The 566,648-nt window shown below is 50.4% G+C and overlaps 16 protein-coding genes and 2 long non-coding RNA genes across 59 annotated transcripts; 8 read left to right on the top strand and 10 right to left on the bottom strand.

The window, feature by feature from the left end:
• Positions 1-168,576: 168,576 nt before the first annotated feature.
• Positions 168,577-171,808, top strand: LOC122379310. The gene is made up of 4 exons (XR_006256164.1): positions 168,577-169,018; positions 169,883-169,950; positions 170,259-170,521; positions 170,954-171,808. It is a non-coding gene; the product is annotated as an uncharacterized LOC122379310 (long non-coding RNA).
• A 12,821-nt stretch (positions 171,809-184,629) lies between these two features.
• On the bottom strand, positions 184,630-189,763 carry LOC122379309. The gene has a single exon (XM_043361400.1). It carries the CDS (start codon positions 189,434-189,436, stop codon positions 184,943-184,945), a length of 4,494 nt encoding a protein of 1,497 aa, XP_043217335.1. The 5' UTR covers positions 189,437-189,763; the 3' UTR covers positions 184,630-184,942.
• A 24,721-nt stretch (positions 189,764-214,484) lies between these two features.
• Positions 214,485-216,927, top strand: LOC122379334 (transmembrane protease serine 9-like). Its single transcript, XM_043361459.1, has 2 exons — positions 214,485-216,326; positions 216,493-216,927. The coding sequence occupies exons 1-2, from the start codon at positions 214,626-214,628 to the stop codon at positions 216,787-216,789; spliced, it is 1,998 nt and encodes a 665-aa protein (XP_043217394.1). The 5' UTR covers positions 214,485-214,625; the 3' UTR covers positions 216,790-216,927.
• A 3,031-nt stretch (positions 216,928-219,958) lies between these two features.
• Positions 219,959-223,071, bottom strand: LOC122379308. Of its 2 annotated transcripts, XM_043361398.1 has the most exons (3): positions 222,775-223,071; positions 222,151-222,283; positions 220,734-222,039 (listed from the first exon to the last, which is right to left on the bottom strand). In XM_043361398.1, the coding sequence occupies exons 1-3, from the start codon at positions 222,982-222,984 to the stop codon at positions 220,847-220,849; spliced, it is 1,536 nt and encodes a 511-aa protein (XP_043217333.1). In that variant the 5' UTR covers positions 222,985-223,071; the 3' UTR covers positions 220,734-220,846. The 2 variants fall into 2 exon arrangements, with proteins under 2 accessions (XP_043217334.1, XP_043217333.1); XM_043361399.1 differs by having other exon boundaries at positions 219,959-222,283.
• Positions 223,072-225,444: 2,373 nt separating this feature from the next.
• On the bottom strand, positions 225,445-238,870 carry LOC122379307. 2 transcript variants are annotated; one of them, XM_043361396.1, is made up of 4 exons: positions 238,728-238,870; positions 227,678-227,955; positions 226,549-227,526; positions 225,445-226,496 (listed from the first exon to the last, which is right to left on the bottom strand). In XM_043361396.1, the coding sequence occupies exons 1-4, from the start codon at positions 238,813-238,815 to the stop codon at positions 226,173-226,175; spliced, it is 1,668 nt and encodes a 555-aa protein (XP_043217331.1). In that variant the 5' UTR covers positions 238,816-238,870; the 3' UTR covers positions 225,445-226,172. The 2 variants fall into 2 exon arrangements, with proteins under 2 accessions (XP_043217331.1, XP_043217330.1); XM_043361395.1 differs by having other exon boundaries at positions 225,445-227,526.
• A 5,354-nt stretch (positions 238,871-244,224) lies between these two features.
• LOC122379306 (broad-complex core protein isoforms 1/2/3/4/5-like) lies at positions 244,225-272,078 on the top strand. 7 transcript variants are annotated; one of them, XM_043361391.1, is made up of 11 exons: positions 246,651-246,671; positions 247,409-247,492; positions 249,111-249,205; positions 251,359-251,504; positions 254,294-254,454; positions 258,516-259,598; positions 261,920-262,117; positions 267,887-268,099; positions 268,374-268,665; positions 270,377-270,541; positions 270,950-272,078. In XM_043361391.1, exons 7-11 carry the CDS (start codon positions 261,923-261,925, stop codon positions 271,297-271,299), a joined length of 1,215 nt encoding a protein of 404 aa, XP_043217326.1. In that variant the 5' UTR covers positions 246,651-246,671; positions 247,409-247,492; positions 249,111-249,205; positions 251,359-251,504; positions 254,294-254,454; positions 258,516-259,598; positions 261,920-261,922; the 3' UTR covers positions 271,300-272,078. The 7 variants fall into 7 exon arrangements, with proteins under 7 accessions (XP_043217324.1, XP_043217325.1, XP_043217323.1 ...); XM_043361390.1 differs by lacking the exons at positions 246,651-246,671; positions 247,409-247,492 and adding an exon at positions 244,487-244,507; XM_043361388.1 differs by lacking the exon at positions 247,409-247,492 and having other exon boundaries at positions 246,628-246,671.
• LOC122379333 (ornithine decarboxylase antizyme 1-like) lies at positions 250,251-258,717 on the top strand. The gene is made up of 3 exons (XM_043361458.1): positions 250,251-250,256; positions 254,294-254,454; positions 258,516-258,717. The coding sequence occupies exons 1-3, from the start codon at positions 250,251-250,253 to the stop codon at positions 258,715-258,717; spliced, it is 369 nt and encodes a 122-aa protein (XP_043217393.1).
• Positions 272,079-272,726: 648 nt separating the features above from the next.
• Positions 272,727-285,647, bottom strand: LOC122379305 (melanotransferrin-like). 5 transcript variants are annotated; one of them, XM_043361385.1, is made up of 18 exons: positions 285,536-285,647; positions 285,048-285,151; positions 282,336-282,469; positions 281,350-281,482; positions 280,391-280,527; positions 279,939-280,056; positions 279,406-279,639; positions 278,824-278,987; positions 278,491-278,607; positions 278,013-278,177; positions 277,579-277,667; positions 277,079-277,245; positions 276,319-276,478; positions 275,908-276,014; positions 275,361-275,504; positions 274,899-275,070; positions 274,394-274,503; positions 272,727-273,660 (listed from the first exon to the last, which is right to left on the bottom strand). In XM_043361385.1, exons 2-18 carry the CDS (start codon positions 285,121-285,123, stop codon positions 273,548-273,550), a joined length of 2,340 nt encoding a protein of 779 aa, XP_043217320.1. In that variant the 5' UTR covers positions 285,124-285,151; positions 285,536-285,647; the 3' UTR covers positions 272,727-273,547. The 5 variants fall into 5 exon arrangements, with proteins under 5 accessions (XP_043217320.1, XP_043217319.1, XP_043217317.1 ...); XM_043361384.1 differs by lacking the exon at positions 285,536-285,647 and adding an exon at positions 285,291-285,336; XM_043361382.1 differs by lacking the exon at positions 285,536-285,647 and adding an exon at positions 285,274-285,331.
• Positions 285,648-285,912: 265 nt separating this feature from the next.
• On the bottom strand, positions 285,913-293,749 carry LOC122379304 (39S ribosomal protein L3, mitochondrial-like). 4 transcript variants are annotated; one of them, XM_043361378.1, is made up of 8 exons: positions 293,694-293,749; positions 289,505-289,601; positions 288,516-288,725; positions 287,879-288,016; positions 287,306-287,466; positions 286,891-287,080; positions 286,495-286,601; positions 285,913-286,101 (listed from the first exon to the last, which is right to left on the bottom strand). In XM_043361378.1, the coding sequence occupies exons 1-8, from the start codon at positions 293,732-293,734 to the stop codon at positions 285,990-285,992; spliced, it is 1,056 nt and encodes a 351-aa protein (XP_043217313.1). In that variant the 5' UTR covers positions 293,735-293,749; the 3' UTR covers positions 285,913-285,989. The 4 variants fall into 4 exon arrangements, with proteins under 4 accessions (XP_043217313.1, XP_043217315.1, XP_043217316.1 ...); XM_043361380.1 differs by lacking the exon at positions 293,694-293,749 and adding an exon at positions 291,594-292,025; XM_043361381.1 differs by lacking the exon at positions 293,694-293,749 and adding an exon at positions 291,882-291,959.
• A 1,936-nt stretch (positions 293,750-295,685) lies between these two features.
• LOC122379300 (microtubule-associated protein 9-like) lies at positions 295,686-300,253 on the bottom strand. 5 transcript variants are annotated; one of them, XM_043361366.1, is made up of 7 exons: positions 300,128-300,253; positions 299,045-299,734; positions 298,733-298,854; positions 297,920-298,053; positions 297,229-297,441; positions 296,935-297,066; positions 295,686-296,778 (listed from the first exon to the last, which is right to left on the bottom strand). In XM_043361366.1, the coding sequence occupies exons 2-7, from the start codon at positions 299,656-299,658 to the stop codon at positions 296,011-296,013; spliced, it is 1,983 nt and encodes a 660-aa protein (XP_043217301.1). In that variant the 5' UTR covers positions 299,659-299,734; positions 300,128-300,253; the 3' UTR covers positions 295,686-296,010. The 5 variants fall into 5 exon arrangements, with proteins under 5 accessions (XP_043217301.1, XP_043217302.1, XP_043217304.1 ...); XM_043361367.1 differs by having other exon boundaries at positions 300,180-300,220; XM_043361369.1 differs by having other exon boundaries at positions 297,229-297,432; positions 300,180-300,220.
• Positions 298,835-317,470, top strand: LOC122379302 (mitoferrin-1-like). Of its 7 annotated transcripts, XM_043361375.1 has the most exons (5): positions 304,197-304,229; positions 304,506-304,513; positions 307,552-307,681; positions 309,999-310,278; positions 315,181-317,470. In XM_043361375.1, the coding sequence occupies exons 3-5, from the start codon at positions 307,559-307,561 to the stop codon at positions 315,843-315,845; spliced, it is 1,068 nt and encodes a 355-aa protein (XP_043217310.1). In that variant the 5' UTR covers positions 304,197-304,229; positions 304,506-304,513; positions 307,552-307,558; the 3' UTR covers positions 315,846-317,470. The 7 variants fall into 7 exon arrangements, with proteins under 7 accessions (XP_043217308.1, XP_043217306.1, XP_043217307.1 ...); XM_043361373.1 differs by lacking the exons at positions 304,197-304,229; positions 304,506-304,513 and adding an exon at positions 298,835-298,959 and having other exon boundaries at positions 307,539-307,681; XM_043361371.1 differs by lacking the exons at positions 304,197-304,229; positions 304,506-304,513 and adding an exon at positions 304,067-304,155.
• Positions 317,471-319,853: 2,383 nt separating this feature from the next.
• On the top strand, positions 319,854-451,650 carry LOC122379297 (CUGBP Elav-like family member 3-B). Of its 9 annotated transcripts, XR_006256160.1 has the most exons (15): positions 319,909-320,439; positions 342,068-342,150; positions 400,602-400,650; positions 423,378-423,389; positions 431,808-431,936; positions 432,930-433,009; positions 436,133-436,288; positions 436,834-436,957; positions 439,837-439,995; positions 440,838-440,915; positions 443,004-443,066; positions 444,180-444,338; positions 445,309-445,467; positions 446,182-446,227; positions 448,818-451,650. XR_006256160.1 is itself a non-coding variant. In XM_043361357.1 (14 exons), the coding sequence occupies exons 1-13, from the start codon at positions 320,055-320,057 to the stop codon at positions 445,434-445,436; spliced, it is 1,605 nt and encodes a 534-aa protein (XP_043217292.1). In that variant the 5' UTR covers positions 319,854-320,054; the 3' UTR covers positions 445,437-445,467; positions 448,818-451,650. The 9 variants fall into 9 exon arrangements, 8 of the variants coding, with proteins under 8 accessions (XP_043217292.1, XP_043217294.1, XP_043217296.1 ...); XM_043361357.1 differs by lacking the exon at positions 446,182-446,227 and having other exon boundaries at positions 319,854-320,439; XM_043361359.1 differs by lacking the exon at positions 446,182-446,227 and having other exon boundaries at positions 431,811-431,936.
• On the bottom strand, positions 342,942-347,008 carry LOC122379299. Its single transcript, XR_006256162.1, has 2 exons — positions 346,155-347,008; positions 342,942-343,362 (listed from the first exon to the last, which is right to left on the bottom strand). It is a non-coding gene; the product is annotated as an uncharacterized LOC122379299 (long non-coding RNA).
• A 7,570-nt stretch (positions 451,651-459,220) lies between the features above and the next one.
• Positions 459,221-491,283, top strand: LOC122379295 (ankyrin repeat and SOCS box protein 10-like). Of its 3 annotated transcripts, none has more exons than XM_043361355.1 (5): positions 459,221-459,263; positions 486,087-486,244; positions 488,158-488,246; positions 489,387-489,525; positions 489,883-491,283. In XM_043361355.1, the coding sequence occupies exons 1-5, from the start codon at positions 459,226-459,228 to the stop codon at positions 490,548-490,550; spliced, it is 1,092 nt and encodes a 363-aa protein (XP_043217290.1). In that variant the 5' UTR covers positions 459,221-459,225; the 3' UTR covers positions 490,551-491,283. The 3 variants fall into 3 exon arrangements, with proteins under 3 accessions (XP_043217290.1, XP_043217289.1, XP_043217291.1); XM_043361354.1 differs by lacking the exon at positions 459,221-459,263 and adding an exon at positions 462,251-462,406; XM_043361356.1 differs by lacking the exon at positions 459,221-459,263 and adding an exon at positions 479,423-479,584.
• A 1,841-nt stretch (positions 491,284-493,124) lies between these two features.
• On the bottom strand, positions 493,125-522,678 carry LOC122379294 (vacuole membrane protein 1-like). Of its 5 annotated transcripts, none has more exons than XM_043361351.1 (8): positions 522,586-522,678; positions 501,613-501,857; positions 501,143-501,233; positions 500,503-500,693; positions 497,317-497,566; positions 495,654-495,800; positions 494,921-495,106; positions 493,125-494,355 (listed from the first exon to the last, which is right to left on the bottom strand). In XM_043361351.1, exons 2-8 carry the CDS (start codon positions 501,810-501,812, stop codon positions 494,209-494,211), a joined length of 1,212 nt encoding a protein of 403 aa, XP_043217286.1. In that variant the 5' UTR covers positions 501,813-501,857; positions 522,586-522,678; the 3' UTR covers positions 493,125-494,208. The 5 variants fall into 5 exon arrangements, with proteins under 5 accessions (XP_043217286.1, XP_043217287.1, XP_043217284.1 ...); XM_043361352.1 differs by lacking the exon at positions 522,586-522,678 and adding an exon at positions 511,133-511,170; XM_043361349.1 differs by lacking the exon at positions 522,586-522,678 and adding an exon at positions 505,397-505,725.
• Positions 522,679-522,976: 298 nt separating this feature from the next.
• Positions 522,977-525,576, top strand: LOC122379292 (ubiA prenyltransferase domain-containing protein 1 homolog). The gene is made up of 3 exons (XM_043361347.1): positions 522,977-523,015; positions 523,319-523,509; positions 524,190-525,576. The coding sequence occupies exons 2-3, from the start codon at positions 523,339-523,341 to the stop codon at positions 524,997-524,999; spliced, it is 981 nt and encodes a 326-aa protein (XP_043217282.1). The 5' UTR covers positions 522,977-523,015; positions 523,319-523,338; the 3' UTR covers positions 525,000-525,576.
• On the bottom strand, positions 525,522-534,643 carry LOC122379293 (proteasome subunit beta type-6-like). Its single transcript, XM_043361348.1, has 7 exons — positions 534,618-534,643; positions 534,557-534,585; positions 532,272-532,356; positions 531,351-531,418; positions 530,837-531,098; positions 528,099-528,243; positions 525,522-525,930 (listed from the first exon to the last, which is right to left on the bottom strand). The coding sequence occupies exons 3-7, from the start codon at positions 532,350-532,352 to the stop codon at positions 525,809-525,811; spliced, it is 678 nt and encodes a 225-aa protein (XP_043217283.1). The 5' UTR covers positions 532,353-532,356; positions 534,557-534,585; positions 534,618-534,643; the 3' UTR covers positions 525,522-525,808.
• A 528-nt stretch (positions 534,644-535,171) lies between these two features.
• Positions 535,172-558,901, bottom strand: LOC122379290 (sodium-dependent neutral amino acid transporter B(0)AT3-like). Of its 3 annotated transcripts, none has more exons than XM_043361346.1 (13): positions 558,542-558,901; positions 548,988-549,220; positions 547,848-548,075; positions 547,255-547,365; positions 545,308-545,549; positions 544,902-545,058; positions 543,407-543,602; positions 543,043-543,202; positions 542,630-542,792; positions 542,144-542,344; positions 541,514-541,597; positions 537,130-537,783; positions 535,172-536,233 (listed from the first exon to the last, which is right to left on the bottom strand). In XM_043361346.1, the coding sequence occupies exons 1-11, from the start codon at positions 558,762-558,764 to the stop codon at positions 541,520-541,522; spliced, it is 1,992 nt and encodes a 663-aa protein (XP_043217281.1). In that variant the 5' UTR covers positions 558,765-558,901; the 3' UTR covers positions 535,172-536,233; positions 537,130-537,783; positions 541,514-541,519. The 3 variants fall into 3 exon arrangements, with proteins under 3 accessions (XP_043217281.1, XP_043217280.1, XP_043217279.1); XM_043361345.1 differs by having other exon boundaries at positions 541,424-541,597; positions 558,542-558,841; XM_043361344.1 differs by lacking the exon at positions 541,514-541,597 and having other exon boundaries at positions 558,542-558,879.
• Positions 558,902-566,648: the final 7,747 nt, after the last annotated feature.

Below are 566,648 nucleotides of genomic sequence, written 5' to 3'. Positions count from 1 at the left end.
TGTCAGCAAGTTTGGCGGTTAGATGGACGCGTCTTTCAGTTAGTAAAACTCAGATGGACACACATGACAGCCAGCCAGCTGGTTAGAAGAGATGTTGGTCGGTCAGCCGAGCCCATCCATCCCGTCCGTGGCCGGTCAGACAGGGCCGTCCGTCGGCCCGTCGCCGCCGCTGCTCCCGCTGCCTCGTGCGCACCTTAATTGGAGCGCCGACACGGGTTTCGCAGAGCGCCGCAGGATTTATGGAGGCAGAGGGCGGCTCACTCCTTCGAGCTGATAACCACGGTCCGCACGGCCAGAGGCGGCGACCGGGGCGATCCGCTCTGCTCTCTAGTCTCTGCAAAACGCGAACAGCGCGGGCGGCTGCAGAGGCGGCCACGCGCTAAAACTCTGCGGTGAACTCTTCGCACCCAGATTACTGCGAAACGCCTTCTGCGAAGAGAGGAGCACCGTGAACGGCCTGGGAGAAACTCACCAGAGTCACCCGTGCGACACATTTGTGCGAATGGTCTACATGATCTGGTCGGAGAGGAGCCGACAGGCACACCCTCGGAAACGCGAGATACCGAGGAATGTGACGAATGTGACGCCGGCGGCGGCGGCGGCGCACGCCGGGATCCGCAATCCTGGCCGAGCTCTGATTCACGCGTAGACGCTCGAGTTCTAGTGTTTGTGACGTCACTTGGGAAGAGGTGTTCTCAGAAGGACTGTCCAGGTCGGAATGAGTAAATCGATTTGAATTGCCCCCATCTCCACCGCCGCCGCCGCTGCCGCCCGGCCGACATTGCCGGTTCGTCATCCGCGGCCGCGCTGCCGCCGCTCCTGTTGTTCCGATCACTTCACTCTGAGATCAGCAGCATAGCGCAATGCAGAGCGACGGACACGTAACTCAAGGCAATTTGAGAGCGGTTCTCTCGGCCGGGAGCGTGCCTCCTATCTCCATCCGTCAGCGCAGCAGTCACGCACACCTGTTTTCAACCCATCCTGACGAGCTCACTCAGCCGCACACACTGCGATTGGTTTGTAAACAGGCCAAATCCGCAAATCGCCCAGCCGACACATATGGAAGATTAACGGATGGAAATATTTATGAACTAGTTGGTGCATCTCTGCCCGCAGGAGCGGACGCCCCAACCCGTCCGACCACTTTGGAGAGCGACATCTCCCAAGGCTGGTTCGGGGGCGGCGCGAGGGGAGGGATGGGGGGAGGGAGAATCTGCAGCCGCGTCGCCGCTGCAAACCGATCCGGCAGGCCGGGTCGGCCGGCGCGGGTCGCAAAGTGGGTTAAGCAGAGGTGTTCGTGGACTCATTAAGTGATTGCGTTTACCGGCGGCCGGGAGGGAGTGTGGGGACGGGTCACGGCGGGTGCGTGGTCGGGCCAGCCGCGGTCCCACCGTCTCCGCCCGACCCCACCTGGCCAAGAGGAAAACTGCAAGGCTGCCGAGATCACGAAGCCAGCTGCAGGTCGTGAAGGGGCTTACTTCCGAACTCGGGCGGGGCGGTGGCTGTATCTCTGCGTCCGCAGGAAATGGCTATCTGGACGAGCGTGTCCGAACACAACTGCCGAGTGGACGCGGAAAATTAGAGCAGGCGCCCTTTTATCTCGTGTGAACACGGAAACTTTGCGGCGATTTTTGGCCAAACTCTGCGCCACTGCCACACATTGGTCATGGCTAGAGGAAATAACTAGTCCGGATAACAATGCATACTGCCCTGTTTTTGACCGACAGCAGCCATGGAGACTCACGACCGCCGATACTGCATTTATTCCCAGCCTCGGATTTATTTCGCTCTCACAGACCATAGTGCAAGGAGTGATATTTCCTTGCGAAAAAAATAGTATTTATCCACGTCAGACCAGATACGTTTCGTATCAGCTCTGACAGTGTTTCTGAGAACACAGGCTTGAACAACTAAAGTCGCAAAGCTCAAGCACTTCGATTGTCTGATAACCAATTTGTTTGTGAATGCTCTCCTCCATAATTCAGTTACTGCGCGGCTGGCCGCTGCAGTAGGGCCCATTTAGCTGCTCGGCTCGAGTACGACCATTCTCTTGTAGCGCGTCCGTCACGCGGTGGCCGCCATCACTGCGTCACCCGGACCTCTCGTGGCCGGCCGGACCGCCAGCTGCGCGGTCACAGTGGCTCCCGAGCCATCCAGCGAGCCGCTCCGTGACCGCCGGGTTGTCCACCGCCGCTGACTAAGTGATCAGGTGCGGCCCGACCAGCGGCCGCCCCGCGCTCTCGTGCCGGCGCTGTCAGCGCGAGCAGCTGTCGGCCCGCCAGACATCTCGACGTCCCCACCGCCCCGGCGAAACAGACCGTTTTTCACCGACCTGTCCGAATTTCAAACAGCCACAAGCCGGCCGCCGACGGGCATTAATTTGTTTCCATAAGTATATGTTTGTTCTAACAAAGGACATCATTTAGATGGGATATCATCAATTGTTCCTACCATTACCGGCACGCTGCTCTACTATTACATTTAATTTTTGAGAGCGGAGATTGTTTTTGAGACGTCATCTGCAGGAAGATTGCCACTCTGCTCTCCAAAGGTCCCGAGGTCTCTCCCGACTCGATTTGCGCTGGCCTTGGGCGAGAGAAAACCCCCGCGATGTGCTGTGGCCGGCGATGGTAGCCGGCTTTCTCGGTTCTATCACTGAGCGAGCTGGCGAGCGCCGGCCAGATTCCAGCAGCGAGGTAATGGACATTGCGCAAGGCGTTGATCGGGTCGTGCTGTCCTCTCTGGCCACCATGGAGCGGCGCGGGCATCTGAGACATCGGCCGTCAGGTGCAGGCCGTTCGACAGGTCAATTTGTGAGGAGCCGGCTGCCGATTGGGCAGAGGTCACGAGTGCAGCGGCCCGGCGACCCGGGCGCGCGCGGAGCTCACACTTCCGGCTGACCCGAGTCGGCCCGGTGACTCGAGATAAATGAGTTCATCCCACTGCTGAGTCGTGCCACTCGGCCCGGCGTTCGCCAAAAAACGACTCACGAAAACGGCGCACACTGAAGCGCCGCATGGCTTCATTAGGTTTTTCTTAATTTCGCAACGCGACCGATTGGCGCATCCGATCATCTCTGTCGGGGTTTGGCGACCGGCAGTGCCGGTCACGGGGCCACGCGGGCGAGGCGCCGGAGCTGGGGGCGGCCTCCCCGGTTTTACCGATATGAAAAACGACATCATAGTCAGCGAATGAGAGCTAATGGCGGCATGACAAGCGGCGTTCCAGTTCGACGCTCCAAATCCAGCGCGAGAGTTATTGATGGTGGGCCAGGATGAGTGAATATTGATGCAATTTCATTGCAGTGTGAGAAAATTGTTTCAAATGACTCATGCCGAATATGCACTTACGGCCACCATAGTCAGCAGAATGCACCAGTGCTATGCAGTCTCATGCGATCGTGATGCTCCGACCAACTCAACGCCTCAAAACTCATGCAATCTTTTCAAAACCGCACTATTCACAATTCAGAATAGCCAAAAATAGAAATTGTAAGGAATGTCTGAATAAGAAAGTACGAGCTGGAATGCGTTTAAGAAACGGTCGCGATTTATCCGCAGTATTTTAACAAACTTGCATTAAAGCAAAAATGCATCTGGTGCTGTCATATGTTTTATTGGGCCATTAAAACTTGATGCTTCTGGATAAGCATGTAAAATGCTAACTGTCGTCGCAAGCATGCTTACATATTGGCTTCGTCAGATTGTTCCACACACAGATGTGCATGTAGTTTGTCGTTCCCAGCGATGCAAGCTCGATGGCCATCCCGTTGCATTCCTGTGTAGGAGCGGAACAGCTGCTGTCTCCCCCCTGTCCCGCTGTCGCACCGCCGCCGACCCAAGATTAATTGGTAGTCCCGGGCCGATTGGCGAACGGGCCCCGATCGTGTTTTGCGTCAATCGGCCACTTTTTGCGCCTCGCGCCTCACTGCTAACGGGGCGACGAAAGAAGTGCGCAAAACAAGAACTCGTGACGGGCGGCGCGAAATCGCTCGCCTACGTCGGCATTTCTGGAGCCGCGCGGCTGAGTCAGGTAGTCGTCTGCAGCGAGAAGCAACGGAGGAATGCTCTCTTTTGAAACACAGAACGCGATCAAGGCCCAGCTCTGGGAAACACCGTCGCTAATTGATAAAAGTCGAGCGTCTGATACCGGCCTTCCCAGATGGAAGCTTTCGGAGCCGGTATTTTTGGTGGATTAATTAGACCCTTCGCCAAATCAATGCATGTACCTATCAACGCTTCACTATAATAAATTCAGCATTTGCATTTTTATTCCCTTTGCAGATGATGGTATCAAGGATTGAAAAAGAGTGCATGCGTATTGCGTGGGGTCATATTAGACCTTCTTCAAATAGGCGAGAGCTGTCCTTAAACCAATCGCTCACTCTATGAAGAGGGATCATTTTTCACATGGCTTCAGACAAACCTAATTATCCTTCATGTTTTTGAATGTGTATACGAGATTATTTCTCTGAGCCGAGATTACCCTAATGGCTGGCAGTCATTTAGCACAACCGCTCGCTGAATAGAGCCGGTCGGGCACATCAAACGCAGACACTCATTTGCAAAACCCATTGGGATGAAAAGGTGCGCTACACTGCAAACATAGCACGTACGGCGCATCCACTCATTCTTCCTTGCTCCTCTATTTTCACTGTACCCTACCGTCATTTATAATGCTCTCCTCTCCTCGCTTCTTCTCCCTATCCCTTTCAGTCCATATCTCCCTATCTCTTCCTCTCCTTCTCACTCATCCCCTCTCGCTCTCTCGCTCTCTCGCTCTCTCGCTCTCTCGCTCTCTCTCTCTCTCTCTCTCCCTCTCTCTCTCTCTCTCTCTCTCTCTCTCTCTCTCTCTCTCTCTCTCTCTCTCTATGCATCTCTGTCTGTCTTTCTGCCAATCTATCTCTATGAACCTCTTTCTTCTTTCCTTCGCGCTATTATACCACCTCTCTCTTTGTTGCCATCATCCCGCATCTCAAAGCCAGATTCTCTTCCTATTCCACCTCCCCCACGCTATCCTCTTCCTCCTTCCCCTACTCCCTCCCTCACTTCCCGCTCCACATTGCAGCGATGCAGAACAACAAACGCTGGTAGTGCGGGAAGTGTTGTTCAATAAGAGATGGCTTGTTGCTGTGACCGCCCCAATTTATGGGCGCTGAGGAACGATGGTATCGCCCCTCTGTCGAGGTCTGAGTGTTGCAGGACGCAGCAAGCCGCCACACGGTGTGCGAAGGACGGGGCAGCCCGTCGGGTTCCTTTTATTTGTGGACACAGGTTGACTAAACATAAGGCAAGGTGGAGTAATTAGTCAAAACAGTAAATTGGGGCCCGGAGGCTCAGAGCCCGGGTAGGCTCTGAGCTCTTCACTCTGTGCTCTGTGCTTTGTGCTCCGTAAGCTCTGTGTGTTCTGTGCTCTGTGTGTTCCGTGTGCTCTGTGCTCTGCGTGCTCTGATGCTCTGAGCTCTAGAGACGGGGACGCTGACGGGATGCCATACCCCGCCCCCGTTCCTCATGTTCAGTTGAGGCGTGGCACGAGATCGCCGCTCCAACCCGGACAGATTTATCGTCGCGCGCCTTGCTCTTCGTCCGCCCTTAGTTCGGCCAGCGAGCGATTCGCCGAACACACGCCTCAGATGCCCCGCTTGTGCTGTGAGTGGTCCGCCGGCTGAGCTTCCTGAATGGAGCAAGTGACATCAGCCTCAAAGCTTGTTTTGCTAAGCTGGACTTGTGGTTGTTTGGGCGTTGGGAGCCGGATATTCAGTGGTTTTAGTTCACCAACTGGCACGTGCTTAAGTCCCATGAGATGTAGGCTAAAATGCTTTACTTTGTGTACCGTCAAAGGAGGAACAGGCTGCAAGGATTACATGCCTGGATTCACAGTGGGTTCAATCTCATGACTGCGTCCTCTACGCGTGGTACCGGGTTCGGGCACCAGGGGCGGGCGACAGTCCGTGGGAGGGTGGCACAGGTCAAACTCTGCACTTGTTCGACACGGGGTCCGTGGTCTCAATTCTCTCGTGTCACCCTGGGTCGCGGTCCGGTCTCCAGCCCCACCCTCAGACCCGCAGCACAGCACCGTGGGAACTCAGCGCATTGCGCGACAATCGTGCTGTGCAGGGTGCTCTACAAGGCACATGCACATTGCACACAGCAAGCAGCATGTGCTAAATTGTAAAGTAGGAAAATTTGAGTAAATATGGCCAAATCGATTATCTTGGGTTTAAGATAAACACACAGTTCTAGCATAAAGAACCACAAGACATTAGAAGCATTAGAAACCAGCTTCCAATTCAGATAAGCCAGATTCCAGTAAAAGGTTATGCAATTAATTGTTGTAACGTCCGCCGATTGAACGGATTGGTCTGTTGCTATTTTTGATAAAGCACCCAATAATTAGGCAAATAATAGAAGCCCCGTCAACTGCCTCCCTCGATGGCAATGCCAACCGATCTCGTTCATAAGTCGGCAGCTATTACAGGTCAGTCACCGGCGCAGATGGGTCACCTGTAAAACTAGTCCGCGGACCATCAAAAATCCTCCGTACCAGTCTGCTACTCTAACGGTAGGGCGCCGGCTCATGGACAGAGAGAAAGTGAGCCTGTGGTCGGTCCACACGTCTGAGCCGGCGACTACCGAGCCGCATTCCTCCCAGGTGCTAATTAGTTAACAATACGCCGCCTTTTAACGTGGCTTCTGTCACTCCACGGCGCACAAAAGCGCCGGCCCAATACACATTTGGCCGGCTGGCTAATTGAGAGTGCCTATTGAACTTGCCCGGTCACAAGACGGCCACTATAGCCGTGATATCACCCTCGATGAAATGCCGCCGCCTGTTGTAATTGACACACGCCGACATTCTTCGGTCGAAAATAGGCGTCTGGTTTCTCCACTATTCCAAATATTTACGGCAGCTACGCTGGTGGCATTGCTCTTTGTTTGCTCCTCGGAGAAGCCAGCCAACAAGCGGAGCTCGTGTGAGATCCAAATGCGCGCTTTTCGAGGCAAACAACAAGAACACAAGATATGGGCCCACCAGAGTAAGGACCACCTTTGGTGAACGTCTCATTTCCATCCAGTCACTGAAAACGTCGAATTACGCCTGGATGCGTGCTACACCCGACCTGCATATACGCTAAACTATACTCGTAAATGAAATGGGACAGCCAGCGGTTTTCCAATCACTGCTTCTCACCCAATAGTTTGCAAAATGCTGAAGCTGCAGTTGATATGCAGTTATATGCACTGGTTATTGTTTAGCAGAGCACAAATTAGGAAATATTCAATATAATTGATATCATACAATGTAAGGCAGGCCTGAAAATGAATCATGCCCTGCAGCGGAGATGATTATTTATACATGACAAAGTGTGATGACCTTTCAGGATTTAAGTTGCCACCTTGCCTCTGTTCCCATTAGTTTGCTGTTTCAACATCGTAACCAAGACAGCTTGACACCGGCTCTGATAAGTAGCTGTGCATCATGCCTGCACCAAACAATTAACCGTAAAAACCGCGGTATACCGTACCAAGTTAACTGAGATGAATATCACACCAGACCTGTCAGGCTCACATGCGCCTCCAGCATAACCCATGAACGATAACAACACCTATTTCTTCGATGGACCTAATGGTTAGAACAGCCCTAAGTATATTCCCATGTCTAAATTGGCGTTCCAAGGTCTCAATTTGAGGCCGGTCAATTGGTTGAACATCGTGTATTAACGTGACAGACTACGGTCAAGCATGGCAAATTAGCCCGTAACATGCACCTAACGAATGGGAATCCGGGTATTCTTCCCGTCGCGGAATCCCGGTGGAACGCGGGTCGTGCGGGGGTCGCGGTCCACCCTCCATACCGTTTGTAGAGGGAAGACCAGCAGAGAGGATATTCCGACCCGACCCGACCGGTCGCCCCTCGTCGACCGGCCCCAGCTACTCCCCCCCCCCCTCCCCGTCCATCGACGCCGACACGTCGTCACTGCCTTGTCCGTCTGTCCGTCCCGCCTGCCTGCATGACCGCCGCGAATAATAAACAGACCCGACGTGATTTAGTCGCGTTTCAAAGGCGCCGATAGTTGATTGCATTAGCCGGTGATTGGCATAGGGCCGCCGGGGTCAGTGCCGGGGTCGCCGCTGCGGCCCGGCCGCCGTGCAATATGGAGCAGCGCCGCACAGACTAATTACACCTGTGCTAATTCAGCCGGGCCGCGCGCCCGGGCCCGATAGTGTTTATGACGGAGGGAGCGCTCCGCAGCGGCGGCGACCAGCCGGCTGCGTCAGAACTCGCCACCATCACCCGATCGAGCGGCCGGATAAAGCGCGCCACAGACACGGCCGTAAAGACGACCTGCAGCTTTATGATTTTATTTGCCGTTGATTGCCAGCTTTCGCATTGTGCGCGACAGTGAAAGGGTACGTGCATTGGGACATTTGGTGCATGAGATAAAAGCAGGGCGCCTCAAAGGCCGCCCACACTCCGCGTGATTTGTGCACAGTCGTGTCACAAAAGATTAGCTATCTCTATGATCTCGTTAAGCTTCATAGGGCGACCTACCTTGACCCTCAGGGCCAGTTACGGATCTACGATGACTTAAGAAATGTCACATGCACGTTTAGGATCATCGCTATAATTTTCTCAAGACCATTCGAGCTATATCAATAAAGTTTGCGCAATGTCGGTACCCTTTAAGCCAATTAAAAATTGCACCGAGGGCAAAGGTCACTGAATGTTCGCGATGTAAATGTTATACATTGAATACGTTCAAACAAATGGCTTACATGATTAAAGCCAACAGGCTACTTATGTTCTGCAGGTTGAAGTGCTCTATCTAGCATTATTTTTGATATGTAACGTAGTCCGTCTTGGATTTCTAGTTACATCAAAAGCAAATACAATAGCTTTAAAATTGATAGCATGACTGCTTCTACAGTCCACAATACGCAACTAATACAAACAAAATACTTTTGAAAACTATTATGCATAGAAAGATACGGCGTTTACTTCAATTTTCACCTTAGTATAATAACCCAACAGGGACAGCAGGTATCAAGTGTTATTTTTCGGTTTCTTTTTTCGCTATCAAATACCGATGACGTGGCCACGAGGTCGATTTCCCGATCAGCGCCAGCCCTGCTGAATACTGAAGCGGCACCGATTCGCGTATCATGGCAGCCATCATGGTCCGTACATAGGAATCACATCATTGACGGAGCGTGCTTACACTGGTTTCGCATGTGAATCCGACCGAGCGGCTGGCCCTCTTCTGAGAGCGCCGGCCGGCCCGCGGGCAGCGTTACACTGAAATGGAGCCCGTTCGGACCGCTGCAGCCATGACCGGTAGCCGCACAGCCGATCTGATAGGCAAATCACTGAATCATTTTTGCTGCATTTCCATCGCACTTCTGACACACCATCCTCAGCCTGGGATGGCCAAGAAATCACATATTGAGGCAAAGCATTACGCACGGTACAGCATAACTTATCCGCTTCCTGTCTCTTAAGTGTATAAATACCATTGTTTTAATATAAATGTTAAAAGAATTATGTTTAAAGGGCTTATAAGCCCTTTTGGCGTTGCATGGAAAGAGTGTATCACCCACCCATCGCGAATATGACATTTATTTATGGGTATATTTACATATCATTACATTTACATGTCAAACAAAAGCAAACAGTTATAATGATAACATGATACCAATTGATCGTTCACATTTTAAACCCAAGTATCAATGACATACGGAATATTCGAAGTTGACCAAGACAAGGCGAAGGAAGTAATCGCAATTCGCAACCCCCTTCCACTGGTAACTGCAATATGGTCCAGAAGACAATCACCAGCCGGTAACCTCAACGGTGACCAGCACACTATCACCATACGGTGACAGCAGGGGCGACCAAGACAGCAACACCAATTTACATCAGCGTCAACCTCGCTTCTTCAGCCTGTAACTGCAACGTTGACTAGGAAAGTAGCACCAATCGGTAACAGCAGCGGAGAACAGCACACTGCTACTAGCACAAAGCGGTAACAACGAACAGCAAGACACCAGCGGCTTTATATAAATGGAAGGCAAGAAACTATCGATACCTAATCAATAATCTGAACAGTGGCCGGAACACAACCGACCAGTGGCATCACTGGTCCCACTTGGTGGATTCAGTGTGAGACATATCGGGAGTTTCAACGGCGACCAAAACACCTCCACCGTCCCGGAACCTGCAGCTCGTAGCCGCCGAGCCAGAAACCCGAGCGTGTCCGTGTCGAGCGTGCACTATCTGGACGACGGGGGACACCACACCCGCCGCGTGCTCCACCGTGGCCGGCGGCGGCGCACGCGGAGACTCACACGATAACGCCAGCCGCCCCCATAACTCTCACACTGGACAGCACCGCCCGCACATCGGCAAACAGCGTCCGACGGCCGGCCGGGCGGCCACACATCTTCCTCTTAGTAGCGAGAATAAACAGGGCGACAGGCGAGGCGATATCATCGGCCGGGTGGACGCCGCACCGACCCACCGCCGGCACGGCCGGGCGGGCGCATCATTGATTTTGAATCCTGCATCCCTTTCAGCGGCGCGGCGGCCAGCCTTGGGTTTAATTTAGCTCGTTTATCACGGCGCGGGCGCCGACAGAGGAGTACGTGCCAGTCGGCGGCCCGTGCCCAGCGCCGCCGCTGTCACGCCACCTCAATGCTCCCCAATCGACGGGTCGCCTTACTTGCAACACCTTTTGAGCGCGGCTCGCGAACGGGCGTCACACAGCTGTCGTGACGTCAAACGGGTCTGATGTGACGAGCTGTGGTGACTGGTGGCCATGGTGGTGCGCGGGTGCACGCCATTTAGGGAGATTCACTATACACAGCAAGTAACAGAAGCACCCATACCTCCTAACTATATTCTGCTCTTCATTGTCACTGGAAACTCCTTCCTCCTCCATCTCTGTCACCGCCGCTGTCCCCAAAACAAAGCCGGTTGCCTCCTCAAGCCGTGTCGGCGGCCGCCTCCTAATGGGCGTTTCTCTCGTTTGTAAGTGCGGTATCGCCCAGATTAGGCGCTCGCAAATGGCCTCATCTCGGCGGTTATCAAGAGGCACCGCAAGAGCGGCGACAGTGTCCGCGGACAGCACGGAGACGATGGAGATATATCATCAGATGACGGCAGAGTCCAGCGGGCGGGATGCGCGGTCCGCGCTGAGCACTCCGTCGCCGGTGGTAGGTCATTTTTAGAGGGTCTAATTGGCATCTCACGGTCACTGGTCAAAGCAGGGCGATCAGAGAGCGGGGCGCGGGCAGAGCCGGCCGCCAGCACACCCCAGATTATCGGATCGAACAATTTATGTTGAACAATCAGGATGCGGCTGTTATGGGGAGATCGAGCTGTTAGTGGGACCGCCGAGGTGCACGACGAATGGCGCTGAAAAATGTCTTCATTAGAGGGAGCATCCCCACCATCAATTGCGGGAGATTAAACAATATACTTTTGTGGCCGGGCAAGTGCACGTGACCGGCGCCGGTGTAAGATGGCGCAATGATGTCGACTGCCCGCATTCCTGGTCGGTCTGAACAGGTGCGAACGGGCGCAGAGCGCGGCCGACGAGCTCCAACAGACCATCGCCGCCGACAGAGACATATAGAGCAATGACCCAACTCACAAGAAACCGGCCAGAAAAGCGAGAATGGCGGGCAGAAAAGTCGCTCAGTTCGACGGAAAACCAGAGGAATGACAAAAATAGAGTCGTTATAAATATCACTTGGTCGAACTGTTCGCAGTAAAATCCTGCACCAAGCTTAACAGTTACAAAAGTGTTTTGGATAAATTGTTACCACTGCTTTGGGTTTCTACTGTCCCAGCTTCTTGATCGCTCCTTCGCTCAGAACTGAGGCCACAGCGAAAAAATGTGTCAGAAATATCACAAGATTTGGCTCTTCTTGGCAAAACATCATCAAACATAGTATACCAAACTGCCCAAAAATGTTATGACGCACATGCTATGACGCCAGTCGGAGAAGCCCCTTCATCTCCCTGTCTTTTCTCGCTCTCCGCACCGCGCAGTGTGACCGGACTCCACGTCATCAGCGGGGCCACGACATCATCTGACGTGACGGCGGGTGATCTCCCGGTTTGGCGTCGGTCACGTGTCGGTACGGGCGGCGACACGGTGCTATGTCAGCGGCCGCTGACGGGCCGACAGGTGCAGTGCAGTCTCATCTATCAGAGCTGCAGTCAGAGCGCGCCTTAGTGCGCCCCGTGCCGTCCACCCGGTGAAGGGTCAGATCTCGGCCGCGCGAGGCTCCTCCTGACGTTGGCGAGAGTGTAGGAGAAGGTGTTAGGAGGAGTGAGACAAAAGAAAGGAGAGAGAAGAGGGGGATGAGAAAGAAGAGAGATGATAGAAGACAGAAGAGAAAAGAGATAAAAGAAAAAAAGAAAAGCGTAAAGAGAGAAAAGGTCATTGCTTTCTTGAGGGTAGCGCTAAGTAATTAAGTTGACTGCCGTGACTACTATGAATTAGTTAGACCGCACTTTTAAGCGTTGCGGTATTTTCTGAAAATTATGTCCATTTTAAGAAGTTTTTTTCCTTCTTTAAGGAATAGTGAATAAAAAAAACGATCGAATCTAACCATAAAAGACCAAACAAAAGAAAAGGGAGAGCATCAGATGAAAAGCAGCCGCGAGGAAGACAGTCAGAGATCAGAGCAAACTCGGATGATCCTGCGGCCAGAGTCCGTCCATTTGGTGCCGATTGTTCTCCTCTGGATTCGTGTAAGTGACCGGCCCGATCGTCTCCGTGATCTGTATCAGTCAGATTTAGTGCGGGTCTCGCGACTTTGGTCATTGTTCTCACCGGGACTGGGTCTCTCCCCGAGGCATGTTGGGCTGGTCGGCCGACTGTTGTCTCACTGAGACACTATAAATCGACCGTTTATTGACTGCCAGACGCAATAATGAGCTCAGAACGCTCTCGATGAGTTTGTTAGTGTTTTTGAGAGGTCGCTGAGGCCAGCGGCAATAAACGGCCAATTAAGGTCATTTTCCCGTGTAAATGGGGCGCACTATCGACAATCGTGGCAGTCGGAGTACTCGACGCACCAGTTTATGACTCTGTGCCGCAGTGAGCAGCCTCAAATCACTCGGGTCGGTGCCGTCTGGGCGGTGACGGTGAGGCGCGCCGCCGCCGATGCGTCACTGCCCCTGCCTGTTGGAGGAGGGGAGGGGGAGGGACTCGGCGGGGAGCGTCGGCACTGCTGCGACGTCCCGCGGCGCCAACTGTCACACCCCGCGCCGGCGCAATCAGGCGGCGAGGTCAGAGCCGTGTCCCGGCCAGTGGTACATCTGAGCCGGCCCGGCGGCTGCAGACCGCCTGTCCGCCGCGCCTGCAGCGGCACACGCCCCCACGCATGATTTACACAGCCGCTATTTTATTTACACAGCATATATCACCGGTCGCCGCCGTTAAGACCTCACGATGTCAATCGCAGGAGCGCGACGCGCGTCGGCCGGCCCGGCGTCGATGATTTGTCGGTGGCGACATTCTAAATTCATCAGCCGAGCGTTTTAATCCGGGGACAGCAGCGACCCCACCTTGGAGCGGCATTAGGGCTCTCCTAATATGCATCCTGCGGCCAGCGGCCGGGCCGATGCCACACTGAATACCAATGGGCGCCAGCCGGCGCGGTGCATCCTGCTGTCCCGGGGTGGGTCAGAGGTCAGCCCCGCTGCGCCGGCCGCCCCCCGCCGGCGCACCAGTCGGCAACAGCCTATTGAATCCATTCATCAACTATTGTGCATCATTTAGAGGCAATATGGGCATGTAGGGTAACGTATTATGCATTGTTGGCGCGGGACTCTTTGTGACGGTCTCACAGGGAGCGCGGAGGGTCGCCGATTGACCCGGGGACACCCTGAGAGGAGAGCGGTGGGTGCGAGGGGTGCGCGAAATGGGTGCAAACTAATTGCGCTCGGGTGCAGGCAGGGAGCGCGATTATTGCAGGCCTGGATGACATTGATATGAGTGAGTGTGAATTGAGTTTGGGTCCGAGCGCAATTGAATCGGCCGCTTCAGACGAACGCTCGCGATGGTAGAGTGAGGCGTCGATACGGTCATGCGCAAAGGGTGCGTTCGGGGCCTCTTTAGTCTCTATCCTGCCTAGCAAGGCGCGGCGGTACGTCTACCTTTCTTCACTCGGGGGCCACAGGAGCCCTGCAGGGGCGCCAAGCCTTCGCTGTCCACTGGCTGGGGGTGCAGCCCGACGCCAGCGCACGATATATCGCCCAAATCTGTTTCCGATGTCAAAGCACAGGCTACCGCCGAACAATGATAATTGCTACATGATGTACCGACCGGCCCTCGGATAATATATAACAGGTCGGCTAGATAGCGATGCAAAATTTTTAATTGCCACCACTGTGCTTTGCTGGTGCAATAGGATGTATAATTAGATTATCATTCATGCTGTCGCCCGTTAGTGCGCCGAGCCTGACCGGCCTGCTGTCGGCGCCGACACGAATATTAAACATCGGCTCTGTTTTGCCATTGCTAACCAGCGCCGGTGCGATTTCGCAACCGAGACAGCAGTCACCGCGAGACATGCAGCCGGCCAGTGAGACAGGCAGTGAGACACGCGAGACATACCGCGCGAGGCTGACGATTTTATGAGAGTTTGTCTCATGACTTCACTACAGAGGCGATTTTTTCCGTGCTGTCAATTTATCGATCTCGTCAAAGGTGGTTGTCAGTCAGATGCGAGCCTCAAATGCAGTTCTGCAAAAGATTAGAGTACGACTACAGACCGAAGTCGTCTTACGTCGGATGGCTTTAGGACGCAAACTGACACTTGCGTTGTCAAAACAAAGACAAGTCATAAATTATCACTGCATTGAGCCGACTAGTTACCATAAGTTTGAAATACAATTATGGGATTTGGTCGGCAAAAGTGTTGCATATTTATGTGGATGGTGTGTGATTTATCGTTACTAATGCACTGCAAATCTTTTCAATATCAGCTTCATAGAAGACTCATAAAGTTCAGTTCGGCATTTTTTTTTAAGGATGCTGTTTTATGAAATGATGTGGCACCACAATCTACTTCCTAAGAAATGGTACACACAATCGATTGAAGCTTTGACGCTTGTAATGCAATGATAATTAAGTTGTGGGATTGATTAATACGCCAATGCAAAACGTAGCTAAATCACTAAAACGCGTCGGAACAATTTAACTGTGCGCATTTCAAGGTTGTGGCTAATGCGTAATATAAACTCTGTTTTAAGCATTTTTTCCCTGGATCTCTATTCTGGGTAATGATTGACTAGAAGGGAGCAATTCCTCTTGAGAGGCTATGGAAGCGCTCCTAAAGAGTTAAGTCAGTGCAGTCTGCTCTGGAATTGCGCAAATGCCTTGCTGTTCCGACACAATGCGCTAAAGACCGATTCTTCTGTTCCATTTTACGCTTTCGAGCAGCTTTTATCATATAATCACATCGGCTTATTCCGGCCAGCAGTCTCGGCTCGTCGGCCTTAGGTTCGCCGTATGCGAGACCTTGTTGAGCTGGACTCACCTCTCTGAGGGGGATTTGCAGATCCTAGATATCGGGTAAATCGACTCGTGTTTCGCCGAATCTGGCAGCTCGCGTGGGTGGCATGAAGTAGTTGAAACCATGAATCATGCTTGCATGCTGCGTTTAAGCTTCGCTAAATACGCATGCAGAGATTGAGATTCTTGAAGCATAACTGATGCATAATGTATGCGTTCATATAATACATGCATGACTATAAGAAAAAACGAGCACTATTAGAATACGTCCAGTTGCTTTAAGCATGTGTAAGATCTTACCAACATTGCAAATACAGATATTTCTGCTATAAGTGTATTTAGTTAGTGAAAGGACAAACCAGAGTTCATCAATGTTTTACTTTTGCGAGCTAACATACTTTTAGAAGGCATATTCAAAGCGATTATAATGGCAGCAAGTATGTAATCGTATGCTTAAAGCTGCATTTAGTTTGGTTTTACTTTTCTATTCACTTCTAACAATCCCATTTACTTCAAATTTATTTCATGCTTAGGTAGTTCAGAAGTTGCTTGATTATTGAAAAGGTATTAGCTTGACGTAACAATGTAAGCACAATTAATTACGCACAATCATTTAGTACTGGAATGTTCCGAAGAATGCGTTATTTCATGGACCAACAATTTTGATCTCTAAGTCGCCAGCCGGAACTGATATACATCAGGCTTTACAACTGCTTTGTGAGCATTGGCAAAGTGGTTCTAACGGTCTCATGCATTTTAATGAATTTCGGAAGCTAAGCTGAGCATTGATGACTGGTTTTGATACAAAGCACTTGCCATGGTGGCTACTGAGCAGCATAGCTGATATGACAGTGCGAAGCAAATGAACCCATACTTTATTGAAAATCCAGGTAGAATTGATGCAACTATAACAAATGTTTGAACATGAACATACATACATTGTCGTTGTCTGGTTTTATCTAACGACTAGACACAGATTATCCGCAATATTCCTTGCCCACGTATTCCTAAAAAGCGATTTTTTTAGGAAGACAGCTTACCGCAAGACAGGAAAGCTTCATTACCTTCCGCATTGAATTACTAGTCCGAATCACTACAAACAAAAACATCCATAACAGTTTTATGGAGAAATGTAAACGTGTAAGCATACTAGTTTTACCGAAACTTATATTAAGAACATCCTTCCTAATAACTTCAATATTTACTGTGCTGTAGTCTTCGGTCGATTGACTGGATATATTGTAAAGCAGCTGTTTCTCACTGTGCACTGTTGAGTGTGCGATAGGCCCCATGCGCTGCAATGATGCCACAATGCCAGCTGAGCTAGATAAGTGGATATTTTGGTGTCAGTTTAGCAGTACCGCTGACCGGGGAGATTATATGTAGGTATAAGCATGTATAAGTATGAGAGGCAACACTTATAACTGGATGGGTGCTCACTCAGTCATGGGTAGTGTCATAATTATATTAACCCTCGCATGTGTAGGGGGGGGGGTCGGATGGACCCCCCCATGGTTTTTCGCGAATAACTCGCGTAAAAAGCGGCCGATCGCGACGAAACTTTCAGTACCCTCGCATTAATCAATTTTACACCTACCCTGAAAATTTCATGACCCTGACCCAAATGACCTTTGACCTGTGACCTCTTTTCCGAGACCATGTTTGGCCGGAATCGCGATTTCGCGTATGTCGGCTCGCACTAGCCGCGTGTTTGCAAGCTTTTCGTGGTTTCAAACGTTCAAACATGTGATTTGATGTTGCTCCCGTGTGTGTCAAGGTCACCTGAAGGTCAGGTCAGGTCATTGACCTTTGGTGACCTCGGGTGACCTCGGGTCACTTTTTCGAGTTTTACATGTTTCTAGGCTAGTTTTTGGAGCTGAATTTGAATTTAGCAACCATTTGAACATTTACGAAGTAGTTTTGGTGACTTCGTAACATGTTACGAAGCTGTCAGAGGCGGTTGACACGTACTATGAATACCCGTCACGACGCCTACTGGTTGACCTGACCTGACCTGACCCGACCTTGTCTAAATGCTTCAAGACATCATCTGTGATCAAAACTAACACGATATTCGTGATCAGCACCCCGAAAAACCCCTTAGCAGCCACACTTTACGACTTTCTAACAGGTCCCGATTTTCCCGACTTTGGGTCATTGACCTGACCTGGAAGGTCAACAAATGACCTAGGACCTTAAAATTGGGTATCATCGGCTTCCTCTCGTCACGGGCAACACGCTCGTTTTTTCCGCAAAGCTCTAGCTCGATCAGGGGCCAAACGGCAAGGGGGGGGTCCAACCGACCCCCCCCCCCCCTACACATTAGAAGCTGGCAAACGCCGCACACATGCGAGGGTTAATTACAGCTAGTCAGATGGATTACAAGGTAGATACCAAAACTTATCTAAAAATGTGGTAGTACCCCGTGCTGTTTCTACCAAAATTAACTTGTTGGTTTTTACATCTATTTACCGCTAGTCGAACGCCAGTCGTAAAATTGCAACCCGGTAACCTCTTTACTGTCAACCCATTTTTGTGGATTTTCGAGCTTCAGCTGTGCGGTGACATGAACTTAAACTGACATCACAGCACTAGCTTCCTGTTTAACCTGATTTTAAAGGCCTGGATTACGTACCGATTGTCCAAAAATCGTGCGGAACATAAAGTGTACTGCAAGATGAGAGAGACAATCCAGGGTTCAGTTGTGGTCGGACCGGCCAGACATTTGGTGACCTGCAGTCGGTTAATCTTGTGCTTGGTCTCATATTTACAACTGCCAGCAGGAAGTTCTTGTCTGGCACCGGCAAACCAGCTAATTTTCAAATTGAGTCGGAGCGGAACTGAGGCCGAATACTCCATCGCACATGTCGTTGCGTGAGATATGGATAAATGAAGCATATTTTGCTGGAGCCTTTTCATTATATGCTTAACCCTGGCTAACACCGTTGAACCGTGGTAGCATCTGCGTGGCTAACAATGTTAACGTCTTCACTACAATATATACTACAGCTATACAGCACAAACAAAAGGCTGAATATATAAAACCAAGCAGTGGTGGCTGAACTATACACCTGCACGAGTAGTATGGCTTGGCCAAGAACTATCGTATTGTTTGCTTGACTCAAAGCATTTCCACGTCTAACAAATATCTCTATGTAGTGAATCCTAAGCCGTGTTCTGTATAAGCTAATCCATTCATTCTTACGTCATAGTTCCTTGCTACTGGATTATGCAAGCACATCATGAACGTATCATGATGTTTCATATAATCCATGTTTTACGCCAATGTAAATGCGTCATATGAAAATTGTACTTCATAATCATTGCGCGAGGGGTATTGCTGCTTTCTATTGTTCCAGAAAGTCGCAAGATGCAAACATTCTACCTGTACCTAGATCACAAGACAAGAGCAGATCCGTCAGTTAGATGTATACGAACCTTACCAGACGTCAGCGCCACACTAAAAATATTCCATGCCGGTGCAGCGAACCAAAAAAATCGAGGCAGCCACGCCGGAGTTGTAGCGATTTATTCACCAGACACCGGTAATGTCTGGACCACGGAGGGTGTCTGGGAATTTCCCGATCCTGATTCATACGGGACATCGGAGCGGTATCTGGAGTACAGGACCGGTGTCACAGCTGCTCGGCTCCGGCTTATACTCAGAAGTTACAGCCCGGAAGGCATTCTTTTTACATCTACCGTCGCGCGGCTCGACCAAATTCCACCAGATCTGCTGAGATCTCGTGTTTTGGAAGCCGCTGGTCACGATTGAGGGCGGTGTCAGAGCAGCCAGGCGTAAGCGCGTTAGACTCCGGCAGGTCAGTTTGGTGTAAGGAAGTGGTCAGGATGAAGTTCAGGGAAATTGATGATGGTACTGAGTGCAACTGAGTAACAGGTACGGCAAAATTGCCGAGAAACACAATGTTGTAAGGCACATTTTCGCAGGAGAGACAGGGATGAACTGTTTCGTTACATTCACGGGGATTTTTTATGACATTTTGTTCAAGTAAATAAGTTCGAGCATATCTCATACATATCACACATCCTGTTACAAAGAATTATCTCGGTTATGAATGTTTGTTGCGTCAAGCTGATATTACAACTCACAGACCTGCACGCAGTCGCGTTCAGCAGAAGCACGGGCCGGTGGTGGGCCTCCCGTCTAACTCAGATCGGATAATCCCGAGCCTGCAGCTGTCTGCCTGTCTGTTCTGCAGCGTTATTGGGCGTACCCGGCTCGATGTCAGCCCGATCTCAGGCCGACCGACGTGCAGTTGTACCCATCCTGACCTGCCACGGTCGGTGACCAGACCCCGACCGCCATGACCTGCATTTGACCTGCAACCGGTCTGCCCTGTTCAGGAATGTGAACAATCGTGAATGTCTTGCAATCAATTAGGAATATGTATAAATAAGCAACATGTAGCAAAACATCATATTTTTCAACAAATTTATTATTTCTTCGAACCCAGAAATGATTTAACATTTGAAATGTATGTTAGCGGACACAAACAACGAGTCTTATGCATCTTTTAGTCTTGCCAAATCGGTTCTGACATGCAGCTTTTTGCTTCCGTTTCGCAAGCATATCACCTATAGTTCTAGGTAACCGGTATCTGACTTACGACGGCCGAAAATAACTGGTCACTAAGCTAAGTATTTTCGGTAAGGGATGTCGTAGCATGAACTACGTGAAGCATGCTTAAAATGTAGCCAGTTGATTATATTTTCGCTTAATCCTGACCCGGTGGAACTATTACGATCCACCAAAAACAAAATTGGTGAAATAGTTCCAAAATAGCACAATATTACTACATTACGGAAAAGCATTAGCAGAATGATTCTCGGTGGTTCATACCTAGCTTTCGGGATACATGGAAAACCCAAATATGTGTACTCATTGACCCCAATTGCCGTGTTAAATGTGACCAATAATAAACTGGTTAGGCTACCACGAAGCCGAGTTGATGCATAGAACTTTCATTGATGATCGTACTAAGCCATCAATTCCAAAAGATGTCATTATTTCCAGTGACGTCAGTCTCACCACAAATCCAGTGACGTCATTTACTGACATATCGGTGACGTCACACACTCAGTGCCCCGGTGACGTCACGGCCGCGGTCGTCGATCACCAGCTCGGCGGCTAATCCGGCGGACACGTGACAGCCCTGTGCGATACAGCTCGGGTTACCTGTCGGTCACGTGATCCCGTCCAATGCCGGATCGAGGTCTGCATCAATATGCGGCGGCGAATGGAGACGAGGAGCCCCGGAATAAAGGCCTAACCCCGGTCAGCGTCGGTCGCGCCACGACCGCCTCGGAACGCTCATCTGGCAGTCATGAGATGGCTGCGGCGCACCATTTTATTGGGTTATTCGACGCTCTCAAATAAAGATGTGTGCATTTTTATTGGAGAAATGGGCTTGTATTTGTTTTCGCCGCGGTGGCACCGAGACCGTTTGAATAGTATTACGGTGTTTGGGCACGGCCGGGGTGATAGCCGGCCGGCCTCTGACCGCGCCGCTCGCTCGGGCCCCGCTCCCAGCCGGTCCCGACCGGACCGATCGCGCCGTGTGTGTGCCGAGGGCGGCCGTGCAGCCGATGCGATTTTGGCACCAATTAGCGCACGGCTATAAAGTCGAGGCCAGCGCGGAGACGGTCGAACTGAGGACGAGCCTGGTCGGTGTGGGGATGGCGGGTCCCCGCAGGCGTATGTGGGGTGATCTGGAGGCAGGCACGAGTCACTGATGAGAGGTTGGACAGAGTCACGACAGACATGCCAAGGGACTCGTGTGAGCCCAAGTGAGACTCAACCGAGAATTCGAGTGAAGTGGTTTATCCAAGAAGAATCTACCATTTAGACACAAGTCACTTACAAGTCATCTATAACCAGAACCAGTCATCTATGTCGGCCACCCAACAGTCACTATGAGCAGTCATCCCACCCGCTCCAGGGTACTCAGCCCCCCCCCCCTCCTAGGTCACGTGCGAGTCACCCCCGTGACACCCCGTCGACCGACCGGCACGGGAGGCCCACAGAGCGGCGCTCCTCTGTTGACAGCCGTCGGGACCCGGGACGTCCCGCCCCACTGACATCAGACGTTCGTCGAAATTCGGCCGGGCTTTCCACGCCCGCTGGGATGGATGTCTTTCGTCGGGGTTCGATGCTATCGTATATAGGTGACGATCGTGTCGAAGATGACATGAAGACGAGCGAAATATGGGAGAGGGCCGCGACGATTAGAGTCGCTAGTGGTGCATGGACACGACACCTGAAATTACATCCCATAGAGCTTGTGTGGTCCTTTGTCTATCACCTGTGTGGTCATGTTTGTTCATGAGTTTCTGTGTGGTTACCAGTTATCACCTGCGATGCTTCGGTCTTTGATTTTCATTTTTCCATTGAGATGCGCGACTACGGTCGCCCCCGCCCAATGTAATCTCCATGTGCTGAGGTTATTTGATACGTGGCTACCGACATGAATCTAAACCACCTTCCTTACAATGAACATTTGAAAGTGGTATGGACATGAAGCTGTATCATCTTACTTGCTCGATGTTTGGCCAAACATTTGCCCTGATATTCAACAGGAAAACGAAGCTGGTTAGACCGTCATTTATATGAGTTTATTTTCCTCAAGTGCTAATTGGTAGCTCCACAATTTTCATACCTAAGCATTAATTTATCATCTCATTGCGTGACAATGCATTGGGACTTCATTGAATGATTGATTGCAGTGGAAATCAGACCCACAACATGTCCAGAATATAAACATTCAAAAACCTTAGGTTTATTTCAAACGAATTATCTTGAGTTAACCCTTCATCCGTCTCATTCTTCTCCATTCAAGCTCCCTAATAGCTTATCCGTTTCTTAATCTCAATCGATCTCAACTCCCAGCACTCATCAGCTCACCTCCCAGTGAAATACCGCCCGGTTACATCGTCCTACATGGTCTCCACCCCAGCACACACCTGCTGCTCGGTCCCCTCCCCACCCCTCCCCACCCAGGAGCCCCGGGGAGCCGGAGGAGCCGGTCGGGGAGACCTGGGAGCCATGGGAGCCGGCCGACGCGGCGCGCGCGTCGTTTGTCGTCTGTCACAGCGCGGCGCGGCGCTTTTGTCGCGGCGGCGATAAACGGCGCAGATTCATTTGCCGCCAATCGGAGCGTTTGTCGGCGGTCTTGTTTGTGCTGGTGGACCACACAGGCTCGCCCAGAGCGAGCTCGAGTTCCGCCCCGGAGTCGGACTGTCGGCTGGAGCTGGCGACCGGGCAGAGGGGAGGGAGGGACGGAACTAGGGTCGCGACGGGGCGAGGGTCATTGACGCTCAGGAAGGAACTCGGAATCGGAACCAGAACAGGGACGGAAGCGGACGTTGATAGCGCCCAGGAAGGCGGTGTCGAGACTCAGGCCACAACGGCTATGTGGTGAAGCCGCCGGTATCGAAGGGCTGATAAGCAGAGCGACTGGTGGAGGGGCGACGGCCTCTGTTTCCGCAGTGAAACGGTCGACATCGCTCTCTTTTATCAGCCATTTGTTGTTTAGTCTTTGTTCTTCTCACTTGTTATTCTTCATCTCTATGTGTTTCCTTCTTTATTCTTTTCTCCTTACCAGAAGCATCGACTTACCGCTCCATCATCATCATATTCGTTCTCCTTTTTTCTTTTCCAGGTGCTCCTCATCCTTCCTTTCTCCTCCCGTTACCCAATCCTTTCCAGTCGCTGCCTTCTTTCTGCTCCTGCTGGTCCACTCCCTCAATGTCTGCTTGAGAATCGTCAGAGACCCGCGTCCTGCATTTGGGCTCTCTACAAAAACCGAGGTCGGCTAGAGGTGCTTACCTCAATGAATCAGTGCCCGGTTCGCGTGCCCGGGATACCACCAATGCGCCCGCTCGCGTCTGCATCGAGCTTAAGTGCTTCTGCAGTAAGGATTTACGAAAGCGGGTGACCCCACTACATATCATGGATTTCCATTCAGGCGCTTTTTCTGATGCGCCATTAGGCTTTCGCGCTGGTGAAAAAGCGGCGCGCGTGGCGCGCGGAAGCCTCCCCGCTATCTCGGCTCAGGGCGGGGGCGGGGTGGGGATGGGTAGGTCGCAGTGGGGACGGGTCCAGGCCACGGCCATGGACGTGACATCCCAGCAGCGCCCTTGAGTGCAGACCGACTCAGTCTGAAGTGTATCGGGAGCGCGCTGCGCTCTCCGGAGCGCATGGCAGGCGGCTGGCGACGGTGGCGACCAGACCACTGCTCTGACAGCGCCTGTTGGCTTAGCTTACTGGCCAGTTTTGCTGGGTGCAATTCACGCTCGGCTTTGGGCCCGGCGGACAGAGAGGTGTGTTTGCTCAGAGCCCGGTGACGCATGATTGTGCTCTCGTGGCCGTCAGCAGGTCCAGATGAGCGTTTCGAGTGACTCGGACCACACAGCAGCCCAGCAGCTGGAGCGGCAAGCCTGCAGCGTTCCACAGGGTGCAGGTACAAGTGTTTTGAACTGAACTTACGATTGGCACCATTAATTATCACCATCGGCTCTTGGACGCTCGTTAATGGTTGCACGCTTAGGAGACCATTAATCTCGAAGTGAGCGCGTTATCTAAGGTATGCACTCGATTGCGGACACCACTAGCAGGATGGTTATATTATATGCATGGCGCAGGCATGTTTCACGAACCGAAACGAACGGACCTCACATCACATCTCCACGTCTAATGATATCCTTCGATCGGAGGACAGTGCACGTATAACCAAGTACGATCTTCAGGCACTTGCTTTTGCAATTATGTTATGACGTGAAGGATCAAACTTACCTAAACATGTACTGAAAATGTGATGGAGCTCAATGATGCTTGTCAACACATTTTACGTACAGTGTAGTGATAAAGCCTCCTTCATCACAAAAAAAAATAATAATAACAAACACACATAATAAAACTAAAATAAGTTCTTCGGGACGATGCGTGACTCGTATACCTACCCCAAGGTAGACTTTACATTCTAAATTATGCATAGCGTAAATATATACTTCAGGCACAAAACCACGTTGAGTAGGCCCATTTTGCATAGACTGATTATCAGTAGAAACCTCAGCGTTAACTTCCAGGAAGTAAATTAAACCTATTCAGGTCTGTAATATTCATATAAATATATTAAAAATAGAACAACCTATTCGTTACACTCGGACGAATTGGAACTGCATGCATAAGGTCGTGGATAATTGGCATAATACGAAGATTACAGAGGTAATTTCTTCAAATGCCAATCATCAAGAGTGGAGTATGATCTTACATCTCCAATCCACGCCTTTCATCACCTGAGCCGTAATTCTGGGGTATTAGCCACTCTCCTATGCCACGCATAAAGGACCATGTGTTTGAACTCGGACCCATGCAGTGTCGTGCCAAGACCACCTTAGTTTGCAGCTCCAATCATCAACCATTCATGATTCCTAATATCGCCATTTCAATATTGCAGGGCCATCCTCTGACGAGCCAATGTATGCACGCTTGCGATGCAAAGTGACACCTTTCTGACAGGTCTCGCACTTAATCATCCTCATACACGTGATGGCCATAGCCACTAGCATACATCGACGCCCGGCTGGTGTCAAACTACACGGCTCCGGGCTGGCCGGGCACTACATCACAGAGCGGACGGTGACACCGCAATATACAAACGGAACACGACGGCGCTTCTTCAGCTGACGCGTCTCCCGGTGACCCCTCTAAGCCGGAGACGATGCGCGAGGGACAGCACAGTGACGCCGCTCCGAGCCGCGGCCGGTGCCGGTCTCCGAGGGCCGGTATCTGCCGCCCAGAGCAGCCCCAGGTGTGCAGCTGATGGCGCCGTCATGCACACGCTGATCTCCCGCACATGAGTGATGCGTATGTCGGCGGCGGCGGCGGCTAACGGTTCCCACGCGCCGGTCTGACGGACGACTGTCCATGGAGACGAGCCGTCTGACAGACGAGCTCGCTGCTGACGGGGGTGGTCAGAGGTTTGTGGGAGGGGCCCAAGATGACAGCCGCTGCCGGTGATGTAGTCTATAGGACCAAAATGTGCCCCGTAGATGGGATAGACTCGATGACCCAACGGCCCTGCTGGATGGCCGTCTATCCGATTTGGTGATGCACGGATCAGAGAAATTCATGATTACGCGGAGCTGTGCCAAGTGAGAGTGGATTGAGCATCGCACACCTGTTTTATGGGCTCTGAAGAGATGAAATCGGTCAGATATACTGCACGAGGTGCTACTGTCCAGCTTCCTACGACTTCAAAGGCTTACGATGGATGCCATCAATCAGTGTATTATTCTTTACTTTCAGATCGTTAGAGGACTTATAAATAAAATGCGTACACATTCAATAAAATAATGCAAATGAAAGCAATGATGCGTCCCAGTCATCGTCATGCTAGCTATGCAGCACTTTTCTGACATATGCCTTCCATGGCCTTCCTAATAAAAAAGCTAAAAATAACAGTACATTACAGCACAGTGTACACATTCTCTCCAGTCCATTTCGCGCTCACCCAGCTCACTCCATCCCCATAAACCGGTGCAGGGAGCATCCAAAGCACCAATCTCCGGCGACACGCCCGCACTGCGCCCTGCGCCCCCCGCGAGGCGTCCCCCGCTGCGCGCACCGTGGCACGTGCCTGTCCTGTGCCAATGGCCACCGTCCGTGTCACCTGTCGCGGCCAGGATTACCCCCGGAGAGGGCCGTCCGGTCGACGGGTCGTGGGCCGATTTATGGACAGCTGTGAGACGCGTCCGGCAGTAAATATATCACAGCAACCGTGCGCGGCGCAGCCAGGTGCCGTGTCGGACGACGCCGGACGTGGACGTAGACGTGGACGTGGACGTGGACGTGGATGTGGACGTAACGTGTATGTGTGGTGGACGTGTGGTGGACGTAGACGTGGACGTCGTACTGTTGTGACGGCCCGTCAAGCGACCTCGATGGGGCAGAGGGAAGGCCTGCCAAGTGATGATGTCATCCGCAGTCGATGGAGCAAGTAATGCGCTCACCAGCTGTGATGGCCGACCACGGGGCCGTGACTGGTGCTTGTTGACGTGGTGCTCAATGAATTGCTGGTGCTGGTGAGGTGGTGCAGTGGGTGCGACAGAGGCGCTCTGGGAGTTTCGAGCGTAAAGAATCGCATACTGAATCTGCATAATTACTACCGCGGTGTGCGTTGCGTCAGACCGCTTGGCAGTGCTCTTTTGTCGGTGCTATATAAATACACACATTTATGCACTTCTTCGTTAGCAGAGCTCATCTCTTGAAAGTGAAACTCATCGAATAGCATTATACCTACTTCTCATAATCCCAAAACCTACGAATCACCCGGCATTTAACCCGCGCCCGACTGGGGGTCCTGGATTTTCACGCCCTGCTGGGGGGGGGTTTGAACACCCCCCCCCCTTCTAACTCGGCTCCTGGGCCACGTAGCGATACGCAGGCGTTCGAAAGAGCGTCAAAAATAATGAGGAAATCACTTCGGTCAATTTTTGGTCAGGTCAAAGGTCAGGTCACCAGAGGTCATTGTGTTGGGATATTGTGACTGCGGACCGGCCGTGTGGGGCCGGGGAACAGGATGGGTCGCGGCCCGGCCGTCCGGCCGGCGAGCCGCCTGACCGCCGCGCGGTCACCGCGCATGCGCTCTGTGCCGTGGTTATATAAGGGCGCGACCGTGACCGGACTGGGTCAGTCGGCGGGTCGCCGTGTCCGTGCTTGGTCGTCGGTCGCTGGAAGCACAATACACAGTGTCGTGGTATATGCAGCTTTACTTGGCCCTAACATATTTTGGCGCGGTCGGTAGGACCAATAACGTAAATGGGCTGCATATGAGTTTTTAAGAAAGAAGATTGCTGTGAGAGTTCTGTGACGGCCTACGCAAGCTCACGGTGGAAAAGGTGGACGGAGCCGGTGAGTAGAGACTTTGGGTGAGGAGAGGTTCTCTCCAGTAGACTTCAGTATAAACAAACTATGGATTTATCTACCATTTTCCTTTCAAGAGCCTCGAAATTTAGTGGAGAGTCGGGGGAAGTGTGGCAGAAATGGTTCCGCCGATTCGAAGCTCAGACGGCGAGCATGAAAGCCGGGGACCGGCTGGCGGCTATGGTGGGTCTTTTGGACGGAGTCGCACTGGACACATTCGCGTCACTCACCGAAGAGTCACGGAAGGACTACGGCAGGGTGGTTGAAGCACTGGAAAGTCGGTTCGGCCGGCAAATAAGCACGTTGCAGGCTCATGCCGAACTCAACCGAGTTTGCCAGTCACCTTCGGAGTCTGTTGAAGACTTCTCAGCCAGGATCAGAGAGCTGAGTGGGCTAGCCCAGCCGGCTCTGCCCAGCGACCACAGCGCTATGGAGGGATTCCAGTGCGGCCGATTCATCTGTGGCCTCCGTGACACGCAATTGCAAGAGAGGTTAATCAGCCGAAACGTATCCACACTGACTGACGCGGTACGCGTTAGTAAAGAATTCGAGGAGACGAGGAAGACGATCAAGGCAGTGCGAAATCATGACATCGACGTCATCGGGGCGGTCCGCCCGGTCGGGGGTGAAGCAACCGTGGGTCAAGCAGAAAAGACTGTGACGGACAACAACCGGCTCACAGCCATCGAAGATCATATTCGCGGGCTACACGAGTCGATATCGGCCATCACAATGACGCCGAAGACGACAACTGATGCGAGTAAGTCTCGCCGACTTCCCCGGTGCTACCGCTGCGAGCAGCCGGGTCATTTTCAGCGAGACTGCCCCGAGCGTAGCCGTGGTTCACCTAGCGTCAGATGCTTCGGCTGTGGAGAATTGGGTCACCTCAAGCGACACTGCCCCATTTCATTGCCGTCGACAAGGGATGGGCGCGCGCTGCCCCTCTGCTTATGTTGCGGGCAGCAGGGCCACTGGATGGCGGGGTGCCAATACTTCCAGGGTGGCAGCACTGGCGGAGGCCACTCCGAGACAAGAGCTGCTGATCCCCGGCGGGGCGCCGGTGCGCATCAGGAAAACTGAACCGGACTGGAGCCGTGGGACAGGTCCCAGTCCTCTCGAAAGCGTCCCCACTCACGGCATCGGCCGTTCGGGTCGTCATTCACGGCGCTCCGACATGGGCGCTGGTGGACACTGGTGCCGACTTCACCATGATGCGAAGAGGATTTTATGAGGGAAACCCAGCACTAAGAGCAATCCGGCTCAGCCCGAGCGCGCGCAATGCTATCGGAGCGGGAGGTACCTCCCTCCAGGTAGTTGGTGAGTTGGAAAACCTCTCATTATGCATTGATGGAGTCAGCTTCCGATGCCCGGTAGTGACCGTGGCAGACGACCTCGTGTACGACGTGATACTAGGTCGCGACTTCACGTGCATGCATCGCACGGTCATCGACGACGACGCTGGCTCATTCAAGATTGGAACCATGAGCGTTCCCCTGCCGAGCCGGGAGCAGGTTCGACCAAGACGTGCGCGAGTGCGATTACTGTCGAACGTCGTCATTCCAGCACGGTCAGAGAGCGTGGTAGCCGGTAAGCTGGAGAGAGTGGACGGCGTGCAGAGTGATGAAATGGGTGCAGCCGGGATATTCGAGCCATCAACCGTAGCGGAGCGGGAGGGACTCCTGACTCCAAGGGCTCTGGTCGTTGCAGACGACGACGGGTGCGTCTCGATCATTTTGACAAATGTTGGGTCTGAAGAAGTCCGTGTTCTCAGAGGCAGTGACCTAGGGACATTTTATGATGCTACAAACGAGAAGGACTGCGAGTACAAGTTGTGCCTGGCTGCAGACGGAGGCGTTGAGGACAGTGATGATGATGACGTTGATGATGTGAGCTGCAGAACAGAAAGGCGTCAGAATACGACGGTGACAGAAGTACTTGATGTGGACGGATCTGACTTCTCAGCGGAAGGAAAGGAGAAGCTCAGAACCATTCTCAGCGAATATGCAGACATCTTCAGTCAGTATGCGGGTGATATCGGCAAGACAGATTTGCTCGAACACCACATCGACACAGGGGAGGAGGCTCCCGTGAAGCAGAGACCACGGCGGGTACCAGTTAAACTCCGCGAGCAAGTCGAGATGCAGAAGACGCAGATGATGAAAGATGGAATAATTGAAGAGAGTACAAGTCCTTGGTGCTCCCCAGTCGTCCTGGCCAGAAAGAAAGATGGAAGTTTCCGCTTCTGCGTCGATCTCCGCGCGATCAACAGCCGAACTCGCGGATGTGCGCATCCTCTGCCGAGGGTCGACGAGGCGTTGGATACCCTAGCGGGGGCAACGTGGTACACGACGCTCGACATGGCGACCGGTTACTGGCAGGTCCCGCTGGCCACGGAGGACCGGGAAAAGACGGCGTTCTCCACGGGCAAAGGACTCCATCAGTTCAGGGTGATGGCCATGGGTCTCAAAAATGCTGGAGCCACGTTCCAGCGACTCATGGAACTGGTGCTTGCGGGTCTGGACTCGAAACGCTGTTTAGTCTACCTTGATGACATCATCATATCAAGCAGATCCGAGGACGAGCACATCGCAACGCTCCGTGATGTCTTCAAGCGAGTGAGGTCGGCGAAGCTGAAGCTCAAACCAGAAAAGTGCCGCCTCGCAAAGCGCGAAGTTACGTTCCTCGGTCACCGGGTCGCAAAGGAGGGACTCCTACCGGACCCACATAACATCCAGAAAATACTCGACTGGGCTCCACCGAAGACGGAAGATGGCATGAAAAGCTTCCTCGGATTGTGCGGATATTACAGCCGTTTTGTCCCACAATACATGGACCTCACGAAGCCGTTGAGGGAAGCCAAGGTGGTGGGTGACCACCTGACGTGGACGCCGGAAGCTGAAGCAGCTTTTGAGAGTCTGAAGCAGGCGCTGACTGCACCTCCAGTGTTAGCCCTCCCTACGTTCCGTGGTACATTCGTCTTGTACACGGATGCATCCGACTCTGCAGTCGGTTCAGTGCTCGCGGAGCGGGTGGGTGACACGGAGAGAGTCATCGCCTACGACAGTAAGGTGCTGACAAAGCAACAGCGCAGATGGCCAACATATGATAAAGAACTCTGGGCCATCGTTCACGCCATCCGGCGATTCAACCAGTACACAGTTGGAGCAGAATTCGAAGTCGTGACCGATCACAAACCACTCACGGGTGTACCGGAGTCCATCAATGTGGAACGTGACGGGACGGGAAGACGTGGCCGGTGGGCCATCGAGCTGAGCTCTTACCAGTTCCGGGTGGTTGTCCGGCCGGGCCGTGATCACGGCAATGCCGATGCGATGTCCCGGCAGCGACCAGTCAACGGCAATATCTGGACGGGCAAGCGCAGCAAGTCTTGTCCCGCCGAACCCGGTCAAGCACCCGTGCATACCGTAGCTACAAGAGCCCAAGAACCTGCTTCTGGTGGAGAGGAGGAATGTGTGGGGAAGACTCGAGGCGCAGCAGAACTTGACCAAGTCTGCGCACTGCCTACTGCGCCACCTAGTGCGAAGGGTGACCAGGCGGGACGCCTAATCACTGAAGCACCAGGACAATCGGAGTTGCAGACGGCGCAACAAGAGGACGAGGTCCTCAGTGTCATGCGGAACGCCTGTCTGGGCAGTCGGGAACCACCGCCCGATCACCCTCTCGCCGAGTGGGAGCTACTGCGTGGGAGCTGGACGCAGCTCGAAGTGCGGGAGGGCGTTCTCGGCATGAGGACGAAGTGGGGCTTCCGGGCCCTGGTCCCCGATTCGATGCGATCAAGAATCATGACGCTCGCCCATGACCATCCGACGTCCGCACACTTGGGACGGAGTCGAACAACGGAAAGAGTGCGACAGCGCTTCCTCTGGCCCGGCATGTTCGCGGACATCCGTCGGTACTGCAGCACGTGTGACCTTTGCCAACGGCGCCATCGCCCTGCACCGAAGAAACGGGCTCCTCTGGTAACGGAGGTCACTAGTCAACCATTCCGCAGAATTGCGATTGACATCACTGAGATGCCAGTGTCGGAGAATGGCAACCGATATGCAGTAGTCATTATGGACTATTTTTCTAAATACGTCCGAGTGTACCCAGTCAGACGGCAGGATGCCGAAACCATAACCACGGTACTGTTGGATTGGGTTTACGACATGGGGGTGCCAGACAGGATTCACTCGGACCAAGGAGGCCAATTTGAGTCTGCGTTGTTCCAGTGCATGTGCAAGCGACTGGGCATCCAGAAAACGCGTACAACGCCCTATCACCCCGAGAGTGATGGTATGGTAGAGCGTTTTATGAGAACACTCAAGGACATGGTCGCCAAATACGTTGACCCTCAAGGAACGAACTGGGACGCTGACATCAAGGCGTACTGCATGGCCTACAACACCTCTGTGCACAGCGTCACCGGATATTCCCCGTTCTTTCTGCTGCACGGATTCCACCCGAAAACGCCACTCGATGCGGTCATCAACCCTCCGGATCGGGCGGTAAATATCCGGTGCTACCTTGAAGAGCGTCTAAAGGCCATTTCAGAGGCTTATCAGACGACTATCAGGAAAACCCGGGCCAGTGCTGCGGAGGCTGCGACCCGATTCAACCAGCGCGCGAGCGGAAAAGGGTTCGAGGCTGGTGACCGGGTATGGATTCGGGATAATAGGGTCTCGGTCGGCGGGAAGCCGAAACTGGGATTGTACTACAAAGGCCCGGGCACCATCATCGGCCGCCTCGGAGGAGAGAGAGGAGTAACGTACCTCGTCCGTGACGACAAGGGCAAGGAAAAGGCTCTGCACTTCAACCAGCTAAAGCCAGCTGTGGAACGGGAGTCCCACAAACAGGAAACGTCTGGAAGCACCCGGAGGGACGACGCATCGGACACAGCCACAGAAACGCGTCCCAGGAAGCAGACGGAGTCCGAGGAGACTGGACCGGATCCACTAGCGTTGTACTACCTCTGCCGGCGGGCCCGAGATCAGGTGGGGAATGGGGGTACATCTGTGCGGGGCGCGTATGTGACCAGGTCTGGCAGAGTGTCGCTCCCCCCAGATCGTTTTCAATCCTAGGCCTCGGATGCTCTCGATGTGCATCACCAGTGTCTGAATCAGTTTGTATTTCCGGTCGCGTTCCGGTCGCGTAGTGTGTCGGGTTTCTTTGTTACTTGACCAAGTGGAAACGTTTCTTTTATGGGGGGAGGAGTGTTGGGATATTGTGACTGCGGACCGGCCGTGTGGGGCCGGGGAACAGGATGGGTCGCGGCCCGGCCGTCCGGCCGGCGAGCCGCCTGACCGCCGCGCGGTCACCGCGCATGCGCTCTGTGCCGTGGTTATATAAGGGCGCGACCGTGACCGGACTGGGTCAGTCGGCGGGTCGCCGTGTCCGTGCTTGGTCGTCGGTCGCTGGAAGCACAATACACAGTGTCGTGGTATATGGAGCTTTACTTGGCCCTAACAATTGAAGGCAAAATTTCGCTGATCATGGTGTGTCAAAAGTGGAAATAGCCGCCCGGCTTTAGTTCGCCAGCCTTGTCAATAGATGGCAGTACCACAATATGGGCAGCGGATCGTGCAATTGACGTCAAATTTTCGTTATCTGCTAAGAATTGAATGGCGCATCTTTTCATGCAAGAATCAAGTAAATCGGTCCACAACTTTTCTAGCAACAGAGATATGAAGTCAAACACCCTGCCAGAGCGGCGGCGCGGCGGCCGGCGGCAGCCGCTACGCGCCGCCTGGGAGACTGGCGGCGCTGAACGTTTCCGAATTGGCACTGCACTAAAACCTGTTAACTGCTTGGAATAGTTATTATAGCAAAATTTTCATTCAAGTGAGGAATAACCAAGGGCAGGAAGTATGTATGCTTGTGTGCGTACTAAGTAAGCCAAGAAACTGCATTAGCAGATACTCGCTAATATTAGATCCAACCAAGTCCAAACGCATTCCAGGTGATGTGTTTCTGATGGGTCAACAATATTTATCGTTCGAGGGCGGATACAGTTTTAACAATACAAAAAATATTTTTGCACAGCTCTATTCCTTGAACAATTCTCTTCAACGCCTTATTCCTAGTTAAGCGAATTAGCCCACCCTGGTTGAATAAATAAGGCGATTTCGCCACAAGGTCGGGGAAAACCGACCGAAAACGGCCGCGCTCAACGTTAATTTGGGTATGCAGACTCTTAAAAACTCGCATTGGGCGGGCAGGGTTTCCCAGGTATTGGCTCCAAAACACCGTATTCGGCTCCCGAATACGTCCAAGTGACCCGCCTCGTTCCTAGTTAAGCTCTAATTAGATCAAGTGACTCATAGGGAGCGAAAAAGCGACAAAAAGCATGAATTTCCCTATGGCGGCGGGCTGCCGGGTTGCCAGACGGCGCACCGGCTATTTCCACTTTTGACACACCATGTTTCCAGGTCGAATGTCGACAATTTCCAAGAAGCCAACGCATAACTCGGGAACCAATAGAGCTACAGCGCCGCGGAAAAGCGCATTCGATAGCCCTATTAACGCCCTTTCTGAGTGACTTCCTCAGATTTGACCTAGCGTCAACGGTTTTGCCTGCAGGGGGCAAAAACTGCAAAAATAGCCGATTTTTTCGGAAACGGTTTTTCTGCAATAACTTTTGACCCAAGCCTTGTACGAGCTTACTTTTACCGGCATCGTGCTCCTCTCGTCAAGACGCATCGAATGAACTTTGAAAATTTGACCTCAGGTCAAGGTCATGACCTGACCGGAAAGGGTCATGTTGCATATCAGTCGATCCGTATCGTCGAGCTGAACACATCTAAGGCGTTTTTATCGCTCTAGCATGCCTCTATCAAAAGTTATTTGCTAAAAACTGTTAGACGCCATTCGTGACCTAAGATGACCTCAGGGCATAAACAGGGGTCACGGACACCATTTTCATGTTCAGTGTGTCTAAACCACTTGTAATTCAGTGTTTGGGAGTGTTTATAATGTCTTTCGTCCAAAAGAGGCGCATTTCAATTTTCTCCCATTGACTTATAATGGGGGAATATTTGTTTCTGGTCCCTAAAAAGCTGTTTCTGGCACCTAATTGCTGATCAGCCCCAAAATGCTTACTCGACCCTAATATCTGAATCTGGCACCTAATTGCTTCCACACAGCCTTAAGTTGCCAGATCGTCTAGTTGAACTCCGTATTTGCTGTTTGCTGATTCAGCACCAAAACCAAAACATCCAGCACCTATTTTATTCCACGTTTGCCTACCTAATTCGCGTAATCTTCCTGATTTTATGTATCCTAACAAACATGAACGTTGCATTCGGTGATGTCAAGTGCCATTTTCGCCAGTGGAGATAATGATTAATGCCATTTCTAGCCAAAAGAGAATCACTAGCCAGCTATGGTGCAGCATAGCAAGACGCTCCTACACCAGCCCGCTATGTAGAGATTATTGCACCCTCAGCCATTTTAACGTGAAAAGTTTGGATCCGTCACTTCCAGCCAGGCTCTCAGGTCATAAACTGGAGTAAAGCAAAATGTCAACTCTGAACAGACATGCCACGCAACCGGCCCTCTTTTCAATAGCTTTTTGCAATCATCGTCTGACTCCATCTCGATCAAACGCAGCATCCGGTTTCTACAGGGGCGTTTGACTGACCGGCCACACAATAACCAAAAACAAAATCAAAGCTTCATGCACACATAAGTAAGAAACGGATGAAAAAGGCACAACCACGGCACAACTCTGCGCGGCAAACAACGGACAATGTCCCACGCAAGATCTCGCGTTTCTTCAGCGGCCTTGAACGGAATGAAAACATTACATTTCTTTTTTGGAGCTATTTGATGACGTCAAAAAATGCAATACCCGTTTTAATGGTGAAAATCGAGACAATCACTCACAAAAATGTTTCCCTTTAAGCATTACAAATAAATACTATTAAATATTAAAATGACATTGTTTTTTTCGAACAAATCAATATTATTTGCTTACTTAAACGTCATATACAATGCTGAGATCACTACGGGGCTGTCTTAGAGTGTAGCTGCACTGGCAACCTTTAGGCTAGACTCCAGGGGTCATTATACCAGAACAACATGATTCTACCAGCCAGTAGTTCATTTTTCTACTAGATTGGTGCTACGCTCAGCATTTAGGTGCCAGATTCAGAAAAAAGAGTAAGGCGTACCGATGAATAGGTGCCAGAAACAGCTAATTTAGGTCATTTTCCATGATTGGTGCTGGTATCCACCAAATAGGTGCTGAGGACCAATTTTGGGGCGAGTAAGCTTTTAGGTGCCAGAAATAGCTTTTCTGGGACGCAATTAAATGGCGTCCCTTATAATGGGGAGGTCGCAAAATTGACCTGACCTTAGGTCATCGATATCAAAATTCTGAGATAAACATTTTGTACATGCTATTGCTCTTAGCAATCGCTGAAAGTTTCAAAGCGATCGGTCACTCGGTGTAGCTATGACAGACATTGAATCTTTTTATGAGGTGAGGTCACTTCAAGTGACCTGGTGACCTGACCTTGAATGACCTTGGTCTGAAATTTTAACAACATGTGTAGAATTGATGTATGATAAGGTGTACCAAAAACGGCGGCGCTCCGCGCCGCCGTTTTTGAGATATTCGCGAAAAACCACAAGGGGGGTGTTCAACCCCCCCCCCCCCAGCAGGGCGCGGGTTACTCAGACATCAACAAAAAATCATTTTACAAAGCTCCACGCAGACGGCTCGGTCTTCTATTATGCCATCACATCTCTACAGCCAGCCAGAGCCGACGTGGTCCAGGCTCTGAAGAGACTCGTGAGATCCCAGAGAATCCAGGCGTAAATAAACATTCCCGTGAAAAGGCACCGACGGACGAGTTTCGAGTGCTTATTCGCTGAAAAGACTCCTACAAGCACCACAGAGTGAGAGCAGGCTGAGTTGGTGGCGCTGTTCGCCAGCCGGCCGTCTGTTGTTGTCCTTTTATCAGTCACACAATGCTGGAATTAGCTGTGAAAATAAAACAGTCAAACAGGAACGATATAGTTAGCACATCGCTTTCCGTCTGTCGATTTCTACTCTGTGTGGCGCAGTGAGTGACAGTGCCAGTCGGGGTCGATGGTATTGTAGGTGCGTGCATGTGTGGACGAAAATGAAGTGAAAATTCCACGAGAAGAAGACACTATAGACAGAGGCAGGGATAGACGAGAGAAAGAGAGAGAGATAGAGAGAGAGAGAGAGAGAGAGAGAGAGAGAGAGAGAGAGAGAGAGAGAGAGAGAGAGAGAGAGAGAGAGAGAGAGAGAGAGAGAGAGAGAGACAAAAATAAAGAGAGTGAATTTCTATACAGTGTATTGCTAGTAAATTGCACTATTTATTGAGTATTACCTATTCCCTTACCTACGACTTCTTGCAGTAATATTAGCCCAGCTTCACTCACAGAGACCAAATCTTCTGGCACATCTTTACTATGCCATTGTAAAAAGTGACCAATATTTGTAGTGATCCAGTTTTTCGTGGTGAACTTACTGTGGCTATTTAGTATGCACCTTGGCGAGGTGTGCAGCCGACAGGGAGCCGATACAGCACACTAGCATGATTTACGAGTGCACCGGCCGGTCGTCCTCTGTGTTTTTGCGCGCAATCTGCCATCCGATCTCGGATTTTGTCCCACTGTCTCAGCTCAGCTCGGCTCGACTTTGGTCGCGCCGAGCCGACCAAAGCCAAAGCCGACAGAGGTCGACGGCAAATTTTGCGGCGACCTAAAAACCTGTCAGCCAGTTCAGCGCAAAAAGGCCGCCCCAGTCTGTATGCTAATCCATTATTCAGTGTCGCGGCACGCCGCGGCGCGTCATGGTGCGGTCATGTCAGCGAACAACGCCCCCGCCGACCCGGCTCCGCTGGCCTGGACCGCCTTCTGTCACCTCCGCTGGCCTGGTTCTCGAGGATCTGTCACCTCTGATGGTTCGTCCCTGCTCCTATAGCCTCCGTCATAATCGCCATTCCTGTCAATGTCTGCTGGCTCAGTCATCATACCGTCACCTGCACCACTCACTGAAGCAATAGCCTCTTCTGCTCACCGCTACTGACAACGCCCATGTTTGTGCCACCGGTTTCAAAACCCATTTATCACAGCCTCCTGTCACCTGCAGCAGCCGCCTTTGAAATCGACACCGCCTCTCACATCCCACACGGCTTCTGCCAGTTGTCACGACCTGACTTCAGAAACCCGGGCGGATGAACCTCCCACGATTCATCCACCTCTCAAAGCTTTGTCGCGCGCTGACTTCTGCGGTTGCCTCCGCTCTCTGTATGTCGTCTCTGCCGAGCCTGTCGGACCGCCTCCTCCCTACCGGCAGCTGTCGGGCCCCTGTCCGCCCCCGCCGTCGGGCGCGTCCCGCCCCGCCCCGCCCCTGCTCTCAGTGGTGGACGGGTGGGAGAGGCACTCTGCCACTGCATTACACCCGAGTCAGGCGGCCATCGCGGCCGGGGGAACTGGGGGAGCGCGCGGTAAGGTCTCATGGTGAGCTCACGGTGAGCTCACGGGCACATCGGAGCGAGTTCTCCCTGCGGGGACAGGTGTGCTGGCCGGGTCGGACCGTACCCGAGACCTGACCGCCGCCGGTCACGGTGTGCCCCAGCCCGCCATTCACCGGGCCACGTATTTGCAAACAATTGCGACGACTGAGCGGTCAGCCGTCTCGGCCGAGCACATTTCTTGCGACGACGCGACGAGTCGACGAGAGAGACGAAGTGAAAGGACTCGGACGTGAGACCGCGACTCTTGGGGTCCGCCCATCTGACCCATGGGGTTCGAACAGTGCGACCGTGAAGTCCTAGCAGCGCAAACACAAAATTCCAACCAACGAGGCCAGAAGTCCGATCCAGCGACTCCAAGTCATGCATATGTGTCTTGAGGTCCAACACGCCTACGCCCTAGCGCTTCACAGGAACACAGCCCACGTAGCCCGGAGTCCGACCATTCTGCAATCAGATCGCGCTGGGCGCCACCTGGCACAAAACAATGAGCAGATTCCACCTCTCGACACCTGTCGGGTGCCACTTATGTTTTATACACATCATTACATCCACGCCTATTGTTGTGGCTCAGCCGCGCCGTTCTAACGAATCGTACTTGCCAGCGAATTTGTACAAGGGGGCAACCCGATCCGGGCACCGTCGCCGCCCTGAGAAGGGACACGTTTCTTGCGGGTGGCCGCCGTTCGGTCACCGGTCACCTGACTGTCACGTGACAGGGTCGGAAGGGGTCGCGCTCCGTCAGCGGCCAGACGCAACAATGGCGCGCCGACCCGACACGGACCGCGCCGGCGCCCACTGCGCCCGATTAATCTCTGTGAAAATGGCATTTGTTTGTGTCGCAGCCGGCCACGCCATTGTCCTCAGCTCAATGTCACATTTGCTACGGATTTGTTTCAGCCGGCGAATGGCAGAGGACCTGGCAGAGTGCGGACAAAAAGGTGACAGCTGACCTGAGCGAGAGACGGCCAGTGCATGGTCCGATATAGCAGCTCGATCAAAGGAACTAACGATAAATTAAGTTTTGGAACACTGGAAAATGTTTGATGCATTTGAATTGACTATTGATGCTCGATATAAGTGTTCAAAGTAAAGTGAAATCGTTACATTAGCAACTGTATAAAAAAAATATAATGCTATTATGAATGCGTGCCTACATGTGCAGATTCGGTAAGCCATGCCTATGTGAGTTTCGAAATCCGCCACTGAGAAGCCTCAATACCTGTGCAGATGTTCTCTGTGACACATCCCAGCCGCCATGTAGAATACGACTTCTGCATTTGCAAGCATACGGCCGTGGTCGCCGTCGGCCCGCGGTAATTAGCATGACATCATTTGCAGCGCCGACATTATTCCATTTATTCGACATGTATGTGCAGTATTTGGACAACCGTCGCTAGACAAAAAAGGACATGACTTTGGATATCACTAATGCATATTGCATGGCGCATATATTTCTGACAGACATGTCTGGTAGCTCCATTTTAAGATATCTGACAATTTCTCAATTTAATCTTGTTGCAAAAATGCCTCCCAAAAGCTGATTTTATGACATTTTAGCGGTCGGACACCTGACGTTAAGTCTGTGATTAATTAGTGAAACAGTTCAGCGCAATGGCGGCAGACACATTCTGTACCCGACGAAACATGACGTCCGGAGGACAGCGTCCCAGCTCAGAAGACAATAAAGCCCGACTTTCACCCCGCTCGGCTATTCAGGATGACCGCTCAGCGGCGCTCAATGACCAGCCGGTAATCCGCGGCTTAGCTTCTCATGTTACCGCACTGGGCATATAACCGAGCCGACGCGGACCGGGCGCCGAATTCCAATCATCAGCAACGGGAGGTCGTGTACTTGCAAACTGATCTGACCGAGGCTGGTTCTCTTTTCTACCGACCCACTTAAATCTCGCAGTGCTATGCGAAACAGACTAGCGTGCGCCACTGACGACAGAGAAGTGAATCAGCCGAAAACCCGCCATCTTGTGACACCGCTCTTCGGGCTTCCATTCATCTGTCTGGCGGAGGAACGCCGCCCCGACTGAGCGCCCATGCCGAGTTATTGATTGGACATTAAATCACGGCAGCTGGATTCTTGAATGATGAGCCGCCGGTCGCAGATCGTGGAGCGCAGATGATGACAGCATTGCTTCCGACCACAGTTGGCCACGGGTCCAGACAGAGCCGAGCCGTGAGGCTTCATTCCGACTCGTGCCGTGGCATTCTCTAAGTTCCATGTCTTTTTCGAAGCGTCATTAATATAATTTTTATTTGTGTTATTCGTTTCTGCTGTAATGTGTCGTACAGTACCACTTCTTGCCTGTTGGCACTCCGAATCATATTTCGTTCTCGGGGGTTTATTTTACTTTATTTTGCTGTGCTCAGTGTTCAATCCCCGTTTTTGCCGTTTTCAGGGCTGGCTAATTTCGGTGCGGTCTCGCTTTGTACCGATCCGTGTGCGGTGTGATGCTGTATTGTATTTTATATTTCGTGACTAACTATAGGTACGATGTCATCATGCCATACCGTTTCATTCCCTCTCTGACTGTATTGCGCCGTACTCTGCCATGCCGTTCCACCGTGTCACACTGTGCTCAAAGCGGCGCTGTGACTCAACTGATAAATCTCTGCCTGTTCGCAGTGGGCAGCTCTCATGCCGGTAGCGTCCACGGCTTAGTGACAATCACTCACCGCCAGAACAGCGTGCATCACGGCTGTGATTGAGAACTGTCAGATTAGGTAGAAAGTCTATCGAGAAAATGGTGTCTCTAAGACTGACAGAAATATGAACAGAGGCGTCTGTGTTGCTGCAAACAGGCTTGATAGGTTACATGATATAAAGTCATGGTAGCTCCATAAGTGACAAAATAACAATGCATATGAATAACAAACAAAAAATATACATTACACGGAAGCACTAATTGGCAAATCCTGGTTGATTTAAAAGCCAATGATTTATTCATCACAAAACGGGGGGGGGCGGGGAAAAGGGCCGGGAGGAGGAGGAGCGTTCCTGTAAATGGGAATATATATGAGCCCGTTGGAGGGAGGTCTGAATAAAAAAAAAAAATACATGAGACATATGTCGCTTTTGCAACTAAGCTTTCCTGTCAAAAGTATCTACATCTTCAAAAATTTTATTCAAAAGAGCTCAATGGGTTTCCAGTGAAACACATGATCCACTATTAAGTCTCCACACATGCAAGAATAGATATAAGTATAATTAATAATGTAATGTGATAATACAAGTATCAAGTGAAAAGCAAAGATGGATCACAAGAAGCATCTTCCTAATTCACTATACCCTGTCTTGAAACAGCGTTTCAGCAAGGACTTTAAACAAGGTTTTCTCGTTTCAGCAACAAGTGACAATATGAAGTGAAATATGAGCTCCAATAGGCTAAAAATGTATTTTTATTTTCCGTTTGGCTTCTACATCTTCTAGGTATCTTCTAGGTATCTTCTAGGTAATATGTAAAGAAGAATCTTATTTTGAGTAAGGCCAGAGTTGTTGTTGGCTGTCTGACGACCACAGCTAGCCAAGGAACATGGTTTGTTTTGGACTGGCGGCCGCCCGTTGATAAGCTCTCGGTAAAGGAACGGTAGATCTCCCGTCGGCACCAAACATTCTGAAGCTGTCGGACGGCGACTCACATGCGGTGTCGGCAGAATGCTAATTTCAGTATCTGCTGTGCCGAATGTAAGAGCTTTGGTCATTTTCGCTACCTCGGAGTAATAGATAGTGTTCGAAAGTGCGCATTAGTGTGAAGTGAAAAATGATGTCTTTTCACATAGCTGAAACCACGCTTCAATATTTGTCACCGATCGCAGAGTTGGTCATTTCAACTTCAACATACCAATCATTTCACAGCCACTCTTTTCAGGAATTCAATGGTATAGTCTAATTAACAGCGGTTATAATTAGCAGGGTATCCATTGGTAAAAAAAAAACATTCAGCTGCATGCACATTACTATGGCAGACAGTAAAACAGTTCAATCTTTCCATTCAAAACCAAATCAGTTCAGCCCAATTAGTCGCTGGGAGACTGATACGCATCCGGTCCTACTATCGTGTTACAGATTCCTTTGATATCAGACAATGGCCACTCGGGAGCCCATTTTTACACTCGGCAGCCCGCCCCACTGAAGACGCTACCTGTTCCACCGCTTGTCTGATCTGCAGATGACACAATGGTGCACCTCTTCCGGCAGTTGTGCTCCTCTTCCTCCTCCCCGAACATCCTCCTCCCCCGGGGGAGGAGGAGAGGTGAGGTAGTGGTGGGGGCTGGGGACAACCCATCCGTCAACTCTGACCTGTCCAGTCGCACAGACAAGCGCCAGTGATCTACGACTCGTATCCATCACGCGGTACCGGTCAGTGCGCCCAGCGCATGCCACGTGACACGCCGGGACAAACCAGGGCAGCGCAGATACCATCGTGCTCACGGTCCAGCCCTCTGTTCGCGCCAACAAGAACACACTTGCAATGCGTCCGTGAAACGCATCAGCTATGACAAAGGTATCGTTCCAGTGGTGTTTTTGTTGTGAGACGGGAGACCGGAGTGCATCGTAATGCGGTTTTCTCGTCTGCGGGGGCGCCCGCGTTACGGACCATGTCACCAAAAGTTCCATTATTGTGCTAATTCTGACACTGGCGGTATGAATTATGGATGTTGAGTAGAATTGATTGCGTTAATTATACCGGAGTGGGAGAGAGCGACGCATTAGAACCAGGTTTCCGACTTTTTGTCCTAATATAGAGGGTGGCTCAAAGCGGGCTCGCGCCGCCCAGGGTAGGCGTGACAGATTCGACGCGGCGGTAAAGGAAGGACGTAGCGATCGAAATGCAGAGTGGCTCGCTGACGAGCTTTCGGCTCGAACCAGCAGCATAGCATACACACGATCGATCCAAATAACCCATCTCGCCGGTTTGCTCTCTGGGGATCAATGAACACATTTATACGCATCATTTGGACATTATCACGAAAATTTGAATATCAAGTTAACTTGAAAATGCAACAAACAGTATGATAAAGTTTGCCACTGCATTCAGTGAGACGAAACAGCCAGCTTTATCTAAAACCAGCTGCTCTTTGCTATTCCATTTTCCACGAAGCTTTCGTGCTATCTAAATGACGCTAACGGTCATGCGACAGTTTTATCGTCGCTAGCTCGAATTATGCATTCAGGTCTGGGCCGGCTCAGAGCCGGACCCATTGCCTGAGCCACGCTTGGCCAGCGCATGTTCTTAGCGCGGCCATAAATAAGCCCTACTGCATCGCTGTAGGCCATTTTTAGCGTGTCGACGATGAGGCCATTGGCGGCGCGCGGACAAATCTGAGGTCAGGCCACGACTGCAGTCCTGACACCACGCGGGGTGCCGTGCCAGCCGGGGAGGCGACCGGTTGCCTCATGCTCCTCGCCTCCTGGCTGTTTGCCTCTGGACGAGGCACGCCGCCTCTCAATGAGACACCCGCGCCCGCGACGGAGACCAAGATCCCTCATCACTGCCGCCCTGTTGCATTCCCAATCGGCCGGTCACCGTGAACTGCGCCCTGCGGGTCCATCGGCCAGTTCGTCTTCCCGGCCATCGCAGCGCGGCCCGAGCCACCGCCCGGAGATGGAGCCAGCCGTAGATATATGTATCTATTGCAGCCACTGAGTGGTGCGGGTCGATTGATGACTCGGCAGATGCATATGGATGGCGCCGCGGTGCATAGAGCGGCGACAGGGCACGGCTGGCCTGACCGGGCACCTGCGGCCGCCCCTCGAGCCGGACGCTGAGCTTGATTCATCGACGGCCGCGACTACAGATCGACGGCGGCCCGGGGTGCGGACCGGTTACCTCATTTGCCGCTGGCTCCGAGGGTGTTAAACATGGGATAAGGCTCACACTTAACCTGATGAGAAAATATTGGATGAGGTATGTTAACGAACGTTTTGACATGCAGCGTGTAGCCGGTGCTGGAACATGTGCGGATATGTGGTTTATGCTAGTTGAGTGTGAATAAATTCCCATTTGGGGAGGTAGAGTGAAAATCGACCGTGTCAGTTTAAGCTCCATAAGTTCAGGATAGACGGTCCGACTTGAGGGAAGGAGAGTCCGAATCCATGCAACAAACTTTTGTTTTGCAAAATCTATCTACAGCAGCATCACGTTTCGAACAAACAGAGAAATGTCCTTCGCGTGACAAATTTGGGTAATTCCACTCAACTTAGCAACGTAAATCATGCACGTACAGGAGAAAAACTCATCGTACAATAACTGTTCTTAGTGCGCGTGTTTTCCTATGCCCAGCACACCGTCACATTTCAATCAAGCGAGGGCGCCGCGCGTCTCAGCATGCGCCGTTGGTCGCCGCATTCCGCTCAGCTCAGTGACGGGACGTATCCGGCGCCGTCGTAGATAGTACCGTTGTTTTGCTCGATGCCCTGTTGATAATGTCGCAGTGTCAGTAGCATGCATGAGGGATTGCAGCAAGTCCTTGAGAAAACTCTGATCTCCCTGACAGCATCTGATGGAAGGATTGAGACACAGTTGCGATGATTTCCATTTGAAGTAGTTACAATCGAATTTCGACTCTGTTCTTTAGCCACCCAACTATGCCATTCATTGTGTGGCGTGGGTCTAACGAAAGGCCTAGGCGTCGAGTAGGATGGCATTGTGATTTGTGAGGGCTCATTGATCAAATGGCTAGCAATTCGATCTCATAGCATGTGGCACGCAAATCAAGCAACATGGGGCCGGGACCTTTGTAATTCGTTCACGTCGTTCGGTTGTAATAGTTGTGTTAGGGCTGGTTCTTCCTTTTGTCTGTCGGCACGGAGCAGCGATGGTGGCTTCACGCTTTGCATGCTGTCATGTGTCGTAAAGTGTTGCCGAACAATGCCCACTACAGAGAAGACCGTGACTGGTTTATGATGTGAATGGGATGCTCACTCTTGGTGTAAAATGAACGGTTTATACTCACTCTTGATTTCTTCCAGGCTTCGAAAGTGCGAGGACAATGGGAGTCTGACAAAGTGAGGTAAGATAGCACTCGTATGTATTCGTGCTGTTGTCAAATGCCACAGCTCTGGTCGTTTATGGTCAATGAAAGAAAATGGGTTCAATGGAAAAAATAACTGAATATGTGCGAATAAACTCGTTCATATTGTTATAAACGCTGAGGTATCCTCCCACAATGGTCCAAAGCATCCTGTATTACCTGTGACCGATGGCATTAGATCCAATTTGAATCAAATTTCCAATCAACATTTGTTCCCTTTCTTATTTCTTTCTTAGGTGGAGGGAACTTTCGCATCCCATAAATCATGAAGCCATATACGAATAAAGTATAATCCTCTCAGCTTCTATCCACCACCGCTGTATCATCGAGGTCGCACGCGCCACTCGGTCCTCTGATATCAGATACCGCCGTACCGGCCATCGGCGACTCGCTCGGCGTCGCGGCTCCTGGCGGCGCACGCTGCGCTGCTCCCTATCATGCATCATCTGATGTGTATCTGCCGTGTATCTGTCGGCTGCCGGGCGTCGGACGCCGCGGCCGGGGGCTCGGGGCCGTTTTTGGGACCCGCTGCCCGGCTGCTGGACAGTCCGTCACCGAGAGAGAGACGCGGGCCTTGAGCGGCCGTCTAGCGCCCGTTTTTCCGACGCCAGCGTACATGCTGCTTACGCGCAGCTACATGATGGACGCGCATGTGAAAAAGCCGGCCGGCCATCCACGCATCGTATCAAAAATCAAGCTGTCATTTTCAAGTTTTTGCGCAAATGATCGCCGGAATACTGATTACTGGTACTTTTGTTGCCGGCAGAATAACAGCGTGGATCACGTTCTACTTTGTAATATGTCTGGCAGGGTGTGCGAGCTAACGGCCAGGCGTGTGTAAAAAAAATCAGTATGCGCGGCATGGTATGTATGCGCTAATGCGGTGGGCATGTTCCGTACTTGTGAGAATGTTCTGCGACAAACAGCGCTGGCCGACGGTGACGGATGGGGTGTCGGGATGGACCGGTGCAGGTCCGGGTTTAACGTCTGAAGTAGGGGCATCTAAGACGAAACCGTGTAACCGTGATATAGTATGCCATTCAGCTGGGCATGTCCAATTCCGTACGTGGACTTAAGGGTATATGGTGTCGCCAATGTGCCATCAAATCTAAAACACATCACAGTTTCCACTCTTGTGCACCTTGACACGAAACGCTTAATGATGTCTCTTTGTCTTTTCAGTGTCTTTCGTCGAGTTACGTACCTAAGTTGAGGTTAATGTCATGTTTACTTTTTACGCTCGATGGGCATGCGTATAGATAACCCCCATGTCAATATTTTGTTCACTTTCCTCTCCTAATTACCGTTCCTTTCTCCACGGTCCCACGCTGCGGCCTACCATAATCAGCGGCGGCTGCGGCGCGTTCGTCACGTGTCTTGGCGCAGCCGTCACGTGTCGTGTCACGGCCGTCACGACCGGGCTCGCCACCAGCGCGCCGAGCTCGCCGCACCAGCGCCACAGATGGAGATATCGGCTGATAGAGCGCCGCGCCGGTCCGCCTCATGCCGGGCATACATCAGCTTCGGGAGGGCGCCGGGCGGCCGGAAAAACTCGTCGCGCGACGCCGTCTCCATGTCAGCCGCGTGTGGAGAGGGGTCGCCTCGTCCACGGGGGTCTCACGAACCGGCATCAAAATAATGAATTCCGCTTCGTTAACATAAACAAACAGGTGACACCGCGCGAGCGGGAACGGTCGGTGCGACGGCGCCGCCCGGATAGAGGTCATCCGTTTCGAGCGACCGTCACGAGCAGCGCTGTCACACACGGAGACCGACATGGCGGCACACACGCCACGCCGAAAGACGGAGTGCCTCGGGGGAGAAAACACGTGTTGCTTAGGAAGCATGGTCTGAAGATGGTACACCCACGCTTTCGTTAGGGTGAGTGGCAAGAATAGAAAATGAAACGGAAACCAAACGACAAAACGCGCCAAAAACGGCACTTTCCTTAAGCATCTTGGATGCATCCCAAGTCAAGAGGCACATGAAAAAAGTCACTCGACTATCTTCAAAATGCCCAATCAAGTGTTAACAGAAATCTAATAGCAACAGCCTGTATTCAGATTTTATAGACTTTCAAACCAGGAACTCTTAGAATCAGTAGATCGTATTTTCAGCTGTACCTGGTAAACCAATTCTATACTAAGTAGCTACACAACCAATTCTTGGCGCGAGTTACGCTAAAAAGAGGCCAGAGAAGTTCATAATTGCTTCCGGATAAGCGTTCCGCCGTTGTAAGTATTCTTCTCACAGCTCAAGCTGTCATATGTGACTCGTTTTCGGCCGTCCTGAAATACCAGTGAAGGCTGGGAGCGGGAGTTTAGGACCAAAGCGCACGCTCAGTCGTTTTTGAGCACATCTGACAGCGCCCTGCCGACGAACGCATTCGGGCGCTACAAACGCCAAACGAACTTGTTTGCGCCATCAACAAAAACAACTAAAATGCGGATGTGAAGGCATGCAAATGCGATAAGTACCGTATAGGACAAAGAGGAGGGGTGCTAAAAATTCACATGCCTGCGCTCAAAGCTTTCACACAGAGACACTTATTCAACAATCAACAGTCTTTTTGTAATTCATATGTCAGTCAGAGCACTTTCAAGACCGGGTAAACTAGAGGGAAGAGAACAGGAAAAAATTGGGAAATAAATAATGCAAAAAAGTCTATCGTAAGTCGTAATATAAAATAGACATATATGTACACTTATACGTGACAGCTCAGTGTATCATATATTGTTATTAATCTTTTAAACGTGAGCAGCCGTCATGTGAAATAAATTTAATGTTCTGTCTCCAACACATATTATACAAGTCAGTCACAATTGCAAGCCCGCACCAGCCTTATTGAAAGGGGTGCGCTATATGGATTGAGGCATGAATGATAGTCACTGTCCTCTGATTACCGAATGATAAAACGAGTGATTTTCAAGACTTTATATTCCCGTTGCAAGAGCGCTATGAAGCTTGCGTCACAAAACAATGGGGCGTTTCATAAACTAGCATGTCACTTTAGTCAGTCATCACAAGCTTCATTTTTATGTTTTCCAAATTTACAACGTCCGTATTTCAATGGTCATTTGCGGTTTATGGCCGTCTGACCTGTTCTTGAATGCCACGATGATTTAACGTCACGCTGGGATGTTCGAAAATATTGCACTGCAGTCCAGATTCCTATGCATATTATAATCCTTACCGGTGGTCTGCCCATACCTACTTGTCGCCTTGACAGGGGGTTAGCATACATAACAGGAATTTACGTGACCGGCAAATGGGGCGGTGTTGAAGTCTAGTCGTAGCAGACTGATTTACGGGAGGAACTGGTCCACCATCGACACAGGACACGAGACTCAGCAGGGCCTGAAAGGGCATCGGTCTCTTTTCTAAGTGGCTCTAGATAACATAAGCTGTCGAACCATCCGGAGGCTGATTTTATCGCGACGCGGTGCCACCATGACATCATTCAACTTGTAACGTACTACAGCAGATGAAACCTTGTTTCGTCTTCTCTTCAAGGTTTTCTAACAGGCAATGCACAGTTGATGAGCATTGCGATCAAAGCAACTGAGGTCCACGCAACGTTCAACTCGTTGTAAAATATCGATGTTCGCGTACTAGGACACTGTGGAGTGGGTTGGCTGAGTGGGCGATGGGTCTGGAGGAGGGCTTGTCGCGGGGCGCGGGGAGGTGGGACAGGCGGCGAAGGACAGAGGGGAGGGGGAGGGGAGAGCGGGAGAGTGGAGAGAGAGTGACAGTGACACCGGCAGGACGCGGGTCCGATTACCTCGGCGGGGGGCAGCCGCCGTCTGTCGAGTCGTTCGCCGCGTGACAGAGCGCGACTGAACATGACAGCCAAGCCTCTTCTCCACGCCGCCAGCGCCGCCGCGTCTGCCGCGGTCGCCGGCAGTCGCACGGCGCTGCTCGTCACAGCGTACACCCGAGCCGGCCAGCCGACTCACCTGAGCAACGTGAGTCGCCCGCTAGTGAGAACCTGACGCTCTCATCACGTGGAAATGACGTCAGCCTGCTCACCCTAAAACGACCCATCACGCCAGGCAGCGAGATTCGCTAGTTAAACGCATCATTGCCCGCATGAGTCTGCCCGGGTCTGTGACGCAGTCCCTGAGGCTGCACTGGTAATTGCGGTTTGATGTGGTGCCGGCATTGGGCGCGCCTGGCTATCTGGATGACCGATTCGGAATCAGACACACCCTGCAAACGTCATAGGGAGGATCGGAATCACTTGTGGGATGTCCTTATGACTTGGCAAATGACGGGGAGAGGCAATCAAATGCCGGATAGAATTGAAAAAAGTGCAAAGATCGTGCAAAGAACAACGGAGGTTCATCGATAGGTTCATCGACGACTCAGTCGCTACTGGCAGCCGCCTCGTCCCGCCCCCCATGGCGGGGCTCCCCGCGCGCCGCTGCCGCCGGGGCAGATACTGTTCAGGCGGGCCCGGCGGGCGTGCGGCACAGTCTATCCACGCAGGCGGCTGCTGCTCCAATTTGGGCTCAAGTAAGGCAGGGCGGCTCCGAGCGCCGCGGCGGCCTAACACCGCGGCCACAGCACCGTCGCTACCGCCACGGCCGCGCCAGCTCTGCTGCACTAGCGCTGAATACTCCGTAACGACGGACGTTATTTATTTAGCGCGTGGTCCGCCTTGAGTGGCCCCATATTTCAACGTACCCAGACCATGCTGAGTGGGCCTGGCGAGGCTGTCCGGTCAACCGGCAGTCTGCAAACACGGTGCCGTCTGTCGGCGCCGCTCTGGGCTAATTGATTGCGGACGCGGATCGAATTCTTCCATAAGGTGCACTTGTGGCCGTGATATACGGCAGTTTAATTTGAAGGCCCCTCGGCCCAGGCAGAAATATGGCCGGATTGCATATTTAATGTCAATCGCGGATGATGATTGAGAGAGATGGACCGACCATTCTGCCGACGCTCGTTGTGCAATGATGCAGCATGTTAATCCTGCGGAGCGTTTGAAACTGGGCCGCCGTGAGGTATGGAAACAAGATCGCCCGTCATGTTGCAACTCTGGCCGCGGGGTGTTGAGTTGCCGGGCTGACGCGACCATTTCGCAGTGGCCAGTAAAAGGGAGATGTAACTCATTACTCGCACACAACGGAGCACATTCGTCACTGACCCGGTGTCAGGGCATGAATGGTGGGTGCACTCCCACCCGGATAGCGCAATGGATTAGTCACCTCTGCCTCGGGATATTGAGGAAGCGACTGAACACTGCAGGTGCTTCAAGCCGATTATAATCGACTGCGATGTGTTTAATTAACTAAGAAACAGCTCGTCATATAGACAAACCTTTCTCATCGCCACTCCGTTGATGTATTATGTAAACTATTTCCACTATGGCTAAAAGAGGAAAATAGCCAAGCCGTAAACATTATTCGTCAAGAATGTCACGAAAATTCATCCTCCTCCTTTCGTCCTCCTTTATTATGCCGATAAAACTGTTTCTATGACACTAAATCGCCACAAAGTTGTTGGAATGTGCGCGTGTTCCGAAGGTCACCTGTTGCGGGCGGGCCGGTGACCGTTTCTGTTCTGTTTGCGACCGCCCTGGCGCCTGTTTGGATGACCCCGACCGAGGGCGGAGCAGGCGGGCGGCAGTGTTTGTCTTACCGAACCGTCCCGCTCCGAGCTCAAACAGAGCCAGAAGCCGGCTCGGACAAATCGAGACGCAAGAATGACAGCTCCGTCTCGAGAGTGACAAGCGACGGTGAAAGGAACGGACTCATGACAGGCTTTGTTTGATTCACTTTTTATTTCATTTTTGAGCGTTGATTTTATCTAACTAAGAAGTCGCAAGCGACATTGCGCATAACCACAAAACCCAAACCGTCAACAGACCATTCATCAATATCATCTTTTGCGCCGGCAAATGAATATAGCAATGTCAGGAGAAACTGCGCGCGGGATTGACAGACGGGACGCTCCAGCGGCATGTTGACAGAGTATCGGAGGCGTCCGCCGATCCCTATCCAGGGCCTGTCTCCAGGCGACCGATATACTGCTGTCACAATTACAGTGGCGGGCAGCCGAGGGCTGTTTTTGCACGGACAGATAGAGCGGACATCTGGCAAAAACGTCGCATCAAGAATGCCAGCATCGTTCATGTGCCAGCGTCAGACAGAGACGATCTGAAAGTCACTGCTCTAGCTTCGATGGAATCGGACTATCCTGCCGACCATCGGCCATAAAATATTGAGAGGAGTCTGTTTTTCGGTGTGCAAAAACCGTATAAGTTGGCCGGGGATTGTTTGCCGGCACGGGGCAGGCGCCGTGATCGTGATGCTGAGTCTCGAGTCGGAGTCGCTGAGTCGGAGTCGCTGAGTCAGAGGAGCTCACCGGGTCACAAAGACGGCCGGCGGTAACCCGGAGCAGCACCTAATTGGGTCGAGTCGCTCAGAGCGTCACCGGGCAGTAAAAACGTCACCCCGGCGAACCATCGGATGAGCTGCAATTATTGGTCCCACCACAGCATCAGCGTGTCATCCACCGCAAACCAGGACAGGTTAATAAAAGTAAACACAACAATCTACGACACGCTTAGCTGCCCTCTCAAACCCATCACCGCAGAACAAATTAACGGTGAGAGTTGCAATTAACGATCAACAATTATTTCTGGTATGATTTATCATTTTAGAGAATTCTTGTCGCATGACCCCTAATGCATTTTCTATTTAGACATGCTCCGTGAAGGTGGCCAGGGTCGCGGTCAGAATTTAGTGTGTCATCCATCACTATCGGCTTCACCTGTCAATTTATGCAATATGTTCTTAATAGCCCGTCCGAATGGCGTTTCAATTTAAACCCAAAGCAAATTAGAGGTCACGTACCGATTGCACGAGGCATCTAAATCGCTCACTATCCGGGGTTATGGGCTATTACGACTAAATTAAATCACCGGCTGAGAATGGCAAATGCCGATGAAATAACATAACCAGCCTATTTCACGTAATCCAACAACACTTGTTTGTGCAGAAAGCACCAGTTGTGGTCATCAAAAGCCATTTTATCGCAATGATGTGCATGTGTAGCATGCGCTTACGTGGTAAATGTGCAAAATGTACGACGTAAAAGCAAACATTTGGGTCTTCACTCCCTCCCTAATGCTTTCAATAAAGCAAGGAAGTCAAGAATGTCACGCCATTCATATCCATATAATTTGTTCCATGCACCAATTGTCGAACTCTTCTAACATGTACGACACAAAATCGGGTCATCGTTGACAAGTAGTGACTAGCTTGACAAATATGTATGCCATTTCTACTAAATGGTTACATTCTCAACTTATCTCTCAAAGGTGTTAAAGACATTTTATAAAAATGAAGTAATGCGGCTAGCAAGGCCCAAGCGCCACAAAAACATCATTTTAATTTTAAGAACTAAGAACATCCTTTCCACTAATTTCCGACGGTAGCAGCAAAGATCTGATAAGTACATAGGGGCGAATTACGATCATGAATTATTTACCCAGAGCCCGATCAGTGCGTTTACGGCTGTCCGCCTTTTCGCTGCTCACAAGATGTAACTAATTAAAAAGTAAAAATATTTCATCACGTTCCCAGTGCGGTCGACGAAGTGCATTTGGGACATGTCAAAAACAGCAGAGCATGAGTGGCGAAATCTATCTGAAATGAAGTTAGCAAACCTTTCATTTGTTCTAGTAGGTGGTAATTGCTGTTGAGATGGCGTGTCCCTCAAAGTTCATACGCATTGGACTGTAGCCTAAGCATAAAGCAGCCTTAGCCCAGGCATTTCCAGCTTGGCGATAAACACCCAGCATTGTCACGAAGCGGGGTTATCTGTACAGTACACCCCAAAATATCCTGTCATCCCTTCAAAAACACACATCTGTATGTTCTTCGCGAACCCGATCGCTCGTCAGACCCCATCTACACAGAGCTCATGCATCGCGCGGGTCTCAGACAGAGCTCTCCGGCTCGGCCAGGTGGTGTGAGACCACCCAGCCGCTCCGTATCACCCGGTTGCAAACCAAGCCGGTACTGCACGAGAAGCTGTCCGGAGCAGTGTGAGAAGACGCTTCATCATGCAGACAGTCACCTGGCGCCGACCGGCGTGGCATTCAGGTCTGTGGACGGCTTTGTCGGTCCGGATCGGCTGATATATGAACGGGGATGACTGGTGAGCGGCGGACAATGCCAGAACGCCCTCGGCCCGGTAAACAGTAGCGCGCCAGATTGAAGGCCGCGGCCGGCAGGCGTGACCTGGCCGGCGGACCCACAGCGCAGCGTCGCCACCGCAGCGTCCAGCGGGAGCAGCGGCGCCGACGGTGGCCCGCCCCGGCCGTCATGAAGTGGGGATTAATTAACAGTGAGGTGGGAGTCACTGGACTGATGGTTATGACTTAGCAGTGGTAATGGCGTGCGATACCTAGACTGAGGTCAATATCCAAGAAAAAAATCATAGGCACTGTCTGGGAAAAACAAGAAGCATATTTTTTGCCATGTGCGTCGCTCTCACAAAAGGTGTTTGACTTCTCAAAGTCAGATTATATTTTTCGGCAAAAATTACAGGAGAGAGATCGAAGCAGTATATGCCAGCCTTAAGCCCAACAAAAACACACATTCTAAGTACAAAACGATCGTTAACAACCATGGGCCATGTTCTAACATACCGATAACTACTGCCTACTGGCAGTATACTACAGCATAACCTACCAAACGAGGGATGAATTTATTGAATATGCTTTCACCAAAGTAGCTTTAAATGTATGTGGTTTGACATTAAAACTACTGAACGTCGAGGAGATGTTGACTTCTGTCGGCTTCTTTTTTACAGAGTCGCGTTTAAATGAATACGACTGACCAGTCAATTTCACCCTTGTCAAAAAAGTCACCTGTCGCAATGACTTTAGGTCATCTGAGATCATCTGAGGAAAAATATTTGCATATTAATGAAATGAAACAAATGTATGCAACAACAAAAATGAAGCAAACTAAATTTAAAACCAATAAAAACAGCACCAGTGACATTTGCTGATATTTCGGTTGGTACTTACACTATCCAAAAAAAGGTGCTGAAATGCATTCATAATAAGTCCTAAATCTGTCCGTTAACTTATCAAACGGCCATCTGGTAAGTAGCTTCTTTCGTTAATGTTCATTTCCAACCGAATCACACATAACCCTATATCCTCTCCTCGCGACCAGACCTCGAGAGGCTGCGGTTCCTCCGAATACGTCCTCTCGAATTCACCCATCCACATCAGCTAGCTGCTCTCAGAGTTCGACAAGCCACCAATCAGCAGCAGGGCCGGGCCGTATTGTCGCCTCCGCCAGTGCCGATATCACAGAGGGGTGCCGCCATCCGTCGCACCACTCTCCTCTGAATACCGCCGTGAGAGCCGACCGCGAACGCGATCCGTATCACACCGCGAGAGCGCGAGGCCGGCGCGAATTCGCGACCGGGCCGCCGTCGTCACTTGTTCTTCTGCGGCCGCGCGCGGCCAATCGCTGATCGATGCGGCCAAATGAGCTCGCCCGACAATGTGACGCCGACCGGCCGCAATGGCTGGTCGTGATGTATGGGGACGGCGCGACAAAAAGGCAGCGCAGCGCCGCGCCGCGACCTGCCGACACAATGCTAAACGGAGGTCAGCGCCGCGGGCGTCCACTGCACGGGTCACCGGAGGTCAGATGGGTCACAGGGGGATACAGGGGTTCATTAGGGGACAAAGTGGGTCCATGAAGAGGCATTAAGGACTTTGATGATGCAAAAAGACCCTTAATTGAAAGGCCAAAGTGCCACCCAGCAATCTCCTAAGCCCAAATATCATCACTCATTTATAATTTTCAAAAGTCTTACGTGTAATAAAATCGGTCACTGCTAATCACAAGGGGAGATTGTGAAACGAAATCGTTGCAGTATCGGCCTAGTCTCTTTCAGATCTGCCATTCGTCTAATGCTGCAAAACCCCGATCAATACCCCCTCACCACCACCAGTCCGCCTCCACGGACACGCAGAAGTTACATCACCTCCTCATCATCCCACTTCTTTTCTCCCTCCTTGTCCAACTGTCAGGGCTGGGAGAGATGGAGGAGGGAAGGGAAGGAGGAAGAGGGACGGGAGTAGACCGAGACGCTGTACCTCTGCCGCCGCAGGCTCCCTCCCGAGAAACTCGGCCGATGCAGCGGTGTTTCAACGGCCCATTTCGCTCCTGCTCCTCTCTTCTCGCTGTCTAATCATAATCGCCTCTGCAAATAGCCCGCTTGTGCAATGATCTTATAATGCCGGCCGCACCGAGTGCGCACGGGGCGGGTACTTATTTCCGGCGTTCCCCGGGCCAACTTCATCAAAGGCCCGATCGAGCACGATGAAAGCGAAACCGCCGCCGGGCACAGTTCCAGCAGCAATGAATAAATCTCCGGTAAAGCGTGTCGGTGTGTCGAACCGTCTGGCGGGGTCGCTGCCGACCCCCGCAGCTCACCCCGTGCAGAGGACTGGCCGCAGAGGCTGTCGGCTTCTCCCTGTGAGGAGGCGGCCGAGACGGGCCCAGCTGGGCAGACCCAGCGGGGGACGGAGAGCCTTCTCTAGCCGGCGGCGCTGGTAGGCGGCGCAGCACGCGACCCGCTGCTGGAATGAACGGTGTTCCGAGTCTGCAGCGGGACGGCACAGACGGGGATGGGGATGGTGGACTGTCTGGCGTAACGAATAGCGCGCCTCGGGCTGCAGTGTGGGGGCATGGTATCGACGCTGGGTCACCGGGAGACGTAAGCCACCACGGACTGTGAAATACAGCGTCTCTTGCAATCATTTCAACCTAGGTCCTCGGATTCGTCCGTATTTGTGTAGTTCGAGCTATCTAGATAGTAGGGTTTTCCATATAAAAAAAATCAGGCCAATCGTGCCAAATAGACGATGATTATTTACTCTGTGAATATGCAAATTGTATTACTTCAAATGTCTTGAATACACCAACTGGCGAAAAAGAAATCATGATACGTAAGCAAAGCAAGTCAATAATAATCGTCACTCAGAAACCAGCAAACTTAAAACATGCTCGATGCAGTCATCTTCCAATGAAGTAAAGCCCTCGACTGCAGTCTGTCAATGCCCATCTGAATTCAGCTCAGCCGCCTGAAAGGTCAGCACAAGACGCCAATCGAAGTGGAACGGAGCGACAGCGACGACATGCCAGCCCCGCGCCATCTGTCAGTCGCCGGTCGAAATAATTAGTGGTTACCGAACACACATGTGATATGCATATCAATGACATGGCGGCCAAACTCTCCAGATGCCTGCACAAAAAGGCATGTGAGGTGACTTCAGCAAAATGTCCGGCTGACGTGAAAATTCACCAGAACATGATTGTGGAAAGTCGACTAATTGGGCACAGTATCTGCAGATTTCAGGATAAACTACTGTTCAGTCTACATGGTATTCTACCAATGCCTGACCCGAAGGGTTGTGAGACGAAAATGAACCGGATTATTCCTTTAGATCCCGGACACGTTCTTATCAGAGGTATTTAGATTGGATACGGCAGTTCAGTTAAAAACATTACATTCCGGATAGTTTTGATTTACATAACTACGCTATAAATAATTAATTGGTTTTCAGCTACCTCTGTTTTGTTGCTTCATGGAAACATATACATACGTCATAAGATACGTCATAAGATTTTTATGACAGTTAGCTGCATGGTATAAGGTCCCCTATCTAAATGGTTTCATAATTTCCTTCATTTCACCTATCAACGAACACGTTCGTCATTATTTGCATATGCCATTAGGTGGGTGCTGAATCACCATTCCTCATTATTAATGTATTGATTTGAATGTCATCTCGTGTGACATGGCAAAACCACATCCATATCAATTGGTTCCATGGCGTGACTGGAAGTATTTGGATGTGATTGGATCAAACTGAATCGATCTAGTCGAGGCTCTGATGAGCGCATTAGAAGATCACATTACAAGCACGCATACTGGCGCGGCGTAAGTTGGTATCGAAGCATCAATGTGTCTGAGAGCGTCCGAAATTATGCTTACGACAATGCACAAAAAGACGATAGACTTCTAAGCAATGTGGTCCTTATGTTCGTCAGTAAAAGGGCGATGGGCCTGTTGGCGATCTAATAAATACAGAATACAGAATGTGTCCTTATGTGCTCTTATGTGGTTCGCTTCTTATGTCTAAGTCCAATCACACCTCCTAAGATCGATTTTCTATCACGTCCCAATAACGTTCCGCCACTCCTGATCATTGTAGCGCCACGCCTCCTCTGATCTATATCTCATGGCGCCTCTGTGATCTATATCCCGTCTCCAGTTCCCCAGGCAGCCCTCCATCTCGCTCCTCCCGACCGGCCGTTCCCCGCCGCGGTCCCGCCGTCACCGACACACTAATCCACAACAAACGCCCTCACATTAATTTATTTATTCCAAGTAATTCATCTATCTTTAATTCGGTCTGATGCGGCCGCTGAGCGCCGCGCTATATGGTGATGGATCTCCGGCAATCTGTTTGTTTCGGTACACTAGAAACGGGCCTCTCCCGAGCGGCACCGAATGAATAATCCATTTGATGGCGCGGCACTCCGCTGTTTTTGCAGCAGGGGCGCCGGACTCTGTGATAGCTCTGCTCGGATCGGACCAATCTGGGCCGGCGCCCCGCTCCGACCCTGCTGACAAATAACCGGCTAAACTGCTTTGATTGAGATGATCTGAGCCACGGGAGAGAAACGCGCGGCCCGCTCTCTATTCAGGCATTCGGCTGTTTGCTGATCGTATTTGTTCAGCTCCAGAGGAATCTGTTCTACTCGGTGGTGCGTTTTCTTCTCCTTTCGCAAGCTTTATAGCTGCATCTGTGGTTATTGCATTAGCACATACTCAGAATCGAGATGCCGCGAGTACAAATTACTAGTCAGGTCGTCATCGGTTTAATGACCAGCGACGCCGGACAGGCAACATCCATTACATTAGCCTTGGAGCATGACCGCCCTCGACGACCGTGTGCATAGGCTGACCCGTCATTAAGACAGTCTGACCCGACATTAAGCGTCTGTTGACCAGCCCAACAGGTCACGTGACGTGGCGACAGGTCTGTCCGCCCGATCGGACAGAGTTCGCGGGCACCGTAAACGCAGCGGGGGAGATAATTATCCTGATTTCTATCCAGACGCCGGGTTTGATTGCAGAGATTTAACGGCGTGTCTGGTGAGGCGTGGCCGCCGCCGAGGCGGACGGAGGGATGGACACAAAGGAGGGGGCGGAGGGACACAACGGTGGGGAGACGGGGACGGAGACAGTGACGGAGAAAATAACTGAGACAAACTAAGATACCTATGTGTAAAAATTAACGGAACGATTACTAAGACGAAGACGTGTGAGGCAAAATAAGAGAATAACAACGCATGATAAAGACGAAGAGACAATGATGGAGGAGGACGGATATGGAGACAAAGCCATCTGAACAGCTAAAGGCATGCGGAAACGACGTCAAACCGGGGAGTCTTGCACGGCTGCAGGGGCTCCAACAGGGCCACAAGGACCTGGCTGCCGTATCCGATACTCGTTCACGGCACTCCTTACCGCAGCGGTAGCCGTGCAGGGCACAGGGTACACCGGGCACTGTCGGCACCCCTTTGATCTTACGCCGCGCGTGTGCGATGCGACCCCGTGCACCGATTCGGGGGCGTTTTTACTGCTGGGTGCACTAAGTGGCGCAGTCGGCGATTGATTTCGTGACGATGTCGGCGCGCCGTGCGTCGGTTTTGTTCGCATTAGTCGACAGCTCACTCGCAGTGTTTGAAGTCGGGCTGTCCGGCTGTCAGAACGGGTGCAGCTTCTGTGCCCGTTAGTCGGCGACAGGCTGGGAAATCCACTCGGGGTGGATGTGCCCTGGACATGAGCAGAGCTGACACGCTTATCGCGCGGCTACACCGACACAGTCACAGTCGCCGCCGGCAGCCGCTAACAGAGATCGTGTTCTGATTCTGCTACACGGATTTGGGCCAAAAAGTGCCGACACTGATGGCAGTGGCTGCCGCCGACTCAGACGCCAGGTGACATTCTTGCGCGAGACATTTTTTCGGCGTCATGTTCGGTCGTGATCCAGGGCAGACTTCATAGGGATTAAGTGTCGAGCTCCGCGCAATGTTTACAAGAGATGACTGAAGAGGAACGACATATACCAGACGTTAGATACTCCAAAGGTGGTTCGTAGTGTAGGCATGCGGAAGGGATAAAGCCAGAGCGTTCCAGAAAGTTACGGCACGTTTGATTCAGTGAAATCTATTAAAGTACTATAAATAGATACAGCTGTATAAATTATTGCACAAAAGTCAGATTGTGTAACAATCAGGGCATCTCATATCAATACAGGGAGTAATTTATTTTGGAATGTAGCCTCATAGACATCAATTCGCAGGATTGCTTGACAGTTTACTCTTACAATCATCCATTAACATTCCACACCTAGCCGACATTTTACAGCTCATCCGACCACCGCAGTCCAAGTGCGTTCCGCTGTGAGTTGTTCGGCCTTGCACGGCACTGCGGCGAGGTCGCTGGGCCTCGCGAGGGGCCCTTCACACCCGTCCGCTGCGCTCCCTCCCCACTGCGGTGTGCAGTTCCTCACAGAGCAGACGGCGACCCACCTCGTCGCGGCCCTCAACGGCACAAAGGTAAATAGAGGCGACATTTCAAGAGCAGTAAAATTTGCACCTGAATGACTGCCGTGGCTCGGCCGTGGGTGCAGGCCGCGACGCCGGGGCGGCCGTCGTAGTTCAAAGAGACACGTCTGCTGCGGGGGGCCCGCGTGGCAGTTTTAGGGCACTGCCGGTGACCGCATACTGCCGGACAAGGGGCTGAGGGCCCACCGGGGATTTACGCAGACTACAGCCATCGGCGCCGAACATAGCACCAGGCGAGAGTGACAGGCGATGGCAACATAACCGTTGAGGACCACTATCAGCACCAATCCCGGAAGTTGGTTATGCTTGCTTGGTAAAAAAGCACACAGCAGCCTGCTCATTGATTATAATTGCATTCATATTCCAAGTACAGAGGTTTTAAGTACGATTTTAAATATCTCGTTGAAGCATGGAAAATCGAAATTGATTGTCGATTGCACAAATAATAGGCGCGAATAACTGTAACTAACTCGTTATGCTCGCATCCTTTTTGGTGTTTTCCTTGGCTTCAACAAATGTTAAACGTCGGCAGTATACCACGCCAAGTTTGTGCCACATCGCCCCACTGACTGTATCACTCGTGTGCGTTTTATGACACCCTGACAGTCATCCCGGCGAACGGAACTGACACTTTAATGACATCGCTACATGCAGAGGACACAGACATTGGGTGTCAGTGTCGTGGCGTACGTGACACAAGAGCTCCGATCCCCCCCCCCCACACCGGCGCCGGTCTCATGCGTCCCTGACCGATCCCCGGCGCTGCGTGGGTGAGCAAGAGGCAATGGTCATTGGTCATACGCGGATTGTCAGTCACGGCAAAAGGTGGAGGAAGGCTGTACTTAGTCTTAGAACAAGGGCAAGAAGTAGTTGCATATGACAGTAGAATAACTTCACTGCGAATATTCGCATGTAAGTTATAGTGAATATTCAAATCTATTTCATAAATCTGACATTTTTAAACGGTTTCACGTCGTCTCAATTCGATAATATCGAAACACTTTTAATTTGATACGAAGTACTTCAAAAGACAGCAAGACTGCTAACGATCAAGGAGTTGCAATGTCTTGTATTCTTCGTAGTAGATGAGCGGCATTTCAAAACCGGCTACGTGAAAGCAGGTGGGTTGAAGCGCTTGAATGCATGTCCCATTTCATGAATTATCCCGGCACTATGTAAGGGCCATTCAGCATGTTTAACAAGAAATAGTGTGCTGTTAGCGCCACATCATTTTATTCGATCTTCGTTCAGTAATCATTGTTTATGTCACTTCGCAAACCGCAAGGGTTAAGGGTAGGCAAATATCATACAGAGCGTAGCAACATAAACTAAAAAAGTATGCTAACTGACACATGCTTTAAACAATTATCTACGTCCCATGTAATGACAAGACATTCTTCATTCACCATTCTTTCTCCCTTAGCATGGTTCCCAGCAAACACGACATGCACATCTGCCTTTCTCTCCGATATCCTAGAACAGCAGCAGCTGGCGGCGAATTCGTCTGGGCAGGTCAAATCAATTACACCCGCATATTAACACCGTTCCCACACCTCCTACACCGCTCTACGTCCCGCTGTCCGCTCCAAAGCCGAATGCCGTGAGACCTCCGCGTGACCGTACCGAGGGCGGCGGCGGCCCGGCGGGGGCGGTGGGCGGTGCGACCCGCCGAAAAACCGCCGCTCCTCCGCCGGCCGGTGACGAGAGAAATTGGTTCTCTGGCGGCTGCCAGGCGCGGAGGGCAGGGGGCGGGCGCTGTCGGGCGGTCGTCACGCCCCGCCCCCGCCCCCGCCCCGGGAGAAAGCCCCCAGCTGGCCATTACCAGCCCGGAAGGAAGCGCCCGAGAACGACTAATGGCCTGAAACGCCCCCTGACGGACCGACAAAACGGCCCGGCGGCACGGGCGTCAGAGCGCCACTGGCCAAACAGCCCTGGTCCGCCCCGTGCCGCCCCCGCAGTCAGCCAGAGCCGGGCTACTGCAACGACGGGTGGACACCGCCGCCTGCAAGTCACACAGAGCCCGGCGAACATCTTCAGTGCTCGATAATTGGCTGTAATCCGACTCGGGCGTGGGGTAAACACAAGTCCGATCGTGTGCGGCACCGGCTCGCCGCTCCTTTGTCCCGCGCCATTTTCAAGCCGATGTCCGTTTGCAATACGTGAATTGTGGCTTCGCTACGAGCTGGATGAGATGGTGATGGTACTGACAGAGAGCTGAGTCGCGAGCGGTGGTGTGATTATTTTCAGACCACAATGGGATGTTAGAGCAGGGCGAATCAAAGCTTGTGTGCTGCACGGGCGAAGAAGCGATGCACTGACGTGGCGAGCGTAGCAGCTCTGTGCTGTATGGTAGGGCGAAACGTCCGATGTAAAGCACAATATTCGTATGAGGGTTCGTCTGCTGCCTTCGATTTTACACCGTAGTTTTTCACGTCATCTAAGTGACTCGGTATTTCCAAGCCGTTCACTTTGTGATACTAAATTGAAATTTAACGACGGCTAAGAAGTGATTTTGCATGCAGGACGTGTTGACTACTGACTGGCGCAGTAACTAGTATTGACTCCCCAATGCTCACACCAACTGCTGCTGCGAACTGTGGACAGTGCACTGTTGTCCGCGACTTTGTGAACAGTTACGACAGAACAAGGCTGAAATATTCGTTAACATAAATATCTATATGATTTGATTGTGCCATAAACGTAGTCGTATGCGCTGTGTGTTCAATATACGACCAGGTGCTGAAGCTTCTGTTCAATGGAAGTTTCGCCCTCAGCTACGCCATATACATTCAGCAGATGAATCATGGGTAATCAGGTGTTACGCCTAAGCAGATATTGCCCCTAATTAGCCATGTTTCAAGCCGCTTCAGTAACCGTGATATCAATCATACCAAAGAAGATTCACTCGGTCCGCTGCGGGTAAGTGCCAGTTTTGCAGCTTCGGCGGGCCGCGAGGCAGCCTTATCGACGCTCTTATCTCACTTTCAAACGAGGTCCTTCACTGAAGCCGGTGGCCGAAACACAGCTAATCCAACTTAATTTCGGCCTTTCAGTCAGTGACCTCAAAGCTCAGTGGGTGACCTGACGGGTCAGTTCGGTCCCGAACGGCCGCCGGGAGCGCGTGTGTCGTTTATTGCCAATAAGATGACGAAACGGTGACCTCTGGGTACGCAGCTCCTCTGCTGGATAATTCCATTCCTGCTCTCCGGGAGACGGCCTCGCATTTCGCCAGCGCCCGCGCGCGCTCGACTGTGTGACTGCGGGTCGGCGCCGTAAAAAGCGGGCGCTTCTCTCCAGATGTTCGCGAACCGAGCGCGGCCCGGTTAAGCCGGGTGATATTCTAATTCGCTCAGCGTGCTCTTGGCTGTATTAGACGCCGTTTTTCCCCTCCCGCCGACTGGATGAGTGAAGGCGCGAGAAAAGCCCTACGGTAAAAACACGGGCGCCCCGGCGATTAGCCCAATTAAAAACGCATCAAAAACAAAAATGCAATGATTCGCGGCGGCAAGAAGCTCGCTTATCGCCGCATCCGAGACGATTGGGCGGGATTCATTAAGTGGGCTTAACCTTTCCGGGCCGGGGGCCGCACGGGTCATGGATGGCTTAATTAACAGCGATAGCTCGGACGAATCCGACCTGACCGCTGTCAAACGCGCGCCGCTCGAGCCTCGCGTGTCCATCACGGGGCGCGGAGCCGCGCCGCGCCGAGAGGTGCGCGCACGGCGGGCCACGGCCGTCTGCCGAAAAACAGTGATTAACACGAGCGCCGATAAACAAACGTGAAGGCTCGACGAGCGAGGCGGAAGCGGCGCCCGCGGGGTGTCGAGGTCCCGGCGCCGGGCCGCTGCAGCCCCCCCTGATGACGAGCCTGCCGTACCAGCCTGTGAGCGTCCCGCTCTGCCCGGCCGGCCGCTCCCCAGTCGCCCTTTCAAGGCCGGCACAGAGCGGCCGACGCTCTGGCGACCGCCATGCTCATCTCTCAGCATTCCCGAGGACCTGCATCAGGCTTAACTGACTTCAGTGGGGTCCCAGCGCGTCATTCTGAACCGCAGGAGATTGTCACTTGTTTACGCTAATGGCGTCCAGCTTGCAGCTGAAGTTTATCCCGCTGCCCGAAATATGTGTCCAAAGTCTGAGTGATGGCCCATCTGACAGGCGTGACTGATAGCCAGCTCGAATTACCTGATTAATTCCATCACTTTTTCAGCTAAGTCCATCAAATGCGGGCTTAAATAATCGCTGAGATCATTTGAATCGTCTTCGTCAAAATGTCGCGAATCTCGACAATTAGGCGCGTGAAAGTGGCCACAATAGGACATCGTAAACCATCCGAGGTGGACCGAGATATTGCGGCAAGATAGCCGCTCACAAATGAGACAAGTGACAAGATCTGTTAGTGTGACGCCTCCTCTCGGAAATCTGCCCGAATGTCACTATAGCCGATGACGCTGCAAGATTTGAGATCGTACGCCATCGACTAGAACCACCGTAGGCGCATTTTGAAATGGATACTTTTATATCAATGACGTCACGTGGGGTGGGTAACTTGACGCCCATAAAATTGTGAAATGTGCACCAGATTGTAACAATCTGAGGTGGGCTGCGATTATGCAGGTACTGGGCGGCATTCATCTGTTGAGGTCAGACGTCCTGAAATGACAGCCAATCTGTATTCATATCGCCTTTATTGCAGCTTAAAAGGGTGTGAACAGTATGTTACGAGAACAGTCATCATGCGAGGTATAACTGTAGTATTTGATCTTGAAAATGGAGATTGAAATGAAATCAATGACCTATTGAGGAAAATAGCCGCAGTATTCACATGCTGAGATCGGAATAGGCTAGCTGTGATGTGACATCGAATGCTTCGGAGGCCATTGATGATACATTTAATTATCTGGGAAATAGCAAGTGAAGGCGAAATTATTGCAATTGTAGTTTATAACCTAACTGACCTGGATTTTCCAATTGTGAAACATTTGTGTTTGATTCACACACAAAAATTGCATTGAAGTATGCAGCAAAGGAGTGGCCAAAGGGACCCATAAAACTGTGCAATTATTCACGTGTCATTATTTCGAACCCTTACCCTTTAGTATGTCACGGGGAGCTCCACCGGTGCCCCGTTACGTGTTGGGCAGAGGGCAGACAGCAGACATATTGCGCGAGTCTCTGGACGGTCAGAGCGTCTCCATAAGAGCCGCTGATAGATGGCGCTCATCTGTGCCAGCCGGCAAAGGAAATCGCCCTCCATCGAGTGCCGAAGCTCCCGGGTGTTCGACCCGAGAGCCGGCGCTTGTCACACGTCCCGCGACGGAGAGTTGGGGAGGGGCAATCAGCTGCTGGCTACTGAGGCTAATCACGGTGCACCTGGATCGCAGCGCGCAGAAGTCACTGGAGAGTGGTCCGTCGTCTGATGGGGACAGGGAACCCTTTCTCTTGAGCTCATCGAGTGAGAGAGAACATGGGTGTTGTGCATAACATTTCTGTGCAGGAAGTGTCTAACTCTTTGCGAGACCTGGCGTCAGGACGGAGCAGTGGTCATGATGGCTTAAGTGCAGAGCACTTTAAGCATGCTGGTCATATGTGTCTCATCCACTTGTCCTTGTGTTTCACCATGATGTTAAAACATGGCTACCTGCCCAAAAGTTTGACCAAAGTTGTGATTGTTCCCATAGTGAAGGACAAAACTGGGAATATTTCTGATAAGGATAATTACCGACCGATTGCTTTAGCGAGTGTCAGCTCCAAAGTGCTGGAGTCAATCGTTTTAAATCGTAGCCGTGACGTCTTTTGTACCAGTGACCATCAGTTTGGTTTTAAGCCGTCACACTCTACTGACATGGCCATATATGCTGTAAAGGAATTATCTGAGTACTACTTGCGAAACAATAGCCCAGTGTTCTTGTGCTTTCTTGATGCTAAAAAGGCGTTTGATCGAGTGAATCATTGGAAATTGTTTGACAAGCTTTTGCGTAGGGGAATGGATGCTTGCCTTGTGAATCTTCTCGTGGAATGGTATGGTACACAATCATTTCATACGCAATGGGGACAGTACGTTACAAGTGGCTTCACTGTTTGCAATGGGGTCAGACAGGGGGGCATTCTTTCACCATTTTTGTTTAATCTGTATGTTGATTCTTTGTCTGTGAGCCTTGATAACACTGGTGTTGGCTGTCGCTACCTAGGTAGTATGAACCACATAGCATATGCTGATGATATGATTCTTTTGTCACCCACGCCGTTTGGCCTTCAGGTCCTACTAAACACATGTGAAAAATATGCGAATGAACATGACATTGTTTATAATACGAAAAAGACTGTGTGTATGTGCTTGCGCCCAAAAATGTTCAAGAATATGTGTTTGCCACAGCTTACTCTTTGCGGTGAAACTCTGAAATATGTGAATAGCTATAAATATTTAGGTTTTAATATTTCTGAAGACTCAACTGACAATTTGGAAATCCAGCAGCAATATCGTTTACTGTGCTGTCGAACGAACTCGCTGATTCGGAAATTCTCGATGTGCTCGTATCAGGTAAAGAAGTTTCTGTATATGTCCTATTGTGCCACTGTATATTGCCTTCACCTTTGGCACGTATTCAATGTGTCTGTTATCAACAAGTTTAAGGTTTGCCTGAATAATGCTGCTCGAATGTTTTTTGGCTACGAGAGATTCTGTAGTGCTTCTGCAATGCATGTTCGCGAAGGCATTGATAGCTTTGATGTTATGTTCAGAAAGTCATCATGGATATTTCTCCGAAGGCTCGGTTTGACCAAAAACACTGTTTTGAGCGCTCTTGTGAACAGTGATGTGAGCATACGCTCTAGATATAGGGCTGTGTGGAATCGGGCACTGTTGGCAGTGTAAAGTGGTTCTGTCTCATTTACAATTGGACCATGAGTCCGTAAATACAGTTCTCTCTCTCTCTCTCTCTCTCTCTCTCTCTTTCTCGATGCTGGTAATGGCGATAGTGGTGGGTTGTGATCGTAGGCCCTCGATCGAAGTCACCGTCTCTTTTGTTGTCATGCACGATTTCGTTTTCCTCTTCAGGCCTTCAATTTCTCTCAACAAATATTACTGGCGTAGCACAAGTGTTTCCCATAGGTTGCCAATGACAACTGGTTCATTTGCCCCCTTCATGTTTGTTTGTCTTTCGATCGACTCATTCAGTAACTTAATGCAGCTCATTTGACACCCCGAACCGACTCATCTGACACCCCATCCAGCTCATCTGACCTTTTCACGTCAGCAGCTCTGACAGCGGTGTCTCACTGCAAGTGTGGACGGCACCATCGCAGCTTATTCGCGTCGTCTCTCAGTCTCAGCGACCGCTCCGGAGCGCGCTGACACCCCATAACACCTCTTTATCGGCCCCGGAGCCCACTCCGAGGCAATGGGTCCGCGAAGGGCCGCCCTGACGCCGAGAGAGACTGCGGGTGGAAGGCTGTCCCGCTAGTCGTCCGATATACTGAGCTGGGAAGATGGAGAGACGAATAACAAGACGGGTGGTTACTGAAAAAGGTAGACAGTGAAATAAGCATGTAAATGGTCAGCCTCGATTGTTTTGATTGCTGGAACACATGCATAATATTTGGGAGGCAATTTTTTTTTGGACAAATGAAGGCACAATACATTTTGTGTTTAACGTTATAAACATTAAGCACACAACTGATAAATTCGCGTAAGACCACCCACGTTCCAGCGAACGGCTTAGGATGGGCGTTGGTGCCATCCGTGTGCCACGAGCTACAGGGCGGCGTCTTTGTCGGTGACTATGTCGGTGACTTTGTCGGTGACCCTCACCGTCACCTGAGTTCGGTGAACACGATATACGGCTGCTCCGACCCACTTCGTGGTCTTGAGCGCCCAAAGACACCATTAAACGTGATTTGGCACCTGTAGAGCGCCGGCTATTGTTCCTCTTTGCATCATTGAATGCCGCGCATGGCATGTTACGCACGGTCCCGAGAACCGTTTCAGTTTTACGGCTTGCAAACGTCATATCGACTACTGTTTATTATCGCCTCTCAGTTCAGGAGTTACCGGCCTGATACATCACAGTCTGCCGCACATGAAAAGCTAGGAACCGAGACAAAGATGATCAGCAACCGTTCGCCGATTAGGCGCACAGTTGACGGACGAATCTGCGCCAATCGTCATGGTGTAGCCACTGGAGACTCAACGAGTAGCGATCATCAGCGCTTTATTGGCTGAGTTTAGTGGTGTGTCGATCTGCAGCGGCGAGGCACCGATCAGCGATCGCTGTCCACTGCACTATCGTGCGGCGTTCAGTCAGGAAACCCCAGCCGAGGAAGTCAGTGATCCGACCCTGCCCAGGTCAACACCCGCGCTGGTTGAGTTGTTCACGTACTCAGCCGTGACGGGTATGATCTCTTAGATCGCGCCTGCACTCATCAAGATGTCATAAACTCGCCACTGCATGATGGGAGTTAACTGATCTGAGCTATATGTCGAAATGATCAGAAACAAGGGGATCGTGTATACTGTGTGGGTACACAATCGCTGATATTTGCATCCGGGTGAAACCATCCAGTGGTTTTCCCGCGTAGTGTCCAAGGGAAGAGTTTCAAAATGTGAGATTTCTATCAGATGCTGATGGTCACTATAGCACCATCTTAACCCGGCAGTTGCTGGGGTATTTCGCCACCCACCGTTTGCTGGGGAGGGGCGTTAAACGCCCCCAGCCGATAACTCGAGAACCAATAGGCGCAGCGAAACGCACGAGGCGGCAAACGAAAGAACGCGACGAGACGCTTCAGATGAGCTCTTTAAAGTTGAATTTTGAGGTCACAGGTCGGGTCAAGGTCAGGTCAAACACCTGAAATTGGGCTTTCAGTAGCATGGACTTCAGGACTTCGCAATGGGCGCCTCTCGTCAGAAACTCTGTCAAAACGGTGCACAATCCATCATATAAGGCCTACAAGAGTGTCAGTTCCATGTAGGGGTCAGTCAAGCATATGTCAGGGTCAAGGTCAGGTCAACCGGGTAGGCACATATCCCCGAAAATCAAAACTGATATTCGCAGCCTATGACACATGTTTTATGGGTAATTTGGGCCGCAGAACACGATGGTGACATTCATTTTATCATATGTGTACGTGTTTGGCTCAAAAAGTTCAATTTAAGAAATTCATGCATCATGGTCGTGAAGAAGTCACGAGAAATTGTCAAGATTCAGTTCAAGATTTTGGAAAATGCGGAACGATAATCAATAATCGAAGATAGCCATTTGATTGTTCATGGTATTGGCATTCTAATGACGTTTACGGCATGTCTGTATGTCTATTCTGTGATTTTATATGATTTTTTGAACATATGCCGTTTTTGGTCGAAAAATCAGAAATCATGACGTCACTAAAACCTCGATATCTCAAAAATTTTCCGACCGATTTTTTTGAAACTCTGTCACAATGAACTTCAATCAATTCCCTACAGGTACCCAAAATTTGGCGCGCCTGCGGCGCGCCATTTTTATGCTATGGCCCGGCGAAATAAGTGGGGGCGTTTAACGCCCCCCCCCCAGCAACTCGCGGGTTAACACTTATTTCATGACAGTAGTGTTCGCATGTAAGAAGCAATGAAAATTATAAGTAAAAATGGCAAAATTCTAGGATACCTGAATACACAGCAATCCCTTTTGTTACAACTTACACACAACTGTCGCGTTGCTTTCATCCCGTCTCTGTTCCGTTTCCGTCCCGTCCCGTCTCCGTCTGTCACGATTAGAGGATAACTCAGCCCTGCGCGCTTCAAAACGCGCCGCAAAACACGACATAGATCCCTCCATCCAGGTCGGCTCATCTCATAAAAACGCCCGGCCCCGACGTAGCGTCTCTTCTCCATAAGGCCGGATGAAGCCGTCGACGCGACCCGAAATCTCCCGGCATCGAGGCCGTAAACCCCATCGCGCTCTGTCAGATCTAATTGTTGCCGAGGTGCTCGTGGCCCCGACGTGACCGTCCCCCCATAAGCGCGCCGCTTAACGTTCGGCCGCCACCTCTGTGTGGTTTACGAACGCTCTTGGCCGGCTCGTGTTACTGCACTAACTCGGCCCGGGCCGCCGGAGACGCCGCCTTAGCTCACCGCTCGGCCAGGACGCGTCTCAATTGAACGGCTCCGCCTGAGCGATATCGGCCCGTAAATAGGCCGATTACGGACCGGCCCCACCGGCGATGTGTCGGCCCGACACACGAGGTGCTGCGAGGTGTCTGATTGGTGTCGATGACGGCTCGGTGACGGGTGAGATGGTCGCGCAGTGTCCGCCCGCGCGGCGCGGCGGGGGGCGACCGCCTCCCCGACGACTGGGAAGTGGACGATACTGGCCGGCGTTCAGGGTTCAGGGTCGGATGGGGCGAGACGGGCAGACGATTTTAATCACGACAAGTTAATGTAATGGATGATTGCAACGGGGGTAACATCAATTAAGCGCCATTGAGATGTACAATGTGCATGCAGAGTACGAACAGCTACGAGATATTTAATGAGATATTTCACCAACGAGAATCAAAGCATCAAAGAGGCAGTACCAAAGAGGCAGAGATAAGCAAATCATTTCAATTATTGTTCTTCAGTCAAAACTTTCCATACATGCAATGCTAAAATGTTGTAGTCAATCCGATAAAATAGCCACAAGCCACCCAATTGATACTTACACAAAATTTACAAAAACGAGATGGAAACATCTTATAGCTTAGGTTGTTTCAGTTCAACTAATAAAATCTAGAATCATATATCTCGATCCTCTGAAATTAAACGACAGGCAGCATAGCATATAGGTATCTTACATGCAATGCCAATTGTTGATCACAAAGCACTCCGCGCCGCACTGCACAATAGCAGGAAGTGCGAGCGGCTGTCCATCATGCGCCCAGCAGGTCATCATCTCTCCCACCGCACACCTTTTTACCAATCTATCCGCACCTGGCACTCCAAAACACCGCCAGCGACCTCGACTCGAGCGCCAAGACCCTGACTAATTCTCAGTGGCAAGAACGTGTGAGAACGCTGACCGGTCTCCACGGTTCGTAAGGCACCGCTCTCGGCACCCGCACTGGCGTCAATCAGCCACTTGTTATCGGTGACCGGAAGATCAAAGGCGCTCGTGCGCCCCGGGGGGCACCGGAGGTTTTTGTGGGGCAGTCCGGTCCGGCTCGCAGGTCCAGCCAGAGTGGAAATGAAGGGGTGTATGGAGTAGAGGTGGTGAGAAAAGGGAGGGAGGGTGAGGGAGGAAAGAAAGAGAGCCGGAGAGCGGTAATAAAGCAGCGAGGACCATAACATAGTAATGTTGCATGATAGCTTCCAGAAGAAGATACTAGAGCAGGTTCTAGACTTTAACAATACGACCTGCATCGGAGATACCAATTCGATAGGAAGAAGTACATCGGTAAATAGTCCAATCAAAGCGGCCTGATTTATTGCTAGGCAGAGGGGGATTAAGCGCAGTCCTCGGTGATGGCCGGGGCGCCAGAGTGGCTGGCTGCCGGGCGGCTGGAACCATATATCACTCATCAAGGCAGCGCCTCGCCAATTGTTTGCGCTCCACATCGGGCCGCCGATAACGTCGGGCGCTTAACCGGCCACGTCCGGCCGAGTGAAATACGTGCCCCTTTGTGGAGCCGAATGTCGTCCGCGCTGATCTGGTGACCTGTTCGGAAGGCGTCCCACACAGTGACAGCCTCGCCCAGTCCTGCAACCAGAGCTGGCCATAAACCGGCCACCGAAGCGACGCCCGTCACTCGCAGATAAATCCATCCGAGCCGACAGGGCATCAACTCCGGGTAACCTTGATTCACCTACACATCGATCACCGTTTTCAGAACGCATGGTGCATAATAACGCACAAACACACGCGTCGCAAAAAGTCCATTCGCGGCGAGTGCGCCGGGCCGCCTCGCCGTTTTTCCGCTCTGCGATCGATTTCGGTCGGTGGCAATAAATAAAAGTTATCTCGGAGGCATGGCGGGACATGATTCGATACGGACGGACGGGCAGCGGCGACGGCGACCAAAAACTGACTCTCGTTCCGTGCCTGTCCACGGCAGTTGGTGCGATAGCCCGGCCAGCAGCGCTCAGCCGAGACTGAACATCTAATAGATTGGCCGGCCGGCCACATAAAAATGGATGTCACCACTCTGGGCGGGCGGGGCAGCGACCCCGCCCCCGCCCCCGCCCGTGCCCGGTGGCCGGCGGCGGCCAGCCGCACCCGACGCTGCACTATCAGCGTGCATTGATTTAATTCGTCACGGCCCAGTGCTCTGCGCTCGGGCCTTAACTACGAACGCATCTTTCCGTCGGCAACTGGTCGAGTCTGTGGCCGAGGCGCAGATGGACCGATAGCGCTGATCCCGGCGCGGTCGGGCAGGGCAGACCCAGACATCTCGACTGCACGTGCAGTTACCGGGCAAGCGGAGGGCAGTTACCGATCAGATGGAGGGCAGGTACCAAACGGGAAGACATCGGGAGAAAAGAACAGATGGAGGATAGCTACCGGACAGACGGAGTAATCGTTACAAATTAGGCTGAACGTAGGCATCGAAAGAATTCAAGGAAGACGGATGGCTGTTACTGGACATGGCTACCAACCTATTCTCAGGTAGACGCACGGCTGAACCAGCACGCAAACGCAGTTCTGAGATGTTCCACGACCGGAGATGACACCGCTAGGGCTGCGTCTGTCAGACAGGTTTGAAAATGTTTTGCATCGCCATCCTTATCCGTCAGACAGGTTATGTCGGAGCTGCGTATCGTCTTGCCTTCCCCTCCATCCATCTGCACGCGGCGACGCTGCGCACATCCCGTAGCACATTGCAGCATGCGTGAGACGAGCGCCGGAGTTCCTGGGATATTCTCAGGTCTTCTGGCGATTTTTGCGCGCGCGGCTGGGCGGCGGGAGCGGCCCAGACAGTGATCTAGTTCACCTTGGACTGTCTGCCGGGTGTGGATGGAGCGATGAGCTGCTCAGCGGAGCACCGCTCGTCGGTCAGCAGCGCCCTGCTCGTGTCGGAGCGCATCTGGACCGTCTGACGACACCTTGTCAGCCGGTGATTTACGGGTTCACTGCCGGCGGCTGAGCGGCCGAGCGGAGTCCAGCGTTTTCCACGCTGTCTGCCGGAGCTGATTCTACAACGGGATTACACTGGGATCGGCGGGAGCAGCCTGCACAGATCAGCGGAATCGATCTAGTTTTCACCGCACGATGGGCCAGAGTACCGTTTCAGATGAGCAATACATGGTCGGGCTGGCGCAAAAATCAACGTACAGCTAGATTGGATGGCTTCTTAATTGCAAGAATAGTTTGGCACGTAAAATATCATTTAAAAATAGTACGTCCCGTTAAAATATCTGAGCTGGCTAGACATGACGTGACGTCGAGAGCGACTGTCGCAGCTGATGTTTTACAACGAGAAATATTTGAACAGATGTTTCAAGTGTAGCTTCCTCATAGATGTCACTTAATCTTAAGTGATTTCTTGTGTGAATATGTGGCTTCTTATATCTTGAAGGCTTCTGCTGTAGTCCTGTGCCACAGAAAGCTGAACGTAACTGTACAACAACTATTTTCCAATCAACTAGATCGTACATGAAGTCGGATACAAGCCATGAGTTCAGGAAGTGAGCTAACTACTCGTACATCTAAACCAGCCACGAGAAAAGTTGACTCAAGTCTAATGCTTCTGGGATAATCAGTCTATTTTATACACATGAAAAATACACATGGCTATTTCATGGACTAGCCGTAATAATTACTTTGCTTAGGCATGCCTCCCACCAAAAAGCTAAGTTTTGCTATTAATTCCACTCTCTCCTCACATTACAGCCGTAAAATTTAGAAAAAGGGCCTTAGACAACAGAAAATTCCCGTCTCGATTCTCCCCCAGGCTCAGCATAATAAAAAAGTACCGCAATGTGACTCACTGATGATAGTAATGCTCATGTTTCAGCCTTAATCATCTCTTTATTTGGTGCTAACTAATGCTACGAGAGATTAATTTATCCGCGCACCGTTAATGATAAGAATGAGCTATTGCTCTGGTTATTTCAGCATTAAGCGTTCTGTTATAAATTAAAACCACTGTGCTCTCAACATATAATTCATTGTTGTAAAGATAACAAATTCCTCGCACAGTTGCAGTGTACAGACAAGTATAAACACAAAAACAGCAAAGGTAAAGGCAAGCAGTATTTGGATACACTCTAAAACAACGTCATATTTCAGGCTTACCTAATTCCACTCTTAGGCCGCTATCAGTGATTGAACGGTTCTCTGTTCGATAAAACCTTGAACAAAGCTTTGAATGCAAGATCTATGACAGCTTCAAAGCAAGCGCGAACTGCATATTGGTATGCTAATTGTTGCCTTTACATAGACTTATACCCTGTGTTATATCAGTCGATAGCTGAACATGACATCGGCAAGTACGTAGCCTTAATAGGAAGGAGTGGTAGCTTATTTATCCATCACAAGGGATGAGATCATAATGAATACCAGAACACCATTTGCGGAGTTCGTTTCATTATCTAGACAGCGGGCCAGTCTCCCGCTTACTGCAACGCCCTCTCATGAGTCTGTAGCTTGGGCTCGCTCCTCGAGCTTTTTACCCCGCACAAACAGCCTTTCCTGGCCAGCCAGACGGACGAATCGCAATCACCAACAGGCCCACGCTGCAGTGAGCCTCCCGCCGTGGCTCTCACCACTCGGCAATCAATGGAAATCGGCCCGGCCCGGCCCGGCCCGTACGGCCCGACCGGGCAGGCGGGCGCGGCCGGGGTCGGGTCGCGCGCGGCAGGCCCCGTTCGGCCGGCCTGCCAGCGGCCCGATCAAAGCAGCGCTTCTGCCGCGAGCGGGGCGCACTTCTAGGCCGTGTGGGAGCGTGCGGGAGGGCGCATAATTTGGGCATTCGTCAAGCAGCGGGCGCCGGAGCGCGGCGGCCGGCCCGGGAGGAGCCCCGATTGACGCGACCTGGCTGACAGCAGGCGGTCCGCTGAGCTGAGCTGAGCTGAGCTGAGCTGGCGAGGAGGGCTGCTGACGGCTGGTGGGTGCTGGGCGGCGCAGCAGCCATCACTCTACCTTCTTATGGAGTAAACAGAAGGCGTGTCGAGGTGGTAAAACGTGATCAAGTACGGAGATATTTGGCTGCTTCTGTGAAGACCGGATGCGGGCTGGTTCGTGGTAGAGTCGTCCGCATTGTCTCGGCTGCTGAATGTTGAAGAGTGAAGACTGAGTGTTGCCGACTGTGAACAGACTGCTGCCTGACGATGACTGAACAGCGGTCCACCTCGGCAGTTGATAACTGAAGTTGCCCCTGGTCTTTCACCGAAACTGCGTCATGCAGGAATGGTTATCGCTAAGTTATTTCATCCCGTAACAATTAACTATCTTACCCGTAATATCTGTGTAAGCTATCAGTACTGAAAACCAATGCGTGACACATAAGAAAGAAGTGACTGTTTTTGTGCAATAATTGCTCGTTTAATCATTGACCACCGATTGCAGCAGGTAGGCTGCCATCCTCACCTACTTCGCCAAAATCACCTTTGCTGAGACCTCCCATCACCTGGTGCAACGCCCCATTAATATATTCTCATTTGTCCCAGACCAGGTCGACGTTGAGTGACATATAGGTGACACGTGACGAGAGCGGTCACCGCTGACCGAGATAAGCCCCCGAGTCGTGAGGCGCATGTGTCATTTTGCACACAAAATATATAATTTTGACAGATTACGACGCCTCAGTCCGATCACAAATCAATGATGTGTGGGACGTCGAGCGGCGCCGGATGGCCGGCCTCCGGTCCGCGGCCATCAAACCGGCGGGTATGGTCGCTCCGACCGACTCTGCGCCGTCTGCACTCCGCGCCCGAGGCCAGCGCTCGAGGTGAGGTAAGCTCGGGTCATGTTACCATCGGATTGTCAAATCTGTTTGACAGGGGGCATAAATCTGGCGACCACAGATTATGCCTAGCGAGCAGCAAGTGGCCGCGGGATGGAATTCGAAATCCAGAGGATCCTTCGATAATGTTTCTGGAGCTCTTGTCGCCATCGCTCGTATACCTACCTAACCGCGTCTTAGTGGTGCAATTTTAAGGCGTCGATCAACCGCACCAGACTCTTAATTGAGCCTTATCATATTTTTTCGAGGATAAATTTGCATATTGATGCAATGGAAAAAGTAAAAGATATTTAGCAACTCAATGGAAATGGAAGGAACAGTTATCGTCAACCATTGCAAAAATAAACTAAGAACTAATTCCAGTCGTGCATATTTCAGTCAGCAACTTAAGCATATCTGCTGCACTTGCAAACATAAGTTTAGAGAAAACGCCTCTCTTACTCTACCCCAACAAACTGTAGTTTTGAGGGTGGGGCTGTTTAATAGCTTTAAACTGTTAGGTCAAGCTACGTGAAGTGAACTTGTGCAACGTGCATGCATAAACCGTCGGTAAGCGTTTCTCATCCTAGCCTGAGACACCGTCACTATCAAGTCTCTGACTTCATTTAAAACAATTATTGCGACGCCCTAAACAATTATGCATCAAAAGTGAACTAACTCACCTACAACGTTTTTCTATATATGGATGTTCCTATTTCGCAAGGAGTCCCAGCGACCCTATTTAGAATTATTGCATTACTTTTGATCAATTTATTACGCATCCACAACGCTAAATGTGAAGTGATATTCATCTTAATCTTGCATTATGCAAATGGATTGTATCATTGGTAGCAAGTAACTAACACTAGACAGTGAAAATAAACAATATGGTCATTGCTCACCACAATTACAATCCATCGCAATCGTACAATCGAAGACATTTATGTCATACTAAGGTGGTGTTCAATAAATTTTCCAGTTGCAATATATGAGCTCTCTTTCTGAAACAATTGAAAACCGTAGCAGCAAAGCATACAAAACAGAGACGAATATAAACCGGTACCTCTTTATACATTATTGTCCAGGACACAAGTTTATGAATTGGGGTAGCAAGTTTATCAGTGACCTTAATTGTTATACAGTCATTTCTTTTCCACTAAAACAAGACCAGCGATCGTACAAAAAGCATTATATACAGGGAAGCGACCTGTAATGCTGAGTGAAATGAGCATTTAACAATGAACAAGCATGCTGAACTACTCAGCATTTCAGAAAACAGGTGCTGGTAAGAACATATGATCCGAAAGACAGAACTAAGTCCTTCCTTTCGTAATACGTCGCGATACAAACTACACCGATAGCAGTTCCGTGACCACTCCTAAACAAACTGGCTAAATTTCCATCGAAAACGCCCCGACAGTGACGAAAAGCCGCGAGATTCGGTTGGCGATAACCGGTACGCTGGTGTTCCTGCGGTCTGCTGGTAAGCCCGTTAATTGGTATGTCACGGCAATAAATCAACACACTTCGTCTCAAAGTGATTGTTTAATGACAACAGATAGTGAACAAAAGACGGCAGGTGATGGCGAAAATTCAGTCCTTGAAAACACTTAGAGTGAGAGATGCATAACAAGGATGTGTAAGGGCCTGATAGAGGGACCCTTTTTGCCGACTAGACTAAATCAGCATCAAGTTGCAATTCTGCAAGCATTCCATCCTCTCCAAATGCCCTTGGCAAAAGCCTCTTTTGTTGAAACACCAACTTGCGCTCTCCCTTACTCTGTTCCCTATCCTTCTGTATCCGCTCTCGGCGGCAGCCAGTCGCCACCGACCTCCCGCGTGACGTCACCGATCAGACGACGCCTGGCGCGCCGCCATCGCCGCCGGCGGCAGATGCGGCGCGCGCCAGCTGGGTGATCGCCGCGCGGCCGGCGCACAATGTCGCGCCGTGCCACGATTGTCACGCGACGCTTTGATGTGGCGCGCCGGGTGCGTCGCTTTGTGCGCCGCCACGCCTGGCCGGTTGACCTGGCTGACCCGGCCGGGACGATCGCTGCTCCGAGCTAAGGTGAACAGCACCGAAAAGAAACCCGCCAGGTAATTCCTGCCAGCATGGCGGAGGAACAGGATATGGAGAACAGACGAGCCGGTGCCCGGGTCTATTTAAGGGTAGGGTGGATAATGTATACTGGATCCGGTATCGTTTATAAGTTACCTGGCTTGGCAGAATGTTATCGTGCTGCTCAACATTGGAAAGATAGTAAATTCAACCAGTCACTATAACCACTCACCAGCGTGAAAGTGTACCTACACCGTCTTATGTGCATTTTATTTTGCAGTGCAAGCTTTAAAAATTATATTTATATAAAGGTAAACAATGGTAAACAAAAGGAATAACAGTTCAAAAACATTTCTAAATTATGTTCCGTTTAAGTAGTTGAAAAAGAATACTATAATATCCCAAACGAGAAAATATCATCTGTTCTGCAGTCCCCGCCAGGAATATTGATGAGCTTCGCAACAAACCAATGTCCTTACATGTTCTCATGCTTCGGAACACCACCCAGCCCAACATTAGAGTCATATAAAGAGACCGGATGGGGCGGAGCGAACCAGTGCGATGATCTGGAGTACCTACTCCCGCGGCTTCCCACCCCGCTGGGCGGTGGCGGTGATGACAGGCTCCCGCCTCCGCCCCTCATTAGGCCTTGATTACTCGGCGCTGATCCCCTGAATTAGACCACTCCTTTGTCATCATTGAATCCGAGTGGTCTCGCGTAGGTCCCGTCATGCAATCCAGACGTGCACTGAATGGTTTTTGTGCCATTCTTTAATAGATTGCTCTTATTGAAGATTCCGACGTATGTCCTCTTAATTGTAGTGATCCTTTGTTGCGCCTGCATTACAAATACCAATGTAAACTCTCCATTAAGTAATTGCAGGGCGGATGCATTCCCACGTTGCCAATCAGAGGTTTTTGAACTATCATTGTCCATCAGCTAACAACTCGTACAGCGCCGGATAGAAGCGCAAATAGATGAATCCGACGGTGCGGTTGCTAAAATGACCGTGTAGGTTGGCTGATGGCAAAGGTTCGATACCTGAAGTGGAAGGATTTGCTGAAACGGACCGTCAAGCTCCGGGTCGGGGCTGAACAGTAACTTGTTGATGCCATTCACAGATGTTTTGGAACTGGCTGAGCTCAGATCTTCACTCAGACAAAACACTTCGGCAGTGTGAGACAATGGAGTTTCTTCTTCGGCACGGCTTCAAAAGTTTTACGATACGTGAGTTTGTCTTTGAGAATAAAAGTTCATTTTAACATACGAATATGCACAGTTAATTGCAGCTGAACTTATGACGTTCTTCTCGAAATACGGATGAATAACATCAGTCCCATCATGAGACAACACTGCTAGTCCTCATATCGGACCCGGCCTGATATTTCGCACTACAATACCATCACTTTTACTCTATCAGCGTGTAATGGCTGAGTACCATGTCTTACCGACACTTAGCTCAGAGCACAGAGACCGCCGGGGCGCCAGAAGGGCAATCGCGGGGCGCTAGAAGGGCAATCGCGGTCGCGGCGGGGCGCGGACGGCCACTCGCCACTGCCGCCCCGCCCTGATCACGCGCAGTGCAGCCCTGATTAATTGCCAGCGGTGATGGTAGCTCGCCGATAGAGATCGCCGGCCGCGGAGCAATCACGTCTCAATCGGAGCCGCCGAGACCTGGCCGATGGTAGCTGCGTCAGATGGGGAGGTTTAACCAACAGATCAGCCCGGATATTGGTCCTAAGGCGGGCCCCGCTGCCTCTACCGGCCAGCCCCTTCCGCCAGCTGCCACCCCTCTGTGCGCCCCTTCCGCCGCCGCCCTCAGTCTCTTTGACCGCTACCGCCCCGTGATTCGGCCAATGATCATATCACCACACCCATACAGCGCTGCCGGTAGTGCTTCTGCCATCGTTAGCGGCGGTAAAGATCAATCGAAGTTCCGCTGCTGCTCGCTGCCGGTCATAACCAGCGGCCGAGGCAGCGGCGGCGGTGGTGGCTCGGGCGTGGCTCTGATGACTGCAGGGCGGCATCCGATGGCACCTGGTTTCTCGTAACACTACATAATTACCACCTCCCCGCCCCCGTCGCTCTGACGTACAATGGGGGCGGGGCGGCGGCCGCCCCCGATTCCGACGCTAACTGGGCGCCTGTCACCGCGATGACATCACAGTCCTGACGTCACTAATTGGAGCATCACGCCGGGCCGCCGAGCAGCCCGACACACCGCGGCGAGTCGCGACGCAGCGCGGCAAAAAGGCCAATCACTCAGCCGGGTCGGTCACCGATTGCGGTCCGTTTCAGAGCAGGACGGAAGCATTAGTGGCCGCGCCACCCGTGCATGCCAATTCGAGGGCGGCCGGAGCATCCCGGTCGGGGCGGCGCGGCCTATCGCGATCGTAAATCACTGCTAGACGGGTGTCGGTCGCTGTGTGACAGCCGGGCGGCCGGTCGGCCGTGGGTGGTCGTCACCCGCCGGACAGACAGTTCGACCGACCGGGAGGGAGTCGTGTCTGCTCTGAGGCTGATGGTTCGAACTCGAACGGGTGCGTATTATTTAGGCCAGGGTTCATAATGTCCAGGGCATGATGTGTCCAGTGCTCGAAATGGCCAGTGCCTTGAATTGGCCAGTGTTCATATTGTCCAGGGATTACATGGTCCAAATGTGGCCAACTGGCTGCAGATAGGGTAAATTCAAAGAGACCAGGGTTCATAATGTCCAGGGCACGATGTGTCCAGTGCTCGAAATGGCCAGGGTTCATAATGTCCAGGGCACGATGTGTCCAGTGTTCGAAATGGCCAGGGTTCATAATGTCCAGGGCACGATATGTCCAGTGTTCAAAATGGCCAGTGCCTTGAATGGGCCAGAGTTCATAGTGTCCAGGGATTACATAGTCCACCCAACCCAACCAAACCTAACCTAACCTAACCTAACCTAACCTAACCTAACCTAACCTAACCTAACCTAACCTAACCTAACCTAACCTAACCTAACCTAACCTAACCTAACCTAACCTAACCTAACCTAACCTAACCTAACCTAACCTAACCTAAGGTAATGATGTTTGCCTACCGGGGATAAGGAAATAGTTTCTCGCATGAATAGATTGCAAGCAATAGTAAATCAAATATTTTTAGGTTAAGTGGTTATGCATCAGGCTTCAGGCCTTCGGCCTGAAGCCAGATACATAACCACTTAACCTAAAAATATTTGATTTACTATTGCCTGTAATCTCTCCTAAGGCATTGCCTTCGGCACTGCACTGCTTCGCATTGAGCTGGTTCCGTGTTTTTTACATAATGACGTCACTTTCAGTGACTATGTAATCCCTGGACACTATGAACTCTGGCCTATTCAAGGCACTGGCCATTTTGAACACTGGACACATCGTGCCCTGGACATTATGAACTCTGGCCATTTTGAACACTGGACACATCGTGCCCTGGACATTATGAACCCTGGCCATTTCGAACACTGGACACATCGTGCCCTGGACATTATGAACCCTGGCCTCTTTGAATATACCCTATCTGCAGCCAGTTGGCCGCATTTGGACCATGCAATCCCTGGACATTATGAACTCTGGCCCATTTAAGGCACTGGCCATTTCGACACTGGGCACAACGTACCCTGGACATTATGAACCCTGGCCAGAATGAATGCTCCCCGGTTCGACCGTGGTTACTCCGAGCTGAGTATGGTGAATTGACAGGCGGTGGTTACGAACGGCGGTGGTCACCGAGGGTGTCCGTGGGGCGCTGCGCCGACCTCGACCGCCACAGTGCGCCACAATGGCGCTCCGTCGGCACACTGCGCCACAATCGCTCCCCGACCGTCCGTGTGACATTATGAACCGATCAGCGCGGCTCTGGCGCGTCTGCAGTGCGCCGTAACTCGTCGCGGCGCGCCGGAGCCGCCGCTCGGCGCCGCCGGAGGTCGGAGCGTCTCGGCTCGAATTACGGCGCGCCGTGCGAATAACTCGGCCAGTCTGTGTCTGTCGATACCGTCCGACATCGGCTCCGGCCGCCCGTAAATAGTGCACCGGCGCTGGCCGCGCCACGGGGGCCTGTCGGGGCGCCGCCGAACGCCGCCAGGGCGCCGCCGAACGCCGCCAGGGCACCACGAGGGTCGCCGCGCGTCCCGGCGCGTGCCACACCGACTCTCCCCCGTTGAGAACGAATCTGCAACATAATATTGAAATATTGCAAATGGCCGGCGCGGCTGCCGGATGCCTGTTGCTCGTTACGGCAGCTCGCCGCTGGGCTCTGATGCATTGGAGCATTTATCTAATGACAGCGTGCTACGGCGGCGCGGCGGCGGCGGCAGCGGTGCCGCGGGCGCGTACCGGCCCCGTGCTGAGTGGCCAATGAGCTTCACTGCCGCCGCTGCCTTAATTAAACGTCCACTGTCGAGTGGTGTGCACGATATATTTAACAGAGCGCCAAGTTTATTAGGGTAGTTTTGGTGCGGCGAATATGCTGCTGCACACCCTGCTGAGACGGCGAGGAGCAGAGTGTGAATTTACACCAAATGTGCCCGCATAAACACCTCGTGCTTGTTACAATAACGGTGTGTAGCTTTGTTAGCATAATTCTTATAATGGTCCTCATGAAACGTAGTTGGGAGGAGCACGTGAGCACAGCACAGCCAAGGTATCAATTATCAGGTCTTCACTACGAGCTCCAGATTTATAGTCAGTGTTTTCCACATCTAAGTTGATGGTAATTAGACAGAGAATTATATTTATGGAGTTGCTACAATAGCACTTGAGAGGGAAGTCGACAACACTGAACTGCTTTTGTTTTGTTTCATAATGCACAACGTGCGAACAAGGATACCATTGGTTTGACTTTGGTCACTACGCAAACTACCACTGAGGTCATGATGGTAATGCACGAATATTTCGAAGATTAATCTGTTGTTGACAGCATGAAATCAGCAATGAAAGATTAAAGGGAAGAAGAGGAAAGGGAGAAAGAGAAAGAGAGAGAAAGAGAAAAGAGAGAAAGAGAGAGAGAGAGAGAGAGAGAGAGAGAGAGAGAGAGAGAGAGAGAGAGAGAGAGAGAGAGAGAGAGAGAGAGAGAGAGAGAGAGAGAGGAGAGGTGGAGCGGCTCCAGAAGTCCCCCTCTGCAGGAGCGCAGCAGCGGCGCGGCGCCGCCATGCGGTCCGCGGTACGTCACGGCTCTCACGTATTCGCCATACACCACTGGCGGCGACCACCTGTTCCCTCCCTGAGGGAGACCCGGTCCACAGGTGCGCCGGCCGCACACGACTGTCACGCCGCGACCCCACCAGAGCCGGCCCGAGCAGAGCTGACCCGACCGGACCTGGCCGGAGCTGGCCGGAGCATATAGCTGACCGGAGCGGACCCCACCGGAGCCGACCCGACCGGAGCTGGCCGGAGCTGACCGGAGCATAGCTGACCCGACCGGAGCTGACTCGACCGGAGCTGGCCGGAGCTGACCGGAGCTGACCCGACCGGAGCCGACCCAACCGGAGCCGGCCAAAGCTGACCGGAGCGGACCCAACCGGAGCCGAGCCGACCGGAGCTGGCCGGGGCTGACCGGAGCATAGGTGACCCTGCCGGTAATGACACAGGCGGAGACGACCGCAGCTAACCCGAGCGGAGCTATACATTCGGGGCCATGGCAAGAGCAGGAACACAGTTTAGCATCGACACTAGCGGAAAGAATAGAGACGGGAAAGGGGGAAGCTTGAGGGTGGTAATACTTTGAATGGCAATAATTATTGGCAAAGAGAGGTAAGTACACAGGCTGGCGAGCAGCACCTGACGACCGTAGGATCACAGCGGTGGGCGCGAGCGGTAAACCTATGGCCCCCATGGCCAGGCACGGCCTCCACCTGATGCACTCGGACGGCCGTTCAAGAGGCCCATTGTGTTCCAACTCGCCACTAATGGCCGTTCTCGAGGGTCACTGGCAGTCTTTGCCACGGCGCGGGTCACCTGTGCACCTCAGAAGATCGCCGCGATTCATCGCCAAACACCCACGCTGGCTCGCTGCCCAGCGGTAACTCGATACTCCAGAGCGGGGCTACACGGAGGTGAGGCGACAGCCAGCTCACGCGGTGGCCGGCCGACCGGTAAATTGAACTGGCTCTGTGAAAGGATTAGCGGGTTGGTAAGCAAACACGCAATGAACCATTAGATGGTGGGCCAACACTGCGCTTAGCGCAACAGCCGGCACAAATTCCTGCGTTGCCAAGTAGGACATTGTAAAGACGGTGTTGTTTTATCTGTGCACTTAGCTGCACTTGCAATGCGACATTTGCTGAAAAGTGAAAGTAGATTTTCATTTAAAATCATGGGCGAACTTGGCGAGATGGTTGATATCTCTCATTGTCTGAGTGAGCATTGTCACAACAAAGAGATCATTTATCAAGTCTTAAAATTGCTTTCAGACAAGACTACCCGAGACTATTAGCCAGAGATTGGTATTCCGTGCAGATGCACCTCGCATTAAACGTGGTTTAACATATGACCTACCGCTTGCTTCACAATAAAAGCGGTGGTTAATGCACAATTCACAAGTTACCTACATTCGTAAAACTGTTGGTCACGACTCGAAGCGTGTCATGCCTCATTTTCCGGTATAATTGACATGCTCTTTTATGGCAGTTGACTTTCTAGCAACATTGCGTAGAAGGTAACACATCGCTATAAGGATGCAACGTGGATTACGAAAGCTCATTGGGAAGAGAGTGGCCAATTATTTGCGAAATTCGTTTAAAAAAAAAATATTCCGCATAAAATGTTCGCTTTTTTAGAACTGAATTTTACCTTATGCCGGACGTTCTTTCCTTTGCGAATTTTAAATGCTCTCTTCAATTTAATTCATAGCTGAATAATACAAACATAATAATGTCGGTGTCGCTACGTCCGTATTGACCAGGACACACCACCGCCGTGTCCTCATTTTCTGAAATTTTAACACCGTGTCGTAAGCGTTCACTTACTATGAATCAATCGCCGTGGACATTCATCCTCGAGCGGATCTTGTGGCGGTGATAAAACCCCGCCGTCGGGCGGCCCAGACCCACTGGTGAGCCGATTGGGTCCGACTAGAGCGGTACATGACACGGAGCTTGTCGTTAGGTCAGCCATCGGGTGGGTGCCATTCGTGAGGTAGAGAGCAAATTTCACCACCGCGAATGAGCCGCGCTTGGCGGCGATGCTCGCCGCCGCACTTGTAGGATCGAAGCCAAGTGCCGGTTGCCGTTTTAAGCCGGGCTCGATCCGGGTGTAGCACCCCCAGCTGAGAGAGGCACTTAGCCGGCACGTGCGAAATAAAACGGCGCACGAGCGTAGTGGGATTTATCGGGCGTAATTGGTTCTTCGACCTAACGGTGATGCTCGCCTGCACGAAATTGTGCCATTGCGGTCAATTCAAAATGCACAGTCATTTTGTCAGAAGTTCATCCCATAAGACAACTTTCTGAATCGAGATCAAATGACAAAGACCATTGCCGGTATTGCAATGGCACAAAAAAAGAGATTTGCGCTATACCTATGAATAATACGTGTTTACTATTGGTTTGGAAGTGAGACCTCGTGCTAGCGATTGCTTTCAGCCATCGATTTCAATCCGAGCAGTAAAGCTTGTAGGTCGGTGGCTCGTGCCGCCGTACACCTCCTCCGAAATGGCTCCTTCGTCAGGGCCCGTCGGCCATAAGGAAGCGTGATGCGCCCGGCGTTAAAAGCGCTGTCTGCGCTGGCGTCTGCACTCGTGGCAAGGTGTCACAGAAGGAGAGGCGCGCGGGCAGCGGGCTGCTACTGCACGAGGCCGACTCACGACTCAGTGAGCGTTCAGAGACATTTATGACGCACTTGGTCCGGTGACCAGACTCGGCTGAGGGCCTAACGAGTGGTAGCCGGCTGCAACTAATGCTCACAAGGCCATTCAGTACAGCAAGAGGTAGCACTTGTGACGCCACAGCAGGGTCACATGAGGAGGATGATTAGGAAGAGCCTCCAAGCATCTCGGTGAATACACACGAAACACATTCCTTTTTATTTCATCACATTCTCCACTAAATCAGGAGTGACTTTAGGGAACTGGATCTGGATAAGACCTCTTCCTTCACTGGTCTGACGACCTCAGTGAGAAGGTCGAACAGCGTGGCGCCCATCTCTGGCGTCACCTCTCACTGTGCCCTGTATACAGGCAAGTGTCAGGCGGTCCCCTTAGTTGGCGATAACAGTCGTCCTGCGCCGTCCAACCAGAATATCAGTCTGGCTTTACGGGCTATCAGCAGAAGGGATTACAGTGTAGTGCGGATTAGCATACGAAGCAACGCGGCAGGGTGGTCCGTGGTGTCACCAACGGGGCCGGCCGCTTATGTGTGGCGACCCGGCGGTCTCAGCCGGAGCGCATCCATCGCCACACTGCAGAACAATCGGTGCAAGAATGTGCCGGTGACGCCGAGAATAGCCGCGGCGGCCGTGGCGGAGGAACGCCGACCCCACAGGTCACGTACTGCGGCGTCGGGTGACGAATCTCCGGGCCACAGAGGACTTCGAGCGCCAGGTGCGGTCAAAGCGCTCAAAGCATTCAGCCAGGCTGGTGACGAGCCATGGACGAGCCGAATCATGGGTCCAACTGCGCGGTGACAGGCGCGAAGGCCCGATAAATCTGCGAGCAGTGTTCCCGACGCTGATTGGCTCATGGACGCTATCGATGGCGTCCTATCCCTGCGATCCGCGCGTATCTTCCCACCCATTCGAGGTCTCGTTCCCACCCGTTCGGGGTCCCCTTCCCAACAGTTCACCATTCCCGTTCCCATATTGGCCCGGCTCGCACTGTTTCGCGTCTCGAAGACCCGGCGCGGGGCACCAGACGTCATCCGCGCCGCCGGTATGACGTCGATGACGCTGCAGTTCGTCTGTGGCGGCGGATCTGAGGCCGCGCCGGCGCCCCGGTCAAAGGTGTCGCTCGGTGCGATACGCCTCATTGGAGTTCGACTCCGCGCGACTGATGCCACCCAATCCGGCGCAGCGACGAGGAGCGACGCACCAGGCCGCTGACAGACCCAACTACAAGTCAAAGGGAGAGGCCACAATGGAGAGAGCGTGTCGAGCCGCGCCGCGGGAGTGGAGAGAGAGAGTGGTGGAGCCGAGACAACAGCGCGGTGATACGGAGTATTTTAGATCCGCGGACTGAAGGCTGAGGATCTTGTTAGAAGACAAAAAAGGCGATGGCGACGACAAAGAGCGAAACATTGGGAGGGAACTGAAAGCGTTTCAGGGTGAAAGAGTTGACTGTGCTGCCCAAGTGGCATGTAAACGACCACAGACGTGAAGAAAATGAGAACCTCATCGGCTTCACGGCGAAATCAACAGTCATCGCCGTGACAGATGTGTAGACTCGTCCATTTCGTGGATAATGCCGCTTACAGGCTGGTATGCCCTGAGAAATTCGGACAACCGGGTGACCCACCCAGCGCCGCAGGAATCTGCAGTGCGGCTGCCATCGGCTCTGTCCTGTCACTGCACTATGCGGAGAAGATGTCTTGCTAATGCTAAACCACTGTTCGCGAATAGCTTCCTTGTGAGAATATGGAACAATGTCACTACTGTTGAAAAGGTGGGGTCGCCGTCCCGTTTTAGAGAGACTCAGAGTTACCGTCTACAGCAAAGCACCTGTGGTGGACAATATGTCAATATTGAGCGAGTGAAAGGAAATGTCAGTGACATGTTTCGGGATAGTGATCTTCCTTTCTGTAAGGTAGCAGGCTGACACGGACGTATTTATTAGATTACGCCGCTGAGTCACGCCGAAAGGGGTGATCAGGCAAGTTTCACCTCGGCTGGCTATATTTCATATCTTGGTCATCCCGAGCTCGAGGGAAAAGCTAGCAATTACCATTTTGAATGGAGCCAATCAAAGCTGATCTGAAAGCTATGTAAGTTGCGTAATAAGAAATACGGCTACCAAAAGGGAAGAGCTTTTATGCGACAAATAATTCACAGCAAGTAATATGAAACATATAATACAGTGATTCACTGTAAACCATGTGTCAATCTCCGCTCATTCTTTGTGTGCTTGATCATTCCCTCCAATCAAAGTGCGTTTGTAGATTCAGAAAATCTCTGCCGAACGAAAGCAGGCTACATTTGACATACCAAGATTTTTTAGATGGTGTCCAGTGACGCATCAACAGTAAGAGCGCGTTACTCCTGTGGCATTGCCAGGTCATGTAGCTCACTACGTGCCAAACATCAGCCAGGTCCATGTGTGACAGCTCTGGCAGCCGGCCATATCTCACCTCCGCACCCGCAGCGGTGCAGGCAGCGGCCCGGGTGGCGCGCTGTCGTGTCCGAAAACGCGGCGTGTCATGCGCCAGCCAAAAACGCGGCACGTACGCCAGATGGCTGGCGGCAGATTCGCAGTCATCTGCCACCGGCTGGCCTTTGAACCGTCCCGGTCGTTCACCCGCACACCTATTTTATTGTTAAGATAATGCCGATATGAGAGCTGATCCGACCGTTTTTATTATTGGTGAAATGTCTGACCGGCAGAGTTTCCTTGTGGCCGCTCCCTAGCGGTGCTGGCCGCCTGTTCCTTCGCCTTTCATATCCCAATTGGCCCCTGAGCGAAGAAGAATGGGTGAAGAGTGTCTTACGTCTGATAGTGAAATATTACGTCCCTCAGGGGTATCTTGTAACATGTGAAATATGTCCTGCAATGTGCGCTGCGATAAATAAGCGTCTCTGACTTTTACAATGAGTTACCCTATCAATCTACGTATAATTGCCTCAAAGTGCTTTTAATAGTCATAATTACATCAAAATAATTAGGCCGTAGATAGGCCACCCAGCGTTCGGAGAATCTATCAGCTTGTAAGGGCAGACTGGCTACTAGCTTGCGACTTCATCGGTGTCCATGTGAGCTCTTTGAGAAATGAAACTTGAAAAAGCACACAGTATCAAGTGCACACCACTTTCCATGGTGAGGCCAAGGACTCTTATGGATATGCATTCTGCAGCTTGCATACCAGTTGATATGGACGTTAGACAACACTTATGTCGTTATTTCTTGTAATTGCAATTGCCTAGATTATCCAGGGATTTGTTTTTGATGTAATGTCTCACCAAACAATCGACATAAATCGGAAATTACGCAACAGATCACTGATTGAGAATTCAGTGCATCAGGGACCCAAGCATTTGACCTAGTTCTGGGATTCACAATATGACCGTAAGAATTCGCAACTACATGCTTCTGCTGTTAGCCACAATAACGCGAGGTTCATGCCGATTGCGGAAACAGTATCCTGCATTCGAAAGCGGTAGCTCTAAGAAGTCCCGCCGGAAATAGTCGCTGCCAGCGCACAGGTGGGCCGCCACAGCCATTGCAGGTATTTGCAATGACACGCACCATTGGTCGGTGCAGCTCCCATTCACGACAGAGGCAGTTCTTGTGACCATTCGCCGCGGAGATCGTTTCGTCGTTCCGAGTCTGTATAAAGGTGAACTGGGAGGTCGTTCAATCTCAGCTCACCGCCGCCTTCAATGCACCGCCGTGGTCTCTTTGTCAACATAACCAGAGCGGTTGGCCGTGCCACCTCGCGTGCGGCAAGCGGTCCCACCCAGGGCCCAACCATTATGTCCTCTGCGGAGTGGTGGCCGCCGGGCCAGGTGTAAATCTATTTAACCGCGCCTCTCCCGAGCCGGCAGTGTCGTTTACGAGCTGGGACGCATACATGATCGGAGTCCAATGTGGAGATGCGACCGCCTTCTGACGGCCTTGGCCATCGACAGAGCGGTGCCGAACCTGCAATTACAACAACGTTTAGGGCATCGTATTTTGTGGCGGTTTGGTTTCATCGAAAATTGGCTCAGCCCATGTCGTGTCGCCGGACCGATTTTGCGACGGTTCCTATGGGCCTGTTAGTAATTTATGGACTGCTTTTTATTTGCTCTCGGGCATTTCGATGAACTAACGAAAGGCCTATTTGCTCAGGAATGCAATGGCTATGCGGGCTTCATGACTAAGATTTTCAGGGCTGGATGCCTGGTCTCTGCGAAATACTATAAAAACAGCTTACACCTTTTGGCAGTCTCTCGTTTCTTATGATTTTAGTATTCTAATTAGCTTTTTTTTTGGCAAAGATTGGTTCTTGTAGCAATGTAGTCACATAAAACATGGTGCTTGTCGATAACCATTCACTTCACCGGTAGCAATGCCCCCTCCTCCCCCCCCCCCCACACACACATAGACCATCAGTCTTCTAAAAGGAAATGGCAGTGCAGTAGTGCAAGTGACTCCTTCAGATCCCAGCAGTGCTGATCCCTTCCGACCTCCCTTCCGACCAGTCCCTTCAGACCATCGGTAGCGCACAGGCGCGCGTGCGGCCGACCACCGCCGCTCTCTATTTGTCGTGTCCACGGCCGCCGGGCCCGACACGCCGGTACATTACCCAATTCATGGTTTAGTCATCAATACCGACACCAGATAAGATTGTTTAAACGGGACAGCGAACAAAGCGCGTCCAATTGGTGTGGCCCAGATGCCTATCGGACCGGCGGCGCGCCGCGCGTAATAGTTTTCTTTGGAAGCGGCGGCTCAGTGGGACAAAAGTCGATTGCTCATTTCCATTTGTCGGGCGAGGAGGGTAGGTCGGCCACTATGTCGGCAGAGGGGTCAGGTCCAACCGGGAGCGGCCTTTGAGGGTGTCGTCTCGGCATCGGCACTTCCTGAACAGAGTCCGGGCCGGAACGCCATCGAAAGGCGCAGTCTGACGCGTGGAGGCAGGCCGGAGCGGACAGAGGAGCGAGATACATCCGCATGTCACATGTGGGTTGACTTGTTGGTTGCTGTAACTCAACTGAGAGGATGCAGAGACGTCTTATAAAGGCGCTTTATAAGAAAGGAGAAATGCAATACAGAACGAAAACTATTTGTCTTATATGTATCCTAAATTATCAGGAGCTTTAATAACCCTTCACCACTGGCTTGACGTCTGATCGGCTTTCAATTCAGTCGGGTTGCTGTGTCGCGCGATTCAATCAGCACAAGCTCTTGCACCGCCACCTGGACCATGCAACAACCGACACATGACGTCAAAATGTACCAACAAACATGAATACGATTATGTAAACACGAATATAATCGCATTCGCGGCTACCAATCGTGGACCGGTGGCTTCCATGAAAGAAAATGGCCGCGACTCGTGATTGATTGGCGATATTGTTCGCACCGTTCCGCTAAGTCGAGCGTCGACTCTCGATTACCTGGACAAGCCGCGGCTGTGAAGATCAGGGATCAATTGATCATGGCGACATTTCATAGTTCACAGTCCCATCCGAACATCGATATAAATAGCCATCACGCTCAAAGGCGCACAGCCACCGACTCGCGAATCCGATATTCGACGTTGACAAACTGCGGCAGTGTCGGCATGAACAAATGATGCATGTGCAGGACACAGTGTCAGTGGTCGGTAACTAAATGCAGATGGTCACTGGAAGCCACCAAAACGGTAATCCTGGCGCGAGACACGTCACTTTCCCAAATCTGGCCGCCTGTTATCGGTGTGAGCCGGCCGGCGGGGTATATCTCACGGTTATGGGCCGGGCATTCTGGAGCGGCGCTGGGGCCGCAGGCGGGGCGCGAAGTCTGTCTCGGGCCGATATGCCAGCCCGGCTGACAGTTGGGTCCGTCTGCGGCGGTCCGTCCGCCGGCCGGGGCTCCTCCGCCGGAGCGATACCGTCAGAATGGTGCACAGCGGCCGCCCAGCGCCATGATGCCTCTTGCATGAGGACTGGCTCGGAGAGGCTCAGAGCAGATGTGCATACATGAAGTGTTATTTGCATCTCCGCACTGTGACAGGCATTCTGATTGTCTCAATTGCCACCCAAGAAGGACATGCAACATGGGAGTGGTTTGGGGTCTTTGCAACGATATCCGGAGAGGCCGGCAGGCAAAAAAAAACTTGCATGAAAAAAAATAATCAGACACATATTTTCACTAGTTTTCTAGAAAACGGTAAATGGTGTAATATTTAGATGACTTGTACATATTGGCCATTTTCATAGACACATCGAGATATACATAGTTGCCCTTCCTCTGACTCCGACCTTCCAAACGTCAGTTTTTATCCACCACTGATACAGGCCACAGACGATGGAAAATACATTACTTTTTGCATTACTTTTGCAAAAAGTAAAAGTAATGCAAACAGACCTCTTTGCGTATTACTAACGCAAAAGTAATACATTACTTTTTGCGTTAGAAGTAAGTAAGTATGTCATCTGTGTGGCCAGTGGCGGCGGAAGGTATTTTGGGATGGGGGGGCACACCTGATCCTTCCCGGAACCTAGGGTACCCCCAAATCTAGTTTTCTCACCGGTTTTAGGCCACTTATTTTTCACCTCTTGGCCTTTACAACAAAAATAAAAAATAAAACATTTGCAAATAAGTGAGATAATTAGTCTCATCTGAGTCAAGAAACTACCTTTTTGGTAACCTGGAATAAACGTTTAAAGCTTCCACACATGAGCTGTCAAGTCAGGTACGGGGACCCGCAGTTGCTACTGTACAGCGACCCTGAGTAAATTGTCCCAGCACCCTCACAGGGAACAACGATAAGCTGTCAGAGGGCACGCACAGAAAACCTCAGCTGCTCTTGTGCAGGGACCGGCAGTCGATATCAATGTTATCGGTTGTTACTGGACAGGACAGACGGCTAGAGTTGGGGTTCGTGTACAATAGCAACTGCGGGTCCCCGTACAGAGGGGGATTTTTTTACTTAAATAGGTATTGTCTTCCATTCAGCTTTTCTTTGAGGCCCTCGGCCGCTAATATGGGGAGGACAAGCTGCCCCGACGGTTCCTGGCCCTTTGAAACTTTGCGGGGGCAGAGACCCCCACGGCCCCAGAGTTGTGGGGGCAGGCTGCCCCCATGCTGCCCCCCGGCTCACGCGCCTATGCCGGCTGGCGTCTGGCAGAGTCGCGGGGAAAGGCCTGTGGCACGCTCAGACGCACTTTCGTGACGTCCGTGCCGCCTGCCGGGCCACTCGCGTTCCGTCCTACTCTTCCAGACTTCGGTTACCGGTAGCTCGTAGATAGCTCTGCTTGATTTCTGAGCATTAGGGGAGACCCGGGAGGTATGGGCCCCCTGGAGGTATGGGCCATCGCAGTTTTGAAGAAGTGTTGCGTATTTTTTCACATTTGACGGCGTTAACTGTTAGCAGCCATTTCATTATACAGCCCACACGATTTTCAAAATCTTCCTCAGTCTTCTTTGGCAATGAGCGGTGATAAAGCGTTTTTGCCCTCTCCGAGTAAAATACGGTAAATACAGAAAATTCGTAATAAATTTGAGCCAGGCTCGTTTTTTATGTCAGACCATCGCTAACATAACGTTTAGAGCATGGAAATTATGACTGGATAGACAATATGAAGCTTTCTTGCAAGATTATGAGCTGAGATGCTACGCACATGCTGGCGTCCTAGCCGGGAGGTTCGGGCCACCGACCCCCGTTGATCCTAAATAAATGAAAAGATGCTTTCATGGAATGAGCCCGTCAATAAGTTTTATTTTTGTCGCGCAGGGTCGAAAATTTAACTTCAAATTTCATTCGAACAGAAAAATATTATTGATCTTATATGATGGTGTATGATTGATTTTACCAAAATACATATGGGCCCAAGTGAACTCCATAAAGTAAGCTGTTGGCCGCTTATGCGGTTCCTGGGCTCTAGAGAGATCAAGGTAGATACCAGCCACGAGTATTCTTCTAATTGTCGAGAAAAGAATATGAAACATGGCACCGGCCCATACCTCCCGGGCCATGGCCCATACCTCCCGGTGTATTTTGTTGGATCGAAAAAGCACATGATTTATTGAAAGTTATCTTGAGACAAAATAGTTGATCCCAGATGCATAATATCAGGCACACGTTGCAGGCGAAAGGCAATTTCACGTACACAAAGTGAAAAACCGGGTCTAGCCACTGCCCACTGGAAGAAAATTGCCTTTTCACAAAACCGGCCCATACCTCCCGGGTCTCCCCTATGTGTGGAGGGCGTTTGGTGGAAATAGTCCGTCACGGACTAGCTCGCCGGATAGCCCGTCGTGAAAACGGCTATTATCAATCCAAGTTACTCGCTATATCAACTTAATAAAAAGGTACTCAGCCAAACTGGCATATGTTCCTGACGTAGGTAGTATGGAAGTATTGTGGTACTTCGTCGATAACAATTTTGGGGGGGGGGCAAAAAGATATGTTTGCCCCCCCACCCTGGAAGATGGGGGGGCGCCGTGCCCCCGCTGCCCCCCCCCCCCCGCTTCCGCCGCCACTGTGTGTGGCTGCTCTAAGCTGAAGGACAATTCCAAATACCTAGGCTGTTCTGAATACATAGGACGCTCCAATAATCGACAGAGACTTGAAACACCTTGAACCAAAAATAGTCCATACCCAGAAGGTCACGCACGCTACGAAATATCTTTTCAAAAAAATCATGCAAACAGACCTCCTACTGCGATATAGGGTTCGAACTAAACTAAAAAGAAAATTTATTGCATTGAAGAGCAAAGAGCCCCTCTTACGTCGCAAAACGTCATATAGACCAGCTGCTAATGTCAATCAAAATTAATGTCCATAGTCGTCTCACGGAACGTCCATTTACATTGGACACGGATCTTATTTCCCTTGCAGATTGTATGGGCATTTTGGACATCAACGACAATCACCCCCATGTTTCTCATTGTTGTTTTTGAAGACAATCTGCTTAGACACCAAAACGATTCACCAGTCCCAGGGATGCGGAGCCGGAGCCGGAGTCGGAGCCGGAGCCGCCGGAGCCGGCATATTTTGCCCGGAGCCGGAGCCGGAGCCGGAGCCGTGAAACAATATAGCCCGGAGCCGGAGCCGGAGCCGGAGCCGCCAAAAAAGGGGTCGACTCCGGCTCCTTTTTATTTTCTGAAGAGGAAAAAAATAATTGACCTAGTTCGGTTTGACAGTACAAGGCAGTAAAACATGTCGTACTATTGGTCTCAATATAAGTGCCCAGGCGACCTGTAGTTTTGATGCGGTGAATACCCTCACTAGGGTGGCACTTAAAAATCAATTTTTGATTTTTAATGCGTGCGGGTGGTTTTCCGGTTCCATTCCCGTAAAAAATAAGGGATGCAAATTTTTATTGAAAAATATTGATGTTTAGAGGTCGCGAATCAAGGTCAAAATTGAGATTTTGGTAGCATATTTCAATATCATTAAAATCGTTTCTGACTTTCCTATTACGCTGTAATCGGATGATAATTAGGCATTTCTTAGTATTTTTCATATTGTTTATTGATATTTCATGCAGCTTCGGTCACACCAAAACGCTCGTCTATGTACTCCACTACTCTAGTTCCTCCTCTTTAGTAGATATATTATTGGCGCCTCATTGGAGGGAGGGGTATCATGAGCAACGGGCACCCAGATCACTTTGTGTGTAGCCTGGTTAGCAATTTGCAGTCGATCTTCGGGTGTCAGGTTAGCGTTTTCTGTGATCTTTTAAACGACATGGAGGAAGAACTGGCGCTAATCTTTGTCTTTCATGAGTGCCAGTCCTACATCAGCGCCATACCGCGCCTGGTGAAGTCATTCACCACCCGCAGCTCCCGGACTACACGAGCTGCGGTTTGGTAGCTGCTGTCCTCCCAGTGGCCTTGGTCATTGATTATTAGCCCCGCGTCCAGGTTGTAGATCCTTGAGAGCTTTTTGAACGATGGTGTGAGGAAGCTCGCCAACGTCTCGGTCGCGAGAGCGGCGTTCATAGTGTCCACTAAGGACTTATGGGGCGGGTCCTCGTCCTCCCTCTCCTACAAGTCTATTGCCCGCACCATGTCTTGATTGAGCCCGAGGGTCGGGGTCTAAAAGCTCCAGAGTCACCAGCCGATCGCTCAAGTACTACAGGTGACGGCCGAAGACCGGGACTGTCGCCTTCGACAGCTCCTTGTCGGGGTAGGTGCAGAACGAGTTCACGAAGGTCAGGTCCAGAGCCGGCGCAGTGGCAGTAGAGTCCCAAACCAGGCGGCGGCGGCGGCGGCAAACTTGCAGGCAACGGACAGCGCACAGCGTCTGATGACCTGGGCCTCGGCCGCCGTCAGCCGGAGCCGCTCCCTGAAGAGGAAGGCATCCACAAAGCGGATGGTCTTTGCCATCCACCTAGGTAACTCAGTGGAGTACTCTGAGGCGGAGAAACGGATGCCGTGCTTGGAACAACTCCATCGAGAGCAATTACGCAGAGCTCCAGAAGTTTTCGGTAGTCTCCCCAGTTCCCGGAGCTAGGCATAGTCCAGCGATGGAAGCGATGGAAGCCGACCAGCAGCTCGTCCCACTCCGGAAGGTCGTCGACGGCGAACGCCATCGGTGTGATCCTGTCAATGAAATATGAACTCCCACCCGCCTTTGAACCTCTTAAACAGCCGGATGTAGAGGCCGCTCGAGATTCTAGGGCAGGTGGGCCTTCTCTAGGACCAGTTCTTACACGTGGTGCCGGCAGGCCAGCTGGAGGACGGGCCGATCCAGCTTCTGCTCGATAAGGGCTAAAGTACCGTTCACCAGCATGCTGTTCGCCGTCGTGGCGTCGAAGCAAAAGGCCGCAGTTCCGCTTCTCCAGTTCTTAGTCCCCCAGCGCTGTGAGCATGGCCTCCTGTGCTCGGATGGAGGGGAGGTTGGGAACGGCGAGGAGCTTGGCCACCCCAATCCATCCCCCTCCCCATCACCAGGACCTAGAATCGGTCGACGCTCCTTCTCTCGCGATTCAGGATTCGCGGTTCAGCCGGAGTCGTATCCTAAGTTCCATGCCGCAGTTGATAACAGGCTCACGTGTTCTTCACACATTACGGTTGGGCAGTTTGGCCCGGTCGAGGCCAGTTCACTGTTGGGGACGTCCGCTCGCCCACATGCGCTTGGGAGTGTGAGACGACGTTTCTCTCATGGTCGCCATCGTCAAAGACGTTCCCTCCGTGTGCGCGCCGCAGCGGCCAGGTAAGTCTGTTGCTGGCACTGGCACTAAAGTCGGAAGAAGCGCCCACGGAAGAACATCCCGAAAGCACAATAAACCAGTGCAGCTCAATGCACACTCTCGCCTCTGCTTTCGCCCGCCGGCGATAGACTGACTCCAACTTCTTAACATTCTCTTTGACAGAAGAAAGAAGCATGTCTCAAGAACCGATAGAACCGTGGGGCTCGTCCTCCCTTTGGAACAGGAGAGACCGGTCACTCCTCACACTATTCAGAGGATATGACCTCCACTGTGAGAAGGCACCGGTCGCAGGCCAAAACAGGCCTGACATGGGTAAAACAGCCCAGATCAGACCCGTCTTGGCCTGACCTGGACTGGCTACGATCGGCCGGAAGTGATGGGATAAACAATTGTTAAACAAATAACTAAAGGTCAAAATACGTCGGAAATGACGCTTAATGACCACATATGTCATTCCAAAAAGGTTTAAAGTAGTTTCCAAAAAGTTGGATTTTTCCCCAAAAATATCAACTTTGACCTCAATTCGCGACCCCTAAATATCAATATTTTTCCAAATCATTTTCCACACATTATTTTTTACGGGAATGGAACCAGAAAACTACCCGCACGCATAAAAATCGGATGACATAAAATTCACCCTATTGCTAAGTGCCACCCTAACCCTCACCCTCGCCACAATGCGAGTGGGGGTGGCGCTGGCTGGGAGGAGGGGTGCACTCGGCCCGAGTTGTGGCGAGGGTAAGGGTATTCACCGCATCAAAACTACAGGTCGCCTGGGCCCTTATCTTGAGACCAATAGTACGTCATGGGCCATCAAGTGAATGAAAAAGCCGAATATCCCCAGTATCCCACAGTACGCAATCAACTTCCTGTCTGCTCCTCCCCCCCCCCCCTCACGTCTACTGCATCCCCAGAACATGAGGACCGGTCATCAGGTGACGGCCATTGCTTTGAAGCCAGTGCAGTGGACTGCGACTCCCAGCACCGTCTCTTCCCACCCCCCACCCCCCAATGCAGCCGAGATGGGTGTCAGCTTACGATGGTTCAGTGAACTCCGATTCGCGGCGACTGCGTTTCCAATGCCATCGCTTCCTAGTCCTTTGTTCTGCCAGTTCTCTCCGAGGTGCGTTTGCGCGGGGACGCGGTGAGCCGGTCACGGCAAGAGTAGGTAACGCGTATAACCAATCCAATTTTTCTTCCACCCGTATTTAAAGGGACTATCCCACCTTCTAAAATGTTGTTAAAACCAGTTAAAATGTGCCCGACTTTATAGATTGGATGACCAGGAACACGGTTCTGGCATTTATTTTTCATTAAACATCTTAGGCTTCCCATATTCCAAACACAAACTTTCAAATATGTGACGTCACAGCCCAAAATTACCTCCTTCCCCAGGCCACATTACTGTCATAAAGCTGATTCTTTTTACTCTGTAGGCACCACAACAAAGTTCAGACCAAGTTTTAAGCGATTTTTCAACGAACAAACCCATTTAAATCAGAATGACTAAACGAGGTGACGTCACACTAACGGTCGCTCCATGTTGAAGATAGGGCCTTGTACAAGGCCCATTTTCAAATGAAGGGAACGAATTTCTTCAACACCAAGAGGCCGCGGGGGTTGCAACCTAGATAGATAGTGGTTTCTGAACCTCGCCGCAAACTTGGCTATCTCAACTCAAACCCCATGTTAAAGGTGGGATAGTCCCTTTAATTGATTGCATAGGGGATGTACTGAGTCGGAGCCGGAGCCGCCGGAGCCGGACCATTTTACTCGGAGCCGGAGCCGGAGCCGGAGCCGCCATAACATTTCACCCGGAGCCGGAGCCGGAGCCGGAGCCGATTTTTTTCTCCGGAGCCGGAGCCGGAGCCGGAGCCGTTTGAAATTTCCACGGCTCCGCATCCCTGTCACAATTAAATATTTTTGAAAAGAAAAAAACAGTCAAAATACAGTATTTCTGGGAAGGAGCCCTCTTCCTTGCACGATAACACACAAAGACCGACCCATTCTGGCACAAAACGTTCGCTTCAGAGGACATCAATCATATTTAATGTGACTGATTGAACTCGGCGCGATGTTTGGCCGGCGGAGCGGTGACACGGTTCCGGGAACACAGGCGTCCGGCGCGGGGTGCGGCGCGCCGGGGCTGTCCGTTCGCCCGGCACGGGTCTCGGCAGCGGTAAGCTCCTCTCCAACACGCCCGTATATTGCCGATCGAGTCACGGCGGCCCTAAGATCTGGCCGTAAGCCGACGCGCCGGCCCGCGCTGACGACAGAGCGGTGAGCCAACCGCTGGGCGAGCTCCACATTCCGACGCAGCTAATGCATTCATGTCTCCGGGCTGGTCGATTTTATCTCGACTCGTTAAAAAGATGCAATATATTGTGATTAGCGCGAGCTCAAAAGCTAAAAATATTTACAAATGATTGGTAATGCAGCACCGATGTTCGCGTACCAGGATGTGTAATTGGAAATAAGGGGTTTGGCATGTCTTTATTTGGGCCGAAAGAAGGGAATCCGATTATAAATACATGTACCCATACATTTCGTGTAGGTATGCCAGTGCTCTTATTATGTTGAGTACTTAGTTACCGCGCATACCATCACTAAGAAGAGAAAATTTAGCTTGATATTACATAAAGTACTAATGGTTATTTGAAAAGGTTGTAAATACAACGGAGGAAAATAATGTTTTGTCACTTCACAAGAAGCCAGTGAAAAATTGTCCACTTACATAATCAATATTAAATTTCACAACTTATCTTTCACTCAGCAAATGTGTTTTTTATCGTACAGAGGCCAGTTTTACCAACAGAAAAATAGCCGCCTGCCGGATTTGTTTGCCCAAAGACCGCTTCACATAAATATGGAGCGCACACGGTAAAGCCCTATCCGTTTACGTGCCCAGCACTTCTACGCTCCGTAAGTGAAGAGGTCTAGGCAAAAAATCCGGCAGGCGGCTATTTTACTGTTGGTAAAACTGGCCTCAGTTTTCTTTGTATTGCTATGCTTGATAATATTTTTCCTTTCAATTATCCTGCTAGCATGGATAAATCCCTTACTTCCGGTGGAATACTCAATTTAAAAAACTGCCTCGCAGCACACAATTTCGAGCGACAGCCCTGTGCCTGAAGCTGAAAAGCTAGCATGCAACACAAGGGCCAAACCCTGGAGTATCGTTGGGTGAAACTGCATCATATAGGTATACATGTGTATGTATATATATATATATATTATGTCATCTCCCATAGACGGAATATTAAACAGTTTCCTGTCTTTTACCTGTCTACTCGTTTTCTTTCTACCACAAAAGTTGTTATTTATAAAGAAGTTAAGAACAAGTATAATACTTAGCTCATAAGTGAGTTGCTTGAAATAAAAAATGTATTATCCTTAACTCCTTAACGAGGCCGAGTTCTAGCCCCAAGAAAGTACGAAGGCATGGCGAGGCGTCTTCTGTGTTTTGTCTACCTGCCGGGAGGTGTCACCACCTGTCGGTCGGCGGCGATTCTGGCAGTCGCGTACAGGGGCATGACTGCATAAGAGTGGAGTCCAACTGAACTGAGTGAATTTACATGCCTGTTATTGCTCCGATTCAAAAGCATGGAATCAGTACAAATCGCTAGCGCATTGACAAAGTGTATTATCGATCGATATAAATATTGTTACGGCCAAATGGCAATCCCTTAGCTGTAGGTATATCTACCTACCAAGGTATTGCAAAATGCACAATTTCGGAATACCACAGACAAAATACTTCAACTTTTTATTCGCCCTTCTTTCTCAATCCATGAAAATGCGTATCCTCCTACCCTACCTTGGAAACATATTTGGTATTTCTTTTCTTTTCTATGCCAAGAAAACGGTAAACTAATGCCAGAATATAAGGACGCTTTGAGATGGGGAAATATCTTAAGTGCTTCCTCCTTCTCCCTGCAAACGTCGCGCCTCGGATTCGTCAGGGTCACATGGTGATAAGTGATGCGTTATTTCAGCTGTCTCGGAGGTAGGTTGTTTTTGTCGTTTTTTTTCAACCATTTCAGTTAAAAGGGCACCCACCTACATCGAATCGCGGTTGCGGCGTGTCATTTCTCAACTTCTTGTTATGATTTATTCCTTTAAATAAAAAAGTGCATGCAGTGGCGGATCCAGGGGAGGGCAAAATGGGCATTTGCCCTCCCCAAAGCCAAATCGTGTGGGCAAGACTATCTTTTTGCCCCTCCCAAAACATGTAGCGATGAGCAAATCTTATACGGCGTCGATGCCTATATGGACGAAAAGCAGGGCTTCTTTCCGTGACGGCCATTCCGAAGGAAGGAGCTGACCACTGGCTGCTGATATTTTGGGTCGATATGCTGATATTAGATTGAACCCCTGAACTGAATGCATGCATAAGCATATGCAGTGTGGCCAATGGCCATGGTGTGGGGTAACACGGGGCAAGATGCCCAGTCGGGTAAGACGCCCACCACCATATATTCGAAATTACCTAAGCAATCCACAGTTTTGTCATTTGTTGGGAGCCTCATTGCTGTGGAGCGTTCCGCGTAAAAAAAAACGGCGACGTGCCTAGCCGCCATTTTATACCTATTTTTTGCATATGTTCTGAAAATGTCAGACCAAGGTCTCTCAAGGTCACGAAGTCACTAAGCTGTAGGTGCTACGTCAAGTGACATAACCTAAAACAGTTCCAATGCTTGCCATAGCTAAACCGAGTGACGGATCGCTTTGAAACTTTCAGCAGTTAATAAGGGTAACAGTACCTATGTACAAAATGTTAGTCACATGATTTTTATATCGATGACCTAGGGCTAGGTCATTTTTGCGACCTCTCCACTATAAGTCAATAAGAGAAAATTGAAAGGCACCTTTTTGGGGCAAACCTCCTGTCCGGTAGCTCAGTTGGTAAAGCAGTGGACTCCCGGTAGTGAGAGCCCGGGTTTGAGTCGCTCCGGCGCTCGATATTTGAGACTCCTGACGGGAATGGTCTGAGATTGGTGGGAGCAGCCGCAGCCATTCAAAGTCAGGAGTGGGACAGGCCGTGTCCGTTTTTGAAGGGCACGTAAAACATTGGCATCGTTAAACGTTAAACTAAATTCTCCTGTCACCCGGAATTACGCTATCGGACGGTAGGGGTCGGGCTCTACGCAACAAGCTCTGCTTAGCGTAGGTCCAGCTCCCGTCAATCCGCCCTTTCAAACATTCGTGCTAAATTTATAAGAAACGTCACTCTTAAAAATACCGAGTTACAACCTAAACAGCACACAGTGAATCGGAAAATAGCACCCGTGACCCCTCCTCATGTCCCTGAGATCATCTCAGGTCACGAAAGATATGCAATAGTTTGCAGCAATTCGCTAATGCCGAATTTACACGATGCCGGTAAAAGTAAGATCGCGCAAGGTTTGATTCAAAAGTTATCGCAGAAAATCCGTTCCCGTAAAAATAGTGTATATTATGGCAGTTTCCCTCGGAGGCTAAACCGTTGATCTTAGGTCGAATCTGAGCGAATTATCCAGAAATAGCAGCAACAGTGCTATCAAATTAGCTTTCTGGGGCGCTCTGGCTCTATTCGTTTCCGAGTTATGCGCCAGTTCTTCAAAAATTGTCGAAACTGGGCCTAAATATTATCGGGATTTGGCCTTTGATGGGCTCTGGTGATTGGTCATATTGTTTAGACTAAGAACTGGGTAATTTGGTCATTATGTTTGACACTCTTTCAACCGCCGCCTACCGCGTGTTGCTACGTGGCCCAGGAGCCGAGTTAGAAGGGATATGGGCGTTCAAACATCCCCCAGGGGCGTGAAAATCCAGGAGCCCCAGCGCGGCTGGGCACAGATTAACATAAGACATTTTACACCATCTTACGGTAAGATGGTGTAACTGGCGTTGTGAAGTAACTTGGTCACTCGTGCGGTGGTGGGTCGGGGTCGCCGATGGTCGGCTAAACTTTTGCCCTCCCCAAACGGATCGGCTGGATCCGCCCCTGAGTGCATGCAATACAATAAAAAAGAATCCACTAACCGATTGACGTGAAGATGTTCTTGACATTTTACATAAGAATGTAAACCGTCAACCTTTCTCAGTCACTTGATTCTATCGATAATAAATACCTCATAAATATATACACAGCTACTTACAATGTTTTCGAGGAAGCTCTGAATGTTCAATGTTCATCCTGGAAATAATCTGTGGTACGGGTGTTCCGGATGTTCATGAAAGCCGAGCTATTTCTTATCGAACTCCATTGAGTTGGCTAGGTCGGTACAGGCATGATCTAGAAACTTATATAACCATCCAGCCTCCAACTATACCACTTATGTCCACTGGCTATGCGCCGATCACTATCTCCGCCCGGCATCACGGACCCGGGGCCAGACAGCACACATACCGACCGACATATCTCTCTCCGTCAAAATTCACCCACCTGCCCGGCTCGTTCTGCAAGATTCTGGGTGGCCCACAGCCCCTGTCCCCTAGCGCAGCCAGAGCACATCGCGGTGGCGCAACCGGTAATGTATGCAAGGGAGCCGCTCCGCCCGTTGCCAGGAATGGGACCGCCTTGCGACGCTGTCCTGTCGCCTGCGACGATGTCGGCGAGGCCGGTCGGGCCCGATTGTTCTGTCAGCTCTGGCTGCGGCCATTCGAGGCGACAAGATATATTGGCGGAACGCTCTGAGAACGCGTCCACCTGCACGTGAAGAGTTGGTGTAGCGACGGCTGGAACGGAGCCGGAATGGGTGATCCCGGGGGACGGAGGAGCGTGAGACCGGGCGGTGTAAGGCTGAGAGGAGAGGAGAGGATACGAGAGGAGATAAGCGGAAACGAGAGGAGAGTAGAGAAGAAGAGAAGATGGGCTAGAAGACCGAAGAGTACCCTGGAGAGGGATCAGAAGGGAAAATAAGGTACAGTCTGTTTATCTCGATTTCACACAAAAATGGTGACGTCTACTCAGAAAAAAAGACACCATAAAGATAGTAAAAGAGTGATTCAATATACAGCATATCGCCAGTTGTTAACGATATTTTAGACCTGTTAAAAAAGTTTATTTATCCTATAGCATGAATGAATGTAGACCATGGCGACTTCCAATAATAAATAAAATAACTAACTTCCTAGGACCAACTGCCCCTTCACCATTCACTAGTGACATATTTAGCTACACCTCCTTGGATGGCGCCATCGGTCCATATACACCGTCTCCGAATAGCAGCAACACGACATCACTGACCCAAACTGCCCATCGGTCGATCTCCTTGTCAATAGGACAATGCGCCTTCCTGATTGACGGCATGTCACCCGCAATTACGCCTGAGCTGTTACCCTCCGTGAGGCCGCGCTAGTCCCGACATCGGTTCACAAGACTGGCCATAATTCGGTACCGAGAGCTCTGGCACCATCCAGGCGTCATGCACATTGCATATTCAATTATGGCGCTTGCAATGTGAACACGGAGCGCTCGAAGATTTCGCAAAGGACACGTGTGGTGGGGAACGGGAGTGGCGGGATAATTAGAGAGGTCCTGTCACGGTGCCATGGGGATGGTGTTCATTAGTTACATTGCTACTAATAGGGCAGAGGGTATGAGAGTGATTACAGAAGGCCGGGGGATCGAAACGGAGGTCCAAGTCTGGTGGCATAAGTCGAAAACAGAATGCCAATATTTCAGTGAAGAATAGGCATGAGTCATCAATGGATTACAGAAGCCACGCTGCGGTGGCTACACTCAACCGCCTCGTGAGCAGCCAGCTGAATGCGGTGCCCCGCTTACAATCGTTTTCAGCACGCTCCTATTATTCGCACCTCACGTGTCTAATTTCGCAGCTCGTTAACCCTTCAGCAGACCTCTCAAAATGGCAACATGCTGAAGTACGGTTACTCAGGCTCCGGCTTGGAATGTTCATTCTAAAACTATCCAGATGATTTGCAGTGTCATCGCCAATTTTCTGGCCGGCCCTTTCCCGCGTCGATCTCGCCTCGGAAGATTACTTCTGGCCAAACTGGCCCGGGGCCGAGTCATGCCGGGTCGTGAGCCAGGGGATCCGTTTGACCTCTGCTCCTCTGAAGCGCGCTCCTCAGTACAGTTCAGACGGTAGCGGCGCGCTCCGGCCGCCTCGTGCAAAATTGGTTCAGCAGGGAGCCGGATCACCAATATATCAGCGTCTCGCGTTTCCATTATGAATAATCGCAGCCGTGTTTTCATTTATCACCGCTTCGTAATCGACTGATACGACCATTATCTAAAATGGAACTGGCCTCTGCATCTCATCAGACGTGCGCGCCGACGACCAGGCGAGCTAACGCTTGACGAGCGATGGTGTGAGCGGCGGCCCGGGCGCGACCGGAGCCCCCGAGGGGACCCGCCGAGCGAGTGAGACGTGCTCGTTACCAGGGCTGGGTAAACGGCGGCGCAGCGGGACAGGCAGAAGAGACGCGTGCCGTGGAAACTACCGACGTGTTTGGTAGGAAGAGGCACGATAACGTGTCGGGTGAAAGGCGTGCTCAGCGACACCCAAACATGAGGCTCGGCTGGGCTTCTTTTGTGCATATTTCACGGAAAAGTATCACGTTTTCGTGAAACTTGGGTAAGATATAGTTGGAACTTGGAATAGCATATGCCTTATTCGAAAGGTATCCAAGCTATGGCCATGTTTGAAACTAAATAACACCATTCTTGCCACAAAGGTAAGTACCAATCATAATTGCAAAAAAGTTACGATTCCTTCAACCTAAGGGAGTTGGAAAGATTTTAAAAGGACTTCGCTGATTCACAACCCTGGCGAAAATAATAGTGTCTTCTACACTGGTGTCTCAGTTCGTGACCAATTTATTTGATCGCAACAAACAGCATACAATAAGATGTTTCATTTGATCCCTACATCGCTCTTGGGTTTCACGGGCAAGCACACCACCTTCAGCAGTAATTTTCACATGAAAACAAACGGTCCATGATTGTCTGAGTTTTCGCCGGTTCGCCCTCTGCCCGCCTTCCCAAGGTCACTGGAATCCGACCCCATGGTGCCATACCGACCGACACTGTTGACAGTCGACTCTGCCGAGCGATCTGATTTCAGCGATATTTGTGTCATCGAGCCGCGAAACGCCAGCCAGCCTGAGTAACAGTGCTCCAGCCGGTGATGTGCAACCCTGTACGAGACTCGTGTGTAATTAGGCTTTATCAACGGGTGATAATCGTATGTGCGATGTTAGCATTCACCTACGACATTCAAGGAATAGAGGAAACGCTTCTTTATGTGAAGATGAGAACTCTGTGCAGTTGATGCGACGCAAACATTATCTGAATAAGACTAAGCAAAACAAGAAAATATATTTTGAATGCACTTCAATCTGATAGTCAATATAACCCGTTTTCATGGAAATGTACCCGCCGACATATCAAACACTTCTTCATCCATCATCCCTCCTTCCATCAAGAATGCTGAGGCTGAGGGCAGGCCGCAGTGTGGCCGACAACTGACCGACATCTGACCGACAGCTGACCGACATCTGACCAACATCTGACCGACATCTGACCGAGATATGACCGATCTGTGACCTGTTTGCGGCCACCGCGAGGCCCGCACCACCTCATCAGCATTTCCTGCCGGAAGACACGCCCGCTTTTGTGCAGTGCCTGCCGAGATCGGCTGCTGAACAGTGAACACCCCAGACAGCTCGTGGCCATTGACATATGCAATCCTGCGGAGAAGTCCACTGAAAGAATCTCCCCCAGTGACGCAACGTTCCATGTAGTTGCTTTCTTTTCTAGATTTCTTTGAACAGGTATGGGGTAGATTGGATATTTGATTAGATGAAAACATGTAGGCGGCTCACGGCATCATCATCTTTGGCTATTGGAAATATGCTTGAAAAATATAATACCTCCTTTTTGTGGTGAAGTAGGAGTAGGGCAAGGGATTTAACGGTTTCACGTTGCATTGCATATCCTGAATAGTCATGTTTTTCGTAACGGTTAAACAACAAAAGCCAGCTCATCGGACTCTGTGGAATGGTCAGCCAAGAACATAAAGCAGTGGCTGACCTCTGTCACCAGTGGAGAACGCCGTCGTAAAATTTTGACATCCTCCGTGCAGCGCAAACGAGAATGTAACACGGAGCCCATCAAATACTGCGCCCGGTATGCTACTGAGCGCAAACAGGAACCACAAGCCACACGGACACTCTTTTGCAGCATGATCTGTATTCTGCAGCATCTGAGACACCGCGGCCGGGTGGCAGTAAATTCGCCCGTAACTCGAAACCTGTACCGTGTGGCCGCGACTTTCGCCAGAACAGAGCGGCACCCAAGGCCGGGATGGTAGCACTAAGCGCCGATCAGGTCGCGCCTACCAGTCGCGAAGCCACTTTGACACCCCACCGCCTATCCTCATCCCCTCCAGCCGCGATGCCGATGCGTGCACCACAATAGCAGTGGAAAACGAACGGCCGCCGCACCGGAGCAGACACATGTCTGCACCGAGAGCCGCCGACATTCGTCAGAGCATTGCCCTGTCGCCCAGCCGGCGGCGGCGGGCCGTCACCGGTCATGCGTTGGGAAGGTGTTGGTATTCAGCCGGCGGGCTGCTGGTCCAGACAGAGTGAACCGGAGGTATGCGGCAGCACGGCAGACGTATACGGAAGCGCCACGGGGAGGCCCGTGTCACACGAGTCCTTAGAGCACGCGCAAATGACATAGCTGGAAGGGCGCTGGTAGCTGATGTTTTTTTTTTTTGTAAATCAGCGCGAAGAATTAAATGCGTGGGATAGTGTTGAGACTGGGTGCTTTTGTGTAAGCTGAATTACACTTTACCTGAAGCTGAATTACATTTTACCAGATCAAACTAGACTCAAATTGACTACGCGTAGGGGAGAGTGGGGTAAGTTGCCCAGGGTGGGAAAGACGCCCCACCCCCTCTAGCGGCGAAACAAAGAATCGAACCTTGAAATTAATGTTTTTAGCGTAAAGCGGAAGCCTGCCTTGTTAACTGCACAAAAATTTGCGAAGCTCAGTTGGGCAACGGCTGGCTGGTGATTGCATGTTTTTTATTTGCTGCTTTCAAAAAATATTTTGGTGTCAAAACATTGTAAATATCAAAGAAGGTAGATAATTTTTGAGTCCCTTGCTATAGTCGTGATACATTAACATGCGTGTACTGTGTCCCGAACAGTTTGTTTCAGGGTGTAGTTTTATGGCTAACAAATTGTACTGATTTAATGTTGCTTCGGTACCTTGGGGTAAGATGCCCCCTGTCCTGATGGGGAAAGACGCCCCCCTAAATCCGTAGGCTGTCCTTCAAGCAGCCCGTCAAATCATTTATTACATACTTGTGATAAGCCGATCTGGGACTATTAAGAGTCCAGTACGGTCGGGTGCTCCCCTGTCCCCATGCCGGTCTCTCGGCACACACAGCGACTTTTTGGGCGGCATCTGACTCTGAGAGCCCTCACGACGGCCTCTGTGGGCCCCATTATTGGCTCCAGGGCCCCTCACGACATCCTTTGAGGGCTCCCACGTTGGCTCCACGGGCCGCGCTGACATCTGAGGTCCCCACGATGGGCTCGAGGGCCCTCAAGCATCATGAAGACCTATAAGGGCCCCACAGTGGTCTCCGAACGCCACCACGGAGGCTTGTTTGGCCGCGCTGGACTATGATGGCCCTAACGATGACCTCCGAAGCCCCTTACGACTACTTTTGAGGGCCCTTACGATGACGTTTGGTGTCTACTGCAGTCTCGAAGGGACTACTGATTCGTTCAGGCGATTCACGTGCCCATTTATGCCACTTATAGTGCAGGGGGCATCTTCCCCAACGCCAGGGGGCGTCTTTCCCACCCTGTGGGGTAAGATGCCCCCTTTCACTTCTTCAGGAAAATGCTTAATAGCAAAAAAAGTTATCATATTTCAGGCACGGAAGTGTGATATTTTTGGAGAAAAATGATGTCGGCTTCCGTTGAAACTCCAAGTTTTTGCTTTCCGATCGTCATTTTCGAATAATATATGACATAGTAAAACCCTGGGCATCTTTCCCCACTCTCCCCTACAAAGGGCTTGATTTGAGCGCATTACCAATGGCAATATTCACTCCTATCAATGTCACCATGTTAATATTCTAAACATGTGTGCTCATTATCTTTTAGCCCGTGGACTTTTGGTCCCAACTAACCCGTCCTACGAGCCCACCCGTCTTATGCAACTTCGCGCAGAACGTGAAATCGAACACGCTGCTACAGCAAAAGAAAGCCGCAGTTGGTTTTGTATTACATGACATGTTCAATCTCATTAATAAACTCGATTTTCTGGTTTGCTACTGCAGTATTCAGTGCGTGGCCCGTCACCGCAATGTTGCGGTTGTTCCAGCCCGGGGGTCCAGGGGCTGACCTGATCAGGTGTGCTTCTGGAACTCCATACCGGTGGCACAATGTTCCTAAACCGCAGAGCTGCAATACATCACACATGTCCCAGATTCAGACCACCGTAAGCTCGCATATCAGCCGCATAGAAAATGACAGCCGATAAAATTTGCATGACGTTTATTAATCCTCGCAATATTTCGATTTAAATTCCAGGCCTGAAAATTTCATAAAAAAAAAATTACAAACGCAAGTTTCAACCTATCTTTTATAAATAGTGCATTACCTTTTGCCCCAAAACTGCCAGCCAGTCAATGCCATCATATGTTAGAGAGTTTCATTCGAGAGCATTTGTCAAAGAATGCAATATCTGTAGCTAGTCTAATTGTCAAATGGGTTCCTATATTGTAAACACCAATCCCAAGAAGCTCGACAAAATACACTGGACGTCACATTTACTAATGCATTACTAAATTTACCATCCTTCAGGATGTTCATGATTTGCTAATCATCATTTGCACACTCAAGTCAAACCACATCATAACCCATCTGTATGACCCCGGCTTCAATGACTCCCGTGCCGGGACCACCTGCTGAGCTCTCCCTCTAGTCAGCAATGCTGTAAGTTCAGCAGCTAAAGTTTGAGCACACACACCCTCCATCGCGGCTGATATTCCTCCGACTGCGAATGTGCTGATTTTCGGGCTGTGTTGGCGGTGGCCAGGTGGCCAGTCTCTCAGTAGCGGCGTATGACCCTGGCCGACCCACCCGCCCGCCCGGCTGGCGAGCGAAATGTCACCGGGTCGACCATCGGTCTGCGGTAAGTCCTGCAGCCGAACTCAAAAAAGGACAGAGATGTTGCCGAATACAGCGGTCCGTTCCCGCTGGGTATGCTCTCACAAAGCTGACGTTGTGCTGAATTATGGCTGTCATTAACGTTTTTATGCGTTTCCAAATCTGCAGAGCGCTTAGTCAAATAGCAGAGGCCACTGAAGTGTTGAACAAGACATACTTAAAATCGGCTGGGCTCAGTTGCATTATGATAGCTGGGTTTGACATCCGATTCATTGAAATACCATATGGATTTACTTAATGGACATGAAACCAGTGTGCGCTACCATCAATCCTGTAAGAAGCAATTTTTTTATGGTGCTCGCCCGGTAACACTGCCCGAGACCAAGGTTTCAGTCACTGGGTGCTGTCCTTGTAATTATCTTTTTTTTGTCAAATATACTACAGATTGCACTTAACATTGCGATTTTTTAATTGCATTTGCACCATACAAACTATTATCACGTTTTCGTATGGGCGTGTCTTCGAAGAGTAAATGAGTCACGGCCGGTGGCCACGAATAATCAAATAAACCACATATCAGATACATAATCAAATAAACCACATATCAGATACATAATCAAATAGGTAAACCACATATCAGATATCTAAAAAGGCCGCAAAAAATCAAGAGGATTTCGCGCGCATTACGTTTAAAAATAACTGTTGGTATACCTGAGATCTCGTCATCGCTGCAATGCGAGCCATCTGGAGAATCTGAGCAGCTGTATCCACATCAGACCACATCGCAACAGCAGCAGACATTCACAGACCGCGAATGTATATCCGGTGAACCGAGCTATAAAATCGGGTGGATTGCATTCCCTTGCTAACACTGGTAGTCATCCGCTGATGTTTCAAATAAATATATATTTATTTTCGCGTGCGTTTCTAAACGGATATAAAAAGAAAGCCAAGAAAATCGCTTCACTTGCTTCAACTATTCAAAGAAGGATTTCATATGTCGTTTTGGGTGTGCCACGTCACCAAACTACATATGCTGCTACACAATCTAACGTTTTATGCAAGAGTCATCAATCCAACACTAACTCTTATCGCTACAGAATGTTCAGTGCGTCATAACGATACGAGCATCACTACGGTACCGGAGAGTTTGAGCCACAATTTGCCCACACTGATCGGGTCATGTTGTTATGGATCACCGTTGTCGATCCGGCCCAGCCTTTAGCTAAGACCAAACACCGGCAAGTCCAGGTCGGATCAACCGCCACACACGTCACGACAGCAGTGAGAGTTCGATCCACCCCACGCATGTATAGCCGCGGCGGCGCGGCGGTGGGATTTCGTGGGCGAGTGACACGGTCCGGGGGCGGTATCGGTCACCGATCCGCGATACACCAGCCGGGCGGCGCGCGGCGCGCAGGGTGGCCGCGATTGAGCCGTTCGCGCCGCGCGACACACTCACTAATCGGTGCACATCGGTGCACCATTGTCGCCGCGTCTGCGCACTATTGTGCTCGCGCCGCGCCATCAATAACGGCCGTGCAGCCGTTTCCCACCGTGTCTCGGCGCTTCTTCGCGCCGTCGTCCGCCCGCGCCGCCCGCGCCGCCCCTCGTCTTCGCACGCGAGGCCGCGCCGGGGCCCGCCCACCTCTTGGGTCACACGGCAAAGGGCCGGGCCGTCCGCGCACGCTAACTGGGCGGGCCGCCGCGCCGGTTAACCGGCCCGGGCGGCTGCCGTGACCTGCCGTGACCCGCGCTGACCTCCCGAGATCGGTTAGAGACTCGGCCGACCGAGGAGGAAGGATGGACGGACCTGGTGAACTTGTCCGAGTTTTCTCTTATGTAATCCTCGGCTTTCCGTGTGATCGTATGCTGATCGCCATTCGTCATTCCCGATCTGACATCTGTCCAATGTTGTATGCCATTTGTCATTTTCCGTTCATCTTTGATCATCCGTTGTCTGACATTTCAGAGATCGCTGCCGGAAACCGTGCACATATCCAGTGCTGCGACACATAATCGTCGACTCGGGGTTTCCATCCTCCACAGCACGAATCGAGTGCACGTGTCGGATCGACAATGCATATTCGGAACATCATCATCGGGCCAGAGCAGACGGGGTTGCGCTTTTGCAACGTTTGCAAACCATTTAGAGCAGACAGAAAGCTGAGATTTGCCAGGACCGCGACTCGTTCAAAATCAACAGAAACTCGAGACACTAGAGGCTTCGAGCTATTCCGAACTATTCTAAACCACGATTTAAAAAAAGGATAAACACGCTGGTGTTTAACTCAACCTTTTGGACCGAGAAGTGATTACAGCCGATCGGTAGGGACAGGGTCATCACCACACACCTCGAAGAGCCCGACCTCTGCACAATTCAGTCCCGTACGAGCCGACTCTCGGCGGCCGGTGCAGCGTCCCGGTGGCCCGTCCTAATGCCCCAGCGGCGCACCCCGGCTCCAAACATGTCACACGGCAGCAGGTGGCTGTGACTTACGGTATGTGTCCTCCGACTTGGAGAGCCTCTCAAAACGGAGCGATTTTTCCGGATCACCAGCCGGCTGCGGTTACCAGACGGTGCTTGTATGTGGTCCGCAATGGCGGGTGACAACATCAGCTTAATTTACGATGCGCCTTAAATAATTGGATTTATAACTGTCCAGATTTTGGGAGGCCACCTGCACCGAGACAGTTGCCATGTCCGGAGATCGAGGTCTCGATGCGGTAGGTAAGACAGGCAGCCTCCGATGGCGCAAGTTTCACTGAAACAAACGGCCAGTGCAGTCGTCAGCGCCGTCCGTAAAAAGCGCAATATCGTGCGATTAATTGCTGGCATAAAGACCCCTAATTACCGGCGCTGAGCGACGGAGAAGGATGGGAGGTGCCGCGCTCTCCGATCCGGTGAGACGAATCGGACCCGGGGCGTGTACCGTCTGCCGGGGACGCGCCCTAATGGGTTCGGTTCACGACCCGACCAGAAAACGGTCCGTAGCTCAGAGCTCGGAGTCTTGCTATTTTGATCCCGGAACTACCAACTCTGAATCAGCTCTTGTGGACCGATTGATGCCGTCATGGTTGAATGTTGCAGGGATGATGCTGCTTTGCACATTCCCGGAATAGCGAAGGCTGTATTGGCTACTTTGCATGACAATGCAAGGTATATATCCTTATTATCCTTGAGACGTTTTAAATAAGACCAGTTTCGTTCCTGATTATTGGTATCAAAATTTCTGGCCATGATTTATTTTCACGTATATGATGGATGTGGAACTATTAAGGCCAGTGAAAGTTAGAACACAATTCAAAAATAATTGCCTGTTCGATATAATCACGCATTCAAAAAACAGCTATTGTGAAGTGTGCAAACAACCGCAATCCCTAATGCCTATATTTATAAACATGCATGGCGAACACCCCCAGCGGAGCGTGCGATCCTGGCGATACGAGAACACTGGCAACTACATAGATAATTGGCCCGTTTTCAAGCATTACCGTTTCCTCGATAGTAAATGAGAGCGCTTATTGATTTATGTGGCTGCATGGACCGGTTTTCAGAGAGCAATTCGCCGCCACACCCTGGGCTAATTGTTCAGCATCCTTGTGTCCGATCAGCATCCGCCCTTGGCTCATCATCTGGCTGCTATACAAGTCGATAATTGGACTGGCCGACGCTGCCCGCCTCCCTTTGTGCGTGTGTGGTTTGACTTGATTGACCGTCTAAACGTGGCGATACACACAGTTCAGATTGTAAGATAACATCCGCGTGTATGAATGTGTGTAGATTGTCTCACTCAGGCTTGTTGAGCACAGGAATTGTGCGTTTTGACGGGATTTACAGCGCGTGAACACGACCCAGAAACAACGTCAGCTGTCATCAGCTAAATATTTGGAATGTCACAACAGAAGAGCACGTGTTCTCGGCATTGTAAGAATGCTTCGATCACACCTCCCACCCTGTAACACAGCTTGACTTGACAACCAACGCAATGCGGGTCTTTTAGGCGTTCTACGCTTACAGAACAATACTTGTGTGGGGCAAGAGGACGAACTATAGCACAAAATGTGGTCCGACTGCTTATGCCAAATCGTCGACCTCAGCACTTTCAGATGCATTACTTGTGCCAGTGTGCATGTACGAGACATGATAATCACACAACCTTCAGTCACAGATAAAAGGAGGAAGTTAGTGATGTCTTTAAGTCAAATGTCTCTTCATCAGGCTTAAGTAGAGCAATATCGTATGGTTCACATGATTAGGAAACACCTCATTTAGCTCCTCGCCTTTCAGCCCTTCAACAGTCACTACGTTTCCATGACATCTAAATTGATTTGGCGAAATTTCATGTGCGTTTTTCTCGGATACTGTTCACCGTATACAAAAAATGAGCGTATATATGGCTTTAGCTAGCACTTAATCCTATATTTACAATTTTAAATGATGTCGAAAGGCTATGATGGAACAAATCCATTGTGCAAAATCGGCTTATCTTGTACCATGGAAGCGTTGCTAATTTTTCCAGTTTCAACTTCCAAGTTTACTTCTTAGCTGCTTTAGTAAATCCACCGCATACCCATCTACCCACCTACCCCTACCCATCACCCTACCCCTCCCCGACCCGTCTGACCCCGACACCAGGCCAACCGCGGGCCACGTTCCCTTCTGTCGCCGTTAGCCATGTCTAACGGCCAGTCCCGGCAATCAATGGCGCGGCTTACACGAGAGCCGTCCATCGAGAGACGCGCCCGGCGCCCCGGTAAGCGCACTTTACGGCCAGCCGCGTCCTGAGCGGTCATAACAGGCCACTGACAAAGCACTGGTCGCGGCGCGGTGCCGTTGTCTCGAGCCGGCCACCGTCATTTGTCCCATTTGTCCGCGCTTTAGTCCTGAAATACCGAGCTTGCAAGGAGGTAAATTCACGACAAAGATGACTTTCACCTGTAAAAGGCAATCGATGTAAACAGACGACTGCTCTGCGACAGATATTTGAAAACCCTAGCCAGGTAGGTGACACGGCGGCTGGGGTCAGGTGGGCTCAAACCAAGGATGGGTCAAAATGACGTTTGAAACGGAAAGGAGATGGGACATCAGCCGCGGACCAGGAACCGAGCAGGGATACGGAGCGGAATGAAACCCAAACGTAGAGGGATGGTGGAAGGGTTTGTGCCGTGGCTGGGACGTAGCATTTGGATTCATACTCGTATAAGGCCTCAGCGATGTTTGAAACAAGCCGGAAGAAGAAAAAAACGGAAATAAAAGCAATGACGGAAAAAGAAAAGAATAAAAAGTAATCGTTTGGAAACGAATATGAAGAGGAAAAAGATCTCACTGTGATGCTCACTCAAAATGAATATGCCAGCTGGAACAGGAAGTCTATGGAGTCCAATCACTCCCTTTCACTCACAGATTCCGTCCCCTGTCCCCACTGCCTCCCGGCCTGCGCTTGCCGTGGCAGCCCGTGCCGTGCCACCCTCCCGTCGCGGCGGCACGGGCTGGCTGACTTCACCCTCTGGGTTCCCGCTGGGGAGCACAGTGTGGCCGCACCCAGTGCGGAGTGTGCCTCCGCATACATTACCCCACGTGACCGACATGACCAGTGACGTGTTTGCAGCCGCCCAGCCGCTCACCGCTCTCCGAACCAACTCACCGACAAAAGACGGTTCGACAGCGGACAAAAGTGCTTTCGGGTCGATTTGGCGGAGTCACTGTGAACGATTTCGATGAGACGGTTCCGTTGTTGAGTTGTATTCAGAGTTGTATGCTGTGTGAAAGTGTTGATAGTTGTGTCACTAAAGAAACTCCGATTGCTTACTAGATCGGGTATTGTCTACTCTTTGCCGCGGCATGCACAATGCGCATTGTAGCAGATTGCAAATTAAAATGAAGATAAATTGTAGTTTTTCAGACGGAAAGTCTGCCACAAAAAGTAAAATAAAGTACCCTATCTGCCCTGATAAATATACGAAATAGGAAGCAAATACTTCTTGGTAATCACTCATTTGACGACGCAACTACATAACAACTGGCAATACAAAAGTCACAGACAAATTTTCAACAACAACAAAAATGTGCGAATAAACATTCAAGAGGAAAAAGACCTAGCACTTTGAGATAAGCGCTTTGAAGAACTTGTCAATACTAACCAAAAGTAAGCGAGTAGGATGATCACACGATGAGACTGCATTCTCGCACAAGACAACAGCACCGGGAACGTCTAGGCTACGGCAGTGCGGCAGCGCTGAATGCAGGTGATCGGGAACTTGTTTTCTTTTGTTTTGCCAAGGTAAATCGGAACCACGACACATGAGCTTGCATTACCGTTGCAGATCTTTACCGACCGGTGGAAGACCCGTTCTCTACTGTTTGAGAGCCGCGCTCTACCGTCGAAGAGCCGTGCTCTACCGTCAGAAAGCCGTGCTCTACCGTCTGCGACCAGTGCTTTACCATCGGCCAACCGTGGTCAGCTGACGGAAAACCGTGCACTCCCGTCGGATCGAGCCGTGCTCTACCGTCGGAGAGCCGTGCACTACCGTCTACAATCCGTGCTCTACCGTCAGCGATTCGTGCTCTACTGCCCGCACCCCGCACTCGGAGCAGCTCAGCCCGGATTCGCCAATGACGCCATTTCGATGCATCCCCGATCACCGATCTAATCCTATTGCCAATAAGCAATGAACAATAAACAAACGGTGGCGCTTATTACGGCATCAGCACATTATGGCCCTTTCACACGTAGCAACTTTTCAGTCGCCGGCGACAGCAGCAGTCGCCGGCGACCGCCAGCGACCGCCAGCCAACGATCGTGTGTGACGTAGGTATGACGTAAGCAAGTCGCCGGCGATCGCCGGGCCACGGCCGGGCAATCGCCAGCAACTGGTGACGTCAGATCCGCGTCACAGGCCAGTCGCCGGCGACTCTTCTCGAGCAGCGGACGCCGCCATGACAGTTTTGTCCTTGGTGAGTGGTTTAGGTGATTTGTGATGCATTTTTGGTTGGTGTGGCTACCTTAAATTTGTTGCACAGTAGCGTAGGGATTATTATCTTGTAGTTTGCCTGTCGTGAAGCTGTTGTGACTTGAATTTAAGCTTGATTCGACAATATTGGAGGGTTTATGTCATTTGTGGCGCACTTGCCCATGATCACCCATGATTTTTATTTGTGATAAATATGTATTTTTTCATCAAAATTGAGTATTTTAATGACATTGAAATTGACACTAGTTTCATAAGGTAATGAAAACTTGCTTGTTGTGTCACAAGAACATTGTTTACATTCAGTATCAGTGCCCTTGAGGACAAAGTGCCTACCCATCAGTCAGCTATTTGCCTACCTATTCGTGCGACACAAGGAAATATTTGATAGCAACAAAATATTATATTGCTGCTCATTAATTAGCATGACCAAAATCAAACAGGTAGCTTTGCAATTTTGTTATTGTTTCTGCTGGAGTTTTCCTTGGTACCATGGATAAACAACCCAGGCCAAACTTATCCGCATTGGGTTCGCATGTGTGTGCGTGCTCACAGGGCAAATGATAATCCATGGCTTATTAGTACATAAATAATTGCATTATGCATAGTAGGTGGTAGGTATGTCATGTATTTTGGCAAGGTATTAGGTGGTATGTATTTTGGCCCTGGAGCTGTTTCCTATTCATTGCAGCAATGCTGCCGGCATGGCTTATGTGTACCATGCGCACACAAGCTCCACCAATGTAAAAATGTCATTTTCACACAAAACTCATAATTGGAGGAAGGTAGAGCAGACCAAGAATAAGCGGGCATTTGCTGCAGTGTGGAAAAAGTCACTAGAGGCTTGATACTTTTTTACATGCAGCAGCCTGGAGATGTCCACAGAGGCATGCCTGAGGATGTCCACAGAGGTGGATCCAGGCAATAGTTTTTACAATCTTCTCCCCTTGTGCCCACTGTGTGTTGTGCTGACTGCTTATCCCCCTTCTGGTGGTGCCTAGACTTGCCTCTGCATATCTCCCCAGGCTGCTGCATAATGTCTAAAAAAACCCTCAAGCCTCTAGTGACTTTAATCACTCCAGTCTCTACAGCATATGCCCACTCATGCTACAGCTGCCTTAACAATACCAAAATTAGTAACAATGGTCTCATAACCATATTCAGTAGGAAATGAATTACCTAGAAAATTATATTAAAAATACACTTGCTTTCAAAAAGAATGAGCCCTGCTAAAATGCTATTATTTCAAATAATGCTAGGTTTCTGAACCACAAATTCCAATTCTGTGTCACTGAATACTGATTGCCAATTGTACAAGACAAAAAGCGTCAACAATGCTACATCAAGGATAATGATGCTAAGATTGTTCTCATTTAAGCCTGAAGTGTAAAAACCAAACCTAACCTGATTTGGGTATTTGGGTAAACCAAACCTAACCTGATTTGGGTATTTGGGTAGTTTTTATGATGCTAAGCAATAGCCTATTCCAGGCTTCCTAATTTGCAGAGCTTTTGGTTAAAAAATGATTTTTAAAAATGTATTTGAAGTATGTTCTGACATGTCCGCCCTCTGTGCCTGGCAGACAAGTCACAGCGTTACCTGATGAGTCAAGAGGTTCTGTACCTGATGTACCTGATCAAGAGTACCTGATGATTCTGCAACACCGCCTGATGGCCAACTCGACGGCATTGCTGACCCGAAAAGGAGTCTAGCAGCTGAATGTTCAACTTCTGCCACTGCACTGTTGACTCTGCCTAGAGACAGCATCTGCACCACGGCCCACAGACGATCTTCCGTGGGACGGTGTGCTCCGCACCAGTCACCACACTGACGGCGTTCACCTGTGTGCTGCACAACTTTCTGTGAGGTCAGGAGATCGACACTGACGGCCCCGGACGGTGTGCTCTGATTGCGCCGAGTGTGCTCCCTCGTGTCCGGGCCTTGATGCCAATACCGCACGCGAGGCGGCGCAAGCCCTCACATACTGCGTCCAAGGTGCAGGTGGTGTTCGGTGACAGTGTGCAGCTTCTGCCGGCCCCGTGGACGGCACCGCGTGTGATCATGGCATGTGCATTTGATTTTCTGACATAGTGCAGTGAATTCATTTGTCATTTTGCTTCTGAACTGAATGCTGTCGCCGCTCGGTAGGGTCGATTCTGCCAGAGTAAAGAGGTCGCCACGATCGGCGCCGGTGCGGCAAGCCGGAGCAAGGCACTCGGCAATCAGCTGCCGGGAGGTGGCGGCTGACGACTCGTGCCTCGAAAATCCTGTCGTGTGCGTTGCTGGCTATTATGCGTTGTTGGTGTGCGCTGTTTTGCAAGGCCTTTGGAGCGGCATGTCGAGTTTTGAGTTTTGGACGAAGGAGCCTTGGTGTTTTGTTGGTCTATTTTCGATAAAAACGGTCATGAAGAGTGAGCTGTGTCCAGGCTGATTTTAAGATTTCTGTCACAGTATTGTCACCTTTGACCTAGGCTTGTGTCTTCTTGGGTATCGGCATATTGTGCCACCGTCCTTGCCCCGTGTCCGCGCGTGCTGCATTTTTATGTGGTCTCGCGTATGGCGTCATATACTGTCACCCTCGCCATGTTTAGTGATATCCACTGTGTGGAAAAATGCATTTTGTTATAAGGGGGGGGGGGGTACACTTGTGTTCCCCAATCTAGCGCTTTAGATAATACAGCATCTGTTTTTGACATAATGAAAGCCTGTGTTTTATGTGGGTGGTAGGCTTCGCCGTTCCTCAGGTCCGTTTCTGGCATTTGAATTTCTGCTACATTTCTAGAATGCCTTTTTTCTGTTTTTCACATACAAAGCACGGTTCAAATGTGTGACCACAAATCACTGTGATTGTCCCATGCTTACCACCAACCATTCCTTCAATGCTAATGTCGTTACAGCGAAGTTATTCATTTATTGAGAACAGGGTTGTAGTTGAATAAACAAGACAGGTGAGCAAAATCTGCAGCACTCGTAGTCTTTAGGAAAAATGGAGGAACTGCAAGTACACATCACTTTTCAGTTTTATGCTTGAGTGCATTGAATTCCAATGAAGAAGAATCGCAGTTTGATTGTATTTTCATTGATATTATGTATTGTTTCAATAATAGATCTAATAAATATTATTCCAATATTACCTAGACGGTAGTTATCATCCTGCAAAACATGTCCAAATATTTAGTACCTTGAATAATGCAGTAAAATAAGCTGCGCCGCTGCATGTATCAGCAGCGCAATATCTGGTGCCAACTCAAGGTCAAGCGGGTCACGTGACAGTTGAGCGGCGGCTGGCTAGAACAGTCGCCGGCGACTTCAAAATGTTGGAAAAATTGAACTTTCTCGGCAACGCCGACAACTCTTCAATGATTGGCTGACACGACTGCTACGTCACACCCCGGCGACTGGTCAGCTGATATCGACAACTGCGGAGTTGCCGGCGACTGACCCCGGTCGCTGGCGATCGCCGGCGACTGACCCCGGTCGCTGGCGATCGCCGGCGACAGTTGCCGTCGCCGGCGACCGGAAAAGTTGCTACGTGTGAAAGGGCCATTAGAGTGGCGGCCAGCGGCGTCAGATGTGCCGTCCGAGGTCGGAGGTCACCGATCACCGCTCCGGCCGCAAACACCGGCATGACATTCATTAGCGGACCGACCTCAGGAGCCATCCGTTACACGGAGCCAACTGCGCGCTGTCCTGTCCCCGAGTCCCGTCACCGGCCCCGCCGCCCAGACACCCGGTCTGCACTTAACGCGCGTGCAGCGGAGATTTGCATGGCTGTCTGCGGTGCATTTCTAAGCTATTAAGCGCGAAACCAATCGCCGGGTCGTCCCGATAAATCGCCCGCGGACCGGTCGCCGGTGCGCACGCCGTGGGAGACGGTCATCGGCAGGAGTGTCCCTCACGCAGAAATTAATATATTGTCACGGCGATACCATCTTGAGTAAGACATATTGCTCTTCAGGGTCCGCGCATGCGCGCTGACTACAAATCAAGCGATGATCAACCGCGTGGAGCGTCGAAGGCGGCGGCGCGGCCGACGACTATCCATTACCGGCGTGTTGCACCTCCGCTCCATTGTTCTGGTGCAGGTCATTACATAGGGCTCCGATCATCACCGGCGACCTGCCAGCCAGGCGCCAGCAGGTGCCGCCCCTCCGCTACCCATTTTCTGACAGCCCCTCCCCACTCTGCGGCACACGTCATCAGTCATGCCGAAACGCTCCCCTACCCTCCACACTCAACAGTCCACACCAACATCACAATTACACAATCACATCCAATACACGGGTCAAACACGGCCACGCTGACAGCAATTCTATCAAACAGTGTTCGCCACGGGCCCCAAAATCCCCAGCCCAGCCCGGCCCGGGCCCATGGGTTCAGAGCCCGGCCCAGCCCGTAGCCCGCTCTTGGCAAATATTCCAAGCCCAGCCCGGCCCGGCCCGTCAAAAATAGCAATCTAGTTATTGTCTTAGTCTATTGCTATAATAAGCATGATTGATTACACTATTTTGAGAACAATTCAAATTGCATGAATATTAACATGGCAATCATGACCCCTTCTTTTCAATGAACATAATCATTTCAAGCACCTATGGCACAAATTTTAACAGTAACAGCAAGCACCTCAGTCAATTAGGTCATGATTACACACCTATAAAAAGTTTACATGATTATATTAACTACATTCTATGAGTAAAGTTATCTTGCAAGCTGATGTGTGTGAACATTATCATTCATAATTGGTGACTCTAATGCATACTTGAAGGAAGTATTTGCAACATACTCTATACTTCCCAGCACTTACCAGCAGAAAAAAAGCTTGACTTATGGGAATTGATGAATCTGTCTGGGATCGACCTTGCTGTTAAATTCACTCCATAGATGCTGCAATATCAAAAGCCTGAGAAAGCATACAAAATAGGTGACACTAACTTTAGCACTGTCTTCCAAAAAAAAGAGAAAATCCATCCATTTATCAGCAAAACTGACTTAATCTATTTTCAATTCATGCCCACGTGTCAACCGAATCTCTGTGGACAACTATCTGCTACTTTCCTTGCTATTTTATGTTAGGCTCTTTTCAAGATATGGATATCGCTAGCAGCGTAAGCAGAAAACATGGTAAGCTTGAAATGTCATTGGGTACTTTTGCGACTTTTATGCATCATCACCATCAATCGATAATGAGCGAACACTTCTTGATTGTCGCAGCTGCGGCAGGTAGCGATTCTGACCAATTGTATAATAAAACATATATGATCAAGTTTTTGTTTTGTTTTTGTTCGAGTTTTCAGACTTCGTGATTTAGGTTTTATTTTTTATTTGTTTATTTTTTTCACCTTGATACTTACTTAAAAAACGTATTTATTTGATATACTGTTGTGTATACTACCTAGATGCCGCCACATAAACATAGCGCCGCCGCCATGATTGCAAATTTTGTTGAGAAGGGGCTGGTTTGTTGTGATTTATTTTGACAAATTTATGGACATTTAAAGAAGCTTTCATCGCGAAATACTCTGTAGAGTTCCTCGTTACTTACAGTGTGTTTTGTGAGTATCCTTTTAAGGTTCTGTTCGTTAAAAAGCCGTCGGTGGAGGAAAAAAGACTGTGTTGGAATTGTCTCACTATCACCATATATAAGTGTTAAACTTAATGTAGCCCTGTAGCCCATCATTGTTGAGTGGCTTCTTAGTTTTTGGAGTTGTAGTGCTAAGTAAGTTATTCTGATGACTACATTTTAACTTTTATTAACTAACTAATGATGCTAGAGATTCTCTGATCTTTTTGGTTGCGGAATTTTTATGAAAACCCTCCTATGTGTGACATGATGTGATATTGGATAATTCTCAAGATTCCCAAAATTCAATATCAAGTAGGTTTTCTTTCACATTGCTTAAATTTGGTTTAGTTTTGTATTTTCCCAGTGGGTTTTGTTTGCATCAGTTTCCAAATTTTCTTAAATTGACATTAGTCGCAAAACCCATAGTGCACAAAGCTCTTGGCCCGGCCCGTCCATAGCCCGTTGACTAATGATATTTGGGGGCCCGGCCCAGCCCGTAGCCCAGCCCGGCCCATGGCCCGTTGGGCTGGCCCGGCCCGTGGCGAACACTGCTATCAAACGACCACCACGGTATCTGTAACTGGAGTCGGAACCCATCCATCGCACGAACACCCCAGACGAGTCTCTCACCCACGCCTGACGGTCAGCGGGGCCGGCCGAGCCGCTCCGGTATGGAGTTCAACCTCATTAGGCGTGTGCCCGTTCGGCACTGAATGGGGCACGAGGAGTGTCCCGGGAGTGTCTCGGGCGGGCCCAATTGACGCCGGGCGAGAGAGTGACACCTGGGCAGGGGTGAGGTCATATTGGTGGCACAGGGTGGGGCCATCGGACGCCTCAACTGACAGCAGGAAACGTGGGATGGCGGTGTCGGAGCCCCGACAGGCCGCGGGTGCCGCTCTGGGCACGTGCGAATGCATCGACCCACGCCTTTTATCCGTAAGTTACAGGCCAAGCATTGTCGGTCCATAGAAAGTGCAAGACTAGGACCAATGGCACGCCTTGCTGTATACCAATAGGCGAGAGTGAGCGTGGGCATGTTTATTGTTTGGTAGGGACACTCAGATTTATTTTGACAGCAATGCTTCAGTTTAAACTTGCATAAGCATCGTATCATATTCAGGAAAACATTGTGTCAGGATAAATTGAAAGAAGTGTTAGGAAACAACACATGATAGTTATCAGTTTCCAAGCAGAGAAGAACCGAAATTGTCACCAAAGGCTCAAAAGGCTTTTAGTACCGTTTCAATTCGGCATTAAACATTTTGCCTGACAGCCGCTCCCATTCTTACTACTTAGAGAGCGCCAGAATCGCAGTCGGCGTTTAAACGTGCTGAGAACAGAAATCAACAAGCAATCACCAAGATCGAGGGTGTTTTCGCACCGAACAAGGACGAATCAGACGAAGGCAGCCTTGGAGGAACAACAAAGTAATTAGATGCGGCTATCGACACGGTAAGGCATGTTTATGAGATCATTGAGGGTTGAAAGAAGAAAAAGAGGGTGCAAGAAAGAGAGAGATAGAGAGAGAGAGAGAGAGAGAGAGAGAGAGAGAGAGAGAGAGAGAGAGAGAGAGAGAGAGAGAGAGAGAGAGAGAGAGAAAGAGAGAAAGAGAGAGAAAGAGAGAAAGAGAGAGAAAGAGAGAGAGAGAGAGAGAGAGAGAGAGAGAGAGAGAGAGAGAGAGAGAGAGAGAGAGAGAGAGAGAGAGAGAGAGAGAGAGAGAGAGAGAGAGAGAGAGAGAGAGAGAGAGAGAGAGAGAGAGAGAGAGAGAGATCAACTCCGTGAAAGGCTCTCAAAATAACAGGCACCTGTATTCAGTCTGCAAGACAGGCCCTCTGAAAACAAGTTGATCTTCGTCGCCTTCACACTATGGGCCCACCCAGCAGCTACCTGTTGTTCAACTATGTACCGAGTGCGCCAACAGTGTCAATCACGGCTGTTTTTCGGCGGCTGCCGGCGAGTACAGTGCTGGTGGCAGTGACAGATATCAGTGTCGATCGACCGGCCTCCCGGTGGGCCGCTGGGCGCTGCGGATTCTCAGCGCGCCGGGCCGGCCGGCCGGTGGTGTTCGGGGCGGGTGATCCTTCCCCAGTGCACCTGCTCGTTCCCGGGCCGCGCCGCCCTGCAGTGGCAGTGTGAGCGACTGCAGGGCGTGCTCTCCACCCGCCGCCCTCGCTGACCCGACCGGGGCCGAGGCGGGCCGCGGGGGCGGCGTCAATTTGCCCGCGGAACAATACGGTCCGGGGCGCGGGCGGCGGCGGGCGGCGGCAGGTCATATCGGTGCGCCGCCCCCGCCCGGAAAACAATCTCGCTCAGGGCGGCGGCCCGCTGACCGGTGCGTTTTCAAAGGGCATGCAATGGCGCGGCGCCGACTCCCATTATGTGAGCCGATAAATCGGTCTCCACTCAGCCACCCCACGGCCGGGCGCTCCGTCGCGCCAACTCTAATGACCCTCCGCCGCGAGATCACTCACGTCTCCGTCCGGGATGCAGAGCGGCCGGCCGGCCGGCGTTTATGGCATCAATCAAGTTTGTTTATGCGCGTTCCGTTCCCACGGCGCGGGCTCGTCTAATGGCGAATTACCATTACGGGACGGCAACGAGTCCCGTGTTCCGGCGGGCCGGTTGCATTCGATCACGTGGCCGCGTCCATGATTAGGGGCCCGGAACCGGGGTGGGCCTGGAGGGCGGCCCCGCTCGTGCCGTGCCGGCCCCGGTCAAGGCGTGTCTCGGTGACTCAGGCCGGTCGCGGAGGAACGCCCTGGGCTCGGCTCGAACGGAAGGTCGGCGAGGGACCCGTCAATCGCCGCTAACCCACGCCGGCGAGCCGGGCACGGCACGAGGACGGCCTGAGACAGGGCACGCCCCTCTATATATGAAATTGAAAACTGGCAGCTAAAAACTTAACTGTGATTTTATGAACCGAATGGCAACACTCTAGTCATTTGCAGCACTGATTCATCTGCATGAACACGATATCGCCGCCACTGCCCAGGCGGCAGCAACAGCGTCAGTAACTGCTACCGGTGACGTTGGTCATCCTGCTGGCCATCACAGCTCTTGTCCCGTCGTATTCGAGCATGTGGTATGAGCATAACTGATGTAACAACCTCACCTTATGGTGATATTGCAGATTATGATCTACATTTATAATGAAAACTATGCTGCTGGACGGGCGACAGCAGTTTTCACGAGCTCTCAGCACAACGGCTGCGCACAATTCGCGAGCGACTGCGCTGTGCACTGTACAGCGGACCCGCGCTGCCCTTCGCTGCTCCAGGGCCTGCGCCCCGGGTTCAGGCCCTGGGCCCGATCGGGCGGCCGACCCCAGCCGACAGCGCCGCATGCAGTAAATTACTCAATCGGCGTCCCGGCCCGGCCGCTTATTGTAACCATCGCTTTTCATTTATAAACAATGGTGAGCTTGCAAAAAGGTTGATCACGGGATGTGGCGGCATTGAGACGGTCGGCCGGCGCAGAGGGTGACCGGCCGCTGTACAGAACCGAGCGCGATAACAACGAGCGACTCCCGGCCGGCGCGAGCGCTCGTGATGGGCCCTGTTTGGTCTTGTAATGACCTCCCACGGGCGCCGAGGAGGCCGCGCCCTCCTCCATTTTGCCACGCCCGATCAGCTCCCCTCTGCGCCTGGATCAGGGGAGGGGAGGGGTGATAGGAACAGGTGAGGAGCACCGATTAATCTCCAGACGGTGTCAGACTGAGGGGTTGGCTGGGGAAGGTGAGAGGGTGTGTGCGGACTGGAAACGGACGATTGCATTGTGATCCAGGGCGAGATCTGCTGTATCACGTATCTAAAGCATCTGCTGAATGTTTCTCAGGAGATGTTGGGCAGCGTGCCACAGTGGGCTGCGATAACAATCGGTATATCACCAGGAATAAATGCTACTGGGATACTGGCAAACCAATTTGATATTTTCTCACGATATGATGAAATGCAACAGTTACACATGGCCTTGTCCTTTCATGCAGAGTGCTGCAATGTAAGACGCGTTTAGTTGGTCTTATTCCAGACTATTTTCACCATTTTTCATTCAGGAATATCCCAGTTATCATTGCTACCCAAAGTCAGATGACTTATCATAACAGAACCGTTACAAATATCTATGGCTAGCAGAGTGAAAAGTCTATCGATAACAACGTGGAAACTGGGTCATAACTCATAATACAGAAGCTAATGAGCGACGCTGAGAACTCAATGATGACTGCGACAGTGTGCGGTTCTGTCCATGATACCAGTATAGACCCACACTCCACGGGAGCACCAACGAATCGTTTCTTTTTTGAACGCGCATATCGTAGCATGATCATTTCATCAAGCTGACTGATCTCACGAACAGACTTACCCTTCCCGGACTAAAAAAGAAAAGAAAAAAACTAAACCACCAAATCAGATCGATCCAGACCAGACCAGCTACTATAGATCTCACCTAGCAACTAAACACCTTACCAAACACGTGACTAGACCTGACCAATTCAAACCTGACATAAAATCTGACCTGGCCCTGACCTCATCCTCTGACCGCTATGAACGAGCTAAGACATCTACCATACCCGACAAGAGACCTGACCTGACCATGACCTGCGTCTCTGACCGCTACGGCTGTCCCTCCGACCACCCGCAGTGTGTCCCCAGCCCCGACCGCCCCCCCCCCCCCCTCCCCGCACAGCAGACGCCACCGCGAGCCAGGCGCTTCACGATCTGGTTCGGTTTTTGCTCGGGGTGGACAATTTTTCCGCCGTCCCCGCTCACGCAGCCCGGATAATTGATACCGGTCGGAGCGCAAGCACCAATCGGCGCCGCTCGAGTCGTGCACCGGTCGTGCCGGAGATGCGGCGACAAAAATGGCGCAGCGCGCCGCGACACGCCGCGGTGCGTCGCCGCTGCTCCGATTCGGGGCGACCTTTTTGGCGGCGGCACGATGCTGCCGGCGCGCGGTCGCCGACGGGTCACGCAGGGAGAGACGAGCCACCCCGTGCCCGTGGGAACGGAGCCGGCCGACGACGGCGGCCGTGCACGCGCCCCGGTGTCGTGTCGAAATCGGCGCGGGCTGCGCCGTTTTTGCGGGGAAAACAGGAGCACCGGGTGGCGATCGGCGCGCTGCTGGCTGGTCATGGAATGCGGGAATGGCCCGGTCATGACCAGTGCTGGAGAAGAACGCAGGCCTCGGTGACCCGGCTGTGTGGTCCGTCCCCTGCTGGCGCCAAGAGCTGTCAGGACAAGAGATGGCATTACATTCATTAGACTCATTTTCTTGGTCAATAACTCAATACGATAACTTTTCCATGGCTTTTACGATGTTCCGTCTATCAAGGCCTCATGGATGCACCAGTACGAAAAGAGAATTCGCCCCTCAGCTAATTGTTCTGTGGTGCGAGCATTTTGTGGTTATCAATCCGCGGTCGATTAACAGCATCCTCCACACTCTTTTCAAAATAACATATCTCGCTTTCTAGTACCTACTGGATACTAAAAGCGTGCGTTTAGCTAGCCCGGCCGGCACAGGTTATAAATCCGTCTGACGTCACTTTTCTGCGAGCTGGCTATGCGTCACACAGGGGGTTATCTTACGCGTGATCTGATTGCACGTCATAGGCAGATGTTACCATTCATAATGTTATTATGCCATCATGAGATAATATGTGGCTCTTGAAGTCCGGTCAAGGTAAAAGGCTGAACAAAATTTATACGATTCAGACGGGGAACACTGCACCATCGTTCGCACGAAGCTTTCTGACAAGCTCTCTTTTCTACCTACAAATTTCTTCATCCGGTTCACGGGGAGGGCGCCTCTTCTGTCGGGTGTGCTCTGATGCTAGGTTTTCTAGCCCACTTAAATCAACGGGTACAATGCGTGCTCTGAAAGGCATTGAGTGCAGATAATTTAGAGCACCTCGAAGGCATAAAAAGACCGGGAACGATTAATGCAGAATCATGCAATTTGACAGAATGAATGCAGTTAACAACCTACCGCAAAGCTAGTCATTTGTGTGTATGAATAATTATTTCCCATGGCTTATACGGGTGAAATGGTTCACGATTTAGCAGTGATTCATTAACCGGCGCACGGATGGGCTGAGACAGCTAAGAACGGACGCACAGGAGGAGATATTCGACCGTCGTAGAGCTTGAGTAGAGCCTGAATTATTCAAAGCGTAATTGGCACAACTAAAACTGCATAATTATTGAGCTATGCTCATATGATAAGAGCCTGTTACACAACCACTATCTGATGCTGATTTATATGACTGACCTTTAAAGTTGTGTAGGGGAGAGTGGGGTAATTTGGCCGGTGGTGTATATTGGCCGCCCCCACCTGTACGATGTCTTATAAAAGTGAGTGAAATAACTCTAGTCTCTATTCATTTGTCATGGGTAGAAATAACTGGAGGACAAATGTCAAAACTTTGCCCCTCGTAGTTTTATTCAAAATTAATAAAACGTTAACTTCATTAGAAAATGGTAACTTTTACTTCTGTTTACAAAGTTGTATAACATGTAGTATTTGGGCTAAAAACGAATTCAGACATTATAGCGCCATTCTTGGGAGTGTTCAGCGGTTCCAAGAGCAATTTTGTCTAATTTCGTAAAGCCGTGATGACTTTATAGACATAAATTTTCAGAATGGCAATATGGGGTAATTTGGCCGGGACTAGTGGGACAACTTGGCCGGTGCGCTCATGGTCACTATGCGGGGACGGCCGAGTTTTCATGGTCAATTGTACCATAAATGACATGATTCATGACCAACTTTGACTACTTTGATGGCTTACTTCCGATTGGTCAACTGTAAGAGCATGTGACGTCATCAAAGGTTACCAAACGTTTTTTTGCTAATAAATCCTTACATAGAAATGGTACAGCCGCACAAATGGTCTCATTCTGTTCAGCTCGCCAAGGCGCATCGAATGATATGCATGATGACCTTGAAATCACGTGACCTTGAGGTTAAGCGACCTGATGCAACGTGACCTGAGGTCAACCTTTGACCTTGACTTCTCAAGGTCAACACATATATCTTTCGATGCGGACTGACGAGAGAATTACGATGGTACTCAAAGTTTTGGCCTAGCTTGATTACTTCAAAAGTTATTCGTAAAAAACGGTGATCGCATCTAGAGCCGCTAATTTGGCTATTTTGACCCCTGTGACCCCTGAGCCAACCTCCAAAATGCAGCAAATGCGTCATAGGACACACGTCATTGCTGAATCTGAAGCTGACTCGCAATATAACAGAAAATCCCGACCGCAAACTAACACCGGCCAAATTGCCCCACACCCCCGGCCAAATAACCCTGCTAGTGGGGCAATTTGGCTGCCTTGCAGACCTTTGTAATACGTCACAATTTCAATATAAGTAATTACTCTATCATTTCAAGTTCACTGTCCAGTAAAGTAAAATGAATGCGACACCTGCCAGCGTTGAGAAAATGCAGAAATGTGTCGTCAATTTTAAGTTATATCGTTTTCTAAAAAAAGCGGCCAAATTACCCCACACTCCCCTACCTCCTACCAGTATTTACTTGCATCTCTTTGTATGTACATACCTCCATCAGTCTATGTACATAGTAGGGCGATTGATGAGAAGTTAAATAAAATAATTTTGGTCAGCAAAATGCGATGTAGTAAAAAAAATACCGGGTAAATCGAGCGTCTTAGAAGGCGTCACAAAAAATATACCCTTAATATCTAACAGAGACAAAGTTAAAATATGCGGCAATGATAATGACTGCATCTGAAGTAAGACATGTTAGCTTCAGTCACGGGTCCTGTCGTTTTGAAGCCGAGATGAGCTGTATTTCAAAGTTCATTTATATCATTGATATTCCAGTAAAACTCGAGGACAGTCGCCAGTAAGTGTTCCTGTCATGATATAAATGCAGGCAATAAATCAGGCATTCGCCGTCACCAAGCTTTTTGATAGGTGAAAGCGAGGAATATGTTGTATGGGATGCAAGGTTACAGGCATCGTCATGAAAATATAAAACTGAAACATGATTCGTCTGTTTTGTGATTCACAGCCTTATTTAGCCCTCTCCGAGCAATGTCCAAATCATAATAAGCTGCAGGGAAACCTGACGAAAAGGATGGATGAAGAAGAACTACACACATCGTCAGCTGAAATTGCCACTTGATTCGGGGAACGTTGTTATTTCTGCAATAGTTATTGTACCTATATGCCGGTCTTTTGGGGTGTGTTTTTAAAAACTGCATACCTGCTCCCATAGTGAGCAGTTACAACAGGTGTGTGGACGACAATAACATCAAGTTATTACAGCAATAAGCAGGAGCTACACGACAACTACAAGACAAATAGACCAAATGAATTTAAAGCAGCGGATAAACTAAATCGGCCCATTTTCGGACCGCCAAGTGTCTCTCGTGCATAATTTGCCCTGTTGCATGACCGCCATTCCGAGTAGAATGGCCTGACGCTTCAGATCGTGCACCATACAGGGCATTGCGTGCGCGTTGTGTCGTGTGTTTCTGCACCCATTACGGCACGGTGAGGTACCGATTCGTTTGTTCAGCGACGGTAACGGCCCAGGCGGGGTTATGCGGGCCACCAATAAGGGTCAGCTCTCGGGCCGAGATTAAAGGGCGGCCAGTGTGCGCGGAATGCTAGGGCGCCATTATGCTGCATGCAAATTCCCAATTAATTGTGCGATGTTCAGAACTGGTCTACGCGATGTAATAGGCCATTGGAATGATTAAGAAGTGCACGTTCGATGCGGACCTCCCGCAGTACCGGCCCCAAACCCTTACGGATGTCATCATTAAAGCTTGTGGGCAACGCCTTCGGAGCCGAACCGCAGAAATTACGTGCCCGAAATGACGCCGGCATTAGAGAAGGCGATTAAAAGCCTCAATCGATTCATTATGAAGCACGATTTCTGTGTCGGTCGGCGTTTTTATAGGCGTTAAATATTGGTGAGTATGGACGTCTGCAGATAATGACATGGAGAAGATTTGTCGTGGGATTCTGGCGGGAGCATAGCGTTCATTTTTGGCGCCAGGGATGAGCACATGTGTGGTGCCGCCAGTGCTTTCGCAGCGATACTTACGAGATCATTTGGAGAGATCGTGACCGGGAAATACACGCTAATCTGCGAGGGGGCGGCCACCTGACCGATTTGTGAACGTCTTGGGAGGCGCCGGCGAGTAGTTCAATCAGCTCAGAGACCTGAGATGCTTGGAGCTGTTAGACGTCCCTGCCATCAGCGAACGATGATTATACGATTGAAGCCACTGAATCGGTTAAAATGTAACTTGATTACACGTTTGAATCACATTATCCTACCTTTTTATTTTGTATGTGCATTAACGGATGTCAATTTGAAACGTGTGTAGTATAGAAAAATTACCATGGCACAGATTTCCGTAGCCATTAACCATCAATATGAGAGGCCAGTGTGTAACGTTAGTCAGAAGTCACCAGAAAATGCTATTAGCTTGCAAATGACTAGACGGACTGTTAAGCGCCCTCCACACATGTAATTTTAGGTAAGAAATAGTGTCCAATCGAAACCCATTATCCGAAAGAAAGATTTACCAGATATTTGTGTACGGGCCTACGTGGCCTATCTTTGGTCACTTTAATAGTCTGTTTCAGTCTATTTTATGTAACAGTCTGTTTGTAGTCAGAAGTTTGCCATCAGCCGACAATCGGTCTGAGGTCATTTAGTCATCAAAGTAAGCATCTAGCCAGAGTATCTGGCCAGAGTAAGTATACATCCAGTCACAACTTAGCCCTGGGCTACACTAACAGTCTTTCCTTAGTCCGCACAGTCGGTCTTAAATCACAGCCGTTCTTTGGTCGCAGTCTGCCTTTTGCCACAGTGTATATTTGGTCACAGCAGGTCCTTAGTCACAGTCGGTCTTTAGTCACAGCTGAGTGGCACCCAGACAAGTGTGTCCAGTTGGAAGATTGCGGCGCTGCAGTCTCTATTTGTTGGTCACGAGTTATGGGCGCGATTTGTATCGGTGGTTCGCTCAGCGGCAGCCAATCGCTACCACAAAATAAATCGCCGCTGACCTTGACGAACTCTTCTGAGCCGAATCTGGCATCGTCAGTCAATGGCGGTGAGTTCGATCGCCGTAATTGTCGTCCAACGGCTAATGAGTCTGGCAGGAGTCGTGGAGCAGAGGTCCATACGCAAGGGTTCGGATAGAAAGCGGAATAGCAGAGATATGGCTGCAAAAGACACGGGTCGCTGGCATGCGTGATAATATATTCCTGCCCGGGGCCGGGATGATTCAATAAATGTCACCTCGCTTTTTTAGCGAAAAGCACCTCGGGCCTAACGGCCCTCGGAGTTTTCGCTAAAAAACCTCGGTGACATTTATTGAATTCCCGGCCTTAGGGCTGGAAGGTGTTTCCCATACCTGCCAAAAAGCTCACAACTATAATTGATAGTGACGTCAGCAGCCGTGTGGTTCAACGCGTTTAACCACACCCCTTGAACCACACGGCTGGCAATATTAAAGCACTGCATTAAACTTTGAAAAGTGTGGTACAGTGCACGTGCCATTAAAATGCCTGGATGTCTCGATTTAATCATGCAATGTAGCAGGTATGGGAAACATTTTCCGGACGATAAAATTCATCACTATCCGAAAAAAAACTTTAATAAACATATTTGATCAGTTCATCATTTGGGGGCGACTACGAGCCTTTTCTGTACTGGTAGGTTGATTAGTCCAACACTACCCCTCCCCATGCCCATGACCAAATGCTGCAGTCGGCAGTGCATCTGTGACCCCGGCGCCCTCCTACCGGGCACTGCCACCGGCGTCTGTCCCGCTGCGCCGTCCAACACACCGCAGGGTTCTGCGCGCTGGTCCGGCGCGAGACAGCCGGTATTGTACGCACGTCACTCGGACTCCGACGCGTCACTCATGCGGCACACGCGCCACTCAGTGCCGCAGAGGCGTCACTCATGTCGCAGAGGCGCCGCTCAGTGCCATCTTGCATAGAAGTAGCCTCAGTCCCTCGTCAACCGACCCGGTAGCATTCAAGAACACCCAGAAGCGTATTTGTCCGACAGTCATGTGCCATCACCCCGTGTCACAATCAGATCCACACGATGTCATGAAGTCACTTCACGTCACGCGGCGTCATCAGCCAGGTCCGCTGACGACCCGCAGTGGCATCACCGGTAGCCGGGAGCGGGCTAAAAAGTCTCAACGGACCGACCAGCCGTCGGAGTGCCGGGGCAGAACAGTGAGCTCGGGTCAGAGCACGGAGCACCGTCAGTCGCCGTCAGTCCGCCTTTGTGCCGACAGCGGCGTTTTTCGCCGGTGGCCTGATGGATGCAGCCCAGTTTCAATGGGAGTAGTCGCGCCCAGAGGCAGCTCGGCAGCGCGCCTGTCGGCCGACAGGAGGCGTTTTTAGAGGGTCTCGGTGTCGTCCTCTGCCACAGGGCCAGACATGACCCGACGGCTGGACGACGACGCCCTGACACTGCAGCGCTCGCTGTGAAACGGGACGCTGGCACCACGGGACCACGCGCGGTGGGTTTGCAGTAGCTGAGAGACGACAGCTACATCGGACAAGTTCCGTTAGGAAGGAGATAACTTTGATAACTTCGTGGCTAGCAGTTTTTGCAACGTGAGGGAAGGACAAATTTTAACAGTGAACAAAGTGAGAGCATCCAAGAAAAGTGGCGAGACAAAAAGCTACATAATATTCACAAAATGCTTAAGAATACTCAGAAGCGTCAGTATTAAGTGAGAAAAATATCACAGTTTGGCGAGTCAACGCGTGCCTTTTCCTAAACACAGATCAAAACGAGCTAATTACGTCCCATCCTCCGTATCCGTCATACCAGAAACCGCGACAGAATTTCTGCGAAACAGGGCTGACGACCGGGCCCAGTGAGCGTCACCAGTGAAAGTTTACTACAAACGCGATAAGCTCTAGTTCCCCGGAATATTGCGGTGAATGACACCAGACGTGTACGACCACAGCTGTTCGCGGCCAAAACTCACGATGTCCATGTAATCTCGTTATCTCGCCAAGACGATGCCCCAACAAGCTGACCAGCACACAATAATGATCCCAAGCCTTTCACTGCAATATTTACAGCATCATTGACAACTTAGTGATCTTTTCAAATTGCTTTTGTTTGGGTCTGCAAGTAGTCATGCTTACCAAGGCAGGTCCTTGGCGTTTTATCCGTAACGTTTGCTTTGATCTCTTCACGACGTAGGATCAATCATCGCAAAATTTCCTACGGCATAGCTAAGATAGCTTCAGCATAATGAAGCCAGAAGGAAAGACCTCCCAGTGAATTCCGATAAAGTTTTATATCTACAAACACAAGAACTTTCCCCGGTAGGCCTACCTTAGCGCTGAGATTGCCATAGGGCATGTAGGACAGGTAAAGACCGTCTCTCTGTCAACGTCTATCAGCAGATGGCTGAAGTAGCCGTTTGTGTTGACTTGACTGTTGTCAGTACAATCGCACCAAGCAACTCTCGCCTGGCCCATGCAGAAAGAGACCTCATCTCGGGATGGAGACAGCGAAACAGCATTAACCGGGTTCCCTAATCAGACGTAAATGGCGATACCGTATCCCCGTGGGACACTTCAGCGCCACGCGATGTAGTGTCGCCGCCGCGCTGATGAGCTCAATTGCGGCGCGGCACAGCGTCCATCGGCGGCATTGTCGGCGCACCGGGCGCATCTATCGTCTCTGATCGCCCCTCGGCCGGACACACCGCGCTCCGCTGGCGGTCAATGTAATACCTATTTTACTGAACGACCGATGGCCTGCAAAGGTGTTCAAATGCAATGGCTAATGAGAGCAGGGAATGATAATGACCAATTAGGGGTGCAAAGCCCCAGATTAGCCGGAACCTGCAGTCGCGCTGCGCTGCTTATATCAACTGACCACTAAATGACTTCTTGAACACAAGTGATGCAGGCAAATTCACGCAATGAGGATCTTCAAATCATGGTACGATCGGTGTTTGACGGCATCGTTATACGGGCAAAGAGGCTCATTATTTGCTATGTTGTCATTTGTGCATACATCGTGAATAATTAAGGCTTGCTTGTTAAAGGTTCCGCCTGGCGGCCATCTGGTGCTGAAAATCGGTGCTGATGGAGCAACATCTAAACTGATGATCGGGAGTTACATTCTCTTCATACACTTTCATAGACGCAAGGTGTCATAGATCGAGCCTGCTGAAAAAGACGTTTGAACACCACCTGTGTTTTTTTTTCGCGAACATTTTAACCCGCGCACCGACGGGGGTCTGCGCCAACTTCGCACCGACGGGGGGGGGCGGATGACCGCCCCCCCCCCTGAGATCTCGAGAACGAAGCATGATAGCGACAATCGGTAAACGGCATCGGATACGCACGGACAAGGTCTACAATTTTTACTAAGGTCATTTTCAGGTCAGGTCAAAGATGACGTCACAGGGGTCGAAAAAGTCAAAATGGCGGCGCTAGATATGGAGAGAGTTTTTCTCGAATAACTTTCGAATTAGTCAAGATAGGAACAAACTAAGGGCATCATCGTGATCCTCTCGTCAATCCGCATCAAATGATATATATGTTGACCTCGAAAGGTCAAGGTCAAAGGTTGACCTCAGGTCACGTGACCTCGAGGTCATCATGTATATCATTCGATGCGTCTTGACGAGCTGAACACAATGAGACCATCCGCGCGGCTGTATCTTGTTCCTGTACGGAGTTATTGGCAAAAAACCTTTGGTGACCTTTGATGACGTCACATGACCTTACAGCTGCCCAACAGCAAAACAGACCTCAAGGTAGTGAAGGTTGATCGTATATGAAGTCATGTATGGTATATGGGGCCATTCCGACCCGTTTTAGTGGTAAAAACAGGGAGTTGATTTTTCCCCCATTGACTTCTAATGGGGAGGTCGAGAAATTGACCTGACCTTAGGTCACCGACATCAAAATTCCGAGATATACAAATTGTAGCTACTAATGACCTAATAACATCCTGCGACTTTCAAAGGCATAGACATAGACATAGACATGTATTTGCGACCCTTCCACATCCATGGTGGCTATTCCGAGACGCGCGTCAATAAGATAGAAACTTGATATACATAAAACACACCTGAGGTAAAATGAACACATTTACAATGCAGCAGGGTACTCACGAAAGGCGATTGTACCACACACACAAACTGTTCAACACCCGCTCTGACATTCGCCGGCAGCACCTAACCAGTGTCACGCAGCAGCCAGTCAGTCACTCGAGTCTTAAATCTGGTGATTCCCACTTCGCGAATGTCTTGCGGAAGTTTATTGTATGCATCAATGCCGCTGAAATATAGTCTGCGAGCACCTGCGTTTGTTTTCACACTCGGCCGCTGCAGCAGACCGCGTATCCTGGTGCTGTGCTGATGGTTACTTGTGACCAGGTGTTCAACGATGCCGACCGGGGCTCCAGTGGTGCGCACCCTATGTATGAGGCACATACGATGATACAGTATCAGCTGTTCGGCATTGAGCCACCCGAGCTGCTTGTACTTCGCCGAGATGTGATCGTACTTTCGTACGCCACATACTACCCGAGCACAGAAGTTCAGCAGTTTTTGAAAGGCCTCCGACATCTACTGTAGCTCTGGCACGGTGACAAAGTTGCAAAAAAGTGACTTGAGGTTGGGTCATTCAAAGTGACCTGGTGACCTGACCATAAAAGTTAGGAGGTTCAAGCTTGCAAGTTGCACACCATGTGTAAAATTGATGAGGGAATAATCGTACCAAATTTCGCGGCGCGTAGCGCCGCGGTTTTCCCGCTATCCGCGAAAAATCTCAGGGGGGCGGATATCCGCCCCCCCGTCGGTGCGCGGGGGGGGGGGGCTTCGCGAGCGGTGACAAAAAATATCCAGATCCAGACGAACCATACCATCCATGTTTCCGCATATGTAAGAACTTTGCCACGGGTAACTTTAGGTGAGGTATGGGTCAGCAGGTCAACAGATCACGTGCAATGAGCTCACCTGAAGAGAAAAGAAACTGTTAAATGCTCACCTCTGCTACACCGACTTCTATTTAATTATGTGGCCAAGGAGCCTAGCTAGGACTATGTAGTGAGGGGCATTCACAGGTTATTCCTCCCGATGGAAGTGGAAATCCGGGGCTATAACGCAATATCAATCTCAACACGTCTTCAGGTAGGTCATCTATACATACGTATAGGTATTAATGTAACAGAAGGCCTCCCTACCTGCCTACGGCATGGCCTCCTAAATGGAGTTTTAGTTACAATATGGAGTCTGTATGGCATCCTAAATATATCCAGAGGCGATTGCCCTTTCACAGGATGGTCAACGAACAAAGATGCAATTTTGTCATCGGTCCAACCCCGATCCCGTCTCAGTTGGCTACGGCTGAATTATAAGCATTTGAGGCTCTCTTCAACAGCTATCAGGAAAGATTGTAGTTCTGTGCTGCAGGTGGCAGCACATCCTCGCGCAGATGTCGCTGTATCCGCGGTGTCGAGGTGCAGCTGCAGTCACTGCTGTCGAGACGGTAGCGAACGAGGAGCCTTCAGCCTAGCAGTGGCATTGCAATTTGGACCCGGCCAGCGGCCTTGCCGATAACCGTCAAGGTCCATGATCAGGCACCGGCGATCCCATTTAAGCGACTTTATTATTTAGAATGTGGAAGAAGCTTAGCGGTAATGCTACCGAGTACCGAGTCGGGAAAAACGCCACTGGGAGGGTTGAGCCCCCCCCCCCCACGGTATCGGGAAGTAGTGAGCTAGCTGATAGCAATGGGCCATGATAGTATTATTAGTATAAGGGTATGCAAGCCTCAAGTGAAAGATAAACACCCATGAGTGTTGAGTAAGGTACTTACCGAATCGAGGTCATGTCTTGCAGCATGCTGCCAGCTGGGCTGAGGACTGCGGTCAGGCTCCATACCGATCCAATCCTGATCCTGCTAAGGCTAGCCGAGCCCAGTCGCGTGTTGTCATGGCAACGGACCTCGTCAGTGGAGGGCGGGTTGGGTGTCGACCAGCCCAATCTGCTCAGTCCAGCCCTATGAGTGTGCACTGTAATAAACCCAATCACAAGTTTGAACCCACTCACTGTCACGCTGTCCAACCACATGCTGAATGCTGATGTCCATGGTGACGGAGTTCCACTGGAAACAAATTTCTATTTTATCAAATATTCGTCCGCTTTCAGGCAAGGCTCACCTCACTGCTCGCACCACTGCACTGTAACGAACACTTCGCAGAAAGCCGGCACTGCCTACTCTGCCACTTTCCTTCCAAACGCACTGAATACTGGTAGATTTCCATTGTCCCCGCGTGGTCCAGTTCAGCGCAATGCGCTACTGCTCTCCTGTCATCAGAGTCAAGTCGGGCTCTGATTGGTTCAGAGACGGACTGTCTCGTATTACGCCTCAGGCGACGGCTCGTACCGCGCGCGGCTGGGGGTGGGGGTGGGATGGAGGGCTGGGAAGGGAGGGAGAGGGGCACAGGTCGAGCGTGCAGTTGGAACGCAACAGCCTGAGCCGTCCATGGCAAGGCCATCTATAGGTCCATGGTTCTTACACCTGTCCGTGCTTCTATCCTCAGGATACTGAAATCCTTCTCCTCCACGCCACAATCCCCTTCCGGGCTGGGCAGACAGGGAGGCACCGGTTCTGACGTCACACGAAAATATCAGTCGGCTGGTTGTGGCACTGCCCCCTGCCGGCGCGACTGTGCTGCCACCTAGCTAAGCCTAGTCAGCCTAGGACGGGACGGTTTTATTTGTTCTCGTCTAGTGGTGCAGCTTGCGACGACACTCGGTCGACATAGCTGTGCTGCAACATACCCCAGGTTCGGAGTCTCTCGGACGGCCAATCCTGTTCCATAACCACAGCTAAATCCCCGCTGACCTTAACCAGGATTGGCCGGACGACGTTAAATCTTCGTAGTTCGAGAGACACCGAACCCGGGGATAGTCTATCGAAGCCTTGGCGGCTGAAGAAAGGCTAGACATATCTCACTTGATTTTGGCGTGGCCAGCCTCACTTCTGTAGTTTTGCTTGTGCTTCACAGAATTCTGCGTCCTATTGAGTTTCCGGTTACGTAGTACACGACCACGTTCAGGAACTCGATGTTTTTTAGATACATCACGTAATGACAAACTTTTGGCAGCATTTACATTGGTTGCCTGCATATTTTGGTGAGGAAAAATCGCTATCGCAGTAGTACAGTCAAGACATACCACAAAGGATCAGAGCTAAAGCAGCATTATTAACCAAAAGTGTATTGCATTGATCGCCAGCATGTTCGTAAAATAAAATACATCAGGAATAAAGATGACAACCAAGCCGCATGGACACTTATAACAAACCTGAACGATAAAGTGGCAACACAAATGAAAGAGAGAAGATGAATCTGCCCTTCGCAATCGTCAACTTAAAATAAAACTTCAAATATACAACAACAGACCTCTGTGCATTAAAAGAACACGAATACACTCGCTTTGTCGTCGACACATAATGGGAACATCCTGGCGGCCCAGCCAAACAGCGCGCCCGCCTTCGAGTAGGAAATAGCAGCGGCCGCAGAAGTGGCCAACAGATAACTACCACATTATTCGTCACGCCACCTGCACTGAAACGTAACAGCTATTTAATCGTGAAATGTAGCTATCCATCCAAAAATGCTGCACTACACCAGCACCACCGCACAGTTAGCAGATAGGTACGGAACGCAGGTCCTGGTCTCTGACTCTTCCGAGTAGGGTCTCCGGACCGGTCACCAGCGCCACCATCTCCGCGCGGTAGCTAAAGCACAGCTCTCCGGCCGGGGCCCGCAGTTCCTCGGCCTCTTCGTCCAGCCTTGTCCTTGTTCGCGGGGCGGCCGCCGGCAGCCACGCGACGGCAGCGTGTTCGAGCGCCCCTCGGACGTAACCGATTGGCCACCGTACTAAGGGCACCCTCGTGAATGTGCAAATGTTTTGAACAGGGATGCGGAGCCGTGGAAATTTCAGACGGCTCCGGCTCCGGCTCCGGCTCCGGAGAAAAAAATCGGCTCCGGCTCCGGCTCCGGCTCCGGGAGAAATGTTATGGCGGCTCCGGCTCCGGCTCCGGCTCCGAGTAAAATGGTCCGGCTCCGGCGGCTCCGGCTCCGGCGGCTCCGGCTCCGGCGGCTCCGGCTCCGGCGGCTCCGGCTCCGACTCAGTACATCCCCTATGCAATCAAACGGGTGGAAGAAAAATTGGATTGGTTATACGCGTTACTCTTTGCCATAACCGGCTCACCGCGTCCCCGCGCGAACGCACCTCGGAGACTGGAGAGAACTGGCAGAACAAAGGACTAGGAAGCGATGGCATTGGAAAAGCAGTCGCCGCGAATCGGAGTTCACTGAGCCATCGTAAGCTGACACCCGTCTCGGCTGCATTGGGGTGGGGGTGGGGGGGGGGGGAAGAGACGGTGCTGGGAGTCTCAGTCCACTGCACTGGCTTGAAAACAATGGCCGTCACCTGATGACCGGTCCTCATGTTCTGGGGATGCAGTAGACGTGGGGGGGGGGGAGGGGAAGCAGACAGGAAGTTGATTGCATACTGGGGATATTCGGCTTTTTTCATTCACTTGATGGCCCATGACGTAAGTTAAGTACCATATGTTTTACTGCCTTGTACTGTCAAACCGAACTAGGTCAATTATTTTTTTCCTCTTTAAAAAATAAAAAGGAGCCGGAGTCGCCCCCTTTTTTGGCGGCTCCGGCTCCGGCTCCGGCTCCGGGCTATATTGTTTCACGGCTCCGGCTCCGGCTCCGGCTCCGGGCAAAATATGCCGGCTCCGGCGGCTCCGGCTCCGACTCCGGCTCCGGCTCCGCATCCCTGGTTTTGAATGATTAGATCAGCAGCCGCGGATACGGATTCTGAGCAGTAATCGCCACGCACTTTGTATGTGGATCGCTCTTAAATGTAAATACAAATACAAATACAAATACAGCCAGACCAGCACGGCTCCCGCCCAGCACCTGAAGACTCCGCCCTCCGCAGATCCGTCCGTCCAAAGCCGGACAGCACACAGGGGCAGGAACGCGAGGTGCAGCGTAGCCACGCTTTCCCTTTCCGCCGCCGTGGCCCCAGCCCGGATCGGGCACACGTCCAACCGGAAGGTGACGCCAGCCGTCTGTTGACACGGTGGGATTCTCGCTCTCGCCCAGGCCTGGCGGCCTCGCAATCTCCAGCCTCGGACCGAAGACAGGCGCGCCGGTGCCGAGGCCTTGGCGGTCGCGCGCAGGGGGTCCCCTGATGGCAGAGCCAGCGCCCTCCCCAGCAGCCTGGCAGCCAGCGTCCAGCTTCTCTCCTCCATCGGAGAAAGTCGGGCTTCCGCCATTAGTGCGTGGCACGGTGTTGAGCGCGGACACAGGTGATGATGCGGCCGCCTCTCGCAGTCCTCGCTCCAGAAGATTCACGTGCGAGTGGGCGGCCGCCGGCAGCCACGCGACGGCAGCGTGTTCGAGCGCCCCTCGGACGTAACCGATTGGCCACCGTACTAAGGGCACCCTCGTCCAGGCCCCAGCTATTCAACCAGGTCGACGGCGCCGTAGCCGTCACTCGAGCCACGCCACAGAGCTCACGCCTCAAAGCGGTTGGCTCTCCGGTCCTCGGCATCCGGCATCCGCAGTGATTTGGCGTAGCCAGGACAGGTGAGATGCCGGCCTCAGTCATAACCGGAAAGCCTGTAAAAAAAAAACAATATGTGATTGACAAATGGAAATATATTGTAAGCATAGAATTGAGAAATCATGACGCACACTGCATTGTGACAGTAGATACTTAAGTGCGATTGGCAGAGGAGGGACTTATTGTAAGAAAACAATGAGCAATTGAGGCATTGATTTGGTTCTGTAGGTAGCTACCTACCCTTCACATATGAATGTGGATGATTTGTACCATTAAGAAAAACCATAGGCGTAGGAGCGGAGGGGGGGGGGCATGCCCCCACTTTTCAGCTATGCTAATTTTTAAAGTAAAATATTTATTTTTCATTTAAATTCAAAACTAAGAGCAAGAAATGGTTCGGCAAGGTGAGATGAGCACGAAACTGCAAGGAATTTGTTCATAGGGGTATTACGGTTCCCACAAAGTGACATTGAAGTTCTCTGCCCCCCCCCAAACTTTACGTGAGGTTCCTGCGCCCATGGAAAAAACACATTGCATTATGTGCATCAACACTTAACCCTTGCACGAGGGCCACAAAGCCCACTATAAAGCCCACAAGACACCATCTGAAATCAAAGCATGACAAATGATAGCATGTAGGCACCTGACGGCTCACCTACCACATATAACCTACTGGACAAAACATACCACATATATCAATATGTATGTGCAGATAAAGTATGAATGCTAGGTTGATACCAAGGCTGTTTAGTAGGTTGTAGGTATGCTGAAAGGATGAAAGATGGGTATTTTTTCAAAAAAACATATGATCTACAGTTCATATGAACATGCAACATGGGGTTAGGTAAGGTTTGATTTTTGTTTTGTACCAGACTGGAAATAATACACGTTATGCCTTATATGTCTGGCATAGTGGCGGGATTGCGCCGAAAATTTCGGTGCATGTCCGGCGTAGGTAACTTCGCATGCGCCGAATTCGGCGCATGGCGGCAGACGCCATAGCCTTGATATAGCCTTGATCGGTAGATGTGCACATGTGCTTTATATAAAAAGGGTTTAATTTTTGCACAAATAGGTACCTAATTTTTGGCGCAAATTACACAGAAATTTCAGTGTCTGGGTACCCACCTTCCTGTCAAGTTGATACTTGACACACCATCCTGCTATCTGAGGCGGCCAAGGAACCAGCTCAGGCAATTCCTCACTGGCAGCTCACACTTCCTCACCTGTCCTTGACCTGATAGGACCTGCGCCACAATTGCCCCCTTCTCACTGGCAGCCCCAGAAGTATTGGTTTGAATACTTGGTGAGTTGAGAAGGAAGAACCCAAGAAGGTATATTGCAAAACAGTGGTACTTGATGAAAGTAGAGAAGACAAATTTAAAGTAAATAGAAAATAAAAATATTTGGGATTGATGTCAAGTGGTGTGAAAAACAAGACGAAAGCTGCGCCCACTGCGCCAGAGATGGATCAAGAGGAAAACAACGTTCAAAATCCAAGAGAAGAGGAGAAAGGAGGTGAAGGTGGTGATGTGCGGGGTGCAATGAAAAAGGTAAAGACGGCATACACGTGCAAAGGAGGTAAGAAGGCCTGTGGGCTACCTATTACTGAGAGGGATGATTCAGTTAGCTGTGACCTGTGTGAAGAATGGTTTCATCCCAAATGCCAGGGACTGACAATTGAGGCATTCAAGGCCTTAAACAAGTACAAATACGATTTCATTTGGGTGTGTTCAGGCTGCAAACCAAACTTTGTAGGAATGCCAAAAATGGGGAAACAGATAGAGAGTAGGATTAAAGATGCGGAGAGGAGCATTCTGTCGAGTATTTCCGCTCTTGAGAAAAAACAACCTACTGATGATACAGTGCGAGTTCAGGGGCAGCTGGCCATGCTCGAGAAAACAATCACAGAGAAAATACAAACTCAACAAACTGAAATGAAAAAGTCATTCAAAGAAAGCACAGATTTTGCGCAGGCTCTGCCAAAGCTTCAAACTGAGATGGAGAAGAGCACAAATGAGTTGAGAAAACTGATGGAAAAGAAGGAGGATAAAGCTCAAAGAGAGTCCAACATCATCATACACAACATACCGGAAAGCAGGTCAAGTGACCCAGTATGCCGCAAGAAGTATGATCTGGACAGCTTTGACAATATTGTGAGTGCACTCCTAGGGGAAAAGGAAGAAATCAAAGTAAACAAGATTTTCCGACTCGGAAAGAAAAGGATGCAGGAAAGTGGGGAGGAAGAACCCAAACCCAGATTGCTTCTAGTCAGCCTGAAGAACAAAGAGGATGTGGAATCATTGATGACGAGGAGATGGGAATTGAAGGAGGTCGGCTTTAGCAATGTCTACCTCACACGGGACTTATCCCCAGAGGAAAGGGAGGAACAGAAGAGACTGAGGGAGGAACTGACTAAGAAAGGAAGAGAGAACTACAGAATCTTTCGGGGGAAAGTCGTCCCCAGGTACTAGCACCATAAGTACACCCTGTCAAATGAGTGGTATGTACACAAATGCAAACTGTTTGACCAATAAGCTTAGTGAGTTAAGAGGTAGAATTTATGAGAAAAAGCCAGATATGATAGGCATTACTGAAGTTTGGCAAAAAGGCGACTTTGAGATACAAGGTTACCAGCAAGTTCGGAAGGATAGGACAGCAGGTAGACTGGGTGGAGGTGTGGCCATATTAGTAAGAGACTGCTGGAAGATTGAAGATTGCAAAGATTTAAATGATGAAGGTATTGAAGACTGTGTATGGTGCAAAATAAGAATCTCCAGACATGCCTGTCTGTTGGTCGGTGTGTGTTACAGAACTCCAAGTAATACTCCAGAAGAGAACAAGATATTGAATGATATGCTGAAGAGACTACCAACTGTAGATGCCAGGTATGTTTTGATCATGGGAGACTTCAATTTCAGACAGATAGATTGGGAAAATGAAACAGTCAATGGAAGTGAGGAATCAGAAGAAGCAAAGTTTCTTGATGCAATACAGGAGCTCTACCTATATCAGCATGTGCGCGAACCCACTCGTTTCAGAGATGGCCAAGAACCTTCCAGGCTTGACTTGGTGTTTACAAATGAGCAAGGCATGATTGAAGAGATCAGTGTTGGGGTCCCATTAGGGAAAAGTGATCACGCTGTTCTCTCATGGATCCTCTACTTGGGAGACCGACCAGACAGAATGGCAATGAAAGATAAGGCAAACAGTCTGAACTTTGAACGAGCTAATTTCTCAGGGATAAGAGAAGCACTAGGAACTGTTGATTGGAATGTTCTAAATGATTTTTCAGTTGAAGAAACTTGGCAGTACATAAAAGGCAAGATAAATAACTGTTTTGAAACCCTAGTTCCAAAACACAGGAAAGGACCATGCAAGAAGGCTGCACCCTGGTGGAACAGGGAACTGACCAGGGCAGTGAAGTTCAAACATGAATTCTGGAAAAAATATGCTGCAACCAAATCAAGTGAAGACTATAAAGCATACACTGTGCAGCGTAATGCAGCTACAAGCAAAATCAGGGAGCGGAGACATGAATATGAAGCGGCATTAGCCAAAAGCGTCAAACAAAATCCAAAGAAATTGTACAAGTATGTCAGGGCCCAGCAGAAAGTTAAACCAGCTGTACACGCAGTTGAAGATGGAGCAAGATTGACCTCAAGTGACAAAGAAACTGCTGCTGCCCTGCAGGTCTTCTTCAAATCTGTCTTTGTAGAAGAGGGTGATGCTCCCTTACCAGGATTTGAAGATCGATTGCAACCAGAGGAAGCCATCACAGACATAGAAATAACACCTGAATCAATCAAAAATGAGCTTGTCAACCTATGCGAACCAAAAGCACCTGGTCCTGACGGCATTCCCAACATTGTATTGAAGAGGTGTGCAGAACAGCTGACTCAGCCTCTCCACCAACTGTTCAACAAGTCACTGCAAGAGGGTCAAGTACCTCAGGATTGGAAGGATGCAAATATTGTCCCGATATACAAGAAGGGTAACAGAAATAAACCAGGAAACTACAGACCTGTAAGCTTGACCAGCCAAGTTGGGAAAGTGTTGGAAAGGTTAATTAAAAGGAGTGTAACAACTCACCTCGAGAGAAATGACCTCTTGAGCGAGCACCAGCATGGATTTGTATCCAGGAGGTCTTGTCAATCCAACCTACTCGAGGCTCTAGAGCACTGGACGAAAGCTATCGATGATGGACGAGGAGTTGACATACTTTACCTAGACTTCCAAAAGGCTTTTGACAGTGTGCCACACAAGAGACTTATGAAAAAGCTTTCTGGGTATGGCATCAAAGGAAATGTACTGTCTTGGATATGTGACTTTTTAACAAACAGAAGACAACGAGTGGTGATAGGGTCAGACCACTCTGAATGGTGCTCGGTCACCAGTGGGGTCCCCCAAGGATCGGTGTTGGGACCTGTCTTATTCATTATGTTTGTAAATGAGCTCCCAGACCTTGTGCGCAGCAACATGAAAATGTTTGCGGACGACGCCAAGATATATAGACCTATTCAAGTACAACAAGATGCTGAGATACTTCAACAGGACATATTATCCTTGCAGAAGTGGTCCGAAGAATGGCTTTTGAAATTTAACGAATCAAAATGTAAAGTAATGCATTGTGGCTCAAGCAATCCAAATGTTGACTACTTCATGTCTGACGGCACAAACAGTAAAAAGCTGCAAGAAAGTACCTTGGAGAAGGACTTAGGAGTTCACGTGTCAAGTAACTTAAAACCGGCAATACACTGTCAGAAAGCTGCTGCTAAAGGCCGGTCAGCCCTCCGAATGCTAAAACAAGCGTTCGACAGACTCGATCTCGTCAACTTCAAGCCTCTGTTCACCACCTATGTCCGTCCACATCTTGAATATTGTATGCAGGCTGTCGGTCCATACACTGCAAAGGATATCAGGCTGCTGGAACAAGTACAGAGGAGGGCGACAAAGCTTGTCAGACCTATAAGGAACCTACCCTACCCAGAACGCCTCCACAAACTTGGACTTCTTAGCGTGGAAGACAGATTGCGTCGAGGCGACCTCATCGAAACGTACAAGCTCCTAACAGGGAAGGTTAAGGTGGATAGTGAGCAGTTCTTCGAAGTCGACCATGAAGACCGCACTAGAGGACACCATCTGAAACTGAAGAAAGGCAGATCAAGCCATCTGTACAGGCTGAAGTTCTTTTCAAACAGAGTAGTAAACGACTGGAACAAATTGCCAAGAGATGTGGTGGAGGCTCCATCTACAAATACGTTTAAAAACAGGCTAGACCACAGGGCTGCCGAACCTGCCTCCTCGCACCACAATTGACCTCATTCCTAGTCCGGCTCGATGTGAGCACTGAATAGACCTAGTCTACTACAGCTCACTACAACTTCAACTTCAACTTCAACTTCAATTACAATAAAAGTCAACAGTCGTGCGGGAATTACACCACTCCCCATTAAAATCTGATATCAAGTAATTAGTTAATGACGATAATCCCGCCACCACAAATCTTATGAAACACATCAACATTGACCTTTGATATTCCGAAAAGAAATACCCATAATGATTAAAAGCGAACGTGTTCTTACGCAGCTGTGACATAAGCTGCGCATACGAAAAACACCAGCTATACCAATTGATGGCGAATAAACCTGTTGATGAAGAAATACTTGTCTCCCATTGGTCTGTGAACACAATCTGCATGAAACGCAGCTTAAACTACAGTAAAATTTTGCAGGAAATTCTGCAGAAAGTAAGAAAAATGCAATTTAAACATATTTAGCCAATGAGTCTGGCCAATCTGTTGATATATTCCGATAGATATTGAGCACGATCAGTCATTTTGAAAGAATTACGGTCCGACTCTCTTTATTTTTAAAGTAATGACGCATAATATGATTATTGAAAAATTGACAAATATATTTTCTTGGAGGGAAAAGTGGGACTAGCGTTAAGTTAAAAATCAAAATTAATACACTGATCGAGACCTCGCTTCCAAAAGTATATATCAGTGCATTTTCGCATCGAATCTCTCTCAATCATGAACAAACTTGGGCAAAAACAGCAAGATTGCCTGTTTTGTCAATTCACACATTTTCATATTTGGGGGCAATTTTAAAGTTGATGGCCAATGTTTTCAAAGTCAGAATTTCCACAGGAAAAAATACAGCTATTTTTCTTCCAAATTCATTCATTTGTAGAGTCCGACTCTCTCTTGTTTTCTCGCAGTTTCCGTTGTGATTTGAGAGAAACGATCATGTGTATCATAAGCGTTTGGCTCACTTCAAGACGGCAGAATTTGCACTTGCGTTTTCTGCCGTGTGGAAGACCAGAGGGAGTCAACTAATTTATGACAGAATGTGCTTAAAAAATGACTGGTGAATAATATCTTTTGTCAGTGCCTGACAAATATTTATATTTTAAATCACGCTCTTCAGCTGTCAAGTGAGCTCCAAATGGCCTAAATTGTCAGCTGTTTATCATCCTAGGTCAGCTCAAGGTCACAGACGTCAGCTGAAGAAAGTGGTGACCATTGGCCCTGTGTTGAGCGGACAAACCGGTGTTACCTAGTATTCTATGTACCGTGCTGGGCAGGCAACTTTATCTCATGCGGGCTGCTCCCTTGGAGCGGCACCGCTGCTCCTGAGGGAGCGCACCCCGTAGCCGGGTGCAGTGAGTGCCTTGGGGGCTGGGTGGCCTGTCCTCTGGACGGGCTCAGCCCCGGTGACTCACTAGGGTGCCTGCTCAGACCAATGTCTCCCCCTAATTCCTATCATCCTTCCGGCTCTGCAATGGTCTTGTCGACCGAAAGGGCCTAACCCAACAAAACAAAACAAACAAACAAACATGGTTCTTAGCTCGTGGGTCCATGGCGCCCTGTTGTTTCATGCCCATTCGATTGCCGATATTTTAGAAGGTAGGTATCGCTTCAGTAAAAGGTTGCTGAATGGGGGAGAGGTTGTGCACAAACGTTTTTGCTGGTAAGTGGTAACTGGGTTTCTCATTGTCTCATACATGGTGAGCCGCACTTGTCACGGGAATATCACTAATGAGAGGCCCAGCCTAAGCTTTTGTATTGTTGGCCTTGAGGTTGCAGGTCGAATTGGGGTTATTGAAGCTTCTTGTCAATATCTCTTGATAAGATTAAACTTATGTGGAGTCGCCAGTCGCGAAAGACACTGCTGGACTGAGAAAGACCGGTAGGTCTCTCCAGGGCCTCGGCTAAGGAATTTTGACTACTGGGGCAAATCGTCAGCTAGGGGGGGGGGGGTTGAACACCTGCGGTTTTCCTGCGGTTTTTCGCGAATATCTCAAAAAACGGCGGCGCTCCATCATCCATCAATTCTACACGTGTTGTAAAAATTTCAGACCAAGGTCACTCAAGATCAGGTCACCAGGTCACTTAAGTGACCTCACCTCATAAAATGTTTAAATGTATGCCGTAGCCACACCGAGTCACCGATCGCTTTGAAACTTTCAGCGATTGATAAGGGCAACAGCATGTACAAAATTTATATCTCAGAATTTTCATATCGGTGACCTAAGGTCAGCTCAACTTTGCGACCTCTATTATAAGTCAATGGGAGAAAATTCAAAACCACCTCTTTTGGACGAAAGTAATTCTAAACACTACAAAACACTGTACGTGACTTTGACACACTGAACATGAAAATAGCACCCGTGACACTTGTTTATGCCCCTAATGTCATCTCAGTTCACGATTGGTATCTAGCATTTTTTCGCGAATAACTTTTGAAAGAGGCATGCTAGAGCGATGAAAATGCCTTAGTTGTGTTTGGCTCAACGATGCAGATCGACTGATATGCAACATGACAATTTCCGGTCAGATCATGACCTTGACCTGAGGTCGAATTTTCAAGTTGACCTTCAAGGTCAAATTGTAGTTAATTTGATGCGTCTTGACGAGAGGAACACGATATCGGTAAAAGAAAGCTCGTGCAAGGCATGAGTCAAAAGTTATTGCAGAAAAACTGTTCCCGAAAATATCGTCTATTTTGGTAGTTTTTGCCCCTTGCAGGCAAAACCGTTTACGTTAGGTCAAATCTAAGAGAAATAACCAGAAAGCATGCTAATATGGCTATCAAATGCGCTTTTCCGCGGTGCTGTAGCTCTAATTGGTTCCCGAGTTATGCGTCGGCATCTTGTAAACTGTCCATATTCGACCTGAAAATCGGCGAAATTTGGCATTCACCATGACCTGACCTTTGACCTGGCCAAAAAAGTGGCCGAAGTAATTTCGTCATTATTTTTGACGCTCTTTCGAACGAAGATGGATTATGGGGTGCAAAAAGATATGTTTGCCAATGCACGCCTATGTTTTTGGATAGACATTGAGGGTGCAGCTGCACACCGTGAACTCCCTCTTCCGCCACCCCTGATTTCTTGCCACAAACGTCTTCAACCGCTCCCGAATGAAAGAATGCAAGTTAATATTGATATATTCTCATTTTGTGGAGGTTGGGCAAAGCCTGACCACTACTGGGGCATTCCTCGACTCTACTGGGGCATTTGCCCCAGTAGTTAACATGTTAGCCGAGGCCCTGGGTCTCTCTAATCTCTCATTCGACAGTTTCGTGACCTTACCGGCTTTGATCTGACCTTGGCCTGCGAGGTTAACATATTCAGTGAACCCATTACCCCTCAAAGCACAAAATTAATCATTCGACGGCGTCGAATCGACGTCAAATCGAGGCGCGTCGAATAAACGCGCCTGAACAGCGAGCATACGCTTTTTTTCGCACAACTTGAAATTCATTGGGGTGGTGGTAATGGTGTGAAGTCATTGCTCATCGTACTTATTCGGCTGGGCCGTGAAAACTGATTGGTTCCGCAAATAATGTGTCTATTGTCTTTGTAGGGGAAGGTGGGGTAAGACGGCCTAGCGTGGCAAAACGGACCACCACCCTTCCCGGCTGAACCGCTGTTGTTAACTGCTGCTCTATGCACTCTCTACCTTTGTTTTCCTTCATACCAATGGCCACCTTGAGCTCACGTGGCCAGGATGCAGGGGAAAGTGGGTGTATTGCGCCCTCCTAACCAATTGCGTCCACCAACATTCCTACGAATCTAATGGCCCGTTTAGTATTTTGTCTTCGAAAACATTATTTTCACCACCGGATAGTTCCGTTTATGGCTTAAGCTCTCCAACGAAGCCAATTAGCAGGGCTCGTCACGCCATCAAAGATATAACGGCGTTTTCTTAGCTTTTTTGCAGCATCTTGAGCTATAAAAATGGCTATAAAAAATGGCTGGCTATAAAAATGTGCAAGTGCATGTCTCATTTTCAGAGTGATATTTTGACAGAAAAGCCTGTTTTTCATTATATTTCACTGAAATAGCAAACATCCTTCAGCATCTTCATGAGAACTCATGGGCCCTTTTAATTAGGGTTGGGACCTATCTGCATGCTCTGTATGTTTTGGTAAAATAAAAAATGTCAGAATTTTTAATGATTTAATTTAAAATCACTTTGTAAAAAAAAAATGCCTAGTTAGTTCAGAAATTAATTATTTGTGGCTGAAAACGACTTGCTTCTGATTGGTCGGGCTAATCATGACGTCACATGTAGGTATATAACTGTCTGTATATTTGGCGCAGTTGAGACATACATTTTCTATGTATTTTCCCACGGTATATAGAGAACCACAGTGTATATAAATACAGTGTCGGCAAATGAGCCTGGTCACGTGACCGGCGGACTCGCTGTTTTTCGAGGGATCCGCACGTGCGGTTGTGGCGGGGGCACCTCCCGGTAACTGTGGTGCCGACTCGCTCTCGGCCCCCATAGGGATACAATGGGACCTACTTTTTGATTAGCTCTCCTGACTAAACTAGGACGAATTTTTCAAAGATACAACTAGCACCACATGCAGTCGTGTGTAAGCTTTCTAACGGTACCAAAAATATATTTTTATCGGCAAAATTGAATAAGTACAGGCCCATTTTAGGTTCGATTCGCGCTTATGACGGAAGAGAAGCCACCACTAATTATAAATACAACGAACAAGTGTTGAAAACCGGAGTATAAATGCAGTTTTGAATTACATTAAAGCCATTTTCAGTCACTGCAACCGATGAGTGGAAGTGATCGGTGTATTAGGTCACCCGTTACCGTTAGGTATTACTTTTTAACTACCTACCAACAACACCCATAGGTATTGTTCTGATCTATTCCAGACAACAAACTAAGGTTTTGTGTTGAACTGTGCCAGAAAGAGCAGTTAGATCAAATATGGATACGAAGGTAAATAGGACTATACGAGCATCCATGTTGATACGTTTATGCTGGAGCTAGTAGTTGATAGGTGTTCCGTTCTATTGATGCGGGCAAACAACGAATCGGGGTTGTCATGGGCGAATCTGTAGGTATAATTGTGTCTTGTATGAAACATGCACGGTATCTGCAAATACTAGAATGCTGCTGCTAAGCTGAAAGAAGGCTCAGCCGGACTTTTATACTATGAACCGGCCATGTTTAGTTTATGCCGGGCTCGAGGGTGCAGTGTTCGTCACGGGCCAGCCAACCCACAGAACACAGCCCATCCCAAGCGGGGCCCATGGGCGCCGAACCCAGCCCAGCTCAGGCCCATTGAATTTCACACGCTTTTGAGGCTTTTATGGCGGTCGCCGGAATAGGCAAATGGTAGATCAACTCTTCAAAAATTGTTTCAATATCTACTTCGCTGGGAGGAAATGAGCTTTGATTGTCAAAAAATGCAAAACTTTGCATTTGTTACAGGCACAACATCCGAAATGCAACATGTGCTTACAGTTGTACGCCCGTCCTTAACATGGTTGTCATGAAAGTTGGGGGAGGGGGGAGGCGGCCGCACGTTGAGGGGTCACAGTCCGGTATTTTGACGCCCCCCCCCCTTTACCGCCTGAACGGGAACCTTCACTCCATCCCGTCCTCTGTATTAACCGCCTTTAAGCCCGCCCGATGACCCTGCCGTTTTCAAAGCCAACCTGAGCTGAGCAAGATAATTCGGTGTAAACGTCGACAACTGCAGTGAGTTGTGTGCAGTCCCGGTGTTCCGCTACAACATTATTGCACCTCTCGTTTTCGCCATCATCGACGCCGTGCACTTCCGAAACATGGATGCTCCGGGACAGTTTGAAACAAGTAGATGTCCTACACGGACGCTTTGCACATCCAGTGTCTATACATATTTCCATATTTCAAACAAATCGAGCAGAAAATATTATAACGAAACAGCGGCGTACAGTAGGTCTACAAAAAAAGTCCCCCGCTCCAGAGGCGGCCGGCCGGCCGAACCCCCGGATGCCAGCCCCGACTCTATTGCGCAGGCCGCGGCAGCGACACGGGTCAGTTCGCGGCGCCCGGCGAGTGGGTCAGTTGGCGGCGGCCGGCCGTGGAGTGAGGACGCCGTGTGTGGGGCGCAGAGATGCCGCAGTGCAGAGGAGGGGGAAGATAGTGACTCTGCACTATGCCGGAAATGATGCCTTTGTGATCTAAATTAAACACCTGCAGACACAGTGCATATCCTCCCTCGCCCCATTCCTATTTTATCACATGATCATTCAATAATCCGTAATGACCATTCAACGCAAGCAAGCAAACAAAACAACCCGCGTAGCGGCGACATCATATCGGAAAAAAGCGATAGTGATGATTAAAGTAGACTTAGCACGAGGGCAAATCGAGGGGTATATACTATATATGTATCACATACCGAGTATTTTATTCCCATCTAGCAAATCAAGACTGGGGATCTTGTCCAAGAAGTCAGTGGCCGTTCTAGACACAGATAAATGCTTTGTTTTCGGTCGCATCATTATCTGCAATAATTCGAAGCGAGGTTTAGCCCTCGCCGGCCGAGAAGAAGGGGTGAATGCCGCCACCATGAATTTTTTTTTTGCGGTAGCTCAAAGCACACTGATGATAGAAGGCTGACATTTCATATGCCTTGCATTTGATTCAAGCCGGATCATTTGACATCAACCACAACCACAACAATTTCAGGTCAGGTCACTTAACCATGGCGTCTTAAGTAAACCTCTGCACGGTTGTCGGTTATAAAATGATGCGAATCCGCAATGCACTTAGTGCCATATACCTAAGCATAATGGGGAAATATGGAAACTGTTAATCTTGGAGTCGGAAATGATCTAAAATTATACCTCAACTCTCAAGCACTTCAAATCGTGACTTCATACATTCTTGGCAAGGTCTAATGCTTCACTTTTGCATTGTTCACCTTGCGTGACGTCATTTATGACGTCACTAGGGTGATAGGAGTGTTTCGTCAATAACTCCCGATCAAAATGAGCTAGCCAGTCGGGACAGCCATCAATGGACTTTGCAAGACTTGCCGAATCAAATGTTATGCAACATGTCCTCCTTTCAACAGTTTCGTGACCTGTGTTGCCCTAACATGACATTGACCTCAGGTAAACATCCTAGATTGTTTCACCTAAACAAAAAGCATGTAAATCGACGCGTCTGAGAACAGAAAACACGATTGTATCGAAAGGACGATAATGCGACAATTTTTGTGGTTATTTACCAAAAACCGATCGAATGCCTTGGGGCCCTTGACCTGCCCTAAGAGGTCACTGATATTTTAAAATGGGATACCAGTCGCTGCGTCACGTAACGAAGCAAACGCTCGTTTTTTCCGCGAGGCTCTAGCAGCTAGCTCAATTATAGGAGCTAAACATGGGGTTGGGGGATCGCTCCCTTCTCACTCACTATTTGGCCGGGATAGTGCTTGGCCGGGATAGTGTGCCCAAGTCTTTCAATTCAAGGTCATAACACCAGGTCACGTCAAGTGACCTTACCTCAAGGAAAGTTCCTGTGCTCATCAATCTAAATACACCGACTAACCGATCGCCTTAGAACTTTCAGCGATTTCAATGGGCAACACTATACCTATGTATTTGAAACGTTTACTTTGCAAGTTTGACATTGTTGACAGAAAGGCCGGGTCAATTTTGAGATCGTTCAAGTCAATGGGAGAAAATTGAACTGCGCTTTTTTGGACGGAACGCATAATAAACACTCTGAAAACATGTGGTGTTTGATGATATACAATACTAATTGAGAAAATTGTTTGTTTTGCTGGGAGCCATCTTTTTCGGTCTGAAAAGGCCCTTGCAGAGCTATGACATAACATGACATAACTATGCTCTGGTGTAGTAATTAGGTTGTGCGAGCCAGCGACAGTGATCTGCGGAAGCGAGACTGTTCCCGTGGGACGATTGCCCTGTCGGGACGGTCCAGCCGTCTCCCAAACCGTCACCACGAAGAGGATTATTTGTCCTGGAAATTGGAATTGATCCGACATCAACTACAGGTTGGCTGGTGGGATGACCTCCAGTCCAGAGAGGGAAGCATGAAGACTAGGGGCGATGCGGATTTTTTTTCCTGAGGATAGCGAGGACGGAAGGAATCTAGCACCCTTGACCCTTCCTCATACTGAATGTATCTCAGGCTGTTAAATCTCCTAAGCATTTTTTTTTCTCGATGTCGTCAAGGTGTCATTAATAAACGTATGAAATCCTGGAGGATAAATTAACCCTCGCCCGTAAACGGTGTTTTGCCACCTTCGCCCATGCAGGGGGGGGGTTGGTGCGACCCCCCCTGGCGTTTGAAAACGGAGCGTCGTAGAGCTTAGCGGAAAAGACCAACGGATTGCTCTCAACGAGATCTCGCGATTGGTGGTATATTTTGTGGTCCTAGGTCAACATTTGACCTACTTATGACCGGTCAAAGGTCAAATTTTCGGAAAAATCTAACTTTTTCAGATTTCCGCGCTGATTGCGGCAAAACGGTAAGAGATATCGACTTGAAACCTTCACTGTCGTGATCCTTGATCAATTCTCTATCGTTTGGTGTATACCTATTTCGATGTCATAACTCTAAAAATGATGCGTTGGGAGCTTCGGGAAGTCTGCAAGGTCATTTGTGCATTGGGTCACGTCAGGCGTGTGACGTCACTGACCTGACCCTGACCCAAAATGAACTACAAGAAACAACCGACGATGCCTGAAATGGATAGCAAATTCGAATTCAGGGCATCAAAATACCCCGAAAAGGCATACAAGTGCAAGAAGTTATTACAGGTCAACCGAGGTCACTGACCTTACCTTGACCTTTAGTAACCTTCAAAATGTCAACGGACATTGTGCCAATGTCAAATCAGCCAGTTGTGATTCTAAAACAATCCATCAGTGTGTCAGGTCAGTCGGCATTTATACCAATGTGAAGCAATCTCCAATTTAGCGTAAATCTGGCCGGAGGTTGTTCCCTTTATGACGTCATAACTCCGTAACCTGACATGACCTTGACAAAAAAATTTTTACCAAAAGTTGCGTAAAGGATGCCCCAAAGGGTACTGAAAATTTGAGCAGGCTATCTGAAACGGTTCGGCGTGTAGCTAAGAAAAACCTCAGGGGGGGTTGCACCAACCCCCCCCCCCCTACATGGGCGAGGGTTAAATATAGAAATTGTGGCCAACAGAAAATTATCAGTTGCGTTCATACTTCATACTCGTAAGCATGATCACACACCCAGCCTACATATGAGCCATGTAATAATTATTTTTATACACATGCTTAAGTTATGAAATCATCTGAACTGTTTGTAAAGTTCCACGATACGGATCTAATATCCTGCTATGCATCATGTGGCCATTTCTGGTCAGGTCATGTCTTTGAACATATGCCAAATTTTTCAAATGACCTTTAAAGATTAACTTTTGATTCATTCGAAGCGTTTTGATAAGAGGAACACGAGGCTGATAAAATTAATTTCGAGTAAGTTTTAAGCTAAAAACTTGTAAGTGTTTGTGGAAAAGCGATTGGTTTTCTCATAATACCGATGGTGGCAGTTGCTGTTATTTACGTGCTAAGCCGTTCACCTTAATTAAATCCGACAATATTATTAAGACATAGCGGTAAACGAGATGATTGTTGTGTTAGGCTAGGCTCGGTCGATTTCAGAGTGGGAAGGATGACAGGAATTAGGGGGAGACAGGGGGCCTGGGCGGTGTTTCACGGCCCCACGCTGCAGCACGCTGCGCTGCGCTGCTGCATTGTTGCGGCGGTTGATATGAATTCGGCTCCACGCTAGCGTTGCGAGCTTCCGAGTCTGTTGATGTTTCCATGGAAATTGGAAACCCAATGCACCGGTGCGCGCAACGCACCCTGTCCAAGCAAAATTTTACTACCGATGACCTCTGGTGACATGACCTCTGGTTCTGACCCGATCTTAAATTGGCTGAAGTATTTTTCTTCTTCTTTTGCTACTTTTGACGCTACTTCCAATGCCACTTAAATGCCCAAAGCTGTATATAAGAATGATGCTCAATCCCCATTTCCCCTCCAACAGGGCGTTAGAGTCTAGGCATTCCTGTGGGGCACAGGCTAACAATGACTATCTATAATCATTGTGGCCATGAACTGCCATTCTTAAACACCGGTTTCGCTGCGCTGAGCGGTGGCCGTCCCGTTTGTTGGATTCTACAGCTGGCTGGCGGAAAGCGTTACCGGCCGCCCGTCCACCGCCCGCGGGCCGGACCGAGCGGTCCCGCTGACCCTACCTGACCTGAGCCCGGCGCGATATTGGACAGGCAGACGGGGGTTCGGCTCAGCGAAGGCAGCGCCCACTGGTGCTGGGGACTTTTTTAATAGACCTACTGTACAGCGTACAGCGTGCAGCGACGTCTGTCAAGACAGCCTCAGATTCAGATTCACTTTCAGAATCACATTCGGACCCCCTTAGATTTTCATAAAAACTGGTCCATGGGTACAGTTTTGGACGCTCATTCCAATGGTGAAGTCTGTTTTTCGCCACATATTATACTTTGGCCCCTAGAGGCATTCAAAGTTTTTTTGGGGCGAAGGGGGACCCCCTTAGATTTTCATAAAAACTGGTCCATGTGTACAGTTTTGGACGCTGATTCCAACGGTGAAGTCTGTTTTTCGCCACATATTATACTTTGGCCCCTAGAGGCATTCAAAGTTTTTTTGGGGGAAGGGGGACCCCTTTAGATTTTCATAAAAACTGGTCCATGGGTACAGTTTTGGACGCTGATTCCAATGGTGAAGTCTGTTTTTCGCCACATATTATACTTTGGCCCCTAGAGGCATTCAAAGTTTTTTTTGGGCGAAGGGGGACCCCCTTAGATTTTCATAAAAACTGGTCCATGGGTACAGTTTTGGACGCTGATTCCAATGGTGAAATCTGTTTTTCGCCACATATTATACTTTGGCCCCTAGAGGCATTCAAAGTTTTTTGGGGAAGGGGGACCCCCTTAGATTTTCATAAAAACTTGTCCATGTGTACAGTTTTGGACGCTGATTCCCATGGTGAAGTCTGTTTTTCGCCACATATTATACTTTGCCCCTAGAGGCATTCAGATTCACTTTCAGAATCACATTCGGACCCCCTTAGATTTTCATAAAAACTGGTCCATGGGTACAGTTTTGGACGCTGATTCCAATGGTGAAGTCTGTTTTTCGCCACATATTATCATTTGGCCCCTAGAGGCATTCAAAGTTTTTTTTTGGGCGAAGGGGGACCCCCTTAGATTTTCATAAAAACTGATACATGGGTACAGTTTTGGACGCTGATTCCAATGGTGAAGTCTGTTTTTCGCCACATATTATACTTTGGCCCCTAGAGGCATTCAAAGTTTTTGGGGCGAAGGGGGACCCCCTTAGATTTTCATAAAAACTGGTCCATGTGTACAGTTTTGGACTCTGATTCCAACGGTGAAGTCTGTTTTTCGCCACATATTATACTTTGGCCCCTAGAGGCATTCAAAGTTTTTTGGGGGAAGGGGGACCCCCTTAGATTTTCATAAAAACTGGTCCATGGGTACAGTTTTGGACGCTGATTCCAATGGTGAAGTCTGTTTTTCGCCACATATTATACTTTGCCCCTAGAGGCATTCAGATTCACTTTCAGAATCACATTCGGACCCCCTTAGATTTTCATAAAAACTGGTACATGGGTACAGTTTTGGACGCTGATTCCAATGGTGAAGTCTGTTTTTCGCCACATATTATACTTTGGCCCCTAGAGGCATTCAAAGTTTTTTTGGGGCGAAGGGGGACCCCCTTAGATTTTCATAAAAACTGGTCCATGTGTACAGTTTTGGACGCTGATTCCAACAGTGAAGTCTGTTTTTCGCCACATATTATACTTTGGCCCCTAGAGGCATTCAAAGTTTTTTGGGGGAAGGGGGACCCCCTTAGATTTTCATAAAAACTGGTCCAAGGGTACAGTTTTGGACGCTGATTCCAATGGTGAAGTCTGTTTTTCGCCACATATTATACTTTGGCCCCTAGAGGCATTCAAAGTTTTTTTTGGGCGAAGGGGGACCCTCTTAGGTTTTCATAAAAACTGGTCCATGTGTACAGTTTTGGACGCTGATTCCAACGGTGAAGTCTGTTTTTCGCCACATATTATACTTTGGCCTATAGAGGCATTCAAAGTTTTTTTGGGGAAGGGGGGCCCCCTTAGATTTTCATAAAAACTGGTCCATGGGTACAGTTTTGGACTCTGATTCCAACGGTGAAGTCAGTTTTTCGCCACATATTATACTTTGGCCCCTAGAGGCATTCAAAGTTTTTTGGGGGAAGGGGGACCCCCTTAGATTTTCATAAAAACTGGTCCATGGGTACAGTTTTGGACGCTGATTCCAATGGTGAAGTCTGTTTTTTCGCCACATATTATACTTTGCCCCTAGAGGCATTCAAATTCACTTTCAGAATCACATTCGGACCCCCTTAGATTTTCATAAAAACTGGTCCATGTGTACAGTTTTGGACTCTGATTCCAACGGTGAAGTCTGTTTTTCGCCACATATTATACTTTGGCCCCTAGAGGCATTCAAAGTTTTTTGGGGAAGGGGGACCCCCTTAGATTTTCATAAAAACTGGTCCATGGGTACAGTTTTGGACGCTGATTCCAATGGTGAAGTCTGTTTTTCGCCACATATTATACTTTGCCCCTAGAGGCATTCAGATTCACTTTCAGAATCACATTCGGACCCCCTTAGATTTTCATAAAAACTGGTACATGGGTACAGTTTTGGACGCTGATTCCAATGGTGAAGTCTGTTTTTCGCCACATATTATACTTTGGCCCCTAGAGGCATTCAAAGTTTTTTTGGGGCGAAGGGGGACCCCCTTAGATTTTCATAAAAACTGGTCCATGTGTACAGTTTTGGACGCTGATTCCAACGGTGAAGTCTGTTTTTCGCCACATATTATACTTTGGCCCCTAGAGGCATTCAAAGTTTTTTGGGGGAAGGGGGACCCCCTTAGATTTTCATAAAAACTGGTCCAAGGGTACAGTTTTGGACGCTGATTCCAATGGTGAAGTCTGTTTTTCGCCACATATTATACTTTGGCCCCTAGAGGCATTCAAAGTTTTTTTTTGGGCGAAGGGGGACCCTCTTAGATTTTCATAAAAACTGGTCCATGTGTACAGTTTTGGACGCTGATTCCAACGGTGAAGTCTGTTTTTCGCCACATATTATACTTTGGCCCCTAGAGGCATTCAAAGTTTTTTTTGGGGGAAGGGGGACCCCCTTAGATTTTCATAAAAACTGGTCCATGGGTACAGTTTTGGACGCTGATTCCAATGGTGTAGTCTGTTTTTCGCCACATATTATACTTTGGCCCCTAGAGGCATTCAAAGTTTTTTTGGGCGAAGGGGGACCCCCTTAGATTTTCATAAAAACTGGTCCATGGGTACAGTTTTGGACGCTCATTCCAATGGCGAAGTCTGTTTTTCGCCACATATTATACTTTGGCCCCTAGAGGCATTCAAATTTTTTTTGGGGCGAAGGGGGACCCCCTTAGATTTTCATAAAAACTGGTCCATGTGTACAGTTTTGGACGCTGATTCCAACGGTGAAGTCTGTTTTTCGCCACATATTATACTTTGGCCCCTAGAGGCATTCAAAGTTTTTTTGGGGGAAGGGGGACCCCCTTAGATTTTCATAAAAACTTGTCCATGGGTACAGTTTTGGACGCTGATTCCAATGGTGAAGTCTGTTTTTCGCCACATATTATACTTTGGCCCCTAGAGGCATTCAAAGTTTTTTTTTGGGCGAAGGGGGACCCCCTTAGATTTTCATAAAAACTGGTCCATGGGTACAGTTTTGGACGCTGATTCCAATGGTGAAATCTGTTTTTCGCCACATATTATACTTTGGCCCCTAGAGGCATTCAAAGTTTTTTGGGGAAGGGGGACCCCCTTAGATTTTCATAAAAACTTGTCCATGTGTACAGTTTTGGACGCTGATTCCCATGGTGAAGTCTGTTTCTCGCCACATATTATACTTTGCCCCTAGAGGCATTCAGATTCACTTTCAGAATCACATTCGGACCCCCTTAGATTTTCATAAAAACTGGTCCATGGGTACACTTTTGGACGCTGATTCCAATGGTGAAGTCTGTTTTTCGCCACATATTATACTTTGGCCCCTAGAGGCATTCAAAGTTTTTTTTTGGGCGAAGGGGGACCCCCTTAGATTTTCATAAAAACTAGTCCATGGGTACAGTTTTGGACGCTGATTCCAATGGTGAAGTCTGTTTTTCGCCACATATTATACTTTGGCCCCTAGAGGCATTCAAAGTTTTTTGGGGCGAAGGGGGACCCCCTTAAATTTTCATAAAAACTGGTCCATGTGTACAGTTTTGGACTCTGATTCCAACGGTGAAGTCTGTTTTTCGCCACATATTATACTTTGGCCCCTAGAGGCATTCAAAGTTTTTTGGGGGAAGGGGGACCCCCTTAGATTTTCATAAAAACTGGTCCATGGGTACAGTTTTGGACGCTGATTCCAATGGTGAAGTCTGTTTTTCGCCACATATTATACTTTGCCCCTAGAGGCATTCAGATTCACTTTCAGAATCACATTCGGACCCCCTTAGATTTTCATAAAAACTGGTACATGGGTACAGTTTTGGACGCTGATTCCAATGGTGAAGTCTGTTTTTCGCCACATATTATACTTTGGCCCCTAGAGGCATTCAAAGTTTTTTTGGGGCGAAGGGGGACCCCCTTAGATTTTCATAAAAACTGGTCCATGTGTACAGTTTTGGACGCTGATTCCAACGGTGAAGTCTGTTTTTCGCCACATATTATACTTTGGCCCCTAGAGGCATTCAAAGTTTTTTGGGGAAGGGGGACCCCCTTAGATTTTCATAAAAACTGGTCCAAGGGTACAGTTTTGGACGCTGATTCCAATGGTGAAGTCTGTTTTTCGCCACATATTATACTTTGGCCCCTAGAGGCATTCAAAGTTTTTTTTTGGGCGAAGGGGGACCCTCTTAGATTTTCATAAAAACTGGTCCATGTGTACAGTTTTGGACGCTGATTCCAACGGTGAAGTCTGTTTTTCGCCACATATTATACTTTGGCCCCTAGAGGCATTCAAAGTTTTTTGGGGGGAAGGGGGACCCCTTAGATTTTCATAAAAACTGGTCCATGGGTACAGTTTTGGACGCTCATTCCAATGGTGAAGTCTGTTTTTCGCCACATATTATACTTTGGCCCCTAGAGGCATTCAAAGTTTTTTTTTGGGCGAAGGGGGACCCCCTTAGATTTTCATAAAAACTAGTCCATGGGTACAGTTTTGGACGCTGATTCCAATGGTGAAGTCTGCTTTTCGCCACATATTATACTTTGGCCCCTAGAGGCATTCAAAGTTTTTTGGGGCGAAGGGGGACCCCCTTAAATTTTCATAAAAACTGGTCCATGTGTACAGTTTTGGACTCTGATTCCAACGGTGAAGTCTGTTTTTCGCCACATATTATACTTTGGCCCCTAGAGGCATTCAAAGTTTTTTGGGGGAAGGGGGACCCCCTTAGATTTTCATAAAAACTGGTCCATGGGTACAGTTTTGGACGCTGATTCCAATGGTGAAGTCTGTTTTTCGCCACATATTATACTTTGCCCCTAGAGGCATTCAGATTCACTTTCAGAATCACATTCGGACCCCCTTAGATTTTCATAAAAACTGGTACATGGGTACAGTTTTGGACGCTGATTCCAATGGTGAAGTCTGTTTTTCGCCACATATTATACTTTGGCCCCTAGAGGCATTCAAAGTTTTTTTGGGGCGAAGGGGGACCCCCTTAGATTTTCATAAAAACTGGTCCATGTGTACAGTTTTGGACGCTGATTCCAACGGTGAAGTCTGTTTTTCGCCACATATTATACTTTGGCCCCTAGAGGCATTCAAAGTTTTTTGGGGAAGGGGGACCCCCTTAGATTTTCATAAAAACTGGTCCAAGGGTACAGTTTTGGACGCTGATTCCAATGGTGAAGTCTGTTTTTCGCCACATATTATACTTTGGCCCCTAGAGGCATTCAAAGTTTTTTTTGGGCGAAGGGGGACCCTCTTAGATTTTCATAAAAACTGGTCCATGTGTACAGTTTTGGACGCTGATTCCAACGGTGAAGTCTGTTTTTCGCCACATATTATACTTTGGCCCCTAGAGGCATTCAAAGTTTTTTGGGGGGAAGGGGGACCCCTTAGATTTTCATAAAAACTGGTCCATGGGTACAGTTTTGGACGCTCATTCCAATGGTGAAGTCTGTTTTTCGCCACATATTATACTTTGGCCCCTAGAGGCATTCAAAGTTTTTTTTTGGGCGAAGGGGGACCCCCTTAGATTTTCATAAAAACTAGTCCATGGGTACAGTTTTGGACGCTGATTCCAATGGTGAAGTCTGTTTTTCGCCACATATTATACTTTGGCCCCTAGAGGAATTCAAAGTTTTTTTTGGGGCGAAGGGGGACCCCCTTAGATTTTCATAAAAACTGGTCCATGTGTACAGTTTTGGACTCTGATTCCAACGGTGAAGTCTGTTTTCCGCCACATATTATACTTTGGCCCCTAAAGACATTCAAAGTTTTTTGGGGGAAGGGGGACCCCCTTAGATTTTCATAAAAACTGGTCCATGGGTACAGTTTTGGACGCTGATTCCTGCCTCTAGGGGCCAAAGTATAATATGTGGCGAAAAACAGACTTCACCGTTGGAATCAGCGTCCAAAACTGTACACATGGACCAGTTTTTATGAAAATCTAAGGGGGTCCCCCTTCGCCCCAAAAAAACTTTGAATGCCTCTAGGGGCCAAGTATAATATGTGGCGAAAAACAGACTTCACCATTGGAATCAGCGTCCAAAACTGTACCCATGGACCAGTTTTTATGAAAATCTAAGGGGGTCCCCCTTCGCCCAAAAAAAAACTTTGAATGCCTCTAGGGGCCAAAGTATAATATGTGGCGAAAAACAGACTTCACCATTGGAATCAGCGTCCAAAACTGTACCCATGGACCAGTTTTTTTGAAAATCTAAGGGGGTCCCCCTTCCCCCAAAAAACTTTGAATGCCTCTAGGGGCCAAAGTATAATATGTGGCGAAAAACAGACTTCACCGTTGGAATCAGCGTCCAAAACTGTACACATGGACCAGTTTTTATGAAAATCTAAGGGGGTCCCCCTTCGCCCAAAAAAAACTGTGAATGCCTCTAGGGGCCAAAGTATTATATGTGGCGAAAAACAGACTTCACCATTGGAATCAGCGTCCAAAACTGTACCCATGGACCAGTTTTTATGAAAATCTAAGGGGGTCCGAATGTGATTCTGAAAGTGAATCTGAATGCCTCTAGTGGCAAAGTATAATATGTGGCGAAAAACAGACTTCACCATGGGAATCAGCGTCCAAAACTGTACCCATGGACCAGTTTTTATGAAAATCTAAGGGGGTCCCCCTTCCCCAAAAAACTTTGAATGCCTCTAGGGGCCAAAGTATAATATGTGGCGAAAAACAGACTTCACCATTGGAATCAGCGTCCAAAACTGTACCCATGGACCAGTTTTTATGAAAATCTAAGGGGGTCCCCCTTCGCCCAAAAAAAACTTTGAATGCCTCTAGGGGCCAAAGTATAATATGTGGCGAAAAAAAAGACTTCACCATTGGAATCAGCGTCCAAAACTGTACCCATGGACCAGTTTTTATGAAAATCTAAGGGGGTCCCCCTTCGCCCAAAAAAAACTTTGAATGCCTCTAGGGGCCAAAGTATAATATGTGGCGAAAAACAGACTTCACCATTGGAATCAGCGTCCAAAACTGTACCCATGGACCAGTTTTTATGAAAATCTAAGGGGGTCCCCCTTCCCCAAAAAACTTTGAATGCCTCTAGGGGCCAAAGTATAATATGTGGCGAAAAACAGACTTCACCGTTGGAATCAGCGTCCAAAACTGTACCCATGGACCAGTTTTAATGAAAATCTAAGGGGGTCCCCCTTCGCCCAAAAAAAACTTTGAATGCCTCTAGGGGCCAAAATATAATATGTGGCGAAAAACAGACTTCACCGTTGGAATCAGCGTCCAAAACTGTGGACCAGTTTTTATGAAAATCTAAGGGGGTCCGAATGTGATTCTGAAAGTGAATCTGAATGCCTCTAGGGGCAAAGTATAATATGTGGCGAAAAACAGACTTCACCATGGGAATCAGCGTCCAAAACTGTACACATCGACAAGTTTTTATGAAAATCTAAGGGGGTCCCCCTTCCCCAAAAAACTTTGAATGCCTCTAGGGGCCAAAGTATAATATGTGGCGAAAAACAGGATTCACCATTGGAATCAGCGTCCAAAACTGTACCCATCGACAAGTTTTTATGAAAATCTAAGGGGGTCCCCCTTCGCCCCAAAAAAACTTTGAATGCCTCTAGGGGCCAAAGTATATTATGTGGCGAAAAACAGACTTCACCATTGGAATCAGCGTCCAAAACTGTACCCATGGACCAGTTTTTATGAAAATCTAAGGGGGTCCCCCTTCGCCCAAAAAACTTTGAATGCCTCTAGGGGCCAAAGTATAATATGTGGCGAAAAACAGACTTCACCGTTGGAATCAGCGTCCAAAACTGTACACATGGACCAGTTTTTATGAAAATCTAAGGGGGTCCCCCTTCGCCCCAAAAAAACTTTGAATGCCTCTAGGGGCCAAAGTATAATATGTGGCGAAAAACAGACTTCACCATTGGAATCAGCGTCCAAAACTGTACCCATGGACCAGTTTTTATGAAAATCTAAGGGGGTCCCCCTTCGCCCAAAAAAAACTTTGAATGCCTCTAGGGGCCAAAGTATAATATGTGGCGAAAAACAGACTTCACCATTGGAATCAGCGTCCAAAACTGTACCCATGGACCAGTTTTTATGAAAATCTAAGGGGGTCCCCCTTCCCCCAAAAAACTTTGAATGCCTCTAGGGGCCAAAGTATAATATGTGGCGAAAAACAGACTTCACCGTTGGAATCAGCGTCCAAAACTGTACACATGGACCAGTTTTTATGAAAATCTAAGGGGGTCCCCCTTCGCCCCAAAAAAAACTTTGAATGCCTCTAGGGGCCAAAGTATAATATGTGGCGAAAAACAGACTTCACCATTGGAATCAGCGTCCAAAACTGTACCCATGGACCAGTTTTTATGAAAATCTAAGGGGGTCCGAATGTGATTCTGAAAGTGAATCTGAATCTGAGGCTGTCTTGACAGACGTCGTGCAGCGGGGATATCTGAACAATGCACCATACATGACGAAGAGCCAGCAGACCCTGGTGCAGCTCAAGACGGCGGTCGTTGATACCACTCAAGGCCCTATATACCAGGTAGGGTCGTCCGGCGATTCTACCTTTTCGTGACGTCAGCTCGTGACGTCATTTGGAGTCAAGTCTCGAAGCCCCGTTCAATCCTCATGTAAATGAGCGATTTTCGAAGCACTGTAGAATGAAGTCTGCACAAGATATATCAAACTTAAGTATCTTATCTGAAAAAGCAGACAATTTTCTGCAAGTTATCTATTACGTGTTTTTCGCTAAATCTTTTGCTTTTTTCATAAAAGCGTAAAATGTCCCCCCATGTCTCCGCAGCCTCCCTGCCGCCGGCCGCCGCGCGGTCGCGGTAGTGTAGTGGTTAGCGTGCCCGCGCAGTATTCCAAAGGTCCCGAGTTCGAATCTATGCGGTGTGGAACTTTAATTGCAATTCCAAGCTGAACATACGCACATCCATAATAAATTATTATTCGTATAGCTAAACTGTCACCAAGCTATCCATATAAATTGACTTCACCCAAAATATCGGCAAGATTCTATTAAAATATAAATTCAAATATGGCGGCTTGGACTGCCGCGTGCGTTAGGCTCCGCCCATAGCTCCGCCCACATGCGTGACGTCATTCGTGTTAGTGGACACGCAGAGAGATAGGGGACGACATGGGCCTGATACCACTCTTGTGCCTGCGCCCAATGCGCGCCAACGTTGGCGGGGGGGGGGGGGGGGAGCAGTGAGTCATTCAATACGTTGAGCTACTTTGAACATGTTCCATAGCGGCCTGACAGTAGCAAATGTGTGTTGGCTAGCTGCGCAACTGAGAGAACTAGAACTAGGTAGAGAACTAGGTAAAACCGGTTTGCCGCCACAGCACTAAGGTATTTTGACCACTTTCTTCAGCTGGCCATTAAGACCCAAAAACGAAAAATAGGCAACATATTTGGGCCATATTAATTATGCATTTATTAATTTGAAGTGCATTAGCAGAGGGGAGCTGACAAGAAAATCTGTATGCTAATGAAGGAAATAAAATCAAGCAATTCGCACCATTTTTCCAAAGCAATTATTTCAAGTTATAGCCGTTTGTTACACAAATCTCTTCTTTTCTGTTTTCAAATATTAAAATTAATGATAAATCCACAAAAATATCTACAAATAGTGCTTTCTAGAATTTCGAGCATATCCATGGATCGTGACCCTTCTTGAGTTGAGAAGAGGCAATGTTTCAAGACAAATATAGGGTAAATTATCATGTATTGGTCAATAAATGTGGTATATTCAGGCTCAGAAAAGATATTTCTATAACATGAGCTACAATTCATCACAGTATATGCCCTGAATTCTAATATATTCCAAGAAGTGTAAATTAGAGCTGCAGTTCTACACGGCTCCCGCACCACACTTCACACACGATATCTCAAAAACGAAAGAGAGTCGCGGTCTATTTAAAATGTCAAAAAAACGCAGAATTCATTTTCATATAAGCATGAGAATTCTTTAAAAGAGAATCATACGGTAAGACATTGAATTTTGCTCCCAAATATAAAACTTTGCAATTGTCTGTCACTCAATTTTGAACAAAATGGACATTTTGTATAGATCTTCCGCTAGTTGCTACCAAAATTATACCCTATCTGACGGGGAAACTATTTTTCTTTTTTATCTGTGCATGATTATGAGCATAAATAATCGACAGACCAGAAATTTTGCGTCTAAGGTAAGTCACCATTGCATTTGCAGAAGGTGACTCTTTCACCTTGCCTGGATGATTTCTCAAAAACAAGAGGGAGTCGCGATCTATTTAAAGCTGAAAAATGTACAGAATTGATCATTCTATCGATGGTAAGAATACCAAAGACCAAAGCATACGGTAAGACACCTCATTTTTACCTCAAAGCCATAAAAATGTTTTTAATGTGAGGTACGTCGAATCGCAATGGCGTAATTTTATGTTCGACGGTTCCTGCTAATGATGCATCCGCTTTAATACTTCTGCGTTTGCAGGCGTGATTCGATGTTTGATTGGTCCAGAGCAGCTCAGATTCGGAGCAACAACAGCTTGACAAACATTTTTCGTCTTTGTTGTGCATTGTCATGCATTGTATTGTCATGGATGGAGGTTCTTTCATCCATGGTATTGTAATATATACACTTGGTTTAAATTTAATTTGATTTGATAAATTTGAGCCTATTCTTAGTGATATGGGAGTTGTCTTGCAAGTACCCATAAGCCCAAATATATATTTTTCAGTGAAAAGTAACATTATGAAAAAGTTGATGCTGGATGGTTTAAGAAAATGCCTTATGGTCAAAGTCGTGTGTACTGTGTTCCTTACATCAAGCACTGAAAGCATCACCGTGAAGAGACAAGGGTCAAGGAATGAGGTGTTTGTGTGGAAATGTAAGTAATATTTTTTTTTGTAATTTGCTGGCAAAGCTAGACAAAAGCATTGATATCCATATCCACGCTAACAGTGGTTGTCAACATGTGGGTAACAGCGGGTCTGGGTGGGCATCTGGAAGCAGTAAAGACTATCAAAATTGTGTTTTTTAAATGTAAAAAACTGAAGTTTTACCGGGCATGGGCATGGACGACTACTCTTCGTCCAACGACTACTTGTTATCCATTGCCTGGGACAGGCGTTGCCAGCAGCTTTTTTTGTAGGTACGCACAAAGTTGATGCATTGTTGGGTTGGGGTCCATATGCATATACTATATCTGTTTCATTATCTATCATGCTCAGATAAGTTGATGTCACTTGTGACCAAGGTATTTGGGTATGAGTCAGAGCAGTAGCGGCGGAACACCTTCGATTAAGAGAGGGGGGCACCACCGACTTTTGGTCCCATTATTTCCATGCAACACCCATAGGGCTAATGTTAAAATGCCAAAATCAAAGGGGGGCACGGTGCATTGGTGCCCTCCCCATTCCGCCGCCTATGAGTCAGAGTAGAGCAGACATTACAGAAATGTTTTCCAACCAAGGCGAGGCGCTTTACCCAGAGAGTCTTCTTTTTAACACCAAACCAAACCTTACCTGACGTAACCTAACCTACAAGTCAGCTACAACCTAAAATCATACAACCTACAAACCTACAGCTGTGCCTCTCCTTGGTTGGAAACCCTTCATAGTTCATTTGACATCTGCTCTACTAATGCCATTAATTTTAATTTGTAACCTAACCAAACCAAGCCTAATATAATCCAAACCGTGCTCATAACTGTGATAAGTTGCAGTACTAACATCACTTTGATTTTCCTCAGCCCATTACACCATCAAGAGGGAGACCGCACTGACAGGGGTCCAAGATCCATCTCAGGCCCTACTGTAGGTAAGTGTGGACGTCCTGACCTGTAGCCAGAAACACTGCCACTGTAGCACAGCAGCTAATTCCCTATCATCCTTCCAGCTCTGCAATGGTCTGCATTTCTGCAATGGTATCAACAGGCCTAACTGAACACAAAAGCATTTCACTTACTAACATAAGACTAATATTATTCTAAAAATGGTTGTAAAGCGATGTAGAGTGAAATGGATATATGGTGTATATGAATAGAATTGGGTGTGCTGAGACTTGTACTTAATGAACTTGAACAATGAACACTAGAGTAACTAATTCAACTATTTGTTGTTATTCAGACTGCCCGTCAGCAGACGGAGGCCCACCGACGGACGTCGGCTCAATGGCCAACAGTGGCCCGCCGGCCGGCTGACGGTGGCTCGCCGACCGACGCCGGCCCGTCGGCCGACCACGGCCCTCCGGCTGATGGTGGCCCGCCAGCTGACGGAGGTCCGCCGGCCATTCGTAGCACGCCCGCCGACGGCAGCTCGACGCACATCCTGGCCTTAACTATGGCTATGTCACCCCCAAGATTAGTTCGCCCCCCCCCCCCAGTCCCTAGGTGAGTGGCTGGAGAGTGGAGAGAACTTTGTGTGTTGCCGGGAGGGGATGTCTGCTAATGCAGGTGCCGTTGCAGGGGTCGTGACGTATGATGGGTCTCAGACTCGGGCTTCGACTTTTGAGTGAGAAACGCATAAACAGGTTAATGTATTGCAATATTGCAATTATGGCGAAGTGTGCGACAGGAAACGCTATGAGCTATGAGTTATCGTCGCCGTGGCGGAAATGTGAGGACCGTCACAACCTGTGACGTCGCCGTGACTGCTAATTGATGGTCGCCTTGACTCGTGTGTAACGGTCACTGTGCATGGTATGTGACGGCCGCCATGACTGTTAATATAACGGCCGCCGTGACTGTTAATATAACGGCCGTCGCGACTGAAACGTGACGGTCGTCGTGAGATCTGACGTGTCGCGACTCGCTGTGTCACAGGTCACCAGTTGCGGGCGCTCCATCTGACGGTGTCGTCCGACGGCTCCACGGTGACCAGCGCCGCCACTGCGGAAACCATCGGACCCCGAAAATGCTGCTAGCCGTACACGAACAAAAGGCGCCAGGCACCCAGGACCAGCGCCCTGCTCCGAGGCGGTATCCAAAGAAGGCCGCATAGTGCACTTGCTGTGCTAAGGCATAGTGCGCGCTGACTGATAGGAACAAATGACGGTCAGTTATCAGATCTCAGTATGGAACTCAAGATAGTCGGAGCCGACCTGGCCCGGTGGATGGTGTGCCAGGGTTGATTAAGTGTCGAAAGGAGTGAGACGCCCAGATATGTGAAGGATACGTCGATACGAGCCCCGGCTTCGACTCCCCGTCCCAAAACGATGTTGGCTGTGATTGGAGTTTGGTATCTTTACGGATTCCCCCCCACCCCCACCCCGGAATTTGTGCTATGTAATAGGACGATAATATGTCGTGGTCTCATTTTGGCTCCATATGGTAATAGGTACTTAATTGGACAGATGTTGATGGTATTGGTGGTGGATGTAAATGACAGGTTTGGCGAGCGCGAATTAGTAATCGTGAGTGCACTAGCTGCAATCAGTCGCGCGCTTATTGCTGAGCACCTGTGAGCAAGAAAATGGTATGAAAGTGGTAGTTCGTCGTGAAATCTGTGTACTTTTGGATTAGGTTTTCAGAACAGAAGTGTATTTTTGCCGTGTCCACTGCAGCTCTGGAACAGAAACATAGAGATCGGTTGTGTGCTGTAGCAGGGGCAAGTAGTCCGTGCCAAAAAAAAATCAAAGGTGATATGTGAATTTAAGTGAATATACCTCGCTTTATTTTTAATTTTATTATAACAGAACCAATGCGTCGACTGCTGATTACCCTCGGCTCCTAACAATAACGTTTGCAATACTGGAAAGTACATAGACAATAGATACCCTTGCGACCGACTGGCGCGATCCGAGAATCTCTCTCACTGTTTTTGCTGACCTACACACGAAAACACGGCCGAATAGCTATGAGCGAGAGCACGGAACGATGCTGGTTCGACTGACGGACCAGCGAATAATAGAGCTCCCGTCTACGCGCGAAATAGCGCTGATTGGCGCGGCTCACAGACTCCATTGGCTCATCAGAGTTCAGACTGTTGACGGTTGTTGCTCTCTCTCTCTCTTCTTGCACGCCACGCGGCGGGCCCCCTAGGGGGCCCGCCGCGGGAGCACGTCGACGGGGGGTTTGACGCGCCCCACTCCTCGGAGAAACTCCGTGATTTTATTGGCCGGCTCCTGGAAGATTTCACGGAGCGTTGGCGTAAAACCCCAGAGCCGGCCTCGGGTGCGGGAGTATGCGGGACACTCCGTTAGTAGGTGCTCGAACGTGCGTGTAGGCCGAGGCACTTGGCTCCCCAGCTGGGGAGACGCCATCCCCACGAGAAGGGGGCCTCGATGATGGCACGGTTGTTGCTCCTCCCTCCCCTCCCCGAGAGGGCGTAGCTAAGTAGCTTAGTTGTGTGCGCAGCTGGCGGCCACCGTCCAGTCGTCTTTTTGCATCTGTGAAACCGTTGAGTGGATGGTATCCAGACGAGCTAGGCGTCGGCGTCGCCCATCCAGCGGTCGGGCACGGGGCAGCGCAGGTGGACGGCCGCGGATGGTCCGCCACCGATCTCGGCACACTCTGCAGAGTGTGGCCGGACGCTCCACGGACACGGAGTTGCATAGCGTCGATAGGCCGTATGGTGTCGCTGTCGTAATTATGAAAGCGTAAGTAGAAGGTTGAAGCAAGATAGAATGCTATCGTTTTCGAGCTTTGTTACACATAATTAGTACCTAGGTATTGGCCGTTTATTTACAAATAATATCGCAAAGCACAGCTTCATGTGCTGGTAACGATATGTGCGCGTTGGTTGCGGCGGTAATCGTCGAATAGATATATAATTTATGAACGTTTCTTGATCATTCAATGATAAACATGGCAATGTTTGCCTGTTGTGAAGAAGACTCCTATACTGCCGCTCTATCGTCCGGAATTATTCGTGTCTGATAGCGGCGATTCCGCCACTCTATCAGCTGATTTTTGTTTCCGAGTCACGTGACCAACCGGTGTCTCCCTGTATTTTCCTATGGTAAATCGGAGTGATTGGTCGTGTTTTCAGTGTCTCTTTATTTTGCGCTGGTATTGCGTGACTAAGAAGTTTTATCAAGAATGGCATATACTAAAATGTTCCTTTAATAATGGAGCTTCAATATCTGTGAGTTTTATTGGCAAGCGAAAACTGATTTCGCTGTTATTTTATCTGGAAATTACTCATTTTTTTAGGTCAATATTCAAAATATTTTACGGGAACAAGTTGGCACTTTTCTTGATTTTTGCACTCAAATCGCGTGCGATTCAACTGTATTGGAACTTGCAAAGAAGCTTGGTGATTAATTAACTGTGTTGTTATGGCACTGTTTGCAAAGCATGGATAATGAAACTCTGCCAAAGACTTAGTAGCTACATAGCAATGCCTCAAGTAATACGCAGGAGGGACAGAATTCAGAGTCCGATCGAGAAGAATCGGTGCAAATGCTACGAAGACCAGGCAGCTCTGATACAAGCTAGTCGTCTCACTACTCTCACTCCATTAGATCAGCTGATTCCTGACAGCACCGACTCGGATGCAAAGATGGAGCTCATCTTCCAAGCCAGAAACCAGTTCTTTGATGGAAGATGTGATGCTGCCTCTGTCTCTGCTTTGTTGGCCACTTTGGACGGGGCGGAGCTCCGCTCCTTGCGTGAGCGGTTATTCGCCTGTCATACACAAATAGTTCCTTCGTTTGCTGGCCGTTCCCTGATTAGGTGCAATACGGGGAGCTGTAATCAGGGAAGTAACTTTCCATATGAAAGGGGTGCAGGTGCACCCCCGTCCCCCATCCACTAGAAGTGCACCCCCATAGGCTAAGCGGCGCCCCACACGCCGCCCCACACGATTAGCTCTATAGAGCAGATGGCGAGGGTGATTTCTCGGCTACATTCCATCTCGGCGTCGTGACGCTTGTGGGCTTGGAAAGCGTCCAGTCGTATGTAGGGTAGTGTAGGGGTAGGGTTGAGTTCAATAAGGTCTTTACATTTGAAAGGTTTGAACAACCCGCAATCAGCACAACATACCACAAGTTAAATAAAAAACTACCAAACTCCGCCCAACTAATATTAATAAACATTACAGCCAAACTAATGGCCTAAATAAAAATATATCTCAAATCCTAACAGTTATCGCGGGTGATGGCGCCATGAGTTGCTATTATCCAAAACAGATGCAAATAAACATGTTTGTATGTCCTATGTATGTTTGTTTTAAAAACGTTGCAGCGGCGCTGGGAACTACGTCTGTATACTTAGCGAATTATTGACATTGACGTTCAGCGACAGATTCGCGGACCCCTAGGAATCCGCTGAAAATCCCTATAGGGGTAACTTGGGGCGTAGAGTCGCGTGGTGCAATCCGTTAAACCCTACACCTAACACTTTTCCCGCTAGAGGGCAGCAAAGTTCAAGCAACAGGTCCGCCGGACCCCTAGGATTCCGCTGAAAATCCCTACATGGGGGTAACCTGGGGCGTAGAGTCGCGTGGTGCAATCCGTTAAACCCTACACCTAATACTTTTCCCGCTAGAGGGCAGCAAAGTTCCAGCGACAGATTCGCCGGACCCCTAGGATTCCGCTGAAAATCCCTACATAGGGGTAACTTGGGGCGTAGAGTCGCGTGGTGCAATCCGTTAAACCCTACACCTAATACTTTTCCCGCTAGAGGGCAGCAAAGTTCCAGCGACAGATTCGCCGGACCCCTAGGAATCCGCTGAAAATCCCTACATAGGGGTAACTTGGGGTGTAGAGTCGCGTGGTGTAATCCGTTTAACCCTACACCTAATACTTTTCCCGCTAGAGGGCAGCAAAGTTCCAGCGACAGATTCGCCGGACCCCTAGGAATCCGCTGAAAATCCCTACATAGGGGTAACTTGGGGCGTAGAGTCGCGTCGTGTAATCCGTTAAACCCTACACCTAATATTTTTCCCGCTAGAGGGCAGCAAAGTTCCAGCGACAGATTCGCCGGACCCCTAGGATTCCGCTGAAAATCACTACACAGGGGTAACTTGGGGCGTAGAGTCGCGTGGTGCAATCCGTTAAACCCTACACCTAATACTTTTCCCGCTAGAGGGCAGCAAAGTTCCAGCGACAGATTCGCCGGACCCCTAGGATTCCGCTGAAAATCCCTACATGGGGGTAACCTGGGGCGTAGAGTCGCGTGAAGCAATCCGTTAAACCCTACACCTAATACTTTTCCCGCTAGAGGGCAGCAAAGTTCCAGCGACAGATTCGCCGGACCCCTAGGATTCCGCTGAAAATCCCTACATAGGGGTAACTTGGGGCGTAGAGTCGCATGGTGCAATCCGTTAAACCCTACACCTAATACTTTTCCCGCTAGAGGGCAGCAAAGTTCCAGCGACAGATTCGCCGGACCCCTAGGAATCCGCTGAAAATCCCTACATAGGGGTAACTTGGGGTGTAGAGTCGCGTGGTGTAATCCGTTTAACCCTACACCTAATACTTTTCCCGCTAGAGGGCAGCAAAGTTCCAGCGACAGATTCGCCGGACCCCTAGGATTCCGCTGAAATAGGGGTAACTTGGTCGCCCGACCCCTGGGATTCCGATGAAAATCACTACATAGGGGTAACTTGGGGCGTAGAGTCGCGTGGTGCAATCCGTTAAACCCTACACCTAATACTTTTCCCGCTAGAGGGCAGCAAAGTTCCAGCGACAGATTCGCCGGACCCCTAGGATTCCGCTGAAAATCCCTACATAGGGGTAACTTGGGGCGTAGAGTCGCGTGGGGCAATCCGTTAAACCCTACACCTAATACTTTTCCCGCTAGAGGGCAGCAAAGTTCCAGCGACAGATTCGCCGGACCCCTAGGAATCCGCTGAAAATCCCTACATAGGGGTAACTTGGGGTGTAGAGTCGCGTGGTGTAATCCGTTTAACCCTACACCTAATACTTTTCCCGCTAGAGGGCAGCAAAGTTCCAGCGACAGATTCGCCGGACCCCTAGGAATCCGCTGAAAATCCCTACATAGGGGTAACTTGGGGCGTAGAGTCGCGTCGTGTAATCCGTTAAACCCTACACCTAATATTTTTCCCGCTAGAGGGGAGCAAAGTTCCAGCGACAGATTCGCCGGACCCCTAGGATTCCGCTGAAAATCACTACACAGGGGTAACTTGGGGCGTAGAGTCGCGTGGTGCAATCCGTTAAACCCTACACCTAATACTTTTCCCGCTAGAGGGCAGCAAAGTTCCATCGACAGATTCGCCGGACCCCTAGGATTCCGCTGAAAATCCCTACATGGGGGTAACCTGGGGCGTAGAGTCGCGTGAAGCAATCCGTTAAACCCTACACCTAATACTTTTCCCGCTAGAGGGCAGCAAAGTTCCAGCGACAGATTCGCCGGACCCCTAGGATTCCGCTGAAAATCCCTACATAGGGGTAACTTGGGGCGTAGAGTCGCATGGTGCAATCCGTTAAACCCTACACCTAATACTTTTCCCGCTAGAGGGCAGCAAAGTTCCAGCGACAGATTCGCCGGACCCCTAGGAATCCGCTGAAAATCCCTACATAGGGGTAACTTGGGGTGTAGAGTCGCGTGGTGTAATCCGTTTAACCCTACACCTAATACTTTTCCCGCTAGAGGGCAGCAAAGTTCCAGCGACAGATTCGCCGGACCCCTAGGATTCCGCTGAAATAGGGGTAACTTGGTCGCCCGACCCCTGGGATTCCGATGAAAATCATTACATAGGGGTAACTTGGGGCGTAGAGTCGCGTGGTGCAATCCGTTAAACCCTACACCTAATACTTTTCCCGCTAGAGGGCAGCAAAGTTCCAGCAACAGGTCCGCCGGACCCCTAGGATTCCACTGAAAATCCCTACATGGGGGTAACCTGTGGCGTAGAGTCGCGTGGTGCAATCCGTTAAACCCTACACCTAATACTTTTCCCGCTAGAGGGCAGCAAAGTTCCAGCGACAGATTCGCCGGACCCCTAGGATTCCGCTGAAAATCCCTATATAGGGGTAACTTGGGGCGTAGAGTCGCGTGGTGCAATCCGTTAAACCCTACACCTAATACTTTTTCCGCTAGAGGGCAGCAAAGTTCCAGCGACAGATTCGCCGGACCCCTAGGATTCCGCTGAAAATCCCTACATAGGGGTAACTTGGGGCGTAGAGTCGCCCGGTGCAATCCGTTAAACCCTACACCTAATACTTTTTTCGCTAGAGGGCAGCAAAGTTCCAGCGACAGATTCGCCGGACCCCTAGGAATCCGCTGAAAATCCCTACATAGGGGTAACTTGGGGCGTAGAGTCGAGTGGTGTAATCCGTTAAACCCTACACCTAATACTTTCCCCGCTAAAGGGCAGCAAAGTTCCAGCGACAGATTCGCCGGACCCCTAGGATTTCGCTGAAATAGGGGTAACTTGGTCGCCGGACCCCTAGGATTCCGCTGAAAATCCCTATATAGAGGTAACTTGGGGCGTAGAGTCGCGTGACGCAATCCGTTAAACCCTACACCTAATACTTTTCCCGCTAGAGGGCAGCAAAGTTCCAGCGACAGATTCGCCGGACCCCTAGGATTCCGCTGAAAATCCCTACGTAGGGGTAACTTGGGGCGTAGAGTCGCGTGGTTTAATCTGTTAAACCCTACACCTAATACTTTTCCCGCTAGAGGGCAGCAAAGTTCTAGCGACAGATTCGCCGGACCCCTAGGAATCCACTGAAAATCCCTATATAGGGGTAACTTGGGACGTAGAGTCGCGTGGTGCAATCCGTTAAACCCTACACTTTATACTTTTCCCGCTAGAGGGCAGCAAAGTTCCAGCGACAGATTCGCCGGACCCCTAGGATTCCGCTGAAATAGGGGTAACTTGGTCGTCGGACCCCTATGATTCCGCTGAAAATCCCTATATAGGGGTAACTTGGGGCGTAGAGTCGCGTGGTGCAATCCGTTAAACCCTACACCTAATACTTTTCCCGCTAGAGGGCAGCAAAGTTCCAGCGACAGATTCGCCGGACCCCTAGGAATCCGCTGAAAATCCCTACATAGGGGTAACTTGGGGTGTAGAGTCGCGTGGTGTAATCCGTTTAACCCTACACCTAATACTTTTCCCGCTAGAGGGCAGCAAAGTTCCAGCGACGGATTCGCCGGACCCCTAGGAATCCGCTGAAAATCCCTACATAGGGGTAACTTGGGGCGTAGAGTCGCGTCGTGTAATCCGTTAAACCCTACACCTAATATTTTTCCCGCTAGAGGGCAGCAAAGTTCCAGCGACAGATTCGCCGGACCCCTAGGATTCCGCTGAAAATCACTACACAGGGGTAACTTGGGGCGTAGAGTCGCGTGGTGCAATCCGTTAAACCCTACACCTAATACTTTTCCCGCTAGAGGGCAGCAAAGTTCCAGCGACAGATTCGCCGGACCCCTAGGATTCCGCTGAAAATCCCTACATGGGGGTAACCTGGGGCGTAGAGTCGCGTGAAGCAATCCGTTAAACCCTACACCTAATACTTTTCCCGCTAGAGGGCAGCAAAGTTCCAGCGACAGATTCGCCGGACCCCTAGGATTCCGCTGAAAATCCCTACATAGAGGTAACTTGGGGCGTAGAGTCGCATGGTGCAATCCGTTAAACCCTACACCTAATACTTTTCCCGCTAGAGGGCAGCAAAGTTCCAGCGACAGATTCGCCGGACCCCTAGGAATCCGCTGAAAATCCCTACATAGGGGTAACTTGGGGTGTAGAGTCGCGTGGTGTAATCCGTTTAACCCTACACCTAATACTTTTCCCGCTAGAGGGCAGCAAAGTTCCAGCGACAGATTCGCCGGACCCCTAGGATTCCGCTGAAATAGGGGTAACTTGGTCGCCCGACCCCTGGGATTCCGATGAAAATCACTACATAGGGGTAACTTGGGGCGTAGAGTCGCGTGGTGCAATCCGTTAAACCCTAAACCTAATACTTTTCCCGCTAGAGGGCAGCAAAGTTCCAGCGACAGATTCGCCGGACCCCTAGGATTCCGCTGAAAATCCCTACATAGGGGTAACTTGGGGCGTAGAGTCGCGTGGTGCAATCCGTTAAACCCTACACCTAATACTTTTCCCGCTAGAGGGCAGCAAAGTTCCAGCGACAGATTCGCCGGACCCCTAGGAATCCGCTGAAAATCCCTACATAGGGGTAACTTGGGGTGTAGAGTCGCGTGGTGTAATCCGTTTAACCCTACACCTAATACTTTTCCCGCTAGAGGGCAGCAAAGTTCCAGCGACAGATTCGCCGGACCCCTAGGAATCCGCTGAAAATCCCTACATAGGGGTAACTTGGGGCGTAGAGTCGCGTAGTGTAATCCGTTAAACCCTACACCTAATACTTTTCCCGCTAGAGGGCAGCAAAGTTCCAGCGACAGATTCGCCGGACCCCTAGGAATCCGCTGAAAATCCCTACATAGGGGTAACTTGGGGCGTAGAGTCGCGTCGTGTAATCCGTTAAACCCTACACCTAATATTTTTCCCGCTAGAGGGCAGCAAAGTTCCAGCGACAGATTCGCCGGACCCCTAGGATTCCGCTGAAAATCACTACACAGGGGTAACTTGGGGCGTAGAGTCGCGTGGTGCAATCCGTTAAACCCTACACCTAATACTTTTCCCGCTAGAGGGCAGCAAAGTTCCAGCGACAGATTCGCCGGACCCCTAGGATTCCGCTGAAAATCCCTACATGGGGGTAACCTGGGGCGTAGAGTCGCGTGAAGCAATCCGTTAAACCCTACACCTAATACTTTTCCCGCTAGAGGGCAGCAAAGTTCCAGCGACAGATTCGCCGGACCCCTAGGATTCCGCTGAAAATCCCTACATAGGGGTAACTTGGGGCGTAGAGTCGCATGGTGCAATCCGTTAAACCCTACACCTAATACTTTTCCCGCTAGAGGGCAGCAAAGTTCCAGCGACAGATTCGCCGGACCCCTAGGAATCCGCTGAAAATCCCTACATAGGGGTAACTTGGGGTGTAGAGTCGCGTGGTGTAATCCGTTTAACCCTACACCTAATACTTTTCCCGCTAGAGGGCAGCAAAGTTCCAGCGACAGATTCGCCGGACCCCTAGGATTCCGCTGAAATAGGGGTAACTTGGTCGCCCGACCCCTGGGATTCCGATGAAAATCATTACATAGGGGTAACTTGGGGCGTAGAGTCGCGTGGTGCAATCCGTTAAACCCTACACCTAATACTTTTCCCGCTAGAGGGCAGCAAAGTTCCAGCAACAGGTCCGCCGGACCCCTAGGATTCCACTGAAAATCCCTACATGGGGGTAACCTGTGGCGTAGAGTCGCGTGGTGCAATCCGTTAAACCCTACACCTAATACTTTTCCCGCTAGAGGGCAGCAAAGTTCCAGCGACAGATTCGCCGGACCCCTAGGATTCCGCTGAAAATCCCTATATAGGGGTAACTTGGGGCGTAGAGTCGCGTGGTGCAATCCGTTAAACCCTACACCTAATACTTTTTCCGCTAGAGGGCAGCAAAGTTCCAGCGACAGATTCGCCGGACCCCTAGGATTCCGCTGAAAATCCCTACATAGGGGTAACTTGGGGCGTAGAGTCGCCCGGTGCAATCCGTTAAACCCTACACCTAATACTTTTTTCGCTAGAGGGCAGCAAAGTTCCAGCGACAGATTCGCCGGACCCCTAGGAATCCGCTGAAAATCCCTACATAGGGGTAACTTGGGGCGTAGAGTCGAGTGGTGTAATCCGTTAAACCCTACACCTAATACTTTCCCCGCTAAAGGGCAGCAAAGTTCCAGCGACAGATTCGCCGGACCCCTAGGATTTCGCTGAAATAGGGGTAACTTGGTCGCCGGACCCCTAGGATTCCGCTGAAAATCCCTATATAGAGGTAACTTGGGGCGTAGAGTCGCGTGACGCAATCCGTTAAACCCTACACCTAATACTTTTCCCGCTAGAGGGCAGCAAAGTTCCAGCGACAGATTCGCCGGACCCCTAGGATTCCGCTGAAAATCCCTACGTAGGGGTAACTTGGGGCGTAGAGTCGCGTGGTTTAATCTGTTAAACCCTACACCTAATACTTTTCCCGCTAGAGGGCAGCAAAGTTCTAGCGACAGATTCGCCGGACCCCTAGGAATCCACTGAAAATCCCTATATAGGGGTAACTTGGGACGTAGAGTCGCGTGGTGCAATCCGTTAAACCCTACACTTTATACTTTTCCCGCTAGAGGGCAGCAAAGTTCCAGCGACAGATTCGCCGGACCCCTAGGATTCCGCTGAAATAGGGGTAACTTGGTCGTCGGACCCCTATGATTCCGCTGAAAATCCCTATATAGGGGTAACTTGGGGCGTAGAGTCGCGTGGTGCAATCCGTTAAACCCTACACCTAATACTTTTCCCGCTAGAGGGCAGCAAAGTTCCAGCGACAGATTCGCCGGACCCCTAGGAATCCGCTGAAAATCCCTACATAGGGGTAACTTGGGGTGTAGAGTCGCGTGGTGTAATCCGTTTAACCCTACACCTAATACTTTTCCCGCTAGAGGGCAGCAAAGTTCCAGCGACGGATTCGCCGGACCCCTAGGAATCCGCTGAAAATCCCTACATAGGGGTAACTTGGGGCGTAGAGTCGCGTCGTGTAATCCGTTAAACCCTACACCTAATATTTTTCCCGCTAGAGGGCAGCAAAGTTCCAGCGACAGATTCGCCGGACCCCTAGGATTCCGCTGAAAATCACTACACAGGGGTAACTTGGGGCGTAGAGTCGCGTGGTGCAATCCGTTAAACCCTACACCTAATACTTTTCCCGCTAGAGGGCAGCAAAGTTCCAGCGACAGATTCGCCGGACCCCTAGGATTCCGCTGAAAATCCCTACATAGGGGTAACTTGGGGCGTAGAGTCGCGTGGTGCAATCCGTTAAACCCTACACCTAATACTTTTCCCGCTAGAGGGCAGCAAAGTTCCAGCGACAGATTCGCCGGACCCCTAGGAATCCGCTGAAAATCCCTACATAGGGGTAACTTGGGGTGTAGAGTCGCGTGGTGTAATCCGTTTAACCCTACACCTAATACTTTTCCCGCTAGAGGGCAGCAAAGTTCCAGCGACAGATTCGCCGGACCCCTAGGAATCCGCTGAAAATCCCTACATAGGGGTAACTTGGGGCGTAGAGTCGCGTAGTGTAATCCGTTAAACCCTACACCTAATACTTTTCCCGCTAGAGGGCAGCAAAGTTCCAGCGACAGATTCGCCGGACCCCTAGGAATCCGCTGAAAATCCCTACATAGGGGTAACTTGGGGCGTAGAGTCGCGTCGTGTAATCCGTTAAACCCTACACCTAATATTTTTCCCGCTAGAGGGCAGCAAAGTTCCAGCGACAGATTCGCCGGACCCCTAGGATTCCGCTGAAAATCACTACACAGGGGTAACTTGGGGCGTAGAGTCGCGTGGTGCAATCCGTTAAACCCTACACCTAATACTTTTCCCGCTAGAGGGCAGCAAAGTTCCAGCGACAGATTCGCCGGACCCCTAGGATTCCGCTGAAAATCCCTACATGGGGGTAACCTGGGGCGTAGAGTCGCGTGAAGCAATCCGTTAAACCCTACACCTAATACTTTTCCCGCTAGAGGGCAGCAAAGTTCCAGCGACAGATTCGCCGGACCCCTAGGATTCCGCTGAAAATCCCTACATAGGGGTAACTTGGGGCGTAGAGTCGCATGGTGCAATCCGTTAAACCCTACACCTAATACTTTTCCCGCTAGAGGGCAGAAAAGTTCCAGCGACAGATTCGCCGGACCCCTAGGAATCCGCTGAAAATCCCTACATAGGGGTAACTTGGGGTGTAGAGTCGCGTGGTGTAATCCGTTAAACCCTACACCTAATACTTTTCCCGCTAGAGGGCAGCAAAGTTCCAGCGACAGATTCGCCGGACCCCTAGGATTCCGCTGAAATAGGGGTAACTTGGTCGCCCGACCCCTGGGATTCCGATGAAAATCACTACATAGGGGTAACTTGGGGCGTAGAGTCGCGTGGTGCAATCCGTTAAACCCTACACCTAATACTTTTCCCGCTAGAGGGCAGCAAAGTTCCAGCGACAGATTCGCCGGACCCCTAGGATTCCGCTGAAAATCCCTACATAGGGGTAACTTGGGGCGTAGAGTCGCGTGGGGCAATCCGTTAAACCCTACACCTAATACTTTTCCCGCTAGAGGGCAGCAAAGTTCCAGCGACAGATTCGCCGGACCCCTAGGAATCCGCTGAAAATCCCTACATAGGGGTAACTTGGGGTGTAGAGTCGCGTGGTGTAATCCGTTTAACCCTACACCTAATACTTTTCCCGCTAGAGGGCAGCAAAGTTCCAGCGACAGATTCGCCGGACCCCTAGGAATCCGCTGAAAATCCCTACATAGGGGTAACTTGGGGCGTAGAGTCGCGTCGTGTAATCCGTTAAACCCTACACCTAATATTTTTCCCGCTAGAGGGCAGCAAAGTTCCAGCGACAGATTCGCCGGACCCCTAGGATTCCGCTGAAAATCACTACACAGGGGTAACTTGGGGCGTAGAGTCGCGTGGTGCAATCCGTTAAACCCTACACCTAATACTTTTCCCGCTAGAGGGCAGCAAAGTTCCAGCGACAGATTCGCCGGACCCCTAGGATTCCGCTGAAAATCCCTACATGGGGGTAACCTGGGGCGTAGAGTCGCGTGAAGCAATCCGTTAAACCCTACACCTAATACTTTTCCCGCTAGAGGGCAGCAAAGTTCCAGCGACAGATTCGCCGGACCCCTAGGATTCCGCTGAAAATCCCTACATAGGGGTAACTTGGGGCGTAGAGTCGCGTGGTGCAATCCGTTAAACCCTACACCTAATACTTTTTCCGCTAGAGGGCAGCAAAGTTCCAGCGACAGATTCGCCGGACCCCTAGGATTCCGCTGAAAATCCCTACATAGGGGTAACTTGGGGCGTAGAGTCGCCCGGTGCAATCCGTTAAACCCTACACCTAATACTTTTTTCGCTAGAGGGCAGCAAAGTTCCAGCGACAGATTCGCCGGACCCCTAGGAATCCGCTGAAAATCCCTACATAGGGGTAACTTGGGGCGTAGAGTCGAGTGGTGTAATCCGTTAAACCCTACACCTAATACTTTCCCCGCTAAAGGGCAGCAAAGTTCCAGCGACAGATTCGCCGGACCCCTAGGATTTCGCTGAAATAGGGGTAACTTGGTCGCCGGACCCCTAGGATTCCGCTGAAAATCCCTATATAGAGGTAACTTGGGGCGTAGAGTCGCGTGACGCAATCCGTTAAACCCTACACCTAATACTTTTCCCGCTAGAGGGCAGCAAAGTTCCAGCGACAGATTCGCCGGACCCCTAGGATTCCGCTGAAAATCCCTACGTAGGGGTAACTTGGGGCGTAGAGTCGCGTGGTTTAATCTGTTAAACCCTACACCTAATACTTTTCCCGCTAGAGGGCAGCAAAGTTCTAGCGACAGATTCGCCGGACCCCTAGGAATCCACTGAAAATCCCTATATAGGGGTAACTTGGGACGTAGAGTCGCGTGGTGCAATCCGTTAAACCCTACACTTGTTGTGTTTCGGTCGGTTCGAATGAAAGAGTTGTATTTAATGAGTTAAACGAGATTTATTACGAGAGCTCTTTCCTGAGTCGTTACGTTAATCACCAAGTAAACAAACGTAATGGCGTGCGTCGTCTCTGCCTATCCGCGCCAGTCTTGTCGTCCGGCGGGCCCAATCAGCTGGCGGCGGCACAGGCGCACTCAGCTACGGACCGGGGCAGGCGGCGGCGGCACGGGCGCACTCAGGCCTCGGGCACGAGCCGGGGCGGCGGCACGGGTGCGCTCGTGCGCCAGAAACACACGACAACACACCATCTCCCCCCAAGACGACTGCGGTCGTCTTCACTACGGAGAATAGGTCACACCACCCCAGCGCACGGACAAGCGATCGGGGGGCTGGCGCGCACGGCTGCTCCGGCGCAGAGGGGGCGGCCGCGGTGCGGCTGCGCCGACGGTGGCGGGCACGGACTCGCCGGGCGTTGCGCCGTCTGCGGCCGCGCGGGGCGGCTCAGCGGCGGGTGGCCCTCCAGTCTCAAGCAGTGGCCGGTAGGGACGGAGGAATCGCCGATTCCGCCAGAGGACTCTTCCGCTTCCCGTCTTCACCAGGTAGGTGCGGCGCTGCCCGACACCGACCACTACACCGGGGCGGTCCCAGCGGCCGGTGTCACTGTCTTGGATGTCCACACGGCTGCCGATGCGCATCTGGGACAGGGGACGGGCCGTCCCGTCATGGCGGCTCGTCGCCGCCTCCCGGTTCACAGCGGCCTTCAGCTCACACTCAGCAGCAGCGCGCTGCCACTCGGGCGCGAACGCACGGTGGTGGGTCGGCACACACGACCGGATCGGGTGCCCGAACAGCACCTGCGCCGGAGACCGGCCGTCCGCGCGCGGCGTGTTCCTTAGCTCCAGCAGTCCCCGGCTCAGCTGCTCGTCATCCAGCCGGCCGCCAGTGGACGCCGTGATGATGAGCTTTTTCACTGTTTTTACGGCCGCCTCGGCGTGGCCGTTTGACCTCGGGTAGTGTGGGGACGATATTTCGTGTCGCACCTCCCAGCGGCCCAGGAAGCGGCGCAGAGTTCCAGACGTGAACTGCGGTCCGCCGTCCGTGCGCAGAACTGTCGGTACTCCAGTCTGGGCGAACAGCGCGCGCAGCTCGCGGGTCAGATGCTCTGCCGATGCAGTCCGTGGGCAGATGGTCACGTACGGCCAGCCGGACAGTCGGTCTGCATACACCAGATACGTCCGGCCGGCGACATGAAAATAGTCCGCCGAGACCGACTCGAACACACGGCTCGGCTGGTCGTCTTCCCGCCACAGCGGCTCGTTGGCGTGGCTCGGCACCAGCTGCCGGCAGCGCGGGCAGGATGACACCACGTTGGTGACGTCACGGTCGATACCCGGCCAGTACACGCAGAGGCGGGCGCGGCGCTTTGTTCTCTCGATGCCCTGGTGCGACTGGTGCAGGCGGTCGAGGATGTCTCGTCGGAGGCGGGCAGGGATCACCAGCCGGGGGCCGTACACGATCAGGCCACCGTCCAGCGCCAGCATGCCCCGCACACCCCAGTACGGTCGAACGGAGGGGGGCACCTCGTGCCGGTGCTCTGGGAATCCGTGCAGAATTGTCTCTCGCAGGGACTCGTACTCGGGGTCGCGGTCGGCGGCGGCTCGGATCCTCTCCAGGCTGGGATCTACGAGCGGCGCCAGGCGCGCACCGTCCTCCATCTGCTGCTCGGCGTGCAGGGCTGCGATCACAGCCGCGTGGAGCGTGTCCTCTGCTTCCTCTGAGGCCTCGTCATCGGCGGTCGGGTCACTGGTTGGGGCGCGTGACAGCGCGTCTGGTATCTGGTGCTCGGATCCTTTCTGCCAGCTGGCAGTGAAGGAGTATGGCGTCAGCTTCTCACGCATCCTTTGCAGGCGAGGATTTTCGATCTCACTCAGCTGCTTCTGGTTCAGAATCGGTACCAGCGGCCGATGATCGACGATCAGTGTGAAGTGCGGCAGGCCGGCGAGGTAGATGTGACATTTCCGGCACGCCCACAGCACGGCGGCCAGCTCGATCTCCACCACGGCGTATCGTGACTCGGTGTCCGTGAGGAACCGGGAGCCGCAGTGCACGAGCCGCCAGTCGTCGCCGTGTCGCTGAAGCAGCGCGAAACCGAGTCCTTTGGTCCGGGCGGCGTCCGTCTGCAGCATAGTCGGCAGGCTCGGATCGAAGAACGCCATCACGGGTGGCGCGGCCAGCACTGCTTTGACTTGCAGAAAGGCCGCCTCGTGCTGAGCCGTCCAGCTCCAGAGATGGCGCGCCTTCAGTAGGTCTCGAAGCGGCTGGGCGGCGTGTGCGAGCTCCGATGACAGGCCACCGAGCTGGTTCGTCAGACCCATGAACGATCGCAGATCGGTCACGTTCTCGGGCCTCGGGAAGTCGGCGATAGCTCGAAGCTTCTCCCCATCTGATGTGTATCCGTCCGGCGTGATACGGTAGCCGCAGTAGTTCACCTCGTGCCTGGCGAACACGAATTTCTTGGGGTTCAGAGTGATACCGCGTTCGTCACAGCGCTGCACCACGGCGATGACGTGCGCCAGATGGTCCCGGTAGGTGGCGTCGTACGCCAGCAGGTCGTCCACCACCTTCACCGTGTTCGGAATATCGCCGAGGGCCGTGTCACCGCGCCGGTTGTATTCATCCCCGGCGGACACGCACCCCTGTGGCGCTCGCAGGAATTTCATACGGCCCCAGGGCGTGATGAAACACGTCAAATCTTGAGACGGTTCGGCGAGCGGTACCTGGAAGTACCCCATGGCGGCGTCCAGTGTCGTCATCCAGCGGCTGCCGGCCGGGATGTCGGCCACAGCATCGTGCGGAGGCCGTACTGGGTAGGTAGGCCGCTTTACGAACCGGTTCAGCCGGGTCAGATCGACACACAGTCGCACTCCGGACGGCCGCTTGGCGACAGCGACCATCGGGTGGCACCACTCGGTGGCGTAGTCCACTGGTGCAATGACACCACGGGCCTGCAGTTCGTCCAGCTGGGCCTTGATATCCGCTCTCCAGGCGTACGGCACTGGACGGGCGGCGGTGACGGCCGTTGGAGTGGCATCTTCACGCAGCTCGATTACCATCGATCCTCCGTCCATCTCCCGCAGCGGGCCGTCCGAGCTGAATACTCGGGGGTAGTGGGTCACGATCGCGGCTGCATGGGCGGCTATTATCTCGTCAGACGGGTCGCCGTCCTCCTCCCATGTCGGCAAGCACGTTGCCGGCGACGGCGCGGCGTTGCCGGCGGCAACCGCCACGGGCGCCACCGTCGGCGTGTCGGTTATTGTAGATGTCGCTACCTGTCGACCATCTGTTTTGTGCTGCGTCGCGTTCGGGATCTGGGCAGGGAAGTCCGCCGGCAGGATCCCCAGGGCGACCGAATCGAACCAGCTGAGCAGTGTCCCCGTCAGTCCGCTGATGACGTAGACGGTTGCGTCAGCGGAGCGGTCACCCAGCCTCAGCGCTGCGCCGAACGCTCCGAGACAGTCGAGCGGGCGCTGTCCAACGGCGGTGAAATTGGCCCGGTGGTCGGTCTGCAGTTGGGAGAGATCGATGCCGATCGACCGAGCCACGGCGTCGCCCATGACCGTTGCTTCAGCTCCTGTGTCCGGCGTGCATTTCAGCGTGCTGCTCCCGGCCTGGTGCATCAGCTGAATCTCGACTGTAGGCGCGGGACGAGTACAGACTCCGCTGATATGTATGTCCGCGATGACTCGCTGGATATCTCGCCCGTGCGGCCCTCGCCGGCCGCTGTGCGCCGGCGGGCCGCGGGCGGGGCCCGGCGGGGTGCCACCGGCTGGAGCAGCGACGGTGTGGTCCGACGGCACCGGGCGGCAGACCGCTGCAAAGTGCCCCAGTTCGCCGCACGCTCGACAGATGGCGCTGGCGGCGCGGCACGTGTCTGGGTCGGCGTGTGGCCGGCGGCCGCACGTCGGGCAGCGCTGGGCCGACCGCTGCCGGTCGGAGGTCGCGGCGGCGGCAGGGGCGGCACGTAGCCGGCTGCGACCCCGCCTGTAAGCTGACAGGCGCGCCACTGAGTAGCCCTCGCTGCCGCGCAGGTCTTCACATGTGCTCCGTGAATTTTCACTCGCGCGACAAATGTCCACTGCGCGTTTCAGCGTTAGCTCGGGCTCCTCAAGCATACGCCTCACAGCGTCTTCGTCACGCGCACCACAGACAATGCGATCACGAATCTGTGAGTCACTGCAATGCTCGCAGAGGTCACAAAATGAAGCGAGCTCCTTTATTTCGTACAGGAACTCGTCGAAGCGTTCGCCTGGCTCCTGCACGCGCCCGTAGAACTCTCTGCGGTCCACCAGCACATTTCTTTGCTTCCGCAGGTGACCCTCCATGGCGTTCATGACGGTGTCCGGGGTCGCGTCCTCAGTCAGGTCGAGCCCGAAACGGATTACTCGGTGCCAGTCTTCGTCTAGCAAGCTTAGCAGCGCGGCGCGCTGGCCTTTCACGTGTAGTTCACCGGCTCCGGTCAGCAGAAAATAGCCCTTCACCTTCTCCGTCCATACGGTGAACTCACGCAGTGAGGCTGAAGAGGTCAGGTACGGGGCCGGGGTCGCCGAAGCCGGCAGGCGGACGGCTGGGCGGGCGGTGGTGGAACGGCCGTCAGCGCCTCGCTCAGCCCCCGCCGCGTCGGTAGTCGTGTCCGTTCCCATTCCCGTGGAGAGCTCCCTGGACATCAGGCTCTCCATCATGCTCGTCAGGCGCTCCTCACGCTGGGCTGATAGCTCGGCCTGCCTCCGCAGCAGGGCCGATAGTGTCTGCACCTCACTCTCATTCTCACTCATGTCTATATACTTTAAAACTCAATCACTTAATAATCACAATACTGACCGCGCCATGTTGTGTTTCGGTCGGTTCGAATGAAAGAGTTGTATTTAATGAGTTAAACGAGATTTATTACGAGAGCTCTTTCCTGAGTCGTTACGTTAATCACCAAGTAAACAAACGTAATGGCGTGCGTCGTCTCTGCCTATCCGCGCCAGTCTTGTCGTCCGGCGGGCCCAATCAGCTGGCGGCGGCACAGGCGCACTCAGCTACGGACCGGGGCAGGCGGCGGCGGCACGGGCGCACTCAGGCCTCGGGCACGAGCCGGGGCGGCGGCACGGGTGCGCTCGTGCGCCAGAAACACACGACAACACACCAACACTTTATACTTTTCCCGCTAGAGGGCAGCAAAGTTCCAGCGACAGATTCGCCGGACCCCTAGGATTCCGCTGAAATAGGGGTAACTTGGTCGTCGGACCCCTATGATTCCGCTGAAAATCCCTATATAGGGGTAACTTGGGGCGTAGAGTCGCGTGGTGCAATCCGTTAAACCCTACACCTAATACTTTTCCCGCTAGAGGGCAGCAAAGTTCCAGCGACAGATTCGCCGGACCCCTAGGAATCCGCTGAAAATCCCTACATAGGGGTAACTTGGGGTGTAGAGTCGCGTGGTGTAATCCGTTTAACCCTACACCTAATACTTTTCCCGCTAGAGGGCAGCAAAGTTCCAGCGACGGATTCGCCGGACCCCTAGGAATCCGCTGAAAATCCCTACATAGGGGTAACTTGGGGCGTAGAGTCGCGTCGTGTAATCCGTTAAACCCTACACCTAATATTTTTCCCGCTAGAGGGCAGCAAAGTTCCAGCGACAGATTCGCCGGACCCCTAGGATTCCGCTGAAAATCACTACACAGGGGTAACTTGGGGCGTAGAGTCGCGTGGTGCAATCCGTTAAACCCTACACCTAATACTTTTCCCGCTAGAGGGCAGCAAAGTTCCAGCGACAGATTCGCCGGACCCCTAGGATTCCGCTGAAAATCCCTACATGGGGGTAACCTGGGGCGTAGAGTCGCGTGAAGCAATCCGTTAAACCCTACACCTAATACTTTTCCCGCTAGAGGGCAGCAAAGTTCCAGCGACAGATTCGCCGGACCCCTAGGATTCCGCTGAAAATCCCTACATAGAGGTAACTTGGGGCGTAGAGTCGCATGGTGCAATCCGTTAAACCCTACACCTAATACTTTTCCCGCTAGAGGGCAGCAAAGTTCCAGCGACAGATTCGCCGGACCCCTAGGAATCCGCTGAAAATCCCTACATAGGGGTAACTTGGGGTGTAGAGTCGCGTGGTGTAATCCGTTTAACCCTACACCTAATACTTTTCCCGCTAGAGGGCAGCAAAGTTCCAGCGACAGATTCGCCGGACCCCTAGGATTCCGCTGAAATAGGGGTAACTTGGTCGCCCGACCCCTGGGATTCCGATGAAAATCACTACATAGGGGTAACTTGGGGCGTAGAGTCGCGTGGTGCAATCCGTTAAACCCTAAACCTAATACTTTTCCCGCTAGAGGGCAGCAAAGTTCCAGCGACAGATTCGCCGGACCCCTAGGATTCCGCTGAAAATCCCTACATAGGGGTAACTTGGGGCGTAGAGTCGCGTGGTGCAATCCGTTAAACCCTACACCTAATACTTTTCCCGCTAGAGGGCAGCAAAGTTCCAGCGACAGATTCGCCGGACCCCTAGGAATCCGCTGAAAATCCCTACATAGGGGTAACTTGGGGTGTAGAGTCGCGTGGTGTAATCCGTTTAACCCTACACCTAATACTTTTCCCGCTAGAGGGCAGCAAAGTTCCAGCGACAGATTCGCCGGACCCCTAGGAATCCGCTGAAAATCCCTACATAGGGGTAACTTGGGGCGTAGAGTCGCGTAGTGTAATCCGTTAAACCCTACACCTAATATTTTTCCCGCTAGAGGGCAGCAAAGTTCCAGCGACAGATTCGCCGGACCCCTAGGATTCCGCTGAAAATCACTACACAGTGGTAACTTGGGGCGTAGAGTCGCGTGGTGCAATCCGTTAAACCCTACACCTAATACTTTTCCCGCTAGAGGGCAGCAAAGTTCCAGCGACAGATTCGCCGGACCCCTAGGATTTCGCTGAAATAGGGGTAACTTGGTCGCCGGACCCCTAGGATTCCGCTGAAAATCCCTATATAGAGGTAACTTGGGGCGTAGAGTCGCGTGACGCAATCCGTTAAACCCTACACCTAATACTTTTCCCGCTAGAGGGCAGCAAAGTTCCAGCGACAGATTCGCCGGACCCCTAGGATTCCGCTGAAAATCCCTACGTAGGGGTAACTTGGGGCGTAGAGTCGCGTGGTTCAATCTGTTAAACCCTACACCTAATACTTTTCCCGCTAGAGGGCAGCAAAGTTCTAGCGACAGATTCGCCGGACCCCTAGGAATCCACTGAAAATCCCTATATAGGGGTAACTTGGGACGTAGAGTCGCGTGGTGCAATCCGTTAAACCCTACACTTTATACTTTTCCCGCTAGAGGGCAGCAAAGTTCCAGCGACAGATTCGCCGGACCCCTAGGATTCCGCTGAAATAGGGGTAACTTGGTCGTCGGACCCCTATGATTCCGCTGAAAATCCCTATATAGGGGTAACTTGGGGCGTAGAGTCGCGTGGTGTAATCCGTTTAACCCTACACCTAATACTTTTCCCGCTAGAGGGCAGCAAAGTTCCAGCGACGGATTCGCCGGACCCCTAGGAATCCGCTGAAAATCCCTACATAGGGGTAACTTGGGGCGTAGAGTCGCGTCGTGTAATCCGTTAAACCCTACACCTAATATTTTTCCCGCTAGAGGGCAGCAAAGTTCCAGCGACAGATTCGCCGGACCCCTAGGATTCCGCTGAAAATCACTACACAGGGGTAACTTGGGGCGTAGAGTCGCGTGGTGCAATCCGTTAAACCCTACACCTAATACTTTTCCCGCTAGAGGGCAGCAAAGTTCCAGCGACAGATTCGCCGGACCCCTAGGATTCCGCTGAAAATCCCTACATGGGGGTAACCTGGGGCGTAGAGTCGCGTGAAGCAATCCGTTAAACCCTACACCTAATACTTTTCCCGCTAGAGGGCAGCAAAGTTCCAGCGACAGATTCGCCGGACCCCTAGGATTCCGCTGAAAATCCCTACATAGAGGTAACTTGGGGCGTAGAGTCGCATGGTGCAATCCGTTAAACCCTACACCTAATACTTTTCCCGCTAGAGGGCAGCAAAGTTCCAGCGACAGATTCGCCGGACCCCTAGGAATCCGCTGAAAATCCCTACATAGGGGTAACTTGGGGTGTAGAGTCGCGTGGTGTAATCCGTTTAACCCTACACCTAATACTTTTCCCGCTAGAGGGCAGCAAAGTTCCAGCGACAGATTCGCCGGACCCCTAGGATTCCACTGAAATAGGGGTAACTTGGTCGCCCGACCCCTGGGATTCCGATGAAAATCACTACATAGGGGTAACTTGGGGCGTAGAGTCGCGTGGTGCAATCCGTTAAACCCTAAACCTAATACTTTTCCCGCTAGAGGGCAGCAAAGTTCCAGCGACAGATTCGCCGGACCCCTAGGATTCCGCTGAAAATCCCTACATAGGGGTAACTTGGGGCGTAGAGTCGCGTGGTGCAATCCGTTAAACCCTACACCTAATACTTTTCCCGCTAGAGGGCAGCAAAGTTCCAGCGACAGATTCGCCGGACCCCTAGGAATCCGCTGAAAATCCCTACATAGGGGTAACTTGGGGTGTAGAGTCGCGTGGTGTAATCCGTTTAACCCTACACCTAATACTTTTCCCGCTAGAGGGCAGCAAAGTTCCAGCGACAGATTCGCCGGACCCCTAGGAATCCGCTGAAAATCCCTACATAGGGGTAACTTGGGGCGTAGAGTCGCGTAGTGTAATCCGTTAAACCCTACACCTAATATTTTTCCCGCTAGAGGGCAGCAAAGTTCCAGCGACAGATTCGCCGGACCCCTAGGATTCCGCTGAAAATCACTACACAGGGGTAACTTGGGGCGTAGAGTCGCGTGGTGCAATCCGTTAAACCCTACACCTAATACTTTTCCCGCTAGAGGGCAGCAAAGTTCCAGCGACAGATTCGCCGGACCCCTAGGATTCCGCTGAAAATCCCTACATGGGGGTAACCTGGGGCGTAGAGTCGCGTGAAGCAATCCGTTAAACCCTACACCTAATACTTTTCCCGCTAGAGGGCAGCAAAGTTCCAGCGACAGATTCGCCGGACCCCTAGGATTCCGCTGAAAATCCCTACATAGGGGTAACTTGGGGCGTAGAGTCGCATGGTGCAATCCGTTAAACCCTACACCTAATACTTTTCCCGCTAGAGGGCAGCAAAGTTCCAGCGACAGATTCGCCGGACCCCTAGGAATCCGCTGAAAATCCCTACATAGGGGTAACTTGGGGTGTAGAGTCGCGTGGTGTAATCCGTTTAACCCTACACCTAATACTTTTCCCGCTAGAGGGCAGCAAAGTTCCAGCGACAGATTCGCCGGACCCCTAGGATTCCGCTGAAATAGGGGTAACTTGGTCGCCCGACCCCTGGGATTCCGATGAAAATCACTACATAGGGGTAACTTGGGGCGTAGAGTCGCGTGGTGCAATCCGTTAAACCCTACACCTAATACTTTTCCCGCTAGAGGGCAGCAAAGTTCCAGCAACAGGTCCGCCGGACCCCTAGGATTCCACTGAAAATCCCTACATGGGGGTAACCTGTGGCGTAGAGTCGCGTGGTGCAATCCGTTAAACCCTACACCTAATACTTTTCCCGCTAGAGGGCAGCAAAGTTCCAGCGACAGATTCGCCGGACCCCTAGGATTCCGCTGAAAATCCCTATATAGGGGTAACTTGGGGCGTAGAGTCGCGTGGTGCAATCCGTTAAACCCTACACCTAATACTTTTTCCGCTAGAGGGCAGCAAAGTTCCAGCGACAGATTCGCCGGACCCCTAGGATTCCGCTGAAAATCCCTACATAGGGGTAACTTGGGGCGTAGAGTCGCCCGGTGCAATCCGTTAAACCCTACACCTAATACTTTTTTCGCTAGAGGGCAGCAAAGTTCCAGCGACAGATTCGCCGGACCCCTAGGAATCCGCTGAAAATCCCTACATAGGGGTAACTTGGGGCGTAGAGTCGAGTGGTGTAATCCGTTAAACCCTACACCTAATACTTTCCCCGCTAAAGGGCAGCAAAGTTCCAGCGACAGATTCGCCGGACCCCTAGGATTTCGCTGAAATAGGGGTAACTTGGTCGCCGGACCCCTAGGATTCCGCTGAAAATCCCTATATAGAGGTAACTTGGGGCGTAGAGTCGCGTGACGCAATCCGTTAAACCCTACACCTAATACTTTTCCCGCTAGAGGGCAGCAAAGTTCCAGCGACAGATTCGCCGGACCCCTAGGAATCCGCTGAAAATCCCTACATAGGGGTAACTTGGGGTGTAGAGTCGCGTGGTGTAATCCGTTTAACCCTACACCTAATACTTTTCCCGCTAGAGGGCAGCAAAGTTCCAGCGACAGATTCGCCGGACCCCTAGGATTCCGCTGAAATAGGGGTAACTTGGTCGCCCGACCCCTGGGATTCCGATGAAAATCACTACATAGGGGTAACTTGGGGCGTAGAGTCGCGTGGTGCAATCCGTTAAACCCTAAACCTAATACTTTTCCCGCTAGAGGGCAGCAAAGTTCCAGCGACAGATTCGCCGGACCCCTAGGATTCCGCTGAAAATCCCTACATAGGGGTAACTTGGGGCGTAGAGTCGCGTGGTGCAATCCGTTAAACCCTACACCTAATACTTTTCCCGCTAGAGGGCAGCAAAGTTCCAGCGACAGATTCGCCGGACCCCTAGGAATCCGCTGAAAATCCCTACATAGGGGTAACTTGGGGTGTAGAGTCGCGTGGTGTAATCCGTTTAACCCTACACCTAATACTTTTCCCGCTAGAGGGCAGCAAAGTTCCAGCGACAGATTCGCCGGACCCCTAGGAATCCGCTGAAAATCCCTACATAGGGGTAACTTGGGGCGTAGAGTCGCGTAGTGTAATCCGTTAAACCCTACACCTAATATTTTTCCCGCTAGAGGGCAGCAAAGTTCCAGCGACAGATTCGCCGGACCCCTAGGATTCCGCTGAAAATCACTACACAGTGGTAACTTGGGGCGTAGAGTCGCGTGGTGCAATCCGTTAAACCCTACACCTAATACTTTTCCCGCTAGAGGGCAGCAAAGTTCCAGCGACAGATTCGCCGGACCCCTAGGATTTCGCTGAAATAGGGGTAACTTGGTCGCCGGACCCCTAGGATTCCGCTGAAAATCCCTATATAGAGGTAACTTGGGGCGTAGAGTCGCGTGACGCAATCCGTTAAACCCTACACCTAATACTTTTCCCGCTAGAGGGCAGCAAAGTTCCAGCGACAGATTCGCCGGACCCCTAGGATTCCGCTGAAAATCCCTACGTAGGGGTAACTTGGGGCGTAGAGTCGCGTGGTTCAATCTGTTAAACCCTACACCTAATACTTTTCCCGCTAGAGGGCAGCAAAGTTCTAGCGACAGATTCGCCGGACCCCTAGGAATCCACTGAAAATCCCTATATAGGGGTAACTTGGGACGTAGAGTCGCGTGGTGCAATCCGTTAAACCCTACACTTTATACTTTTCCCGCTAGAGGGCAGCAAAGTTCCAGCGACAGATTCGCCGGACCCCTAGGATTCCGCTGAAATAGGGGTAACTTGGTCGTCGGACCCCTATGATTCCGCTGAAAATCCCTATATAGGGGTAACTTGGGGCGTAGAGTCGCGTGGTGTAATCCGTTTAACCCTACACCTAATACTTTTCCCGCTAGAGGGCAGCAAAGTTCCAGCGACGGATTCGCCGGACCCCTAGGAATCCGCTGAAAATCCCTACATAGGGGTAACTTGGGGCGTAGAGTCGCGTCGTGTAATCCGTTAAACCCTACACCTAATATTTTTCCCGCTAGAGGGCAGCAAAGTTCCAGCGACAGATTCGCCGGACCCCTAGGATTCCGCTGAAAATCACTACACAGGGGTAACTTGGGGCGTAGAGTCGCGTGGTGCAATCCGTTAAACCCTACACCTAATACTTTTCCCGCTAGAGGGCAGCAAAGTTCCAGCGACAGATTCGCCGGACCCCTAGGATTCCGCTGAAAATCCCTACATGGGGGTAACCTGGGGCGTAGAGTCGCGTGAAGCAATCCGTTAAACCCTACACCTAATACTTTTCCCGCTAGAGGGCAGCAAAGTTCCAGCGACAGATTCGCCGGACCCCTAGGATTCCGCTGAAAATCCCTACATAGAGGTAACTTGGGGCGTAGAGTCGCATGGTGCAATCCGTTAAACCCTACACCTAATACTTTTCCCGCTAGAGGGCAGCAAAGTTCCAGCGACAGATTCGCCGGACCCCTAGGAATCCGCTGAAAATCCCTACATAGGGGTAACTTGGGGTGTAGAGTCGCGTGGTGTAATCCGTTTAACCCTACACCTAATACTTTTCCCGCTAGAGGGCAGCAAAGTTCCAGCGACAGATTCGCCGGACCCCTAGGATTCCACTGAAATAGGGGTAACTTGGTCGCCCGACCCCTGGGATTCCGATGAAAATCACTACATAGGGGTAACTTGGGGCGTAGAGTCGCGTGGTGCAATCCGTTAAACCCTAAACCTAATACTTTTCCCGCTAGAGGGCAGCAAAGTTCCAGCGACAGATTCGCCGGACCCCTAGGATTCCGCTGAAAATCCCTACATAGGGGTAACTTGGGGCGTAGAGTCGCGTGGTGCAATCCGTTAAACCCTACACCTAATACTTTTCCCGCTAGAGGGCAGCAAAGTTCCAGCGACAGATTCGCCGGACCCCTAGGAATCCGCTGAAAATCCCTACATAGGGGTAACTTGGGGTGTAGAGTCGCGTGGTGTAATCCGTTTAACCCTACACCTAATACTTTTCCCGCTAGAGGGCAGCAAAGTTCCAGCGACAGATTCGCCGGACCCCTAGGAATCCGCTGAAAATCCCTACATAGGGGTAACTTGGGGCGTAGAGTCGCGTAGTGTAATCCGTTAAACCCTACACCTAATATTTTTCCCGCTAGAGGGCAGCAAAGTTCCAGCGACAGATTCGCCGGACCCCTAGGATTCCGCTGAAAATCACTACACAGGGGTAACTTGGGGCGTAGAGTCGCGTGGTGCAATCCGTTAAACCCTACACCTAATACTTTTCCCGCTAGAGGGCAGCAAAGTTCCAGCGACAGATTCGCCGGACCCCTAGGATTCCGCTGAAAATCCCTACATGGGGGTAACCTGGGGCGTAGAGTCGCGTGAAGCAATCCGTTAAACCCTACACCTAATACTTTTCCCGCTAGAGGGCAGCAAAGTTCCAGCGACAGATTCGCCGGACCCCTAGGATTCCGCTGAAAATCCCTACATAGGGGTAACTTGGGGCGTAGAGTCGCATGGTGCAATCCGTTAAACCCTACACCTAATACTTTTCCCGCTAGAGGGCAGCAAAGTTCCAGCGACAGATTCGCCGGACCCCTAGGAATCCGCTGAAAATCCCTACATAGGGGTAACTTGGGGTGTAGAGTCGCGTGGTGTAATCCGTTTAACCCTACACCTAATACTTTTCCCGCTAGAGGGCAGCAAAGTTCCAGCGACAGATTCGCCGGACCCCTAGGATTCCGCTGAAATAGGGGTAACTTGGTCGCCCGACCCCTGGGATTCCGATGAAAATCACTACATAGGGGTAACTTGGGGCGTAGAGTCGCGTGGTGCAATCCGTTAAACCCTACACCTAATACTTTTCCCGCTAGAGGGCAGCAAAGTTCCAGCAACAGGTCCGCCGGACCCCTAGGATTCCACTGAAAATCCCTACATGGGGGTAACCTGTGGCGTAGAGTCGCGTGGTGCAATCCGTTAAACCCTACACCTAATACTTTTCCCGCTAGAGGGCAGCAAAGTTCCAGCGACAGATTCGCCGGACCCCTAGGATTCCGCTGAAAATCCCTATATAGGGGTAACTTGGGGCGTAGAGTCGCGTGGTGCAATCCGTTAAACCCTACACCTAATACTTTTTCCGCTAGAGGGCAGCAAAGTTCCAGCGACAGATTCGCCGGACCCCTAGGATTCCGCTGAAAATCCCTACATAGGGGTAACTTGGGGCGTAGAGTCGCCCGGTGCAATCCGTTAAACCCTACACCTAATACTTTTTTCGCTAGAGGGCAGCAAAGTTCCAGCGACAGATTCGCCGGACCCCTAGGAATCCGCTGAAAATCCCTACATAGGGGTAACTTGGGGCGTAGAGTCGAGTGGTGTAATCCGTTAAACCCTACACCTAATACTTTCCCCGCTAAAGGGCAGCAAAGTTCCAGCGACAGATTCGCCGGACCCCTAGGATTTCGCTGAAATAGGGGTAACTTGGTCGCCGGACCCCTAGGATTCCGCTGAAAATCCCTATATAGAGGTAACTTGGGGCGTAGAGTCGCGTGACGCAATCCGTTAAACCCTACACCTAATACTTTTCCCGCTAGAGGGCAGCAAAGTTCCAGCGACAGATTCGCCGGACCCCTAGGATTCCGCTGAAAATCCCTACGTAGGGGTAACTTGGGGCGTAGAGTCGCGTGGTTTAATCTGTTAAACCCTACACCTAATACTTTTCCCGCTAGAGGGCAGCAAAGTTCTAGCGACAGATTCGCCGGACCCCTAGGAATCCACTGAAAATCCCTATATAGGGGTAACTTGGGACGTAGAGTCGCGTGGTGCAATCCGTTAAACCCTACACTTTATACTTTTCCCGCTAGAGGGCAGCAAAGTTCCAGCGACAGATTCGCCGGACCCCTAGGATTCCGCTGAAATAGGGGTAACTTGGTCGTCGGACCCCTATGATTCCGCTGAAAATCCCTATATAGGGGTAACTTGGGGCGTAGAGTCGCGTGGTGCAATCCGTTAAACCCTACACCTAATACTTTTCCCGCTAGAGGGCAGCAAAGTTCCAGCGACAGATTCGCCGGACCCCTAGGATTCCGCTGAAATAGAGGTAACTTGGTCGCCGGACCGCTAGGATTCCGCTGAAAATCCCTATATAGGGGTAACTTGGGGCGTAGAGTCGCGTGGTGCAATCCGTTAAACCCTACATCTAATACTTTTGCCGCTAGAGGGCAGCAAAGTTCCAGCGACAGATTCGCCGGACCCCTAGGATTCCGCTGAAAATCCCTACATAGGGGTAACTTGGGGCGTAGAGTCGCGTGGTGCAATCCGTTAAACCCTACATCTAATACTTTTGCCGCTAGAGGGCAGCAAAGTTCCAGCGACAGATTCGCCGGACCCCTAGGATTCCGCTGAAAATCCCTACATAGGTGTAACTTGGGGCGTAGAGTCGCGTGGTGCAATCTGTTAAACCCTACACCTAATACTTTTCCCGCTAGAGGGCAGCAAATTTCCAGCGACAGATTCGCCGGACCCCTAGGAATCCGCTCAAAATCCCTATATAGAGGTAACTTAGGGCGTAGAGTCGCGTGGTGCAATCCATTAAACCCTACACCAAATACTTTTCCCGCTAGAGGGCAGCAAAGTTCCAGCGACAGATTCGCCGGACCCCTAGGATTCCGCTGAAAATCCCTACATACGGGTAACTTGGGGCGTAGAGTCGCGTGGTGCAATCCGTTAAACCTTACACCTAATACTTTTCCCGCTAGAGGGCAGCAAAGTTCCAGCGACAGATTCGCCGGACCCCTAGGATTCCGCTGAAAATCCCTACATAGGGGTAACTTGGGGCGTAGAGTCGCGTGGTGCAATCCGTTAAACCCTACACCTAATACTTTTCCCGCTAGAGGGCAGCAAAGTTCCAGCGACAGATTCGCCGGACCCCTAGGATTCCGCTGAAATAGAGGTAACTTGGTCGCCGGACCGCTAGGATTCCGCTGAAAATCCCTATATAGGGGTAACTTGGGGCGTAGAGTCGCGTGGTGCAATCCGTTAAACCCTACATCTAATACTTTTGCCGCTAGAGGGCAGCAAAGTTCCAGCGACAGATTCGCCGGACCCCTAGGATTCCGCTGAAAATCCCTACATAGAGGTAACTTGGGGCGTAGAGTCGCGTGGTGCAATCCGTTAAACCCTACATCTAATACTTTTGCCGCTAGAGGGCAGCAAAGTTCCAGCGACAGATTCGCCGGACCCCTAGGATTCCGCTGAAAATCCCTACATAGGTGTAACTTGGGGCGTAGAGTCGCGTGGTGCAATCTGTTAAACCCTACACCTAATACTTTTCCCGCTAGAGGGCAGCAAATTTCCAGCGACAGATTCGCCGGACCCCTAGGAATCCGCTCAAAATCCCTATATAGAGGTAACTTAGGGCGTAGAGTCGCGTGGTGCAATCCATTAAACCCTACACCAAATACTTTTCCCGCTAGAGGGCAGCAAAGTTCCAGCGACAGATTCGCCGGACCCCTAGGATTCCGCTGAAAATCCCTACGTAGGGGTAACTTGGGGCGTAGAGTCGCGTGGTACAATCTGTTAAACCCTACACCTAATACTTTTCCTTTGATGGAACTTACTGGAACTTGCTCTCTAGAGGGAAAAGTATTAGGTGTAGGGTTTAACGGATTGCACCACGCGACTCTACGCCCCAAGTTACCCCTACGTAGGGATATTCAGCGGAATCCTAGGGGTCCGGCGAATCTGTCGCTGGAACTTTGCTGCCCTCTAGCGGGAAAAGTATTAGGTGTAGGGTTTAACGGATTGCACCACGCGACTTTCCTCCCCAAGTTACCCCTATGTAGGGATTTTCAGCGGATTCCTAGGGGTCCGGCGAATCTGTCGCTGGAACTTTGCTGCCCTCTAGCGGGAAAAGTATTAGGTGTAGGGTTTAACGGATTACACCACGCGACTCTACGCCCCAGGTTACCCCTATGTAGGGATTTTCAGCGGATTCCTAGGGGTCCGGCGAATCTGTCGCTGGAACTTTGCTGCCCTCTAGCGGGAAAAGTATTAGGTGTAGGGTTTAACGGATTGCACCACGCGACTCTACGCCCCAAGTTACCCCTATGTAGGAATTTTCAGCGGAATCCTAGGGGTCCGGCGAATCTGTCGCTGGAACTTTGCTGCCCTCTAGCGGGAAAAGTATTAGGTGTAGGGTTTAACGGATTACACCACGCGACTCTACGCCCCAAGTTACCCCTATGTAGGGATTTTCAGCGGATTCCTAGGGGTCCGGCGAATCTGTCGCTGTAACTTTGCTGCCCTCTAGCGGGAAAAGTATTAGGTGTAGGGTTTGACGGATTGCACCACGCGACTCTACGCCCCAAGTTACCCCTATATAGGGATTTTCAGCGGAATCCTAGGGGTCCGGCGAATCTGTCGCTGGAACTTTGCTGCCCTCTAGCGGGAAAAGTATAAAGTGTAGGGTTTAACGGATTGCACCACGCGACTCTACGTCCCAAGTTACCCCTATATAGGGATTTTCAGCGGATTCCTAGGGGTCCGGCGAATCTGTCGCTAGAACTTTGCTGCCCTCTAGCGGGAAAAGTATTAGGTGTAGGGTTTAACGGATTGCACCACGCGACTCTACGCCCCAAGTTACCTCTATGTAGGGATTTTCAGCGGAATCCTAGGGGTCCGGCGAATCTGTCGCTGGAACTTTGTTGCCCTCTAGCGGGAAAAGTATTAGGTGTAGGGTTTAACGGATTGCACCACGCGACTCTACGCCCCAGGCTACCCCTATGTAGGGATTTTCAGCGGAATCCTAGGGGTCCGGCGAACCTGTTGCTGGAACTTTGCTGCCCTCTAGCGGGAAAAGTATTAGGTGTAGGGTTTAACGGATTGCACCACGCGACTCTACGCCCCAAGTTACCCCTAAATAGGGATTTTCAGCGGATTCCTAGGGGTCCGCGAATCTGTCGCTGAACGTCAATGTCAATAACTCGCTAAGTATACAGACGTCTGGGAACTGCAGTCTTAGATCTGGGTATGTTTGGCATCTGCAACTCTTCATATACACATTAACGCTATTTCGGACGGGGAGACCCACAGTGTGGGAGACCTTTCAGGATTTTCTTGTACAATAGGGTTGGGACCTATCTGCATGCTCTGTATGTTTTGGTAAAATAAAAAAGCTCAGAATTTTTAATGATTTAATTTAAAATCACTTTGTCAAAAAAATGCCTAGTTAGTTCAGAAATTAATTATTTGTGGCTGAAAACAACTTGCTTCTGATTGGTCGGGCTAATCATGACGTCACATGTAGGTATATAACTGTCTGTATATTTGGCGCAGTTGAGACATACATTTTCTATGTATTTTCCTATGGTATATCGGAGTGATTGGTCGTGTTTTCAGTGTCTCTTTATTTTGCGCTGGTATTGCGTGGCTAAGAAGTTTTATCAAGAATGGCATATACTAAAATGTTCCTTTAATAATGGAGCTTCAATATCTGTGAGTTTTATTGGCAAGCGAAAACTGATTTCGCTGTTATTTTATCTGGAAATTACTCATTTTTTTAGGTCAATATTCAAAATATTTTACGGGAACAAGTTGGCACTTTTCTTGATTTTTGCACTCAAATCGCGTGCGATTCAACTGTATTGGAACTTGCAAAGAAGCTTGGTGATTAATTAACTGTGTTGTTATGGCACTGTTTGCAAAGCATGGATAATGAAACTGTGCCAAAGACTTAGCTACATAGCAATGCCTCAAGTAATACGCAGGAGGGACATAATTCAGAGTCCGATCGAGAAGAATCGGTGCAAATGCTACGAAGACCAGGCAGCTCTGATACAATAGCTAGTCGTCTCACTACTCTCACTCCATTAGACCAGCTGATTCCTGACAGCACCGACTCGGATGCAAAGATGGAGCTCATCTTCCAAGCCAGAAACCAGTTCTTTGATGGAAGATGTGATGCTGCCTCTGTCTCTGCTTTGTTGGCCACTTTGGACGGGGCGGAGCTCCGCTCCTTGCGTGAGCGGTTATTCGCCTGTCATCCAGAAATAGTTCCTTCGTTTGCTGGCCGTTCCCTGATTAGGTGCAATACGGGGAGCTGTAATCAGGGAAGTAACTTTCCATATGAAAGGGGTGCAGGTGCACCCCCGTCCCCCATCCACTAGAAGTGCACCCCCATAGGCTAAGCGGCGCCCCACACGCCGCCCCACACGATTAGCTCTAGAGCAGATGGCGAGGGTGATTTCCCGGCTACATTCCATCTCGGCGTCGTGATGCTTGTGGGCTTGGAAAGCGTCCAGTCGTATGTAGGGTAGTGTAGGGGTAGGGTTGAGTTCAAAAAGGTCCTTACATTTGAAAGGTTTGAACAACCCGCAATCAGCACAACATACCACAAGTTAAATAAAAAACTACCAAACTCCGCCCAACTAATATTAATAAACATTACAGCCAAACTAATGGCCTAAATAAAAATATATCTCAAATCCTAACAGTTATCGTGGGTGATGGCGCCATGAGTTGCTATTATCCAAAACAGATGCAAATAAACATGTTTGTATGTCCTATGTATGTTTGTTTTAAAAACGTTGCAGCGGCGCTGGGAACTGCAGTCTTAGATCTGGGTATGTTTTGCATCTGCAACTCTTCATATACACATTAACCCTATTTCGGACGGGGAGGCCTTTCAGGATTTTCTTGTACAATTGCCAAACGCCGCAAGACATTCAGCTCATATTTGGTGACTTTTCCTAAATGCTCATTGCGCACATCTCATAAAAAAATGCCGGGTCAGGTCAGGTCAGGTAACCAGAGCGGGTTTGTTGACCCCACCTCAGAAAAGTTTGCAAACACGTCAGAGCTTGAGTTTTTCACGAAGTTATTTCCTCTCATCAAGTCTTCAAAACAGTACCTGCAGTATGTGTCGTTTGTATATCTCAGAATTTTTTATCTGTGACCTGAGGTTGGGTCAGAGTCGTGACCTTTACATTGCAAGCCTATGGAAAAGTATTGAAATGCGACCTGCACCTCGACTAAACGAGTCAAAACCACCCAATTCTTTAAGAATTATGACAAATTATCTTATCTGTAATGATCCGGGTGCCATTTACTGACAGGATCACCGGGGAGGGTTATCTGAGCCGAGATCATGTGAGGTGATATCTACCATACATCAATGCTCACAATACTTACAATATTGACAATGCTTTTGCTTACAACACTTACAATACTTACGATGAGACCAGCAAGCACTCTGCCGTTACAGTTCTAACTTCTGTTTCGAAAACCGACGTTACACACATTCGCTGCCAGCATAACATGTATTGTTTGACAGTAACAAAATACAATTGACATCTGAACCCCAAACGGACCGCCATCCACTCAAATTTTATAACCCTGACCGGTCAGGGGGCGAATGGAGGTCATCTCCTGGGTATTACACTCAGCCCTTGCACAAAATATCTCACCTCACAGTGATCATTACAACAATAGCACCGACTTGATAGTGGATTTCAAAGTACTTGCATCAGCTCTTCCTGCTATTGCAGACGATCATCTCCTCAGGGTAATGTTGTTCGGGACATGAACGAAGATCGTTTTCGGAGTTTCATAAGTGCTACTGCAACAGCCTGGCACAAAACAGGACTTGTACGCTCTTCTCTGCACTTTGCCCTTCCGTATATCACAAAAGAATTGTTTAGAATCCATCTTACGCTTCTTTCACAGTCTCCCTTGCCACCGTAGGGCGTAGATAGATTGCTGTTGCTGGTAAGTTAAGGCACGGTAGATAGAAATTACCTCGGTTCTCAACGCCTTAAGTTATTTTCATAAAAAAGAACAAATAAATGATCAATAAGATGACAGGAATGTAAACATTTTAATCGTAAAGTAGTCCAAATATTGGAATGAGCTTTTGCTTTTCAGCATCCTCCGATTCATCATCTTTATCATTTGAAAATTCGAGGTACATAAAATGTTTATCACGCGCTCATGTTAAGTGGGAATATAGTACACGGCAGACACATCAATTTTTGACACTGAACATTTCATCCGTAAATGTTTTAGCATAATTAAAGGTAAAAACAGTGTGAATGGCAGAGTGAAGCAAACAACATCTTTCACCCATTGATATAACATGTAATCGTGGTGCGCCAGATGCGCCATTATTTGTCAACCGCAGAAGGTGACATGTGACGTAACAGCATCAAGAGCATCTTTTTTCAAGAAATTTTCAAAACAAGTTTCCTATCTTTCTTCCCCCATTTCTCTCAGCTTATTGATTTTATGAGGCAATGGTATGCACCATAAATTCTGTGAAAATAGTTTGATCATTTTCATGCATTCTTAACCCGCGCCCTGCTGGCGGGGGGTGTTTGAACACCCCCCCTTGTGGTTTTTCGCGAATATCTCAAAAACGGCGGCGCGGAGCGCCGCCGTTTTTGGTACACCTTATCATACATCAATTCTACACATGTTGTGAAAATTTCAGACCAAGGTCATTCAAGGTCAGGTCACCAGGTTACTTGAAGTGACCTCACCTCATAAAAACTTTCAATGTCTGTCATAGCTACACCGAGTAACCGATCGCTTTGAAACTTTCAGCGATTGCTAAGAGCAATAGCATGTACAAAATGTGTATCTCAGAATTTTGATATCGATGACCTAAGGTCAGGTCAATTTTGCGACCTCCCCATTATAAGTCAATGGGAGAAAATTGAAATGCGCCGCTTTTGGATGAAAGACATTATAAACACTCCCAAACACCGAATTACAAGTGGTTTAGACACACTGAGCTTGAAAATGGTGTCCGTGACCCCTGTTTATGCCCTGAGGTCATCTTAGGTCACGAATGGTATCTAACAGTTTTTCGCAAATAACTTTTGATAGAGGCATGCTAGAGCGATGAAAACGCCTTAGATGTGTTCAGCTCGACGATACGGATCGACTGATATGCAACATGACCCTTCCCGGTCAGGTCATGACCTTGACCTGACGTCAAATTTTCAAGTTGACCTTTCAAGGTCAAGTTATAGTTCATTCGATGCGTCTTGACGAGAGGAACACGATGCCGGTAAAAGTAAGCTCGTACAAGGCTTGGGTCAAAAGTTATTGCAGAAAAACTGTTTTCGAAAAAATCGGCTATTTTTGCAGTTTTTGCCCCCTGCAGGCAAAACCGTTGACGTTAGGTCAAATCTGAGAGAATTACTCAGAAAGGGCGTTAATAGGGCTATCGAATGCGCTTTTCCGCGGCGCTGTAGCTCTATTGGTTCCCGAGTTATGCGTTGGCTTCTTGGAAATTTTCGACATTCGACCTGGAAATCGGCGAAATTTTGCCTTCAATGACCTCTGGTGACCTGACCTTTGACCTGACCAAAAAATTGACCGAAGTGATTTCGTCATTATTTTTTACGCTCTTTCGAACGCCGCCTTCCGCGTATCGCTACGTGGCCCAGGAGCCGAGTTACAAGGGGGGGGTGTTCAAACACCCCCCCCCCCCAGCAGGGCGTGGAAATCCAGGACCCCCAGCAGGGCGCGGGTTAAAAAATCGAGTTCCCAACCCCATTGCGCCCATGGCAATTGCGCTAAGGGGGGGGGGCGCAAATAGATTAATGGCGTATAGCTATTGCATCACGACTGTATGAATGCATCATTAACTGATTGCAATAAAGGAGTTCTTTGTCAGGCAGGGGAGCAATCCGCTTTCATCAGTCCGCAAATTATTCCTCTCGTCAAACTTGTAATCCAGCTGCCATTTAGGCTATGAACTTGTGGCATAATTGACAAAATATGGCCTTTTAACATGGATTCAGGCGTGAGAGGTGAATGTGACAGCAATGATAAACAGCAAAAACTGATGTCCAAAAGTTGTCGAATCGATGAAAAATTTATGAATTTAGAGAGAAACAGTTGAAAATATAATCGTATTGGCGCATACGTTCATATGTATCTAATCGGTTGCATTAAACGTTTTCGTTGCGCTTTCACAAGCATACGAAGTACGAACACACGTAAAGCTATTTACCTGCGCAAAAACATCGTGATTTATTTCTACATTTATTATGCATCCAGCCTAATTAACATTATAAATGTTTAAATAAGCCGTAATGACATAAACTGCCGAGGTGTATGTGCATTCCGTATCTTTTTTTTTGCCATGTTAAAGTATAGGGCGCAATTGGATTCTAATTGCGCCATGATGCCATCCCCTGACGCAATTTACAGCAGTTGTTGGTAAATGCGCCCTTTTGCATGTTTCTGAAAAGCGTCTGTCAGAAGCAAACGAATCATTCTTGATTGACCGGGAGTCTCATAAATCGTAGCTAATTAGTTCCTCTTTGAAATGGTTAACAGTGCATGCTGATCTCTACCGGTTTTCTTACAATTAGCGTTTTCAGGTGGCGCAATTCACCCTCCTTCCCCCATAGCTTTTGAGCTATTGAGAAAATGTTGTTTTCGTCAAACCGATCTAATTTAAAAGGTCTAAGGGCAATTTAATTTTGGCGCGTTTCTTGCATGTTTAGTTTTTATTTGCAATTTACTGTGAAAAACAATGTTATAGTCACTGTCACACCTACAAAAAGCTAAGGACAGGCATGGTTTCGCAATGTTCGGCTATTTAGCATGTACGTCATCAAAATGACAAAATTTAGATATGGGGCAAGACATATATACTCCTATGTATGTCTATATACTCTGCATCTTACCCTGTGGTGGTCCATTGCATCAAACATATGAAAAGTCACTTTTCTAAAACATTGACATGGGTTTAAAATTTAAGTAAGCTATTTTTTTCAGGGAGGAGCATTTGTTGCATGTGAGCCATGCATGCATGTGCTCAACTAGCATGCATTCATGCCAAACGACAATGAACACACAGGTTCCCAGTTTTAAGTTGCATTTCCATCGCATGAGCTAGCATAGAATAAAGGCTCATTTTGTTATTTTACCACTCTGGTTACCTCTACTTACACGAGTACAGACTAGAAGTGTACCAAACATGATTGGATAGCAGGTGCACTGCTGGGTGGTCCGTCTTACCCCGCGTTTTTCTCGTCAGAGATTTTGACATGTCCCCCTTAACCCTATTCCTGGCGGGGGGGGGGGGCCTCAGGAGCCCCCCCCCCCCTGAGGTTTTTTGGTTATTTCTCCCAAACGCGTTGAGCTAGGAAGCTCAAATTTTCTGACTTTTCCTAAAAGGCTTCTACGCAACATGTCTGAAAATTTTGAGTTGATCTGACCTCAGGTCAGGTCACCAGAGGCGGATTGGTGACCCTTCCTCAGAAAAATTTGCAATCACGCCAGAGCTAGAGTTTTTGACCGATCAATTTCTTCTCTTCAGGGTTTAGTTAGGGTACCAGTATGTGCAATTTGTTTATCTCGGAATTTTGATATCGGTGACCTAAGGTCAGGTCAATTTCGCGACCTCCCCATTATAAGTCAATGGGGGAAAAATCAACTCCCTGTTTTTACCACTAAAACGGGTCGGAATGGCCCCATATACCATACATGACTTCATATACGATCAACCTTCACTACCTTGAGGTCTGTTTTGCTGTTGGGCAGCTGTGAGGTCATGTGACGTCATCAAAGGTCACCAAAGGTTTTTGGCCAATAACTCCGTACAGGAACAAGATACAGACGCGTGGATGGTCTCATTGTGTTCAGCTCGTCAAGTCGTCAAGACGCATCGAATGATATACATGATGACCTCGAGGTCACGTGACCTGAGGTCAACCTTTGACCTTGACCTTTCGAGGTCAACATATATATCATTCGATGCGGATTGACGAGAGGATCACGATGATGCCCTTAGTTTGTTCCTATCTTGACTAATTCGAAAGTTATTCGAGAAAAACTCTCTCCATATCTAGCGCCGCCATTTTGACTTTTTCGACCCCTGTGACGTCATCTTTGACCTGACCTGAAAATGACCTTAGTAAAAATTGTAGATCTTGGCCGTGCGTATCCGATGCCGTTTACCGCTTGTCGCTATCTTGCTTCGTTCTCGAGATCTCAGGGGGGGCCGAATCGGCCCCCCCCGCCAGTTTCTTGTCCCGGCGGAGCCCGCCAGGAATAGGGTTAAAGAGCAGCCACTACCTATATTTTTTTTTAAATTTGTGATTCAGTCTTTGCTCATGTTTAAAAGAGGAAGGATTGAGCGTTCAGAAAGCTTTAAACAATATGAGTAACGAGAGCAGCGTAGGAAGATATTCGGCCTCAAACCTAAGCTGGCCGTTTTACCCCACCTTCCCCTATATAGGCACTCCTATTTAACTTTAAAAGTAGTATAAGTAGTATAAGTCATAGAGATCTTATATACATAGAGATGACACGCCTATGTTAAAGCACTTGATTTCGTGGCGATTCAGTGGGTCTTTTTAAGCAAGGTTTTCTGGGGTGCCATGGCCCGTGACTTGCATTTTGTAAGGATTCGGTCAAGGAGATTGTGTTCACATCCGCTTATTTTTAAGTACAGTTTTTCTTTTTTGTCTAGCTGTGACGCTTTCGAGCGTTATTATTGAAATGAAATTAGGCATGTTTTAACCTTATGCTCGTATCAGGTACTGCATGTATTATTAACCCTCGCCGTCCGCCGGGGGTGGGGGATGGCAGGTGCCACCTCCCTATAGGGTTTTTCACGATAGCTCCGAACACGCAGGCGATAGAGAGCTGAAGCTTGGCATACCTGACCTTTGATCCAAGCCGCATCTTGTGACACCAACCGCATTTTCAGGTCAGGTCAGGTCACTGAACTGTGGCGTCATAAGTGAACCTCTGCACAGTCCTCAGATGTCGCAACTTCGCAACGCCGTCACCGTCAGTGCCAGAGGGACTTTCACAGGGAGATGAAACTTACAGGATGTAGTATCATCCAGAGGTCTCACAACTTGTACATATATCTCGGATTTTCCCTAAAAATCACATGAGGTCAGGTCGGCCACGTGACCTCACCATTAGGTATAAGTCAATGGGGAAAAATGAAAACTGCTGTGTTAGCGCCGAGAACTATCTCAAACAGCAGCACATGGAATCGTGATTTCTTGCACGCCTTGCAAGGTCCGATGCTTCACTTTTGTATTGTTGACATTGCGTGGCGTCATTTATAGTCACTTGGGTCATTGATTAAAGAAAGCGCGGTTTTGAGGCTCATGATTACATATATAACTGCAATGAAAACCGTAAGACGGTTTGACAAAAGTCAGTTTGTCAGTTTGGCCAACATGTCTTATTTTCATGGCCCTATTTTGAATATAATTGTTAGCATGAGGCTTACGGTTTTCATTGCAGTTATATATGTACTTGGGTCATTAGAGTTTTTCATCAGTAACTCCCCATCAATTTGAGTTAGCGAGTAGGGAAAGCCACCAATAAACTCAGGAAGACCTGCCGATTCGAGTAATATGTAACGTGACCTCTTTCAACCAGCTTCGTGATCTGGGGGAGCTGACCTGCCCTTGACCCGAGGTCAACACCTCAAGTTGACCTCACCCGAACAAAAAGTATACCATTCGACGCGCCTGAGCGAGGCAAACACGATGATGCCAAAATCGCGGCCCTCCGACCGTCTTTTTTTGCGAAGTTATGAAAAACTGAACCCTGGCCCTTGGTCACTTGACCTGGCCTCATGAGACCTTAAAATCGGGTACCAGTCCCTGCGTCTTGTAACGGCGCACACGCTTGTTTTTTCCGCGACGCTCTAGCTTCATCAGGGGCGAAACTTCTTTGACCTGACCTGTGACGTCATCGGTGACCCCGAGGTCAATGAAATTGGAGTTCCGTCGACAAATTTGACAGGGCTATCGAACATCGTTTGAATGTTACGGATCCGTCCAGTAGTTTCGGAGATACGGGAGGGGGGCAAAAAATGCCCCCCACCCCCCACCGCGCGGAAGGTGGCCGGGAGGTCCACCACCTGCCGGGTTGGTGAGAGCCTGAATGAGAGAGAATGTTTTTAGGCGAGCTTTTAAGGAATTCAATAAAAACACAAAATGAAATCATGCTACAAATTGCATTGCTTACCTCAGGAATGAAATCAGCCAGGAAAAAACAGCAATATTTTTAACCAGTAAAACGCCTTTTGGGGCAACCAACGGAGCGAGCGAGAGGGTGGGCCTTGGACAAGCGAATTTTCGAGGGACACCGCCAACTAACTTGTGCACTGCACCCTACTAACCGGTCCCTAGTGATATGCCAAATTTGAGCGCAATCGGCCTAGCCGTTCTCGAGATCTGGAAGCGGCACCCTGCACGTGCACACGTGCAAAATGGGTCACAACTGACTTTTGCACGGCACCCTACTAACTGGTCCCTAACCATGTACCAAATTTCAGCACAATCGGTTCAGCCGTTCTCGAGATCTGGAATCGACCCCTGCACGTGCGCACGTGCAGCAGCACCCCAACTGTGGCACATGGATATGCATTGCCTAGTGGGTGCCTACCTACATACCAACTTTCAGCGCAATCGGCCAAGTAGTTAACAAGATATTGCAACAATTGCAAAACTGACACCTCTTCGCTTTGCACGTGGCACGTGCATAAGGGGTTACCCACATGCATCGGGAATAGTCCAATACTTGGTAGAAGGAATGAAGCTACCCTAGAAAAATCATCGAATGTAAATCGGTCTAGTGGTTGCTGAGATATAAGCCTCGCAAAAGCGTCCGCACGGCCGCCCGGTCGCTCATACTCAGAAATTTCCGTTAATCTACGAAAGACTACGCTTGCCTCACTCGCTACGTATTAATTTCTTCAGACTAACAATGCCTCAGCCATATTGGCACGCTACTGGCTGAAAATAAGTTGCTTAAAAAGACCCACTGAATCGCCACGATTTCAAGTGCATGTCATCTCTATGTATATAAGATCTCTATGGTATAAGTAGTATAAGTAGTATAAGTATAAGTAGTATATATAGTATAAGTAGTATAAGTAGTATATAAAGTATTTTTTTATAACATATTTTCATAATTTCTTTTGAGCCGAAAGTTGGTGACTCCATGGAAGTCGACCTGAGTCCCTGGACCCTGGCCCTCAATTGCAATACCCCAGCACTCTCCAGCCCCGTGGACGCAGATTGTTCGTTCTTCGTAGGTCGAATTTCGAAATGCGTATAACTTAAGACGGAAAAAGCTTGAACCGTTCACGTTGTGAAATATGTGCTGCGCAGCTCCGAACAGTGCAGGCGCGGGAACTACTTTCAGACTGGGAGGGGGGGGGGGCACACTATAAAAAGATCAACCAAGGGTACCCCAATTCTAGTTTTTCTCACTGGTTGTAGGCCACTGATGTACTTTTCATCCCTTGGCTTTTTCAATAAAAAATAAAACATTTACAAAAAAGTGCGATATTGTGTCTCAAAGTTGTGGGGGTACCTACCGCCCCTGCACAGCCCCAGAAATCGGGGGGGGGGGGGGCAAGCTGCCCCACTGCCCCCCCCCCCCGGTTCCCGCGCCTATGGCTCCAAACATCAATCAGCCCAAAGCGGAGGCATGCGGAAGATACAGGGTTGCACAATCGCCTGCAGTGAAGTGTGAATCATTATCTAAAGCCGCTTATTCTGAGCTGGCCCAGTGAAGAAGGGAACGGGGATTCACCCCATCACCCCATTCCCCATCATCTGCATCGCTCAGGCTCGCCAGGGAAGTCCCTGATCGCGGCTTGCTCCTGGTGTGCAACTGCACACACCTGCGCTACCGACCAGTACTTGCACCGCTTCAGCCGGTTGCAAGTGCTCATTCATATTCCTAATGCACCCGCTCCGGTCCGCTGAACAGGGGCCGCAGTGTGCTCTGGACGCGCCGCGGTGTCGGTAGAACGCGCGTCAGAGCGGTTAGGCGTCGGTGCAGCGATTGGGGAACTTACTTCAACGTTGTAGATATGGCGGTGGGTACCTCGCAGTGGTGGACAATGGTCGTTTTTACCTCGAGCATGGTAGTCAGTTGTGGCGCAATCAGCATTGGTGTGACGAACTCTTCAGGTGAGATAGGGCGCAGGAGCTGGGGCTATCAAATGGAATGCCTTGTTGTAGTGTTATAATTCAGTGCAACGTTTGAACAAAAAATGCTTGGGCTCGATCTAACAAGATAAAAGTTTGAGTAATCAAATTTGACTGTAAAATTTCTAGCACACTTTTGTGTTGCATTTGAAATCTGCATATTAAAGGGACTATCCCACCTTCTAAAATGTTGTTAAAACCAGTTAAATTGTGCCCGACTTTAGAGATTGGATGACCAGGAACACGGTTCTGGCATTTATTTTTCATTAAACATCTTAGGCTTCCCATATTCCAAACACAAACTTTCAAATATGTGACGTCACAGCCCAAAATTACCTCCTTCCCCAGGCCACATTACTGTCATAAACCTGATTCTTTTTACTCTGTAGGCACCACAACAAAGTTCAGACCAAGTTTTAAGCGATTTTTCAACGAACAAACCCATTCAAATCAGAATGACTAGACGAGGTGACGTCACACTAACGGTCGCTCCATGTTGAAGATAGGGCCTTGCACAAGGCCCATTTTCAAACGAAGGGAACGAATTTCTTCAACACCAAGAGGCCGCGGGGGTTGCAACCTAGATAGATAGTGGTTTCTGAACCTCGCCGCAAACTTGGCGATCTCAACTCAAACCCCATGTTAAAGGTCCCTTTAACTATTATTTTGCATCTTATTACTTCGAAATAAAGAATTTATTCACATCATTTAGCGAGATGTATCGATGACACTTTGCCCTAGGTATTAGGATAAGCTGTGTCAATATGTAGTTACTAGGCATTGACCAGAAAAAAATCTGAATCTGAAAAAAATTCTGTTCCAGAAAAAAATCTGAATCTGAGATTATTCATAACGGTTGAATGTCTGTCCATTTGATGCCTTTAGGTAGGTACTAAAGTACATGAAGCGTTCAGTGTTCAACGTTCAACGACCAACGTATCTTTGGCCGTTTTCTTTGAGCTCCGCATACTTACGCCAAAGTGTCTAAAACCAACATATTCTCTGTCACATTCCAGATTGCCACCCTCCGGAGTTATCCCGCGCCGATCTGCTCCATTGGCTGAGGCAGCACCACCAATCCTCCAGCCAGTCTGGGACGAACGGGACTCGCAGTGAGTCACAGCACCTCCCCGCTGGCGGCACAGGCTGCTCGCCGGCCACCCTGTGCGACCCGGCCGATCCCCTGGACGACTGCTACCATCCTCGGGACGCCTGCGACGGCATGGCAGACTGCATCTCCGGCCGGGATGAGCTGCACTGCGACTCCAGTCTCTGTCCGTTCCGACGCGCTGGCGCCATCTCTGTGAGCGTCAGTGGAAGCGAGGAGCTCGTTTGGGATGACGTGAACCTGCGCGGCTGTGCCCGATTCTGTACTGAAGCGCCGGCAGGGTGTGTGGCGTTCGGCTACAGCGCGGCTGGGAGGCGCTGCCGCGTGTTCCGCAGTGTAAGCGGTCTCGAGGACGCTCCGGGATGGGTGCTCTACGTCAGGCAGCAGCCGTCTGAGCTGAGCTCGGAGATGGCTCTGGAAACGCTGTCTGCAGACGGTGCAGGACAGGTGACGTCACCTAGGAGCGCAAACACGGGAGCGACGGCCTCTGGAAGCGCAAACACGGGAGTGGCGTCATCTGATAATCCGGAGAAAAGGCCGACGGCTGCAAGCGGGCGAAGAGAGTTCGCCCAGGTCGTGGCGCTGTCACAGAGCGATGGAGAACTCAGAGCAAGGCACCGAGCGACCAGAGCCGCCGCCTGCGAGAATGACATGTTTGAGTGTCGGACGTTGGGGCCATCGGAATGCGTGCCTTACAGCTACGTGTGCAACGGCAAAGAAGAGTGTACCTACGGCTTGGACGAGCCACTGTGCGACAACGTCTTCGCGACTTTTGCTCGCATTCAGGGATACTCCATTGTCTCTTCCATGCAACTGTCCGGGATCAGCAAGCACGGATGTGCAGTTTACTGCGACAGGCACGAGTACGAATTTCCCAAGTGTGACTCGTTTTCGTATAACCAAGCGCAGCAGCTGTGTACTGTGGGCTGCGCTTCGTGCGCCGACGCTCCTCGCATTGTGCGTGACACCAGCGCTGACTATTACAGGCTTCTTCCTGTGATCGTCAGATTAGGGGTGAGGTCGCGAGAAAGTTTCATAAGTTCCTTGGGTATCGGAAATGAAGAACCCGCTCAGAGCCAACCAGACAGCAGTGTCAGCTCTGGACTGAACACTCCTCTGGGCTCGCCAGTCACCAGCTTCACCACAGAGCCGACTGCGAGCGCCGCGACCCCAGTCCGTCCGGGAGCCAGCCCCTCGTCCCTGCTGCCCGCTGACTGCGGGCGCAGACCACTCGACGCCAACCCTGTCTTCGACACGCGCACACGCGTTCTGTCAGCCGGCAGCAGCTCCAGGCGCGTGGTGGGCGGCAAGGTGGTGACCTACGGCACCTACCCGTGGCAGGCGCAGATCCAGGTCTACAGCAACGCCGGCCACTTTGAGCACCACTGCGGCGGCGTTCTGATCAGCGAGCGGCTCGTGCTGACGGCGGCGCACTGTCTGCGACCAGCGCTCACTCGACTGCAGGTCAAACTCGGCCAGCACGACCGGCGCGACGCCAGCGAGCAATTCGAGCAGACGTTCGCCGTGGAGAACGCGCTCAGTCACCCGGGCTACGGAGCGGACCCGGCGCGCGGCGACGCCGACGACATCGCGGTGCTGAAGCTGCGCCTGCGCCACGGCCGGCCGGTGGTGTTCAGCTCGCACGTGCAGCCGCTGTGTCTGCCGCGCGGGCCGTCGCCGGTCGGCCAAGAGTGCCACATCTCCGGCTGGGGTAAGACGGACGCGCGTCTGCCGGACGCGGCCAGCTCGGCAGCCGACATCCTGCACGGAGCCAGCGTTCCGAGGCCTCTTGCACCAAAATCCTCTTGCACCAATGCTTGGATTATTTTGCATCGTATACCCAGTCCAAGTCTCAAATGTAACAATTTGCATGCAAAATTTTGCAAGCACATGTAGGATTATGTATTAGGCTATTGCAAACAAATTTACCACCGTTAGATTAGCTTATTCTGAAACCGGTTTTTCGATTTTACCTAGCTAGGTAGTTTGGTGCAAGAGGCCTCCGATCGTATCGGACAGCGTGTGCGCCGCGCCGGAGCTGTACGGGTCGCGGTTCGTGGCAGAGCGGATGGTGTGCGCCGGTCACCTGGCCGGCGGCGCCGACACGTGCCAGGGCGACTCGGGCGGCCCGCTGGCCTGCCCGGGCGCCGACGGACGCTGGCAGCTCTCTGGTATAGTCTCTTTCGGTGTCGGCTGCGGCGACCTGCTGAAGCCGGGGGTGTACACTAGGGTCAGCTACTACGTGCCCTGGATCGAGAGGGTTGTCCAGCTGCTCTGAATAGGATTGCGTCGTTGACTTGCGATGTGTGTCGGTATGCCTACTTGTACTTGCATGTAACGTACGAGTATGAAATGCTGATTGCTGTTCGGCTATTTAATGAATACACCGTTCCTCCAAGAAATTTATTATTTTATACCAGATTGATGATTGATCCCAATAACTACTGACGACAAGGAACAACAAGTTACAAAAAACGTAGGACAAAACCTTAACGATTTATTTCAAAGCAATGCCTCTTTTAAAACTACCTATGCAGTGTGCACGTTCGCAGTTCTATGGCCCACACATGCTGCGCTGCGCCGACCGTGTGGCGTACTAGATAGGTATATATATATATATATATATATATATATATATATATATATATATATATATATATATAATTGTCCGCTCTACATACTCATTGCACATCCATGAAACCAGAACATCCAAAACATTTGTGTCGTTTTGGTAAAAGAAGCTTTGTTATTATCGTTGCCAGCATGAACAGACGAAAGCAATAGACACAATATCAGCACAATTAAAGCAATATGTTTCATTTTCAGTCACAACTATACAATTATATGTTTATCATAGCTGACACTGTTTATTATCCTATAGTCAGCAATCACAGTTGGTCATCATTAATCACGCATTTGCACCCAGTGGCTATAAATAGGGCTGCGGAGTCGATGGATTTTCGGCGACTCCGACTCCGACTCCGACTCCGAAACCGCGCAGAACTGTCGACTCCGGCTGACTCCAACTTCGACTCCGACTCCGCAGACCTGGCAGGGCTGCGGATTCGATAGAATTTCGGTGACTGCGACTTCGACTCCGGCTCCGGTTTCCAAAATCGACTCAGAATACGACTCCAACGCCCGTCACAACTGTCGATTCCGACTGACTCCGACTCCGACTCCGACTCCGCAGCCCTGGCCATAACATTCATTACTGATTATCGTATCGAACGATAACTTCTGCACATTATTACTAATATTACTAATCAATGGTAAAAGGAGCTGCTGTTCACCCTTTCCCTAACCTTTTCCTACTTCATTGTGCTTCACCGGTTTCAGTGTTCTTTTCTGTTACGGTATATATAGATGGTTTCTGTGTCCATCGGTGGCGGATAGTAATGACATGCCGGTATCCCCACAACGGCCGATTGCAGCCGAACTGTGTCTGTCGTACGAGACATCGGCTGGGGGGATCCGTGCTATCGTAAGTTATATCGGACGTGGCTGCGAAACTTCTCTCGGTACGAAACTTCTCTTGATCGGAAGAAAATCGGAGGGATGAAAAAGAAAGAGCGGCAAATCGGAGCTACGTTGTACGTAAGTTGTTTCGCAGCGTTTAAATGCCAGTTTTACTACGATTTAAATGCCAAGCAGATCAGCTGACCTCGTAGTACCATGTCGATAAGGTCGAATTCCCCATACGTCTATAGTGTAAAAGTGACCCCTATTGCAAATGGGCTGTCAGGGACATCTCCTCCTCTGTAAATTTGGAGGGATCATGTGTCGGCATTCCCACGTTCGTTTCGGAGTCCATCTGTTCCATTTGGAGCCCGTCAGTTGGCGTCAAGCGTTGGCGCAGCGAGCGCCCCGAAGACTGCGTCTGCGCACGAGGCTTCGCGATGGAGGAGTATTTTGACGAAATCGCCCTCGCTGCAGAAGAAATAGAGGGACTTGTTGAGAAAGAGGAGGCCGCAGTGAGCCGACGACTTTAAACTGTACGCCAACGCCAAGACCAAGGCAATCAGGGGGCGCTCAGATGATCGGGAGGTCTCAATTGATCAGGGACCCACCAGGTGACCAGGGAACCTTCTGATAACCAGGGGTCCTTCCAGTAACCAGGGACTCCTTCAATAACCAGGGGCCCCTCAGTAAACGTGGGCCACTCAGGTTACTGCAAGAGACAGGAGTCCTTTATAACCAGGGACCGGCAAGGTCTCTCAGGTCCGTTTTTGACAAAGCTGTTATTGATGTCATATGCGAGCCCTTTGCCACCAGCAGAGGGCCCTTTCAAGCCTTTTTAGGGCCGTTTAACGTCTCTTGAGTTTCCTTTGAGGCTAAGGGCCTCTTCAGCAGCCGAGGGGTCTTTGAGGCCTTTTTGAGGGCCTCTTAACGTCAGCTGAGGACCGTTGGACGCCATCTGAGGACCGTTTGGGGCCTTCTGATGGCCAGTAGATGCCAACTGAGGGCTCTCTGACACCAGCTGAGGGCACGCTGACACCAACTGGGGGCCTCCTGACACCAGCTAAGGGCGCTTTTATATTTGACACGAGCTCAGGGCCCTTTGACGCCCTTTGAGACCTTCTGAGGTCCGTTTGACGCCAGCAGAGGACCCTTTGGGGTCATATGAGGGCCCTTGGCTGCCTTCTAAGCGGCCTTTGAGGCTTTTTGAGGGCCGCTTGACGCCACCTGAGGACCGTTGCGGTTGGACTCCAGTTACGGACCGTTTGAGGCCTTCTGATGGCCATTTTGCGCCAACTGAGGGCCGGGGGGCCCTCTGACACTAGCTTGGGGCCCTCTGACACCAGATAAGGGCCCTTTAAGGCCTTCTGAAGTCCGGTTAACGCTAGCGGAGGGCCTTTTGAGGCCAAATGAGGGCCCTTTGAGACCTTATAAGGGCTCCTTGAGGCTTTTGAGGGCCGCGTGACGGCATCTGAGGACCGTTGTACTCCAGCTGACGACCGTTTGAGGCCTTCAGATGGACTTTTGGCGCCAGCTGAGGAGTGCTCACTGACACCAGCTGGGGGCCCTCTGACACAAGCTAAGGACTCTTTAAGGCCTTCGGAGGGTCGTTTGACGCGAGCTCAGGGCCCTCTGACGCAGGTTTAGGGCCCTTTGACGCCCTTTAAGGTCTTCTGAGGTAGGTTTAACGTTGGCTGAGAGCCCTTTGAACCCATCTGAGGGCCCTTTGAGGCCATCTTGTGGCCCTTCATTTGGCCATCTGAGGGCCCTTTGACACCAGATGAGGGCCATTTGGCGCTAACCGAGGGCCCTTCGAGACCATCTGAGGACCCGGTGAACCCATCTGTGGGCCCTTTGAGGTCTTTTGAGGGCCATTGAAACTTCACCACAATACCCCTGGCTGCGCTACTGGGCATTTATGGACTCGTATGGGCCTGCTGGGGAACGAGATGGGCCCTCCCGGTCTTTTTAATCATTATTTCAGTTCATTTTACATGGTCTTCGGCGGTCTAAAGATTAGGGGCCCCAACTCGAATGGGGGAGAGGCCCGTGTGCCCTCTCCTGTGTGTGGCCTTGCCGACACTACACCGCTTCCCCTCCCTCCGCCATAAACGCACCGCTGCACTGCTAGGCGCCGACAAATACGGACCGGCGCCGCAACCGGCTCCCCCGCGGCCTGCCTCGCGTTGACATAGCCCTTCCCGAACACCAGTGTAACCCCCACGCGGCCTAGGTATCGCCGCGCCCGCCTGTCCGCGGCGCGGCCTCTGATGGCGTATCGGATCATTGATGGTGCGATACATGTTTTGGTCAGATTTTCGCAATTAACGCGAAAAATTGCCCAAAACATTTTTTAAATTTCAAAATTGAAAAAAATAGTTACAAAAATGACGCGAAAGTGACCGTTTTCAACGTGTAAATTTAAAACGCTCTAGCGCAGCCATTTTTGAAGAAATCGACTTCAAATTTTGCACACGTGTTCATCAACCATATTTGTTTAACATATATTTCGGTTTTGTGAAAATTTTGAAAATTTCTTATATTTTTCTCTTGAGAAAGAGGTAAAGCTTCGCTACGATCGGCCTTCCGATCGACCGAGAAGATTCGTAAAGTTAGTTCGTATCTTCACCATTTGCGATACAACTTGCGTATCTACTTAGCCTACGATGTGATGGATCCCTCCAATATCTGTTCCGATTCAACTTACGTTTGATCGCAACTGCGAGGTGCCTTGCGATCACATGGATCCCCCCAGCCACATCGTATGACAGACATCGTATTCATCATGACCGGGTAGCTGACTTCGTGACGTCATTGCCTCCTAGCGATGTAGCTTACTGCTCTGATCTGCCGTATCCCATGGACTCGGTACACCCTCAGTTCACCCTGACACCTCGTCTCCCTGCCACGCCTCGCCTGCCTCGCTTGCGACGCACCACCGAGTCAGTGACAACACTGGAAAGTGACTGGTCCATGAAGGGTTCAGGGGTGCCATCTCTGGACTCGATCGCTCTTCTGTTGCTTTTCGCTTCGTCCGATGATTGTTTAGAGCGTGCAATGAGGATGGCAATGAGGGCGACTATGATGAAGACGAACACTAACGCCACAATGACTACAATGGTCAGGCGGTAGTCCATGCTGAAGTCATCAGTTCTCTCGGTGACTGGCGAGGCGATCGGGTCCTCCCGTTCCACACTGCTACCTCCGCCGTCCTCGGCACCGGTGGCAGTGGGCGTCGTGCTCCTGGACTCCCTGCAGAGCCAGTCGCGCTGCAGGAGGGCCTGCATGCGCTGCTCGGTTAATCCTAGCGGCGCCGTCTCTCTGGTGTCGGTCAGCTGTCGGACCCACCTATCCACGGGACACACGGGCGGCTCCGGAACGCCGACCGACAGGCGCACTAGCTGCAGAACGCCGGGGTCAACGTCAAGGGCCAGCGAGCCGTTGGCAGCGTGCTCCACTGTGAGGTTCATTATTCGAAAAGAAGTTCTGCCTTTGCCCTCTTCTGATACTTTCAATGACTTCAGACCGCGCCAGTGAAGAGTGTTTACGGCCATTTCTCTTAAAAAGACTTCATCAGCTAGGACGTTTAGTCCTTTTGTCATCACGGAGTTAAAGTGGGAGCTCTGTATTCCCAGTTTGGTGGTCCGCAGCTGCAGGCCGTTTGATTCGAGGACAGAGACGCTGGTGTTACTGATGGCGACGGTGTCGATGTTCCCGCAGATGCCGCGCTGCCCAATCACTCCCAGACGGCTGTTGGACACCGACAGCCGGTGGAGGCTGCCACTGCCGTTGACGCAGCCCTCTCCGAGTTCGGTGATGTTCACTCTGTCCATGTCAATGTTGGACAGCTCGCCGAAGGTACCCTGTTCGCAGCGCTGCATGTTTATTCCTTCAATATCCAATGTTCCCTGGGGCATATTGAATGCATTGGACGCTGCATGTAGAACATCGACATTCTTTATCCCAAGGTGAGGGGCATGGAATGGTTGCTTAAACCAGAAGGCGTTCTCCTTTATTTGCATCTTCTCAATATGTCGTATATTGAGGGTAGCTTGTTCCGTCCAGAAACCTGAAAAGGCCCGTCTGCCGATCTCGATATTGTTGACGTAGGTGATGTCTACAACGTGAAGGAGGGAGTTCTTTCGAGGTGCGATCGCATTCGCGAGTGTGGTCAGTGTACCGATCCCGTGCAGCTCTAAGTTCGTCAGCGATGTCAAATCCAGCAAAGCGCCTTGATACACTGTCAGCTGGTCCACTCTTTCAAGTTTAATGGTCTCGGTTGATGCCGGCAAATCTCCTTTACGCAGAGAGATCTGGAAAAGTGAACAAAAGAGATAGAGATTGATACAAACGACGCACATCACAACCTACGCATAAAAAGCATGCACACCTATTCCCACATATGCACAGCCCTCGCTATGTTTCAATTGCTTATATGTAACTATTTTAATTTAAATCGGACGTCACCTTCTTCGACCTTAATCCCTCTCCATGTGTACCTATATGTTGTCTTTCGAGGGAATACCTACTACCGTCCAGTTTCATCCTGGGCTCATGCTAGATTTAGGACACGTCAAATACTCGCTCACCACAGATCCCCTGGGGGAGAGAATACCTACGTGGCACGGACCATTTAGCGGCAATCCTTTCTATAGCGCCGCACTATAGAAAGAAGTAAGAAGACCTTAGTTGTGTTATCTTGAGTTGCTGCTCCATATTACACATACACTCATATGCATATACATTTTACTGAACGTTAAAGGTATGGGTTCCTTGATGGTGCATTTGTTCATGCTGTACATACCCGCTCCTTGTTGTGGCAGCTGCAGACGACGTGCAGGGCGGAGGAGCAGCTGGGCTCCACCGTGCAGCAGGGCGTGTTGCACACCGACAATTCTCCGTCAGTTGGCAGCTCGGCGCTGAGCACTGATGACGTCATCATACTGACTACTGCCACGGTCAGAAGTAGCAGTGCAGGTGACGGCAGCTCCGGGCCATGCCGGCCTGGTGCCATGGTGATCAGCCGTGGAACCACCGGCGATCAGTCCTGCACCGCTTTGGCCTGCTAGCTTCAGAGCCAGATTTCCTGAAAATAAAATGAGTTCTGCTTTTGGGTCATAAGATGCTTAACAAAGTGTCATTTTTATTATGTATTTATCACTTGTTTATTCATTGATTTGCTTATTCATTTATTTATTTATTTAATAATATATTTACTTATTTATTTATTTATTTAATCATATATTTATTTACTTAATTATTTATTTCTATATTTATTTTGCAGAAAATACATACAAATTCTTTGCCTTCTAATTAGCTCGAAATAAATCGTCCTAATTTGGTTTAACGTTTATATATCCCACCATAAGCGGCATAGGCACTCACTTAACCCGCGAGTTGCTGGGGGGGCGTTAAACGCCCCCACTTTTTTCGCCGGACCATAGCATAAAAACGGCGCGCCGCAGGCGCGCCAAATTTTGGGCACCTGTAGGGAATTGATTGAAGTTTATTGTGACAAAGTTTCAAAAAAAAAATCGGTCGGAAAATTTTTGAGATATCAAGGTTTTAGTGACGTCATGATTTCTGAGTTTTCGACCAAAAACGGCATATGTTCAAAAAATCATATAAAATCACAGTATAGACATAAAGGCATGCCGTAAACGCCATTAGACTGCCAATACCATGAACAATTAAATGGCTATCTTCGATTATTGATTATCGTTCCGCATTTTCCAAAATCTTGAACTGAATCTCGGCAATTTCTCGTGACTACTTCACGACCATGATACATGCATTTCTTAAATTTAGCTTTTTGAGCCAAACACGTACACTTATGATAAAATGAATGTCACCATCGTGTTCTACGCCCCAAATTACCCATAAAACATGTGTCACAGGCTGCGAATATCAGTTTTAATTTTCGGAGATATGTGCCTACCCGGTTGACCTGACCTTGACCCTGACCTATGCTTGACTGACCCCTACATGGAGCTGACACTCTTGTAGGCCTTATATGATGGATTGTGCACCGTTTTGACAGAGTTTATGACGAGAGGCGCCCATTGCGAAGTCCTGAAGTCCATGCTACTGAAAGCCCGATTTCAGGTGTTTGACCTGACCTTGACCCAACCTGTGACCTCAAAATTCAACTTTAAAGTACTCATCTGAAGCGTCTCGTCGCGTTCTTTCGTTTGCCGCCTCGTGCGTTTCGCTGCGCCTATTGGTTCTCGAGTTATCGGCTGGGGGCGTTTAACGCCCCCCCCCCCCCCAGCAAACGGTGGGTGGCGAAATACCCCAGCAACTGCCGGGTTAAAAAGCATGAAAACAAGTAGGGGTAAAAGGAAAAAAGTGCGAGTGATACAAAGTACGCATATATTTCTGCACGGTTGCTGGGTGCGGTCCGCGCGCGGCGGCGGCGCGCGCCATGGCGCGTGGCATGCATGCGCCTGGCTGTTATACTTTTCAGCATTGTGTTTCTGTTTAGCCTCGCGGCACTCTAGACCGGCAGACCGAACAGCTATGCATTGCTCTACAACTAGATTGGCACTTGGGTGATGGTTGACGTGGTGGTCTGCCTACATCAGACCTGAAGTCCTCGTAAAAGAATTGAAAGAATTTGTTTTTGACTGCAGGCAATGCTTGCAATCAGGATTAATAACGTTCTTTGACCTTTTCCCCATAACTATACAGACGGCAGAAAAAAATATGTACTGGACTACAAATGCATCCAATGTCCATGCATATTTACGATTAAAATCATGTGTAAACTATAAAAGGAGACCCCAAAATTGAGCATTAGAGCACAACTAGCTGTAGATCAGGTGGCCAGACTAAACATGTGTGTCCAAAAGGAAATTAAAAGAATAAATAAGCCTAATGACTAAAAGAACGGAACAGAAAAGGGTGAGCTTCTAAACTATCAAGGCACAACCGATCGCAAAAAATAATAATTCCTCTGTTCCCCAGTTTGAGCAGCGTCAATTTTTCAAACTAGCGTCATGCTATGGTCCACTTATGGTCTATGCCTATGGTTATGATAGGTACCTACCTATTCTTACCTAAATGTGCAGCGTTGAACAATGCTCCCTTACCTGAGGAGTTGAGGACCTGGCTGGGCGGCCACCACAAGCACAGCACTGCCATGGACTGTTATGCATAGGTAGTCATGCTTCAGGCCACAAGATTGCCTATCAAGGCGCACGGTTGGTAGGGTGTCTGCACACAGATAGCACAGATAGCTTTGCAAATAGCTCTTCGCTGCTGATTGGTCTAAGGGAGCAAGTGTGACTTATACAGTAACATGATCATGCCAATGATTTACAATGAAAGTGTATGCTTTGGCTAGTTATTCATGGGCTAAACAAGATAAATGCTATTTCTGGAGACGACAAGAGTTAAACTGAGAATTGAAAAGCTTATCATGTCATTATGCATTTATTCCTAATTCCTATGTTCTAAAACAGAACGATTGCGAGATGCTTTTTTGTTATATATTTCGTTCAGCGCTTTTCATGACATGTCATATACAATATACATTTAACATTGGCATAGTATACATTGTTGGCTACCCAGCTCATTAAAATATCTCGTTGTCCGCCAGCCTACCCTACAAAAAAATATCGCAAGTCAATTACCCCAGAGGTTCCTGAGATATTCAAGCCTCTCAAAAGCCCTACATCAGCAGAACAACTTGCACACCCTTGACTTTTCACGTGACACTGCCACAACGATCACCTACACCTGTAGATGATCCAAGAGCAGTCAGTTACGGATAAAATGGATAATTAGGTTCATTGTTTTTCTTAAAAGTTATCAGCTTGGGTTGCACAGCTGCTTGCGTATATGCCTGCGTATTGAAATTATCAGACATTATATTTGATGAAAACACTGAAATAAATTCAAAATATGAAGATATTTGTTGTAAAAGAGATTTGGTGCATATTTGGTCAAATTTGGTGCAAGTTCGCCAGGTAGCCCGTCGTGAAAGCGTCTTATATGGACCTATGTTGACCAAATCACACCAAATATGATATAATTTGCGCCAGATAATCGTCGTGAAAGCGGTTTATAATCACCATAAGCCCAGCGCTTCCGTGCTTAGTATCACAATCGCCTCTGACCGCTCGTCTGTTTCGCTCACGCGGTGGTGACGACGGAGACGGACGAGCAGTGCCACCAGCGCCACGACCAACAGGACCGACATCACTGCGCCCAGCGCTGGGTACAGCACCGGGGAATGCTGCTGGTCCGTCTCGCCGCCGCCCCCAACGGGAGTCGATTTCGACGGAAACGATGCCCCGGATGGAAAAAGAGCGCCTTTTCCTTCCACAGGAGCTTGATCTCTCGCGATTCCGGGAACCACGGCCCGAGCGGTGACCTTTTCTGACGGCACCGGGACCGTTGTCTCGCCAGCCGGAGAGCTGTAGATGAGCCCGGGGTCGCAGCGGTGTCTGTCGGCCAGCTCTGGAAAGGGCAGGCGGTCGTCCTGGTCACAGAGACTGCGCTCGTACAGCTGCCAGAAGACCGCCTCCTGTGTCAGACTGAGCGGCCCGCTGTCGGGACCGGCGCACAGCGCGCGTGTCAGGCTCTCCGTGGGACAGAGACCTGTCGGCATCGAGTGCACGATCAGGTCTGTGACGGCCAGATCGGCACACTCAGAGAAAGTCAGCGAGCCCAGCTCGGCCTCGGTGACCTCCATCTGGTGGATATTCACGGGGGGACAGAAGCCTGACGGTGTTGGCTTGACAAGCAGACCTGCGAGAGCGTTCTTTTTTAGCGACTCCACGTGCATTTTATGGATGCGAATAGAATCGTCGGCCACAACTGACAGTGCTTTAGAATTCAGTCGCTGGACAAACAGATTAGTGACTTCTAGTTCTACAAGTTGCAGATTCACGCCAATGTCTTGCATTGTCAAGAAGTCGCTGCTGCTGATGTACAGCTTCCTCAGCTGTCCAGAGAACGCCTCGCTGCTTAGAACATCGATCCTGCTGGAGTGTACGGACAGCGTGGCCCGGCTATCAGACCCGAAGACACATCTAGTTTGGGCATTAGCGATGGATACGTTGTTGAACATTGTGTTGGCAGTCCGGCCTCCAAAGCTCTGGTCATGGCACTCTTCCATGCGAACATTATTCAGCGCCATTTCGGCAATGGGCGCTGAGAATGCCTTCGAATCCAGGACCAGCATATTGATGTCCTGCAGCATCAATTTGAGGCCCGGTGTTTCTGAGTCGTAGTGAAAGGCGTCTGTCTCAATTTGAAGTTGGTTTATTTTGGCCAGCTCAAAGTTTAGTTCTCGGTCCCAGGCTCCAGTGACCGCCCAGCTTTTTACTCGGACGTTTTCAATGTCTTCCATGCGCACCATGGATAGGTTGCAGCTGCTCTGCATATTCATTCCTCCGTTTTCTATGGTTACATTGACGATACCGTGGAGGCTGAAGTCAGTGAGGAGCGGCAGACTGGTGAGGGCGTCATTATAGATGGTTACTCTTTCGGCGTTGGAAATGTGAATTGTTTTCACCGTTGGAGGTATGTCCGCTTTCCTGAGAACGATCTGAAAGGAAAAATGTTCGCATATTTAGAATAAAACAGTAAACAATTACCGTACTACATACACTCAATAAATACTCAAACGAGCATTTCGAATATAAAGTATATTTGGTGAGGCAGGCCATTAAGCTAACAAAATAAGTCGCATGGCTTACCCGTTCCTCGTCATTGCAGCTGCAGGCGACGTGCAGGGCGACGGAGCAGCTGGGCTCCACCGTGCAGCAGGGCGTGCTGCACACCGACAATTCTCCGTCAGTTGGCAGCTCGGCGCTGACTAAGAGCACCGCCAGTAACACCAGCAGCAGCAGGACGAGTGTCCACCTCTGGACGGTCGCCGCCACCTCCATTGACAGTCGCCGCCTGGGATTTAGTTTCGATTGGTATGTGCCATTCGCTCCTTGTCTGCTGGCTCCACATACATGCGCCTGCGAGTCTGTGAAAGGAAGCTTGCTTAACCCGCGCCCGGCTGGGGGTCCTGGATTTCCACGCCCTGCTAAGGGGGGGGGGGTGTCTGAACACGGAAGGCGGCGTTCGAAAGAGCGCCAAAAATAATGACGAAATCACTTCGGTCAATTTGTTTGGTCAGATCAAAGGTCAGGTCACCAGAGGTCATTGAAGGCAAAATTTCGCCGATTTCCAGGTCAAATGTCGACAATTTCCAAGATGCCAACGCATAACTCGGGAACCAATAGAGCTACAGCGCCGCAGAAAAGCGCATTCGATAGCCCTATTACCGCCCTTTCTGAGTAATTCTCTCAGATTTGACCTAACGTCAACGGTTTTGCCTGCAGGGGGCAAAAACTGCAAAAATAGCCGATTTTTTTTCGGAAACAGTTTTTATGCAATAACTTTTGACCCAAGCCTTGCACGAGGTTACTTATACCGACATCGTGTTTCTCTCGTCAAGACGCATCGAATGAACTATAACTTGACCTTGAAAGGTCAACTTGAAAATTTGACCTCAGGTCAAGGTCATGACCTGGCCTGAAAGGGTCATTTTGCATATCAGTCGATCCGTATCGTCGAGCTGAACACATCTAATGCGTTTTCATCGCTCTAGCATGCCTCTATCAAAAGTTATTTGCGAAAAACTGTTAGATACCATTCGTGACCTAAGATGACCTCAGGGCATAAACAGGGGTCACGGACACCATTTTCATGTTCAGTGTGTCTAAACCACTTGTAATTAAGTGTTTGGGAGTGTTTATAATGTCTTTCGTGCAAAAGAGGCGCATTTCAATTTTCTCCCATTGACAATGGGGAGGTCGCAAAATTGACCTGACCTTAGGTCATCGATATCAAAATTCTGAGATATAAATTTTGTACGTGCTATTGCTCTTAGCAATCGCTGAAAGTTTCAAAGCGATCGGTCCCTCGGTGTAGCTATGACAGACATTGAAACTTTTTATGAGGTGAGGTCACTTCAAGTGACCTGGTGACCTGACCTTGAATGACCTTGGTCTGAAATTTTCACAACATGTGTAGAATTTATGTATGATAAGGTGTACCAAAAACGGCGGCGCGGAGCGCCGCCGTTTTTGAGATATTCGCGAAAAACCACAAGGGGGGTGTTCAAACACCCCCCAGCAGGGCGCGGGTTAAAAGATACCTTTTATTTTATTTTGATTTAGTTCTTCTGTGGTGTCCAAGCTAAACGATGCATGTAGTATATACTCTTGCTTACCATCAGGTATTCGATGCGTTGTCGCCTCCATCGATTTATTTGGGTAAAGAACCTATGTGCCTTCGCGGTTGCAAGCACGTACTTCTATTAAATTACTGCTTTTTACACGAAAATAATGCAAAGATGATATAGGTAGTTGGCAGTTTTAAAACGATTGCTTCCATTGTTTGAAAAAAATGGGTTTAACCCGCACCCGGCTGAGGGTTTTGTTTGAACAGAGAACCCCCCACCCAAGTCTTTCGCAAATTTCTATAAAAAACGAGGTGCGGAGCGTCACCGTTTTTGTCACAATTTATCATGGATCTTTTTCACACATGCTGTGAAAACTGCATAGTGACCTCACCTCATTCATAGAAAGGTTATAATGCCTACCATATCTACACACAGGGACGGATCACTTTAAAACTTTCATCAATTGACGAGAGCAGCATTATGCGCAAATTATAGGTATGTTTCAGAAATTCGATGTCGGTGACCTAAGGTCAGGCCAGTGTTGCGACTTCTCCATTCGCCATTATAAGTCAATGGGAGAAAATTGAAAGAAGCTTCTTTTGGAAGGACGTCATTCTAAACACTCTCAAATACCGAACTACAAGTCAAAGTGACATACTAAACCGGATAATGACACCCGTGACCCCTTGCTATGTCCGTGAGGCCATCTTCAGTCACTAATGTACCGGGCATTTTCCGCTAATAGGCAATTTCTAATAAAGACATGCTAGAGCGATTAAAATATATTGTCCCGCACCGTAGACAGTGTTTACCATTGCTTCACGCGCAAAGAGAGAAAATTATCAGATGTCGTCTGATTTGTTAAACGTCTAGACCAAGGTCTAGACGATTACCAAACTGTTAAACGTCTGGTAGACATAAGCCGTTTTCACGACGTCCATCTGGTACACATTTGGTACACATCTGGTACAGATTAGGTGCAGATTTGGTCAAATCAGGTTCAGTGTGTCTCTTAGCAGCTATCAGCTAGGGTTGCACTAATTGCTTATATGCCTGCTTTGTCATATTATCAGAGAGCATCATCGATCAAAACACTGAAATACATTCATAAAATGAAGATATTTGCTGTAAAAGAAATTAGGTGCAGATTTGGTCAATTCAGGTGCATTCGCCGGATAGCCCGTCATGAAAACGGCTATTTCGTCTAGTCTGAAATATATCATATTTTATATAAAATGTATTTTTTGCCGTTAAGCGCCCGAAAGATATCGGCGGAACGGGATAAAATTATTAAACCGCTCGTAGGTAGAAAAATCTTTTAAACGTCTCGTTAAAGATTTGTTCTACCTACTCGCTGTTTAATATATATTAACCCGCGCACAGACGGGGGTCTGCGCCAACTTCGTACCGACGGGGGGGGCAGATGACCGCCCCCCCCCCTGAGATCTCGAGAACGAAGCAAGATAGCGACAAGCGGTAAACGGCATCGGATACGCACGGACAAGGTCTACAATCTTTACCAAGGCCATTTTCAGGTCAGGTCAAAGATGACGTCACAGGGATCGAAAAAGTCAAAATGGCGGCGCTAGATATGGAGAGAGTTTTTCTCGAATAACTTTCGAATTAATCAAGATAGGAACAAACCAAGGGCAGCATCGTGATCCTCTCGTCAATCCGCATCGAATGATGTATATGTTGACCTCGAAAGGTCAAGGCCAAAGGTTGACCTCAGGTCACGTGACCTCGAGGTCATCATGTATATCATTCGATGCGTCTTGACGAGCTGAACACAATGAGACCATCCACGCGGCTGTAGCTTGTTCCTGTACCGAGTTATTGGCAAAAAACCTTTGGTGACCTTTGATGACGTCACATGACTTTACAGCTGCCCAACAGCAAAACAGACCTCAAGGTATTGAAGGTTGATCGTATATGAAGTCATGTATGGTATATGGGGCCATTCCGACCCGTTTTAGTGGTAAAAACAGGGAGTTGATTTTTCCCCCATTGACTTATAATGGGGAGGTCGCGAAATTGACCTGACCTTAGGTCACCGACATCAAAATTCCGAGATATACAAATTGTAGCTACTAATGACCTAATAACATCCTGCGACTTTCAAAGGCCTCCGACATCTACTGTAGCTCTGGCACGGTGACAAAGTTGCAAAAAAGTGACTTGAGGTTGGGTCATTCAAAGTGACCTGGTGACCTGACCTTAAAAGTTAGGAGGTTCAAACTTGCACACCATGTGTAAAATTGATCAGAGAATAGTCGTACCAAATTTCGCGGCGCTATGCGCCGCGGTTTTTCCCGCTATCCGCGAAAAACCTCAGGGAGGGTGGATATCCGCCCCCCCCCCCCCGTCGGTGCGCGGGTTAATATACCGGGTGGCCCAGAAAAAAACGTTCCCAACTTTAAATCAATATTTCTCAGAAAGTGATAAAGATACAACATTGAAACTTCAAATGGTCAATGCGGCACACATTTTCAGTAAATGGTGTGATTTTCATGGTGTTCGGTAAATAACTTTTCAAACGGTTCGTGTTTCAAGCATGCCATGTAAAAATTACTTTTTTGCTCCGATGTTTACTAAAAAATGTGAGCGAACGGGTCACTTTCACCATGCGGCACCGCGGCCCAGAGCCATGACTTCTACTGGCAGCTAGTCTCATTGATGGTTCGGGTCTCAGGATGACACATTCCCTCAGACAACCACGATGGCTCTGTGCCAGCGGCATCGGAAGAAGTTTCCAGTTTTCTAACCATCTTGTGGCTCAAATGCTTTCCTGGCTGACATTCCTGGGAAAAGGTAGCTTTTCAACCAGTTTTTTTTTGTCATCTGCTGGCAATGTTGTTTTTCATAAGCTATTCTGTGGTCTTCTGGCACAGGAACCAGTCTGCAGGGGCGTCGCCGAAGGGGGGGTCGGGGGGGTCGCGACCCCCCCACTCGTCAGAACCGGGGGGGTCGACCCCCCCCCCCACTTTTGGCGATGCTGAGTATGCTTTTTTTAGCTATCATGTCAGGGAAGCTGGCGTCAGCAACATCAACAAATACAACGTCAGATTCAGAATCGCTTCAAGAGCTCCCTAGTCCCTATTGCTTATAGGTCAATAAGCTGTGGGTTAGAACATCAGCATGACAATGTGATTTTAGTCCCTTTTTATCCCTCAAATGAGCGAGCGCGTCAAAACTGATCCAAGCGTTCGTCTGATTGTCAAAATAATGGTTGCAGTCGATTCGTCGGATGACGTATCAGTAACTACGAGGTACCTGGCTAGCCTCAGCCCTGCTACCCTCGGACCTGCCTGCATAGGGGAAGAGGGGTCAGATGGTGGATCCCTCTGGGGCTTTCCTAATAAGACGCGCAAAAAGGAGTATATTGCAACGAAACTTCCAGTGACCTCGGGTTAATGAATTTTACACCTATTCTAAAAAATTGGCCCTGATTCGAATATGGATGACCTTGGTCAACTTTTTTGAGTTTTATTTGCATCCACATACAAGTGTGGTTTTTGGGGCTGATTTCGAGTTTAGCGCCCGTTTGAACCGTTTGAAGTAGTTTTGATAAATGATGGTTAGGTAACATGTTACGAAGCTATCGTTGGTGGTTGTCAGTCACCCACTCTAGATGGCCGGCAGGAAGCCTGCTGGTCGACCTGACCTGACCCGACACGATCTACCCAAAATGCATGGAGTCATCATCTTTGTTCAAGACTAACATCGAACTCGTATTCGGGACCCCGATAACAGCTACGGCTCACTAAGTTCTAGCAGGCGGCCAGATTTTTCCTATGTACTTTTGGGCGTTGACCTAAGATGACCCGGCCAAGACCTTGAAATTGGGCATCATCGGCTTTCTCTCATCACGGGCAGCATTTTTGCTCTTTCGCGAAACTCTATCTCGATCAGGGGCCGAAAGCATGCCTTATGCGTTACGTTGGTAAACGTTTTACCTTAGCGACCCGCAAAATACGAATAAGAGCTACGGCAACACAGTAAGCGTATTCGATAGCTTTTTAAAACTCTTTCGCCAACTTCGCCTCAGATATGACTTCGGGTCTATGGCTTGTGTACCATAGAGTCCAAACAGCTAAACGGACGGATTTTGCCGAAACATTTGTTCTGTAACAACATATGGTTCAGTGAATGTGTATGATATTCATGTTATCACCATCGTTTTTGTTTCGTCGAAACCCGTCGCATGGCTTACAATTTGAACTTAAAAACTTCAATAGAAAACTTGACATTAGGTGCTCACCATGCTCACCATAGTAGATAGGAAAGAGGCATAGGGAGCGGATGCTCATAGGATGCTGCCTCTTGGTAAGGCAGCCTCTGAGGTAAAGGTCATGACCTGACCAAAAAAGAACCTGCTGCATATAGATCGATCTGTGTTACTGAGCTGAACACACTCCAGGTGCTATCATCGCTCTACAACGTCTCCATCAAAAGTTGTTGTCGAAAATGTGTTAGAGACCTTTGATGACCTAATGACTGACCATTTCAGTCACCACTGGTCATTAGCTGAACCTTATCTCTAAAATGAACAAGGTGCCATGGCTACAAAAGTATCTAGCGTTTTTAGCATATTCTTTCAAAGCAGAGGGCATCGTACTTTTTCCCATATCTTATCATGATTGGTGAGGTCACACACCTATTTGACCTGACTTCGCTTCTCAGATGTAAAATCCCAGATTCATGAACTGTTTGCACTTATACTCCCATTCATTACTCCAAATTTCAGACTTATAGGAGATCATCTATAGGAATGACAAGACTGCAGTTTTTAGAGGCATTAAAACTGAACTTGACATGACATTGTGACCTGACCTCAGGTGACCTGTGCTTGATTTTTATGCACGATGCAAAAATTGATGTACATTAAGATATACCGCTGCTTTCGCGGCGCTGCGCGCCGAGTTTTTCCTCCGGGCACACGAAAAAAAACCGGGAGTGTGGCTAAAAACACCCCTACCCATCAAGACGAAGACCGGAAACCCGACCCCCCCACTCAAAAATCCGTGGCGACGCCCCTGCCAGTCTGCTTTAGTTTGTTTTCCTTATCCGGTCGATTTACTGTTTGATCTACTGAAAGGAGGGTAATCAGCAGTAGGTAATCCATGCACCGTGCCACTCCTGCTCGAAACATGATTTGGTGTTGAAACGAATGACATCCATGAGCCCCATTTTGGCTCAGTATTTGAATATTTGGCACATAAGTGAGACAAAAATATTAATAAGAACATACGTGTTGGTTTCATTCACGTGCTCTATTTTTATTCTTTTTTTATAACATGGGACGTCTAACCCAATCATCACTATCGTTTGACATCGGCCAAAAAAGCAAAAATGTTTTGCTTAATTCAACTCAAGATTGCCAGCTTGAAAATGATGGTATAGTGTTATATTTTGGCATACCAATGCGCAAAGAAATGACGCAAACTTGATGAAAATTTTGGCTCGTTATTTGTACTCGTATTTTATATATAGGCCTCCAAAGTTCGGAACGTTTTTTCTGGGCCACCCGGTATATCGAGGCGATAGGCGAGACGTTTAAAATATGTGTTGTATGTATATTTTTGCCGAGATAAACTCTTTCATTTCCAGAAGCTTGGATGGAGACCGAGGGAGATAGTATAGCTAGGTGAAATTCATCGAAGCCCGTATTTCCCAGGGGTATTACCCCAGGGGTGGGGCTAAACGAAAAAAGTGCAGGACCTGTTTCAAAAAAAAAGTTTTTAATTGCGTCTGGATATCAGATCAAGTAAATACACTGGCACTTTATCAGCAAGGCATCAAGGTCTCGTTTAGCACCATGAACCAGTAGTTTTGATTCATTCCTTAACCCGGCAGTTGCTGGGGTATTTCGCCACCCACCGTTTGCTGGGGGGGGGGGCGTTAAAAGCCCCCAGCCGATAACTCGAGAACCAATAGGCGCAGCGAAACGCACGAGGCGGCAAACGAAAGAGGGCGACGAGACGCTTCAGATGAGTACTTTAAAGTTGAATTTTGAGGTCACAGGTCGGGTCAAGGTCAGGTCAAACACCTGAAATCGGGCTTTCAGTAGCATGGACTTTAGGACTTCGCAATGGGCGCCTCTCGCCATAAACTCTGTCAAAACGGTGCACAATCCATCTTATAAGGCCTACAAGAGTGTCAGCTCCATATAGGGGTCAGTCAAGCATAGGTCAGGGTCGAGGTCAGGTCAACCGGGTACATATCCCCGAAAATCAAAACTGATATTCGCAGCCTGTGACACATGTTTTATAGGTAATTTGGAGCGTAGAACACGATGGTGACATTCATTTTATCATATGTGTACGTGTTTGGCTCAAAAAGTTCAATTTAAGAAATTCATGTATCATGGTCACGAAAAATTGCCAAGATTCAGTTCAAGATTTTGGAAAATGCGGAACGATAATCAATAATTGAAGATAGCCATTTGATTGATCATGGTATTGGCAGTCTAATGGCGTTTACGGCATGTCTGTATGTTTATTCTGCGATTTTATATGATTTTTTGAACATATGCCGTTTTTGGTCGAAAACTCAGAAATCATGACGTCACTAAAACCTCGATATCTCAATAATTTTCCGACCGATTTTTTTGAAACTTTGTCACAATAAACTTCAATCAATTCTCTACAGGCACCCAAAATTTGGCGCGCCTGCGGCGCGCCGTTTTTATGCTATGGCCCGGCGAAAAAAGTGGGGGCGTTTAACGCCCCCCAGCAACTCGCGGGTTAAGGAACAGGAGAAAATTTTTAGGGTGTCCATATTGCCCCACCTTCCCCATGCCCGTTCCCGAGCTATGCGCCGTTTTGTTGAAACTTTGCCGATGCTTGGCGCTGTAAGTGTAGAAATTTTATCTTCGGTGAACTCTGATGACCTGACAATTGACGATCTAAAAATTGGCCGAGGCAATTTCTTTTTTTTATTTTCGACGCTCTTTTCAATGCCGCCTACCGCGTGTCATACATGGTCCGGGACTCGGGAGCCGAGTTAGAAGGGGGGGGTCAACTACCCCCCAGCATGGTGTGGAAATCCAGGACCCCCGACGGGGCGTGGGTTAAGAAGCTATAAGCTATACCCACATGTTGACGCAAAAAAACTGCGAACATATATTGTCTGGAATTGGATGACGGGTAAATGTTGATTATGAGCATATTTTTAATTGACCGAATCCTCAATGTAATCTGAATAAAATGACAAATAGCAAAAATTCGGGTATATTCGATCACAGATCTTTGTCAACCGATACCAGCAGGCGCCACAATTGTAGATGTCAAAATACTTTTTGTTCAGTACACATGCACAACAGTAGATATGTCCTCAGGGAAAAGATTTATGGTTGGTACTTCTAAAAGTCGCAGCAGTCAAACATAATATGTACAGGGAAAGCAGTCAAACATAATATGTACAGGGAAAAACCTATACACAAGATTAAAGTGCGTTTGTGCCTAAGCATATACGAATTTAAGATGAAACAATACTTGCGGATCAATTAAATGGGCAGCAAGTTACACTCTTACCCTGGACAAAGTTAGGGCACATATAACATTTACACTGTGCGAAACAATTAAATGAGCATATTATACATAAATGAACATTATATACGTAAATGAGCATACATGAGCGTATTATCATACTATGACTACTCATACCCTGGACAAAGTTAGGGCGCATACAGCATCTATGAAAACGATCTACACAATCACTTTTTAACGTGGTGAGCTCTTGAAAATGCTACCCTACTTTGGAAGTAGCTGCCAGGAGGTGCTGTTATCGTTAAGAGCTGGCATCCTATCGCGGATGGTGATGGATTCAGCAATCCTCCTGTCAGCTTCATCCTTACATTTGCGTACGATGCGTGCTATCAGAGTCGTGTCCGTTGGGGTCAGGTCTGGGTGCTCGTGCGCGAAATGTTCACCCATTGGTGTGCCTAGTTTCTTGTTGGTGCCATCTCGTAAGTGTTCGTTATATCGCAGTCGTATTGGCCTACCGCTTTCTCCTACGTAAGTTTTGTTGCACAGACTACATTTCAATTCGTACACTACGTTTTTCGTGTGACACTTTCCCCGCAGCCCAGCTTGACATGCGTGGCAGTGCTGTCTGCCTGAAGGACACGGTGGGTCTTTGAGAGCTGACCGCACTAGCTGTCTTTTGAGTGTGTTTTGATTTGTCCATGCTGCAAGGATCGGAAACCCTGATGTTTTCAGCACTTTTTGGACCTTGGACCAGCACTTTTGTGTCCTTCAGGCAGACAGCACTGCCACGCATGTCAAGCTGGGCTGCGGGGAAAGTGTCACACGAAAAACGTAGTGTACGAATTGAAATGTAGTCTGTGCAACAAAACTTACGTAGGAGAAAGCGGTAGGCCAATACGACTGCGATATAACGAACACTTACGAGATGGCACCAACAAGAAACTAGGCACACCAATGGGTGAACATTTCGCGCACGAGCACCCAGACCTGACCCCAACGGACACGACTCTGATAGCACGCATCGTACGCAAATGTAAGGATGAAGCTGACAGGAGGATTGCTGAATCCATCACCATCCGCGATAGGATGCCAGCTCTTAACGATAACAGCACCTCCTGGCAGCTACTTCCAAAGTAGGGTAGCATTTTCAAGAGCTCACCACGTTAAAAAGTGATTGTGTAGATCGTTTTCATAGATGCTGTATGCGCCCTAACTTTGTCCAGGGTATGAGTAGTCATAGTATGATAATACGCTCATGTATGCTCATTTACGTATATAATGTTCATTTATGTATAATATGCTCATTTAATTGTTTCGCACAGTGTAAATGTTATATGTGCCCTAACTTTGTCCAGGGTAAGAGTGTAACTTGCTGCCCATTTAATTGATCCGCAAGTATTGTTTCATCTTAAATTCGTATATGCTTAGGCACAAACGCACTTTAATCTTGTGTATAGGTTTTTCCCTGTACATATTATGTTTGACTGCTTTCCCTGTACATATTATGTTTGACTGCTGCGACTTTTAGAAGTACCAACCATAAATCTTTTCCCTGAGGACATATCTACTGTTGTGCATGTGTACTGAACAAAAAGTATTTTGACATCTACAATTGTGGCGCCTGCTGGTATCGGTTGACAAAGATCTGTGATCGAATATACCCGAATTTTTGCTATTTGTCATTTTATTCAGATTACATTGAGGATTCGGTCAATTAAAAATATGCTCATAATCATCAATATGATTTTCCTCACTACGCTAAACTCTCTTAAATTAGACGGGTAAATGTTGTTTCAACGTAGTTTTAAAAAGGCATTGCGATGAAACGACTAAAAAAAACAGAAAACCAGGATGAAACAGCCTGCGACCTGACGACTGGACTCCACCGTCCCCTGATGGCAGATCGTACATAAACCCGCACGACACATCCAAACCCGCATGACATACAAGACACAGTGGAAGCGAACAGAATGGTGATTGACAACTCAAAACATGGAAACAAGCACGAAACCCGCAGCTTGCTGAAGCAACTGGGCGATTGTTTGCGCAATATACAGGTAAGGTACTATTCTCTCTTACCTTGTCTCGGTCGAAGTCGCAGCGCACTACCAGCATGAGCAGCGGACCCAAGCAAAGCTGATATAGCAGATTCGTGTGTCATAGGCATTCTTGATAACGATATCGTGATAGGTTTAGCCTTGTAGATGCTGCAGTATCTACAGGTATCTAAGCATCTATGGATACTTTATCTGACACTTCATTGCACCCCTGATACAGTCTCGATGGTCATCAATGACATGATCAGGGCACTAAAGAGGACATGATATGATTGGAGTCATTGGAGTCATGCCTTGTGGCACTGTGGTGCCGGGCCGACTGTCAATCTCCACACTGCAACCCACCATACAATAAATAGATGAATAGGTTCATAGAGCTAAATAGATATCAAAGATACCAACGTCAACATTGAATCAAGTATGATAGGGTAGGCATTGATGCCGCCCCTCAAATGCGTAAATATATTTTTCTATAATGGACGGCTCATCAACAATGAAGCAGCAACCCCGCGTGAGAGACCATAAAGAGACCATCCCCGTCCTGACTCCTGATTAGCACTGGCTGACGCACCCGGACAGATAGGTGTAGGCCGCAATTCAGCCACAACAGGTATGTACCTAAAGGCCTACTCAAAGCCAACTCTGATTGGGTATGTCGACCAACTTGTGCAATATCCCGCGCCCCAGTGGCGGTCTCGGCCAACTTCGCCCTAGTGAGGGGGGGCATATGTTACCACCCACCTCTAACTCAAAAACTAAGAGGGCTAGAAAGACGCGGTAAAAAGCAGTCGATAGCTCTCAATGCGTACGTTTGAAAGTATTTCAGTCATTTTTCACCTTAGAGCAATATTAGGGTCACCAGAGGTCATCAAAGGTCAAAATTTGCCAATTGTCATTATATTTTTCAGAAAACATGCCGCTATCTCAGAAACTATGGTAGCTAGAAAAACGCATGATAGAACAATCGATAGCTTTTGAACTCTTCTTTTGAAAAGGTCATTATCAATATTGACCTCAGGTCAACGGTTTAGCCTCCAGAGGGCAAAAACTCCAAAAATAGCTGTTTTTACGAAAAGTGTTTTTCGCCAATAACTTTCGACTACAAAAAGCCACGACATTTCTATTGCCAGAATCGTGTTCCCCTTACCGAGACGCGTCGAATGAACTATAATTTGACCTTGAAAGGTCAACTTGAAAATTTGACCTCAGGTCAAGGTCATGACCTGACCGGAAAAGGTCATGTTGCATATCAGTCGATGCGTCTCAACAAGACAAACACAATGAGACCATCCCCAGCGTTCTATCTCTTTCCAATCCCGAGTTATTGGCAAAAAACTGTTAGTAGCCTCAAATGACCTCGGATGACCTTTCTAGAGGTTATCAGCAAAAATGACACCTTGGTCATCACGAGTGGACTAAATCATTGTGATTCTGAAATATTTGGACTGTTCCTATGCGTACACACGGATCTAAAGGCATTTTCATTTTTCTCCATTGACTTGTAATGGAAAGGTCATGCCACTGACGTGACCTTAGGTCACGGATATAAAAAATCCGAGATATACGAATTGTAGGCACCCATAACAGCATGCAATCCACCAAGTTTCAAACCTTTCTGACAAACACTGCAGGCTGGACATGATTGCAAACTTTTTTTAAGGCTTGGTCAGTTAACTTGACCTGGTGACCTGACCTGACATGACCTGGGGTCAAAAATTTCACACATTGTCCAAAATTAATGTACCAAAAGCTACCACAAGCGGCGCGGCGCTACGCGCCGCGGTTTTTTATTCACACGCAAAAAACGTGACAGGGTGGTAACATATGCCCCCCCCCACTGGGGCGAAGGATATAATATGAAAGTGAGCGGCTTAGAACTGATAACGTATCAGTGCTAATCATCGAAGCATTTGCGAACGGTGCGGTTCATGCCCGCGTTATGTTGGCAAGATGTCTTATTGGACTTTGGAGCCTAGAGTAACTATGCCTTACCTATTGGTACCTAAATCAACCGTTATTAGCCGTTTTCACGACGGCCATCTGGTTACACATTTGGTGCACATCTGGTACAAATTAGGTGCAGATCTGGTCAAATCAGGTTCATTATGCCTCTTAGCAGCTTTCAGCTAGGGTTGCACTAATTGCTGATATGCCTACTTTGCCATATTATCAGAGAGCATCATCGATTAAAACACTGAACTAAATTCATAAAATGAAGATATTTGCTGTAACAGAAATTAGGTGCAGATTTGGTCAAATCAGGTGCATTCGCCGGATAGCCCGTCGTGAAAACGGCTATTATCCCGCGCCGTGCTTGGAGGGGGGGGGGGGTTCACGCCCCCTTCAGATTTTTCGTGGATATCTCAAAAACGGCGGCGAGCAGTGTTTAGCACACCTGTTCATACATCTTTTCCGCACATATTGTGAAAATTTCAGACCCAGGTCGCTCAAGGTCAGGTCACCAGGTCACGTCATGTGACCTTACCTCAGAAAATGTTCAAAGGCTCGCTGTAGCTACACCGACTGAACGATCACTTTGAAACTTTCAGCGATTGATAAGAGACCAATATGCGTAAAACGTTTATTTCGGAGTTTTGATATATGTGACCTAGGGTCAGGTCAATTTTGCGACCTCTCTGTATACCTAAGTCAAGGGGAGAAAATTGAAATGCGCCCCTCTTTTGGACGAATGTCGTTCTTTCTCAAACATCGGCTCATAGGTGAGCATGACACACTGAATCGGAAAATTGCACCTTTGACCTCTGTGTGCCCCTGAGTTCATCTCAGGTCATCAAAGGTCACCAGCATTTTGTATTATAACCTGTGATAGAGACGTGATAGAGCGGTGTCAGATGTGTTCAGCTCGACGATACGGATCGACTGATATGCAGCATGACTCTTCCCGGTCAGGTCATGACCTTGACCTGAGGCCAAATTTTTCAAATGATCTTTCAAGATCAAATTATAGTTCATTCGACGCGTCTCGACGAGAGAAACACGGTGCTGACAAAATTAATGTCATGGCTCCCTTGAATCAAAAGCTATTACCGTAAAACTTTTTTTTGCGAAAACGGCTATTTTTATAGTTTTTGCCCTCTGGAGGCTAAACCGTTGACCTGAGGTCAAATATGAGGGCAGACTGGCGAAAGAGCGTTAATAGAGCTATCGAATGCTCTTTCCGTGGCGCTGTAGCTTTATCTGATACCCGAGTTAGCCGTTGTGTGTTCCGAAAATTGTTGAAATAGACAAAGATTAACTTTTGATGACCTCTGGTGACCTGACCTGAAAATGACTGAAGTGTTTCCGAAATTATTTTTGACGCTCTTTCGATTGCCGCCTACCGCGTGTTGCTACGTGGCCCAGGAGCCAAGTTAGACGGGGATGGAATGGGGTGAAAACGCCCCCCCCCCTCCACCACGACACCGAAACTCAGACCATTAGCACGGCGCGGTTTATTCATGTGTACAGCGCTTGTCTCACCACGTGGAATATTTTCTTTCTCCGACAAAACTGGGAATAGCCCGAAGGCTATAGTCATGTTATCGGTCGATTATTTTACGTTAGCAGTTGCTGTTCACGGTCAAAAAATGGCACAACTTCGCCATAGGCGGCGGAACAGGCAGCCACCGGAACACCGTGCCCCCCCCCCTTTGATTTTGGCATTTTAACATTAGCCCTATAGGCGTTGCATGGAAAGAATGGGACCAAAAGTCGGCAGTGCCCCCCCCCCCCCTCCCTAATTGAAGGTGTTCCGACGCTACTGAACATCGCAACGCCTCCCTCCAGTGTAGGGGTGGAGATCTGTCAAAATTTAAACCGCGCCCCGTAGGGCTATCGGCGGACCCTACCACCCGTAGGGGGGGGGGCGTTTCGGGACCCCTAAGATCTCGGAAATTTACCGGCCGATTTCCAAAATTCAAACGGCGTTCGATAGTCCAACCGGGCAACTACCATGTAACCAATTTTTATTGAGCTAGGTCAAACCGATGACGTCACAGTTCAGGTCAAAGGTCGGATTTTCACCGTTCACAGGCATTTCAAGAAATGTGTTGTGAAATCGAGTAAATTGGTAAGTTCGATGGTACAGGTCTCGCGGGTTTTAGCGGTAGGTTTTGCACCTAGAAAATTTAGTGTACTTCAGGCTATATCTTCGTCGTCTTAAGCTTTAAGTGTTGAAGATGCGATCGACTTGTTGGGTAACAAGCCGGCCATGATCGTGTAAAATGGCTTCATCGTAGATCGATTAGTTTCTGAGATATAACCGGAAATGTAAAAGTGCAAAACCTACCGCTTAATCTCGCGAGACCTGTACATTGTTCGTCAAACACATACTTTGCTATCCGAGGTCACTGATACCAGGTCAGGTCACAGAGGTCAGGTCACTGGGGGTCACAATATGAAGGTAGCGTGTGATACATGTTTTATGGTCCATTTTACATGACAAATGCGATTATGTGGGTCAGGCAGTCTTTGCGGCCAGCTTAGGTTACGTTCTGGTGAAGGTCAGGTCAAGGTCAGGTCAAATTAGGTTAAATTTAAAAGTTGATATTTTTGCATAAAATGGGTATTAATTCGATGCAGCTCGTCACGGGGAGTCTAATGGTGGTCTTTGTTTTGCCCTACGTGGTCTAGAATTGCCAACAATTGAGTTTGAAAATTTGATGTCATCATTTTTGAATAGTTATTTCGTTATAACTTTGCCAAAAATAGAGGTATCGATCTGAAATTTTGTATGTGGATAGAAGACGGTAGGTACCTACCTACTATCATGTATATTCCGTTTTTTGAAACTCATTTAAAAACTTGATTTTTTTGCTAATGTAGGTATCCCCAAAATTACTTTTTTATTTTTTTATTTTTAGGGGTCAAAATTCTAAAATTTTAAAAATCCCAGATATCACTTTTGTAGCCCTGTCAATTCTTCACCTTTTATGTCTAATCATTTTTCTGTATCTTCAAAGCTGTAGGCCTGACAGCTCTTCTCGCGAAGCTCTTTTTTCGGTCAAAAATGGTAGAACATGACGTCATTCGGACGTCATTTGCGGCCAACCTATCAGAGCCTCTGAAAATTTTTGGTCGCAATGTGTAAAATGGATGCCCGGAGGGGTCCTGAAAGTTTGGTGGCGATATCTGCAGCCGTTTAGGAGATATGGACGGAAAAGGACAGGGGGGACCGAAACGGACCCCCCCCCCCCCCACGGGGCGCTCTCCGTAGTTTCTTATAGGTATCTTGCTCCATACTCTTGCTCGAATTGGATAATGGTGACCAGACAGTCTAGTTCCAGCCCAGAGCGAAGAGTCTGAGTTGCTGAGGAAAGGTATCTGTATGTCAGAAGACAGAAGACCAATGCTGAAGTCTGGATTGGTAATGGGGAATTCTATTTTAGCCTCACAGTGCCACTGCGGTCCAAACTGGTGGACTTGTGCACTTCTAATTTACCCGCAGAGGGCAGCACTTGGTACTAGCTGCACAACAGATGGCGCCCTTTTAACTTGATATGGAAGCCAATAGCAAGTGCAGTTTGGAAGCAATCCTAGCAAATCCCTTCACTGCGGATCCGCCTTGTGTTGGAAGTGGACGTTTGATATGAGTCTCGTCGCTTCCAGCGCCGCATTTTCCAGTTTAGACTACAGTGAAAAGATGCCGATACCCAATTCTTCCAATTTAAGGTGGGTTAACTTATTTATTTGATATCGTTTTGGCCGGGATGTTGTATTTGTTACAGCGGACGTATGCATTCCCTATCTGCGTTTTTTACTATTGTGGCGCGCTCCATTTAAGATTCGTAGTTTGCCTTATGCGTCAGTCGTTCTTGCATTTATCAGCAAATATTTTTGCGGGATACCTAGTTTCTGCTCTTGCATGACCTTTACTAAATGTTTGTGCGCTCTATCAAACAGTGTGGGTAGGGGCAGCTCTGGACGAGTGCCCACAGATCAAGATGCTTCAGATCGACCATTGACAAGTCCATGTGTCAGTGTTCTGTCACAGAATCCAACATAGATGGCTGAATCTGACAATGAATGCATGCAGGGTACCTAGCAAATCAGACTACTTCGAAATTATAAATAAAACATTCCCAGGTTAAGAATGCCACCTCCTAGGTGGCCCCCATTCCAACTCCGAGACTGAGTCTTCCTAGGGCTGAGGCTGGAACATTGTCTAAGTAACTTAGCTCAATGACTGAATTTTGACTTATCCGTTGAAAACTTGTGTCAAAATATATTGCAAGCATATTTGAGCATCTACCTGGGCTTTATTTTCATGTCAATATGTCTCTCAATGGTCAATCAACAAATTCTGAGAGTCAACACCATACGAAAATGATTTTATATGATTCCAGCCTTTAACACACCATGAGTTATTACTTCTATATCTCTGTGTACAATAAGAGAAACATTATTACTTTATGAGTGTTGTAAATTAAATGCCCAGAAGCCTGTTACTGTTACACATATTGTTGTGATGGCTAAGTTTAGGAGTGAACCCAAGAACCCATGCTGAGGCAGGATTGCTTGGCAAGCTCTAAGCTCAATTGGTTATATTGGTTTATTGGTTATCACTGGCTGTAAATCTCAATTGGTAAGTTGAATGAGGGCTGAAAAATGAAGTCAAACATTTAACATGTTCAAGTCATTTAATATGTTCTAACTGCCTGTTTTCCAGCCAGGCTATTTCTAACAATTTCTAGCCTGTTATTGATTACCTACCACAATACAACGAGGCTGCAAGGACTCATTGTCTGGCTTCTGCTGCCAAATGCCCCAGCAATAGCCCACCATCCCTCTCCATCACAGGGGTGCTGTTGGACGGTCGTTCTGTTGCCTTTTTCATCATTTGATAGCCGCATGGCGTTTATTGAAGACTTATCTGATGCAAACTTTGCTAGGAAGTCGGAACGGGTAATCCCAACCCAAGGAATAACCCGAGAAGAGGCCAAGGGATCGATGCCTGTAGACTGGAGGTCACTGTATCCTATATTTCAATATGAAGATGGGTTTCAAAAGGGCACTGTTTCAATAATGAGTTTTCGCCTTTCGGTGCATATTCAGAGTGTTTTTGTGCTATTCTGAAGTTTCCTTTTGGCCAGATGCGGAGTTTTTAGGCTCTGGAACATACCACCGCGACTTTAGCCGTAAACTCCAGTTGGGGAGTGGAATCGCATAAAGCTGAGAGGCAGAGCAGAATAACACTGCCGTTCATATAAACAGAAGTAAATGTATTTCGGCTGCAATGTCATACCAGCTGCAGACACTGGCGCGTCTGTTCTTAAGTAATCTTGTCTGTTCTGTCGATGTGGTTTTTTTTCTGTAGGAGTGTCTGAAGCGAAGCGAAGGCTGGTTGCTGACGCGTCCGTGGCTCCATTCCTGAAGATGTTTGGCATCGTGATGCTCCTGCATGTTTTTGGCTCCCTCTGCACGGTGTGGAGTATCGATGGTCTTTCAGCTAGCACATCTCACATCTCGACTCCTCGAGTTGACGACATAGTACCAAGCATAAGAATGTTGGACTGTGTGGCTGGGACCTTAGTTTAAAAGTTTTGCTTGAACATCAGATTCATGATAAGAACAATGGGCCTTATGAGTTGGTCAGGCGAGGTGAGCGATGTCGAAAAATAAGCAACCTAGCTAGCGGTATGAAAGTCGCCGCTTCGCTTCGGTCAAGAGTTGCTTTCACAGCCCACGGTGTATGGAACCGACCCAGCACGCACAGAACATTGCGGTTTGTTGGAAAGAACTAAGGGTAAGAACGGCCTCATAGCTTCTACGCGTTACTGCGTGCTATACGTTTAGCCGCTGGGTCAGCCAGTCTCGCTGGAGCGCAGTGTCTGTGGACGAGCTTTGTTCGTCCCGCGTCCGGTTCATCAGCTGACCAGCCGTGGCCCGCGCCGGGGAGGGGAGGGGTGTGCCGCCGCCGCCGCCAGCCACCGCCGCCGGCGGCGCCAGTTTGAGCCGGAGCGCACCAGTGAGTGGGTCCGCCGCCGGGCCGCTGCTGCCGGCGGCGGACGGTGACCGGCCGGTGGTCCCTGACGGCGGGTGGTGAGCCGCACTGTCGCCCACCATCCAAATTCACCGCATTTGTTCACATAACGTAATGTTGTTCGGTGCAGAATCCTTAGCTTATGGTGCCATGGTAACCAGTCTTTTCAAAGTAGTATTCAAATTGGCACAATTTATTGCCCTCAGACGTTGAGTCTTTTACCCGCGGCGTGGGCCGCAATGTGCGTCTTGGTCCGTGTCACGGTTGGTGGCCCTGGTCGGCAGTGACCGTTTCCCCGGCGGGTGGGAGGGTGGCCGGCGCTGGACGACGCACTGGCTCCCTGTTTACGTTAGCGGACATATGGACGGAGGGCTCGGGAATTTTCCATTGCGGTGCCCCTTGCCCTGGTCCGACCACGCCGCCCGACGCGGCCACGGCGGCGGGCCTTGGACGGTAACGGAGCTGATAGCTGATACGAGTTGGATAGGAAGTGCCTGCTCAGCGGGCACATCTACATAGACTAATGTTAAAGGATGGGGTGGCTATCTACCTATGCATCGAATACGGATGCGTGTAGTAAATGCTTCTTCCACATTTGTATTATGGCCTGCCTCAACACTGCTCCACCTGTCGGGAGCACCAAAATTTGCTGCAGCTCGTTGTTACCGTAAAACGGGGCGACTTTGGACAGTTTTGAGACTTATCGGTGAATATCTTGAAAGCTACTGTAGATAGGAATGTGAAACATGGACTATTTTGTGGGCTGAGTCTGGCCTTATCCATCCACGGTGTCAACAAAAAATTAGGTAAGGCCATTTCCCTATTTTTTAAAAAAATGTCTGGTGTTCAAAGTCACCATGCAATGGGGTGAATTTGAACAGTCTGTGTTTTTCATCATTTATCTCAGTAGGTGTGCAATTTCTCGTGCCGGTTGGGGTGGCTTTGAACACCCTGATGCTTTTTAAAAAAGAGGCCAAAAACAATTTATGCCTGCAAAAGTCCTTCTGGGGGTAGTAGTCAAAACAAGGCGAGCTCGTCAAGCAAAAAACACAACTTCTTGTAGCAGTCTCTGCTGATGAATCAAACACCATATTCACAGAAATTAGCACACAGACAGTGAGTAAAAAGAAGCATCTTTCATGGCAAACACCTTACTTGCTCACCTTAACACTTGCATAGGCACTGTGGAGCAACACTCACAGGATATGAAATCACTCGATTCAACTCAACTCAAGTGTGATGCATGCACTGACTCGACTAGGTCTGCATGCATGAAATACACCTGAGAACACCTGAGAACACCTGAGTACAGAGTATCCTTGGACACAGTTAACACTTGAAACCCGACTTAACACCTTAATACTAACACTTAACACTAGGTACACCTGCTAGCGTCAGAACACGTCAGTCATGAGTTTACCCCAGCATCAGTTTGTATGGTGAGAGCTCCTCACTCTTGAAGTGGAGCCTGCCCTTCCTGTCCATGTCAGGCTGGCTTAGCTTGCACACCAGCTAGTCGATCTCTGTTACACCCCTATCTTGTAGCGCAAAATGTATGCAGTGTATTTTGGTGGGGTTACTTTGATCAACAAGTCTTTTGAACAACAAGTCAGGCATGCATGTCACCGGGGCTACATTGAACACGTTCAAAGTCACCCCAGCGAAGTTCCAAAAATGTCATGCTTTTACAAATCCCTTCACAGCATTTGCCATGCTCAAGCAAGCTAAAAAATTATGATGGGGCAATATAGGGCAACCATCGAGGATGGCAAAAATATGTCATTCCGTTCCATGACCATAATGACTAGTCCATGCCATATGGAAGTTTACGGGTATATCTCAAAAAGCCAAAAACATTGATTTAGTTTTTGATTTTTTACTCCTATGTACTAAGGTACATATCTTCCAATATGTCATGTACATTTTCAAAAATGTGCATTCTTATCTGTAAAAATACATGGCTGCATTTATAATTCACATTTTTAAGATATTTGTGATTCCCTCTAAGAAGTGAACGGCGTTCAAAGTCACCCGGAAGTTCAAAGCCACCCCAGTTTACGGTACTATGAAGTTGCGTTTAGTTTGTTTTAATTCTTTGCTTTGCCGTTTCTGGCTTTTCGCACGGTCCGAGAGTTATTCATGAAAAATTGTACATAGACTCTTGCACTAGCGAACATTTCCATGTTTCCCGAGGGGTTCAAATATAGACCACCTCATATTGTATGTAGTGACTTGTAGTGGTAGAGATTCAATATTAGTTACACTCTTGGGTACCTACTTTCATATATCTAATACATGGGAATTGGGAATGTCTCGATCCTTGTCAGTATGACCCGTGTCGGTAGGTAGTTTGTCCATTTCCATTCTAAAACAACTCTTTTAAGCTTGTTCGAATTATCTTAACATGCGGTAACATCTGTGCAGAGTAATTCAAAGGCGGTCAAGATGGATGTCCAACCGAATTCATGCTTTTACGACGAGAATGGCAACATACGAAAAAGCAGACACAACTACAGCAGGTTAGTATGAATAGTTAAAACCACTGACTTATTGCACTACGGTTCATGCTTTTCCGTCGCCCCTGGGTGTGGTTGATAATGCGTAGGTATACCACTCCCTCTATTGGGTTCAACTGTAATTCATGGATGGTCATTGCTTCCTCCTCTCAATTTCGCTCCTAAAAATGACAGTTGTCTAAAGCAGGTGACTGTGATCGTGGACGAAATGCTGGATCATGGATCCATCGGACACCACATCTGGCATCTGGCTTGAAGGACCTTTGACCGCTATTGTGCCTACGGGCCGCAATACCTACTCATAACTCAGTTGACATGGCACGAAGCTAAGGTCAGTGGATATCTGGCTCCTGCCCTGTCGCCGGTGTGTGGGATGAGGCTGCCATGATTGTTGACGGTTGCCTGCGGCTGCCGTGTATCTGGCGGACTGTGACGCCGTCGGCCGGCGGCCAAGCGTCCCTGCGCTGCCAACCGGGCGCCACATGACACAGCACCCCGCGGCTCACCTCGGTCAAGGTCATCAGGTCACTGAGCTCGCACTGTTCTGCGCCGCAGGGCGCAACGCCGCTCTGCCGGAGGCGTATTCACGGCCCCTCCGGTCCTCCGCGGGCAATTTCCCTTCCACTTTCTCTCATTGAGGAGGCAGCAAAATGAGCACTGGTGGGTCTGCCCCCTCCCTTTTCTCTCTCCTCTTCCTTGTTCATTTCCTTCTACCGGTCTTCGATCTTATTTCTGGCCTTTTTCTCTGTCTCTCTCCGCATCCCCGCCCTATCATCTGCCGGCCGCCCCTCCTCTCCTCTCCATCCCAGAGGACAAGGATCGATCTCAGCCTGCAGAGCAGGGCTCCTGGCTCCGACCCAGCTGACCGCTGTCCGGTACAGCATCAGATAGACAATCTGATGAGTGAGACAGCCGACCAAGAACAGTAGGTGAAACACGCGTCCGTACAACTCTTCGTGACAAAGTCCGTCAGTTCGTCAGCCTGGTATGGGTAATCATTAGAACCTTCAGAAATCCGCAACCAAAACGGCTCTGGAGAATCGTGGCCATGACGGTGAAGGGCGACTTCGCATTCGCCTCTACCTTCTCTCGACACCGCTGATAGCTCAAGTGTGGTGTGGGTGCCCGCTGCCCTTGTTCCATCCTCTGCTGCCCCGTGCCACCATGTATACTAATCACCATTCCCCTGTAGGGTGGGGGCGGGGGGGGGGAGTGATCGATATGACGTCACGCAGCACTCTATTGGGCATCGATCGAGTGACCGAGCTGTCGGTCACACTTGTCGGGATATGACCCGGTGAGCGGGGTGCATGTGGATTGTGGATGGTGAATACACCGCCGATAGATGCTGTGAAAGGGATGCAGGAAATGGTTCGTGGCTCCACTGTCGTTTTCATTGAGGATGGTAGACCCTTTTTATGCCTGACTAGTGACTGTTCATGATAAGCACCTGCTAAATTTGCTTCTTTGGCCGTGATTCCTTGTCACATATATCTTTGAATATTTCTTTTTCATATTTGTTGGTTCAGTGGTGGATTACTTTGCTGAATGAATGTAATCTGAGCGGTTGAATGTGTGGCCTTAAGATCAAATGTCTACTAACAGAACTTGTTGCACAACACCACGGGCCAACAAGCCAACCGCTTCGCTGGCGCCCGCTTAATCTTAAACCAATAATAATGTTTGCTACAGACTCTTTTTCTGGACTCAGCTGTACGTCCGCCAATTGGCTACCCTATGGCGGCCAGGTTCAAAGCCTTTGGTTTCGTTCCTTCGATATCGTCGTTTGATCCAGTATGGTTAAACGTGACCTCTGCGGTGTGCCAGTTATACATACTTACCATGTCTTCTCACCTCCGTGTAATGCGCATTGCGCACCGCTGCGGTTCAGTGCTGTGTTGTGTGAGCTGTGTTGTGTTGTGTGTGTGTGTTGTAATATACTGACTCTGCCGTGCTGGTCGTATGTTGTGGCCGACGCCAGCTCGGCGCTGCGGTATGCGGCTCCTCGAACGCCGGCCCCGGTATAGGGTGTCTGGTGGTGCCACATGATGCAGTAAACCAGCGTCACGCTGCAACGGGAGCCTGCATTCACCGGAGACTGAAGTGGCCGCCGTCACTAACCACTCTCCCCCCCCCCCCCCGTCTGTCTGTTTCAGCATGAGCATGCCCCAATACAGCGTTCACGTGGGGGCAGGCCGGCAGCACTGGGTTTGATGCCCCCCATGCCGCCAGAACTACGTTTTGTAACGAAGAGGGCAGCGGCGTGGGGAAATCTACAGAGCCCTTTCTGCCAAATCAACTAGTAAGTGTCGAGGGGGTGTATCAGTTCTCCGTTCCGAAAAGAATGCTGAGTTCTTGCCAGAAAAGGTTCCCCAGGACTATGCTCTAACGGACTGAGGCATCTCAAATCTATACCTAAATCTATTACATCGGTAGTTGGCACTCAACCAGATTACGAGGACTGGCATCGTTTTCTGCTGTATCGCGGCATCCCAGTTGAACGTCTTTGCCGGCCTTCAGTTGCCTAGGTGGCCGATTGTTTCGTTGGGTTGCTATGGTGATACGGGAAAATGTCGTCCTCCGTCTATCGATCCGGGGCTCTGAGCGTCGGTAGCGGGTCAGCTGGCCGTCTCATCTCCTTCGTCCCTCCGAGCCTCTCTCTCTCTCTCTCTCTCTCTCTCTCTCTCTCTCTCTCTCTCTCTCTCTCTCTCTCTCTCTCTCTCTCTCTCTCTCTCTCTCTCTCTCTCTCTCTCTCTCTCTCTCTCTCTCTCTCTCTCTCTCTCGCTCTCTCGCTCTCTCTCTCTCGCTCTCTCGCTCTCTCGCTCTCTCGCTCTCTCGCTCTCTCGCTCTCTCGCTCTCTCGCTCTCGCTCTCTCTCTCTCTCTCTCTCTCTCTCTCTCTCTCTCTCTCTCTCTCTCTCTCTCTCTCGCGGCTCGCCATATGTCTATTTCTTTCTCACACTCTTTCTTTCTCTGCCCGGTCCTGTCCTATCCGGTTTGGTCCTGTGTGGTCCCGTCCGGTCAGGTCCTGATAGTCTCCTCACACCGCTTGTCCGCTCCATTTTCTCATTCCTCTTGCTCCTCTCCGTCCAGTTCAAACTGAATTCCGCACCGCTAGTTTTACCACCTCGCCGGCCACTTGTTATGGACTACGGAACGAGCCACATCCATTGCTGTGCAGCTGTGGTCTGGCCCGCCTAATCAAACGATGAATTTTTCACGGCCGGTGGAAATTCGGCTCTCGTTCGCCAGGCGAAAGGAAGACCAGACGTTGGTCGTAACTTTGGGCAGCACGTGTGATGGGAGATGAGCCTGCAAGGTGTATCGGCTTGTGGTTCTAAGGGAATGTTTCATTTGATATTCTAAGGGTTCAGTCTCTTTTCACTTAGTCTCCTGCCTTGATGCTTGCTATAAGCTATTATAAGACTCATGTTTATTTGTTCCCCTTTTTTACCATAGGTAGGTGCTGGCTCTTATGTATTCTGTCAGCCTTTTTCGCGTTTTTTTTTTTTGGGGGGGGGGATATGCATGTGTTTCAGCATACTGTGATGTTCGACTCCTAGAGCATACATATTGCATATGTACCGCCGTCGTCTTATTGGCAGCAACATGCGTCCTGTTAGCGTTGTTATGCTTCTGTCCCTTCAACTGAGCCGAGTCGACATTCCGCTTGGTATATCGAACGAAAGAGTACGCTCCACATACTGATAGCCCTGATAGCGGTATCAGAACCTGGTAACCGCTATCATTGTCATGTTTGTCTTCCGTGTTCAAAAGTTGTTCAAGCTTGTTGGCAAATCGTCGCTCGCTGATCAAAGATAGGAGGGCGTTCGCGAAGTACGTTTGCATGGTTTTGAATATTTGTTATTCCTCCAACATTTGACTGACCGCTATTGTCAATAAGCGAAGGCTCGTCCATCAATGGATCGTGCTACCCGTCTCCAGATCGCATTGCTGCGAGTCTTGACTGAGTTGTTTCAAAATTCCTTTTGGTAACGTTAAATGTCACATCACCTTTCCATGCTTCTATCCTCAGGATACTGAAATCCTTCTCCTCCACGCCGCAATCCCCCTCCGGGCTGGACAGGCAACTTTATCTCATGCGGGCTGCTCCCTTGGAGCGGCACCGCTGCTCCTGAGGGAGCGCACCCCGAAGCCGGGTGCAGTGAGTGCCTTGGGGCTGGGTGGCCTGTCCTCTGGACGGGCTCAGCCCCGGCGACTCACTAGGGTGCCTGCCCAGACCAATGTCACCCCCTAAATCCTATCATCCTTCCGGCTCTGCAATGGTCTTGTCGACCGAAAGGGCCTAACCCAACAAAACAAACAAACAAACAAACAAACAAATGTCATTGGTTGCTGAGGTTATTTTTGGAAGTGCCATTCTCATGTAAGTTTTCCAACGTTAAATAATGTATATGGTGCTGGTGACTGAGATTGCCGCCACCAGCTGAGATTGCCTGGACGGTATGTGCGGAATCTAATTGACATTGCAAGAGGCCAGGCTAAGCCAGGCCGAACAACTCTGCCATGCCGTTACATAATACCTATGCTGGGAGGAGCTTATTTTTCTGCAGGAGCTTATTGCGACGCATAGCTGAACGTAAATATGGCGTCTACTGTTGTCCTTGGCTAGCATGTGATACATCGCAAAGACGAAACCTTTACCACTCCGATAAACTGATGTTTCTCGGATGGATCTCGTGCATGTTTACATTTTCATCGTTGAGGAGCAGTAGCCTTGTCTTTGAACCATTTCTCTCGTTTAGTCTTTCCCAGACTCATTCGCTTCAGCTGGTATTTTTCTGAACACCAGAACAGGGTCTGATAAGCTCTCTATTCTACCTATCCCCAGCTGTCAGGTTATTGCACGGTAGGCTATGTAGTTACGTACTGCTGAGTGCGTTGACAAGGACATAAAACGCCACCTTACGTTCGTAAGGGACGAACATTGTGTGCTAAACTTTTCTGCTTTACCTGTGGTTTGTGCTCTTGAGGTCCGATATGCGTGTCTCCTGCTATTCCCCTCTTCCACCTCCCCAAAAAGCCAGCAACCTCTGACCACCCTTCTCCACCCATCCCTCTATCGTCCTCAGGAGAATGAATTGGCAAACATCGACGAGGAGCAGCCGGTGCGTCTGAGCGTCACCCTGACGCTGACGCCGACGCTGGACGTGCGCTGGCAGACTGTGCTCTGGCGGCAGCGACTCTACGTGCAGGTGCCCGACGGACTCCTGCCCGAGGGCTCCAAGGAGGGGTGAGTGCCGGGATCGATTCCAGGCCACGGAATTACTTTATTATTTTGGTGTGCGGTCTGCAAGTGATTTATCGATGAGTATGTTATCGTCTAACCGTGTAAAGTAGTTTCCATAGCTGTGTTACTTGCTTGTAAGCGTTTTGTAAAACAATATTTATCATTTGTTTTTGATCTGTGCTCTTCTCTTACCTACTTCATTCACTAGTGAGAACATAAAAATCCAGAACGCCTGTCCTTGATGCGGAAGTTTATCTTCCTCGACCTCTTCCATGGACAGTCTGTCATCCACCGGCCGACTCTGGAATGATGCCACCTCAGATGTTGGCCTTGGTCCACAACTGGGACATCGTAGAGGCTTTATTTATAAAATAGATCACGGAGGGTGATTGCAGTGGCCAGTCGCCCTTCCTGAGGACGGTGCGTCCTTGTTCGCCCTCCAGCAGTTGGCGTCCTGCGTCCTTTTCTGTCTGCATTGCGACTATGGCGGATGTTGGCTAATTCCGCTCGTCCCTCATCCCGACTGCACTGGCTACATCCGTCAGCTGTGTCGAGGGCGTTCCTCCCTGCCGTCAGACGTGCAGTTTCCTCGTCTCCAGCGCCGCTGGGGTCGTCTGGTCGCAGTCTCTCCCCCCTCCCCGGGGCACGCCGCTCCGCCTGCTGGTTTCGGTATAAACTATAAACACGGGCCGGCAGCGGACACCAGAGACGGCCGCTCGGGTCACGTGAGGGGGCTGGGGGATGTGCTCAGAACGACAGAGGGACAGAGGTCGACCACGGGTCAGCGGCGTGCTCTCGGCGTGGTGACGCGGCGCAACGTGCGGCGTTGGTTGTGGCAATATGATGCAATCAGAACAGCGCAACTTCTGGTTTGGTTTTTGAGGCTGAGTATCGAACAATGGGGACGTCGCTGCTTGGGGAGAATGCTGCGTTGAAAATACGAGAGCCTGACAGGTGTCACTGCGGTATCACAGGTGCAGGGTACACACTCCTCAGGCGCCGCCCTTGCAGCTTCGCTTCACTGAGTCATTTTACGGTTCGAGCTTGCTACTCGCCCAGAAGCGGTTTTGACGGTTGAAGTTTACTGGGGTCGCTGTCTTTCGGTCGGCAACAGCGCGATGGTTTTGTCTCAGTCATCCAGCCCTCCGCCTGAGGTCATCGGGTCACGCTGCGACGTTGGCAACTCGGGCGGTGGCAGCCCCTGAGCCAAGTACGGTATTTGAGCCGGTGCCGAAATAGGCGGCCGGGCGGCTGCTGCCTGTGTCTGGCAGCCCGGGCCGGTCCTAGGTCAGCCGCGTAGTGCGCAGTACCCCCCCCCCCCCCCACCGGCCCGCCGCGTGCGCCCCTCCCCTCGCGTGTTCGCGTACGACCCCGACGTTATCGCTGTCCTGCTGGGGCCATCGTTTCGACTTTCGACACGGCCCAGACAGTGGCAGGCGGCGTGCCGAGCAAATGAGCAACACATTTGTGTTGCGATCTTTCGAGACCTTTCTTGCGTTTGTTTGTGGATTGAATAGTATTCCTGACCCTTGAACCTTAATTGCGACGGAGATGCTTGCGGTTATGTGGACTGTGGACTGTGGAGCTCATTACGACGCAGAAAACAACTTCAAATAGACAGCTGGCATCCGTTGCACGGTCAGAAACAGCATTGGATAGCAATAATATGTATTCGCTTTGTGCAATGCGAGTAATTTTCTCGTCTCAAATAGTCGTGACCCTCTCTCGTGACCCATGGGGCTCTCCTTCCTTACCGGCGGCCTGGCTAAAACGCTGTATTTTGCGTAACTCGCAGACGCAGACTCATAGCTCATTGTAGCCTCATTGTGCATTTGTAAGATGCAAATGTATCATCTGCCAAATTGGGCTATGCAAAATGCATTGGCGACCGCTGTCGCCCAGATGTGTTACTGTGTGCATTCAAGCGTTGGTTTGAGCAAGGAGGGCATTCTTACAACGCAGATCACTGAACGTATTTATCGCATCTGGCGCAATTTATCTAAATGTGACAGATGGGAAAATTGTAAAAAAAAAACTCAAAAGTAATTCGATTCTCATGCCTGTATCAATGAGAGTTGAGACTATATCATTTAGTGATGTCAAATACGGAAAATCGGAATACCGATACCAAACCAAATACTAACCAAAAGGGTTCATGATACCAACAAAATACCAAACACATTAGGATTGAAATACCAAATACCAAGTTGGTATGGGTTGGTATCGGTATACCAAAAAGTTGGTATCCGATTGACATCTTTAATATCATTATTATCGTGCCACTCTCATTGTTTGAGCACTTGGCAAACCGCGGGCAGAACTTCCTTTTTTTCGTGAAGACGTGAGTACTTTTCTCCCGAGATGATGCAGGACCCTGCAACCCCTCCCCCTTCCCTCCGAAGGGGACAGTCGGTTGGTCATCAGTTACAGGCCAGTGGCCCTTCTGAACGGACCAAGGACAGCCCTTGCCGACTGCGCAATAGTCGTCACTCTCCAGGAAAAACAGCACTGGAATAGGCCAGCGTGCCTCTGCTGTGATGACTTGGAACGTACGCGAGCTCAGCTGATGGCTGGCAGCGCTGGCGGCGGGCCAGCCAGTTCGCTGAATCAGAACCGGGGCGCGGCCTCGAGTGCCACTGACCGAGCTAGTAGATAACGTGGCGCGTGTTTTGGGGTCTGAGTAGTAGTGGTCGGGGGAGGTAAAAGCTGACGTTCCTCGCGGGCCCAGCTACCGATGATTACAGCTATTTTCTTTGTCGGGTATTTTTAGTTCGGGGCTAGTTCGCTGCTCCGACCGCAGTCAGCTGATTGCTCATCGATTGCCTGACGTCAGTTGTTCTTCTGAAATTGTATGGTTGCGTCCAAGCAGTTGACGTCCGAAATCGACCGCGGAGGCGCTTAGTTTGAAGGTCAATGTAAGGTTTGATATCCATTTTTCAACAAAACAGCAATAATTGCAAATTTTCCACTCTTTTAGCCACCTGCAGTCGCTGAGTGACGGAACGGTGAGTCTCCCAGCCCGGCTGCCCAGCTCCGCGTTCCCTGTTACCTGGGACCACTGCGCTGCGGGCTCATTGCGTGCCCTCGCCCCTGCACCGGGCGGCCGGCAGACCGGCAGAGGCCATATCGACCCCCGCGCGCTCACCGATGGTGCTGCTGCCTGGCGGGAAAATGGAGAACTGACAAAGGGGTGGTGACTAGAGGTGGCAAAATGTGGACCCGAGGACCCGGTCCAAAGAACCAGTCTGGACCCATATGGGTCCAGACCGGTTCCTGGAACTTTTCTGACGGGTCCAACCGGGTCCTACCATTAACTACATATACATCTTGCACACTACACATTACCGCAAAATATGAAGTGAATGTTTCTTTGCACACAGTATCTCATGAGTATTCCCAGTGGGAAATAGGCTGTTTTACATGATGCGACTAATGATACCTACAAGTAGTTTGTATTAATTGACTTTTGGGGAACGGGTCCAACTGGTTCCGATTCCAACTAAGACCGGGTCCGACTGGTTCCAGAAATGTCCAGCCGGGTCTGGTTCGAGTCTGGTTCCCAAAATTTTCATCTTTTGCCACCTCTAGTGGTGACGACATGGTTACGTAAGATGTTGCCAATGCCCGTGATTATTGATTAGGTTGGTGACGGCTGATGCAGTTCCTCTTTCTGAAGGATCAGATAATCGCGTTGGTGACCGAACTCTTCATTTTTTTTTTTTTTGCCTGTTGGAATCGTCCTCCGCTTCCACCTGCTCCTGATCTTAGTATTGATTCGTTTTTTTTTTTATCTTACCGATCAGGATTTTCAGACACGCCATAGTTCATTAGAGAAGCTAGCCTACTGTTCCATTTCATCATTAATGTCTGATCCTTGGCGTTTATTTATGGGTCGACTTCGTGAAAGACTGCTGCGCACTTGGAGTATTACGCTCAGCTCATCACCATATCCAAGATCCATACAGCCATATCCGTCATTGCCGTACTCGTATATACCCCTCCCTGCCGACGACTGACAACTTCCCTGCCATTGCCTGACTGTTGTCTCTCTCCATTGTCCGCAGATTCGTCTCTCTCTTGGAGTTCGCCGAAGAGACGCTGCAGGCCACTCACGTCGTCATCAGCCTGAGGAAGAACAGGGAGGACCGCGCCAGTCTGGTGCGCACCTTCATGTTCCTCGGGTTCGCGCCGATCGCGCCGGGAAGTGACATCATTCCCGCTCGCGGCGACCAGGACCATCTGTACCTGGCCTACGCCATCGAGTAGCGCGCGGCGCTGACGGCGGGGGACAGCGCGCGCCGCCGCCGCTGACGCGCCGACCGCCGCTGCGCGCGCCCGACGGCTCGAATGACGAGACTGCTCCGAGGCGGGGCCGGCGGACGCGCGCGCGGCGGCCGGTGACGGCGGTGGTGGCGGCGCGCGGCGCCCCTCAGGGGCTCCAGCGGCGGCAGACGGCGATCGTCAGGCCGATTTGTGCTCTAGGAGGACTGTGCAGTGTACCAGTGTCGGGTTCCCCTCGGTGCGCCAACGGGCGGAGCGGGGTGGGCGGCGCCGGTGGCAGCGGCGCCGCCCACCGGCCGCTGCAGGGACGCGGCGCGGCTGGTCCCCACCGGTCCGCGCCGCGCCCCCGCCGGCGACCGGCGGACGGCGTCGGCGGCGCTGCCCACATCGCTCTGTCGGTTGTGCTGTCATCAAGTTAGATTACAAAGTTCTCTCGTAGACACCGAGAATCCACCAAAAAATAGAAAATCCATAAAAATACAGAAAATGATAAAACGGCTCGTGGTTGTACCACGGAAATGATGCGACGCGATGCCACCAAAAATATCTTATCACATCGGTGCTTGGTCCATCCCATTCCATGTACTTGATGACTTGTGCTATTTTGTGGGTTAACTTTTCAGTGAACTGGCTTAATTGCAGAATGGAGAGTTCGCTTTGTCCGGTTTGTTAAGACCGACGTTTTATTCGTAATGTTTATTCTCTCAGTGCTGGTGACAAACGATTGTATCACGTGATGATCACAGCTCCAATACAAAATTATACAAATGTCAGTTCTGTGATGGGTCTTGTCGCGGAAGAATTGTGTGAATGCCTTCGGTATCCACGATCCAGTCCACGTTGACTCTGAATGCGACTCGTAAATCGTAATAATGTTATTATACTTTTTGGGGTAGGCGCAGGACGCAGATTACACGTCTATCGTTTCTCACCTGGAGCATCGTTGATCGTGTTTAGGAAAGCCTTTGCATTGTTACATAGTATACCTCAGTCCTCATGACAAGTAAGCAGACAGCGAAGTCCTCGATTTTGTAATGGCTTCAAGGCTTTCCTCGAACTGAACTGCCATGCCATGGGGAAAGCATGGTGGTACGCTCACTTCTACTTCGTTCTTGTTCAGATGTCCAACTAGGCGGCTTAGACGAAGTTTCGTAAATGGAGGACAAATCACAAAACCCAATGAAAGTGCACTTTTGCATAAACCGCATAGATATAAGCGTTAACATTATTTCTGCAATATTAGCTACACCACATTCGGCAATGTGCAGACCCGAGTCCCGAGTCCCGAGTCCCGACAGTCCTGGCCCTCCGCCGACAGAGCGAGCGGCGCAAGATTACTTTACTAGTTACACTCCGGAACTGTTGAGGAGTAGATGCCCTTCAGCAAGATTCCTCTCCCCTTCAGCCTTCTATATCTAAGGGATTCCCCTAATTTGGTAGCCGTAGTTTGCTACATAACCGATGCGCAATAGACGTACTTCAATTTCGGGACAACTGGGGCGTTTGTTAGTTTTGTACAAGGTTTTGTAGCTGAATACGCTGAATATTGTTGATTATATCACTAGCAGACCTATAAATATTCCAGAATCCAGGTGCGGAACGTCTCGAAGTGGTAAGAAAATTCTGAAATATTTTTATTGCTGTTTGAATGGTTTATTTGAGGATCATTTTTTGTTATAGTCATAGTGTAAGGAGGATATGACTCTTTATTATTCCTTTTTTAGATTGATTAAGTTCTCAGCGACTGTCAGCATATATTGCAGAACTATTGTTTACTTTTAGGGAAGTTTTCTCCACAACATTTTTTCAAAATATATATTGCTCCAATTTTAAAGTGGATAGAAAAACGTAGGCAGATCCTACAGGTTACATTACGCAAATTGCGGTAGGTAATGGGTTGCTGTGGAAATTATAAAAAAAACTCATTCGGACGTTCAAACATGGGAGAGTGACCAAGACCCTGGAAAGCGCTGGTTCAAGGCAATAAAATACTGTGTGGTTGATGTAGTCCTGATTGGAAGATGTGGCATGTGCACTTGTGCTTTTTACAAAAGTGGGTTGATTTTGGCATAAAAAGGCATCCAATTTTTGGCACAAATCATGCAGAAATTTCAGTGTAAAATCATTTGCACCCAATTTTGGTGCAAGAAGGTCTCAAGGGCATCTGGCGTATCATATGGATGTTTTCCAGTCTGGGCCCCAAGTTCAAGTTGATGTGTTTGACTTTGATCAGCTGGTTTTAGGGAATTAGGAGACTAAAGATGCTAAAATCAAATGCACTCAGAGCTGGAGCTTGGACATGGTCCATCCCACTCAACTGGCAGCTGCTCCTAACAACCTCAAACTTTCTAAATCCTGTTAGTAATGGTACTCATACCCTATATTGAGTCAGAATGTCCAAGAGACTCAAACCTCTTACTATCAAGACCCTGTCTCATGGCACGCTGCTACCTCATGCTACCAGGCATTAGTGCTCAGCTTTCATGGAAATGTTTCTAAGCAAAACTGGCAATTTTGCTCATGTTTCCATGGAAACTGAGCATGGGGTAGGGTAGCTCTGTATAATAAAGAGGGCTCAAGGGCCAAGAGTATTGGTGTTGTACCAACTAAGCTATAGGGAAGAATAAAAAAACAACTTATGCTCCATGCTCAATACCCAGGCATAGGTTATCAGGATTAGCTAACTTATTGGATGAAAAGCATATTTTAAGGGTCATAAAATTAACAAGTTCTAAAAGGTTATTTTACATGGAAGAACATCATGAGTTGTAGGGAATTGCACTTGCATTTGTGCACTGGCATTAGGAGGAAGTTAGAAGGTTGATACACCATAAGGCATAAGCCCATTCATGTTGGGGTTTCACATTGAACATGCCCAGGCCCTTACATCTCAATAACAGATACCTATGGCAATTCCATCCAAAATTGACTCCTACTTTCTAGTCACTTCCTACAGTGTAAGGGATTAGCTTGAAGGATGGTTCCACACATCATGGGGTCTGATGTCACATTTGCTCTTGTGCTGGGGCTGGGGTTAATTGTACTATCTTTTTGTAATCTCAGAGGTCATCTTACAGGCCTAAAAATGACTGATTTCCTTCATACTTTGCGCGTGCTTGTAAGGATTCACATTCTGTGGGATTGTCTCCATAAATTTTGGTGTGAGGTTGACCCATTCCGTCCTCAGGCCATGCCGTCCTCCCGTGGGGACCAGCAGTTCTGCCTGCGGTGGAATAGCTTCCACACCAACCTAGCGGCGTCGTTTCACGCTCTGCGACTCGACGAGGACTTTGTGGACGTGACACTGGCGGCTGAAGGCCAGCTAATCAAGGCGCACCGTGTCATCCTCTCTGCATGCAGCCCCTTCTTCAAGGAGATACTCAAGGTGAGCGCTGGGCGCGACGTGCAGCACTGATTGCTTCTTTGTTGCGCTTGGGCAACTCTGTCTTGTACGCCTGGCAGTTGTTAGCTTTTGTTTAGCTATCCACGAACTGCAGGTACTGATGGATGGGACACAACGTCCTGTGCAACTATAACAGTTTACTTAGTTAACCTGTTTGCTAAAAGTCCGCCCATGTGATCTCAGTTTGGCTTACTCACTGGCCACTGCTGTTGTCCTGTCTCGCCCCTGTTCTGTTCTGCGCCCGCCGGATCCTCAGTCCGCACTGACACGACACGCACCGCTCTGCACATATATTGCCGGCTCGGACGGCACGCACACCTTGACGGCTCGCTCGACACTGCCCGCTCTCCGCCGGCGCCGGCCGGCGGCCGCTCGGCGGGCCAAGGCCGGGCCCTTCTCATAACGGGGGTTGCGGGCCCGTATCATAACACCTCCCCCCAAGACCTTCGCTCTAACAAAAGCATACCTTGATATGTTAGACGAATGTCTTCAAACAAAAGTAATCTCCGTTAAGCGAAGCATCCATCAAGGAAGACGAGAACTATCGCGCGATACAACGAAATGCAGTTACAATAACAAAACACATGTCGGGGCATTCGTAGCGTGCACACGCTATCAGTCATATGTGTTGGTGTCCCAGCGGACTTGCAGTCGCTGCGGCTCACGACGCTGGCGACCACTTTGACGGGGCTCCGCCGCTCGCGCCGCCGCCGTTCGGCGGGCGGGCGGTTGCTGCAGCGCCTCCCGCCGGGTCGGCGGCGCCCGCGCCGCGCCGGGAACCTCCGGTGGCTGCGGCTCCGCGCCGCTGGCCAACATCGGGCGGTGTGGTCTCAGGAAACGCCTGTTTCTCCAATATATGCGTCCGCTTGGCATCTTTACGAGGTAGGTGCGGCGCTGTCCCACGCCGACGATCACACCCGTACGGTCCCAGCGGCCGTTCTCGGTGCTCTGCACGTCGACGCGGCAGCCGACGCGCAGTCCAGAGAGGGGGCGCGCTGTGGCGTCGTGACGGCGCTGCACGTCGTCTCGGAGGTCGGCCGCCCTCGCGTCGCACGCGTCGGCGGCGCGCTGCCATTCAGGTGCGTATGCTCGGTGATGGGTCGGCACGCCTGACCGCAGCGGATGACCAAACAGCGTCTGGGCTGGTGACCTGCCGTCGGCCCGAGGCGTGTTTCGCAGCTCGAGGAGACCTCGGTCGAGCTGATCGTCGTCCAGCCGTCCGCTCGCCGAGGCAGCCACGATTATTTTCTTCGCCGTTTTAACGGCAGCCTCGGCGTGACCGTTGGATCTCGGGTACCGTGGGGATGACATCTCGTGGCGGACTCCCCACCGGTCCAGAAATCGCCGGAGCGTGGAGGAGGCGAACTGCGGTCCGCCGTCTGTCCGCAGTACGGTGGGAACACCCGTCTGAGAGAACAGCCGCCGCAGCTGCTTCACCAGGTGGTCCGCCGAGGCCGTCCTGGGGCAGACCGTTACATACGGCCAGCCTGACAGTCTGTCCACGTACACGAGGTAGGTCCGGCCGGCGACATAGAAATAATCTGCCGATACCGACTCGAAAACGCGGCTGGGAAGATCGTCTTCCATCCATAAGGGCTCATTGCTGTGACTGGCAGCGAGCTGCCTGCAGCTCTGGCATGCAGAGACGGTGTTGCATATGTCCCGGTCAATCCCCGGCCAATACACGGACAGCCGTGCGCGGCGTTTGGTTTTCTCCATTCCTTGGTGAGAATCATGTAGCCGGTCGAGAACGTTGCGGCGTAGACTGGCCGGAATCACGAGCCTCGCTCCGTAGACGATGAGCCCGTCGTCGACCGCCAGCATTGAACGGACACCCCAGTAGGGCCGCAGAGCTGGTGCCACGTCGTGTCGGTGGTCGGGAAATCCTGCCAGGATGACGTCACGGAGGGCTCGGTACTCGGGATCGCGGGCGGCTGCCGCCCGAACCGAGTCCAGAGTCCGGTCTTGGAGCGGAGCGACTAGGACACCGTCCTCGGAGGTCGCGCTCAGAGTAGCGACCACGGCGTCGTGCAGTGCCTCCGTCACCTCCGCAACCTCGTCTCCCGTTGCTGGATCGGAGACTGGAGCGCGTGACAGGGCGTCCGGGATGCAGTGTGAGGCCCCCTTTTGCCATACAGCAGTGAAGCTGTAGATCGACATTTTCTCCCGCATCCGCTGGAGGCGAGGGTTGTCGATCTCTGATAACCTCTTGGAATTGAGGATCGGGACGAGAGGGCGGTGATCCACGATGAGGTCGAACTGTGGAAGTCCTGCCAGAAAGATGTGGCACTTGCGGAGGGCCCACAGGCAGGCCAGGCACTCCAGCTCCACCACCGCGTATCTTGACTCTGTATCTGTAAGGAAGCGGGAGCCGCACTGCACCATCTTCCATGTGTCTCCGTGGCGCTGCTGGAGAACGAAACCCAGACCGCGGGTTCGTGCAGAGTCCGTTTGAAGCTTGGTAGGCAGCTGCGGGTCGAAGAAGGCCAGAACGGGTGGCGACACCAGCGCTCTCTTGACGTCCTTGAATGCCTCTTCATGTTGCTCAGTCCATCTCCAGACGGTGTGCTGCTTGAGCAGGTCTCTGAGGGGCTGAGCTGCACTGGCGATGTCTGCTGAGAAGTCGGCCAACTGATTGGTGAGTCCCAGGAACGATCTGAGATCGGTGAGGTTCTCCGGCCGCGGGAACTCAGAGATCGCTTGCAGCTTGCGGTCGTCAACCGTGTAGCCCTGTTCCGAGATGCGGTAGCCGCAGTAGTCCAGCGACGGCCGCGCAAACTGGAATTTGCGCGGGTTGATAGTGATGCCTGTCTCTCGGCAGCGTCTGAGGACCGCGACCACGTGAGAGAGATGGGCGCTGTAGGTCGCGTCGTGCAGCAGCAGATCGTCCACGATTTTCAGCGTTCGCGGTATATCTCCGAGTGCTGCGTCGCCCCGCCTGTTGTATTCGTCACCTGACGAGATGAGACCCATCGGGGCCCTGAGGAACTTCATCCGGCCCCATGGAGTTATGAAACAGGTGAGGTCTTGAGATTCCTCGGCGATCGGGACCTGAAAGTATCCCATGGCGGCATCCAGCGTGGTCAGCCACCGCGCGTCCCCGTCGATAGACGCCACTGCGTCGTGGATCGGTCTCACGGGGTAGGCAGGTCTCTTCACGAACCTGTTGATGGCGGTCATATCCACGACCAGTCTGGCTCCTCCCTGGCGTTTCGCAATTGGCACCATGGGGTGACACCACTCCGTAGGGTAGTTCACCGGGGCCACGATCCCTCTGGCGACCAAGTCGTCGAGCTGGCTCTTTATTTCCTCTCTCCAGCAGTATGGGATGTTTCTGGCAGCGGTGAGAGCTGTGGGGACTGCGTCGTCTGTCAGGTCGATGACCATCGGGCCACCAGCCATCTCGCAGAGCGTCTCATTGCCGTCGAACACGTCTTTGAATTGTTGTCTCAGGGCCGCCTCATGACCTTTGATGACATCGTCTGACGGGTCGTATTCGTGCTCCCACACAGGCTGGGCACTGGCCGCTGTTTGTTGAGACGACGGCTTCGTGCTGGATCCTGCGGCTCCCGCGCCGCCCGCCGTGGTTCCAGTGCCGCCCGCTGCGGCTCCCGTGCCGCCCGCCGCGGCACCCGTGTCGCCTGCCGGGGCTTCCGTGCCACCCGCCGAAGTTCCCGTGCCGCCCGCCGCCCGGGCCGCGGCCACGTGTTGCAGCGGGTGACCAGTAGGCGGCGCCAGGTGTTCGTCGACAGGTGGCGCCGGCGGACGGTCGGGACGCTGCAGAGGCCGCGCGCCGATCGACTGTGAGCGGACGTGGCTGCCGCGGCTTTGGTCTGGAACGGACTGACTGCGCCAGATGTTGACAGGGATCTGGGCCGGAAAATTGGCGGGCAGGATCCGCAGACGCACGGAGTCACACCAGCCGAGCAGGAATCCGGTGACCTCTCGCAACACATACACCGTTGTGGCGGTCTGGCAGTCGCCAAAGGTCACCGCGGCGCTGAATTGGCCGATGCAGGTCAGCGGCGTGCTCCCGGCTGACGAAAACTTGATCTCGCCGCCTACCGACCCGGTCATCTTCGTTGCGACACCCAGGGACGCAGCCATGTCAGCGCCCATGACCGTAGCTTCCGCCCCGGTATCAGGCATGCATAACACGGCCGACGATCCCGTCGAATGGACGAGTGTCACTCTGATCCGCGGCGTGCGGCGTGCAGTCAGTTGGTCCACGTAGATATCTCCGACAATTTGTCGTACTTCGGGTCGGTCACCGGCCGCGTCCGCGTTTGCCGGCGCCGCGCCAGGACCCGTGCCCCGCCCGCGTCGTAACCTTGACCGGCCACGGCCGGGCGGCTGGTCGCCGGCCGCGCGGTCACGTGATCTGGCATCCTGCCAGCCACGGCCGCCGCGCCGGGGACCGCGGTCGGGCGGCTGGTTGGCGCACACCGTTGCGAAGTGACCGGAGCCTCCGCATGCATGGCATGCTGCATCCATCGCGGGGCAGCGCACGCCGTCAGCGTGTCGAGCCCGACCGCAGCGTCGGCAGGGGTCGTCTCGACGCGCACTGTTGGAGCATGGATGGGCACGCGACCGACGGTACGCCGACAATGCTGTCACGTTAGCCGGCTCGCCGAGAATTGCGGCACTGTTCGCGTTCGCCGACTCACACGCACGACAAATGTCCACCGCCCTCTGCAGCGTCAGCTTCGGCTCATGCAGCATACGCTTCAGCGCCTCCTCGTCACGGATGCCGACCACGATCCTGTCACGGTACTGATCGTCCGCACACTTATCGCAAAAGTCACAATACGCGGCGATTTCCTTAATAGACGATACAAAATCGTCGAACGTCTCATCCGGTTCTTGCACTCGCGAGTAGAAGTCTCGTCTGTCGAGGATGATGCTGCGTTGACCACGCAGATGAGCCTCCATCGTGTCGATCACGGTCTTCAGGTCGGCTTCCGAAGGGATCTGGAGGCTATATCGCAGCGTTCGCGTCCACTCGTCGTCGAGCAGTGACATCAGGGCCGCCTTCTGCTCTGCGATAGGCAACGTCTCCAGGTGAGTGAGGAGCCTGAAGTCGTCGAACTTCTGGCGCCACGTGCCGAACTCCTTGAGGGACGCGGAGGAGGTCAGGTGCGGCGTCGAGATAGCGCTCGACGGGAGTTTTGCTGGCGTAGCAGAGGGCTGTCTGCTCTCGGTGACGGCCGTCTCGCTCCGTGCGATCGGCTGTTGCACCTGGTTCGCCAGCGCCCGCTCCAGCATGGTTGCGAGTCGTTCCTCCCGCTGCGCCGCCTGCTCGGCGAGCCGCTCCTCCCGCTGCGCTGCCTGCTCCGACTGCTGGGCCAACAGCGCCGTCAGGCGCTCGAGTTGTGCGTTGTCCGCCATCACTGACGCGAGCGATCCGACACGGCTGCACGTAGTTCAGTATATCTCGGAATCGGTGTCGCACGCTACCGATCACACTACCGACCGCGCCATGTTCTGTTCTGCGCCCGCCGGATCCTCAGTCCGCACTGACACGACACGCACCGCTCTGCACATATATTGCCGGCTCGGACGGCACGCACACCTTGACGGCTCGCTCGACACTGCCCGCTCTCCGCCGGCGCCGGCCGGCGGCCGCTCGGCGGGCCAAGGCCGGGCCCTTCTCATAACGGGGGTTGCGGGCCCGTATCATAACAGCCCCTCCCACTCCCTCCCCGCCCTACTGACACGTCTGTCACCTTCCTCGTCATCCCCCGCCCGCAGAGCGCGCCATGTCGCCACCCCGTGGTGGTGCTGCACGATGTCCGGGCGGCGCACGTGCGAGGACTGCTGCGCTTCATGTACGAGGGCCAGGTGAACCTGACGCCCGAACAGATGCCAGAGTTTCTGCGTGCTGCCCAGGCTCTGCACATCAAGGGCCTGTTTGAGGATATGCAGCAGCAGGCGGCGGCGGCAGCGGACGGCCGGGAGAGCACGGTAAGGCGCTGGGGAGCGTGGCATTGTTACTGGGGTGGGCAGTGGTGATTGTAAACTGGTAAATTCCAGCTTAGCACTGGTGTTTTATTCTTAGTATTAGCCAGTTTTTTTTTTCTATGAGTTATATGCATTGCATTATATGCTGCTACTGCATTTCTGCCACTTTTCATTTTATTGCATATCTCCGCACATTTTGCATACGCATGTCGCACACACTGATACCAATATCTGTTTTGCTATCTGATATGATGTCGTTGACCGTTGTCACTTTCAGTCCGCGGCGGGGACAGCACCGGCGCCGCCTCCACCGCCCCTCACAGACAGTCGACCATCTGGAAAACGCACCGACTCCGCGGCCGACCCGCCGGCCAAGCGGGCGCGCGCGGCATCACCGCCGCTGGTCACCGAGCCTGTGGTGAAGCTGGAGCCGTCCAGTCCACCCGAGTGTAAGGCAGTCGAGGAGGAGGAGGAGGCACGGGTGGTGGAAGCGTCGCCGGCAGCGGAGAGCAGTTCCCAGCACTGCCGATCGACGACCCGCGCCACCCGATCAGACTCCGCCCCGACTGGTGAGTGGTGGTGGAAAGTCGCCGGGAGAGCTACAGCGGGGAATTTCTGAGCTGTTATTTGTGTACACTCCTACCGTAATGCTACACTTCACCAGGGGTGGATGAATGTGCCGAGTTGGGGTAGCACGGACGCAGCAAATCCGCCGCCGCCCTAGCGGTGACCTTGACCTCCGCCGTCTGTTGCGGCTCCAAAGCCAAGCCGGCGTGGAATTGGGAAAGCTCGTGCTACCCCAACTCGGCACAAATATCCACCCCTGCACTTCACACCACAGTAGAATCAGCCCTGGGTCTGACTGATCTATTCTTATTCAGTATTGACGTATGTATGTATGTATGTATTCATCTAAAATCCGTCCACATGATGGCTTTTCGGGATTTGCGTCAATACAAGATAGCACACTCATAAAACGACAGAATAAAACGTGACATTAGAGCAGACACTCGCCATATTCATAAAATACATAAAAAGGTGAAGGTTTAAAATGTGAGGCTAAAAGCGAAGACTTCGCACATTGTGTTGCATGAAAATTAAACACAAAATGAATGCACTGAGTGACGAATAGTAGCGACAGTTCTATGGTACTTTCTATTGAATAGCGCGTTTGAACTCTCGGGCAGATCTGATGTTGGTGACAGTTGGTGACAACATGTTCCACGTTGCCGCGGCACGATATCGAAATCCGCGCTGGGTGCCGACCAGCCGGCACCGCGGCAGCTCAAGGCGGCCCGCCTCGGTGGAACGGGTAGAGCGGTGGGAGACAGCCGATCGGGCCACGAACATAGATCTGACTGCTGGTGGTCCGAGCTCCTGGGTCAGGAGCTTGTGAAGTTTGATGGCATCCTTCATCTCGACCAACCGCTCCACCCGCTCCCATCCCAGAACCCGGAGCGTCGGGCCAATCCTGTCCGTCCGCCGTGCCCCCGTTACCACCCGCGCAGCGAAGTTGATAGTTTTTTTTGGATCCTGAAAAGTTGATTTTTGCTGGCTCCACCCCAAACCGAAAGACAGTAGGTGATGTATGGAAAGACGTGAATGTTGATAAGTTTTTGTAGTACGTCTTGGGGGAAGTGGTGCCGAAAACGATAGAGGGAGATGAGAAGACAGTTACATTTCTGAACAACGTGACCAACATGTTTCTCCCAAGACAGGACTGGGTCGAGGACGACTCCCAGCATGCGGAGGGAGCCAGAGGGTGTCACTGAGACGTCGTCAATGACTATGTTGAAGTCCTCCGTTTTCTGAATGTTTTGACGAGAGCCAATCATGATAAATTCGGTTTTTTGAGGGTTCATTTTGAGTGAGTTTGAACGGTACCAATTTTGCATGATCGAAAGAGTGTTTTCAAGCCGTGCTTTGAGAGCGATTACATTTTGAGGTTCAGGCTTAGCCCGGTCCAACAAGTGAATGTCGTCGGCGTAGATGACGGGTTCGACGTCAAGGTGAGACGGTAGGTCGTTGCAGAAAAGACTGAACAGGATCGGCCCGATTATGGATCCCTGTGGCACGCCGTGGGAGACTGCAACCGGGGTGGCGCTACCACCCCGGACCACCTGGCTACGTCCGCCCAGGTAGCTGGCAAACCACGAGGGATCCACTCCATACCACCCCAGTTTGCACGTGGGAGACGGAGAAGCATTTCGGGTCAGCCGTTCTCCCATCTGACCCTTCCTTGGCCGCATTTCGGCTGACCGCTACTCGTCTGTCCGACAGCGTCGCCGTCCGAGCCAGCCGATCGCGGCAGCCGACACCAACCAGCGACGTCCCAGGAGGGCGGCAGAGGACCGTCGGCTTCCCAGGAGCGGGGCAGGAGTGCGGCCAGCGGCGGTCCACCGACTTCCTCGCCCTCCTGCTCCTCAGATCCTGACTATGTCGTCAGTGAGTACTCGATCGATGTAGCGACACGTCGCGTTGATGGAAAGTATGGGTTGTGATGAGCGGTTATAGTAAATGCGAAAGGGTGATACAAGGGTAGGGATCAGAAGTCATCGATCATGAGTTGCGTATGAATGTAGCCGTCAAGTGTAAAGGCACATTGTCCTCGGTATCCGCAGTTATTTTCTACATTCTCTGTTATGATGCCGTATGCAGTTTCATTCACTTATTTAGCATATTTCTACTGTAACCGTAGCTGTTTCACGTCATATGACTTTCATTGACTGTGTATCGTCTGCATTGACATTTACCAGGGTGGATGAGTCTGAACCGAACGGCTTTAGAGCCTGCCGCGATAACTGTTTGACCGTGCCTCCGCCCGTCTCTTACCCTGTCCGTGTTCGTTTCCAGCACACACTGCGTACCCGTTCCCGTGCCCGTTCTGCGAGAAGTCTTACACCTCGTGGGGTTTCCGGCGGCGCCACATCAAGGCCTTCCACACCTCGGGCCCGACGCTCAAGTGCAAGTGGTGCTGGCAGGTGCTGCCCACGCACGACGACTGGTGCTCGCACGTGACTGGTGAGCACCATCTGTCGGCTGGTGACGCGCAACACGCCATCCAGATTCTGGACGAGGCCAACTTGGTGCTGCAGAGCTCCGAGCCGCTGCGCCTCGAGTCGCTGGTGGACATGGTGAAACGGCAGCAGCGCCGCTCCCCGGCCAGCCCAGAGACGGCCCTGCAGGGCGCCGCCAGCTCCTGAGACTCCTGAGCTCCTGAGCAGCTCGTGAAGGACGCTATGAGCTCCTGAGGGACGCTATGAGCTCCTGGGGGACACCATCAGCCACTGAGTTGCGCCATCAGTCACTGAGGGTGCGCTATCTTCCTCTGAGGTGGCGCAGCCATCTCCGCAGGGGCGCCCACAATCGACACGATGGCGCTACACCAGTTACTAAAGGGCGCCCTCAGTCCGTGAGGCGTGCTCACAGCTCCCGATGGACACAATCGACCCCTCGGGGACGTTGTGAGCGCGTGAGAGGCATCAGTAGCCCGTGAGAATGCTGCCTCTACTTGAAACAAACTTGCGACTCGACTCGGTACCGGCTGCATAACGTCTCCCCGCCGTCGACCGTCGCTGCTTCAGAGTACAAATAGCTGCTGTCCGGGGCGGCTGACGCCTCAAATCGGTGAACTGGCGGTCCAGTAACGCAACGGACACCGCCTGTGTGTATTACATAGCCATGTGACAGAAAGTCGCGACAGCTGACGGTCGCCTTGTGGCAGTTGTTAGCAACGTGCACCCGAGTTGTGATGTAACGCTATATAGCCCATGAACAACATGTATCTGTGATGATAAGGCATACCACGAATGTGTATTTTTGCTTGATCTTCTTGTATCATGTAGCGGAGAAATTGTCTTGGCCAGTGTCTGGCTAGCTAAGTTCAAGCTGGCCTTTTATTTATCTTATTTGCATTTTTAGTAGTTGCTCTGAACTCCTTAACTACCAATCACAGTTGACCAATACAACGCTGATATTTTGACTCATAATTTCATTTTGTTTGGAAGGAATGGAGGCGCAATACGACTTTTTGTTAAAGTATTTTCAATCGGCTTTTGAGCGAGATAAATTCTTACTTCGCCCTTCTGTAAATGCTACAACGAATTGCCAAGCCAAAAGGGGTCAATGAGTTGAGTTATAATCCTGTCTTCCAAGTTCCAATCCAACACACGTCATCAACCAGTACTCGCAACCCTGGCTAACGTGTCCCAGAGCACAGCACAGCACCAGGCCCACCCGGCGACCGGCGTTTCCCTAGAAGTTCAAAGTACCGTGTTCAAAGATAAGTACCCGGGCCTATGCTGCAGTGATGCGTCACGCTTCGACCAAGGTATATAAAAACACTGCTTCGACATTGTGACATTACTCTTCAGCGTCCGAACTTCACCCGGAGCGCGTCAGAAGCGGGCCATTTAGGGTCTCTCGCGTTGGCTAGCTAAAAATTTGCATCCAGAGAAGCTGCCCACGATTAGCTGCGCAATGGGAAATATCGCAGGATCCCAGGTTCTCACTGGGCCTATGCACGACGTAGATGCGTGATAGTTTCGATGCCCGAGTACTTACCCAATATCCTCAGATAGGAGACCGCTCAACCCGGCTGCACCCAAACAGAACTCGAAACAAACACCAATGAAACGGTACAAAGTGTATATAACATCGCGATAGACTCCTCTTAGGGAATACGGATACATGTAGTATTGGCATGCGGTACGAATTCGATCAATCTCAGCATCTTCATGATTATCAGCAGGATCCACAAATGGATGAAAACATGCGCTACTTAATATAACGATGGAACGAAAACTAATGTATAGAGTAAAAGCAACTATGGAATGCACAAGAAGAAAACTTGCATGTAAAAACTTTCGATACGTACGTACATACGTTTCTATCCGAATGGAATAACAAAAGGAATGTATACGTTCCGCAAATCTATAAAAGCAGTACACAACCGTATAATGCGTGACTTAACTACGTGCATGAACACAACGTGCAACTCGGGACGGATCGCAACACAACGCATACGAGATTCATTTTAGGTAAACTGAGCTACACAAATCAAACTAACAAACAAGCTGAAGCGCTTGGCGAACGGACTCTCGTATCACGCTGAGATTCGACGTCCTCAGCTGGAGCTGCCGAGGGACCGACCACACAGCTCTGAGCGGCGGCGGCCCTTGTGCGACAGGACCCCGCATCACGACCGCGCTGAGATTCGTTGGATCTCGACCATTGGCAGCGCGGAGCCACGGCTCAGAAGCGTGGACAAAGTCTGGCGCCCATTTCTCGCCGCCCTGACCCAACTGGACGGACGTAGGACGGCATCACTCGTTACAAAGGCAATATTGATGACGCGACACACATACCGCGCGCTGAGCCTCACTGACGTCACCCGTCAGATACACACACGGCTAATGACGTCATACCCTGCCTGGCAGGCTCGGTGATGACTCAGACCAGGAGAGCGAAGACGGCCAGCGCGGCCAGGGCTGGCAGTGAGACAATGAGCGCCGGCGCCGCGGCCTTACAGTCGACCAGCGCGCGCGCCTCCAGGAACCCGTTACCTGCGGAGTGTGGGCGGGGAAGGGGCGAGGTCAGCGAGGGATGTGTCCTTTCATACAGCATTGACAGCAAACAGGGCAATATCGGCACATAATAGCACGAGTGGCATGACTGCCACAGGGGCACGACTATGTAAATAAAACATCGACTGGCTGGGCCTCACGAAATCATAATTTATTGAAAGTGGATGCAGCAGCCGAGCGGGAGAAGAACTTTAAAGAACATTTCATCTAGCTGTGCATGGTGATAAAACATCCTGCAGCGTAGGACATAAGCTTCACGTCCTAACATCATATCCCATACACTCGGTGTGTAGTTAAAGGCTGTAGGCGCGACAAACCCTACACAGTGTGTCATGCAGTACACACAACATATCCTTCACAGTGTTTGTCACAGTCACAGCCACGCTATATATCACGGCGCGTAGTAACTGACCGAGGTACTCTGTGCGGCTGCGCTCCACGCTACAGCCACGCTATACACCACGGCGCCACGGCGCGCAGTAATTACTGACCGAGGTACTCTGTGTGACTGCACTCACCAAGCTACAGCCACGCTATACACCACGGCGCGCAGCTACTGACCGAGGTACTCTGTGTGGCTGCACTCACCACGCTACAGCCACGCTATATATCAGGGAGCGGAGCTACTGACCGAGGTACTCTGTGTGGCTGCGCTCCACGCTAGTCGCTACAGCCACGCTATAGACCACGGCGCGGAGTTACTGTTACTGACCGAGGTACGCTGTGTGGCTGCGCTCCTCCTCCGGCACGGGCCGCAGCTGCTGGGCGGCGTCCGAGAAGATGAGGTCGGCCGTGGGCTCCGGAGAGTGGAACATCTTGAAACTGGGCACACAGAGAGAGCGTCCGGTCAGCAGCTGACTCAGGGGCGTCAGACCGTGAGGCATGCTCGGAAATTAAACACCTCGGTTCGTATATGAAAGAAAATACGGAACACGCAAAAAAGGCAGCCAATGCAATTATACAAATTTGCACTGCAAATTGCAATTGAGAGTCTCAGCTATCAAAAACTGTAAACAATAAAACAAAAATCATATCCGGTCAGCGAGTTTGGCACCAAGGTCACTGATCCTACAAACCAGCACGCTGCCTCAATATGCAGTTGAGAGGCACCCAGACCACGCTAAAGCACCCAAACATAATTACAAACAATTCCCGAACACCGGCATGTATTTACCCGACCTACTGACATACCCTACCACTCTGTCTTTCTCCCTCACCTGAATTCGTCGCCAAACTTCTGTCCAAAGTGCTGCTGGGCGTGCAGGAACAGGTTCAGAATGGTGTTGATCTCCGTCTCGTTCTTGTTTTCTCCACCACGAGTCACCAGCGCGTTGGTGCGCACCTCACCGACGTTGCAGTCCTCGTAGTCGCGGATCTGAGCACGGGTGCCTGCGGGGAGGGGGTTAGTAAATGGAGGGTTACATGGCACTAAGGGGTTTAGAGGGAGGACGCAGCGACCACTGCTGAGGGGTGGGGTGGGGAGGGAATGAATCACAGCGATGGACTGAGACGGCGATCACAGAGAGACAGAGAACATCTGAAGAGAATGTCTATGGTTTTTACAATATTTCAGTTTGGTTCGTTTGTTTCTTTGTTAAAGACTATATAATTATATAGATCATGATCCAGAGAATACGTACTAGATGCGACCACGGCGTCTGGAGGAAACGGGCACGTACCGTCTCGGCAGAGCAGCTGATAGTCGGCAGTCAGCTGGTTGCGCGCCCAGAACTCCTGCCGCTTGCCGTCACAGTTTTCCTGGACGGTGGTGTGCTTCACGAACGCCACGTCACCGCCGCCCTCCACCAGACAGCGGAACGCGCCTGTCCGGGGTGGCATGGGGTAAAAAGGAGGGTTACACCGGTTACATGAGGACGTCACACAGTATACAAAGGGTCATCTTAGGTCCACTCACACCCGTCAAATTGGTTTGATTGACTGTCTTGTAGCATGGCGAGCGACTTTGAGCGGCTCTGTCGCAAAGGTCCCTTGACTGACCATCGTCATCGTGGTTGTGAACTTATCTACACTGAATGTGAATATTCGACTAAAATGTGTTGATTGAATGGTTGCCCAATGCCCGTTCATTGATAGAGAGTCAGAGACACATGTCTGTGGACTGCCCTGCGTTTCCTTGTGAGCCGGATTTTCTTTATGCTGACTGGATCGAGGGTCCTTTGACTGACACATGCGATCTCTGACTGACCAGAACGTCTTTAAACTGACCTGTGTGTCCGTAGTATCCCTCAGAGGCGTCCCTGGCGCAGTAGTCGCCGCTCGAGCCGTGGCACAGCTGACAGAGGTTGTACCAGTTGTAGCCAAAGTTGTAGTCACTGCAGCACAGACAAGACAGATAAGGGTCACAACCGGGTATGGCATTCGCCTGACCAGCGCGCTATCATTCGCAGTAAATATGATCGTGACCGCGATAAACGTGCAACATGTCCTTCAGGCAAATTATTCCAACACTGCGTTCTTAAAAAACAACAACAACATAGATGAACGCATTTCGGCGAACAATAAGACACCCAGTACCAACAATCTTCCGTCACCTGCTAAAATACGGATAAACTAACTTATCTGCTATGCACTGTCTGTATTTCCACCCGCTTGGGCGCCACTCTACCCCATTCTCACCTGCTGAGAGCTCCCGGCGCGCACGCCTTGGTGAACGTCTGGGCGGCGGCCTGCAGCGAGTCGCAGCCGTAGCCGCGCATCCTCTCGTTGGAGATGAGGTAGGCCATGGGCACCACCCAGCCGGCGCCCTCCATCACGCCTGTGTGGCACGTCTTCTTGTCTGGCGGCGAGACGGCGGCGGGGCGGTGAGGCAGGGACCGGGATGGAGATTGAGACAAACAGGGCAGGCTAATAATAAGACGATGAAATGATTTCAGATTGAACACCATGATTTCAGCCTCTGACGAAGCGCAGTAGCACGCAAAGGGTGAAAAGCACAAAGGACTGGGCAGTTGCGTACAGAAAAAAATGTGAAAGGAAGGAGCAGTAAAAGCGCGAAAAAGGAGCGGAGCTAAAACAGAGGGAGCTGAGCAACGGATACTCACACTACACAGCCTCATGACAGAATATGAGGGGAGGGCAAGGGAGGGAGAGAACACAGCGAGGGAGAGAGAGAGAGAGAGAGAGAGAGAGAGAGAGAGAGAGAGAGAGAGAGAGAGAGAGAGAGAGAGAGAGAGAGAGAGAGAGAGAGAGAGAGAGAGAGAGAGAGAGAGAGGGAGAGAGAGAGAGAGGGAGAGAGAGAGAGAGAGAGGGAGAGAGAGAGAGGGAGAGAGAGAGAGGGAGAGAGAGAGAGGGAGAGGGAGAGAGAGTGAGAGAGAGAGAGAGAGAGAGAGAGAGAGAGAGAGAGAGAGAGAGAGAGAGAGAGGGGGGGGCGACTCACTGCGCAGGTAGAGCAGGTCCGTGTCGAGGTCCGTTTCCTTCGACACGGCCACCACGAAGAAGGAGGACTTGTCCTCGTCGTAGACCTCGTTCATGATGGGGATCTGGCTGAACTGGTGGCCGGCAGTGTAGACGTCTCCGGCGTCCAGCATCACCATATCGGCCAGACTGCCCGGCAGGGGAGCAGGGCCGCGTCACTGCACTGTCAACGGCTACCATGGCACACAGGCCGGCAGCTGATGCCGCTGGATATAGAACAGCTCGTATGTGCTCGTATTGATATGCTAGTTTGCAAGCATTTCAATTCAAATAAATAATTTGTAAAAAAGCCATGCTGCTAAGTTTCGTTTCTATGCATATCTCACTCACTGGTCCAATTACAAATGGTCTCAGTAACCAACTGTCCGGCATTATTTTAACAGAAGTTACAAATGGGGTTGAGGTAAAGATGGCGAGACTCCAACACCGGCCCACCGGCACCGCTGTGGGTGCAGTACCTACCCGCCGTTGATCTGCCTCATGCAGTCGATGGCGCTGTGGCCGCGGAAGCAGGTCAGCTCCGGTTTGAGCAGCTGCGCGCGCAGCGCTTGCTGTGGTGGAGAGAGAGAGACGAGAGATGTCAGAAGCGGGTGGAACTACACAGCTCGGGAGAAGGCATGCGTAGTATCGGGCACAGCGCGAAGGGAATGGAGGACAGAGACGATGTTAGACCACCAGACGGAGTGGCTGAAACGATACTGCACGTCCAGGTTAAATCCCAGCAGTCTGGCGGTCATCCTAAAGGTGGTCAACATAGCACCAGCTCTCGTCCCTATCTAGGCACTACACATTCTTCTCATTCCACCTATCCACACCCAGACGTCTTAGCCCCCCCCCCCCCCCAACCCCACAGACTATCACCAGCCCTCACAGCACGATCCCCAAGCAGGACGTACCCTCATCTGGTTACACTTGATCTGCTCGGCATAGGAGGTGACGCAGAGACGAAGCGCGCCCACCGGGCACGAGCGCACTTCCATGATGTCCTTGTACGCGTCGCCCAGGTAGCGCAAGTAGAGCTGGTCGTCGTGCTTGATCGGGTACAGAGACACGGTAGAGTCCTGAAAGGAGACACAAAGAGCACGACCGTGAACGGTGCAACAGAATATGGGAGGTAGGCCTTTGCGACAGTACTGTGTGTGGTCTACAAATTGACAGGGCATCTATAGAAAACACCAGTATACAGAAGAGTCTTCTGTATACTGGTGTTTTCAGATGCCCCGTGAGAAGAGTTAATGCTATCGTTAAAACCGCCTCCCTCCCTTCTCCACAGGTCCAGCGTCTATCAAGACTGACTCAGAGATTCGTGGTGTCTTCCTATATCACTCCGACTCACCCGAGTCACCCAAACTCACCCGAATCGCTCCAACTCACCTGGAAGAGCAGGTTGGGTCGTACGCCGTACCGGTACGACTCGAACAGCGCGAACCGATAATCACCGTATTCGTCCGGCTCGACGGGAGAGGGCGAGCCGTAGAGGTTCACCGCCTCCTGGTGAAGAGCGTCAGAGATCAGTGTCAGAGAATAGCGACAATAGCGTCACAGGATAGAGTCATAAACGCATGTTACGTTTAACAGGTGTACGCATTATGGCATTACACAAAATTATGGCATTATGCATACACAAAACCATGCACACACACACATACATACACAAAAATGTCAACTGACTCGATTGACCACACTATCAGTCAGACTATAACGAACCTTCAGGAAGCGCTGATACTTGATCCTGAGGTCATGCGGCTTGGCTGAGGTGGTGAGCACCGCGTGGCTGGGAATACGTCCCCAGTTGCACATCTGGTAATCGGCCAGGGGCCGCCGGCCGCCGTCGAGGCAGACGAGCTCAAACTCGTTTTCGTCCATGTCGGCTGGAAACGGGACGTGCAGTCGGGTCAGTTGGCTGGGGAGAGAAAAAGAGGGAGGGAGGGATGGAGATAGGGAGAGGAACAGGATGGAGAGGGGAAGGGAAAAGGAGGAGAGTGCGTAGGATATGCAGATGGGGGGTGGGGGTGGGGGTGGAGGGTTTCGTAGTAGTTGGCGGTGAAAATAAGGAACATCTGCCGGTACAGTCACCCGCGGGATAGTGGTCAGTGGTGTTATAGGTACTAAACATAACCTACACTGGGACACGTAATAAATTCCCGTCCCAGCGGCCTATCCTTGCCTCATCCCATGCTACTTTTTCATAATTCTAGCTTAAATTGCGCGGCCTTGATGGGTACAGTAGCTGAAGAGTATAATATCTTCAATACCTATATGTCCACAGCTGTATCCCTCCCAACTCACGCGGTATGGCGGTGCTAGTGATGGCGTCCTCTCCCGCCACGCGCACGCCGACTCCCTTTCTGGCGTTGGCCGCGATCACCTCGCTCGGAGTCGAGTGCTTCACGAAGGCGATGTCACCGGCCTCCACGAGACAGCGGAATGCGCCCTCCATGCCGGCGTATGGGTCGGCGTCGGTGCACTTTTCGCCGGGCTCCTCTGCGCCGCACAGCGCGCACAGCTGGTTGGAGTTGTCACCTGAACGGCAGACAGATGTAACGTAATAATGACCTGATCAGTATACAGAGAATGTGTGTCTTCCTTCCATAGCGAGTTTTTCTGTGACCTGAGCACTGACTTTAAGATTAAATAAAGTCAATCACCGTTCCAGCAGTTGACGAAATTCCCTACATCCAGTCGCCGCATACACTGAAGAGTGAAGACTGATCATTTGGTAGCAACTTAATTAGGTGGCGGCTTAGAAAAAAAACTGTGATATCAGTGTTCATCAAGATATCTCCTTTTCACCAGAGAATCATGTGTGTGATTATCCTCACCTAGCGGGTTGTACTGCGTGGTAAGAGCGCCCACGGCACAGCTGTCGCCGAAAAACTCCGACACTGACTTGACGTGGTTGTTGCAGTCCGCAATGCTCATCTCACCTTTGGACATCAGCTGCAATGCAAGACCGGCATTCAGCCATTAGCTAACGCTTCGAGCAGGCAAACGAGAATCCCGAGCAGCTATACTGCTACTGCTAGCAATACGATATAGTTATTAGTTATATTACGGATCCAGAGTCACATGCTAGCAATAGCGATATACTAGTTATATTACAAATCCAGGGTCATAAGCAGTTACGGGAGCATGCCAGTGATTCGAAAGCATGCCATTTTGCAGAGAAAATGGAACTTACGAAAAATATATTAATCATGGTGCGGTTGACAAGGCTCATGACACCACTCGTTCGTGACCAACAGACATCCCCAATAGACACACAGAGTCTTACCTTTGCAATCGGCATCACCCAGCCGGCCAGGTTTCCGACGCCGGAGAAGCAGGCCTTCTTGCCGCGGATGTCGGCCAGCCTCTGGATGTCCGAGTCACGCTTCACTACGGCCACGGCGTAATACTCGCGCACGTCACCTGGCAAGGTGGTACAGAGAGACGCCGGAGCGTCGTCAGAACACGACTGCTGCCTATGAGCGCACACAATGCGGAAAGTTGAACGAAGGAGAGCCGTGAGCGAACACGGAAAATGCGGAATGCGCACGCACACACAAACACTTGTTTGCAGCGCTGTAATGGTACGCTGAGAAAAACTAACGCCATAAACTAGATAATGTCGACATGAGTTAAAACAACACTTACTGTGAGAGATAACACGCAACCAACTGCGCGACAGGTCATATAAAGTAAATTTATCAAAAATATATCCACATGGCCTAAAATAGGAACAAGGCAGGATGTAGGAATCCAGAGAGGGCGTACCAGGCATAGAGCATAATTAGTTGGAGCGTTCTGGAACTGGTGAGTGGTGACACAGGATGATGTGAAGTGTTTGGATCTTGTCCTTTTCAGGGAAATCCTGGAATATAAAGGAAATGTGGTATTGGTCAGACTTGGTCGAGTACCTACGTCCATATAAAAGGTGTAGTCAAACCATGGTCGGCGTTCACCGCAACCGGTTCACCAGGGACTGTCTGACAGGTGACCCCGCCAGTGAACAGGTTTGGTGTCTTTCACCGGCTCCACACACAACACTTCATTCACAGTCAATGCCAGCCTCAGACTGACCGCTCCCGGACCAGCGGACACACGCCCAGTCGCGGGGCGGTCAATCATCGTACAGCTAGACACAAGCGGGCACTCACACAGTGCCACACACGACACCAGATCGACGGTATGACACCAAGCCGGGCCGGCGCGCCGCAGCGGAGGTGCAAACTCGCTACACAGGTGACTCACCGTAGTAGAGCTCCTGCATAATGGGCACCAGACTGTGGAACCGGCCGGCGATGAAAGTCAGGCCCGGGTCGAGCACCACCATGTCAGCCTGGTCTTGGTCGACCATCCGCATACATTCGCTGCTGTCAAAACCCTACCAAATGGAGATGTAGAGTGAGTCTGATGGTCCGTGAACAGGCGATCTCGCCCATGGGATTCTCGTCTGAATAATATTCATTATCATAATATGTACAATAGGCATCTTTACAGTCATTTAATCTACCTAACTTACACAGCACACATGCACAATGCACACTTAAAGGGACCCTCCCACCTTAACATTAGATTTGAGTTGAGATAGCCAAAATGGGGTCCCTGGCTCACAATTACCGGTTTCGGCACTCACAACATCGAGAAATGCCTTAAATCGGAAATATTGAATTTCAAAATTGCAGCATTTTGATTCAGAGGGGCTAATGCTTAGGAATACCCCTCTGAATGTGTGACGTCAGCGCAGATATCTAACGATTTTTAAATGTTTGACTAAAACGTTTTGTAGCACGCGGTGGTATATGCTATTTGCGCGCAACATCTGCCGCAAACGCCGCACTTCTAAAATAAAGTCGCTAGAAACAGCGGAGATCCCAAAAAAAAGTAAACAAAAGTAAAAGTCTAATATCTTGAAAACCGGTGAATATTTTTTCGGTGAAATTTGGTAGATATTCGTTTTCGCTCTTTCTGAACCGAGCGACATCACTTTCATGCCAATTCATAAACTTTTTTGAAGGTGGGAGGGTCCCTTTAATCCCATGAAAATGAGACACAGGTAAAAGCTAGCCGTTAGGATACTGAACAATGTAGAGCATGCTGCTTGTTGATTGCTGTACAGAAAGTTTTGGAATGCTAACAAGAACAAAACAAACAGAAATTGAAAGAAAGCAGATGTGCCTATGAAAAATGAAGTAAATGTACCTCAGAAAAGCATAAACCAAAAAAAAAGTAGTTACCTGTACACACTCCACCGAAAATGCATTGAAACCAAACTTGTAGCTGTCCTTTATCAATGTTTGGTTGAAGTCTGTGCATTTTTGCTCTTCAAAGGTGTTCAGGGTACACCACCTGATGTGACCAGCAAACTTGGCTGAAAAGAGAAAACAGAGGCACCAATCAAGATCAAGATGTCCAAAAGATACCTTTTGACCTTTTTATCTAGATATCTTTTTATCTACATAAATGTGAAGATGAAGTCCAAGTAGATGAAAAAAAAAACAATCTACCCTGACCCAAGCTTACCGACTAACCTACTAACCTTTAACCTACATCCTACCAACCTTGCTACCACTCATACTTCATCTCCAGATATACCCAGATCTGCTGAGCCAGCCGACCAAAACCAGCTGGAAATCCGCAGCAGCAAGCACCAAATACCACCAAACACCAAAACATTTGGTAGAGAATTTACAACTGTGCACTTGAGCTGATAAAACAAAACCAATAAAAAGTCAATTTTTCCCTGGCCAATGCTGCTGTGTTGGTAAATGTGCAGATGAAGTACGGTGAAGATAAAATGTATAATCTAGCCTGAGGGCTGTTCACGGGCACCTCACACTGCTGAGTGCGGTGTGTGCAGCAGACATGGGGGTAGAGGAGGGATAGTCCGTATGACGTCACACAGCTGTGTGCAGTGACCGAAGGCTGGTATACTGGTATACTGGTATACTGGGATATTGGGAAGAAAATAGGATCAGAAGAACCTGTGGTTTTCCCACTCATTACTGGATTATCATTGTTTTCTTCTTTTCCTCTGTTCCATCATACATTGTACATTCTGTCCTTCCAGTGTTTGTCAAGTTCTTTTTTGAAGTTGTTTGTTGTGTCACAGTTGATTACGTCCTCTGGCAGGCTATTCCAGAGATCGACGACTCGATGTGAGAAGAAACGTTGTCGGAGAGCTCTGCTTGCTGCTGGTTTTCTCAGTTTCTTGGAGTGGCCTCTGGTTGGGGCATCTTCTGGAGCCACTGAGAAGAAGTTGGACCAGTCCATTCTGATTTTGCCATTGAACAAGTTGTATACCGTTAGCATGTCTCCTCTGCCCCGCCTGTACTGCAGAGTGGGTAATCTCAGTCTCTTGAGTCGCTCATACGGAAGGTGCCTGATAGCTGTTATCATTCTTGTTGCTCGCTTCTGGACTTTCTCAACCTTCCACTGGTCTCCAATAAATAGAGGTCCCCAGGCGGTGTTTGCGTACTCGAGAACTGGTCGTACCATCGCTTTATAAACCAGTGGCAGGGTCGATTCATCAAGCTTCAGGAAAGTACGCTTGATTACTCCGAGGGTCTGATAGGCTTTAGCTACCACTGCGTCGGTATGAGCATGGAAATGGAGAGAATCGTCGATTATGACTCCAAGATCTCTTTCTTGGGTTGTGTTTTCCAGCTTGTATCCCGCCATGGTGTTATCCAGCTTTGGGTTTGTGTTGCCGATGTGCATTACCTTACATTTTGCAGTGTTGAAGGGCAGTTGCCATTTAGTTGACCATCTCAACATGTTGTCCAAATCCTCTTGTAATTGTTCAGCATCTTGACCACTAGCTATTGGCCTGTAAACTTTGGTGTCATCAGCATAGACTTTTACTGTACTCTTGACCTCGTTTGGAAGTGAGTGGATCGCTGCAACAAACAGGGTTGGTCCGAGGACACTTCCTTGGGGCACTCCACTTGTAACAGAGGTCCAGTCAGAGACTGACCCTTCAAGTACAACCCTCTGCTTCCGATTCGTTAGAAAACCTTTTATCCATTTCAAGGCTGACGTAGGGATGCAGTGGAGTGGACGGAGCTTGGAGCCTGTGCATGGTCCTACCGCACACAGGACCCGTGAACAGCCAAAAGTAAGTGACAGCCTCCCAGCTTACCAACCATACTTCATCTACACATATTTATACTTGTGTCCCCCAAGCACCATTTTTCACACCATGCTGAGCCAGCACAGAGGTTCAGCACAGCATCACTACAGTCTCACACAGCTCCACACAAATTATACACCACATCACTGACCACAGTAAATCTAGGTACATCACAATGCCCACATGGATAGCCCTGCACAAACAATAACTCATAGATTGAGATTGCCAAACTTAATCCAGAGGGCTGTTCACGGGCCCTGTGTGCGGTCAGACCGCACACAGCCTCGAAGCTCCACCCACTGCGCCCCTACGTCAGCCTTCCGTCACCGCACACAGCGATCGCTGTGGCCGGTCGGGACTCGCCACAGCGGACCGTCCACCGCACGCAGCCGTGACGTCAGAACCGCCAACCCATCCCCTACCCCCACGCCTGCTGGACGCATCGCACACACCGCGCGCAGCATTGTGTGGTGCCCGTGAACACCCCTCGGATTTCCACAAGGTGACGAGCACAGGACTCAGGAGGAACGAAAGATCATACAACTTGCAAAATGACGGTAGAATCGGGCCTTACTAACAACTGGATGAAATCAGGTGGCTGGCCAGCTGGCGACATATGATAGCTATGGCACTTATTGATGTAAGCACGGTAGTAGATGGTGAGCATGTAAAATGGCACTCATAAAAATTGATAGATATTTAGTCGCCTATATCTCGCACCCATACATAGGAATCTCTGCTAGGTAGCGCCAGCATACCGCGCCAGCTCGCAAATCATTCAAAAAAATAGTATAGCCCGTAGAATCAATCTGATTACCGTCTGAGTTGAAGAAGTTGCTAAGCATGAAAACCAGCAATATCACAGATGGGAACTTCATTTTCTGCTTTAACATCCAGTGATTCTTGCTGAAGAACCTGCGACTTGAGAAAAAGATCAGACTGGTTATGAAGTACTGAACAATACTGAACCTACAGTTGATACTCTAGTGAATATTCATTGCGATTTTGACTGCACAACCGATCACAACAAATGGGAAACACACAAATCTACGGAAACTACGTGATGCTGTTTGTTCAAAATATGCAAAATTGTGCAAAATGGGCAAGCAGTATCTATCAAACAAAATAGAATAATCAACATTGGTTGCTGACGTCATAAAACCTTGTCAAATGGCGTTGATCTAATTTTTAGTTCGAAAGCATGAAACCCTCATATATGCTACCATGATAAAAATAAACAAAACCACCTTATAAGCAATGATTTCAAATGGACAAAAACTAAAAGAAAATTGTTCTGGCATCTACCTTCAGACGTAACTGCTTAATTAACTTCGCAATTGGTCGGATTTTTACAACGTCATTAATACTAGATGGCTATTTTAATTAAAAGCAAGACTTGACTGATAATGACAAACGTGGCGCACCAGGCGCGCCATTACGTGGGTGTGTCTGAGATCGCGTTTGATGATGGCGGGGTATTGCCGCGCTGACTGCGCAATGCGCATGTCCATTCGAGAGAGTTCTCAAGAATGCGAGGTCTGTGCCCTGCAATGACTACTAAAGAATAATCGACAGAAGGGTGACGGGCACGTTCATAGACCAACTGACATCGAAACGCCCAATACCCTGACCCCGATCTTTCCATCACCGGGTAACTCGCACCTCATTACACACAGCAGCGCTTCGGGGACTCAGACATGTATTACACTAATCAGCACAGGTGGTTGGGTGCCACATCACCCCAGGAGATGCCGCCAGACTAGAACACTATTGAGGGCGCCGCCATCTGGTGGACGTCAGGGTGGAAAATGTCCTCGGGCAGCTGGGCGGCCTCCTCGTCGGTGATGACAGTGCCCGGCTCCTTCCGTCGTCTGTGGGCACAGCCACGCTCAGGTCAGCAGATGCCAGACAGTGTCAGTGGGGTATCACTTCGCAGGCGTCATACAGTCATAGAGAAGTGTAGTGGCTCAACGATCAGCCGCCTGAGCAAAGTATGAGACGGCTGCTAGCAAAATCCCCGAGCGCCCGCACGCCTCACACTCGATAAGAGAGTATTCGGATGCTGAAAGTGCAGCGGTCATCGGCACCCACTCATCCCAAAGGGATGTAAGCCACGATGATCCCGGTCCCTGACGCCAATCGTAGCTAGCTAATCTACCGCCCCGGCGACCACCGGGAGCCCTCCCATAGACCGCTGAATCACATTAGTGAGTCACATCACATCTCAAAGACGCAACGGGCTTGGGAGCTACGGTAGTACGAACCTGAGTGGAAGCACCGTGTCATGGATCAGCACGTAGTCGTTGTGGTCGCCCGGCACGGCGTGACCCAACACATAGATGATGTCGTGTTTCGTGTTGATTCGCAGAATCTGCCACAAATGGAACACAGGATGAGCATGGGACGCTAGCGGTACATCCAACGAAGTAAAAGCAGTGTCATCAAGTCCATAAATCCGGACTCCGGTGGTAACCCCGCAACGTCCATAGGTAGCACCAAAACGTGGCTTGTCGTTGGGGTCGCTTAAACACAGCGCTCAATGTAACGATTCAGAGGCATGTAACGGTAGTCGGGCAGAACGCCAAACGGTCTGTAAAACACATTCGGCTGTATTCCGAACCCCGCACATCGAATGCATCGCCAAGCCGGCACAAACTGACCTTGAGTCCGCGCAGGTTACGGTACTGGCCGCCCATGTGCCCGGGCATCTTCTGTCCGGGCCAGACGCGCGACTTTTGCGCACCGCTACCGATACCGCCCGGTCGCCTGTGCGTCTTGGTGGCTCCGTGGGTAGCCGGCTGGCCGGCGAACCCCCAGCGCTTCATCACACCCTGGAAACCGCGCTCCCGCCTACCGGCAGACAGGCGGACGGTGGTGATATTTTGCTAGTAGGGGCGTCGCAACGGTGAGCGGACGAAGCTAACGTGAAAATAAAAATAAAGTCAAGTCAAATAAAGTCAAAAATAAAGTCAAGAAAATAAGATGAGGTTTGGAATCTACTGTGTTTTGTTAATTTCCATAAAAAGGGCTCGTGATTCCACCGTCACAGATGACAGACACAGAGGCAGTGCTCACGTTTTAGCGTAGACATCCACGTAGTCGCCGACCTGGAAGTGCGTGGCCCGGAGTCGAGTGCCGGGCGCCAGCGCCGCCTCCGGGCTGATGGTGAAGCGCGTCAGCTTCTTCGTGGGCATGATGCCCGCCTCCAGAAACATGTTGGCGTACTCCTTTGTGAACTGTGGTGGGCAGATGGCCAGAGGAAGTCAGTACTTGCGACTTGACGACATAATATAGTAGCACTGAGTGAAAACCCAACATCAACCGACCAGGTTATCACTTATCAGCTGAATAAATCTGAAAGACATGGTAGTGATCCAGCGTAGGAGCATGAAACGATTGAAGGTACGAGGTTCCACTTCATCCATAGTACGAGTTTTCAACTGAGACGATCGGGAGCAGGATGAGAGTCGACATAAAGTAATAACGGCCAATGTGGGCACTGCAGTTATGAATATGACATAGAATATATGGATAAAGAATAAGTGAGAACCACTAGAATGTGGCGAGGCGAGTACACTTCTACGGTAACGGTCACGAAATACGAGCCCCATCCACCCCTGTCTGGGGACGCCCCGTCTCGAGTCGCACCTTGGTGGGGTCCTCCTGGTCGGCGCCGACCACCAGCCCGGCCAGCGGACGGTACTGCTCCTTCCATCGGCGGCGCACCACCTCGTTCTGGTTCAGCATCTCCGGCGGCACGTACCCCACCACGTGGTTATCGGCTACCTGCCGGGGTAGAGCCGGAAGGCGGACGGTCAGCAAGCCGGCCGAAGCATCTAACTACGTGGAAAATGTTACCCTTCATTCCTTCATTCATTCTTTCACTCAGTCACTCATTCACTCAATGGTTCGTTCTTTAGTAGGTTCCTCCATTGATTCCTTCACGTGTTACCTCCATTCACTCAATCTAAGCGATAACCTGACCCATATTTTACTTATTAACAACCCTCTTCTACACCTTCACTAGTATCTCAATTACTGAATTATAGGGTGGAGACTACCATTTCGCGTCTAGCTAGACGCGTCTAAATCTTAGACGCGTCTAAATCTTAGACGCGTCTAGCTGAACGGCGGCTTCATCTATTTGGCGATAGCTAACTTTAGACGCGTCTAGCTTGGAAGTCTCCGTCCAACAGCTAGACGCCAGTTGGACGCTAGTCTCCACCCAAGTGTATTTTTGTGTATTTATTTTTTCCGATCCATTGGACCGCGGCGTGTCACTCACATGCAGCAGGGTGGTGTTGACGTATTTCCCGTTGCTGAGCCATATGGGTTGGACGGCGATTTTGCGCGCCACCAGGCCGCAGCGGCGCACGCCCGGTGTATAGGCCAGCGGCGCGGCCGGCGGATGGTGGCGCAGCGGGGACTCGTACCGGTCCGACACCACCTCCCGCAGGAACGCCTCGTTCTCACTGCTCAGCTCCTCCGGGTACCGCTGACGAGACGGGACGGGGGGTGGTCAGACGGAGGTGGTCCGGTCAGGAGGGGGGAGGGAACTTTTCACAACTGGCATTAGCATCTACCATCTAGCCAGTGGTTGATGTCTGATGGCCAACACCCGAGCCATGACCTCCCGTCGCCTAGTGGATAAGGCGTCCGTCTCCTAGCTCGGTGGCAGCGAGTTCGCGGCCGGGAAGCTCCACGTCATTTGATCTGCGTTCCTATATTAACCCTCGCCCAGAGTGGGGGGGGGGGTCGAACGGACCCCCCTCGGTTTTTTTGCGAATAACTCGCGTAAAAAGCGGCCGATCGCGACGAAACCAGTTGATCAGTCTTAAACCTACCCTGTTTCATGACCCTGACCCAAATGACCTTTGACCTGTGACCTACGTTTCGAGACCATGTTTGGCCGGAATCGCGATTCGGCGTATGTCGGCTCGCATTGGCCGCGCGTTTGCAGTCTTTTCGTAGTTTCAAGCGTTCAAACATGTGAAATGATGTTGGTCCCTTGAATTAGGGTGGGTGTCAAGGTCACCTGAAGATCAGGTCAGGTCATTGACCAATGACCAACCAACGGACAAAATTTCTTTTAAAAAATGACACTTTCGGAGTTTTCATAGTAGGTGATACAGTGTCCGACTTGAATTGGAACTAAAATTGGTTAATTTGAACAAAGTGAGCAGTGATGGCAACATGAGATGAGAGAGAACCACTTTCAGAGCATTGCATAACATCACAAATAATGCTATGGTGTGATACAGTAGCCAAGCTCACCGCTCGCTCCTTTTTCATCCAAAAGTGTCGTGGAGCAGTATGTCTTGATTTGACTCTTGACATGTAGCGTAGCTGTGCATAGTTGGAGGACTCTTGCCTGAAAACAGATGTGATGCATGCATTTGAAAGCTTCTCAGAAATCAGGGGCCTGCTTTTTTAAAAGTTGACTGGCTGAAACATGCAAGAAGCAGTCAGAAGGCCATAAAGATTACAATTAGGTCATGAATTAGCTGTAAATTACCTATGTAGGTACCTATCTACCATACACAACAAATATGAGCAGCATTCATATGATGATAAGATCACTTCATTCATCATTGATAACTGAAATCTGTTGTTGTCCATGAAAAATAGGCACTAGGACACAGAGCCAACAGAGTTAACCCGCGCCCCACTGGGGTCTGCGTATAACACGCCCTACTGGGGGGGGGGGGCTATTCATAGCCCCCCCTCCTAACTCCGAAACTACTGGGCCGATCGTCAAAATTCAAACGGCGTCTGATAGCCCCGGAAAAACTGTCGAGCGAAACCTAATTTCATTGACCTCGAGGTCACCGATGACGTCACAGGTCAGGTCAAAGTAAAAATTATTAGCATTTTGCTTGTTCACATTTTGGGCTCTGGCCGCCGTCTCACAAGTCAGATCAGGCTCATTTTTGGATCACACACTCGTGAACAGATGCTCTAGATACCCCGAGGGTACCAAACTTGTACTTTGATTTTCAGGTCAAGGTCAGGTCATCACAGGTCACGAAAATATTATATCATGCGTCGGTCACGTGACACATGTTTTATGGTCCATTTAGGCCAGAGATTTCGAATGTGATGTCGTCTGTGTCATTCGAGGTCATTTTGAGTCGAATTTAGCTTAGGTCAGGTCACTTTCAGGTCAAAAAAAGGTCAAATTTTGAAGTTAAAACTTTTCCACAAAAAAGGTGTCTATTGGATGCAGTTTGAGCTCAGGAACACGATGGTGCTATTTATATTGGCGTACGATGTCAAATACGTGCTGAAAAATTGATTTGAAAAATTAATAATTGTGAATTATTTGCAATAATGCGTAAAACTTGGCCATTTTTGAAGATATTTAGCTAAAACTTGCTAGAGTTAGTCATAATAATGCGTTCTATCACATATATTCCGGTTTTTTCGAAAAGTCAAAAACTTTGTGAAAAAAATGTAAAAATATAAATTTTGGATTTTATTATATCAAATTTTCGAAATTTTCAAAATTTCGAAAATCCGAGATAGCAGTTTGATAGCGCAGTCTATTCTGAGTCCTCTCATGCAAAGAAATTGGATCTAGCTTAAAAACTGAGCTCTTGGGAGCGATTGCCGTGGTTCAATGTTTTGCGTCGAAATCGGCCGAACATGACGTCACTCTGACGTCATTTCCGGCCGACCTATGGTAGCTACGAAGTTAAAATTTTGACACAAGGTGTCAAATTGATGCAGCCGAAGGTACTGAAAGTTTGGCGTCGATACGTCAAGCGGTTTGGAAGTTATCGCAGAAAAACGGGAGGGGGGGCTATAAATAGCCCCCCCCAGTGGGGCGCGGGTTAAGACTTCCAAATGCTGCAACCACTCCCAGGCCAGCAGAGGCTGCCGACTCATTCAGTCAGCTGACTTATCTCTGAATTTGTGCCTTACTTACATAGTTCATTGCAAAGCTGCAGCAAAATGTATTCTGAATCTGCAGTAGGTATCCATGCAGTTGCACTCAACTTGTAGGTCATATTAAACAAGACCATTGTTATAGCGGACGACAGTGAAAACAGGGCGCCTGGGGCGATTTGATAAGGGTTCGTGAAATTCACACGTGACGTTTAGCATGTAGAAGGCCCACAGAGGGGGAGAAGTTCCAAATGTCACGTGACTATTATGCCCTCCTGCGCCGTTTTCACCGGCGTCCGTTATAACATTGTAATAGTAATATAAATAAGCTTCATTAGAACACAATTAAAATGCTAAGGGACTTTCGCATCTGACTTCTTAACAGTCGACTGAAGAATCAAATAGCTTATGCATTCAAATCTAACAATTCATGTACCCTATGATATTGAATTAAATCGTTATTTATATTTCTTACCTTATTTTTCCTGAAAAGGCAGACTTTACCAGCGATTGGACTGATCTGCACCAATTCATTATAAACGTTCCATAAACAATGTACAAACGATAGTAGCTAGCAGTGTATAATAAATACTTTGACTAGGACGACGACAAACGAAAATAATTCATATACATATGGCCTCCAACCACATAAATTCCAAATTCCTCAAATATTTCTATTCTTCACGTGCAAACTCCAAACCGTCAAGCATTAGTATATAAAGGAACATACGCATCCCATTACATAATGACGTCACAGGCTCACCGGTTGCACCACAACTCTGTGTAATCTAAAGAAATTATAAATCCCGGGACTTTTATAAATCCCTGAATTTAAATAACCAAATTGCTGACTGGGTGCAAGTGGCCAAAATACCTGAGCTGGGCGCGTTCCTCGATTTTCGGTAGTGCGTTAGCGTTCCTGCGTTCCTCCGGCCGCGGTTAGTGCGTCCCTGGAATAACGTTCCTCATTTTTTTTTTCGCTCGGTGCGTTAGCGTTCCTGCGTTCCTGCGTTCCTCCCTCAAAAATACCGCCGAACCACGCGGCGCAGGCCCAACCAAACACGGGGCGAATCGATCACAGAATACCCAGAATGGCGACGTGGGGCCGAAAAGCAGCTCGACATCTCTTTTCCGAATCGAATATCTGAAATACGTTTTACCAATATCATCCGTAGGGTTTTCAACAAAAATACGACCTGCTTAAAAACAATAGTTAAGTTAAAAGATGTATCTTAGTAAAAGTTATCATATTTACTTCCCTAGTAGCACACAACATTGATACAACATCGAGATATGTTGAAATCAGGTTGATTGTCAATATTGGTGCTTCAACACGAATTCAACATTGATTCAACGTTGATATCACGTTGAAATTTGGTTGTGCTTTGTCGAATCTTGGTTGAAGTTCAACATTGTAGTTCAACATCGATACAACATTGTCCCAATGTTGAGTTCACAATATCGACAGATGTAGAATTTCAACATCAAGGCCATCTATAGAAGGTACAGTCACTCCCCCGCCGACCAATCAGAGACAGATCCTGAGTGACGTCATCCCTGATGCTCGCAAGGGGTACTCCATTCCTTTGCAACGTAAAAATGACTAACTTCATTTGAAGATAATTGATGGCACTCTGCACATACCGCTCAGCTGTTGACGTCAATGGAAAGCCCAACTAATTTTCCAGCGACAAAAAAGAGCAGCAATATGCTAAGAAATGGCCGGTTTTGAAGATATAGACGATTTAAAAACCCTCTGCAACAGCAGGAAAGCAACGTAAAAACGCATCGAGCTTATATTTTTACTTTGGATAAATCATTTTTCAGTAAGTTTTTAGATATGGTATAGATTTAAGTTACAACTTTATTACAATATTTTCATTACTTGAAACTTTATTTCAAAATAATATTTTCAAAAATGGCAGCTGTTGGCCAATAGCTTGGGAGCGATTGTGGCGCACCGCGCCATTAATTGTCCTGTGGCCCCCTTATGATGTCATCAAAAGTGGAGTGACATGGGCCTGTTCAACATTGTGATTCAACATTGATACAACATTGTCATGATGTTGATTTCACAATATTGATAAAAGTAGAGTTCCAACATTGTGATTTAATTACTATATTGCCCCGCAGTTGTGTTGACTGTTGACACTTGACAATATTAAAGGGAGAATGCCCCCTCGGGTGTAAGGGGTCCCATGAGCTCGACAGGTCCTAAGGCGTTGCAATCGGACTAGTAAGGGTGGGATCACGAGGTTCCAACTAGACGAATATGATCTTATAGAAATAGTACCTTTACCTATTGGTATCTTATATAGGCATATACGTCTTGAATACGACATAGGTATAGAGAGTTATAAAGTGAATCGATCCTTAAATAAAGATAGCTCTACTTCATAAATCCTTTTATATTATCCTCAACCTACGTTGAATTAAGCAGCATTGTTGTAATAGGCATTATTTTGTTCGGGTGCCACCGGTGCCATTCAAGTATCACGGTAGGTCCTTACCAGTCGTGCGCTGAGCTCTTTCAGAGACCGTACCGACTGGAATCTAGCGACCGTTGGGCGCTGACCGTTTTGAAGACTGTACGCGGCCGGCAGCGGGCGGTCCCATCCTCGCCTCCGGCTAGAGAGGGGGAGACCGCGACAGGGGACCGCGCGTCCCCGTCCCGTTGTGCCGGCTCGCAGAGTGCGGACGGGTGTGTTGAGTGTGTGGTGTCCAGTGTCGTCTTGCGTCTCCTCTTCCGACCATGTAGGTTTCCGCCAGTTTCTGCTGTGTGACCATCAGTGCATTTATCCTAGTTCTTGCAGTGCTAAGTTAAAAAAAAAAACTGGCGCTGAAACGTTCTCTTCAAAATGGTGGCGATCACCGTCGTCACTTGCTTGCCTGCGGCAAAGGGAAAAAGTGCTGCCGGTGGCGTCATGTAGCGCCATGCCTTGAAACAGGGCCCGGTAAGTATAAAAGAATAGATGCAGGGTAGTGGGATGTATTAAGGGTACATGCGTCATACTAAATGCACTTACATAAGTATCTATTATCTGAGCTGAAAATGACTGAACTGAATTTACTCAAAGGCCCAATTTATTACCGTTGTTAGTTGTTACATAGGAATCTCCGCTTTGTTACAGGAGTGCGAGGCTCGACGGGCGACTCAACCCCCACGGCCCTGACTCAACCGCTCAAGATGTGAAAATGGCGGAGACTGAGCGGCAGCCGAGGTTGTGTGACGTGACGTGATGTGTGAAGTGTAGCTGACTCGAAAAAAAGTGAAGAGCTGTGCATATATCATAGAAATACATTTTCCCCCCGAATATTGACTGTGACGGTGACACTGGAATATTTTAGGTAATTACGGGATACGTGATTTCGTACACGTATACGTAGGTCTGTCGACAACATCGAGACAATGTTGTATCAATATGGAAACAATGTTGAATCAACCAAGAATCAACATCGAGACAATGTTGTATCAACACCGAGACAATGTTGAATCAACCAGAAATCAATATCGAGGTAATGTTGAATCAACCAAAAATCAACATCGAGACAATGTTGTATCAACATCGAAACAATGTTGTGCAATGTTGTCCTGTCAATATTGATACGATGTCGAAATTCAACATCGTATCAATGTTGAAAGTGGCTAACAGATTGACATCGATACAACATTGTTGTCAATATTGATACAACATCGATACAATGTTGATGTGCTACTAGGGTTTACACATTTAATGCCTGAAACTGAATCGAACAGTAAACATCACCTCTAAAAATCTTTACACATTTAATGCCTGAAACCGAATCGAATAGTAAACATCAGCACTAAATCTAAGCAAGCCTTCCTCGATTCGACCGGCAAGTGGCGCCTCTACCGGCAAACACACTCGAGATTCAAACATTTGACACAGAGGTCATTGGCAGCAATATAATTTTTCGGGTGGTTCCGCAAGAAGGCAGGAACGCTTCAAAATTTCGGGTGGTGCGTTCCTCTTACTTGCGTTCCTTTGAAAAAACTTTGCGTTCCTGCGTTCTTGCGTTCCTAAAAAGGGCGGTGCGTACGTACGGAAGAACGCAGGAACGCACTAAAGGAACGCACTTGCCCAGCTCTGCAAAATACCATATCGTCCGGTGACGGTGACCATAGGAAAATGAGATGGAGGCCTCAAGCCAGCCATCGAGTAGTAGTAATATCCCCAGCCATAGACTAGTACTGATAGTTACGAGTAGTACGCCTTATCTTGCAAGTCACTACTCACTACCACCCATCTTCGGGCGTGTTCGCACTTCGCAGTCTCGGACTAAGAACATTCTACGTCGTCCAGCCAATCGAAATTGGTTCGATAACCGCAGCCCAGCCCCTGCCGCCTTGAACAGCATTGGTCGCCCGGCGTAGAATCACGTCGTCCGGGAGCATAGATAGTCGTTATTTCTATGTCCGGGAGGGAGGCTCCAAATCTTGCATAAAGAAGGGAACTAAAGAAAAGGCAGAAAAATCGAATTATAATATCATCCAACCAACCAGATTATCACCGCAGTAGCGGGCCAGCGGCACAACAGAGCTGAATCAAACACATCAGAGTAGATTTATTACACAATCACATCACAGCGAGATGAGATTCTAAAGATGGCCTTGGATAAGACCAGGGGACAACGTCCACACTATAAACTAAAATACAAAAAATTGCACACGTTTGACTAGTAACTTTCACGTTACATTATCACAAATAATGGTAAAATCCGTCTATGTAAATAGCGCGTCGAAATAATTCACAATCAATCGTAGTGCAAACGTGTGTACACAGTGTATCAAACGTAATGTATCAAACGTGTAAAATGTGAATGTGCGGCGGCTTTGGGACTTGTCGTCCGATGAGGACATGTATAGTCCATCAGGCCCGGTTGATGCCGTCTGGCGAGATGGTGCCCAGAATCTCCTTCGTCACGTGCGCGAAATCCGTCACGGCGTGTCGAGAGGCAGTCTCGGGGAAGGCGCGGACGCCGGTCAGCTCGAGGCACTCGGTGAGCGGCACAAACCGCTCGCTGTTCCGACGGTGTTCGGCGATATGGTCGGCCAGTGTTGAGCCGGCCTCCTCACGCAGGGCGCGCAGCTGGCGAGCGAACGCCGCGCGGATCGACTGCAGCGTCCAGCCGACGTACTGCAGCTCGCAGAACAGGCAGCGGACAACGAACACGGCGCGGCGACTGGCGCACGTGAGCGGCTGGTCCACGGCAAGACGCACATCCGGCCGGCTCGAGCTGACCACCTCGGCGGCCGGAGGCGCGCATGGACACGCCGGGCAGTGCGTCTGGTGGCACGGACGCCAGCCGCGGGCGCCTCCGGTCCGCAGCGCGCTGGCGGGCCGCGCGGACCGCGCCGGTGCCGGCGGCGGCTCGGTGGCCGGCCGGCCCGCCAGCAGACCGCCCGGGTACCAGGGCGGCCGCGGCGGGGGCGGCGTGTGCCGGTCGGCCGAGTCGGGGGGAGCCGAGGCGCGCTCGGCGGCCTCCCGCAGCCACTGGTGGTAGCGCGCCTCCGCCTGCCGGTCGCGCGTCTCCAGCAGCCGGGCGGTGCGGTCGGCCAGACGGCGCTGCCGCCGCCGCAGCCGGAGCGTCTCCTCACGCTGCTCAGCGGTCACCCGCTCCTTGTACTGCTCAAATACCTGGCCGAGTGAAGAGAGGTCAGTCAGCACTCATGTAACAAACCCTTAGCACACCAGAATTCAGAACGATGGTAAAATAATGTTTACCGGCTTTCATTGAGCCATCGTCAATTTTCATCACTTTTAAGAGCCCCTATTTTCCCGAGCATTCCATACCTTCTCAGCCGAAATACGATTTTCTTGTGCATTTTCTTCTTCAGCTCTCGCCCTTTCTCTGGCTTCTTTCTTTTCCTTGCGACGCTTCTCTTGAGCGATTTCGTCTTTACGTGTCTTCCAAGCAGCATATGCCTGAAAATTGTAGATTCAATATTTTGTAATACAAAGTATAGCGATCGGGTCACGTGAACATGTTGAAAATATATTTGCATAATTCAATTTTGCGATAAAAATGTGCAGGACTGGGGCGCCATAGGAGCACACCAATACACAGTTTATCATCGTCGCCCTTACCAAAGCACCTTCTTCGACTTTCGAGGCTTTGCGTTTTTCTTGCACTTCTCGCTCCTCCTTAGCCTTGGCGTCGGTCTTGAATTTCGCATTCTTCATCTTGACAAGTTTCTCCTTCATCCAATCCCATCCTGGATCCTCTTTGTCGATCTTCATTTTGATCTTCTCAGACATCTTTATTTTTCTAGTTTTTCTTGGAACTGTTTTCTGAAAAAGCTGAAGGAATGTACTTTTTGTCAACAGAATCAGTCCCATTTTATCATTCGTTTCCATAGCATCACACAGACAAAAGCAGGCGAGCATAGCATACGACACATTTCACTTTTAATTGGGCAGTGAAAAAGTCTGTCGCGTTTTTATTTATAGTGAACCACAGTCTATAGTTTACCCCAAGAATGTATAGGTAGGTACATAATTGAAACTCCATGAAGTTTCGATTAGGTATATCGTGAAGGAAGCGATAAAATACTTAGGGGTGAGTAAATTGTAAAAAGATATGAAGTAGCATGGGCCTTTCATAATGTACATTATGTACTGTATAAAGAGGCATATGGCTAACATATTACAAGCCTCATGACGTGGGCTGATATTGCCAGTAAGCAGACCGGACAGGCGACAGCCGTTAACAAACAACAACATATGAGCCTATGAGCCTGCCAAGAATGCCGGTTCCGTATTGCCCGTGTATTCATACCTTCCGCGGTTTCTGCATTTTATTCTCTAGCTCCTTTTTGGCTGCTTCCTTCTTTAGCATCTGCTCTTCTTCTTCTTTGTGGAAATACCATGCTTCATATACCGCCTTATTTAGACGCATCAGTTCAGTTGTGTCTGAAAACGTGAGCAGTCAGCATAGGTTACACTTAATTAAAAGTTGGATTAAAGTCAGCTCTTCACAAAAATCCCAAAGAAACACCTACGTAATTACCGGTAATTACATACTGATCTAAAAGCCTAACACTCTAACGATAATTTACAATGCATTTTGGAGGCAATTCCAGCAACAATTTGAAATACTGAACATCTGAAGCCTACCGCATCGTATATCGCATATTTAGCACGGATATTTCTTAAAGGAAATAGTTCACTTTTAACATGGGGCATTGAATTGGAATAGTAGTATTGTAGGAATGCGTGCCTTGTTGAGGAATGCAGCCAAGTCATCGTCAGCCAATCATCATGCTGCTTACAGCCAGTGGGTTTGTGCTATGCAATGATTGGTCAATGCGTAAGAAGGTTCAGTGTCAAACAATATTTTATATATAATATAGTTCTTCCTTTATCAAAATATAAAAAAATAATCAAAAAAAAAGTTTCATTTTCCTTGCTGATCATTTTGAGCATAAACAATCAAAAATACATAGGTAGCAAAAACCAATTTCGGGAAAGTGAACTATTCCATCTACAAGTGAACTATAGTGAATATAAGCTTCAGCACTCGGCAGCGTCCTTTACTATATTGAGGTTGTGCCGCTGAGAAGCGTGCCTAAGCCCGGCAGGAGAAACTCACCCATGTTCCATCCTTTCTGTTTCAGTCTCTCCGGGAGTGAGGCGGTGAACTCTTCCAGCGATCTGGATCTCGACAGCACGCGAGTCTGCAGACTTGGCCGGGCGGATGCCGACGACTTGGGCCTGCACGTGCGACCAGCCAGAGGCATCATATATAGAGGTCACCAGAAGCCAAGAAGAGAAATAAGAAAGTTCAGTCGCTATAAGCAACTAGAAAAATAGCTGGCTACGTGAGTAGTTTGTGATGGAAATAGCGAAAAATACAAGTCTTACAGCTCTTAATACATTTATCGATATAGGAATAACATCCTACCTGTCAGCTAATGGACGTGTCTGGATTTCTTTCTTCTCGCTGCTTAACCCAACCAAAGACAGACTCTTTGGATACAACTCGAGCAGGGACACCCCCAACTGCTTCTCCTTATTTTGTTTGGCTTTACTTTTCTGTGTTTGCTTCTTAGATAACTTCACTTCAACAGCAAGTGAGGCTGATGATGCTTTACTTGAACGGTCTGTTGTTGTATTATCACTCTCTGCTTCATCATCACTGTTTTCATCACTGCTCTCCTCACTGCTACTGCTGGCAGTGGGCGATCCAGAGGATGTTTCACTCCGCTTCTCGTCCTCAGGCGCTGTCTTACTGCTGTAGCTGTATTTATCCTCAGCTTCAGAGGCTGAGGAAGAGTTTCTGCTTTGAGACCGAGAGGCCGGGGTGACAGCCTCAGACTGTCCATGCCCATTGTCTAGCTTGGGCTTCAATTCAGAGTCACGTTTTGGCTCACTCTCTGAGGATGAGCCAAAAAAGTCATTGGCATCGGAGTCATCTCCTGAGCTTGAGTTGTCCACCTCCGTCCAGTGACAGCCACCAGAGCATGTGCACAAGTGTACTGCATCACAACTTGAATTGTGCCTCTCCTTGTACTTCATGTAGCAGAAACAATAAGCATGAGGAAAATTTATCGAGCTCTCCTATCAAAACAGCTATATATCATGAAGATGTGCCCTGTAACCACATGTACGATCAATCAGCCATATTTTACAATTCTAGTTATCAGACATAGCTGCATGGCAACATTCTCGAACACGTGAGGGTATGGCTGGTGGCAAGGTATTATTAGTGAAAATGCAATGATTCCGTGAGGTAAAGACAAGGGTAGGGAAATACAAATATGAAATGTGTAAACGCCTCCCGCAGGCGGCGGCACAAGAATGGCTAGGTACTATGATTATAATGCTGGATGCTGATGGGTATTCATGAATTCACACAGCTTATTCCAATTCTCGGGGATATAGTGAATCCCCTACATATTAAATAAAATATAAATCATAAATCCAATACATATCAATCACATCAATCCAAGCATCAATCTAATCATCAGTAAAAAATAATGCATACCTCGCATACATTGGATGGAATTTGGTGGAATTTGGTGTTAATATCAATATACCATTATAGAGTTCAGTGCAATATACACTGGAATTTTTGATCAACGTGATATACGATTAGTGGCGCATCACATACAATTACATTTGTTACGTAATCTTAAAACGTCATAAACAAAAAGAGTTAGGTCTAAAAAGGCGCCTTTTTTATTAATCCGTACTTCACACATTCATGTGTCTGGATCGTAAATTCCGAACATTTGAAAATTCCTTCCTTAATTTTGTTTGGCTTTAAATAAAATTTTGACGTCATCATTTACTTTTACTTCAGGTTCTACGTTACCTCACAAAAGTAATTGTGCTACCATATTTCAGCCTTACTAAAAAAGTGTTATCTGAGGGCATATTTACGTCTGGACAACGAGTTGCGGGGAAAAGTGCTAATTTTGTTGCAGTTTTAGGAGCCGGTGATTAGGCTGGATTTTTGGGTTACTTTTTCGTTCCGATTCATGTATTTCATAGTGTTTGGCTTTTGAATATTTTAGTTCTTTCAGATAAATATTACTTGCCTTACAACTTTTGTAAAAATGTTTCATTTTTTATAAGCCGACGTTCAGAGTCCTAAAAATACATCAACACTACAATCATTGTAAACAAACAAATGGAGCACCACTTGGCTCTGTTCCAAGGCCATTTTTTAGTTTATCTGGTGGTTTTCTTACTCTTGTACGTCGTTTTGTTGGATGTTTTGAATATTGACTTATATCATATTTAAGAAGCATGTTGACTGAAAATAATCTGAAGTATCCAGGAGGCTGACAGAGGTCCTGACTCAGCAACATCAATATCAAGTTGAACAAGTTATGAAATTTTGGTTGATAAACGCAAGGTGATCGGGCTCATATATCAGCAAGAAAAAGTAAAATTAAAAGAGCTTATTGGCCAAAAACAAGCTATAATATTGCAGACCTTGGAGCAATACCTACTGAAGAGCACGCTGAGCAGGATCATGCCAGAAAATGTTGACTGGTGAGCGCATATTGATGTATTGGTATGGATATTGAATGATAACTTACAACAGCAAGATAAATTAGTGCTAACTTTCAAGTTAAAAATCTAGAATGAATGGATTTGGGCAGCTTAGATGCTTCATGCTATGCAGATTGTAATGTGCATCAGGTACTCAGTGTCTGGCAAATGAAACGTGCGATCATTCTATTGCTACTGGAGGAGAAAGCTTGGATCACTAAATCGACTTTATGTTGATTTTGATGTTAATCATCACTGTATTTCTTGAAAAAAGGATTATAGTAGAATTGTCAATGTGACAATCCATGCAACGATGTGATCATATAATGTGTTCATAGTCATTCGTGATAGTGATTATTGGTCCAATATACAATGGCAAAGCTCTCAGTCTCAGCGTTTCTTCCTGTGGATGGCCAGCAGTGACTCAGAGCTTTGAAGTATTAGTTTTCTTCACAGGGCTGGGGTAAAAAGTACTGAGGGTAATCTTCCACCAAGGAACTCTACTTTGACATGGTATGAGATGTATGCACAAGTAGGTAGGTGCTTAGTTCCTATAGTCAGTAGTTGTGTATGTTTAGTCGGGTTAGCTTAGATTAGATTGTTAGTTTTTTAATATGCCAAGTGTCCATAAAAATGTGACCTGAGCAATGAGCATACTCCTGACTAGCCTGACAGCTAACCTAGCCTCAATCATCACACATATTTGCAGCCTACCCAAGACCTGCATAGCAGTAGCACCCAGTTATAGGTAGGTACTCACCCTAACTCAATCTTACCTGCTAACCTTCAACTTGCCAAAATGTTAGCTCACATTGCCAAGCTGCATCCAGGGAAACAGTCAACTGAGGAACTGGCTCATTGGGTGGCTGGTGTGAGTCTGTGCATTTAAAGTGTTTCTTCTCTGAAGCTGCTCTGCACTGCTGTATGTCATGTTAGATGCTCAGAAATGTGGGAAATGATTACTTAGCTACTTTAGTGCTTTGTTAATGCTCGAGACATGAACAAGTACAGATCCTGCAGGGTACAGCTATGAGTTAGGTGCTAGGTGAGTATGTTATGTGAATGTGTTGTTCCCTGTTTGACCATAGTAAGTATACAAACAAGCACAGGGTCACAGTTATATTCAATCTCCACATAAACATACAACAAAAACGGCCATATGGCCTAACTCCGAACACACCACAGATAACTTAAGCCTTTGCAGGCACAAAAATGTTTTGATTAACAGGACAGGTATACAATATATCCTCTGTCCTTGGGGGATCTTGCTGCCAAGTTGAGGTACGATGACTTAACTTCAGGATTGATCAACCTTTTCTTAGCCACTGCTTATATACGAGAAAGACCAAATGCTTGTTTCTTTGATTTACAGGACATGTATACAATATATCATCTGTCCTTGGGGGATCTTGCTGCCAAGTTGAGGTACGATGACTGAACTTAGGGATTGATCAACCTTTTCTTAGCCACTGCTTATATACGAGAAAGACCAAATGCTTGTTTGTAAACTGCGTTGAAAATTTAATGATCCACCATCAATTCTGACATGAAGGCACAAATGAAATAGTTCCCTCTCCTTTTGGAATACACAAAGCAAAATATTTAATAAATTTTAGTGGATGGACAAGAGCAATTAGCATAGCTTCCCCTCAAGCTTCTGGCACTAATGAATTACACTGACGCTTATTCGCTTCATATTTTGTAACAAACGCGCTAAAACTGCAATATAACAGCACTATATGCTTCTTGACAAAATGCAATACAAGTAAAAATTTAGCCCTGATGGCATTCATTCTTGGTGGAAACGTAATTACAAAATATTTTGTAGTAACTATTAAATTCCGGCTGAAAACAGTTCACGGTTTAAAAAAGAATCATTCCAATGACGGTCCATTCTTGCGGTCCTGAAATCGCCACTATTTCCGGCCTCTCCAACGCAACTCGTTGTCCAGACGTAAATATGCTATCTGAGGATTTTCTCATTCATGTTACCTACAATTTAATTCAAAATTCTAGTTATTTATTGGACACTTTTGCAACGCAATGATAAAATTCCAGTATTTCGAATTCCTTTTCATTTTTTCCGTCAATATTAGCGCCACTGGAACGGGGGACCATCAAAGCGTCCAAAACCGCAGCATCCAAAGTACGCAACATCCAAAACCGCAGCGTCCAAAGTACGCAACGTCCAAAATACGTCCAAAATCGGGTATATAGGGAGCATTCACAACGTCCAAAACCGAAACATCCAAAACCGCAACATCCAAAAACGTATCATCCAAAAACGCAACATCCAAGGACGCATCATCCAAAGTACGCAACATCCAAAGTACGCAACATCCAAAGTACGCAACATCCAAAACCGTTAGGTTAGGTTAGGTTAGGCTAGGTTAGGTTAGGTTAGGTTTCCTTATGCCCGGTAGGCATAAATCAGTAGGTTAGGTTAGGTTAGGTTAGGTTAGGTTAGGTTGGGTTTCCTTATCCCCGGTAGGCAAAAATCAGTAGGTTAGGTTAGGTTAGGTTAGGTTGGGTTAGGGATAGGCAAAAATCAGTAGGTTAGGTTAGGTTCGGTTCGGTTAGGTTAGGTTAGGTTAGGTAAGGTTAGGTTGGTTTTGGATGTTGCGTGCCTTGGATGTCGTGGTCTTGGACGTTGTGGTTTTGGAGGTTACGTACTTTGGATGTTGCGTCTTTGGATGTTGCGTTTTTTGGATGATACGTTTTTGGACGTTGCGGTTTTGGATGTTTCGGTTTTGGACTTTGTGAATGCCCCCTATAAACCCGATTTTGGACGTATTTTGGACGTTGCGTACTCTGGACGCTGCGGTTTTGGATGTTGCGTACTTTGGATGCTGCGGTTTTGGACGCTTTGATACGGACCCCACTGGAACACATAAATCGCGACTACAACTGTCTCACTTGCCTTCTAAGGAGTTTTGTACTAAAATATGGCAGCCAACATTTTTTCATCGAACTAAACTGAACCTCGATGGAAAGTGGAGTTGGCGGCGAGTGGTGCGCGTGCTCGGTCGTTTCCCCACACGCGGGTGGGAGGCTGTGAATTTTAGGTTATAATTTTGCATATTGATGTGAGTTTCGGAGAAATTGCATGACTGATAATCTTAAGCAGCTGTTTGATCAAAAAGTTGAGCAAATCTGTCTTTTTTGTGCTCGTTCAATACAGGAAACGCCAAATTGAGACCCACTTTTTGCCTTCAATTTTAGCTGACAGCTGTCATTTTGATTTGTCAAGTGATTTGACTCGCTTACTGCATTGATTTCAAAGTTTAATTGAAGCTAAAATTAGATAAATTATTTGGAATTCTGTCATTTGATAGCCTGACAAGCTTGGTGCTGTTTTCCAGTGACTTCAGTTGGTGACATACCAGGGAAATAAGCTAAAATTAGAGCGCTCTATTTATTGCTCCTGCCCCATGTTGAAGAGATACCCCTAAAAGCGTGATCTTTTATCGGCCCTTACGCAGCAAGGCAGTACTTCTCAGGCCGGTGGATGGTATCAATAGAAAGAGAATGCGTCAAAGATTAACATGAATTAATTAAAATAACATTAAAATGTTAATTAAGCGTGGAAATTAGTCCCAAACTTAAGCTAATTATTGCTCCTACCTCGGCGACGGCGCTCCCCCCAGTCAGCGGAGAAGCTAAAATAAAAGCCACCATCCTCCTCCGTAAGTCAATTTTAGAGCGGCCGAGTGGGCCGATGCGGGGCCACCAAACTGAGGTGAGACGTGGCTAGCAATTGCGAACTGCCATAGAAATCAATATCTTAAGACGTACAATATGGGATGATTACTCTGAAGCAGGAGTGAAAGCATGAGTAGCTAGCAAGAAACGAAATGCATAGATTGGTTGAATTATGTACAATAGGCACAGCTCAGATGAAGCCATTTCTTTGATGTTGACATTTGACATAACCCTTCCTCTCCTCACCTACGACCTAAGTACGTTGGCAGTTACCGGCATAGTTTTTTTTAGCACGAGTGTAATTCGCCATCGGACCGCAATGCATGTTGCTAGGCTGCTGCAATTACAACGAACTTACGAATACTGCCTTCATTTGTAGACGTTTGTTTTTTAGGCGGTCTTTGACGTACAAGGGGGCATACCTGTCGACAACTTGAGTTTCTCCGAAGTTCAAAAACTCCCAGAATTCCAATTCCTTATGCACTGTTGTAGGTACAGCTATGTTCACAAGTTTTCGTTTCCTCCTGCTCTAAAAAGGATGATATTTGTCGATTTCGTGCGTCGCTGATAGAAGGGTGCGTTTAATAATTAGGCCCAACGCTTTCTGCATCCGCGACTGCGAGTACCTTGAAAAGGGAACAACAGTTTCCATTTATTACACTATGGGACAAGTGACAAAATGACCACCGCAACACGCATGAAACGGAGCTCATATTCCTAAAAATGTCTACAATCACTTCTTTTCTGACACTATTAGCAAATACCATCTCAAGTTAGGTGGTTGACAGACAGTCAATGGAGATCTGGGGAGACTGAGTGATGCCAATTCACCACTTAACTGATAACGAGGGCCGAGGGAAGAGAAACATGCAACATGCACAACTGACAACTTGACAAGTGACAAAACACTACCACTATTGCGCAGTGCACAACAAATTACAGCAGCCAGCCCAAAAATGCTTTTGGTGGCTAATTGCAAAACAAGTCACTAATAAATGTCTTAGTTGCAGCTGAACACTGCACAATGATCACACTGTTCACACATTGAGTGAGATGCCACAGGTGGTTTGAATCACACTTTGGTACAACTGCAAATCTGAAGTGTTGTCATGAGGTTCATGCCTCCATGATCACAGCACTTTGGTTGTGGTTGGCATAACACTTGTAGTCTGCAGAGTTCCACATGAACTGCAGACACCTCATCTGGTGGTCTTCATGTTGCTCAACTTCTTCAGGAGGCAAATGTCGACCACCCAGCGGAAGCATGGTCCTGCAGAAAAGAAAGGTAATGCATAAGGTACAAACATTATCTGCTGAAACAGCCCCTTCTGTTTGCTGTTATTAAACTTTTAACATAACATAACAACATGTATTCCATGTATAATACATTTGTTGAAGTAAAATACTGCCCGCTATTTCAAAACCAGAAAATGAAATTATATTGTGGCATAATTCACATGCTCAGCTATCAGTATAATTAATTTAAAATTTGGCATATTCTATATAACACATTCATAGAATGTTCTACTTCACGTCACAAGGACTCACAATCTTTCTGTTGGGTGTTTGATTGACGCATTGCCTAGGTTTGTCTTAGGTTTTATTATTGCAAAAAATTCATATTGCATTATTGTATCAAAATACTGCCAGCAATAACAAAACAAGAACATGAAATGTCAATGAGCAAGCCGCCTTTCCTAAAAATGGATTACTTTGAAAAGAATTTTAGTTTCTTTTAAGGAAAAGGAGAAATGATTATCAGGTTATTATCAAAAACCACTCAACCAGCAAGTGGCTGGGTGGTTTCACAGCAAACATCAAGCCAAAACATATGCTTACATTTATCTAACAATTGAGCCATTTGACTACACAAGGATATGTGAGCAAAATAAGAATCCAATCATCCAATGTTGACTTCCTTGCAAAGTTTATGCCTTATTTTATGAAAATGTGTCACTAGAATATGATACTTATCATCGAATATTATTTAATTTACGATTTATTTCGATCGGAACGCACATGGGGTCCCGCGCCATTTTCGTCGACGATAAATATGATCGTGTTTCATGAAGAGATAAGGGGTTTCAATGGTCTTTCAAAGCAATAATTTGATGCAAAAATTTGTAGGAAATAATATAAAGCTGGTTCAAATGGCCGTCAACCATTTAAAACGCCGAAAATACTCACAACTCCGTCCCGACGACGACGCAGCTCCGCGCACGCCACACTACTGGCACAATGCCAAAACTGCCGTCACAGCAGAAATGTTTTTTTTCTCGATTGCAATTGTGGAATTATTTATTAAACAGAAGATTATCTTTCCGAAAAACCGACTGATTTTATACACAGATGCATGGAAAATAAAAAAATCCCGGTAAGTTTATTTGTATCGTTTTGTCGATTTTGACATGCTCCTAGTTTGCAGCCATATTTCGATATGTTCTACAGGGAGTTCAGAATTATTTCAGGACCAATCTTTTCCTCATTCATTTTCCCGTCGATCATGAAATTTTTAGAGCGGAACAATTAGTTTCCAGGCGGTCCGAGCGGTTTTCGTGAGAAGGGTGCAAAAATCGGCGTCATTTTTAGAGCCTCGACACCAGCTCAACACAGGACCCTATGGGAGACGGTGAAGTAGCGGGAGCAATAAATAGAGCGCTCTAATTTTAGCTTATTTCCCTGGTGTGTCACCGACTGACTTGACAGGATCAAGATGGAGCTGGAAGTAATTGATTACGAGAGCCTTCCGACTACGAGTACAACAGTGCAGATGGCTGGAGGTGCAGTTGCTGGAGTCCTGGAACACTGCATAGTTTATCCGCTGGATTCAGTAAAGGTAGGTAATTGTCTTATTAATAGTAGTTTTATGTTCTCAAACTTTGCTTACAACACCATGCAACAGTCAGCACTAACAGTATTAGCATTGGATCTGGTGATTATCTAATGTTGCATATAATCTATTCTCTGTTCATGTCTGTGCTAGGAAGTAGGACAACATGTATACTAATAATTTAGCTTTTTATTGGTAAATGCAGATTCCTGCTCTGGCCTGCATAAAAAGGCCTCAAATGATTTGACCACATGATTTGGAAGTAAGCACTTTCAAAAGGTAATAAGCTATTAAAAAGGCATAATGCTGGCAGACTTCAGTCAGACCAAGTATCCAATGCATAAGCACATATCTGGAAGCTGGAGCAGTGTGACATCAACACTGTACTTCCTATTAGGTAGATCATCAGGTATTTGAACTAAGTATTTGGTCCACACTGCTCCATGTCAAAACACAGCCCCACCTATAGTCTGATTTTTTTAAGCCTGTCTAATCATTTAAAGCACTAATGAAAAACCCATGTGAAGCCTCCATACCTTTAACACTGGCTAGCTGAAAATGTACCTCAATCTTGATTTTACTTTCGACTATTCTTTGCAATAGCTTGACTCGTGCCTTATTTATTTGTGCACTTAAATTGATCAGACAGGCCTAAAAAATCTGACTATAGTGGTCCACATCACAGAAGTGTGTATACCCCTCTGTAAAATCTGCATCATTATTTTTGGTAGATTCACAAAGCAAAGCTTAGTGTATCATTGAATTCAAAACTAGGTATGTGGGGTGTGTATTGTGTAAACAGTGTGCAGAAATTCACCTGAACCTGACAAGTGCAGGTTGCTTACTAGGAAGGTGGGGGCATGAGATTGGGCTGTCCCTTGGGGCTGTCCCATCTTCCATAAGAATCAGTATTGCATCGATGTTCTAATGGAATGTGGATGGTTTGGAACATGGATGGTCCGTTACGGAATAAGGACGATCCGTAACAGAATATGGATAATTCGTTATGGAGCACGGCTTGCCCCTTTTGTAATACGGATGGTCCGTTAGGGAACAGGGATGACTCCTTGTGGAATGTGGATGGCTCCTTATGGAATACCAGCGCAGTCACCCGCGCTCCAGACGGTTGGTGATTGACCTAGAAACAATGTCCTCGTCACGGCGCAGAGCCACGTCGCGTCCCGTCCCGTCCCGTCCCGTGGAGTAAACATAAATATACTCCTAGTGAAGTAGTTTTTGGGCTTACGTGGATAAGAACGAGAACGGGGACGGACTGTGTGCTACATCATCAGCTACTGTAGATGTTTCATCGTGATAATATTTGAAAGGGAAATGTCAGCTTTTTATTGGCCTTCTATGTTATTCTAAACGCAAACATAAATCTTGCGTGGCTATAGACAAGGTACCGACTTCTCATATTCCATGTCGATTTGTCTGCTAATTTGATACACGAGAAATCTAGTTTGTATTTGCTTCAGATAATTTCAGACACGAGAAATCTAGTTTATATTTGCTTCGCTCCAGGAATCGTCGCCAGCCAATGTGTATCCTCGGTTCGCGTCGTGCGACTCTGTGTTTAGCAACCAACATCGCAGTACGGCCTTCCCCGCCCCTGCCCCTCCGTGGCTGTCGAGGCCGCCGCCTGTGCCCCTGTCCGTATCCTACCCTCCGCCGCTCAACGCTCCACTATCGCTGTCTGACACACAGAAAGACCCGCTTCGGAACCGCAGCGGCGTTCTGCCAGCCTTGGACATGCGGCTCCAGACAATATTGGCGGTTCTGTGGCAATATTGGCGGTGTCGCCCGCGGTCCGGGACGGCTGCAGCCCGCCTTTTCGGCCACCCGCCCTCCCAACCCCCTCTGCGGCCCTACCTGGTGATGGGGAGGGGGTGGAATCTGTGGGGCGGGGTCATCTGTGGGACTGACGCCATGTACATACAGTTGTGTTGTAGAACCACATGTGGTGTTTGACATGAAAGCGGGGTCGGGTGGCTGATTGATTACATTAGTTGCCTGCATATCAGCTGCGTCAAACTTTGTCCCTCGTGCCTTATCGAAAAGTTAGGCTGCATTTTTTTTTGCGTCGTACTTTGACGTAGCGATTTTACGCATTTGTTTGCAATGTTTGAGTGCTCGTATTTCTCCCCGACGTCCTTGGCTTCCCTTCTCGTAGACCCCCTAGTCTCCATTTCTATCGTCGACCACTGGCCGCTTACCATCCTCCTCTCCCCTCCCCTGCTGAGTGCTGACCACTGACCTCGTGGCCCCTGGCCTCTGATCATTACCCACTGACCCCTGATTCCCCTCGCCCTTTTTCCGACAGACGCGGATGCAGTCACTCAGCCCCGCCCCCGCGGCACGGTACCGGGGCGTCTCGGACGCCCTGTGGCGGATGGTGCGGCACGAGGGCGCCCTCCGGCCCGTCCGGGGTATGTCGGCCGTGGTGGCCGGCGCCGGGCCCGCGCACGCACTCTACTTCGCCTCCTATGAGAACCTCCGCGACCGTCTGCAGCAGGCGCGCGTGCTGCCGCACTCGCTGGCGCCGGGCGCCGCCGGCGTGGTGGCCACCCTCATCCATGACGCCATCATGACACCCGCGGATGGTGAGTGGACGCGCCCGCCGAGGGGAGTCGCCAGAAAGTGTGCGTCTGGGTGGGAAGAGCGTGTGGAAGGGTACTAAGGCATAAATTAACTCGTCACTGATAATGACATCCTGTAGTGGTCCTAGTTCAGGGAGCACCAAAGAACTTGATCAGAAAGTATAAGTTGCTTAGTTGATGGCGTCGTGAAAGACACTCCACATATACAGAAGCTACCGCTTCTGTTTCCGTCTATGCAAGCAGCATCGGCGCACGCTCATAGTGCCAGTGCAGGGACATGCTCACTGCTGAATGCGATATGACCATACCGACATCGCTTACTTCCACGCTATCAGCTCTGTCTCATTCTCTCGTTGTCGACCATCCACCGGCTGTGTCGGATTCGCCCTGCCGTTGTGACCGGTACGTCCCGGTGCACATAGTAGTTCGTCTGACGGTGTTTCTATTTAGAGACTTGATGTGTAGTTCCCCGGGTGAGGTGACTTTCCTAGGTATGACGCAACACGTCATCGATGACGTGTTGCGGTCCGGGAAAGTACCTGGTTTGGCATTATGCTCTGACGTATTGAGAAACTGGGAATCCATTGAGGTTGCATTCTGTTGACTGCAGTCTATTCGCGGGCTAGATGGTTGCTGCTTGTTGATCCAACAGAATGCAGTGAGTTGTGGACGATGTCTGCCTTCGATTACGAAGATTTGTTCTTTACTGAACCTTGTTCCGTGGCACAATGTCAGCGGCTTCTAGCACAGCGAACATCTTCTTTTTCCATCTACAACACATTGGGATACTAGGAATTGGTCTGGTGTCATTCGATGCTGTTTTGTAGCGAAGAGAAGTATTGTGGTTGGGAATATGCACAAACATGCTAGCGCTTTCAGATAACCGCAGTCATCAGTTTTCTGTTCCAAACGCTAGCATATTGAAGCCTTTGAAGTTTGAAGCCCCCTATATGTATATTTGTATGAAATAAAAAAATGCGACACATAATGGTGTCTGCTAGCGGAATTTACTATGGTCTGTCTTTGTCACCGAACAGAAGTCTTAACCTGCTCTGGTTGTGCCTATTCACTCGAAACATATTGGAGCTCCGTTTGGTAAATTCCAATCTATTGGTCACGCGCTTGTTTTCGCATGTTTTCCGTGTCGCAAAGTCAATCCTGGAAACTTCCCATGGGTTTGAACACTCCAGACACTTGCCAGACAAAAGCCATGCGCGAACGGTACAGGGCAGGTCGTTATTTTTCATGAACTGTTCAATGTTCACTTGCAGGCTTAGCTTCAAGTCAACGGGCCGCGACGGTTATTCCATTGCGTTTGATATTAGGTCATACATTAGTAGGTTTTATTCATCTGATTTGAATATACGGCACGCAGTCATTGATTTACGATAATCTTATAGATCTGTCAACTTGCATTCAAACTTCGGACTTCCAGCATACATTTACGTGGCATTCACAAGCAAATGTTGATCATAAATCACTCCTTCATACATGCCTAGCATTGCAGCGTCGTTGCGCTCCGCCCTCCCCACTGGGCGTGGGACCGCCCCCCCCCCCCCCATTGACCCAGAGAGGGCGTTCGGCGGTGCGGTGCGGTCGGCCCGTTACCCCCCCCCCCCCCCCCAATGGCCGCTGTGGTGCGGTCTGACCTTGAGCGGAGCGCCGCGCCTCCCGGGCCGGCCGGGCCGGGTGTGAGGACGGCGCGCGGCCGCACCACGCCGGGCACTGAGTGGCGGCGATCACCTTGGGCCGTGGTGACTGACCTCGACCGCGCTGAACACGCGCGAAATGAGCCGCCAAGGTCCAACGTGTTGACCTGAGGGGGAACTTTGTTCTCCAGGGGCATACCCTCCCAAACCTCCGCTTTGTTTTATTCCGATGAATTGATGTCAGGTTTTGTCTCTGTCTAGTTTATATTCGCAACACCGACACTGGGTGATTTTGGCTGCTTCTTATGTCCGTAATCGGCATCGTTTCTTGGTGCGGCGCTATCGACTCTGTGTCACTGCTGTCCAAGCCTTTGATTATCGTTCGTTGTCGATCTGCTACCGCCGTGGCGCAGTTGCAGTTCTGCAGATCAGGGATTTTCTCTGGGGGGCCGTAGTCACGAACATGGTATGGGGGCCATGGAGGGTGGTTTGCCACTCGCAGGATAACATCGTCGCCCTGCCGATAGCGATAGGGTTATGTGGCTCATGCTAAGGCTTCTTTGCAGTGACCATATAGGTGCCAATAAATACATAAAGCAGTAGCGATTTAGAGCCCTCAATGCGTCACCCTTTTCGACGGAATGTTTCGGTCTTTTTCCCTTGCAGCTACTGATGTCATGCGGATTGGCGCGCCTTGCACCTTGCTGTTGACTCTGGCATTGGCACGCTCGTGGTGATTTCATGCTTTATCCTGGGGAACTTTGCATTGCACAATCTCCCCCAGCTCTGCTGAGCACGTTTGCTTCCCTACTGGGAGCGATCAGCTATGGTTTATTTGGTCATTGGACGGCAGTCGACCGTGGTTTCTGCCGCATCGGTGCTGGTAACCGTAAACGGGGGAGGGGGTGTCTGGACTGCCACCAGCCCTCCCCTCCAGTCTGGTCAGTCTCGCAGGTCTGGCGGCCCGTTCTGATGGTGACGTGTATGTTTGTTGGGGGTGGGAACGGTGGAAAAGTCTGTGTTACTCAAAGGCACCTTAGTGCATGTTCAGTACACACGTCTGCGTGCTGTTTCGCTGTATTTGCGTTGCACTATGACCACAGCTTGGACCGGCTGTTGGTGTTTGGGTGACAATCTCCAGGCGTGTCATGTCGCCGATCCACCTGTACCCATGTGTTTGATGGTTAGCATTCGTCATAGCCATAACCCATTTCCATGTATTCATGTGTCAGGTCGTTATACGTGTTCGTGGCAGGTCCCCATATCCATTATTCGTTTTACATCGATCGATGTGTAGGACGGCGCGATATACATAACCGTGTTGGCTGCTGTATCAACATATCCAAATGTCGATCAGCACAGGGTATCCACGTTCATGTCGTCATATCTATCATCCATTTGTCTGCTTAGTCTCATTTCCATTCATATCGCCTACTTATGTTGAACAGCTCTATGCATCCATGTCGGATCGATATATCCAATATCCACGCGTGGAGCGGTTCTATATCCGTGTCCGGTCGTTTTATCCGTTTGTATATGCGTCTGGCGGCTCGGGACGCGCTCAGCGGACGTTCTCCCGACGCCGATCCGCTTTTCCGTCCCGGCATCTCATGGTCTCGCCACTACAGACTCGGTGGCGTCCTCCATTTTCGCTGCACCGCGGGGCAGAGAGAAGGGCGAGCGGCCGTTTCTGCCGAGTCACGAGGCCATGACGTCACTCGTCGCCAGCCGCCGCGGTGTGTCGGGGCTGTGCCGTGCCGGGCTGGTCGTGTCATGAACGGGCCGCCAGTCACGGAAGGGCCGTGCCGTGACGGTAATCGGCGGGTCACCGTGACGTGGCTCACCGGATGAAAGCTGGGAAACTCGTCCCCAAGTGCCCGCTGAACTTTGAAGCGTCAGAGCTGAATGGCTAATTAGAGATGCTAGTCGCCGCCTCCGCCGCTCGCCCATGGTCGTTGAGAGCGGAGAGACCGTTTTGACTATCATGCTGATTCCTGGAATCGGTCGTAATTGTTCGTCTGCTGGTTTGCACCCGTTCGTAAGATTTGCCTGTTAGATCTCTATCCAACGGTTTCTTATCTCTGTAAACCTCCCTAGTCTTATCTACAGATTGCATGATCTATCTTATCTTTATCTTTTAGTCTAGACTCTAGATCAAGGCACGTTTGAGTTTTCGCCGGTCATGACTCGCCGTTTGCGCTAGGTGCGTTTTCAACGTGCTTGAACAAGGCCCAATGGCAGGCTCTGCTCTTCAACTCGTACGTCTGCTTATTGCAGGGGCTGCTTCAGGTATTTGCTCTGCGAAGCTTTGGGCATTTTGTCATCTCGCAATCAATCGTTGGCTGTTGGGTATCCACTGTTCACAGCGCCGTCCGCTCCTCGATAGTCTACTGTCTGGTTTCCGCCATCTGCTCTCCGCATTTCGATCCACCATGTAATGTCGGAGCGTGTTACCTCCCTTCTCTCCCTATCCTTATCCCTCCCCCTTCTCTGTCCTCTCTGCTGTACTCTGACTTAACCAAACCAACCTCTGCACCCGATCTCAGTAACTGCCTATAACGGTCGACCTTGGACCTCTGACTGGTGCACATTGCACAGACTGGCTCGCCGGCAATCAACCAATTGACAGACGCACAGCATCAACAGCTGGGGCCACCGCGGGTTATGTAATACACAATGCACAGTGCACGCTGATACTGGTCCTGCCTGAAACTAGTCGCCGGATCCATGATTCCATCCGTGTGTGACAAACGGCGTACAATCGTATTTACGGCATATCGTGCACATAACCCTGCACTTAGATTTGTATTCTTACTGGTGCGTAGAAAGTTGTCAATAATTCGTGCAGTGCAGACTGCAGGAATGATTGCGCATTTTACAGGCGGCACAGATTAGCGTAAACGAAGGGCGCGTTGACCTGGTAGGTTCCAGGCCGCTCTGGCGCTCCTTTCGTTAACAAGCTTCCAGAAATGTAACGTGGTCTGATGCACTGCACCTTAATTAACAAATCACCTTACACGATTGTTTATATTTTTGCAACATGGGTTCTCTAGAACATTCCGCATCAACCTGGAACATTTCTTTCAAATTCTTAGCCGAAACCAACGTCATCTCCACTTGATGACCAACTACAGCATTTTGATCTACTTTTTCTCCTCGCTCGTCAATGAACATGTCTCCAGCCCCCCCCCCCTCCACGCCTTAGTTTCTCATTACAGTCAAAAGCTGACCTTTTACCCCTGTCTGTGTGTTTCAGTGGTCAAGCAGCGGATGCAGATGTACAACTCGCCGTTCCGGTCGTGTGTGGAGTGCGCGCGCTCCGTGTACCGACAGGACGGCCTGCGCGCCTTCTACCGCGCCTACGGCACCCAGCTCACCATGAACGTGCCGTTCCAGTCGATCCACTTTGTGCTGTACGAGTGGGCGCAGCGGGTGACCAACCCGCAGCGCCAGTACTGGCCGGCCGCGCACATGCTGAGCGGTGCTCTGGCCGGCGCCGGAGCCGCCGCCATCACCACGCCTCTGGACGTTTGCAAGACGCTGCTCAACACCCAGGAGGCCAGCGTGCTCGGCCAGGGAACGCAGACCGTGAACGGCCTGGCCGCCGCCGTACGGATTGTGTACAGCCACGGCGGCCTGCCCGGGTTCTTCCGTGGCCTGAGAGCGCGAGTCGTCTACCAGATGCCGTCAACGGCCATCTGTTGGACCGTCTACGAGTCGATGAAGTACGGTCTGACGCGCATGGGAGCTGCAGATCTGGTCGAGGAGGAGTCAGCGCCTCCGGCGGCGGCCTCGACGCCCGCCTCCTCCCCCGCGCCCGCCGCCTCTGCGGTCGCCTCCTACCCGACGGTGACGTTTTCGAATCGAGCCCACGCGGCCGCCGCGCCGCCCTCCGACTTCGTGACGCCGCGCTCGTTGTGAGCCCCCCGAGCACGAGCAGCACCCGTCCGCACTGCTGGAGCGGACGGCGACAGAATCAGCACCGGATCTGTGATGGTGGGCCGCCGCGTGCGACCCACGGAAAGACGACACGCTGCGGCCGTCTGAGGCGCGCCGGAGACACGTTTTACTCCGCGCCGCCGACGCCGAACGCCGCTGAAGTGGGCGCTGGCGACAGCGCCGCCGTCGTCCCGGCCTGCTCAGAAGCAGTATTGTGTCCAGGCCACAACACGCCCGTCGCGGCGCGGCGACGCGCAATATTTTTAGATGGGTGATCGCAATGTACCTGACTCTAGTCATGCGGTGCGCTCTGAGAAAGGGCCGCCACATACTAGTTGGGAACCGTTAGCCGCCGCCCAGACTGCCTCGCTATCCTCCGCTCACGGCCTCCCCTCCCCCCCCCCTAAGTGTCCTGTCCCGCTTATCATCCGCTCACGGCCTCTCCTCCCTTATGTGTCCTGTCCCCGTCCCGTTTACCTATCCTTACCTCACTGTCTCCGTCATCGCTTTCTTTTCCTTATCCCTTTCTCCATTTCCTTTTTCTCACCCCCTTTCACACCAACTCACCACTTCTGTCTTCTCAATATGCCTTTCTTGATATGGCCTGAACCTTCAGCCATTTTGATAAAATTATCCCAACCCATGCCGCCAATCCCCGTCCACGCCCACCAGCATACGACATATATCCCATCATATCTCCCGCCCCCCCCCCCCGACCCCCGCCAGTATCCTCTGCCGTCTCTGCGTACATCCGTTCTCTGAGGATGTAGACCGACATTGCCGACCCCATTGGAGTTCGTCTCGACCCCTGCGCTGCCGCCTGCGATCGTGACCGGGTTTTCGTTTTGTTTCCCCTCTCGGAGTGAGGAGTGTGACCCTGTGCGGGCGTCTGTGCCTGTCTGTGTGAGAGTGAAGTCACTGAGCGCTCCGCCGACTGATCCCGGTTGGTGGCCGAGCGGGTAGATTGACAGCAGGATACGCCAGTGTGAGCTCTCTTGTCGTGTCCGTATGGATCCTCCCACCTTGTTTCACACTTGCATACCGAATTAGACCTGCGCCGGCCTCTGTCAACCATCACCAATCGCGAGATTGTGAACCACTGTGCGATCGTGAACCACTGACGAGCTACTTTCGGAGATTCAGGGCCGTATTTATTTGATTTATTCTGATCGCGTTGATCGCATTGAATTCCCAGCTGGGTAACATTTTCTCTCGGTCTAGTTTGTGTTCTTCCGCGATTCGTAATGCCTCGGCGCTTACGGCCGAGGGAGGTCTGTTTTCTCCACTTCTGTTTGCATGAATTGCGGCCCGCGATTGGTGGCCGGCCGCTGGCCGCGACACTAACGCTGAACTTCATAATTGTATCGTCTAGTTATATCCTACGCGTAAGAGAGACAACAGCGGGCAGGCAGAGAGATTCAGGCCCAGGGGAGGCTTAACTTTCTTTCCGGCTCCGCTGTTCTAGCCGAGTTAAGCCTTATCTGGTAAGAAAGCAATGGGCAGGAGAGGTTCAGGTCCAGGGGCGGCTTAACCCTTCCCAGCACCGTTGTTAAAGCTGTATAAGTTGTTATTTGATAGTGAATATATGAACAAATGCGTCTTAAACACGTGTGTTGTATTTGTACGGTTGAGTAAGTGTGTTGGGAGTTTATGCGTTGACACCCATCTCTGAATTAGGCCTCTGTTGGCGGATGACTCAGCAGTATACTGCCGTATTTGCTGCAATGATCCTCAAATACCGGCTGGGCTGCACGGCGTGCGTGCTGCCGGTATCTCGGTCCATGATTCTGCTGGTTTGCTGTTGGTTTATCGTAGTCTCGAAGAGGGACGATGAGCAGTTCAGCGCTGAGTGCCGATTGGAGCAGGTCGTTCTCGGCACGTCGAGAGCTCAGATAGGGAGGGCCTCTCGCGGTAAGCGTTGGGCGGAAGGTCACATGCTCAGCAGAGGTGCTGCCACCTGCTCAAAGTATTCGGAACCTGTAGTTTAGCTGGCTACCGATACTCCTACGTCAGGGGAGCTCAGGCCGAGGGTCAAATTTACATGCTTTAGAATACGGTCAGCGGTGTGTGCAGAGGCTGTCCTGTTCACTGTTCAGCTTCCAGATAGGTACTGACTTGCTTTACCTCGAAACGGAAGTGGATCCGACTGTAGAATATTAGATAAGAAAACTTTTAAACACGCGACTTCTATCATGTCAAGCTAGGTCCAGTGGCCAGGGCCTAATGCAACCTAGCAGAAAACTTGATATAAGCTCGCCGGCCGCGGCTCCTCCGAACGCATTATGAGAACAACACCTACTAAATGAAAGCATAATTCCTTTTCCATTTTATAGATGTCGCTACCAGTCGTTACTATCGCACGCCGCTGGACGATCGCCGTCCTTCAATTCTTCAATTCAATTGCAAGGTGTGCGCGCCAACAGTGAGTTGGAATGGGACTTTGAATATCTGTGAGACTGAGAATCTTGGCCTTGGATATAAGTATAGATTGGACTCGTAGACTGCTTGGCTGGTGCACGGTTGAAAGGTAAGTTGCAACTTGCAATGTAGTTTGAGTTGGTGGTAACTGATGTGGTGCGTGTCGCATGACGTGGCTAAGGAAGCATATTTTGTAATTGCAGTTCAAGTCGCGCTGTGTACGTAGTGTACGACTCTAACGAAAGTTGTGAAAGAAAGTAAAGTAGAAACTAGAAATAAGGTGGACGCTAGACTTGCAGGCTGCAGCTCACAAGTCACATTCTTATTTAATATTTTAATTAATTTCATTGTCCATTAGGTACCGACTACGTCCGTGTATGCTGGTTAGTGGTTAGAACTTAGAACAGACAACAGTCCATTACGAGACCTGGGAGAAAGTGACCTGGCCTGGGTCCCGGGGTCAGCATTTTTACAAGTTAGGAAATAAAATTGGCTGCGATACTAGTTTCACCTTGCACACATAAGAGTAGTGAAGACAAAAATGCCCCTCCCCCGCCCCTCTTACACGTGGGTGAAGGCTAGGAGAAGAAAGTTTTTATTGTCAGGCTTCAAATCCATCCGTCCCTTTCCTCCCTTTCTTAATCCCTTCTCCTCTCTCTCTCTCTCTCTCTCTCTCTCTCTCTCTCTCTCTCTCTCTCTCTCTCTCTCTCTCTCTCTCTCTCTCTCTCTCTCTCTCTCTCTCTCTCTCTCTCTCTCTCTCTCTCTCTCTCTCTCTCTCTCTCTCTCTCCCTCCCTCTCTCTCTCTCTCTCTCTCTCTCTCTCTCTCTCTCTCTCTCTCTCTCTCTCTCTCTCTCTCTCTCTCTCTCTCTCTCTCTCTCCCTTCCCTCACGCCCTCGCCACCCCCGTCGGCCGGATCCCGTTTCTACCACTCTCATTTCAGGGCGCTTCCTGTTCAGACCGGGTAATTTGCGGTTCAATGTTTGAGACGGCTCCAATCTGGCTAGACCTGCGGAAAAAAACCCCTCCCCCTGTTCCCCCACCCTGTCGAGCGTCCTCCCCACCCCCGCCGACCACTGGACACGCAGGCCGCCGGCGAATCCGACCCGACCCGCTGAGCTGCCAATCGATAATCGTCCGAGTCCAAACTCCAGGGCAGCTGATGGCCAGATGGCTCGCACGCTTGGTGCGGGAACGGGCGCTAGGATAAACGTATGAGCTACCTACTTGGTTATTAAAGATATCTGAGCCAAGTTTGGGCAATATCTGCGCTGAATATGAACTTCGTTGACCGACATTCTTGGAGCGCGCTATGAATTATAGATTGTGGTTTTCTCATATTTTCCACTGTCATGTCCCGGGTTCATTAAATGAGTGTGATGTAATATTAATGGAGATCTTATGTTTAATGGAACAGTTCCCGTTGTTTCTCCTGAGGACATGCATCATCTCTCATCCCGATGGCTCCCTGTCATGACACGTCCCCCTGTCCGTGTGCCTGCCACCGCCCCTGTCCGGCACCCCTGTCACATGACACCCGCGCTAACACCTCCTCTCCTCCCCCGCCGTCGGCAGCGGAGCCCTCGTCGGCGCCGACGGGCCGCCAGATCACGTGTGTTGCCGCGGTGCGTGCGCTCTGCCGCCAACCCGCCGCGCCGCGGCGCCACTCCGATCAATTAAACCGGCGGCCGGCGGCGGCGGCGGCGGCGGGGCGCCAGTGCCACGCCGGCAGCGCCCCGGGCAGTGTGACCGTGCTGTGGATCGAACCAGTGCACGATGCTGTACAACATGGCGCCGCTGCCGGCGAGTCTGTCCGGCGGACTGCCCGTCAGTCTGGCCGGCGGCCTGTCGAGCCTCTCTGGCGGCCTGCCCGCCGGCCTGTCGGGGCTGCCGGGCGACCCGGCGCTGTTTGCGGCCTACCCGCAGCCGCCGCTGCTGACCGGCAAACTGGGCGACCCGGCCTCGGCGGCCGCGGCCGCGCCCATCCCGCCGCCCCCGCCGCCACTGCCGCCCACCTGCCGCGATCCGGACACTGTGAAGCTGTTCATTGGCCAGATCCCGCGGCATCTCGAGGAGCGTGACCTGCGACCCATGTTCGAGGAGTTCGGTGCCATTTATGAGCTGAGCGTGCTCAAGGACAAGTTCACCGGCATGCATAAAGGTCAGTCCGGCGTAATGCCAGCCTCTCTGTTGCCGGTAACGGGAAACTGTTGGTTATCTGCTCCCAAAATGGATAACCCTTACACCGCTTTGAGGGTCCCCACTTTGGGGTGGCAATTACATTACGGGCTAGGCTCACTTACGGGCTTAGCTCTGGCACTGTTGAATAACTCCTGCAGTAACGGCCGTTGAGCCTCGCTCAGTGACTTGTGGGCCGTGTCGTGAGCAATCTACAGGTGACATGTCTGTTGCTGGCCATTCGTACCCGGCGGACGGCCTGAGGATGATGGATCCAGACGGCAGGAGGGCGGGCCAGCCCCCCCCCCCCCCATGGCCCTGTGCACGTGTTGCTGCGTGTGCCCGTGCTTGTGGTTTTGCGGTTTGCGGTGTGTGCATACTGAGGGGACGGGGTGCATAGTTGGCTGGCTGAGGTGATTTGATCGCTTCAGCTGACATTATGAGACAGTTGGGCTCCCCTCTGCTCATTGAGAACACCATGCGTCACCTTATATTTCGCCGTGCAATGCAACCGAGCTGGAGAGGGGGGGGGGGCTAAGGGATAACAAATCTGGAAAGACGGGACTGTTTAGAGATAACTCACAGTTTCATAGTTTGCCTCCAGCAGTTTTCTTCAAGTTTCCTGAATGCAATGCTAGCGAAATCTCATACGAATCCCACGGGACTTTTCTGCTGTTGGTGTCCTGGCTACTTGGCAACCCAATAATTCATTCGGCCTTGAGCTCAGCTCTGGTTGTCGCTTGGTCGTCAGCGTTGGCAAAGTTCGCTGTCGCTGCTGAACTCAGTCTGTCCCAGTGTCGTCACTCATCCACTTTGACTTCGCTGACATAATCTGTTGATAACGCCACAACAATCGCCCCTGCATCAAACCCATCGCTGCGCCTCGTTTCACATGATGCGCTTCGGTTGATAAAATTACCACTCATTCACTTATTCAGCCCTCCAGTCCGTTCCGAGTGTTCCACTTTCAGTCCATTAGAGCGTCCATTAGAACTACCGTTGTTGCACGATTTGCTTGCGAATAGTTTTATCTTATTAGTTGGCTGCCTTCGTGTGTGACAGCTTGCCTGATATGGCCAAATTGTCTGCCTTTGATGGAGTTAGGACCATTGCAGCAGAATTGGATGCCACAATGTAAACTATTAACCAGTTAATCGCCGTCGCCCCTTCCATTGGAAACGCTAGTCGAAATTAAATGTCATTGCATCATGCAACTATGACTGACGCCATAAGTCGGTAAGTGAGAGTACTAAAGTAATCGAATTTTGGGAAATATCACTATGCCTTTATTGTGGACGATATTCTCAGCATAAGATGCCTGTTGTGGCATCCTTGCGCGGAGGGTGGAAATGTCTTGATTGAAGATACCTAGAGACTCGACACTGATGGCCTGATCAGGGCACTAGAGAGTCGGCCTGATGCCTAGCTCGTATATCTGTTTGTTTTTATTGCACATTTATTAAAGACTTGTGAACAAGTTTCACAAAGCTAATGAATTGTTAGGTATCTGGTGTAGGTAATGCAAAGATGGTAATACAATCAGACTCTTGCGAAAATCGTAAAGAAGTCATAGATTTGATGGTCGTGTCTTCGGAACGATATAACTATATAGTGACTTCCCGATTAATATTCTGCCGAGACTGGCGTTCTGCTTATGACGTCTCATATGCGCCTCTGGCATCTGTGGGCTCCGGTCTTTTTGTGGATCCGGGGCTCCTTTTTGTGGACGTTTCCGATCGGCCATTGTCTTCCGTGGGCCGCTCCCCAATATACGGTCCTACCAGTATCCCAGAGTAGTCTCCCCTCAGAGCCTGTGCCAGCTCCCCTCTCCCTCTCCCTTTCCCTCTCCCCTCCTTCCTCTCCCTGCTTCCGCCTCCCCTCCCGTCCCCCATACCCCCCGCTGGCTCCGCCTTTACGGTCTATATCGCCAGCGCTCAGCCTGATGGAAACCACTGTTTTGGTGGCGGGACCATTTGGCGTATTTAGGCAGCACAAACATGACAATATCTCTGCAGGCGACTGGAAAAGCCGGACGACCAATGCAATTGCCGGGCAGGTTGTTTGGCAAATAGGCCGCAGCCATGCTACCTCCCCAGGGCGGTTGCTGGGCAGCTTGGCGGCGCCTCAGTTTCCCAATAGATATAGGGTCCATTTTCATGTTTTTTTTTTTTTAACGGACTAAACTTTCAATTTTATTTGTATTAGGTACTTCGTTCCATTATTTATCAGGGCAACGCATGCTGATGTTCAACAGGCATGCTTATTTGGAGTATGTATAGATATACATACTATAATTTCTGTTCCTCTTACGGAACTCGCAGCCACTGCAATTGCCCACGGTTCATGTAGTTGAACAAACGGCATTCAAAATATGCTTTTAGAAAAGGCATTATTACAAAAGGCAGTGGGGTTTCTTTATGCACATTGGTGTGAGTTTCTCACATATGAAGCGCACATCTCAAGGGTGGTCTATTATGCCCAATGTGAAGTAAGCAGCAGTGCCCTATCAAGTGTTCGTATCTCACAGTGATCAATAGGTGCATTGTTGTCAATGGCTCGGGAAGGGAAGCTACACACAATGAAAGCCACGTAATGACGTATTTAGTGTCTGCGCTATTCAGCCTATACTAAGAATGTCGAGCAATTAGTCAACCTGCAGGAAAACAGCTCCTTACCCTTCGAGCCCAGCGACCATTTTCGTTTTTGAAAGTACTACTCGGACCAGAAACGGAAAGTGGGAAAGTGGAACCGTAGTTACCTATGTTATTACAATACAAAAAGGCAATGCACTTTTAACGTACTCCTCTAAGCTGAATCAGTCCTCAACTCCCAAAAACATATGAATTGTAGGTATTACAAGCAAGATTCCTTTACTACTCAGGTTGGTTCACTAGGGAAATAAAGGCGCCGTGGTGACGTCACCAGAGGAAATCCTTCACGTTCAAATGAAGGGGTCATTTGAATTGCTGATTTTGGCTCGATATAGTCCTATTCTTTAGTTTCAGCCCCATCTATCGTAATGAGGCGAACTCATTGTTACATTGGTATAACATTTAATGACACACAATCCTTGTTTTTTTTTTTTCTCCAGCTCGCTCGAAAGATGATGAAATTTGCATGCATGTCTATGGGTGAAGGGAGATTCTACCGCCGTGGTGACGTCACGGTAAAGGGATTCTGGAGCTCGTGAACGGGGGCTGATTACAAGTACCTATGTTTCTTTGCAGACACATGCGAAATGTTTGTAGATGTAGCTCAGGAGCCGCGTTGGCGTTGCGTGGCAAAAGGCGACATTTCTTGTCGAGATACAGCCAGCACCCGCGGGGCCTGCAGGCTGCCGGCACTGCGCCTGCATGGCGTCACGGTGCGGCTGCCGCTGGGTCGCAGTTCTGGTCCCGATTGCCGCCGGCGCCGCCGCCGCCGCAGGTCGGGCGCCAGCTCACCCAGGCGCTGACGTATTACGACCAGCGTTAGATTGCCGCCGGTCCGCCGACCCCCTCCGGGGCGATGTGTTACAGTGGAGGCCATTTATCGTGCTCGGGTTTTTCACGGCTCCCGACAGGGGATGGCTCCCTCCACGGCTTTGGTCGCCCGCCCGGGGAGCGACTCCGGCTTTGGTCGCCAGCCCGGGGAGCGACTCCGGCTTTGGTCGCCCGCCCGGGGAGCGACTCCGGCTTTGGTCGCCAGCCCGGGGAGCGACTCTGGCCTTAGACCGGCCATGAAGTGAGTTTGGGTGAAGATTTTGTTTGCAATCCACGTCTCATTTTGGTAATGATGAGACGACGCTCATCCTTTTCTTCAATTGAACAGTTTGTGAGACTTTGTTTGCTTGAACTGCAAACCTGATCGGAGGCATTGACAGTTTCACATTTTTGTTCAACGGTCTGCGAGAGCTGAAAAAGGTCGGAAACTCTGAGGTGGATGTGCTTACTTGACTTTATCTGCATACGACGTGGCTGCCAAACGATGGATTCGAGTGCCTTTCGTGGAACGGGTTCCGGTGAAATCGAGTTTAAATCTAATATGGGACGGATTTGGCGGACTGTCGTCACACAATGGAATGTTTTCCGTATGCCTTCGAACGCTGCGTCTCATAAATCAGACGATGGGGGAAGAGATAGTGAAAACCATCGACAAAATGCTTAACTCTTTGATTGTAGTGCTTGTTTTCGAAATGGGATGGCTTTGTTCATTTCTCTAATGTCTCACAGAATGTGCAATGGGGGGGGGGGGGCGAATGGATATATGACATTATTGGACTCTGGTCTCTGGATATGAAACAAACACTGGAGACCGCCTCGCGGATATGGAGAAGAAGCTTATGCTGCACCTTGTCTGTAATTCCAACCGTCTGTGCTATTCAATAATTGGTGGCAATTGTGGCGGATTACATTCTAAGTTAGTATTTGCGTACTTCGTGAAATAATTCATAATCGAACATTGCTTGACGATAGTGGAGCTGTTCAATGGTTTTAAACTACGTCAAAACTTATGCTGGGCCATGATAAAGCGAAGTGGCTGGTAATCATAGCACTGCGATGAGATTATGGAGGGAATAACTGTCGTCGTTGTCGGTGATAATGTGAAAAATGTCGCCAGTCACTTCTCGGCCCAGGAGAAGTTGAAGAAAATTCTATCATTTATGCTTCTGGAAATCAGAAGACAATTTATGTCAGCCCGAGGCTCCATAAATGTTGATTAGTGCGTGCGTAACTGCGGAGATGAAAGTTGGAAATATGATTGCGTGAGCGTCCGTTTCTCATTACCATCGGAATACAGTCCGGCCGGTGCCCACACAGCACCCTTGATGCCAGGCTGGACCGTTGCAGTGCACCTGAAGCGCGCTCATCCTATATCGCTGGTGAAGGCTGCAAGGAAAATGATAAACGTCGAAAAAAGTACACAAATGAGGACCTAGATAACCTTGCACCCGCGACACCATATAATACAATTAGTGAATAGTTACCTAAATGTTTATCCAATGCCCATGCCTGCCTGCTTACTTGCCTGAGCATACTCTGCATTACTTCTACGCTGCGATGTTTAATTACATTACCTCCACGCACGAACACCAAGGATATTATCTGCGTCAAGCTTCAGTGCTCTGCGCCGTTCTGACGTGATCTGTGGCCAGTTTGACACAAATCACACGGTCCGATACGCCGTTAGGCTCAGCCGGTTCACTCCCAAGCGCTGCGTAAATCGTGCGCTCTGATGGGTTGTCATGGCCAGACGGCCAGAAAGATGAAACTACCCGGCCTGTCGGGGTGGTCATCCGGGCGCGGCTGTGGTTCAGTGTTGGTGGTTTGGTGGCTGTCCCGACTGGCGACTTGTATGTGGAAGAACCAGTCTTTGGTTTGATTGTGGTCACGCCGTTATTCCACAGACTTACCTAATGACAGCACTGCCGTCTCCTCTCCTTTCTATTTCTCTCCTCTTCACTACTCTATTCTACGAAACTCCTACCCCTTCTTTCCCTCTCCTCCCTTTCCTCCTCTCCTCTCCGCTCCTGTCCCTCTCTCCTCTCCCCTCTCCTCCCTCCTCTCCCCCTAACCACGCCTCCGATGCCGGAACCCTCCGGCCTCCGACTGCGTCTCCCGCCGGCGAGGGTGGCTGTGAGTAGGTTAATTGTTTCTGCCACCGTGCAGCGCCTTGGGATTGTCGCGGAGTCAGATAATATGGTCCGCTAGATGCAACAACAGGCGCCGCTGTTCCGTTCGCCAGACTCCAATCTTGCGATGAAACTGGACCGAAGAATCAGGCAGTGCCCGAGGACCATGAGGCAGCCTCACAGTTAGCTGTGATCGACAGACGTGATATGTCCGTATCAGGGCCGAAATGGCCTGGAAGACAAATAATATTTGCAACGAAACATGTGCATTTGTCATGAAAAGCAAACCGTCCCAGATAAAAGGGAAAAGCTGCTGCGGCTATTTTCGCTTTGGATTTATGACTGCATTTTAGTTTTGTTTCTCCTACCCATTGTAATGAAGCGGAAACTCTAGATTCCAGCCCTGTAAGCAATATCGTGTCAGTGATTTGGAACAAAATATTGAAGTGGCTGCGTGAATCATGCCATCTTATGATTACGGGCACGGCAAGAGCCACCCAAGGCCACAATTGGATGAGAGTTACCTCCACCTTTGGATGAGCTTCCTTGTCATACCTGGTAATTTTATCACCTCTTGGTCATGCAGCTTATTCAAGTTAAGCTTCAATGTAGCACGGTAGATCGAAGAGCCAAGTGACTATGCCCACTTTTACTGCATGACTTTAGCTTGATGGAAGATTTACGAGCTTCATGGTTCGGAAAATACTGAGGAGCCTGTAGATCGCTACGCCCACGGGCTACGCATATGACACCATCCCGTGCGCGGTAGACACCGGTCGTTTCAACTGAACGTGTACGCGCGTTTTCATAATAGCTTATAAACCATTACATTGGTTTGGATACAAAAACAGCTGTCGGCGTCCGGATTTCACTTTTATCGTAGTATCCTCGTCTTATCACCGGCCATGATGTGTTGATGACTGTATTCGCCCATCACGCTCCAGTTCGATACGTTCCGCCCCCACCGGGGGCTGCCACAGGTGCACCGCCCCGCCCCGTGTGTCGCGGCCAGGCAGGCGCTCTATACTCGCCGCGGTGACACAATGTGCCGCTGTGGCTCGAGGAGGGGGCATCGAACGGTGGCTCGGACGGCGCCCTTTGTGTGTGTGCAGCCGGCCTGAAAGGCGGGCCCCGGCGCGGTGTGGCGTGGCGACACAACGGCGTCGTACAGACGTGCACACCCACACGCAAACAACAGACGGGCTGGACACAGACACACAGACAGTAGAAATAGACATACATACACACAGAGGCACACATACAGACTCACTTCCACAGACGGAGACACACGTGCAGTGTGCACGCGGGCGTGGACTCACTTGAGCGTGCAAACACTCAGACACATGCATTGGTGAGTACTTATTGGCATTGCACATACGCATGCAAGGACACTGGCATGATGGCTTAATGACATTTTTTAAAGAAAATAATCACTATATCCATTTTTCCACTCGTGCTAGCGATGAACCGTCTGTTTTGGTGATAAACCTTCATTCTGTTTGCATACTATCCATGCTGCTTGCTAACTTTTGTTGGCTTTTGGGCCCGATTTGCCCTGGCTTTCCTAGAACCGAGTGAGTTTCGTAAACCGTCTTCCCAACCTCCGCCGATAATTTTCGGGAGATGGGCCCGGCCGCCCCAAACAACCATCCAAAGAAACGACATTGCGGTCCGGACGATCTGGTCTGGGTATCGCCGGAAAAGCTGCCGCTCTGGACTCTCAGGAAGTAAGTCTTTCTCGTATAAACTGAAGTCCGGCCGCTGTTTCCATAATCGGCTGACTTCGAGTCCAACCAAGTCATCGGTGTATCTGCGACATACCACGGCTCCCAGTGCTATCTCGTCGGATTATTTTGACCGAAAGGCTGATCGTTCTTTAAATAGATGCTGTCAGAACTTTCGTCAACTGTCCAATTACGCATATGGTGCTTTCGGTGAGGCAGCGCTACCCAAACAACTCATCCATCGTTCGCTCCAGGTCGGCGGCCGACGGTTCTAGATGGGCCGATAGGCCGGCGGTCGGCGGCTTTATCGATAAGTGATGGCTAGAAAGCCGTCGCTTATCGCCGTGCCGCCGCCGCCCCCCGCCGGCCGTGTCTATAGGCGCCGGGGAGGGGAGGAGGGGGCTATCGTCGCACCCCCGTGGCCCACTACCATTATTGGTGTTGGCTCCGCTAAAGACGGCCGTCAGCCGGTGTCCGCCGGGGCCACCACAGCCGCTGGCCACACACCATTGACCCGCAGAGGCAGTGTCAGGCGGTCAGACGGGGTAGGGTCAGACAGGTCAGACAGGGAAGGTCCAGGCAGGTCAGAAAGGGTAGACTCGGGCTGGTCAGACAGGGGTAGATTCAGGCTGGTCAGACAGGGCAAACTAAGGCCGGACAGACGGGGCTGAGTCAAGCAGCTCGGGCAGGACCAGGCAGGTCAAAGGGGTAGTCCAGATCGGCTAGATGGGGGCCACGCCAGGGGAGCTCCGTAATGACCTGCTCTGTATGCAGGAACAGATAATTAATAGTGGCTGCTACTTTAGTGAAATGAGAATTACTTCATTTCATGCTCAATGCTTAGGATGGAACTGGTTCTTAGGGAACAGGATAAAGCTGCAGCTTTCCCCAAGGCAAATCTCAGTCCAGACTGGCACAAAAATGATCTGTGTGTCATTATAAACGACACCTGACCTAAGCTGAAGCATAAAACGGTCAAATTGTGTTTATTTTGCAATCAACACGTCTCAAGATTAGAAGCGATCTCTCTCGGCCTGCAGCCGCGCGACGCTTGGCTGGGAGTACTTATAACCTTGCCGCTAGATGGCAGCAGCAGTGAGCGCCTGAACAGTAGGCTGTGCCGCATAGCATCTGAAACCGCAGCCCGTCGCAGCCTGAAATGATGGTGAAGCGATAGCGGCCACTCCTAAACGGTACTTACTTCCAGCGTGCAGCCAAGGAGATGGCTGTACTTACAAAATATCATTCCACTTTGATGGGCATGTCGGGCTTACAATCCCGCGTGTATTGGAAGCTTGGTGTGAGCGTCTTTCCTAAAATTTAGGAAGGGATATAAGTGAAATGGTATAGGAGTTTAGTGGTAGGAGACCACATTTTTTTTTTGCTAAAATTATTTTAGTACGTCAAATCCTGCCCACTTGTTTGATTTACGTACCAGGGCGTCGCTTTTTATGAAGATTGATTAAGTGTTCTCTGCATAATAAATGAAACTCGACTCTTGTGTTCGTCAGTTAGTTTTTCAACCGCTCGCAAACACGCTTATCGCTGCGACAATCTGAATAGCCAGAATGACTAATTTGCTTAAGATCGTGATAAATTTGAGTCCACTTGTATAAGTATTTGAGTGCAAGCTGCTGGCTTGAATAGCCTACTTATTCACCCGCCAGCAGCCAACATGAAGTCCCATTTGTGCTCGAATAGGTCACTGCATATTGTGCACTGTGCAGTGCATAACAATGAACCATGTGATGTCAAAAATTATTCGTTAGTAGCTAAATTCTTTCACGATAAGTTGTTGAATCCGGAGGCGGCTCAGTTTCTCATCAGCAAACGGTGTGTGCTTTAGTTAAAGACATGACACCAAGTCATTGTAAATTATTGCACCAAATCCTCCGTTACGTGCCCTGACGTGTCTTTGTAACCCTGGTACTGAAGTGACGTTTTTCTAATCTTTGACTGGAGATCACATGAGCTAGTGACATCCGTACTCTAAATGTTTTCTGTACTCACTGCAAGCGTCTTTGACGTTGCTGAATTTGGAACGCTCGCCAACCGGTCCCTTTGGGAACTTGGGCCAGCAGGCTGGACTGTTTCTACCATACAGAGTCAGTTCCCCGATATGAAAAGAAAAACACACTTTTCATAAGATATTAATTAATGATTTAAGCGAATTTATTTTTTTTTTTGTCTCCTACATTGAAAAGAGTAAATGATTCCTAAGATTTTTTCGGCATGTTTCTTAGCTCGCTTTTGATAAAGCAGCATGAAGAGAGGCAGAATATCCTCCCAGTTCCCCAGCTCGCGCGCCTTCCACCCCCAACTCATCACCATAGGACAGCGGCTAGCGTCGTGTGGTTTCCGGCGAGTCTCGGTCACTACCGCCCGATCGATGGTGGCAGCCAGTGCAGCGGCTGGCGGGGAGCCGCGTCAACCGGGCCAGAGGGGAGAGCGGGGTCCGAGGGGAGAGGCAGAGAGATATATCAGCCCGAGGGGAGAGTCGGCAGCCGAGGGAGAGGGGAGGCATCAGCTGGAGAGCAGAGCTAGGAGGGAGAGGGAGAGATATGAGCCAGAGAGGAGAGAGGAATCTGGAGGCAGAGGGGTGCCAAATATGGAGATGGCACGGGTCTCGAGGGAGAGAGAAGTTAACTGAGGGGGAGAAAACCGGGTTTGGAGGGATGTAGGAAGAGGACAGAGAACGTGAACTGGAAGAAAAAAGCGTGACTAGCGTAGCTGAGTGCATGGTATAGGTCAGCGAGGGATGCATCAGCGAAAACAGCTGAGCTTTTGGAGGGAGGAGCAACTGAAAAAGCTCACGAAATGATTGAGTGGACGAGGAAGGCGCCGGGATGATGGAACACAATCTGAATAGCGCAGCAGGGATATTGGTCGAGGACCTAGGCGATGGCCAGTCCGGCACACCAAAAAGCGGCTCCCCAATAGTCGTCCGCCGAAGAATGGATGACGGAGGGCGCGTCGGGAATCCCATTTGGCGTTCGATCTGGTGGGGCCATAGTGGCCGGATCAGTGCCGCTGGCGGACTGGCCGCCCGCGCCGCGCTGACCGGGTTGTTTGTGTGTCGCCGCCGCCTGTGGGCCTCGGTCCGGCGCCCGTCTGTCGCAGGCGGCGCGGCACGGCCGGCGATAACCGAGTCGACGCTAACGGCCGCGATCATCGTGCCGGCCCTGTTTTGACACCGTCGCCAATTGGCCGGTGATCCTCTGGCGATGGGTGGCGGCGCTCAGCGGGCTCCGCCGCCGCCAGAGCGGTAATGGCCGTCGCGCGCGACGCGGAGGCCGGGCGCTGATAGCCGCCCTGCAGCGAGACGACGCCACTGCCGCCGCCGGGGCGGCACGGGCCGGATGCGGGCGGCCAGATGACGGCGGCTCGCTCGGCGGCTGGGGAACCCGGCGGCGGGAGCTGCTTAGAGCCGCTCGGAACTGAATGAGTCATTTACAGCTGCACCAATGTTTATGCATGACAGTTTTAGTAGAGTAAAGTTACTCCACATTAGATTATGTTGGAAACTTGATTTGGCCTGTTTTATTTCATATTTTAACACTTTTGACGGTAAAGTCTACCGTTTTATTTCATATGTTTGACTTAGTGATATATGTATCGAACGAAAGATGAAACTCGTTTTCCCTCGTCCTCATATAAAAGAAAAGCTTGGCGTGGCGATTTGACGGTCTAAAACATTTAGGAAACATAAGAATGCGTGGGGATGTCTTCCAGTTTAATTTATGACCCAACAAGATTGATGCGTTTCTTTTGTGTTCCCTTTATTTTAAATCCACCTTTGCGGCCAGCAGCATAATTTTACACCCGTTAAACCCATTGTGACTTCGTGAGGTTGTTTTGATTCGCCATAAAGCCGCTGTTCAGTGTGAACAAAATGGACGCCAGAGCGAAGCTGCGAAGCCAGTCACATTAGACAATGCACTCCTTCTGATCATTTGGAATAATATGTGTTGTGTATGTCGCGGGGAACAACTACAACGAACTTGAAAAGGTATTTGTCAGATGAAAGTGTGGTTGACATGTTGACAAAATTCACCCATTTATGTTTTCATTAGATTTCGTTTTTTTTGCGATGCCGTTTTATGAATACTCGTAATTAACCTTGGATCACTACAAGAACAGGGAACACATATCTTCATCCATTTTAGCTAACATACAGCTTACTCCCATTCTCCATTTGGTCTGTATGTTCTCGTCCTTCCACTCCAGTCCTCCACCTTTGTTGTGGCCCGTCACCGCTGCCAACTGCTCGCACTCAGTCGCCTGTCGCCGGGAGTGGTCCCGCTGAATGGCTGTGTCCGTCTCTGTCGGTGTGCCACCTCCCGTCCGCCGTCACTCCCGACAGCGCGGCGGGGACCGGCGCGGCGGCGGCAGACGGGACGCAGCTGCCACAGCACCGCGTGTGACATGCAGAGCGATGAGCTGCGTGGAGGGGAGGGGGAGGGGGCATGCCATGACAGAGTCGTCTGGTGTAGAGCGATGTTGATGGTCGCGGTATAAAGCTCTCCCGGCCATTAATGAGCAACGTAAGCTGGTAGTTTGCTTTTTATAGCAGCCCGTACTCGGGTTCTAATATTTTCGTTTGGTGAAGCGTAATTACACATATTTTAGGATTTGGTATCGTATTTTTGGAATTCACATTTGCGGTTTCTATGCCGCCGTATATACGCTTTCTCCGACATCTTAGGATGTGAGTAGAGTAAATAATTTTCAATCATGGTGATGCGACCGCTGAGAGTCGCATGTTTCTTACCAATCTACAACACCGGACAAACCCAGATCCAACTGCAGTTAACTCAACCTGAGATAACCCAACTTTCAGTTACAGTTTCGTCCTGAGAAATTATAAGAAATCATTTACTTAGGAATCGATATATCAGTTATTCGTACCAGCTCTGTCCTGTGTTTATAAAAAGATGAAACATGGCTAAGAAACTGAGGCAACATTTACTTTTATACACATTCGTTCGTGCATGTCCAACCTGAAACGCATAGCTTTGCCTCTACAAGTCGCACACACACTTAAACTTATACATAAATGCGTATAAGGGCGGCAACTCGGACTACACCGCACAGCCTTTAGAAGCTGCTCAGCCAGATTTTGCGACTGTCGTATTTCGATGCAGAGTTTAACGGTTGCTTGTGTTTTATTCATGCTGTTCAAGGGTCCCTACCGAGCCCCAGGGGCACACTGTATTGATGTGCAAATTTACAGTGAGGCAGATCTATTGTTGTTTCCCTGAATCGAATTTAAGCGTATTCAAATACTAGGTTTAAGTTTTAGAGATAGCCTTTGGTAATTTCTGACGAATTTTCCCTCTCAATGAAACTGCAACTTCTCAAACGTTTGTGGCAAAATGTGCTACCTACCTACCTACCCCATTTTTGCCAGTATAGCCAACACTACGAACGTGAATAAAGACACGTTTAACAGGATCGTCGACTGCTAAGCTAGGTACTTATTGAGTGGGGCATCTATTTAGAGGTTAGCAGAATAAGCACCGACCGTCGAGTCGAAACGACGCCTCATTTAGTAGCCTGTTATTGCGGCGGCCGGTCGTTGAGATCGATTGCAAGAGCAGGTGTTGTGCTACAATTATGTCGTTGGTATGAATTGTATAATGGAAAGTCTCAGCTGGTGGGAGTCGACTGGAGCAGTGGCTCATATTTTGCGTCCGCTATAGCCATGAGTTTAATGATAATGCCGCAATCCCTGAACTCGCTTTTCCTCCCCTTTTCACGTTTTTGTTTGAGGGGGGGGGGGGGGCCTAGGCTCTTTCGGTCTAACAAGACCACTTCAGAGCCGGAGGGATGATAGGAATTAGGGGGAGGGAGACATTGGGCTTGGCGGGTACGCTGGTGACCCGTCGGGGCTGAGCCCGTCCAGTGGACAGTCCACCCTGCCCCTAACGGTCACCGCACCCGGCTACAGGCCTGTTCCTGGTGTGGAGCTAGCCACATGAGAAAAAGGTGGCCGTTCACCCCGGAACAGGGGGTGGAGGCGTGGAGTAGAAGGATTTGACTATCCTGAGGATGGAAACGACGGAACGGAGATGAACACATCATTCGGTGCTAAGAATCACACTACGCGAGGACAGTCCTCAATTGAGGACTGTCCTCGCGGGGGGCGGATATCCGCCCCCCCCGTCGGTGCGCGTGTTAAGAAGATAATGCCTATGGGTTAACTTTTAGATGTGGCGAGGATGTCTGAGATTATTTTTTGGCATTTATATATATTCGATGCTTTTCGATGGTGCCATTACGTTTCGCGCCCCCAGTTACCCCGCCCTGCCTGTGGCCAGCCTATCGCCCTTGCGGCGCCGCTGAGGGGGCGGGGGAGGGGCAGGGGCAGTGGGCGGGGGTGCCGGGCCGTGCCATCGTGTGCGCTCCGTGATGCATGCCGGGTGTGCGCGGTCGGCCGGCGGGGGCGCCTATTGTGTGCCGCTGGCCGACGGCTCTCTCCCAGTGAGCGATGGACCACACACTGGACCTGATTGGGTGGTGGACCCTCCCCTCCCCTCGCTACCCCTCCCTGGTCCTGCGTTGTGGCGGCAGGGGTGAGCGACGACACACGCGCACACTATACAGGTTGTAGAGGTTCTGTAAAGTGGTGGATGGTAGTGGCGGGAGGAGGAAGAAGTGAGTTGAATTAATGTTGTTGAGACAAAGATTGATGACCCGGTCCAGTTATTGTCCAATTAGGGCTCGTCACGCTAACTGTCAGCTATTGTGCTAATCTATAGGAACGAGAAGCACACCAACTTGTGTCTTCTCGTTCTTCTTCTTTTTTTCGGAATAATCGTGGCAGAGCAAAAGCAAGCGCATAACGATTACTCTTTCACAGCTCGTGCAACGAGCGTTACTTAGGCTGAAAGATGATCGTATAAGCATTCACTACATTTTACCGCAACGTGCACAATTCCCCGTTAATTATTCATGATGTTTACGCCAGCTGTATGAGCTAGTGCTGCAGTTATTCGTGACCTATTCACAGTTGTTATCACGTCGCCAGCGCTGCACCTCTTTCCAAGTGTTCTAATGGTGGGGGCAGCGGTCGTACCTTTCGACCTGTGTTTGATGTAGTTTGCAGACCGTATTGTTCGCACCGTACGCTCGCCAACTATCCCGAGCCGTCACTCAGTCGCCCACTGTGGGCGGGCAGTTGGACAGTTGGACAGTTGGCGGTGGTCTGCCCCCATTAGCCGCACTTTCCATGGGCTCACCGACCGACAGCGGTCCGCTCCGCACCACTCCCCACACCGCTCCGCACCGTCCGCTTCCAAAGGTCACTGCAGGCACCGCCGGACGGACGAACAAACAACGCGCCGAAATTACATCGATAGCGCCCGCTCTTTTGCGATCCGCCCCCGGCCAAATTGGCAATTACTATAATGAGCCGGCGGGTGCGGCTCGAGTAATCGTCCTTAGGACGGCGGACTCTGTCGCTGGACGCCGTCACAGTGCAGACTCAATGGTGCACCATCGCCGGGTCGTTCACAGTGCGCCGCGACACGCACCCCATCGATCGATCGGCGCCCTAAAAATGGATTATACACATAGAAACCCCACTGCGGCGTGCTAGCGGAAATCCGACATGGGAGTGGGGGTAACTTTGTTTCACATATGCGGTGTTGTAGTATTATTTTAGGTGAATTCAACTACATACTTGAGCATTTTACAGAAGCGTTTACGTAGTCAAACGCCTTACGTTTGTCATGTCAGTTGGTTGTTTGAAGCAATTAATGTTGTATTACGTGGCCTTGATGTAATCGGTCTTTATCACAGCGAATAGACACGTCTTTCGAAGGACAGGCACGCAAGCTAGTTAGCTAGTAGTTTCTTCAATTATGTATAATTTGCCCGAGTGCGTGCATTATGGCAATCAGCACATGCGCCTTGTGCAATGCATATACGTGTTCATGGCAACGAAAATGAAGGAGTTTATCAACTTCTGTGACGGTGCTGCACCACTGCCCTTGTGACTCAACATCACGGTGGGATCACAGCCTTCACGTGAGGGCTGTCCAATGTCCGAAGGGCTCCCCTGGCCGGTGTCAGGCTGTCTCAGTGTTGGGACGGGCTGCTGTGCTCCATCGGCGGCTGGTGAGTCGGCTGGCGGACGGTGCTGACCTTTACCGCGGCGGTGGCGCGCGGCCGCCCTCCAGCCTCTGTGGACACTGGCTGACATTTCCTCTCCCGGGAAGCGGCGCTACTCGCCGTGGGAGAGCGACCGTTTGCCATTCACGGCGCCGTCGTCTGTTGTTTTTCCTCGCCGCGCCTTTCCCCCGTGTTTGATTCCAGTGGCGCGCGCCGGGGCGGCGTGGAGTTTGCACGCCTCAGCGCTCCCCCCGTGCCGTCCCTCGGCGATGGTGGCTGCCAAAACTGCTGCTCTTCAATGCAGCAGTGGCTAAGGATCCACGAGTGTTTTTGTTTAGATTGTCTATCTTTTCGGATTCTATCAACATTTTGTGATTAGTAATTTTGATAATCGTGGACATGACGTCCGAATGTAAAACTTGCCTATTGATATTGCTGCGTGTTGCTAGCGTGACCTACTATCTCAACGTCCAAAGGGAGCACTCATCCCTAGCTGCAGAAGGCATGCATTTCAGTTCGCTCGGAACGGAGGCGGTAACTTTTGCTAGCTTAGCCCCCTGAGCCTCTTTATGATGAAAAACAGAAACGCATTTTGCGGCTTTGTCATTCTCTGGGGCGCGCTTCAAGATAAAACAGAGACCATCAATCACGAAGCGTCCTGTTCATCTTTCGCTCGGCCCTTAACTCGACTGTCGCTTCTCTCCGTCCCGAATATTCAGTCTGATAAACCGCTTGGCTGAATCTCAGGGCGTCTCAGCCAGTCGGATGCAGAAAAAAGCAAATCCAGCAGCTCTACATATTTAAAGGGTGTGCGAATTTATGGCACTTTCGTAAATTACGAAGGAGTGGTGGGTAGATTTTAAATGATGCCAATGTGCATCATGCTCTATTTCGTCGGAATTATTCTTTGTAACATCATCACAAACGATTTTCCAACATATATCCCACTTTGACACCTAAATCATCTACATCATCACCGTTCCAACTCCAAGCAGTACGTCATGATTTCACCATCCTTTCACCAAACTCCCGCCCTGAGACTCATTGGTGGCCGCGTGACGGCACCGGTCTCCCGTGTCGCGGGGATGGCGGTCATGATAGCACCGCTGACGATCACCGCTCAGCCGGCGCTCGGCTCGTTATGGGAGCCGCGGCTGCGGCCATTCGTCAGGCTTTGTGCAGCAATACCGGGCGCTCATTTGGACGGCAGATAGACGAGCAGCGGCGCGCCGGCGACGACCGGCGCCGATACCGACGCGGCCACAGCCAGCGGTGTGATACCGCGCGAGGGCGGTCCTCTAGCGCTGATAGTGCGCCGTCGGTGGGTGGCCGGGAAAGGGCGTCGTCTGATTTGACCGTTAGTGGACGTGGCGGATGATGGCGCTGTGCATATTCGATCTGAATACTCAACCCTGTAGTTGCTGGTGTAGTTCACCACCCGCCAACACTCACCACCTACTGGAAGGGGACAGGGCGTTAAATGCTGCAGTCAATGCTTTTGAACCAATGATCACAGCGACATAGACTACTTGGTTAACGCAAGCTTGTGTCGACGTGATTCTTGATTCTGGTCCTAGCATAATGGATCCATACATAAATATAATATATGCTTGTGTGAACACATCCATACTGTTAACTCAGATAAAACGTGTGCTTTTTGCCAAGGATTTCTCAATTGCTTTTATGAATACATATATAAAACAATACAACATTCTGAACGGGCCTATGTAGTCACTGCCCGAATTCAGCTTATCACCCCGAAAATCTCATTATAGCCACACTGGCCACACCATAACATTGCTGCTACATACGAGCAGCGCTTGCGTTGACAATATCATAACTTCGTTCGACGTCAACTTTCTGATTGGCTTTGTGAGAGCCATGATAGAAAAACGTGACGAACTTGAATGGCAAGGCTAGCTGAAGGATACGGAGGATACCTATGAATTGGATTGCTACGTTAACACTTTCCTTTCGGCTGTTTGCTGATAAAGATGTGTCTTTGTGTGTTTTATGAAGCACCCCGGTCTGTTATGGCAGCCGTTACCGCCAACCTTTCTAAATGTATATGAAAGATCCAGCCACCTTCCTCCTCTCTCACTACCAAACGTGTAACTCGACATCTACCGCTGCTGTTCGTATTCTTCAACATGCCGGTGCTTTAGCTCGTCCTCTTAAAATGGTGTTCGTGAGGAAGTGCCTCACGTCTCTCGCCAAGGAATTGTTCTAAAACGGTCAGCCTTTAGGGAAAGTCTGCTCACATGTTGTCATGAAAGCAGCAGCAGTTCTGTTGCGCTGGGCACCTGGGGTCAAAGTCGTCTGTAGGCCACGAAGTGGTTCAAGTCTCGCTTGATTGACGGAATCAACATGCCAGGGGCTGCTGCAGATGCTGTTGACTGGAGGCCCCTCGAGCTCTGAGTAGCAGCGTTATCTCCTTCTCATAATTGCCGTAGTGACAGAGTATTTCACATGGTATATGAAGCAATTTAATAGAAACACTTCTGTAGGTACATCACCACTGCCCTCAGGCCTTGGGGACAAATCATGATGATTATGGTCGTGAATCATGTACCTTATTATCACCCAATTATAAATTCAGTGGAGGAGATGCCAACATACTTCTTGTCCGAATAGGTCCGCAAGTGCTTTCTTATGAAATGCTACGTTAAGTTTTTATTTCATATGATACTTTTTAACTTTTGCTCTGGACTTGTATCCACCATTTTAGGATAAAGTATGACGCCGATACTGTACTCGTATATACGTAATGTATGCTGCAGTGTACCGTCATTTCAGCTGCGTTTGCTACAATCGTGTCATCTCCTTATATCATGTATCATGTACTCATCGTCGAAAGGCGCCCGTAGAATTACCGAGCTGCATCTTCAGCTTAGGTGTGTTCCATCTACTTAAAGTAGAGGCGACCTAGTCTACTTACGAGTAGAAGTGACCTCTGTTGCTGGGCTGGAGACATGGCTGGATGTATACGAAGTTCCTGGTATTCCTACGGCTGGCTTCCCGCCTGTCGTGTAGTACGCGCCTTCAAGCGAAATAAACCGCTTGTATGCCGTGAAACAAAGCGTTCACTTGAGACCATCAACGCAAGGGAAGCGCGCTGTCTGCCGCCGAGCATCGCTGGGCCCGAATGGTGTCCGCCGGCGCATCTCGGCCCGGCGAATCGCGGGCCTGCTAATCAGGACTGGCTCGTGCGAGCTGATGGAACTTTTCCCGGCCGGAACCTAACTTGGGTTGATCAGCGGCGCGTCCTGTTCCCGTCCGCTCTCATCAGGCCGACGCTAAAACGGCCGGCGAGCCGCTAATGCCCTGCCGTGGTAGCTCGCGGACGTTCCGGTTCATCAGTCCGCCGTACCACCCTGCGCCCTCTCGCTCTCTACCTCTCACCCTCGGGTGGTCCTCCCTGCCCCCGCGGTGACACTCGTGCAGCGGAGTATGCCGCCGCCGCCGGCGTCGCTCGTCGCGCGGCTCGTAATTTGATCAGACCGAGCCGATGGCCAATAGGGGCGGGGTGAGAGTCGGGTCGTCGCCGGCGACGGCGGCGACGGGGGTGGCTGGGGGAGGGGGGGGGGGGAGTACGTCTCAGGTGGCGGCGACGGCTGCCAACTTTCCGCCTGGACTGGCGCCGCTCGCGGGGGCCTCCCCCGCCGCTGCGCTGGCTCCAGCTGACCACGGGGAAAGGTCAGATCGGCACTGGGGTACGGCACGACGCCGCGGGGCACCCAGCGGAAAGGGATTCCGGGGAGCTTTGAACGCAGCAACAGAGACCATAAAGTTCGCTCTCACCAAGGGGTTTGTAATATGAAACTGAACAGCACCATGGCAGGTGGCGTGTTGCAGGAATATGTGTCATATACCTACGGTTTTACGGTTTATGTCATATACTACGGTTTTGCAGTTTATAGTTGTCAGTCAAGTTCCTTTTGTGGCACTTTGACTGAGTGAAAAATCATTGCTTTGGTACATGATTGGAGCTGAAAATTTGTTCCTTTGTTCTACATAGTGATGTTGGATACAAACCGGATGTTGCTATCCTGTAACTATCCACTCTGCCTCATACCGGTATGAGGTGGAGACAAGACACCGCCCATGTCTTGTGGACTAAGATGCGGTGCTGTCACGTGCCACAAGGGCGTTGTATGCTGCGTTGGGTGTCTTCACCAGTCCTCAGCCCCCGACACTAACGTCCCCAGACCCTACTTCATGGACCCCGGCTCCAGCCTCCCCAGTCCCCAACACCAGCTGCGGCTCCAGCCTCTCCAGGGTGTGGCTCCAACCTCCCGTCTCCAGCCTCCCATCGCCAGCCGTGGCTCCAGCCTCTAGCTTCCCCCGGCGCCAGCCGTCGCTCCCGCCTCTATAGCCTCCCCCGCGCGGCGCCAGCTGTGGCTCCCGCCTCTATAGCCTCCCCCGCGGCGCCAGCCGTGGCTCCAGACTCCAGCCTCCCAGTCGTCGCCAGCCGTGCGAGTGGCCCGTTTGTTCCGCGTCGTGCTCGACGCGCGGCCTCCCCACCGCCGTATGTTGGCCGTACAAACAAGGCGCTCTTCCTGCGTGACTCGCCGGCGACGGCAACAAACAGAGCAGGCTGTCGGGCGTCGGTCCGGCTGTCGGACGCGCCCACCGCCGCCGGCAGCTGCACCGTTCGCCCCCGCCGCCGCGCCACTGCACTGTCGCCGCTGCGCCGCGCTTGCCGCCGAGCCGCAGAAACTGTAGCGATTTACCGAGAATCGCCGCCGATATTTTTACGAGCTCTTTAAGCGGCGGCGCGGCGGCCATTGCCACCGTCCCGCGGGGCCGCTAGTATTCCGGTCCCGCCGGCGGCTCTAGATGACGCGCCGCGATGAAAAATTCACTCATTCGAGGATTAGTCGCTAAGCTGCAATGAATAGAAAGCAGGATATTGGCTGGCGCCGTTATAGCCCCTGAGTGGATGCCTCGAGCCGGAGGGAGGGGGCGGCCGCTCTGTGTGCTTATGGAAGATCAGCCAGTGTATGGCAGCTGTTTCGCCGAGTCCGAGCTCCGTTCTAGGCGACTGAATATGAAGGCCTTCCGGACTGGCTGACTGCGGAGCTCCATGGATAGTTTACTCCTCCGGCTCCGGGAAAGTCTTGTTCACTGTCGTGCTTTGTGATGCATGGCTACAAGGGCCGGCCTGCAGCGGCCGGTTCGGTACGGAGGCGGAGCGGAAGACCGTTCATATGGAGGTCGTTGCGGCGCTGGATACCCAACCCGTTTATGGCTTAGCCCGACTAGACCCGGGCCCTCCCACTGAAACATTAGCAATAAATCCCGACGGAGGAGAGCGCTCTCAATAGAAACGAGACCCGCAATCAGCCATTACGGTAATCGAAAATTTATGGACGGCCCAGTGCAAGGGAGAGGCCGACGTTCACGGCGGAAACATTATTGTTTGATAATCTGGCCTGAAATAAGAGTGCAGTTTCACTGGCGATGTTTTATTTCCAGCGCTTCTGTTTTATTCATGTTGCTATTTTGAAAGGCTGAAATGTTGCTGTTTCGCATAAAGACCTTCGCAAAAAAGTTAGCGCGTGTAGGTACTATTTGACCAAATACAGTCATGAGTCAACAAGTTCTTTAGCCACATGAATGTGATGCGTGTTTTCACTTTTCCCGTATCGCCATCCCTCCATTTTCAGTTTCTTCCGCGACGTTTTCTCGGCTACGAGACGACGAGAATAACGTTGCTGTGATATCCCGACTTGTTGCCAAGGGGTCGGGTGGCGGCCCGCTGCGCCGCGCCCACTGCCCCTGGACACGTGTCAAGGTCACCCTGCCTGGGGCTCGGTGGGAGGTGGGAGGGGTGGGGTGGGCAGTGTGCCAGCGGGGGCAGACCGAATACAGCCACCGCCACACCGCATTGCTGCCAGCACTGTTTTCCGCGCGTGATAAGGTATGAGTGTCACTATAGAGATAGTGATTCTAAAACTATCCCCGAGCTGGAAGCCTCATCTGTTTTCGAAAGAAATTAAATATGCGATCTTATGATGGATATGCAATATGCATGTTAACCGCACACGGCACAAGCCTAACAAGTAACACGACTGCAGCATTGCTTTCACTGAGCCGGTCGATAATTGTCACACCCATCGAGCTGGCTGCCCTGACGTTTTTGTGTGTCTGTGTTGCAGGTTGTGCCTTTCTCACCTACTGTGCCAAGGAGAGCGCTGTGCTCGCGCAGAAGTCGCTGCATGAGAAGCGCACACTGCCCGGGGTGAGTACTCGCGCCTCCCAAACGGCGACGGCATGGATGTGTATCACTGTATGAATGTGTGCATGGCTGCGGACTGGCAGCATTGAGTATGTAAGACTTTTTAAAACATTTTCTGATGGAAAACGACACCAATACTAATACCTATAATGCTATATCAGACGAAGTGACGTGACGAATTGAAAAGATGCTTCGCACATGGAGGTACTCGTATTTCAGTTATCTGAGCCCTGTTCGGGTCCGCGCAAAATATTTTGCTGAGTGTGAAGTCACACATACGATGATGTCAGCCGCCTGGCTCCGCCCATGCTCCGCCCCCTCTCCGCCGGGCCGCAAAGCCGAGGGCCACACGACACGCGGCGAACCGTGGCGCGGATGGACTGGTGTGTTTCGTTCAATCACTGAGTAAAATGCGTTCAAATGTGGTTAATAGCAATGTGCCACTGAAAAGAAAGATAATGATACCAAAATAACACCTTACTAACCACTTACAATAAGAAATATATGAGGGTAAACTTTAATCCGCGCCACTTTCGCCTCCTGCAGCTACTATTTTCTTCTTGCGCAAAACTGAAAGATTTTGCGCGAGCCTACGTCACACGTGTGACGTCATACGCCGAAGGGCGGAGCTTGGCACCCGAGAGACCCCAACTGCGCATGCGTGGTGCAAAATTTTGCAATAGGATGCGCTGCCCGAACAGGGCTCTGAAAACCATAATCTGGAAGCATGGCGCCCTGCATTTTCATTTGCGCTCGTTGACGCTTATGAAGAATAATGGAATCAAACATGAGGCTCTGGCATAATTGTTTTTCATCTCGACCTGAGCTTCCAGCGGTTCTGAGGCGCGCCATGCATTGACACGTCACCGAAGGTTCCATTTATGGAGGCACTTCTCACACTTCAGTTCTCGCTCAAAATCTGGCGCTTACGCTTCTGACAATATTTTCTATTGTGACGGAAGGCACGACCGACCTGATGGGCCTGCGACACATGGGGCACGACTTGCCACCCCGATCGTGCGCTGACTGCAGGCAGGCGGCGCAGAAGGTGTGGCCACAGCCGAGGGTGGTGGCCCTGCTGAACGTCTCCAGACAGATGGGGCACTGCAGGTCCACCAGGAGGCCCTCGGCAGGCGGCGCGGCCCGGTCCGGCCGGCCGGCGGCAGTCACCGCCTTCTGGCTCCCGAGGGCGCTGTTCGCGGTGTCGTCTCGGCTCTGGAAACAGATCTCGGTTCAGCCGACCCTGTCGAGTTGTACCTGCATCAGTGCAGTCGACTGGCCGCGCCCCATGGGACGGGAAGACAGCAGTAGCTCAGTTCAGAGGGCGAGTGATTGCGGGGCAGACCGACGGTTGAAGTTTTGAGCTGGCTGCTATTTCTGATCACACAGTCTGACTGCATAGTTTTATCCGCCATGGATTGCTAGACAGACACGTTCTTTACCATCCAACCAAAACTTAATTGAAGCTCGAGTACCGGTGATACGGACGCACATCTGGCCTACGGTGCCCAAATGGTGCAAAAGCGTGAATAACGCAAAATAACGCTCATAAATTGGGGAGTTTGCCCTTTATAGGTCCCTTATCACATACTAAGGAAAGTAAAAGCTACCTTCGAGTCGTATTATGCATTCCACCCATGGACAGTGGCGTTATGAATTTTGTCCGGGTCCCATGAACATCAATCAATCAATCAATCAATTTTATTTAACATCCCATAGGCGGCGGAACGATTTGAGACAAGGGGGGGCACCATGGCTCAAGGAGCCAAACCTAGGGTACCCCCAAATCCTGTTTTCTCATCGGATTTAGGCCACTTATTTTTCGTCACAGCCCTGACACGATGATTTTTTTTATTTTTTTTTACTAAACGAAAATGGCAGTTCACCCCCGTATGCAGGGGTGTACCTAATTTTATATCTCTTTGTGGGGGCATATGCACCCACAATCCTGAATTATGCCCCCACAATGATGAAAAAGCACCCACAAGTCTTTTACAAGGCTGCAAGCGTCCTTTCGAGAGCACGGTGCCCTTCGCATGCTCTAACGGCGTCCTCCTGACCGTCTCGCGTTCATGTACCGGGGTTACATGAGCAAGTAAATGCGTATCAGGAACGGATTTTCCTATTCGCTCACCATTGTAGTCCGTTTGTAATGCGTATTAACTCTGCTCATGTAACCCCGAGCATGGATAGCGTTTTTAATCATCACTCGGCGCCCTTCTGGGAGAATGGCGCACTTTTGACAGCACCGCGCCATTCTCATGGTCTAACGGCGCCCTCCTGACCGTCTCGCGTCCTTAGGTCTCTGTTCGCCGTGCATCCCTCGACTATTCGGCGCCCTTCTGGCCTCTCAGCGCCCCTGAACCACATATAGCGTTTTCAATCACTCGGCACCCTTTTACGAGAATGGCGCCCTTTTCATGATCTCAAGGCGCCCTCGTAACCATCTGGCGCCCCCACGTCCCCACCAACGTAGCACTACTGACTGTGCGGTGCCCTTCTGGCCTCTTAGCGCCCCTAGACCACATAGCGTTTTCAATCACTCGGCGCCCTCCTAAGAGAATGGCGCCCTTTTCATCGTCTCACGGCGCCCTCGTAAGTCGTAACCGTCTGGCGCCTCCACATTTGGTGCCCCTCCTACTGGATGGCGCCTCTCTACATATTTTTACGTCCTTCCGGTCAGTTTCCACTTTTAAGCGTGTATTTGCTTAGTCAGACACGTCACTTGAAGCGCCATTCGGCTAGCAATGTTATCAAATTCGGTGTTAATTTAGGCTCCCACATAAAGAATATCTATCGCGCCCCAAAACGGCCTGGCGCCGGGCGCCCCTACAGCTGGGCACCCACAATCATTTTAGGAAAATTACACCCCTGCCCGTATGTGTGGTTAACTTTAAGCTGATCCTCAAGTACCTATGTGTTTGTCTCTTCCTTATTGTCGTTTGATAAATTCCATTTATCCTACATGTATAATTCCCAAGAAGCCATCGCAGTACTAATCAGTGGCGAATCCCAGGGTGGAGGTCACATGTGTCATGACTTAGGGCCTGGGGTCACCACATGGCTGCCAGGAGCACCACAGGCCTGACAGCCGACAGGGGCACCACAGGCCCGCCAGGGGTGCCAAAGGCCTAGCAGGGGCACCACGGGCCTGTCAGTGGCACCACAGGCCTGTCAGGAGCACCATCGGCCTAGCAAAAGCACTACAGGTCTTCCAGGGGCACCACAGACCTGCCAGGGGCACCAGAGGCCTGTCAGGGACACTATCGGCTTCGCAGGGGAACCACCGGCTTTGCAAGGGCACCATGGGCCTGTCAAGGGCACCACAAGCCTGTCGTTGGCAATTTAGGATTGTCAGAGGCACCACAAACCTGTCAAGGGCACCTACGTTCTAACAGGGGCACCACAAACCTGCCAAGGCCCAGGGACACCACAGGCCTAGCAAGGACACCACAGGCCTGTCAGGGGCACCCCATGGGCACCTAAGTCATGTCAGGGCCCACCGTAGGCTTGTCAGGGGGCAGGGTAGGTAGGTACCACAGTCTTTCTAGGGGCACCAGCGGCTTAGCAGGGGCACCAGTCATCACATGACTAACCAAAAATAAAGAAAAAAATGAAAATAGGGCACCACCAAAATTAAGTGGCCGAAATCCGTTGAGGTTTTAATTTTGGGCATAGGTAGGGGCACCACTTCGATTCATGAACCTCCCCTTTCCCGAATTTCCCGAGTTTTCCCGAATCCGCCCCTGGTACTAATACATCAAATTTAAGGGGGGGCACCTTGCTATTGGTGCCCCCCTTGCAGAATCCAAGGGGGGGCACGGTGCCCCGGTGCCCCCCCCGTTCCGCCGCCTATGTAACATCCCATCATATAGGGACAAAGTATATTGGCATGATAATAAAGATGACAAAAGTCATGCATTTTATGCGCATTATACCTACAAGAGTAATGTCCTAGAAAAACACTGGCGCTCAAATTTCGTATAAAATGTGGTTTTGTTCCTTACCTTAACCATTCTGAAGTATCTCCCGAAGACTTGATGCCTAACACGATAACAGACGAAGAGAATGGGAAGGGAAACAAAGGTGAGAGGCCTGTAGTTTGTAGGTGGAGCGGGTGGAGGAGATGAGAAGAAGATTATATATGTCAAAAGACATATGGTGAGGAATAGGGAAAGTGATATGAATACCAGGAAATGATAGAAACATAACCGTCTTAGAAGGTAGATAGTGGCAGAAGCAAAGAGAATAAGGCATAATGTGAAGATACAAGTCCTCCAGGATGGGGTTGGAGGAGGAGGAGAGAAGACGGGAAGAAGGTGGATGAATACTGTGCCAAGGATAGAAACACATAAGGCCAGGAAAAATAACAGCTTTGCTTTAGTCATTTTCGTAGTCCACGTCTTCGATGGCCTTCTGCAGACAATTCAATTTAGATTACTTCATTTTTGCAATGTGTACGACGCAAGCTGCTCCTTAGTCCTTTATCACACTGCGTTTTGTAGACAGTTGCTATGCACATCTCGAGGAATGTCTAAAGCCAAGCAATATGAAGGCTTGTGGTAACACTTCAATGCTTGAACGTCACATGCAGTGAGCCAATTTCGGTGCAAGATCATCGCTTTTTACCACAACCCAACCACTTGGCATGCTTCTTAGAGAAATGAAGGAATAGACCTTACGGTAATCTTGCTCTCAACTATCCTTGAATTGGTATGCAATCTGCCGAAATCGCTACGCTACCTCAAATTCAGACCTCAAATCCAAGCCTCAAATCACCGAAATCCATTTTAACTCATGTTTCAATAAAAGGCCTTGAACAGAACGGACAGCGGTCCTCAGTGAGCAGCTCTCTACATTCCAAGACGGTAGTGCGTGCACTGGTTCCAATAGCTCCTCAACGATAAATATCCAGACAGTGTCAGTTCAGGCAGCACTCTTGCAGCTAAGAAGTCCTAAAGTTTTGAAATCAAGGCACATCGCACATCGAATAGCAGTTGTGGATTGGCACCGGCGAGGATGCATTTGTAGGATGATTTGGACGGAAAATTGCAATTTCCGCGGTAGTAAACATATATTATTGGTTCAAGTGCTTAGAAATTTCCATTTAAAACTACCTACGTTTATGTTGAGCCATGTTGAGCAAATCTGCGTCAAAAATTAGCATACGTTTCGGTACTGTTCTAGCCCATGGAATATCTCGCTGTTGAACTTCACGAGATACTATTCCGAAGAAACGCCCCGATGCCCACACATGTTGGTGTGGCGAAGCGCCATTTCCCATTTTATTGGAGAGTAAGCTGGCTTGTTTCGTATTATTGGAGTCGAGTTTGACCTAACCGCTCCATAAGTGTCGCTATTAAATGTCGGTGGAGCACAGGGGAAATGGCTGGTATTAAGTGCTCGAAACCCCATCTTGTCCTATGAAACTTGATCATCTGTTGGCCGTCATTGTTGGACTTCGGCCGCCTGCTCGCATCGTATATAGTGGTTCTGCCAATAGCAGCAGATTTGTTCAGAGAAATCACATGTGGTGTTGGGTAATCAAACTATTCCTGTGGAAAAACTTTTGCGTGTTTTGTTGAATAGGATTGAGAATCCCAGTCAACCATTTTATAACCAGGAGTGTTTCAGAGGCATGCTTGATGAAACCGTATCAATGAGGCTTATGAGTCTGCACAGGAAATGTGGCTTTGGTTGCAGCATGATGGACCAGACCCTGAAAGTCGCTGGTTTCGCTGCGACGTTCAGAGCAACCGTGTATCGTGTCAACAACGGCGCGTGTCAAGTCACAGGCTTGAAGACCAATGAACCACTTAATGAGCAAATCTGTACTTTGTACACAAAGCATAAAGAACATACAAAGGGCGATAAGAATCAAAACAAGCTTTATTTATAGTTTGTATTTGCACTTCCCCTGCAATGGACTGACCGCATACATCATGCACTATCTACATATATGCTTTGCTCTATCCACCCTTTCCCGCCCATTTGCCGGACCTTAACTCTTCCCCTTTTTACTGTCTGACCTCCACCCTTCTCTCCTTTCTCTCGCCACCCACAATCGCTGTCGGTTTGCTTGATGACTCCCACGGGGAGATCTGAGCTGCTCTGTTTGTTTGGTGACCGTCTCACTTTTCGCCAGACTACTAAAACTTGTGTTTATCTTTTCTTTCTTCCTATCAGCGGCCAGTTAGGATCGTTTTCATTGTCTTTTTTATACCCGGGACGGATAGACATGTTTAGATTGACAGCCCTCAAAGGGGTTGTATGGCTGAACTGTTGTCCGCTGGTTTGGTTTTATTGTTTGTATTATTGTTCGCTGTCATTGTGGGTTAAACGGCTTCGGTTGGGTTTGTGACTGCAGTTTTATCCACAAATTTGGCGCCCTAATCAGTGGACAGTATTCAAACATCTTCGTCTGTCCTGAGTTCGCACGACATGGGCAGCTCACCTGGTTGACCATGATCTGTACTTTTCCTCCGGGTTCCGATGGCTTTTGCTCGTCGCATCGCTCCCGATATTTATCCTTTCGCGACCGTGATCTCATGATGAAATCTCGATCGGTGATGGAGGGATTTCATCAGGGACCTTTCTGCTTATGCGTTTAGATGTAAAAGAGAACAAATACATAGCCTCCTACAGAATCATCTGAACTCGTGATCCCGCGTTCACAAATTTCACCGCTCTGAAAATGGACGCTGTTAGCGGTAGTTTCAACGGGCGCTGACTCAGACATACGACCATTTGGAACTGAGTTGGATCTCTCGTGTTTGCAGCCATTAGGTCTAATGTGAGCATCTGTCCGCTCCCAGGCTTGCAGAGCTGAACAGCGCCACCGTTTCATTCTTCCTTGCGTAACGTCCGGGTTTGTATAAGGTGAACACTGAAGAAGTGAACACTGAACACATAACGAAATACTTGCGATTTTCGTGCGTAAGCAAGGCTGTTTTAGGCTTATCTAAATTTATAGCCAATGACACGCCATTTATTCTTATTCACTCGTTCAGCAAATCGCCCTGCACCAAATCGGATGCTCGACGCAAATTGACTTGCCAAATGTCCTGTGATAACGCAAGCATATTAAGTTGGCAGTTAGGTATCACTGTTTCAATTACAGTTTCAGAATCTCCTAGGAGTGAGATGGTTTCACTATTGTCGTCGTCAATAGACGAAGAGGAGAGGGCTGGGAAAAGGAGCAGGAACCCTCTCGTAAATGGGCACATAATGGCCCGTTGGATGAAAAGGTTAATAACAAAAATACTTCGACCAGCCACTACAAGAAATTGCCAGGTATTCCTAGGGTGTGTATTTTAAAATGCTACCATTTTCAGCGAACCTATTCTCACTCAAGAGACGTTTGTCTGACGTCCACATGCCCCTTTTCACGGCTAGACCCCCTGGCCAGCGCTGAACATTTTTCCGGAGACACGTCTCACTTTTATGTTCTGCTACGAAGGACATTCGTTAACAGCCGTACCATATTCTGAGGGGAACCGGGCCCTGCAAACGGCTCTGAGCCCCGAGCAGTTACATCTGCTGTGTGGCGGATCGTCCCTCACGGGAGAGGTTCCCGCTTTCAGCGCCATCTGGTTCAGCCCTGCACCACCGCACTGCCAACGCCATCTCCGCTGGGCGCCCGGCTTCTCTCAGCACCATCTGTGCCAGGGGAGCAGCAGCTAACAGAGACATCTGCCGAGAATAGCGGCAGCTCCACAGATGGGCTCATGAAAGGTGCTCAGCAGCTCTTGTTAAAATTGTCAAGACCATTCGCTTCGTTTAGGCTATAGCCTAAATTTTCAATGCCGCAATTATGCCTGTATGGCATCCAGAGTGAACTGTTGGCTTGGATAGATTGAAGAATCTCACCAGAACATAATGCTGTTTTCATTGTTGAGCATTGAGGAGGTTGATCAAGTTCAAAGTTATCGTACCAAGACCAGTAAAACAGTTGCTCGCAAGACTGGATATTGTTGACAAAGGGTAAAAAGACACTTATGCCAACTGAAGATAATCATTCCTTTTCATATGCTTGTAGTGAACACAACAATGAGCAATGGACATGAGAGAATCGGGACAGATTCATCTTTGATAGGTAGTAGGTAGGGGAGAGCGGGGCCAGTTGAACCACTTTTTATATATTGACATGCACAGCGAGATCTAGTTGGCATATCGAAAAATGCACAATGCCATGAAAAATATGCTCTTTTGGCTTTATTTTAAGATATGTAAAATTATGTTTCAAACATATTTTGCGGCCAAACGCATGCTTATAAAACAGCTCTACGCCCGTTTCAAATGACCCCGATGCGAGGGTCAATTGAACCAGCCCATGGGGTCAATTGCACCTATCCTTAACAATGGGATGTTTTCCTCTTTAAGGCCACTTTCTTAAGGAGATATTTTGTCCGGTTTACTTTTCCAAATGCTTCATTCAATAGGTCGTTGGAAAGCTAAAAGTGCAAAGTTCCTCATAATAGGTGAGATAAAGTACATAGACTATGGTAAAATGGGTGGATGAGGAAAATGAGAAATGTCTCAGGCTATAGTGTGCTTTCAAGCAAAAGGCTGGAGAAAAAGGGGTCAAAAATTGAGCTCTATTAAACTACTATTTCAGTTAAAAATCTCATTACAAAGGTAGACTATTTCCTTTAATGTTTACAGCCCCTGAACAATAACCATTGCAAAGGTCACCGGGGTCCATTGAAACGGCCTGTGACCCTGTTTCAACTGACCCTCAGAGAAGCGTTTCAATTGACCCCATCTGCTCCCGCCATCTCGCACGCGCCGTAAAGCACATGTCAAACGAGCTGGAGGGACGGCATCATGCTGAATGAAGGGCCAAATAAGGTGTTATTCCGGAGCCAGGAGTTCTTCTTTCAGCAAACAAAGGTATATGAGATATCACAAAATATTCATGAAAACGATTTCTTCCAAACGTCCCTCAAAAACACAAAAACAAGTGTCAAATCAAAATTACCGTCCGTTTGCCGCCCAAACGCCGTTGACAAAGGAAGTGGTCGAGCGCGGATGCGCAGTGGTGTCGGCAACGCCATATGTTGCATACTGTTGAAAATAAAGCCATGTTTCATCTGACCCCGTGTTTCAACTGGCCCCGCTCTCCCCTACGGGAACATGTAGGAGTTGATGCAGCAGATTTGTTCATAATGGGATAAATGGCCTGTAACTATTCGTATTATATATATATATATATATATATATATATATATATATATATATATATATATATATATATATATATATATATATATATATATATATATATATATATATATATATATATATATTATATATATATATATATATATATATATATATATATATATATATATATATATATATATATATATATATATATATATATATATATATATATTGATGGTCATTGCTTGTAATGGAAGAGCAATTCATGGTCGAACACCTTTCCTATGGATTATTTTTGTGTCATTGTTAGTGAGCATTTGAAAAATATCACTGACATATTCATAACTATTTCGATGTAGACAAGTTAATAATCACATATTTTAGCCATTACTAACGGACAAGCTAATCTCTTTCCTTTGTAGTCTTACATATGACTCAAGAAGATGGTCTCTAAAAGGAGCATTTAACTGACTTGGCGCTCTGGCTAATAGAGTTTAACTAAGAATGTCACTTGTAGAGAAACTGGCCGGCGGCTCACATATTGAAGGAGGTGCTCGTCAGCGTGTGGGCTTTGATGTAGCCTGGGCCTCGGCCACTTGGGGATCCTTTGATGCCTGGGAAGGCTCAGATTCCCCCCGACAATCATCGCCCATCGGATGCCTTCCTGCGCTTGTAGTCTCCTGTAAATGAATGGAACGTTCCTACAGGTGTTCCTATAGCACTCCTAGAGGATTGCCATTTGCCGCATGTATAACTGCTTGCAGGGTGCCTGTTCTCTCCGTTTCACCCTCATCCCAATCCGATTTCACATAGACATCGTTTGCGCCACCTGTCGCTTCTGAGCGCCGACGGCCCTCAGACCAACGACAGCTGAGTAGGTGGCGTTGTGATCAGAGCTTTTATCCGCCCCGCTCGGGAGGCATCTCGCTTTGTGAATAAGCTGTGTCGCCTGTGGCACAAACTCCACTTCGACGTGATGCGTTACTATGAATATGAAGCTTTTCAAAGCTAGTGAGCATAATGACATGTAACTTACATGACTTTTGTGAATTAGCTGTCTATTTTTATGTCTTCCCACTCGTTAATTTTCATCCTTTTGTTTTTGTTTTGTTTTGTTGGACCGGCCTCTTTTGGTCTAACCTAACAAGACCATTTCAGAGCCGGAAGGATAATAGGAATTGTTGGGAGTCATTGGTCTCGGCGAGCGCCCTGGTGACCCGTCGGCCGTCGGCCGCCGGGACTGAGCCCATCACGAGGGCAGACCACCCAGCCCACTAACGGTCACCGCGCCCGGCTACGGGCCTGCTCCTAGGAGAGCTTCCCGCATGCGATAAAGTTGCACGTCCAACCCGGAACAGGGTTTGGAGGCGTGTAGTAGAAGAATTTGACTATCCTGAGGATACAAACGGCGGAACGGAGCCCGGAGGTGTATATTTAATCGGCTTTTCACCCCCTTGAACGGAAATTCGTGCATCCAATGCTGGTAAGATGGTTAGTGGTTACCCTCAGCCGGGGCAGAGTGCATGAACTTATTCAGTCAGTGACATTTTACCCAACCTTTTAAAGGGACAAAATGCATGCATATCGCTCATGAGACTGATTGCATCTTACAACATCACCATTTTTAGTCACAGATATTCTGGATAAATTTGTTTACGTCAAACCCCTTCACACTCAGGCTTATGCAACGCGCTAGCGCTGGGTGTGACTTTCTCGGACACCCTGCCTGCTCCACACACAGCCTTGTTTATTAACTAAGCTGAGCGCCTGTCTACCCCACTATACCAAACGGCCGACCATTCAGACGCTGGCAATGTTGTGCTAACAGCTGCCGACACTGGCAGCGTCTCGTCCTGCTGAGTCCGGGGAGCGATTTACCCTCTCGCCGGTACGGGACCGTCACCCATGCGCGTACCTCAGTCGGCCAGAGCCGCCGCCGGCCGCCCGGAAACCCGGGCCGAATAAATGTTAGATGAAATCCGCATGCAGCATAGCATTCCAGAACCTTTGACCCCCACCGGATATTATGCTGCTTATGCAAACTTGATGCAAAACGTTTCCGATGAAATGCGGTGGTGTGCTACGATTTGTTTTATCCTCCTGTAAGATGAAGCGGTCTCAATATATTCTTCGACGTTTATATGAAACAGGCTCCTATATTCGACGTTCTTTTGAGTTTCGCTAAGCGTTACTGGTAGCAAGAACAATATCTTGTTGAGCGAATCATTCGCATATCTGCCGGTACGGTATGGGGCGCATGGGACAATAAGGGGCGATAGTTCTTTAGCACAGTGATTGAAGGTATTTATATCTAAGAAATTATGACAGTCGATCACGGGGTTGCTTTTAACTGTAGCATATATTCGGTTGCATTTGTTTGTGCAGGTTCTCAAAGTATCTGTGTCAACTCGACTATTAAGTCTCTGAAATGCTTCGGCCTAGGGAAACTCGGAAAAACCGACTTTAATGATTGCAGACTGTTAAACAGTGCAATTTTTTAGATTCATTCTTTCAGCAACACACTGATAACAGGGCTATTGTGCTTAAATAATTTTCTGGCGGCCTCACCGCAGACATGTTTTCTGCTATGGCCTATGCCACCTCTAATTTTTAGCTTCCTGGTTTGTGGAGATTACAGCACCGACTGCAGATAAATGCATAGAATACGCATTTACTTCATTTGATATGGTGACCTGGTGTTGCCCTTCACTGATAAAATTGACGCGCAAGGTATGTGAATCAATCGTCGAGTAATTTGTTACATAGCACCACTGTTTTATACCGAAGCAGCTCTGTATAAGGCAGCTCAGGTAATGTTAGGATACATTAGGGCGTTGGACTTATGATACTTTCTGATGTAAGATAATCAAATAATTGCGACAATCGCCCAGTATTGGGCGGTATTTGTGACGGCCCAGGTGCATTCCAAATATGGTTGCAAATAGGCAATTTACTAATGCTATAAAGTAACTAGCAAAAACACGATAACGAACCCGGATATAAAGCCAGCTATTGATCAATATGCTAGAAAGGCTGCTTTCTTCACCCAGGCTTGCAATACTCGCAAATTATCACTTTATTTTATCACCACTGATGGCCACTGCTAATTGCTAGCCTCCCATGAGCAGTGCTGCGCTCTTCTGCCGTGAATGAGACGAGATGACCCTGTGACCTTCGCTGACCGCGGGGGTGACGGGGTGGGGTGAGGGGCGGGGCGGGGCGGGGCGGTAGCCCGGACCTCCTGGGCGGGCGGGCGCCGGTCGGACAAAGCGGCTCCCTGCGTCTGGCCACCGGCGGCCGGCGCGGCCGACCAAATGGAATTGATGTCGCTCGTTAGCTGTGATAGATTGGGCAGGCGCTGACCGGAGCGGTGCGGTCACTTGTCGGCAGGAGCCGGCTGTCAGCGGTCAGCTCCTGGCTGGAACCGGCTGTCAGCGCGGGTCAGCTCCTGGCCGGCGCTGGGGTTTGAGGGGCTCTGGGAGACGAGGGAGAAATATTTCACGGAGGATGTCGAGCGGCTCTGAGGGAGGGATGAAAGCTCTCAGGGAGAAGGAAGAGGGCCTGAGACCTGAGGGAGAGAGACTCTGGCAGAAGAGGAAGAGGGGCTCTCAGGGAGGAGGGAGAGGGACTCTGAGGTGGAGGAAGAGTATGGAGGAGAGCTCGAACCGGGCGGCGGCCGCGGACTGTCGCCGTGGACGGACATTTTCTGCTCCGCCGCTCCGACCGCAGTGGAGCGGTCACCGAAGACGGCCTGATATTTGATACAGGAACCTGAGGCTGACAGAGCAGCCGTCCCAGCCCTGATATATGCACCTGAGTTGTCAGATGAAGTTCCCAAAACCACTCACTATGTATGCAATATGTATTTATTGTACCGTCGTGCCAGAAGCCAAAAGACGGCAGTTCGGAGAAGGCCAACAGTCTCTCGCGTGATTAAAGGGACCCTCCCACCTTAACATTAGATTTGAGTTGAGATAGCCAAATTGATGGCCATGGCCTGAAAATACCGGTTTGGGCACTCACAACATCGAAAAATGCTTTAATTCGGAGATATCGAATTTCAAACTTGCAGTTTTCGGATTCTAAGGGGCTAATGCATTGGTATGCCCCCTTAGAATTTGTGACGTCAGCGGAGATCTAACGATTTTAAATCTTTTACTAAAACGTTTGGTAGCACGCGGTGGTATATGCTGCTTTGCGCGCAACAAATGCCGCACTTTCAAATAAAGTCGCTAGGAACAGCGGAGATCCCAAAAAGTAAACAAAAGTAAAAGTCTAATATCTTGAAAACCGGTGAATATTTTTCGATGAAATTTGGTAGATATTCGTTTTTGCTCTTTCTGAACCGAGCGACATCACTTTCATGCCAATTCATTAACTTTTTTGAAGGTGGGAGGGTCCCTTTAAAGATTTTGTTTGGACCAGCTGGTGCTCAGGAGGAAAGCCTTTTCCATTATCCGATTTGAGTCAACATCCGGAGCCGCTGCTCGTTCTGATAATATAACAAGGTTAGGAAAATATCCGTACCAACCATCCAAGTAAAAGTTTACTTCAAGGGAAGTAATTGGCTACAGGCCACGTTAGAGTTAGCTTTTGACTTTGGTTTTGTGCCGTAGGCAGACAAGGCTTTACATTAATTTGACAATAGCCTGAATATGTATGCATGATTTTTGTTTGTTTTAATCACCTAGACGTAGAAGGTTAGATGATTTTAACTTTGCTTAGTATTGATGCCATTGAACGGTAAAGGCTCAATAGATATTACTTGGAGGTCAGCAGGCATAAATGCATTTGCATTTTATTTTCTGTACCCTTATCGGACAAACGTATTTTTTACACTCTTCGCCACCGCCACTGCCAGCGTCCATTTACCGCCGTCAGCGACGAATTGTATTGTTTTGTTCGCACCCGGTAGGTGCCAGTGGCAGTGCAGTGGTGGGGTTCATGCGTGTAGGCTGGGTGTGGATTGCGGATGCTTTATACATATGTGAGTACTGAGTACCAGCTGGGTGTGGGTGCGAGTGGGGGAGGGGTATTTCGTCAGAAGTCGGCCGCCGCCGCCGCGCCGTCGCGCCTCCCGAGCCGCCGGCGCCGTTAATGCGCGACTTAATCAGGTGGAAGGCAGCCCGGGGCCGAATCTGTGAATCCCATTACGCGTTGTCGTCGGACGGATCGGCGGGCGGCGCCGGAACGGAGCGGGCTGGCGGCGTGACGCAGCTCCAAAGCCTCTTAGCCGGGCGGCATTAGCGAGCCGGCTGGCTGGCGAGCCTCCGCCGCGGCCGAGCTGAGCCAGCTCAGCTGCAGGCCGCGGCTCGGAGTCGGGGCGTGGTGTTCTCCTCACATCATAGACGCTTTAAGGCAATGTTATGACTTCAAGCTCCGGGGCCAGGAGTCAGAACATTGCCTCTTCTTGTTGTTAACTTCTTGAATTAACTGGCAAAGTATGCGCCAAACAAGTAACTAGTTTCGACTGTTCGTCATCTGGCAGCTAGTGTGAAGAGCAAGTCTATTTGTCACATGTCTATGCTGAATTGGAAAAGGTTGCTACTTGTTACTATAAAATGAACGCTGGCCTGTTTGTGATAAGAAGTGACTGTAACATTTTCGATAGCATAGCCCGCCTGTGTCCGCTGGCTCTGAGGGTGGAGGCAGGTTCTGCTCCCTGACCACATCTGTGCCATCCCCGGAGGGAGTGGGAACGGACGGTGAGTGGCGGCCGACATCGTTCGGCTCTCGGTCGACGGGGGCGCACACCTGTTGACCAGCGTGCTCTGCTGACCCGACCCGACCCGGCCCGGCCCGGGAGCCTCCTTATGTGGCATTAGTCGGCAGCAAACACGCCCTGATGAAAGAGCTCACGTCCGCCGCGCTCCTCTCGTGTCGGGCTCAGGGGTCGCCGCCTGCATATAGGCGCGCAGCTGTGTGCTCGGTCTTAGCAGCGCATTAGGCCTAAGTGGGCAGATTTTCGCGCTAGTGCTTCAAACAATGTGAAGTGTCTCCCTGTTACTAAAATGCGGGCCATGGTTTTGATTATTTTAATTGAAGCAGCTGTGGATAAAATGCTCACATAATCGTGCTAAACTTTCAATCGCAAATATATTGTACGAAGTCTGTAGTCTGATACAAATGCCGTTTGTATCATTACTTTTAAGGCGTACTTATGCGTGTCGGATCCAGCTCAATGCACCCATTTCCATTGTATGGAGGGATAAGGACACTTACCCACCCAAGTGTCCTTGCAAAATACGATACGCGGAAGTAAGAACGGCAATACGCGGCCACCGTGTTGGGTGCCAGTACCGTATACACATTCGGTATTTAAATAACGCAAGTTGGGTGTCACTCCACATTCCCCGAACTATCAAGCTGGCACACGATTTCGGGCTGGAGTCAAATCACTTTGGTATGCCGACGCCTTCGTTGGTATTCACGGCTGCATTGACTCAATCTAATTTTGATTCAATAGAAACTCACGTGACTGCATATTGACGTAAATGCTTCCGGTTTTTATGTGTTTCTTGCCATGAAAGACTGCTATTTTGGTAACATATGTTCACTTGTGCGCCAGAAGTTGCACTGCACATATTTCAATACATTTGTCGACCTTTGTCGCATTATAATTTTGCATAATTCCCTCGCCCGCTTTGTCCTATGTCATCGGGGCATGACAGACACCTTTATAATTTTGCAGTAGACCACAATTCATCTGGACTGAGCGCAATAATTAGGAAATAAAAGCATCCTTCCAGTAGGCTGTCGTATCTTGAGATTAGACCAAAGCTACCTACATGGTAGTGCGATCTTTTTGACCCCATGCATTGAAATACAAGGGATTCTTTTCTAGCATGTCTGCTGGGGCGGTCGAAGGGAGAAGAGGACCGATGTGTTTTCCTCTCGCATGAAATAAGGGAGACAAGTGCGATTGCGGTGCAAAGATGTCACGCCAGTACCATGAGTTGATTAAAGCCAAATTGATGGTCAGTGTAGTGGTTTTCAGGCTCTCTTTTCAGCGTTAAAAGTGCAAAGTCTCTAATAGTTAAGTACGCTAGAGCAAAAGCTTTCTCTATGTATTGTATTTACGATCATGGGCGATCCACACATGGCGTGGCTCTTTCAGTCTACTTGAAAGGCGCCCAAGAAAGGCTATTTTATCCTAAGCATTTGTTGGAAATGCTAATGCATCTCAGTACATACTACATGCCAAAAATAAAACATTTTCCAAATTATTCCTCACTTATACTGGCTTATCCCGGCATTTACATTATTTTTGTTGCTCTAATTGTTATAATCTCTTTGTGGGTTTCGTGCTCATGTATTGTGTTCACAGACAATCAAATAGCGGGGCACTAATTTATGTACATGGCTGAGACATTACACATCTACCATACGCATTGCCCTTGGGATATGTCCCGGCTATTACCGGCAAATTCGCTCAACAGTTGCATCTGCACCTGCTACCTTTTTTTCGATTGAGCTGATGGCTCGCTAATTCGCTATTTTCCTTTTGAAATCTGAAGCCTTTGTGTATGCTATATGTACAATATATTCAGTCGTGCGCAATGCTACCGTGACAGCCTTTTTCCTGGTAATATTCGTTATTCTTGAAACATGGTTTCAGTTGTGTCATTTTAGTAGTTTTAGTGAATCAATAAGCCGGGTTTGTCATCGTCTAAGATCCATACCAATACCAAAATCACAACTCCGATTCGTATTCTGACATCCAGGCAGATAGCTGGTCGCAAATATTAACCCTAAACAACATTCACCGACCTGACAAACTACCATCAAATGATTTCACATGTTCCCCGTCTCGCGTCAACACCCATCAATCCTCTCCCTCTCTCTCCCTCATCTCTCCCTCTCTCTCCCTCTCTCCCCCTCTCCTCTATCTCTCTCTCCCTCTCTCTCTCTCCTCTCTCCTCTCCCGCCGCCGGCAGCGTCCATTGATCGGCATCCATAGCTCGCGAGGAGGGAGTGGGACGCCGCCGTCGAGAGAGCGGGGGGAGAGGGCCGGCCGCGCGACACGACGCGGCCGCTCCAGTGGGATCTGTAACAGGTGGGCCGGCGCGTCGAACCGACGGACGACGCCACCGTCGCTGCCGACACCAGAGTGGTATTGACTGGCGGGCCATGACGGGACGGCCCAGGTGGTGGGCGGGTTGGGAGGAGGACGGGACGGGAGGGCAGATGATGGAACAGGTTTGAGGAAGACACGAGACTGGATGGCTGGTGGGAGTGGAGGGGAGGGACGAAGGATATCTCGAAAAGGTGGTACCTCACTCTTATTGTGAAGACGACGCTTCAGAGCAATGCCTGTTTATTCCTGCTGGGACTTTTCATCGAAGGAATATAATTCATATGCCTTGTCTGCCACTTTGTCTTTCTGTGAATCCATTCGCGCTCCTCGTATTCCATTCATAAATCATTTTCATCCACTATAGCCGCCCAACTGACATTTCTATTTCATTTTCCGTCTTCATAGGCTGTCCTGGCTGCCGTCTGACTTTGTGCAGTTTGTTGGCAATTACTGGCCACCATTAATCGGACCACATCTGTATGTATTACCATCTGCCGGTTAGAATGGCCTGCGCTCTATCCCCTCCATTCGTCAGTGTCCATGTAAGCATTTGCAAATGGGAGTGTGTTCGTGCCGGCGGCGTATCTGTCTGGCGTCGGCCATAATTAAACTGGGCCACGCCGTGAAATTGGAGCGAATCACTGCTATCGCCCGCCGAGGTCGGCCGGCAAATGCTGCGGCCCCGGCGCCACCGGCGAGGTCTGAGCAGGGTGACCCCGGCGCCACCGGCGAGGTCTGAGCAGGGTGGCCCCGGCGCCACCGGCGAGGTCTGAGCAGGGTGGCCCCGGCGGCCCCGTCAAATGCTGCGGCACCGGCGAGCCCTTAGCCCTGAGCCCTGTAAGAACAGGTCGGGCCCGGTGAGCCCCTGCAGTGTCGTGTCTGGGGTAGCCGCTCTACCGTCAGGGACTCGCAGCCGATCACATTGGGTGAGGCGCGAAAGTCTGGCTGTCGAGTGACAGCTGATCATGAGGTGCCACGGCTAGCGGGATTGTGTGGGATGGATGGTAGACCCCTGTAAAGAACTACACATATTCTAATGGCGCTGTTATTGGTAAAGTATCAGTTGCAACCCGAGGCATCTTAGTCAATTCGCTCAAACCGCTCGTCAGGGCTCACTCGCCACCATTCCCATTCCTTTCCAGAGCGCCTTATACCCCGCCGTTCCCTTGCCCCACCGTGGACACCCTCTGTCCTCTCCCTGGTGTCAGTGCCATGGGCTGGTGGCCAACTGACGGTGTCTCACACCATCCGGCGACTCTCACGGTCCCCAACCTCCACTCGTTCATCTTGCCCCGGCGGCGACGCGTCACATTAAACCGCCCTCGCCAACTTTGCACATCGCCGCCACCGCACGAGCCGCCAAAATTTGGCGCGTTAATTTTCCGCCTTTGAATCGAGAACTGGCCGGAATGACTTTGATCGCGGCGACGGCGGCGGCGCCGGCGGCGGTGTAACTCACCCGTGACATATCACATGATGCCGGTCGGCTGATGAGGCCCAGGAGTGGGATCAGCGCGCGGCGACCTGACCCCGCCCGCCCGGGGGCACCGCCACCGCGGTGGGAGAGAGGTAGCTACCGGGAAGTGCAGGGGACTGACGGAAAGTGGAGGAGAGTGCAGAGCACGCGAGCTTTTACGGTGGTGATGGAGCGAGTGGATCGAGTGGCGGCCGGTTTCTTTGAGGAGCGGCCTTTCGTTGGTCAGGAGCACTCGAGAGACGCTGTTTGAATCGCCTACCTTGGGGAGAGTGACTAAAACAGAGACCAAAGTGACCAAAACAGCACACCTTTTATTGGAACTAGCAATAAGCAAATGTTTGATGACCCTCCGAGCGTTGACGTTCAGCCGTTTTGAGCCATTCACCGGCATTGACCGAACCATGACCCGCAATCAAGAACGACATGCCCATGTTGTTGCTTTTAGTGACGTTTCTTGGTCCCCTGCTCTCTAATTATTTTTGGCAATATCATAGCTATTTCGATCTTGTTCAACGTTTGAAGGAGTTGATGAAGATAAATCAGTAAGATGCTTCCCGCGCTTACCGATTTCTAGCGTATTTTACAGTTTCATCATAAAAAGACGCAGGATGAAATTAGATCATGGACTGTCGAGCTCAGCGTGGCGCGTTAGTATACATGTAGCGACAGTGCCTGGTACTCTGCTGGTCGGGGGCGCGTGTCATCCACTCTCCGCCGTTACTCGGTAACCTGCGAGCCGCCGCTGGCCCGTTTCTGCGCGCCCCATACAGCCGTCCTGATGACGCTGATTGGCGGCCGGCGTTGCCCGGGAGTGGCGCTCCAGCCGTGCCCTATTGCCCGCTGCGGGCTGACGGTGCGGCCGGTGCCGGTCGGCCGGGCACGATCAAAGCCCGTGCGCCCGCCGGCCCTGATTGCCCGTCGGCGGCGCGCCTCTGGTACTGGCCGCCCCCCGGGGAGGCCGCTATTGGCAGCCAGAGGACACCTGCCGGCGCGGCACCGGCTCCTGCGGCCGCCGCCGGCGCCGTTATTAGTCATTAGCCGGGCCGCAGCCCCCGCCGGAGAGACGTGCAGTGCGAGAGGTGACAGCGACAGCGCGGCCTCCGGGAACCGCGTGTGCAGAGACGCACACAGGGGATAGACAGCTCTGGGATCGGCTCGTAGGCACGGCATTACATAGATGGGAGAGATCGGAGCCGACGTGAAGCGTGATAGACGCGTGCTTTTGGCGCACCCATCTACCCCAGATAAGCAACGCACCATCTAATAATGCTCACTTAGCGCTGTTGGGGTCTCAGAACAGGAGATCTGTACGTACTCTGAAGCAGGTTTACCACCGAATTCTGTGTCTGGCTGGTGACCTATGGGGGCACAGAGGAGGGCGCGCCGCAGCTCACCAGGTAAAGGCTGAGCTCGTAAATACCCGGCGTTAGACGGCTGGGCTGAAAGCGGCCAGGTGCCCGCCGACCGTAAATTGAGCGGCTGGAGCGATTTCTAGGTCACTTCTCACTCCTCTACGTATTTTCGTCCACGGGGATGATGAAAAATAACGCTTCTGCACAAATTTGTTTCATTTAGGCTTTGCAAAAGTTTGTACAATTAGTTTTTCACCGGAGTCCTGCTGCTCATTGTTTGTGCTCCTGCCATCAAGCTTCTTTCTTTATTCCCACTGTGCAATTTTGCAGATGATAGGATAAGAGAGATAATAATGAATATATCTGGTACACTTCATTTCTTTTCTCCTCTTCATTCCTTTGAGGTTTCGACACGACGACTGAACCATTACGATGAACGCCCCTCACAAAATGATCGGCACTAGCCTTGAAACTTCATTTTCTTTTGGGTACGTGCCAACTGACAATTTCCTCACCATCCAGCCATCCCTGAGGTCTCGCCCAGCCCGCCTCTGCAGCTGCCTTTCAGCAGCTCCAAACGTGACTGCCGCTGCCTCTGTCACCTTCACCTTCACTGTCACTGTCTCTGTCACTGTCACTGGCGGCGACAACTCTGTTGGGCACATACTTCCGACAGGAACTGGTTCGTGCGGGACCGTACGTGACCGGCAGCACATATTCCCGGAAAGCCCATACGTGACCCTTTGGCTGGGCTCTCCAGTGTGTGAGTCTGTGACCAGACTCTCTTTTAAGGGCTCGACCATGTGAACGTGCTACCCGACTCCTTTCCGACATAAATTTATTACATGGGTTTGTAGCCAAAAAATCATTGCGTGGATCTGTCTAGATACCATCGAGCGTACGTTGGCAAGTGGCTGCAAATGCTATAAGAAATCTGTATCGATGAAGATTCATGATAGCAAGGTCAGATCCGGTCAGGCTGTGCTGTTAGTAAAAGTTCTGCCGACCACCATCAAGCACGTCAACTTTGTATTCTTCCCGTGTGTTCACCTCTTCACAAGCTCATGCTCGACTTGCGATTTGTTTCTGTACGCAGGTGTGCACTTTGGTCGTGCGAGGCTCAGATGAGACTAAATGCGTCGTTTAACGAGCGCTCGGCTCCGTTCCGGCTCATCGGGCGCCCCCCGGACGTTTGACCGATACCGTCTAATATCGGCTGAGCCGCGAGAATAACTCAACGTTGGCCCTTATTTATGGCATAACGAAGATCAAATCACCACATTTACCTCCATTAGTGTCCGACGCAGGGCGGCCTATGAATTTTGATTTTCCAATGTTGCGGGAAGTCACCTTTGGCACGGACACCTGGGACTGCTTAAGGTTCAATATCACCGCGCCCACACCTGCAAAGTAGCGATATTAGTACGATATTAGTACTTACAAAATCCATTACACGTGCCGCACATTACAGTTGCAAATAAAAAAATAGCGTTCTTATGGACTAAGTAATGATAAAACTAGGAAAATGTCGAATCTGTGATATGGTTTGCCTAAAAAAAAAACGTAACAGGAATGGCATGTCATCTCTTCTACTCTGCTAGATGAAAGAGACGGTGTCCCAAATATGCAGAGAGCTGTTTTGAAGAGTCGCAGAGCTGCCGGCCCATTTGCAGTTCAGTCGTGGATGGTGAATGAGGCTGGGGTGACACAAACACCCAGTGAACTGGCGTGTTGGCGGCCGCGGAGCAGCGTCTCGCTGAACAGGTGTTGCTCCTTTGATCTGGGGTCTCGGTGGTACGGGGAGACGGCAGAGCACCCCTGGCGGCGCCGAGACGCCGAAAAGAGCAGTGTTGCTGCTTCTCTCGGTCCGCGGCGCGGTCAGAGCCGGTGTGGGTCTCAGGTGAGCCAGGTGCAGGCTGGATATTGGTAAGCTTCAAAGTTAACCGGTCTAATGGCAGCTGCGACAGAGTTTAAGTTGTGTGAAGCATATGTTAGAAAATGGTCTGCTCGGGCCCAGAAAAGCCTGTCTTTCCTTTAAAAATGACTTTGGGCTAGAGACCAGGACAATCGGATGTCCGATGCACTGTATAGCGTGGTCAGCGCAGTTTTGAAGAGCTTGCGCTGCTGTCAATTGTCTAAAGCCTGGCTAGAAAATTAGAATCTTTGAAAACAGTCGAAAATCGTAAAGAGAAGTGAGGAAATATTATGCCGTATGGGCTAAGTTAACAGCATTTTTCATTTTAGCTGTCTGGGTTCCAAGCTCACCTTATAGCAAAGTCGTCTTGACGGAATATTCCTCAAAGCAACCACTTGAAACAGTAATCCATTTATTACACAAACCAAAATCCTATTTAACCCGTTCAATACATTGACTACACCAACACCTAACATGTTGGAAACCAGAGCGCACTGGTTCCAAGAACAATCTTGCTGCGCAAATAATCTTCGGAAAGTAATTACTGATGTTGTGTGCCTAGTTCCCTATGAGAACCTGTGCCGTTAAGCCCGGTAAGGACTTACGCCTACAGTTACAGATTTCCCTCGAGTGTTGAACAATTAAAGCGGGAACATACGCCTTCAATGTCGTCATTATCACGGGCTAAGAGGCCACGGAACCAGAAACTCAATTATTCTCGAGCACCGAGTTTCCATCTAGCACTGAATGGGTGGATATCTGGATTGATTCCGGGGATTGATACTGAATTTTCGGGAAATGTTGCAGCATTTCCATTTGGACGGTGGTGCAAATCTATACTTGCGTGTCGAGAGATGATCAATGATCATGAATGATTGAATGTACATATTTTAGTCGTGCGTTCAACTGTTTTCAGTACAAGACCAGCAAGTGGCCAAGAACCCTGCCTGGTATCTGAGTTGCAATTTTTACAGGCGATGTCAAGCATTATGTCGTATAGCACACTTTTCTGATCGGGATGGATACCCGAGGCTGCAAGACCGACTGCCTAACATTAGCATTTTATGAATATACAGGTGTTGTGCAACTGATTTACACTAACAGCGTTACGCTACAGTGACTGATGTTGACGCTATTTTATTTGGATCTAACGCCATCATAAATCAGCAGTAATCCACCACATTGAGTTAATAGCCCGAGGCACGCGCAGCACCTATATCCAGTCATTTTTCACCTGAAAACCGCCACCGGAATTTAGCCAAAATTACTCTTTCCCAGAACGCGGTCAAACTAAGTCCTTTCGGGAGGCGATCGGTTTGAAAGACGCGACACCTGGCCAACTTTTCCAATTTCGCCGTCGATATCCATTTCAACCGTCGAGTAACTCAGTGGGTGACTCACTCCACTGGCGAGACGAGGCGCTGCGGTGGAGGCTGTGGCTGCATTGGAGAATGTGGCCGTGGCCCTGCCGCTGTGGCTATGGTGGAAGCTGTGACTCTAGCTGTGGCTGTGACCGTGACTGTGGCTGTGGCTGTGGCTGTGGCTGTAGGCGGGAATGGGCTGAGAATGAAGTGTTGGCTGTGGACGTGGAGTGAGGAGATTTTGTCTGGTATGTGCTGTGTGATAGCTAGCTGAGCTGATGAGGATATTCTGGTTTTGACTGTGGTATAAGCTGAATTTGTTTTGTTTGTGGCTGTTCATGCCACAGAGGCTGCGGTAGTTTCTTTGGCGGTGGTTGTTTCTGTTCTATAGAGACTGCGGTTTCTGCTGTACCGGGAGCGGAGTGCCATTCCCTGCAGTGGTGCTCGCGGCCCTGCAGTGGCGCGTGGGCTGCGGCGAGGGCTGAGACCGGTCCCCGGGTCAGCCCGCTCCCTGAGGCGGCATTTCACGGTAGCTGGAGACGCCGGCTGGCGGCAGATTATACAGCCGGGCCCATATTGGTGGTCGGACTGGCGCGGGCCGGATGCAGCACCGGTGGAGCTGTCACCGGCCGCCTCCGGCTGACCGACTAGAGGGACGGGCAATATTGCGGGCCGCGGCTGACCTACGAAACCTGCCTGGGTTCGGTCCCGACCGACCAGAGGCCTGGGTGATATTGAATGCCGCTGCAGACCAACGAAACCTGGCAGCTGGCCCGGGCCCGGTCTGGCCGACCAGAGGCCTGGGTGATATTACAGACCGCATCGGACCTACGAAACCTACCCCCGCCCGGCTGCCACCGACCAGAGGCCTGGGTGATATTACAGACCGCTGCCGGCCTACGAAACCTCCCGGAGTTCGGCCAGACCAATCAGAGGGTTTGCTGATGTTACAGACCTCAACAACTGGCTGTACCTGGCCTGGGCCCTACTCTGGCTTACACTGCAATACACTGCAGTATACTGTCAAGCCGAGCCCAAACTCTGTCTACACTGAGCTACACCAGGCTGGCACTGACAATGACACGGGCACTTACCAACGGCTCACATGACTTTGATAAACTAATTAACAAATTATGACCTATAACTCAGCGCCTGCTGCCCACATCTTGCATCTCTTTATCTCTTTGGTGTCACCATTTTGTTCATGAATGTGTGAAGTGGCCGTGCTTTCGCTGCCGCTTCTATCCGTCAGCGCCAGCCTCACCGGATGTTGGCGACTGTAGCCGTCACCTGCAGCGGCCCAGGCCGCATTATGCTGGCCTTTCATCTCGTTTATGCCCGGTTATTAGCCGGCGCCGCACTTGACACTCCTCTTTCAGAGCTGGCGGCGCTAATCCAGCCGGAGGAGAGCGGTGCTGAACAGAGTAGAACGGGGGAGAGGGGACAGCGAGAGGGGTAGAGAGGAGGGAGAGGGTGGAGAGGAGGGAGAGAGGGAGCTGGAGGGAGAGTGGTAGGGTTGAAGAAGGGAAAGGGTTGGAGTGGGATTGAAGGGTGGTGAAGTGAACGGGAGAGCGCTTCTTTTGACTGACCGCTTAGTGATTCGTCTCACTCCTATAATCTCTCTATCGGCGTTCGTGGCGGATGCACGGTGCACCGCTTCTTTTTTATGCTTATATTCATTGAAACTTGCTCGTATTCTCAGTCATTTCTTGTTCCTTGTACTGTTTACATTATTGGGCAATCAACGCACTGGCGAAGCAGCCGTGTTCGGGACATCCAATAACGACCGGCGGATATCCGGCTCAGCGCTTCCCGCGCTCTCCGGTAGGTGGCAGCACCGCGGGCCGGGAGCGCCGCCGCCGCTGTATTGAGGCCGTGGCGGGCTGCTGCCGGCGCGGCGGTGATTGAATCGGTACGCTCACCGGCTCAGCTCGACTGTCGAGCTCGACGAAAGCCGAGACTGTGCGGCAAATTACCTGGCGAAATGGCGGCGCGCTGCGGCGCTGCCGAAGCCTGCCAGCGACAGCCGAGAGTGGGGGTCGGTTCTGACGGTTACCGTCATCGGGCTACCGGTAAACAGACCCCCTCTGGGGAGAGGGAGGGGGCACTGCACGGCTGGGAGGTATAGCAGGGCTTCATAGAGGCCCCACAGACCCGGCCTGTGGGCGTACGAACTATATACGACTCGAGCTCGAAAGGACTGGTCCTACGGCTTCAGTGGGGCGCCAAGGAACAAAATCGTCTGGCAGTAATGCAGTGGCCGAGTCTTACACCGGAATATGTTATGCATCATATTATGCTCAGTTAATTATGCTATGTTCTCGTCCGCTTGGGCCTGGGGAGAGGACATCATTCAAAGCTGACTGACTGCCAATCGGTTTTAGGCTATATCTTATTTACTCTGCAAGGTCGTTTTGAGCATATTGTCATCTGTGTATTGAGCTGTAACTTCAAATATATCGAGAGAAGTTGTATGCGGTTAGGGTGGTCGCGAAGCTCATGCACGACGTCTGAGTTGTAATGAGGTTGTCCCCGTATATCGCCGATATCATCCTTCCACAAAACTTGACCCATAATATCGTCTGAGCCGTTCAATATGCACCGACTACCGGATGCATTCTGATCCATTTTCTGTCTGTGACTTGAAAGAGACGGAGAATCGGGTCCTTTTAAAACTTAGAGTGCTTTGTTGCGTTGCTTCATGTATCTCCATACCAGCAGGCACTCTTGGACGGGAGGGCGCCTTGTTTGCTTTACTTTCAAGAGCTTTGCTGCCGTATTTTCAAAGGATTTTGTAAAGTGTTTCACTCTTTGTGAAGTGCTCTATATGTGTGCTTATTTGATTTTGTTGCAGCATGCCCTCGAATTTCTCATCAGTGAAATTAATGTAAGGATTTCCGTAGAGTCGTTTGGAAGTGTGCGATACGTGCCAGTCGAATTTCTCAGGGCGTTAAAGGATATCGCTGCCGTATTAATTGAACTACTCCGAGTTAATGGGCACGATGCCCTGAATGGAACCGGCACTTGAGTCGACAGAGTGGACCACCTTATGCTAATTTGCTGTTAATATCCATACTATAGCTCACTTGATTGCATATCTTGAGCGCAGGCCTGGTGTCCGTGTTAATAATTTATGAAAGCAATTACGGTGGATGACCTCACTGCACACTCAGATTGTTTGCGCAACAGACAACTATTGTGGGACCGTGACGCGCCTGTGACTGCAGCTCATGTCACAACTTCATTATCGGATTGTAGACGCGCTGTGAATTTCGCTAACAGTAATGCATAATCCCACACCTCTGTGAATGTGAAAGGAGTGAGGGAGACGGGCTGTGCATCCACAACACTACCCAATGATTACCAATAAAACATTCAGCCCGATCGCTGATCGGCCCATCGGGATACCGCCGGTGGAGCACCGCATCATCTGCCGGCTCTGTGAGCACCTGGTAATGCCCGGGGCAATGTCCAGTCGGTATGATAAATGCTATATAATAGATGTTGCGGGAATGTCGGCGAGAAATACATCCCGGTACTGCTTAGTGCCTATCCCTGCCTTTCCGTACCCTGCAGCCATACTTACCGGGCCTCGAACTCTCATGCCCAATGGACTGGACCTGCAGACTCGCCTCACTCCCAGCAGTGTTGATGACGTGTCTGAGCCAAGGCTATGACGGACTTTTCAAAAGTGACTGCATGTTCTGAGCGCTCATCAACCTGATGTGTTGCTCCTTTTTGCAGGCTCAGCGAAAGTATCGAATTAGGCGATGCTGTCTTTTCTTTTAGAGATTACCGAGATTCTCTGTTGAGCCTTCCATTTCTTACTTGCTTCTTTCACAAATGTTGCACGTACACGTGTGTCTGCGCATGGGACAGTGTTGTAGCGGTGCGATGCGACCTATCAGAATCAGAGTTTAGTCAGTGGCCGAATCGCCGACGCCCACTGACCAGTCGTTCTCTGGTCGCGGTTCGGCCCACCGCGCGGCCGGCTATCGCTCCCCTGTTTCCGGCTGCCGCGGCTGGGCCGGGGCGACCCCGGCGGAGAGCAGCAGTCGATAATCGAGTTAATTATGATCCTGGCAGCCACCGACTGGGCTTCGCGCTCGTTCAGGCGCGTCTCTGGCAGCGAGAGACGCCGGCTAAAGTTCGGAGCCGGAGCCGAAAACACCGGCCTGCGGGGGAGGGGGGGGGGGGCGGCGACCAGCAGTCTCGGCCTCCCTCCTCCGGCTCAGAGGGGAGGGCGGGGGAGGGAGGGAGGGGAGCGTAAGACGTAAACAGCAGTGGAACGCCGCATGGGAGCGGGCAGCTGGTGCGCCACCAAGCCCGCCAACTGTGCCCAGCAGGGGTGTGCTTGTTGTCGGAGCTGCAGTGCTTGAAGCACGGCCCAATAATTACACAATTCTGTTGTTCTCACGGCGGGAGTAAACTTGTTTCTCGGCACATTTCTCAGGTGTTTTTGTAGTGCGGTAGGCTGGAAGAATATTGCACTAAAGGCGGAAGTTTTTAATTCTTGAAGCTGCACCCAGCCGAATAATACGAGAATAACATAAACAGAGCTACTGCCGAGCTAGTTGGTTGGCTACCTACATATGCTGAATATTGGAGTTTGGACTAGCAAGTCCGATGTGAAGTGGTTTACCAGTAGATTGCCTCTGACGCAGTACTGCATCGTTGTATATGCTTCAGTGGCTTCGTTACAAGTTCGCCTGTGCCAAGCTCAATGCTCATTATGCGCACAAACTGGAATAACATCAGCCAGACTGCTAATTGTTCTTGCATTAACCTGACAATAACCTTCGTGCATTTCATTTCTTTTAATTGTGACCTATTGAAAGGTTGACTGTCGCACCGATGCTCGCTCTGACGGTGTACTTACAGTTATCCCGATCTGTGATGACCTGAGTGGGCCAGCTTTGAGACTTGGGAGAGAGCTATGCTGATGACGGTGGGAAGACCGGTTGAGATGGAGAGCAGTGCCGATCAAAAGGTGGCGCTGTGTGACCTGCGTGATAAAGCAGTGGGCAGTCGCTTTAAAAAGGAGACAGAGGACTTCACTGGGCGTTGGGGTTGGCACTCTGCATCTCTCCCTCAGTAGAGGGAGCAGCGGCTCTCTCAGACTAAGGACAGGGAGCGATGACTATCACAAAGTGGCATGGCTTTAACCCTCCCCAACGACTGGCAAACTTGAGAAAGGGTAAGAGCAGTGACTCGGAGCGGCGGCGCGGCTCGACCCTCCCGATACAGAGGACCCTGGCTATCTCAGAGTGGAGCGAGAATGGTGCAGCGCCTTTCTCGAGAGTGGCGCCGCCCGACCCGGTCCGCCGCACCTGAACACACCACTCTAATCTTAATTAAAGTCGGCGCCGACGTCCCATCGCGCGCCGCTTTATCGGCAGGCCGACCAGTGACCTCAGCCGGTCGAGAACTTGGTCCATCGACACCGGTCAGCGGCACGCCAATCGCGGCCCGGGCCGCTGCACCCACCGCTGTCACTGCCCAGTGCCCGGGAACTGGGACCATCCCCTTTAGACGGAGCTGCCTTCAACTCTACTCTCGGGTGTGGACTGAAGCAGCTGCTGGCATGCGATACCGTATCTACCGCCGCTCTCAGGAACTTGAGATCACCCCCGGTGTTCTCTCCAGTTCTGTCCGTGCTGTGTAACTGGATCTTTGACGTTGCTGATGTTCCCCGATGCCATGCGGTTGAGTACCGTGCATCATTTGTTGCGTAAACCAAGAAGGGATTTTGCAATTATTTGGATTCTTTGATCAATAATGAACAACCTACCAATAGTAGTATAAAGGTGCACTGTTGTAATCTCAGGACTTCCCGTAGTTATCTGTCTAGGCCTCGCGGTACGCATTAAACAGCACTTACTTACAGCCTAAAATTACCTGCTATTTTCACCGGGGAAACTCCCTTAGCTGATCCACAATTGCTGTAGTGGCATTCGATACTGTTTTTACATTTTGAATGATTTAACTCGTCCTCCTAGACTACGCTCTATGTCATTAGCACATCTGAACTCTCACCCGAGTTCATTCGGAGTTCCGTTTCGGCGCAATTTTCCGGTTCACCTCTGTGCTCGATGGATCGTCGATGAAGCGTCGACCCATTTCGGCGCAGCCGTCGGCATCGACAGCGTCGGAGCGAGTCGACTGTGATATGTCTGTCACAACCGGTCCAATTATTTCGCGCTCTGGACTCGTCATTATCTGCTGCAGCTCCGCCCAGGGCCGAGTCCTTAGTGTTGCCGGTCGGCCGGAGCTGCCTGTCGCTCGACGCCACCCCCATCCCCACCCCTCCCCAATCGGACAGAGGGGATGCCCCGTGCTTTACCAATATCATCCATCGCAAGCCCTCACTCCTCTCTCTCTCTCTCTCTCTCTCTCTCTCTCTCTCTCTCTCTCTCTCCCTCTCCCTCTCCTCTCCCTCTCCCTCTCTTTCTCATTTTTCCTCTTTCTCTTTCTCTCTCTCTCTCTCTCTCTCTCTCTCTCTCTCTCTCTCTCTCTCACTTTTCTCTCTTGCTTTCCTCTATCACCCTCTTTACCCATTCTCCTCTCATCATTATGATCCGCCATATATGTGCTAGGACGCCTTTAACCAGCTGATATCACCTTATTTAGAAAGAAAGTGAATTTCGGAATGTCCAGCTCTAATCGTTCCGCCGTTCGACTGCTGCCTCTGAAGAACGAACATTTGAAAATGGGACTTTGCAACAGCACCTGTTGACCATAAATATGCGCTCATATTGACGTCCAGCCCGGGTTACGGCTTGCGTCAGGCAGTTTTTCGGTCCCATCTCTCCCCCACTGCAGGTCATCGGTGACTAGCCGCGCTGGCTTCAGCGGTGGCTGCTTCCTTATACCTGCGGCACTTGGTTTGAGGTCCTTTCGGCTAGATGTCGGCACTTTCTCGGTCCGTGACAGATCGAGCTACTGAGCGACGCTGTTTTGGGTTTGAGACCTTGCACCTTGTCCCTATCAATGCTGGGTGACTATGGACACTCATTGCTACTTGTAGGCTGCTGGCCAATGTGTCAAGGGTTTTCATCCTTCGTTTTACCTCCACTGCTCTCTCTGCCCTCTACCCTTCTTGAACGATCTTTCTTTAATTTACATTCGTTCTTTTTCCATCCATCTGATTACCTGAGCTGTATGTACTGTGCCAACAATCTGAGAGCTTCTTTTATGCGGCAATTTACATCATTTTTCGGCTCCCAGATGAAGGGAAATGGTAAATTAAAGGCTTTCAGTAGCATGAAAGCAAGTATTTGCATAAGGCGCCCCGGGCGACAGTCTCTTGCAGAGCATGGCTAAAAGCCTCTGTGAAACAATGCAATTTAAATGGCCGACGCCGGTTAAGTGCTCCATTGTTTATCTGAATGTATTCGTGCCCTGTGTATGCTTCAACGGTTATGGACTAATTTATATACTGGCCATGCGACATGGTGTGGGTGCTCTATTTTTATTGACTTGAAATGGCTTATTATCAGTTAAATTTCAGGCTATTTCCCATTGTACCTAGATCGTGCCTTATACAAGGCCGGGAAATTAAAAAAGAAAAGAAAAAAATAATCCGTCGCATTTTAGTACCTAGTTCAAACATCAATTGTCTACATGACAGGTAAATGTGATTTACTATATATCAGTGACAAGTTGTAGGTATCAGAACGATTTGTTCATCGGGCTAATAACTTCCCCATGTACATGATTTAGGACTCTGTGTTGCGATGTAATAAAGGTGTCTCGCATTGGAAGCGCGACTTGTGTACCTAAATATTGTGTCGACTCCGGCACTGGTAACAACCATACGAAATAACGCAATACTCTGTAGTATATACCCTTTGGTCAAAACAACTGATGTTTTGAGGAGGCATTGCAAAGTTCAAAGCTCAAACTGATGCTAGAATTTCTTCTAGATTTCCCAGGTCGCAGTTTTGTCATTTGGAAGTGTTTTTGCTCCGAGCTAGTCTGTGAATGAGTTAATTACTTTTCGTGACATGTTGTTTTCTATGCACCTGCCTGGCAGGCCTAGAACTTTTGCTCTCGGAAAAGTGGGATGTGTTTGTTTTGCATTAAAACTTCAGGCAGTGCATTAAAGGGAGACTGAGAGTTCTGAAATACGCCCGGTTCCGCTCGTGTAAATGCCTTGACATATTTGACACCCAACGGAACCATAGCTAGACTGCAGCGCAGACCAGCATTCTTACCCTTCCCCCGTGCAATGAGCGTGATGCTCTGAACAATACGCATTCGCTACTTGACAACGAGTAGATAACTGCGCCTACCAGCTCCAGTTGCCTTCAAATAAACTATGCTGTAGATTTCGGGCCTGTGAATACACTTGACGATTGACGAGCTTTCGTGCTGGAATAGTTGTCCGCCTAAGATAGCGTGACGTTGTTTAGGCGAATACCTGGCGTAACTTGGCCCATATTTCGCGGCAGCCGTTTGGCGAAGGAGGTGGTTGCACCACTCTGTTGAGTGCCGTTACTATCCGTCCGCTTTCAGCGGTGGCACTTTCCAACTCTCACGAGGTGATGTTGCAATGGACCAGCGCGGCGTTTGGGGCATCTCTGCTATATGTTTTGGCTTTTGCTCTTTGACGTTAATTTTCTGTTAGGATTTTTGAATAAAGAATCAACAAACATTCATGCCGTTGAAACGCACGTCTCGGTTTTTTCTTGTGGATTACAGTGACGTATCTTATTTTTGTCGATTGTGTGCTAAATACTGCCTTTTGAGGCCATGCTTCATGTTTTGTGACAAATGCCCTTTGCTTGTTTCAGGTAAGTACTCGACGTCACAGGGCTTTGTGGTCTGTTCTTCGGTAGGTAAGGTAACGCTAGAACCGGCATGCCAGCGCTCAACTTATACCTATATAATGCCTGCGAATGACTCAAGTTTCCTATGGACGTTTTTACCAGTGCAGTAGCTCAACTGCACATCTATGCTCTTTGAACAACATGCAGTTATAGTGTGCAAAGTTACATCAAACGCCTATGACAATCTGGCAGGACTATATGTTATCCGCACTTGAATTCAAGTCTTATTGATTTTCGTCACAAGTCGTCTCAAGTCTCCTTTGATTTGATAGGAACAAAAAGACGAATTGTATACCAAACTTGGGATTGGATTAGCATTCTGCTCGTCCGAAATGATAAGCAAATTTGAAAATTTACCTGAATCTCACATGGTTTACCAATCGACACATTGAATTATTAAAATGGAAAATGAATTACCTCATGTGTTCTAAAATTGGATTTTCGTCGGTTGTGCCGATGAAGAAAAGAATTCATGGGATGAGAAAAAAGGAACTAAATACATAGAGTATTTTCGCAAAGGCGTGTAACGCCATTTTTAACGCCAACGGATGAAGCAGGGCCAGCATTTCGTGTCAGGTTGTTGACGGCATCTGAAAAAGGATGTTGGTACATCAATTGCCAAGTCATATGTAACCTGGTTGGAATGCATTATTTTTTTTCAAGGATGAGAATTGCCGCTATTTCTTATTATTGGGATTAATATTTTTTCCCATTAGGTAAGATTTTCCAACCAAAATTCTGAAACATGGAACACTGAGTCCTCATATTTATTATGATGCCTGGCGATTATTTATCAAGTTGCACTACGATTATGATTGGAAATGGTTCTGCCATCTACATGCATCCTTGTTTGTGACACGTGTCACGCTGGCTCACGTGGCGAAACCTTTGCCTGTGTAATGCACAGGTAAAAGTTGTGAGTGTCCCTTTAGATGTTTTTTTTTTGTGTAAGCCTTTATATCTTCAGTTTTCGCTTTGCGATCAAGTTCCAAATAGAACGAACCATATCATATCACGCATTTATTCATATGTAGGTACTTACATTATATACGGAGCTTGGTCATTAGCTGAGTGGATCTCTTTTCTATTAATCTTAAAATCCGATACCCGCAATACCTACCTGAACCGGCTGAACCCTGCTAGTGTACATTTCCTACCCATTCCGCCTCTATGTGGTGTACCCAATCTGACAGTCACCCCTTGGAAACCAGCCTGGTGAAAGCACCTGTCGGCTTTTGTGGTACGTTAATGGACGTTTGGCCCGCTCCGCCGCCGCCGCACAAATTTCACGGTAGAGCCCACGCGTCGACCAGGATGTTTGCCCGGTTGCCATGGTAACCTCCTCTCGGCTGCCGTGGTTACCTGCGGATAACAAATCTGCTGCGCCAATCGCGTCACTTGATCGGGCCGACATGTGCCTCCAAGGAACGTGTCGGCGGCCGCCGCGTCGGACGGGCCTTGCCGTGTGAGGCCATAATAGCACATATGTATAGAATCGGCCGAGCATGCAGGCACACATGTATACAGGAAATTGTTTCATGATGGTAAATATGCCATGAACCGTGACTGTATGGTTCATATGGTTAGATTTCTTATGTTATAGGTATCTAGCCCAGTATACGCTGTCGAGGCTAGTGCATTAGAAGGCAAAGCAAAGTCGAAAACATTTTCGTGGTCCCCATGTTCCGGTCTCTGACTGGCCCGCCGACTTTAAAAGAGTGAGGAGCGTCTATCTAGATGTGTTTTGCCGATTTTGGGAGACTATCGACATTGATCGACGGCGCCGCCAGAGACGGATCGCCTTCACCAGCCGACACAAAAAGAAAACTATATCGTAACACACCGATGTCTGATGAGTAAAACTTAAAAGACTCGTCTGATGCACTTCACTGGTCCGATCATATCTAACTGTATACTGAGACCTGCACCGGACCAAAACATTTGAAGGGTTAGCGCCGATTTCCAGCGGCCATAGTGATCGTCCGACTGAGGTCCGTTGTGGTGGCTCTTTTTTGCATTTAGGGCGCACTTTAAAATATCACGCAAAAGTCGCGATGATATCGCTTGTCATTTAACTAATGCAAAATGTTGTTTTACATTCGCCTTATGTGAAATATGCCGCAAGTGATATTGCAATAAAACTGATATCAATATATAACGATGAAACATGCCAAATGAACCCGAGCGCTTCAGGTGTGGTCATGGTTTGGCGGAGAATACGGCCAATATTCTTACTAATCAAATAACAGTCGTTGCCTATGTTTACACAACCAACAAGGCACATGTCTGCGTCATTAATCGGTTTGTAAATGCATTGTAGCTGGTCAGCGCCACCGCCGCCAACTGTTCGGGAGCGGAGTGTCGTTTGGCCGCCGGCGTCTGTTCCATCTCGACCAGCGGATTGTCCAAGTTAGTGACTTACTCCTGGTGGCCGTAAATCAGGATCGAGTCCTCATTCGGGAACCATCTGCTCACAGGCTGCTCCAAATGAAATCTTATTATTCCATTTTTGATTGATCCCGCTAGTGCTCATTCGTAGCACTGCCGGCTCCCTTTTGTTCTCCTTTGAAACTGTACAGACATTTGTTTCGGAGTCGTATTGAATTCGTCGCTGGGAGAAAAGTCGTGAACTACTGCTTACGAAAGGCGCGTAAAGTTGTTGTCAAGATTTCAACATCATGCAAAACAAATGTCATTTGCTCGTTTGTAATTTTCTATACTTAAATGAAAACAACGGTAAACAAAAAGTCAAAAATAACAGACATTTTCAGATTGTCTGCAGACGTTTTTCAAAAAAATAATTATAGAACACGCGTGTGTGCATGTGAAACACAAGAGGTAACAAAAGCTTATCGTTAAAAGCACTGTCACTTGCTTTGTTTGCAGTCTCCAATGAAAATAATGGCCAGTGTTAGGGACGGATAAAGTGCAGCTGTTTACAAAGAGTGTGTTCTGTCAAATATAAATCAACAAATTTTTCTTCGCCGGACACTCTCACATTGTTCACGACCTCTGATTGCTACCAGTGAGCATACATAAGACGTCGAATGATACCAATTTAGCCAAGCAAGTTAGCGAGATTTGCGCACGCAGAGAAGACCATTCGTATTGATCGCGATAACTGTGTTTCGAATCGGTTGCCATGGTTGGGCGGCGGTGCAGAGATTGTGTTGTTCTCACAGATGATGGTGAAACCATGACAACCAGTACAGATATGGCCGCCATTCGGCCGGCAGCTTTCTGCTTCGCTGACGGCGAGCAATTGTGTCGCCAGCAGATTAACGAGCTCGGCGCGCGGCGGTTCGTTGACCCCCCCCCCCACCGGTGCGCCGACTGAAAGCCCCCCCCCCCGCGGCTTATTGGTACGGCTCTCGTACCTGTCCTCTCCGCGAACAATAGCTCGCGGAACCAAATACAAAGCAACAGAACGCACTCGGCTGGACTGCTGCGCAAATAGCGAACTCGGTAATTGATATCCGCTGGAACTTGTCAAAGCCGGTATAGCTGCACGCAGGCATCGGATCCGGATATACATACGCTGACGAGACAAAATAGCGACGGGATGCAGTGCATTCCCAAGAGATAATTTGGCTTAGTCCTTAGGTGATACAGGGTGATCGAAAAAAAGTGTCACCCCTAATTTAAAAGCCATATAACTCGCGATTGGTTGGTCGTACGAGTTTGCGCCAGGCAGCATTGGAAAGAGCATACAATTTCCTTTCGAATGGATGTAAATATGCATGGTTTATGCCGCAAACGAAGATGTAGCTATTCAAAAAGTATGTTAAGGACGCAATTTGGCGTGTTCAAAAGTTTGGTTGTGCAAATTTGTACTTTTGACAGAGTTTTTGATCTGACAGCTCACGTGACAGCTCACGTGAGCATTTTTCTTAACTGTTCCATGGTTACCGCTGCATAAAATTGATAATCCGGTAGTGCGGGTTGTCGCAATGTTTCGCTAGTTACCGGCGAATTTGTGAATAATGAGGCCGCATGTTTGCAAGGAAGATCTGATAAGGTCTTCCTTCCTTGTCTAAGGTCAGCTGAGAAACGAGTCTAAGGTCAGCTGAGAAACAGTCTGCAGTGAACAACATACACTCCATGTGTAATGTGTAAGGTGTGTGTCATGTTGAGTTACGATACTCATTGTTCTCGTTCAGCGGTGTCCGATCCCGTTCGGTGAATTTCGTTTCACGTGAAAGCCGCACATTGACTGGTTTTTGAGCCCATGGGGACATGATTTGGAATAGAAAACAATCATGAATACATTCAATTGAAAAGAAATTGCCTGCTCTTTCCGATGCTGCCTGGCGCGAAGTCATCCGACCTACCAGTCGCGAGTTATGTAGATTTTAAGTTAGGGGTGACACTTTTTTTCGATCACCCTGTATATTTAGAGCCTCTTCTCGCTCTCTCAGATAAAGGTCGCTTTTCTGACATATTTCGGAATTCGAAACGAAAAAGATCACTTTTCATGTTTTACCGTGGCTTGCCATCATAATGTCTACCGGTTTACATAGGTAGGCACGCAAGTCTTCAAGATTACCTAGTTATCGTGTGAAGTAATCCAACAAAATGCATAGATGGACACAAGTATTGAAATGCCTCATATTAGCCGTTTTCACGACGGGCTATCCGGCGAATGTACCTGATTTGACCAAATCTGCACATAATATCTCTTACAGCAAATACATATCTTCAATTTTATTAATTTATTTCAGTGTTTTAACCGATGATGCTTTCTGATAATATGACAAAGCAGGCATATAAGCAATTAGAGCAGCTCTAGCTGGTAGCTAATAAGAGACACACTGAACCTGATTTGACCAAATCTGCACCTAATCTGCACCAGATGTGCACCAAACGTGTACCAGATAGCCGTCGTGAAAACGGCTATTTTTATCCAAACCAAGTACATATAGATGGATGACTGATTTTGTTCTTTCGTAAATGCAAGCAGGCGCATACATATATTTACAATATTCATACATATTTGCATAATATATTGTAGCTGCATGCATGCATATTGCATACACATGCACACATGCATGGATTCACAAATTCTTCCAGGTTCAAAGGATCCTCAAAGTTCAAACACACCTGTATTCATGCGTTATTTGAAATGCGCATAGAGCTTATCAAGGTATCCAGGGCCCAGGCGTTATACCCATTTGGCGACAGAGAATTTATCAGTGCCACTGGCACTGTCATCGTCGCTCTCGTGCCTGTGCCTGTGTCTGGCCCAGTATCACTCTCAGTGTCTTTGTCATTGCCAGTCCAGCCGTGATGAGACCGCCGCCTCACTGATGACGTCATTGGCCGGTGAGCGGCCCACACCGGTACGAGGAGGCCGGCGCCCATCTGCGAAACCGGCGCCATCCATCGCCGTCTCTGTGGCGTCATTACGGGGGACGGGCTCAGCGGGCGGGGTCGGGCTGAGGGGGAGCGGTCAGCGGGTTCCTGGAGGGGCTGCTCGTTCGGCCAGACGGTCCCGGCTGTCCAGACTGCTCGTCCAGTTCCAGTCGGGTCTGGGACGGGGTCTGGATATAGGGGTCTGTCAGGACGTGGATTTGATTCGAAGATTTGAAGGAGATCCTGCGTCCCATCTTCCTTGTTCTGCCGCGTAATTTGAACCGTGTGAGGGGACCTGAGTGTATGGGGTCTGTTGCAGGCTGCAGAGAGAAATGGCTTCCGGGACCTGGTTTGTGATAAAAATTGGACGGTAGGTGACTGGCACTACTGAGTGTGCAGACAAGCTTTAGCTGGGAAGTGATCCTGGACCGAAGCTGCCGTTTCTTTGGTGATACAATGCTTCTGAAGTAGCCTGACACGTGCCATTGTCCAAATCTTGTGAAAACCGCCACCAAGCCCACGGATTTGTCGGGGAGGGGTTATCCCGTTACCAGCACGTCTTGCTCTGACCTTTACAGCCAAACGGATATCTCGTGCATGTAAACGAATGCCTTCTCAAATGCTTGGTATGATCGGCAACACTCGCGAACGACTAATATCGGGGGCACATGTAATGTGTTTTCAATTGTTCTAACAGCGCTGGCAGCGCTGCATAAAGATGAATTGTTATGTTAGGCTTGATGTAAAGCTTTGCTGTAAAATTTTAATGATTTTCATTGCTCGTTTTTCATATGGGTTCAGCGTAGAACGAGCGTGCTTATGAAATTTGGGAATGCTTGTAAACTGTGATACCGTTTGCCGTGCTGCAGCATATGCTAGTCGTACAAGTCGTTTCCTATTGGTAACGTCATTCATTTTATGCCATGCACCACGCCGCGCCACTTCCCGGCGAATGTTTGTGTGCTCGGGAATCGGTCCCGCGCGGCCGGCTCCCCGTATCCCTGGGGCGGGTCCCGGCGCCCGGCGGCCCGGCCGGCGCTACCTTGCCGGTACCTCGGCGGCCGAGTGGACGCCACTATTTATCTGGTGGCGCCTCATATCCGCTGGGGTGGCCGCGCCGCGGCGCACCCCTGGGCGTGCTCCACTGCCTTTCCCGGAACGGACCGTTCCTCGGACCGGCTGCCGCGGAAGCTCCGTTCCGGGAGGCCAGGTACACCTCCTGGACACTGGGCCTGGAGGCGCTCGCTCATGCATAAAGCGGCTCTTTTGTTCTCAATGGTGTAACTGAGATGAGAGTGGTTGAGTGACATTTTCAGTGGGATCTCACTGGTGCGGGTTTGCACTAAGTGATGCCGTGAAGTGCGCGGATCTGCAGATTGGCCTGGACGGCGGGTATTTGGGGACAATGGGGTGATCTAGCAGTTTCTTTAGAAAGGGTCGACTCAACAAGAGCACAAATTTCACTATAGAGCCCATTTAGTAACAAAGTTTATCCGAACCAGGATAATGCTGCGTTTATCGTTACGAAGTGTTCAGTATGGTAATACCAACGGCATGGCGGCAATCAGTGGCATGCTGCAAAAAATTCACACATTCCATCGAGCATGCACAGCTGCTAGAAAGCATGGTTATGGCTTGTTAAATTACACTTGCACCCCTTGTTATTTAGGGCTGTTAATTCGACTATATTGCGTCGCTGATTGTTATGTGAGAGTAAAACAACTAATGAGCGCCGTAAGTACATATTGCTAGTAAAAACAACTAATTAGTATGTGCGCATAGATCCCTGCATGTTGTCTCAGGTTTCTCCCCTCGCGCCAGGTAATTTTCCATCATCAGAAATGTAATGGGAATGTGACGTGGTTCTCCATACACAGAACCTGCTAGCGAGCGACGCAATTACTTGTGCATCAAGCGCTGCAAACCACAACATATACGTGGACGGGTATTATAGTGATTAAATTCAAATTATGTATAATGCGCAATGACAGAGATGCCCAGTTTTGTCGCACCGTCGACGACGACTCGACAAAATGAGCTAAAGTGAGCAATGGCACGGTGCATAGTCGTCACTTCAAACGACCGCTAGTTTATTGCCTACTTATAGTCATGAATTATGCTATGTTGTATTCCAAAGGGTGTGCTATTTGGCTGAGGTAGATGCATAACTAAAAGCGTGGAAATTATATCGCCATTAAAGCGAAAGTTGGAGGATATTTACAAACATGTCCATATCGTGCTCTAAAAAAGACAACTTTCTAAGTTTGCATGCGTTTTGCCTCTCCATTCAATGCTGCGTTTGAAAACACTCCTTCGAATTTGTTTTTCCTCTTTCAGTTTGATTTCTACCTCTGCCAAATTCTGTATTGCATTTGCTAACCCATATCACCTGTATTGTCTCGCTGCATTGCTGCTGTATCGTTCGCAGTATGGTGAACGATTGACGATCGTGCCACCGCCATTTACAGGGTGTCCAGAAAAAACGGATACTATTATTTTTTGCTGTAATTCCAAAAATAAACACCGCACATTTTAAAATGGCACATGCTTGTATTCGCAAAAATATGGCAAAACAGACAGCAGGTGCAACATGACATGTAAGCCCTTTGGACAGTCACGGCAGCTCCTCAAAGCAGATACTCAATGTGAGCGGCCTTCCGGCGGATCAGCTCCAGCACTAGCACAGTCTGCAGGTGACTGATGGTCATGTTGACCATCTCGAAGGGCAGGCAGACAACTTTCCAACGACGTATTACAGTGCGCACGAGTTTTGCCACATCTTGCACTATAAGCACATGAAGTTGGAAAGAAATCGGCACGTGCGTTAATTAATGCGACTTAATTTCCGTAGTATCTTTTTTTTCTGGACACCCTGTACCTGCATACACCGCCGGGGCAGTGTGTTTGGTGTGCCCGGCGGTAGATGTTTACCCAGTACACTCCGTTTTATCCTGGCCCAGCCGCTGCCGAAATGAAACAGCACACTAAGGCTATTGTGAGAAAGGAATCCAGAAAATCCCATCAGAATTTAAGCAAACATGATTAATCCACCTTGCTACGCTTATGATTCTGAGCTACTATTTTTCCTGGTAAAGCTTACCGGGTCGTGAAATTACAGTTCCGAGATATTCCCTTATAAGACAAGTCGCGGGGCCCTTATTGGCAAACTTTTGATGGCATGCTGATAAAAATTCCTGGCTTGCCTTTGTACATTGGAATTGTTGCTGGTGGCGCTCTGTTGGCCGGCTTAGTTGGGCGACCACTCTCGCTGGCTGCACTGGGCGGACGCTGCTGCCCCTCGACTGGTCACCGACCGCCGACCGTGTCACTGCATAGTCGGCATACCACTCACTGCACACTGCGCAGTGCACAGCAAATAGTGGTAGGTTCAGTAGAACCACCATAGGATAGTGCCAAACGTAGTGATATGCTTGAAAGTCGGTCAAAGATGGGCGCTCACTGCTCACAACGGAATGACTGAAAAGTACAGGTATACTCGTAGTCCGGCTGCTGTTCGTCATCCTGGCATCTCAATGAAGCGCTGAGGAACCGCGAGACAACCATCGCGCTGTTAAATCAGAAAATATAAATATGCCTCCACGAAATTATCACGTCAATCACAATCGGCGTTTAGCGCAGCTAGGAGCTTTTTCCAATCGTATACGAGCGAAAAATTTTGTGGTACCATGACTTCTCTGTTTGGCCCTCTAGGGGCAATGAACCAGCGCGCGGCCGCTGCGCAGCCAAGACGTCCGTCGCGGTCACGTGACTTAGGCTAGGGGACGCGCACCCGCGATAACGTTGTGTCCCATTTCTGCCTGGTCTGTCTGGCGACACACGCGTTGCCGTCCGCCTCCCCGCCGCCGCCATGTCATGTTATTCGCTTGTCGCGTGTTATACCTCATCGGGCTGTCACCTCACCCAAAGACGCTGTTTTCGTGAGAATATAGCCCCGAATCACTTTCGCACCGTCTTTGCTAGCGCGTAGGAGCATTGGAAAAGTGCACTGCTGGCCTCAAACAGCCTATATATGGTATTTAGATTCCACGTGGCTGGCTGTCGCAGACACGGTCCGAATGTAACCCGATCCACAGGTGGCTGGCTGTTCATGGGATGTTCGTCCGCGAGATTGCCGCAATGCAAGTTTCATTCTAACTCAGACAAAGGTCGCGGGATTTTCATGCTGTGCTGAACTGTAAAGTGCAGTGCCACGTTTTCAGTGTGTCGCTGATACCACATGGTCTATTCAGCAAAGACGGTTATGTAATATATCAATTGCCCGGGCACTGATATTCCTACTGCTCCCATTTATTGTCAGCTTCAATTGCTACACGCCTTGATCCATGGTGATGTAATGGCTGGCCGACTCAACTCCTGCCGGCCGGGTCCGGCCCGGGGGCGGCTGTTTCGGGAGGCACATCCATCTGCTGGCCGACAGCGGAGAAACTCGATTTCATTGCAGAGGTCTGTGCCACGCGGCCCGGAGTGACAGTGGTCAGTATCACATGAGGCCGTGCCGCTCATACAAATGACTACCACTGAAACGAATGACAACTTTTGAAGTGCGATGTACTGATGTAAAGCACGCCTCCTTTGATATAGCCTGATATACTGTGAAATCCAGCACCTCATGCGCCTCGGTTCGTAGGTGTTGACCACTGCGAGAAAAATCACAATACTGCTTCGTTCCTCGCCTCTGCTTACCAGAGCCAACAAAGTTGGTCTGTCGTAACTCGCAACACATCCGCCCATGAGAAATTGGTTAATAATTGCTGTAGACCGTTTCTAATGCATGGCACCTTAGTTATTTGAGTCATCCTAAAAAGCGTGGCTGGTGCGTTTTTTATCGATCCTAGGATATACTTCTTGACTCTATGCGTTTCTGGCGAGCGATGGAAAATAGATGCAACGTGTGACTGCAACCACTCCTTCCCGCATCCTGACATTCGTCTCTCGCCTGACGGCCGGACCTGTTGCATGTCACAACTTCAGTCGGATGGGACCAGTCGGTGCTCACCGCTCAAACGTGACGTCTCTGCTGCGTCGTCGAAATAGATTCAGACCGGATGTACCGCCGGTGTCCATGAACTTAGCTCACATTTGTTTACACAGCACTATAATGCGTCTTATATCTCGGCGTGTCCTTTCATTTTTGCAAAATCTGCCGTAACAAGGTCATGCCGGTCCCGTAGCTCAGTTGGTAGAGCGTTGGACTCCGCGTAGTGAGAGCACGCGTTCCCGGTTATAACAGCACGGGTTCGAAGCGCGACGGGCGCTTGACATTTATGGGCCTCCTGACAGGTATAGTTGCGGTTGGTGGCAGGCCGTAGCCAGGCGAATTCAGTGAGGGGACCGGCCGTGCGCGGATATGTGCGCACGTTAACCTTTGGACTCTAAATTCTGCCATAGAACTGGAATTGCGTGATCGGAGGGTAACGGGCAGGGTCACCGCAACAAGCTTCGCTTAGCGGTGGCTCTTTCCTTGTGAATCCTTCCATCATAAGGTTCGGATTAAATTTATGTAAAAAATGGTCACATTGAACCCCAAGCAATACGATATCATTGAAATATCATATTTCCCGCTCAGTCCCTAAGCCTCAGAACCTCGGCATTACCGGTGAGAAACATATACGTGCGGACGATCCACCGAATTACCAAAATAAGCCTTGTGTGTCCCATCAAAGACTTTACAATTACCGTACCGTGCGTGTGGGGCGGTCATTGTTCAAACACGGCGTGCGCCTGCCGTGCTGCGGACTCATCCACTGCTGGCAAACAGGTAGCTCTGTATCGGTCGGTCGGGGACGACTTGTTGCGCCCCGTAGGGCGGCTGCCGTAAAACCACCACCCTCCTCCTCCGCCGCCGCCGCCGCCGCCGCCGGCCGCCAGAGCCATCTCTGTAATCATCGGCCGGCTGCAGCGCCGCCCCGTGACGTCAGACGCGCGGCCATGTTGCATTTGAGCGGCCTCGCGGCCCGGCTCGGCGCAACGGACTTGTTGAGCCGCTCGATAGCGGGCGGACGCCGGTCCGTGGTCCTGCACACCATGTCAGCAGCCGCCCCCATCGCGGCCACGCCGTGCGCCGCCGGCCTGTGGCTTTATTTGTCGCGCGCCGTCCGCCGAGCCGCAGTGCTGCTCTCACAGAATTCGCCACGCTCCCCTCCCCCGTGTAAGATTAGTCCCCCAGATTGATGAATCCGGGGATGTTGCCATGACGACGGCGGGTCACGTGACCGGCGTCGTCGGCGTCGGCGTCGGCGGGCCAGACGGTGCGGCGCCGCTCGCTCACTCGGTGAGCGCTCGCCGGCCAGATCGGTGCCGCTGTGGCCCACTCCTCCGCACTTCTCCTCTTCTCCTCCTCCTCCTCTCCCCGTCATCTCCGCTGCTGTCACCGCCGGCTGAAGCTCGGAACACTGGCATGGCTCTGATAACGGAGGTGAGATCGGGCGCCGGCGCCGCCGGCCGCCGCCGGTCGATGGGGCGCTGGGCGAACTTGTTAGAGCGCGGCTGTCCATTATTTGCTGTCGGCGGCTGAGGGAGCCATTACAGCTAGAGAAGGGGATTTATCAGGGTTGAAAGCTCTGCTCGGCTGTCGTGGGGTGAACTGAACGAGCCTGTTAGTGATGTCTATCTAAAGCGCTTTGTGCTCCATAGCTTTCTCACGCTATTCACATCAGAATAACGAGTGCTGAGTTGTGTATTCAAGTGTCGGCTTCCACAGCTGTTGTCGTTTTGTGAGACTGCCCGGCCGTGTTGTCTATTGTCTTGTGAAGATGTGTGCCTGGCCAGCTGCCCGCTCAGCAACAGGTGCCGGCGGCTGTGCCGGCTGTCTCGGTCGGCAATCGATGTCGAGCTCGTGGCCCGGCATATGTCCGACCGCCGCGGCATTCCCCATGGGATATTTAACGAACATGGCCGCTGAACCGGGCTGTGTTGAAGTTCAGAGCTGAACTTTGACCTATAGGTGGATGGCTGGCCTCTCTCCGATCATATCTCTTTTCGAATTTATGTGAAGACAGTGAACCGATATTGATTTGATATTTGGTTGATTTAATTGAATTATACGTTTATTTACGATAAATTATTATCTATTTAATGGGCCTTTACGATGCTACAGTAATTTCATAAGCATTATCTTTTTTCGTGCGGAAGGCTTAGTAATGCACTTTTTTGGTCTTTTTTTCGCTGTAAGCAAATAAATGAGAGGACACAGCATAGAACGAATTGAACACATTTATGTTGTTTGCTTGGCCGTCGAGTTTTGATCCGGCTTCCACTGTTCCCATTCGATTGGAGTTACCTCGTCCAGCAGTAACTTTGTCCGGTTGTCCGAGCGTCCAACCAGCCTGTATCAGGCGTGTCCGCGTGTCGGCGTGTGTCCGCGTGTCGGCGCGTCTCGCTCAGGAGCTGACGGGCCGCGCTCGCCGTCTCCTCTCTCTATTGCAGCCTTCCATGCCGGCGGGCGTGTAGTAAGTACCGCGCCGCACGCTCCGTTGGTCTGTGTGTCGTACCTCGTGCTGTGGTGTGACCCTGTCGTCTCAGTGTTGCCCTCACCGGACATACGTCGTAGCCTCGGCCCTGCAGTCCAGGCCATAGAAGGCGGAGATCGGTTCTGCGACCCTGAGTCTCCCATAGAACCTACCGAATCGTGTGTTTCAACATCCAACTCCTTTTCAGCGGCGTTTCACCTGGTAATTTGTTTTCCTTTCATCGTATCCTTATTACTGATAGTATGTCATTCCGTTGGCTATTTGATTTGTTACGATGGATTTATGATCGCAAATGATCAAATATTCATCGTTTACGTGACCGCCTGGAACAGTCCTTTCCGATCCTTCACTTTTATTATGGCTTTCAAGACTGCCAATGCTGACACTTCACTTGACCACTGGCCCCTTTGTCCTTAATAGCCATTTCTAATTAAGTTTGTTCCTCCCTCAACCGATAGTTGACGTTGTGTCCGTGTGTTTCTCGCCTTTTCGTTCGTTTGGCTGTTGTCTGTGAGTTGCTTTTTACCTTATCCGTGGTCGATGTACACGCGTGTGTTTCTGTTTTGCGCCGCAGACCTTTACTTTAATGGTCTGTGGCTGCACTAAACACGTTGGGCAAGCCCGGCTGGAAGGCTTATGTGCCATAATCGTTTAAAATGAACATTCTATGTCACTAGATAACCTACATAATAAACATTAAATATCCTATTTTAGGTCCCGTATATTTAAAATTGCATAAAACAGACAAAAACACGCATTTAACACAGAGTATTTATGTAAATGCAAAGAAGCGTTGTGATTCCGGACATCAAAAATAAAGGCTGCGACCATCTCCAGCCGAGTGCCGTCATGCCAGTGAGTCGTTGAAAGATCGTTGCAGTTGATTACAATTCTTCTCCACGTTCTTCGACATGAATTGATATTTCCAACACTATTCATATTTTCTTTTCTTTTCATCGCATAATTGATGGCAACCTTACAAATTGCTGCATTTGTCAATTCCGAATCGCTCTCCGATGCGACGCATCTATATACATTTTCCATTATAATACCTATGTAAATCCAATATGTGTGAGGTACCCAAGATAGCTGACTATAATTTTGTGGTCTACCGGTCAGAGTACAACCATTAGATGCTGACGCTGAATCTATGATCCGAATCTAAACTGCCCTCATCAGCAGTGGCGGTGAGGTTCAGCTATTCGACGAGCGCTGGCTAGTTCTTCGGCCGATGTTTTGCTGTGCCGGACTAAACGCATTGCCGCTCGCATCTGTTGCCCGGCTCCGGCGACAAGTTGTAGCCGGCTGAGCCAAACGCGATATACGCAGACAGCGGCAGCGGAGTGCAGGTCCTGCAGGGCGCAGGAACGGCTCGCATTGTTTGCCGGCTGCGTCTCGACCGCCTCTGGGGGCCGCCGGCGCCAGGTATTAGTCGGACGGCCAATAGTATTGGCCCGACTTCAATCGACGCTCGCCTTTTGGGGTAAACAACCGGGAGGAACCGGGCGAAATTGGGAAAATTTCAGCCGGTATACTGCCTACTAGAACCTGATGCGCATATGGCTTTTGAAGCTATTCGAGTCGATCTCTCCCTGTCCAAGATCTTTCCGTGGCTGGCGCTGGCACACGCAGCACACAACACACACACACATACAGACAACTCGAATCCGCCATCGCCATTACAGTGGTTAGTGTGAAATTTATGAACCGCTCTCCCGGAAAGAAGACTACGTTTGGGGTTTAACGGTGGCGGGCAGATTTGAACGGGCAGTCAGTTTGTTAACTAAAGTGTCGTCTTATACACGTAATAACGACAAAGTAGAAAGAATGGCTGGCCTCTGAACACGGTGACATATGCTACCGCGAAGTCGCTTGGAATGACACCAGACGAACTAGGTCGAATGGGCTTTCACGCTCGCGCTATAAGCTACAGCAGCATAAGAGGAAATGGTATATGGACAATGGACATATCCTTGAATTGTCATCAGTTAACCATAATTGCACAATAAATCAGACGACAATATGAACATGCTTGGGTGTAAAAAAGCGTTGTGTACTGCTCTTGCTGTTGAAACGGGTCGTCCCTCTTCTTGTAATTTCTTATATGTTCATCGAAATACATCACTAGCATTACAATATAAGCTCAAAGTTGCATTTATCATTAGGCTTTTGTATTTGCGCACGAGCCTTACGCCAAAAGCATTACTTTGTAGACGTTTGCCGCTGTCAAGTGGCTTTGTCCTGCATAGATTGCTAAACACGACTGCGCTTTAAACCAAACACTGCATAATTGAATGCATTATTATATTACCGGCTGGTTAGCAATTAACTGTTGCACTGTGTTATTAATCAGCAGCTGGCAGCTGGGGCAGTACACCGTGCAATAATGCGACCACGGACAAATCTGGCAGTCAGCACTGCAGCGAGGTAGGGAATCAGCTCGGTCAGAATAGGGGTCCAGGGAGATGAACAGGAAAGCTATCGCATCAACACAGGTGGTTTGAACGAGCTGACTGTTCTGTAAAATGAACATTCAGGCCACGTTCCGGTTATGCCCTGTGCAGTTATGTGCACAGATTTGAAACTGTTCTCTCCTCCAACAAAGGGTATCATGTGGGTCACATTTAGCAGTCCGCGTGGCTACTAAGAACATGAATCCATAGCTGCTTCGTTGGAGCGCAGCGTTGAAATTCAACAGGTTTCTGGAAGGCTCGACCAGACCACACAGAAACCGTCCCAATTCGGTGAATATGACATGGAACTGCTAAACCAGATTTGGCCAGCGGAGGCTTGGACGGGCGGAAGTTTATTAAATCTTGCTGGGCGAAACCAGGTGAAACTGAAATGGAATGGCTCGGTTCTTACCGACAAAATTCTCGCAGCTGAAACGAATAAGCACAGATGGTGCTATTCTGTCAGTCCCGTTCCAATTGGCACGTCCCTTTTCATCACTTCCCACATAGCCCACCGGGTCCTGTTTCTTCCTAGCTGTACCGCCAGTCTAGCTTTGTCCGTACCGCCGCGTCCCCTCCGTCCCACGACCCCCACCCGTACCGTCCCGTCCCGTACCGTCCGTATCGCCAGCAGCCCGGCCTTGCAGCACAATCCCACAACGGCGGACATCTGGGCCGAATCGCTGTTTTATTGCGCCCCACCCGCGCACGTGCTGATATTAGAGGCCGGCCGGCCGGCTCAAATGCGCACCATCGGTCGGCCAGGTCGCCGCGGCCGGAGCAATATGGCCACCGCGCCGCCGCCGGCAGCGGGAAGGGGAGTCGCGGCCGACTCATCACTGCTCGCCGGAGCGGCGGCTGCTAGCTCTTCAGTCCACTCTTTTCTCGCTACCCGGCCCAGTGTGACCTGACCCGAGGCGGTCCTGCACTTTGTTTCGGCTGGGCTCACAGTGCGGCGGTCCCACTTGTAGATATTGCGTCGCGCTCGAGCCCGGCTCTGGCACTTGCCCACGAAGAGCACGAAACGAATAGCCGGATAGTGCAATGACTTCCCGGCGAGCGCAATATCTGTTGCAGCCGGGCATGGATAATATGAGCTTGATAGCAATGATGAAACGCCTGACGCAATTAGTTTGTATGAATATTGGAATTCCTTCCGAGACAAAAAACGTTTCATATGAATTGTTTTCCTAATTGAGTTGAGATGTAATATTTTTAGGTGGTGAGTCTGTTGGGTGAGTTCAGTAGTTGACCAAAAGAATAAGTGTGCATTTTCAATACCTTCATAAATCGTTACACGTCATACTCTTAGATAATTCGACGGCATTTTGAAATTTGTCTACTACCCCTAGACATGCGGAATGATCACTATGACACTCAACAGTACAGGGTGTCCCATAAGTTCGTTCTCACCTTATATTTGCATGTAAAGCAGAGTACATTGCGTTTTGATATGTTTATAATCCCTCAATGTGCTCCCCATTTCATAGGCAAACACATGAATACATGCTGCGACATGCCAACCGGCATGTTTGGCAGCATAGCAGGCTTGAAGTTAGCCCAGACTGACTTGGCATGGGCCGTGAGCTCCTCAATGCTGGAACACCGCTTCGCTTCGACGAGCCTCGATTTCAATATTCCCAACACATTTTTATGAAATTTGGATCTGATGAGTTGCCTGGGATGTGATCTTGCCACACACGCCTATCACAGTCTCCTGGCACTGCTTTTATGCTTTGCTTGACCTCTGCACTGATGCACTGTCTTGCTTGAAGATGGGCCTACGACCTCCCGGATGCCATTTTCTACTAAAAAAATGTGGTCATACTTACGGTTCAAGTTAAGCTAGAAAGCTGAAACTCCTCCTAGATCTTCTTGGAGAAGCATTCTGCGACCCAAGACTGTTTCTGGAGCATCATTGGCAACGTGATCAGTGTCTGGACGCATATTACCCCACATTACCGTGACCCTGGCCTTTTGCATAGGAATAAAGCTGGATGACACAAAGGCCTTTTCCGTCGCCCATATGGGACCGTTTTGGGGTTTGGACGGGTGTTTTATCTCGAGCACGGACTAGGTAGTCCAGATGACCACATTGATGTCATCGGCCCTCCAGTTTTGTTAGCCTCAGGCATAACGAAACACATGTTTGGCCATTTTAAGACGTTTTTGACTGTTTTGAGCCCTCCGGTAAGTAGAGCTTAAGTCACCTTGAGTTAGGTACCCTGAAATGATACTCTTAGACAGCTGGTAATGCATCCTGAAAAGCATGTTTACCAACTTTCTAACGCTAAGACCCTTTTGACGGCCATTTTAGCGCCACACAGTTTTGGCCACATGGCTCACTCGTGAAAGCTGACAAAAAAGAGCATAAACTTGCAGCGATTGACTCCCGACAAATCATCGACGTCACTTGTTGACTGTGCGTCCAGTTAGCGACAGACATTGGCTACATACTGGATGGTCTCAATCACCCTCAGCCGTTGTGAATGGCCCAGTGCGGACTAAATACCGAGACGTTCCCGTATCGGAGACCTCTATGTTGCGGCGTAAGCCGTCTCCACCGGAAGTGAACTCTCTGGCAAAAAATATTTTGTCTAGACGAATTAGTTACCGTGGAGCACATTCACAGTTGCCATGGCAACCCCAAAAGCTCAGTTACAAAATAAATTAAGCGTGGCTTTAAATAAGAGAGCCTCTAAAAGAAAAATTTAGGTGAGAAGGAACTTATGGGACACCCTGTAAGTCTGAAAGCAAGCAACTATCTCAATTCAGCAGTTACAAGTCTGGTACCGCGTCCGGTAGAGTTGGCACTAGTTTATGGGGTTTACGAGCGTTGAGTCGGGTCGGTTACGCCACATTTCTGCCTAAGTTGTCACTTGCTAGTGCCACCAGTTTCGCCAACCAGTTGATTCATATAACGCATGGCTGCCATTGTCTATTTTTTGTGACGTATAGTCAATTGTCACGCCCATCAGTATTATTGGAGCCTCTATATTTGCTCTTAATAACTAGTTATGATCGTAAGAAAACGCCTACAGCTTCCCAAAAGTCTCTTTAAGTCCCTAGGATTATCGTGTCAACTGCACGCATTTGACAAACTGTGACGTGCCATTCGTCTCAATCGAAACTGCCAAGAACTCGGTCTCACGCCAGTCGCCGCACGACCTCCCTGATCAGGTGGCCCGCCCCATTTCCTGGCGCTCCAAAATTGGGGTTTGATGATCAACCGCCTCCCGACGGAATTTATCATTACCAGATAATTGATCTGGAAATCCATTAGCCGCGATGCTATCAATGGCGGTCGGCGGCGCGGCGTAGGACTGCGCCTTCCCCTTGGGAGGCTGCCATATCTTATTGCCGGCGTGCAGCACTTCATTGGCGGAGCTGGCGTTTTATCAGCCTGTGGTGGATGGCTAGGATACACCTGTCGATAGAGCGCCGCTTTTAACTGTGCGAGTCAACTGCGTGGTCGATGCGACGATGGTCTCAATTATTGTGTGAGGAGGGAAAGAGAACGCGAACGCAATGTAGAACTGCTGGAAGACTGGTGTGATTGCCTGTCCTGTGTTACATTCTGATTTCGGCCGAAGTCATTAAGATGCTTTCCATCAGCGTTCTTTAGCTCTTCAAACGCTCGAAGATTATAACATTGACCCGTTTTATGTGACTGGCATGTGATTTGAACGAAATGTATTAGGTGTTTAGGAATGTGACTTGTGAGTAATGGAGTTACTTTCTATGCTCTAGATATTTAACCACTTTTTGGCTTAAACAGTAAACACACGTGGATGCAGAGAGACGCCACTCGTAATTTTGCTAGGCTAACTTTGGAAAATAAAGCAATAAAACGCTGCCCATTTACACGTTATTGTGACGTTATTTGAATGTCAAGTTGTGCGTAGTTGTGAAATTAAAGTCAGCGGAGCCAGATGGATTCACATTGTCACGTTACCATAATTTGAACTCCTGCTAGGATTGTTTGCATCCCGGTCACATCGCACTATCGGCCATCAAAAAGACCTTCGGAGACTTGTTGCCCTGTAAAATGGAGTCTGGCCCACTATCCAACCGTTTTACGACGCAATTAGGTTCCTCTTTGTTTGCGCCGGAAGGGTGCTGCGATAAATAGACCCCCAGGAACTGGCGCAATGTACGCACCGATGTCGGCATTGGCGGCTGAGCTGCCAAGTCTGGTGCACTCTGGCGGTAAGGCCGTATCCGCGGTCCGCTGCAGTGAGTGCAGAACGCCTTTGAATCGTTTCTTCTTGAAATGGAACGGAGTTCCATGTCCCCCTCTCCCTGGTACTGGCGTGGGTATAACTATGTGAGCTCGCCTGCCGGCTGGGCCGTCCTCCGTGGTCCCTTCTGCGTGGCAGCGCGCTTCTCCGTGCCGTGCCTTCCTTGTGCAGCCGGCCGTCTCTGGCGAGTTTGCCAACTCTCTGTGCCCTGCGGCGATCGCAGGCCTGCAGATGCGGTGTTCGCAGCTCCGTCGGCTGTTCCTGTCAGCGTGCTGCGCCTCAGGGGACGGGCCGATCCCATTATGAACATCTCGCCAGGACTTTGCCCAGGTGCTTGGTAATGCATCCGCGCTCCCACTGGCGTAGGAAGGAAATGCTAATCATTGTGCTGATAGTTTCGGCCCAGCCATTAAATTTCAATATATTTACCATCATAATGCTTTGCTAGGCGAGCTCAAATAATGCTCACCTTCTGAGCTAGCTCAGCCTGAAAAATTTCGCATGGAGACAGCTTTTCTTCTTCCGCTATATGCTACAAGGAAGTCAAAGGTCACTCACTTAAATGAATCATTGTATTCTCTGCAAATTGTATCTTCATGTGAAACATTTGCTGTCTTTGAACCTTGCTTACTATTTTCCTGCTAACTACCGTAACTACCGTGTTTCTCCCTCAGTTCAGTTGCCTCTCATCTCCGCTGTTCCTTGCAACTTCATTACTCTCTTTCCTCTCTCCTTTCTCTTTCTCTCTCTCTCTCTCTCTCCTCTCTCTCTCTCTCTCTCTCTCTTTCTCTCTCTCTCTCTCTTTCTCTCCCCCTCTCCACCGCCCTCTCTCTCTCTCCTCTCTCTCTCTCTTTCTCTCCCCCTCTCCACTGCCCTCTCTCTCTCTCTCTCTTTCTCTCCCCCTCTCCACCGCCCCCCCCCCCCTCTCTCTCTCTCTCTCTCTCTCTCTCTCTCTCCATCTTTCTCCGCCTTTCACCTTCCTCACGGCTCGGCTTCTCCGCCGCCTCCTACCTTCTCCGGCTCGGCGGTGGCGGTGTGGCCGGATTGATCGGGGCAGGGCTGCACCACCTGTTGGCCGGCTGCCCGGTCGCGTGCCTCCCTCCAACCTGGACACAGACACCGTGAGACCCCCGGCTGGATCACGGGACACAGCTATGGGAGACACAGACGCTGGGTAGAACTAGTGATGTCAGTTACGGAAGATGTGATACCGATACCAAACCAAATACCAACAATCACCATAAGAAAATACCAAAACCGAACCGATTTGGGAAAATGAGGGAAATACCAACTTGTTACCAAATGCACAGCCTCTTTTACATTAGCGACGATTCACAATACCGACGAAATGCCAAAAACATTGACATTGAAATACCAAATACCAGTATCTGTTTGGTATAGGTATACCAAAAAGTTAGTATCCGATGGACATCTCCAGTTCGAACACAGGGCACAGACGCCGTGAGACCCCGGCTAGATCACCGGACACAGTTGCTAGGCTACCGCGCAGGGGCGGCCTTAGCACTCAGGGACTCTGGACAAGTTCTTCATCATACCCTGGGTTGGGTCGGGTCTGTACTGGCTGTGATTTGGCCTGAGGAATTGAGGCAGAAAGATATGGGAAGGCTTCAGAAGCTAAGGATTTATGTATTTCTTATTGATTACTGGTCATTGTTCTTACTGACATGACAAATGGTCTCCTGAGATGTTGGCTCATAAATCCTCTCGTCATTTTCTTTGGAGGTCCTATTGATGGCATGTTCTCATCCCTTACAAATTCCGTAATCTTTATCATGGCTGTCTTGTAGTCATCAAGCTTAGCCAAAAACAATGATCATGTGTTGCCTTGTTTGAGCTGGATATTCTCTTTCGGTAAATGAAAGCTGCACTTATCTGATCCTGCACTCGTTAGCGTCCAACGGCTTCGGAATCTTCTTTTCTCGAAAACAATCTCCCCGATGAGGAGCTTGACCTGGGACTTTTTCAATAATTGGGTGGATGCATGACTCTTCTTTCTCTCCTCCCCTGGTTTGAACTGGATGTGTCCGAATATTGGTCCTTGTTGGTGCCGTGTGCAGTGTGCACTGTCCAGCCGGTCCCTGTTAGTGCCGCGCGCAGTCGATCCGACACCGGTGTCTGCTAGTGTCGTGGGCAGTCGGCTGGCTCCGGCCATTGATTGGCCATCGACTGTGTTCGACCTCCCTGGGGCGGCTTATTTTGGCCTACCCTTTGTCCATAGCGACTCGGGTCGGTCAATCGTGGCCACCACACAGCCACTGCAGGGCAGAAATGAGCGCTGCACCACTCACAGCGTACGGCACCCGCCTTCAAATGCTGACCTGCAGCGAACCATCTTTGGAAATTCAGACGCAGTGATGGCGTCTATTACAGCATACTTGAGCGTACCAAATTACATTTTATGTACTAGGGTCTATCAAGCGCTTCTACGCAAGTTGTCCATCGCGCTAATGCATTTTCCATGGCTACTGTGCAGTGGACTCGCAGATCTGCTTTGTTCCCTGCAAGGGTAGACTGTACCGGTGACAGACGTGTGCTGCGGTGCAGCCTACCAGTACAGTGTGCGGTGTTCGCAGCTCTGGCGCAGTGATGCGGCGCCAGGCTCGGGCGCAAACCGCGTTCCGTCTCTGAAATAATGCGCTTTGTAAGGGATTGCAGGTGATTCTGCAATACGTTTAAAGAATTATTGGAAAGGGAAAAGGTAACGTAATGCTGCACAGCCATAATATTTTGCTGTAAGATGACTTTATACACCTGTGAAGGACATATGTGAATCATTTTGATGAAAGTGTCGCTGAACGTATCCAGAAAACGTGTAAATTAACACATCGCAGTCAGTTGCATTGTTTTCATTTTAACAGTCCCTCCATAACTGATGTATCTCGATAATTCGTTGCCTGTGAGGCGGCAGCCCCCCGTCGGCCGGGCGCGATCGAGCGGTGGGAGAGGGCGGGCCTGCTGTGCCCGGATCGATGTTCCACCTGTTCGCTGCCCGAGCTCGGTGGTCGATCGGGTCCGGCCCGCCGCCCCGGCGGCGGCCATAGTGGACCGGAGCCGGCCTCGGCTGTGACTGATGACCTCACTCAGCCCCCTCGCCCACGGCGGGCGGCAGAGTCGGCAGCGAACTCTCCCGACTCGGACCGGGTATACAAGGAGTTTCTTTTGGAGTGTGTCGCCCTAGTCAGATTTCTAGATAGCACTGAAACTTTAAAAGTTATAATTTTAGTTCCAATGTTTTTTTAAGAGCCGATGGATAATTTCATAGTCCGCTCCCATCAGAGCTTGTTGCGAATGCCCTCACATCTACCGTCTCGGCCAGATTTTCAGAGTTGTCTCTAGAATTTTGAACCGATTTCTAGCGTTTCCACACTGCCAGGCACGGTCTGACCCAATCGAACTCGAGCTTTTACCACCATGAGTCCAATGTTTTACCATTTGCGCTGTTGGGTGAACATGCTTGCTGGGTGCTTCTGTGTATTGATTGAATCATGTTTTAACCCTCGCCCGTAAACGGCGATCTGCCACCTTTGCCCATGCAGGGGGGGGGGGGGTTGGTGCGACCCCCCCCTTGGCATTTGAAAACGGAGCGTCGTAGAGCTTAGCGGAAAAGACCAACGGATTGCTCTCGCCGAGATCTCGCGATTGGTGGTATATTTTTTGGTCCTAAGTCAACATTTGACCTACTTTTGACCGGTCAAAGGTCAAATTTTCGGAAAAAATAGACTTTTTCAACTTTCCGCGGCGATTGTGGCAAAACGGTGGGAGATATCGACTTGAAACCTTCATTATCGTGTTCCTTGATCAATTCTCTATCGTTTGGTATGTATTTCGTTTCCCTAGCTCTAAAAATGGCGCGTTGGGAGCGCCGGAAGTCGGCAAGGTCACAGCCGGCGGCAGAAATTCGAAAAATCAAAATTTAAATTTTTGAAATCTGATTGTATTTTTGGATTTGCGAGGTCCATTTGCTCCCTATAGAAGCTAATATTGCTGCATATTCCCATTGAGGTGACAAGAATTAGCAAAATAGTGGTTCGGGCGCTTTTCAAAAATAGTACCGGACGCTGTTCCTCTTGTGACGTCATAGCTCCGTGACCTGACCTGACCCGGTCAAGTTTCTTATACCATATGATAGCCAATACTTGCCCCAACATGCATGGGAAGTTTCATCACGATCCATCAACCGATGTCCGTACCACCGGCAGGAAACCTCGGGCGTTGGCACTCAGTTTGTGAAAATCCGGCCGGAGGCTGTTCCCTTTGTGACGTCATAACTCCGTGACCTGACATGACCCGGTCAATTTTTTTCATCAAAAGATGCGCAAGGTTTGCCCCATAAGGTACCCAAAATTTGGCGGCGCCGTTTTTGCACTATTTCCGAAAAGCCTCAGGAGGGGGGTTGCACCAACCCCCCCCCCCCTACATGGGCGAGGGTTAAGTTGCGATAACCGTTTTGGAGTTCAAATGGACAGTGCAGTGTCCATTTTGAGTGGCGTTGCAGATATTTCCTTTTTAGTGGCATCGCACTCCCGCGTATATACAGCCCTTTTGTAGACGCTCTACCGTCCATCGAAACCAACTTGCTAGACATTTTATGTGTCATCGGCATTGGATTTAGTGTGGATTTTCTCCACTCTATTCTGTAATTATCATAGAGGTGACAGCTGTGTGGTGTCGAGTAAACTGGAGTGCATACCCAGGCCCTCGTCCAAGATTTGCTGAGATGATTGACTTCAGCAGGCCAGAAGTGCCACTGCAGGCGTAATTTAACAAATGGATATAATGGACCATGTAATGGTTGGTGCCACTTCTGGTTTACCAATCCATTGACTCTGAATTCAATTTGCACTACATCGAGGCGCAGGTCTAAAAGTCATGAACAGATCAATCATTAGGTGTGATGAACAACAGGGGCGATTCAAACTTTTATGGGCAATCACATGCTAGGATGAGTCTTGGAGCTGATTGATGAGACGCCGCCAGAAGCGAAGGTGCATTTCGAAGGACGAAACATTTGCCAAATGTCACTGTTTTATCGACAGGCTTTGAACTATCGATGGATGTATAGACTAAGAACATTTTGGATGATTTTCAAGTGACTATATGCAATTGAGTCGGATTGGAGAACGTTGATTAGTGAAGAAATGTGTGTGGCCTGAGTAAGAAAGGAATAGATTATGAGAATAATTAACTTATATTATCTTCTCACAAACTAAATGTAACGATATTTAATAAAAACAGCAAATGGGCAGCTTCCAAGCATATATAGACTCACTTCCGCTCAACTTGTGGTGAAAACTCATTTCAGGCCTAAGATAATCGACTACTGACGCATGTGTTGTAACGTGATATTCAATCATTTCTTTTAAAAGCGGACAACCCCATTACCTTCAGGAAGCTTATAATACTGCACCCTGTAAATCACCCAAAATTACATACCCCCGATTTAGGAGAACGTTAAGCAATCTGTTGATGGCTCTCTTTAATTATACTTTACCGTCCCTACACTGGATTTTCATGTCGGTCCGCTACCATTACGATACCATCGATGGGCTTCATTGCCACAATCCAGACTTATCGATAGCATCTGATTGCATATTGCCGCTCCAAGTTCGGACGAAACCCGTACTGCAGCACGGCTGACCACCGATCGATAGCAAATTTAACCGCCCCGCCCCGACGGCTATCTAATACACATTAATGCGCTCAATATTCGCTGTGCCTCAGGTCGTATCGTTGATAATGATTTTAATTGGTAGCGCGAGCGTCCCTCGTAAATGATTGGACTTGGTCCGGTCTACACGGAGCTGTGTCAGTGTCAGGCGCGTGCGTCCTCAGCGGCCCCGCCGAAGGGGAGGGGCTCACGAACTCGCATTCATTGTTCTGGGAAATATTGAAATGAGTGCAATAAAATAGTAATATCGACTTTACCTTGCATGTTGCCATTCTCCAAAGGCTAGTTGCATTTTGCATGACCAGTTGCACGAATGTTTACCATCTAATGCACAATGTAGTGAGCAAAAACGCAAATAATATTGCGGCACCGACCTCTCTGCTGGCTATGATTGCCACAATTAGGCCACATGCATTTTTTAAAGCGGTTATGATTGTGTGCTAAAGCGTCACATGCATAGTACACAACGTCACATGCTTATTACATGTATATTTTATGATATGCTCTAAGCATTGTCTTTAACTTGGATGTTGAGTTGTCTGAGTGTTTTCAGGGAACAAAGTTGTCATTGTTCCGTCTAGATCGTTCGGCCTCCATTCCCTCACACTCAATTCTTGTTTGTTTTCGCCAGCTGAGCCGACCCTCTATTTGTGTTGAGACTTTTCCGATCATTCTCCGGGGCGCAGACTGGCGGCGGCCACTCAATAAAGTGGCGCGCCGCCCGTTCCCAACTCCAGTAATGTGATGCAAATGGTGGCCTACAGTTTCCGGCTTTCTCTCAACTGCCATCTCATTAGGCGGCCGGCTGACGGTGTCTCACGTCACGTCACGTCAGATCAAACGTCAGTGACGTAACGTCCGCCGGCCGGCCGGCCGCTGGCGGCTGCTGCCGGCCCGATAGTGCTGCCGACGGGGTCGACTCACCCCCGGCAGACTGCCGCGCCCCGCCGGCGGCCCGCTTATCGGCCGGCCCAGCTCACAGCCCCAGCCACGGACGAAAAACAAGCGCCCGCAAGCCGGTGGGCTCACTGACGCTGGCCATGCTTTCCAGATGAACCGGCCCATTCAAGTGAAGCCAGCAGACAGCGAGAGCCGAGGAGGTAAGCCGGGATATGGCCGCGCCGACGGACGGGAGGGAGCCGGATTTGGAAGGTCGCTGGGGAGGACGCGATATTGCCGCGTAGACTGGACTGAAACCAGCACATTGAAAGTTATAAGATGAATGTAATTTATCATAAACCGCTGGAATTCAATGAAAAAAATGTTGAACCAGAAATGGTTGATCTTCTTCCGAACAGCATATACAAAATATGCAATATTTTCATATGCAATGCACATTACCGAAAACAGACTGGTCAGTAGTTAGCCTAATTTGCCGTAAGCCAAACATTACATATGATCAATTCCCGGTTTGTGTTGCCGGCTGTTGCGTGGAGGCGTTCAGGCTGAGCCGTGTGCCCGCCGGGCCTGCGGGGTTTACCTGGCGGCTGAGCCGGGCTCCCGGCGGCTCCAGCCGCAACTCGGGCAAATAGCCGGCGACAAAAACACGCTCAATTACTGTGTTGTCGGTGTGCAGCGGTACCCGCGGCCAATTAAATTTGCCGGCTACCCCGACATCGATTGTGTGTCGTCGAATGACCGGCGACCGGACCGGGCTCTGTTTGTGGGCACTATAGGTGCTCCTTAGCCGCCACCTACACGACACTTTGAGACGCTCAATTAGATAAACGGCTAACTTTTAGACCGGCTGTGCGTGCTAGTGCCCGTTGCAGGGCCGGACGACATAGAATGACTGCGACCACGCCCAGCCGCTGAATACTACCCGATGGCGAGAGAAAATGGTGTACAAGGTCTTTTACTACTTTAGCTCAAGAGGATAGAAATTTTGCCTGGATAGAGACAAATATTAGATAGAGGTGAATCAAGACCGCTAGTGTATCTGTAAGCAAATGATGTCGATGAAATCATATTCCAGGCAGTCTGGTTAATTGCGCATTCACGCAACTCCTGTAACCTGACCGCCACCAAACTCATTTACATGCACATTGCACATCATATTTCTCGTCTTCCCTCCCCTCCTTCGCTCTCCCTCTCTCCGTTGCTCTCCCTCTAACCTTTTCTCTCCCTTCTTCACTTCCCGTATTCCCGTATCCATTTGATTTCTCTCTCTCTCTCTCTCTCTCTCTCTCTCTCTCTCTCTCTCTCTCTCTCTCTCTCTCTCTCTCTCTCTCTCTCTCTCTCTCTCTCTCTCTCTCTCTCTCTCTCTCTCTCTCTCTCTCTCTCTCTCTCTCTCTCCTCTCGCTCTCCACGCACGCCGACTCTGGTGCCGCATTTACCACCCCTTCTGCGGTCCTCAGAGCGTGCTTCTCCAACTTCCCTCCTCGGCCAGCCGCTGTTCCGGTCAAACTACGTCTCCCACCCTGAAAACCTGCCCGCTCAGCACGCGCTGCCGACTCCCCTCCCTCTGCTCGGCGCTCTCTCCGTCGTTCTCCCTGCCTCTCCGCTCTATCGCGGCCATTATGGTCGGTGGCCCGGTGGCGCATTCATAAGGCATGCGAGAGGCGGAGGCGGCGGCGGCGACGGCGGCGGCGGTCGGGGCCCATCGATTAAAACTGGCCCGTACAATGGGTGGCCGCTCGGGCCCGGGCGCGGGTCGGTGCGGGCCCGGTGGCGGGGCGTGTCGACCACAGGTGGGGCCTCCGCCGACCGGCCGGCCGGCCCCAGACGGCCGTGCCGAGCGGACCGGGCAGGACGTCCGCAGCCGGCGCGGTGCATATCGACTGAGGGTAGCGGCAGGTCACGGACTGAGTCGGAGGTGACTGGGAAGTGACTGGAAACTGCTGAATTTGCACATTGTGGGTGCCTGGAAACCGCTGAACTACCAGTTCAAGTGAAGCAGCTGGCAGTACAGGTTGCTGAGAGTTGCTGTGCTGCAAACCCGGCTGCTGGAAACTGGGGTAAGTTGATGACCCCCATCCGTGCTTGTGGCAGGCTAGTCATTCCAGATGACTCGTGTAAATTTTAAGTCCGAAGTGCTGGTGTTTGGTCGGTAGATTCAAACTGACCCTCCATCCCCTCTCGCCGCCCGAGTGCAGCGTCCATGAGATATCCACCATCCGGCCAGCACCAATCTGGGCCGGCCGGCTACCTCCGCCGTCGTCCGGCCGGGCGGGCCACTTGTTACCGAAATGGAGCCAGCCTCCTGGATGGGCCCGTCGCTCCCGACGCGGCCATCGCGGCCGGCTTTATTGCCTAGTGCCGCCTCGTTCTGGCTCCGTCCAGCGCCGCTTGCTGACGGATAATTGGCTTATCGGACCGTAATCGAATGGTGAGGCGCACACTGACGTCAACCGGCATGCCACGGCCGCTCGGCGGGACAGTTTTCGGCGTGTATCAACCGGCCGGGACTCTAGAGCCGCCCGTTGTGCCATCGCCGGCGTGCGAGTGAAGGGTGCATGAAGAGGGGTTCTTTGAGTGAATGAATCACGCAGTTTTGCATGAAGCGAGGCTGCTGGTGGATTATTGACGGACTCGTGCTAGGATTAGGTGATGGCGCCCCTGTTGATCCTATAGGCTACTGACGCGGTACGAATGTAAGCTCCCGGCCGTGTTCGGATTAAGCTGGGACGGATGGCTGCCATCCAAACTGTATGCAACAAGTCGCGCTGGATGGTAGGGTGCGGCTTCAGCATGCATAGGGGAGAGTGGGGCAAAGCGGCCACCCTAACGCTTCTCACGATGCCAACGCTTGATTTTTAAACTTGGAAAGATTCTTTCTATACCAATGTGATCCCTATTAAGTTGCCTTTTATTTCAACTGCGTTTTATTTCCAAAGGCGTTCACATATGAAAGATATTGACAAAACTTTAAACCTATGCATATTGGCCACTTTGCCCCATACCCATGGGCAAAGCGGCCACCGGCGTCTTCTCAAGTCCCGATATGAGAAACAAAATAGTTGTCTTGTGTACGACTACGGTATTTGATGGTGACAAGGTTAAGCGAGGATGGATGTTTACTTTATCATCTTCCACCCGTAGGTAAACAAAGAAAGGATTTTCATGAAAATAAACATTGAATTGCATTATTTGGTAACTCATGCAACTGAAAACTGGCCAAGATAATTGCATGACGACACATTTGAATATAAATTATGTTTTTTATCCAGATGGAAGCAACTTATGGCCAATTGGGGGGTGGCCACTTTGCCCCGGCCACTTTGCCCCGCGCATACCGTCCGAGACAAAAATATTCCAGCTTAGCTATTAGTGGGGTAAAAAACATTAAAATTGGTAGAATACATGTACGATAACCATGCAATGCATGAACAAGAACGCTTATAAAAATTCCAAACGGTTATGGAATAACATAACATTTAAAAATTGTAAACATAGTTGGTAACCTGGCAAGAAATGCTTTTCCGCGTTTCACAGAACAATGGTGATGGGCCTGAAACCCCGGTCTGGCTCATTCGAACGACCGTGAAGAGAAGTATAATTGGAAACCATAAATTGGAACTGACGCCAGTCATGAAGGGCTAAAACGATGGGTGGCCGCTTTGCCCCGGGTGGCCGCTTTGCCCCACTCTCCCCTAGATCAAAGACCACCTGTGGGTCACAGAGATGCTCCTTCTGCAGGTGGATCCTCTTGCGGCCCATTCATATCGACATCAGTCAAATGGGGGAAGATACAAAAATGACACCAAATCGTATCAAAATTCAATGTCATTGTTGTGAAAATTGACAACGGGCTACCTATTTTCGAACTCGACTCAGGAATTGACCGCAACTGACCACATTCATGCTGTAGAGTTCCTTGGTATAGGTTAAGACATAGACATTTTGTAGCTTTCATGTAGGCCATTTATTATGTAGATTTGCCAGCAAAACTAATTGGAACTTGATAATTATGTAGCGTCTACAAAACCGTGAGTCGATCGATTGCGAACAATACTCAGTGCTGCTGCCGTTTTCAACAGTAGCTTTTGAGTCTGTCCAGCCAAACCAGATATCCCTTGTAAACATTGAATTAACAATGAGCGTTATGTTACAATGATCTTTCCATGCGGAATGGAAATGCGGAGGCAATTGGGTCTCTTATTGTCCAGACTTGTTCCCGGTTTTACAAATATTAGCAGCGCCGCTCCTTTGTTGCCTTGTGTTCTCTGTAATTCAATTGTATGGTGTACTCTAGCTCATCTATATTTGATTATTTCTTCGATTATTAAACGAGCAGGCTCACCGGAAATACTACCTCACCCGATAGTATCCATTTTACATTATCAACAACTTGTAGATTAATTGCTTTGCCATTATTCGCTCAAGGCCCAGCTCATACCTATTAATCGCAGGTGCTCGTGGCGTAGCGCGACTTCACCACCCTGATATATAATTACTGTGTCGAGTTTTCTGCGGCGCACGCTGTGGAACTAAGTGGGCTGTTTGGCCATCCAGGGTGCGTGGGGTGTGGGGAGTCGCTGCTTTCCTTTGGACCGGGCCGCCTTTCTCCAGTCGGTGGCGTTTTTACTGTCGACGTTTGACACATTTGCGAGCGGCGGGTGGCGGCGCGTCATGTAACTCGGCCCACCGTGCTCGGCGCCGCACCGCAAACAGGGCCACAAAACAGCGCCGTGACGGCCGGCCCGCCCCCGTCGCTGGCGGTCCCCGACCGTCCGACGACGGTAACGACTGTTCGCGCTCTCGGCAGCTCGAGCGAGCCCTTCTCCTCCTCCGGCGCCGCCCTACTCGGCAGCGGCCGCCCTGCAGTCGAGTCGGCGGCGCGCGAATCGATTGCCAGCCCGACTGCGGCCAGCTTTGTTCGCGCGCAGCGTCTCGGCTGTTTTCTTTCTGATCTGTGAACAACATGTGGCCCACTCCGCCGGGCCGGGCCGATGTAAGTGGCGGCTGGTAGTTTACAAGGAGGCGTCGGTGATGAACGGCGTGACAGCATAAGCCAATTACGCACCATTATTCGTAAATCATGTTAGGAAAATGATTCATTGCACTCCTAAACGACTTTTGGCGTTAGCTGGACTAGGGTACTTGAAGATAACTTGCCGTTTCACTTGAAGTGTTTTAATATTTAACAGCGGCCTCCAGTTCAGCTGGCCTTTGTAGGAGCCCTGGCGAAACAGGTTACATTAGGGACTCATGTTGCATAACATTACTCAAGGAGGCGGCGTCGAGGTAGTTATTTCTTTCTAGCCCACAAATTTAAAGTCATGACAGCGGTCGAGGCCAAGGGAGAAAATGAGGAGATGGTGCATTGATGGCACCAAGAAACATGGTTCTATTTCCCCTTACTTCAAGGCCCATTACCCACGTAGGCCGTTCGTGAGCCTGTAGGCGAGGGTGCTCCCGGCCCGGAGACATCTGTTGACACTGGTACTCCATTTTAGATCCCCTTTCTTCCATTCTGCGAGGCAGTCGCATTTTCTGGCGCAGCTTTGTCATTGGAAAATCACGTGACCGGTGGTGGCATCCCGGCGGCAAAATAGGCCCATCTGGGGGAGAGGCGCCCGCCGGATTTCAGCCGCAGCTATTTCTTTTTGCCGCTCGTCACTCGAGCATTTTCAAGACTCCTTCAAGCAATTTCCACCACGATATGCATCGTATTTTCGACCGAATTCAAATGAACCTTTTGGGGTAGGCCGCCCAGAATATGAGAGCGAATGCATTTCCATTAAAATCGGGAAAAAATGAATAGTAATGTCGATCGTGGCGGGCCGCACTGGCGTGGACGACAAACAGCCGTCCGATGCGGGCGTGCGGGCTCGCTAGTCGCTGACTCGCTCTCTTGGTCGGCGTCGGTCCTCGCTCGCCTGCGGCGCTGGTAGGGCTGCGCTCCCGGCCGGCTGAGTCGGCGCTCCCCTACCCTACTCCCCGTCCCCGGCGAGGGCAGCGGCGGCCGCCGCCGGGAGCCGGGGCCGCCGATATTGTCAGCATGACTGACGCGGCCGGTGCGCCAGCCCACGGGGTGCTCTAATTGGCTGCTGTTTCACCGGAAGCCATGCTATAATGAAGCCGCCGCCGCCGCTGCGCCGCGCCGCGGACCGAATAAGGCTCACCTCTCGGCTCTGCGCCGCTGCCGCCGCCGCTGAAGAGTCGGTCTTTTGTTCGCGGGAGAGGAGACCCCTCCCGTGTGGCGCGCGCTGAGCTGCGCCCGGCCGACAGCAGCTGTCGGCGGCGCCCGTGGGGGTTCAATGTCCTGTAGCGCTGTCTGATGGAGGGGTGACATGCACGGCGCACGCACCCCATAAATCACGGCCTTGTTGTGCATAGTCCGTCGCAGAGTGTCGCGATATGGCTTTTGAAAGTTATTGCTATGCTAAAATCATTAATGCTTCCTTGAGGTCGCATGCAATAACGTCTCTAGGAATGAAGAAGCCCAACAAAGGTCACTGCTACAAAAAAAAATTATCCAATTATATTCCTGTCGCTTGTGCGGCTCTCTGAAAGGGAGTGTGCTCCCCAATGCTGCAGATGCAGCCCTGGCGCTGCCTACCCACTGCTCTCTATATTCCGTCCCGTCGTTCCATGCCTAATGAACCGCGGCGACACGTTTCCTGTCGTCCCCGACGGAGACGTTTGATCCCGACGGAGTTGAGCCCGGCGGACGCGCCACCATTATGTCACGGATAGTGTGACTGGAATGGGTGCCGGCCCCCGGACGCCACCCCTCTGATGTTCCACTGATGGCGAAAGGGTTTCGAAGTAGGTGTCGGTACACGTCGTTAGCGCTTCTTCCATGAAATTCTCAGGGTACCTTTGTTGATAAGGTATTTGTGCCTTTCTAGTTTGCTCAATGAATGAGTATAGATGTTACCTTTTTGGCGGTTTTTATAGTGACCATGGGCGCTCGATCTTCTCTGTATCGTTTTTCCTTTTTTCGATGGTAACGCTATCGCTCCACTATTGTCATTCAGCACGGCTCGCAGCGTACTTGCGGCTCGTCCGATAGATGGCACTAGTGACAGCAGCCTGGAGGGTAGACTGTACCGCACGGCACACACGCTGAGCGGGCGCCTGAAAGCGAACAGGCGAGTCAAATTATCCAACCGAGCTGCGTTTCGGAACAGCGCAGCTCTGTAAATAGAGCACATTTTCTTGCATAACTTGATTGAAAATGTGTCTGTACTGAAGTTAACAGCTTTACCCTGTTTTCAATTTTAAAGTATATTTTGTTTGTATATACAAATATATACAAAGTTCTTGTTCCACACCCAGTGCAGGAGAATCAATGCCTGGATTAACCTTGTCAGCAAAAGTCACGCCTGATTTCACATCGCTCATTGAACAGCAAGCAATAGTTACGAAATGCTGACTAGTTTTGAAAAGTTACCGTTACGCTCCAGGTGATAATAAGGGCTCCCAAAACAATAGAACGCCTGTAAATGTATTTGGCCTACTGAGCAACTGCGCCATCGTCCTCTGGTGAATCATCAATGCTTATATGCCCGAAGACTATGACGGTGGATAGCCCACTGCCTACTTGCCTAGTTGTTTAAGATTGTGTTTGCCTACCACGTAGCTCCGACCAGTCATGTGGCCGCAGCAGGCCATTGCAGCACCTCGGTCTCCGGATTAGCGGTATGGCGTATCGCCCCTCCTCTCCGCGGCCGGTGCTAGCGATCGGTCACCGCCGGCCGCAGCCGGTCGGCCCTCGGGGCATTAGTCGGCCGGTCAACTGTGTATTAATCGCCGCAGACGCCCGGTCGCGGTGCACCAGAGTGGCCGCCTGCCGATGGATTGCGGCAGCCCGCCTGTGGGGTACGAGTTTTTTTTTTGGTGTATGGTGCAGCACTGCTATATCGTATATAATTTCATGCGCAGAAGTGCCCTTTATTATTTAGTAGCCACGATCCCGGCTTCGTCAGATGAATGTTTAGTCAGCTGACTGTGAGACCGTTCCGTTCAGTTGTTATCGTGTGCGTGTCGGTATCGCCTGAAACTCCGTCAAATATAGCGCGATTCTGAGCAAATCTCTGTGTTCCCGACCATCAAGATCTAAACATGGCGCGGTCGGTCGGTGTTCATTACTCGTGCTGAATTTCGCTGACATTGGTTCATAATTGTGTGATTAACGTGGATGATCTGTCCTTGCCCCAGCGCGGCCACGCGGCTCGGCGGTAGACGACAGTCGACCTAGCCACCTAGCGGCGGCTAGTGACACTACTGGGCGCGGAATCACTCGCACCTGGTGCCGGCCTGCACTCAGGTGTCCGTGGCCTAGCGGTCAAAGGCGCCCGGCTTGTGCGCCGGCCGCGAGGTGTGACGCGGGTTCGAGCCCCGCCGGCCGCTGAACGTTTTGATCGCCACGACTATGGAAGACTTCACAGCTGCACTTGTCAGTCTGACGGAGCTGATTCGCCAACAAGCGGAGACTGCTAACCAGCGAGAAGAACGTCTAGCGGCAATCGTTGAAACACAGGCTGCAGCTACCTCTACTGCAGTTTCTACGAACAATCGCCGTGATGAAACCTCAGCAAATCGCCCGAAACTTCCGGCCTCAGCTACGCCAGCGCCGCGTCTATCTGGCGGCGCCAGCCTCAGGGAGTTTTCGACCTGGAAGGAACGACTCAACGGCTACAACATGTTGACCGGAGTAGACAAGCTGTCACAAAAGGAACAGCGCGCGTCTCTGTACACCATCGTCGACGACGAATGGTACCGAATCATCAAGTTCGGCCTCAGCGACGTCACGGATACTTCCGACCTGGATGAAACCATCTCAGCCATGGAAAAACACCTGCGGAGTCAACGCAACGTCATCCTGGACAGGCGCGACTTCTACCGTCGCAACCAAGCAACCGACGAACCGTTTGACGACTACCTCATCGCGTTGAAGGAGATCTCGGAGTTCTGCGACTTTTGCAAACACTGCACCGAAGACCGACTCCGTGATCGCCTCATCACTGGGCTGTGTGACGAAGCTGCCGTCCAAACCCTGCTGTCGGAAACAAACCTCACGCTGCAGAAGACGGTGGACATCTGCCGTGCGCGTGAAAACGCATACGCCAACGCCTCAGCACTCACCGGCGATCGCCTCCAAGCGGTGTCAGCCTACCGGCGTGGTCAACGCAGTTACAGCCGCGGCCGAGACATCTCACCTCATCGAGAGCGAGACACGTCACCGTACAGACAATGCCGATTCTGCGGAGGCGAATGGCATGAACGGTTGACCATGTGTCCTGCCCGAAACCATCGATGCTCAGCATGCAACAGGCTCCACCACTTCTCATCGGTGTGCAGGAGTGGCCAGAACCAGACGACTCGCTCTGGACAGCACGGAGACGGATCTCAGCAACAAGACCGTCAACAGCCACCGCAGAACACGCCGCCGCAGAACACCCGCAACAGACGACGGAGTGCATCCCCACCACCACCACTACGGGGATCTCAACGCCTTCTCGGCATCCGAGTTCGGGGTCTGTCGGCAAGACGGACGCCGAAAGTCGACATAGAGGTGCAGCACAACCATGGACGAGCAGTCATCTCCTGGATCCCCGACAGCGGCGCAGAGGTCTGTGCCATGGGCACCCAGCAGGCCCGGCAGATTGGCGTTGACATGACACGCCTGTCACCGCCACCAGATCGCCTGTTCGGAGCAGCTGGAGAAGAACTCGACTGCAAAGGCACGTTCCTGTGCACACTCAAACTGGGTAAAGCAACAGCATCGTCCGTCACCGTCTGCATCATCCCGACCATCACTGGCGCTCTGCTGTCATGGGATCGATGTATCGAGCTCGGTATCCTGCCGACCGACTTCCCGAAGCAGATCAGCTGTGATGGTGCGCCGCCTCATCTGAAGGACAACAGCAACATCAGCTCGACCAGCAAGTCGACCAGCAAGTCAACCGGCAACCTCATCAACAAGCTGGCGTCCTCGTATCAAGACGCCAGTCCGTCCACACGGCACCAGGTCCAACAACCAGCAACCGCCTCTCCTACGCTGGCGCCACCGACGTATCCAGTCTGGCACCAGGAGCAAGGAGAACCATCGGAGGAGGTGAAGAACCAGCACCTGAACATGTTGAAGACCGCCTTTTCCGAGGTATTCGACGTCAATCGTCCACTTCGAGAGATGATCGGCGGACCCATGAAGATCGTGCTCAATGAAGACGCTCAGCCATACGCCGTCACCGCGCCCCGCTCCATCCCATTCGCCTGGAGGGACAAAGCCAAGGAGCAGCTGGACAAGCTACAGCGGGATGGCATCATCTCGGAAGTCACCCATCCAACAGAGTGGTGTCATCCACTGGTCGTCGTGCCGAAGAAGCCATCAGAAGACAACAACACCATCGATGTCAGGATCTGCGTCGACCTGACGATGCTGAACAAGCACGTACGTCGCGGCGCCCACCCTGCACCATCATGCCAAGACGTCATCACGAACATCAACAAGGACAGCAAGTTCTTCACCAAGCTCGATGCGAAGAATGGCTACTTTCAAGTGCCACTCGCTGAAGAAGCGAAAGATCTCACCTGCTTCATTACCCCATGGGGCAGATATCGCTTCGAGAGATGCGTCCAAGGCCTCAGCTCATCCGGAGATGAGTTCAACCGCCGAGGTGATGTCGCACTGGCCGGCATCCCCAAAACCTGCAAGGTCATCGACGACATCTTGTGTCACGACAGCACCTACTCGTCCCACCTCAAGCACGTCATCGACGTCCTGGAGCGATGTGCGAAGCACAACATCACACTCAACCCAGCGAAACTCCAGTTCGCCCAGCCAGAGGTCGAGTACTGCGGGTTCAACATCAGCAAGGACGGTTACACCGTGGATCAGCGCAAGCTTCGCGCCATCTCCAACTTCCCAACGCCACAGAACCTGACAGACCTCCGCAGCTTCATGGGGCTGGTCAACCAGCTGGCCTCATTCTCAACTGAGACAGCGCATGCCGCCGGTCCGCTGCGTGCTCTACTTCAGCCCAAGAACCACTGGTGCTGGACCAGCGTCCACCAGGAAGCGTTCGAGGCAGTCAAGGCAGCTCTGCTGTCTGCACCCGTGCTGGCATTCTTCCAGACCGGTCTGCCAACAGCTCTCCACACCGACGCCACGCGTCTGCATGGCCTGTCATACGCGCTTCTCCAGCTTCAAGACGAACACTGGCGTCTCATCCAGTGTGGATCTCGGTTTGTCTCTGACACCGAGTCCCGATACGCCGTTATCGAGCTGGAGATGACCGCCATCTGCTGGGCTGTCAAGAAGAACCACCTCTACCTGGCCGGCCTGAAGGAGTTCGACATAGTCAGCGATCACCGTCCCCTCATCCCACTGCTCAACCAGAAATCTCTGGCACAAGTGGAGAACCCTCGTCTTCTCCGCCTTCGCGAGAAGTTGGTGCCATACCACTTCACAGCAGTGTGGAAGTCCGGCAAGACACACTGCATCGCGGACGCCCTCTCCAGAGCGCCTATCGACGACCCAACAGAGGAAGACCTGGAAGCTGAAGAGGATGCTCATCCTCATCTCCGCAGCATCGCCCTGGCCAACATACAGGAGATGTCCGATGACGAGAGTCACCCCGCACCTGACCTGCTCATCGACGAGATCCGTGCAGCCGCACGGCACGACGATGAATACCAGGCGCTGACGAACGTCATTCTGCAAGGCTTCCCCGACCAGAAAGCAGATCTACCGTCCAGTCTGCATCAGTACTGGCACGTGAAGAACAGCCTCACCCTGGATGATAACGTCATCATCTGTGGAACACGTCTCCTCATCCCACGCAGCCTCAGACGCGACATCCTCCAACGACTTCATGCGAGTCATCAGGGCATAGAACGGACAAAACGACGGGCCCGACAGTCCGTCTACTGGCCCGGCCTGAACCAACAAGTTCACGAGACCGTCACCACCTGCTCAGCCTGCCGGACCTATCTGCCATCACAGCAGAAGGAGCCGATGCTGAGTGACCCAGAACCGTCCCGCGTCTTTGAGACGATGTCCGCGGACTTCTTCTCACACGCGGGCAAATCCTGGCTGGTCGTGGCCGATCGACTCTCAGGGTGGCCTATCGCCATCTACATCGACGGCGAGCCAACAGCCAAGATCCTGGTGCATCATCTCCGACAAGTGTTCGCCGCCACGGGCGCACCAAACTGCCTGAAGACGGACGGCGGACCCCAATTCACCGCTCGCTTCACACGAGACTTCCTGAAGAGGTGGGGCGTCACCCACATAGTCTCGTCACCACACTACCCACAATCCAATGGGCACGCCGAAGCGGCTGTGAAGAGTGTCAAGAGGCTCGTACAGAAGTGCAGCACATCCGGTCGCCTGGATATGGAGCAGTTCACCATGGCGCTACTGGAGCTGAGAAACACCCCAAGGACAGACGGCCGCTCGCCTGCAGAGATCCTATACGGACATCCCATCCGCAGCACGGTGCCGATGCACCACACCGCCTTCGCCGGTCGCTGGCGTGCGGCCGCAGACGACTGCGACACGCGAGCTCATGATCAGCGAGAAGCCACCAGGGAGCGCTACGATGTAGCATCCCGCCCTCTCGCTCCGCTGAAGATCGGCTCTCATGTATCTGTTCAGAGTCGCCAGACCGGACTCTGGGATCACTCGGGAGTAGTCGTCGCCATCGGCACTCACAGGGCCTACCTCATCAAACTGCCCAGCGGGCGCACGCTGTGGCGCAACAGGCGCTTCCTGCGCCCATGCCACCCGCTCGTCCCTACAAACGAGCGCAACGACGCTCGACCTGCAACGCTACCCGCCGCCACTACTACGAGAGCAGCGTCCTCAGCAGTAGCAGCTCCACCGAAGAAGCAAGTCCGCTTCGCAGACACCCCGCCTGATGTCCCCCGCCGCAGCACCCGTCAGACACGGCCTCCGAAGAAGCTAGTCGTCGACCCCACTCGGCGCTCCTACCAGTATGTGTGATCGACTGGGGGGAGGTGTACCGGTGATATCGACTCGGGGGGAGGTGTATGGTGCAGCACTGCTATATCGTATATAATTTCATGCGCAGAAGTGCCCTTTATTATTTAGTAGCCACGATCCCGGCTTCGTCAGATGAATGTTTAGTCAGCTGACTGTGAGACCGTTCCGTTCAGTTGTTATCGTGTGCGTGTCGGTATCGCCTGAAACTCCGTCAAATATAGCGCGATTCTGAGCAAATCTCTGTGTTCCCGACCATCAAGATCTAAACACCGCAGCCGGTCGGCCCTCGGGGCATTAGTCGGCCGGTCAACTGTGTATTAATCGCCGCAGACGCCCGGTCGCGGTGCACCAGAGTGGCCGCCTGCCGATGGATTGCGGCAGCCCGCCTGTGGGGTACGAGTTTTTTTTGGGGGGGGGGGGGGGGTCGGCCCGGATTTAGATGTGATATGATTGGGAGAGATCAGTGAGAGCGTGCTTACTCAAAGCATGGTAACCATTAACTACCGTTGAAGGCACTGGATTTTCTCGTTCTTATTAGTCAAATCTTTTAAAGCATTTGCATTTTCTTAGTTCTGCTTTTTATGTATACCTGAACGTTCCATGATTTCCCCGGATTTCACGAAATGTTTTGCTTTGGGTGACTATCGCTCATGTTGATTTTCTGCGTTTCTGGCAGGCTAAAACTGTGAACTTTATGGCTGGCGTTGGGACAAAATAGCATGTTATTAACGCAGCGCTTTATAAGCAGTCGTTTGTGACACATTGCATCATTATGCTTGACTGATTGGAGGTTCTAACACATGCTTCACGCACATTTGCTAGTTGGTATGCTATACAGGGTGTCCCATAAGTTCGTTCTCACATTTTATTTGCATGTGAAACAGAGTACATTGCGTTTTGATATATTCATGACCCCTCAATGTGCTCCCCATTTAATAGGCAAACACATGAACACATGCTGCGGCATGCCAACCGGCATGTTTGGCTGCATAGCAGGCTTAAAGTTAACCCAGACTGACTTGACATGCGCCGTGAACTCCTCGAGGCTGGAACAGCGCTACGCTTCGACGAGCCTAAATTTCAGCATAACCAACAATTTTTTATGAAATTTTGATCCGATCAGGTGCTTGGCATGTGGTCTTGCCACAAACGCCTGTCACAGTCTCCTTGCACCGCTTTTAAGCTTTGCTTGACCTGTGCACTGATGCATTGTCTTGCCTGAAGATGGGCCTACGACCTCTCGGATGCCATTTTCTCCTCTATAAATGTGTTCATACTCGCGTTTCGAGTTCAACTTGAGGGCTGAAACTCCTCCTAGATTTTCTTGAAAAGGTATTATGCTTCCCAAAGCTGTTTCTGGGACACCAATCGCAACCTGGTCAGCGTCTGGACGCCTATAACCCCACAATACCGTGACCTTGGCCTTTCGCATACGAACATAACGGGACGAAACGGAGGCCTCCTCCTTCGCCCTTATGGGGTTGTTTTCGGGTTTGGACGGGTGTTTCATCTCGAACGTGGACTAGTTAGTCCAGATGACCTGGTTGATGTCCTCAGCCCTTTAGTTTTTTAGCCTCAGGCACAACGAAACTCATGTTTGGCCATTTTAAGACGTTTTTGACTGTTTTGAGCCCTCCGGTAAGCAAAGCTTAAGTCACCTTGAGTTATATACCCCATAAGAACAATTTTAGACAGCTGGTAATCCATCCTGAAAAGTCTGCTTACCAACTTTCTAACCCTTTGACCTTTTTGATGGCCACTTTGGCGCCACACAGTTTTGGCCACATGGCTCACTCCTGAGAGCTGACAAAAAAAAGAGGATAAATTTGCAGTGATTGACTCCCGACAAATCATCGGTGTCACTTGCTGACTGTACGTCCAGTTAGCGATGGACATTGTCTACAGACTGGTAGGCCTCAATCACCCTCAATCGTCGCGAATGGTCACGTGCTGACTAAATACCGAGACGTACCCGTATTGGAGACCTCTAAGTTCCGGCGTTAGCCGTCTGTGTAGGAAACGGGCTCTCTAGCAAAAACTATTTTGTCTACAGAAATTAGTTACTGTGGAGCATATTTCTACCAGCCATGGCAACCACGTAAGCTCAGTAACGAGCCAATTTCAGCGTGCCTTTAAGCAAGAGAGCCTAAAAACGTAAAATTTAGGTGAGAACGAACTTATGGGACACCCTGTAGATCTACTTTTAAAGAGACAACCATCAGGAAAATTTGGTGTTTTGTCGATCTTTACGAATCGATTATTTTGCATTATGGCGAATTGATTTAGCATATCAGAGGGTTTGCGTGACCGGTCCGTTTATGGCTGCAGCGGATAAGTATAAATTCATTGTGATTGGCAGCGAACTCCGTAATTTGAACGAATTTCCCCCATTGGTCGAGCGTGTTTCGCTGGCGCCGGCCTGATCCGCTTCTGACAGTCTGTATTAATGGGCATTCATTGATTATTGGAATCGAGCCCTGTTACTCATACCGACGGCGGCAGCCAAAGTTCTCGCGGCGGCGTCATTTTCTGAAATAGTCCTATCGAGTGGTGTGGAAAGAATCCAATCGGCCAGATCGGTCTGCTGTTGACTCCATTCCGGCCCGTTCGCTATGCGCCGCCCGTCCAAATCGACACCGTTTATCATGAGCCCGCGCCGCGCGCCGGAAGGAAGTCCTATGTGCCCCGCCGCGGCGCCGGGGTCGCGCAGGCGGGCCTTTCTGGGAAGCATTGCTGCTGCTTTGGAGCGGAGAGCTGGCGGAGCCGGCGTCCGCTATTTCTGACAGCTGGGCGGCGGCGGCGGCGGGCTGGAGCTACCGGTGGGCGTCAGGCCGACCCTGAACGGGCAGACCGTCGACCGACAGTGCAGGAGGTACTGTGGGGTGGGGTCGGATCAGAGGACCCTCAATAAGGACATACCAAATCATAGTCCAACCTGGTGTGATGTGATCTCTACTGGTCTGCGAATCAGTATAATGGCACTGCTTATCAATCCAATACAAGCTACATGTACTCGTATCTCGTAGATTAAACGGAGTGTGCTACCCTGGCGCTCGTCCAGTGTGTCTTTCTTGCTCCACGTTCTCCGTCTCTCGCTGTCTCTCTCTCTCTCTCTCTCTCTCTCTCTCTCTCTCTCTCTCTCTCTCTCTCTCTCTCTCTCTCTCTCTCTCTCTCTCTCTCTCTCTCTCTCTCTCTCTCTCTCTCTCTCTCTCTTCCATCTTTCTCCCTCTTTTTCCTTTTCCTCCATCGCTCTCCCCTGTCGCCTCTGACACTTTTACAGCCCCGGTTTTATCCGGTGCGGCGATGTTGGCCACCAACGCAGCTCCCAGTTCAGACCAGACCAGTCGGTCGGTCGGCTGTTCTCTGTCTTTGCCTGGTCCGTGGCGCGGCGTCCGCCTGTTGATACTGCCGGCAGCGACGGTCGAGGGTCGGTGTCAGCCCCTGACAGCGCTGGATTCCATGTGTCGGCGCCGACGGAATGGATGGGCACCGCGCACGGAGGCCAGGAGCCGCGCGCGGTGGCGGCCACCGGCCGGTGTCGGCTCAGAGTCGATAGGCGCTGGTCGTTATAGGGCCGAGATTTGTCTGGTCACTGGCGCTGTCACAATCAGTTCGACTCCACCGATTGGCCCGACTGGCTTAGACAACTCTGAATGGCTGTCTTGTCAACTATCTGAATGGATGGATATTAGAGGAGGTGATGGAAGGAGTCTTCTATTCACCGACTTCCTGTCGGAGAACTGAGCCGAAGTCCGGCCGGTCGGTCTTTTCAATTACGATACCAAAGGCGCGACTGCGAGCGAGCTCTTTCACCCGCCTCTGGCACCGGCCGATACTGAGCGCGAATCGATCAAAACTAATTGATTCTCGTCATTGGATGTCCATCCATTTGTCGTCAAGATCGCATGCGAGATCGTTTAATTTCTCATCGGCCTGGCACAATTGGCAGGCCTTTCAGCCGAGCTCAGCCAAGCGTTCGGGTGCAGCCGGGGCTTCCGATCCGCTGGGGTTCTCAGAAAGGTGTCGCTCCGACGGCGCGTGTGAAAATTTAAAGCATTTCGGTGAGGGCATCACCGAGAGACGAAAATATCTCAGAAACAGATGCCGCCTTTTACGTCAGCAGCATCAAACCGAAGCGGGCATTCGGATGCCGTTAGGGTGCTTTTAGCCTACAAATAGCGTCCAGAGTAAAAATACACCACTGGAAATGCTGCTGCTATATTCTGCTGAGCATCCGACACTGACATTTAGGCGGAACGTTGAAAATCGACATATCAGCAGTATCAAATGTACGGATTGCAACGATTGTAATCATATGCATGTTCATGAACTCACTTTCAAACGCAATTCCACTACACTGCGGTTACGAGCAGCACTGCAGTGGCTTTGTGTTCCACCAGCTGCAATACTAACGTGATCAAATAGATCACCATGCCGTGAACAGAACTGTAACAGATCGCGTGATCCGAGTTGTTAATCGGTCTGTCGACAGCATCAGTGTGGCCCCGCCCTCTCCCTCTGCCCCCCTTTCCACTCCACTCTGCCGGCCTGGCGCTGGCACTGATCGCTGGCGCTGCACTGTGGCCCAGGCCGACCGTTCTGCGCGCTGCCGCGGCCCATCCCCGGGGACACCGCCAGCAGGCGCGCCCTATTATTGTTTCCAGTTGAAGCCTTTGTTTGGACGGTCGATCGGCGCGGGGGTCCATTGGCTTCATAGCTCCGGGCGCCGGGTCGCTCCAATGATAATTAATTTCCAGCCGTGGAACCGGGCAACAGCGAGAGAAATATCGAGTCCTTAGAGACAATGAGGGGAAAGGGCTTCGATGCACTGGCGATGGAAGGTGATTAGAATTGGAGGAAATTAAACTGAGACACAGCTGGAATTTAGACCCTGCATTAACGGCGATGTAGTGTTGAAATACTGAAGCTGCTTGACGAAGCCTATTGCCATAACTCATCCGTAATTGAAATTATTTGTGAAGTAACCGTTGTAAGCGCGCCAATATTTCAAAATTGATGTGTGTTTGTCAAACAGGTGTACTGCACATGTTGCATAAACACGACATATCGATAAATACCTGACCATAGGTATATGATGTCATATCGACACCAGCTCATGACTCCGTTTGATTTTTGAATAGTTGATTCCCCACGCTGTTGTGAAACCGTACTTGTGAAACCATAATCGATAAGCTCAGCTGGATGGATGGAGATGGAATTTTCCATTCCCCTCTACCTCTTTAACAAAAGCGTTTTATCCAAAGCCTTCGTGCACCCCTTTCCCATCCCTGTGAGCGTGGCACGCATAGCACGTGTTCAGTTCCGCAACGCTGGCCACGCGGGAGGCTGCCTCCATTTCGATCCATGAATCCGCCGTGGTGTCCGGCATTTCAGCGGTCACATTTTATGGATGAAATTTCCATAAAGTCGGCCATAAATCTGGCGGGCGCAGTGCGCGGACGAGTGCTGTCGGCCGGTGATGGATCGCCCTCCTCGCCCACACTCCACGACGGCGTGGACTCAGGGCGGCTGCTTAGGTCGGCGAGGACACTGTCCGAGAGCGTGGACAGAGGCTGTGGCGGACCAGGCCGGTGGGGGAGTATCCAGCCCGATGCGGGTCTGTTACAAATGATGTGATTTGGAGCGCGGCCGCGGCCGGCCGGCCGGCCGCCGGTGGTTTCGACTCGGACGGGCGGGCGGACCCGCCGGTGCGTGAGCGTCCGTCGCGTGCGCGGCTGTCTGTCGACCGAGGAGGTTCGTCCGGCCACTGATGGGTCGACGCGGTCGTGATCGGGACTGATTGGCCGGTCTGGCCCGTGTCACGCTGCCGCCGGCTATAAGCGGTCAGACGGCGGGGTTACGAGGCGCAGAGCAAACGGCACTGTGTCTTGACGATCGCCGGCGATCAGTTCGACCGCGACTGAGCGTGGGTGAAGGTAAATATCACACAGACTGCGAGTGTTGACTCACCGAGTGGCGATTTGTTCCACTCTTTGTTAGGGTAGCTCGAACGGCAGGAATCTGCGCACTACCGTCTGATGAGCTGGGCGCTCGACAGCGCTTCTGCAAATATGGTTAACGTGATTAGCTGGTCTCACGACTGCTCGATAGTGTTCTAGTTGGATCGACCAGCATTGATATAATATGCAGCTACGGTCCTTCGGTGGCATAAATAAGGCCCGTTTCAAGGGTACCCAGTGAGCTGTTTTTAATTTACTGTTTTATGTTGCTGCTTTGACGTCCTGGTGGTGTTGTTGGAGGTCTGGCGTACACGATAACAGTCTTGTGTCTGGTTGGCTGTCGTCAGTATACAACTTAGAACGTTTCTTAATCGTTTGCCGAACCTGCCAGAACGCAATTGTAATGGCATGCATAGTGGCCAAGCTTCAATGGGTTTCAGCAAACCTGCTGATCGCATGGTATTGATATATTTTGTCCAATGCGGCTTGAAATGACTCCTGTTTTTAGAAGGCTGTATACGAGTAGTCACCTGCCGGCTTCCTTTGCCATCGTTCTGGACTCGCCGGCTGTTTCGGTCAGTCCACTGCTCAGCGGTGGGCACACTGCTACCTGACAGGAGGCCGCATGACGGCCCGTCGGGAGCGTACACCATCGATTAGGGGCACACCTTAGCGGAGCCGTCAGAGGCACAGCGGGCCGCCGATCAGAGCCACGCAGCGGGCACCAATCGATCAGCCGGAGCGACGCTGCAGCGCCACAGGCCGGCCAATGTAACAAGCGTGAAATATTTACTCCACCAAATGCCAAATAGGTGATTGTGGACGCCGCCGGCGGCTATCTACAATCAATGGTCATTATCCTGTCCAAAACGTACCGAGCCCCGTCGGGCGACCGGGGACGCCGGTCGGCGGGGCCGATGCGCGGCCGGTCGGTCGGCCGGTCGGTCGGTCGGTCCGACCCCGATTACCGTATCGGTCGGCCGGGCGGCGCGGGCGTGCTCCCTGAATCAGTAGAGCGGCGATGGCCGCGAGGCCGCGCCGGCCCGCTCGATGGCCTCAAGGTGACACGGCGCTACGCTGATTACGGAAACAACAGAGCGGTGTTTAGAGCGCAGAGCTGAAATTTCGGTTCGACCATTGTACGATCAGAGAAAGGTAATGTGCGTATGAATTTGAAATGATTTGATGGGACAGACCACGCACGGTGGAAAAGCTTGCAAACTGAATAAAATGGCAGTGAATAGCATCCTGTCACTGCGACCCAAACGCTGTTAATCTATCCCCTGATATAACGCAGGCTCCTATTATTTCTAGTTAGCTACTCACGGTGGCTACCTAGTATCCATCCTAACAGACTTCACCTTTCAACACTTACCATGGTCAATGGTCATTGGTCATCGCTCATCGAGCATTGCTGACAACTCCTTTCCAAGAAGGCGGCGCCACTGTGCTGTCCTCAGCTCTGGCCTCAAGATCTGACATCTCATGGCGTCCCCCCTGACCCAATTCCGAACCTCGCCGACCCTTCGATCTCTTCCATTTCCCAATGCAAGCAATTCTAGCTGTCTCTGTCCGTCTCTTCCGTCTCCATTGCCAGCAATCCCAGCCTACTCTGCCTTGGCTCCCGCCCCAGTGCCGCCTCAGACAGACTGCCCGCAATAATGAGCGCTAGAAAGGCCACCGCTTTCGTCGGCGAAAATTCACAGAAGCCTTCCCAAGTTTGTGCAGAATAATTTAGTAGACGTTTCTTCTCCGTCTCCAATCCTTTTATTCTCACCGGGATGAAAATGGGACCGCTCCTCTCAGTATTAATACTTGATACGTAGAGCGGCCATTCTGCCCTAGTCTGTCAAGAGTGAATGCGGGCATTTAGCCACGCTCTGAAGCTAACGTCTCTGATGAAGAGGAATTGCATAGATTCATCTTTCGTCCAAAGCTGATAAAGCCTCCCATACGAGCTGAAAATGCGCCCTGATGTTTTCCAGGAAAAGTTAGCGCCGTACAGATGGATATTTGGCGTATTTATAGTTCATGAATCAGCTAACGTCAATAAGTGTCCTATTGACCAATCAATTTCGATGTGATTATCAGGCGGGAATTATTTAGGCGAGTCAGCGGTGATCGCTGTCCCTAGTGAGTGAGCGAGCGGGCGGCGGCGCCCCCCCCCCCACCCCACCCCCAGGACCGCTGGGGGGATGCCCGGTCATCTGTTGCTATTCTTCTGACCGCTGCCCCTAGATCGATGCAAACCCAATGAGCAGACCATGAAGAGGCAGCAATTACGGTCAGAAGAACGGGCGGCCGCCGCCGGCCGGGTCGAGGACTGTCCCCCCGCCCGCCTGTGGGGATGGAGGGGGCGCAGGGCGCTACCGTATGCCGTACATACATTCACTACCAGCTGTCACGGGAACTGTCATGCGTGCCCAGAGGAGGGAGAGCAAGCTGTTGCCTATAGGGACGCTGTCATAAAAGATTGGGAGAACTCTAGGGGCTTGGATGTATTTAATGAATAGTGCCGAGTGCCGTCCCGAACAGAAGTAAGCATAGTTTGTATAGTTTTCGGATGTATAGTTTGGTGTGCTAGCTTGTATCGGGCAAGAACATCGGCTGGCCGCTGGGTATTTTGGTAGCTGCCCGGAGCCCGTCCTGATCAGCTGCCTTAGCCGCGCCCGGCGCCTGCCTTCTGGCCTAAGATTGACCCGCGCTCTTGTCCCGCGCTGAGCCGAGCTGTCGGCCTACCGAGCTAATTACACCCGTCACTTCCGGCCCCGATCGCGGGATCAGCCCCTGGAGGTGGGCTGGACCCGCCGACACCGATAGACTTTAGGCGCCGATTGGATCCGGAATCCAACGTTTCTCGATCAAGCAGAGAAAAGGAGGTTACGTGGACATTGATGAGATGAACGCTGAGGAAGTGTTCTGGTGCACTTCTCTGAATTGATGCCTTGTATGATGTTGCCCGTGTAGAATGGGTCGCTAGGACGATACAATCAGCATGGATTTGCGCTTCTAACATTCACGTGCGTTTTCGTGCGTTCCACGACCATCTTCACTGACATGTCTCAGTAAGACGTTCTGCTGGATATATGCTCGTATGCAATATGTGCATGTAAGGGCCTGCAGAATGCTGGAAAATGAGATATTTTAGATGGGGGCTGCATAAGCAGCTTTGTGGTCCGCAGCAACAATCACTCATTTGCTCGGCGCCACGCGTATCGCTGACAATTCATCCACCGAGCTATTTCGTGCCGGAAGCAAGTCAATAGAACTTTCATTGAAGCTTATTTTGTCGTTTACTGAATGTAGATGGAATTTCAAAGGAAAGCTAAATAGAAATTTCATTCGTGAATGCCTGGGCAAATTCCCTTGCGCGGTACAGGAAATTGTTTGCTTCCATAGTTTTATCTTCAAAAGCGCCTTTGATTCTTTTCCAGATATTTCAAAGTATGTCAGATGCAGAGAAACTAATTTCCGCTGCTGAAATGTTTTTCACTTGTGATAACAAATATATACGTACATCGCTGCACATTAAAGGAGGCACGCACAGTCCGAAAATGCGGCGTGTATGTATTCCTCTCGCGCTGCAGCATTACATAAGTGTATTGTCGTGCCGTTTGCTTATTAGCTGTCAGCGAGTCTGTGATACATCCTAGTACAAAATTGGTAATGATGAAGACTACTTGCAGATAGCGATCACTTTAAATAAGTAGTCGATCGGAGCTTGTAGACTACTGCATAGCCACTCTACCATGCTCACATATGAAATTTAATCCAAGCATGATGCTGTTTGTGTTCAAATTATATCCAATGGAGACAGGATTGCTACATCAATCGCAATAATGCCAAAGAATCATCGTATGCATCATTTATCGGACCATGTTAGCAGAGAACCGTTTCAAGCTGTCACTCTCTGCATGCCCTGTTGCCCACCGTGTCACTGACGGCCGTCCCTCTCTGTCTGTTGCAGATAGCGCGAACGGTAAGTGGTCGGGGACGGCCATTGGGTCGGCCGGGCTGTCTTCCGCAGGCGGTAAGTGTCGGGTTGGGTGGTCCTGTGGGGAGGAGGTGGCGGGGTGAGAGGACAGGACCCAGCACGTGAGCAGGACTGGGTGGCGGGATTCCGGGACCAAAATCTGCGGGCGATAGTCTCCACTGCTGCTGAGCTATGTAGCTGTCCATATCCAAATGATTATTTAGCGCTGCCTCTGATGTCCAGCTCGAGTGGTCTTCATGGGCAACGGGTCCCATTCCTCTCTAACCCAGCCTGTCTTCGGCTTTCAGCAACAGCCCAGGCAGGTATATCAGTCCGTGCGCGCGGGATAAATCATAGCGGCCTTTGGAAGCTCTCTGTAAGACACCAGACAGGCTGTGTCGGTCTTTCCATTCCCTCCCTGCAAGCTGGACCGGCAGTTTGCACTTATTGTCCCTCTTGCTATCTCTGCAAGTTGGTTCGCCGGGCTGTACCGGCCCTCATGCTCCCTGCAGACAGGATATCCGGGTCCGTATGCTCCCTGCAGGCGTCCAGACAGGACATCCTGGCCCGTGCCGCTCCCTGCAGGCGTCCAGACAGGATATGCCGGCGGTGGCGCTCTCTGCCTCTGACGTTTGACGGGCAGCCGAGCGGCGGCCGGCGCAGTAACGCCGAGCGCTGCCGTCACGCCGGCCAAATCCGATTTGCTGGATTAGATTTGAGGCTCGTTATGGCCGCCTTATGTGACGAGCTGGCGTCCAGCGGCGCACCAATCAACTTAGCGGTGACGCCGCCGTGCGCTCTGGGCCGCCGCTCTAGCCGGTCTCGCCTCCCGGTCTGCATTCTGGCTCACCGACCGAGTCCCATTTCACCTCAGGTCTCTGCATCTAAGTCCAGTGGTGTCGGAGACGAAAATTATGCCGTCGCGTCGGTTCGTTCCACCACCTTAGGTTTGTCTAACCACATGCCGGTCCCATTACCGGCCGTCCCATCTCGGCTAGTCCAATGACCTGTCCGTGGCAGCGGCCCACCGAGCCGCCGCTGACCATCCCATTACCGATTCATGCTATCGCCAGCCTCAGTCCCGCACTGAGCGTCCCTCCAATTCCTGCGCGGTCACCGATTTTCTCAGCACCGACAAGCCACCGTGGACCGCCGCTTGCCTTTATAGCCCATCCTGATTTCCTCTCTGACCTTTGGCTGCTGGACGAGCCCGGGGAAAATATTAGGTTAAATCGCCACATTGCCGTCCGCTGGCACGCACCTCGGCTCTCGGGCTGGTCTCGGTCATTCATCCCGCCCTTGTTCGCTACCTTCCCTCTCTCTCTCTCTCTCTCTCTCTCTCTCTCTCTCTCTCTCTCTCTCTCTCTCTCTCTCTCTCTCTCTCTCTCTCTCTCTCTCTCTCTCTCTCTCTCTCTCTCTCTCTCTCTCTCTCTCTCTCTCTCTCGCTCTCTCTCTCTCTCTCTCTCTCTCTCTCTCTCTTCCCTCCCCTCCCTCCCCCCTCTATCTCTCTCTCCCTCTCTCTGCCCCGCGCCCTGCAGCTCCGCGTCGGTCGGTGCCATCAGAGCCCGCTCCTCGTCACCGACAAATATCAGGCCTGTTTGTGACGCGCGCCACCGCCGGGGGCGCAATCCGCGGCCGTGTCTGCCGGCCCGAGCGGCTCCAAATGAGCTGGCGGCCCGCCGGCGCCGTGGGTGGCCGAGGCTGTCGACCCAACTGAGTCCGGCAGCAACAGAGTTACGCTCCTCTGCCGGCGACGGCGAGTGACCGTGATGGCGCTGTCGGTTGGGATTCCCGACTCGTCTCCACCCGCGCTCTGGTGGAGCTCCTATCATACTGCAATTTATTCGGGAGCAGCTGTGTAAATGTTTTTCTCTGAAACGAAGTAATTGGTTAGTTTTACACCCACGTTTTATGTCCGCTTAGCAAGGCTTACGGGATATGCTCGTTTCATATTATGTTCATAATTCAGTGTAAAAGAATTACGACGTCTCATCATGATGATTAAATAAAAAAGGAAATGATGACGTGATGAGATTAGGCATGAAACATCCTAGTTGGCTGAAAATTGAGCCGTAACATTTATGAAAAGCGGTGCCATGGGTCTTTGTATAATTCACAGTCTCACTGAAAGCAGAGCAGCCAGTGGCATTCATATTTAACCCTAATGTCATTCTCAGTCAGATGAACACAATATACCTCAAAATACTTATCCCACGACAACTTTCGGAGTTTCCATGACTATTCCATCTTGTGAGTGAATATCTGTGCTCCGTGGTGGGCGTTTGGGCTAGTGTCTGCCTGTACCGACCGGGAGCGGGTCGGGCGGCGGTGGCTACCATCCATCAACTGGTGTGTCAGAACGGTCGCCTGGGTATATGGATATCAGGTAATGGCGGATCAGTCTGCCGCGCTGTGGCTGGATTACTCTCTGGGGTACTGGGCTTACCGGAGCGGCCGTCGGGGCTACACCCGGTACCGGCTCCATGTACCGGTGCCGAGCGAACGGAGAGGGAAGGGAGTTTCCCGGCACTTACCCCCATCCGCACGGACCCATGGGACGGCTGCTTCTGCTGAGATTGAACAGCAGGACCGCTTCCTCGTGTGGCGGGTGAGGGTAATATTCAACAGGAGAATAAAGGCTAAATGGTTCACGGAACCATGCACAATTAATGTGTTGGCATGCGTATCTACATACATACAAACTGCACAGCCTGAATAATACAGAGTTCCTTCGTATTTTTGTGTTGGGTCATATCCGTATATAATCGCAACAGCATTGCGGTGTGGCTATTTTCCAACAAAGTTGGTTTCACCCTCGCCTGCAATGTCAGCATTGTAAATGATTTCACTCAACTGCATATTGCCGCGGACAGCGGACTGCTCAACCAATCCCTCCGCTAATTAAATAGAAATTCCAACAGGAATTGCTACTTAGCCGGGCACGCCGCCGGGGTCCGGCAGCATTCGTTAGGGGCCAGCACTCGGGAGAGCCGGTGGGCCCATCAGCCGGACCGGGATGGGCGGCGCCACCTCATTCACGGCTGCACTCGGGGGTGCCGTGCCGTCTGATGGGACGCGCGCCGCCGGACGGTGACGAGGTCCGACGGTGTGGGCTGAGAGACGGACGGCTGGGTGTTATAGAGACGGACTGAGAGACAGACTGACCGTTACAGAGACGGGCTGAGAGACGGACGGGCTGGGTGTTATAGAGACGTACTGAGATACGGACGGACCGGACGGTATGGGCTGAGAGGCAGACTGACGGGAGAGACGGGCTGAGAAATATGGACTGATTGTTCTAGAAAGACGGACTGAGAGACAGAGAGTGACCGGTACATAGATGGCCTGAGAGACGGTCCGAATGACCGCCAGACCGGCAGGCACACATATGGTCTGAACTACAATCACACTGTCTGGTAGGTATAGGGACGATCCGCGTTTCTCTCACAGAGAATCCGGAACAGAGATAGCTCAAGAGAATGTGTCGTGCTTTGTTACGAGGGTTGCTGGTCCTCGAAGAGGAAGATCATGATCGATGTCGAAGATCTGAAACCGAACTTGCATTTATGTCTCATAGACGGTGCTAAAAACCGCATGCTGCATGCCCTGTCGCCTGTGTGTGACTGTGTTGTCCTTTTTGTCAGCCATTGGGCAGTTGAGTCGAGTAACGGCGAATGTCTAGCGTAGGCTTCTGGTAGAAGTGAGTCGTAAATCCACCTGACACTCCGTTTAACAAGTCGGGACTCCGGCAGCGATGAAGTGTAAATGATTTATTTGGAATGTGTGATATATACGCTGTGCCAGAGTCAAATCTGACGTCACTCGTCAGTTTATGGTTGGATGAAGTTGGCATGAGCCGAATTTAGCTTTCACTCGTAGGTGTCAGCCATTTACTTCTATGTTGCGAGTAAGGTCAGGTTAAACGTCCGGTCACACCTGTTGACTAGGCTTTGACGTAAGTGCCGTAGGGTTGGCCATTGCAATACCTATGACATTTGTTTTCTGCAAGCATAGATATTTCACCATCCAATGGATATAATTGGACATTTATAGTCTGTGTGTCATTGTGGCTACCTGAGTTTTGCTACTTTATTTATATTTTAGTTTTGCTTCTTTATTGCTACTTATAACTACTTCATTTATAATTTACCATCTTTACTTTAATGCCAAAGCACGAAGAAGTCGCTTGTCATTTGACAAGTAGTTAACTGGCATGCAATGTGTATCCAGGCGTAGCTACTCATGCACGCATCCGAAAATTCATTATCCTCCCCCTAGACTCAGATTGAACAATATTTTCGCAGCTAGAATATATTGCCTTGAAGCTTACCCCTTAAAATTTTAAATACAGCTGAGTGGAGCGCTAAATCAAAGCTTCTAAATGAGTTATGTGTCAGAAAGAGAGCGCTGGTGGCGTTGTATTCATGTCACGTCTGCTTATGCAACATCCGCTTATCATTCACCGGTTGGTCCAATATTATCAAGTACGTTGTTGTTACAGCCGGTTATCCTGATATTAGAGCGTACTTTACTTATAGATTATCTGGACGACAATGGAATATTTCGGGGTCACTTACAGCAGGATATCATGGGGGTTGGATATCAGTGGGATAATCCTAGATTACAAGTGCATATTCTTGGAGCACAATTTAATACTGTGGAGTTCCAAGGGGGGACGGATCACCATGCGCTAAAATTTTAGATATTTCTATTATGTACTATAGCCGAACTTGTATTCAGAGCGAGATATCTAGATGTAACAACAAAATATTTTGAGGCTTCGCCAAGAACTCCCGGCGTCACAGCAGGATGTGGACAGGGGTTGCAGCGCCACATCCTGCCGAATGTCGAGATCCCGTCCCGGTTTTTGGTTCTCTGAGCGTATGGTCGCCGACCGCGCCGGCCGCCCAGTCTCCTCAGCCGCACTCTTTGGGGAGAAATTAAATTCAGACTCATCCGTTTATGCAAAAGCACATTAGTGGTGGCGTTTCGTATGCAGGCAGTGCTGCTGACTATAGCTCAGAGGGCCGGTCGGCTGAGGCCGCGGGGCAGGCTCCTCAGAGCCGACCAGCCACTGCGGTCTGGTCACCTGATGGCCAGCCCGGCGAGTGCAGAGCCAACTCATTGGAAAGCGCGCTGGAAGAGAGGGGAACTGTGGGGATGATGACTTGTTTGTGGCGTAGAAACACGCTCACTGAGATCACCTCACTGGCACGGAGCGCTCTTTCTTATTTAGTGTTTCATTTAAACGGTCGGTTGTGTTTTCGATGTTGGCTGTATTCGCGTCACGTTCTGAAGGTCTAAATTTATTTTCGTGTTCGTCCTCGTCTGAACATCCGGGCGGCGGCGTCGCTCGCTGCGGGATCCATTTCTCTCTCCTCCCCGGTCCGGGGACCGTATCTGACAGACGCAGCCGCCCCGCTCGGCCCGGCCCCGGCCCCGGCCCCGGCCCCGCTCGGCCCGGCCGCCGTCCGTCGCCGCCCGCCCCAGCGCCGTATATGCAGCGACGAGCGATGCCGCCCGTCCCGCTCGGCCGAGTTTAAAGCTGAGAGGCCCGGCCCGGGCGGACGCCGGCTCCCGACTGTAATCAGTGTAAGCCGCTCCGCCAGAGGCGATCAATGCTCTAATCGATAGCACGTGACCGGCTGGTGATCTGTGGAAAGATGAACAGGGATTTGCCGGGCTGCGGGATCGGGCCGGCCCGGGCCGGCTTCTGCGGCTGAAGGCTCGCCGCGCCTCCGTCGGCCGAGTCGCTAAAATGATGGCCGGAACTTGAAAACCAGCCATGTTCAGTGGCTGGTGTGTTTTGTAATGCATTCTGACGGACGGCGACTGCTTGTGGCCACCCTGATATTGACAGACTTCCGACTGGCGAGGCCAGACCGCGATGCGGCTGGTAGCACCAGATACAGACTTTCTTTATTGCATCCCAATTGTGTCGCTGAAATGTGGCAACTCCGACGTTCCTTTTGAAAAGGTCAGCACATCGGACAGCTGAAACGTGACAGTCCAGGCGTAACCTTGACTTGGTTTCCAACTTGTTCATCCTTAGATTTGCAACCGAGTTCATCCGTGTCTGGGGTAAATTCATTAATTATGTTTCCTTAGTAGCAAAAGTAATGAACTGTAGTAAATAATGCTTACAATAAGCAAGCAGTGTGAAAGAGTAGCACGTTTTTGTAATTTCCAGACCTGTATTTTTTCATATGATGGAAGTCATGACAGACTGTGGTGAAACTTCTCATGTCGCACATGCGGGTGTCCATGACTGTTTGACATGGCGAGGGAGCCCTTTTTTCCAAGCATTGGTAATACATGGCCTCTATCCTTAAGCAATGTTACGCTACATGACCAAACGTGCAACGCAAGACTTGCATAGGCAATGTAATGCGATGTGAAAGCAAACGCCAGCCGGTGACTTTCATAATCGACAGGTCACTGAGCATTGCGTCCTCTGGGGAAGGCAGCGTAATTCAATTACCCTGTTGACTCCAGCTGGGTACCTCTCGCTGCGTAATGCAGATCTGCAGCGAATAGTTTAGTTCAGCAACATGGAGTCTTGCAAACAGTTGTGATCACTGAACAGTCCTGAACAATTTTGAACAGCTGCGACCACCGTGAACAGTCCGCACCACCGCCAAAGTGCGTGCTACGAACAGTGCGGGACAGCCCGAGTGGTGACTATTGCGGCCTCACTGGTGGGACCTCGGGGCTCAATATCCATTACACAAAGTTTGGCGGCAGCGTCGCGCAGCCGGCAATTGCGGCTGACTTCCGAAAGGTATCGCTCTTCGGTGCCTGCCAGAACCAGCGGCGCCATTTCGGATCACCAGCCGCCGGTGAGCCGGGGGCGGTTGATAAGCGGCTGCCCGCTTGATGAGTCTGTAAAGCGTCATTAAAGCCATTTATTATGTGACGCTATTAGGCGGTGCACCATTACGCTGTGAGTGTTCCGTGACACTCCACCGTTACGGCATATAACGTCCATTTACAAAAACCACATGGCCTCCTGAGTGCACTTAACCCCTATAGTTGACGCTCTCAGAGATATTATCGTGTGCGCTCGTGCTCATTTTTTACCGTCGTTAAATACCGCCCGTCCACCTCTTGCTAGATTTTTTTAGGTCAATCCTGAGCCATATTCACCGCTACTGTCCTAACCTAGCCCCTATTTAGAGGAGTTTGATCTAGCCTCCTCACCCCTGTTCAGAAGTCCGTCTGTTCCGGAGGTGGTGGCCGATCCCGGAGAGGTGCAGGGGAGGAGAGCCAGCCAGCTGCGAGCGTTGCCTTGAATCGTGAGTGATGCTCGGGCCGACGCCGAGCTTTGCGCTCCACCGGTCCGGCATATAGATGAAAATGAATCTCAAACAGGTGGCTGGCCGAGCGAGAGGCCCCGTAATCGGACGGGCCCCTCTCGGCACACCGCTCAAGAGGCGGTGGCTCAGCCAGGCACGAGAAACACTCGGCGCTATGCTTCTTCGCTGGATCCGGGAAATCCCCGTACAGTTACGGTCTTTGAAAAATGCAGCACCAGCGGTCTTCGGAAAATATAGCACCTGTCATAGTTTTGAGATCCTGTAGCTGCAGACTAACAGTTCCGTGAACTCCCATTGCCAGCTGTTGCTTTGACTCTGATCCGTTCCAACCCCAATGCTACCTGCTCGTGAATCCCGACTCAGCTCTTTGTCACACTGGCGCCAACCTGCAGGCCCGTACTCCACTAGCTCCCAGCTCAGTCTCTTGACTCAGAGTCTCCCGGACACAGCTCTGTCTCCGTCTCCGGATGATGGACGGTCCCGCCTGAGTTATGAACCTGGCAGACGGCCGGCGGAGTGGCACAATCTGAGCAGTGCCACCTGCTCCGGCCGGCCGGGCTGAGCCGCTGTTCAGAGGACCGCTCACCCACGTCCGCTGCTACCGCTGCTGCAGGGCGGCTGACCGGGCGGCCCCGCCCCTGTGGGGCTAATCTGCCGAATCACGGCTGCGTTAGCCGCTGCAGGGTGGCACTGTCGTCCCATCAGCTGGTGTGCTGATCGAAATTGACTCGAAATAGTATAGCTGCTTATTAGGGGGTTTGGGCTTAGCTTGCAATTTTATCTGACCACTGACCAGACGCAAGGTAGTGTGCTGAATCTACTGCTTTTACTCGTATGTTCATTCACTGAATGGCTGCACTGTATGATTTTTACCCGATGACTGCTTTCAGTTTTTGGGATGTAAATTATAGTACACTTCTTCGAACAGCCTGCTAGTGAAATATTTCGTCTTTCTTTGTGTTTCTATACAGTGAATGGCGCTATCTGCGCAACAGCAGCATTGGGAATTTATGTTAATCCATTCGTTGAAGAAGGTGCGACAGGCTCGCTATTGTTCTTGCTCCCGTCGCCCCTGGTCGCTATACAATGACTTTTTTTTTCTTTTCAGAAGACCGGAAACTCTTTATTGGTATGCTAAGCAAGCAACAGACTGAAGAAGACGTAAAGCAGCTTTTTCAGCCGTTCGGACCGATTGAAGAGTGTACAATTCTGCGCGGTGTCGACGGAGTCAGCAAAGGTTCGTAGACACTTGTCGGGTGCACTGCTGCTTCTCATGCTGACGACTGACATCACGTCACAAAGACTGGGACAGTGTCTTAGGGGCAAAGCTATCAAGTACGAGAAGGCATGAAATTGAAAATTCGTTCCTGTTCATGAGTGATAAAGCCCTTGGTTCCCAGATATCTCGCTGCCATGCTGTTGCATGGATCGATGCGATGGATGCAGCAGCCTACCAAATAAACTACCCGCGACACTGTGACCCGCGCTTCCAATAAATCGGCTAGTTAGAAAGGTTACACACTGTCATGGCCAAAGCTGCCGGAAAAGGCTGTCTCAGATTGGTTCCAGGAACCGGGCCGGCGCCCGTAGCGGGCCGTGATGAGCCCGACCTTTCCGCCTCTGTTCAGGCCGCGCCGGCAGAAGGCGAGGCCTGATTGAGGGCAGCCACTCCAGTTTTGTGGTCCGACAGGCCATAAATTGTCGTATTTATGACAGTTCAAACGACTAACATTAGCCATATGCCCAGAGAAATACTGGAACTGAATACTGATGGGGTACACGGCGCCTAGCATCCATCACAGGCGCGGCGGAGAGGTGTAGTTTTAGAAACACTCAATAGATGTCGCTAGTAGCCACTACCTGGTAGGTAGACTAACCCGCACAACCTACAGCGGCGATGCTCGCGGCTGTGTGTAAACAGTTGCGTATCAGTGAGTTGGTGTCGACCCTCATTCGAGCTGTTGTGCAGAATCCTAGCCGAGGACATCAAAGGAACATCATGCGTATTGGCGTGAAATATGAGGATCATTTGTGTTTTAAATCTTTATGAACTATGCAGAGAGGCATTAAAGCTTCGAAATAGAGATGCAGCCTATTAACTCCCTAACATTTGCTGTAATTGGCTATTCTAGCAGCAGTCAAGAGTTTTTTTTTGTGCTTTACTGAAACGATGCTCCGAACACATATTGTCGTCCGTATGTGTTACCGTACCGCTCTGCCTTGCCCACAGGCTGTGCTTTTGTGAAGTTTTCGTCACACCAAGAAGCACAGGCGGCGATCGAGAGCTTGCACGGTAGCCAAACGATGCCCGTGAGTACCGTTATGGGACGATCTACGTCATGGCTGAATGTCGTGAACGCTGAACTCGAGCCCGGATCGTGCGAGATTCCACCTTTAGACGGCGGATAAACGTTCGCCGTTCCTGTGGCTAAAGAGAACAGGTCCCCTGCGTCCACTACGGATTAGTTACTTTATATAGCTGCAGGCCATGATAAAAATAGAGCAATTTAACCTAATGCTATTAATGTACATTTTAGTGCAGTTGATATCAGTGATGGATGTTAGAGAAAAAGAATGAAACCTGTCTGTAAAAGTTCAACAGGAAATGCACATAAAAACAGCTTTCGACGTTGTGCCGTTATGAGGTGATGGCGCTTGGTCGAATGCCCATCGACAACTTTCATTCTGTATATAACGCTCAACGTTAGCTTTAAGCAAAATGATGAACTGCACCTTTCCCTTTAATGATGCGTAATTATTCCTGTCGCCGAGAAAATCAAACCATCAGTATTCCGTTCTTCCGTTTGATGTTCAGCGCAGCACACACTCTGCATCCGATCACCAGCCAAAGCGGACGGTAATAAGCGGCGGTTTTACGAGCGAGCGAGCTGTGTCTGAGAACCGTATCGCACTCCCAGTCCTCTCTCCCGCCCTGCTCTCTTCCGCTGTATATCGTCCCTGGGCGCGACATCATTTCGCCGGAAATGAAGCTCTAAACGAGAGAAAACAGCATCGGTGTCCGTTTTTTAGCTGGTCTGGCGGACGCTCTGTATCACTGATACAGACTCAGCGCTGTCCTAGCGGTGGTCGGCGGGAGGGCTCCCCGACCTAGGGCGGTCGGCTGGCGGTCGGTGGGAGGGCTCCCCGACCCAGGGCGGTCGGCGGTCGGAGCGGCCTCATTACGTGCGACACGGCGCGACACGCGGCGCGGGCCGGTCGCCAATCAGGGCCGGCGGCGCGGCGCGCGGACACGGCCCGCTCGCCGCCGGCGCGCTGTAATGACGCCCCTCTCGGCCGGCGGCGGTGACGCTGGCGTCATTAGGGTACGGCCGACGGCCGGCGGCGGCGGCCGTCCGCTCTCCCTTCCCGGCCGGCGGCTCACACCGCCGCCGCCGCCGCCGCCGCCGCCGCCGCCGCCTGTTGACCCGGTCGATACCAAGCGTCGTCCGAGTTTCTCAAATTGCCGGCCTCCGACCTCCCCGCTCGCTGCCCCTCTCTCCTCTCCCCGCCCCGTCCCGCCGGCGCAGCGCTGCGCTCAGATGAGACGGGATTGCCACCAAATCGGCGTATTGATAGTGCTCCGAGGTGATCTTAACGGGTCATCAGTCTGTCTTTTCAAGCCGTCCAACTTTGAAGCTGGCAGTGGCGGGCGGAGGAGGCCGTCTCCAGCCGCCAATCAGAGGCGCGTAGTTAGGAGTATTCTTCTGCCAGACCAGCTTTCACTGGCGGCGCGCCGTCGCCTTCTTCTCTGAATGGGCGGTCGAGTGGCAGCGGCTCGGTCAGCACTCTGTCTGTCCGTCTGTCTGTCCGGCCGAGCTGTCCGTCTGCCTGTGTCTGTCTGTCTGTCTGTCTGTATGTCTGCCTGTCTGTCTGTTTGTCTGTATGTATGTCTGTCTGTCTGTCTGTATGTCTGTCTGTCTGTCTGTCTGTCTGTCTGTCTGTCTGTCTGTCTGTCTGTCTGTCTGTCTGTCTGTCTTTCTGGCGGGCTGACCGTCTGTCTCTCTGACCGTTTATCCGTCTGACCGTCTGAACGTCTGCCCGCTTGCCTGCCAGTCTGACCGACTCCCTTTGTCCGTCGGTCCATCCGGCCGCTGACTGACCGGGGCTCTGTCAGTGGGCGCCGGCCATCACCAGTCCTGACATGAGTTCCAAAGTAAATACCGATGGCGCGCTGATTGGTGCCCGGAACTGACGCCGCCGGCGGCCCGTCCGGCCTGTCGCTCAGTGACCTGACGTGACACGACCCGCACGACCGGCCCCGGCCCTCCGTCAGCCCGGCCCGGCCCTCCGGCGCGCAGCGGCCCGACGCCGACAAAGTTTGCCTTCAGATCCGGTTAGCGAGCTGAAGGATTTGCAAAGTTGTTCATGCGACGGGCGCGCGCGGCGGCGCCGGGTTAACATTTGACTGAGCTACGCCCTTCTGCTGTCGTTCACGGTGGGGAAAGTCTCATGGGGCGGGACCGAGGGGCTGGGGAGAGGGATGCTGTGCTGGGACGGTGGTGAAAACTCTGCTCTTCTGGCAATAGACCGACGGACGGGAAATCCGCTCTCACGGTGCTCAGGGAGATCTCAGATTGTACTGTTTCTGTTGAAAGTAGTTTTCACTAAGCCAGGCTATTGGAACGGCATTTTCGCCCGCCCAAACGCTCGGTGTCGGTTATTTTACGTTTCCTTGTCTCAAGCCGATGATATTGTACTGTCGAGCACAATGTCTAAGCTGACCTTACATTTCTACAATTGAGGAACAGGAAATATTTGAAAGGTCACGGCCTATAATTTGATTCAATATCTGACAGATCTGCGCTTGATGCTTGCAAGCTGTTATTGGAAATCCTTTGTCAAGTTGGGGTGAAGTTTCTATTTTAATGAATCATTTTCCCCCATTACATAGCATAGGAGGTCCAACAACGTCCACAATAACTATTTACCAAGACTGATGTGTAGTTTTTTTTTTAAGAGACCATCACAAAATATCGAATATTGTCAAATGTCCATGGCCTTTTACTTTACATGATAATCTTTGTATATGTAGACGCACATCACCGTATACCCATTACATTATCACTCTGAAATTCCCGGCCCACCCTCTGTCCGGTTTGCGCCTTTCTGCTGCTCTGTCACGTTCGACACGTGTCTCTTCTGATCCCGGAGAACATTTTCCGTCGGCCCGTCCAAGGCTCTTGTAAGTTCACTGCTCTCGGTTTTATCCCAAGGCGCACTGTCCTCGGCCTGTCCGCGTGTCTGTCCGTTGCTCTGCCTGCTCACCCACTGTCCTGACCCCAGAGAGCATCGTCCTTTGGTCTACCCATCCAGTATCTAATGCTCTGTCCCGCTCTTCCGCTGTTCTTCTGACCCAGCATCATTACTTATCCGTCCAGTGTCCGGTGACTACTCCTCTGCCTTTCTCACCAACCGCTCTCGTTGTGATCTCAGGGAGCATCGTCCAGCCTGGTGGTCAAGTTCGCCGATACTGAGAAAGAGCGCCAGTTGAGGAGGATGCAGCAGATGTCCGGCAACATGGGATTGCTCTCGCCGTTCGTCTTCAACCAGTTCGGCGCCTACGGCACATACGCCCAGGTCGTGGACAATGTGAGTTCACCTGCCACAAGGGTGCGCACTGGGGCCGCTGTTGATAGTGGGGGGGGGGGGGGGCGACTGGAGCTCGCTCCAATCTCTCTGCCAGCCGGCCGGTCTGTGGGACTGCGCGCTCCAGTCATCCATTGCTGGGCTAGATATGAACCACCACCAGACACCAGGTGTTATCATTAATCATTTTAGCATAATTAACGCGGCAGTGGCAGCGCGGGGGGCGCATATTAATTCAGATCGTGTCGCGTGATTTAATAACGGGCTCTGATAATGGCGTCACTGGCGGAGCGCCGGAGAGACAAAGAATGATTCGAGTGACCGCGATCACGACGGGATGGGACAGCCAACTCAACGGAAAATCTAACAAAGTCGTTTGTGATCTGTGATTTCATGCATTACTGAGTGAAATTCATTGCCAAGCATCACTTAATTTTCAGCTGAAGCTATGACGTTTCGGCCCCTCTGCCGAACCCGATCCGTTTTCGTTCTGAATCTCGCGTGTCGTGAGTCTGACGTCAGTTGTGTCGGTGTGATGTGCGTCACAGCAGCAGGCGGCACTGATGGCCGCCGCCCAGGGGAGCTACATCAGCCCGATGGCGGCGCTGGCGCACCTGCCGCACGGTACACTGCCCAGCGGCATACCGAGTACGATTGTACCCACCTCCACAGGTCAGTACGGTCTGGTACCAGTCAGCCAGCTCTTTTTCAAAATCGTATAAAAACGGTTTCTTGTCTCCCGTAGACCGTATGACTGCTGTCATACATCATAGGCCTCTGTAAACCGAGGTCTGGTGTACAGAAGGCTATGAATCCATATATAACACATCATCCAGGCATGAGTAGATAGTTCAACGAGCATAAAAAGCTGTTTGCTGCGAGATGTGAATGGGGTTTGCAGAGCGCAGAGGCGCCCATTGTCATGCAGTGATCTCGAACAGTGCTGAAGAGAACACGTTTCACCAGTCTCGCAGTGAGAATCCTGCAACCTTTATCGGCGCCGCCTCTGCTCCGGTGGAGCCACCGCCCGACTCAGACCTGATGAATCTTTACTGTGATATTCAATCCTCACTCGAGTGTTTCCATAAGTCTTCTCAATGCTTCTCATCCGAACTTTACCCTGCACTTGCGACATGCTCACTTAAAGATGAAATGTAACTATATCCCATGCAGACGAGTTTGTGAAATGGATTCCGTGCTTCAAGTCGGGCGTACTTTGCCTGGCATTGCACACGTTTAGTTAAAGTTTGAAAAGGCCGGGAGTTTGGCACCAGCGGCGGCACTGGCTTGGATAAGATGTCAGGCAGCGAGGGAACTACATGCTAGAGTTGCGTGTGCACTGTATGGGATCCTCCCGCCTTCACAGAACTTAACCCAAAGAACAGCCACGCCAGCCTGGAAATTCTGGAAGTTGTCCAATATACAGCATCGGTGCTTCAAAGTATGAACGATATAAAACCAACCGATCTGATTGTTTAACTCTTTTGAAATTGTCGGCGAAAGCTGTAGCGGAGATATAAATCTGAGAGGATGAAATATTACATCTCTTTTAAGGGCGTTGGATAGATTGTTCGCCTGATATGGTGGAGTAGTTCTGCCCTAGTCTGATCTTCTTTGTCTTCAGACAAAATTATCAGTCTTACCGCTCCATTCTCCGCGCAAGAAGCTTAACATGCTAATAGTTCTAATCCTACATGTGTGAACGCTAGTCTCGATTGTCACTGAAGCTGAACTTATGTTTTATGTTGCGGTGTTCACACCACCGGCTTGTACGTCTCAACATGCGACATGAGTCACATTCGTCAGGTGGGAAGTGTCGGCTAGCGCTGCTTCGCTGTCTCGCGGCTACAGTGGAGCTGCTCAGGCAAGCCCAGCGCAGGCCGCTGTCTGTGGACCGTATATATCATGGCGGGCCGCGCGGCACTGCGGCCCTCTGACGACGGCCTCATGTAATATGCATCCGAGCCTGGTCGGGGCCAATTTGGCTGTCAAAACGGGCCGGCGCTCTGGTGTGTGAGCGCTCGTCTTGAGGCGCCGCCCGGCGCGGCCGGCGGCGGCGGGCGACGCGGTCCGGCGGCTCAGGTATCCCGAGGTCTGCCCCAGGGGAGCCGAGCTGTTTGCTTACAGCGCAAAGTTGGACGCGCTGGAGTTTTTGTCGGGCTTCCCGTGAGGCGGTAATTAGCGGGTCGGATGCGGTGTGCGGTGTGCAGTATTTGACGGAAGCGCCCGCGGACCGACTGGGGGAGACGGACGGAGCAGGAGCTGGCGAACTTGGACCGCCGCCGGCCGCCGCACCGCGCCAGCCGCGCGCAAAGTTAATATTCATTCCGGACAAGTTTTGGACATTCGCTGCCTTCGACAAACACGCGAAGGGCTGGGGAGCTGCGCGGTTACGCCGCCGGCTGAGGTCTACTGGATATAAACTGCTCGAAATGCATGAGCGGAAAATACCGGTTAGCTTATGAGGCTACTTGGATAACGCCGGAGAATCCGCACATTATCATCGCGGCAATATTAATCTTCATCATAGCAAACCATTTGCATTGACAAGCGCGTTTGTGTAATGCATAGTACATCGCTTGATAGCTTACAGGCCAAGCGAGGGCCGGGAAACAATATCATCGAGTCCATTTCTGTGATTGGCGGAAGCATTACGGCAGCTGAGCGTCGCTGAATAAACCAAGATGGACCAAACCAATCAACTTATTAGAATATTTATGCCTTCTTTTTATCTGAACATGCCGTAAGTCTGTCTGGGACCATGTTGCGGGTCACTGAGCTCGGACATGACATCGGAAGTCGCGCACCTGATTCAAACTTCCACCTGTCAACTTCCTGATGCGCTTCTGGTCGACATTTCATCGAACTCATTTCAGCCTGACCTGCTGACCTGGCGTGTGCAATGTGCGCGATCCCGCAGCAGTCCTAATGTGATTGGACTGAGTTGACCATGGCGGCCCGGCTGATGAGTTGGAGCTCATATTCGGCCGGTAATGAATTGCGCCGAGTCCGATCTCGCCCGATGTGGATCGATGTCTTTGTTTACCTGCTGCTCAAATGCTTAGGCCTGTAATCCTTATGTCGATGCTTGTTTAGTACATTGTCACAAAAAGAGGAAGGGTAGCCAAATTGGAGTCTCGCTTTTTTAGGTTTTGCTGACTTATTCTTAAGTGTAGCGTAGCATTTAGTCTGATTGGTGTTCGCCCTGCTTCTTTCATTTTTTGCCATCTTTTATGAACGCTTCGATAAATGCTTTGTATAATCACCGGAAATTCATAACCCTTCCAACCGCAAATGCACATTTGCAACCTTCCATTTATCATTGACGGCTTGGTCCAAGTATGACCAACTTCGATTTACCCCTAACCATCCCTTTCTACCATCTGTCGCACTTACTCGTTCCCCTCCGGTACTTTGCGCCCCTATTGCTCTCTCCTAACCTCATTTCCTCTTCCCGTCTATCCAACAGGCTCGGCCCCCTCCTCTAACATACACAGGCGGCTCGTGTCCCTGTCCGTCTCTCCTAACCTCCCTCCCCGTCTACCCTACAGGCTCGGCCCCCTCCGGCAACGGGGTGCTGCCCAACATGCCGTCACCGACCATGTCGACGTTCAGTGTGGGCGCGCCGGCCTCGTCTCAGCCCCAGGTGGTGTCCGAGGCGGGCGTCTACACCAACGGGCTGCCGCAGTCCTACCCGGCCTGTGAGTACGGTACGGCCCCAACCCCGTGTGCTGTGTGTGACAATTGTAGTGAGACTGCTCCTGATGATGGTGCCTGATTTGATATGGGGAATGGGGATGCAGTGATAATATCTGAATGCGCTACGTTTTATGTTTTTTTTTCACAACATGTGAAAGTCCTTTGCTTTGAATGACTTTAAAGTTAAAGTAAGGCTTTGTTTAGTCTCAGACTGAGTTTTTGTAATGATAGAGAGAGGCTGTTTTCTTTGCAACACAAACATGGCTTTTTCAGTGGCCACAGACTACCGACTGGGTCATAGATGTCTCCCCTTTGTTATAAATGACGTCACCGGTCAGAGTGTGTCGTCACCGGTCGGAGTGTGTCGTCACCGGTCAGAGTATGTCGTCACCACGGGCGCGGTCCGGCCGTCTCCGGTGACGCGGCCGCCGCTCGGAGGTCTCCTTCCCGTGCGGCCCGGTGACATTTCCGAATCCCCAGCGGCCGGCAGCTCGAGAGCTTTCGCGTGTCGCCGGCAGGGCCAAACTACAGTCTCGGGGGAGAGCGGAGAGAGGGAGGGAGGAAGGGAGAGTGGGGAAGGCAGTGGACTGGAGTCTGGAACCCTGTGAACTGCGCCCTACGGTTCCGTATATCTGCGTTTAGCGAACTATGGTCATGCTCACGATGTAAGCGACGCTGTGCTACGTCCGTGAAACAAATATGCAGTTTAATATCTCCCGAGTTTGTTATACATACATATAAATAGTAACGCTTCCATGGCGTTTCGTGTTGAATAGAAACAGTCCTTCACTGACTGTCGGCTAAAGCCGGCCCTCTCCCCCCAGTCATAACCTCTTTGTTCCCCGCCTTCCAGTGCTGTCATCACCGACTCCGATCAGCGGGGAGGCGCTCCAGAGTCCGCCCTACCCGGGCATGCCCTACTCCGGAGTCGGTGAGTACTGACTCTGACTCGGCCCCGTGACGGTCTCACTGTCGGTGTCAATATCGTTCGGTGTTCAGCTTTCGGTGTGGTGTTCCGCGGGGGATTAGTGTTGAGAGGATGTGGGATTTTCCAGCTTATCTGTTAGGCTCGGGGAGTGGAATGGCTTCATTATACTTTATTTACTGAGTCGTAGTTGAAAAAAATCATCTTGTGGGATTGATAATCTCCCATCAAGAGAGTGTTGAACACGTTTTCTTATTTCATTAAATGTGTTCTGCCTATTGGGAGTCCAACCGGTCGTCCGTTGTGCTGCGCCACACTAGGCGATTATTGTCGGAAGCAGTCGGGGAGATAGTTTTGTTTGCAGCAGCTCCGCGGTCATTGTGTCGGCTGGACGAATGGTCTGGGAGTCCGCGTCGGCGCCGTTTTTCCATGAACAGCGCCGCGCCGCGCTGGCCAGTGGCGAACTGGCGTCCAATAGACAGTCGTCCGGCCGGGGACGCTCCATTGTGAACTCTCGGCGCCGACTGCAGCGCTGATGTGACGCGACGTGTCCCCAGTCCTCCCCCCGCCCTCTGTCCGAACTAAAACTCCAGCCCTCTACCCTCTCCCCGAGGCTGACACTCCGACAGCCGCGCCCAGTTAGAGGGATGGTGGACGTTGGTTTTTATTGGTTCAGTGGTAACCACTGCACTGGCCGCCCCCTGCTGTTCCCAAAAGACCTCAGAATGGGATTCTTTCTCTAATATGTAGACAGTGAAAAGCTCCTAGCAGATAGTAAACTAAAGCAGCTAGTTTCAGCGCGTGCTTTTTTCATTTGCCACTGTGATCTCTGAACGGTGCTTCCGTTCTACGAAAGCCTCTTGCAAAACCCATTTACTTTATGCACATTAAATTCATAGTAAACTCAGTAAAACTTGTACCCAACCAGCCCGCTATACTAAGTACGTTACCACCCGTACTGTTCCATTGGTAATGTAATGGCTGGGAGCCGGAGTATGGAAACACCATCCTGAACTAGCGTCGTACCTTCGCCTGGTCTTGCAAGACTATCTCACCCCATTACGGACCTCCCACGATAGTCGCTCCCGTTCCTCCGCCGCCCGCGTCTTCGCGGCGTTTACCGAGAAACTGTCCGGACACTGGTCGCCCCAAATGGGTATTGAGAGCGGGCCAAAGTTGGGCCCGGGCGGCAGAGTTGGCCGCCGCGCGGGGATGGCCGACTTTCCGCCGGCGACGGTCGGTCGGCCGAACCCGGCCCGGACCAGTCGCGTGCTGCGCCATCAGTCCGCCATGTTCCCGCATCCGGCGGTCTGTCAGGAACGGCGCAACAGTCGGCCCGGGCCGCGGCGGCGTCCATCACGGCCCGGGTCGCTGCCGACGGAGCCGTGGAACCGACGGGCCTCGCCACGGGCCGCTGGGGCTGATAGCTCCACTGATATTTCATATTTCCACTGATGCTGATATTTGATACAGTAGATGCGTCATTTTGTTCTTTAAATAAAGAAGGTGTAACTGAAATTCCGTCGTTCGCAAAAGCTGTCCTGAGAAGCAGATCTAATTGCAACTCGTGCATGCTTACTAGTTCTGCCGCTAGATGGCAGGGCTATTGAACGCCTGAATGTAGGCTGTACCGGACAAGCCGCGGCCGCCGCGCCGGCCGGTCTTTCCGTACCTACTGGAATTGTTTTCACAACTCTAGGAAGAAATGTTTTGAAAAGTTTTTTTTTGGGGGGGCAAGTCGAGGTGTGTGTCTTGTGGGTACCCAGTACCCACTGGTTAATATAAAGAGGGCATTCAGGATAGATAGTCGTAGCAATAACTGTAGGAAATCAGACATCCCATTTGGAATCTGTGGGACGGAGGATAAAGCGGGGCCCCTGCATGCTGGCTGCATCGGTGGCTGTATATGGGCAGTTGATCGGTACATGTATGTACTGCGTGTGTCGTTATGTGTGTCTGCGTGTCGCGCGGTGAGGGAGCCGCCGCGCGGTGTGGGGGACAGGGGTCCGCCGTCCGCGTTCATCTGAGTGTGTCGGTGTGTCGCGCCTGGCGCGGCTCTCAGTGTTTGATGGCCGGTTTCTGTGTGTGTTGCAGCCGCCTTCCCCCAGCCCTATCCCCCGATCGTGGCCGCGCAGCCGCTGGTTCTGCCGCGTCAAGGTAACACCGCCACTCGAGCTGCTCGCACTCTCGCCTGCTTGTCTACTCGCCCGCTTGTCACCGCTCATTGTCTTTCTGTCTGTTTTGCTGTGACGTTCCTATATGGCCCACTGGGCCGTATCAATGTTTCTTCGTGGATTAATTTGTTCTTGAATGCAGCATGCGTGCCTGAGGTATCCCCTCCCCGATAGAATCTATGATTGCACGTCCCCAGTAGTTCCTGTTTGTCTCTGTGGTATAAACCGGCATGGCCCGGCCCCAGAGGCTGCCGTGTGGCGTCGCACTCTGTCTGGCCCAGCGGCGACGTCCATGAAATTGAATGCGGCTCTCATCGAGCGGATGGCTTACTGCCGATAACTCTTCCTGACACTATCACAGACCAATCCATTGACGTTTATTGCGTCCGCTTGTAAATATGCTCATGCAATTTCAACGGCGCTGTTATTGCTCAGAAAGGGTCCGTTTCTTATTCTTTGTGGTCGGAAACTCGAAGAGAAATTCCCACCGAACATCTCCACCCGTCATTATGTTTGTATCGATTATCGATTCCCGCTCGCTGCGGCCCTGTGCATGCTGTCGATGTTGGCCGGCTGCCAGCGCTGTCGCTGGCATTTCTGTCTGCCCCTTTACCGTACAGTGTTTGCCGTCGGCCCGGGACTGAGTGCATGCCGAGCCTGTCATCGTCAGCGCGGTAGTATCGTGTTGTTTTTACACTGTGGGACTGGCCGACTCGGGTCGGCTGCGTTTGTTCACACATCACTGCCGGCCGACTCATAACAATCGCGCGGTATGCCCGGCCGGCGCGGCGTCATTGGTGCCAGCTGATTTATTCCCCCTCTCTGCCCCGCCCCGTCCCCCTCTCCCTCCGACGCGTGATCGACGGAACGATTGCGACGGCTTGTCCCGCCCAGCCGGAGCACCATTATGAAGGCCCATCACGATAGGGCTCGGTAAAGCTGCCGCGCCGGCCTCTGATGATGGCTAGTCGCGCCGACCGGCTAAAAGCCCCGAATCTAGCTCGGAATCGGAACGTCGTCATTGGTTTGACCCGGGACGTGACCCCTCTGCCCTCTGTCTCTCCCTGTCTGCTCAGCGACCTGCTCTCTCCCTCAGGGTGCAGTATAAGCGGCCCGGAGGGCTGCAACCTCTTCATCTACCACCTGCCGCAGGAGTTCGGCGACGCTGAGCTCATGCAGATGTTCCTGCCGTTCGGCAACGTCATCTCCTCCAAGGTGTTCATCGACCGTGCCACCAACCAGAGCAAGTGTTTCGGTGAGTGAGCGCCGACACCGGCGTTTACCCCCTGCAACAGGTGGCTGGTCGGCTGCCGGGGCTGTGCCGCGCTCCGACTCGTAAATAGACGATACACACGCAGCGGCGGGGGGGAGGGGAGGCCGATCGATACCCGGCGCGGCGCCGGAGTCCTCAGGGAGTCGGACTTCTGCTGGGAGAGGGAGATGCTGGCGGGGCCCGGGTCCAGATCGGTGTCATCCATCCGTTGAGGTTATTTGTGGATGTTGCTCGTAAAAGTGCTGGTTTGGACGGTTCGTGCTTTTGTAGGCCTTTGCTCGGTCCGCTGTGGGCCGAGCCACCCTGCCCCTGGCGCCGGGCCCGGAGGGTTCGAGCAAACAGAGGGCGGAGGGCGAATGAAAAAGGGGAAATGACGGATGAAAGAACACAGGGGTGTGGGGACGACAGATAAAAGCTGGGGTCGTGATACGGCACCAATGAAGAGTGTGTGTGAACTGGGCATGTAAGGGCAGTGGACGTCGACAAGAGAGAAAAAGAAATGACCGTCGTTTAGCCGAAAAGGAGAGGGAGATTTGCCTACCACTTCGCGCCGTCTGGCAGTCCATTCCGACGGCTTATAGTACGACCTGTCTGTGCCAGACGCCGCCCTCTAAGACGTGCCCCGCTCCCCTGACAGTCACAGAAAGGACGCCCAACGGCGAGTCTTAGCGCGCTTAGGAGCGCAGAGAGGTTCCTCCACATCTATCGCTAACGGCGGCCGAGAGAAGGGAGGGAAAAATCGAGCTGAGCCGTGGATGGAGATGTATCCAGAGTGTGTCAGAAATGACAGGTTTCGTTGTGACTGTTTGTGGATAGTCTGGAGTTTCGCAGCTGGCAAAAAAAAAAACTGTTCAAACACCCGAAATCGCTCACGGCGATTTCGCCAGGGATAAATAATGGTACTGACTTGAGCACAAGTTACATCTGTTTATGAGTGTCTTTTTGCCGGCAGGGTTCGTGAGTTTCGATAACCCGGCGTCGGCACAGGCGGCCATACAGGCCATGAACGGCTTTCAGGTTGGCATGAAGCGGCTCAAGGTGCAGCTGAAGCGGCCCAAGGACTCGTCCCGGCCCTACTAGCGGCGCAAGGTGGCCGTCCGCCGAGCCGCAGGTAACCGGGAGAACGGTGGAAAGGGACGGGGTCTGCCACGAACGTGAGAGACGGGGCATGTTGGGATAGGATGAGACGGAGACGGGACCTGATGACATTGAACGACTTGGCTGGGGGAGGCGCCACCGCTAGAAGTGACATTTTAGGTGTGGACAAATATTGAATCCATACGACCTTTGGCTGAATATGTGTTAGGTCTTTGATAAAAAATATTTAATGCAAATATCACTAATTCGACCATTTATCGTTGCTCACCTTCGCTCGTCCGTGTCCCGAATTGGGTTATTAGAACCGCATATACATGAGGAAGTGGAACCCGTACTACAGTTCAGTAGACTACCTTTCCCTTGCTAGCATTATAACATCTAATTCAGTGAAGATACCTGGACTATCCGGATGAGAATGGGCATGATCTCTGAAAGCATGGCCGGGCAAAAACGCATCCACAGAAGAAAAACAAATATATGGTGCGATTATTTTGATTAAAAAACATCGATTACACCTAATATCGTCTAAAAATAGTAGAGTGATCCGTGGAGTGATATTGGAGTCCAGTTCAGCATGTCCACCATATATTTTTGGAAAAAAAAACACGTCATCCCGTGTCTCAATTATAGGACAGTGCCCATCAAATGGCTTCCATTTTACTGTTTAACTAGTGTTCTGAAAGGGTCTGATTTTCTACTACGCTAATGCATAATATCGATTTCGCAGTCTCGGCAAACTAATAATGAAGCTCAAATCCGGCTGTGAGACGTTTGTAAGTGGCGGCGAGTGCCGGCGCTGGGTGTTCCCGATATAGGTGGCGCTAGTGTTTGATGTAGATGGCTCTGTCATCGCCCGGTGTTCCTGCGCCGCCGGCCGCCCTGGCTGTCGCCGCCGTACAGACGGTGCTTTGTGTTCGACGTGGCCGCCACCGTTGTACCGGTTCTGAGTGTGACCCTCTCTTGATGTGCAGTCCCGCCTCCGGTGTCACCTCAGCGATCAACTGGTACATCGTTCAATGTTATCAGATATCGTCCTAGTTATAGGGTGTGTTCAATGTTAATTATATATAGGTTTGAATTTCGAGACATGCTCCCCTTCGGACCTCTCCCTTAGTTTGTTTTTTTTCTTAGACGGTAGAAGCTCCTTTAATCGACTCATTTTTTAGCCTTATAGTTGCATTCTTGTTGGGTATTGTAACAACCCCGACTTTTTAGCTCAATAGTCGCTTCCCAGCCAGCAATTTTGGTCTGGACCGTATCTGGTTTTACTCTGGCTAGCTCCGTCATTTGCACCGTCCAAAGTACGAGCAAGGTCTGGGGCTCTACTGGAGCTGACACACGATCCCAGAGCTCGCCTGCACGACAGCCGGACTTAGCCGTATCAGCCGTGCCGTACCTCAACCGTTCTTCAACCGCAGTAAGCCAGAGCAGCTACGAGGCAGCCGGACCTGGCCGTAGGAAGCCGGACTTGAGCCGTGACAGGGAGCCGGACTTGGGCCAGACTTGGCGGTCCGAAACCATACCAACTCGGGAGCGCTATGGCAAAGGCTGGATAACCAGAATAAAGCCATATCGACCCAAACCCCGGATCTGACGGTGTTCCGTTTACACCGGCCCAACTCTGGCATGTCGAAGTTGCCGGGGCGAAACGGACTTGAGCCAAACCAACTTACTGGCTGGGTAAGACGTTACAGTTATAACCGACAAAAAGTCCAGGTGCGCTACGCTCACTTTTAGGTATAGGCGTGTCAGTCGGTCCACCTTATTTGTGCCGAGCAGCTGACCACAAGTTCGTTTAGTAAAAAAAGTAATTTATGAAATAGATGTTCAGTTTTACTAGTACGCCCTAACCCCGTATTTGTGCTAGAGGTAGAAGTAGGGTACACTCATAAAACTAGAGCGAATACATGGAACCCATAATTTTATAGATAAAACATGTTACCCGTGCATGTGAAAGAAAAACAACGCTTTATGATCTGCATGTCGTACTCATGCTTTGTGAAGAAATGTCAACGACATATAATATCACACTATAGGTAGATGGTAGACATGGAAAATGGGGGAAGTTAATGCGCATGGGATAAGAGATGCAGCGTTCGCTCCTTCTGAAACACCACTTTCACTTTATTGAGTCGTTATTGTACAGAATACAGTCGTACTTCTAATCTGACATCGAGTTTAACTTTCCTTGACAGTGAAATATATATTTTAAAATTTGTTAGCTACCTTGGGAAGTTATTGAGGAAACTCTAGTTAATTCAAATTATTTGACGCTTCTCCTACGCATATGGCTCACCCCGGGCGCTCCTAACCCTACGTTCCAGATGAATTTAAAACAGAAACAATGTTGGCTGTATCGTCTCCGAGGCCGGCTATTTGCTGCGCCGTTTGTGTGTCTGTCTGTCTGTGGGAGCTGTGTGTGCCCTGGCTGTATGTCTGTCCACGGTACTGGGCCGGCGAGGCTGGCCGGCGGCATCTATGGTATCGATACCGGAATATCTGAGGGCTCTATCAGCGACAATAGGCTCCAATTTAAGGGGTTTGACTACTCGGCAGCAGGGTACTGCCGGATCTGCTTCCTGTGCTGTTCGACGTCTGCCAGCGGCCGAAACGGCCCGTTACTCCATGCCTTCCTTTCTTCCCTGTCCGGCTCACATAACCAGTTCAGGGTATCGTTTTGATCAGTTCCATGCTGGCCACTCAAGCAGCTCCAGTCTGTCGCTCAGCTCAACTCTCAACACAGCTCTGTAACAATTATGTTTTCACTTCCTTACAATTAGCCTTTGCTCCTTGAAAATAGTATTATATGTATGCTCCTCACAGCTAGGTTGATGTTGTTCCTACTGACATTCCAGCCTAACATTTACCATGTCTCTCCAGGCCTTTCTCTGTCTCTTGTGTACACTTATCCCTGACAGACTTATGTCCGTTCCGACGGATATGTTGGCCTCATGCTCCTCACAGCCAATTGTGCTCCCGTCTTTGTTGACTCTTGCCATATCCGTCAATCTTCGATCAATGTGCTATGTGCTGCGATGTTCCCAGACTACCCTTGGCGCTACTTGTGGCCGCGCGGTCTAAATGTATCACCGGATTGTGAACATCTTGGCTGTGGGCCCCGCTGTTGCAAATATGTGCGCAACATCGGCGCTCAAACGAGGGACATTGCATTGATATACGAACAGGACTTCTGGGGATATACTGTGTTGCTTGTTTGAGTGTCTAAGATGTGTTATTTTCCACTGTTGTCATAGAAACTTGAATAGCAGACGGTTAAACAAATGCATTGTAAATAGTCGTGTTGGAAGGTCGGGGTTGTGTGCGCCTTTCTGTACCTAACGCGTCTCGGCTGGCCTGTTGCAGGCTGTTCTCGGGAGGCCGTCTGTTCGGCAGCGGTGGTAAGTCTGACGGCCGACCGTCGGCGCTGCTCCCCGCCGGTCTAGTCCCTGCCTGCGGTCGGCGCTCCAGCCGAGTCCTCGGGTCGAGCCGCTCCCTGGCACCGGCCATTGGATAGCCGAGCCGGCCTGTCCACGAGCCGGACACGCGCCTCACTCTCCGAGAACGACCAGTAGGCGGCGCTGCGAGTGATTTAGAGTTGAAGGTGGCGCTAGCGTCGTCCACGGCCGGCCGCCGCCCGACCAGTCTTTATACCGAGAGTAGTGCTGTAGCGCGGGCCGCCGCGCTCTTGAGCTGGACTTCCAGGCCTGGAGGCGGCGAGAGCGACTGCACAGCTGATCGGCGGAACCTGCCAGCGAGGCGGCAGCGCTCGGCACTTAGAGATGTAGCAGATATACCCAATATCTATCGAGTATTTATTGATATAGACATTACCCTGCGTAGAATGGGCGAGCGATGTATGTGTGAAAGCTGACTCTGCTCGGTTAAGTTGGTGAGGTTAAAAATTTACGCTAAGTTTTGGCCAGAGCTTTGTTAAAGGCCAGTTGTGGTTGCGATGATTGAAGTGTGTCTGCATACAGATAGATAATTAGGTACTAGTTAGTCCATTATTGGTACGGGCGCCATGGTTGTAGGCACGCACACAAGAACAAAACACAAATATGATGCTAGTCTTTAGGTGTTAAGGAAGAGCTGAAAACTCAGCGTAGTATTGTAGATCGTAGAGTTGTGAATGAAGGGGTTGTTTGCGACTTTTACACAGTGCATGATGACTAGGTTTAATGATAAAGTGTGTATATATCGTCTCCTAGATTATTTTCCGTCCGATAAGCATCTTATTTTGAAGGTCACATTTTGGCAGTGAGTTCGCTGCATATTATTGTATTGACAGCCTTATTGGCTTCTTACGGTCGCAGAAAAAGTATGTGACCCGCAAGGTGTTTATTTGACGGCACTAAGTACGATAATTCCAGCAAAGCTAAGTACGTACTAAGTTTATGAAAAGTCGCTTTTTGCACGATAACTTTCCTGCATATCAGTATGGTCTGAATATGTCATGACCTTAAGTAGCCATTCCATGGGCTCTTTAATTTTCGAAGACCATTGGGGTGGCCAAACGGGGACGAGCACGGTTGATGATATGACTAGGGATAAACCGCCAAATTTCAAAGACTTGGTTCTTGTTGATGATCTCGTGTATGCTTATACAGTCTGAAAATCAATGACTAAGATAATTGGGTGCCGTAAGGTGTCAATTGTTACAATATTGTTACTTCATACTAATCACGTATAGTTACTGGCCAAAAAGTCATTGTGAAAACAACGTCTTTCAGCCGCTAGTCCACTGTTGTGTTTAACCGCTTGATAATTTGTTGTTTTGTACCTGATCCTTGCTGTATTTCTATTTATGTTTCAGTGTATTTTGCCGGTTTTGTAAGTTCACCGTTCTGATCTCCGTACTAGGCTGTCAGTTTGATGTCACGTGGGGGGTATTTATTGTTTATCGTAGACCTGTGTTATATTTATGCGTATTTTATGCGCTATGGAAGGTTTATTTAGCACGTGTTCGTAGTAGCCATATTTACTTTGTACGTCCTTTATGTCGCATTTATTCGGCTTACTAGGATCTCCTATTGCGGGCGAGATGTAATTCGTGTTTCTGAACAGCCACTGTTGACACTCTGTTTTGGTCGTGTTTAACAACTCTGCGTAGTGCTCAAATAACGCTGGAGGCTTAGTACAGGGTGACCCGTCTGTTATTATTTATTACCCTGAGCACAAGCGCCGGTTTTGTTTGAAGTGCATGGATGACTTATCGCAGACACAGCCGAATCTCTCCTGATCTCGAATCTCGGTCCCGCAGCTCTCCTTCATAAGGACGTCGCGTCGCCGCCGTTGGCTTGTGTACATAGTAGGTTAACTGGCTCCCGTCCTGCGGGGCGCTGGGACGCGGCGGTCCGCCGGCGCGGGGCATTGACGCCGCCCCAGAGGAGCCGAGACCAGTATCGGGCTCTGCGCAGCCCGCGGGGGGGGGGGAGTGCGTGTGTGAGGTCACACAGGGGGGGGGGGCAGGGAGCGAGCACCTGCGGGGGCTCGGCGGAGGCGCGCCGGTCAGCCGCACCCTCCTCTCTGGTCGGCAGGCACGGGACCACGCGCGTCTTACGGCCGGGCCCGCCCGAGATGGGCCGAGCGTGTGAGAGCGCCGGCGACCGGCCCGCGCCGCCGGGCCCCCGCCAGTGATATTGCCTAGTTATAGAGATACTCCGCCGGCCGCTGCGGAGTGCCATTAGTCTAATGTAGAGCGGCGGTCACTGGTTGGCCCGGCCGCCGCCAGGTGGCAGCACCGCCGCGCGGCCCGCGCGCTGCGGCAGCACCTCTGCACCCGCGCTCCTCTGCCCCGGCGCCGCCTGGCGACCACAAGCATATCACAGTAGAGCAGCCGTCTCCGACCGAGCCCAACTGTCCTCAGATCAAACGGTGGTCCTGTGCCCTCCTGGCGCCCTCCAGTCCCTCAGAGCGCCCTCCCGTCCCTCCGAGCGCCCTCCCGTCCCTCGCGCCGCTCCTCGCTCTCTCCTCGCCGACTCTCTGTCTCTCTCTGCGCCGGCAGCTGACCACCTCATGACAGGGTATTGATGTGTGGTGAGTGACGAGGTCAGGTCGTGTCGGGCCGGCGCCGCTCGTCGCTCCGCACCCCACCGATTGGTGACTGACTGACCGGCCATCCACAGATGCTGCGGCGGCCGCTTGCGTATTGTATAAATACTCTTTATAACAAAATATACTCGGCCAAGTGCAACAACACGCGTTTGGTGTTTGTGGAGATCGAGAGGTTCGATGGAGATACAGAGACAATGGTTTACTCGTACATATGGCAGGTTCTTTGGGTTCCAGAAATAAGTCACAAAAGAGGCGGAGTCAAAAGAAGTCGCAGAATTTACGGAATGGTGATAGAACGAACCGGTAAATCGCTCAGCGTGCGTTGGCGAATGAATGACGGAGAGAACGACATAGTGAGGTGTCGGTGGAAAACGCTCACAGGAGATTGAAGTCCGGGAGAGTCGATTGACCGATTGACAGGTTGACGTCGAGCAGTGATATTGTCATGTCCAGCTGAGGCACTGAGCAGTGAACACCTCCCCTGCAGCCCTACACGGCTATCTCAGCCTACTAAAGTAGTGGTTACCTCATCGAAGGACCTGTCCGTCCTCTGCACGCCAATGCCGCTCCCTAGAATCGACCCTTCCCGCCAACCGTCTCACTCGCGTCTCGCATGCCTCCACCACCTCACGCCTTCGGAGACACGAGATCTGCCTTACATCAGAGACAAATGAAGCGCACGAAACGATCGTCCCGCCTCCGAGCAGGGGTCAGTCACCTCGCGTGATTCAATGCACGAGGTCGATTTACGTGACAAATAGTCGCATACATGCTATTGCTGATGGGTTTTCCTGAGTTGTGAATAATCATGTGAGTGGAATAAGTAGTTGGGCTGATGTAAGTTAAATGCAACGCTGGGGTTCAGATGGAGACACTCATTCGCTCGCTTATCGCCAACAGAGGCTTCTTGCGGTTGGAACGGTTCATGATATAGTTAATTATTGTTTAGCTTATAAGCTGAAAACTTTGTAAGAATGCTACCATTGCAATCGGACTGTGTTTGCGCCTTCAATGACTTGCAGCACGCTCGACTCTCGTTACGAAACCAAACAGTGCTAACATTACGTAACCTTACTGCCTTCCTATAGGCTATAACGTATAACACACAGTTTGCACGTTTCCGCGGCCATTACCGTGGCGTTACATTGACCTACGTCAGTGGGACCCAGACACGTGTCTCCCCTGTCAGGACCTCGACCCCCCCCCCCCCTCTCCGGGCCTCGAATGCCGGAGCGCCCGCTCTGGGTCACGCTCCTACAGAATACTGGACATTGGCCCCAGTGACGTCGACAGCGTGCCGAACCTTCCTCTTTTGCGTGAGGCCGCGTTTAGTTTCAGTACTGCTGGCACTGAAGGAGTTTATATTGATAAAGCTCCGGAGATTGTATTGATAAGTGCGACGATTGACACGATTAAACTATGCGTGCATCTCATCACTGCGTGGCATGCTCACTAATCTCATAATGCAGCAGCCTTTCACTGCTGAGAGCCACAAGACGTTAGGTGGCTGCGTTTAGTGCGTGCAGACCGCCTGCCGATCGTGACAGGCTCACGGGTGGCCTGCCAGCTACGTGTGTGTCTGTTCAGATATCAGTGTGCTAGTGCACGCACCCGGGCGCCCCCGCTGTGCAGGGGTTACGGAGCTGCTCCGTGCCCATCAGTCCCGTCACTAATTCCCATGGAAGCGCGGTTCAAGGCCGGACGGTCGTTCAGTCCATCGGCCAGAGCCGAATCCGTCTTCATTTGGAGATTCTTAGCGCTGGACGTGGGGACCCCAGTGAGGTGTTGTAATAACATCCCGATAAACCCCGTATTTGACATCGTGTCGCTAGCATTGGTTATTACAGGTTCTGGGATTAACTATTGCATGATAACCTGTAATATCGGGTGTCATTTATCGATATCAACAATGAGAAAGTCTCAGTAGTGCCAAGGCTAAACAAGTGACGATTTAGAGCCGGATGCATTGCGGTGCAGTATTCTGCTTACGATGTGTTGCGGCACAGTATCACTTCAACTGCGAGTGACCCAGGGCCTCGTCTAAGGAATTTTCACTGGGGGGGCCAGAGACTGAAGGAGCCAAACCTAGGGTACCCCCAAATCCTGTTTTCTCACCGGATTTAGACAACTTATTTTTCATCACAGCCCTGACACCATGAATATCTTTTTTTTTAATAAAATAAAAATCTAGTAGGCCATCCGACCCATGCTTGTACATTAGTTTATAGCCTCCTCACATTGCCCCATCAGACAATAATAATGACACTCCTCGTTGTTGAGCGTGTGTTTGAGTGGCAGTGCCTTGTCTAAGGAATTTACATGCCGAGCCTTATATCGAGGGCCCAAACGCATATATTTTTTTTTGCGAGCCACATCGGTTCCTGATGGGCCCCTCTGAGCGCTCGATGCCGATCTCTGAGGGCTAATGCCAGCTTCCGGACCCACGTCGGTCTCTATGGGCCCACACTGGTTTTATATGATCCATACCAGGCTTTAAGGGTCAATCTGAGTGGAGACCGTATTTTCCCACTAGGGCCCCCTCAGACAAGTGTAATGCCTGTGTATCAACTTGGAGACTGATGGCTTCTCAGGTGGATTCTCCGTAATCGCCGTGGATCTTCGACACAACCTTAAGGTCGTCAGAGGCTATAAACTAAACAAAAATGAAGATAGTAGTGCTTTGAGGCACGTTGGGACCCTAAGTGGCTGGCTTTTGCCCTCCAGGACTCCATGCCGACTTCTTTAGATAATTCAGCTGTCAGAGTTCCCGTCCCCACAGACAGACCACCAATCTGGCATCTGCGCCTACGTACGACCACCCAGAACGGGAGCCTGCTTCAGTACGATTAGGAGCTACTCTAGCCGCACACCGGTGACCGTCCAGCCAGAAGTTGGACGCCGCATAGGGACGACGACGATAGGCAAAAACAAGAGATTGACGCCCCGAGGACAGAAACAACAGATTGATACCTAAAGGAGAACTTTTTGCCGGTAGAGCCTTGGACTCCGCGTGGTGAGGGCACGCGTCCCGGTTATAACAGTCCGGGTTCGAAGCGCGACATCGCTCGATCTTTATGAGCCTCCTGGCGAGTATGGTTACGGTTGGTGGCAGGCCGTAGCCATTCGAAGTCAGTGAGGGGACCGGCCGTGCGCGGCTATGTGCATACGTTAAACCTTGGTTGGGCTCTAAATTCTGCCATAGATCACGAATTGCGCGATCGGATGGTAGAGGGCAGGGCCAACGCAAAGCTCTGCTTAGCGGAGGCTCTGTACGTACTTGTGAATCCTTCCATTCAAAAGGTTCGGACAAAATTAATGAAAAAAGAATATCCGGGACACGGAGTTGGGCGCCTAAAAAGACGAAATGTAACGTATTGCTGAGCGAAAAAAATGGTTCAGAACAAAATTAACACAACAGCCCTAGGTAATGGGGTATTTCAATGTGCTCACATTGCATCGTTTCGTTTACGCATTTGTTTTTATGTGCACTGACGCCTCGAAATAAAAATTCGTTTGCTTTTTGGCTATTGCCGCCCCCCCCCCAGTAGTGACTTTTTGCCCTGACTGGGGGGGGGGCCAGGTCGATGACTGCGGGGGTTTGGCCCCCCCAGTTAACATGTTAGACGAGGCCTTGGAGTGACCTGAATGCCGCATAAGCAACAAGCATAAGGTACGCGATACGCGTGCAAAGTGCGGTCTTTTTCGCAAATACACACAAGACACACATGTACATAATCCATTTATGATTGCATGTCTAAAGGAAAGAGCAAATTATGATTTCATTTAGATTATCCGCATAAATGTGAAAACGTGCGTTCCGGCTGGGTCATCATCCCTTTCTGAACCTAGAACTTATTAGGTGCACCTTATCTGTTCCCAAGATAGTGCATTTCACCTTCAAGCTTATTGTGAGTTCCTATTGTTTCAAATGCGTTTTATTTTATCCCAAAAGATGCTTTCCATGAAAGGGCATACGCTTAGGTATTTCCTCCTAGGTCAACAGCAACTTGAACTCGTTAGCGATTATGTAAGAGTGCATAGCAATTGCTGTGCATTGAATCGATCGTCTGGATAGATCATAGCCTTTTATTAACCCTCGCCCATGTAGGGGGGGGGGTTGGTGCAACCCCCCCCCCCTGAGGCTTTTCGGAAATAGTGCAAAAACAACGGCGCGCAGCGCCGCCAAATTTTGGGTACCTTATGGGGCAAACCTTGCGCATCTTTTGATAAAAAAAAATTTGACCGGGTCATGTCAGGTCACGGAGTTATGACGTCACAAAGGGAACAGCCTCCGGCCGGATTTTCACAAACTGAGTGCCAACGCCCGAGGTTTCCTGCCGGTGGTACGGACATCGGTTGATGGATCGTGATGAAACTTCCCATGCATGTTGGGGCAAGTATTGGCTATCATATGGTATAAGAAACTTGACCGGGTCAGGTCAGGTCACGGAGCTATGACGTCACAAGAGGAACAGCGTCCGGTACTATTTTTGAAAAGCGCCCGAACCACTATTTTGCTAATTCTTGTCACCTCAATGGGAATATGCAGCAATATTAGCTTCTATAGGGAGCAAATGGACCTCCCAAATCCAAAAATACAACCAGATTTCAAAAATTTAAATTTTGATTTTTCGAATTTCTGCCGCCGACTGTGACCTTGCCGACCTCCGGCGCTCCCAACGCGCCATTTTTAGAGCTAGGGAAACGAAATACATACCAAACGATAGGGAATTGATCAAGGAACACGATAGTGAAGGTTTCAAGTCGATATCTCCCACCGTTTTGCCGCAATCGCCGCGAAAAGTTGAAAAAAAAAGTCTATTTTTCCGAAAATTTGACCTTTGACCGGTCAAAAGTAGGCCAAATGTTGACCTAGGACCAAAAAATATACCACCAATCGCGAGATCTCGGCGAGAGCAATCCGTTGGTCTTTTCCGCTAAGCTCTACGACGCTCCGTTTTCAAACGCCAAGGGGGGGGGGTCGCACCAACCCCCCCCCCCTGCATGGGCGAAGGTGGCAGATCGCCGTTTACGGGCGAGGGTTAAAAGTGCAATTAATCATTGAGTCGTGTGTTTTTTTTTCCTGTTGCCTATTCCCGGTTTGTCCCAATGAAGAAGAAGGCACCGATGACCGGGAAGCGACACTCCGTTCTGACTGCAGTACCTATAAAAAAGACGTTTCCTTTGTCACATGCGGTTTTACTTTCTCGCAAAAATGAACGCTAATCACATCCGATTCCGGTCCTTTACACTACTCGGTTGCCGCAATAATTTAGCAACACATGTCCGCTGTGTTTAACAGGTAATTCCTTCAACAACAGGACGTCATTGCGTTTCCTGCCGGCGTTTGAGCTATACCCACGGCTGTCTTGTGACAAATGAATGAACACGCCTCGCACCCGTGTCAGAGTGGGCAGACCCCGTGTTAATAACCCTGGCGGTGGTGTCAGTGACACGTGTCAGGCGACTCGGTGACACGGCCGCTGTGTCGCCGTGTGTCACGTCGTAGTCACCCGGGCCACTCACCCGCCCGGCCGGCCGCCCGGCTGGCTGGGTTTGACCCGGTACAGCGTGGAGCGACGACCCCTGCCCGGCCGCCGACCGACCGCTACACGGTCGGGCGCCGGTGGGCCGCCGCCGACCGGTCGGTACTCCTGCAGCGGCTGATGGCCAGTGGTTGGACGGATGACCCCGTCTGACCCGTCCTTGACTGACCCGTCTGACCTGTCCTGAACTGACGGATGACTGTTAGACGAACGACCCTTGCTGACCGTATTTTACTGCAAACACTGTCTGTTTCTCCTCTTGCTCCGTGTGTCACATCCATAACTGCAGACTCCGTCTGTCTCGTCCTTCTCCGACCCAGTCTGTCCCGTCCATTACTGACCCCGCCAAACCATCCCAAAGCTGTTATTTGCCTGCAACAGCCCAAAGCAGATTGAAAGTGACCACTGTGAGAACGGTTTCTTATCATCCGCATGCACTACGCTCCTTTTTAAGCTTCCGAGCTCCTATACACCTGTTCATTTTATTTTATGCCTGCGCTAGTCTTCTTTGGGATATAAACAGACCGAAGTGCACCGAAAATATTACAAAGTGCTTTAGTTTCCAATTTACCCTAATGGAACATTGTTCCATTGCAGGGATTTATACGCTTCCTGGTAAACTTATTTCAGATGGTTGGCGGTGTTTGAGTTAGCAATTAGCACAACGTGCACCCTTTGTCAGCCTGACTTCAACACTTGGCAGTAACATGGCCTAACTGAATCATGACAAAACGGTCGCCTGCCACTGTAGTTTTAATCACAATTAACCCTGACTTCCCCTTCCGCGCTGAACGTTCTAATGAACAAAGCGACATACGAGTTAGAGTACGGACATAGCAAATAAACCCGATTGGCTTCTCTCGCCAGCTCGCGCGTTCCGTCAGGTCGCTGTTATTTGTGGTCTATCGTTGCCCGCGCTGGTTCAGTCGGCACACTCATAACAGTGTCATAAGCCAGCACTTTATCATTTCACTGGGCTGCTTCGTGACCACTAATGACCGCTTTGTTTGAGGAGGATGTATGCAGACGTCACCTGAATGGTTAATATGATTACATTTGCCAACCATTTATTTGCACAAACAGGAAATTGCATGGCAGTTGCGAAAGAGGACATCATTGCGGAGGTTACAGTCATGACCAGAGCGAGGCCAAGACCTGTTGATGACGCATTTATATGTACTGCAGAAAACTTCAGAGACCTGCAGAAGGCATCAGAGACGTGGGAGAAAGATAGCCTAGTGGTCCCTTCTCTCGCCAGTCCTCGGCAGCCCATGAATGAATGGTACAGTCGTTAAAATGCATATTCGTAGCGTTAACGTTTTACCATTCTGGCTGCATACCAAAAAATCTCCCTTTGTCAACTTTTAAAACAGAGCTAAAGCTGATGATGGTTATACACAAAATGTGCATTTACAAAATGGTGTCCGAAGGCATGCCTTCAGTCCTTCAATAACTGACTGTAGGTCATTGACCATCGGACCAAGCGATGTACCCGTTGACCCACATGCAATCGCGTCTATCAATAGGTCCTTTCGCTGTGTATCCGAACAGAGAAATGCCTGTTATCAGGACTTGTAACTTGTGAGTCGTTTATATTGCACCATGCGCCTGGATTGTTTCTTACACAACAGTCCGAGAAAATGTCGCGCGCTTATGGGCACAGGCACCCCCTTTCCGTTGTGAGCGGAGTTGAGCATGGCGTGCTACTTTTTAAGTAAAAAAGAGAGTGAAATCGCGGCGATTTCACGTAGCAGGGCAGTACAGAAGACTGACAAAAATGCGGGGACCGGGTGGCGCGACGCGGTGAAATCGTCCGACGGTGTTTTACCAAGGCCACCAGCGGTGCAGGACGCCGGCGATTGTCTGCTGTGGAAGGACAGGAGGGGGCCGAGGGGGGGGGGGGGTTCAGAGGGGGCAGGGGCCGGTGCACGTTCCGCTGCACCTTTGGCATGCCCTGCTGTTGGCTGTCCCCGGGGGCACACTGTCGTCATAGGTAGAGCTTTCCAGGCGGGCACTGAGAGTCAGTGTGGTGTGTGCCCACGGGACGGTAAAGACGGCGTGTGCGCTATGCGGTCAGCTATCGGCCCGGACAGCGACCCACCGCGGGATCTGACCAGTGATCTGCCCTCTGAGAATCGTCTCACCCAGCGAGAGTTCGCTGATCAGTAGCCATGGCGGCGACTGACCGGCTCTCAATAACAAACGACACGTGAGTGTATGCCTATAACCAGCGTCTTTAGCGCAGTCCCCGTGTCTTCAAGACCCCTGTGACTCGTAGTCGTGACTGCGCTTTGAGGTGACTCCCAATGCCTCCAGCTCCTCCAGGCGCTTCACAATTCCTTTCAATGTGCTTCTTTCAGTGCGTCACTCCAAACGTCGATCAGCACCTTCCACGTCGTCGGCCCCGCGCCGCCCGGCAGAGCAGTCGTGCTGAGCTGAGCTGACCGAACACATGCACCCAAGGCCACAGCCGTGCGCGCGGGCCATGCGTGCTGACTAAGCCGATTTTCCAGCCGCCTCACCGCGCCGATTCAGACGCGAATCGCGTTCAGTTGTCGATGCTTTATGAGGCGAGCCAGAAATATGAGTTCTTTGGAATATACGTCACGGTAGTCTTGAATGTAAAAAACGAGAGCGTGTGGCCCCAAACATGCACCATCAAATCAGGATGTGATGTAATACTTTCTGGCGATAACATTTGAACTGGGGGCTGGCCTGCATATTTTTGAAGACGCAATGAACCATGCTGAGTTTCACTGGAGTTCAGTGACATGCAGTTTCGCTGGATAACCGCGTTATTAGGTTTCCGTGATGCAGAGAGGGCTGCTCGAATTTAGATGCGGCTGATGTGTGCCTGCCGATGCATTGTTTACACCATACTCATGCTCTGCTGTTGGCATGCATCATTAGTTCATTTAATTTATATTATATTTATTTTATTTTGCATACTTATTTTATTCCTCGAAATCGACACTGCAAACTTTTGCAAACGTTATTAGGAATATACATATTGATTATTACTCTGAGTAGAATATTCTCTGTCATATCGTTCCTGAGAACATTCAAATTATGTTTCGTAGCAGAAGCTGCAACCCACATTATCTGTATATGGCAGCTGGCTTGCACGAGCGGCAGGACAGCTGAGCACTGAGTGCAGTGCAGTGAGCAGCAAATCACCGGCAGTGGGGCAGCCGGCGGGCCAGCACCTGTCCCCTCCCCTCCCCGCTCCCCCGGGGTCGCGATGTCGTCACCCGCGGCCGGTGCGTGTCAGCGATATCGGCTGCACGCTGCGCACCCCCTCCCCCCACCCGGCCACCACCCCCGCTAGCACCGTCGGCGTGCACGCAGATAACACGGTCATTACTTAGGTCTTCATGCGCAAATACATACATATATAGCGTAAGGATATAATCATTCGGCATTTGGTCGCTCCCTTGCGGTAAAGAAATAAAAGAAAATAGCCTTTCAGTGATTTTTCACGATCGATTTTTTCGGTTTCTCGATTTTATTTATGCGACATTGGAAGAAAGTAGTACACGGTTATTTCTTTATATGCTGAGATGCTCATTCTTTTACTTTGCCAACCTTTTACCTACCATTTCCTGGTTTCTACAGTACCAGTATAACGCCTTTTGGGGCGACTAACGGAGCGAGCGAGAGGGTGGGCCTTGCACGTTCGAAATGGCGAGGGGGTACCTCCAACTGACTTGTGCACGGCACCCTACTAACCGGTCTCTAGCGATGTGCCAAATTTGGGCACAATCGGCCCAGCCGTTCTCGAGATCTGGAAGCGGCACCCTGCACGTGCGCACGTGCAAAATGGGTCCCAACTGACTTGTGCACGGCACCCTTCTAACCGGTCCCTAACTGTACCAAATTTGAGCGCAATCGGTCGAGCCGTTCTCGAGATCTGGAAACGACTCCTGCACGTGCGCACGTGCAGCAGCACCCCATTTCTGGCACATGGATATGCAGTGCCTAGTGGGTGCCTACCTACATGCCAACTTTCAGCGCAATCGGCGAAGTAGTTACCGAGATATTGCAACAATTACAAGACTGACACCTCTTTGTTTTGCACGTGGCACGTGCATAAGGGGTCACCCACATGCATCGGGAATAGTCCAATACTTGGTAGAAGGAATGAAGCTACCCTACAAAATTTACCGCATGTAAATCGGTCAAGTGGTTGCTGAGATATAAGCCTCGCAAAAGCGTGACCACGGCCGGCCGGCCGCTCATACTCAGAAATTTCCGTTAATCTAAGGAAAGACTACGCTCGCTTCGCTCGCTCCGTAAAAAGTTATTAGGTATTGAATGCTTTAAGTTCGTCCCATTTGTTGATAAAATGAAATCCTGATAAATCAATAACCAGCAACCTATAGGTACAGCATACAAATGGAAATGCTCGTATGTCATTCAAATCGTGCACACTGCACTGAATGCACAGCCTCCTCCAAAAATTATTCAGTATTGCTTCATACAACAGCTAAAGCACATGATATTCCATATCAAATGTCGTCAGATGAAACTATAATTTCATTGTTTATTCAACAATAAACAGTGAGCACAATTGCATCATACTTTTAGACGGTTGATAATGCATATTATCTGTCCTAATCGATAGCCAACAATGTATTGTGTTTATGGACAATAACTCACATTTATCCAGTTAAATTTCCTGTCAAGCAACAACGGTGAAAAACTCAGTTGGCCCGTAAATATAGACGGGTTTGATTGACTACATTACTCGGCATTGCGACCACCAGTGCAATTATTACATGATATTAGCGATAATAGGGCACGGAAGGCACCGATCCAAGCTGATTGGATGCCATAAATTACCCTCCTGCCCACTACAGCGGTTGCTATAGTCCGGTATTCAGCCGTTGGATTCTAATACAGACCGCGAGTGGGGTGCCGACCCGACCCAGCCCCCGATCTCCGCAGGGGAGTGGAAGGACGGGGTACATAGTGAGCCGAAGACCACCTGTTGAAGTGGCCTGCCGGCGACCCCGGCGACCCCGCGTGCACTGGCCACCTTATAGGTCACCCGGTGAACCCAGCGGTGCGCCGGCGCTGACCGGTCACCGACTGCACGCCGGCTGGCTACTCACCGGCGGGCGGGGGCGGGGGCGGGGGCGGAGCGCCGCGGCGGCGGCCGCCCGCCGCCCGCCGCCCGCCGCCGCCGCCGCTCAGTCCTGCCTGGGACGCCGGCCGCCGAGCGCGTGTGTTGTCCGCCGCCGCCGCCGCCGCTGCCGCGACCGCCCGCCCCGCGATCTCTCCGGCAATGAAGGTGCCTACGAAGCGTCGAGTGTGCTGTCGTGCTGACGGGTTCACCGGTTACATTGACAGGTCAGTCACTGGAGGGGCACCATGGGGCTCCCACCGGGTCTGACGGGACGCTAACCCTTCTGTCACAGGGGAGGGAGGGGCAGGAGACTGATAGGGCCAGGTGGGGAGCGGCAACGGTCCGTGTTATCTCTCCCGGGTCGATCAGAGACACGGACGGTTGCTGGTTATCCATGGAGCTGTGACCCGTGAGGGCGAGAGACGGTCACCGACCTGAGAGCGAGACCGAGAGACAAGACCCGGTCAGCCTTTGACCCCTGACGGGACACTATTGTCACTCATTATCTCAATATTTAAGCCAACTATTCTGTCGATGGGTCATCATCTAGAGCATCGTTTTACCTAATTATGCCGCAGTTCCGCGACACACCGAGTTTCGATTCCGCCGCGACGAGTGCCGGAACCACGCCCCCTCTGAATCAAATCGATTCATCACCGGCGAATTGCACAGGCCGTGTCCTTCGCGCACGCTGCACTCATTTCCTGCGCGCCAGCCGGTGCAGAACAACAATACATGGGCAGCTCGCGTCATGGACAGGACCCAGCACAACGCCATCAAGCATGGCACTCTATCTTGTTATCAATGGCACGACGGCCGTCAGTCCGACCATGCACTACATTGTATCCAGTGCAAGCACAATGCACAATGCGCTGCAGGTGGACCGACGGCCGCGCAGACAAAGGTCTGCCCTGCGTGTCCTGTCGGTCTGTCTGACCTGTACACGCCCGGGGCGCCCCTGAGCTGTCTGTGCGGACAGGGCAGCGCCCCGGTCGGGGCGCGGGTCGGGGCGCCGGCCGGCCGGTCACTCACCCTTCCCGGGCCAGATCAGCGCCGGGCGCCCTGTCACCGCGCGGCCAGCCGCCTACCGCGCCGTCGCCGCCGCCGCCGCCGGCCGCCGCCGCCGCCGCGTGGTAAACACCACACAGGACAGTGCACCGCGCACACGGGCCGACCATCAGCTGACTGGCCGGACACGGGGACATGGGGTCGGCGGACACGGGGACATGGAGTCGGCGGACACGGGTGTAGTGTCCACCGCCGTCTCCGGATTCCGATGTATTCTCACAAACTCGCGGTGCAGAACACTAAGGCACTGCCGTGCTGTGCGGCCGGGCGGGGCCTCTCGACTGCTGGCTCTGACTGGAGCCGAGCAGGGCGCGGCCGCCTCACACTCGTATTACCGGGGCCCGATGCCGAGCCTCGGACACCCGATGCACTAGGTACTCGATACACTACACATTCCCCCCTCTCGCAAAAAAAAGGAACAGCAGCACTGCGACACGTAGTAGTCCGGACGTCTACAGACACGGTCGCTTCGCCTGGGACGCTGCACGCTCACATCGGCGGCGTCCGGCGACGGCTCGCAAGCTGTCTCGGTCGACGGGCGAGAAGCAGCGGCGAGCGAGGTCAGCGTGCCAGCGTGTCGGCCTCGGAAGTCGTGGCGGTCGACGTGGTCTCGCCGGGCCCAGCGGGGGGAGATGCGGAGGGAGACGCCGGCGCGTATGGGAGACGGGCCAGATGGGCGGCGTTCCAGGTCCGGCCGTCAGCCAGACGGTACGTTGCGGGACCGACGCGCCCAGTGACTCGCACCGGAGACGTGAACCGACAGGACGTCTTCGAGCGGTGTCCCTGCCGTCTCACGCAGACGTAGTCGCCCACAGTGATGCGCGGCGTCGTCACGCCACGGCGGCGGTCGTAGGACCTCTTGTTGGACTGCTGTCGGCGTCGAACTCGAGACGCCACACTGTCGGCTCCTGGTGTTGACGGCTGAATGACAGGCAGGTTCAGCCTCATCTGTCGTCCATGCAGGAGCTCTGACGGTGACTTCCCAGTTGTCGTGTGTGGGGTGGCTCGATACACCGCCAGGCTCTTGCGCACCTCGTCAATGAACGCTGCTGGTGGACAGTCTGTGATCCACGACTTGAACGTTTTGTTGAAGCGCTCTACGGCGGAGTTGCCTCTAGGCCAGTAGACGGACGATTTGGTGTGCTTCACCCCTCGGGCGGCCAGATACGCAGTGAACTCCCTGCTCGTGAACTGGGGCCCATTGTCCGTCACGATCTCGTCGGGATAGCCCTCTTTGGCCCACACAGTTGACAAGAACTTGATGACGTCTTCAGTCTCAGTCGATGACGTCAGGCAGACTTCCGCCCATTTGCTTCTGTAGTCAATCAGAGTGATGGCGTAACGGGCAGTCGCTGGTGCTCCGTTGATTGGACCAACGATATCCATTCCCAGTTTCGACCAGGCGCGGTCCGGCAGGTCGACTGGCTGCATGGGCGCAGGGCGTGCGCGCTGGGAGAGGACTGCGTCGCTGTGCTGGCAGCGCTCGCAACTTCGGCACAGCTCCTCCACCTCACGGTTGATGCCGGGCCACCACGCCAGATTCCGCAGCGCCTGTTTCATGCGGACGATTCCGTCGTGCGCGCTGTGCGCCAGCTCCAGGTATCTGCGGCGGAGCTGAACGGGCACAACAACTTGTTGGGCTCCTCTCAGGATGACGTCGTCGTTGCGCACCCACAACTCGTGTCTCATCTTGAAGTACGGCTGGACTTCAACCGGGCAGGCCTTGGCGCTGCTCGGCCAGCCGCGCTTGATCTGATGACGCAGCTGCTGCAGCTCAGGATCAGCAGCTGACGCGGTGCGGACGTCTTGCTCGGTCAGCACGCTCTCTTCATCTGTCAGAAGAGCGATCACCTCTTCTTCAGCGGAGCTGTCTTCATGCAGGTCCGCTTCTTCGGGGTGGCCACGGACCATTGTCAGTGAGCATATCTCGCCAGGGTCGGGCTGAGACGGTGGCGGTTCCGGGACTTCTGCGCTCCCAGTGACCGCCAGCTGATCGATTGCCCCACTCGCGGGGTGCAGGTTTACGTCCAGCTGCTTCAGCAGGTCCAGTCCCATGACGGCTTCTTCACCGTCGGAATCTATGATGAAGAACTCTGTGTTGGCTCGCCGTCCACGGTAGGTCACCAGCGCTGGCAGCGTGCCAAGCACTTGAAGCTGGTGTCGACCAAAACCGAACAGACGAGCAGACGTTCTATTGAGACGACTGCCTTTGAAGAGACGTCTGGCGATGCCGAGTCCTAAAGCGGACACCGTGGCACCCGTGTCAACTTGCAGATTCACGGTCTGCGTGATACCTGGTACCTCCATCTGTACTTCGCACATCATCTTATCGGTATTTGGTACGGCGCAGCAGAGAACAGTCAGCTCGTGACACCTTCTGTCGTCGTTCCGTTCACCAGACCAGCAGACCACGGCAAAGTGACCCGTCCGCCCACACTGCCTGCACCTGGCACCGGTAGCGGGACACCGACCGCGCTCATTGTGCTGGCGCCGGCCGCAGCTGGGGCACGTGTCCGGTTGCAGCTGGGCAGGTCCGGGGCGACGGTCGGCTTGCAACTGGGCAGGGGCGGGGCGGCGGTCGGCTTGCCGCCGGGCGGGTCGCCAGGGCCGGCGCCCGCGGCGCTGACGAGCGTCAGATATCTGATGCAGTGACTGCGCTCCGTCGGCGGCGGGCCGCGCCGGCCCGGCCATGGCGGTCGCCTCGCGTCGGGATCGCTCGAATGCCTCGGCGATCTCCAGAACGCGGTCCAGGGTCAGGCCCTTATCCTGCAGAAAACGCTCGCGGAGAATCGGATGCACTGTTGCTTCCACGACTTGGTCACGTATCATTGCGTCTGTCATTTGTCCAAACGAGCAGTTTACTGCCAGGCGGCGCAGCGCCGCCACGTAGTCGGCCGTCGGCTCGTGCGACTCTTGCCGTCGCTGCCGGAAGAAGAACCGCTCCGCGATCACGTTGACCTGAGGTTCATAAAACTCGGCGAGCTGCCGCTCAGCCGCATGGAACTCGTCTTCGTCTTCTCTCCTCGGCTGGACCGGTAGGGTACGGTACACCCGTTGCGCCTCGGCGCCGACACAGTGCAGAAGGAGAGCCGTCTTCCTCTCCGTGCTGTAGGCCTCACCTCCCAGGGCAGTCAGGTAGTTGTGGAAACTGAAAATCCAGTCACTCCAGGGCAGTGCTGGTTTTCCTGGTCTCGCCAGGAACGGAGTTGGCGGCGACACCCCCTCGACGTTCATCGTCGGTAGTATTCAGGATCTCATCCTCGTCGCCAGATGTAGTGTCCACCGCCGTCTCCGGATTCCGATGTATTCTCACAAACTCGCGGTGCAGAACACTAAGGCACTGCCGTGCTGTGCGGCCGGGCGGGGCCTCTCGACTGCTGGCTCTGACTGGAGCCGAGCAGGGCGCGGCCGCCTCACACTCGTATTACCGGGGCCCGATGCCGAGCCTCGGACACCCGATGCACTAGGTACTCGATACACTACAACGGGGACATGGAGTCGGCGGACACGGGGACTGGGGGCGCGGACAAGGCCGTATACGTGGATACATAAAATGACCAGGATGACACGAATGACATAGGGATTGGATGAGTGATACCTACATGGAAACATAAACCAAGGATCGTGGACCTGTAGGCACAGAGATCGGAGAGCATGGAATGCGATTTCGGCGAATTTAATTCAGCGCAAGGCCCACTGGGAATCTTTGACCCAACAAAAGGATGAAAGACTAATGAAATCAAAAGGCCATATTCGTCTAGAATGAGTCATAAGTTGCGAGTAAATCACCGCATAAACCTTTGTTTGAGACGGAACGTTGGCACTTGATTGCTCGTTCATCCCTCACGACTCGCAAATGCTACCTTCCATTGCACAAAGGACCGATGAGCTAGCAGAGTCCTCGACTCGACTTATGTCTAATTCCCTTCGCATGCAACTCCCCGTCTTCATGCACGTCCCTGAACTTGTGCTTTGTTCGAGCGCTGGTGGTTCTCTTCTCTCTGAATCAGCGGCGGCTCGTTCTAATCTGGGTACGGCAGCGGCGCCAGCCGCGACTCGGCGGTACAAAGGGATTTTTTGTAGCCCCTTGTCTGTCTAGACGCAGCCTACCCAAGTACCCACCTTTCCGCTGAAACCTGCCCACTAACTGTCATGCATAAAGATTTAATTTTGCAAATTGAACTGTTTCCGGAGTCACTATCCTGATTCGACGTTTAATCATCGGTGCATCGCCCCGGAAAGCCAGGATACTTCAAACTGGCAGCTCTAACCGTCTCGCGGAAAGGAACAATGACTGCCTGTTGTGAGCGGTTTCCTCGTTGATTTCCGACGACGCCATCAGGAACAATTCCAAGCAAAATCCTGGCATTCCAGCTCAGTCGTAAACAATCAACAGCCGGGCCTCGGACTCTGGGTTCAAATTTCCCGCCGTTCGTCATTCTTCATCTCTCGTCTCCTCTCCTTCTCTCTCTCTCTCTCTCTCTCTCTCTCTCTCTCTCTCTCTCTCTCTCTCTCTCTCTCTCTCTCTCTCTCTCTCTCTCTCTCTCTCTCCCTCTCTCCTCTGGACTCGCCTCTACACGGGCCATCACCGTTCACTGGCCGGCCCGTCTGCGCCAGGAAGCAGAACTGTGTCAAACAGCGTGCGTCGGCCGCGCCGGTCATCGGCACGGATCATCGGCGCCGTCGAGCGGAACCAATAGGGCCGCCTGCGCTGCCGACGGCGGCGGCAGTGGTAACGGGTGATGGAGGCGTGGTAACGGGTAACGGAGTGACGGCGCACGGTAACGGAGCGGCGACACGGGCAGTAGAGGAAAGGTGGGCGGCACACACATCTGCCCGTCACGACAACAGGGTCGGTGACTCGGGGTCAGCAGCTGCCGCCGGTGTGAAGCGATCATCTGCCTCTTTGGTGTCTAATAGAGAGCCCCGTCCTGCGCGTGTGGTGTGTAGGCTGGTCGGGACTCTGATGAGTCCCAGCTGCAGCTGCTGGAGCCGCAGCTGGCGTGACATGAGGTTTCGGAGCGTCTCTCTCTCGGAGGCGCGGCGCAGCTCGTCACCGGCTGCTCGGGTCGGCGCAGCGGTTCGTCCGGGTTGGGTGACGCCGGCGCGCCTCCCGCCGCCGCCGAGAGACGTTGAACCCGGTCGGTCGGGTCAGCGCCGCCGCCCGCCAGAGCCGACGGCACATGAGCTAACGGCCGGCACCGCAAACGCACCGCGCGCCGCGCCGCGCCGCCGCCGCCGCCGGCGACTGGTCCATGGGCAACGAACCCGCCAGCTACCGGCCGAGCACAACAGAGTCCGAGAGCACAACACGCGCCGGAGAGGCACAACACCAACGGCTTCCCACACAACAGGAAGAACTCGCCAGCACGCCGGCCATCGCACCCCGGGTCATGTCCTTCGCGATCCCGGCAGTCAGCTCGTGATCTATTGAGACTAACGTGACGGTTTGGAGAGGGACCGTCACAACTTTTACATGCCAGAACGAGAGCATAATGTATCGCCGAAACCATACCCGCTCCAGAAGTCATGTGATATGCAATATGCTCCTGAAGGCCGTCCTCCATCGTCGAGGACGGGGAGCAATGACATTGCCCGCGACCCACGTCAGACGCTATCGCCTTTCGGAACTCGTAGAAAACCGGCGGCCGGTCGAGCCGTCCTGGCCGGCGCACCGGTATGCTGGGACTCGCGGCGCTGGCTGCACGGTCGACGAACCTAACGCAGCGCGCCGGTGCTCGCCGCGCGGCGCGCCGCTGCGCGCTGTGCGGTCAGTGGACGACGAACCGGGTCGAACAGCCGGTGAATAAACCCGCGTGCAGCGCCAGCGTCGACCGGCGCCGACCGGTCGACGACTCGGGTCGGGTCGGGTCGGACTGCCTCGCGACTTCTTATTGGGCCGGGGCTAAAAAGCAGGGCGAATTACTCCGAGATGTGCAAGGATCTCTAAACTCCTAACCACAGTGTGGTCGGCATTTCCGGCAGGTTACCGATCTCTGCCGTCGCTCGGTGACAAGATTGTCATGGACGGCGTCACCGACCTTCCTCTGAGTGATTCCCGGGTGACACCGGGTGACAGCCTACCTGACCAGATGAACTGGATTCAGTGGGTAAAAATGTCTAGGTAGGGCGAGAAAATCGGTAATCCAACTAGTTTAGTCGCGAGAGCCGAGAATGCGATGCCATCAGATCGACATGATTCCCTCAAGATCTCTCCTGAAACCGAGCTCGGGTGTACGGAACCTCTCTCCTGTCACCCGGTTGTCATAGAAATTGTCACATCGTTTTACCAACACTCGTCAGTCTGGTGTCAGTGACACGGTGGACACCCCGGTGTCAGTGACACCGCCGCAGCTGGTGCCGCCAGCGGGGGACTGTTTCCTTTGGCTGTTGCCGCTCGGAGACTGCGGAAACGCGAGCACGTGCGACACCATGTGCGGCCGAGAGCACGGCGCCAGTTCCGGGTATAGGACTCCCGCGCCACCGCCGCACTTCAGGGAGCAATATCCGCTCTGGAAATCTGTTATAACGGTACCACCCCATGCTGCAGAGCATATGGGCTATAGCAAAGCAGCAGTGTGTTCACGGTTATTGGCGAATATGTCAGGGTTTGAAATAAGAACATTGAAACTTGTGTCGCTGTTGTTTATTAGCATGCAATAAATCACTTATTACTGAATCTGGAATGTAATGGCGAAGTGTTTTGGATGTCCAAGCAGCTGGTTTGAAGTTTGAACCTCTCCTTCCTGTCTGGCTCCCCGTTTCCAGTCCAGTTCCCTGCACCTCCTGCATACAGTCACTACACACCAGTCCGGCCCGCCGTGCCGTGCCGGACCACACTTTCTCCAATTAGCCGGCTGAGTCAAATCCGTACAACGACCGCTCGGGCACCGTGCAATTGTTTCACAGCTCGCCAATCGGCGACTGAAGTTCGGCACGTGTGGTCTGTATAGTGACAACGGCGGCTAACGCTGACCGATTAGTGCGTGATTATGATTACACGTCACAATACAGGCGTTCAAACAAGCTAATGTCCCCGTGTTGCAATAATGGGTCATAAAACCACACAATGTTGACTTAGCTTGATAAATTGGGCATGGATAGGGGTGAATTCATCTGCAGTCGTGAGTCTGAGCTTTAGCGTTCCTTGTCATTTGTGTGGATGCCGTATGATGCAGTAAAACTGGTGCAGAGCATTTGCTCATTTTGAAGACGTGACCTTTTCCTAAAACCATGAGTACACGTTATAACGGCAAGACCAAAACACCAAAATGTGCTTCTCCTTTCACTGTACTGCGCGACACTCCTGAGCCCAGCGACAAACTAGGTCACCCATGTCTGCAGTAAACGGGACTTTGGAAAGAAACAGGGCAAAAATGCTCCCCTCCCTGGGGTGTGCCAAGCGCCGCTCTGCAAACGGACAGCCGTCGCCACTCGGGAACGATTGTCTGCCGAAACCAGACGGAGAAATCACTCTCCGTGACAACTCGGGTGACATTCCCGTCGTGTTGGCTTGATTTATATTTTCAACAACGCCACACTTTGTCACGCAATGAGACAACTTTCTAATGGTTGGTATTTGTGATACAGAAGACACTTTTAAGCGTCTCTTTTGGTGAATGGAATTTTCAAATTGAATATTTATTTTTTAAAGTTCATTACAGAATCAAATGAATTCATCGCATGCCACCAAAAGAAGAAAAAAATTAGTTGTAGGACAAGCTGATCTTGGAAAAAAAATTGCAGGAGAATAAAATACCTGGCAGCTTGAAAACTCAATTCTTGCGTTTCTTTTTAAAACAATAACATGTCTTGTTTTTATTGAAAACGATTTTTACAGTGTTGCGTTTACCCATGCATCCTAAGAGATGCTTTCACATTTTACAAACAGTCGCTTGCACATGCAGAGGGGCATGCATTTTTCACTTCTTAAAATATTGCATTTCCTCATGATGGCGGTAAGCAACAATCCAAGAAAGAGCATACATATTTGGAGCCAAGGCTGGCTAACTAGCAAACTAGCCGTAACCGCATGAATCTTTTTCATCGCTTTGATGCAGATATATCGTGACTCAAATCAGAGAAATTCCAGTAGCGCTTTCGCACCCTACTGCGCCGCGACGGGAGCATTTTCCAGCAAACGATATGCCATTATATCACGAGCGTGCAAGTGAACGCTTTCACTTAAGTCCGGTTCAAAGAACTCTCGACAAAGGAGGCGGCTCTGCAGGACGCCAGGTACGCTGCGGGGGAGTCAGGCGCTGCTGAATAGCGTGCCGCGTGCGACGTCAGTGCCGCCTCCGTCCGTGATACCATCGGGACACTGAGCGTGACCACGGCGGTCTCCGGACCCCCTGGTCCCCTATAGCCACCCAGGGACCCCTGCGGCCCCCTGTGGGCCCCTCGGCGGGCGGTCAGTGCTCCCGGGGCGCGGAGGTGGCGTGAAGGCCTCGCCGATAGGGTGTCATGCATGCGGTTGGCACCACCGGATGGACGGCAGCGCTCACTGGGTTACTGGGAAAACACAGCCAAGGCCGCCGGGAGTCGGCTGCGGCAGCAGGCGCTCCCTCCCCTCACCTGGCCCTCACGGCTGGCGCAGCTCGACGGACGTTGAACCAGGGGAGTGGTCGGGGAAAGCTGCAGCTCTCACAGGAGCTTGTGGCCCTGTCAATACATTTTTGGCGCAGCTGCACAATCAATTCGAGAGGCCCTCAATGTTATTTCTCAGACAGGGAGAAAGTGTCCTTGGTGAATTTCGCCCCTTGCAATGTCAATTGGAGGCGTCATAAACTAAGCTGTTCGCACGGTCTCTCTGTCATTGAGCTGGATTATATTTTCGGGGAACCATTGCTATCAGCAGAATTCATTGACGCGCAAATATTTCAGTCGCTTTATTGTCATTTGAAGGTTATTATTGTGCTTCTTCTCCTGACCGACCATTAATCCGAAACTGGCGTCAGAATCTCCCATCCTTGTTATTGCAAGAACGGAAACTGATAACTCAAGCATGAACATGTGTATTCCGGGATTATTGAGCTAATTGTGCTTAACCTTTCCTCAGTATGTGATGAAATGACAAACGAGGAAAGCTTCTTTGTCCGGTTCGGTTCACGTCTCCCACCGCGAACCACGCAACATCAATCAATCCTCACCTCTGTTTGAAGGGCAAGGCCGGAAAACGCAGCTGCTCTCGTGGGTCGCTGCTCTGCGGACAGCGGGCCACCTCCCCCTCCCCCTCCCACCCGCAGCGGCGTGCTGTTACGCCATCCACGTGTACCGTATTACGGAACACACCGTAGGCTCCTCCCCCTCCCTCCTCCACCCTCCCCGCCTGCTCTGCCAAATCGTCCCGGTTGCGGCGGGCGGCGGGCGAAGCGGTGAGGTAGAATAGACGGTCATACTGCCGTATGATCCAACATACCGGTCATACCTCGTCATCCCCCATTGTCAGCGGTATGACTGATCCTGCCGTTCATACGGTCACCGGCCAGTTCACGCAGGTGCGTTGTTTACCAGCGCCGGAGGTAACGGGTCAGCCGGCGCGCCGTTACCAGTCGAACGGCGCCAAACCGGCCGGCGTGGCGCGCTGCCGACCGGGGTCAGCTCGGGTCACGGACTGTGGTCAGTGCGGGTCAGAGACCGGGGTCAACCCGCTGCAGCTACCTGAACGGTCGTAGCGCCGGGGCGTGGAACTGGACTGGACTGACTGGGAACGTAGGAATAAAAAAAAAATGAGTTAAGCGTTATCGGGTGTGGTGATCAAGAAGCGACCCCTTGGATAAAATAGCTGAGGGTGTGGAAAATGTGATGAAAATGTACTCATACGGCTGGATTCAGCCCACAATTATAATGACGACATTATCTGACAGCATACGAATTCCTGACGGCTGTGACGTAGCGCTTTGGTCAGGTGATTAACGCACTGAACGACTGGGCGGTGCTGATGTCACGTGACTGTGTGTGCGGTTTTTACGGTGCATCTGGCCGGCCGAGTTGACGGCACACATAACGGCTTGGGTCATTGGCTGAGGTCATTGGCGCATCACCGTGCGGCCGGCCCACACTGGGCCGGGGGTCCGGAAAAGTGCTAGAAATTATTTGTGATTGAGTTGTTGATCTCAGTGACAAGCAAACATGCTAAAAACGAAGTGGGGTTGCTTAACCCTCGCCGGACCTATTGTCGGACCCCCCACCCCCTCGGCCGGCCGAGGGGGGAGGGTTGGTACGACCCCTTTTTGCCGTTTCGCCCCTAATGGAGCTAGAGCCTCGCGGAAAAACAAGCGTGTGCGCCGTTTCAAGGCGGAACGATTGATACCCGATTTTAAGGTCCCAGGTCAACCGGTAACCTCTGAGGTGAAGTCAAAAAGCCCAAGGTAGGGTTTGGTTTTTGGCAAATAATTTCGCAAAAAATGGCCGCAGAGCAGCGATTTTGGCACCATCGTGTTCGCCTGGCTCAGGCGCGTCGAATGGCATACTTTTTGTTCGGGTGAGGTCAACTTAAGGTATTGACCTCGAGTCAAGGTCAGTTCAGAGCCCATCAGGCCACGAACTTAATCGAAGGAGGTCGTATCGCATATCATTCGATTCGGGAGGTCTTCCCGAGTCCATTGGTGGCTTTCCCGAGTCGCTGGCTCAATTTGATCATGAGTTATTGACGAGAAACTCCTATGACCGGTGTGACGTCATAAATGACGTCACGGAAGGTCAAAAATGCAAAAGTAAAGCATCGGATCTTGCAAGGAGTGCACGAAATCACGATTCCGTGTGCTTGAGATAGTTTGAAATCATTCCATGCGCAAAAACAACAGTTTCCTTATTTCCCCATTCACTTTTAATGGTGAGGTCACGTGACCTCGAAGAGTAGCAGGCATTAGCAAAAATTGCGAGTAGGGCATGACAGAAAGATGATTGGTTGTTTGTATGGCATGGCCATTTTTAACGGCTCGAAATAACATTTCTCAAAAAGTGTAACTAAAGAGCAAGTTGTTGTTGATTATCACTGACTTGTGTTTAGGGGTTAATAATGACTGAATTTTTGAGTTTGGCCCAGAAATGTTGACAGCATTGTGTGCGTTGATCAATTTTGAGCTCAGGGACATATATTTCATTTAGATTATAAGCGTTTGTTTTTCACAACTTCCAGCGTTTTAAAGAGCGCCGGGCCTTCAGTAGAGCGGCGAGGTGACAATTGCCCCTGCATCATGTGGTTTACTGGCGCATATCTCGAAAAGTAGCAGGGAAAAGCAGCAAAGCACCTATATGGAACAAAAGATGAGTAATCAGAGGCTAGTATGAAATGTTCATTTTTAGCCGCTCGAAATAACGTTTTTATAAAAGTCTAATTAAAAAATTGGATATGATTTTAAATTACGTCTTGCAGCTGCCTGCAAACAGCTAGCTTATCTTGCAGAAAAGCGATGCAATATGTCAGAATGATGTTGGCACAGTGAACAACAGTGCCCTGAACTAGTCTGACAGGAAATTTCGTTCAAAACGACGATTGGTCAACTAATAAATTACCACTAAAGTTCATCATTAAAATCGGTAAATGTGGTGGCCTATAGAGAGCCTAAATTGTCTTGTGTTTGGTGACAACTGACGACCTCAATTTTGACCTTAGGGCAAAACTAGCATCGTAATCGTATTCTTCGATCAATTTGGGATTAAATGATACCTATTTTGTTCATATTGCGGACAGTCAGTTTGGGGGAATTTCTAGCGCTTTTTCAGGCTGTCGGCCTATAGTGCGGCCGTCGACCGGCGAGCCGCCTGGCGGCGTCGGTCGGAACTAGCGCTCGGCCGCCCGACCGCTGATTGTCACTTGCTGAAACAGTCAGCCGGGCTCAGCGATCAGCGGGCACGCTCTGGAATTCGCGACACGGATCACTCATGGCTCCTGTTACGGAGCCGCCGCCATCGCCAGACGGCAGGAATGTGAAAGAATTGAGCACGGACTGTGCCATTGTTTGGCTTCTTCAGACACGAAAAACAGGCCCCGTTTGGAGTCGGTGACGGGGCAATGCACGAAGCCAAATGCCGCATGCTGCACCCATTTTCCTAAAAAGACGTGTTCCAGTTGAATGCTTCCCAACTGATCAAATGAAATATATTTGCAAGGCTCCTTACAATACATCACTCAGTAAAACTGCGTGTCTATAACGTTCTATCCATTGCCTCGGCGAACCTGGAAGTTCAAAAGTTCATCTCGGGTCACCGTTCACCACACACGCCTGTGCAGTGTTCGCACAACTCCGCTGATAATATCACAACGGTGCATTGTCTGTGTCTGCATTAAACGTTTGCAGGGCGTTATTCAATCAGCATGGTGTTCTGGCTAAACGGAACTCGGACCACAGCTTCTACTGGACCTTATTCGATAAACTGAGCTGGTTGTCTCGCATTTGTGAACAAGGCACAGGAGATCGCAATTTTGATAGGTAAATTCCCATTAAATTGCGTTGACTTTGTATGTCACTTATGACAGGTGACCAATCACCTTTGACATATAACGGAAGACAGTGAGGTGAAAATGTGAGCTAGTTTTGGTTCGCGCTTCCAAAGTGACCTAACATTGGCGGAAATGCCAACTCAACTGGTCGTTCATAACTGCACGGGGAGCGAGAAGATAGAGCGTGCGATTCGTGTCTGACGTCTGTTGGATAACGAGTGGATTCGATTGGTATTTTGAAGAGCGTAGGCATTCTCTGGGCATCTAATAAATAAACTGTCGGAATTACTGAGTACATAATTTATATTTGACCTTATTTGTACTAAATTTGGTTTCACTCATGTCTGCAGGTAAAAAGGTCAAAGTAGTTGTCATTTTCGAGTGTCCTACCGCGCATCCTGTCATTTGTCACATCATACGCATCTCTCAAAACCTGACAGTGTCCTGTCATCTGAATCTGTTCGGTAGTCAGACTGACCGCTCACCAGCTGACCTGGTGACCCCGCGGTCACCAGTCAGTGACCCCACGGTCACCAGTCGGTGACCCCACGGTCACCAGTCGGTGGCTCTGAGGTCAGTACCCGGTGACCGGCCCGGTTACGGTGAACAGAACCGTCGGCTGATCCGTTGAGTGACGGGGCGGTGACCGGTGTAATGGGGACGGATTGAGAGGTGCTACGGAAAAGGGGCGGTGCGCAGGGCGGTGCGCAGGGCGGTACCGGGGGCGGAGTGGGCGGTACGGAGTACGAACTGTGCTTGGTGACATGAAAGTGGCCCAGACGATGCATTGGTCAGCAAATGGGCCGTCAGAAATCGACTTCACGAAGCTATGGCTGTGCAAGTCTAAATTCACGGAGAATGAACCCTCCTCTCTTGAACTCAATGATGACGACATCATGAAGTACATGACCCGCGCAGTGCGCGCTGCAGAGCATTGCAAACAGACATGTCCATTGCGTGTTCACTGTGCAGCCAACTTCGTACCAATGCGCAGCGCGCAGGACAGGTCAACGACCCTTCGGACGAGCGCTGCTGATGTAAGCGATTGGCACGCCATCGATTAAGTAGAACAGTGCAGCTGGCACATTCGAAGCATTAGCAGATCTGGCGCGATCAGCTGACCAGCACGGGTGCCGTAACATAGGTCAGTAACCTGTCAACGGTCGGTCGGCGCATGTTGTTTATGAGACTGGCCATCGACCCCGAGCGGTCGGCACGCAGGATGGTCATCTGACCCGCGACCGGCACGGGGTCAGCTGATCGGAACCGGCGCGGGTCATCTCACCCCGACTGGTATGGAGTTGGTCATCGCCCGCGGATAATCCCTTCCTATCCAGTCAATGATGGTGCAAGTGTTTGACTATGCGTCCAGAATTTCATTTCATCAATAAGCGTCGATTTTTGAAATCAAATGTTAAGCTTTACGTCAGCCATCTCTAGGGTGTTGCCCGTAATCATTTTATTTCCAACTGAGCTCCGTTCACGCCATTACGTTTCACCCGCCGACTGACACGGGAATCCAAGCCGTTTGAGACACATCAGCTTGATGAAGTTAGAGCGAATGGAGGTTGTTGAACTGCCGGTCGCATAGTGACGGTACCCTCTCTGATCTTCTGCCGCACTGTCGGTGTAGGATCATTGATCTATATTGGATATTTTCCTAGGAATGTCTCTGAACACCTGATGCGGCTCTGGATTTCATTATTCACGGCAGATCCGGGAGCGGGGCAGCTGTCGGCTCTCAGCAGCTCGGTACTGTTGCCCCGCGCGAGCTGCCCAGCTCACCGTCAGAGCTCCAGGAATAGCTCCCGATCATGAGCACCCCACCCCGCCCCGCGCCGCGCCGGTCGGCGACTGAAACTCCGCGGCGCAGCGAGCAATGACCCCAGCGGCGCGGGTTTTTGGCGCGTGGGACCGTTTGGCCGGGCTCCCGGCGTTGACCCAGATGGGTGCCCGAGCTGCCGGCAGCCGGTCCGACGTGTCACCCGCGGGACAGCCGCCCCCGGCCGGCGGGGTGCAGGGGACCCTCGTGGGACAGCTGAGGGATACCCGCGAGCTGTGAGCCAACCCCCGAGACCTCTGCAAGGAACCACCGGAACTTCATCGAATACCGCTGGGAGCTCGCGCACCGAGGGGCTGTTGAAACACAGCGGAGACTTCTCAGGAGCCGCTGAAGCTCTGGGACATCCCTAGTTCGCCAGTTCGCCGCTCGCCGCTACTAGGGCTGATAATCCCGGGATCGGGATCCCGGGATCCCGGGATTGTATTAATCCCGAATCCCGGGATTAGAAGCATCGGGATTTCGGGATCCCGATATTTTCCGTACAGAAACATCGTTCATAAAGTGTAGCTGATAGAAGGTATGTAAAAAAAGGTAAGTGAGTAACAACGCATTACAGTGCAGTTTTATGTCCAAAGATCTTACTTACGCCGTGCAAAGTCGTTATGCACAAGTATTGGTTACATATATACCTAATTGACATTGTTTCACACCGTCTCAGCCTTCACAATGTGGCGAGAGACGAGCTCTCTCTCTCGGCTCATCTCTCGCTCCCCGCGACGTCCCTCGCGTACTCGGTTTAACAGATCATTTTGCACGATGACATACTATGCCGACTATCGAATTCGAGTCCATCGAGTGGGAGGAGGTCGGCCGTCTTCTCTGTGTGACTGTGGGAGCACGTCTGGTGGCTCAGTTACTGTCAGTGCCCCGTGGCTGGACGATCCATGAGGCTGGCCGGGCGCCCTGGGCATGGTTACCGTTAGTGAATAATTATTAATTACGTGCCTACTGTAGATACAGAAGTGATGGACGCTGATGATCCTGAATCAGCGCCGTCTCTTCAGTCGATGCTTCAACAAGCTCTAGATGAGGTTAGAGCTCCAGAGCAAGGCACCAGTTCATGCCCGTCTGGGATTAACTTTTCGCAATCTTCTCTGATGATGACGAAGGCCATAAGGAAAGAATTGGAAAATTTACCTATCTCAGGAAGGACAGGCATGGTAGCGCTGTCCTACAACTGGCTGAAGGGCATAGTTCCTACGAGTGTTGAATCGGAACGAGTGTTTTCCACTGTCGGGAATATCGTCACAAAAGTGCGGTCGAGTCTCGGCGACGAAGTCGTTGATGCACTTTGCTTCCTCAAGTGCTACTACCGTAACAAGTGAATGTGACCAGGACATGCTGCTGGTCAGACGACCACAATCCGTAGGCACGTCTATTGTATCCTGACTCGAAATATAAACAAGAAATACAATGATCAATGTCATTCATGCTCTTATATTTGTTCGGGGTGAAGGTGTATGCCTGGTATTGTGTTTATGATGGTAAGGATGCGCCATATACATACGATATTGCAAGAAAATTCTGCTTTGTAGACAGGTTAAAATAAAAACTGCTCAATCCCGGGATCCCGGGATATCCCGGGATTGCATTTCTAAAATCCCGGGATCCCGGGATTGCCAAAAAGTCCCGGGATTATCAACCCTAGCCGCTACCGTGCAGCGGTACGCATTGTGCGGCTCTCGGCTCGCTGCGGGGCCTGTCACGGCTGCTCGCTACCGGTCGCGCGCTAACGGTGCGCCCGTGCGTCCACCGACGTCAACACGGGGCGGGCGGAGACGATGTCCGGCCGGCCGGCGCGCCGAAGACCGTCCATCCGGTCGGCGGGCGCCGCCGGTTCCGGTGTCTCGTCGTTCTGCCGCCGGCGGCGCTAGTATCGCCGACGGCGGCAGGTGGCGGCGCGGGCCGCGGCCGGCCAGTGGCGGCACGTCGGTACCGTCGTCGGGAGCGCTGGCCGGCCGTCGACCCCGCGTCACTCGGTTAGTGGGTCAGCGCACAACGCGCCGCACCGCGCCGCCGCCGCCGCCGTGCGGACACGCTCAAGTGAGTTTACGGGACTGGGAGCGTGCAGGGCACTGACTGCTGCGGCCAGGTCAGTTCTGACGACAGGGGGGGGGGGGGGGGGTAGTCTAAGGCTGCCTGGAGATATAGCGGGATCGCGATGGCTCAGGGTTATGTTTGTTTTTGTAATCGCGACTGAACGCACCTGCTTTAGCGCATTTATCATAAGGTTCAATGAGAAGAATTATGAGTGGTTTCGCCTTGGTTGCGTTCAAAGTTCAAAGCAAAAGACATGTGTGCTGGGTGATTACTGATTAGTTAATGATTATGCCACTGGCCACATTTTATTCACTTTTCCAATGGGGACAATGGGGATCAGAGCACGAATATATAACGGTTACTATAATGTTACGGCATTTTGATTTTTGAAACAAATTGCTTTGTAAATAACTGGTTTATCGTAACAAAATTGTAGCATAATTTAAATAACAAAATTTACAAAAATGAGTCTAGCTATAAAAAATCAAAACGTCTGATGTATGTATGAAACGCGTCCGTTCCCATTGGCGGGCTATTGCTCGGTGACGGTGCGGGCTGCGCGGGTGAAAATTTCTCTCAGAGTCGGACGCGTACATTGCATGCGTACAGTGCATTAACTTGAGTTGAACTTGAGTTTTTGGGCGGTGGTTTCAGCGGTATGCACGGGGCAGACGCATCTTTGCGGCATTTTGGGCCGCGGCCGGCGCCGAGCCTAGCAGAGAGCACGTGCCTTAGGCTCAGATTGTTAGCTGCGAAAACTGAGCGAAATCGGAATCGGGACTGAGGTTATTGAACTCTGACGAAAAACATCGGCGCAAGGCTAAATAAAATAAACGAGAAATAAACCTATGGTTCTTGCAATAGATGAAAAAATGAAGATTTTGCTATCTCACTTCTCAGCGAAAAAAAAACATCCTATGACCGTTTATTTGTAATTATAGATTTATTAATTAATCCTTGTCGATCCAGAACGATATCGCACCACAAAATAATCCAGCATTGTGCTGCGTAGTTTTCGCACCGATGGGTTTCATCATGCTATCCGCGCGGGGTGCCAGTCTCGCCGGTCCACGCGGCCACGCCGTGCCGTGTCCGTCCAATTTACCTGGCGGCGGTATCAGGTGACCTATCATGGCCCCGCCGCGCAGGGTGACGCACCGGCCAGCCCGCTGGTGACGCCACTAGCCCCCCCCCCCCTACAAGGGAGCGCACGACTGACCCGACTCGGCTGAGACCAGTAATACCTCCCCAGCAACAGGGCAGGTCACAGGAGGTCAGACAGGAGGTCAGACAGGTCCCCGCCCGTCGGCACCGCCCCAGCAACCAGTGCCGCCCTGGGGCTCTCCCAGTGGGCCGGTGTTTGCTCGAGTGGCAGTCTGGAGCGACCTCTCACCTCAGCCCGTGCCAGCCATGAGACGTGCCGCCCCCGCCCCCGCCCCCGCAGTGCAGACGCTCAGTTTACAATCGCGCTGGCGTCGGAGGCCGCGGCGAGACGAGCGGGCCGGCGTGCGCCCGGAGTCAACGCCCTCGGGCGCCGCTCGCCCGGCCGCCCGTGTTGCAATGCGGAGTCTGCCGAGCGCGCCGCCCGAAACTGTCGCCATTTTTGCCGCCAAGACGTTGCAAGTGAGCACGCCACAGGTCGACTGTAACGCAGTGACGGTGGCGCGATGGCGGCCCGGGGTACTCGACCGGTAGCTGGGTCAGGGCTGCACTGGTACGGCGCGTCGAACGGTGCCGGCCAGAGCACGCTGGCGGTACGACCCCGGGTGGCGACCGACCGACGGTGCCGGCGGCGGCGGCGGCGGCCATTGACCCGGCCATGGGCGAGCGAGGAGAGACGACGACGGAGGCGGCGACCTGCATCGGTAGAGACGGCGGCCGACGAGCCGACGGGAGACCGGCCCGACCAACGGGACGGACGGAAGACATAAGGAGAAAGAGGGGGTGGGATGGTTAGAGGCCAGGCTTTCTCCACGGGGATCTGTGGTCACATCCAATCGGATCAGTGCATGATGGATGTCAGTCGGTGGTTGGGTTGTTGCTGGGGGTGGTTGCCGGCCGGAGAATCGCTGATTTCCAGTATCACGGCATGGTAAATGGGACAGCGGTCAGCTGGAAATGTGACAGAAGTGTGACAGTGTGGCACCGTTCCGGGAAATGTGACGGCCCGCTGAGTCTTGAGACGTTTCCAACCGCTACATATGACAGACAGTCAACAGCTGCAGACCTGTCAGCGCGGGGTGGGCTGGGAGCACCGCAACGACCAGCGCCTCGCTGGCGTGCCTTGCCACCCCTGTCCCCAGCCCAGCCGTCTCTCCAAAGGCTCTGGATTCGACAGATGTGCGCCGTGATGTCTGCATCGAGCCAGACATCGCTGTTTATGATGTTACAAAGGTTACATTAATGCCAGCACTCAGCAGGTCTCTTGTCGACATCTGTCGGTCCGAAACGGTACGGTGGTCAGACAACGGGCCCGTGTCTTAATCAGGAGACGATCGATGTCTGAATCAATCTGCATGTGTTCCTGTCTGTCAGGGAGCTGGTTCATATGCGTCAGACAGCGAACACGCATCTATATTAGACAGGAGCAGCCACTGGGTGTGTCCCTAACAGACAGACAGACAGACGGACAGGCTGCTCGCCGGACGTCGGACGGGGACGCCCGCTGAATCAGAGCTGCAGGGGCCGGCATTGCAGCCCCGCAGCCCCTGCAGGCCAGGTGGCGAGCCATGCGGACATGGTGCTTACATCCATCCCGGATTACCGGTGAACGTTCCCCGCCGGCAGACCGCGATCCCGTCGTGCTGTTGCACTGCAGTGGGACGGCTGGCTTCCGCTACAACTGTTAGTGGGAGAATTAATTACGAACATAGGACGATATTTTATATCCACGTTGCGATACTGCGATCGAACTGAAGGCGCATTTATGCCGACCATTTGCTCACTCAACACTTCTTGGTGAGATAGCTGAGTGTTGGTTTGGTTTGGTCCCGCTGTAATGGTCGGCCTCGTCCATCAAGTCTGAATGGCCATCTGTCGTGCCAGACATCCGCTGCTCTTTCAACTTCACGCACAGATGTATCTGACCGCTGACCAGACACTTCCTCCTGACAATAATTCCTCATGTGGTCTCTGACAGTGCGGTGTCCGTCTGACAGACCAGACTCCGCCGTCTGACAGACCAGACTCCGCCGTCTGACAGACCAGACGCCGCCGTCTGACAGACCAGACGCCGCCGTTGTGACAGTCCATACGTCACCCTCTGACGTGCACGTCTGTGATAACCGGGGTGACGTCTCCAGCTGACGTGCAGGATGAGTCGGATTGATCTGACCGGCCCGGTAGCGTGCCGCTCGCTCATTATCTCTGAATTAGTTGGAAACCCTCGCCCCGGCAGTCCCGGAACGCGGCGCACGAGGCCATGAGTGACGGTGGAGTAGCCGTGCTGTGGTTCGTTCAGTCACCTCCAATTCCATCACGTATTTCACATGCAAATAGCCACGTGACCGCATCGTTACTCATGGCACCCGTGTCAGTTTATAAACGCTCCGCGGTGAGTGAAGCCATTTATTTCCCCGCGACTGCGCTCAGAGAATATCTGGGCTGACCGGAAGCGTGCCTTGCGAGCCTGGCGGTTAGGGAAACTAAGTCTGAACGATGGCTTATTTGGGCGATATTTTCTGTTGTCACGGCTTGCGTGCCGGTCTGGGCTCAGCTGTCGGTGTTTTTTTGTATGTTGCACAACGTCCCCAGCCGGCGGCCGGTGACGCGTCGGCGGGCGAAAGTTCGGCCCGCCGGGGTCACTGAACTGGACTGTGCACGGCGGACTCAGCACGTGCCACCCCCGCCCCCACCCCCGCCCCCGCCCCGCCCGAAATATAGCCGGTCGCGGCCTCAGTGACCGGTTGGTAGCAGCCTACTGAGCCAGTGCTCCCAGAGTAGTTAGTTTATTTACGGCAGATTATACAAAGAAGAAGTCATGTGTTTAACTCACCGTGGCTACTACTGCCACTACCGGTTGTCATATTAACTGCATAATGCACTAATGCAATGCTAAGGCTCACGTTACTGTATATAATACTAGTACCGGCAATGGAGGAAGACAATATGCATATTTCCCGGTAAGAAACATGAGTTGTCGCGAAGCCGCGCCGTTATGGATTTAACCCGCCCGGTAGGTGGGCGGGATTTAGGCTCACGGTTCATTCACCCAGGTGTGTGACACTTTGTCCGAGCGGACTGTCCGCTCGGCAACCCGACCGCGTGCGGATTCCACGGAAAGTGTGTCGATGACACCACCAGCCAACGGTCGATTTTTACAGCATGCATGTTTGAAATGGGCTGTTCTGGAGCGATGTGAAAGAGGTTCAGCACTGACGCGTGCCAGTATCACGGATTTTCTGGATAATTTGATGCGAGGTGCCCTTCGGATTGGATTGAGCTCCCGCGCCGAGCGCGGCTGTCTGTCAGTGTCGACGAGTGCCAGCTCTCCGGTCGCTCGGCGCGCCTCCCACGGCTGAGCTGAGTCGGCTCCCCTGCCCCGGAGGACAGAAAAAAACGTCCGAGCTTAGCGGTGCGAATACTGCCGTGGTCCGGCGCGCTCCCCCGGCGCTTCCGTATCGACTGGGGACAAAAAATCCCCCACCCCTCGGCCGGGTTCAACGACCGCCCCAGTTTAAAGCCCCACCCCTTCGTCCTGACGACCTTTCCCCAGCGTCGGCGCGCTCTGGCCCCTCTGCAATTTAGCTAGCGGGGCGGCCGTCGGGTAGGGGCCTTTGTGTGTGCCGGGCCGTGTGTAAGTCACGTGCTCGCGTCCCGACCGGCCGGGCAGGGGCAGGACGGGCTGACCTTGACGCAGTCAGCGCTCACCCCCCATCCTATTATGAGAAGGCGGCGCCCGTCTCTGCCGGTCGATAGTGAACCAGGAAGCGTGCGGTGACGATCGGGAGCAGTGGGAGCCGGTTAGGTAGCCACACAGACAGCTGAGGGATTTGGCGGCTCCCGCGTCCGGCCCACCGCATCAGCCGACCGGTCGGCGGCCTCTCTGAGAACCGGAGGACGATGCCGGTAGGGATAGAGCCCGGGTACGAGAAAGACCGACGACCGGACGTCGAGTTGTTTGGGTGAAAATGGCTATCTCGGTTTTATAATTGCAGTCCAGGAAAGTGAGTGGGCCTATCACAACCCATCGCGGAAGTGGAGCACCCCTTCTTCGTGCCATGAGCTGCACGATTTCCATTCAGAGCATTCAAGGTCATGTTTACTACGACAGTGTGTAAAAAGCTGAGTTATGCTGCCCTCGTGCGTAATTACTTCCTGAGAGAGCGGCGTTCATGGCTCGCTGGCCGCCCGCTGCTTTAATTGGATCGGTCCGGGACGGCGCCGGCGCGTCTGATGGGACGGGCCCGCGCCGGGACAGGACGGGACACCCCGCCGGGCCGGGCCCGCTGAGACGGTCGACTGATGTGGAGTGACGTGGCGCGACTGTCGGGATGGGGAACGGAGAGACGAACTGAGCAGAGGGAGGGAGTCGGCCACATCTTAATCGTTGCGAAGCGTGGGCTGCATTTCCAAACTGAAACGGAACGATTTTGCTGACAAAATAAGATGTCCAGTGTCCACCTAGATGTTTGCAGATATAGCGTGGCAGATAAAAGTGGATTATTATTGAAGATAATATGCCTAACCATCAAGTTATGCGGTATAACGCGGCTCATGGAATTAACCTCTGTTTCTTCGCTTCAGCCTCAATTAACTTCCACGCTACTCCATAACCACCACCCTATGATCACCTCTGAGAACCTGCTCCGCTATTTGTGGCTCCAAGTCCCGCTATCCGCCCTCCCTCCACCGCACACCGTCCAGGTTCCGCCGACCGCTGAGGTGTCTGTCTACCATGGACGGTTACAGCAGCTGGCAGCTGCTCGAGCCGGCAGCTGTCGGTTTCTGACACGCTCCTAGCGGCTCAAGGCTCCACCGTTTGACGGGCGCGTACCGCCTCCGCCTGCCCGCTGCGGTCAGGCCCGACCGGCTCCCAACGGTCGGTGACCACTCAGCGTGGAGGGAGGCTGGGAAGGAAGGCTGACGGGTGGACGGGAGGGAGCCACCCGCTGGGAAGGAGAAGGGTGTGAAGGTGGGGGTGCTTGGTCAGCGCCACTGGTCAGATGAGGAGGGGAGGAAGAGAGGAGCAGCTGCGCTACTGCTGATCGTAGCCCTGATGCGAGACTGGAGTATCGAGAACTCGGCCCAATACTGATGCCTTACTCAAATATGTTTGGGCTTGGCCAGAAAAAAGCTTCGTCGCCCTTGGCAGCAATGACATTATTCGCCTCACAACTCTTACAAGCATCTCCTAGCTCCTCTCAGCCTTCCCCACCTAATCATATTTTCCCAGGCTCCATATACCTATGTCTGTCTCTCCCCCGGCTCCCCTAGCTCTCCCCAGCTCTCTCCATCCCCACCGTGCCGCCGTTCCCTGCTGACCATGTCTGTGTGTCTGTTTCAGAGAGGAGCTGGCCTGTTCGATGCTGGAGCGGAGCGCTGACCCGGCCGACGGGGACAGTCATGGGCCGCTGCTGCCGGCCGCCTGCTTCCTCGGAGAATGTCAGCACCGCCTCAGCTCGCTCCAACGCCAGCTGGACGCGCCGCCGCTCAATAGAAAAGGTGAGCCGACCTGACGGCTGACGACTCCCGACCCCCGGCCGACCCGGCCGCGCCAAATGGATCAGAAGGTGAACAGAGAGCTGGCTCTATCCCTCACCCTCTCGGCTCACATCCACAAACGGAGCAGGAACGGGATCCGACAGGAATTCACGCCAATGTGGAGCTGGTCGTTTTGTGCGGTAAATGAGCGGCCGCCGGCGGCCGGGACGGGTTTCGTTTCATGAGCCGGCCGACCCTTTGTGTTCGTGTCAGGCGGCCTCTACCGCTGGCCTAAGGCGCCCAGGGCCAGTCCGTCTTCCGGAGACGAGCGCCGGAATAAATGGTGGAGACCTTGGCTGCTCTCTGCTCCCTCTCCCACCCTCCGGGTCAGTCCACTTCCGGACGGCGGTAGGAAGTCAGCCTCCGCGCTCTGTCTGAAACTGAATCATTTTCCATGCATGGGATACCACCGAAGTATCAAAACTTTAAGAATGCCTACATGCACACTGTGTCTGTATAATGAATCAAAGCGATATCATAATGCAATGCAGTGATTGAATATCCCGGCCTTTCTAAGTTGCTTTTATTTCAGTGAATCTATATTATATATGTAAATCAGACCCTGTATCTAATTGCTGCTCGGGGGCGCCGCCCGGCTCGGCTCGGCGCGGCGCCAATAATCTCTCTGAAGGTCGCTCACGGGAGGTCGGGGGTCAGGCCACGTGGCGCGGGCGCCGGCCGACCGGCCCGACTTCCTCGAACATCTCCGGCCCAGGCGGCCCACTCCGCCGCCCCCGGGCTCTCGCCGACAGAGCAGCCGCTGCCGGCACGGCCCTTTGAGCTGTTCCGAGAGAGCCGAGCTGTCCCAGCTCCGAGAGTGGGGCTGCCCCAGCTCCGGGAGCAGCTACCCACCAGTTGTACGGATCGCCAGCGGGGTCCGGCTGGGGATGCTGACCTCTCAGAGGGCTGTAATCTATAGACACACTGTGACTGACCCCGGCTGCTGCCGAGTCATGCTGCAGCTAGTGAGCCATGTAAACTGCCAGATGGTTGCTCAAGGTTTCCGAGGAACAGACTGATACCGGGCGACAGGCACGGAAAGTGTCTGCAACAAGGGATTGACAATGGGAAGGAGAGATTGGGAAATGGGAAGGAGGCACTAACTAGTTCATGTCGGCGAGGATTGAGGAAAAGACCTGAAAGTTGCCTCAACCGGCTGTTTGATTTGTTCGTTTACTAAGGATTCGTGAGTCCTTTGTGTTGATCAACAACAGCTTTCCTTACTGTCGTGATTGCGGGCACCGGGCACAGGCGGCAGTCCACGAAAGTAGTTTGCAACGTTGATCTCACGTACTGAACTGTGTCAGCACTGCTTAGGTATATTATCTGTTAATTTTTCAGTCACGACTGGTAGTTGGCGTTGCCAGCACCCCGCCCGTTTGTCATATCGTGTCCAGATACTTTTTGATCGGAAACTGGCTGTTCAGAGGAGCCCGACCTGATCACAGTCTTTTGAATTAGAATGGCTCATGCTGAACAACTTAAAGTATTTGTTCATGAACCTGCAAAGGATTGCGACAGAATTATCGTCTTCCTGACGACTTCAGAACCTAAAGGTCACTGTATTTATCGACACATTCTTTGTTCATACAGCTCCGACACGGAAGCCGTCATTATGATCATAATTATGTACAGGGAGTTCCCCTAAAGTCGACACACTATCCCTGAAATGTTCGAGAGGTCGCTTTAACCCGTGAGGTGCGGTCGGTGCCGTGACAGCATACCGTTACGTGGTTTTGATGTAATGATGGTCGCTTTGGAAGCGGTCGCTCTATAGTTGCTTGGTGATCTGACGAGTTGTGATTGGTGCCGTTTGTGTTTAGGTCGTCACGGGTAGTGTTCAGCATGTGACGGTTTGTGTTCTCCGTTTACAGCTGCGGAAGCCTCCCTGGAATCTCCCCTCTCCCTGCTCCTCGGATACAGCACTGTTCTTCACAAGCCCGCCACCTGCGCTCATATCGAGGTAAGACAACTTGAAAATGAATTACATCGTGCACGGTAACCATCTTTTTTTCCTATGGCACGTTCCTATCTCGACGAAAATCAAAGGACATCGACTTTATTTCGAAATAAATAACCGAAATAATGTGAAAAGAAGCACGACAAGACTTCATTTACTGCGAAGCTGGCTGAAGAATGCATTGATTGCATGAACGAATATCGTCATGCAATCTAATGTCTGCTTGAACTCTCAACGTTCGGTGCATTTCCGCAATCCACTTCGCAAAACTTATCATATACCTACTTATGCAAATTTAGCTTACAGTTGAGCATATGTGAGCATACGTGATAAGTAGTTTATGCTTTACTTACTTCATGACTTGGCAAAAAAGAAACACTTCTGATTGCATCCACTTTATCACGGACAAAAACGTTTGCATCGGCAATAAACTCGACTCGGCTGTAGAATGCAAATCCCGTCACTAGATGTCACTAGTGGAAGCGCCTGCAGATAGGCTGTGCCGCCGAACATGGAATAAAGCGTTCGAGCAATACGAACGGTGCGTAGACGGGAGAGCTATTGTCCGGTCAAAATTGAATTGCAGATCCATTGAAGTTTTTAATGGCTTGGCTGTCCCGTAAACATCGAGCTAAATACATACATATGTTATGGCTGGCAAGCTCAGTCACTCTGCTACACTTATCAGTGCATACTGCATTCCAAGACAATGATAGGCACCATGCAGTCACCCAAGGTGACCGAAGTTCTACCTTTCATTCTTTCATCCGAAGGCAAACGATTTTGGGCGCAAAAGGGAAGTCTTTTGATAAGGAAATTCTGCACCTCTCTGCTCGGCACAGCTGCATGTCACAGGTCGCATGGTGTGGTTCGTGACAGATTAATTATGACTGGAGGCCAAATGTTAACAGCCCTGACACTTACCAAGGTATTCCGTGTAAAAATGATGTGTTAGCTCCGTTCTTTTTAACGATCAATGCATTCTTCGTACTGTTGGCTCATCGAATTTTCATACATCTTGGAACCGTTTAAATTAATAGTGACGGGTTCTTTGTCTTTGCCCGTCTTCACCAATATTACATTCGACGGCTACCGCCCACCGCTTATTTGACTCCTTGCTGACCTCACGACGTCTGTCCCCAGGACTCTGTGACATCGCTCCACCGCGCCTGTGCCACGGCCGACCCGCGACCCAGCGTCAGAGACCTCTGTCGGCGACATCCGCAACTAGTGAACGTCCAAAACGGCTCCGGGCAGACACCGCTTCACGTACTGTTTCTTTGTGAGTATAGACGGTGTTTGTGTGGACTGTGGAGACTTCACCTTCTGAAAAGATACTAAACTTGAGGTCTGAATGAGAAATCGTAAATCTGAATAAAGAAAATCGGTACATTATTGTTTGGTATACAAACCACTGATAGTTCGGTTGCTGAATAGGTATAGGCGCAGTTCGGTTGTTGAATTTAGGCGCATACAGCGACGAACATTTTCTGGATGCGCTTCCGCATCTGCTCGAAAAGTTATAGTCAGCATTGTTATTTTTGCACATACTTAGGTCTGTCTAACGTGCCCTTTTTATGTATTGACCTGATAAGCATGAACCGACTCTCTGACCCTTTCTCTCCCTCTGCTCCGACAGACCAGAGCCGCGGCCCGAGCTGGCCGGTTCTGGACGAGTGCGTCACCTCTCTGCTGGAGGCCGGCGCGCGACTGGACGCTGCAGATCAGGAGGGCGACACGCCGCTCCTCTACCTGCGCTCGTTCGTCACACAGGGCCACCACGAGCTGGCGGCGCGGCTCGCCGAGCGGCTGGCCGCCGCCGGCGCCGATGTGAACGCCGTCAACGGTCGCGACTCGACGCTGCTGATGTACGCCGCGCAGCAGCTGGACGCGGCGGCGTCCCTCACCCGGGCGCTGCTGAACGCCGGCGCCGAGGTGCGCGTGCGGCGCGCGTCCGCGTTCTGTGCGCTGCTGCGCGGTGTCGTCCAGCGGCGCCGGCTCGAGGACTGCGATACCACCCTGGCGCTGCTCTGTCGTCAGATGGCGCGGCGGCCGGCCGAAATGCAGCGGCACGTTCTTGGAGCTATGGTCAGCCAGGGCCAGCACATTCGTCTGCTGGGGCCTGTGTTTCTGGAGCTCAAATCGCGCATCCGCCGGTACTGGAGCCAGCCGGCTGAGCTGCGCCACCTCTGCTGCGAGGAGGTGCGCCGTAACCTGCAGCAGGGCGGCGGGATAGCCGCCGGAGTACACCGGCTGGCTGTGCCGCCGGCGCTGCAGCGCTGTATCACGCTCGAGGACATCTCGTGAGGCCGTGTCCACCGCCGGTGGACGGTGTGGACAGTGGAAGGTGGACGGACAGTGGTTGTGCCGCCCTGGGGCTGTGGACAACGCGACATGACGCGACGCAATGTGTATTTTTGTAAGGCATGGCTGTTCTCCGCGCGCGACCCGTCGTGAAGACTAGTCAGTAGTCACTTCTCCCGGGAGCTCCGGGACCACCGCCGAGCAGGCGACGTCGCTCGATGACGTCACACTCGATGACGTCACACCCACCCGCACCATATCTTCCCGAGGGCTTCCGCGCGGCGGCGGCAGCGCTGTTCCGCCGCGGTGAGCTGTGCGGCCCGACCGCGAGTTACCAGAGCTGGAGCGTTTGGGCATCGCAGCAATGAACTACCAAAGTACAACGCGACGTGTTCCGTGTGAGAGCTAAGTGAGAGCGAGTGAGAAATGTGAGCGAGTGAGCGTCGGCCGCGATTGGCCTTCAGTACCTGGAGATAAGACTGCGGCGGGCGTACGCAGTCGATCACGGGCATCCGACGGGCTGAATGGGGGGGGGGGGGTTAGGGGGCAGGGTCGGGTCGGGTCGGGAGGTCACAGGGTCAACTGAGGGCAGCCGGTGTCCGGGAGCGCGCACTGTCAGCGTTCGCTGACTATGATCATTGTGTTCGCTTGGTAAAGCACTGCCCATCGATGCGCGCGCTCCTTCTGTTTTGTATGTGCAAATGTGCAGCGTCGAATACACTTATTTATTTAGAAACGAGGCCTTCTCCGGTGGAAATAGATGATGTACTGTCGTTGGCCGAGCACAAGCCCGAGAGAACTGGCTTGATTTCCGTGCTTCCATTTGATGATAACTCGGCTTTAATGGCTTGCGTCTTCGTTGTGCTGAACACGTTGCATGCAACGAGGACAGCGACTGGAGAATAACTTTTTCCAGTAATTCTTTAGCCAGCGTTTGCCAGACGTTATTATAAAACTGGTCGATTCAACGTTGTTAGTGCTTCCACGAGGGCTTCCGTGGCCGATTCTCCGTACCCCGAAGCGTGACACTCGTCGCTGTTCTAATCAACCTTAAATGAAGGATTGGGTTCAAGTACACACAGACTTTAGTCACACTTTGCCCTATAAAACGACACGATATCACGGTAACGAACTCGACCTATGGAGAGTTTTACCTGGACCTGAACCCCACCGACCGGGGGTCATGACCCCGGGATGGCGTCAGCTCACGAAGTGTGACACACGTCTGACCCGAGTCACGGACCGGCGTGACGTGACAGTGTGATCGATTCGTGACGGTGTCACACTAAAGCAGTCAGTCTAAGAAGCGTGTTACAGCAGACAGAACAGAGATCCGGCTTTGCGTTCCACGGCTATCTAAGTAGTACAATAACGACAGACCCTCACCTCTGCTGGCCGTGCGACTCGAAGTCGAGCCCTTATTCAGCTCGAGTACCAAAATGAAATTGCAGAGATTGGAGAAAGCTCATGCGATTGCGATACATCAGCCACATTGTAACATCTGATCAAGACCAGACCAGACCAGACCAGACCAGACCACTGACCAGGCATGACTGTGTCCCAAAGCGGACTTCCCCCGAAATCCGCGACGCGTGTCTGCGACCCACGACCATTGTTTCCTGGTGCACAGACCTGCATCAGATTTCGCTGACTCGAGTCCCGACTCAGTCAGTGATGAACAACGATAATAGCCCACATTTGGGTCACTGGCCGATACAAGACGACAGGAAAACGCAGCACATGCTACCGTAGATAAGCCCAAACCGCAGTCCTGCAAAGGATGCCGACATCGAGGCGTGACAGGATTGTTTTCAGGAACTTTTACCGTGTTTTGTGCTAATGACGTTATCCCTGCTGTCTGGCGCCTGTTTTGGGGGCGTTTTTGCGCGTTGGAGGACCATCCGCGACTGAGGCGGCGCCCTCATGCCACCCAGTTTCCCGTCCTGTCAACAACTTCCCGCTAAAGAAACCGCCGACACACTGCCGACGCTGCCGGCCGGGATTTCGTGACGGCTTATCAGATGTCGACCGACCTCTTTCCCTTTTCAAGGAAAGCCCTGGCGTCGGGCACGACACCGGTACGCTCATACCAGGGCATGGGAGAGGGGGGGGGGGGGCATCAGTCGGTGCCAGAACCTCCGACTGCACGAACGCTGATCGACAGGGCCGGGTTCTACCGCCCGGTACAGTCCAAACTACTTCAGAATTCTCTCAACTCATACGCGGAATGGAACCGGCAGGAATGACTATCGAAAACGCCATGTCATCCCATGGGACAGACATGCGAACATTACCGCCGAAGAGACTGGGGACAAGCAGGACGAGCAGAACTCAGCACAGATGGACGAACACGGTTACACGCGATGCTGGGACGGGCTCAGTCCCGAACAAGGCAAAGAAGGAGAAGCAACATGACTGGGTTCGTGAAACTGATCGGTGAGCCCACCGGGGACTGTTGCTTCGGTGAACAAACTGAATTAGGTATACCAGCTATCTTAACTTATAATTCGTAACTTCTAACTAGCCACAGCCGCTGCCCATAACTAACTAGCCACAATAGGATCAGAGCACACAGAATCACGGTACATTACGCATGTATTTAACATAAATTACCGGCAAACATTAAATAATGCACCACCAATACCTTGTGAATTTCTACAACTGAGGGCGATAAAATGTGAACCTGCCCGCACACGAGCTGGGTGATAATAAAATGCATTGTATCTGGGAGAACACATCATACACATACCGCACTCACACAAACTCACACCGACCCTAAAATATAGCTCGGTTGTCACTTGTAACACTGGACCTACGCGACACACGGGAATATGTACGTCGCCGGCAGAGCCTGCGATCGGTCACAGTGCCAGTGCGATATGCCAGCACATCACACATATCACTGTCTGTCGTCACAGGGGCGGCACGGGCCGCCTGGTCCGCGACACGGCGCCGCCAGTTGAGCTGAGACACGTGCCGACACACGTGGCCACGTCGCACGTGGCGCGCGGACACGGGCGGACACGTCCACGCGGACAGGCGGTAGAGGTCGGTCTGAGGCCGGCGACCGGCCTCCCATGGCACGGACACACCCAATGCCCTGAATTTCCATCACACTTGGTCGCTATCTGTGGTCTACGACATCTCATACCGGAAGCGATATCTTTCAACACAAGTTATTGTTTTTAAGTCAACCAATGAAACGAACAACGTAGGGGCTCGGAAATTAATTCAAATAATCTAGCTAGTTTTTCTTTCATCGGACGGAACAGAACCACTGACTCGCTCCCTGCCTACGGCGATCGTCTGATCCTTACCGACCTCGTGCGTTTCAAACCCGTCGAGAGCCCCCCGCTGACAGTCGCGGCACCTCTGGCAAGTAGTGGCCATCTCTAGACCGACAGACGGGAACGTGCCTGGACGGAGGGCTTTCTGTCCCGTCATCCACCGCCCATGATCCGTTAACCGTCACTATATCTCCCTCACTGACTGAGGGGTAGCCGCGGTGGTGGGCAGGGTACCGCAGTCACCTTACCGGCCGAGGGCGCCGCTGTCGAGTCGGAGAACGCTGTGGCTGTGGCTGCGGCGGCGGCTATCAGCGGGGCAGCAGTCCGCGCGGGCGGCGGCCGGCCCGGTCCCCGCCGCCGCCCGGACGCTGCAGTCAGTCCTTGGCCACCTTTCGTCCCTTGGGCCGGTGCAGCCGCTTGTGGTAGCTCTGCGCCATCGAGTTGACGATGGAAACGACGAAATATACCACCATGATAATGATGACCTTCTCGAATATGGCCGAGAGGAGACTCTCAGAGCTCTGTGGAGGGACGTGAAAGGGAGTCAGCGACCGCCCTGTTACACAACAGTTTCCGCACACAACGAACAAAGGGCGAGCTGGGAAGGTACCCGAAGCAAAGCCTTCGTGTATTTGTCAACAAATGTTGAAAGCCGATAGACATTCCCGACCACCATAATGTAAACAATAGGTCTCCGCACGAAACCTGAGTTCTGACAGAGAAGCTAGTTTCACTTCGAGCCAGCAATTCTCGTAAAGATGTCGTTACATAACACGAAACTTGTCCAATTAGAAAGAGCCGCGGCTTAAGGGAAAATAAGCAGGCATTTTCCACTACGCCGTAAACAATGTATAGCAATTATGAAAAACATGGATGCAGTAAACACGGACATCTTTTAATCACGAACGACAAATAGGCACACCAAAAATACCAACAAACCGAAGTCGCATGGGACATACCTTCCTCTTCCCTAGAATAAGCTTCTCCCCTACCTTCCCCAGTCCCCACGCAATTTCCTTGCCCTCCCCACGCAATGTATCCCTCCCCACCAGTCTCCCCCTCCCTTTCCACCGCCACGATACGCACCTGTGCCACGCCCTGGCCGGGCTTCCTGTGTAGCTTCTCCTTCTGCTTATCCAGCAGGTCCTTGAAAGGTCCCTGAACCTTGTCCCCGAGCGGTAGACGGCCCAGCAGATCCACTGCCGTCTCTACCAGGTGCTCGTTGAACGTGATGATGACGAACATCTTCTGAATGTGCATCTTGATCACCGCCTGCGGGAGGGATGCCGTCAGACCGGGCTGACATCTAGTGGGGAACGATGTAACTATAAACGGCACAGGTGACGCCAAGGATGATCTATTGAACGAGTGGTTTTGATGGTATCATTGTGTCATGACGTCTACCTATTCAAAACCAGCAATTCTGTGATGTGTCTTTATATCACAGTGAAAACCTGCCATCCAACTCTTCTTAGAAAGCCAGCGGTTTAGTTCACAGCTAGTCCAACAGGTAATTATTTTCCTCCTCAGTGAGTTAGCGGACGTCCCCAAAACCACGAGCACGTCTACGCTTAGAGCAGGTTCAACGTATCCTTATTATATAATATAACAGCTAACTACGAGTAGGTATTCAACAAACCTTTTATAAAAGACGGCTCATACAAAATGAATCATCTACACAATCGGATTAGACCTTTACGTGGCTATATTTACTTCGAACACCGCCTCTCCGTGATCCAAGCTAGGTACGTGCACGACGCCCTTCCCCTGCTTCTCTCATGTGAGTCAACACTCTATCCGCTCTGCCTCCAGTCCTTACCTTGCCGATCAGCGTGGCGCCGAAGAAGGTCCAGAAGGGTACCAGGAAGTGTCCGCACGTGATGCCGGCCAGGTCGAACAGCGGGTTGGGGATCGAGGCGCATGCCAGGATACCGAAGAAGCCGACCCGCTCTACCAGACGCTCCACCTGGGGATGACAGGAGGACGGTGTCAGAGTGGAGGAACTGATGGGGTACGCAGTGGAATGGATGAATACTTAGACAGGTCCAGGCACAGTCTGATGAGCACATCGTCATGGACGGCGTCATACATAGTTATAGCAGAGAACAGTCTGGGAAACTGTCAAACATAAGTTAAACTTATGTTTGATAATAAGTTAAAAAAGTTATCGGAAACATAAGTTACTTAAGTTACTTAAGTTACTCGTATAGAGAAAAACAGCACAGAGGCCGGTGCAAAGAACAGAGAGCTGCCCGAGAAATTAGGGGTTCATCAGCAGCGAATGAGCTGGACACAGAGTACACTCGAACCTACATTGCCTACATTGAGCGCTCAATGTAGGCACTGACGAGAACCAAATGGTCATCGACTCACAATCACGCCAGTCTCACGTAGCACGGACGAAAGGGCGTGATCCGGCGTCCGTGGTTTACGATGATAGGGAAGGGTCCCGGTCGTTGACCTCTTGGTCACACTACTGTCATATGATGATACGGTACAACACATGGTGACGCAAACACGGCAAATACACGGTTAGGGCAGGGACAAAAAGGACACTGTGGGTCTCAAGTCGGTACAGATTCAGGGCAGGTTGGCGCTATCAACATGACACGGCCACGACCTAAACAAACGGCCATCATGCAAAAACGGTCTGTAGCATAGTAATCACCATTGACTATAAATGAGCAAGGTACCGAGGCGGGCGAGAGCGATTATATTTTCATTTCGTTAGAGTTCTCCTTACAGGAGAATGTAATGGGTAAGCTAAGACTGATTCCATTCGATATAATATTTAGAAGTTTTACTGAAGGTGGTAGGATGCCAGTCCAATCTAAGTTGACAGAATATGTGACCAAGCAATTTCAACGTTCTGTCGATGAACGAGTGCGAATTGTTACAGCGTTGTTTACGTTTGGGTTTATGTAGGTTTTAACTGTGTTCTTCAAAGAACACAAATAAATGGTGTAATTTGCGCTGAAACATTTCATTGCTGCGCATAAGCGACAGATTAGCCATACTTCGAATGACCTTGCAATACAGCAAGCTATACAATATACATAACACATAAGTTAGAAGGGAGTGACGGTTGTCGGCAACAAGAAACGGATATTTGCTGAGAACACACTAAGCATTAGGCGGTCCTCAAACAAGCAGAACGTATCGGCTGCCTACGATTGTATGTACTACCATTACACCAGTCAACCCATTCAAAGAGTGGACGAACCGTTAATCGACTAACGTCTCGAGTCACGGTCATTGGACACAAAGGAAGGACACCAAATAAGTCATTGACAGCAAATAGATATCGAGCAAATCGAACTGGACAAAGGACTGCTTCTGTGATGACGTCAATGGCAGTTCAGAAACCTCTACAAAAATGCATGGTCCACAGGCCACGTGTAGATACTAGATAGTGATATGAGTAAAGTACATACAACAGACACCGTCATGCCAAGCAGCTCCACCAAAACCCCACCACTCACCCCCAGTTTGGCCCTGTCCAGGAGCGACAGGTCTCCTGCATTCTTCTTCTTCCTGAGTTCCTCAAACTCCTCAAAGTCCTCATCATCGGGCTGAACCCCTGAGAGTCGTGCGGCGCGAGCCATGAAGTAGGGCGGCAGTTCACCGAGCGCGGTACCGGCGCCCCACATGAACGCCTCGAGTCGCACCTTGGACATCACGGACCACATGGTGATGTGAGCCGCCGGGCCCGCCTCGGCTGGGCACACGATCCTGGCGGCGGGGCAGCGCGCGGTCAGACGGGGTTAAGTGAATCGTCTATAGAACTATATAAACACATACAGTGTGATTTTTTTTTTACTTGTTAAAAAGTAATGAGGTCTAGTGGCATTAACCCTCGCATGTGTAGGGGGGGGGGGGTCGGATGGACCCCCCCATGGTTTTTCGCGAATAACTCGCGTAAAAAGCGGCCGATCGCGACGAAACTTTCAGTACCCTCACATTGATCAATTTTACACCTACCCTGAAAATTTCATGACCCTGACCCAAATGACCTTTGACCTGTGACCTCTTTTCCGAGGCCATGTTTGGCCGGAATCGCGATTCTGCGTATGTCGGCTCGCATTAGCCGCGCGTTTGCAGGCTTTTCGTGGTTTCAAACGTTCAAACATGTGATTTGATGTTGCTTCCATGCATTAGGGTGGGTGTCAAGGTCACCTGAAGGTCAGGTCAGGTCATTGACCTTTGGTGACCTCGGGTGACCTCGGTTCACTTTTTCGAGCTGTACATGTTTCTAAGCTAGTTTTTGGAGCTGAATTCGAATTTAGCAACCATTTGAACATTTACGAAGTAGTTTTGGTGCCTTCGTAACATGTTACGAAGCTGTCAGAGGCGGTTGACACGTACTACGAATACCCGTCACGACGCCTACTGGTTGACCTGACCTGACCTGACCCGACCTGGTCTAAATGCTTAAAAACATCATCTGTGATCAAAACTAACACGATATTCGTGATCAGCACCCCGAAAAACCCCTCAGCAGCCACACTTTACGACTTTCTAACAGGTCCCGATTTTCCCGACTTTGGGTCATTGACCTGACCTGGAAGGTCAACCAATGACCTAGGACCTTAAAATTGGGTATCATCGGATTCCTCTCGTCACGGGCAACACGCTCGTTTTTTTCCGCGAAGCTCTAGCTCGATCAGGGGCCAAACGGCAAGGGGGGTCCAACCGACCCCCCCCCCCCCTACACATTAGAAGCTGGCAAACGCCGCACACATGCGAGGGTTAAAATACAAATATATATTGCAAAATTATATACCAGGATGACAAGCATGCTGGGACATTTTGATTTCATGCAGACACGATGTGAAGGAACGTCCATCGTGTATTTTACTTGTGCTTGAAGTTACCCCCTCTCTCACCGACACGAATCAGCCCGCCTGAGCACGTGTTGAACAGCACCATGGACTCCCATACTCCTTAGGCGAGCTGAAAAGGCTCCTATCGCCCATTTTCAGCTCTGCCAGATATTTCCACTGTTTTCTTGTTATATCTGCCATAGCTGGGTCCAAAAACTAGAAGTCTATTAAGGGTAGGTCGAGGATTTCGATACTGGCGGCCCTGGTGGTGTCTGATTTGTTGTTTTTCTTTCTCCCTGAAGACTGATTCTTCAGAGGCTGCACATACGCCAAATGAACCGTTTGAAGGTTATTTATGACTACAAGCTTGTTCGTGCATTATCTAACGTCTTTCTGGGGTGTCTCCTCGATGATCGTATGCTTCGAACTGCCTCAATGCTTCAAAATCATCGTTTTGTGCCATTCCTTACTGAACGGCGGTGGACCATGCGTGCCCGATTGGTGGGACATTTTCAGGCTCCATTGGGGCCGAGGCCTTCGGTTAAAAGGGACAAATCATGACACCATACAAAATGTCCCAGATTTATCTATCACGTGCATTGCTTTTTTGCACGCGATTTTTCGATTTAGGGACCACCATTGACATTTACTTTTTAACAGTTAAAAAAAATCACCCTGTATAAAACTACTTTAAATATAGAATATAAAGGGATAAAACTAAACTATAAAACTGCAAAGGCACACAACTATAAACGGACAGAATATAGACAGTTGAAAAGGTCACATGAATTATTGCCTGAGAATCAGTTAAGCGATCAAAGAACCTGACTAAGAGTCAAAAGGTCAGAGGGTCAGGACAGACCCAAAACACAGTTCCCCCATGCGTTTCCGCCTATTGAGCACACGAGTTGGCCACGCGACTCGCGTACGTCATACGAATCATACAGCTTGTAGTTTGAAAGAAAGGTCACTGGCCGCTTAGACATCAGACGGCTATGGTCGCTGGGAACGCCATATCAACAAACGGTACTTCGCTCTACTAACAAACTACACCATGCACAAACAACATGAACTCGTGAAGGCTTTTGACGCGACGGCCTTCAGCAATGAGCGTGAAACATAGACTAAATACAATGTGAGACGGTATCGTTTATGCCGACAAAATACCCTGCTGTGGAAAAACTCGTCCAATGCCGACCTAGAATCGGCTTTTGCGACAGTGACCCTGTTGTGTTTGGTAACTAAATTGTGGCCATTACCGAGCACCTAGCCAGTTGACAGTGGCATTTAAAATACCCCAGGTGGCAACAGCGGCCCCAGGGGCCTGTCATCGACACTTGACGCTTAAAATGCATGGTTCCCACGAGTATGTCACAAATATGACAGAAACTGTCTTCTTGATACTTCAAAGGGTAAGAGTACCTATGTCCGAATATAAGATATAGTACAACTGGATTAGAATATCAGCATTTAGCACGTACTACGGTTTGCGTGATCAGGCGGCACCCAATTTGCAATGACTCACACGACAACATGCATCACACTTTCCTCACAGCTGTGGAACGCTCGTCGCAGCCAATTTAGCGATACAAAGCCACCTGACCCTTCTACTAATGCATCCAACACCTGCATCGCCCGACGGGCGACATCCATTTCTCTCAACCGTCCCTCCAATCGTTGACTAGTGACTTCAACCCCCCACTCCCTCCCTGCCTCAGCTTTTTGCATCTCTCCTCCCACTCACCTCACTCATTCACTCACTCAATCACTCACTCACTCACTCACTCATTCACACCTCCCTCCCTCCCTCCCTCCCTCCCTCCCTGCCTGCCTGCCTTTACTCACTCGTCCGGGTAGGGCGGCTCGGGAAAGTCGAGGCTCTCACACTCGTACGCAGCCAGTGTGACGGCGGCGATATGCGGCCCCAGATAGAGCAGGAACGTGTGGAGGCCGGTGCCGAGTCCGACTGAGCTCAGTACGCCCAGTCCGACCCAGTACAGACACCAGAGCAGCTGCTTCTCTAACCGGCGGATCGACTGTGGAGAGACAACAGAAGGGTTAGCGTGGGGCACCGTAGGACAGCAAATGCATTAAGCAAATGCAGCCTCAACATGCCACCTAGCATCACACTTCGAAATTAGAATGCCGTTTAGGCGTTTAGGTTTGTAGAGAGCGTCGACATTTTCGTTCATCTTATCGTTAAGGCATATTATCTCAGAGTTTAAGGTAAACACGGTCCCATTCAGTTCATATTGCGCACTTCGCGACATGAACTCCTGATACAGGAAGCGACAGTAAGCGACGGGCCCACACGCCTCGATAATACGACAGTACGCAAACATTAAATATGTAATTCCGAGCCCCCACCACTCCTCGCGGCCCAGTCCCAGAGTCAAGGCCGCACCATCGCGCCACTCTCCATACGTCAGAGCCCCTCCCCTGTCCCCGGGCGGTGGGCAGACGCCACGTGGAGGGCCGTGCGTACCTCCTGGTGCTCGCCGTCTGTGTAGTAGATGACCACCCCGAGGGCGACCAGCATTAGCGCTAGCACCACCATCAACCGGTTCCTCCATAGTCTGCCAAAAGAGAGCCACGTCAGAACGGACATTCAGCGACGAAATACAACTACAATCAACATGATAAAGAAAGCTAGCAAATACAAATAACACGACGAGGTTATTAGTTCAGTGCCACTAAGTAGCATTGTGGCCACTTAGTTCAGTGCCACTAAGAAGCATTGCATCGCCACTTCATCATGCACATCGCAGAATTATCTTCATTGACAGGACTGAAACTAATGACAAACATCGGACCCCGACAGCCCATCCACCCATCACGTCTCGCTCCCTTCCCAGTCAGTGACTGTCCACAGTTCGAAATCCCTTCCCTCTACTTCTCTCCTCTCCCAAATATATTCACCCCCTCCCCATTGCCCTTCCCCGATCGTTTCCTCACTTTCTGACGAGTCGGACCAGCTCAATGAGCAGCTCTCTTGAGCAGTAGTGCAGTGTGGTGACAGGTCGCCGCCACAGCACGATGCCCTCGCGCTCCTCCCGCTCGGCCACCTTCACCATGTTGATGTCGAGCGGGTGTGTAGCGGTGCCTCCGTTCCGCGCTGTCTGGGCGGGGCGCCGTCCGCGCGACTCGCCTCCCATTGAGATCACTGTGCTGCGCACTGACGACGGAGACTCAACCGCCGCCTGGGGGAACAGAGAGGGTGATGGTCAGTGGGGAACGGGATGATCGAGTGAAAAATAGATGTTGGAACAGCTTAGAATAGAACAGAAGGGAGACGGGAGCATGCCAGAGGGATGGTACGCTTCCTGAAGTGTTGAGAGCGAAAAATGGCACACCAGTCTAAGCAGGACTGACAGCTGGCGAGAACACTACCACAAATCTTCAGCAAACATTAAATAACGATCTGTCAGCGAATATGGGGCCAGGATCAGGCGATCGCGACCGTAGTATTTCACGTAAAATATCAACTCCGATTTACGTTGCCTCACCAATGTCAGTCCGCGACACAAAACTGCGTCAGACACGATGCGCAGTTTCCAACACGACTCTCTCTTCACAATACACAAACACCGCAATGGAAAACCTCTCCACAGTGGAGCTTTGGAGAGACACTGCGCGTAGTTGTGAGTTGTGACCTTCCGACGCACCGTACCTAATGCCACCGGCCACTGGCTCGGCCACACAGCTAGTGACGACGAGTCCGGCGGGGGGGGGAGTAGTGGAACCACTATACAGCCAGCTGATAGACTTCCTCCCCCCTCCCCGACTGCCCCACGTGTGGCGTCGACAGCTGGTCGATCACTGTCGCTCCAATCCCTGTTGTGATTAGCGCATGTCTGGCGTGATCTTTCTGATTGCGGCCGGGTTATGTACTTCAACTAATGTTTATGAATTATCCAGTGCGATTGGCAAAAGTTGGATGTGCTATGTGTGACATGTAGGGGCGGAAGCCACGTCTAAGCTTATGGACATGAGCGGATCAGTAAAGTAGCAGCTACGAGTAGGTGACTCACATGGTGGAAGTTACTTCATCAGTGCTTGTGCCCACAAGTGTGTGGGCATCAGACATTCAGTAAACCGAAGGTTCCCGTAAGGATCGATGGAAGTCACCAAACGCAGAATCGACCAGCATCAGACATTCATAACAGAGTAAGGTTGTTCGACTGAGGACACTGTGCGACGCATTTGACCGATACGTTTAAGTGGACATCTGCAGCGGCTTTCCGGATGTGCAGATGGAAAAGTTGACACAGCAGTTCCTGGATCAACCCAAATGCGACAAAGAACGCTAAAATAAACAGTCTAGAGTTATGTCCGGAAACTAAACAGCCCAACACTCCGCAACAACGCAAAACAGTTCACCGAACCGACTGAAGTCTCACCAAAGGCGGTGGTCCACAGGAATGCTCCAGATCGACCCTTTCTGTCAAACATCAGCGCGAGCCACCATCAAAACATCGACCTTACGCTGAGGTCCGCACTTATAGAACACTCGGCTCGAACATCAATATTTACGCCGTCAAGCGCGACCTACAGCCGGACGCTGGCCGATCGGCGATGCTGCGGCATATTCAGCGGCCTTGTGCCCTGAGTGAGGCGCATCACTTGAACTACTGAAATCGACAAGGGAGGGGGAGGGGGCACAGAGGCCGGTCGAGAACCCCTCAAGGCCGGCGCCACTTGACCGCCGCCGGGGGACGAGGGGTCAGATTATCTGCCGGACTCATCTACCCGGTACAGAGGTACCGACCGATGGCCTCAGGGCAGGGGCACAGCCCGGACTGCCCACTGAGGTGAGGTCACGGCGCAAAACGCGGGCAGGGTTCAACTCGAACCGAGGAAGAGCACGACACACACATACATACCGGTGACAGACGCCGCGCCAGCTGACAAACATTTCCGCGCGCGCTGCTGACAGTCACTGGACCCGGTAAACCTTGGACTGGTCCCGCCCTCTCGCCCGCGCCTCTGCCACACGGCGCGTGCTACGACCGTAATGGTAAATGTGTGTAACGAGCACACTTCCCGGAGCGAGTTTAGAGCCCATCCCATGAGCGGAGGCCGACACCGAAGCTGTTTAGCAAGGTGATAAAACTGAGCACGTAATTAACTTCCAGCCCAATGAAGCACGACCCTCTGAGATCAATCGAGCCGCAACATTGTCGAACGTCGATAAAACATTGGCGAGCAAAGAATTCAGAAGCCGGACCAGACGATAATCAAGATCAGTCTTATACGCCGGCCACAAGATCTTCAGCCGCTCGCAGGGGCCAGCCTTTGTGATTAACTCAAGCAAATCGACACAGATTGCAGACAACACTTGACCTCGCTGAGAATGATAGGCTACCATCAATCGATACGAGTTCTCAGCGGCTGGTCGACTATCTTTCGAAATATATCGGGAATATAGCCATTCGCGCGGGTTTCTTGATGGAATATACCCGTGCCGCACCAACTGACCATAAGGGGCAATGGCAGTGACATACGTCCGATAGGCACCTTACATCCAATCTCGCTAGCGCTTTGTGAAAAAAACTTCCCATCGACTTTCAGACTATGACGACTTGTCAGGCTATGCATAGACTCCACTGAAAGCGCAGGTAATCAGGACGCTGTCTGTGCCTAAGCGCCCGCCCCAGTATAAAGTGTCATGTTATCTGTCTGTTCTGTCCCTGTCGGCTGACCGGGCGGGGTACATACATAACACAAAACCCGACAAACTGCCTGTACAGTGTACAGTCTGTCTTAAAAGTACCGCGCAAAGTGACGGTGGATCCATCAAGCCGGACCGAGGAAGGGCCTGCTGTAATTTGCAAATCACCAAACCAATTGAACTGGGAAATGGACGAGGATGTAAATTGCTTCGGTGACTAAAATTTAGCAGGCCCTTCCTCGGTCAGGCTTGATGGATCCACCGTCACTTTGCGCGGTACTTTTAAGACAGACTGTACCTCCGCCATTCCTGACCAGCAACATATTTACTCTACCGGCCCCCAGCCCAAACCTAGTCCTGCCGGCCACCCATCCAGCCAGCCGGGCGAGGCGGACACAGCTTATCACCGTCTAATGGTAACGGCCCGTGGTAACAGCTAGTGTATGGCACAAAACTAACACACCACCACGGCGTACCAGGCGGCACCACACGACACTAAACCACAACAGGCCGCACCACATGACACTGGACGACACCGAACAGCACCTCACAGCACCAGACGATGCTATGCTGCACCAGACGGATGAAGACAGAACCGGGTGGCACCAAGAGACACCAAGAAGCATTAGCACTACGCGACACCAGGCGACACCAGACGACACAAAGAAGCACCAGAGTCGTACCGGACCGTCACCAGCGCTGGCCAGCCGCCAGAGACGGCCTCCGACCGACCGTCCCGACTCCGTCCGGCCCGGTCCCAACACAACCCCGACGCGAACCGAATCGGCTCACCGGCCGCCGCCGCCAAGGTCGACCCGGTTACCATCTGAACGCAGGCTCGATCTGTCCCGCAGGGCAGCGCACACGATTATTGAAAACAGCCACTGCACCGGGGAAGGGAAGAACCGGTAATTGGATAACCAGCCACTCAAAGCCCACCGGTATCCGGTATTGCAAGACCGGTAACTGAGGCCGGTAACCGGTACGGTGATGGTAAACGACTGCTGTGGTGCAGGTAGAGCAAATGTTGTGTTGGTGTGCGACTGCTGTGAGGTCGATGACCCTTACCGCCTGAGCAGGCAGGCTGACCACTGTGTAGGCCGCCGCTCCGTTCATCTTCCGTCGGTGGGTCTCGACGGTACGCCGGTGCTCCCCACCCGGCTCAGCCCGAACACCAGAGCCGAGCCGCGGTCACACACCACAAACACCCACAGAGAGACGGCCGGCGCCCGCCGCTCTGGACACTGACCACTGCTGACTGAGGACCGGCCGGGCGGCGACGGGCCGCCGCCGGCTGACCCGTGTCCCCAGATCAGGGGGCACGGCGCCGCGCACAGCCGGCCACTCAGAGCCACCGCAGATAGCCGGGCGGACAGAGCGCGAGCCGGGCGGACTCTGACCCAGTGACGGGGCCGCCGCCAGGTGACAGCGGAGACAGCGACCGGCGGGACAGGTGCGGGACAAAGTGTGCAAATGCAGGCCCGGAGACAAGACGTTAGAACCCATAGAAGTGTTGGCAGCGATCACATATCCCATCTGACCACTTATCCGATTGGATCACCCAGCAGCCTCCCTTAACCATTCAGCTGATTGAAGCTTCTGACAGAAATCACAGCCGACCCCATCACGGCTAATTGGATTGGAGTTACCGTCAGCAATCAATGCCAGCATTCAGACCACTCAGCAGTTTTAAGGACACATTCCACATGACATAACCTTTTCAGACTGGCGGCTACCGATCAACCATCTAGAGCTGTCCATGAAGATGGGTAGAAGATTGGCGATGCTTATCATGTTCTGATAAAGAGCGAGTACAATGGATACAACCACTTAATCTGTAATCCACCAGCTACCATTGTGACCATTTGATTAAATGCGCCCTTGAGTTAAACACAGCTAAGACAATAAGAACGATCGAACGACAAGCAGAAATCATTTTATCAGACCATTGCTAAAACTCAAAGGTGCAGGTTGACACTAACAGAGATCTTGCTTCATGGCTTCATCATTATCACTAGCAATAATTCAAGACAAATGAGTGCAAAAGTGTCTACCTACCCACCAGTATAACGCCTTATGGGGCGACTAACGGAGCGAGCGAGAGGGTGGGCCTTGCACGTGCGAAATTTCGAGGGGGTACCTCCAACTGACTTGTGCACGGCACCCTACTAACCGGTCTCTAGCGATGTGCCAAATTTGAGCACAATCGGCCCAGCCGTTCTAGAGATCTGGAAGCGGCACCCTGCACGTGCGCACGTGCAAAATGGGTCCCAACTGACTTGTGCACGGCACCCTACTAACTGGTCCCTAACCGTGTACCAAATTTGAGCGCCATCGGTCCAGCCGTTCTCGAGATCTGGAAACGACCCCTGCACGTGCGCACGTGCAGCAGCACCCCAACCCTAACACATGCAGATGAATTATCTGATGGAGACCTAACTGTGTACCGAGTTTCAATTCAATCGGCCCAGCCGTTAGGCCGTTATTGAGGTTGCAATTTTGGGGGTTCTTAAAAAATGTCCAACTTTACCACGCGCCACGTGCGGTGGTTGGCAAGAACGCATGGTGGCCATCACACCACAGAACTTTTACGTCCAAGTGACATTCAGTAAAGAAGACCGCTTGTCAATCGGATGTCCCGTTCCTAAGATATTAGCTTTTGAAGAGCGTCCCCACGGCCGGCCGGCCGGCCGCTCATACTCAGAAATTTCCGTTATTCTACGTAAGACTCCGCTCGCTTCGCTCGCTCCGTAACAAGTCACAACATTACTTTAACTGGTGAAGACGATTAGGAACTATCGCATAAAGAACATTTCTAGCAAGTTAGCCCCAAACCCAGCATCAAGGAAAATGACAAGACAGAGACCCTGAAGCTCATAACTAGAAGTCTAAGTAAACCATGACTAATTCTCCAATCAATTAATCAAATTAAAACAAGAGTATAGGTATGGAACCAGGTGAAAAAGAACAAAGCAGGAGCTAGAGTCTAGAGATAGATAGAGAAAGAGAGAAAGAGGGACAGAGACATAGCAAGTCATGCTACAAAACAGAATTGCTTTCCAGCAAAATGCTTATACAGTGTAATCAGCTACATGGGGAAGTGCTAAACCATTGCAACCAATGCAGTGCCCAACATAGAAGACTTCTGACAGGGATAGTCTGCACTTAGCTGGAACAACTCCTGTCACCTTTAGCCAGTGATAGGGCCAGTTTGTGTCATAGCATGCCAGCTAACACCATACCCTTTCTCTTTTCAATATTTTAGACTTCCTTGAAGCCTGTTGACCCGTAATTTCTTGGACAGATGGTGGAGGTCAAGAGCTGAGCAGTGTGAACTGTTCAGTTGAGTGCACACCAAGTTCTGGAGGTCAAGAGCTGAGCACTGAACAGTGTGCACTGTAGAGTTGAGTGTGCAGTGTGGACCAAGTTCTGTTGGAATAGGCCCTGGCCCCTGGACTCTTGAGCCCAGCTGTATTAATCCATCTCTCCAAAACATTGGAGCCTATGGGGAAGACTGGAACATAACATTATTGACTAAAGCCTGAAATCAAGGAAGTTCAGCACAGAGGCAAGTTTAACCAAAATAAAAATTGCTGGCTGCTATTATTTTTAATTCTGTCTATCACAAGCTTCACCAACTAGGAACCTACCACAAAATAACTCAGGCATGAAAATGTATCAGTTGGGCTATCTGAAATTTTTATTCACATCAACAGTTATTTTTTCAATGCCTGTCCAAAATTGTGGGTTTCTTCAATTAGGATAGTCAAAGCCCTAGCCATCAATTTCTGTTCGTAGAGCTGGCCTAAGGTTTCATCTCTCTTCCGGTTTCCACCGGCGGTTTATTAATCAATACAGAAAATAGGCAAATAAGGTATGTAGTTTGAGTCAACGAACAAAAACATAGTGAATAGATATATGGCGCCACCGGCTGGCAAGGATACAGGAGATCAGATGGATTAGTAATGTTAGAGAGAAGACAGTCAGTTGTTAGTGAAGGTTGGTAAAGGAGGTGACGCCATCATTAACAACAAAAAGTCAGAGTGAAAGACGGCCAGCATTGCCCCTCCTCGGACGGGTACCGCTGACCTCCAGCCAGCGTGCGCGCCGTCGATTAAAGGGACCCTCCCACCTTAACATTAGATTTGAGTTGAGATAGCCAAAATGGGGTCCCTGGCTCACAATTACCGGTTTCGGCACTCACAACATCGAGAAATGCCTTAAATCGGAAATATTGAATTTCAAAATTGCAGCATTTTGATTCAGAGGGGCTAATGCTTAGGAATACCCCTCTGAATGTGTGACGTCAGCGCAGATATCTAACGATTTTTAAATGTTTGACTAAAACGTTTTGTAGCACGCGGTGGTATATGCTATTTGCGCGCAACATCTGCCGCAAACGCCGCACTTCTAAAATAAAGTCGCTAGAAACAGCGGAGATCCCAAAAAAGTAAACAAAAGTAAAAGTCTAATATCTTGAAAACCGGTGAATATTTTTCGGTGAAATTTGGTAGATATTCGTTTTCGCTCTTTCTGAACCGAGCGACATCACTTTCATGCCAATTCATGAACTTTTTTGAAGGTGGGAGGGTCCCTTTAAACGGCCGCGGCGCCGTCGTAGGTGGCGGTAGATGGCGCCAGCATGCCGTAGCGCCGACCAGCGGCACAGCCGCCCGGCCGTCGGCGCCACGGCGGTAAAGCCATCAGGCCGCCGGCGCCACGGCGGCGCAGCCCTCGGATGATTGTGCCGCGGGGCGGTGCAGCCCACAGCCGATGGTACTCCGGCAGCGTGGCCACCGGTTCGCCGGCGCCCCAGCAGCACAGCCCCCAGGCTGACGGTGAAGCAACGGCACAGCCCACAGTGATGCAAATGGGGTTCACGAGTGGCCATAAATACGAAAAAGGCCCAAAATTCAAGTTCACTTAATCGAATAAATCGTAATATGGTCAGTCAGGCAAATGTTTGGGGTGTCTGAAAAAGTATGATTTTAATGTTTTTGTCAAAACCGGCCTCGTGTATGATTGTCAGAAGTCGAGACATTTTCGATGTCGTAAAATGACTGTCAGGTACTTGAAATTCAAGTGCCGCTAGCGTGCGTTCATGTCATACAAACTGCAAAAATTATACATGAAAATGATCCCCGAAACCTGCTGCTTCTAATGCCACGTCATAAAAAGCCGTATCTATTTTGGTTTGGCGGTGAGCTAACTGTTTGTAATCATGTTGCAACCGCAGTTTTTTACCAAAAATATTTGCTTTCAATTCACCTACAGCACTTCACACAGTGTGTGCCCGTTAGTGCACCATATCATAGCAATCCCTAATCATTTCTGAGTCGCATAGTGAAAGAATTGAGGCGCTAGCACAGGGCTGACCGGCGCTACAGAAGTTTTCGTCCGGCACGGTCGGGTGCCGCGGGCCCACCCGCCCACTGCGCGCCCACTGCGGCACCCGACCGCCCGGACAAAAACCTCTGTAGCGCCGGTCAGCCCTGTGCTAGCGCCTTAATTCTTTCACGATGCGACTCAGAAATGATTAGGGAAGGCTATGGTATGGTGGACTAACGGGCACACACTGTGTTAAGTGCTGTAGGTGAAACGAAAGCATTTTTTTTTTAGTAAAAAACTGCGATTGCAGCATGATGATAAATAGTCAGATTACCGCCAAAGCGAATAAGATACGGCTTTTTGTGACCCGGCATTAGAAGCAGAAGGCTTTGGGGATCATTCCCATGCATAATTTTTTCAATTTGTACGAAATGAACGCAAACCAGCGGCGTTTGAACTTGCGAGTGTCTGACCGTCATTTTACGACCTAGAAAATGTCGCGACTTCTGACGATTATACACGAGGCCGGTTTTGACAAAAACATGAAAGCCATGTGATTTCAGATGCCCCAAACATTTGTCTACTCGGCCATATCACAATTAACTCGATTTGGTAAACTTGACTTTTGGGTATTTATGGCCACTCGTGAACCCCATTTGCATCACTGTGCAGCCCCCGGACCCCGGGGCCGTGACAGTAGAGCCATCAAGCCTCCGGCGCCGCTGCGGCACAGCCCCCCCCCCCCCCCCCCGGACGGTTTAAAAGCATCCTAGCCATAAGTTCAAGCTATTTTGACCAAGTTGTCAAGCACCAATCTCAGACAAAATCAAGTGAACTTCACAAAAAGTTGAGCATAAATGCAGCCTTTTCCCAACTGGCAGTTACCAGCCATCAGTCATCAAATTGAAATGAACCTGTCCCTGAGTCCTGAGCCTCAAGCAGAAGCAATCTTTTGCAATGTTTCACAATGCACATATTAAAAAGGAGGCATGCAGTGTAGCACTGATAAGGGTGATAACCGATTACCTCCTTTTGCACCATTTAAAAACTGAAGATATTCACAAAACAAAAACATGACAGGAAGAATTCATACTCTAGGAGTGAACACTCACTGATCCAGATTCCAGAAAAGTGATTTTGGCAATGCAGGCCACAGGGAGGGGGGGAGGGGGCATCCAGCATACTCCCAAAAAGTTTCTCGAAACTCCAAAAACTCAAAGGATTTAGATCCTTATGCACTGCTGTTCAGTTTAAAACAGACTTTTACTCATAAGAGTTTAGTTTTCATTTTGATCTAGAAAAACCACAAATTTTTGTTAATTTTGGGCACTCAGGAGTCGGGGGGGGGGGGGGGCGTGGCAAGCATTTGCCCTAAATGCTCCCCCTGGAATGGATCTGGCAGCAGGAGTGAAGGCTTCAGAACTTCCAGAAAAGCAGGGTACCCTACCAATACTGCCATGTAAAGAGCAAACAGACCAAAATTGTTATACAGTGACTTGAGACTGTGTTGATACGAATTCAGTAGGCGGAACTATGGTCATGAGTACCCAAATATAGGAACGTTCCCATTTTTGGGAACGGAGTTCCCAAATATGGGAACGGGCGTTCCCATTTATGAGAACGGAAGGCAATTTTTCGGCCGTTCGCCCACTAAAACTCAAAAGTGCATCACGTCTCAAAAAAGTGCACGCTGATTTAAGTATCTACTAAATCTCCATAAAGTTATCTTTAATCTGACCGTGGAACAAGGAAATTGACCGTGGAATGATATTTTTAATGATTTTTTAAAAATGACAGAATGGTGGAAATATGGGTTATACGACATTTAACATGCAATTTTAAGGAAAATGAAGCATTTTTTTACATTTTGAGGTCAAGTATAATAATTTTCGCCTGGTTATGAAATTTCATTCTAGCGACACCAGATGCTGACATATGCAAGCGAACACGCGGACAGTCCCGAGGTAATATTGTTGACTTTTGGTGTCGGGGCGATCGACCGCGTGGAACGTCAGTGATTTTACCGAACTACTGTTGTTAACTCAGTTTCAGTGGTTTAAAATCATTCAGCTGTATTTTATCAGCCCTGAAAGACATATTTTATTTGGATGCTAGCTGTTTAGCGTTGTTTTATAAGCAGCGTCATGAGCGTGGTTTTTGTCTTCGGCGTTTCTAAGCATGATCGTTTGGGGGGAATTTCTCTGATATAGGTCGCTCTGTGTGACTTATTTATAATTTTTATGCTGATTTCGATCATACCTCGTGCCCATCCTACCAGGCCTTTTGCCACTTACACTCATTAAGAAAGGAAAAAACTAGATTTTCATTGGGACTAGGTGTTTTGAGGGTGTAACATATTCAGCGTTCCCATTTTTGGATACTTCTTGTGCTCGTCAACTCTCGGTGATTAGCAGACAGGTGCTTGACATGTCTCCACCCTCGGCGCGGACGGTGGATATAGGTATGGAAGACCTTGTTGAACATCGCTGAGCGTTGTGGATTACGTAATCCTGCAGAGCAGTCGGTGACACACCAGGGAAATAAGCTAAAATTAGAGCGCTCTATTAATTGCTCCCGCTGCTTCACCGTCTCCCATAGGGTCCTGTGTTGAGCTGGTGTCGAGGCTCTAAAAATGACGCCGATTTTTGCACCCTTCTCACGAAAACCGCTCGGACCGCCTGGAAACTAATTGTTCCGCTCTAAAAATTTCATGATCGACGGGAAAATGAATGAGGAAAATATTGGTCCTGAAATAATTCTGAACTCCCTGTAGAACATATCGAAATATGGCTGCAAACTAGGAGCATGTCAAAATCGACAAAACAATACAAATAAACTTACCGGGATTTTTTTATTTTCCATGCATCTGTGTATGAAATCAGTCGGTTTTTCGGAAAGATAATCTTCTGTTTAATAAATAATTCCACAATTGCAATCGAGAAAAAAAAACATTTCTGCTGTGACGGCAGTTTTGGCATTGTGCCAGTAGTGTGGCGTGCGCGGTGCTGCGTGGCCGTCGGGACGGAGTTGTGAGTATTTTCGGTGTTTTAAATGGTTGATGGCCATTTGAACCAGCTTTATATTATTTCCTACAAATTTTTGCATCAAATTATTGCTTTGAAAGACCATTGAAACCCCTTATCTCTTCATGAAACACGATCATATTTATCGTCGACGAAAATGGCGCGGGACCCCATGTGCGTTCCGATCGAAATAAATCGTAAATTAAATACTATTCGATGATAAGTATCATATTCTAGTGACACATTTTCATAAAATAAGGCATAAACTTTGCAAGGAAGTCAACATTGGATGATTGTATTATTATTCTGCTCACATATCCTTGTGTAGTCAAATGGCTCAATTGTTAGATGAATGTAAGCATATGTTTTGGCTTGATGTTTGCTGTGAAACCACCCAGCCACTTGCTGGTTGAGTGGTTTTTGATAATAACCTGATAATCATTTCTCCTTTTCCTTCAAAGAAACTAAAATTCTTTTCAAAGTAATCCATTTTTAGGAAAGGCGGCTTGCTCATTGACATTTCATGTTCTTGTTTTGTTATTGCTGGCAGTATTTTGATACAATAATGCAATATGAATTTTTTGCAATAATAAAACCTAAGACAAACCTAGTTAATGCGTCAATCAAACACCCAACAGAAAGATTGTGAGTCCTTGTGACGTGAAGTAGAACATTCTATGAATGTGTTATATAGAATATGCCAAATTTTAAATTAATTATAGGGATAGCTGAGCATGTGAATTATGCCACAATATAATTTTATTTTCTGGTTTTGAAATAGCGGGCAGTATTTTACTTCAACAAATGTAATATACATGGAATACATGTTGTTATGTTATGTTAAAAGTTTAATAACAGCAAACAGAAGGGGCTGTTTCAGCAGATAATGTTTGTACCTTATGCATTACCTTTCTTTTCTGCAGGACCATGCTTCCGCTGGGTGGTCGACATTTGCCTCCTGAAGAAGTTGAGCAACATGAAGACCACCAGATGAGGTGTCTGCAGTTCATGTGGAACTCTGCAGACTACAAGTGTTATGCCAACCACAACCAAAGTGCTGTGATCATGGAGGCATGAACCTCATGACAACACTTCAGATTTGCAGTTGTACCAAAGTGTGATTCAAACCACCTGTGGCATCCCACTCAATGTGTGAACAGTGTGATCATTGTGCAGTGTTCAGCTGCAACTAAGACATTTATTAGTGACTTGTTTTGCAATTAGCCACCAAAAGCATTTTTGGGCTGGCTGCTGAAATTTGTTGTGCACTGCGCAATAGTGGTAGTGTTTTGTCACTTGTCAAGTTGTCAGTTGTGCATGTTGCATGTTTCTCTTCCCTCGGCCCTCATTATCAGTTAAGTGGTGAATTGGCATCACTCAGTCTCCCCAGATCTCCATTGACTGTCTGTCAACCACCTAACTTGAGATGGTATTTGCTAATAGTGTCAGAAAAGAAGTGATTGTAGACATTTTTTAGGAATATGAGCTCCGTTTCATGCGTGTTGCGGTGGTCATTTTGTCACTTGTCCCATAGTGTAATAAATGGAAACTGTTGTTCCCTTTTCAAGGTACTCGCGGATGCAGAAAGCGTTGGGCCTAATTATTAAACGCACCCTTCTATCAGCGACGCACGAAATCGACAAATATCATCCTTTTTAGAGCAGGAGGAAACGAAAACTTGTGAACATAGCTGTACCTACAACAGTGCATAAGGAATTGGAATTCTGGGAGTTTTTGAAATTCGGAGAAACTCAATTTGTCGACAGGTATGCCCCCTTGTACGTCAAAGACCGCCTAAAAAACAAACGTCTACAAATGAAGGCAGTATTCGTATGTTCGTTGTAATTGCAGCAGCCTAGCAACATGCATTGCGGTCCGATGGCGAATTACACTCGTGCTAAAAAAAAACTATGCCGGTAACTGCCAACGTACTTAGTCGTAGGTGAGGAGAGGAAGGGTTATGTCAAATGTCAACATCAAAGAAATGGCTTCATATGAGCTGTGCCTATTGTACATAATTCAACCAATCTATGCATTTCGTTTCTTGCTAGCTACTCATGCTTTCACTCCTGCTTCAGAGTAATCATCCCATATTGTACGTCTTAAGATATTGATTTCTATGGCAGTTCGCAATTGCTAGCCACGTCTCACCTCAGTTTGGTGGCCCCGCATCGGCCCACTCGGCCGCTCTAAAATTGACTTACGGAGGAGGATGGTGGCTTTTATTTTAGCTTCTCCGCTGACTGCGGGGAGCGCTGTCGCCGAGGTAGGAGCAATAATTAGCTTAAGTTTGGGACTAATTTCCACGCTTAATTAACATTTTAATGTTATTTTAATTAATCCATGTTAATCTTTGACGCATTCTCTTTCTATTGATACCATCCACCGGCCTGAGAAGTACTGCCTTGCTGCGTAAGGGCCGATAAAAGATCACGCTTTTAGGGGTATCTCTTCAACATGGGGCAGGAGCAATAAATAGAGCACTCTAATTTTAGCTTATTTCCCTGGTATGTCACCAACTGAGAGGGGGGCGTGCCCGCTGCGAGATCGACGGGAATAAAAGCGCAGAAGACCGGGCGAAACATGCAACGGTCTTGCCGGAAAGGTCATTTGATGATTGTTGCGTTAACAATAATTTGCGGCGTTGGACGTGATGCTTGTTAATGAAAAGAGCCCCTGAAAGGCGTCGGTGAAATCGTTCCCAATTTCGGGTACGCCGTTCCCATTGTAATTTGAAAGTTGTCCCTTTGTATATGCTGCTATGCTGCATTGCTGTCTTATCGCTAGATATGTCTAGGGGATTGTGTCCTTCACTATATTCTTCAATCGTTTACTCTATGTGCTGTCTAGGGGTATTACTGATGAAAACGCGATCGAGTGTGTTTCTGCTTCCTTTCCCTCCTTCGTTCCCAACACCATCCACCATACAGACGTGAACATGAGTTAAAAGTAGATATATTGAAATGAGCCAAAAGATAAGGTCGAAACCAAAATGTCAAAAGGAAGCGATCGAGTCATTAAACGAGACAAGGCCGAAAATCAGTCCTGCACGAATAGCCGTTGCATTAGCACGGGCTGATATCGAAGAATACGGAAGTGTCGAAAGAAGACCGAAAATCAGTCCCACTCGAGTTCCTATCGCACTCGAGTATGCCGATATTGTAGAGGCCGGAAGAGTGCCGAAAGAACAGCCTGCTGCCGCCAAGCCGAGCCAATCGGCTCCCTGGTCAGCGTCATGATGGCGGGCAGGCTGAAACACAAACAGCGCAGTGAGACCGGACAACGGCGGTCAACGGTCACCAAAAAACAAGGGCGAAAGAGATAACCGAATGGGTAGCCGAAAGACAAAACAAACAGTTCAACCATATACCGAATAGTTCGGCAAGTTAAACGGACTTCCTAGAAGACGTCACGTCACCTTGTCCCCACAGCACAGCTCCAAGAGAGCTGGCTGGGGCAGACCGTCTGGTCTGAGTCATTCTTACGTAGGTACTTACTTGTGCATGTTGAGTGGAGTGTTGGAGAGTGGATGTTGTTGAGTGTGGTGTGGACTGTGTGAGTGTGTCGCTGCTGCGTCTGGCGCCCGTTTTATACCTCTCCGACAGTCGTTTGCCCTTGGTGTGTCGTCAACCCATTATCTGACCTAACCCTCGCCGAGTGTTTTTGCTGTGGGCGAACGGTGGAGGTCAGCGAGATAGGAACCGAGCGAGCCGCCGCCGGTTGGTCGGCCTTGGCCTCCGGGCCGACTGACGGGGCGCTTTCCGTCGCTGGAAATAATGAGTGTCGCCGATTAGCCGCTCAGAGCAGATGGAAACGATATTTCTCACATCCCTCCCATTTTTATGGCGAACGAAGAACTGTAACCTTAGGGGGTGAACGGGTATACGTACGTAATAATAGACTTACAGTCTGACTGGGTCAAACCGAGTTTGACTTGTACACAATGGCAAATGCGGCGTCTTAAACTGTTTTAACTGTTTTGTGCCTTTCGGCAAATATGACAATAGTGCAAAATACATAATCACTTAATAGCTTGATAGATAAGATCACACGACTTTAGCTTCAGCTTTAGCATTGCACCGTGGTAGTGCTGCTGGATACAAAATCTTGGAGAAAGGCAATCACTGCACCTTTACATTTATATTATTCTGGGAACCACATCTCCTTGCTACTGACCTGTGGACTGTTTCTGGGATGGGAATTTCGTGGTTTACCGGAAACGATTTACAAAGGAGCATGTCGTCATTCGTGCAATGTAAAGGGTACGCTTGTTAACGATTCCCAATACGGGCTTCGACTTTAAAAACTCACGAGTGATAACGTGATGGGTCCATCCGTCTGCTTTATGGCCGCCACACCTGGAGGAGATAAGTTACAACCGACGGGCAAGTGATCGTTTGCCTCCGTTAGAACAGAAGGATGCGTTTCCGACTTCTGGCAGCACTCAGCATCGAGATGTTGGTCCTAAGGGCTCGGGTGAGGTGTTGAGGCTGAAGTCAATCTGACATGCCGAGAGATTGGTGGTGCTTGTAGACCTTTTGGTATCTCAGATACCTGTGTAGGACGCACTCTGCTGCTGGCTCCAATGACCTGAGGACATTGGGAGGGACCAGACGATGCGAGCATCGCAGCACACGAGCAGTTTGTCCTATTGTCTATGCCGGTTCTATGCCCGCGCATCTTTTGGTCTGCACAGATCCATGTCGCTGGATCTAGTTTCAAGGCAATGCACAAGATTGTTGCTTCACCACAACTTATACCTCGAGCACCAACTGACCCTTATCACGACCTTCATGCATACGCTGAAGCAGATTGTAGCAAACTCGTCTGCTTGACTTTAACAAGTGAGCACATGCCCGTTGGCTTTGATCTTTTGATCTCAAGGGTTGTTCTTACTTTTGTTCGTGACCCGACATCACCGTCGCTGGTCACTCACGAGACGGTGGCGCTCCATGCAGGGTTGGATAAATCCATCAGGACCTCCACTCGGCAGCGCGGTGTCTGTTGCAGACAATACAACGAAAGTCAACCACAGTAACTGGTACACCTTCCATTCAATATGACGTTGACCCTTCGTTCAGCTTTGGGATTGCCAAATGATTCACATGAGTGCTGAACGAGTTCACATAGGATTGCAGGTTCTAACTACATAGGCTTTCGGGTTCATATTTAAATCGTTCCACAGGAAAAGGTGTGGTCAGTTTGCACAGTTGATGCTACTCCAGAATCTTGCTATAAAACATTAACGTAAGTGTTACTCGAAAGTCGAGACAACGAAATCAATCCAATATTTCGTAAATTTTGCATTGTCCCTTACCGTTGCGGTTCTGCTCGGTTTAGCTTTACCGGCAAGACCTTCCCTCGGGACGTCTCGTGCCTCGTACCTGCGCTGAAATCGAAACCTTTCGGCTTCAGTCAGCTCACTTGGTAACTGCTGACGGCCGAATTACTATTTTTCTTTGCCTTGTTATCTCAACTGCAAGACCCACGCAGTAATTCACGATGAAGCAGGACATGAAGCATTTATGTCTATCTTCCTACTCTGGAGATGAGCCACGGGATGGACTCCTGAAGAGTTTTGCACTTGCTATGACTTGCAAAGTGCAGCTAAGCAAGGATTCGAGTCGTACTACCTCCTGCCATGGAATGGAGATAAAACGAGACGAAAACCACTTTCCGTCTTAAACACTATCTTTCCCTCTGCAGTCACCTGAAGTCTACTCACATTTCAACTGTTTGTCGGGTTTGCTGTTTTTGCAACATCTGTGCAACGAAGCACAGCAACCAAGTCACCTTTCTTATCGACGCTGCGGTCATCTTCTGAAACAAGTTAACGTCGATCGGTTTCGCTGCTTCTGCAACACCTGTGCAAACGAAGCAAAGCAACCGAGTCATCTTCCTAAGACACCTGTCTTATCGACACTGTGGTCAATTATCCGACACTGGTCAATTCCTGAAGTACCATTCCTAAAGTAATTATGGTGTTGGTCGGGTTTGCTGCTTCTGCAACACCTGTGCAATAAAACAAGCAGCCAATTAATCATCTAACCATCTAACCTTGAATGTGAATCATACCTTTCCGATCGACTGCTGCGACTACCTTCCAAAGTCATTAAGCTGTAAGTCGGGTTGCTGCTCCAGCAACTCCTGAGCAGTGCCAAACAAGTCAACCGAGTCATCCTATCTCGGATATAAAACAACCCACCTTCCTTATCGATGCTGCGGTCACCTCCTGAAGCAAGTAAATTGTTGGTCGGGTCCGCTGCTGGCCTCATCTCTCCTGTAGTCGCCGGAGTGTTCGACTCTTTATACTCCGGTAGCAGTGTATTTGCGGTGGGGTTTGCCGCCTTACACGCTCAAATGGTTCCGTTTTTCACATGCCAGGAACACCTCCTCAGCATGGATTGTCGCCTGTGCCAGTGACCTGCTGCTCCCGTCACTGCACGCCCAGCCCTTATGCCTAGAGCGTAAGCTGACCGAGAATTCCACCCATACCCGGCCGGTGTATGTTCGGTGGGCATGGACCCCCAGAGGACCACCCTCTGCCATGCTACTCACTCTGGTAGATAGGTGGGGCAGGCCCTATCACCAGTTCTCCTCAGCTCCTACGCGTCCGGGCCGCGACTGCCGTCCTGCTCCCCGCGAGCAGACGGTCCGGTGACGTCCTCCTCCAAGAGACGTCTGTAGGCTGCACGTCCTACCTAGCACTCGCCCTTCTCTCAGGGACGTAGGCAGACGGCACGACCTACTCAATAAACGGAAACCACATTTCTGGCCCAGCACATCACCCGCCAAATACCAAATGCGTTTATCATTCTGTCAAATACTTCCCAACTGGACGGGAGTATCACCAATGTTGACTGGGATTATCTTCACAAATCACAACCCTCAACTGACTGATGAGATGACTGTCTGTTTGAACCGAAGCAAAGTTAAAAGTATATTGCCGTCCAATGTTAACCAAAATAATGACTAATTGATACAAAATTTACCTATCAACTAGGGCAAAGGGTCTAACACAGAGAGAATTACTTCACCTGAATTCGACTTACCGGAAACCTGCCACATGCTCTGAAATATTGAAATTCCTGTGTAAGAACTGAATAGATGTAAACGACGTTGTACTCTCACAAATAAATGACATCTCAAACTGTGAAACATTGAACCGATCTTGTACACTGAACCTTGTCAACAACTCAGCCATAATGCAACTCTACCAGTGACCAACCAGTTAAAAACCCAAAAGAATAACTAATCATGTCAGCGAGGCATCAATCCACTCAGTCACAATGACACTTCGGACTGTGTCAGGGCCATGTAAGGTTATGTCAACGGACCTCTGACAACGAACCTCTGAACTCCGGAACCTTGATCATGGGATACTTCCGCGATCTTGAAAGCTGATCGAATGGTATATCCGGTTTGGCGATCAGATGATCGAACTCGCGTTGTTTTTATCTGTGGATAGTTATTGCCCCGAACCAGCTAGCTGACCACTGCGCTGCAATGCACCTGGTCACTGCAGACATCCTATGGCAACTACCCCAGAGTTCAATGACACCAAGTCGGTGTCATCAGAACGTCCAATGACAACGAAGTCAGAGTTAGCTACCTAATGCCAAGTCAGTAACGTCTGAGCGTAAAAATTCATGAAAAAATAAGAACACAAAGCCGATGTTATCAGATCAAACAGATGGACCAGCTCAATAACACCAAGTCGGCATTATATGAGCGCCTTACGGGCAACTTCTTGATAAAGTTCAATTATACCAAGTAAGTATCATCCGAACACATATTCAAGTCAAAGGAATCGAATGGATGTAATCCATAGAGCATATCTGGACATTCTTTTATACCATGAGTTAAATAGCCATTTGCTGTCATGCCAACGATGCGAACGAATTGATTTGCGAGGTATACGACCGAGTAGCGTATCGCCAGAAGGCAAAGTAAGTAGACCCACAGAAGTAAGCAAGACTAACCTGAATCAATTGAACTTCAAGAGATGGTGACCTCGACGGTGCGTCCGATGTAGGTTGCCCATGCAGCATGCGGACCAACAATTGGCCTGGCGAACCTAGTAGAGTCTGGAACTCGAGCCATTCGCCATCAAATAAAGGTAACTGGAAATGGAAATACACAAATTTGACCAGTCAATTCATGTTTCACGAACACGGTGAAACGGAAAGTTTACGAATCACGAGCAGCAAGCTACACCAACGAAGATCCACGAATCATTCTGGAACAACAAAGAACCTGAAAACTTTACAAGCAAGAACATGCAATGAATCAACGGCATATACAATCAGGGTCCTGTTCGAGCAGAACAGAGTTTGATATCCCGGACGAGCCCCCAATGTAATTTGAAAGTTGTCCCTTTGTATATGCTGCTATGCTGCATTGCTGTCTTATCGCTAGATATGTCTAGGGGATTGTGTCCTTCACTATATTCTTCAATCGTTTACTCTATGTGCTGTCTAGGGGTATTACTGATGAAAACGCGATCGAGTGTGTTTCTGCTTCCTTTCCCTCCTTCGTTCCCAACACCATCCACCATACAGACGTGAACATGAGTTAAAAGTAGATATATTGAAATGAGCCAAAAGATAAGGTCGAAACCAAAATGTCAAAAGGAAGCGATCGAGTCATTAAACGAGACAAGGCCGAAAATCAGTCCTGCACGAATAGCCGTTGCATTAGCACGGGCTGATATCGAAGAATACGGAAGTGTCGAAAGAAGACCGAAAATCAGTCCCACTCGAGTTCCTATCGCACTCGAGTATGCCGATATTGTAGAGGCCGGAAGAGTGCCGAAAGAACAGCCTGCTGCCGCCAAGCCGAGCCAATCGGCTCCCTGGTCAGCGTCATGATGGCGGGCAGGCTGAAACACAAACAGCGCAGTGAGACCGGACAACGGCGGTCAACGGTCACCAAAAAACAAGGGCGAAAGAGATAACCGAATGGGTAGCCGAAAGACAAAACAAACAGTTCAACCATATACCGAATAGTTCGGCAAGTTAAACGGACTTCCTAGAAGACGTCACGTCACCTTGTCCCCACAGCACAGCTCCAAGAGAGCTGGCTGGGGCAGACCGTCTGGTCTGAGTCATTCTTACGTAGGTACTTACTTGTGCATGTTGAGTGGAGTGTTGGAGAGTGGATGTTGTTGAGTGTGGTGTGGACTGTGTGAGTGTGTCGCTGCTGCGTCTGGCGCCCGTTTTATACCTCTCCGACAGTCGTTTGCCCTTGGTGTGTCGTCAACCCATTATCTGACCTAACCCTCGCCGAGTGTTTTTGCTGTGGGCGAACGGTGGAGGTCAGCGAGATAGGAACCGAGCGAGCCGCCGCCGGTTGGTCGGCCTTGGCCTCCGGGCCGACTGACGGGGCGCTTTCCGTCGCTGGAAATAATGAGTGTCGCCGATTAGCCGCTCAGAGCAGATGGAAACGATATTTCTCACACCATAATAAGGAACGCTTGCAGCGCCAGTGTACGAGAGCGTTCCCAAATTTGGGCTCGCGGCCCGGGTGATGGACTGCCTTAGAAATAGGGGAACGATTTGAAACTACGATGGGCCTTACAATATCAAACTCTTTCCCAACAATATTGAGACAACTATCAGGCGGTTAACGATCGTTTTATATTTTTTGGACGTCATTTAACAGTTCTTTTTCTTGTTTTAAATAATGCCTACATGGCGTTCCCATATTTGGGTTTATCGTTCCCAAACATGGGAACGAAAATGCGTTCCCGAAAATGGGTACGCTTGACCATAGTTCCGCCTACTGAATTGGCATGCACATTTCATTTGATTTGACATTCTTCAGTCACTCCGACTCGTGACTCATGTCTCACAGCAACCGAAGGCACTCGGTGTATTACCATATATTCATAAGATGTTGACTTACCTCTAACGCGGATATTCTCCTGAAAAATATACTTCAAGCAGCAAACAAATATGCGATCCCGCCGACACACCGTTACTTGCGAGAATTTGATTCATAACATTACCCCCGCGTTCGATGTCTCTTGGACGACGAAGATTCTACGTCGTCCGGCCAATCCCGTCCAAGGTCAGCGGGGGCTCGGCTGCGGTTGTGGAACGTGATTGGCCGGACGGCGTAGAATCTTCGCCGTCCGGGAGACATCGAACGCGGGGTACGTGGCTGCGTCGGTTATATCTCTAGCTTCACATTTGCCTACGATAAATTGATACCACATCTTTTTTACAAAGCTGCCAAATGCTTTACTTGGCGTGCGTTCTGCAAAGTAATTTTGGCATGTTTCACAACTAATCTTGTGTTACTTGTGCTTCAGGCTTCACAGCAACAACTTGTGGTGGGTGTTCTCTTGGGTGTTCTGTGGGAGTTCTATAGCCTTCTTGGTGCTGTGTTTTTCTGAGATATTTGTGATGATAGATTAATTATGAATTATCAATGTGCTTATGAACTGTCTCACATGTTTTTCCTTCACCTGCACCAGTTTTTGGATGTTATTTGCCACAGATGGGATGCCTATCTTGTTCTATTCTGATTCCACTTCAATTTAAACTTGGACTTCAACTTTGATGCCAATTTTAGATTTTAGTATTTGTCTAGGTCTGATCCCCATATGCTCACTTGATCATCAGTTTCTTTTCAGGACACATATTATAGCAACAAATGAGCTCTGATATGCAGGAGGGCCAAGATGGGCAGCAGCTCCAGCCAAAGAGGCGAGCCAGCTTCACAGAGCCGTTGATGAAGCTGTCTTCGTACCTGCTGGCCTTGCGACCGTGGTCCTTCTCAGCATCACTCATGCCAGTTCTTTTGGGCTGTGCACTAGCTTATAAGGTATGCTGACTGGTGATAGTATAGAATGTGTTAATTTGAAGTTTCACTTGCTACCCTACCCTCTACCTATGCATTAATGTTGAAACAGTCTCAGGAAATTTATATCAATCCTGGGCACAACACTTTTCACTTGGTCAGTACCTAAAGATAATTATGCCAAAGTTTGAATCATGCCTCCCAGGCTCTCTCCATCTCTCTGTCTTACTGTCTCTGTCTCTGTCTCTGTCTCTGTCTCTGTCTCTCTCTCTCTCTCTCTCTCTCTGTCTCTCTCTCTGTCTCTGTCTCTGTCTCTCTGTCTTACTGTCTCTGTCTGTCTGTCTGCCCTGCCCTGCCCTGCCTGTCTCTCTGTCTCTCTTTCTCTCTGTCTGTCTCTCTGTCTCTCTCCTCTCCTCTCTCTCTCTCTCTCTCTCTCTCTCTCTCTCTCTCTCTCTCTCTCTCTCTCTCTCTCTCTCTCTCTCTCTCTCTCACGCACACACCATGGGTTTCTGGGGAACCAATCACAATTCACATGTACCTACTTGTTTTGTTACACATCACCTTTACCTACTTTATTCTCAAGCATGTGAGCCTACTTGCTTTTCCTGCCCTTCCCTGCTCTCCAGACATCTTTTATGGCCAGCTTTTGTACTCATTTGTCTAACATCCCCTCCTGGCTTGCCTCTTCTCTTTCTCCCTGTCAGGTATCTGGAGAGCTGAACCTGGTCGGTGTGTTCCTCACTGCCGTCACCGCTATCGCCGTGCACGCCGCCGGCAACGTGGTCAACACGCTCTACGACTTCGTCAAGGGCGTGGACGTGTCCCGGAGCGACGACCGTGTGCTGGTGGATCACCTGCTCACCAAGGATGAGCTGAACACGCTGGGCGTGCTGCTGTATCTCGTTGGATGCCTCGGGTTCAGTCTGCTTACCGTCGTCTCAGCGGCGCGAATGGAGCACCTCGCGTTTGTGTTCTTCGGCGGCCTGTCCAGCTCGTTCCTCTACACAGGCGGACCGGGACTGAAGTATCTCGGCCTGGGAGATATCCTGATTCTGGTGATATTCGGTCCGATCAGTGTGTTGTTCTCGTTCCTGGCGCAGACGGGTTATGTCCAGTGGCCGGCAATGTTGTACGCCGTGCCGCTAGCGCTCAACACCGAGGCCATCCTTCACAGCAACAACACACGCGATCTGCAAGCTGACAAGGCGGCCGGCATCGTCACCCTGGCCATCACCATTGGCTACACGGCGTCGCGCCTCCTGTACGCGCTGCTACTATTCACGCCGTACGTGCTCTGCATTGTTCACGGTGTTAACTACTCCTCGTGGCTGCTGCTGCCCTGTGTCACCATGCCCACCGCCTTCAAAATCGAGCGCGAGTTCCGCACGGTCAGTATGCAGGACACGCCCAAGAACACGGCCAAGCTGAACGCCTACCTGGGCCTGTGTCTGGTGTTGGCTGTGCTGATGTCTGATGCGAACACTCTGCCCTACCTGACACCGCAGAGGGCGTGACGAGCGGACGGACGGGCCGCAGCACAGGAGAAGCATATGTAGCTCAGCCGCTTATGCGGTTGGGTAGGTGGCGCATTGCTAGCCATCATGATCAGGTGACAGGTTTCTTGACGGCCCTGAGCGACACCCCGTGGCCGTTCTGTTCGATGACCATCTTTTGGAGACGGATGGGCTGTGGTCGACCCCGGGCGATCGGAGAAGCCTGAGAAAGAGTGGGAAGATACCACCTTATATGATTCTCGTGGCCATTACTGCGACAGTATATCTTGCCTATTGCTGTATACGGAGAGGCGTTGTTACTTGTTATGCGTCTGTTATTTTTTCGGTGTTTTTATGTTTATAGTGAACTGTGGTAAGCCAGCCTGTGGCGGGTCTCTAAACTAAATGCTTCCTGTGAACGGTTGTATGTCGTTCTGAAACTCGCGCTGTGTCATGGAACATCATTACTCTCACGCTTTAGTGCGCGCGCCATCGTTTTTTCACCCTTTAAACCGCAGGAAGCGGTCTAATACTCAGCGCCGTGTGTCGCGTATTTATTGTTTGTTACCAACAGAGAGAACATACAGAGTGAAACGCAGCATCACGTGTTGATCAAATCCCATATCTGGAGGACCCCCACATTTCGGCGCACGCACGTCGGGCTGATGGAAAAACCGCAGTTGGCGCCCTCTATTCAGTGCCCGGGCTCAACAGCTGACCGCCGCCGGTGTGCCGCTGATCGCCGTCAGTGCGTCACTGTACGCCGCCGGCACGTCACTGTACGCCACCGGTGCGCTACTGTGCGCCGCCGGTGCGTCACTGCCCGCCGCTCACTGCGGCACAAACAGCTGGTCGCCGGTGAAGGTGCGTCGCTCCACGCCGTTGGCAGTGATGATGGCCACTCGGCAGACGCCGCCCGAGGAGCCGTCACGGTGGATGGCCAGGGACACGCCTGGAACAGGGGAGGGGAGGGATATCAGGTCAACTGTTCGAACACGAGGGAAGGGATGTTAGATCACAGGGAACAACTGTAACATGGAGAGGGGAACGGAGGTGTCAGCCGTCAGGTCACTTGTCGGAGGACACGAGGTTGAGTCAAGACACAGAGAGCGACGCTAAATTGGCACGGGTGACGAGAGATCAGACAACATGACTGACGTTGAAACAGACAGCTACCATACCACAGTGATAAACATCGGGGAGGGAGGACAGGCCATAATTCACAATGCAAAAAACATGATGTAGGACGTAGGTAGACTCAATATCACTTCAAAACAGTAGGCGAGAAACTGAATGAGAGGAATGATCGATACCGAAACATGGGGAGCTGGGAGGACGGGTCACTGCAATATGGAGGCTATCTGCATAGGTCGAGTCACGTCACTGGGCATATTGCTGGAACGGGATCAGACAGTAAGCCATCACTTAGAGGAGATGTCAGACAACATTTCACACACTAAATACGTGGAAATCGATAACACTGAAACACAGGAGATCTAGTCCCGAAATATTCGTGATCAGTAGAATGTGAATATACAGGATCAATCCGTCACTACCTTACTAAATACAATTGTCACACACCAGCGGCAGTGCCTCTCGTTTCCGATGACCTACACCGGTAGCGGCGGAACACCTTCAATTAAGTATGGGCAGTGAATGGGTGTACCCCTCCCCCCCCGTCCGCTGCCTAGTGCCTATGACCTACATAGTCCACGCGCTCTAAAACCCAAACACCATCAACCCACGCCCCATCCCTGCCACTGCCGGCTCCCTGTCCCGACCTGTCACCGGCGCAAATTACATCCGGCGCCCTCCCCCCGCCTCGGCGCGTCGCACATGCATGAACGAAGACGGCATTTTCGCCGTAGCCCAGGTGACTGGGTCGGGAGCGACCCATATCCGCCGCCCGCGGGGTCGCCGAACCGTGCCGGTGGCATGGGAGAGAGAGCGGAGAGTGGCATGGAGAGAGAGGGGAGGAGAGGTAATTAGTGATACCGAGATGTCTGCTCTGTCTCTAGTTAACGCAGTGATGTGTGCAGACGGCAGCGGTGAGTAGGGAATCAGAGACGGGGGCGTTATTTGCCCAACGCAGTGTTCCTCTCTCCGTATGTAGATTCATATGTTGTAGATTTATACATACGGCCCTCGAGGCATTAAGTGGTTGGTTGCCAACATCACAATCGATCTGCATTGATGAATAGTTCTAATGGCTGTTGAAAACCACTGCCGAAATGTGTGCACGAACCCTCTTCTCATTTCTATTGAGTCATTTTGCAGGAGTGTCTGTCATTTAAAGTTATTACACCAAAAACACATAGGCTAACCAACCACTCTTTTGCTGGAGGGCCGTACACGTTTAGCTGCTTGTTGTGTACAAACACCCCCTGTCTCTGACTGGCAGTCCAACGTCCTAATAGACCGAGGTCACCACCGCCGTCCCTGTGTCTGCCGCTGTCTCCCCAGTCCCGAACCATGTATCACGAGCAGGCGGTACCGACGGCCGGCGCAGGGTCAACAGGGGGTCGGCACAGGTCGACGTCCGTCTGCTGCGGACAGAGTGATTAGCGGCGCTGCCGTACGGACGTCAGCAGCGTCCACCGTTACAGGTGGCGTCAGAGACAGACTGACCGGCGGGGCCGGGGGATATACAGCGGCTCTATTGGACTGACTGAGTAACTAGGAGCAGTAATCATGGCCTGGGTCAGATGGCAGCTGACCGATCCAAACCTGACCCGAAAGAACAGGCAAGTAGTGGTTACTGGCTGCATTGGATGGAGATGGAGCATTAGTGAACCGTTAGAGCAGCCAGTCGGACAGCATGATGTAAATATCCCTGCCACCTGCAGCCCAACTACGAAGTTGTGAGATGAATGGGCTTGCGCCTTGCAGTGTTATTAACAGCGGTGAGCGGAGGCTTGTCTGGAGGAAAACGGTTCATCTGGAGTGGTTACCTTCAAATGGTCACTTTTAACGCCACATTTGCTCGTTCATGGGTTCACCAGATCTGCCTGCCACATATCAGCACTTTTGAGAAAGCATAAGTATTGCCGTAGGATGCCGTAGGATATTGAATGTCAGGTCCAACAGTTCGTCTGCACATGACTGCAAGCCGTCGCGTACCTTTCCTAATGAAGTCGACACACTGTTCGGCGGTGAAGTCGGGCTTGTAGTTGCTGTCGAGGTAGCCGTAGATGTAGGTGGAGCCGCTGCCGCCCGAGGCAACCTTCTGTCGTACCATCATACCGCCGATCGGTAGCGAGTAGATCTGGGAAGAGGTGATGGTCAGAGCCTTATAGGTAAAAAGAAACTGAATAAGATAGGGTGAGATGCACTGAATGGTTAGGTCACTCAGCTGACGCCTGACACAGGGCAACATAAACCTGAAAAAAAACGAACAAATATGGCTTGCTAATATTCATGCGATTAACTCTACGACGAATAGGACGTACTAGGGTTACCCGCGTGCTCCGCAACGCGAGGATGGGTTATTTGTTACTCGTGGGTATTGGGTTGGTCTGTGTCAATTTGGTTGGTATCCATTTCGTTCGATTGCTTTTTGACGGCCAAGCATTTTGTAATAAAACAAAAAAGATACATCGCATCGAGGTGCCCGTGTCGTATTATCATGCGTTCTACTTTAGAATGATTCGAAAACTGACGTGAAGTCTTTTGAGGACCATCGATGAATTTCGGTAAAAATGACTATGTAGTGGTTTGAAACATTTGCATTTTTTTTTAGAATATTGTTGCTTGTCATGCAAAAATTTTGGGTGTATCTTGGACGAAATTGAATGCTCTTTCAAACGGTACCAGTTTCAATTGCGAAACGTATCAGGTTATGCAGCAAAACCCGTGTAATTAATAAAGCGGCACATCATCGACAAAAACCATTTTCTCCAGCGATTTATACCACCTTGTCGTCGATCAATTAGCTATTCACAATTTTCCCATGAGAGGCGGTACATTTCTCTTGTCAACAGGTGTTGTTTCAACTCGCTCCGTTTAAAGGTAGTGTGCCAGCTTTCCTGGACCGTATGGAGTTAATGGCCCAGATAAGGAGAACCGGATTTTTAGAACTTCTCCATACCTTCAAAACTCATGGAAACGTCTTAAATTCTTCAAATTTTGAGTACCCCAGTGCGAAATTCGCCCCGACGGGTTATCGGTCGTACCCCAACCACATTTCACACCACTATGAACAATAAATGCACACACTGAAATCGCTATTACCGATATGCTCATCCAATCAAGTTTCGATAAACCCGTTCATCATCAGCTCCTGCAGTTTCGAACACGCCTGTTAGGTGGTGCGGTAGACCACGCCCAAAGCCAGGGCCCCGGTAACGTGAGGTAGCCGAGTCAGGGCAGCGTGCGCTGACCCAAGCCGGAGCCGCGCGTCCTCCCGGTGTCATGTGATAGCCCGGGGCTGCCCGCGGGGATGCGGTAGACCGCGCCCAAAGCTGCGGCCCCGGCTTGGGTCAGCGCACGCTGCCCCGACTCGGCTACCTCACGTTACCGGGGCCCTGGCTTTGGGCGCGGCTTCTGCTCATACTTTGTGGTGCAGTGGTGGTGCGTCGGGCTGCGCGCTCTGACTTCGGCCAAGAAAAATGCGTCAGCTGATCATTGTCATTTCTGCCACTTGCGTGTGGTGAAATGGGGTCATAACTTATGAGACGGCTTTTTCATATCAATTATTTTACATAAAATCATATTTCAAACCATAAATAATGTTCGACAGCCAAATAAAAGAAACAATACCAATACGGGCTTACAGTTTAAGGCTCAATATTGTGTTGTCTACGATTAGACAGCTGATAACTCATTCCCGTACGTCGTATGGTCGTAACACTAAAATGACCTTTGCTTATTGTCACAAGTGCGCCGCATTCGCGATTGTTGCCGACGCCTGTTTGCAGGTGAGCCCACTACAGTTGTTATACATATCTAAAAACCGATAAAGTTTTAGGCGAAAAAGGCACTATTCCTGGCCCATTTTTGATTTTTTTTGCGATATTAGGTAAAAACAGAAGCTTCTTATCCCAGGAAAAATAAAATGGGAAATCTTTCAAAGGCGGTACACTACCTTTAACGGTCACCTAAAAATAAATTTACTTCCAAAATCCCTCAAAAACCGCAATTTTTCAAATAAAAGTGCCCTCTCCGGTGCACGTGGCGCGTGCTATCCCCTGCATTCACACCATTCAATAGCCCGTTCAATTATGTACACGATGCTGTTTTCCCCGTGCCGGTCGGACCCCTGGTCACCAAGATATTGCACGGGGACTGGACCCGTGTCGGCCAAAATTAGCCGTTTTCGCCCGATTTCGCACGCCGATTTATACATGTAAAGTCTATGACGCGAATTTGCACTTTTTGAGCACGCGCCACGCGCTCCCTATCGACCCGATCGAGCCCAGACCCCTCAAAGGCACGTCGCGCATCCTTGATCTATAAGTTGTGCAAATTTCACCGGGCTAGGTGCAACGGTCTGGCCTGTAGTCCACGCAAAGCACCACCAAGTCGGGACCTCGGTAACGGACAGACGCACCCTCCTCAAATATAGTCTGTTCCATATCAAGCTTGCAGTTGGAGTTTCTTCGGCATATCGCTCCTCCGCTCAAGAATTTGCGTCTTAAAATGTAAGAGCTGTATATACAGAAATCACGCACTGCTTTCAGCAGGGCACTTCGGCTGCAAACTTGAAACGGAACAGAGTATAGTAATATAGATTTTAGTTAAAAGTGAAAAGGTGATTCACATCCGACAGCATGCATCTGACTGTAATATCCCTCTTAGTCTTTCCTAACCATCGGCCCTCCCCATCTAGCTCTCCCTCCATCAGTATGGCCCACCCTCACCTGTCCGCCGTGGGTCCGGTCGTACCCGGCACACAGAATGCCCGCCATCAGGTCATCCCTGTACTGGTAGCACATCTCGCGGAACGTGTTGGCCACGGTACGGACGGCCGCCGGCCGGCCCATCTCGATCTCGTGCATGGCCATCCGGTAGCTGACGATGTCGGCCAGTGCCTGGGTGTCGGCCGCGGAGCCCGAGCGGCAACAGTACACCGAGTCGGTGATACGCGTGATCTTGTTGGACACACGGTTGGCCACGTACGTGCTGGGGAGAGCGAGGAGCGTTAGCTGAGAGCGTGATTTGAATTCACGACCCAACACACGTTCCGCACGTTTATGGGCTACCCTCACTTTCATCCAATGATGTTCTGTTCCCTTGTCCTAGCACCGGGTTACACCAGCTTAACCGAGTGACACGGGCCCTCCCCAGCGTCACTCAGCGTCATATGTTCACCCAGTCGGGTGCCAGTCTCTCTTTCCCCTGCCTCCCCATCCCCAGGCCGCACCCCTCTCTCACCCGGTGGATGTCCGCGAGTCGGCGCCAATCACCACTCCGCCCGGAAACTCGGCGGCCACCAGGGTGGTCTGCAGACAGTGAAAGAAACCTCCATCAGTACAGAGTGAAACTCAGCATACAGCGTAACAGCAGACAAATGGCAAACGTGATCATCTTCTGGGGACAACTGTCAGAGTGTCCTAAACCAATTACATCTTCAGTACTGTAGACAAATAAGAACAGAATCGGGTTGTTCAACCACAGAGGCATTCTAGTTTTCATAAATGATAAGGATATTTAGCAAATTGACCTTATCAAAAAAAAACTGTGCTAAACCTGAGCTGAGCTGAGCTGCCATTGCATGGCAGGTAGCTGCATAACTGCACTGCTCTGGCCCCCACACACATCACTGACAAATAAGCTTTGGAGTGTAGAGCATGACTTACACTAACTGGTCAGAGTTACATAAAGATCAGTTTGGCATTTATTATCATTAATTTTCCCAACCATGCTAGCACAAATGCCCCCACTTTCCGTAATGGTAAGATGGCTTCAGCACACCCTCTGCTTGTTCCATTGACAGTTATGATGAACTCCATTACAAGGGTTAAGCTGTGCTGAGCCCCATTGTTGGCCTCAAACTAAAAACCTTTCAATCCCCTTAGTAGAGACTTTGATGTTCTCACTTTTGGAATGGATGTCATTGTCACAGACCAGCTGAATTAACATTCATACTTATCTGTCAGTTGCTTTGTTACTTGTTTGCTAGTTTCAGCTTTCACTTGATAAAAAAGGCAACACATCTACATGTTCCATTGTTCATGAAAATAAAATGCCTCAAATGTACACACAATGAAATGCAAGCCTAACAAGATTACCTAAGTCTTGAATATTAATCATTTCGTACACATTTACAAAATGAGTGGCTAATGTTATACTTACTCCCATGTCGTGCTCAGCTGAAAGCCACTCAGGCAGAGGAGCAGCATAGCTCGGAGTAACTTGCTGCACAGTTTCCATCATTGTCCTGAAGCAGGGATAAAAATAATCAATAACAATATCTTACATAGGTTGATTATAAAAAGTAACAGCACATTTCAACTCTTTTTTCTTGCTAATAGCCACAATAGAACATCGAAAGAAAATCAATAGGTGATATTACACTGATACATTAAAACATAAGTTTTATCAATTATCTCAAATTTTATCTATTTTATGATTTAATTTACTTGAAGTCATGTGTCTCATAATGACTTTAAAGTTTGAACAACAGCCCTGCTAGAAGACTTTTTGCATAGGTACTAACGCCAGTATTGGTAAAGCTGGCATCACTGTCAACAGAAACTGCAAGACAGGTTGTAGGTTGTGGGGTTGTGGGTTGCAGTTTTAGGTTTTGGGTTGTAGGCTGGTAGGTTGTAGATTGCTAGCAGGTAGGTTATAGGTTTGTAGGCCAGACTGGAAAACACTCGCACACACTACGCCCGCGCCATAAAGACCCTCATGCGTTGACATTCGGCGCAAGCGATTTTGCGCTGAAATTTCTGCATGATTTGCGCCGAAAGTTGGGTGTCTATTTGCGCAAAAATCAAGCCACTTCTTTCTACATAAAGCACATTTGCACATCTACCGAACAAGGCTATATCTACAAGACAGAGCGTTCCGGGGTTGAGCGTTCGAATTAGTTGATGCTTCCATGGAAACCCAATTCCACAATACGCGTAGCGCACTGTAGCGTCGTGCCGTGAAACAAGGCACATGCCAGAATTTCCAGGGACACAAAAACCGGCGGAGGGGTGTGTTCGAGACTGGTAGGCGCCAGCGAAGGCCGGGCAATGGAACAGCACTGCTGCCAGGCCATCAGCCTCTTCTCGGCACAAGGCGCAGAGCACCGCGGGGCATTGCTTGTCCGGGCACTGCTGACACACCGCGGAGGGCAGACGGCCGATCCGGTGCAGGTGCTGGAGCGATCTGCCCCAGTAGCCCCGGCCCTCGTCTGCTGTACCGAAACGGCTTCCTCTCGGTCCTCTCAGAGGATGGCGAGCTGCAGCGTGCTCCCGAAGAGTTGCTCGAATAGTGACTCGGGCCAGTTGTAACGCCATTGACGCGAGGCCGCACAATAAACCGCCGGGTCAGCGAGCGGGCGTTTCGAGGGCAGGGCGGCCGCTCGTTTTGCCAGGCCGTCCGCGCTCCCATTCACCCGAAACCTGCAGTGGGCAGGAGTCAGAAAGCCATTGCAGGATTACTTCACGACGCTCGGCGATGTACAACAAGGTCTTTTCTCCGCGCCCTGGGTGGAGGCCTCATCCGGGCGGACGCTCCTCCGCTAAATAGACTCGGGGCGGCTCAAAAGTCTGAGCACGCGACGACCAGGGGCCGTATTGGCGCCAGGGCAGGGGGCTCTCGCCCTGAACCCTCTGCAGAGCCGCCCGCAGGACGAATCCGCTGCTAGATTAACCAGCATGCCAAAAAAGTTGGTGACTGCCATCCGCGCAAAAAATCAGAATGAGGCCGCCCTGCGCAAAAAAAAAAATCAGCAGCCGTCATGCACTAAATTTGACACATGCAAAGCAATGCCGGACGTGCGCTGAAATTGTTGGCGCAATCCCGCCACTATGCTGGACATAAATTCAGCATAAAATGTATTTCTCCAGCCTAGTTTGTAGGTTGTAGGTGTAGGTTAGGTTAGGTTAGTTAGGTTAGGATAGATATGCCGCAGGTGACACCAGCTTTACTGATAACCCAATACCGACCAAAACAACTAGGTACATCATCACATTAATTTAACAGCTTCATAAATGTTTTAGGAATGTCTCCACTACCAAAACCTTAATTAACTCAAATCCAGTCAAAATTAAGGCATTTATGGCATGTAAATGAGAGAAATATGTTACAGAAGAAAAAGAATGCATTAGATCTTCTCAATCTCAATTCTCAAATCACAATGCATTAGCAAATAAACAATCACAAAAAATGAAAATATTTTCACAAAAACCAGCAACATTCAGTTGCAGCTAGGTTTCATCGGCCTCTTAGCATGAAACACAAATCATGCAATGAATTGAATGCAATTGCATTAAATTGAAATGAAATTGAAATGAAAATTGAAATGTTGATTTTTTGTTTCCGTCTGTCCCTGTCCTGATTCCTCCCAGTCCAAAATGGTTCGAATGATTTGTTGTCATGCTAGCTGGACATATGTGCTATTCAATTTATTTCAATTCACTTACCTTTATTTGAATTCCAAGATCCTACCAATTTATTGCCAATTTACCAACAATTTACGTTCAAATACACGATCACCTCCAGTCCCAAATATTTTTGGTAAGTTTACGAAGCAGACGCGCCAAAATTGTAGCAATGACACCGGAGGGAATTGATAGACGCCACAGGCAATTTATACTAAACTTTAGTTAGTGGATTTATGCGAAGTGATGTCATTAAGATATTGTAATAAAGATGATAGATAATTTCGTAATAGCTTATTTTCTATTAGTTCAAATGTATGATTAGATCAATACGCCGCTCGACTTATCACTTATGGCGTTTAATAAAAATCCCCCAAGTACTGCGGTACAGCCTACTATTAGGCGCTAACACTAGCGTCATCTATGGAAAGTAATTGAAACTACGCGTATGCTCGAGCTTTTCCGTTCGATTCTCTGCTGTGGAGATAAATGTGAGCGACCGTAGGCGCATGATGCATCTAAGGCATTCACCGTCCCATCAGTTTCCATCCTCAGGACAGTATCCACTTTTCCTCAAGCCTCTGTTCCGAGCTGGACAGTCGGTTTTATCCGACGAGGGTGTGGTACGAACAAAACGGTCCATATAGATTCACATGCCCCTTTTACACAATCATTTATTCTGACTCGCATGGTTTCGCTGACTACTGCCGCTACTAATATCAATGTCACCTGGTTACCCATGCAAGAACCACAACTCTTACACAGAAATATTAACCTCGGCGAGTGAGCACCACACACGAGTAATACACACAAGTTCGTCACGTTCTGCTCCTGCCTAAACCTTCGGTGTGCCTGACGACTGCACACTAGTTATATTGACATTTCCCGCTGAGATGGTCAAAAGAGCGAAAGTTACCCATGGGACAAAATGAGTCTTTTTGAGTCTTGAATACTGTAGGACAGAGATTCAATAACACCAACAAGAGCAACATTTTTTTCCGTATGAAAACGAAATGAAAGGGCATTTTAGCAAGCATCTTCAACGGTTTACTACATTGGTAGCTAACTACAACTTATTTACATCGACACAGATCAATCCTTATGTTTCTAATTTATAAGCTTACGAATCCCGCACTCCCTCAGACTCAGATATGTAAACCGATGGATGTCCCAACCCCGAGAAGCTTTTGAAGCATCCAAAAGAAACATTATCCCGTTTAGGAGAAACTTTTGATTAGCCTGAGAGCAACTGTGTGGTGAACAGGCAGCCTACAGTGCGAACAATGGCAACGTAACGGAACTGCTCTGGGAAGTCGTGGTCTGACCCGTGACCGGCTGTACCACTTGCACTCAGATTTGCAATAGTTAGTTGGTATCCTTAATTTAGAGAACTCATTACAGGGCCATAAAATATATAGAAGGGCTAAATATTATGGTACAGAGGCAAGGGATACGTGCTATAAAGACTTTAATCAGTTGACTACTAAAAAGCTCAGCTGACAGTGCAGTTATTTTTTCATATGAATTTGTCTCTTGCAATACTATCGGAACTCATTCGCTGCAGGGTTTAGATCTGAGTCTATCACAAGTGACATCACCTTTTGGCGCGAACGCGTGAGTAACTTGAGCTGGCCGTCTAAACGCGCGCTCGTCGCACTGTCTCTACACTGGTGACCTGCGCCACGCCTCGGTCGGCTCCCGTTTCGGCGCAGTCACAACCAGGGATGCGGAGCCGGAGCCGGAGTCGGAGCCGGAGCCGCCGGAGCCGGCATATTTTGCCCGGAGCCGGAGCCGGAGCCGGAGCCGTGAAACAATATAGCCCGGAGCCGGAGCCGGAGCCGGAGCCGCCAAAAAAGGGGGCGACTCCGGCTCCTTTTTATTTTTTGAAGAGGAAAAAAAATAATTGACCTAGCTCGGTTTGACAGTACAAGGCAGTAAAACATATGGTACTTTACTTACGTCATGGGCCATCAACTGAATGAAAAAAAGCCGAATATCCCCAGTATCCCACTGTACGCAATCAACTTCTTGTCTGCTCCTCCCCCCCCCCCCCCCACGTCTACTGCATCCCCAGAACATGAGGACCGGTCATCAAGTGACGGCCATTGTTTTCAAGCCAGTGCAGTGGACTGCGACTCCCAGCACCGTCTCTTCCCCTCCCCCCACCCCCAACCCCCCCCCCCCCCACTCCCACCCCCCAATGCAGCCGAGACTGGTGTCAGCTTACGATGGTTCAGTGAACTCCAATTCGCGGCGACTGCGTTTCTAATGCCATCGCTTCCTAGTCCTTTGTTCTGCCAGTTCTCTCCGAGGTGCGTTTGCGCGGGGACGCGGTGAGCCGGTCATGGCAAAGAGTAACGCGTTTAACCAATCCAATTTTTCTTCCACCCGTATTTAATTGATTGCATAGAGGATGTACTGAGTCGGAGCCGGAGCCGCCGGAGCCGGAGCCGCCGGAGCCGGACCATTTTACTCGGAGCCGGAGCCGGAGCCGGAGCCGCCACAACATTTCACCCGGAGCCGGAGCCGGAGCCGGAGCCGATTTTTTTCTCCGGAGCCGGAGCCGGAGCCGGAGCCGTCTGAAATTTCCACGGCTCCGCATCCCTGGTCACAACTACTCCTCACACACGATAAGCATTGTCGGTCCATCTACCCGGCCGCTGTCATTGTCCACAATCGCAGCACACACCGAAAACGCTAGTTCCGAACCCGACGCGCGCACGAGGAAACGCTGCCAAAAATAGTTTGAGCTATACTTCGACATCACTATTCGCCCTGCCATATCGCCGGAGGCGGTCCGTGAGCTCGCGACCTGCCGTAACCCTGGCTTGCCGAGACTCCACCAGAGCCTCGGAGGCGCGAGGGTCCAGTTGGGCCTACCGCTGGAGCATCACCGACGGGACCCCGTTCCGGCGCCGCGCGCTGTCGCGTCCGGAAGCTCGTCATCTCACACAACCGGGCCCGATCTTGGCTCCGATAGTCAGTCTCATCGGCCGGCCGCGTCCGTCATCCACTGCTCCGTGACGGCCGGCATCGGAGCACGCCCGGCACAGAGAGACTACAGTGATTGCACCGGTCCCAGCCGCCGGCATGCGTCGTCACCAACGCACGCGACGCGACGCGATGTGTCTACGAGAGGGCGAGCCGGCGCGGCGTGCGGGCCGCCGCCGCCACCGAGTCACCCGCTAGGCGTCCACCACTTCCATCTGGAATTTGACGTCCTCCATGTTCTCCTCCGAGTTGTGCGGCGTGTCCGTGTACTCCCTCATCTGCGGCAGGCGGAGCGAAGGTTATATAGCGTCTGCCCTCTGAGCAGCTGACTGAAGAGCCGCACGAGGCAATAGTCGTCACTCGTGAACAATGTACGGGACTCGTGTTCAATGTGAGATCGGTTGGACTGATAACATGATGTTGAGTGCGAACTGCGAAGAGGATTCGTAGAAAGTAGGTATATTTATCGCTTACATCGAATAAAAGAGCCGTCTTTCTATCGTACCTATTGTATTGTAGATAAGAAAATGAGATAAGATCCTCAGTGAACATCATACCATCTAACTAGGTTATTAATTTTGCATAATTGACAGACTGCATCATCACTAACTTCAAAATCACATTAACTAGAGCAATCGAAAATGATACAATAAAAATGAGCGCAGCAAAGTTAATATTTCAGAGTGCAGTGGAAAGCTGAAGATACTCCTTGAAGACATCAAGGGATGGCAGGTATGGATGGATCATGGATGTGACATTTTTTTACATTGCTTTCAACCAAATCATAAGTTTTTTTTCAGACAGACTTCTAAAGAAGCAATGCAAGAGGCGCAAGAGCCAAGGGATGAGACTGATAAGTTTCAAAATGAATCTAACAGACGGAAAGAGAGGCATTTTCGCCAGAGACCGCGTAGTTTAAAATCAGGTGTAGGCTATTACTATACTATCCCCTATTAGTGGCAGGCTCCTGGCTACCCCCTATTAGTGGCAGGGGGGGGGGCTGTTTACGATCCCCCCTTGATATCTCGAGATCTAACGGGCCGATTTTCAAAATTCAAACGGCATTCGTCTCGATTTCGCTCAACGAGATCTACATTTCTAAAAAAAAATTAAAAAATGTCAATAGGGGGGTAGAGGGGGGTAAAAACGGGCAAATTGCAGATACATTTTAGACTGTTTATCACGGCCAGGTTTCTGAACCAATCTTAACACAACTTTTGCCGATCGATAGAGAATGAACCAGGAATTCACATGGATCCTAAAAATATGCATTTTCAAAAATCATAGGCGGATACAGATCATTGAGATTGGGGGTACACAAAAAGTATAGTAAATAAGGTTTTTGTTGGTACTGTTTCTAAAAAGGGTGGCAATGGTCTTGTTATGTTACAATTTTCTTATGAGAGAACGACTAAAATTGTATTGGTCATGCATAGGCGGTGTCAGGGCACCTATGTTGGGAGGTAAAAAATAACCCCCCTTTTTTGGACGCCTGGATCCGCCTATTATAGCAAAAACGTGTCAAAAGAGGATGCACAATAACTTTGTATATGTTATCACATGATACCTTTCATTCACTGTTCGTAAAACTGGTGCAGCATCGTGATCTTCGCCCAAATGACTCGCTTCACGAATAGGACCCCCATTTCCCAGTGCTCTGGAGCCGCCCCTGGTAAAGTTATGAACTTGAAATTTTCAGGGAATGTGCCCAATTTAGTTTTAGGAAAAGTCAGAAAATTTCAGCATCGTAGCTTCAGCGGTTTCGGAGATATTCCCGAAAAACCTGAGGGGTGGATAAAAACAACCCCCCCTGCCACTAATAGGGTTAAAGGGACACTCCCACCTTAACATTAGTTTTGATTTGAGATAGCCAAATTGGTGGCCATGGCCTGCAAATACCGGTTTGGGCACTCACAACATCGACAAATGCTTTAATTCGGAGATATGGAATTTCAAACTTGCAGTTTTCGGATTCTAAGGGGCTAGTGCATTGGTATGCCCCCTTAGAATTTGTGACGTCAGCGGAGATCTAACAATTTTTAAATCTTTTACTAAAACGTTTGGTAGCACGCGGTGGTATATGCTGCTTTGCGCGCAACAAATGCCGCACTTTCAAATAAAGTCGCTAGGAACAGCGGAGATCCCAAAAAGTAAACAAAAGTAAAAGTCTAATATCTTGAAAACCGGTGAATATTTTTCGATGAAATTTGGTAGATATTCGTTTTTGCTCTTTCTGAACCGAGTGACATCACTTTCATGCCAATTCATTAACTTTTTTGAAGGTGGGAGGGTCCCTTTAAACTCGTACAATTCCTGATCGCTGCATTATTCGGAGCCGTCTAAGATAAAGAAAGCCGGACCTAAAGCTCTTTAGGCATGATCACAGCGACCTTTACTGAAGTTGTTGTGACTTTTACCGCAGTCTAATTGACGCCATTCAGCAAGAGTTTGTCGAGCGCAAACATGTCGCAGAATCCGGGGCCTGTGATTCTGAGAAGTGTGACGGTGTCGTTGTCTGGTTGGCAGCTCCCGTCAGCCGGCGATGGCAGCCCCGGTTCAATCGACTTCCCGCGGCGCGGCAGCCCCGGGGCCATTGATCCCCGCTCGGGGGGACGCTGCAGCCCCTGACATGATCCGCCGCTGTGACCACGGACGGTCTCAGAGTCACTAGAAGCCGGTACCGGGACTACACTCACAGGACGGGGCGTCATAACGCTGAGCGGACCCGGACAGGGAGATTATACTGGGGAGTTCTCAGAGAAGGATCATTGTATTTTATAGTGATCGGGGCAGGTGGGCCGATGATCTGCTGTTATTCAAGTGTAGCGTTTTTGTTTTTTTTTTTCTCAAATAATAGTGATGAGGGTATTGAGTAGTATTGACTGTAAGGTAATAAGATTGATAACCGATTTCCTTGAGCATGTATAAATTGATGAAGTTCCGTTGACGTAAAATGAATAAAGGACAGTACCTTACCTAAATAACGAATCTTATGAGAACGGTTGTCGTGTATACTGTCTGGTGCACAGTGCACACTGAATAAGAAATCAACGTCTTGGCACACACACTTAATCGTAAAACTAATGCTACTCATGCAATGCATAACTGAACTAGCGCATGGAAATCAGTGGAAAGCGCAACTTAATATACCTACTCGTGGACCATGTGTATCTTAGTCAGCAGTTGGGATGTGATGGCTCAGTCCGAATACCTACAAGATGTCTAGCAGTGCGAGAGCATAAAACAAATTGTAAGGTAGCAGTCACATCGCACAGCCAGGCCACGACGATACACGATCTAAGCGGAACATGCGGCGTGAAAGACAAGCCATAATTGCGAGGACATGAACGGTCTGGACACTTACATGGGAAGTATCCTTGGGTCATACTGTTAGATAAAAGGTATAACCAGAAATTAGTCATCTTTTTACATTTCTAGTTGCCGATCGGCTTTACAATACAGTGAGATATTAAAACGAGAACTTAGATTAGCTGTTATAGCAAGCGGTTTAATATATCAATACATCACATGATATGAGCGCATATTTAGGTATTCCTATAGAGTATAAGAGATGACCGCATATAAACGGTTGACCTCGTTTGTAAGTAAATATTGGCTGTTATGTTTTTGGAAAACAGATTATTACCAATAAACGGTGAGTCATTTCAAGTGCCTAGAACTGCAGTTAATATTATTTGATTCGTACGCCTTAAATGTAGATAGCACGTTGCGTATGTAACGTGCTTATGTAAAACAAGGGACAGTTATGTTATGAGCATTCACTCCCGTGCTCTTTTTGTGCCCAGGTACCTACGGCAGATGGGTTTGAGTGGCCGCCCAGCACGCACTCTGGTGCGAGACAGCCAACAGGCGGGCGTGTTTGTGTACATATGAGTGATTAGTAACCACGCTGCTAACCACAGGTAACCAGTGGTTACTGGCCAGACGCCGTGTCGCAGTGCGGTGCTGGTCCGGCGTCAGTGAGCACACAGACACACGCAGTCCTACCCCTTCTCATGCATCTGACGACCGCTTTGACATGTCAGTCAGCTTGGTCCAAACGTACGACTGCGAGTCCTGTCTGGCCATCGGCTGGAAAACAGACAGCCAGCTAGAGCCGCCGTGGTGCAAACCGTACGCAAAGAAACCCATTTCCATCCAGTACTAGCAAACACGGACTTTCCACTTTATGAAAATGAATGTTTTAGTTTTTACAGGCCAAGTGCTGGAAAGATGCCTTAGCCATGATGCCTCCTGTCTAGGAAAATCGTATATAAATTGGGACATTTCTTGGCTATAGTGGAAGTCATTCAGGCGGTCGATAAAACACCATTTCTCATGATCAAGTAATGGAACGCCATGTGTCAAAAGCTAGTGAGATTTTACCGTAAGTACCTGATCTCAGCAGTCGCCAGGGATGGGCAAATCGTTTCAAAACAGTAGCGGACAGCATTCTGGGCGCCGCCACATCTGCACAAAAAGACTAACAGAGCTCCCTTTGGTCTCACAGCTTTTCTCCTTTTCCATTTCCCCTTTTTTACTCACGGGCCCACCCAGCACCGCACCGCACACTGGGTATGCACGCACACACATTGAGAAGGGGCCGGACAGCTAATCCTTTCGCTACTGCTCACGCACCTCTGCCTCGCGGACCATGCCGGTGGTGGAGGTGGTCGTGTCTATCCGTTTGATAGCCGCCTGGTGGATGTCCATGTCAACCTTGACGCACTGGAAGCGGCGCATCAGGAACACGATGGCGATGGGAGCGGTGCCGGCCAGCATTAGTAGCACAGCCACGGCCATCACGGCGGGCGGGTACTCGACCTTCTGGGGCTCCGCCTGAGGCCGGACAGAGAGGGACAAGGTCAGAGGTCATACTGACGTGCCATATCTCACAGGTGACACTGGTTACTTACCTCATCACGTTGATTGTTACGAGACAAGTTGTCAGAATTTCGTATTGCAGAACAATGCATGAATAATTGCTAAAAGTTATTCGGAAACCGTCTGTTAATTCAAACGTTACTTGACTTGAAACTCCTATCAAAACCAAAACGTCGTTTTAGCCGCTGCTGCTGTGAAAATCCCAGCTGTCTATTTTACGATTATATACTGCGAGCGTACCAGTGTGGAGTTCCATATGGTGTAGGTAGGCGGGTTCATAATCTGGGTCACGACGGTTGCCGAAAAGATGACGATGATGAGTATCGGCGCCACGAAACGCCAGCAGATCTGCCAGTACAGGCCCGGACGGCTGCCAGTCATGTTCTCGATGTCGTCACAGAACCTGCGCAACGAGAGGCGAGTTCGATGTTAGACGGGAAATGGTGTGATGAGCTGAGATTAAGTGAATGAAAAGTCACCAGAGCGATCGCTCTATGTGGCTAAAAGGTACCACTCACCTCACTACAACATTGAAATGACATCTACTTACATGAAACTCACTTGAAACTTTACTTTGTCATTCGAAATGTTTTTGTTTGGTAACGTGTCATGACAGTAAATTATTACGGATCGGTGTGCCACGCGTCACTCACTTTTCATAGCCATAAACGTAAGTAACGACGACGATCTCAAAGAAGCCGATGACGACGAGTCCATAGGTGCCGGCAAACGCGTCAAACATCTTCAGCCAGTACTCTCCAGCGCCGGTGCAGAACACGAGACCGATCAGGAACGACACAATGCACATGACACCTGAAAAATATACCAGACGCATGGCATATGCAAATCACCACACACTTATAAACCTGAAACGAATAAGACACCAATCACACCCATCAGGGACGAAATACATATGACGCCTGATCCTACGGAATGACTTCCGACACATGCAACTGACTCTATAACATAAATTAAACGTTAGAGAAATCTGCTGCGTTATTTTTCGTATTTACTGACCGGTGAGGACTTCCTTCCTGACGCGGATGTTCATGTCGAACATGTTGGTGATGACGCCCTCCATGGTGCCGAACTGGGAGCCCAGTCCGAGGGCCAGCAGCATCATGAAGAAGGCCACCGACCAGAAGTTGGAGCCGGGCAGCTCCACGATCGCCTGGGTGAACACGATGAACGCCAGACCGGTACCCTCGGCAGCCTGAGGGAGGTCAGGTCAGGTCATCTGTAAGGTCAGGTCGGGTCAGGTCAGGTCAGCCATCAGGGCAGGCCAGTCGCTAGATCAGATCAGGTAACTATGGCGGGAGATAAGCGTTCCATTTAGCGGCATGAGATAAAGCCCAATCACAGTTTTCCGGGAACACTGCTAATGACATATAAAAGAAATAGTTACTATGGACGTCAAACCCCTTGAGACCCCACTTTTTTGCGATAATTTTTAAATGCGTCAACTCTCGTTGACAATATTCTGGCAATGTGTGTTTCAGAACCTGCCGAAACTTTTATTACTAAGGTATTTTGACGCCAAACGATTATGAAAGGTACTTCTCATTCACTCGTAATGTTAAATTTCACGGAACGAATCTGCTGTTTGGGTAGAGGCTACGCGCTCATGGGGCGGAGCCACGTAATGACGTCAGCGCTAAGCTCCGCCCTACCCCTCCGGCGCTCCTTGCCCGGCGACCGGTCACTCGCGTCTCTCGCTCCATTCAGGCTTGATGGTGGGCGGTAGCTGGTAGCGGTATCGGGCGCTGGTAGATGGCATTTAGAGCAGATGGCGCTGGTGGCGGGGCTCGAGTATGGCCGAGCGCAAGCCTCTGCCCGGGCCTGAATTGACCTTAACATTACGAGTGAATGAGAAGTACCTTCCATAATCGTTTGGCGTCAAAATACCTTAGTAATAAAAGTTTCGGCAGGTTCTGAAACATGCATTGCCAGAATATTGTCAACGAAAGTTGACGCATTTAAAAATTATCGCAAAAAAGTGGGGTCTCAAGGGGTTTGACGTTCATAGTAGGTTCCTCCGATTTACAACTAAGCGCGCCTTTTACAAACGACATCAGTCGAGCTTGTTGATGGTTTCTATCACACAAAAATCCCTTTGCGCGGGTCAACAGGGCCGTAGCCTGCATCGATCCGCGATCCAGCTCGCCATCGCCTGCCCGACTGGGTTAGTGGGCCAGCGATTAGCTGGTTGCCGAGTGCCAACTCATAAACACGCCGATAGGCAGCCCTAAAGGACTCCGAAAACGGCGACAGAGGACCATTTAGACAACCTGAGATTTCTGCACAAGGTATCATCGTACAGAGATGTAGAAGGACATGAGGCACGCACTAGTGATTTCATAAAAGTTACACGGAAATTTTGTGAAGTAATTAGTAAGTGCAAGGTTTATCACGTCATCGCCGAAGTGCCCAATACTTCAGTGAAAAAGGAGCATATAAAAGGGAACTTTCCACTGAGATAATATTCATAACGAAACGTGTGTCTATTCCGCACCTGGTCAAGAGTCTTGGTGAGGTCGCAGTGCTGCAGGCCCATCTCCAGCTGAGTCTCGTTGGTGAAGTCGTGGTGCTGCAGCATGTCGGTGTACGCCTCAGCCGACATGTTGACAAAGAACTGCTCCGGGTACAGCACCGACAACTTGTCGACATTGCTGAGGCAGAGGTCAACGTGTGAGCGGTGTTTGCGTCGGCAAAAATAGGCCTGGACGCAATTCATATAACTACCGATCAGCAAGCATCAACTGGAAACCCTCAGACAACATACGATACACCGCAACTGGCCTCCATTACATCTCGGTGCCTCCAAAAGGTCACTGGCTCTAACGATATATTGCAGTTGGCGATTACAACAGAGAGCACTTTACCAAATTGCCCGTATACTCTCTGCCTGTCTGACTCACTGGGCGATGCACTTGTGGTAGTTCTGAACCGCCTTGTAGCCGAGCACGGCGAAAATGTCCACCGCTCCGAAGGTAGCCGTGAACACGGTGACGATGCACATGAAGACGGCGTCCTGTTTGCAGTTGTTGTTGACCGGGTTGTAGGAGGCGAAGGCGATCAGGGAGCCGAAGCCGACCGATAGCGAGTAGAACACCTGTGTGGCTGCGTCCATCCACACGGTCGGGTCGATCAGCTTCTCCATCTGTGACGACGGACGGGAGGGGGGGGGGGCAGTGGGAGGTTATTAGCTTGATGTTTAGTTAAAATAATTTGAGTATATACCGCTCCATCTGAGCTTTTGCTCCTTCCACTTTCTAATGCTTAACTACTGTCTAATGTCTATAGCTGTTATTGATGAAGCAAAACATACGGATGTCAAAATCCTTCCATCAAAAAAAAAAAAAAATCTAAACACTTCCTGCTTCCCTCACGGAAGGCCGAAATAACGCATAAAAATTATTTCAGGGACTGCTAACCCAATGACCGCGCGACGTATTTCTTACGCGTTGGATTACATTATCGAATGTAAATTTGTTCCCCCTCAACCGCATCTCATTCGACGCGCCGAGCACATGTTAGAAAAATCATTATTTTTTAATAGACTATGCATACTGAATCTCATGTTGATGTGGCTCTCGTCAATACAACGGATAAAATTTGCATTGCAATTTCCGGAGCGTGGTCCACGTTCTAAGCATGATTACTTTTCTAAGAAATTCGTCGTTCAAAACACGAATATTACTGCATAAGTAGTAAGTATGTACTCGTAAGTACATCCTCAGACCCATCTGGTCCCGACCCTTGCCATTTACTCACAATCTCTGCCTAGTTTCCGACCTCCAGTCAAGGCCGTTTTATCTAGACTACCAGGGAGCATCAGTCCATCTCCAAAGTTCCGCAAAGTTCAAAGCAGGCCGTCTGGGGTTCCACATAGACAGCCGTGCGCAGCGCTCAACTTTTGCGACTTGGCTGATGTCACCGCGCACCATCCGGCATCACTATTCCGTCGGCACATCACAACGGGAGAGTGGTGGGTACTATAGGCAGCGGGCGGAGCAGCGTGCGTACACAGGTCGCGATCAATGCTGCCACCGCCGTGAGTGGAGGCGTGCACCCGACTCACATGGGATCCGGGGGAGTTGTGAGAGTAATACTCGAGCTAGTAGAGGCGGAGGGAGGGAGGGCGAGGGGGGGGGGGTTGAAGGGCAACATCCGGGACAGGTTAGCAGGAAGTCGGTCGAACGATGTGGATTAGGAGGGGCGGGCGCGAGCTTGAATTTCGTGAGGTGACAGCCAAAACCTTCCGGAGAATGACACCTTCACGTGGATATGGTGGCTTACAAAGGTCGCATGACAAATCATAGCTATTAGCTACCATTTCCGCCTCGGGTGAAATAGCGAATAGCGATCCTTTCAGGATAAGTGGGTGCACAGATCCACTGTGCCGTTCGATGGGCACGTATCTCTAATCCAGGCCTGTCCGCTTGCCGGGCAGTGTGTCTGAGCGCTTTGGCAGTGTGCTCAGGCGGCGTGGCAGGCCGGTCGGCCGCCGGTGACACTCGCGTCGCTGGCATGACGCCGGTAAATATAGCCCCGCGCCAGACACGTGCCTCTTCGTGTACCCACACGGTCAGCAGAGGGCGCCGTCGCGCCGGCCGAGAGGAGTTTTGGGGCGGTTTTTGTGATGGTTCGTCCGCCACCGGCTGCCAGAGACAGTCCCTGAGGTGCCAGGATGACAGGGACAGGGCGGTTTTTCAGTGGCCGTCAGAGGTCAGGACTCATGAGCTTCTACCGAAAGCTGACGATTTGCAGTCATGAGCAGATAACTATTCCACGCTTGTAACTCAATCACACATGTCATGGTTGCCAGAGGACCGAGGTGATTGCTTTTTGTTCGTTTACGTTACCTTTGGTGTGAAGAGGTGTTTGAGTCCGACACCAGCTCCGGGCAGTGTCACAGCTCTCCCGAAGAAGATGATCAGGATCAGGTACGGGAACAGAGCCGTGAAGTAGACAACCTGAAAATGGCACCGCAGGAGTTTTCGTAATCGTGCAGTTCCGGGACTACACGAAATCATACGATAAGAGAACCTAGGGCATTATGAGGTAACGTAGAGACATTCCATGGTATAAACCGATAGCTCGAATGTTTATGGCTATGAAAACTATAGTACGGAAGTTACATATAGCCTCTGATACCGTTTACTGTAAGGGTATTTAATGAATGCTATAGCGTAACGAAAGGTAACACTTTGATATAACGTAACATAGACCTCTGTACACCTACACCTGACGTACAGAGGTCTATGAACGTAACTTTTACTTTATCAATATAATGCAATCAGTGAATGTGAGCAAGAGACACGGTCCACTTTGATGTTCCAGCATTACTTTCCGCTGATCCGACCATCAGCAAACCATGCCAGCATTCCTTTCTTATTATAGGCTTTTCAAAAATGATAAATATTTTTTACATATGCTTTATACCCGACCGACTCACCTTTCCCGAGGACTGGATACCACGCATGATGCAGGCATAGACGAGCACCCAGGAGAGCAGCAGGCAGAGCGCCATCCACCATTTGATGCCCTCGGGCTCATCGATGGCCGACGAGGCGTCCAGGGCGTTGCGGTACCAGAAGAAGGCCGTCTCGGAGGACATTTCGCACTCGGGCACCACGGTGCCGTTCGGACCCGTGGTGGGACAGAAGGCGTACGGCAGCGGGCTCTGGTAACGACAGATGGGCGGGTAATGAGATAGCGAGTCGGGAAATAGGTACGTGAGGGTGGTCGTAGGGAGTAGGGACAGTGCAGGTCATGCGATCATTCATCGTATAGAAGACGGGCAATTGTATTCAGTTGGATAACATTTTGTTTTGCATGTGTTGAATATTATCAGCAGTAAACATATCGAATAAAAGCAATGAATTTGACCTTCTGCAAAAAAGCAGCTAAAACGCTTTATGACCTTTTTCAAATTCAAAGTTACCCCATTGTCTAGCTTGAGAGCTAGGATGCTAATGATATTTCACAAATTATTTGGTAGACTCATTCAATGCGACCGGAAGCCCAAAACCAACCGGTGGAATGTGCCGGCATGTTCTGCGTGACCTACAATGCACTTACTCCAAATAGTTTATAAATCGTCTCAATAGTCAAGTGCCATTTGGTCATGAGACTTACTGTATCTGCAAACCATGTTAGGAATTGCAGAACGTTTCAATGATTATACTAAAGCAAACATGAACATCTGGACCACTTCAGTGCTACCATATACATAATTTGACGTTTTCTGTGACTGCAGTAACGTAAGGTTAGACACGTGATGGCTTGGTCCAGTGACAAGCGCATACACATTATCAAATAAACATGCATTATTCCCCACAATCTTAAAATTCCAGTCGCTTCGCATGTCGACTTCAGCTTCGCTATCGGAGCTACATACATGCAGGTGGCAGAGTTTGACCGACGCGTTTTGCTGCTGAAGTAGGTGTTCTCGAAAAATGAATTGACAAATACATTTGGATTTATTCGGATGTTTAATTGTTCAAAGAAGGCATTAAATACAACAATAATGTATTTATCAGCAATGTGTTATGCTTTTCTTCCAAAAATCCCTTCTATGACGCTGCCGACGTACCGTGAACGAGTTGAAGAAGTAGTAGAAGCACCAGGCGATGATCATGTTATAGTAGAGGCCGACCATGAAGGAGACGATGGTGGCGGCCACACCGATGCCGGCCGTCCACGGGTGGATGATGTTCCAGACTCCGAGCGAGCCCTGCCGCAGCCGCTGGCCGATTCCGAGCTCCACGAGGAACAGCGGCGCGCCCTCCAGAACCATCATCAGCACGTACGGGATCAGGAACGCGCCTGTCGGACACCACAGACGAAAGCTGAGTATCACAGGTAAGGATTAGCACCTGAGTAATAGGATTGGTGAGATTTATGTGGTAATACAGCAGTGGCAGTGGACACGAGTGGTCCTCAGGCACTGCATTTGTGCATGTAAATATGCTAAAATAATGAAAAGAACATCAGCACTACAGCATTTATCACAGTTTCGATCATCTTATTGTTTCAAACCGCCTAGCCTCTGTGATCTGACAGCTGTTCGCATTAAGTGCCAAAACATACCAGTCAAATCAGGCTCGCTGGGGAAGGGGATGGAGGTATCAGGGAGGGTACAGCTGTGTGAGGGTGTGAGTCACGTAGACCGTCGGCGAGGGTGATGTGCGGATCGATAACAGAGTACCGGTGGGAGCCACTGCCCGCTATATTCAGGGAGGACAATGGGAACATCAAAAGTCGACAGCGTACGCGCAGGTGAACATCAACCAACCGATAGCATTGTATAGACAAAAATGTCAGATGGGTTAACACCGATCTTCCTTGTCTTCCATGAATCATGGCAAAGTGCAATTAAAAAATGATGTTCCACGGCTGATCTATGACGGCTAAGTAGTTCACTGTAAACTTTTAACACTGTTAGGAGCGTAAAGTTCCATCCGGTAATCCAGCTTATATGAGAAAGGCGATGCTGTTACTGACGTTAAAAAATAAACCAGTTAAAACTATCCTGATGTTGACATAAATACAGGAGCGCTTATGCCTGAACTATTTGCCCTTATGCTTAAACGTAGCTCTAAATTGAAAGACCATAACTACTTCCATGGTAACAAGTGGCATATCGCCACATGTTGTTCGACCTTCAGGGTGCAAAGAGGCTGCCAGAGGGATGCCGAATCGAGTCCAACTGACTGACTGGTATTTTTAACCGGGGTGCTGGCTCCAGATCAACGATAATAGAGAAGAAGTTGGGCCCCCGACTCGGCTATCCTCCCTCACATCTGCAGTCGTTTTTGCTATGGTAAGCCGCCGAGCAGTGCTGCAATGGTGTACCAACGTCTAAAGAGGTGCCAACGCCAGCAAGCACTAACTGATGGTCAGCAATTATCGGGCTGGCTGAACTGGCATGTCGAATATTCCATGAACATGATAAAACGCAGTGCAGCTAACTATGTCCATCGGCATGAAATTATTATTATGATAATCGCGCGTGTATATAGACGTATGCGTATGAAATGGAATGCATATTTTATAATTGTGACCAATAAACACAAAATGGCGCATATTTGGCGGTGTCCAGTTGCAAAAATAAAAATATGCAGCTGCAATGTTGTCGTTATCCATACACTCAAAACTTTTTTACTACCTCCTGGAGGGTTCATTTTCATCAAACCCGCAAGATAAGAGTATATTGAAAGGGTAACTCGCTGCAACCATTATGTGCATAGTAACGGCACGTGGTTAATATGAACTTATTCGCCAGCGAAGAGTATTATTACCATGTAAATATCAATATTACTCTCGCGATCCAGAACATCATGAAAACTCTTTCCTTCTGGGTATCGTGACTCGTGTACAGATAGTCGTTTCATGCGTGGATCTTGTTTACCCTCGTGAAGATGATATTTGAAATGGAACCAATCAGCCAATCAGAAACGAGATCGGCCGTTTGCGGTTTGAAGGCCGCGCGCATCTGTCAGTTTTCGGCCGTTGGTCTCCGAGAGAGGATGTGTGCAGTGTCGGTGCCGCGCGGCGTGGCCGTTGGTGATTGTGCTTGTGTGCTGTTCATCACCTATAGAGCCTCTGTGGACATTTTGTTGTAAGTACCGATGTGCTAGAGCATTGCGTGCCGTTGAGTGGTGCTAATTTGACCTGGTTAACAGGACCCCGTGCACGGCCACGTGGCCTAGTGTTGTGAGTACGTACATTAATTTTGTTGTGATACTACAAGTTTATGCATTTTGTTGGTGACTTTGAAAAAGACTTGTATTGTAGTGATCCAGTCTCATTATCTCACGCAGACGGGCGACCACCCAGGAACGCCGTCGCTCACTTCAAATATTGTGCGCTGTGCCTTATCCAATATGAGGGCGCTGAATGTCTTGTAGGTATCCATATTCAAATTGCATTCAAGTTGTATCGTGGTGTTTATTTATCGCTTATGCATTGCTGAACGCTTTGTATAAATTCGTATGAATAAGTGAAGAGTCTCACAATGTTCATGGCTGGTGTGCCCCTCGTATTGTTTGTACGGAAGCCAAATATACATTGTTTCTCTTGAAGCATGTTTTTTTAGTTGGTGAGCTCCGGTTAACAGAAGCTTCGTGAAGCTTCTAAAGGAAGCGTCTGTGAGTCTGTTACCATCCTCTGGGGGGTTTACACTAAAGGAAAGAGTAAACATTACCATGTGACAAAGGGTAGGCCAGAAGAATATACTCTCTGTAGGAGGGTAAAGCACAGAGAAGATGATGCGTTACTCCAAAGAAAAGAGTTCCGTTAAAGATTTACCCTTTCAAAGAGTGTAACCCAAAAAATGTTACACTCTAGACAAGAGTAAATCAAAAGAGTTTACCATTCAGAAGATGGTAAAAAACGTCTGTGTGTCATGTTACCCCTCCCTGGCGAATTTACTCTTCATGAAAGAGTAAAATTTACCATCTGGAAGGTGGTAAAAAACGTCTGTGTGTCAAGCTACCATGCTATGGCGGGTTTACCCTTCAGGAAATGGTAAAAAAAGTTTTCAGTGTATGCAGCTGCTACAGCTACAAAAAGGATGACTAATATAGCCCTGAATTATGGCAGTTTTTCTATGACATTGCACTGATAGCCAGTGTAGATCGTGCGCATTGTTCCCAGGCTGTCCTGCGTGTCACCCACCGATCCCGTCCGTTTACGGCGCGGCGCGGCCCGGTTACCGGCATGCTGTCCCGCCGTGCTAGTGCGTGTTGCGGCACAGCCTACCTTTCAGGCGCGCGCCGTGCGGAAAGGCATGGAGCGTTATGCCTAACAGCGCGAGTTCACACAATGCACTGCATTTTGTGGGTGCTTGGGGGACCGTCACTGCCTGGTGCACCTCATTTCTTGCCACAAACCAATGTTACTCATTATGTTTGCCGGAAAATATCAACTTACTGTAATCAACATGCCACCATACTATCAACAAAACCTAACTAGCAGTCAGAACCGACAAGCATTTCTGTGGTGACACCCGCATGTGGGATAATGCAAAGGTCGACTCGACTCCGGCTGGGTCCGGTTCCATCCAGCTCCTAAGAAGCGTCATGTGTTATCTGAGAGAGGAGACGTGAGACGGCCACGGCAGATAATGCATCGGGATCAGAGTTGCTTCCACGTAAAGCTCCGTGCAGGATACCAGGCGAAACCAGTGGTGACTACTGACTAGTAACTACGCTAGCGGGGCTGTGGGTCTGATCCCCAGCAAAGCTCCGGACAACACCGGTCCAGTCTGCTTCTGAAGCTCGGTTCCCACCTCAGCCAGACACGAGATCACTCAGAAATCACCATCGGATCTTGTATCCGGATATACCGAGTACGGATACAGTTGGAGTATCGACTCAGCAGTATCAGATATACGGTACCAATCTCCGATCAGCAGCCATGCATCAACGGCAGGAGACGCTTAGAAATTAGAATTCGGCCCAACTACAGCTCTGGTGTCAGTCAAATTTGCAGCCACTGGCTGCACTTGACCGTACTAGACCTGTAGGTCTAGTACGACCACGAGTAGGGCCTAAAAACGACCGCAAATACTGCCGTATAGTGAGACCCTAAGTACGACCCCCCCCCCAAGCACGGCCCTATTACACCCAGGAATGCGGCTGTCGGCTGCCTGGGATGCGGCCCGTCCGACCTCTCTGCAATGTTTACCCAAACTGACCGCCCCCGGCGTGTCTGCTCGATAGCAGAGTCTGCCAACGGGGACCGATCTGGACGGTCGGACGGGCCGCTGAGGGCACGCTGCAGCTCCACAGTCCAGCACGCCCGGGTGGCACGCGCGAGCCGTCTGCGAGGTCGTCTGGGACGCGGCCTTGCAGTAAAGTACACGCATATTGCCGATTATCTTGTCACTATCATAACCAGAACGACCTGTTCATGTAACTCAAGCTTGTCGACCATGAGAATGATATCAAATTGCGACAATATTCTAAACACTGGGCGTCGCTGGCTGGCCATGGGATTCAACGGTCACGCTGTTGAGCTCATGTGCTCCACGAGGCGCCCCGGAGGGTTTACAGGCGTGCCGGCCGGGCAGCAGGCCAGCCACTGGCCGTGGGCCAGCTCCCGGGCGGCGTGGTGCGGTCTCACACGCCTGCTGCCGCGAATCTCGGCCAGGTCAGCATTGTGCTCGGTGGCTCACCGGTGCAGACCAGCCACCACAGGCCGGTGGGAGCCCTGAGTCCAACGGCCTATCCCTCCGCGCCGAAGGCTCGTGACCCTTCGAGAGGGGTCACGTGATGAACTATAATCATTACCTCAAGGTACATGTGGATTAATGAATGTGAAGATGTTGTAATTAACCAAAGTTAAGTTAAAAACTTTTAAGATTAAAATCACAACGTTGATCATTAGATGATTGACTTAAACACAAACTTGCGGACATAACTGGTGACATGTAGTTACACTATCACTCGGTTAGATCACAAGAGGTAAAATTGTATCTTTCAATGCATGCTGACGATTGGCGAATTGAAACCTCAGCGTCTGTTGAGCTAACAACAGACGCTGAGTTGCGCTTGCTGAAATGTTGTGATGCATTCCGTGCTGCGATAAATGCCGACTTACAACAAGCCCATAACAAACTTACAAACAATTTTTGTCCATCTTTCCATATTCATATTCAATAAAAGTGTTTGTTGTCGTTGTTCCTGTTGTTGTATTTGTATCCACTGACTCGTCCCGCCAAGTACCGACCTGCCCCGCCCCTCTAATCTCAGTGCTCGGCCCAACTGGCTGCTGGCAACACACATGTGCCCCCCCCCCCCCCAGCCAGCAGAGGGCTAATGATGCCGTCTCTGAGTAGCGACTGGCAGAGACCCGTGATTGAGCTGGCGCCCAGCGCCCGCGCCCGAACAGCTCCGTTCCCCCTCCCAGAGGACACTGAAATATGCACAGCGGCGTGCATAAAACGAATCGGTGAATCATTTAGGGACTATCTCAGTCCACTACGGTTACCAAGTGCAACTAGGTTCTATATTATTCATACTAAATGCAGACTTGTGACAGCTCAAGAAAAAAGTGAGCTCGCTCAGCTCAATTCCGTTTTATCCGCTCCCGCTCAGCTCCCGCTCAGTTAAACACGGCTCAGCTCAGCTCACGCTCCGCTCAAACCGGCTGTGCTCCGCTCACGCTCAGCTCAGCTCAGCTCAGTTTCCGCTCAGCTCAGCTCAGTTTCCGCTCAGCTCAGCTCAGCTCAGTTTCCGCTCAGCTCAGCTCAGCTCAACTCAGTTCCCGTTCAGCTCAGCTCAGTTTCCGCTCAATTCAGCTCAGCTCAGTTTCCGCTCAGTTAAATTCACGCTTAGATCGTTCAGTCGTTCTTTTTAAATCGGACATGCTTAACCCTCGCCCGTATAGGGGGGGGGGGTCGAACGGACCCCCCTCTGTTTTTCGCAAATAACTCGCGTAAAAAACGGCCGATCGCGACGAAACTGTCAGTACCCTCGCGATAATCAATTTTACACATATCCTGAAAATTTCATGACCCTGACCCTAATGACCTTTGACCTGTGACCTACTTTTCGAGACCATGTTTGGCCGGAATCGCGATTCGGCGTATGTCGGCTCGCATTAGCCGCGCGTTAGCAGTCTTTTTGTGGTTTCAAGCGTTCAAACATGGCCGATATGATGTTGCTCCCATGCATTAGGGTGGGTGTCAAGGTCACCGGAAGGTCAGGTCAGGTCATTGACCTTTGATGACCTCGGTTCACTTTTTCGAGTTTTACATGTTTCTAGGCTAGTTTTTGGAGCTGAATTCGAATTTAGCAACCATTTGAACATTTACGAAGCAGTTTTGGTGCCTTCGTAACATGTTACGAAGCTGTCAGAGGCTACTACGAATACCCGGCAAAATCCTTACTGGTTGACCTGACCTGACCCGACCTCAATGCATAAAGACATCATCAGTGATCATAACTAACATGATATTCGTGATCAGCACCCCGAAAAACCCCATAGCAGCCACGTTTTACGACGTTCTAACAGGTCCCGATTTTCCCGACTTTTGGGTCATTGACCTGACCTGGAAGGTCAACCGATAACCTAGGACCTTAAAATTGGGTATCATCGGCTTCCTCTCGTCGCGGGCAGCACGCTCGTTTTTTCCGCGAAGCTCTAGCTCGATCAGGGGCGAAACGGCAAGGGGGGTCCAACGGACCCCCCCCCCCTTATACGTTCGTGGCTGGAAAAACACCAATACGGGCGAGGGTTAAAAAACAGACCAACTCTTGGCTCATAAGTAAGTCTCCTCTAACAAGGGGCGAGGCAACTTACACAATGGGCAAAAGAGATAAGCTCATTAAGACCTTGAGACTTTGCGAGTCGTGCGTCTACTTGGACTCAGACTATAGTTACATGAAATGGACTGTTCTTGGCAGTGTTATCACATGTTATCAGAGTGTGCACCCGCGATGTTAACATAACATATAAGTTCAAAATATACGAACGAAAAAAGTCTGGACGAAAAAGTTTACAGACGAAAAAATGTACAGACGAAAAAATGCCAGACGAAGAAAAGTCGGACGAAAATCTGCGGACGAAAATCTGCTAGACGAAATAAACGCCATGGAATCATCTCAACTAGGCTGTGTTTCACGGCCGAGAGCAGCACGCCCACGCCGCCATCCGCTCTTGGCACCCTGCCAGGAGCTGACGTTACATTTTGGGGTAGTGTTGGAACTTGGAGATAAGAGTTTGTTTATATCTCCATGGTAACCCCATTTGACACGTGTGATAGCAGCGTGCTGTTATCAGTGAAACCAACACCACCCTGATCTCAACCAAGGCAATGTCAACACAATTAGAATTCATAGTCGGCGTGTGAATAAGGGAGCTTTTCCCATATTATGGACATCAGAAGGTGAGAGTTCCAGTTAGCGCCTCTGCCCCACCCCACTTTCAATAGGATATGGTTGCTTAGCCCACATTCAACCAACGAAGAGGAACATTATTTGCTAATTCCTAATTGTAAATATTTTATGCAGAGGTAAGAACCCTTATTGATAAAATTGATTTAAATAACTGCTTAAATAACAAGGTGAAGAATGCTGAATTGTACATTGCGGAGCAGAGTGTCAAGGCGAAGCATCAAAGCCTGAGGCAGTAGGTATTCATCTTGCAGTCAGACTTGAAACTTGAGACTGGCTGTATTAGCCTGTAAATTGGCCAAGACCCTGGTCTTCCAATTTCCATGCAATATGGATGAAATAAATTAAGCTTGATTAGTGATTAATATTGATTTCTTTAGAGTTTTGATATTTTTAAGTGCGATCACGAAGGCAGTGTAATTGCTCACTCCATAGCTAGCTCATAGCTGAAGCATCAAATCCTGAGTTAATTTCCAAGCATGAACTGAAAAGAATTAGAACTGGATCAGCTCAGCTCAGCTAAATCAGCTCAGCTCAATCAGCTCAGCTCAGCTCGCTCAGCTCAGCTCAGCTCAATCAGCTCAGCTCAGCTCAATCAGCTCAGCTCAGCTCAGTCAGCTCAGCTCAGCTCAGCTCAGCTCAGCTCAGCTCAGCTCGCTCAGCTCAATCAGCTCAGCTCAGCTCGCTCAGCTCAGCTCAGCTCAGCTCAGCTCAAGCTCATTCAGCTCAGCTCAGCTCAAGCTCATTCAGCTCAGCTCAGACAGCAGCTCAGCTCAATGCATTACTGAGCCGGCTCAGCTCACAGCTCAACAATTTGGCAAAATGTTGAGCCGGCTCATGAGCTGAGCGGATTTTTGAGCCGGCTCAACTGAGCTGATCACAAGTCTGACTAAATGCAACTATTTGAGCCCGGTAAAGAAATTCGCAGAATTTTCTACGGACCAAAAAACCATAGATAATAGATTCGTGTCATTTATGCAAAAAAAAAAAAAAAAACGCATCCCCGTCGGTGACGCGCAATATCAAGCTTCGCAAGATGCTTCCTAAGTTCAAACGCACTACACCTGTGTTGATATATGAGTTAAAATCTGAGTTTCCAATGCCGGACCATACAACTGGCATCATGAATGTATTCTTCCGGGTGTTGCCCTGTCGTCATCAAGCCAGCAGCGCTGGCTGGGAGATAAACTGCCGCTCAGCGGTTAGGTCAGGGGGACGCTCACCGGAAGAGGGGCGTCCTTCTGTCAGACTGGGCGGGGGGGGGGGATCGGGTGGCCCGGGTCCGCTCCAGATCCCAGCGGGAGCCGCCCCCAGTCCCGACCCAGTGGGGAGGGGGGAGGGATTCAGTGTACTGAAGAGACCATCGAGGTGTCCTGTCAGAGTCAGGATTGGTTCGTAAAATGGGGTAATCATGGGCCGGAGGAGGGCTGCCTGTAGCATAAATCGTACTCTCAAGCAGGAATCGCCAGCTAAGATGTTATAGGAATTGTTTTAGAGATCTAGTTTCAGGATTGCTTGCCGCAGTTGAAAGTTATAAAAGTTAGACCAGCTTTATCCGTTCATGAACTTAAAATGGTCAAAGTGAAGAAAGCGAGGAAAGAAAAAATGAGTTCAAAAGAATGAGTAGAAATGAGTTGCAGAATGAAAGAAAAGAATGACTTCAAATAGTGAATAAAATGCAAATTAAATTTACTTATTATTCGAGCTGAACTTTTGGTGAATACAGCTTCAAATCAGTAGACATCGATTTGCCACCTCGAAATGTTAGTGAAATAACAAAGATAGGTAGTAGCCGTTTTCACGACGGCCGTCTGGTACACATTTGGTGCACATCTGGTACAGATTAGGTGCAGATTTGGTCAAATCAGGTTCAGTGTGTCTCTTAGCAGCTATCAGTTAGGGTTGCACTAATTGATTATATGCCTGCTTTGTTATATTATCAGAGAGCATCATGGATTAAACTGAAATAAATTCATAAAATGAAGATATTTGCTGTAATAGAAATTAGGTGCGGATTTGGTCAAATCAGGGGCATTCGCCGGATAGCCCGTCGTGAAAACGGCTAATATTAACTAGAAAATGGAAACTTGCAGAACAAACATGTCAATACTTGAATAAATCTACGAAAATGCATACAGATAATTGCATTCAGCCCATCAGTCAACCGGACTCGGTGGCGTAGACCAAGCGTGCCTATAAATAGCCACGTCACATGGGGCGTGAACTGATCGATGAACATACTTACCTCCTCCATCCTGCTGCACCAGGTAGGGGAAGCGCCACACATTTCCGAGGCCGACAGACAGCGACACGCAGCTCAGCATGAACTGCCACTTGTTGCCCCAGGCGGCACGCTCCGGCACCGCCTTGACCTCGACATCACCGTTCTCGTCGACATTGAGGGGCGCAAACTCCACCTCTCTGTCCTCGATTCCGGCGAACGTCGTCTTGCGCTCCTTCTCCGGCATGGTGGTACGGCTGGGGACGCCTGCACGTCCACTCTCTGCGGCCGACGCTCGGCTCGCTACTGAGTGAAATTGGAGCCGCCGCCGCCGCGCCGACTCTGACCGACCGAGCAGCGCACGCGCCGTCGTGCGCGAGCGACCGGCGCGGCGGCGCGGTACAATAGTGGGGACGTGCGACCGTGCCGTACTTCTGAATGAATAGCAGGAAGTGCCATCAATCAGGTCACGATATGTTACCCACCATGAAGGCCCAAAATCTCCGAGACGAAAAATTAAAGGATAACATAAAATTAGGTATATTAAACGAACAAGTGAATAACGTTGTAATTCATGCATTTACAAATTAAATAACACATAATACGATTATAACGATTTTGGACCTATTATTTGTCAACTTCATATCACACGCAATTTCACAAAAAAATACATTTGTATTTATGTTTTAGATTGATTTTGATTTTTTATTGATTTTGATTGATTTTTTATTAATTTTTATTGATCTTTTATTGATTTAATTACGAAAATAAAATAAAAAATTCAGCTTTTTTTATTAGTGCTCACGCACTAAAAATTAGCGACTTTAACCAGGAACACAGTAGCAGCTCCCTGTTCATTTAACCAAAGAGCTTCTCTTTTTATCAACACGTCCATCTCTCCCTCTCTTCCCTCTTACTCCGCTTGTTTTTTTCTTTCTCTCTCTCTCTCTCTCTCTCTCTCTCTCTCTCTCTCTCTCTCTCTCTCTCTCTCTCTCTCTCTCTCTCTCTCTCTCTCTCTCTCTCTCTCTCTCTCTCTCTCTCTCTCTCTCTCTCTGACTCTCTCTCTCTCTCTCTCTCTCTCTCTCTCTCTCCGACCTGTGGATCTCCACAGTGTCATGGTGCTATGGAGCCCCGATTATTTTTGGCACTTTTCGCGCGCCATCGTCGGGGGGCAGTGCTGTTGGTGGGGAGGGGCGGACAGGGCCGTTGGGTCCTGGTGTGGTTGACGTTGTGGAGGAGCCACGGCTGGCAGCTCGTGCCAACAGAGGCGCCGCGCCGGGTCAGTCAGATGAGGCCGGTCGTCCTCTGCGGCCACCAGGGGCGGATCGGCCAGACGGGATGGATCAGTGGACGTTCAGAATTGGTAACACACTTATAAAGAAAAAATAAGCAAATATTTATGAAGACACTAATGCACTTCTAATATTTTTATCACATTCCAACGCAAAGGGAAATTTAGACGGCACCAGCCTGCCAATTTGTCTGGTGTCTCATCGTGTGTAACCATGTCTGTTGTACCACAGTTGAACATCCTAATGAGAAGAAAACGTACGCTGCAGTGCTGCAATAAACACTGCTTACTCTAGTTTGAAGGACGCTCCTGACATTACCACATCGCTGCATGGCCTAACTGTGCCAATAAAACTGTAGCGATCTGTGAGCCATTGTTGTGTGGAGACTCGGCCCAGGATTTCGGCCCAGGATTTCGTTTTATCCACAGTGTGCAGATAACATCCTGTCGCCAACTGTTATCAGAGCTGGAAAAGGTGCCTATAAGATTTGAGCCAACATGTTTTACTACATATATTAGTCGATAGATTTAATTAATAAATTGGCAATCTTCATATGCTTGCGAAGCTCGTAAGCTCGAAATCATTGCTTCCTGCAATTTGATATGCTATGAAAAGGACCTAGACCACCTAACAACTACGTAACAATATCTACAGTAGCTGCAAGCGCATGAGATACTGAGTTGCATCGGGAACTGCCATCAACATCGGGGGTAGCGTGGTGGTGATAAAGGAAGTCAACGTGGCCTACCGACCGTCCGCCCTGACGTGGCACTGTTGTCCGGAGACGTACACACCGGCTACATTCCTATAACTGGGGACGGGGCCAACTGGCACGATCGATGTCGGCTACAGCGATCAGCCTCATGTATGCACGCGCATATACAGTAGTAGTAGTAGTTTATTGACACAGTCTTAGGTACTAGATGGATAAAACCCAGAAGACAGGTGTCCATTAAAACAGATCATATACAAAACATATTAAAACCGTCAAACATTTCATACAGAGAACCAGCGTCCATTAAAACTATACCTAAACACCACGTTAAAATCCGTCGCGTCATACGTTCTCACATGCCAGCAAAACTCTCTGAGAGTATATGGCCAAGTCCTTTGGACTACTTTTCATCAAGCTTGCCAAACTATCAAAGCTCAGCATTGTAAAATTTCTCCTAAGTGGCTCAGTGATTGGGCAGTCTAAAAGTACATGCGCCTCTGTTTGCACACCGAGCCGACAGGAGCATAGCCTCTCTTCTGTTGGGATTCTAGCCCACCTCCCTGTCTCTATTCTAAGGCGGTGTGAGCATAGCCTTAGTCGTGTAAGTGCTGTACGAGCCCGTTCTGAAACATTGTTAGTATATATCGGGTGAACCGTAAAATCAGCATTAAAATCGATGTATGTTTTTCTCCTGGAAGATTCAGACCCTGTTATTTTCATATGTATGTTTTGAAGGCTCCGCTCGCGAATGGACCCTGGTGTTTCTTTCATAATATTACCGATATATGAGCTCGCGGCTGTGTTTGCCTGCCTGTTCAGTTGCATGGCAAAGTGAGCTGGGCTGCCTACAAAATCAGATCGGCACACACATGCACATACACATGCACACACAGACACACACACGCGCACAAGGTGTCTGCAGGCGTCCGGCCAGGAGCGGGCGCAGCGCGGTGTGGGCGGGGGCGGGGGCGGTGCGGGCGGGGCTGATGTATGTATGGCTGACCGGTGCTATTGCCCGCCGCCCAAATCCGGGACTCCACCGCGGTGATACAGTTGCACCGCTGGTTCGTTTGCCCCAGCCACAACACCCGGAAGCGACGAGTCCCGGCTGCGACATCGACGGGGCTTCTTTAGCCGCGGCGGCAGGGGTGGGTGCACGTGGTCCGGGCGTCAACGCCGGCCGCCCACAGTCCGGTCATATAATGTGCCGATCGTTACGAGACCGGCGTGCCATTGAACTCTTATCCCATCCTTAGGTCGGCTTCTCGCAGTCTCAGATCGGCCTCTGATTCAGTTTAGACGTGCAACAGCTGCGGTGAGGCCGCCAATCTGCTCCCGACAGCTGGCGGACGTTTTGTCTATCGTGGATAGGCGTCTCCTACATCCGAACGACATGTACTGGCATGCGACCCGCCACCTGCGCCGTCGGCCGTCCGTCCGTCGGCCGGTGAACTATTTCCGACGCGCCGTTACCGTCGTGCACGTGACCGTCGGCGCCACCGTCGTCGAAACACGCGGAGGATCAGCGTCGCCAGCGACGCGAGGTGGCGCCACTGTGGGACAGAGGCCAGCGGAGGGGGCGGCGGGGGCGGGGGCGGGACAAGGGGCGAGAGGGGAGGGCGCCGACAGCGACAGTGTGAAAAAGGGGGACAACAGATTTATTGGATGTCTACAGGATCACGAGGGCTGGGAAAACTGGGGGCTCCTGAGGGGCGTGGATGGACGAGCGGGGCGGGGAGCTAGCCTGGTGGGCCAGGCCGGCTCTGACCACCGGACCCGGCCGGTGTCGGGTTGCAGGGCCGTGTGGCCGACAGGAGGCAGCGACCCCGGCGATGACGTCAATGTCGGCGATGAGACGGAGGGCGTGCACTTCATCTGTGTTACGTTCAGTTCTCAGCGGACGGTGGGTTATTAGTTACAAGTTACAACATACGCATGTCCCAGCCGGAGTATTTTAGGTGTGAAAATAAACCAACGTGAAAGGATCATTGACCATGTTTATGAATTTGTAATACGATAGCTTGTCTCATCATACTTCCAGAAACTGTGAAAGAGTCATCAGTGCAAGATCAAATTACGCTCCTTTGCTCGGCCTTGAGATGCATTGGAGCTCAAATTTGGGGTGGCGTAATTGAGTTGCAGTGCATGGTACTTTTCCACGACAAAACTGCTTACGAAAAATTTCGTTCACCTGTGGTGATTGCTGGATATCGGACAAATATACATACAAGTGCTCTGTGGGAAAACTACTGGAGCTCCTTAGTGATAGCTATTCCTGATGCATTTAGATTTAAAATTGAGGTGGAAATATCCTTGTGTGCGTTAAAGCCGTCACGAAAGAAAAATCGTCGTTGAGGTCGTCGAAATATATCCCCCGGAACAGCGTGGGACAGCCTGGCCACTGACGTATGGTCCAGCTGTGCCCAGTGCTCTATTTTCTCGCCCTTTAGTTTCTCGGTCTGGTCTGGTGCAGGCTCCACGCCTGCTGCAGTGACCCCAATGGTCGTGCAGTTACATCTCTGGTATGTCCTCCTGGCACACAAGAGGACACCCTAGCGGCCTCTCCGTCTCGTTACAGCGCCCTCGGGCGTGACCCGTCACGGTCACGGTGAGCCCAAATGTGACCGCCGTCACGGCTGGACACGCGGCGAATCACGTGATGCGCCACACAGGGTCACGCGGGGTCACCCCTGGGAACGGCGCGTGTCTGCGCTGACCACAGAGAGGCTCGTCCGCCGTCAGCGGCCGGCCCGGCTGGCAGTGGGCCCGCCACACCCCTTTACTGCCACCCAGCCGGCCGAGGGCGCCTGTCAGTGGCCGCGCCGAGGGCAGGGCACAGACACCTCCCCCGGTCACGTGACTGACCTCGACAGCGGCCAGGCGGCGGCGCCAACGACGCAGCCCACGGTTCGTCGGAAGGTCATCTCAGGCTCAAAAGAAACGGTATATACCAGGGATGCGGAGCCGTGGAAATTTCAGACGGCTCCGGCTCCGGCTCCGGCTCCGGAGAAAAAAATCGGCTCCGGCTCCGACTCCGGCTCCGGGTGAAATGTCATGGCGGCTCCGGCTCCGGCTCCGGCTCCGAGTAAAATGGTCCGGCTCCGGCGGCTCCGGCTCCGGCGGCTCCGGCTCCGACTCAGTACATCCCCTATGCAATCAATTAAATACGGGTGGAAGAAAAATTGGATTGGTTATACGCGTTACTCTTTGCCATGACCGGCTCACCGCGTCCCCGCGCAAACGCACCTCGGAGAGAACTGGCAGAACAAAGGACTAGGAAGCGATGGCATTGGAAACGCAGTCGCCGCGAATCGGAGTTCACTGAAGCTGACATTCCTCTCGGCTGCATGGGGGGAGGGTGGGGGGTGGGGGGTGGGGAAGAGACGGTGCTGGGAGTCGCAGTCCACTGCACTGGCTTCAAAACAATGGCCGTCACCTGATGACCGGTCCTCATGTTCTGGGGATGCAGTAGACGTGGGGGGGGGGGGGCGAGGAGGAGCAGACAGAAAGTTGATTGCGTACTGTGGGATACTGGGGATATTCAGCTTTTTTTCATTCACTTGATGGCTCATGACGTACTTATCATATGCTTTACTGCCTTGTACTGTCAAACCGTACTAGGTCAATTATTTTTTTCCTCTTCAAAAAATAAAAAAGGAGCCGGAGTCGCCCCCTTTTTTGGCGGCTCCGGCTCCGGCTCCGGCTCCGGGCTATATTGTTTCACGGCTCCGGCTCCGGCTCCGGCTCCGGGCAAAATATGCCGGCTCCGGCGGCTCCGGCTCCGACTCCGGCTCCGGCTCCGCATCCCTGGTATATACCATTCGAAAGCTGACGGTGAGCAGAATCCAAAAATGTATTTTTTATCAAAATCGATCGATGGCCTTTTTTGAAAATTTCGTTTTTGTAAAAACTTAATAATCTTTTATTCAACGGGCTGTCCCGGACATTCTTGAAAACATAAACATGTATTTTTGAGTTCCAGTGAAAGCTGAACGCCAAAAGAACAATATTTAGCGAAGCAATATTTCCAAACATTAAAGGGAGATAATGACCTTTTTCCACAAAATCTGAGTTAGGATCATTTTCTGACAAAACACAACAAGTTATAATATAAATTAAAACCATTTTGCTCAATGCGGTACCTTGCCGCAAATATCTCAACTTGAAGTCACGTTAGCGGGGAGCGCTGAAAATGACCGTTGAATAAGTACTTACATCACTTTTTGGTACTTGCATGTAATTTTGTAAAATGAGCGTATTCCTTACATTTGATCTTCATCACATCTAGTTAGTTAATGGTCGTCTATAGTGCCTTCAAAAGATATTCATGGTTTGGGGGTGGTTTATGTCTAAATTTACGCAACTATTTTTCCTGTTCATCATCTGAGGCCATATGCTGCTATTTTAGTAGCAACGACTCAATTTTGAATCGGTCCCGCCGACTGCACAATAAAAGAAGATAGATACAACACTTTTGCGGCATCACTGAAAAACTTATGCAGTACTGTTATCAAAATTCTCATAACACCGTTCGACAAACCTGAAGTCTTTTTGAAATAAATATGCTTGTATTTTTCGCTTCAGGCTCTGAGGCCAAAATAATGAATTTCGTAGTCGCAATCGCAAGATTTGGCTGCGTTTCTGGCGCATGCCGTCCATTTGTGGCGCAAAATAATACTTGGAAACAAAGAAGAGTAGGCACTATGTACGAATCTAATTAATTCTAAACCGAATTAACTCTAATTCAAATTAGAATCCTTACAACCAAGCAACGACAAGGCGATAACATTAACAAAAACCCAAGCGTCGCTGTTTGAAACAAAAGCGCCATATACTGCGACTTTTTTATAGAGAAGGACAAGAAGGACAACGCATTTCGGTGGGTGTTACAAGTACTGCAAGTACTGCTTCTTTTTTGCAAAAATAAAAACGTTTTTCACATACGAAAATGTGCTAGGAAATTTTCATATTTTTTAGAAACTACAGTAGAAATAGTATAGATGTCGAGTAATTTTTATTAAAGAAAAAAGAAAGCTCATTATCTCCCTTTAATATGCGTCTCCCACAGCCGACAATAAGGCGCAATCACACATCTCAGTGTCACGATGGACCAAAGTCAGCCACACAGAAGCGTGAAATGACCCTTATCGACTCGCAGACCCGGCGCTCTCGGCCCGCCTGACCGGCCACGGAAAGAACGTTCGGCTCTCGTTCTACTAAACAAATGTAATATTTGCCACTTTAACTGTCCACATCGCTATTAAAGTTACTCAGGATACCTGTGAAGAAAATTCATTGTTCTGCTTGATTTACAACATGCTTTAATTTACATTTTTCTTATACATGTTTTGTTCCATCCAGCTGCGATCAGTGCCCGCGCAGGGGAAGTGAGCGGGGTTTCACTGTCAGAGGCTGTACTGGTGACAGCTGCTCGGCCGTGCGACCGGTCAAAGGTTACCCTGCCCCGCCGGGCGCTACCCCCACTCCACCCCAGCTGAGGCCGGTGCAGCCTCTGACATTTCAGCGTGGCCAATTTTCCTTATATGGGCATGATACCAAGCTCAATTGAGCAAAGTAGACATGAACAGATGCAAATTAATGCATGATGTGAAGATGACAGAACAATGAATTTTCTTCACAGGTATCCTGAATAGCTTTAATAGCGATGTGGACAGTTAAACTGACAACTTTGACATTTGTTTAGTAGAACGAGAGCCGAACGTTCTTTCCGTGGCCGGTCAGGCGGGCCGAGAGCGCCGGGTCTGCGAGTCGATAAGGGTCATTTCACGCTTCTGTGTGGCTGACTTTGGTCCATCTTGACACTGAGCTGTGTGATTGCGCCTTATTTTCGGCTGTGGGAGACGCATATTAATGTTTGGAAATATTGCTTCGCTAAATATTGTTCTTTTGGCGTTCAGCTTTCACTGGAACTCAAAAATACATGTTTATGTTTTCAAGAATGTCCGGGACAGCCCGTTGAAAAAAAGATTATTAAGTTTTTAGAAAAACGCAATTTTCAAAAAAGGCCATCGATCGATTTTGATAAAAAATACATTTTTGGATTCAGCTCACCGTAAGCTTTCGAATGGTATATATCGTTTCTTTTGAGCCTGAGATGACCTTC

The sequence above is a fragment of the Amphibalanus amphitrite genome, unplaced genomic scaffold, assembly GCF_019059575.1.
Source record: "Amphibalanus amphitrite isolate SeventyFive unplaced genomic scaffold, NRLGWU_Aamphi_draft 000075F_arrow, whole genome shotgun sequence".
NCBI classification, from domain to species: Eukaryota; Metazoa; Arthropoda; class Thecostraca; order Balanomorpha; family Balanidae; genus Amphibalanus; species Amphibalanus amphitrite.
Note: the sequence above shows the minus strand (reverse complement) of the source record. Positions and strands in the feature narration are given on the sequence as shown.

What these genes read in the sequence shown, in the direction of transcription:
- LOC122379302 (XM_043361370.1), top strand. Translation starts at nt 307,110, where the DNA reads ATGTTTTTTTTCTCGATTGCAATTGTGGAATTATTTATTAAACAGAAG. An exon ending in TGGAAAATAAAAAAATCCCG is followed by an intron (nt 307,220 to 307,551) that starts GTAAGTTTATTT and finishes CTGACTTGACAG; the next exon opens with GATCAAGATGGAGCTGGAAG. An exon ending in CATCATGACACCCGCGGATG is followed by an intron (nt 310,279 to 315,180) that starts GTGAGTGGACGC and finishes TGTGTGTTTCAG; the next exon opens with TGGTCAAGCAGCGGATGCAG.
- LOC122379293 (XM_043361348.1), bottom strand. Translation starts at nt 532,352, where the DNA reads ATGATGGAAACTGTGCAGCAAGTTACTCCGAGCTATGCTGCTCCTCTG. An exon ending in GACTCGCGGACATCCACCGG is followed by an intron (nt 531,099 to 531,350) that starts GTGAGAGAGGGG and finishes CGCTCTCCCCAG; the next exon opens with CACGTACGTGGCCAACCGTG. An exon ending in TGTCGACTTCATTAGGAAAG is followed by an intron (nt 525,931 to 528,098) that starts GTACGCGACGGC and finishes CCCCTGTTCCAG; the next exon opens with GCGTGTCCCTGGCCATCCAC.
- LOC122379292 (XM_043361347.1), top strand. Translation starts at nt 523,339, where the DNA reads ATGAGCTCTGATATGCAGGAGGGCCAAGATGGGCAGCAGCTCCAGCCA. An exon ending in GCTGTGCACTAGCTTATAAG is followed by an intron (nt 523,510 to 524,189) that starts GTATGCTGACTG and finishes TCTCCCTGTCAG; the next exon opens with GTATCTGGAGAGCTGAACCT.
- LOC122379309 (XM_043361400.1), bottom strand. Translation starts at nt 189,436, where the DNA reads ATGAGTGAGAATGAGAGTGAGGTGCAGACACTATCGGCCCTGCTGCGG.
- LOC122379333 (XM_043361458.1), top strand. An exon ending in CCCGAGGGCTCCAAGGAGGG is followed by an intron (nt 254,455 to 258,515) that starts GTGAGTGCCGGG and finishes CATTGTCCGCAG; the next exon opens with ATTCGTCTCTCTCTTGGAGT.
- LOC122379305 (XM_043361385.1), bottom strand. Translation starts at nt 285,123, where the DNA reads ATGTTAAAGCAGAAAATGAAGTTCCCATCTGTGATATTGCTGGTTTTC. An exon ending in TCAAGTGTAACCAGATGAGG is followed by an intron (nt 277,668 to 278,012) that starts GTACGTCCTGCT and finishes TCTCCACCACAG; the next exon opens with CAAGCGCTGCGCGCGCAGCT. An exon ending in ATGAGGCAGATCAACGGCGG is followed by an intron (nt 277,246 to 277,578) that starts GTAGGTACTGCA and finishes CCTGCCGGGCAG; the next exon opens with TCTGGCCGATATGGTGATGC.
- LOC122379300 (XM_043361366.1), bottom strand. Translation starts at nt 299,658, where the DNA reads ATGAAGTACAAGGAGAGGCACAATTCAAGTTGTGATGCAGTACACTTG. An exon ending in ACACGTCCATTAGCTGACAG is followed by an intron (nt 298,855 to 299,044) that starts GTAGGATGTTAT and finishes TCGCACGTGCAG; the next exon opens with GCCCAAGTCGTCGGCATCCG. An exon ending in ATCGTATTTCGGCTGAGAAG is followed by an intron (nt 296,779 to 296,934) that starts GTATGGAATGCT and finishes TCACTCGGCCAG; the next exon opens with GTATTTGAGCAGTACAAGGA.
- LOC122379308 (XM_043361399.1), bottom strand. Translation starts at nt 222,984, where the DNA reads ATGGCACCAGGCCGGCATGGCCCGGAGCTGCCGTCACCTGCACTGCTA. An exon ending in GCTGCCACAACAAGGAGCGG is followed by an intron (nt 222,284 to 222,774) that starts GTATGTACAGCA and finishes TCACTTTTCCAG; the next exon opens with ATCTCTCTGCGTAAAGGAGA.
- LOC122379334 (XM_043361459.1), top strand. Translation starts at nt 214,626, where the DNA reads ATGGCAGACTGCATCTCCGGCCGGGATGAGCTGCACTGCGACTCCAGT. An exon ending in CAAAATCCTCTTGCACCAAT is followed by an intron (nt 216,327 to 216,492) that starts GCTTGGATTATT and finishes TTACCTAGCTAG; the next exon opens with GTAGTTTGGTGCAAGAGGCC.
- LOC122379304 (XM_043361380.1), bottom strand. Translation starts at nt 291,652, where the DNA reads ATGAATTGGTGCAGATCAGTCCAATCGCTGGTAAAGTCTGCCTTTTCA. An exon ending in GCCTTTTCAGGAAAAATAAG is followed by an intron (nt 289,602 to 291,593) that starts GTAAGAAATATA and finishes ATCTGTTTTCAG; the next exon opens with GCAAGAGTCCTCCAACTATG. An exon ending in ACCAGGAGGACCCCACCAAG is followed by an intron (nt 287,467 to 287,878) that starts GTGCGACTCGAG and finishes TGCCCACCACAG; the next exon opens with TTCACAAAGGAGTACGCCAA.
- LOC122379297 (XM_043361357.1), top strand. Translation starts at nt 320,055, where the DNA reads ATGCTGTACAACATGGCGCCGCTGCCGGCGAGTCTGTCCGGCGGACTG. An exon ending in ACGGTAGCCAAACGATGCCC is followed by an intron (nt 433,010 to 436,132) that starts GTGAGTACCGTT and finishes TTGTGATCTCAG; the next exon opens with GGAGCATCGTCCAGCCTGGT. An exon ending in CATGCCCTACTCCGGAGTCG is followed by an intron (nt 440,916 to 443,003) that starts GTGAGTACTGAC and finishes TGTGTGTTGCAG; the next exon opens with CCGCCTTCCCCCAGCCCTAT.
- LOC122379307 (XM_043361395.1), bottom strand. Translation starts at nt 238,815, where the DNA reads ATGCCTATGACACACGAATCTGCTATATCAGCTTTGCTTGGGTCCGCT. An exon ending in GCGACTTCGACCGAGACAAG is followed by an intron (nt 227,956 to 238,727) that starts GTAAGAGAGAAT and finishes TTCCTTTCACAG; the next exon opens with ACTCGCAGGCGCATGTATGT. An exon ending in GCTGCAATGACGAGGAACGG is followed by an intron (nt 227,527 to 227,677) that starts GTAAGCCATGCG and finishes TTTTCCTTTCAG; the next exon opens with ATCGTTCTCAGGAAAGCGGA.
- LOC122379306 (XM_043361389.1), top strand. Translation starts at nt 261,923, where the DNA reads ATGCCGTCCTCCCGTGGGGACCAGCAGTTCTGCCTGCGGTGGAATAGC. An exon ending in ATCAGACTCCGCCCCGACTG is followed by an intron (nt 268,666 to 270,376) that starts GTGAGTGGTGGT and finishes TCTGTCCGACAG; the next exon opens with CGTCGCCGTCCGAGCCAGCC. An exon ending in AGATCCTGACTATGTCGTCA is followed by an intron (nt 270,542 to 270,949) that starts GTGAGTACTCGA and finishes GTTCGTTTCCAG; the next exon opens with CACACACTGCGTACCCGTTC.
- LOC122379290 (XM_043361344.1), bottom strand. Translation starts at nt 558,764, where the DNA reads ATGCCGGAGAAGGAGCGCAAGACGACGTTCGCCGGAATCGAGGACAGA. An exon ending in GGTGCAGCAGGATGGAGGAG is followed by an intron (nt 549,221 to 558,541) that starts GTAAGTATGTTC and finishes GGTGTCCGACAG; the next exon opens with GCGCGTTCCTGATCCCGTAC. An exon ending in CCATATGGAACTCCACACTG is followed by an intron (nt 542,345 to 542,629) that starts GTACGCTCGCAG and finishes GTCCGGCCTCAG; the next exon opens with GCGGAGCCCCAGAAGGTCGA.
- LOC122379294 (XM_043361349.1), bottom strand. Translation starts at nt 505,444, where the DNA reads ATGAACGGAGCGGCGGCCTACACAGTGGTCAGCCTGCCTGCTCAGGCG. An exon ending in TCAGCCTGCCTGCTCAGGCG is followed by an intron (nt 501,858 to 505,396) that starts GTAAGGGTCATC and finishes CTGTTCCCCCAG; the next exon opens with GCGGCGGTTGAGTCTCCGTC. An exon ending in CCGGCCAGGGCGTGGCACAG is followed by an intron (nt 494,356 to 494,920) that starts GTGCGTATCGTG and finishes GTCCCTCCACAG; the next exon opens with AGCTCTGAGAGTCTCCTCTC.
- LOC122379295 (XM_043361354.1), top strand. Translation starts at nt 462,342, where the DNA reads ATGAAGGTGCCTACGAAGCGTCGAGTGTGCTGTCGTGCTGACGGGTTC. An exon ending in TTCACCGGTTACATTGACAG is followed by an intron (nt 462,407 to 486,086) that starts GTCAGTCACTGG and finishes TGTCTGTTTCAG; the next exon opens with AGAGGAGCTGGCCTGTTCGA. An exon ending in GCCGCCGCTCAATAGAAAAG is followed by an intron (nt 486,245 to 488,157) that starts GTGAGCCGACCT and finishes CTCCGTTTACAG; the next exon opens with CTGCGGAAGCCTCCCTGGAA.